At 35.9% G+C, this 516,761-nt stretch overlaps 4 protein-coding genes, 4 long non-coding RNA genes and 1 other non-coding gene across 21 annotated transcripts; 5 read left to right on the top strand and 4 right to left on the bottom strand.

The window, feature by feature from the left end:
* Positions 1–6,647: 6,647 nt before the first annotated feature.
* Positions 6,648–23,185, bottom strand: LOC138714957 (calcium-binding and coiled-coil domain-containing protein 1-like). The gene is made up of 8 exons (XM_069847269.1): positions 22,927–23,185; positions 22,368–22,571; positions 21,496–21,630; positions 19,406–19,654; positions 12,648–12,863; positions 11,722–11,916; positions 9,463–9,920; positions 6,648–9,374 (listed from the first exon to the last, which is right to left on the bottom strand). Exons 1-8 carry the CDS (start codon positions 23,068–23,070, stop codon positions 9,368–9,370), a joined length of 1,608 nt encoding a protein of 535 aa, XP_069703370.1. The 5' UTR covers positions 23,071–23,185; the 3' UTR covers positions 6,648–9,367.
* A 756-nt stretch (positions 23,186–23,941) lies between these two features.
* On the top strand, positions 23,942–101,880 carry LOC138714956 (trichohyalin-like). Of its 5 annotated transcripts, none has more exons than XM_069847266.1 (15): positions 23,945–24,279; positions 24,390–24,679; positions 24,767–25,026; positions 37,781–38,047; positions 61,151–61,631; positions 62,944–69,700; positions 74,819–74,959; positions 81,505–81,744; positions 84,484–84,709; positions 86,403–86,572; positions 87,716–87,778; positions 88,408–88,556; positions 91,832–92,009; positions 94,937–95,105; positions 97,007–101,880. In XM_069847266.1, the coding sequence occupies exons 2-15, from the start codon at positions 24,408–24,410 to the stop codon at positions 97,231–97,233; spliced, it is 9,600 nt and encodes a 3,199-aa protein (XP_069703367.1). In that variant the 5' UTR covers positions 23,945–24,279; positions 24,390–24,407; the 3' UTR covers positions 97,234–101,880. The 5 variants fall into 5 exon arrangements, with proteins under 5 accessions (XP_069703369.1, XP_069703368.1, XP_069703367.1 ...); XM_069847263.1 differs by having other exon boundaries at positions 91,832–92,015; XM_069847264.1 differs by having other exon boundaries at positions 24,364–24,679; positions 91,832–92,015.
* A 35,951-nt stretch (positions 101,881–137,831) lies between these two features.
* On the top strand, positions 137,832–418,034 carry LOC138714955 (mucin-17). Of its 2 annotated transcripts, XM_069847261.1 has the most exons (18): positions 137,832–138,056; positions 355,586–355,669; positions 366,301–376,524; positions 380,695–380,930; positions 383,176–388,747; positions 390,995–391,336; positions 394,550–394,794; positions 396,191–396,320; positions 396,403–396,549; positions 398,448–398,570; positions 399,425–399,660; positions 400,896–401,159; positions 402,855–402,972; positions 407,852–408,041; positions 409,809–409,886; positions 413,111–413,216; positions 413,834–413,911; positions 416,525–418,034. In XM_069847261.1, the coding sequence occupies exons 1-18, from the start codon at positions 137,966–137,968 to the stop codon at positions 416,555–416,557; spliced, it is 18,297 nt and encodes a 6,098-aa protein (XP_069703362.1). In that variant the 5' UTR covers positions 137,832–137,965; the 3' UTR covers positions 416,558–418,034. The 2 variants fall into 2 exon arrangements, with proteins under 2 accessions (XP_069703362.1, XP_069703363.1); XM_069847262.1 differs by lacking the exon at positions 409,809–409,886.
* A 4,550-nt stretch (positions 418,035–422,584) lies between these two features.
* Positions 422,585–425,257, top strand: LOC138714953 (uncharacterized). 2 transcript variants are annotated; one of them, XR_011336134.1, is made up of 4 exons: positions 422,585–422,638; positions 423,755–423,862; positions 424,754–424,895; positions 425,106–425,257. It is a non-coding gene; the product is annotated as an uncharacterized lncRNA (long non-coding RNA). The 2 variants fall into 2 exon arrangements; XR_011336133.1 differs by lacking the exon at positions 422,585–422,638 and having other exon boundaries at positions 422,645–423,862.
* A 499-nt stretch (positions 425,258–425,756) lies between these two features.
* Positions 425,757–435,845, top strand: LOC138714954 (uncharacterized). The gene is made up of 2 exons (XR_011336135.1): positions 425,757–425,895; positions 431,716–435,845. It is a non-coding gene; the product is annotated as an uncharacterized lncRNA (long non-coding RNA).
* Positions 435,846–436,429: 584 nt separating this feature from the next.
* On the bottom strand, positions 436,430–459,084 carry LOC138714952 (uncharacterized). Its single transcript, XR_011336132.1, has 5 exons — positions 458,772–459,084; positions 458,281–458,389; positions 451,858–452,019; positions 445,170–445,334; positions 436,430–436,661 (listed from the first exon to the last, which is right to left on the bottom strand). It is a non-coding gene; the product is annotated as an uncharacterized lncRNA (long non-coding RNA).
* Positions 449,460–449,533, bottom strand: TRNAS-GCU (transfer RNA serine (anticodon GCU)). Its single transcript has one exon. It is a non-coding gene; the product is annotated as a tRNA-Ser (tRNA).
* A 798-nt stretch (positions 459,085–459,882) lies between the features above and the next one.
* LOC138714950 (uncharacterized) lies at positions 459,883–491,117 on the bottom strand. 7 transcript variants are annotated; one of them, XR_011336125.1, is made up of 3 exons: positions 491,039–491,117; positions 460,358–460,466; positions 459,883–459,984 (listed from the first exon to the last, which is right to left on the bottom strand). It is a non-coding gene; the product is annotated as an uncharacterized lncRNA (long non-coding RNA). The 7 variants fall into 7 exon arrangements; XR_011336128.1 differs by lacking the exon at positions 491,039–491,117 and adding an exon at positions 490,796–490,877; XR_011336131.1 differs by lacking the exon at positions 491,039–491,117 and adding an exon at positions 490,232–490,768.
* On the top strand, positions 477,797–512,130 carry LOC138714949 (glycine dehydrogenase (decarboxylating), mitochondrial). The gene is made up of 19 exons (XM_069847259.1): positions 477,797–478,103; positions 480,075–480,153; positions 480,421–480,556; positions 484,148–484,312; positions 486,175–486,400; positions 488,531–488,727; positions 489,778–489,980; positions 492,484–492,623; positions 495,037–495,123; positions 496,998–497,174; positions 499,559–499,743; positions 501,932–502,133; positions 504,498–504,614; positions 506,528–506,673; positions 507,167–507,314; positions 509,526–509,736; positions 510,716–510,823; positions 511,583–511,728; positions 511,960–512,130. Exons 1-19 carry the CDS (start codon positions 477,846–477,848, stop codon positions 512,068–512,070), a joined length of 3,042 nt encoding a protein of 1,013 aa, XP_069703360.1. The 5' UTR covers positions 477,797–477,845; the 3' UTR covers positions 512,071–512,130.
* Positions 512,131–516,761: the final 4,631 nt, after the last annotated feature.

Genomic DNA, 516,761 nt, shown 5'->3' with positions numbered 1-516,761 from the left:
ATTTAGTCCTGACAGTCACCGGAGATGTGCGCGTGGGACAGGCGAGTCCATTTAGTTACGCCAAGGGGTGTTTGGGTTATTCACTCGCTTGCCTTTACCGACCGCTCGCCCTATCTCTACTCCGGAACTCTCCCACTCCTATTACTTCCCCTCTCTCCCGTCGCTGAGCTGTCAGGAATCGGTCTGTAACAATAGAAGACTTTGGGTCCATTAATTGGTTTTGAAAAAACAGAATCGAGGAGTATTTCAAAGTTTATTTTATGATTTACATCCGGACTATAAAAAGTTTGTTTATATGTTCGTTTGTTTGTTTGTTTGTTTTTTTTTTTCGTATTTTCGCATGTTTAAGAAATCATTTCAAGAGCTTTTTAGCAAGAATTAACAATGACAGTCGAAAGAAAAAAAAGACACCGTGAGACAATAGGCTGTATATTGTCGTGGCAGTGTAAGGAATACAATAAAACAGTAGCATGGTTGTGCTCCCGTCTGAAACCTACAATTTAATGCCATGTATCGCTATGGGAAGCACTACTTTTAGTGGCCACCACTCAGAGCACCTGCAGCGCCACTATTCTGTGGTTGTGGCTGCGCCTGAAGGCCCCCATTTATTTATCCATTATTCACAAGCGGCAGAACTTCTAAAAGTGGCCTCATCTGAAGGGGCTCTAACAGACCTAATAATATAACCACATTTGTAAGTTTACGTATATGAGACCTCCGTCCTAAATTCTGTGCTTGATATTTTTTGACCAAACTTTGTGTATATTATACAGAGCGTGAGTGCTTATACAATATTTAGCAGTAATTACATCGAGCAAGTATGATTATCCGAATGAATAAAATATTCAACCACCTACAATATTAGGCTGCCCGCAGAAAGAGTTATTGTCTATTTCATTCTACGTAGATACCTTCAATGAATCAGTCATTCTCAATTCGTTTATAAGAAAAACAGTTTCTTTTGTTTACATCTGTTTTGTAATTGAGATTGTTAAATTCCAAGCAAGAAGTGTTATAAGAAAAACAAGTCATTTACCGCCCATGTGTTCCTCACTTGAGTGAGAGATATAATGCAATTGATTACACATGGGAGGTGAGGGGTTTGCTTTTTGGTGTCTGCGGATGGCGTATAAATATACTACTGACATTTTAAAACAATATGATATGACATCCCAAGATATTAAAAATATTTGTTTAAATATCTTAAAGAAATCCCATAGGCATTTTACATAATCATTTATATGTTTAATCTTTTAAACTTTCTAAATTGCATATTGTACTATGATTGCTACCTACTATATTGATTTTTCTCTCTATTCCATATATGCATTTTTTAAATTGTTGTTATGACAGGCGGATTTTATTATTATTTATTGTCAATTATATTGTTAAAAGTGTTAAAGATAGTGCCTGCTGATTCTTCATAGTATCATTATTGTTTACTTATTTAATACAAAAAAGCTGGTAACACAAATTTTAATTTAGTACGAAATATATAATAATTAATCTGCGTATTTAATCTCAAGCATGCTGATATTTATGAAATTCTCTCATATTCATATTTTATTGATTATTTTTCCACATCCAATGAGGGCACGCATCATAATATTAAGAAATGACTACCTCTCTCTCCCCAACCATACTCTCAAAGATCAGGTACACACTCAAACAAAGTACTTTTATAGCTAATTGATTAGTATCGTACCTCAATAAAAGGTCATTAACAGTCGATATATTCAGGCAGAACAGATAAATATTATTTCAACTAAAAGTATCGAATTTTGCAGTGCGATATAAATGCTGGAATGAGGAAAGGATTTTTTGTTTCTTTCACTGTCCTCTATTACTAAAAAAAATAATGATTGTTAGATCTGTAGAACCAAAAATTAATCTGTATATAAAAAAATATATATAATTTTCACTTATTTCCCTAACATGCTATATATAACAACTCTCTAGAATGCTTAAATTTTGAAATTCATATTCCTTAAATAAACAAGTTGCGTCCAAAATAAAGTATAATTCTGCATCTTGTAATTTAATTTTTTCAGATTTCCCTAACAAAATGATGTGAAATTTTCTAATGGACTTCATAAAAGAGGTATAATATACATGAAAATCACTTCTTTATAGTCAGTTGTCAGAGGAAAATTAATTTTGCATATTACACGATATATATTATAATTATTGTATCTTCTGTGGTGTTTGGTCAGAACATGGTAACTCCAAAAAAGTGTTTTGACATACCAGCATTTTTATTTTCACTTTCCCTTTAAAAATCAGAATTCTAGTTTACATACAAATGTGAATGAAAACAGCATAGATTAGGGCACTCTTTAATTTTATGCACATGCTCATGCTTTTCTATAGCTCCTACGTAGCCTACCGGTAGGTGTAGATAGCAGGAAATAGCCATTTTGGAGTTATCGGTATCATGTTCTGACCAAACACCACAGATATATTCTATCTATTAAAATCGCCCTTATGCATGAATATAAATCATAGTGGAGGCTTCAGTGTTTATAAATATGTAATATACAATGGAGTGAGATCGTAACAGGCCACCAGGCTTAATACGTGATAGGAAGAAGAAGAAAAATATTCATATAGGCCTACTTGTATTTAATCTGAGGAATTGCAGAAAATTAGCTAATATTAATCAGTTCAAAGAACACTGAAGACTGCAGATGTGAAGTCGACAAGAATAATATTATAAACAGCACGTGGATCCACACCTGAAGCCCTTGTTTATATTTTTAAGTCATCTTCAACATCTGCGTTTATCCTAACTTCCTCACAGGGAGGGACATTCTGCTTGCAACCATACTATCTTGACTACTGCTACTGCTGCTGCTATTCTGGGAAACCCTCAACCAAACAACAGCCATGCTAAGAATAACCCGTAGATTGGCTGCAGAACAGAACGTGGAAATGCTGGGAGTAATGTAGCACAGGGCAGAACCACGTGGCTTGAAGCTGTCAGAGCACACAAACGAGAGAGAGACGGGGAGAAAAGAGGGATGAAGGAATAAAGAAAGAAAGTGGTAAGTTAGAGCGAGAGACAGGAAAAGGAACAATAAAAGGAAACCTAAACAAAGAATAAATGGATTAATAAACGAATAAGTGAACGAAGCAAACAAAAGAAATAAATAAAGAAAGAAGGAATCGTAGATAGAAAGAAAAGAAAAGAAAAGAAAAAAGAAATTAGTCAACGAAAAAGGAACACAAAAGGAAGAAAGAGGGAAAAAAAGAAAAACAAAAGAGTAGAAGAAGGAAGCTAAGAAAGGGAGCTAGGAAGGTAGAAACAAAAGACTGAGATGGAAACAAAGGAAAGAAAGACTCAATAAACAAATAAATAAGAGAAGAAGAAACAAAAAAGAATGTGTTCATTAACTAATGGCAAGAAATCGACAGAAGAAATAAATAAAGGAAAAATAGAAAGAAAGAAGGACGGAAAGAATGAACAAATGAATAAAAAAGAAAGAGGGGATAAAAAGGGCAGTAAGAAGGAAAAACGAAAGGAATGTATATTGTAAATAATTTAATTAAAGAAAAAAAGCATGCACAAAACAAAAAATTAAAAGAAAGAAAATACGAATGAAAGAAAGAATGAATAAAAAGAAAGGAAGGATAAAAACAAGAAGCAAGAGGACAGAAAGAAAAGAAACTAAAGAAATGTACGAATTATTGAATTAATTAATTAAAAGAAAAAGAAAGAGGAAAGAAAAAGATATTAAGTATGTATGTATGTAATTTCGTCCTAAAATCATACATGATAATGTTGGACACATGAGGAAGGATTAGGAACAAAAATATCTGGAGAAGAATAAACGTATGCTGTAAAGTAAAACAGTAAATATAAAATGACAAAGAAATTGTATAGACCTAGGTTGGCCTTCAACAAGTTTATTAATCATGAGTATGACTTCTAACATCAGAGAGATGAAGTGTCCTTTGGATATGAAGTTCATGCCAAAAGCACATGTAACACTGTAAGAGACCTTGGAACAATACTATTAATAGTATGTTCAGATACAAAACAAAGTAATTCCAAAAATACAGAACATTCTATAAATATTCACCTTGTATCCAATGCTAAAATTAAAGCGTAGGAAGCAGAGGACAGCAATATGTTTATTATACTCGTATTATTCAACATTGCCAGTGACGGAGTAAATCTACTGAAATAGAAAAGAAATACCATATGTTATGAATGTTACGATATAAATTATCCAGTATTATTAGTTTAATAGTCAATGTCATGTTTACCTTACTCTTCAATAACAAAATCCGAATATAAAGTATATTCACTTTACAATGGAAGAACTCTTTCGTACAATTTGAATGGACAAAAAATATTCTCAGATGTACTAGATGTTTGTAATGCTAAAACTAACAGCTTCCAATGACTGAACCGAAGTACAGCATAGGAATTTCTTCTTCCTCTCGTCCAGCTGCAAATAAATTTTATCCCCAGTATAACCTTTGAAACTTACGATGGAAGAGAATTGCGTGACAGGTTTTCAGCATTTTCATTTATTTCTGCCTCTACCATGTCATTATTGTTATAGCAGTACTTAAACTCTCAATAGCTTCAGTCTCTTCAAAAGGCTGTTCAATCAAATAAATAGTAGCAGTATATATTACATTTTCACTTCTGAACCATATAGCATCGTTTGAGAGAATCAAATTTATCTCTTTCCATGTCACAGCAAATGTTACAGTATAAAGTTATACCGGTAAGCGCACTTCACCTTCATCAAAACAGAATTGTACCCATCACATAATATTCTATGACATTCACTGAAGTTTAATGTTGTTAACTTAATTCCTGATGTTTTCTGTTAGAGCTGAGCAAGTGTCCTTGGACGATTTATGTACTCTCTGACCTTCAGTTAGTCCCAAAGGAAAAAGTGTGGAGAGGGTAGGTCGGTGATCTACCGACCACAGATTTTTTTTTTTTAATTATGTGATCACCGAAAAAGCTGATAATAAGCTTCCTAGGCTTGTTGCATGTGTGGCTTGTAATGTCATCTTACTGAAGTAGCCCTCTGTCAAATCATTTGTCGTCAAACTTGTTCCACTAATTCCGTGAAAATGCAACCATAAACCTTAGGGTTCACTATCTCGTCGAAGAAAATGGAGCACATGATTCTTAAGGCAGATCATGCACGCCAAACTCCAAGCTTTTCAGAATGTGATAATGTTTGGTGGATAACATGGGAATTTTCGTCAGCACAGTATCTGCTGTTTTGAATGTTGATGTAGTCTGTCAGGTGAAACCATGCCTCATCCGAAAACCATGTTATAGAGAGAATCTCTGGACTTGACGTAAGAAGAGCCTCACACTCTCTTTTCCTTGTCGGATTCCTCCAAATCTTACTCTGCATGTAGGGCCTACTTTGTACAGCCGCATATCCGCTTTTTTTTTTTTTTGCTGCCACCTGACACTGTCATGTGAGTAGTCTGTCTCATAAATAGTTATAGTTCCTTTAACTGTTATACTTGGACGAGAACACCAGGATTATTAAATGGTTCTTGTATGCTCTTTCAATGAAACAAATTTTACTTTTCACGTTCTAGTCATTTATGAAGACCAAGTGTTAGAGGTCGAGAAGGAAAAAACATTGTCATTTTTATTATGCACATATATGTTCAGCAGACTGATCTTTTGATCCTACAAATGTGTAAAACCCTGTTATAAATTGTCTATAACCTTGCCGAGGGTTTTCCCCAAACAAACTGCTTGTCTTATAAGTTTTGGCAGCCCATCCAGGTAGTTTGGCCAAGGGCCCGAAAATGTCACTTCAATGAACATTGGTACAGCAAGTTTAACAATAAATGATTGGTTTACAGCTCCAAACAAGCTACTAACATTCCAAGGGGTTATCTAACAATTTGTGTAAATAACTGGAGACAAACCTAAGCCAACTTTCCCAAGGAATAAGGAAGAGACTAAATCCCTCAAGCTGTCTCCATGATATGGTACCTTCTCAGGCACATTAATTACTCTTATTCCAAGACCATTCACAAGCAGGTCAGCTCATAACCATGACAACTGTACTAATGAAAGTAAATTACAGTTTTGGGTTGTTTCCTGTCTGTGAACTACAAATGGAATTGGTCCGTCCAACGTCGGTGAGGTCTGCCTAATCTCTTCGTCCTCGTGGATGGTAATACAAAAGTCTCTTTGGTAAACAATGTTCAGGCATCCTAAGAAAATTGTTTCTCCATTTACATTGATAATGTTGGACGTCTGTGGTCATCTCCACAACTTCCCACTGATATATTGGGGGTCAAAGTCGACATAGTCTCAGAAACAGTATAGATGCTGATATATCTTGCCTATAAATCCTGAGTAAGGCCACGGTATATTCCATCTACCACTCTGTCGACAAATCCTACTTCCACGTCCATGTCGTAACCCCTGGACAATACAGAGAAAACTGTAGCTAACGGAAGAGGGTGCAAGTGAGTGTCCAGCACTATAACTGGACCCCATCAGCTATGGGAGCATACCCAGACAGAAAAGCACCCAAGTCTAGAGGCATAAAGGTGGCAACCCTACCACTGGACTTACCCAGCCTTGGGTCGGTAACCCATCAATACTCAGAAAACTACAATTTTATCATGCAATAATACAAAACTGGAAAAGAAAAACTATTTATTTGTCAGATACAAATGTTACATACACTGTAATCTTCATATTACACTTGAACATGTGTTTAACTTGCTAGCTTTAGTCCACTGCAATATATCACAGAACTTTCTGCTGAGGTAGTAAGTCAAATAGGAACGTAACACTTCACAGACAGTTTACAGCATGTCTGGCCTCTCAATATGATACAGACTAGTAACATAAATTTTATTGCACTTTAAATGCGAGAATGTTAGACAAGCCAGCAAAGTATTTATACAGACTATACAATCTGGAGCCAAGTATTTTTGGCTGCCATTCCTTGTGCGTATATGTGCAGTACGCAGATGGTAGGAATGCAAGGTCCCTGACAGCAGAGAACATAAGAATCTACACAACATGCCACTAAAGAAGGGAGACCTTAAAACTACAAAACATTCAATATGGAATGTAACACACATTCGTTGAACAGGAAACAAAAGAATGAAGTGAGAAGCTAAACATAACATGGTGTAGATTACACTTTGCACCTTCCCTTCAAAATCATGGTGTTAAGTTATAACAGATAAAAGCTAATTTTATAATACAGCAGAACTTCGATTATCGCCAACTTTAATTTTCTTATCATCATCATTCCTACTAAACGTGGCATATTTACTACCATTACGACTGTTTTCGAAATTTCATTTTCCCTGGATGATATACCGATACAATGCTGTTGGATGTCTAAAATACCAGTACGTCTAATTTTGAGCATCACTAATCATGTTTCTCGATGTTTAGTGGTGAATCAAATGGCTGGAGAATGACAGTTTAGACAGTGGAATTGTAATGTTCAATGAAATCGGAAAGAGTGTCTTCATGCACACAGAGATGTAGTTCTATTTTGAGCAAAATTTTTTGGAGGTTAAAAGTTAAATTAAACATTAAGGATTTCGACGCCTTAAACGAATTGTGGGTTTAACTCGAGAAGACCAAATTTCTCGTATAATGGTTACAATATGTGATGACAAACATAAAACCTGGCAGTTATCAGTGTTTGGAACAATTAAATAATGAAGTTCGTATTAAGATTTTAATAAAAATCGAACATTTATTATATAATTTTCTTTAGATGTTTGTAAGTAATTAGGCTGAAATTCCGGAACGAATTTCCTATGTAACACGGATTTATGCGATTCAGTTATAGTCGTCTCTATAACTGTCGAAATTTTCGGGAATGAATTAACGACTCTAATCGAAGCGTTACTGTATAATAAAAAAAATAATAAAATATCTAAATTACTGTCTTACATTTCTGTTTATGTTTTTCTTTAGTTTTCGTCAGAACCAGTTCTTTCTCTCTTTTCAATAACATGTTATTAAAATAAGGAAAAAAAAGTTCGTAAGTTTCCTTCTTGAGAGAGTCAAATATTTTGTTACATTTCTAATCTATAATCTGGTTTAAATACAGAAATTTGTACATGTAACAGATATAAACAAGATTCAGCCTATAAATATATCAAGACTTTGGGCTATGGAATTCTGTGTCCAACCTTGTCAAAAACATTTTTAGTATCCACAGAATATTCAACTCTAGTATATGCTTTCTTCTATTATAACTTTTTACTTGCAGATGTTTTACAAATCCTTAAATAATAAAATAATCTATCAGATATTATCATTTATAAGTTTATAAATACAAGATGTCATAAATGATTAAGTCATACTACCAATTCACATGATTACCGAAAAGTACTGTTAATAAGGCGAAAATATATGATAAACATTTATACACACAAGTAATAGCTGTACCACAAAGACAGGACGAACAATTTTTGACCAGAATGCTTCAAATACTTTACAAAACAAAGCAAATATACGACAATAATTCCAGTCAATAAAATACGCTTAAAATTTTACATTTACGAAAATTATATTATGAAAATAAGTAATAATGTATTTCGTTCTGCAATAATACACTTAAAACGAATAATAATAATGATGATGTATAAATTGCAATATACACTTATATTTGAGTAAGAGTATTAAGAAAATTAACTATATCGATTTTTATTCACTTTTTCATTCAGAGAAGTTCCATTCTAGTCTTTTGTGAAAATCTTAAAGAGAAACTAATTTTGGCACTTTAATTGACGTGACTTTACTAAGAAACAGTAACTATAAATAGATATTGTACTGTTGCAATATTACGTATTGCCTCTCACTTCCCAACTAAAATTAAACATTAATGTTAGTAAAACAAAAGAGTAAACTAACACAAGATACTAAATCTATCTTATTCTTGACACCCCGAGTGTAATGATTAAAATAATAATAACACCGAGAAACACAATGGCAAATATGTATGTGTGAAAAACGAAATAAATTTTGGTGTCAGTACAAATGTTTAATAACTTGAAGTTTGAAATAAACATTTAATAATCTAAAGAGCTGCCAGTAAAAAACACATACGAAGAAGTGTTTTCGTTGACTTTACCTTTAAAAACATAAACAAATAAACAGAATGAGCATTTGTTTACACACAAATCATGTGTACAAGACATTGGTCAGATATTACCATGGGCTAAATTTCTTATATTGTAATTTAACGTGACTAGTAATAAGACCATACTAAATTATGTGTAATAATAATATCCAATTGCAAATATCACAGTCCACATAAAGAAATGAAAGGAAAGACTGGCTTCAACTTACATTCCTGGATATATTTGTATAACGTCTCTTCTCTCAGTACCTGTAACAAAATACACAAATATGTACTGTCCCATAATATTGGATATAATAAGAACTGATAACTCAGGCCTAAATTACAAGATACTTACCGGACAATAGCATATTTCCCGGAATCCTTCTCAATAACTACATCTGCTGGTTTCTCAGAAGACTCAGTAGTCGCTGTGTTTGTCAAAGCCTTTTCCCCAGAATGTTCTGGTGTGTGATCAGAAAACTGTGATTTTGGTGCCATGCTACTGGCGAGGTCATCCACGTTTTGGTGTAGATCGCCAGTCACACCATTTGGTTTATCCTGATTAGAAGGTAACTCATGGGAATTGCTTGTGGTGGCCTCATTACCATCTGTGACCAGATGGTCTGCAGGGACAGTATTGCAAACAGTCTTTGTATCATCATGCACTTTCTTTGTTTCTGGAACATCTACGGTCACATCACCTTGTCCATGGGGCACAACCGCGATCAGGGCCTGAGGTACCTCCTTTACACTGTCTAGAGCTTCGTGAGGCTCTTCAGCCAATGAGTTCTGTTCTGATGTTACAAGATCCACCTGCAGTCAAAACATCAGATTTTCACTACAAACAAAAAATACTTCCTAATCAGTTGTGTATTTTTAAACAAAACAAGTGCCCCCACTCTGAAATTTCGGTTGTACTGGTAGTAGTTGTCTTTGTTGTCGTCGTCATCGTCATTTCTGCAGGAATACTTATTGAATGTTAGATAAAAATACATGGGTTCGAATGTAGATACAGAGGTTCTTAAGTCTCCGGAGTAGACCTCACTATGAAATTGTTTAAATATGAATAAAATTTGGCTTTTCATAAATGTAAAATTTGACGATAATATGAAAATCATAAAAAGTGCCCTGACACTGCCCAGCCTCAAAAAATAGTACCTTGGCACCACCTGAAATACATCCCTGTTCCTAATTTATTAGTTGGGAAGTTATAAGAAAAATGGCTGAAGACAGTTAGGCTTCACTGCTATAGACAGATTCAAACTCTATGACATTTGTGACGATGTTATAGAAGTAAAGGAACGGAACTGGACAGATTTAATTAAGAAAATACTATTTTCAGCTGCCAGTACTGACAGTGTATTCTCCTGTTTCTTCATAGGATGGGCATAATTTAATTCTTGTTTAAAGTGCGTAATGACCACATTGTAACTACAGTAGTGCATCGATTATCCGAAACAATTGGGGATGGGATGTGTTCGGATAATCGATCATTTACGAAAACAAATTGTACCGATGTCATAGGAGCAGTATGAAACAAAGAAACACTGATATTAAACATAAAACTGTACATACAGTACATATTTTGTATCATACGTCTTACAAATAACACATAAAACTGACTAGCCTAGTCTGACAAGTTCAAAACGGCCATTAAAGTAGGCCTACAGTTTAAGAAAAATTCCAAACTTTTTTTTTTTTTGCTTCAGAGCTGAGACTCGTTTTTTTGCCGCTAAATCTCGCAAACAGCGAGACTTCTACATGGCGTGTGCGAAAATTCAAATTTGGCGACGAACGCTTTCAATTAACCTATGTTTTAGTTGATCATATTTGAATAATCGATGCTCTACTGTAGTAATATATCATGAATTCACTCCAAGCAATACAGGCCAAATATGATATCAAAGTGAAGCAATTTCAGAGCATTTTACTACTGTTGGACGTTTATGTATAAAAAGACAGAATATGTTCAGTTCACTACTGTATTCAGTGGCAGGCTTGCTACAGTATGAGGTTAGTTGGGGACACTTGGGTTTTCGTCCAGAGCCAGCCCGGCTATCAATGTGTTGGTTACCATGAGGAACACGTGCACATCTCCAGTACTTTTAATAATAATAATAATAATAATAATAATAATAATAATGATTTATTTTAGCTGGCAGAGTTAAGGCCGTAAGGCCTTCTCTTCCACTCAACCAGCAGAAACTGTATATACATATGCATGAACTTACAAAGAATTCAACAATTTGATTTAGATGAGAGTTACATGTATACAAGAGTTATTTACGAATTAAACAACAAAGTTATTTACGTTTATGCCTCTAATTACAGATTTATGCCACTTCCTCAAAAAATCCTATCCTTGAAAGAAAGGATTGCAGGCAAAATTTACCAATTACTTCTCGCTTACGATAAAATTGAACCCTGCTAGCATCACCTTCCTTCATATCATTCTATCACACAGGATAATGGACTCTTATCTCATAGGTGCCCGTATTTCAGAAAATGAATTTGTCATTGCCAGACTAGCATAGTAAAATTTTAGTGGACTATTGGAGGCATTCAAAATTAACCAACAGTACATATAACACTTTTTCATAATAACTGCAGGTACCTTTCTAGCCAGATCATTACACGCAGTGGAAGTGGCGTGCAGGCGCATCAGCAGTTCCCTGATGGTTTGTTCTTGAGAGCCTATCACAGCCTTCAGCTGGCGTTCTCTGTGAGATGTTTTCACAACATTCTGAGCAGGTCGCTCATCCACTGCATCCATTCGAGGGCCGTTGTTAGGTACTCGTTTCACTAGCATCTGAGCACAAAATAGTCATCAGTCAGTGTCCCTACAATCATACTTTCAACGAGCAAGACTATTTTCCTGTCAATGTAATCAAACGAAAAAACCAGAAACTTGACCCTCTAGGACAATATGAAATTTATAAACATACAAAACACACTCACAGCACATCCTGAACACTCAACTGAATTTCAAAACACACACCCAAAACTATTCAGCCAGGTATTTTTATAATATTAACACAGTAAAGATGTTATTGTTAATCAGCAAACAAAAATACTTAAAATATTTATAATTAGCAAAAAGATATGGAGTAATCACCAACTCTAACACCATTCAGCTTCAAAAGTTGGTTCTATTTTGAACTGTTTCATCTCCAACTTACATGTGGATTTGCTTGTATCCACTGTATTCTGCACTGCTGAATTTTGGTGCTTAACACTTCATTCAGCCTGTCTACTTAAAGACACTTATTAGACGAATTCACACTACAGGAGAGCGACCATTTTCTGTATCAAAGGGTGTACATATACAAGCTGCACAAATTGCAAATTAGGAAGTCGAACTAGACAACAAAACAAAATGGCTTTGTTGCCAATTACTAATCAAAACACATATCAGGCAGCCTCTTCTCTTCAGGAGAAGGAAGTCCAATCTTGTGCCCATATATTCCTCTAAAAACAATGACTTAAGCTTTCTTGACTTTGACAAAGAAACACAATAATATGTCCCTGTTAGGAATTTACCTCTGCTCCTTGGCCATCAATAACTCGAACAATACTCTTTTGTGAAAGGGCATACAACAACTCGTTCACGAACTTTTGGTATGCCATTCGCTCCCTCTTAGAATGGTGGGCAGCAAACTTCAGTCGCTTCTGAGTCACCTGACTCATCTCCAGATCGTTTTCAAGGTCTTGAATGCGTTCCTCCAGATTCCGAATTTGTTCTGCCGATGATTTTACCTTCAAAATATAATGAAACCAAAATTTTACAAAATATTCTTAATCTATCAAGAAAATCAAAATTTAAACAAGAAAAAAACAAATAGGTTACTGTGTTTTGTTGATATTAAAAATATGACCTGGTGTAGAAAACTATGAAAGATCAGAAATAGTGATAAAAAATGCTCTTATTATATATTCCAAAACACTCGAACATCTGAAATGTTATTTTTAACCAGTTATTCAATGATAGTGTATCATCTATCATACACTTATCTTTATTAGTAGAACTGGTGACAGCGAGATGGCATTTGGCGAGGTGACTCCAATTTATTCATGATCAAAGACTAAATACCAATACAAGGAATAATTTCTTAATTTATTTGCTACCTTTGTTGTCTAGCAAAAAATATTCTTTTGTAAATCCCTTATACAAACAAATGTCTCAGTACGATAAAAATATTCACCAAACATTCCCTTAAGCAAGCCTACTTACTTACTTACAAATGGCTTTTAAGGAAACCGGAGGTTCATTGTCGCCCTCACATAAGCCCGCCATCGGTCCCTATCCTATGCAAGATGAATCCAGTCTCCATCATCATATCCCACCTCCCTCAGATCCATTTTAATATTATCCTCCCATCTACGTCTTAAGCAAGCTTACATGAATATTATCTTATTATTAGACATCGGATTTTTAGGCACTAAAAATTGCAGTTTTAGGCGCCTAAAATAAGCTCAAAATTTGTAAAGTTAGGCTCTATTTTAATGAAAATAGGCATTTTAGGCACATCAAGGTATCATACTTATTTCTTTCACTGAAATTTTTAGTTATACACTAAAATACGCACAAAAAAGTATGTTTAAACATTAAAAAAGAATACTATATTATATTTATAAACAGAGCTGCACAAATTTAATATATTGAAACTAATGAAATAATGATTATTGATATCAAGATTACTCATTTTAAGTTATTGAAATTCAGTTCCATGCTCAGACTTTATTATAATTATCTGCACAGTACACCACCAGAATTTTTTCTAAATTCTCCACAGTTAACCTTTGCCTTTTGTCACTGAGAATCATTCTGAAAGCAGAAAAACTTCTTTCAACCGAAACTGATGTGAGAGGCGCAAATTTTAAATTAGGTACAATAGAAACATCAATACTTACTGGAACATTTACACTTTCCCCCGATATCACTCTTGATACTTTTTCCAACAATGAAAATCCTACATTCTTATTTAATACGTTGTCCCACTTATTTTTAACTTTTTTCCCAGTTTCGCCCAAAGCAGAATGTATCTTCACTTGAGCTTCCTTTACTATTGCTATTTGGCTACAAAGAGATTGTTTTTCACGTTCTAATTGTTCAATGCTTGCAGGTATGAAAGAAAAGTTTGATGTTATGTAGGCAATATCGTTTTTCACTCGTGAGTCATTCAGACAATCTTTCACTGCTTTCACACACGCTGCACTATCAGTTTCAGGTAATTTATCAATAACTGTGACCACTTCTTTAAAATACTTAGAATAATACACCACTGACTGAATCCAGGTTCCCCATCGTGTAACAACCGGCTGAGGTGGGAGTGGGATATCTGGAAAGTTCTCTCTGAATATTGAAATCCTGGATGGGGCTTTACAAAAACATTTTTTTGTGTTAGTAATAAACGAATTGACAAGAGGAAATTCATTCCGGATTGTTTCAGAAACCCTGTGAAGGCCATGTGCTAGACAGGTTACATGCATGAGGTTAGGATAAAATGTTTTAAGAAGTGGAGCTGCAGCAACCATGTATGAGGCAGCATCAGTACAAAACAACAGAACTTTAGAATCGTCTATATTACCTGAGTATAAAGACTGTAGGCCTTTATTTACAAAATAAGCAATGGCTTGGCTATTCACTTTCGAAAGTTCCTTAACACATACGAGGTGTGGAATCGAAGGTCCATCAGGACTAAGTTTTCCTATTAACATATTTGCTATATACCTATTCATAGGATCTGAGGTTTCATCCACAAAGACCCATATGTAAGAATCACCTATATCCTCCCGAATGGAAGCTAAAGTTTCATTGTATATTCTGTCTAAGTAATTTTTTCTTAGGGTCGACTCAGATGGGATATTTTGTTTGCAGTATTTTTGTAAAAACTGTCTTAAAACCGGATTTTCAATTGCATTCCAGGGAATGTTAGCAGCAACAAACGCTCTGGTTAAATCAGCATAGAAATTGCTGCTGAGATTGGATGAAGTAGGCTGTGTTAGTAAAGTTTGTTGCAGTTGATTTTTCTGCTGAGCTTTAGCCTTATGAGCCGCTCCTTGCACATGCTGCTTTAGGTGGCACTTCTTTTCTTGCGAAATCTAAAAATGTAAAGTAAACTGAATTAAAATAAAATCCTAATTGTTGTATTGCCGCATTTCTATCACAAAGTTAGTGGGTTCGAACAATCAAAATTTTAATGACCTGCAAATACTTTAACTATCGGAATTTAAAAGGTTAAAGTGTAGTGGTCTTAAAAAGAATTATACCTCAGTCAATGTATAAATATTATAGGCCTACTCATTAAAATTAATAGAATTTATATATTTCAACTATTGTTACATACCTGTTTGCTACAAATCTTGCAGAATATTATTTTTCCATCATAAGTGAATTCTGAATATTCTGTTAGCCATTGCCGGATCAATGTAGATTTTGCACTTATATTTTTCGGCATTATCGCGTTAAACTTCACAGGAAAACATCCTACCGCTCAAAACTTCTCAACACAAATAAGGTGAGGGAAAGAGCAACTGTTAACGAGCATTCAAATGAACCGTTGTTATTGAGATTCAATTGGACAAAAATACAAAGTTCCACTTATTGTTGCATTTCCTGGTAGTGTTAACACTAGGAGGGCCATTCTTTTAAATATTTTGTAACGGTTTACCCTACTAAGTCGCAGTTTTACGACTTTTCATAAATGTTTCAAAAACACTCTTTCTCCAAAAATTGTGATTTTATGACACTCTGAAGGGCAGTACAGCTAATCGGTTTCAGACCGAAAACAGTCATTTTTATAGTATAGTATATCTCTGAATCGGTAGCAGCACATGTTGTGATTGTTGCCTGCTTCAAAACTAAGGTTGGTTCTTTGTCGGCATTTATGCCTCCAAACATGTTAAATTCGGTGAAATCTATTGCGAGTGTCGTGAGATTCAAAACATTTTGTTTCCTTTATCAATGGTTTCATGGCCGGTGTGAAGCAAACTTTCCACTTTTTAAATGCCTTAAATTTCGCAGTGAATGCATGTACAGTATAAATTATAAAAAGTAAGAGTAAAATGCGAAACTTTACAGTGAGTTAGGCATTTTTAGGCGAATATTAACAAATTTGGCTCTAATAACCGTTTTAGGGCATTTTAGGGCACTATAAAACTCTATGAATACCTTTCAATTTCCATGAAACACAAATATTAATGATTATTTTTACTTTTCTCCTAAAGAAACAAAATAGGCATTTGCCCTAGAATCCGATGTCTGCTTATTATGATGATAAGATAAATAAAACTTTTCAAAGTCTTTTTTATATATTTCGTTCAAACCTGAATATTTTTAAAGATCTCTGGAAGAACAACTCGCATCTTACATAAAGAACTAATACCATACGCTAGACTAGTGATCGGCATTTTGTGATTTAGAGTCAACCCTAATACACAAGCAGGGCGGAGGAATAAGGCATGATCTCCTTCACCTTAGCCATCACTTGTGCATTCATAGTTAAGCAGTTTAGGTATTCTACATCTCCTACCTTCCCCTTTGCTGTGTATTGTGGACTACATTTTATAAAAGAATTAAAAGAATTAAAACAGAAAATCAATATCCCGAATTTAAAAGAAAACTTACAAATTAAACCAAACCCTTTAACTCTATTAAATATAGAATATAATCTAAATTTAACAGAAGAAATACTGAAATCAGAAGTAAACACTGAAATACTGAAACAATTGTCTTTAGAGACAATTAATATTAGGTACCCTCCACAAAACTGGCTTCATTTATACACTGACGGATCCTTGATCTCCAGAGAACAAGGTGCCGGTGCAGGTGTTACGTGCTGTCTCTTCTCACTTTATAGATCTCTTGGATATGGAACAACAAGTTTTGATGGTGAAATCATTGCAATAAGTGAATGTCTCAGGAATCTTCTATGCCACATCAATAAATTTAGGAATGCAGTTATATTGTCAGACTCCAAAGCAGCTACCGAGTATTCTATCAATTGTCTCTAAACACACATCTTCATCTCAAACAGCAGAAATAACTAAAATGCTCTCTCAATTAATATCACTCAATAAAAGAATTGTATTCCAATGGATACCATCCCATTGTGGAATTCTGGGAAACGAGAATGTGGATGCTTTAGCAAAGAAGGGCAGCACTGCTACTTACAGACCTGTTACTAAATCTACGTATTACTCTGTGAAGAGATTTATTAAATCTACATACTTAGACTTCAACAAACAAAATTTGATAACTCAATCCCAAGGGAAAAAATGGAACTCTCTGCATCAAAATCCACAGTTAATTCCCGATTTACCACGAAAATCGTCTGTAGCTGCATTTAGATTGGCAACAGGCCATGATTGTTTGGTCAAACACCTGCATAGAATTGGAATATATCAGTCCCCTAACTGCCCATTGTGCAACTCAAACCAAGAAATGGATTCGGAACACCTCCAAATCTGTGCTTCAGTGGCTGGTCATGATAATATCTTTGAAAAATATTGGAGTGCAAGAGGTCAAATGACTTTATTGTCAAACGCCTGGCATTAGAAAACAACAACAACACAACAACAACAACATTTTATAGGACATAATCTTTGCCGATCACTGTTCTAGATGCTCAATTATTATAAAATATCCCAAAAAGTCCTGATTCATAAATGATAATTTCAATCTCTGTTTCAGGTAGACGAAAATGGAGTATACTGTGGATGACAGAGATAGAACATACACTATGCGGGAAAAAGGCAACTTGTGATTCTGCATTCCTCAGGTCTCTCCCAGCAGAAAAGATGTAATGAATTTCACTATTGTTATCCAGATGAACAGCAAACTGGCCAACGATATGAGGGTCGAATCTTCAAATGCTTTAAGGATACTGGTACTGTAGCAGACAGATCACGCACAGGGTGCCCACGAACATTAAGGCAACAGTGTTTGGTAAGTACTTGCTAAGGTAACAGCAAGTCCCATATAATCTGAACAAAAGATAGAATAGGAAATTGGAATTTCCAAAAGCTCTGTGCATTGCGTTTTGCAGCGTCATAAATTTCACCCTTATAAAACTCAGTGTGTGTATGAACTACATGGTGATAATGGTACAGATTACTGAGAAGAATTTTCTGGTTGTGTAATTAATAATGAAATTAACAGTGCAAATAGTCGACAAAAGTGGAGTAACAGCTAGCATGTCTGACTGTGAAACGAGCAGGCCCGTGTTCAAATCCTGGTTGGGTCAAGTTACCTGGTTGGAGTTTTTTCCGAGGTTTCCTCCCTCAACCAACTGAAGCAGAATTGTTGGGTTACTTTCAGCATTGGACCTCAGGTTCATTTCGCCTTCATTAATTTCAACTCCAGCTATAATTTTCAATAGTTTCAGGTCGATAGATGATGCAGCAGGATGTAGTAACATGACTTGCATACAGGCCTTAGGCTGTGGTGCAAGCCTTCAGGCACTCCTCCATAAAAGATAAGTGCAGATATCATATTCAGTGACGAAGCAAGCTTTTATCTGAATACACCATGTGAATTGGCACAATATGATGTACTGAAGCAAGATAAAGTTGTAATACCCTGGTAGTGGGGAAGAGAAGGCCTAATGGCTTTATCTCTACCAGGTTAAATACATAAATAAATACTAAATACATAGCACAAGATGTTCATCCGAATTCCAAATAGATACTAGGTTAAGAGTGTGAAACTTAATACATGGCCAACAAATAGTGGGATCAGTGTTCCTTGAAGGAACAATAAATGCAACTCCTAAAAGACATATTGGAACTGTATGTTGAAGATATGCCATTAGCATTATATCAAAAATTTCACCACCAACAAGACGAAACTGATCTGCTTTTCAATGTATATGTGGAAGAATGATTGATAAGAACCTACCTGGATGATGGATTGGTCACAAAAGACCTGTGGAATGGCCTCCACAGTACCCAGACAGTCTTTTAATTTTTTCAGTGAGAGAACCTTAAATCCATCGTGTACAAAACACATTCACGTTAAATCGCGAATCTCAAACAAAGCATTCTTGCTGCATGTCGTGCTATCACACCAGAAACGTACAAAGAAGTTTGAATGCTCATATCCATGTGTGCAAGGTTCATTAGAGGTATCAATATGAATGTCTGTTGCCATAATGTTTTCTCTTTGGAATTGGATGAGACTTTACATTATAATAACTAGGTTCAATTTATGAGACAGAAATTTTTGGACATTCAGTATAAATACACTAAAATGTTTATACATGTAAGTTCCATTTGTTCTTAACTTTTCATGAGCTCACTTTATTATCAGGAGTCTGCTGGACGTGTGAGAAGTCAGCTTGACGCTTGCAATTAGTGCAAGTTGCCACCATCTGGTTTGATGCGACCTGGAATAATGGTGGAACTTCAGATGTTGTTGCTAAGGCCAGTTCGCTGATGAAGGCCCTGGGATTGGCCTTACTCTGCTGACACTTCTGAGTAACTGCCTTTTGCGGCCCATCCAGCAACATCGTCACAGAGGCACAAGGTCTTGGTGCCAAAACCATTTGCTGTGGATTATTGTATTCATTTTTAACAGATATTTTTCAATGCCAGACGTCAAACGTGTACAGACCCAGAAACAAAATTTGGACCACCTGAATTTTCCAAGTTTCAGTTATAACACACTGCACATGCTCAGTGCTTGGCCAAAATTTTGTTTCTGGATCTGTACAATAGTGTAAACTAAAGCAATTGAAGTACAACTAGTCAGAGTTGATTTCTACGTCTTCTGAGCAAGTTGTTACAAAAACTTGTGCAAAACCACTGCCTGCTCGAACGCATCCATGCATCCGCTGGCTGCGTATACTGCCTGCTCATTCATTGGTCAAACATGTAACATAATCTACGTATATATTATACCTATATCCACAAATGACTTCATTGACCATTAGGAGCTGCCATCTAGCGACAATTTTCTTCTATTCAATGAGTTGCTCAGTTAAAAAAGCTGCTATGAGACAATTAAAAACAGTTTCCAAGTTAAAATGGCAAATTAACTACTAGTAAGACATTTTATGGATCTTGTAAGGTTAAGTTATTACTTTTGCTCTTAAAAAACTGACGAAAATCATAGTATATTTGGTGCTGCCACCTACCATTTCAGCGAAAGCATTGTTAGAATGGTCTTATGAGCAGGCAATATCAGATGCGTTGAAGCACGCGGTGTGCAAATCATAGCCAACATTCACCTTGCTTCTGTTTGTGTTTTCATAGCAACCATATCTTAATGCAAAATTTACTCTCTATTCTCTATTATTGCTATGTTAAAGTTCTACATATACAGTACCTAGGTTAGTCTTTCGGAACAATTATGTTCTGTTCATTTATAATCTCTTAGTTTTAGTGAAAATCAATTACAATTAAAGGTCTTTTCATGTGTTACATATTATAGTAGGCCTATTATTAAATAGTTTAACACTGTTTTAAATATTAATAAGTGGTTGCAAGGAGCAGTGAAGTGCATCCTTTAATCTCTCCTACTCAAATCCCATCCTCATCTTTCCATAGTGCAACCTGTTTTCAACAAACAAGACTCTGGGGACCTCGTCACAGTGGTGTAACTGTTCCATCAAGGAGGAAACGTCACTTCAGCATGCTGACCTGCCATGGAATGCATAAGCATCCCCTAAGTGGGGAAGAGGGGATATGATCGGTGGAGTTGTATGACAATCCTCCCAGCTAGGTCATATGGACCAGCTAATCAACAGCAGGTATGGTCCTCAAAACAGTTTGGGGGCTGTATGTAGGTGATACAACTGTCATAACATAAAAATATAGTGCCTACATTAAAACGCTTAAAAGTTTTTCCACTCTCTATTGGAGAGCAAGAGAGTTAATGGTTTTATTGCCAGGAACTCAGCATACTTAACAACAACAACAAATATTAGGAAGTTGCAATGAAATTAGTATTTTGTTTAATATTATTGTATACTTTACATATCCTGCCACTAGAATGTGTTTATAATTTACGACAATATTTCGAAATATTAAAAGCTGATGATTTCCTTGTGCCTGTAAGAAATAGCGCATATTACGTTTCAGTTGATCTCCACATTGGGCTGACAACTGTGAAAATTATCACAAGAGACAAATTTCCACAAAATCTTAACGAATCTTGTGTTGACAAGGGATAAATTTCCACAAAATCTTAATGAATCATCAACAGACCCGACAATATAAATTGCAATCAAACTTTCAAAGTGCTATTGAAGAAGCCAAATTTTAACTGACATCATAAATGGATTATCGCATGCTCTACCTACAATATTTGTCAAAGTTGGCTTCTTCCATCAGGAATAAACTTTTGCTGGTATCACTCTACTAATAATGTAACATATTCTTTACTTACAGCAGAGAGATTATCAGAACGATGAAGAGGATAGCCTGAAGTTAAAGTTTTGTCACTTGAAATCCTGCGAACAGTGTTTCTGGAGCTTAACGTGTCTGCAGGTATGAACCTGAAGAACTGACTGATCCCCAAAACCTGGAAACATAAGTCCAAGTAAGTAATGTTAAGAGTTAATGGAAAAGAAATATGCTATTTTAGCTCATTTTATTTTTTAAGTAGGCCTATACAAAGCAGAGGAACAAGATACTGATGTTCCAGAAATATTAATTTGAAGATTATAAATCACTAATTAACTTTTCTTCATGAAGAATAACACTTCGAAACTAGTCAGCCAGGTAATTTCCTAAAAATTAACACAGTAAAGAAGTTGAAAAGTTACCGTAATCAGGATATCTATTGGAATAAAAGTTTTCAGTATTATTGACATTAAGGCTTCATGCTATGCTGTCTTTCTACTCTAGTAAGCTTAATACATAGGTATAACAAACAAAATTTGATAACACAATCCCATGGGAAAAAATGGAACTCTCTGCATCAAAATCCACAGTTAATTCCCGATTTACCACGACAATCGTCTGTAGCTGCATTTAGATTGGCAACAGGCCATGATTGTTTGGCCAAGCACCTGCATAGAATTGGAATATATCAGTCCCCTAACTGTCCATTGTGCAACTCAAACCAAGAAATGGATTCGGAACACCTCAAAATCTGTGCTTCAGTGGCTGGTCATGATAATATCTTTGAAAAATATTGGAGTGCAAGACGTCAAATGACTTTATTGTCAAACGCCTAGCATTAGAAAACAACAACAACGTATAATGAATTGATTTCACTTTTAATGAAGTATGACATAATACAAGGATTTGCAGTACCTCAATCTGTTTGTTGACATACAGGAACTGATATTCCCTGTCAGTATGCACTACCTGCGAGTGATATCTGCTTCGGAATACGATATTCCTACGCAATGACACATCACAGGGGCGGCTAATTATCCATTCGAATGTAACATACTGAAGCAAGTTGTTCCATCCACGGGGGTATAGACCAATCCAATCACGATATGAAGGTTGAACCTGGAAAGTAAGAAGAAAATTAAGGGAATATAGGACCCGTATCCGTGTAGGCTGCTATGTCGATACTGAAATTCTGTTTTTATTATTTAATTCAGGGTACAAATTCAATAAACACCATAACTTATATTCAATGCATTCAAATTAATTGCTGTGGGCCAACGACTTTAGAAGCACCTTCGGTTTCTGATATACAGTACGTATGACTTTGACCTACACAGCCTCATTTCAGGCTTAAGAATCTCGACAATCAATCATTTAAATCTTAAAATAGATATAAATATATGATACGAGAAAAACTGTCATTCGACAATAACTACTATAACTATTCAAGCCGATTCTGGATGTATCTACTAACCTGGGCATCTAACACGTATTCCAATAAAATATCTTCATTTAAATAATATTTTGATTTTACATTTTGAAATTTTACCACTTCTATTGGCATTGTGCTGGAGCATGACGGAGGTAACACTTTGGAGCGTAGACAGTGGGCATTCATATTGAAAAACTTTTGAATTTAAATCGCAAGAAAAAGAGAAAATTTGTGTGTGTTTTAAAAACAACCATAGTAACAGGAGACAGGACTGTTTGCCGGAAGCGTGATTCCTCCTGCCATCTGCACATATATTTAAAAATTAATTATTGGGTTGGTATTTAATTGCCACCGTATTAGCTTTGGAAATTTTGTCAGTTTTACTGTGGTTTTACTTTATAATTGAAACAAATCTTCGTAATGTCGATGTCTATTATATGTATCAAAAGGGACCGAAATTTCTTCCAGGTCTACGAGTATTTTCATATAAACCGCCAGATATACAGCTTCGAAGGGCTAATCAAATCAATTTGTTGATAACAATAAACCTACTAATGCGCATGTCAAACATGTCAGTGACTCGAAATGAATTGATTGAATTGAGAGCTTGGATCCAAGGCGCATAAAGGAGTGATTATTATGAATATATTTTCCTCCACAGCCTTTTCCTCAATGTGTAACCATACACTTATAAATATCCACGTAATTTGTGGTCAACAGAAAGGGACAAAAAGCTGCTTCCACAAGTCATTTATGAGTTAATTCACTGTAGTTGTGTAGTCGATTATTTTGAAGTGAGTTAATTCACGAGATTCGAATGAGTTGCTGTGGAAGGCTCTGGCTGTGGTCATTAAAATTGTTATTAAAACGAGATAAAATATATAAGTATCCATATTTTACTCTGAAATAATATGTTTAAAAGTTTGTAAATTAAATATTATTAGACTAAATTACGAGCTATAGACCATGGTATGCCCATTTAAAAATTGATCAGAATCTGAACTCTAGTGGTGTGAATTATAACTAGTCTTCCATTTAGTATAGAACTTGTTTTAGCAGATGGCAGAATATGTGCTTCGTATTGCCAACTTGAATTGTAGTTCGTTATATATTGGTATGCTCACAGTGGAAAGTTGCATCTTGTTTACAATGACGAGAGAATTAAAGTAACCATTAGATTAGGTTAACTAGATTGTAATTATCTTCTCTGAATAATTATCTAGTACTACTCGATATGGAAACGTGTACATTTTATAATGAATGTTTATATGCAGTATTTTTCGTGTGAGGGCCCGCGCTTCTTACTTCAAGGTTCGATCAAAGGTGATGGGTGTTGGTAAACTACTTTTTTGAACCAGTGATAACTTATCTGCAATGTACAGAATACTATAAAATGTAAGTTTCTATGGTAAAATGTATGGTTTTTTAACATGTTATAAGTGGAAGTAACAATGCAATTTGCAAACTCATTTAATGTAGCATTCTATTCTTTCACGATGCTATAGATTATAGAGTGAATCATCATGGATATACCCCTACCTGAAGAGTCTCAACCCCCCGGTTTGCCTGATGGTCAAGTTCAACCTGCATTTTCACAGTGTGATAACATTCCTCTACCATCATGTGGTATACAGTTTAATAGTGCAATTCCACCACCTCCATTTCCACAAGCTGCATTGCCAATAGTAGCACCAATTTTGCCACCAGAAGCACCTCCACCACCGCCACCACCCCCACTTCCACCACCACAGCCATCGATAGAATCAAATTCAGAGCCAGCGGACGATCCAAACAGGTTAGTAACCTATTCAGTAATGTGTTCAGCGTTTGTTATGTATCTTGGTCAATAAAAACTGAAGTTGAGGTTATGAATTTGCCATAGGTATTCACCAAGTCGTGCTACTACTGAAGATGATATTCCAGCCACTCCTCCGCCTCCTCCACCAAAAACAGAACCACCAGGTTCTGCCCCTCGTGCTTACCCTTTCGGAGCCAAGACTACTGTACTTGGGAAAGCACAAGCAAAGAAGCGATTGCTTGCTTTCTCCATGACTAAGCAAGGTGGTGGTGCAGGACTATCATTTGGTTTTCAAAAGAAGGCGGCTCCAAAAGTTAATACCGGCAGTGCGAAGGTTTTTTCAGGTAAGAAAATCTGCCTTACATAATTCGCTGGAAGGGGGAGATTATATTATAATGTAGAAGTCTTGTAGTCCTATGTCCAACTTTTCAATGATTCGGAACGTATAATTTTAATTTGTTATATATAACCTATAAAAAGTATTTTTATTGTTTATATTGGATTGGTGCATAAGTTTGTAGCGTTTTTCAGTACTTTCATTCATCTGCTGTCCATGTTTCCATAGCAACCAAATATTTATTTACGCTACGAACTTATGCATCAATCCAATAGCAGGGATGGGAAACAGCCACTCTCAGAGAGCTTAGCTTCTCCCGCTACAATTGCTGTTGTACATAGATACTCATGCTAACTGCTCTGTTTACAATACGAGTCCCACCCCTGATTTATAGCATCTACAGGTTATAATTCCTAAAGCGCCATTCAGTTGTCCTAAAAGTCAGTATTAGCACATAACAATTTTGTAACACGAAACAGTTCAACGCCTTTTCCTCTTAATATTCTATACTTTAGGTAGGCTATAACATATCGATTTTCACGCAGGTAACACCAACTTCCAACGGGAAAACATAACCTGCTTTTACACTGTACATCAAATTAATCAATTATAATTGTAGTACTGCGCACAATCATGCAGTGAGAGTATTCTATTCTTTGTTGCATTCCACTAGTGACTATGCTGTTCCAACACACAGTGATGTGATACCTATGGTACAATCTGTTGCATAGCCAACATACACATTCACTACGTGGTTCATGATATTTTTGTTCTTGCATATCTTGTGGTAGAATTCGTGGATTTCTAGTCTAGTGATTAAAGATCGGAGATCTTGGTATTCTTTTGTCCATACCAATCTATATCACAGACACACTCATTGCTAAAACTCCAGTTGTGAACGAAATTCCTCCCTGGAAATGGGTGATTCCAGAACATAGCATACAAATTCCAGGAAATCATTCCAAAAATGATCCACCATACATTCTTAAGTTAGATGCCATGGAACTACTCTGCAGCACATAATTATAAAGATCATCTTCAAATTTATACAGATAGATCTCTAAATCCTAATAATAAGACATCAGGAGCAGGGTATTATATTCCAAAATATCAAGAAAGTTATTTTATACCATGTTCATCCTCCTCCAGTCTTGACACTGAATTGCTAGCTTTTGTTGCTGCTCTTCAGTGTGTTACTCAAATTTCTGAAAAATCTATTTGCATACTTACCGACTCCAAGGGGGCTGTATTATAATTAAATATGTACCAAACCTATATGCACATAGAATTATTCCAATTCAGAAACAACTAATTGAACTAAAAGAACTCCAAAAGGAAATAACATTTCAATGGATACCTAGTCATTGTGGTGTACCTGGAAACGAGAAAATTGATAATATTACAAAACAGGTAACATATTTGCAACCAAGACCTCTTCAAGTGATATCTCTATCCAGTTCTTTTGCTTCAGTAAAGTCTCATTTTATAAACCTATGGATCAACAATTGGCTCTCTTCTGACAAAGGAAAAATTTTACAGTCTGTACAAAAGAAACCAAATGACCTGAAAATGTACAAAAACTTGCCCAGACATGTTCAAACATTTTTAACAAGAGCCAGAACAGGTCACATTGTCACACAATTGTACCTACACCGATTTCACATTTCTGATAATCCTACTTGTCTATGGTGCAATAATCATGATGAAGATCAGGAACACATTCTTCTATACTGTCCATCCATAAACCAGAAAAGAAGTAAATTAAAATCATCAGTACCAGTTGCAGAAGACACAGCCCTGCAGTATATATTGACTACACCCCACCTCTGGCTACTAGCAACAGGCATCTAGGCTATAATGAACACCGATCAAAATACCCCTCATTTCTCGTGAAAAACAACAACTGAATAGACTACAGTGGGCTATAGTGGACTTTATGTTGTCAGCAAACAACTGGATACATTAAGAGGATTGATTGATTTTGTTTTGTCCATTCCCTATTTGTCATTGCATCCATTTAGAAGTCTTGCCAAATTTCTCTTCTTTTCGAAATCAAATTAATACAGGACAGATGTTCTGTCATTCTGAATATTTATGTTTTGCACGCACTAAATTTTGTTATAATTTGGGATCGAAATATAAATTATCAATAGGCATAATCCTTATAATTTATTGCATAATAAAAATACCTAATTATTAATGGTGCAAAAAATGAAATTATTTACCCAGTTGATGATGTATTTCAAGCTTTGCCTAATGTTGTTGTTGCCATTGCTCATGGAACTTGGATTTCCCCCGTTCTCCTACGGGCACCCAGTAATAATTTGCAACCTGAGATGGTATGCTGTGTCTAATTTAAAATGAACTAATATATCAACTTACTTTCCTTTAGTGGTACAGACTGCATTGGGAAGGTATAATTATTACATTGAGTGCTTCATAATTTTCCTTCTGTAGGCCTAATTTCTAAAAAGATGTTTTATCTTATAAACGCTTATAGTTGATGTTCAAAATAATTTTCAGTGCTTAGACTTGTAGGTGTTAATGGTGTACAGTGTCTTGTTGAATACGTGAACAGTGGGAATATGCACATAGGCCCTAGAGTTTGTTGGAAAAGTTTATCATGGTCAGTGTCAGATTGGAAACAGAGGCTAAACTGGAGAATTGGTGTGGAGCTGTTAAACCATCCCATTACAAAGACACTCAACATGATAGTAACACCAACATGATGGAACATTATATATGTGGCTTACAGCCATTGCGAGTTTTTTTTTTCGTAAAAGACGAGTTATTGCCCTTGGATAAAAAATTCAATGCTTTAGTGGCCATATTATTTACCGCTTTGGCAAAGATTATCCCCATATTTGCCTATGTTGATTTCAATGATATTTCCTGGACCACATCATATTTCTCAATCATTTTGTTCTGAAAACGTATTCTAATATCTTTCAAAATCTGTATTTTCTTTTAAGTATTAAGAAACCTCTACTTCACCTGCTGAACCTTGTACTTGACTATAGCAGTCAATTCTCACGAATTTTACTAGCAACATATCGCTTCCCTTTTATTTCACATAGCTTGGTATGGCCTGATCACTTATAGCCAACTCAGTGTGTGCTGCTATACCACATGGATTCTAACCAAAAGAAATCAAGATGTATATACAAAAGAAATGTTATTAATCTGAAGGAAATTTGTTGTATAATACAGTAAAACCAACAGAAAGGATAGGATGTGGATAGGTTCTAATGGCCATTAAGCTCCCATGTTATCTTGAGGTAGATGATTGTCAAATTATTGAAGAAGTGGCCCTATTAAATTAATTACAGTATATACCTAGTTATTGTTCAAAATTTTATTTACAATTTCGCTCTTTTTTTTTTCTCACAATTCTTGTAGGTACAAAATTACGACATTTTAATGTTTGTCAATTTGATGGGTTTTATATCTGTTTCTGTTATGGCATAATTCGTAGCTTTTATGAAAATTCCCTGGATCTGGCTTTCATTATCGTCACAGAAATGGTGATTTATCTTTAATCTCTGTTAATTAAGCATAGGCCTATGTTTCTATTTTGCCTTAAACAGTGACTTTACATTATTCTAGCTGATGATCAATTAATCCAATTGTTCAATTCCTGGTGAAGATTCATAATAATTATGAAAAGAGTGAGGACAGATCTAGCCAAAGGCCCAAATCTTGGAAGTCAGTCTCTCCAAGCAGTCTTGTCTTTGACACACTGCTCATGCTCTGCATTGGACTGTATTTTGTTAATACATTACTCCAACATTTACTCAAATTCAGCTTTATGTTATATTAGTTTTCTTTTGCAAACAAAGTCCCATTCTTTTTACATTAGCCCTATAGCTACTTTTCCTCTGTTCTTATATTGTTGAATTATATAGATTTCCACAGTATAGGTGTAGGCCTACATACAGTAAGGAAACTTAACACTTTTTCTGCAAGCCATACATGTGCGTGCTTACAACTAGCGATCCAAGTAGCAAATCTTAACTAACACTACTGGAAAATTCAACTGTTTATATTTTATGGTGATAATACAGAAGCGAAAGATTTATTAAGAGAATGAGGGTTGCAAAGGGATCATATTGTTTAGACCTTAAATTGCAGCAAAAGAAAATCCATACATATTTTAGTATAGGTGTACTTAGCTTATGTTTGGCATGTGTTTTTAACATGGTTATATTTCGGGTTTTATTTTTTTATTTCGTTTCATTGTCAAATTGAATTCTGCTATAATGATTTCAGATGTAAACAATGGGTTATAAATATTCGGCGAGAGAACTTTCTAAAATAAAATACAAAATATCTGAGTGCAAATTGTCCCCCATGCATGCAATTCTTCGAGAACAGCCAGTTTATGAATTTCAATAAGAATTTATTATTTAAGACTAAGCGAGCAAGTTGGCTCAGATGGTAAGGTTTGAGACTTGCATTAGGAGGTCCCAAGTTCGAACTCTGTAGTCGACTAATCTGACTAAGTTTCTTTTTTTTTTTTCTATGATTTCCCTCAGTCACTAAGCCAAATATCAGATTGGAAATAATTTACGTACCATGATTTATCACTGCCTAATCACCAATATATATATATATATATATATATATATATATATATATATATATATATATATATTAAAACAACATTGAAATCAATTAGGTACAAGAACAGAAGCGATCTCTAACACACAACAATAGAAACAAAATCTCAACAATACTCAACAGGCTACTAATATACCCGAAGTCCTACATATATGTGTTATGAAATTGATGTTATAGTGTGTATAAATCAATGCTTATAAAAAGAACTAAACTGCTTTACAGTATTCTTGGACATCTGTATATTCTAATTTTTCTTTTCTGCTTAATATCGGAAACAAGGTCTTTCCTGTCACTGCACTCTGTCCTATATTTACATTTTCCAGTTGGAGCTTTGAATACGAGGCTTTTATGAGTTCTTAAAAATTCTAAACTTTTGCTTGTCTAAAATTTCAAAGCTCTCAGGTGTTGTTAAAATGTGTGAATTATAATTTTTTTCAATTATTAGTAATAGCATGGTATGGGTTATCTACCTATTTTTTTTTGTTTATGATTATTGAATTGAATTTATTTTATAATGGTATTTATATTCTGTTGATGTATCATTCTTTATTTTTAATAAAATCTGATATTAACTTTCCAGTGAATCGTTTTGAAGTTATTAAACTTGTAGCAATAGGGTCTGCAGTAAATTTAACTACTGGTTAAGTGACATTTGCAATTAGTGCCAGTTTTCAAGTAAAATTCTGTGCTGTTCATATTGTTTGTTTGTTTAAATTTATTGACATTTAAGATGTCAGACATGCAATAATCTGCATCTTTCCATTTACTTTTACGTATTTTGTGATGTGTTTATTTTTCCAAGTTAATACATATGGTGAGCATGTAGTTATAGTTATTTGCCACTAGTCGTGCTAGTGATGCATAGCTAACATTTTTTCATAGCCTTATTAAGTTAACACAAATTTCCTTACTGTATGAATACCTATACTGTGGTATTTCTGTTTTCTATTGTTTCACTTGCTGTTCTCTTAGTAAGATTTAAAATTAATTCCTGAACTACTTCCAAAATCTGCTTGGCATGTTCAGATTGGTTACTGGCCATGATTGCCTCAGTAAACATCTCCATCGAATTGGCTTATTGGTTACTCCTAAATGCTTGTTATGCATAAAGGAAGAGGATATGGACTTAGAACACCTGGCAAATTGCGAATCTCTTGAGAATTTTGTGGATCTTATATCCAAATTTTTGGAAACAAGAAGGAAGATAACTTCATTGATAAATCCTGAATATTAGATATACACATATTTTCATATTTCCTAATTGAGCTTTTCGGGAAATATCCAATAAGCCTTTTTTTGTGGCTTTTATTAAGTTTTTCCCCATTGGTAATTATTTAGATTTTGAAGCTCAATATAGCTGACTTGAGGGTATTGAATTACATTTGCAGAATACATTTTGAGGGGGTCATTCCCAGGCACTTTGTACCCATTTACCTACAAACAGAAATAAATATAACCTAACCTAATTACAATGGTGGTGTTATTAAAAAATTCCATGTAATTCTCTTCTTCCTGACGACACTAGCCACATTAAATTAACTAATCTAAATAACTTCTCTACATAGGCCTATGTAAGACAATAAAACACGCTTATTTGGTTGTATAAATGATTTATACTTATTATCACCCTTATTGCCACTGACTAGGTGTTATCCTAATTTCTCTTGTATTTTTATAGAGCTTTGTTATGATTTGATTGTTGGACTTACAGATAGTGGATTGTAGTGAATTTTTAATGTCGATGTTGTAGGACTGTGCTGACTAAGGAATTGTGCTGTGTTTATTTAGTCGAAACAGGGCTATTGCGTCCTTTCTTGCCTCCTATCTGAATGCTATTCTTCTATTCTCCTCTACATTTGTCCAGGATTTATCATCAGCTACCTAAGTCTTTCTTTAATAATTTAATCCTTTGCTCATATTTTTGTAAAGAGAATGATTTCATTGCATTATATGAGATTTACTTATTTGTTCTTTGTCACAAGGATTGATTTCATTTATCATATGAGGTTCGCTTGTTCTTTGTCATAAGGATGTTCCCTTTGTTGCCATCTAGTGTGCATATATCCATTGAAACTGTATCTTATTCGGAGTTGGTAGGTTCATGAGTAGTTTTTAATTAATTTATTATTTTTGTTTTTTATTTGATGTTACTATAAGGAATGCAGCTTTAACATCTGTTGATACTTTGTAATACTGCTTTCGGAAGGTAGCCTAGGTAATTGTAAGACCAGACATTTTAGTGCATATGCAATGGCTTCTAATTTCTTACTAAGTTGTAGTTCCTACTTGTATTTAGTGTCCAAACAATTTAGAGTATATTCCTAGGCCTTCTCCTCTGTTTTTCAGTTTAGAGCCATTTGTGTACATTTGCAGCCATTTTGATTTTTAAAATCTTAACTGTGGTTTTCTGTTGAGGTTTATTTCTTACATTTTTCTTATAAAAGACTTGTACATAATATGCTATGTACTGTAAGTGTTTATAGGTACAGTTGGGACGGTCGTTCTGTGCCGGTGTGCTTGGTTACTTGAGCAACAGAGTGAGTTTATAGAAACACGTGACTTACCGCCTCGGCTGGGATCTGCAGCGTGTAGTGACATCATCATGCGCAGTTGGTTCCAGGATGTGTGATGAACGGCGCATTCCACTCACAGTTGTCCAGTATCACTTATCACATCACACGTGTTATCATAATAAATACAAACTGATTATAAACATAACATGATATCCATGGTTCAATTATATAGCAATGAAGAGAAACAGACGCAATCAATATATCTAATCATCAGACAAACTTTCGATACCAGATATATCACCACCATTGTCGTCGTGATTTTCGTTATGATCATCATCTTCATCGTCGTCGCTTTCACTACTGCTGTCTCAGCCCATAATTATGAAGCTTTCAATTACATTTTCCATAATTCCTTCCTGTTCAATATATTCATCTTCGATTTTTTCAACATGTTCACATACTTTTTCCCATTTTTCTACACTGATGTCATCAACCCGTTGTTGGCACAATTTCATCACTTGCTCTAATTTAAAAGTTGTGTTTTGACCGGCTACCCACTGCTTGATATCTGCCCAAATCAATTCCAATGGATTTAGCTCAGGTGAATACGGCTGCAATCTGAGTACACAATGTCCATTCATAGCTAAGAGATTGTCAATCACGTAAGTTTTATGAAGTGGCTTATGTGTTTTAATGAGCCCGTAAAGCTCCACTTTCAGCATATTTTCCTGAAACTGCACATTGTTTCTTCTAAGCCAGTCCTGCATATCACTTTTCTTTGAATTACTTGAGGGAGCTTTATGCAACTGCACATTATGGTAAGGTGCGTTGTCTATTATAAAAACAGATCTAGGGGGCAAATTCGGAATCAACTTTTCCGTTATCCACTTCTGGTAATTGTTGGCATTCATTTCATGATGGTAGTCTCCAGTTTTCCTGTTCGATTTAAACATCAGAAATGCGCCAGGTACAAAACCCGCTCGACCCCCTGCATGAACAATAATAAGCCTAGGTCCTTTCGAAATAGGCGCCAGTAAACCTGAGGTTTTGTCATCACTCCAATTTTTTGGTCTTGTATGCGTGCTATGAATATACGTTTCATCCTCGTATATTAGAGGCCTACCTTCTTCTCTGTATTTCTTTATTGCGCGTAAATATGATACGCGCTGTTCTCGAATATCATGCCTTTCCTGTAATACCGCTTTATTATTTCTTGTCTTCTTCCATTTAAACCCCATATCACGTAAAATGATCTTTAAACTTGTACTACCGCCGTTAAAGTTTATGGCATCTTTTAGTTTAGGTAGCAGTTTACTGACAGTGGGCACTGTTTTGTCATTTATATAAAAATTATAAATTGTCTGTCGTATAACTCTTTTATCAAAATCATCAACATCTGTGATGCGTTTCGGTACACGATGAACTTTACTGGGCGTTCCAAAAGAGGTCCCTTCTTCCTCACACTGTTTCCCTTCTTTAATTATCTTTCTTATTGTTCTTTCGGGCACTTTAGTTGCTGCACTCACTCGTTCTTGCACCTTTTTCAGCGGTATTAAAAAGTCTCCAGAAGCTGCTTCACTCTTCATGAAAGAATGTATATTGTTCACAACTTCCCGAGTTTGGCTATGCAGTGTTTTTGCGCCAAGTTTAGACGGAATAGGAGGCATTTTAGTCTACACAAACACACACAACTGCAATTTGCCACGATAATAAATAAACAATATGAATATGAACTAACTAAACTAACAAACAGCAATTATCACGCATGTGGCAGGACGATGTTACACAGCCAAGGCTTTCTGCGAGACTGGCCACTTGCCATATTCTGCGCATGCGCGAGAGTGTAGGCTCACTGGCTAGCTACCACATGATTCTCACTGGCACAGAACGAACGTCCCAACTGTACTGTACATACTGATTTTTCACCAGTGTCTGTGACATTTAAAATATTCTGAAGTGTAAAAAGTACCTTAATGGAAATATTATGCCTACTCTTATAAAGGGACAAATAACTTACTTCATATCCTAAAATTTGTTTCTAGTTCTTAATTGACGCTCATTATACTTCGGTTAGGCTGTATGAAAGTGCAGATAGTTCTTAAAATGTGCTCTTAATGTGCTGAAGACGAGGAAACGTATGAGTATTATATCTCCTGTGTGTAAATTAAATTAAAATGTTTCACTGACAATGCTAATTTCGATTCAATACTCGTAATTAGAAATTAAAAAAAAAAAAAAACAAATTAGACCTTCCTTTATCATTGACACTCTTAAAGTCTGAAGAAAAATATTTAATATTACATACTACCATTTGCACTTCACTTACATACCTGTTCCAAATATATCAGGCTTGAAGAAAATTTATGCTCGATTCCTTAATAAATGTGATAAAAAGGTAGTCTCAAACAAAGCCTACAATATCCAATTGACACTCCGGATCATGTGCTGTTTTCCGACATGAAACACAAAGGACTTGATCTCTTTAAAATCGAATGTGAGGCTCATCCACGACATATTAATACTTGCAGAATTCTTGCACTTTCTGTCAATTCATACATCTCTGCTACCTGTCATCTCTTAAGCAAAGCTGAGGAATGCATTAAATCACTACATTTCTCCAGCAGTAACAATGACATGAAGGAACCGTGAACAAAACTATATTATCCATATGGGCTATTCCATATGAAATCGATCAGTAAAAAAAGCTCGCATTTTTTAATACTCTAATTTTTTCCCTATTTATACAAGATGCTGAGGAGAGTGCATTTTCAAAAATATGCTATCGAAAGTCAAACGGTTTTCGTACTATTGAGCGACAAATTTAGCGTATTTTATAAAAACAAGCCTCTTTCAGCGCTCAGAACTCTGCAACCATTTACTGCAGAACATTGAACGGGAGCTCATTTTGAAGCTGACATTTGGTAGATTATGTTAAGAAGTAATCCTTATTTTTATTATATACAGAGAGACAGATAATCTGATTTTACTTACTTTTAGGCTTTTTGCCCATTTGTAAAAATGTAAAAAATATTGAAAAAAAAAACCTTGCATTATTAAGAGGGATTCGGCATTGTTTACTTAGTGGCTCAGCAATAAGTTTCGAAGGTATTAAATAAATTATATTCACACGCCTAGACTTGAATGGCGCACTACCGCACGAACTGGCCGAGAGATAAAGATAAGCGAGCATTGGGCATCATTTTACTCCTATGTTTATGAAAACTTGTGATAAAGCTAGTCCAGCTATGCGCTACTAGACGAAACATCACGTGTTTATGTCTTCTGGCCTTGCTTGCCTAGGCTAGCTCCCGCCTCACAGTCAGCTGGTTAGTTCACGCGCATACTATTTATTTTCTTTATTTGATATTTTCAATACTTTCTTATCAACGGTGCACCAGTAAAAAATATGTGTTTATTTGTACTTTCAATGTGGAATCTAAACATATATTTAAAAAATATTTTTTCGTGGGCAAAGGCGTCTTAATGAAGAAAAATCTAAATTTCTCCATTTCCATAAAAAGTAAGAAAAACTGTTTACATGTCAATATAAACTTTAACTTCTCAGCATCAAAATAAACCGTGATTTTGATCACTGGGTAAAAGGGTTTCGGAGCCACAACAGTTTAAAGTTGCTAATTTTATGAAAATACGATAAATTTAAATATTTTTAATTTAAACACTATGAAGTTGTCAATGGACAGAAAAAGTTTCATTGTATTTAAAAATTGCAAGGTCAATTTTCTCTATATTTCGGTCTATTTGAGATGGAATTAGCCCATATAGAGTGTATACATGAGTCTAGGAGTAGATTTATATTGAGAATAAACCCCCAGAAACTGAAGGATTCGTCATCATGACGGTCTCACATCCAGTGAATGGCAGGAATGTAATCAAATGGCAGTGAACATATCTGCCATGCACTCTATCCCAGGCAGGGCCCTGAATAACAACCTCTGTTGACATTGCCACAGGGAGAAGGAAATGCTTGCACATGTTCTGGGAGTTTGCCCTTATGGAGATCTAATTATAAGTTCTCGTCATCATAAGATTCGGTTGTTGATTGTGGAAGAACTTTGCAAACTACCGAGTTCATGAGGAAGTTCACAGCCTGGCTGTGAATGGTAGTATTTACGTGGAATATAGATATGATAGTGATACCAGAAAATACAAAGTGGGCTACATTGTGGATCCGACCATTAATTTCGAAAATCGTAACAGTCAACCGGAAGAGACACATGAGAAAAATTCCATTTATGTTCCTCTCATACCTTACTGTATGGATAAATAATATTATCTGTGAGAAATCAAGATCATTTGTCTTATTGTTGGAGTTCGTGGTATCATTTCTCATTATTTTTCGAAACATAAAATTTACTTTGTCATACGTTAAAAGTGTTAAAATTGTTAAAAAAAGGTATATACCTTCAACAGATGGCCCGTTTCGACGCTATGTGTCGAAGGTATATACCTTTTTTTAACAATTTTAACACTTTTAACGTATGACAAAGTAAATTTCATGTTTTTAACAAAGTGTTAACGAGAACTTTAATCAATGTATTTTTCGAAGTCTGAAGGAAGAAGCAATTAAGGAAATTGTGCTCACAACTTTGTATGGATCATTAGTCTCGCTAAGAAACCATCTATATAAGTTAATGGTTCATAGATGATGAGTTAAAATCTTTCAATTTTTGTGTGTATGGATGCATGTAAGGCAAAACTTAATGCCTCTAATTGTAGGTTGATGGGATAATAATTGGCAAATTGAATTCTTATGTGAATTAGGAATATTAAATACATTTGGGCTGAAACTGTCATATTTAGGGCCAGAGCTCTTTCATGTGCTGTAAATATGTTGTTTTCCAATGTCTGGTTACCAATTCAAGTCATTAATCATCTTGGTTTTCAGTGCAGGCCTTCTAGATCTAGTCTTATTTACTTTCCTGCATAACGTTTTCTACATTGAGGGTGAGCTGCACTCATAATTATATTATTATTACAGAACATGCTTAATTTTTTTGTCATTCATATTCTATTGAGGTGTTAGTTTAAGCCAGTCATGAGTCTGAAGTGTGCTAGAGCATATTGATTTTTTTTTTTTTTGTTTTTATTTATGTGTTTATTTCTTTTTTTTTTATCTCCAATGCCACCAGGTTGTCATTTGACATTTCTGGTCTCTCCTGGCAATGGCTTATTTGTAACCCACTTCTGAGGGTGGGGTGCCTGGAAGGTGGAATTACGCTGCCCTGATGATATTATGATAGGATGATTATGAAGAGGAAAGATCTTAAACCTAAACCTAACCTAATTTCCAAACCATGGACGAACACAGGAACATACTCCTTTAAGGAAAAATTTCTGTATTCTAACTGGGAATCGAACTTAGTGACCTCTTTTTCCTGTGTGTATTATTGCTGTAAATTTACAGTATGGAATTTCGAACTTTACTTTTCTTTCAGTTAAAGCTGTTGTGTGCTAATGCTTTGTCTTAACTTGGTTTAGCCCATGAAGTTACAGCTATTGGCAAGCATGGTAACCATTTGATCACCGAGGATATATTACTCGTAGTTGAAAATAATAAATATGTTAGGCAGTTTGTAATGTACACTAATGGGCTAATTGTTTGGTAAGGTGCGGCAGTGGATGATGATGCAGGCATTGACGGAAAGGACCCAACAGTGAAGCAGGAGAAACAAACCGCGCAACCCAAGAAGAAATCCACCAAGAAGGGGCCATCCAGGGATGACAAGGCACGTGCGGTTGTGTCAGCCATCGAGGAGATCAAGCGAGAAGAGCTGCTGTTAAGGGGTGCTATGGGCTACACCCCATTGGACCTGAAGGTGTCGGGAGATATGACGGCTCCGTTACCTTTGTTGGGACATCCACTTCCACTTCAATGTAAGACAATCAGCAATGGATACCTTTCTCATGTATAAGCAATCTGGTCGCTCTTATGCAGAGCAAATTTTTCCATTCTGTTTTCACATTTCTAACCAACTTTGCATTTTATAGGCAGCCCTTAGAACATTTATCCCTCATCATATGGTAATACTTGAAGTATTGTTCTCTTCCCAGTCATTGACTAGCTGAGGTGATAGATGCGTTTTCCAGCTGGTCTGTGGCTGTGCTCAGGCGTGAGTTCAATTCCCGCTTGTGCAGATTACCTGGTTGAGATTTTTCTGAGGTTTTCCCCAACTGTAAAGCAAATGTCAGGTAATCCCATGGCGACTCCTCGGCCTAGTCTCGTTTTCACAAATTCCACCAACACTAAATAATTTCGAAGTTGATACAGCGTCGTTAAATAACCGACTACAATTATTGTCTTTATTATCTTTCTTTTCATTGTTTTTATTATCGTTGTTTTATTCTCTTCCACATTGTCCTTATTGTCCTCATTGGTTTATTCTTATCCTTCTCCTCTTTATCCTTATTCTCGTTATTCTCTTGTTTCTTCTTCCTCACCTTTTCCAACTTTTCTTTAATATTCTGCTTTGTCCACCTATTTTAGTTATCATCATCTTATTTTATTCATCTTCACATTTCTCTTCTTTGTCCTTTCATTTCTCTTTAGACTTATTTTTCCGACTCTTTTCTTTCCCTCCATCAATTTTTATCCTTTATTCCATTTTTTTCCTTTTCTTTTTGTTCTCGTCCTAATTCACATTTTCTTGACTCTTTTATTCTTTGTTCTCTCTGTAACTCATCTTTTTCAATTTGTTTATTGTCTCATTCTTGTTCACCTCATTTTTTTTAGTCTTCCTTTCTTTCTCCTCCTCTTCCTTGTCCTCCTTCTCCTACTCGCAGCTATCTTTAATCATCCTCAGTTTGTCTCCTCTCCTTCCTCCTCCACTTCTCTCGTCTCGTTTCCTCTCTTCTTCTCACTTATTTTCTTGCACTGCCTTATCTTATTCCAAGCAGTGGCACCAGTTTAGAAATTTTGTGTCGGTTTTATGTTTCATGAAACATTATTCACCTTAAACCTCTGTTTTATTGGTGCTTTTGGGATAATGCTACAGTGTGCAGCAGTTTTCCATTGTAATGTGCTCTAGTGATATAGATTATAGTTGATTGTGAAGAAATGGTGGAGTAATGGCAAGAAGTATCCCGAAAAATCTGCACTAACACGATCTTTGTCCACCCAGAATTCCAATTTAATCTTGGTTTTACTAAGACTTGAACTTGGTTGTCTAGTATTACATTCAAATAACAGTGTACTACCTTTATTTATGTGTTCTTTTTTTTTTTTTTTTATTTACTTTGAACTGGATGATTTGACATCCTATGAGCACATTCCAATGCAACATTTGTTACTTTATTGATGCTCCTGGAATTGTTTAGCCATTAACTTATGTTGATGATTCTGGATTTTGGTATGTAGTTTTTCTCTCTAGTACAGTTTGACATGGTAATTCGTAGTGAGTATTCAACTAGAGAGTATAATAGAAGTCCAGCTGAGGTGTAATGCAGTCAATTGATGGCTTCTTCGCAAAGATGACGAAATTTAATTTAAATGCTAGACAAAGTGGTAGTGATACAGGCTTTCTTCGAGTGCTTAGGCTAACCCCATGGTTTTCTCATTATACCATTAATCATGTATAAGAACGAAATTTTATTATTAAACTCTTTGCAGAAATGTTGTTGTTGTTTTCTAATGCCAGGCGTTTGACAGTAAAGTCATTTGACCTCTTGCACTCCAATATTTTTCAAAGATATTGTCATGGTCAGCCACTGAAGCACAGACTTTGAGGTGTTTCGAATCCATTTCTTGATTTGAATTGCACAACTTTACAGAAATGTACATGTGTCCCTTTGTGCTCTTGCGTAAAGTCGATTCTTATATCTTAACAGAAATACCTTTTTGCAGCATTTGAGATACCAAGGTAGTGGTTTTTGTCTGTCTGACTATGTGCAGGCTTTTCTATTAGCCTAATAAGTCAGATTACATTCATATTGAATATTATACAAGTCATTTCATCCAGACAGTTTACAATTTGAGTAATTTACGCGGAAAATAAGACAGTTTTATTTGAAGTCAATTTGAAATTGCTAAAAATGGTAATTATTTGAAGTCAGATGTAGTCATTTTCCTGTTATAGATTACAAAACACATTTTCTTATGTGTATATGTTTGTGCGTGTGTGTATTGAAACCTTTTAAAATACTATGTAATGTGGAAATAAAATCAGACTCTATTTTAGAAGTGGGACAGAAATATCATTTGTGACTGCCAGATTGAAATGTAGAACTTGTCAAGAAAAGTTGGTGATGTGGACAGGAAGTATGAATTGAAACATTGGTGATTCTGGAAATCACAGGCATCAACTTGCAAATTCACTGACGCATTTATGTGTACAATTGTGCTGTCTTTATATCTGCCACATAAATGGTTCTTCCAGGCACTTGCGTTTTGCTGGTCGTATGGTGATACGATGTTTTACAAGAGAGGGATCGATAGGAATGTTATCTGAACTTTCAGAAGCAAGAGGAAAACTTCAGGCTAAAGAAGTATGGAGGTGACTGCTTCCATGGAAACCAAGAAGAAAAAGGAAGTATTACATAAAGAAGATAAAGAATTGCTACGCGAATTTTATGCAAATTATAGTAATCATGTATAATATATTTTTTGTCCCCGATATAGTTTAGTAGGAAGTCATCAATTTTATGCTTGTTTTAACTGTCACACGAGGTTTAGAGTGATCCAATAGCTATGTACACTGGGTTAATGACAGTGTTGTTTGTGATTGATAATGTTGAATCTGTCTTATTTCGAAAGATAGCTACCAAAAAATTCAGTATAGTAATTAGCTTTTACATTTACTCTTTGGTAGCAAAATATTCGATTTTAAGCGTGATTATTTATTTATTTCTTAATTAATTTTTAGTTGTTCGTAGTTTCCTGGCCTATATTAAAAGAATCCTCAAAATGGTAGGAAAACATATCATTACAAATTTAAGACACTGTCACTGTAATGATTTAGCTTCATAAATGATGTTTTATCATGTTTGTATGAGCTTTGACATTTTTGTGGATAATGTTACCCCATTGCCATTCGTAAACTGCTAATTTTTAACACTGTCATTGCCTACAAGATATTCAATGCCTGGACATATACACAAAAGAGAAGATGAAGCAGTGTTTTTGCTAAAGACTGCTAGACTTCCCTCTCTTCGGCTATTCTGTAATATTTGTACCATTACATTTACCTGAAGATTGTATAAAATTAATCTATGTCTTCATTATATAATATATTACATTGTATAGAATGAAGTTTACGAATTTAAGTGTCTTTAAAACCATTTTTCTGCAGAATTACTTAAGTTTAGATAGTTTTGAAATTCCAGGTCATTGAAAACTGTAGTGGTGCTGCTTACCAAATACTACACTGTATAGATCATAGTTCAATTAGTTTCAGAGTAGCCACCAGCGTGGCTCAGTTGGTTAAGGTGCTTGCCTGCCAGTCTGAAGTTGTGCTTGGGCACGGGTTTGATCCCCACTTGGGCTGATTACCTGGTTAGGTTTTTTCCGAGGTTTTCCCCAACCGTAAGGTGAATGCCAGGTAATCTATGGCGAATCTTCGGCCTCATCTCGCCAAATACCATCTTGTTATCACCAATTTCATTGATGCTAAATAACCTCGTAGTTGATACAGCATCATTAAATAACCAACAAAAAAAAAGTTTCAGAGTGGAGAGTTTTTTCTCAGTACTTTTAAAAAATCAGTGTTATTGGTAGTTTTTTTTTTTGCATAATTATTAAGTAGAGTTACTAATCGTTTTCAAAAATTGACTTTTCAGACACATATTTTCGTAAATTTTGTGTGCGGTAAACATTTTCAGTTTTTGAATGAGATTAATGTTTGTTAAATACTTGAATAAATGTGGCAAATTGTAAGGTATTTCAAGCTTTATCTTACTATATCTAAAGATGAGTGGAGTTCAGAAAGAATCACTGTTTACAGAGAATAGGCAGATAAACTTTGTAGCACTAACTAAGATGATAACACTTCAAAGTTAGACAATATGATATCTATTTTGCCACATATAAGTCACATTTTAGATTTAAGTACAAAACAGACTGATGGTATGATATTTCTCAAGAGAACCTTAGAACCATTTTTGATACTAAAATGCTTTTGTCTAGTCATTGAATATCTAGCAGGCAGTATTAATATTAAATAACATTTGCCATCAATACAGATTCTAAATAAACAGATAATTGGAAAATAAGTATAGCTGTCTCTTGTTTTTGCACCTCTTTGAACAATTACAAGATCTCTGCATTTACTTGCTATTCAGAATTACGAATTCATAGCTCTAAAAATAATTAATAATTAGGAAAGAATGTAAAACACTTCCTTGTCAAAAGTACAGTATCTAATGATTATTCATCAATTATTTTATTTATGACTCATTTCAAATACCATCTCATTAGTTGCAAACTGAATGTAATATATAAACGTGTTATCATACTAATGATTGATAATATTGATAATTTAAAAAATACACAAAACATTTCTTGTCATTATCATTAACTTCAAGTGATTTCAGTTGTGCATATTGCTAAGTCGTATGGTCACAGATACTATCTTTTAAGTTTAAATATAAGGTTTTGTCATTTTATTTGAAATATTAGTGTAGCTATCTGAAGACAGAATCAGTTCTAGATAAATGGTTGTTATAAATACAAAACGGATTTATAGTTCCGTACCTATTTTGTTTGCTATGTCCTAGATGTATGTTATTCAGATATCTGTATGTTTCATGTACACAGGAGCCCTCTATTAAAATTCTATAGGCTGTTAAGCCTAAATGAACCATAAATGCCTAAAAACTATGTTTGTACCTAAAAGCACCTTTTTAGTATTTTTCATATATTTAAAATAAAAGTAGTGGTACTAAAAATGCAAAAATACCAAAAACCACAAAAATATTATTTAAATGCAAAAAAATCTCTTACTGATAAACACTGGTAATCACGTTCGTTTCATATTCGTCCTAGAAGGGGAGGGAAGAAGATTTTACTTAATTTTCTGGAACCGAAGTTTGTTTGGATAAGTCCATCCTAGCATAAAAGAGGTGGTAGGTTGTTCAGGTTAGGCGAGAGCTTACAAATTGGTTTTCGTGTCAGTGCACTCCCCTTATGCAAAATGAAACTGACTAATCAGCAATCAGTCTCTTTCACTAATAGAATTTGTCTTCAGTTCAGTAGTACTCATTGTCAGCACCAGTTCATTGTACATAAATTCCACTTAAAATGGAATATTTTCTGAAATTAAAATTATTAGTTAATTTTACATAAATTCCTAAAAGTCCTGAATTGGATTGTATACAGTCCTAAATCTCTCTTTTTAGCACCTAGAAATCTGTTCCCTAGTTATAATTAGCTCGAATAATTTTTCTATGATTTTCTTATCTAAATGAGTAATTTATTGTTGCCAGTTCCATAATTTCCATATGCTTTTTTGTAACATTTTGTTGCGTATTTTCTGTTATATCTTTCCAATCAATTACAAAGAGAGAAATGCATGCAAATGTTTGTTTTGTATGATCTTATAAAGCAAGAAAGTATGATAATCAGGTCCTGGATTTTGATGACCAAAAAATAAAAAAATTAATACATAAAATTACCTTATGTAACAAAAAAAACACACACACACACAAAATCATCATCAAAACGAGAACATTCAATTCATTTCCATGCCAGTTTACCTGCCTTGTGCCCTTGATGGTATTTCTTAGTAAGAATATTCACTAATTTAGTACTAGTCCTTCAGGTTCGGGCACCTGACTCTTCCAGCATTGATCTATAGATTGCAAAAATGTAATCAGTCATCACACATTTGCTGTATCTGTCGTTAGTCATGTAGACTACAAATAAAGCCGTGAATTATATTTGCAGTCACATGTAGGTGTTTGAAGTCGTAAGTCCTCAGTACTTTGTGTAAACCATGTTCATATTGTGACATTGTTATGATGTCATATTGGAAAGTGGTTAGAGCAGTATGTACAAATTTTTCCTGGCATACATATGCTGAAAATTATTATTGCAATGCAATAAAAAAAATTTAAATGAACTGTACATTATAAAGTTCACAAAATAGTTCTACTAAATAGGGAAGAAACAAAATAATGTCAGAGAAAACTTAAAAAAAGTCCTGAAAACCCAAAATGACAAACAAATAGCAAGGTTAATATAATTATTTATTACATACTTTTGTCAACAAAGTACTGTGATTTATAAATAAATGGACACGTCATTAGAATCCGGGTTCTGATGATACATAATTCATTATTTTAAGGTTTTGATTTTTCCTCTTAACTTGGCAAGTCTTTCTATTTTTCTTGAAGTTGATCTCATTTCTTGATAGAAGTTATTGCAGAATAACGTATTTGTGCTGTGAAATGTTTCATTTTAAGAATTTCTTAATGTTTCTGAAAGTTACCCAACTAAAACAGCATTCTTGTTTTTTATTTGTTGTTTTTTTTATTGAAATTTATTCCATGAATATTTATCTGTGGCATTACGACTTTTGCGCATTTTTTGTCTTGGTGGATGATAGTTTATATTGTGAATAATGAAGAAATGATTGAATGATAGTAAGGTAAATAAAGAACAACCCTGTGAAAACTTTCCTCAATGCCATCTTCTTCCAGAAATTCTATTTGAACTCATTTGGATATGTACCTGATTGTTTGGCATAGAAAATCATTTTACTGGTCATTCCATTTCAACTAAAGTGTTATTCTTATACATGCAGTAATACCAATTTTTCAAAACTCAGACCTAACAGATATTTCAATGAAAGTATATTGAAAATATATTATGGTTATATTGCAGCATGATTTTGCTAAATTTAAATATGTATATTGCGTCATAATGTTACTAACAATGAAGTTTGTTTTGCCCTGTCAAGATATAAAATCAGAATATGTGACGATGTGTTCAAAACATTTTCTGTTCACAAAGCTAGTGAAATAGGAAGTCTGAAGTTTGGAATATATTGTACATAGTGATTCAAAGGAAATTGAACACTTAGAAAAATGATTACCCAGTTACTTAGTGGTGTGTATATATATATATATATATATATATATATATATATATATATATATACATACAGTAGTATGTACAAAATTGGAAAGTTACCCTTCCATTTCCCAATTTTATACCAGATTTCAGTGCTTGAAAATTTTATGTACTCCTCGATTGCAGCAGTATTTTACTACTTAATTAACTTATTATTCTCAGAACATGAATTTTACCAGCAATCGAAAAGTATTGGGAATAAATTTGAATAAGGAACAAAAAAAAGTTTCTTTCCCAGGCAGGATTCGAACCATGAAAGTCTTAGTTACCAGTCTATCGTGCTCTGGAGTGAACAAGGCTCATAAATCAGCTACAAGGGTCGGTCTGGTTTTTTTTTGCCACTACTGTACATACTATTAATTTTTTAGAGCAAGGTTGACTATCAGATATCTGTGCTCATTTTACACATAGCACATCATTAACAACCTTGTTCTTGGCGGCTGTACATTTGCAGAACCAAGTGTGGAAATTTCAGACCCTACATTGCTTACTTCTGTTATATCAATCTGAAGTATCTCCTGTTGATGGTGGAAATATGTACAATTTTTAAGTGCTTCGGTCTAAAATAAAATTGAGAAAAGTAAGATAATTCTATAATTTCGTGTATTCCTCATGTTCATGGGTAACCTAGTCGCATGTTTATTGTCATTCCCAAATACTCAGGGAGGACTACATGCTTTGTCAGAATCCCACAGAGTTGCTCTCCCGAGGAAGATAGTATAGTGCAGTAGTCTTTCATTGCAATTGCACCATTGGTTAAATGGTGGCAGTAAAATAGGAATACCCCGAGCTAGCTTACTGTCTTTGTCCATCAGCAGAAATTCCACTTCAACTCACAAGGATTTGAACTCGGATCTCCAGCATGAAAAGCTGATATTTTCGCATTTAGTTTCCGGTGCTCTAGTAATCTATTTCCAAAAAATCTGTATGTAAGTCATTCAAGAGTATGGTGATCTCCATTCAGGTATTTTACACATGCTATAGTCTTTGAAGATCTTTTTTTTTATATAATGACGGATACTTGACTGTTAGTCATTCACCCAAAATATGAAGGCAGTTGTGTAGATCAGTTTACCGAAAATGTCGTTGCCCAGTGTCCGTCATAGGAGCCTGGTCTACGCTACATCTGCGTTGAGATTATGATGGAGCTTTGTTGGGATACCACATGGAAACTGGAGCTCCTGGAGGAAAACCCTGTGTTACCTGGACCATGAACTTGTCCAACACAATTCATAAATCAGGGATATACCAGGTCCTCAGGCTTATGAGTCCAGCTCTCTAGCCACTGGACTGCCATGGTGGCATCTTTGAAGATCTATTCCTACTATGTTTGTAATAGATCTCTGCAGTCTCATCACTAAATGATGTCTTATAGAGACATCTGTAGTCTCATTTGAAACAGTGGCCCACAGATTTCTTTATGAAATGGGAAACATTCTGGGGCAAAGAACATTTGGCTGATAATTGTACCTAAGACAGTTCTTTTTACATGCTATAAATCTATTATGCGAGACCCCTAAATATCATATTTAGAATTTTGTCTACATTATAAATTTATCTCCTTTCATTTACTTTTAACCTTCGAATTTCAGATTCAGTGACATGCTTAGTAACCAATAGACCACTAAGAATGAGGACTAATAACCTGGTAATACAGTTTTGAAAGTGCTAAATTCTTTTTGAATCACTCTATATGAATGTATTTCATCTCGTATGAGAAATGGTGACTGGTTTGTAGTGTTGAAATAGTACGTGCTGCCAGTACAACTTTGAGTTATCACAAGTTTTGTTTGTGTTTTTAGTTTTACGTCATATTCGCGAAGAATGTTATGATCCAGGCAGGCCTGAGAAAGAAGCTGTTGAAGCCTGTTATAAGGTGACCACCCGGATGAACCTCTTGTAGGTAGCATCTGGTGTCTCTCTCTTAGAAAACTATATCATGTACGTATTATGCTCTGTTTTTGTAGTGCCACTTTCTTCCAGTTACGGTTATCATTTTTAATACAAAAAACCCTATTATAGTGATCATGAATTTATATCTGTGTCCGAACTCAGTTCACGAATTTTATCAGTTTATATTCATTAGGTTATTTAAGGTCCTATTATTGATTCTTAAATTTTATCATTGAATGAAAACTAACAAATTGTAATAATATGAAAAAAAGCATGAGCAATAGTATCTGTAACAATGATTTCTAGTTGTTTTCTCACAGTGCGAATTAGCCTACACATCTTGATCGAGGTTCACTCTATGTCTGTTGCAGTTATTTCAGTATTATCATACCTTTTGCCTCTTCAAAATCATATCATGATTTCCAATTTAAGTACTGATGAAATTAAAGAAATAGGTGTCATGAAGATGGCACATAATTCCTCATTATGTATTTTATATATTTTTTGCAATGAAACATTTCTTTTGTCATATTGTGGATGATATTCCTGTTAGTTCTAGAATTGTATTCAGAAGATACATATAAATGAAATCATTTGTGGAACACACAAACTATAATCTTTTCGCTGTAAGAAAAATCCTAATGTAAACAATAGCACGTGACTGAAGTGAGGCTTCATTGGCCGCTGTTTGGCGCCATAGATTCTCAGTACGTGTTCCCGCCTACTGTTGTACATTCTGTTTCATATTAAACATTTCCCGTTATTTGTCAAGTAGGTCTAACCTCACTACTATGCATTCGTTTGCTTAGGAAACATTTATTTTATAATTACTGTAATTAAATTATTTTTAAGTCTTATGTCTTCACAGTGGACAGTTGAGGATGCAAAAGCCATACTTCATTATCACGTGCTTACGTGAACAACTACGAGCTCAAGTGATGCCAGCTTGTTACAAGAACAGACTACCTCGGTATTACTGTTGGTATTCATCCGCATTCATAGTACATAACAAAATATAAAAGTAGCTTTTCTTTTACATAGCGTTTTACATATGAGTAAAGTTAAATGTTTCATTAGATTAGATTAGATTAGATTAGATTTATTTATTTAACCTGGTAGAGATAAGGCCGTCAGGCCTTCTCTGCCCCTCTACCAGGGGATTACAACTATAACATGAACAATAAGATTACAATTAATATTAAATTTACAATTACAATTACAATTACAATAAAAATTAAAGTACGACAAGAATACCTGATTAATGAAAGCTAGACATTTTATCATAGTTTCATCGTATTTAACAACTAGAATTCAATGTTTTATTTTCAAGTAATACAAGATTGTGGTTTCCAAATACGAACTATATTTTCCTGCATCATGTGAGTGTTTCGACTGGGAGCCAATCACGGGTATGACAGCAACGTGCTCATGTTTACATTAGGATTTTTCTTAGAGCGAAAACAGTATAGATTACTATGAGATACTTTCATTTTTTGGATTCCATGCAAAAGATTTATTTCATAATCCTAAAAAGTAAGCCCTCTATTTCGTTTATAAATTGTGCTATTTAAATAAATGTCTGTCATTAAGTTCACAAATATCTTTAGAAGTAATTAAACTATTCATATATTATAATCATCTCAAATGTTTTTTTGTTTACAAACATCAGTATTTAAAATATTAGTGGTTTATAATGAGATTCTAAGCATATTTGTTTTCTATCAGATAAGCAGCAATACTGTCAAATCAGACTGTTGAAGGGGAAATTGTAAAACGAATTACTGCTCCTGTGTCCATTTGCCTGTGCATAACAAAGAGATTGAAGCTAGTGATTTTTAACACTTTAAGAAAGGAGGGGCTTTAATTGCCGTTGTCCAATCTGCACATCACATGATCTTTGTGATCAATCTTCCATTTTGAAAATAGTAGAGACTTAAAAATCATAGCCAAATAATATAAATAATTCTACAGATAATTTTATGAAGAAAATAATTTTTCCATTAATGCGAACTATACCTTTCCACTTGTCAGTTTATTCTATGTTATAAAGATGTGCGTCACTTCTTGATAAAGTACCTTGTAGATTCTACATCTTTTTTTTTGGTTATAAGCGGGAATGTTCTTATAAATGGAAAACGTTCTTTCCACTTCACATTAATTTAGTGCATAATGGATCTATGCACTTTTTTCCTCAGTGTGGACTCATCAGAAAAATTTTCCTATTAGTGTATTTCTTCAGAAATCCGATAAATAGTTTATTAACCGGCTTCCTCCAAGATTTGTTAGCTACTAACTTAACTCCTCAGTAAATTTATAATTTTCAAAGACTGAATATTGTTTTCCATTGCATTTGTCATGTGAATTGCATTCTGCAAATGCTAATTCACTTCGAATTTCTTTGTGCAGTTCAGCTTTTATTTAAAGCATATAAAACAATGAGATTTAAAATTCAATAAGTCTGTAACATGTCTTCGTAAATGAAAACAATTTAATTCACAAGGATACTCAGGATATTCTTTCAAAATATGGAATGAAAGCTTACCTGTTTCGAACAAACTTGACAAAATATACCTTTTTCCTCTGATATCAGACTCTTCTCATCCTCAGTCTAGCTTTTCAGAAGGGAACTGCGTTAGCTTTCTAATGTACCCCTTGATTGTACACAGTAGTCACTGACAATTGGCTTGTGTTTAGTTGTTGAAAATTAAATTATTTCAGTTGTAATGAGATCCAGGCAGCATGTGATAGATTAAAGAATAAGTGGTTATGTATTCCCTAATAATGCGCTAATAAAAGGAACTGATGCTGAAGTGAGAGGGGAAGAGAGAGAGTTGTTGTTGTTGTTATCTAATGCCGGGCTTTGGCAACGAAGCCATTAGTGTTCTTGCTCTCCAATATTTCTCTGTAGTGGATCTATCAGGTAGAACTTCACAGGTTTGTAGATGATCTTCAGTCATTTCTTCTTCTTTGTTGCATAGAGGGCAATTTGGATTTGTGTAAATTCCTATTTTATTCAAGTGTTTGGCCAAATAATCGTGTTCTGTAAGCAGTCTAAATTTTGCTACTGCAGATTTACGTGGGATTTCTGGAATAATTTCTGTTTTTTTTTTTTTTTATTAAAATGCTCCATTTTTTATCTTTGGCTTTGGTACATAGTGCTTGGTTTTGCTTGATTTTATATTTATTTTTAATTAGTCTTTTGATGGATGTAAAAGGTAGGCTTGTATTTGTATTCTGAATTAAATTGGATCCTTTTTTGGCAAGAAAGTCAGCAGTTTCATTTCCAGCAATTCCGCAATGTGCAGGTATCCATTGCAATTGAATTCTTTTCTGTAGTTTTTGAAGAGAGAGAGTCGAAAGTGATATATGGTTATAATTACCTTGTTTGTATTTTTACAGGATACAATCTTTATTCTGTACTACAATAGTAGACATACACACAATGGAACCTTGCATAGTAATCCCAAACAACAAGAAACGAGTTAATGCTCTGTATGCATATCATTATGTTTAAGGAAACGCATGCAAATATGCGAAATCAGCAGCCTAGTGATGAGTGTTGGAGGTAAAATAGTGACTATGCTTGTCAGCAAATCTGAGGTTTCTAGGTTCAAGTCCAGCCTCGGGTGATTAAAATCATTAGTGTAGCTTCCTGTCGAAGGAAAGTACAGGGATTTAAAAAAAACTCTTCTAACCACCTCCTTGGTATAGTAATTATCTTGCCCCATTATGATCAAGGGGATCCCAGGTTTGGTTCTCAGCTGTATCCTAGAAATTTTTCTAAGGTTTAGGGTCTGAACAGGATCCATCCCAGCCTCGCCTCGTGATCGAAAAAACTGGGTAGCAGTGTTAGGTGGCGAATTCCTGTTTAAAGAAATGGGACATGCAGCAGCCCTATCCCGTCTGGTAATTGCATGTGGACTATTAGGTGGCAGGTGTAGCTCACAAGCAAACATTTTCATGGGGGCAGAGATAAAAAAAAAATTTTTTTTCTTCCACCATGTTAATAATGTCAAAACAATGCTTGTACAAATTTTTGCTACTCAAGTGCAATTATGAGGGCTGTAAAAATAGGTTTCCCTGGGGCAGTTTACAGAAAGAGAACACAGTTTCATTGGAAAAATTTATTGGAATAGATACAACAACTGTTCAGCTATTTTTCAATATATTCTCCACTGGAATTGAGACATTTGTCATACTGTGGGATCGACAGAGAGGTCCAGATGGCTGTCACATACTGGTTCCAATCCCAGTCGGCTGACTTCTACGACACAGGGATACAAAAGTTGATCCCACGGTATTATAAATGTGATCCACCCACTCTTTCCAACATAGCTTCATTTCTTATTCTGTCTGTCCACTTCACATGTTCCATTCTTCTACATATCTCCATTTCGAATGCTTATTCACTTCTCTTCACTTCATCGTAATGTCCCTGTTTCTACCCTATACAATTCCTTACTCATACAAAGCACTTCGCTAGTCTCTTCCTTAGTTCATTTTCTAGAAGTCCGCAGAAGATGCTCCTTTTTCTATTAAAAGATTCTTTTGTCATTGCTATCCTCTTTTTGACTTCCTGTGGCTGCTTATAGTACACCCCAAGTATTTGAAGCTGTCCACTTGCTCTACTGCCTTATTTAGAAAAAAAACACACACACATAGAGGGGAGGGAGGAGAGAGAAAGAGAGAGAGGGGTGTGTGTGTGTGTGTTTTCTTTTTTTTTTTTTAATTGGACAACATGCTCCATTACATAAGCAATACTACATGTCTGGTTTGTGCTCGCAGGATTACAATGTTCTTACAATTATTATATATGCGACAGAATTTGTTATTTATAAGGCAATGTAATTTATGCTATTGTGACTATAATGAATATATCATATTATAAACACGTACGTGCGCGCGTGGTGTGTGTGTGTGTGTGTGTGTGTGTGTATGCGTGCGTGCGTTTCCCCCCCCCCCCCCCCTATAACCTCGTTTCGTTATTTATGTAAAGAAAATAAACAAACATACATATATTTTACACTGCATTACTTTGGACAGACAAATCCAAATCGTCTTCCATGTTATCAGAGGAACCCTGGATGTTTTCCATTATAGAAGGGATGAATAAAGATTTTGGTTTTTCCATACCTATTTTTTTTTTTATACTTGGAATCTTTACAAAAGACGCTCTTGATGGGAAAAGGAGTATCCAGTTTTGTTTACAGTAAGAGAGAGAAGTTACGCGAAGAAAATAAAATTCTCAAAAAAACCTGTCTTAAAAATCTTGGGGATGGGGGAAATTATGCGGGTGAATACAGTGTGTATATGACACACTTCGTTACTTAAAATGTCATCTTCAAAGAACTTATGATTGTCATATCAAGCAGAGCAAGAAATGTAAGAAGCGATAATGTAGCTATTAGCTGGAAACCGTAGTGAATTAAAATATAATTCTAGAATTCATGCGAATATACTTGCTCGTTTAGTGCCGCTGTATATCAGTAACTAATTTCTTCACTTGCTGCAACTGTTCTATTATCAAGTCTAGGCGTATCTCTTGTACTAGTGACAGAAGTGTATGTTATGAGTGAAATGACCTTTTTTGTCCAGTGACAGTGCCCTTAACTTTGCCGTTATCCACCCTAATTCTACGAGTGTGCTCATAGGTGTCACTAGTGAGAGAGTGAAATGACTGATGGTGAAAAATTTCGTTCTCCTCACATTGCCAAAATCAAAATCTACCTTCAAGGATTGTGGTCTCTTTGCCTCCTTTGGTCCTCATTTTTATGAAGATTATGAACCAACATTGGACTTTTACAAATAGCAGAACTTTTTTGTCATGTAGACAATATAGCACAAGACTGGGACCAACACAAGATACGGAATACCCACTCAACCCAGATGAATGATGGAGACTCGAACCAAAGTCTACTGGACTTGTAGATGAAAAATTTAAAATGTAATGCCAGTAGAAAATGGAAATGTACAAACTGAAGATAAAAGAATAATTCAAGAACAAGAAGATTGTAATTTCCATGGATATTGTCAGAGTTGTGTGTGATTGCAGATTGAGTGATCTTGTCTTAGTAGGCAACATATACGTTCTCTTTTACTTCTTCTCTGTTTTCTTAAATTTCTTACTCTTATCTTTCATTTTGTGTATAATACTAATTTTCACTTTGGCACTATATTGTGTTTCAAGTATTATGAAAGCTTAGTTTTGTAGATAGAGAGAGAATTACTCATTTATTTCAGAATTATTTGAAATTAAATATCTAGTGACGTGTTCTGGTGATTGATTCTTTATATATTATTCTGTGAAACTAGTGATGTACAAAAGTTTACATGAGATGGGTTTTTTTGTCGATAACTTTATTTTTACCTGCTGCTTTCATCCCATATGATAGATCATTATTGCTGATTCATCTTCTTGCTGACCCTGAATAACTTCTGTATCATAAGAGGTTTAAAGAACTCTGTTAAATTATATCAGACAGTTGTATGGTTCGTGAAATAATGATGTATTGACGATTGAGCAATGGTAGAATGAAATTGGCAGAAGAAAATTTAAGTTGTTGAAAAGAAACCTGCCTCACAATTGGTAAATTCACCACGAGCATCACAGAGTCTGTTAAGATTCATTTTCCAGATTCTTGGTGACAGTTCAGGTGAATGATTTACATTTCTTATTTGATGAGAGGTATATGAAAGTTATTATTGTTGTTATTATTATTATTATTATTATTATTATTATTATTATTATTATTATTATTATTTTACAAGATATTTTTAACTAGTACTTCTTATCAGAATGTAATTGCTAATTTACTATGCAGTGGTTTAAGAACTTACTTACTTTCAGTACTTGATGAGTCACTTATCTTTGAAATTGAGCAAAAGATATTAATGGAGGATTATCTTTTATTCTGTTTCATACTCCCAATAATTATATAATTCCTTTTTAGACTATCTGTTGGCAAAAGGTGCACGAAGTTAAAGAAAATATTATTCTTGCTTAAGTTTGTTTCAGTTAAGCAATTCCAGTCTTGTGTACCCTGAACAAGATGGTACACATTTTTTAATGGAAAGCTGCTGCCCTGTTTTGGTTTTATTATAATGTTCTTAAATATGTTGTGACATCTACAAATTAAGCGTTCACAGTTGCATGAAATATGCATAAATACTTTTTCATAGGAATATGTTCAGTGAGAAGTACTGCCTTTACTTTCAGTTGTTTCCTTTAAAATATTAACAGTTCTTAAATTTTCTTTTATGTGATTCTTTGAGGAATAATTTTCTATCTGTTTTGAGGGTTATTTTTTTTATTTATTTATTTATTGATCATTGATCCATATTTTACTTGGTCCTCTTGCAGAACTTTCAGGTATCTCAAGAATAGGATCTCAACAATGAAAATATTGTTGTTTTCTGTTTTGCAAGATTATCAGGTTTTTAGCTGGGTACCAGATTTTACAGTACTAGTGGCCATTTCAGTTTCACTTAATTCTAGTTTGCCAGTGCAGTGGGTTGTTTGAGACTCAAGAACCGGAAAGGAGTCTTATACAAAGAGGAAATCATAGATTGTATTTTAAAATTGTTTTGTTGTCTAAATTCCTGTATGTGGCAACAAAGTCATTAACATTCTTGCTTCTTAACTCTTTCAGTAATTGATCCTTCTGTTGAGTTATTACAATGTTTGCTAAGGTACCTGTTGTATACTTACTTACTGGCTTTTAAGGAACCCGGAGGTTCCTTTCCGCCCTCACATAAGCCCGCCATTGGTCCCTATCCTGAGCAAGATTAATCCAGTCTCTACAATCATATTCCACCTTCCACAAGTCCATTTTAATATTATCTTCCCGTCTACGCTTTGGCCTCCCCAAAGGTCTTTTCCCATCAGGTAATCCAACTAACACTTTATATGCATTTCTGGATTCACCCACACATGCTACATGCCCTCCCCATCTCAAACGTCTGGATTTAATGTTCCTAATTATGTCAGGTGAAGAATACAATGCGTGCAGTTCTGTGTTGTGTAACTTTCTCCATTCTCCTGTAACTTTATCCCTCTTAGCCCCAAATATTTTCCTAAGCACCTTATTCTCAAACACCCTTAACCTATACCTGTTGCATACAGACGGTAATTAAAGTTTCAATAGAATCCCATTTTGTATAAATGTTTTACTAGGTAATTGTGTTCTTAAAAGTTGCCACTGTGATTTTGTGAATTGTTTGGGATATTATTTCAAGTACAAAATAATGTTCCACTTCTATTTTTGGTTTTCTCTTATATTTCTCGTAAGTACAGTAATGTTATTTAGCTTTAATTATTTGTTTATTGAAATAAAGGATATTTGAGCTATTTTACAATCTTTCATGGCTAGCAAATTAGCAGTTTCATTTCCAGAAATCCTGTATTGAAATGGTATAGATTGCAATTGGATGCGAAATAAATTAAGGTTTTCAAAGGCCACTTGAAACGATCTGGAGTTAAATTAGTCTCTAATTTGAAACTCCAGGGGAGGACTGGTGTTGTCATCTCTCTGCCACTTGTAATATTTGAATGTTTACTGTGAGTGTTGTCTCCACTGTGTACTATGTTCTTGTCTCCTAGTCCAACTTACTGATTGTTTGACTGTTATTCAGTGCTGTGCAGAGCAGATCAGTACAGTTTATAACTGTGCAGATTGAAAGAGGCAGTGGAATACTTAATAGTAGGCTACATTATGCAACGAGCCTATAATGGTAGTAATTAAGACGCGAGTTCATAATTTTCTTACGAGCTTCTTAATTACCATTATAGGCAAGTTTCATACGACTTTTTATGCTCGACCATATTTCTAACTTGAAATTATTCATAAGTATTGATGTTATGGTTATGTAAGTGAGGAGTGGAACTGACCTGAATTGTGAGATGTGCGCAGATGCAAAAGTATTAATTTTTTCCGAAACACGAATGTTATTGATCTTGATATAATGTAGAGAATAACATGAACATTAGGCTTGATATAACCTGGAAATTGATTTAGAATTGAAAAACGAGATGACAAATTGAATTTATTTGAATATCATTTACAATTAATGCTAATTATCAGGGAACGGATTTATATGGACTAAAAATATATGAAATATGTAAATATATATGTAGTTATTTTTACCTAAATATGGATTTTTACCAAAATATGGAATTAAATATGGACTTAAAATTATAAAAAAATGACTATGTACGTTAAATATTGGTACATTTTAATCAAACTAAACAAAAAATATAATGGACGTACCTTATCTTCCAATGTAGTTTCAACAAAACACAATTTTTATTGTCTGTTACCATAACAATAGGTTACAAACATTTCTTTCAAGTGCTGAAAAGTGAATCTTCTTCTATTGTCTCTGAGGATAGATTTATACTGACTAAAAGAGCGTTCGACGTCACAAGAAGTAACTGGTACATAATTCAATTTCACAATGTCTGCTGGGGATAAGTCCAAGTTAATCTTCACTGTTGATTCACCACTCATCACAGCAACAACCTTTTGTAGTTCTTCATATCCAGGGTTTTTTGAAAGTACAGTGTCCACCTTAGCTCTTACTGCATCTGCAACTTTACCTCTACCACGATTCAGTTGTTCCACAGTACTATTTATAATTTCAAAACTTTCAGATAGTGAAAGGTGCCTATTTTGGAGACTTTTGAGCGTTTTTATGATGCATGAAAATGTATGCTGAATGTGAGCTAAGTCATTCTTCACACTTATGTCACAGGTAACTGTTTTCGCAGTATCAATTGAGACTGCATCTTCAGAGTCCAATGCAAGGAGAACATTGTTAATAGAGTCTATATGTTCGGCATAATATTCAACTGCTTCTAGCCATGTACCCCATCTAGTTAAAATTGGCTTTGGTGGCAATGGAATTTCAGGGTACATTTCTTTCAACACGTTAACTCTACTGGGAGCTTTGAGAAATACTTTTTTCACTGTTGAAATCAACAAATCTACTTTAGGGAAATTGTCTCTGACCACTTCTGCCACACGATGAAATGCATGCGCCACACAAGTAAAATGAGTCAATTTAGGATATACAACAGATAATGCTTGTCCAGCTTTGACCATATAAGGGGCAGCATCGCTAATAAAGAATAACACATTATCGTACATAATACCCTTTGGCCACAGGATACCCATAGCTTCGTTGAACAGTTTAACTATAGTTTTGTTATTGCACTTTTCTAGAACATCACAATGTAAAAGAATTCGTTCAGAATATTGTTCACTTAACAAACCGATAACTACATTACCAACAAGTCTACCTTCTTTGTCGGGAGTCTCATCAATGGAAACCCAAATTGAACTATCTTTAATTTCATCTCTTATCTTCTGTATTGTCTCATCGTAGATGGATGGAGCATACGTCTTCCTAAGTGTTGACTCATCCGGGATTGTATGTTGAGTATATTTTTCAAGGAATTCCCTGAAGACCTTATTCTTTAGTTTGTAGAGAGGAATATCAGCAGAGATGAGAGAACGGCACAGGTCGATGTTAAACTCAGATCTTACATTCGATGTTGTTGGTTGTGTTAAAAACAATTGTCTCTGCTTGGAATTTAGTTGTTTGTTGGCCTGATGTTTACTAGTTGTAATGTGTTGTTGCACCAGGAACTTTTGTGTAGATGATACTGCACACTGACACAAATTACAAAATAATATTTTATTGTCAGTTGATAAACCATCTTCTTTAAATTCTGAAATGTAACTTGTTAGTTTTGATTTTAAATTGACTGAATGACGTACTTTTGGCATATTTACCGTCTTTATAGTATGATTTACAAAACTGAACCTATGTGTACTCTGACTGGCATTTAACTGTTGAGCTGCACAACTGAAGTCTGTTAAAAATTTTAAATTAAATTAATACAGTTTTGTAACTTACTTTCCCATTGTTGATAGGACTGCTAATTTTCAAATAACTCTGATGTTAAAGGGATTACTGAACATGTGTTTAAATCTCTATTGTTGAAATGTATTTTTAAAAGTTAATGGAATTTTGTTTTGTTTTATTGTTAAACCTAATATAATATGGACTGTTTTATATGAAATATGGAAAATATATGGAAATTAACGAAAATATGTACTAAACTCTAAAATATGGAAAAATATGGAAAATAAAAGTAGGATTTTTCAACCCTACACATTGTGAAACATAAAGATAATGCAAAATATAAATTATATTAGCTTTATAAGTAAATATGTATTTACATATAAATCCTTTCCCTGCTAATTATTATAGTAACAGAACATAACCTTCTGCGACAGTATTGGATTTCCAGCCTCCGTGACTTTTCGCTAATTGTCTTTCGATTGCATATCCAAGAATAATCGATACTTGCGGTTTTATAATGATACAATCAGTACAATGGTTATTTCTCATTGGCTGAACAACTGAATTATAATGAATAGGTGTACTTTAATGAGGTGCATTAAAGGGCTACTACCAGGTGTATAATTACTACATTTCGGCATGGCCGAGCATAATAGTACATTATGCAACGAGCCTATAATGATAGTAATTAAGACGCAAGTATGGATATTTATGAAATCAGCGCAAGCAAGTTTCATAATATTCATACGAGCTTCTTAATTACCATTATAGGCAAGTTTCATACGACTTTTTATGCTCGACCATATTTCTAACTTGAAATTATTCAGATGTATGCATTTTATTTGTATCTGACAAGATCGGAAGTGACCTTGTTCTAGGTCGTGAATTGTGAGATGTGCGCAGACGCGAAAGTATTGATTTTTTCCGAGGAACAATAATGTCATTGACCTTGATGTAATCCCGTTAAACTTGATATAACCTTGATTATTGAATTCGACATTGAAAAACGAGATGACAAATTGAATTTATTTGAATATTATTTACAATTAACGCTAATTATTATAGTAACAGAACATAACCTTCTGGGACATTATTGGATTTCCAGCCTCCGTGACTTTTCGCTAATTCTCTTTCGATTGCATATCCGAGAATAATCGATACTTGCGGTTTTATAATGGTACAAAGCTGACTTGTCATTGGCTGAACACTTCTTAGCTGAGTTGTCATTGGCTGAACACCTGTACTTTATTGAGTAGGTGTACTTTAATGACATGCATTAAAGGACTGCTACCAGGTGTATAATTACTACATTTCGGCATGGTCGAGCATAAAATAAATAAAAGACCTATTATGTATTTTGTAATTAAGTGTATGGTTAATTAGAAAATTAGGCTAAAAAGTCTGCGTAGTTTGGCAGTAGCACACCACCTGTGTCACTTTCTCAGTCAACCTTCAGTGGCAATGACCTAAGTGTTGTTGAGCAGAAATGTAAACAAACTTTACCTTCACATCACTAGCGCTTCAGATTCGCGTATTTAAATTATTTATTTGATAATTTAAATGATATTAATTAAAACTCGATATAATGCTTTAAATATAATGTTCATTAGACACACCACAACATGAAATGTGAATTAGTTGAAAGTATCGACTTACCTTATTGTATGAAGTGACATGATACAAGTATGGTATATCACAGAAGATGTGCATTATGAAAGTTGGTAATGCCTTTTTGTTTGAAGCAAACTTCATCTTAGCCATGATAATTTGTATAAAATCTGGATCCTGTGTACACTGATTGCGTAGTTACAGAACAACACACGCTGATGAAAATCATGTGATGACAGATATTGTATGTGCTAGATGTGATATGGGCATTTATTGTTCTCTAGAAGTTTCTAGAACAGTCCATTGCGATACTTCAACCTCACGACCAATATACATATAGCCACCATTGCAGCTCAGTCTCTGCGATCCAGAGTTGCACTTGGGCGTGTTCGATTCCCGCTCGGACTGATTACCTGGTTGAGTTTTTTCCGAGGTTTTCCTCAACCATAAGGCAAATGTCAGATAATCTATGGTGAATTCTCGGTCTCATCTCGCTATCACCAATTCCATCGACGCTAAATAACCTCGTAGTTGATACAGCGTCGTTAAATAACCAAATAAAAAAGACCAATATTATGGCTACTATGACTTGATTTTATTCCATCAATTTTAAGATTTCTTGCTCCCTGTTGAAAATTTCATTGGGTCGTTTATTGCCATGATTACAAAACCCAGGTATTAAAAATACTCGCCCACTAACTAATTTCGTAAGAAAACATAGAATTGCACAGGTTCGAAATTCAGATTAATTTCCACCCCTGAACGTAAATTCACACTCACCATCACGTAATTATGTTCACTTTGAATACACAAATGAACTGAACTCAGGTCTGAATCATATCATTCTGTCCCAAAGTAGCCACTGAAGCAGGGATACCAGACTTCATGATGGTATGAAATTACGATACATGTTAATATTTTTATTTAATTTGAAGGAAAAACATCAACTTTAAAGGTAAAAATCGTCCCTTGTCAGTTTCTCTAATGATAAGACTGAAAATCAGAATTGTACAGATGGTACTTATTTAGTAAAACGTTAACATTTAAGGAAATAATTTTTTTCTGAGAAAAATATTCATTTTGGACTGGTATGGTATTAGAATTTTTTGTTGTACTCTATTCATGACTAAGCTGTTAAAATCTGCACAGTTATATTACTTTCATCCTGCGTAGAATTCTGACAATTGCTGAGAAATGTGGAATGTAGTTTTAAAGTTCGATCTAGCTTTGTCTTCAAGTGGAAGATAGACTAAATTCACTTGTCTGACATACTTGATTCAACCATTTGTATTGACCCCTAAGGATAGGATACCTTTTCACCCTTTCTCCCCCTCCATTTGACTTAAATTTTTCAAAATGTGTATTATATTTCAGCAGCAGTGGAAAAGTTCAATTTTCAATTCAAAGCAGTCTTGGATAGGCTATTGCTATTTTTCCCGCATTTATAAAGGTTCTGCAGATTTGGACATGACAAGTTGTTTTCTTTCTAAAGAGTGTATTTGGTGATTTCCTATGAATGTATCTTAATAATCTATTTCTCTTTACAGTTAAGCCCAAAGACGAGTGCAGCATTAGCGGAAATCCACTTCTTGAGCAGCATAAAGGAGCGATTGAGTCTTTGCTAGACAGCATTCTGTCACAAAGTGATAAAGCAAACAGCAATGACAAGGGGGGCGACCTGGATGCTGATGGCTCCAGGTCTGACCGGCATGAGGAAGGAAGAAGAAAGGACGATAGGCGGAAGGACTCTGATAGAGGCAGCAGTCGGCGCAGATCAGATGGACGAGAGAGGCGGAGGAGCAAAGAGCGACATAGTCGAAGTGGAAAGGACAAACACAAGGATGAGAAGCGGTCCCGAGCACCCACAGAGCTACCCACTAGTTGGGCTCAATTTCATTCTGGAGGCTATCGCATAGAGGAGATCCGGCGCCTCAAATTGAAGCTTGATGACAAAGACCTTGCTGGCAGCTCAAGTGGAAGTCGCAGCAGAGACAGACATCGCAGAAGGTCAAGAGAACGTAGAAGTCGGTGAGTATAATGCATGGTCATTCTATATTCAGTGGGATTAGAACTCTTTGAAGTTAAAGTTGACTTAATGTTTGAGTGTTTTTCCAACGTAAACTTGATTATATGCGTATAATCATGTAAGCAACGGTTAAAACAGTGTCAGAATATGTTGGTGAAAGGTACGAAAACCGACAATGAAAATGCTACAGAGGTGTCATACCGGGTGAGTTTTGAGACAAGGAAAGAACAGCATTCTTTACATTAGCAATTTGACGATAGCCTAATTTTTTATAATTATACATATAATTGAGCTGCTCAGAGCAAAAGTGGTGTAAGTCAAAATTGGATAATGAGGTTTAAAGTAAAAATTCTGTAAAATACAGCGCAAAGTAGCAATTAATATGTCGTTCTTGCTATCCACTGACTACTAATAGTTTAAATGAAGTGAATATTAATTGCTACTTTGCGCTGTGTTTTGCAGAATGTTTAATTCAACCCTCATTACCCATTCTTGACTTACACCACTTCTGCTCTGAACGGCTCAATTATTGAAAAAATACATGCAGTTTATAAATATTCTGCATGTTTATGAACTCATGGCTGTGCATGGTAATTAATGTAGTTGTAGACATATTGTCGATGTTAAATACGTACAGAATATAAATATGGAGGCATATTAAATGTATATCTATATTAATCTGGCGATTAAATTAAATTAATTTAATTTGAGGATCTGTAAATCTTTTTTCGAGTCGAAAGGTATCCGCGATCAAAACCACTAACCTAGAATAAACTGGCAAATGAAATGGTGTAGCTCATATCAGAAGGAAAATTATTTTTCCAAGGAAATTATTCATATAGTTGTCATACTCTGTGCTTCCAATACAAAATTATTTTAGTTTATTCAGTGATTGGTAAATTGTTTCACTCTCATTTTGTTGCACTTCATCATAGCACCTTAATTCCTGGATGTGGTCCATGGCCTGGGCGATGGTAGCCAATGGTTTCTCAGGATGTTCTGGCCCTTCTTCTTCATTTGTAGACAGCAATAGTCTGTTTGTTCTGCATAGTGGGCTGATTTTCGTAATTGCGGAACTGAACTTCGTTGGATTTCACTTCGAACTCAAGAAAAATCGAATTACAGTCTATTTTTTAACATTGTGTTGTATAGAAATGTCAAGGGACTGCGTGAAAAGTTCGAATTATTCTCGATTTCGAATTAAAAATGTTCGAAATAGACAAGTTCGACTGTATATGTTTGTTTGTGCAGTTATCATATTTTGATATTTCCATGTGATGCTGTAATTACAGTTGTTCCACTTGTTTTCTTCAGCTCTCGGGAAGACAGAAAGCATCGTAAGTCACCTCCCCATGATGGAGAAAAGGAACGAAAACCTGACGAAGACTTGGACCATGTGTATCGCCCATTTGATGGTCCACCACGTCTGCGGTTCCCTCTTGTTATCACAAATGCTTCACAGATGGTAATAGAATATCCTCGAGCTTTTGTGCGCTATACAAGAGTGCGCCCACCTGTCTCATACTGTGAGAACCCTGACTCCACCAGTGCCCACTATCGCACACGGATGGAGGTACTGCGTGATGCCACTAGTGAGATAGCAGAGCTCATGAAACAGATTATGATTAGTAAGCCACAGGAGGAGCCTATTCGAGTTAAGCGGGAGCCTGGAGAAAATCTCTCCAGCAGCTTGGCAGCCCTGCAAGTATCATATGATGAAGCAGAAGAGGGTGGCAGCCCTTCTACACCTGATAACGTCACTGACAGCAGACGGAAGGAGCGTTCATGGTATCCAGAAAAGGACTGTCTAATCTCGACTGAACATGAGGATAAAGACGAAAATTCGTCAGAAGCTGAAATTGTCAAAAATGAGGATGATTCAGAAGTTGGTAGAGAGACTGTGACTGATAGGAAATTATCTTTGGATGCAATGGATATTGTTGAGAATGAGCATCACACAAATACTGAGCAGGATGAAGAGAAGACTCCCCAACAGTCACCAGATACTCCTATTGGTGTGGCAAAGGCTGAAAGAACAACAGTACGTTCCAAGTGGGATAGTGATTATGAAGAAGATATGATGTCAGCTGAAGAAGCTGTCATTGACGTCTCAGAGAAGGAGTCCTTTGAGCGTGAGCCAGACACTGGAAGAAAGATAGATAGCCCAGATTATCTGATGGAAGACAGAAAAAGCAGAAGTGCACGGGAGTATGATAAAGACACAGATGTGCAGGGAGGTGAACCTTCATACCATGACGAAGAAAGTCTCATTATGGAAGAGGAGGAGAGGGAGGAGGAAGAGGAGAAAGAGAAGTCCTTTGAGGAGGAGGAGGAAGAGGAGAGAAGTGGGAGATTGGAAGATACCAAAGATGAAGAAGAGGAAGAAGATGATGATGACAAAGAGAAGCATGATGAAGACGATAGTGTACATGCTGATGACTATACATTGCAGACGAAAGAAATTAATAAATTACCAGCTTCTGTGGAGACTAGTAATGATGGCAACACAGACCAGAAACTGGTATCTGAATACGAGGAGTTTATGAAAGCTGTGAGTTTTGATACTGTTTTGCCAGAGGAGCAAGAAGAGTTGACTCCTATGGACGAGTGCGAAGAACAACAACAAGAGCAGGAATCTGCAGAATCTGACAAGGAGGAAATGGAAACTGATGTATTCGAAAGGCGACAACTGGACTTGAGTGTGAATGATACGTGGGATGAGGATAGCAAGGACCGTGAAGAGCTGGTCAACACAGAGTTGATGATGCTGGAGAAAGTCATTCGAGAGGGCAACAAAAAAAAGAAGAAGAAGCAGGATATAAGGCCACGATCCAGCTCTTCCTCCAGCGATGAGGAAGAGAACATCAAATCCAAGAAGCACGAGAAAAAGCGTAAGAATAAAGAAGCAGAGAAAAGGAAGAAGGAGAGAAGGAAATCATATACAAGTGATGGCAGCTCCAGCAGCGATGACTCCAGTTCCTCAAGTTCTGAAGATGAGCGTGAAAGAAGGAAGCATATCAGTAAGAAGGAGAAGGCTAGGAAGAAGCTGGAGGAATTGAATGATTCTCAAACTAATGAGCTCATTGAGAAGACTAAAGCTAAGTATAAGAAGACATCAAAGAAAAGGAAGAAGACACGTAAGAAGAAGCAGCAACGGAAAAGAAGCAAGAAACGGAAGGTGGAGACGAGTTCTTCATCTGAAGATAGTTCTGACTCAGATGATGAGTCTTCTTCAAGCCGCTCTGACAGAGGACACAAACGCTACAAGAACAAGCCCCATCGTAAAAATGATGAGGACAGCAGCTCAGATGAGAGTAGTAGCTCTAGCTCATCAGAGTCGTCGTCTTCGTCATCCTCGTCTCATGGGAAGAGCATGAAGAAAAGAAGGAGAAAAGCCTCAAAGAAATCTAGAAAGGAAGCTCGTAAGAAGAGAAAGGAGCGAAGTAAGAAGAAAAAGAAGCATCGACGTGAGTCTGGTAACAGTGATTTGGAGACCAGTGGAAAGAGCAAAAAGTCGACTCGGAAGGATGTAAGTCGCAGGCTATCTGGTAGCCGTAGTTTAGATAATGGAGATGAGATGGTGAACTTGGACGAATTGGAAGCTCATATTGCAAAGAGCAGACTTCAGAGTGACAGTGAAGTAAGGCACTTTCAAGATACATCCGACGTCGAATTGAGCGATAAGAAAAACAGTAGACAGATGATACGGAGGGAGGAACAGAAATTGTTGGCACTAGAATCAGCTGACAGTGATGGGAACAGAGTGCAAGAACAGAGCGAGAGTGATGGGAACAGAACCGAGGTTGAGAAGAGGATAGTATTTGGGACTAATGATGTAAATTCCTCAGGAGAGAGTTGCTGGGAAGACAATCACAGACCAAAAAGGAAGCGAGAAAAAGTTACAAGTGACAGCCTAGAAATGGCAATCAACAATGTCACATTAGAGGTGGAAGTTGGAGGAAGAGAGCTAGAGAAGAGGAAGGTTCTAAAGAAGCGTCGTCGTGACCGACGTTCACATTCTTCATCACCATTGAACAGTCTCGGCCACAAACGACGGCGATCTCCATCGACTTCACCTGAACACTCTCCTACTCCACAACGACGAAGCTCTACAGAAGTGAAGGACAAGACACAGAGAGAGGGTGTAGTATCTAGAAGTCAAACAGACAATAGCCACCATCTGAAACATGGGGATGTAGATGGGCGTAAAAGAGGACACAGTCAAGGTAGTCTGGGGCTAGAATGTTCCATGATGGAAGAAATCGAACACTCAGGCTTTGAGAGTTGTACTGATGACATATTTGAAGGTTTCCACAGGAAAAGTAAAGAGGAAAAACTGGAGGAAGATGATCGGCCTCTCAAATCAAGGGACTTCAACTCTAGTGATGAAGAAGATAAGCACAGAGACAGTCTAACAGATCAGAGTAGTGAAAGCAAAGCCAGCAGGAGGGATAGGGATGGTCATTCACCCCTCTTGAAGGAAGTAAAACAGGAAATTGTTAGTGAAAACGAAGAGATTTCAGTTGAACCTGAGCAGAAAATAGATTCAGGAGATGAATCACAAGATGTTAAGGATAGGAAATCGTGCTCCACTGAGGATATAGGTAATGAGTTTGATTTCTCCAGACCTGATGACGATGAAGAAGCCAAGAGTAGTACTAAAGCACAGGATTTGGAGGAAACAGACAGCATTTATAGTCCAGGTGATCCTTTTGAAAATAGGCTTGATTCGGACTCTATGAGGAAGGATATTTCTGACTATATTGACTCATCAAGTCAGAATTCTGACTTTACGTCCTCGAAGGTTGCAGATAATTTTCACAGCGATATGTCACTGGAGAGCATGGCAAGTCCTGTTGGAAGTTTGTCAGAATCTATAGGTGTAACCCACAGCCAGGATTCATGTGGTACTTCCCCTTCAGCAATGGGTAACCTCAAAGTTATTGATCAATGGAGTGGTTGTGATTCTCCAAGCCAGGGTTCTTCTTCCAAAGGGGGCGATTCCTCACAACTTGCTTCCTTCATGTCACTTGAAAACATTCCTCTGCCTCCATCATCTCAGTGTGAAGTAAAAAAACAGCCTGACGAATTGATTCAAGTCACACCTCCACTGCCATCAACTGCCCCCCCTGTGACTAGCAGCAGCAGCAGTAGCAGCAGCAGCAACACCAGCAGTCTGAGTGAGGATGTCGCTATGCAGGTCACTACTTCTGACAATGATACCAAAACATCTGTGCCTCAGTCACTGGAGTCACCAGTCACTCAACGTAAGCCATCTGGTAAACCTCCCACCCTAAAGCACGTTATTACAGTTAAACTCCTGTCTCCTCAAGCCCGACAGATAGCATCTGAGACCAAGCCTATGGACAATGTCCCCTCAACAACAGAGATTCAAACAGAGAGTAAAGATAGTAGTGAGGCTGTAGAAACCGCCAAGAAGGAAGAGGATCAGAAACTTGGCATTGAGGCAGATGAAGGCAGCACCTCAAGTGAAGTGAACAAAGATGGAGACACAGATGCAAAGGTCCAGATCAAACATCCTTGGAAGTCATTGGGCCTGTCTCTGAAGGCTGATGACAGCAGTCTGATGTTGTACGATGACATTCTGGAAACTAACACAACAGAACAGCAAGTCTCTTCAACGACTGTGAAGGCAATACCAGAAGTAGGGAAACAGGAGAAGAGTGAATCTGGTGAAGCTATTGCAAAGGAACGTGTACGCAAGAGACCATCAAGATGGGGCATGATGCCAGTCTCTGTGAAAGTAGAGGAAGTACAACAAGATGCTATTTCTTCCCAGCAACCTCCAGGACCATCAGAAGAAAAAGAGACAACTGAGGAACCGAAGCCTGAATATTCAGTCTCTCAAGACAGGAAGAAGTCCTTGGGTGAGAGTGACTCTATCCACTCTGACAATAGGCGAAGAGACAGCCGAGACTCCAGAGGGTCTGTGGAGAAGCATTCCAGAGAGGATGACCGGAGAGAGAGAAAGGACAGGAGAAGAGACCGGGGTCCAGAGAAATCTGAGGACAGGAGAGAGAGAGATGAAAGGGACAGAGAGAAGCAATGGGAGGACAGAGAGAAAAGGGATGCGAAGGAATCAGAAGCACAGGACAAGAGGAAGGAGTATAGAGACTATGAGGATACTGCAGAGCGACAAACAGACTGGCAGGACAGTGGGGAAGGTTCTCATGATGACCGACCAGTTGTACGATCTGACTCCAGCTGGGGAGATTATCCAGTATCAAGGGTGGATGTTCCTTGGGAGAGTAGGGTGGTGCGCTACCGATCTAGATCCAGGTCACTCTCCCCAGACTTCAGAGGTTGGGAGGATGCCCCTGTGAGAAGAGTGAGGGAAGAGGAGCAGTCGAGTGCAGATGACATAGGCAGAGATCATAGCAGAGACCGTGAACATAGCAGAGACCGCGAACATAGCAGGGACCGCGAACATAGCAGAGATCACGAACATAGCAGAGACCGCGAACATAGCAGGGACCGCGAACATAGCAGAGATCACGAGCATAGCAGAGACCGTGAACATAGCAGGGACCACGAACATAACAGGGACCGTGAACATAGCAGGGACCGCGAACACAGCAGGGACCATGAACATAGTAGGGACCGCGAACATAGCAGGGACCGTGAACATAACAGGGACCGTGAACATAGCAGGGACCGTGAACATAACAGAGACCACGAACATAGCAGGGACCGCGAACATAACAGGGATAGAATGAGGGCTGGGAGCAGGGACAGTAGGGACATAGATCGAATAAGGGACCATGAAAGAATCAGAGATGAGAGAGAGAGAATAAGAGGTAATAGTCGAGAGCAAGAGAGAATAAGAGGCAATAGTCGAGAGCGAGAGAGAATGAGGGGCAATAGTCGAGAGCTAGAGAGAATGAGTAGCAGAGAGAGAGACAGAATGCGAGGTGGCAGTAGGGATAGGGACAGAGACAGGGACAGGAGTAGGGATCATGATAGAGACAGGAGGGATGATAGGTGTATACGAGATAGATGGAATGATGATGACAGAGGGAGAGATCGGGATAGGGACAGAAGAGGAGAGAGACGATGGGAAAAGGATAGGAGAGATAGGAAAAAGGAGGAAAGGGGCAGGGACCATGATAGAGACCGGGGACGATGGTCTGAGAGGAGAAGCCGCAGTCCCCTAGCAGAAGATGGTCGTGAGCATGACAACAGTGGACCTGGCTTCTACATCCCTGACATCCCATTGCCAATGTCGAGTGCTGGTGACTCGTGGGGTCCAAACAGTGGAGTTGGGTCTGGTGAAGCAGATATGGAACTGAGCTGTTCGCCTGCGTCATCACCCCTTGTTGGGTTCAAACGAAGCCTTGCTGACTCAACAATCAGTGACTCCGAGCTGGTAGCAGCAGCGAGCAAGCAAGAAGAACACCACCCACCATCGCCGTTCCAGCAGCGCAGTGGCTACTACAACAGGGAGCACTATCCTCCTCCACCTTACACTCCTCAAGAGGAGTGCACTGTCTCCCCAACCATCTCCCCATCTTTTTCTCCCAAGAGAATATCGCTGGATGACAGAATAGAAATGGAACTGGGGGTTAAGAAGAGTCCACCACCTTTGCCACCAGTACCACAACAGATTCCAGTGTATCACCAACATCAGACATATCCGAACTACCAAGGTGGGAATTATTACTCCATGCCACCCCCTCAGCCTCATTACGAGGGCACCACTCCAGGAACTGACAAGGTGATGCCCCATTATATGCATCCTCGAGAGGAGTTCCCACAGCATGAAGGAGTTCATCACCATCATAAGCCATTCGTTGGTAGTGCTCCTATGCCACCAGATGTGAAGTACGGACCAACACCTCCAAAACGCAGGCCACCACTACTGCCAACGCCAAGCAACATTGCTCCTGATATGAGTCACTGGGACTCTCCAGAAGCATTCATAGGTGCTCAGGATGTGCACAAGCTGGGGGTGCCGCCTGAACCATACTCACAACATGGACGGCAGATGATGATGACCAGTGAGCCATTCATGGGCTCACAGCAGATGGGAGGCAACTCCCATGTTGTACAGGTGAGGACAACACTATGCTACAACAAAGACTTGCTTGGAATGTTTACGGGTCATTTGCAAAATTTGTATAACAAATGGATGATTAAGAATGTCAAAATTAAAGTACTATTTAGTGCATATTCTGCATGTATTAATATAGTGCAATGTCTCTGCCATAGTAATCAACCACTGTACACTCACCTTGCTTTACAGCACTGTTTTGAATGATGTAACAGACATGACATGGAGTAACAGATCTGACAGGTAACAGACTTGACAAAGCAAACAAGCATGTGCTAACCTAAAATTTTTTTGCTTGAAAATCTTCAAAATAGCAACTTAACTACTGGACACATGTACTATTATGTCCTCTTGATCTTGACTTTATATGTTGTTATTTGTGGAAAACACAACACAGACAGATCTGACAGAGTAAAAATGCACTAAGACTAAGACATAAAACAAGAGTATGACACATAAACTCGCCAAATCAAAATGGGTGAACATAGCAGTACAATCAAAATGGGTCTTTGTGCATCATCTTGGCTTGTGCTGACATCTGTGGGATTTATTTTTCAACTGTGTATCCATAGGAACAGAATGGTGTAACAGATCTGACTGACTTACTGGACTAGAGTAATTATGTAATCATGTTTAAGGAAATATAAACTCAGACATAAATGAAGAAGTTTTGATAATATCAAATGTTTCTTTAATTTTTTCTCAATTACATTATTAAACAAACCTTTATCTGGACATAATCATGCTCCATTTTAAAAACTTAAGTAGTATGGACACGGCATTTTAGCTGTCACTATGAGAATTTTATTTTATTCTCGTGAAATATTTCACATGAAGAAAATAATTCTTGTGACATTTACTACATTAATATTGAAACTACTCACTGTTAGGAATTTATAACTCTATCGTTGTAAATGCAATAATGGGAAGGGTAAGAATTGATGGACATCATTTGTTATACAAATTCTGCAAATGACTCTTACACCAAACAGCTTTCTCACAAATTTAAATCCATATTGTCAATTTGATCTATACTTAGCAAAAGTAAATTCACTAATAATATACAGTCTATACAAAACTAGAAAGGTACTGATAGTTCAGTGGCTTCAAGGCATCACCATGGTAACTGCTCACACCAGCCAACCAGAGTCCATTGTGACAATGTTGACTGTTTCACAGTGAGCACATGGTAGCCAGCTGTTTTGTTCGAAAGAGTTTAATCTTCGTTGCTTTGTCACAGCAAGTATTGTTGTGGTTGTTGTTTTCTTAGTAATTGTGGTAGCACGTGTATTTATATTACCGTTGAAAGGATGTAATTTTGTTACGAGATGCGGAATCTTCCATAGCAGTATTTCTTCTCTGCATACTATTGTAGAAAATTTAGGCTTTAAATATTTAAAAAATCAGTGACTGCAAGATGTTAATGGAGAGAACTAACACTATCTTTGTTGTTTCTCATCGTTCCTCGTGGTCCTATAAAACAAGCTTTTACTTAAAAATACCTCAGGAAGTTATTGCCTGCATGAATTTTTAAAATCACTGTCCATATTTTGAGTACTGTAACTTCATTTAGCAATATGATTACGAAGAGATTAATTGACTATCCACCTTGCAGGATCATCAGAAATAGGATCACTATCATCTTTCGCCCTAATTAAGTCATCGGGATAAAATGAAATAGGCCTAATTGATTCTCCATCATCATTACTGATACTACTATCTGAAATTTCTGGCTCAGATAAACCACATGCCCCACTGTTCGCCACATTACTACACTCAGATTTATGTACCTAAGCCTGACAATTATCCACGAGACATTAGTAGCTGATGTAAGGAAGGTAGCCCATGAAGCTAAAGACTGTAACATTTCTTTATAACATGAAATCTTGATTAAAATTTATACTAAACGACATTTCATACAAGTTGAGAGGATGTGAAGGCATTTCTTTCCCCTTCTATACTTGCACCTAGTTCGTCAGTGACAGAGATGGTAGCTGTTACCTTTTGTACCTGCACCCCCCCAAGTTGGACACACGAGAAAATAAAATATTAAATAAAGTACTAAGTAAATAATATAATACAGCCATACAGATGTTTGACAATTACATGTTTAGTCCACACCTGTGGAGTAACGGTCAGCTCGTCTGCCCGCGAAACCAGGTGGCCAGGTTCGAATCCCGGTCAGGGCAAGTTACCTGATACAGGTTTTTTCCAGGGTTTTCCCTCAACCCAATACGAGCAAATGCTGGGTAACTTTCGGTGCTGGACCCTGGACTCATTTCACCGGCATTATCACCTTCATATCATTCAGATGCTAAATAACCTAGATGTTGATACAGCGTCGTAAAATAACCCAATAAAATACATGTTTGAGTATATTTTAGTGCCATTCTTACAATATTTTCAACTAATAATTAGTTAAATTCAGGAATGTTACATTCTAGTATCCAGTTAGAGGGGAGCGACACAGTGCAGACTGTCCCATTCTGTATGCCGTAGAGTAGCAACTAGCAGTGAAGAAAACATTTATCTTGTGCTGTCAGTAGCTTTTTAATGTGTCAGTTGATTTTAACAGCAATGAAAATTAAATAGAAACGCTTAGTGTAGACTTCCGAAATGTAGACTACTGGTACAAATTTTAAATAATGAAATTTGTCACTGTGTTGAAAGTCAATTAGTCGAATGTTTGTGAAATGGACAGTAGCATCTTCCCCTTCACTGATGGTAGAGAGTGTGAGTAGAGGGGAAAGGCCTATCAACCAAACTGAAATGGGGTTTACATATTGTTTGCACACTATACCATATTCACATTCACTCACTCTTTTATTACTTTATATTAATAATAGCTATTATTATTATTATTATTATTATTATTATTATTATTATTATTATTATTATTATTATATTTGTCCAGTCAAACAGTCTGTATGGTAAAAAATTTACGAGTTCACATCAGCTGCTCAGTTCTGACACGGCAGGTAGAGGCGAGTGGTGCAATCAGCCGCACTGCACTACCATACAACTTCACAACGTCACTTTCTTCCCACGTGTGAGAGAGAGAACTGTGTCAATACCTATCTATTTTTGTATAGACTATAGTAACACACACTGTTCCACTCTGTATGACCATGCCTTGTGTCAAGTCTTATCTCAACTATAATAATACAGCTGATTATCTGAGTACCAGGAATTGTGTGTGCACATTCCCATACAGAGTTTCCAGGAAAGTTGAGGGTGCTTGAGATTGAGAACCCTGTATAAACAGGTAAAGTGTTTTTAATAACCACTTTGAGAACTTTTAGTGTACCAGTACTGTAATTACCTGTTGGATTTTATGTAAGGTAAAATAAATTCAGTAAAACCTGTCTGTGATAGAATCTCATGAGACCATAATTTATTTCTGTTACAGACAGATTCAATTCTCAGTTAGGTCTATTAGAGATATGACAGACATCTAGGCAAGTGATAATGCAACAGGATTTGTCCAGATACATCAGTTTTTCTCTGTCATGCTCTTCATAGTATCATCACAGTCTAGTATATACAGTCACGAAGCTTGGGATGATTTTTTGCATTTCTCGCGATAGTTGCTAGCCGCTTGGAGCGCTGTGAGTACTAGGAACAATAGACTGTGCCACTGCCATCATGATCTGATACAGGCCGTAAGGCAGACCATGTAACTCTCTTAACCCAATTATGAAGGGTGGCGTTTCAACCATATAAATTAGTATTTCTCTAAAATGTAGTGTAATTGCATTAATAAAATTTAAAACAATGATTATGAGACACTTCAGACATAATTCACTTGCGAGTTAAGGTGTAATATTATTTTTGGTGTGAAAATTGCATTGTTCGTATGTGTAATACCTGCCTTTATTTCGGTTAAATATTGCGAAATTCTTCTACATTTATTTATGCACGATTCAGTCATTTTCATTTGCACCACACATATTTAGATATGTTGAAATTATAGGTTATGTTTACTGTACCAATTGCCCCTTTCTGTCTAATTTTAATGGTCTCCAATGCCCTGCCATTCATATGGAAATTATAGGTTATATTTACTATATTTAACTTATATTTTTAATTTCGCAATAATACATTATAATTAAGCATAATGTCATTATGATATCCCGCACATTCAATTTGTCTGTATTTTAATACTACAATTGAGTATTGAATTGTTGTATTTATCTACTACCTAAGAGATGAAGTAATACAATCGTATGTACACTAATTTCATAGGCGTGGTATGGTAAATTTTCTGTCTACAATATTAAGGAAGGTAGATGTGCTAAATTAAAATCACAATATAAATTCTTTTTTATTAAACTTCAAAATAGCTTCCATTCTAAACTTAAAATGTTGATGCGAACAGATTATGTTAACATGTAAAATTCTCTTCACATTAAAATAACACAGTTTTGTAATTATTTCTGCAACATATTATGCAACAAGAAGTAAACGGAACTTATGGACACATTACACTAAATAAAACTTAGCAATGATATGCAATAAAGTTATAATATAATATTTCACTGAGCTCCATACACTGAAATAGAAAACGCGAACATATATTACGGCCTGGTCTAGATCGAAAAGGCATTGACTGTGCCATATTTCACATTGTTGTGAAAAGTTGTGTAAACTGTGAAATGTTCGTTATCGGTTGTAATAACTGTAAATGGCTAAAATATAATAATTTGAATAATAATATGGGACAAGGAGATATTTGTAGCACTATAAATTGTAAGAGAAAGAGGTCAGAGTTATCCTTCTTGCGAAAGATCCAGGAAGGTGAGTTTATAAAATATAATATATACTGTATGAAAATAATATATAAACCTTATGTATTTCATATTTCAATAGTGGAAAGAAGGTGTTAATTTTTTCAAAAGAACACGATATCGAAAGTACAATACATTTTATCGTCTGCTAGGGAAAGGATCTGTGATGCGGCGATAGTAGTGATCCTGGTGGTTAGCAACTATCTATGGATGCATATTTATTAAGTATTGAGCTTCGTGACTGTATATACTAGACTGTGGTATCATCTTACAAGGACTGTAGTTTCAAATAAAAAACCGTATTTTGATGAATATGATGTGTGTTGCACAGGTGGGGAATGTGCTTCAGGTTGTTCCTACAGACTTACCACCAGGCAGTGTGCTTGGGTCTCTGCCTCCACCTCCTCCTCCAGCTCAGCAGCCACCAGCTCCTCACAAGTCTATGGTGCTGCAGGCAGGCAACGTGCTTGAGGTGAGTGCTTTGGAGATTCTGTAGTGAATTCGTTATTTCTGGTTTGCTCTTCCAAGATCGAGACAGTCTTTGACGTAATGAATCTGCCTGAATATTACGAAGTGTTGGTTGGCATATATGTGATATACCTCATTAATAATTAATTATTAATAAAGAAACACAAAATATTGGAGACAGTTCCTTCCAGTTGTTGTGTAATTACATAGAATCTCCACGACAATTTAATCACTGTATAATTCTCAGCTTCATCCTAATAGAAATGTTTGAGATTACGAGGTATGAGATTGAAAATAGTAATGTGTCTCTTCCATTTTTGTCTTGTTTTTATTCTAATGGGGGAGAGTCTATACAGAGTGTCCCATTTATCTTGTGCATCTATTATAACTTTTTTGTTTGGATAGGTATTGGAATTTTTGCTTTTGAGAGTTATTTTAGAACGAGGGGCTTACATGAGTGTAGAGATTTGGTGCATGTAACTACATTATGGTACAAGATACACGTGACGTCATAAATTCTTCAAATAGCACTACATACTTTAATCATGTTACATTAATTACACACATTAAGACGAGTTCAAAAATGTATCACAATGTCACCTTCCCAATCAATAACAACAAAATGCAAAATGAATGCCATCAGAATGTGCCATTTGTTGTGGTGCCCCATTCATCTTGTGCATTAACTTACACAAAACGAAAGACGACTGACATCTGTACACGTCGTGTGTTGTGTGTTTGCTGTCTTAACGTGTAAACAAACCACAACAACTGTCGATGCCACAATCCACGTACAGTGGCCTGCACGTTCTCTGGACCTGTCTCCACTTGACTTCTTCCTGTGAGGAACTGTGAGGGACAGTGTGTGTGTACCAGAACATTCTGACAACACCAGACGACATGCAGCAACGCATTCGACAGGCTTGTGTGTCCATCCAGCCAGCAACATGCCGGACAGTCATATGGTCTTTCGGGGAATGCCTTTGAATGTGCATCAATGTGAATGGTCACCATTTGGAACATCTTCTGTGACTCTCAAAGCATAACATTATCACATTGAGAGTACGTTTTTGTTTCGTTTTGTTGTTGTTATTGATTAGGAAAGTGACATTGTGATACATTTTTGAACTCATCTTAATGTGTGTAATCAATGTAACATGATTAAAGTATGTAGTGCTATTTGAAAAATTGATGACGTCACGTGTAACTTGTACCATAATGTAGTTAATGCACCAAATCCCCACATTCACATTAGCCCCTCGTTCTAACATAATGCTCAAAAATAAAAATTCCAATACCTATCCAAACAAAAAAGTTATAATAGGTGCACAAGATAAATGGGACACTCTGTATATATTTGTGTTACTGGTATGATTATAAATTAATAATGAATAAATCCGTAGTGTGACAGCCCATGGAGGGCCATTGCTGACCAGCTGACTGCTGGTCTTACATCCACATGCCTCAGCAGAGATGAATGAACATCCAACCAGTATAGGGGTAACATATGGTCAGCACGATGATTCCCCCAGCCGTTACAGCTGGTTTACGAAATCGGATTTCGCTACTCACTGTAGCTTCCCAAATTCATCATGATGCTGGGTGGGCACCATTATGGTACTGTAGTAAATTCTACTTAAAGAAGAATTTCAGTGCATCTAGTATCTTTTTAACTGTCTTCACAAGTCAAGTAATGGAACTGTTTCATAATTATGTTCATAGATGTAATAGCATCTTATGATAACATTGGTTAATAAGTTTTAACCTTTTATCTACCTCATCGACAAACTTGGGTGACTTACTAAGTAGACACTGTTGGTTACAGAAATGGTAGTGAAAACTGCTTAACACGTAACAGTTTTGTATGACAAAATGGGAATGGTTCTAATCAACATGTGACATGTTTGCACTTTTCGAAATTGCAACAGTGAAAAACTTAATTATACAATTCGAAGGAAAATGAGAATCTATAAAAGAAACAATTGTGGTAAAAAGAGATAAAATTAAATAACTTGTGAGTTCTGCATTGTCAGCGAATATATACAAATTACATGCGAAATTTTGTAAAGAAATCAGTTTTTTTTTCTGTCATAGTGTATGTCATCTTTGAGCAAAAAACAATAATAATCTCCCATGCTAGGATACTGTAATCCTTGATATCATTGTTTCATTCTATAACTGCCTTGATAGAATCTTTCTCCTTTCCTAACTATTATAGCTCGCAAGTCCTCGGGAAAGAAATTCAAGTGAGAATGCAGGAAATGTATTTTGAGTTACATCTCTGATCACATATTTATCAGATTCCGATTCCCATATTACGTTTTTGGCAAAGACTGCTAGATGGAAGTACAGTTGCTCCATAAGGGTTATAACATGACTTCTTTTGCAGTCGCTAGATGGCAGCATATGAAAGTGGTAAAAGTTGTTGGCTTCAAAGTCCATTGGGTTGATCATCTGCTATATGTGATCAGGGGTTACATTCTATATCCTAACATCTGAAAAATGTACAAGAGTTCTTCTAAAAGCAGTTGGCAATTAACAACTATGACATCTAAAATCAAAATGAGGAAGGAACAGCGCCTAATTGTGACTATCTGTGCTTTTACAAGATTTTGTTTATATTTGCGTAAAAATCCTCCAGCATTGTCGCATTTTATGGAACACAATCAAGCATATGCTTTTGTCTCTTGAGGATTTAAATTTTTATTATGGCTAATTTTAAGTATGATATTCTTTATATCCAGTGTAATCTAGTTGGTATTATAAATGTATATTATGTTACTCATAACATTAGACTGCTGCATGTACCACTGGTTGATGCTTGTTGGCAACACCACGGAGAATTGTCATAGCCATTCTTCTGTCAGCTGCACTATAATAACTCTAGTAATGGCAATTGTAATTGCTAGATGAATATACTACTGTTAATTCTTCAAAATTGCTGGGGAGCAGAGATATGGACTTCATTATCATTTCATCATCATCATCATCATCATCATCATCATCATTATCACTTATTGTTCTGCCCAAGGGCAGGTCTTTCACTGCAAACACAGCTTTCTTCAATCTTTCCTATAAATGTGGACTTATATTCCTTAAATTATTAGTGACGATAGAGTTCAGCTGAGACCATAGCTGGCAATGGCCTAGTCACATGACCCTGATACCTGTACTGTTTATTTCATTGTTAGTAATCAAATTGCAAAATTCTTCCTGACAGTCAGTATCATCACTTCATCACCTATCATGCAATTCCTGCACAAGCCGAGTTTTATAAGAGTGAAATTTATGATGTTGCAAAATACAGGCCACAGAGGTTTTAAGGAATTCCAGTTTCCTGTTTAATCTTTCACAATGACCGGGTGGGACTTGCTTTTACCTTGACCAAGTACTTACCGGTGTCACAACAGAATTAGATGTTTGTGGGGCAACCTGTACGTGCGACAGAACAAGTCTCCTGAAAGCATTTGAAGATTAGACCCACAGATCGTTCCCCAGGTCTTCATTTTTATTTGGATGATGACAATGAAATTTATCACATGTTTGCCGTTGGGAGAGACCTGAGGCATGCAGAATCACAACAGCTGCTTTACTTTGCATAGTATGTTCCATTCCTAGTATCCATTTCATCTACATTCGTTTACCTACAATAAATTATTATTACTTCAATTACTTCAGATTTTCCTATGAGACTGGACTTTAGGAAGACTCTGTATAAACTATGAGCTTATCTTCTATAACACAATGAGTCCTGATAGTTTTCCTGTAATATCATGACAACAAACATGAATTTAAAAGCAAAAGTAAATTACTTGAGGATAATTATCACGAATTGTATTTGGCAAAAATTCCATTCGAGATATTCGATGTTATAATAATAAGATCCAGAATTCAGAAAAACAGTTGAATCGAAGCAGAGATGATATGAATAAAAGACTCCTTGGAATAAAAACAACTGAACATTTGAGGTTATAACAACACTTTATTTTGAACTCCCTTATAATTGTTTATCTATAATTTTGATCATGTTTAATTTAATTGTAAACCGTTTTTACTTATTATATTTAATTGTGCAATTATTGTAATTAATTATTGTTGCATGTTGAGACTGTGAGCACAGTCTAGTATATATAGTCACGAAGCTCAATACATAGGGAATATGCATCCATAGATAGTTTCTAACCACTAGGATCGCTACTATCGCCTCATCACAGACAATGCAAAATAGTACTGGCACAGTCTGTTGTTCCTAGCATCCTCACAACTCAAGGTTCGTGACTGTATATACTAGACTGTGCTGAGAGTCTGACACACTGCCTGCTTAAGCTATAGGATGCGATCCAGCAGGCAGTGGTCTGACATAATCATTTCATTGTTGATACATCAAAGCAGAGTTGATACGAATAAAACGAATGAACATAGCAGGAAAAAACTATCAGTTATTAATTTGAGCAGCGTGTTTTTAACTATCAGTATATATATATATATATATATATATATATATATATATAGTTTTTTTTTTAATCCAATGCCACCAGGTTGTCTTTTCGACATTTCTGGTCTTCTCTCCTGGCCATGGCTTAGTTGTAACCCACTTCTGAGGTCGGGGCTCCTGGAAGGCGGAGTTACATTACCCCGATGATGTGATAGGATGAACTATCAGTATAATTCAATTGTCATTTGTCAATCTAGCATCAATGAGCTCGTTCATTGGCTGAAAAACATTTGCATGGGATTGTCACGATAAAATTACCTTCGAATAACATATCTCTTTGTTCTGTCAAGATGATTGCAGGGCTAATTTTAGTTTAGATTGGCATGTTAAATTATAAAAAGACAAAACTTTAAACTCCAGATTAGTATTTGAATGAAATTTTTTAATGTGGGTGAATACATATTGTCGTCATTTATTTGTCCCATTTTTTATGTCTGATGCTTGATACTTAAGTCTGCACTATGAAGTCTGACAGTAAGGAAGCTACCATAAGTGCAAGGTGGAGTCTTCCATTTCGTCAAGAAGGCAGAGTAAAGTCTAATTGGACCACAGAAAGAAAAAGAATTATTGTTGAAAGTAATTAGAAACTTCGTTTCCATTTCTATCATTTCTATGATATACCGTGCACACATAAAATAAATGCTTTAAATTATACACTGTCATATGTGACTAGGTGAACTACAGTATGTTTTAACACTTCTCATCTGATTACATTGTTTATGGAAAGTTTATTTTCGACATTACTCTCACAAAATAATTTCTGGAAAGTTCATTTTTATTAAGCATTGTAATATAATTCTCCAACCATTCATTCTTTTTATGCAGTATCTAATTTTTTTTCTGACGTTTATTGGTTGAGTTGATTTTTGTACATGTTTCATTCTGAACTTTCATTAATACATCCATAAACTGAAAACTATTTGGATGCGATCTGTAAAAACTGGACTTGAAATGACTGTAAAATGATTTAGCCTACAAGTATCTTTGTAGTGAGTGACAAGCTACTGGACATGCCAGTCCATAGACAAGGGGGAAATGGTGCGGACTCACGTATGTAATTGTCACAAACATAATAGTTTATTCTCTTTCTCATTTAAAATAGGCATGGCAGGCAACAAGTGAAACACTAATTTGGTCGAATTGAAAATGAGTCTTCTGTTAGTTATCTCTGCCTAATCTATCTACCTTAATCCAATCTGAACAAAAGTTCAGTTTCCTGGTTGAATTGGCATATGCCCATGCAAGGAAATAGCTGAATATCTGTCAGTGAAGTATATGGTTATAGGATAACACTGTTCATGATGATGGGAATAATAAATAAACCTATCTTCAGATTATAATAGGATATCGTTTGTAAATTTCTTCATTTTGCTTATCTTGCTAATATATAAAACAAATATTTTCAACTCTCTAAAAAAATTCCTGATAGTGCTTCATTTATTTATTTATTTTATTTATTTATTTATTTAACCTGGTAGAGATAAGGCCATCAGGCCTTCCCTTCCCCTCTACCAGGGGAACTACAATATTAAGAATACAATTATAATTACAATTAATATTAAATTTACAAATACAATAAAATTCAAAGTACTAAAAGATTAACTGATTAAAGAAAGCTAGACAGTTTATTATAAAAGTTAAGAAGAGAGAAATTTAATTTAATGATCATAGTAGAGTTAATAGTTGTTGGTGAAGAACATCAGAATTCCAATATTCCAATATTGATGCTGGGCCATATTCTGAACTGAAATCTTTCCCACTTTCCCATTAACAAGCAAAAATTATCCGTCATCAATCAGAATTAAAATAGCACGTAAGTACTAATGTAAGCAACATATATGACTGTGATATAGTGTTTGCAGGATTGTTAGTGTAAGGAAGGCACATTGGTTCTCTCTGAGATTGTTCCTCTGCCACCCTGTGTCCCTTTCCTTTTATGCACTGGCAAACAGCCAAGAAGAAATAACTGTACTATATGCTTGTAGAATTAACCCATAACAAATATGGAGGCTAGTATGTCGAGTATTAGCACATGATGAGGATGCATGTTTCAGGTAATCCCCAGTGAGAACCTCCCTGCAAGTAACACTGGGGGCACGCAGGTGTTCCAAGTGGGGAACATGCTGCAGGTTGTGCCTGGAGCCACCCCTTCTCCTACGCCTCCCGGTGCCAAGCCCCCTCAGCATGTCAACAACTCAGCTGCTATTCCTCCCCTTCCTCCAGCACCGCCAGCCCATGCAACAGTAGATATGACAATGGGGCACAGCCCTGTTATTTCTTCTCCTATTTCCAAGGTAACAGATGATTTTTTTTTAGGAGGGAGGGAAAAACACCTGCACGTCAGTAGGTTAGCTGACTGTTTCTTGCCAAAGAATACAGAGTTGAATTTCCTGATGATCCTATGGTATTTGTGACTGGTGAAATTTTTGTGAGACAGATTTTTTGTACTTCCCGTTTCCTCTGTTGTTCTAGACTAATTATTGCTTTATTGTTACCATCTCTTGTCTCAAGTAACCTTACCAAATCAGTACTAAGCAGTAAAAAATGGTTTATTACTTCTAATAATTTGCCAGTTTGCAGATAATTCTGTGGTGTTTGGGTAAAGGGAGATAAGTCATAAAAATGAGTTCGGAGATAAGTGAAAATTAAACTTGGAACCCTTATTACAAATAATTTTCTACACAAATAAAACACATCAACTGCTTGTATTCTTTGATTTTTGCACACCCACCTGTATAATTTAACTTGTGTGTTCATCTGGGAAACAAAATTCCACCTGGACAAAAAAATGACTTATACCCCTTTACCTGAACAAAACAGAATTGGCCTGCCATGTAGCTCAGTAGAGCAGCTGGTTACTGACTCGAAGGTCCCAGGTAGTGATGGGATTTTTCTCATTGCCAAAACTTCTAGAACGGTTCTGAGATTCACTCAGCCTCTTACCAGGTTGAATATCAGGTCTTTCCCAGAAATAAAAGATAGTTGGGAGCATCTTCCCAACCAGAACACCTCATTCTAGTACTAAGTCATGAAAACATGGTGCTCTATGCCCTCTTAAGTGCTTTCATGCCTTGTAAAGGGGGTACCTTTACCTTTCTTTTTCACCTTTGTAGATGAATGTTGCTTTCAATCTCTGTTGGAAATGTGAATATCGTGGGGTTTATGTGAAAACCCTATAACTCCATTTTTCTAAGTTTTGAAAAAAACGGAGTTGAAGTTTTGGAGTTGTAGTTCTTGACTTAAGTTCAAAAGGACGCCGGGAATATACCTGAGAAAAACTATACCTCACAGGAGTAAGTGGGTTTTCCCAGACGATGGAGCATAACATTTTACATATTCAGATAACAATAACTCCATTTTCAGCAAAATTGGAGCTACGGGGTTTTCGCAGAAACCCCACGATATCGTATCTTACATGAATAGGTAATTATGGCATTTATCATTGATCATCCTTGGATATATTTCAATGCCAGCTCGTCGTGTCATCTGTGTTATTTTATGGACAATATTGATTGAAGAAATGGTGAAATGACAGCAGAGGAAGCAGGAATATTCTATCTTTGTCCACCACAATTTCTGTTTCTAATTTCTGGGATTTGAAGTTGGGTTTCTGGCAAGGAAAACTGAAACTTTATCCATTTCGCTAACAATACACCTTTATATCTTTATATTTCAAGGTGACAGAATTTTGTTAAACAGGCTATTTCATTATGTATTCACAAAGGATTTGTTAATAAGATTGTCTAAATCTCTGCTCAAACTGCTCTTATAGATCTCCACAGCAGATATTCCTGTATAAAAAAATTAAGTAAGTGTCCATATTATCTGTAAGGGTGCGAAAATTTGATTGGAATGCTGCACGAAGAAACAATAACGAATATGTGATATGCAAGCTAACTCAGTTTTTCGATTACCTTTCATTTCAGGCTTCAGTTTTGCAACATACATTTAGTATGCAACTATATTTGTTTAACTGCTGTGGAGGTCTATGTGCGCAGTCTGAGAGAAGGTTTCGACATGAGCCCATTAAGAGTTTCTTCGTCAGAATTGCTTTTAGTGTTTAGTGAAAATGCATGCGTAACTGATACTCCAGAGACGACAGTTTTAGTTACATACAAGAATTCATAGAAATTTAAATTCTAAGTCCAGTTAATCACTGGATGTTACTTAGTTCGAAACTAGAGACATAAATGTAAACATATATTATTTTAATGTACCGAAGTACATATGATATTTCCATGCAGATATTCTGCGTCATCATGCGATGAAAGAGTATTGGAACAGAGAAAAACTCTCTCCGGCACTGGGATTTGAACCCGGGTTTTCAGCTCTACATGCTGGTGCTTTATCCACTAAGCCACACCGGATACCCACCCCGGCGTCAGACAGAATCGTCTCAGATTAAGTTCCAACTCTTGGGTTCCATCTAGTGGCCACCCTCTGCACTACGTCATAGATGTCTATGAATGTAGGACTGAAATCCACATATGTGCTGAGGTGCACTCATTATGAGTGAGTAGTTGGCCAGGATCCGACGGAATAAGTTCCGTCTTAAATCCCGGCGCCAGAGAGAGTTTTTCTCCGTTCCATTACTCTTTCATCGTATGATGACACAGAATATCTGCATGGAAATATCATATGTACTTCGGTACATTAAAATAATACATATGATATGCATAAATCACTTCGTGATTTAAGACGGCGCTTATTCCATCGGATCCCGGCCAACTAGTCACTCATAACGAGTGCACCTCAGCACATATGTGGACTTCAGTCCTACGTTCAGAGACATCTATAACGTAGTGCAGAGGGTGGCCACTAGAGGGAACCCAAGAGTTGGAACTTAATCTGAGACGATTCTGTCCGACGCTGGGGTGGGTATCCGGTGTGGCTTAGTGGATAAAGCATCAGCACGTAGAGCTGAAAATCGGGGTTCAAATCCCGGCGCCGGAGAGAGTTTTTCTCCATTCCATTACTCATTCATCGTATAAACGTAAACGTTTTTTTTTATGAATATTGTTGTATTGTTGTAGGTTCCACCAAGTACAAGGCAAGCAATGCCCATAGCACCAGGCCCTCCACTACCAATGTCTGCACCAGTAACTCCTGCTATGACAGTGGCTGCCACCTCAGGGATGTTTCCTGTAAGACCACCTCTTCCTCTGTCTACTTCTGGGTATTCACCTCCTGCCTCACCATTCCTCATCACGGAGCCTCAGCCACCACTGGTGCCTGCTGAGATACCACCACCAGTTCCAGGTGAGCAAATGCTATAATCAAGCAGTTACTGTATGTGTAAATCGTTCATTGTATAGTCCAAATCTGGAACTAACTACTGGTGAGGGGCAACACCATTAGTCATCCCAAATTGAGATAGCCATTCTAATTACAGTATTTGCAGTACAGGAGTAGTGAGTTTGATGACTGGATTGAAGGGTTTCAGTTGAATCCTCGGGTTTAACTCAAATTCAGTTAGAATTAGAAATGGGATTTTAACAGCAGGAGTGCAAATCGGAAGGGCTACAAGATTGACCTGGAGAGCAAACTATGAAAGGCATCAATCAAATTTCGTTCTAAGTAAGGCGTTGATTTATACTGGGTGTTCAGTTCAAAATGTGTCTTGGCTCGCTGTATGCCGTCATGTGGCTAGTTGATGAGCCTAGAGAATTCAATCTTCCTACACTTCCGCAGCTCAGGTGTATAACCTAAGAGGCAGAGAAGATGGCTAGCAAGTACGGCGTTCATTCTGAAGAGTACGTACCGATACGTACGATAACGCCGGTAGTGGCAGAATTGTGAACTGTTTGGAAATACGTACTGTCGGGATATGGGGAGAGGGTTAAGACGATTACTTACGTATTTGTTGACATTAACTTCGACGGTCAACATGGACACGGAGCATTTGATTTGTGTTGTGGAATGTTACCGTACGCAACCGATGATAACAAATACCCTGCGTACGACTTGCCGGCGCAAAACACAGTTCGAAAGAGGTTATGGTAGCACACAGACCGTACAGACCGCCATCTGTTGCTACGACGTTCAAGTTATACCGTACACGTTCTCAAGTTCAGATTGAAGAATGCCTTAAATAATATGCAACTTCTCTAACATATAAGCTGAAACTCGCTTCAAATCGGTGACCCAACAACAGTGACGTCATGACACACTTTGAAATGAACACCCAGTATTCGTGACACTATCAATAATTCCTGTGAGATGAACTATCCTATTAAGCCAGAGGACTGTTGAGAGTTCCAAAAAGAGATTGCTGGAGTAACTTTTGTGAGACCATAAAGAGTGATTCAGAGGCTTCAGACTACACAGAATTCTTGTAGAAGAAGACAATGTCTATTTGGAATATCTTAAACTTCCCAGGAGAGAATTTACAAAATCAATGGAGAATTCTCAGAAACACTTAATGGATTTTCAGACTTGTGAATTTGCAGAGTGAAAGGAATCCACTGGAAGGACCAGAATTTTTGTGTCTGATTAAGAAATTTTGTAAAAGATCAGCGTTCCTATACTCTAACAGACGAGTTAAAGTACAGTTGTGAAATTGATTAAAATCCTAAATTTCGAGAAAATATTGTATGTGAAAAGGTAATTCATTTTCTTTTTTCTTTGATTCTTCTCTGTTGTTGTTTAGTCAACTGTCCTAAGACAGGTTTGAACCTCATAACTGACAAAAACACGGCATCACTCATGAGGCAACTAAGTCAGGAGATAGTGAGGTAGGGTGACCAGTTCCTTTCCCTCTCCATTGCATACATCGCTAACTACTTACATATTAGTCATATTAGACCAATCAGACTTCAGCGATTGTTCTTTAATCCAAAAAATTGTTTTGTCTACAACTTGCATATGAAATCAGATGCTCAAAATATGATTGCGTTTTAATCATAACAGCATACAGGAATAAGGAACTCAAACTGTTGTTTGTAACTTGCAGAGGTGGCAGCCCCCATACCATTCCTATCAACTACTGAATCTCCAAGAGACGAAGCAGAGAGGCGGCGAGAAGAGCGAGAAAGGCGACGTCAAGAGAAAGAAAAACGTCGACGAGAAAAAGAGAAAAGAAGACAGAGCAAGTTGAAACATGCTACTGACAATCTTATCAAGGTAAACGTGGAATTTCAGCTCTTCTGTTTCGTGAAATCTCACAGAGGTCAGTGGAAGAAACGAGTAGGTGCAATAGTGGCCAAAGCTAACTGCCTTTCTCTTATTATTTCTGTTAATTTTAATTTGTGTTCACATCTCTATTATTCTATTATGACACATGCAAACTCAGACCAACACTGAGGTACAACTGCATTGAATTTTTTCTAGTATCTCATGGAGAGGTAGTCTCATGAGAATTTGATACGGGACATTGCTTTCTGCATTGACTCGAGATTTAAGAATAACAGTTTGTTATTTCGTGATTTTTGTTTCAGATCTTATTGGTGATTATATAAACACAGTAAATTGTGAAGGTTCTATTTTAAAATTCTATGCTGATACTCGTAAATATCAATTGAATGCAACAGAATCAAGTTATTTTTCTTATCTGTTGACTTGGTCATTGGGAGCAACTCTTAGAGATATAATGTAGTTACTTTTACTGTGGAGCATTTACTGTAGGATTTCATAGATTTAGTTTCCTGGCAAGATGATACAGTGTAGTAGTTTCCCATTACTCTCTGCACAAATGTTACGAATGATTGAAAATTGTAGAGGTATGAATGATATTAAGGGAAATGGAAGTACTCCAAGAGTACTTATCTCCAACTACTTTGTACACTACAAATTTCACCATGTCCTGGAGGTTAAACTCCTTTCTCTTTGGTGAACAAAGGTCGTTAACTGCATGTAATTTATTATTATTATTATTATTATTATTATTATTATTATTATTATTATTATTATTATTATTGTATTAACAGTTTTAATGAGTGCAGTAGATACTGGTATTTGTCTGTGCTAGAGATGATTTATCGTTTTTCTTTTAACACTCATAACATTGTGATGCATATTAATTTTATACACGTCCATAAAAATGTATTGTAAGTTCGTCACAGAATTAAAAAGAGAGAGAAAGACTTAGAAAGTTAGGAAATACTTGTTGGGTGTAGAGAATTGTAAAACATTACAACCAACCTTCTCTGTAACAGCTTCAACAGAGAGTAATGCTCTGCCTAATTCTCGGATATCATCATTAGACCTATAATTTATTGTATTTTCTGTAAATATGTACTAAGTTTGACTTTCTCCATTTCCTTGTAGAAAGCCCTTCAGCAAGAGGGAGATCAAACCGACATTGACATAGAAGAAATGAGACTTATTGAGGTGAGTCTCCCATTCCCACATCTACTATCAAGCTTCCCTCATTTGTAAAGTTGTCTCTGTGTTACATAAACTGCTTGATCCAAGTGTGATTTTGCATCACGAACATCTAGAAATACTTGTCACTTAATAACTGACATATCTTTCACCTCCTTTATTAGCTACTTTTCTTTCTCTGCTTCTTCCATCCCATTGACTCAACCTCACTTCCCTCTTCATGTTTCTTCCTCCCTCTTCTCTCCTTTCTCGCTTCTTCTAGTTCCTCTTCATTTACTTGTTTCTTACCTTCTCGTCTCTCTTACATTTAATCTTCCTTATCTTGTTCACCTGGTTGTCATGTTCTTTCTGCCCTTCTCCATCTTTTCCTCATCTTCCTATTCTCATACCTCTTTTTTTCTCAGCCTTCTCATTCTTTATCATATCGTTCCATCTTCCTTCCTCTTTTTGCCTTTTCCGTCCATTTCTTTTTCCTTGCCTCTACTTTTCTTTTTATAACTCTTTCTCTACTATCCTCTCTTCTACATTTTTCCTCATTCTCTTTTTGCTGTTACTGTACTCATGCACTAGAATAAACTTGTCATTCAGTAGCTGCAGACTAGGCAGGGACTGAGCCTTTTCCTGTGTGTCTTCAGGAAGCAATGCGTCAAGTTCCTGACTGTGAGGATGAGCCTGTGGCTGAGCCTCCACCTGTGACACCTCCAAAGAAAAAGCGGAGACCTCCAGTTCAAGTGAAGCCGCTGCCTCCAGCTGGCAAGGGCATCCTTATCTCTCCCGGCTTCAGGTTAGTCTAGGCTGTAATAGTTTTATATAAATATATTTCAAAGAACACTTGTATGTAACGAAAATAAACGACAATCACCTCATTTTGTATTGCCCTTACCATCCAAGTAAGAGTTTGAAATTCTCGGGCTGGAAGATATTGAAAGTGACAGTGAATAGTAAATATAAATTAATTATTCTTATTTTATGAAACACTGTGACAATTTGCTTGTGAAAGATTATAAATGGTATTCCAAAAATCGTATTTTCGAAATCAGGAATAATAAAAATTTCAAAGTCTGTAAATTGATACTTGCAGCAGCAAAGTACACTTCATTTAACGAGAAATTAAAAGTTGTTGTTTTCTAATGCAGGCATTTGACAATAAAGTCATTTGACCTCTTGCACGCTAATATTTTTCAAAGATATTGTCATGGTCAGCCACTGAAGCACAGATTTTGAGGTGTTCCGAATCCATTTCTTGGTTTGAGTTGCACAATGGGCAGTTAGGGGACTATGTATTCCAATTCTATGCAGGTATTTGGCCAAACAGTCATGGCCTGTTGCTAATCTAAATGTAGCTACAGACGATTTTCGTGATAAATCGGGAATTAACTGTGGATTATGACGCAGAGAGTTTCATTTTTTCCCTTGAGATTGTGTTATCAAATTTTGTTTGTTGAGATCTAAGTAATACTGAGATTTAGTAACAGGTCTGTAAGTAGCAGTGCTGCCCTTCTTTGCTAAAGCATTCGCATTCTCGTTTCCCAGGATTCCACAATGGAATGGTATCTATTGGAATACAATTCTTTGAGTGTTATTAATTGAGAGAGCATTTTAGTTATTTCTGCTGTTTGAGATGAAGGTGTGTGTCTGGAGACTATTGATAGAACAGCTGCTTTGGAGTCTGACAATATAACTGCATTCTTAACTTTATTTATGTGGCATAGAAGATTCCTGAGACTTTCACTTATTGCAATGATTTCTCCATCAAAACTTGTTGTTCCATATCCAAGGAGGCTTTTCATTGATTCTTCAAAAGTTAATATCTGAAGAGACTACAGTGGACTATAGTGGACTTTATGTTATCAGTAAACAGCTTGATACATTAAGAAGATTGATTGATTGATTCAAAAGTTAATTTCAAGGTAGTTTTCCTGTATAATGGAAACACATCCTTCAGTGGCCCTTGCTTATGCAGCACAAATGAAAGGAACATTTCAAAACAGTGAAAGTTTGCTTAATAAAATAAAGTATGAAAAAACATCAGTGGAACTTATGTGCTGATCTGAAAGTAGTGGCAATGTTTACTGGGATGCAAGGAAGTTACACAAAATCTTCTGTTTCCTTTGTGAATGGGATAGCCATGCGAGGGATACACACTAATCATGTAAAAAGAATGGTCACTCCAAGCTGAAATAGTTCTAGGAGAGAAGACTATGCCACATCCATCTTAAATCGACAGCACAAAAGTCTCTTGTCTCCATTGCATATAAAATTAGACTTGATAAAACTATTCGTGAAAGCAATGAGAAAAGATAGTGAAGGATTTGTTTCTCATGCAAAAATTTCCATACATCAGCGAGGTCAAGATAAAAGAAGACATATTTGTTGGTCCTCATATAAATCAACTTTTCGAGATTCTGAGTTCAGATCCGAACTGAAGCGGTGAAAAACGAGCCTGAGATGCTTTGAAAACACTTGCAGAATCTTCCTTAGAAACACAAAAATCGCAAAACTACAGGAAGATCGTAGGAGAGGAGTTAGTTTCTTCATATCACGCCATGGGGTGCAATATGTCTTTGAAGTTGCATTTCCTGCACAGTCATTTGGATTTCTTTACTGATAATATGGGAGCTGTCTCTAACGAACAGGGAGAAAGATTTTATCAGGATATTTCAGGAATGGAGAAGAGATGCAGAGGCAAATGAAATTTCTTGGCTGATTTCTGCTGGACACTGGTATGAGAGACATCATCTGAACAATACAAAAGAAAAATGGCGACAAAGTATTTTGCAGTTGATAAGTTTGATATGAGACCACATTTTCATATTTCATAAGTGCCATTTTCACTTTGAAAATATAATTTGTCTCTTTAAGCACGAAAACACCCAAATTATTTTAAATCCTTCTCCCAAAAAATTGGTGGATGATGGAAAAATTTTGTCAGGGAGGGAATTTTTTAGACTTCTTGAGCAATGGGAGCTTTAACACTTCTGTTTTGCTAGATCCTAACAGAAAAATGAGATTTCTAAGCAGTTTTAAAGTGTGAAAACTTACTTAGAGGATCCACACAGAAAATTGTATTATTTCCTTCAGAGTACACTTCTTGTTTTTAACTCTGTAAATTTGTTCCTGCGTCAAGATGCTCCAGCTATACATGTTCTGAGATGGAAACTTCTTGGTCTTCTAAGTGGCCATGTAGAAATTGTAGGTATTTCACACAGGAAAATTGCTTTATGTTCGTCTCTTGAGTATTTTATTCAAAGATTCCCAAATTTGGTTAATGAAGATGAACATGACAAACTTGGAGAGGAATCTGCTGTTTACCAGATGTGATACTTTTCCTGAATACATTGTAAATGGATCTAGAACAGACACAAATTGAGCCAAAATTGCAGATCTTAGAAAAGAAAGTGGACAAGTAAAATACATTATAAAATATTGAGTTATGTTTGCAGTACTAAGTGTACCTTACAGTAACAGACAGAATTCAGACCTACATTAAGAGCATTAACACTGAAATCACTTTTGATCCAGAAGGTCAAGATGACATCACAAGGAGATGTATATGCTTCAAGAAGAAATTTGCATAAAAGCAGCTGCTAGACGTAAAACATGCCGTAGAGGATTTTTGATCTCAGATGAAGTGACAGATAATGTCTAGTTATATATAATGTGCTTTGGATCTTCTGATTTTGCCAGAAATGAGGGTCATGTGTACACACACTTTGGTATAACTGGTAACCCACTTGAAAGGTTGGCAGTTTTGGTGTAATAAAGTAGAAATATAGCCTACTCGTATATACTGTATATATATATATATATATATATATATATATATATATATATATATATATGTATTTTTTTGCTTATTAGAAGAGTCAAAGACAGTGTGTGTATTGCTCTTAAGATTAATGTTAACATTGTTTGTGTTGAGTTTTTTGCCCTTTATATGTTTTGTTAAGAGAATACTTTCCATTGCCATGAGATCAGTTATTTGTTACAAATAAATAGAAAATTAAGTATATAAGTAATAGAATAATGCGTCATTTATTTCATTGTTATTGATTACAGAGAGAAACCCATCACTGGAGAAGCTGAAGAAAGGAAGTCTGTAAAGTTTGCTGATGGTGTTCGACCGGGGGAGGGTACATCACCATCAGCAGGAGAAGACTTACCCTCTCCTCCTCCACCTCCCCGCAAATTACCAAAGGAAAAGAGGTTCAAGAAAAAGAAGAAGAAGAAAATTAAGGTAATGGTATGTTTTGATTTTTTGGTCTTTTGTTGTTTTAGATCTCGTTTTAAGCTTCATAGATACATAGTATATAATTGATTGACTTCAGAATTTAGATTTAAGTGTGTAGATTGTGTAATGCATTTTAAAGAAAAAAATACAAAGCCCTACTAATTTTAACCCTAGTATGCATGCGTCTAAAAACATACAAGAATGCATATTCAAGGCCTTGGAGGCTCTTTGTCTATTATTTAATCTAATACAGTATTTTTAATGCATGTAGTAATTTGAATGTTGTGTTGAACTGGAAATTGAATTTCAGAGATGACATAACACTGATATAAATTGGATTTTGAAATAATACGAAGTGAGAATAAGCTAATTTTCATTAATCTTTTACCTTTATTCCACGCAATAATCTTTGATTCCATTATAATTGGGGCATATTGTTCTACAGCTGTACTAATTTCTTCCTTGGGATTAATGTTACATGCTATAATGATAATACAGTAAACCCTTACTTAACCAAAACAGTAAAATAAAAATACATACTGTGTTTCCTACATAACATGCACTTTTTTGTTAAAATATACTGTCTATATAACTGCGTCTTATGTTCCAAAGGTCTGTCAATGCATGCCAATGAGACATCTACCATCTTGTTCTCACCCTACAGCAAGGGTGAATGTCCCTTAAGAAGTGCAATAGGTTGAGAAATCCAATTTCCACACCCTCATTTCACTTGTTTTTCAGTAGTGGCCAGCATGTGTACTGTATATTAGTCCCATCAAGTGGAAGTTATTTGTTTACAGAAATTTGTTCCATCTAAATCGAGTCTTAGCCTCCTTCATCATCTGCCTCCACTTCTGTCTTTGCTGCTGTCATCCATTGCTTGGTTTTCAGTAATGTTGCAGCATCCTTTGTTATCATTCGCATCTATTCAGCCATCAGCATTTTACTGCTTATAAACTTCATATGTTACATGCTTTTCATCTAGATGATTATTTCAAAAGTACAACTGTGCTGTGGATATTCTTCATGAGATTGACAGTGACGAACAGTTCTTAAATTATATGGTGCTTTTTTTTTTTTTACTGAAGCCACTTTTCATGTTCTTGTGTATGTTAGACACAACGTGAGAATATGGACTGATGAACATTCACATGCCATTTTTGAACATGAATGCAACACTCAGAAAGTTACAAGAGTGATTGGATCTTTCTTCTTTGAGAAATTCACTGTAACCTCACAGAGTTATTTTTATATTTTGGTACTGTGTTCATTGCTCCAAATTCCCAACCCCAAGGTAACTTTTTAGCAACTTTTTTTTTTTTTTCACTTTCCTGGTGTAGTTTGGGAATTCCTAAATGAAAAATTTCCGCAGAGATTGATAAGAAAGTGCAGATGAAAAGCATGGCCACCACACTTTCCGGACCTCATTCCACTGGAATTTTACTTATGAGATGGATAAGAAAGTACAGCTGGAAAGCATGGCCACCACGCTTTCCGGACCTCCTTCCACTGGAGTTTTACTTAGGAGATTATGTCAAGCAAAGAATGTACAGTGTACCCATTAACGACATTAACCATTTGAAATAGTGAATCAGGGAAGCTGTTACATCCATTGTGGTCATGTGACGGGAATTAGAATATCGTTTAGATATCTGTTAGACTACTCTGAGGAACCCACATCAAACTTCAGGAAATAAACAGTGAAAGCTTAGAGGTTATTCTTTCATATTTGCTTTTTTTATATCTGTACCATGTTTTGTTATGATTATGTACTTCATGGACACTACAAAACCATGAAATTTCGTGAGATTATAGATGGAATCAAGACAAGTAATTTTAACAGTAAATCCATCCCTTTGTAATTTCGTAGTTTCCTTTTCACGTCAATTTACTATTTTTAGGATTGAAAGTCCATGACCCATATCTCAACTGGGCACGATAATACCACAGTCTAGTATATACAGTCGCGAAGCTCAATATGTAGTAAATATGCAAACATTAGATAGTTGCTCACCACTAGGATCGCTAATATCGCCTCATTACAGGCAATGCAAAATAGAACCGTTACAGTCTATTGTTTCTAGCACCCTCAAAACTCAAGCTTCGTGACTGTATATAGTAGACTGTGATAATACTTGATGAAGTGTTGCCACTTTTTCTGTTTATCTGTTCACCATCATGTGTGATTTATATTTGGTTGTTGTAATGGATTTAGCAAAATACTTATTTTGATCTAAAAATGTGTCACACATTAATAGTAATTCCAGGACTAACATTTTTAAACAACATTACGTATTTTAATATCGTCTATTTTATTGAAAATTAAGTGGTTTAAGACTGTGTCTTATGCAAATTATTTCAAATACATATATTTGTTAATTTATTTAATTAATTTTTTTTATTTTTATACTGTATGTAATGTTTTATTGGTCAAAATATGCAACAAAATTTACATGCAATGCCTGGCTAGTCATATATTATTCTATCACTGGGAGTGAATAACTCTCTCTGCCTTACAAGTGCCTCCATCTCTGAAATGGGATCTCTCACACTGTCAGTAAGGTTTAAATCGACCATATCTGAAAATATTAGCAATTAGCTAACTGTATTCTTCCTTTTTCTTCTCTTTTGTTCTTCCCCTCGTCAGTGTGTATAATTTCAATTTCCTACTTTTTTCTGTTACTGCTAATGGCTTCATTGCCAGATGCAAGGCACTAGACAACAACAACTTTTTTCTGTTATCTGTTGAAAATTGGAGGAACTACAATACATGATTATTTAAGCAGCATATATTATAAATTTCAGACTTTTTTGGGAGAGGAAAGTTATAAAATATATCAGAGAAGGCAAAGTAACTGATGAATTGTATCATATGACATGTGCAGAACATGTATAAGTGTAAGTATCATGTACATTAGATGACGTTTTTCCAGGTGAAGATTATTCGACAGATAAATGTGGAGGATGATGATGACGACGAAGATATATCTCCTCCTCCACCACCACCGGGTTCTCCACCCCCACCACCAATGTACTCTCCTGGATACACTGCAGGGTATCCTCCTCCAGGCTACGTGTATCCACAACCTGCATCTTACACAGGTTAGTGAATTGTTTAATGAAGTAGTGCGGAATATTAAGGCAAGAGTGTGTGGGAGATAAGTTATTAGAATCCTTGCAAATTAGCATTGAAGTAACATTTCACTATTTTGAACTGTGTGGCAAGCCTTGATGAATCTGTCTGTATTTAAATGAAATATTGTCATATTTTGGATAATGAAATCACTGATTCAGCATAACATTTTACCTTGAACACCTGAAGTTTGCAATTTCTCAAGTAATTTGTATCTCCAGAGTCATGCTCCTTGAAAATCAATTAGTATTGCTTTCCATAATATTGGTTATCACACTAGTAATTGATATCGGTCAATAATTTAAAAAAGTATTAACTGGTTTATTGCTTTTCAAAATTAGTATTATAATAGTTTTTCTCTCTCTCTCTCTCTTTCTCTCTTTTTTTTTTTTTTTTCAAGCAGCAGGTAACTGTTGTATTCCAAGAGAGATTATATCTGTGGTGTTCGGGTAAAGGGGTGTAAGTCATTTTTTTGTCCAGGTGGAATTTTGTTCCCCAGATGAACACACAAGTTAAGTTATGCAAGTGGGTGTGCAAAAATCAAAGAATATAAACAGTTGATGTGTTTTATTTGTGTAGAAAATTATATGTAATATGGGTTCCAAGTTTAATTTTCACTTATCTCCGAACTCATTTTTATGACTTATTTCCCTTTACCCAAACATCACAGATATAAAGGGAAAATAGTCTTAGCTTTGCTTGTTTGCTACGATGTTTAAGAAATTCAGCATGTATCTAGTCTGAACTTGGGAGTTTTTTAATCTTACGTTATTAATAGCAATGTTCAATTCGTTGTTGGTAAGTTCTACATTAAAAACGTAATTTTTGAGGTGGGTTATTGATGGGATATATTTAAAATTTTTCTTTCATTTTATTTTGTACCTTTTAGAGCTTGTGTATAATTTATAGATATTGACGTAGCGTTTATTGACCATGTTGTCTATTTCATAGTCGCTTTTGTAAGATCATCATCATCATTATCATTTAGCCTATAGTTTTGGGTACTTCTGGAGATGGAATGTAGATAGGCTACTCTCCTAGTGAAAGTTTCAATACCTATAAGGAGTTTAGTTACACTAATTATTTGCCAATAGAGGGCAGAGAGAAATGCAGTAAGCTCATCACTGCAAACGCCACCTAGTATGCAACTAAGGTACTACTAGGATACGAGAGAGAAGAAATTTAGTGCAGGCTCTAATTTAGACTTGGAGGTCTCTAACATGCCATTTAAAACTACCACACAGGACATACAGCTTAATTAAAGTCCCTCCTGGAGGACTTTTACTCCAAATTTTTGCATCCTGAAAAATCCATCGACCCCAGTCAGATTTTAACCTGCAACCCTTGGGTCTAGAGGAGAGCTTTATACCCCTAAATAAGTAGGGCGACAAAAGGTATCATACCCATATTGAATTCTAAAATTATGCTTAATAGCCTTGTTAGACTTTAAACCTGACTAGTCACAACAGCTTTGTCCTGCAATGTTGAAATTGTTTACTGAACTGAGCCATTAGCTGGCGCATGTGCTTAAGTAGGGTATGGAAGGCATATGTAATAAATACATTGCAATACTTTTTTTTAATACCTTCTGTCCAGACACATTTCAGTATCAAGAGGGATTATGAATAAGCTTCTATATTTGATTAATGTTAAGGTTTCAAGGCTGTTTAACTTCGCCCTTATGATATTAAAAAATAAGCTCATCAGTTCATTGGAACTGTACTGCTCAAAGCTGTACTAAGTTGCCACTAGTTACATTTTGTTTCTCCTCTATTTCTTAAGTGCTTGAAGTTATAAAAATGTAATTAGGTGATACGAGAAATTGTGTGTATTGCTGATATTTTTGTATATGTTACATTTGATGTTACAGTGTTGCCAGGAACTGAGGGTCCAGCACCACCTCCTCCTGGAGCGCCTCCAGGGACAGCTCCATTGTTCACTCCACTGTACCATCAGCACCACCACACAACCACAACCACACATACAACCACTGTACAGTTTGCACCTCCCCCGCCACCCCCTGTGAACCCTGCGCCACCACCGCCACCAAGTCAGCATGTGTACCCTCCTACAGGAAAGCAACGCAAATCAAAGTGACCGACAAGTTGTCTGAAGCTTCGAATTTTCTTCCTGCTCTCTCTTCTCACAGTTACCATCATTAAAAGGTGACCAGAATCTGCCAGCTAGATGCGGGGATGCCATCTCTACAATTTTTAAAATGTAAGAAGAAATTGTCAGAATTATTTTTTATTTGAGGATGTGATTGGTGTTCTGTGAAAGAAAATCACATGACAAAAAGTGGATCCTCTTTAACATCATTCCATTATTTACAATACACACAGAGTAAGATTGTGCATAATAAAATTCTGCGCCATTTGAGAAATCTTGATATCCTGTCACTGTTAATGCATATATTATAGCAAAATAATATAAACAGGGTAACAGATATCCTTCCATTTGGGTCTTTTCTTGTTGTGTGCTGTTTTATTTATCTTTTAATTTTTGGATTCTCACAGCATTATAGTCAGTTATGTTGTAATGTGACGTTGAAATGAGAGGTAGTAAAAATAGAGATTATGGTTAGATTTAGTTCAACTGTGACTTTCGTTTCACTTTTATACTAGCCCCATTAATTGCACTTATGTGGAAGTTGTCAGAGTATTAAAGAATATATATATACTATTTCGAGAGTAAAACATAAATACTTATCTTTGTTTAATGCATTATAAGTTCAGTATATAAAACATGATGGCAGTTTCGACAATAAAAAGGGCAGCTACTCCAAAATACAAAGAAAAACAGACCACTGAAAAAGTGGAAGTGGAGTAATGTCAACAGAGGTACAAGATATGGTTGTGGTTAACTACAAATATCTGTAGCTTTCTTTTGAAAGTTACTCTTAAATGTAAATTGAAGAAGATTATTGTTACAGAGCACACTATTGTCAATCTCATGGACAGCAACAAATTCCATACAGTGCAATGCAGTGACTTGTATATGTTGCAAGCAACTGAATGACGAACTCTCCTGTATTTTCTGGGAACTCCCGTATTTGAACTCATATTTTTTTATCCTGCTGGCTCCCGTATTGAGCTCCTAATCCTCCCCTATTTTTCTTTATTAATCATGATTACCAATTTTTAATGTAATCTAATAATAATAATAATAATAATAATAATAATAATAATAATAATACCCGCGAAATATATTGAGATGTAAACTGACGTTAATATCGATAGTTTAGTAGTATCAGTGAATACAATTTAGTTCCAGTAATCATGTAATCTTTGGTGTTACTGTATGAATGATTGTGAAGAGGACAAAAATTAAGTGTTATGCAGCATCTGGTTGAGAAATATAAACACGTTAAAACTGGGAAACAATGTATTTTTAAATAGTATTGTACTGAAAATTGTGTACTAAATAATATGAATAATTTTATCTTGAAAAGATAATATTATTTAACTAATTTTTCTCACCAGAAGTAACTACTAAATTACTATAAATTGGTTTAAGAGACCATTACTTGCTTTCAGCCATCTGATGATTCATTTATATTTAAAATTCAATTAATGAAACCTTTTGTTAAATCCTGTTAAACTGGTGGTTTTGTATGGAAATATAAACCATTCCATCAATGAGTCAAGGCTTCACATCCCAAAAAAGTTGCGCTAAAATTTGTCGTGACCAAGTCTCCCATATTTTTTTGATCAGAAATTGATCGCCCAACAAGCAACAGTAAGTTACATTGTCACAATCTTGGATATCAGCAAGCTCTTAGAATGAACTGCTGAAGTTATATGCACAATCTTCCTTTGAGTCTAACGTGATATTCACATGTTCTCTTTCCGTTATCTAAGAGTTTGAACAGGACATTATAAAACTGTAGGGGGAGGGGGAAGGAGGACATAATTGTGTTTAACTGTAATTCTTTGTAGAGTTGGCATCACTTGTCTCGAATTTGTGTGTGAGTAGCTATATGTGTGTGTGTGAGAAGGGAGTTCTGGACATACCTTTCCTGCTTCTAAGGTTTGTGAAGGAAGACATAAAAACATGAATAACGTGAACATCTAGGGTGACCAGAAATATTGACATCTTCCTTTATTACTTCCGGAGAATGTTGTCTCATCATTCCTCATGATTTTTACCCATAACAAATGTGTGAGTATTGTTGTAAATGCTCTCTGCTACAAGTTCTTAGTTGTCATTTGTTTTCTCGGTAGATCTGTGAGGATAGAGAAGATTTATTTGTACATTTAGTGGCAAGATGCACGCAAGTACTGTGAGCTATTCTGGTTCACGAGTCTCTTGTTGTTAGAAAGAGATTAAATAAGTTCGTAAGTCCAGAAGAAAGGCCACCCTAACATATGTCACATCTTCATGTTTTATATATTTTATTTGATGTGTTGGAAAATAAAATTAATTTAACAGTAAATTTAAATCAAATTGGTATACACAGTGTAATATAATATAATATATATATATATATATATATATTAGTCCTTGAAACTATTATAATACAGATAAGTAGTTACAGAGCACACATTCGAGGGGATCGTACAATAAGATTTCAATATTGAAATTGTTTAAGATGTAAGAAACCTGTTTCTTAGTCATAAAATGGGGGGTGTGCGTGTGTATGTGTGTGTGAATCCTTTTGTTGTATCGGTTTAAATTGAAGAAGTGCAGTGCACAGATTGTCCATTGAAATTTTGTTTGTATGTATATACTCATATAGCAAGTTGATATCAAAATACAATACATGAGTTGCTGGATACGATGTAGAGGACACTTGTTCTATGTCACTATACCTCGGTTCTGTTTATAGACATATATTGATGATAGCAAGTGAGTATGTGCAATCCAGAGATAAAATGAAATCTAGAACTAATAGAATCAGTCATATGTCTCTGTAGTAAATGGAAATGTGTTTGTGACCTTTGCTCATAGACAAATGACTATCATTGGGATGACAAATTTTCATCAGTTGTCTCATAGCAATAGTAAATCTGGTTACGACATCCAACATTAATGTACTTTTTATTAATTTGTTTATGTTTTATTATTTTTTATTTATTTTCTGATATTCATGCCATAGAATGACATACAGGTAATATATCTTCATAATTTGACGAGAATTCTTCCTGTTGTAGTGAGCAGTTTCATATTTTATTCTTTATAGAAAACATTCTGTGCGCACTGAAGAAGGTTTGTTATAACTGATGTCTTTTTTTTTTCTCGTTCCCTAAGAGGTGCATTTACAATGAAAGTTTCTTGTCCAGTTAGTCAGTAACTGTTTATTTATTATTAAGTCTGAAACAACTGCTAGTCGGAACACTGATGATACTTGATGTTGAGAACTTATTTGATGCCCCTCATTTTCCTGGGTACTAAGAAATACCATATCTCAAATTACGGATTCTTGTAACCAGATTCTACTGTAAATTTGTTCAGGTGACAATTTCTATGTTTTAAAACGAATCTTCGAGCATGTTTCGTACTACCTTGTATATTAGGAGACTTATTGCTGCTTTCACCTAAACCCTATAAACTATGTAAAAAAAAAGAATCATAATTATTGTATTTCTGCAAATTATATAACTTGTACAGAATTTATTTGGTACCCTCTGTGTGCATTCAAGAAAGAAAAGAGAAATGTTACCATCATCGATAAAAGAAAGCAAGATTGACGAAATACTTACAGTTATATGGTAATAGACAAAAAAAAAAAAACAGTTGTAAATGATGAATTTTTAAATAAATCTAGAAACGACGTAACAGCATCATGTATGATAGTTTAAAAACTGTTTCATTACTGTTTATTTTTTATTATTTTTTTTGAGTGAAGGTATATCCCGAAGAAGAAAAAGAAGTTCCACTGATGGCTAGTTTATCTTTATGCCATCCAGTCCTCTTCCTGCACTTCCTCCTTCACTGTATACTGGTTGTTGGATTGTATTGTCGCAGTCCTTGGTGCTGAATGTATTGTAACTGTGTTGCCAGATCTCAAATCTTGTTATTACAAGTCATGTGGGATGTGTCCATTACACATATACTTATCCTTTTAATTTTCCCTGTATATTGGTAATTTTTAATGAAGTGCTTTCTTGTGATCTTTAAAATTAAATATTTTATGTTGTTTAAGTATCTGTTTTCCTTTCTCATTTAAGATATCTTTTTTATTACTTGGGGTAAATAAAAACGAAACAGTGTCCTAGGGTTCCCTTCATAGACACTGAAATAATATGAATTCGTGTAGTTTACACCTCTTTTCTGAAATTAGAAATGTATACACACAACCTTGTTATTTTACTTCTGGTGTAAAAAAATCCACTCATTTATGGTGGCTTGTGATTGTTCATTGCTTCTGCTCATCATGATCACTGATTTTGACACTACAGGCCTGAAAATAAAAAGTCTCTAAATCAACTTTTCTAGTACATTTTCCTTATAATTAGGCGAACTTCTTCTTACTTCTTCATTTTGTGAACCGAGCATAAGTTGTTGCTGACATCTCGATGGCCCTTGTAAATCTTTTCTTCCATTGACCAGGGTTATACTTGGACAAAATAGGAAAATACGTAATGCATAAAAAGTGCAAGTAGCAAAATTATTATTTTGTAGAAATTTCACAAGTTTGTAAATCTGCAAGCAAAGAAGGAAAATTTCAGATTGCAGACATGTTAAGTGGTGTGTTAATTGTACATTTACAATCAGAAATTAAACTTGTAGGAAAATGTTTAACCTGTCTTTTTGTCTGTATAATCATTGAATAGTTTATCGTGGGTTTAATCATTTTTATAATTTCAGGTTAAGCCAACAAGAGAAGTGTTAATGAGCTGATGTCGAAACCTCCCTTCAAACTGCACAGTTATATCTCAACAAATATACAAAACAATTAGTCGCCCGTGCTGACTATAAGGTTGCGAAATTGAAGCTTAGTAAAAGATTACTGAAAAATTGAGTAGCTCCGACCTTGAGTAGGTACTGCTCACTCAGTTGGCATGTTGTGTGCACAACTTTGCATCACTTATCACGTGACAAAGTATAGATTTACGGAAGAGTGCATCTGAATCACTACAAGTACATGCTGTTGTTTCTTAATGTACGTAACATTCCAAGTAAGTTTTCATATACAATCAGTATGGGTAACTAATTTTTGATGTGAAACGCCTATATTCGATCTACCCCAAAAAAAAAAAAAGTCTTGACATCAAAGGTTTAATCTGACATTCACTTGCGGTACCATGGAAACATATGTGTAAGATAACCGTCATGCCTCTTGTTTTTTTCTATGTGGTCTGTCCTCCATTTTTCCATTTTCTATTTAATGTGCCTCGCTTATCTTGCTCCAATATCTAATTGGTGTAAGTCAAAAATTGGTAATGAGGGTTAAAGTAAACATTCTGTAAAATACAGCACAAAGTAGCAATTAATATTCAATTTATTTAAACTGTTAGTAGTCAGTGGATAGCAAGAAGGACATATTAATTTCTATTTTACAGAATTTTTACTTTAAACCTCATTAGCCAATTTTGACTTCCACCACTTTTGCTTTGAACGGCTCATTTAATCCTTAGACACATGCTTACCTAACTTAAAATTACATACCAGGAAGAAAGGCATTTTCATAAATCCCGTGTCACTTTTTATATTTATCTGCTGTGGAGAGCTATGTGAGCAGTTTGAGGGGATATTACGACATGAGCTCATCAACAGTTCCTGTTTAATGTTTTCATGTAACTTTCAATATTCAGCAAGAATTGCCTTCATTAGTTTAATAATAACCATACCCTTCATTTCATTAAAATCAGAGAATTTGTGTTAGATTTACATATGAGAGTAGGTAAAATTTTTTGGTTTTATCTAATCAGGTCAAAATTTAACTGTTAATTCTTATACTCTCCTATGATACCATCATTGGAGGAAATTAACTTTTGTTTACAGCTGCTCCTACCTTAGGAATGGAATTATTCACATTGTTATGCTAGCAAAGTCTTCGAAAGTCTTAAGTAGCCATATCAGGAGACATTGAAAATCAATAATGACAGAGCCTTTATTTATTTATTTTTTTTTCTTCTTCAAATTCATCAACTTTTTGGATACAGTATCGAAATCTCCCGACTGTTCCTAATTATTTACTTTGTGCTGAGAGGTAGTTCGTTTATGATGCTGCACTCCCGTCATAACCAGGATGAGCAGCGTGAAAACAAATTTGACAGATAACTATGAAGAGAAACAAAGGTGTACGATGTCTTGTGTAGTACTGAGGGTTATAAGTTCCTAGTTTTAATATATACACATTTTGGTGGGAATGTGCCTGCTTATAAAATGTTTCAGCGAATCTCCTAATGATAACTAAGATACTTTCCACTTTTAGGTCTTGATGTATCTGTTCGTTTCTTGTGTACCACCTGCTGTTAAGAGCTTGGTGTTATTCGCCCCATTCTATGAGCTTGGATCATAGATGTCCCTAGTGCCGAGAAGTGTATACCACTTGGTTCGTGAAAGAGTATCCAGAGTGCACCACAAGTATTATACTCATAGCACAGTCTACTACATACAGTCGCGAAGCTCAATATGTAGTAAAAAATGCAAACATGGGTAGTTGCCCACCACTAGGATCGCTACTATCTCCTCATCATCGCAGATATCTCTCCTAGCAGCTGACAAAATATGTTACACTTTCGTTGTCGTATTCTTTTGGAAAAATTAACACCTTCCATTATTGAAATATTAAATGAATAAAGTTAATTTATTATTTTAATGAAGTATATTAAATTCCACCATGAACTCGAAGATACCTGCAAGAAATAAGTTAATATAATTTTTGTTTGTGCAAAACGAACTGAAATTTACTATAATAGCTTCACTCATTCAAGATTATAGCGATAATTAACTATGAAACCAATAAATATTAATTTGCATTTCTCTTTACAACAATAATAATGGAAATATGAATTAATGGAATAACTTACATGTACCGGTACAGTGTAGGCTTACGTAGTTAACAAAGTGGAATGAGGTTAAGCAATAATAATCACACCAGAATTGAAAATAAAACGTGATCAATAAATTTCATTAAAACAAACTTAATTTTTCTACGTCTTTAGTAAAATAACACATAAAAATAATAACAAAATTAATAGCTGCAATTAAAAATATATCCTCTGAAAAGAAAGTAGACCTAACCTTTATTTCTCTGGAAATTTAGCAGCCTAAGTGACAGAACTTTAACCGGTATCTAATGTCCTTTCGGTTAGACTGAAACATTTCATTGTGAAATTTAAGGATATAATGTATTCTAACAGTCACAAAGAACTTCAAATTAACAGTTTTGTTTCTGCACAGCATTCTTATGGAAACCCAGGAACCTTTCTGAATCTTTCGGAAATCGGAAAAAGGATAACTCTGGCCTCTTTCACTTACTGTTGCTACAGTTTATAGCACTACAAACGTCTCCTCCTTGTCCCATATTATTATTCCAATTATTATATTTTAGCCATTAACATTTTCATTATAACCAATAACGAACATTTCACAAGCATCAATGTGAAATATGCAACGAGCTAGCACTCGATAGAAATACGACACAGTCCAAAGTCGACCATGGACAGTCTATTGTTTCTAGTTGCTAACCGCTTGGAGCGCTTTATCACGAGATTTGCAAAAAAACACCTCAAGCTTCGCGACTGTATATAGTAGACTGTGCTCATAGTGTAAGGATTGAAGAGGTCAGTTCAAGTTCAGGTCAGGATGAATTAACGTAACTTAGGTTTATTGATGCCTTAGCATTTAGGTTACTGTGTTAGATTGGAAAAGAAATTATTTCGAGAATAAATTGATTCTGTTGCAAACAAGTCCCCATAACCCTGGTCTTTGGTCTTCAGGAATACAGCTTGTTACAGTATTTTTACTCTTAAAATTTGTATTATAAAATTGATAACTTGTTTTGCAAATGAGCTCTTCATTTATTTCTGTGAAATGCCTGTAACTAATAATTAATAATTACAAAAGACACTTTTATACTCTAATAAATATGTGACTTAAATTTTCTAGGGGTGAAGTAACAACAGGCTGAGTGTATATGTAGGTGACAAATGGTGCTAAAGAACAGAGAATTTCTACTGGCTGACTTAGTTTTTCGCAGACTGTCTCTCATAGACTGAAAGTTAATATCTGAGAACGGTGTAGTCATTAACAGGAAGGGTGCAACTTCTATCATTTATTAACTTAGAATGTCTAGTGGTCCTTTCCCTGGGAACAAAACTGGAATATGATACTACACCATGTCCTCCTCATGCCAACTTGATATAGAGACCATTATTGTCGGACCATCGGATCTGTGCCCCTTCAGCGCTGTCGTCGTTCTTGGTAAAGTTAACGCCTGTACTCACGCCATTCCACCTGCTTTCCTCCCACCACGTCAAAACAGCAGACCACGAACCTTGCCGAATAAGGATGTTGCCAAACTTCCGTCAAACGTTGTCATAAATAACTGGTCCTCCATGCTACAATATAATTTCTTTCAATCAAAATACATCTTATATTCCTACATGTCTCGAATCGCTTTCTGTAGCATTTCTCTCCAACCTTGGAAATTATTGCTTCTCTCGCAACCATTAGTAATTTCTTCAATGTCGGAACTTCTTTCTGCATGGTATTAAATTCTTGTATCTTTTTCCTTAAAATATACATCGGTTCATATCATCTACAAGAATTAAAGGTTCCCTTGGTCTGTTCTTCCCTGGTGATTCTAACTTTTCATCTCCTGCACAGACTCCCTCTCTCCTGATTTTCTTTATTAGGCGCTATGATCTGCCTATGTAAATTACATAACATGTTGTATTAGTATTAATTAAGTAAGTAATTTTAATATGTAATCAATTGAAATAAAATAAGCCTCACCAGTGATCGCAGCTGCTTTTATCGTGCCTTATTTATAGGAAAGAGATATTGACCTGTTTGTTTCTCTTCATCGCAAAATGATATTACTTGCTTAATAATATTTTTTTTCACCACTCCGTGCTACAGTATTCATGTTGAGTTGACAACACTGGACTGCAAGTGCAAATAAACTGTCCCGCAAGAAGGCTCAAAATTGTGAGTTGTGGGGGAGAGATAGGAATGCAAGGAGAGAAATGAATTACCGAGACTGAGAAGGAATTAGGGTTTAGTTCGCATATCTTACGGGGGCACAGATCCGATGGTCCGACAATACATACCTCCCACTATGGGGAATACCTTTGTCTTAGAAAACACATTTGTTGCCTGTATGTTATTATTGACGCTTTTGATTCTGAGTAGCATCTGTAGTTCAAAAGAATTGTTAAATAAAGGATTGCCTTAATGACTTTCAAGAGAATAGTTTCTTCATTTTTAAATGTATTGATAGAATGGAATTTAGAGAAAAGAAATTTTAGCCTTTTTTAAAAGTTACAGGTAATAAATTATTTGCTTGGGGAGAAACAGAAAACCAGTCCGATGAAAATGGCATTGAAACCTACATCTCTGAAATCATCAAATCTGCATTCAATTACCGGTACTTCATTTGATCAAAAAAATTTGTGATCATGACTTAAAATTATTTTCGTATTCTATTGATTCTTGTATTCATTATGTTGAATTATTTTCCATACTTTTATTCATATTTATAATATTTAAGAGAGATAAACATTTATTACAATTAAGGATTTCAAGGGATTAGGTTAAAATAGGAATTTGATTACAACAGAGTGGCTAATGTTAGGTCTTTATAGCAGACGACTTCTAGCAGCTTGATTCTTTACAGTTCAATTTTGCATCCTAATGTACAGTCTCAAAGAGTTTACAAGATAGATAGCTACTTTATTGCTTGGACATAAGTACCTTATGCATAGCAACGTCAGTATAAATAAAATCATACAAAATTATTTGCCAAGTTAAAATATTCGTTAATACTATTCAAACTGTGTTCATACAATTTTCTTTTAATTAACGATTTGAATTAATCATAATTTAAATTTTTAGTTGAATTTGGTAAGCTATTATAAAACTTCAGAGACATATAATAAAAACTGTTTTGTGTAGTCTTGTATCTGCATAAATCAAGTCTTATATCGTTACAACTTCTCGTATGGTGTTCGTGAAAATGCAAGTTCAAAGGGAAATTATCTATATTCCATTTTGGTATATAACAAACACTGCAATACATATAGCGATGGAAGAGTGAGAATTTTACAGGATTGAAATAAAGAATAACGTGATTTGTAACAATTCTTGTGATAAGTGCGTAAGAAAATTGTAATTTTATAGTTAAAAATTTAAAGAAATTTCTGTACGAAGCTACTATGGAATTAACAACAAATTTTTAACTTCAGAATACTAGCCAATTAAAAAAAATTGTACTTCTGTATTTCTGAATAGTTCAGTCTCTAATTGTAATATTTTTTTATCCTTAAAACTAAAAAAAATGGTATATTTTTTTTAACAATTTCAAATTAGTGTAGGCCTAACTCTGAAAATGTTTATATGACTTTTTTTCTCAAAACGTCTTCGGAAATATGCTCCGTAAGTGGTGGTAACTCCTCCTGAATCACTCTGTATATAAAATAAGTTTATGCTCGACCATGCCGAAATGTAGTAATTATACATCTGGTAGCAGCCCTTTAATGGATCTCATTAAAGTACACCTATTCATTAAAGTTCAGGTTTTCCACCAATCAGAAAGCACCATTGTAGCAATATGAAAGCGGAAGTATCGATTATTCTCGGATATGCAATCGAAAGAACTAGCGAAACGTCACGGAGGCTGGAAATTCAATACTGTCGCAGAAGGTTATGTTCTGTTACTATAATAATTAGCGTTAATTGTAAATAATATTCAAATAAGTCCAATTTGTCATCTCGTTTTTCAATGTCTAAATCAATTTCCAGGTTATATCAAGAGTAATGTTCATTTTACTCTCTAGATTATATCAAGGTCAATGGCATGTTCCTCGGAAAAAATCAATACTTTCGCGTCTGCGCACATCTAACAATTTACGAGATATTGCACAAGGTCACTTCCGCTCCCCAGTCAGATAAGAATAATATGAGTACTTATGAATAATTTCAAGTTAGAAATATGGTCGAGCATAAAAAGTCGTATGAAACTTGCCTCGTATGAAAATTATGAAACTCGCTTGCGCTCGTTTCATAAACATACTCGCGTCTTAATTACTACCATTATAGGCTCGTTGCATAATGTACGTATTATGGAGTAGACTGTGATGTACAACCACACCCATGTCTTTCGGAATTCGTGATATTATTAATTTACTGTTTCCTGATGTGTACCGGTATGTGTTCAGTTCTGTGACTTGGCTAGGGAGTGTCATCAGGCTTTCTTAATAACTGACGACCTCTTTAAAGATTTGTGGAAACAGCATGTCCGAGCTACTAGCATAAACCCTTAAAAAGATACGCACAGTTGCAGTAAAACGTGCTGAATTGCACTTAGGATTGGGTTTTACAAGTAGAATTTCTGCATTAATTCGTAAAATTAAAATTTTGCTACATAGCGCCACCTGTGGAAAAGGTAACATTTAGGCTCCGACTGCAATAGATTTTGGGCACATGAAATCATAAAGTTAGATATACTAATATTTACAAAAATGTAACTACTTAGCAAAGCAACAATGCCATTCGGTTTAAATCTTACTTTTAAGGCCAAGTTTACCCCAGTTTACTGTGTACAAAATAGTTTTTTCCAGAAGAAATAGGGAGGGAATACACCACGTAATATACCTATAAGATCTTCTATATATATATATATTATTTTAATGTACCGAAGTACATATGATATTTCCATGCAGATATTCTGCGTCATCATACGATAAAAGAGTAATGGAGCGGAGAAAAATTCTCTCCGGCGCCGGGATTTGAACCCGGATTTTCAGCTCTACGTGCTGATGCTTTATCCACTAAGCCACACCAGATACAACCCCGGCGTCGGACAGAATCGTCTCAGATTAAGCTCCAACTCTTGGGTTCCCTCTAATGGCCGCCCTCTGCACTACGTCATAGATGTCTATGAACGTAGGATCGAAGTCCACACATGTGCTGAGGTGCACTCGTTATGAGTGACTAGTTGGCCGGGATCCGACGGAATAAGCGCCGTCTTAAATCACTTCGTGATTTACGCATATCATATATATATATATATATATATATATATATATATATATATATATATCCTACGTTCATAGACATCTATGACGTAGTGCAGAGGGCGGCCACTAGAGGGAACCCAAGAGTTGGAGCTTAATCTGAGACGATTCTGTCCGACGCCGGGGTTGTATCCGGTGTGGCTTAGTGGATAAAGCATCAGCACGTAGAGTTGAAAACCCGGGTTCAAATCCCGGCGCCGGAGAGAATTTTTCTCCGCTCCATTACTCTTTCATCGTATAAGATCTTCGCTAAAAAATTTTCTCTCTCCCCCACCCTCCCAAGCAAAAACTGAAATAAAGGCCCTGAGTTGAGAGGAGGGTAACAGTTACAGACAGGAACAACACTCCTTAGATAAAAGCCCAATCTCTGGCTCTTCAGCGTGATTATATTGTTTGGTTAAAGGATCTTGGCAGAAATAGTGAGAACAGTTAATTTGATCATAATTTGTTCTGCCTAAGATTGCTTACACTATTACTTACTTACAAATGGCTTTTAAGGAACCTGCAGATTCATTGCTGCCCTCACATAAGCCCGCCATCGGTCCCTATCCTGTGCAAGATTAACCCATCTCCCTCAAATCCATTTTAATATTCTCCCATCTACGTCTCGGCCTCCCCAAAGATCATCTTCCTTCCAGCCTCCCAACTACCACTCTATATGCATTTCTGGACTCACCCATATGTGCTACATGCCCTGCCCATTTCAAACATCTGGATTTAATGGTCCTAATTATGTCAGGTGAAGAATACAATGCGTGAAATTCTGCGTTGTGTAACTTTCTCCATTCTCCTGTAACTTCATCCCTCTTAGCCCCAAATATTTTCCTAAAAACCTTATTCTCAAACACCCTTAATCTCTGTTCCTCTCTCAAAGTGAGAATCCACACCTGTGGAGTAATGGTCAGCGCGTCTGGCCGGGAAACCAGGTGCCCCGGGTTCGAATTCCAGTCGGGGCAAGTTACCTGGTTGAGGTTTTTTCCGGGGTTTTTTCCTCAACCCAATACGAGCAAATGCTGGATAACTTTCGGTGCTGGATCCTGGACTCATTTCACTGGCATTATCACCTTCATTTCATTCAGACGCTAAATAACCTCAGATGTTGATACAGCGTCGTAAAATAACCCAATAAAATAAATAAAATCAAAGTGAGAATCCAAGTTTCATAACCATACAGAAGAACCGAATAATAACAGACATTTCCCATATTTATTGTGCGTTTAGTTTCCTCTCTAGTGTCATTTATATTTGTTACTGTTGCTCCAAGATATTTAAATTTTTCCACCTCTTCGAAGGATAAATCTCCAATTTTTATATTTCCATTTCGTACAATATTCTGGTCACGAGACATAACCATATACTTTATCTTTTTGGGAGTTACTTCCAAACCTATCGCTTTACTTGCTTCAAGTAAAATTTTTGTGTTTTCCCTAATCGTTTGTGGATTTTCTCCTAACATATTCACGTCATCTGCATAGACAAGAAGCTGATGTAACCCGTCCAATTCCAAACCCTGTCTGTTATCCTGAACTTTCCTAATGGCATATTCTGGAGCAAAGTTAAAAAGTAAAGGTGATAGTGCATCTCCTTGTTTTAGCCCACAGTGAATTGGAAAAGCATCAGGCTGAAGCTGGCGTATACGGACTCTGCTTTAAGTTTCACTGAGACATTTCAATTACTCGAACTAGTTTTTTGGGAAAACCAAATCCAATAAGAATGTTACACTATTAGCAAGAATTAAATTGGAATAGATGTGTTTCCAAAACATTTTCGTGAGGCATGATTGACCGACTTAAACTAGTAACAAGTGATTTACAATTCCCTTGACCCGATGAACCGACTGATGTGATATAGCTCTGAAGTGAGACCCTCCCGCCGGCCGTCTGTCTAGTGCACCAGTTGGCCACAAACATCTCCACTGATGCCAAATGGGACGACAACGACTTTTGTGTCACCTCCTTACATAACATACATTCATTCGACAAATTTTTGTCTTGCTGTTTTCTTTGATTTAACAGATTCATTTTGTTTTCCAGATTTGAACATATTCGCCTCAATTTTTGTTGAATAGAACATTAGTGACTTGTTTTGCGGGTTTATTTCCCACGCTCGGAAATTGGGCACTATTTCACTGAGAGTGTGAGATATGTTCGTAATTAATTGCAAATTTCACTAAAACCTGTCTTTTTCGATGTCATCTAGCTCCTGCACGAGGCATCAGAGGGCATGGGTTGTTTTACGAAAAATGATCCTCATTGCGAAATCTATCGATTCCCAGAGTATTTTCATTGGATTTATATAATAAAATGTAGGTACTGGTTAATGCTCATAGTTTCAAATATGGACTTTTCCTTTAAATGTGGGAAAGATGACCGTCTTAAAAGTATGTGATATATAAATTCGGAACTTCTACATTGCTTTCAGCAAATTAATCTTTTATGAAAAGTGCTGATTGGGCCGGGTGACTAGGCAGTCTCCTTTTAGGCGGCATGGTCCGAAGTTTTGTGGCTTCGAATCCCGCCTCGGTTATGTGTGGATGTCCTTCGTTAATGCTCTGTCCTGTGTGTGCCTTTGTGGAGACTCCGTATGCATGACGAAGAAGTAACTTTGGAAAAGAAGTGTAGTAAGAGTCCATACAGAGTCTAGTCTGACCAAGGAGATTTCAACAGTACCCCCTAAAATTTGTTTTCAACTACAGTACTGCCTAAACGCAATGACCTACTGCGATCTGTGCAGACGAGCACATCTTCTTTATAAATAATTCTGCAAATTGGTGAGTTTAATGTTGAATTTGCTTGTCCCGTCGCTCTAATTTCCGGCAGCCAATCACGTTGCAGGTCGGCTACATTTAAACGTGTGTGTCTTGTGATTCGCTTATGAAGACGTTACGAATTTCCTAAGGCTGGATAAATACTTAATATAATTGCCCGCCATTTTGGCTCTTTCGTTGGCGTTCGCAGAAACCACACGAGGACGTTATTTGCCGCTCAATTATTTTCTGAATTACAGTGCGTTTGATTTATTATCATAGGAGCTACGACATGATAATGTTTAACGGTGTGGCAAATAGATCTCTCGTCTGGTAGTTCGGCAACGAAAGAACAAAAATGGCGAATGATACTACCTACCTAGACTTTATAGAGCCTTGACTTCCTAAGACGTAGGCCTAAACAAAGAGGAGGAGTCACGCCGGGAATAAGAGCGTCGCGACTTTAGTAGTTTTAGTTGCATTGTGCTGAACTATATGTTAAGCACACGAACGCCATTTCGTAATTTCAATTAAGAAACACGCCAAACGAATTATACCATACACCAAAAACGAATGCTCCCTGGACCAAATTATCTATTTTATAATTGTTCGAATGCAACAGAAGTCTTCCTAAAGATGTTATTGATAAAGCACCGTGAAATGGCGTTCCTGTGTTTATCAATTACCGATTTTCAGTAACTTCTTTCTTCTGAATAATGAATCCGTCTCGATCAGGGCAGGCATTTCCAAAGAAAGAATTTTGTGGTATTTTAAGATTAGAGAATTCATAGTTCTCAGAATTAAAATATAATTTCTACAATACATTTCTTCTTTTTCGTTTTATGAACAGGGAAAGCAATGCTTCCCTTGCCTCCCATGCACGGCACGCCACTGCTGTACAGATTGCTCACCTTGGTCGCAATATATATTTTTTTTCAAGGGGAAACATTTGAGGAACGTATGAAACACAATTTCAGTAAGCTAATCTGTACGCTCAATAAAAGTTGCTAGTAAGCTACCGGCTTTTTTTTTTTTTTTTTTTTTTTTTTTTTTTTTGAGTTGCATCTTTGATCCTTACAGTAGTAAGTTATGTGAACCATTTCCGAGGAAGTCGTTTTTACCGAATTGTTATTTGTCCCGGAAGCAGCGCTGATATCACGGTACAGTTATGTCATTACTGCGGAGTAGGCCGGCCCGAGAGTGCCAAGTGTGGCAGCGGGCGGCTTTGAATTCTAAGCGCGGAAGGAACCGATGGATGTCCAGTTAATCCACCGCGACGTGTGTGAATGTAGGCACACTGTGATGTCATCTTATGTAACTTCCGTCGAAGTCGTGCTCGTGGAGGCCGCTCACCTCTACTTCCAGTGGCTAACTTTGGCTCGCCGTTACGGATCTCGAAGAACCTAGCCTATATTCATTTTACTGTCCTTGCTCTGTCTTGAACCAGGTTATAAATTCACGTTCTCATATCCCCTTTTCATTTTTTCCCCTAATTTTTGGTGTAGAACTACATCTTTCTCCTTGCTAAGTATGGGGAGATAACTTGGGAATTGACTTTCACATAAACATTCAATCCGCTCCCTTGTTCTCTTTGTATTCCCCTTGTTCTCTTTGTATTCCCCTTATTCTCCTTGTCTTCCCCTTGTTCTTCTTGTGTTTCCCTTGTTCATTTTGAATTCCAATTGTTCTCCTTGCATTCCCCTTGTTCTCCGTGTCTTCACCTTGTTTTCCTTATCCTCCCCTCGTTCTCTTTGTCTCCCCCCTGGTCTTCTTGTATTTCCCTTGTTCTCCTTATTTCCCTTTGTTCTTGTATTCTCCTCTTTGTTTCCCCCTTGTTCTCCTGTCTTCCTCTTATTCTCCTTGCGTTTCCCTTGTTCTTATACTGTATATTCCGCTTGTTCTCTTTGTCTTCGCCTTGTTCTCTTTCTCCTTGCTCTGTTCTCCTTATATTTTCTTTGTTTTCCTTATGGTCTCCTTGTTATCCTTGCATTCCCCTCCTTCTCTTTTCCTTCCCCTTGTTCTCCTTGTCTTCCCGTTATTTTTGTATTCTCCTTGTTCTCCTTGTTTCATTTTTCGCAACAACCACACAAATAATTTCACGTAAAGAAATGTAGCATAGTAAGGCCACAGTCTACTATATACAGTCGCGAAGCTCAATATGTAGTAAAAATGCAAACATGGATAGTTGCCCACCACTAGGATCGCTACTATCGCCTCATCATCGCAGATCTCTCTCCTAGCAGCCGACAAAATATGTTACACTTTCGTTGTATTCTTTTGGAAAAATTAACACCTTCCTTCCATTATTGAAATATTAAATGCATAAAGTGAATTTATTATTTTAATGAAGTATATTAAATTCCGCCATAAACTCGAAGATAGCTGCAAGAAATAGGTTAATATTATTTTTGTTTGTGCAAAACGAACTGAAATTTACTATAATCGCTTCACTCATTCAAGATTATAGCGATAATTAACTATGAAACCAATAAATATCAATTTGCATTTCTCTTTACAACAATAATAATGGAAATATGGATTAACTTATGTACGTGTACCGGTACTTGTAGTGTAGGCTTAAGTAGTTGAGGTTAAGCAATCAATAAATTTCATTAAAACAAACTTAATTTTTCTACGTCTCTAGTAAAATATTATTATTCCAATTATTGTATTTTAGCCATTAACATTTTCATTACAACCAATAACGAACATTTCACAAGCATCAATGTGAAATACGCAACGAGCTAGCACTCGATGGAAATACGATTCAGTCCAAAGTCGACCGTGGACAGTCTATTGTTTCAAGTTGCTAACCACTTGGAGCACTTTATCACGAGATTTGCAAAAAATCACCTCAAGCTTCGCGACTGTATATAGTAAACTGTGGTAAGGCTATGAACCTGTCGACAGCTGGTCACACCCACATGTAGGCCTAGCCGTACGTAAAGATATGTACCATACTAAGGCTATGACCCTGTCTATTTTTTGACGGGGAACGTTTAAATGAGCACCTAGTCGGAAAAGTTCTTATTATTTCTGTGATATTCTACCCTCGTCTTGCTCCTTAGCGGCAGCGAGCAGATGCAACCCACAACATAACTTTTGGAAAAATAAATTAAATTTGATGTTACTAGTGGCTTGAGCAGCGAATGCTGCATAAATTTATTTTCTTCCACTGGTTACGATATTCATCAAAAGTTTAAGTTCTTTGTTAAGTTACATGATTATGCTAAGACGATTCTCATCAAGCGTTCACCTAGATTATTTGAAACCACACATCCACGAACCGTCGGCCTGGTTGTCGTAGTTGGTATAGCGCTGGCCTTCTATGCCCGAGATTGCGGGTTCGATCCCGGGCCAGGTCGATGGCATTTAAGTGTGCTTAAATTCGACAGGTTTACTGACATGTAAAAGAACAATAATTCCGGCACACCGACGACACTGATATAACCTCGGCAGTTGCGAGCGTCGTTAAATAAAACATAACATTCCAGGAACCACTTAAACACTCACGCTATTATAGGGGTTATTTGCTGTCTTTTTTAGGTCGTTATTTAACGACATTGTATCAACCGGTGATAGCGAGGTGACATTTGGCGAGATGTGTCCGAGGATTCGCTGTAGATTACTTGACATTCACCTTACGGTCGGGGAAAATCTCGGGGGGAAAAAACCCCAACCAAGTAATCAATCCAAGAGGAAATCAAACCTACGAATGAGGGCAGCTTCGGATTCGTTTATTCTTTCCTTCCTTTCCTTCATTTTTCTTTTCTAATCTGTATTATTTCCACCTTTCTTCTTTACTTTGATCAGAATTTATATATATATATATATATATATATATATATATATTCATTTCGGTCATTTCAACCTTACACCACAGCTGAATAAACACATGGCACAACGTGTGTAGAATCAACGTGACTTCTGCCTCTTACATGACACAAATTCGGACATTAGTTTGAGACCGCACAAACATTGTAATATTGACATGAACTAGAAATAGCTGGGAAATTTTGCCTGGAGTTTTCAGGCATCTGTCTTAAATCTATGACACGGAGACCCCAGCTTCACTTTTCTTCCGAAGGAATAGGTACGAGATCATTTTGTTTAGTCTTAAATCCGTCGCCCGGGTTTCATTCCGTAACTCCCGAACTTCATAGAAAGTATGATATTCACTGGACCACAGAGACGACGGTCCACTTTAACATTCGGACACGTGTAGTTTTCTACTTTCAATGATTATTGCAAATGAGAAGAAACAAATTACAACACTCTGTTAAAATATATTTCACTCTCTTTTATAGCCTATTACTAAATAATGATTTCTAAAAAAAATAGCCTAATAATTATAAAAATAAAAGTAATACAAGTTAAATAATGTACAAGGATATGATTACCGGTACTTTAATATACAGGGACATCTTATTTTTATTTCAATTTTTATTGTACCTGAGTTTTTTAATGTACTTCACTCTCACCCCTTCTACTAGTAAACTTGCAACCGTCCTACACACAGAACCAAGGCCGCGTATGCAGTCAAAGTCGCCTTACGTTCATAGTGAACAGTACTGAGTTGGTGAGTATAGTACGTTCCAGAAATATGTTCGCGTTTTCCAGTGACTAAAGAGCTTTCAATATTGAATCATATTTTCGCACAGGTACTGTCGTCCGTTTACCTACGTCGCAACCCGGTTTCCCCCACCCGCTTCTGCTCAGCCATCTGTAAAGGCTAGTGGCTGGGGTGTCTTAGCCCTTTTCTGAAAATATTAATTTCTGTTAGGAATTGGACGTCTACGTAATAATATACAACTGTTTAAAATAACTTAAATAAAAAGGCCTCGTTAAGAAATTAACTGTCACGTGATTTTTTGATTTTCCTCTCTTTTCTACGACCTTGCGATGTAACCACTTGGACGGACAGTAGATAGCATGTCTGAGTAATTTTATCTTTTCGGATCGGGCAGAAGTGAAGATTGAATTTACAGTACGTAAGGTACTCTTTTATAAAGTAGGTACAGAATTATTTCAACATGAGTTACTAGTACGAAGGACGAAACTGGTAATTGGAATTAGGTGCAATAGTCTATAGTGCGATAAAATATGCACAAAAGAACTGAAGCCTGTATCGAAATGAACGGCCAATATTTTAAAAAATGTATTTAAATATCCATATTATAATTATTTTTCAATTTAATTTCATTCTCTATATTGTACTAATGTGCTGTAGACAGTATAATATAAACTGCATAATGAATACGTCCGAATGGATAGCTCATTTCGTGAGTAAAAACACTTATTGTTAATACAGTACTGAATTTTGATTAAACAAGAACCTAATGAAAATTATCAAACTCAAAATCGCGATATTTTCTAGTTTACGTAAATGGATGAATTGCTTTTCTTCCCTCGTATACCTAGTGTGTAAAACTTGGTCGCATATCCGTTTGGCAAATTCCCAGTAGAATTTAGCCTATTGTGCATCCTATGCAGTGATTGTTCAAGTCCGATAGGTGGCCTAGATGCCATTTGTGAATCCGACGCTAACGGGTGAGCCATACTGCCTCAGCTCCTGGCAGAGCCAGGTCCCACCCGCAGATGAGGAGCCTGATAAGCCCCAGGAATCCGGACCCCAAGCCCTTAATCAGTATCAGAAACCCGTACTACCCCTAAGACGGCCGGGGATCACACCCGGGTCACCAGGATGGAAGATCAGCGCGCCAGCACTTGAGCCACAGACGCGGCGTGTGGGCGTATTACGCGAGAACCTACAAACATTTTCACGTAGACACGGCATTTGAACCGGGGTCTCCGACGTGGAAAACTGTCGCAGGAATAGCTAGTTTATAAGGGTGCTATGCATAGACATTTCACTAGCCCGCGCTACGAGCGTGCTAAACTAGCCCCGGCTATCGACTGATTACTTGTACAGGATTCATATCATATCATATCATATCATATCATATCATATCATATCATATCATATCATATCATATCATATCATATCATATCACATCGCTAACACTGATTTATGAATACGAAAAACGTTCGTTCGCTGATCATCCACCGGAAGCCCGCGCTAAGAATGTCTATGAATATGGCCCTTTTAAAAGCTTAATATATTTAGAAATAGGCCCTAATTCTAATTGTTCGAACCAGGTGGCCCGGGTTCAAATCCCGGTCGGGGCAAGTTACCTGCTTGAGGTTTTTTCCGGGGTTTTCCCTCAACCCAATATGAGCAAATGCTGGGTAACTTTCGGTGTTGGACCCCGGACTCATTTCACCGGCATTATCACCTTCATTTCATTCAGACGCTAAATAACCTAGATGTTGATACAGCGTCGTAAAATAACCCAATAAAATAAAAAATAAATAAAATCTAATTGTTCGATCTGCCTCCTCAAATCTTTGTTTACATTTCTTTGCAGTCTTTCCCTTTGCGATTTCTAACTTAAGTTCATGTTAGGTTTCTCCCACACTTGTTACAACCGCATTACATTAACACATGCGATATTTTCTATAAGCTGGCCAGATTTCTGCAGTTTCTTATTAATCTGCGTAACGAGCTTGCATGTGACCAATGGTTGCGGTCCCCGTTTCGTCACAGATCACGTTCAGTCATGGAAATGCCCCATTGTTTGGTACACGCGAATTTTTGCTTTTACGTTCACATGAACAACATTGCGTGCAGTACAGCGAGACACACGATTTTAATAGTGACAGTTGAATGTACAGGCGTTATGACAACGGGTGTACTGAAAAATGCGAAGGTTCAGCAAAGCCAAGAGGCCGTTATGAGGACATAATAGGTTCTTGGACTTCTTGGTATTTTAACAGTTTTTGTCATATGCAGGGTTTATTTAGAAAAATGCGCTAGATAACAATGGCTATATGATCAGCTGGATAGGAAATAATAATAATAATAATAATAATAATAATAATAATAATACATTTTATGACCAGCCTCATGGTCTAATGATCAGAGCTTCTGGCTATAGTTCATGAAGTTCTGGGTTCGATTCCCTTTCAGAGCACAGGAATTTTCTCTTAAAGGGAATTATTCCTGTGTTCGTCTATGGTCTGCAATTTAGTTAAGTTTAGATTTAAGACCTCTCCTGGCACCACATAATCATGATCATCCTATAATATCATCGGAGTAATGTAACTCCGCCTTCCAGGCGCCCCAACCTCAGAAGTTGGTTACAACTAAGCCACTGCCAGGAAAGAAGACCAGAAATGTCGAAAAGACAACCTGGTGGCATTGGTAAAAAAATAATAATAAATTGTATTTATTTATTTATTTACTTATATATTTATTTGTTTACCGTTCGCTAACCCTTCGTTAACTGTCCGCTGACCGTTCACTAATCCTTCGCTAACCGTTCTCTAACCGTTCGTTTACCATCCGTCGTTCGCTTATTTATTATTTATTTATTTATTTGTTTATTTATTTATGTATTTATTTATATTTATTTACTGTTCGCTAACCGTTCGTTTACCATCCATCCGTTTATTTATTTATTTATTTGTTTATGGGGTGTAATGCAGGCCGCCTCCTCGTGGCACACCCTGGATAACGCTAAATGGCCTACGAAGAAAGCTCATGATGGCAGATCTTAATGGAATTAAATCCGGACGAAAAAATGCCCCTCAGTCGGATGTCCGGGCGGGGGCAACATTGAGATCAAGACATAGGGCCGTATTCATAGACATTCTTAGCGCGGGCTTCCGGTGGATTATCAGCGAACTAACGTTTTTCGTATTCATAAACCAGTGTTAGCGATATGATTTGATATGAATTCTGTACAAGTAACCAGTCGATAGCCGGGGCTAATTTAGAACGCTCGTAGTGCGGGTTAGCGAAATGTCTATGAATAGCACCCTTAAATTTTAAATCCTCTATGGGGACTTTGTAGGCCTACTGGTCTGCCAGAAACCAATGATGGTGAATCAATCTGGTTGAGCATTAAATACATACATACATTATTTGTTTATTTATTTGTTTACCGTCCGCTAACCGTTCGCTAACCCTTCGCTAACTGTTCGTCTGTCCGTTTGTTTATTTATTTATTTGTTTACCATTCACTAAATGTTCGCTAACAATTCGCTAATCCTTCGCTAACCGTCCGCTAACCGTTCGTTACCGTCCGCCCGTTAATTTTATTTACTTGTTTACCGTTCGCTAACCGTACGCTAACCGTCCGCTAACTCTTCGCTAACCGTTTGTTTACCGTCCGTCCATTCGCCCGTCCGTTCATTATACAATCTTTCATTTATTATCTGGCGGAGTTATGGTTAGGCCTACATTTTTGGTAAGGAATTCGTAGTAGTCTATCCTTATCCAACCAGACGCATAACATCATCTTCTGTGCATGAAATCATGACAATTGAAGGTATAGAAATTCAATTTGTAAATTGTTGTTCAGCAACAATGAAAGTTTGCATCGATATATGCCTACAGTATTATCAATTACGTCACGTCATAGTTCCGGTAAGATGGCCGCCACTGCCGTTGAAAAGGCATTTTGCGTGCTTGAATTAACCAAAGCGAATTCTTTTACTGCTGTGCAGCGGTATTTTAAAACTCGTTTCAGAAAATAACCATCGACTAGGCAGTGTGTATTCGCGATTGACACAAGAAATTTGAAACAGTCGGACTCTGTGTAAGACTAAAAGTCTTGGAAGACCGCGTGTGTCAAGATGAGAAAGTTACTCGTGTTCTCGCTGCTTTTCAACGCAGTCCAAATAAATCGAGAAGGCGTGCAAGTTTGGATCTACAAATTCCACACCACAACCGACAATTCTGAAAATTTTACGGAAGCTGCTGAAAACGATTTCATGCAAACTTCAGTTATTACAAACTCTGATATGTTTTGCAAATCTAGTCTTTCAGGTGAAGCTCCCTGTAAAGCAGATTTGAATAATTTCAAGGGAAAAAATTGTTCCGGGGCCGGGTATCGATCCCGGGACCTCTGGTTGAACGTACCAGCGCTCTACCACTGAGCTACCCGAGAACTCCACCCGACACCGTCTCAACTTATTATTCTGATATGTTTGGCAAGAATTCAACTACTGCCTTGATAATATGACTTTGTTGGAAGTTTTATGTATTAAACTTTTGTAAGCTATTGAAAGAAACACCAAGAATGTATTTTCAAAACCATGTACCGTGATTATCGATATCATAAACGTATCTTCTCACCTTATAACTTGTTTTGTTGCCTATTTATTTTTCAATTACTCTGTATACAGAACTGGTAGAGGGGAAGAAAAGGTCTGATGGCCTTATCTCTACCAGGTTAAATAAATAAATACTACTACTATATACTACGGCATCCAAAAAGTAATGGCAACATAGCTACTGTTTCACACTAAATTTATTTAGGTTACTTTTGACATCACATACTTCAAATAGACCTATAGTCTCCTTCCGTGTCAACAATACGTTACCTAATTCTTGGAAGACGGCTGACTCCATCTGCAGCAGCATTTCTGGATATCTCTCTCACTGATCAATCTAAAGCTCTTCGGATGCCTCGCTTCCATCTAACTTGCAATAGTTCAGTATGATAAGACTTCTCTCCCACAGGCTTCTTGTAATGCCCTAAAGCACTGAGTTGCATGTTTTTCTCTTGCAACTTGGATTTTTATTAATAAATAACATTTGTTCGTACCTTTATGGCTGTATTGTTTACTATAAATCAGAAACGGCCACTGTATTTACAAAATATAGCTACTTCGAGACTTTCAATATTGCAAATTTATGAAACAATCGCTGCTCTATTACGTAGTACAAAATTTCACTGGTTACCGCTAGAAGCACTGACTTACTTATCGAATGCCTTTGTACTTAGGGCCTATATTATACACATACAATATATTGAAAACTATGTTGTAAATAATATGTCTTTTGCATATTTCTGCCACAATATATAATTTCTTTCAGCCATTGCAATATTGTACACAAACGAAAAATGATTCGCCATGAAATTGTTGCTGCAATTCTCCGTCATTAAGGGATTAATTAATTAGACTCAACTCCGATTGTATAACTATCACGCGTGTATGTTCAGGTGAGACAACTTCGTGGCGGAAAATGTCTCATTATTGTTTGTGAAATTGCTGCACGCAAAAGTCGAACGTAATGTTATTGTGTGGGTGAAAAGATTTATTGCTAACTGTGGCGAAATGAATTAATGGGAAATATTTGCAAGCGCTCGAAATACTATCCCACACTCTCAATATTTGTAGATTGGTGGATAAGACACTTTAGATAGAAAAGATAATGATTTATGTCAATAATAATAATAATAATAATAATAATAATAATAATAATGGTTACTTATCATCTTAAAGGATTCCAGTGTGAGCTATCTCGGCATTACTTGTCACAGTTTTAAGTAACATATCCTTAGGAACTGTGAAGTGAACAGTAAAGTGAAGAAATTCTTCAAAATCTTCATAATTGAATACATTTCCTGTATTTAACTTCTTAGTTTATAAGCCTAGTATGTTTCTTTTTAATTTTATCAATATATTAATCTTGTATTTTGTCTTTGAACTGCCGAAATGAGATTCATGCGAAAAACTGCTGGATGCGCCCTTCTCGATCACCATCGGAACGTAGATATTCTGAAGGAATTAAAAATTGACTCTATTGTCCATTATCTGCAGCAATACAGGCTTCAGTGGCAGACACATGTCATGAGGATGCATCGCTCTAGATGGCTCAGGCAGATTTTGTCGTATGTCCCAAGAGGTCGAAGAAATTTAGGAAGACCCAGGAAACGCTGGCAAGAGATCGTAACAGATCCAATGGGGTCTAACACTTGAAGACTGATGATGGTGATGATGATGATGACGACGATTATGATTTTGTCTTTGTATACATTTTTATGAAGAATTCTGAAAAAAAAAAAAACTCTCTGAAAAATGTATAGTATTTTAGAAAGGCCATGTTAAAATGTGTACTATATGTACGAGTATGTTGAGACATGTTATTATTAATTAAATCACACATTTACTTACTCTCTTCATGGGCGTAAAGGAGCGAAGATGTGCCAAGAACGTTAGATTTTCAGGAGATACTTAACTATTGAGAGTTGCAGCACAAAGGACTAAAATGTAAAAAAAATGTTTTTTAAAAAAGAAGAGAAAGTCAATAGAAATAAACCTAGTGAAACTATTATTACATATTTCGTGACGTTACATTAATAATCTTAGAGTTTTTGGAGTCGATAGTATTAAAATGCGAGTTAGTAAGGATAGTAGTTCTAGGTGTTGTTTTCGCATCCGGTTTAGAATGACTTCGTTCTTGTAACGAATTCCTCTATTTCTGTCTTTCTCTTAGTCTCTCTCTCTCTCTCTCTCTTCCTCTCTGAGCAGAGACGAAATGTCATGGTAACGTGTGTGACCTTCATCGTTGCAGTTACCACTCGAAGTGGGTGCGACCAAGCCGAAATAACCCTGGGGCATCGTGAATGGGCAAATCTACCTCATGGTGGCAGTGACCCTCATAGGAGGAAGAAATTAGTTTCCGTTGTTTAATTAAATTACGTGATTAGATGCATTAGGGTAGATAGATGAAACGATGATTGGTTGGTTGATGGTTGGTTGGTTGGTTGGTTGGTTGGTTGGTTGGTTGGTTGGTTGGTTGGTTAGATGCAGGATATAATGTAAGGTAGGGCTTATACCTAGTAATTACGGAATGGTTAAAGAATGGTTAAGATACATAGTTGGTTGGTTAAATGGAAGATAAATTAATAAGATGAATAGACATACAGGGTGATTCAGACCACCCGTAACAGTAATTTATTTCGGAAACTAGTGCATTAAAATTTTCGAGACAAAAATATTTATTACTAAAGTACATGTGAACTTTCACTTGAGCTTGATTTCATCACTGAATCTTAACAGGAAGTAAGGTCAGTGGCGTATCACTTCAAAATTTCAAATGGGAGTAGTGGTCAAATATGGTACCATTTGATAGAGCTCTTCAAAACAAACAACTTTAAGAGGAAACGTTTTTATTAATTCCTACTCTTTCAATGAGAAAACGTACTAGAGACCTGCCAGTCACTTGACCACGCCGAAGTATTAGGAGTCACTGACAGTGTTAGAACAAGAGTAGGCCTACGGGTGTGTGCTGCTCAGAACGGCAGACAGTTTGAACATTTGTAAAAATTAATGACATTGTCCAGTCTTCAATAACATCTGTCAACATTAATTTTCTTGTTTACATTTTCGTATTGTAACATTTCTCAATATTGATGGCATTGTCTTTTCGTACGTTTTCTCATTGAAACAGTAGGAATTAATAAAAACGTTTCCTATGAAAGTTGTTTGTTTTGAAGAACCCTATCAAATGGTACCACATTTCACCACTATTCCCGTTTGAAATTTTAAAGTGATACGCCACTGACCCTACTTCCTGTTAAGATTGATGGATGAAATCAAGCTCAAGTGAAAGTTCACATGTGCTTTAGTTAAAATATTTTTGTCTCGAATATTTTAATGCACTAGTTTCCGAAATAAATGACTTACCGGTGGTCCGAATCACCCATTGCTTTTTTTACGTTTTCTCATTGAAAGAGTAGGAATTAATAAAAACGTTTCTTTTGAAAGTTGTTTGTTTTAAAGAGCTCTATTAGATTGTATCATATTTGACCACTACTCCCATTTGAAATTTTAAAGTGATACGCCACTGACCCTACTTCCTGTTAAGATTCATTGATGAAATCAAGCTCAAGTGAAAGTTCACATGTGCTTTAGTGATAAATATTTTTGTCTCGAAAATTTTAATGCACTAGTTTCCGAAATAAATTACTGTTACGGGTGGTCTGAATCACTCTGTATATGACGATGGATTGTTGTGTGGGTGTTTGGTTGGATGGATGGTAAATGGATAATGTGGATAGAAGGATGGAAGGAAGAATGTATGGTTGGGCGGATGGATTCCTTTTTGATGAATGGATGGTTGGATAGAGAGCGTGGATTGATAGATGAATTAATGATATATTATGTATAAGAGTGTAAATAACTGCTGAGTACCTGGTATAAGTCAGTGGTACCCAATCTTTTGAGTGTCAAGGAGCTCTTAGAATTCATATTTCATTTTAGCGGATCCCCTAAAATGTTCTGCAAAATTTAGGCCCTTAATCACGTCCTATTCATTAAATATTTGCATGATGTAGTGAATTAAATATTCCTAATAATTGACAGCGATATTAAACTTTAGTTTTAATTTTTTAATACAATCTGAAAATACGTAAATACAAAGATAAGCTTATGTAACATTTTCCTGAGAAAAATTAATGGGATGGTAGATATTATCTTGCACCTTTTAGTTTTGACAACTCTGATTCAATTGTCCAAAGATTAGCTCAGCATTAAATTTAGCCTACTTTTGTATTTGCTCTTCAAGAAGACCAAAGCAGAAAATGTACACTGGACACAAGTAGCCTATGTTGATACATATATAATATTTAAGTGTTTTATTGCAATTCGGAAAAGATAGGGATACAGGGCCGTGCATGCCATCAAGATTGCTATAGGACAGTTGTAGAAAACATGATTTTTAAGCTCCAATCAGAAGATAATTTTATCAACTTCTCCTCTTGTTTCACAGACAAATTATTTCTTGTTACTTAGAAGGGGTTTTCATCCAGTTGCCTTTGTAATTAATTACAGGAAGGAAAATATTCCCTTAATTTTATTTTAATGTCAATGAATCAAGATGTTCTTTACATTTCAAACGATATATGACAAGCTTATAATCATGTCGTCGCTGCGCCTTCAAAATCCACTTTGTGCATTTAAACAGATTCTTCAGGAGAAAAGAAAAAAACTTTATCACTTTTTATTTCCTTGATTTTCATAGCTATTTTCTGTATAATTTCAATCATCACATAAAAATGATGACATACCGAAATTAGCTTTGAAAATCAAGGGAGATAAAAGTGAAAATGTTTCTTTCTTACGAAAAATCTGTTTAAATGCACATAGTGGATTTTGGAGGCGCAGGAACGTTTGCTACAAACGTACATAGAGTGAGCAATGAATTGAATTCTCAAATTGACAACTCAGCGAGACCACACTTTGTAGTTATTTCAATCTTATCCTGAACGGTGAACACTGTTAAACTTGGACCTTGAAAACTGAATTTGCAAGCCAAGAGAAGTCCTTCAGACGATCTCATTCCTGTTAAATTCTGTGTCTTAAAAATCGTATACAAGCAAAAGAAATATCCCAACAAGCTAAGGAAATTCAGAGAACATGATAAAGTTAAGTTTAATTACAATACCTTTTGAAAACATATGTTTTTCCGCGGGCTCCATGGATTGCTGCTTTAAGGGGCATACGTGCAAATATTTTAAAGGAAAAATTCCTCAATGTTTGAAGTTATTTTTAGACATGAAATAATACCATGCTTTTAGATTCGTTAATGCAGGACGAAGAAATACTGTATTCCAAGGTCATTGACGCACAGCAACGAATATTCGTTTATTTGGAATCCAACTATTTTGAAACCATAGTCGATGGAGCTCTCTTACCACTCTTGCAGATTTTCCTTCTGCGCCGTACATTAAATTGTCGGCTTACTTTTAAAACCCCATAAGTCCAAATTTTCCAGAATGTCGAAATCTGTCTATATTTTCAAAATGCGTTTGCTGATAACACCTCGTAAACATGCTAATGTTTCTATGCTCTATTTGATATGTAACAAATGCTTAACTGTTGTAAATTAAGGTAGGATATAAAAAGAATAAGTTATTTTGTTCTTTCGTGCAAGCTCCTCAAATGTAGTTATGAGGTTTGAGAAATAAGCAACGAAATGCATATGGATTAATTCTGCATTAGGAAATCATTCCATTTCGTCAAATAATATTGGCGAGTAAATTTCCTACAAGTTTAACAACCCTATCTCGCTCATGCAGAATGTTTATGCTGAAGTACGTGTGGTGGAAAGACGTGCTTACAGTCTAAACTGACAGGCGATTCATATTACGTTCAGTTATAAAGATCATATCGTAAAATACACAATACATTTATGAGAAAACTATTTGCGCAGGGGAAAGGTAAATAGGGTGTTGTTTTATGTGTAATTTTCTTAAACAAATATCGAAATACTTGCACGTATACTCTTGCATTGCATACAATATTTTGTGCGAGATCGTGCGTATTTGCTTGTTTTCCGCACAGAACCAATACGCGGTAAGTGTGAAATACCACATTCAGTATTCCCAACGTAACACACATAACAATTTCCCTCTTCTTACCGCTTAAGCGCGACATTCATTTTACTGCTTTAGACTTTTAACATATTATTTTTAGAGACGTTTAACATAGTATTAATTATAAATTGGAAACTTACACTGCAATTTCACCCAAATTGCAATGTTAATTATTGTTTTTAAATATTTGCAAAAATTAAGTAAAGTCTACTACTCCACGAAACTTATTGCATTCCTGATACAAGTAACATTAAGGAAGCCGTGAAAAAATCAACAAGATTCCAGATGCCGATGTTATTACTGCAATATGTTATATAAATAATATTGTTAAAATATTAAAATGAAAAATAAATCATTGCATAACCTTACCGTTTGTTTTAAGTTCACATTTATAGACTGGAGGAAAAAAAAAGGTAGACGTATATCACGGCCTGCTGGAGTATAGTAAACACAGAAAACATTTTATGGCAACAATGTTGAAGAAAGATATTTTGGCTTTCCGAAGTTACCGTCATTAAACAGAAACCAAGATGGAGATTTCATTGCAACTAATTAGAAATTCGTCTTTCAGGTATGTAATAAATGATCTTCGCACAAAATAATGTACGATACACGAGCGGTATGTTTGTTTTCATGTTCTCGGAAATTAAAAAAGCTCAACTACGTTTCGCTTTTTCAATCTTTTCCTCGAACATGAAAACGTCAACATACCGCTCTTGTAACGTATATTACTATTATGCATTACTGGTATCTACACTGAAGGACACAAGGAAAATTTAATTTTAATTCTTGTACCAGCAATGTATAAAATAAATAAATAGAATAAAAAATGAGTCCACCGCTGTGGAGTAACGGTTAGCATGTCTGACCGTGAAGCGAACGGGCCCGGCTTCAAATTCTGGTTGCCTGGTTGGGGTTTTTCTGTGGTTTTCCCTCAATCCATTAAGAGCAAATGCTGGGTAACTTTCGGCGCTGGACTCTTGATTCATTTCGCTGGTATTACCTTCATTTCACTTAGACGCTAGATAAGCATTGTAGTTGATAAAGAATCGTAAAAGAAAAAAAGAAAGAAATGAAAGTACTTCAATAAATAGGCAAATAGTAAATAAAACACATTCGTACTCACCTTCCTTCAGTCAGTGGACAGTAAAATGAGTGCTAGACCAGTGTTAGGACTAGACAGTGAAATGCAATGCACAAACGGAGAACGAGTCTGTGTGAGCGGCCCCGGGCGGGTTGTGACATCAAGTTTGGCAGCCGGTGACACATAAAGATCGGGTTTAAGTGTGTCAAAACGGCCTTCACGTCACCTTGCAGGGGACGAAGGAAGTCCTGAGACGGAAAGCTCAGTCCTAACTTCCATGTCACTTTGACAAGATAATAAATTTAGCTACGGAATTAAAAGAGAAACTTGACATTGAACCTATAGCTTTCCTTATCATTTCATTTCATTTAAAAATGAGATTGTCCTTTACGGTAACTAACTACAAGCTAGGACCCCTGACAGAGAACACTGCTTAAGATGTAGCCATAATCACCACACAATTGAGTGCTAACATGCATTTTCCGTGGTTAATTCTTTCTCACCGTTCATTTTGACCTGTGTCGTAATGCAGACAGTGAGGTACTTACAGAATATCTTGTAGTAAATGTTTGGCGCTCCGCCTTGCGTTGGTCCTCGATCGCGACCTGAGGTGCCCTCGTGAGAATGTGGCATCCTTGATTTCCAAGCGGTAAGAAGAGGAAGTAGATTTTATCTAGGAAAGAGGCGAGCAATTTTTTCACAAAGAAAATGTCATTATCTGTTATCTTCTTGAACACACTTCCTACTTTCGTCGGAGCGAAAATATATTATTTAAGGTAATAATAATAATAATAATAATAATAATTATTATTATTATTATTATTATTATTATTATTAATGTCACAAGAACTCTCGAAATAATATCCTGGTCTTGTACTGGGAGTTCAAGGTTTTTTATCTTTGACCTCACCTGTCTTAATCTTTTTGTGATTTTGTCTATCCATAAACATCATGGTTCGGTGTAAAATGATGATTTTTTTAGACTATTTTCCGAGAGGGCAAAAGTGATTTCCTGAATGGGACTGGATGGAATTAATAAGTAAAATTAGTAAGCATAATAGAATATATTAATTCATACGATAACTCTTTGCACTTACATTTAGATATTGTTATTACTTACTTACAAATGGCTTTTAGAGAACCCGGAGCTTCGTTGCCGCCCTCACATAAGCCCGCCTTCGGTCCCTGTCCTGAGCAAGATTAATCCAGTCCCTCAAATCCATTTTATTATTATCCTCCTGTCTACGTCTCGGCCTTCCCGAAAATATTTTTCCCTCCGGCCTCCCAACTAACACTCTATATGCATTTCTGGATATTATTTTTTATTATTATTATTATTATTATCATCATCATCATCATCAAATATGCTTTTTCTTTAATTTTCGTGTATATTCTTCTCCATTTTTACAGACTTACAATCCAATGCAGTAGCCTATAGGGGAGGGTATATATTTTTACCAATATTGGACTCGCTCACAATCCGGCCTCCCTGACCGTGTGGTGAGCATGATGACTGAGACATTACAGGACAATGACATGACAAAGACAAACACTCAGTTCCCGGAGAATAGAGATGTCTCCGCTTACGCCGGGAATCAAGCAACGGACCACTTAATTGTGAGGCGCACGTAGTATCCACTAAGCCATAACGTCAGACACACAAACACACACAGATATATGTAGGTCAGGATTTTTCAAAATTACCGCATAATTGTAATTATATGAGGGAAATTTTGACAAAAAGCTCAAACACGCCAAACCTTGTATTTATAAAGGAATATTTTTACGGAAACAAAATATTTTTGTAATCTTCATCTTACGATGTTTGGGTGACGTATATACGTCCGTTGATGTGACATATTAATGAATTAAATACTATTATAGTCACAATCATGCCATGGTATGAAAGAAAAAATTTCACAACCTCGAGCGGGAATCGAACCTGCGACTTCCTGGTCTCCGGTCGCCATAAGCAGTGCTGACTAAGATCAGACGCTATGGACAGTACTCTATAACAGAGTCGCCAGTATGAAAGGATAATTCCGAGCCTTTGGCGTGAGACGAACTCGATAGGTCAGTGGTACAGCGCCTGACCGGAGACCAGGAAGTCGCAGGTTCGATTCTCTCTCGAGGTTGTGAAATTTTTCTTTCATACCATGGCATGATTGTGACTATAATAGTATTTAATTCAAAAATATTTTTGCTATTGTTGTGCGAATTATGTCGTCTAGAGAACAATTTTAAATGTCACTTTACATTTCATTTTAATATCTGAAAGAACATAGCAGCAACATATTGATCCTAAAGAGTCTCTCTTATTTATGTTGTCTGCACCTGCTTGCTCGGAACTCGATTGTTGCACGAGATTAATACATAATATACAAAGAATTACTATTATGCTATTATTATTATTATTATTAGTATTATTATTATTATTATTATTATGAGATGGGCAGGGCATGTAGCACGTATGGGCGAATCCAGAAATGCATATAGAGTGTTAATTGGGAGGCCGGAGGGAAAAAGACCTTTAGGGAGGCCGAGACGTAGATGGGAAGATAATATTAAAATGGATTTGAGGGAGGTGAGATATGATGATAGAGACTGGATTAATCTTGCTCAGGATAGGGACCAATGGCGGGCTTATGTGAGGGCGGCAATGAACCTCCGGGTTCCTTAAAAGCCAGTAAGTAAGTAAGTATTAGAGGGAAGGGGGAAAGGAATTGGCTACCCAACTCCTTATCTCCTGGCTTAGTTGCCTCATGAGTGAAGCCCTTATTAGTATCACTTATGAGGTTCCAACACTCTTCGGACTGTTGACTAAACAAACATACATTATTATTATTATTATTATTATTATTATTATTATTATTATTATTATTAATTAATTAATTACCTTTAGCATATCATTGAGATTTTTGTAAAAAAGGAGCCTGTTCTTATTTCAACCAGTATTAAACTTTCACAAGCATTAACACTCCATACCCATGTGATTAACATGGTAAAAGTCCATCACTTAAGATAACGGCAATATGCATAAAACCCAGGACACATGTCCAGTCAAAACAGCAGCTAAGTAAATGTTTAACTTTCTTTCAGGATATCGAATTCGGATCCGCTGAATTTGTAGCCGGGTAGACATTATTGACTTCTTCATCGATGGTGTATTATGTTCAGCAGCGGCTCCTGTGCAGCTCAACCGCTGCTAGAACGACTATATAAGGAACAAGTAACAGAAATGACGACACTAATAAAATTGTTCTAATAAACTCGAATCAATTAGTGACAACTATTCTTGCGTAGTGAATTGACAGGTATGTCACGTGGTAGCGCTACGAGAGCAAGTGTCCGGTCTCAACTCGAAGTCCAGACCTCTCGACTCAGCGTGCCCCAGTTCTCCAGACAGAACAGCTTCGGCTGGCTCGTACGTGCGGCCAATCTCAAGTGGACCGTCGCGTCGCGGGCACGGGCCATAGATCAACAACAAGATGCGAGGGATGACGTCCTCTGCGTCGTCCGATTTCTGTTTCTTGTAATTGTAGCTATCTTGTGTTGTACTGTATTTCCAAAAACTGCCAAGATTTTTACGTGTTCTATGTGTTAAGTCCCCATTTCAGTCTTATGCTTTCTAAAAAGTCGATTTGTAGATGAAAAAAATTTGTAGCATGCCGTCTGCGTAAAGCTATTTTCGCTTAGCTACTGGATGTTTTTTCCTCTTCTCTAATTAAGAAGGGGCCCGAAGGCTTACACCGCAGCCTGAGACTTATTGTGCTTACCGCTCCTGTTCTGCGAATGACATTTGTCGTCGAACGGTCGTGCTCTTGTAGGTATGTGTACGGGGTCACACAAAGTTTCTGCAAACTGGTATGTATAACAATAAACTAGATTGTCTTTTGTTCGATAATAAAATGCAATTCAGTTTCCAAGACAACTGCTATTTACAAACGCAATGAAAAAATAGTAATAGACTAATAATAATAATAATAATAATAATAATAATAATAATAATAATAATAATAATAATATATTTATATACAGGTTTCTAATGTTTACACATCTTTCTGTGCCTAAAGACTTATTCTTGTTCTCCACTCTTCTCCATCCATCCAATCCATGTCGTTCAGCCTACAGTCTCTCATCCCTGTTCTTATCTCTGTAACCATGAATTTCAAGATCTCCCTTTCCTTCTTCTCCCGGGCGGACACCATTCCAGCACCATTTTAGGTAACCTTTTTTTCTGGCATTCTTCTCAAATGCCCATACCAGGTCAACTGCTTATATTTCACATAATCCAAAACAGAATGTTGAATGTTCATTTCATCTCGTATAACTGTAGGCCTATTTCTATTTTCTCAAGTAGACTTTTTGTGCATCCGCTATGAAATGAGTTGCTACGGTTGTGCTGTCGGCTCCACCATCCGTCACACCACGTAATCCTCTCTGAACATAAAATCCGTGTACTGTATTTCTGACGATTGTCTGCCTTACCTCTACGTGAGTCGTCATGTCTCCGTCAGGAAAAGACGCTGGTGCCTCTTATGGGGATGTGTGAGTCGTCTAGAATCCACAATCATTCTCACCTAAAAATACTTGGAGAAACCGCGAGGAACAGCAACCATGACGGACGATCGATTCGGTTTCACGTAAACACAAGTGATGCTCTACTTTTCAAGACAGAGATTATAATAAAAGTGGAATTGTGAAGAGTGTTCTTGAAATGAAGAAGGAAAAACAGGAGAATTCAGAGAAAACTCCTCACAACCTTAGATTTGTTCACCACAAATACAACTCCAACATTGCCGGCATTTGAACTCGAATCCACACGGTCTTAGTAAGTCAGGACTTTGTAAACCGAGCTACCAAAACGGATTAACTAATGTCCTAATTTCGGACTTAATATTTCGTAAATCACAGCACAGAAATCCTGACTTCATTTCTCTAAAAATTTTATTTCCCTAAAATATATCTTACTCATTTCATTCGTTCATAGTGTTCTGCCCAAGAGCAGGTCTTTCACCGCAAAACTAGCTTTCTGCAATATTTCCTATTTTCTGCCTTCCTCTTAGTCTCCAATATGATTCATGTATCTGATATCGCCTTCAGCCCCCGAACTTTTCTCCCGTTCACTATTCCTTTCAGTGCATCCTTCAGAAGGTAGTGTCTTCTCAGCCAGTGACCCAGCCAATTCCTTTTCCTCTTTCTGATCAGTTTCAGTATCATTCTTTCTTCACCCACTATTTCGAACACAGCTTCATTTCTTATTCTGTCTGTCTCAGTGGGAAATAATGATAATAATTGATAGCCGTCCCAACCAGGATTTAATAATCGGCCTCCTAATCAATTCTAAATGAATATTTATATTTAATTTAATTTTTTCTTTAATAGAAAACCTAGTTAGGTAGGTTATCATTGAAAAATTTATTGGAAATGCAACAAACAATTTAGGCTACAAGACAAATTACATTTTATAAAGAATATAAATGATTAATTATGCTAATCGACGACTTCAGTGGAGTGGAGGATATCATGTCCAAGGTGCTGTCAGGAACTTTCAATTTGCGGAAGACTTCTAAGGACTCCTGTGGGATTGTGCCTCTAGCCCCAATCATAATTCCTATAACGTCCCATGTCTTGATGTTATATTTTGTCACCAAATCGCTGCAGCATGGCAAAGAATTTCGTAACTAATGACAATCAGGATACGCACCGTAAATTCATAATACGACATCCTCGACTTCACCTTCCTCCAGAAAGAAGCTTTGATAAGGATTTTGTTACACCTAAGATCCAGCTAAGTTTGAACCCGCGATTCTGTAGTCTAGTGGCAAGCACAATAACACGCAAGAACTACCAATAGTTTGATCTTATTTCTTGCGTTTCGTTTGCGTGATCACTCTATTTACGCCTCAAACAGTCTCCTCCCAGTGAGTGACTAAGGCAGTGTGTCATTCTTTTTCACTGTTCGCATGCTGAAGAGTAAATTCTGGCGCTCTTGCAGGTAGCGTCTGTACCGACTCACACACCTACTTACTGTTCCGTTAGTCCTGGGAATGCGTTGCCTTATTAAGCAGCCTCGAACCGGCTCATTACAGAACTGGCTTCCTGGCACTGTCATGGCAACGATTGTTGGTACAAGTGGCTGCTACTGACAGGGATTTCTAAACAGCAATAGTCTGAAGATTCCTTTATGTTCACAGAGAAGTATTCAATTACTCGACATAGTAATTGTGATTACCAGGGAAAGGAAGTTCATGCCCTAAAAACGTGAAGAATATGTATGCATTTATGCCGTAAAAATAGATAAATATGCTGAAAAATATGCATTATCAGTCTGAGATTATTTTAACAGAATAATAAGGTATAGGTAACTTACGTTTAGTCTATGGATTTTGAAATGCTTGCCTCATTGCTGATGCTCCCTTTATGCTGTTACAGTTCACAACTAAGCAGTGACGTATGTTTTATGTTGTCATTCTTCGCCTGTTGTCTCTCAGCATAGCTTTGTAGCGCGAAAAACTTCGTTCTACGTCACAAGAAGTAAGAGGGGCTTGCACAAAAGCTGTGAGCTGTTCTATAGAAAATTTTGTTGGTTTTTGGGTTTTTTTTTTTTTGTTTCAGAATATCTTGAATTTCTTTAAGTTGATAATAGCCAGGGTTTTTGGAAAGAATATTTGCTGTTTTCTCGTTCACTTTATCTCCTACATTTCCTGGAACTGATGTTAAACTGGATCTTGTTCTATCGAAATCTGCTAAAAACTACAGTAAAGGAATACCAATTGCTAACTTGAGAGGCTGCCTGTGAGGGCGTCATCGTTAAGTTCAAAATTCATAAACTTAAATTAGTCGTGTTTACGAGGTTACACACTTTAAAAATGAGGGAAAGACAAATAAACATACATAATATGCAGTTTCCCTGCATAAATATTAAAATATGATGCTTTTATAAATAAAAGCAAAATATGCACTTTTATGCACAATAAAAGTAATATCACTGTAATCAGAAATTTGTGATTCATGTAGATAATCTTTCAGCATATTCACACAATGATAGAGAACAAATGTGCAATTGCATGAACTTCTTTTCCCTAGTGATTACAGAGGTATGCTGTTCATTTGTTCAATATAGTAACAGCAGTGAAATATCCTCTGGCGTTGGCTGGGGTTATAATTCCCAAAACTCTGATTCGATATGACACTCGCTGAATTAAGTACTCTTGGTGGACAAGGTATGAGGATGAGAGTTTTCCCTGCAGTATTCCCGTTTTCCTCAAATATTTACATTTATTATTCCACCAACACTATTAATTTCGCTTTATTTTCTCCTCGATTCGTAAAATTTCATCTCAGAAAAATGTGTGGGTGTAAGACGTCCGCTGATACCAAATGGAGGTAACTAGTCAGAGGTACTGCTTTCTCTATGCAAATCTTACGACCGTGGACCGGAGAATAACGTCGGAGTCTGTTGACGCGAGTTAGGCCTGTTGATCTTTAGGGAACTGCCTGAACTATCTTGTACTTCTTCCCAAGATGTATGCACATCTATTGAAGTTATATAATTCCTTCCCCCAGACAGACTTGACATATGATTGTACTGCCAAAGAACTTTCTTCCGCCCTTGTTGTATTAAAAATTAAACAATGGTAACAGCTATGTCTTATTAATTTGTTCAACATATTAGACCCTAATTACGACAATGAGAATAAAATTATCACTTGTTACTATTGAAGTTATCTAGTTCCTTCCTCCCAAGCAGAATAGGACATGTGATAAATATATGATCGTAATTTTGAAGAACTTTCTTCCTCCTTGCTATGTTAAAATTTAAACAACTATAGGAGAGAATTGGGTAGTATCGGACATCGGTTAATATCAGACAGTGAGTTTCTCTCATCTACTACAAGATGATAGTATCTGAATGACATGGTTACGTTTCTGTGGTGTCGCATACAGAAACGTAACCATGTCACTCAGATACTACCATCTGGTGGTAGATGAAAGAAACGCACTGTCCGATATTACCCAATGTCTGATACTACCCAACTCTCCCCTATCAATGGAGGTAGTTACACAACGCAGAACTTCACGCATTGTATTTTTCATTTGACATTATTAGGAACATGAGATCCAGATGTTTGAATTGGGCAGGGTATGTAGCACGTATGGACGAATCCAGAAATGCATATAGAGTGTTAGTTGGGAGTATGGAGGGAAAAACACCTTTGGGGAGACAAGACGTAGATGGGAGAATAATATTAAAATGGATATGAGGGAGCTGGGTTATGATTGTAGGGACTGGATTAATCTTGTTCACGATAGGGATCGGTGGCGTGTTTATGTGAGGGCGGCAATGAACCTCCGGGTTCCTTAAAAGCCATAAGTAAGTAACAACTATATCATGGTAATTTGTTAAACATAGCAATTATGACAATGGAGATAAGATGATCACTTGTTCAATATTGAAGTTATGTAATTTCTTCCTCCAAGCAGAATACGACATATGATAGATCGTATGATCGTAGTTTCGAAGGACTTTATCCGCCTTGCTATGTTAAAATTTAAACTATGATAACAACCATATCATGGTAAATTGTTCAACATAGTAATTGTAACAATGGAGATAAAACGATCACTTGTTCAATATTGAAACTATCCAATTCCTTCCTCTAGGCAGAATAGGGCATATGATAGATAATATGATCGTAATTTAGAAAAACTTTCATCCATCTCATTATGTTAAAATTTAAACTATGGTAACAACTATATCATGGTAATTAGTTCAACATAGTAATTATGACAATGGGGATAAAATAATCACTTGTTCAATATTGAGATTATATAATTCCTTTCTCCCAGGCGGAATAGGATATATGACAGATCGTATGATCGCATTATCGAAGAACTTCCTTCCGTCCTCGTTATGTTAAAAAATTGAACTATGGTAAAAGCCATGTCATGGTAATTTGTTCAACATAGGAAGAAATAATACCGCAAAGAAAAAAAAAACATAAGGAGCAATGGGAGAAAGATTTGAAGGAAGAAGGGAAGCAGAAAGAAAGGAATATGACTGAAGTAAAAAGAAGGAAATAATATATGAATAAGGTAGAAAAGAAAGGAAGAAAACAAGAAAAATGAAAGAAGATAGAGAAAAGTAGCAAGAAACGAAGACAAAAAGGAAACCAAGCAACGGTGGAAGAAAAATATAAACGAAAGTAAGAACGGAAAGAAAAAGGAGAAGACAGAAGAGTCCCGTGTTGTTGTCGGGAATACAACCCGGGTCTGTGCGGCACAGGAACTGTGTTTCGGGGTGACTGCATTCCTCAGCAGCGCAGGGCCGAGAGAGAGGGGTGCAGGTCCTCCATTGGCGGACCTCATTTCTGTCGGATCTCCTTTCCTTCTGGTTCTGCAAGTCCGGTCCTGACGCCAGCCTTCAGTCGTCGCACGAGCAGTGAACCGTACGGAACAAGTGAAGTGCTGATACACGCTGTTACCATGGCGCCCAGTGTCAACACCTAGACAGCAGCAAGTCGGTGTGTGTGTGAGTACCAACACTGGGCCAGGACTATCTGTTACATGAAGCATGTTGCAGCCCAGGAGAACAGTGTTACTGTGTGTGACAATAGTGATTATATCTGCGTGTGCCTTGATTGGTGATGTGAGGTGTCGAACAGGTAAATATCTTATTTATTATCAACGTCACTCAAACCAAGCCTCAGTTACCGTCTTATGTAGGCTATAGTGTCCAAACTCATGATTTTTGTCTATTTTATGTGAGTCCATTGAAAATAATGTAGAGACTATTTCTTAAAAATGGACTATCAAGCGTAGCTGGCCTTCTAAGTCAATCAAAAGAAGTTCGAGAAAAAGATGGGCGATATGCAGCTGGAGTAGACTGAGGACCTATCTTTGATCATTTTGTAATGTAGTTGTTAATTAAGATGATAGCGACAGTCGCTCTGTTCTTTCCATTAGATCCTAGATTTTCGGGTTGGAACACAGTCGAAGATGAAGGATTTTTATAATCCTTAGCACGCTTTCTTCACAAAGCCATAAGAAACTAAGCAGGGACATTAGTGTCTTAGATTTTTTGAGCATCCTGGTCTTTTAATGGGATGCCACAAAGAAAAATTAACCGATGGTTTTCTCATTCCCTTTATCGACGTCTATTATTCTGTTATTATTATCGGAGGTAATGAATTCCGAATTGGCAGGTGTATCCATTGCAGGAATTAAATTCTTTACTCTAGAATCCAGGATGTTCTTAATGAATACCATGGAAGTGTTAGCAACCAATTATCGCGATGATTATGATAATGATGATAAAAATGATGGTTGTGCTGGTGGTAATAACAATGGCATGTGGAAATCTCTTGACTCGGATTCCAATCTTCTCTGGATATCAGATATCTCGGATGGAAGACTGTGATATAATGGTATCGTCACGTAGAAATTACCATTCCGTTAAGAAAACTCAATGGTTTCCGTCTTCCATTCTAGATACGGAAAGTTCACTATTGAAATAGTATTAGGACAAATTTATATTAATGCCTTCCCGTTTCCCCTGCTATCAGTTCAAATTTCCTTCATAGTTTACTAACAAACAAACGTTCTCAAGGGGGCAGATAAAAATTTAATTTTTTCTTCCACCATGTTAATAATGTCAAAACAAGTGCTTATACAAATTTTGGCCACTCGAGCGCAATTACAAGGGCCGTCTCAAAAGTAAGTTTCCCCTGGGGCCGTTTACAGAAAGAAAACACAATTTCATGAAAGATTTATTGGAACAGATACACCAGTTGTTGAACTATTTTTCAATATATTCCCCACCGTAACTGAGACATTTGTCATACCATTGAATCAGCAGAGAGGTTCAGACTGCTGTCACACACTGGTTCCGATCCCAGGCAGCAAATTTCTATGACATAGGGATACAAAAGTGATCCCATTATATGAAAAATGTATCATATTCGATGGGGGAATGTGTTGAAAAATAGCTCAACAATTGCTGTATCTGCTCCAATAAATCTTACCATGAAATTGTATTTTCTTTCTGTAAAGTGCCCCAGGGAAGGCCGACCTTCGTAATTGCTCTCGAGTAGCCAAAATTTGTATACTCAGTTGTTCTGACATTATTAACATGGTGGAAGAAAAGAAAAATATTTTTTTTATCTACCCCCCCCCCTCATAAGAATGTTTGTTATCAATTCTTCAGAAGCTAGCATGAAATTACGGCATTTTTAGGCCAATCGAAGTATAAAATATAGAATTTTCGAGTAAAATAACGTCCAAAAAGAAAAATAGTCAGTGAAAATTCCTGGAATTGATGCTGAAGTTTGGATTTAGAGAGGACAGTTGATAGTTGATTGATGTTTAATGCATACAGTTTTCTAATTACTTATTTAACGACTCTATACCAACTGCGAGGTGAACTACTGTCGGTGAAATTTGGTAATACCGAGAGGGAGCCTAGAATTCACCTTTTATTACCTAACATCCGCCTTACAGCAGGTAAATATTTCGGAAAAAACCGAGTAATCATCTCAAGCAGTATTCAAACCCACGTCTGACATCAGCCTGGTATTATGAGACCAGTTCCCTACCCCTCAGCTATGTCAGTGGTCCCAGTGCCTCCAATTATATAGTCATCCAAATTTTACTTAACTCTAATAGTAAATGAAGAGATCTTTTACGGCAGAATTCAATACTCCCGATGGTAGGTTGACAGGAGAGGATAGTGGCTAGTAGAAATTAATTTTAACGTGAGCGAGAAGCGGTTTGTAAATGATCCAGTAGTTTTCTCATTTTAAAGATAGGGCTACAAGAGGTATAGCTTGGACTTTCTCTATTGCTTATTAACTAAGTTAAAGTCTGATGACACTTCGAAGGTAGATCTTTGAAAGGCGAGTTTTTGTATAACTCACTAACAATAGAAAGAAATCCAAGCTACACCGCTTCCAAATAATCCTCCATTGCTATCTTTCTCAGGTAGAAATACGTTTCTCTTGCGCCGTAAATCTATGAAATGGATCTCTAGACTTCATATTTCTTTTGAGGGAAGTCATGCTTAGTTCTTTACCATCGCTCTAGCCCGAACCTCAACCCGCGATCTCGATTGACATAATAGGGTGTTAATTAAAGAACTGAGTGCCATTTTTTCGAATCTCGCTTAGGATAAATGTTTAACCCTTAAACTGGCAAAACTTCATTTCTCACACTAGTTTATTAAACAGTGTCGGACTGTAAAGAAAACAACTATCGCAATGTCCATATTTTATATGGTGTACAATATTATAGTATTGTGAAATTTTAATTTCCCTACCAATTTTTTTCTATTTTTCTATTAAAATTATAGCATATAGCTTATAGGATACATTGCGAATTTAAGGGTTAATTATAGCCTGTATGCTATGTTATTGAAGGATCTGTGGGTGTGTCTTACACGACACGACAAAACTTACTTTTAGTATGTTTTCCGTGGATTTTTGTCTCGACATGCTTACTATAGGGAATGTGCGGGAGCGTTGTGGTTAAGATGTAAAGCTGCAAAGCCGGAAGGTCGCGGTTTCGATTCTCGATGGGGTCATGGATTTTCTCCTTTTGACATAATCCTTGCTGCCGCACTATGGCCCTGATGTTTACTCAATCTCTGACAGAAATGAGTACCAGGTGCATTTCCTTGGGGGTAAAATCGACGGGCACATAGGACTGAAATCCCTACTGCCATTAATGCCGATTGTCTGTAAAGGTGGGAGTGTCCCACCACTCTCTGGGTCAACTTGTCCTGTAATTGGGCTGGTTTTATCTTTACCGCACATGCTCACTACTCATTATAATAGATTTCTATTCATATTTTATGTTCTAAATTGGATAAATAGGTTTTTCATATAACTACACATTTTCATGTTCTGAGTTTTGTTTTGTCTGACATAGTTTTCGAATTGAATCATAATTTTATATACAGCAATTATTGACCTGTATCAAACTTTTTAAATTAGTTATTTTACAACGCTTTATCAACAGCTATGGTTATCTAGCATCTGAAGATGATAATGCCACCGAAATGACTCCAGGATCCAACGCCGAAAGTTACCCAGCATTTTCTCTTAATGGGTTGAAGAAAAATCCCGGAAAAACCACAACTAAGTAACTTGTCCCAACCAGGATTTGAACCCAGGCCCGCTCGTTTTACGGTCAAGCGTGCTAATCGTTACTCCACAGCGGTGAACGCAAATGTTTTCATGAATATACTGTCTACATTGTTAATTTTTATGTAACTAAGAAACTAAAGGTCAACACCATTAGATTTTGAATTATTAACCACTTTTGTTGTTTTAGCATGAAGACTTCAAATAATTTTTGTAGCAAAATGTATTGCATTTCATGTGAAAATTTCCCGAGGGAAGTGGTTCTTAAAATTTAACATTAAAGATATTTTTAGAAGCTACCGGCGTAGCTCAGTCGGCTGAGGCGCTTGCCTCCCGATTTATAGTTGTGCTCGGGCGTGGGTTCGATTCCCGCTTGGGCTGATTATCTGGTTTGGTTTTTTCTGAGGTTTTCCCCAAACGTAAGACGAATGTTAGGTAATCTACGGCGAATCCTCGGCCTCATCTCTCCAAATACCATCTCACTATCACCAATCCCATCCACATAATAAAAACCTAGTACTTGATACAGCGTCGTTAAATAACCAATTAAGAAAGAAGATTTTTTAGCCCTTCTAATCCTCATGATTTCACGAGAACATTTCTTCTATAATTATTATGGTTTATTTAACGACGTCCGCAACTGCAGAGGTTATATCAGCGTCGCCGGTGTGCCGGAATTTTTTTTCCCGCAGGAGTTCTTTTACATGCCAGTAAATCTACTGACATGAGCCTGTCGCATATAAACACACATAAAAGCCAATCGACCTCGGCCGGGATCGAACCCGCAAACTCGAGCGTAGAAGGCCAGCGCTATACCAACTACGCTACCGAGGGCGACCATTTCTTCTACTCCATGAATACTCGGATCCTCAATTATTCCGTATCCATAGACTTGAATAATGCGGTCACTTCGCGTATTAATGAATTATTTACACATCTATAATGAGGAAGTGAAGAAAGCTATGATCGAGAAACAGCATATTAAGATATTAATTTACGTAAGCTCGCCAATACAGCAGTGCACTCTTTCTGCCAGGAAACCTCGAGTAGAATGTGAAATCAGTTCTTACACAGAAGCACTATTTTCGCCATCATTGTCAGATTTACTTATCTGTGGCACAGTTTCTAAGCCAGTGGTGCCTGGCTTCGTTTTCCCTTCACTGACTAAGTTACCGGTGTTGTTTTTCTTGTTGAACATTCATTGACCACGTCTGCAACATATTTTATTCTTATCCTGCAGTTGCCTCGGAAGGCTGAGGAAGGAATACATTGGTGACATACATCTGGGTCTGGAATATTTGCGGATCGATTCGGATTTGCGTATGAATTGATAACTGTAACTGAAGCAGACCTACTTCTATATAACTTCTATATAAAATGTATTCTATGAGTGTCAAGAGAAAACGTGTTGTGCTAAGTATCGAACAAAATGCAAATAATTAAGTGGTTTGGGGAAAGAGAAACTATGTGTTATCTCGCATCACAATACGATACTGATGTTACAACTGTGCGCGATTAAATAAAAATCAAGGATAAAGTGTATAGAGTATGTAAATCTACAACATGAGACCTTTACTATTCTTATCTTTCCGCTGACAGCCATTACAAAGAGTTTTCTTACCCCTTAAAAACACGTCGTTGACAACCGAACTTAAATTAATGAACTTCTGATTCACTACCAAGCTTATTAAACACAAGACCACGGAGAAAATGACGAAAGTTCAGTGTAAAGGCCCATTCACAATGAAAATTAAACATAACCGTAACATAAACACAGAAGTTTGCGCCCAGGCTACCAAATGGGATCATTCACAATGATTCACATGAGCATTGACATAAACATTACCGTAAGACGTTAACATGAAAGTTTGCACAATCTCCAAACTTTCATGCTTATGCTTACGTGATTTGCAAACAGAATAAAATCGTGGAGCGCTGGAGTATACGACAGAATATGAGGAAATGGCGTCGTTGTTATGTTTCCATGGTTGCCAAGTATGTTTGCTGTTATGTTTATGTTCCCATCGTGAATGATGATATGACTTCTTGATTTTACTGTAATGTTAAGTTAACGCTTACGTTATGTTTAATTTTCATTGTGAATGAGCCTTTAGTCACTTAATTTACGAAAATATTTTATGGTATGGATTATCCGATTTTTTCGATTAACCGTTCAGTCAACCCCCTTCATTACCACGGATAATAGGGGTTCTACTGTATTTATAACATGTTTTATTTAAAACATGGATTACAGTCATTATTAGATTTCTTATTTTTAACTCTACTTATCAAAAACTTTAGAGTCCACCGCTGTGGAGTAACGGTTAGCATGTCTGACCGAGAAGCGAGCGGACCCGGGTTCAAATCTTGGTTGGAATAAGTTACAGTACTTGGTTGAGGTTTCTCCGAGGTTTTCTCTCAACCTATTAATAGCAAATGCTGGGAAACTTTTGACATTGAACTCTGGACTCATTCCGTTGGGATTTCATCAGACGCTAGATAACCATCGCAGTTGATAAAATGTCGTAAAATAAATAAAAAAAACATTATTGAGAAGGCGTTTGTTTTGGAATACCCGGTATTAATACCGGTATAGTCTACTGGTTTAATAAATGGAGAAAATATCCGTAAACCTACATTAAGATCTTTATCGGTATTATACCTCATCTATTATATAGGTTTGTCAGAAAGCTGTTTAACTACACACCCACGTGTACTAACCCGAGCATGAATGCAGTACTAATGTGTACACCAGACTCCTCTGCCCGCACCCCGCGTCACTCCTCCAGGTGCACAACAGATGGACAGCGCTATTTGCGTACAGAGCAGTAGGCAAGCAATGACAGCAGGAAAGTCACTGCCGGGCTTGCTTTTAAATGCCTTGCTCAGACACTTCCTGTTATAGATCCGCGTTAACTAATAATCAGAATTAAGTAATAATGACCACTTCTACTTTTCTTTTTTTACGCATTTCAACGACTAGCACACTAATAGCTTTATGTAAATCGAACGTTGAAGAATGTGCTACTAAGAGTGTGAACTGGATTTCATGTTCATCCCAAAACAGAATAGCAGTCAAAATAAATATCCGATTTCACGAAACTACTGGAAGCCGTCATTCCAGATCTTCTTTCGTCAAAACATAGCGGATTTTGTTCATACTCAACATCTACGAGTCAATTAATTTTGGAAGAATGTTCTAATAAATACAATAATTTTAATTTTAAAATAACGTGAAATGCAAAATTATGCTAAAAATACATAAAACGGTAATTTGCATAAAATCGGCTCTACCGATTTAATTCGTGATCCGGTCTTATTGCATAAGAATCATGGAAAAGCAATTGGCGTAGCTCAGGCGGTAGCGGGTTTGCCTACTGATCCGGAGTTGCACTCGAGCGCAGGCTCTATTTCTGCTTGGGCTTATTACCTGGTTGGGTTTTTTCCGAGGTTTTCCGAAACCATAAGGCGAGTGTTAAATGTCAGGTAACCTATAACGAATTCTTGGCCAAATACATCTCGCTATCACCAATTCCACCCACGTTAAATAACCTAGTAGTTGATACAGCGTCGTTCAATAACCAAGTAAAAAATCAAGGAAAATGTAACAGTAGAAATCGTATGTTCTACTATAATTTAGAGTGGTAATGATTATGTACAAAATAATCCATCGGCTACATACAGCTTAGCAGTCAAAGTCGTTGAACTCTGTTTGTCAGCAATCCTGATAGAAAAGGATTGCTGCAAGGAAAGGGACGCGTGGCGTTTTTGGAGAGACATTTTTTGTTGTTAATGTCGGTGATCCTCCCTCGGCTCTGGGTGCGGCGGGGTCTGTTTTGGGATGCGGCGGTAGTCGCTGTCTATGTTGAGTTAGTTAGTTAGTTAGTTAGTTAGTTAGTTAGTTAGTTAGTTAGTTAGTTAGTTAGTTAGTTAGTTAGTGGGGTTTAAAAAGGGCGCGTCAGCTACTATGGCTATTTGCGCCCTTGTCTATGTTGATGAGGGTGATTGCGCAGTTGCTGAATTGCACGGTCATTTAGTTTGCTAGTTTACAGTTTTTTCGGCTTTTCCCCCCTGCGGAATTTACGAAGTTCCTTAAGTGGGATGATGTGAACGAAGTGAGACAAATGGCTTTTAGGATACGAGCTCACATAAATGCTCACTCGTGCATCTTTAAGCTTACTCTCACTTCACTTTCCCTCATTGATTCATTTATTCAATATCCGTGGCACATCCCTGAATTGGTAATAGTGCAGATAAAAAGCACATTTTCTGAGGAAGTGTTGTTTCTTTGCAAAGGTAATGATCGTGGTTCATTTTACAGTCATTTACGTATATAGTGATTATCTAAATTGCAGCATAATATTTATGATGAGAAATTATTGTTCATTTAATGGCAACGTTAATTAATTTTTGCTTTAAAAACAAAGTGTATTTTTACCATATGAGTCTGAATTTTAAGAACGAAGAGGTAGAAGCACTCTTGAAGGTTAACAGCTAGACAAAAACTTACTGAGGTCAGCCGAGGTTGATGTTAGCATGTACAAGTGGAATAGGTCCTTTAATTTAGGTTCAGGAGCGGTTCGACGAATTATCTCATGTCTGGACTGTTTCCCAGAAGAGGCATTCTGTTGTCCACACCTTGAACATAATGATTCCAGAGAAGTGTTGAGAAGCCCAGCCGTAGTATAGGCTACTCAATATGTTTACAGCGTCTCCTCAAAGAACTGGTTTTTGTTTCCTGCCAGATTTGTGTCTTCTTTTGGAAACTATGGTTACTTGGCACGTCTTCTGCAAGATTTTTGGTTTCCAATATCACGTTCGCTACATCAGCTTAAAGACATTTATAGTGAAAGAATGAATAAGTAAGTAAATAAATAAATAAATAAATAAATAAACAAACAAACAGACAAATAAATAAATAAAAATAATAATTTCAATAACATACACAGTTCTGTTACTATAGTGCATTGGTTTTCCTGGTCATTTTGATATACACCGCCATATATTCAATAAATAAATTGTCCAATAACCTCGGAAATAGAAAATAATTCTACATAATTTCGTGTTATTGTATGCATGTACAGTAAATTATTGGGCTGAAATCCCTGCGAGTAATTTGGTTTTGTTTTGGACTTAAAAAGATGTTGGATCAGGTATTTATGGGGTGGCCCCATTTCCTTTGTCATCACATAAATTCTCCCTTATCAGCATCAGCAACATCACTGTTGATATTACTGTCATCATCATTACCATCATCAGCAGCAACAGTAGCATCACTTTAGATAAGTAATGAACACGTATAATAATACTTGTATTATGTTATATAGTAGGCCTATAGTTCAGACCATTCCAGCACAGCGTTTAAGGGCTAGGGAGGATTTCATGTCATAGTTGTATTTGTGTATTAAATTATTTTAAAATGGTGTATACCGTTCAAGAGAGAACCTAAATCATCCTTATTGATTAAAAATAGGAAATTACACAAAATAAGCTGTATTTTCATCCTACAGTCAACTGATAATAACAAAAATACAGGTTGCCAGGCGACGATAGAAAACAAAAGATGAGAAAACAAACGAATAAGGTATATAAACAATTGAATACTCTTTCATATTTAAGTATAAAAATATGGGGGTACCATTTAAAATTTCAAAATGGGGGAGGCTGTGGGTTGGGGAGTGAAATCTAAAATGTAATTAAGCCTGGTCTCAGACTTGCCCCTCAATATCTAAATTGACGTCTTTTTTGTTTAAATTGAATTAAATTTAAATAATCAGTTATTTAGACTGGGAAGATTTGAAATTAAAACCTTGTATATGTTAATCAGGCGATTTTGTTTTATTGGGGTCGCGACTCCAACTTTGGGAACCATTGGTCTTACAGATATGTTTCCCCTGTCACCATATTACCAAAAAAATGTCTATCATAATCATCATCATTCAGAGAGAAATAGACGAAGTACGTATACGTAAGTTATATTTTTCAGCACACCGTCACTAGCTACTATATCAACTAATTGCCATAATTGATTCAGAGAAAGTAGATAATGCGCAATAAATATGTAGGCTGAATTGTGATTAGCCCTACATATTATAATTATGTTTGTGCGTTTCCTGTTTCATTTATCATCCTACACTACCATCACCACCATCAGCATGATTACATACCATTATATCCACTCGGAGAACATTAAGGCTAGCACATTTATGGTTAGTGTCACCGTCCTCCTTTTTTTCCTCCTCCTCATCCTCCCCATCATCATAATCATTATCATAATAATCACCATTAGTCATTCATTCGAAAATGAATAGGGTTAGAGTGAATACAATAAACTTATAGCCTGAAATGCATAGCACTTATATTCTCGTTAGTGGCCATTTGCTTATGAGCCGCTGTCTTCTCGCCTCGTATGCAACTTGATATGAGCAACTGACACTGAGCACTGATATCTGGGCGGAACTGAATAACTGAGACGACATTGAAGCGTAACCCCACAAGTGTTAAGTTGTGAAAATTTCGACCCTTGTCATGACGCAATCGTGTAACGTGTAACATTTTTGAAAGTCAGAAATGTCATAACATAGTCTCTTATCTACAGTGAAACCTCTCATTTACGGACAACGGAGGGACGTAACAAACTGTCCGCATCTGGGAGGTGTCCTTTATTAGGAGGGAGTCTCCCCAATCTAACAGTAAATTTATAATATGCATTATGTATCCCTTCACGCTTTAAATGAAATGTATTACTGTAGTTTAATTCTAAATACAAACTACTGTAGTACAGTAAATTCTTTGAAACTTTGCTCTACAGTAGATAAGACCGAAAAAGGAAAATATAGTACTGTGCCATGCAATTTTATTATAGGTCTACAGTTGTGTAGTACTATAATTTACAGTTTTCAACTTAACCTTTACGTTCAGGTGCCCTGTCTCTCGAAACAGAACAACTGATTGAAATAATAGAATAATCCTAATAACCCTATCATGTGTCGAATACAATTTCACGATAGCGGAAATCTTGGATCCATCAGACAGGTCAAATTTTATGACTTTGTTTATCCACCCACTTTCAGCTAACTAGGGTAGCCGGCTGGGCTAGTGGTAGCCTACGAGACCCTTATTGTCTTCTTTCATGTTAAGGAATTTCTGTACAGTTCTCAAAATTAAATTGTCCATTTTTGTAACATATTATGTCTTGAAATCCAAGTTCTGTCCGCAATCAGGAGCTAAAGCAAGCTTTAGGACTGTGAAACAGCTGTCCGTGTCCGTATCTGAGAGTGTCCGTAAACGAGAGTTAAATTTATCATTATTTCTATATTATTTCAGTTGGGACATAAAGATTTGTCCGTATATGAGGAGTGTCCGTATCTTGGAGGTGTTCGTAAGGAGAGGTTTCACTGTATTAGGGTAGCTTACTCCTGCCTTAAGAGGTGGATGAATATCTGAGAGTTTATCACACTTTAGCATTCAGGACGACTGGAGTCGGGGTATGATGTATCTGCAGTCAAAAACACTGCTAATTTAATTGCAGTACAGATATAATCAATAATATGCAGGATGATTCACGAGGAGTTGCCGCCACTTACGGAGCTTATTCCTGAAGACATTTTGAGCAAAAAATGTCATATAAACATGGGTCCTATTCTCAATATTTTCAGAGTTACACTAATTTGAAGTTGTTTAAAAATGCCTTTTTCGTTAGTTTAAAGGGTAAAATAATATTAGCTACAATAAAATTAGAGAATTAACTATTCAGAAGTATAATATCTTTAATTGAAGGGTTCAGAGTTATAGTGGGCCAAGCGCCATTTATTAAAAACAGAGAAAGCAAGGGTTAAAGTTAAGTGAATACCGTAGTTTAATGAAGATTGACATATCATTTAGTTTTAATGTGTATACTTTATATTAATTGCTATATGTTTCCATTAAATTATGGTAATAAATTTATTTTAACCCTTTTTTTTACGGTTTTAGTAAATGGCGCTTGGCCCACTATGGTTCTGAACCCTTCAATTATTGACCAGTATTCTGAAGCTAAGAATTTGTTACTAATTCCATAGTTCCTTCGTACAGAATTTGTTTTAAATTTTTAAATAAAAAATTACATTTTTCTTACACATTTATCCAACAATTGTTACAAATCACTTCATTATTGTAAACTCTTTAAGACTGTAAATTAGGATGAAAAATTGAACCACAAAAAAATTGCTAGAAGTCGTGTGATCTGTAACAATTGTTGTGATAAGTGTGTAAGAATTATGTAATTTTTAGTTAAAAATTGAAAAAAAAAACTATACGAAGCAACTAAGGAATTAATAACACACTTTTAACTTCAAAATACTAGGCAGTTAAAGAAAGTATACTTCTGAACAGTTCATTTTCTATTTTTAACATTCTTTTACCCTTAAAACTAAAGAAAAAAGGTATCTTTTTAACAACTTCAAATTAGTGTAACTCTGAAAATATTGAGAATAGGACACATGTTTATATGACAGTTTTTGCTCGGAATGTCTTCGGAAATAAGCTCCTTAATTGGCGATAATTCCTCGTGAATCACCCTGTATAATGAAAATACAATCGAGAATATTGCATATGTCTACAGTATTGGGTTTTACCTTGAGTCAAAATTTTAGATGTTTTTTTTTCGACCTGGGCTAGAAGTGTAAATAGTAGCACTTCCGTGGTGTGGTCTCAGTAAGATGTTGAGCCTGCCTCCTGAGACAATACAGGACATTAAATTGAAAATAACTACATACATTTCATAAGTGTGATTCGAACTTACGACCTTAATTATCACATAACGTTAGAGCTGCGCATCTTGGCTGTTGCGTACATCCTAGTTAGCCAATAATAGTAGTAGTAGTAGTAGTAGTAGTAGTAGTAGTAGTAGTAGTAGTAGTAGTAGTAGTAGTAGTAGTAGTAGTAGTAGTAATAATAATAATAATAATAATAATAATAATAATATATGTATTCTTTCGATGTATAGATGTAAACATTTTCGTATCACACACATCTCATTTCTTAGTAGTCTTGTTATTTGTTTATAAAACGAACACGAGATTCCAAGAACGAAATGAAAAAAAAGAAAAAGGATAGTGGTATTCACTGGAAACTCAGTACAGGTTTGTAATACATGGCCCAACATCGTGGTCATTATAATTTCAATTTAAATGTTAACGAGTTTAATACTTTCGTAAATGTTTGTGTTGTGAAATATGTGTGGATTATTTCTACGCAGTATGAATAGAACTGCGTTAGTATGGTATACAAGAACTAGCTATACAAAGAAAAATGATGATTATAACATATTCCACTTATAAATGCACAGTTAATCGAACTGCTTAGGCTAGAGAGTCTGATTTTCACGTTAAATACCAAGTCAGGTGGTCTTTAAAGTGAGCTAACACGATATTGGGCAGATATTTTTAGGACACTCCCATTTCTCTATTGCAGTAATTTTCTATTATCATCTTATGATTATCGATTAATTATAGAGTGCCCGACCTTCCCAGCCAGCACTGAAATATTATATCGTCCGGCACAGAGCATGGGATTTAAATGTAATAAGCCATTTGAACTGAAAACAAGTTAGAAAAGAAATAATCTACTGGATTCTGTATTGTGAATAATTAATGTAAAACTGTTCGAGTAACAGTCACAATATTCTAATGGGGATCACTTCGGTAACAATAAAATTAGGAATATATAGAAATTGAATGTTATTGACTAGAGAATGTTCATTATTAATAGAATCACACTTGCAATAATAATCATCGGTAACAACCTTGCATACATCTTTCTATGGAGGAATATTCAGAAGCAGAACAACCATATAATCCTGTACAAAATATTTAGAAAGATTATTTACCTTTCACTAAGGTCATTTTAACCATAAGCGTAGCATATCTGTTAAAAGAGCGCTCTTTTCATTTGTTTTTTAAGTTGAAAGGAAGGCCATAACTGATTGTGATCTCTATGGTAATTATTGTATTACAGTCTATTAAAAATTAAAACCGTCCTTGATGTGAACACTGACCGAAATACTCAGGACGGAATGGAAGAAAAAGTTCTTTACTTTTCATTTTTTGAGTATAAGAATTATTATTTCATAATTTATAGCAAAGACGTGGCATAACTTTATTCTTTCTTAAAATAATTCATGACAAAATAATGTCTCATATAATGTAAAATTGTCCATAAAAGTGGTCTGTGTTATTGATAAATGAGAGTTTGTTACGGCAACGCATAACAAATATGGTGACGGATAATATTATTTTTCTCGAGTAAATCGGCAATTGTAAACATGTATAAATAGCTGAGATATTTTTTGTTTAATATGTGTAGTCAATTTTTTATTTCTATGTACAGTCTGATCCGTTTGGGTATGGATAATATTAATTTGTTATTATAAAGCTATTATCATAGTAGGACAAATTTCTTGCGGTTATATTATGATTAAAAGATGGGAGTTTCCATATATCACAACCAACAATACATAATCTGAAAGGACAAATGAAAATCATAGATGATTAAAATGGCTACTACAAATCAACAGCGGGTACAATGTGTTCTTTGGTATGCTAAATTTGAGAGTGTTAAAAGAGGTCAAAGGGAATTTCGACGTGAGTATAGTGTGCGTAATGTACCTAAATACGATTCCATAATGTTGTGGTAACAAACATTAGTTCTGTGTTTAAAAGAAATATGCAGGAGGTCGCAGGCGAAACCCAGTATGAGAAGCAGCTATCTCTTGGCTTGGTCCCCAAACTCCCCAGATCTAACCCCTCCTGACTTCTTCGTGTAGGGTTTTGTTAAAGACATTATCTATTCACAGAAACCCAGGAACATTGATGATCTGAGAGTAAAAATTACTCAAGCCTTCCAACAAATCACCCCTATTGTGTACAACGGACATGGGCTGAATTGCATCAACGTTATGAGTTGTGCAGGATGCGCAACGGGGGTCATGATGAGCTCTGAAAACTCTCCCATCTTTCATTGTTGTATGCACAAAGTTTCAACAAATGAAGTTCAATAGTAAATGTTTTACGGTGTTTTTTTTATTTTATCCATGTACAAACGGATCACCCTGTAGTATTCCATATCGCGAACAGAGTTGTATAAATGCAAAAATTAAATTCATTAAAATAAAAAAGCTGCAATATAAACAATAGGTTGGCGTAGGGTCAGTGGAACACGTGTGCGGAATAACACGTATTTATGTTAAGAGCGGGTTTTACGTTGAATAGACTATTAGAAGTTTTTAATTCATAGGCCAATTCTCTGTTTCGATTAATTCATTTCTTATAAAAGACTATTTTTAAAATTGTTTATAAATTGCTTGTTATGGTATCTTTTTAAAAATGTTTGATTCATATTTCAATGTTAGGTGTGAAATATAAATCAGTCCTTCTTTAAATTGAAAAAAAAAATGTAAGCGGTTTACGTTGCTACGGTAACTGTTTTGAGAAAAGTTGACTGTATAAATGTTTGCTTTCGTTTACGTTGTTTAATTTAACTACATTTGCATTCGTACACGTAATGTCTGCACGTGTTAACTAGAACGTGATCTCTCTACGATGCTATCTCGATAATTACACCTGATTATTCTGGTTCCTTTATCTAATCACTGTTTGATGTTACGATCAAAGTGAAAGTTACAAGATAACGACTTTGTTTAAATACAGGGAATAACAATTCTGTTGTTTACTTCTCTCTGTTCCGCATTTAATATCGCCACGGTTTTTAAAAAGAGACTGGGTTTATGAATTCTGTGGTTTCAGTACAAAGATTATATAACGAATACCTCATTACGAATGATAATATTTTATATATCCGTGATAGCTAAAAATTAATATAAATAGGATACAATTAATAATGTCTGACGTAAGACTTTCTTGGATTTCGATGGTTGGAGAACATGATGCGTATCGATAAATGTTCTTTTTATTGTTCTTTTTTATTGTCTTAATATAAAAACTCTTATACAGACGTTTAACTGCCTTATACTTATACAGTGAATAACTCGTTTTTAAATCGTGTGTAAATTCCTTACTAATATTCACATCGTGTATAACAGTATAACTGTTACACAGCTACGTCATAGTTTCGTCATTACTTCATTACGAAAGGTAATAGAATGACTGAGGTTCTCTATTGCATCCGACAGTGCGCGCTAATGTGCCGCGCTAAGTATCGATAGTACAACTGGGCCTGATCGATTACCACGCTATATTTTGGTCAAAAAGTACAGTCACAGCAATATTATTCTAATTATTTTGTGCTGTTCGGTTTGTTCTTCTCTGGTTACAAGGTAACCATCATCATAAAATGACAGTCGGTACGAACAGCTGTTAGAGGGGCAGTCAGTTTTTTCTTTATATACAAAGCTTAAACAAGGAGGTTCGTGTAGGTTATATAACCCTAACTACTGCTAAGCATTTCCCATGTACAGTTACAGGCTGTTTATACATCCATCGCTTATGCATGGTTTATTATAACGTTTTCTGTCTCAACTCTACATAAGTGTCGTATAAAAACTATACACGTTTATTAGTAAGATTGTTAAAGCAGTTTTTGTTGCTTAAAAGGGAATATTGAACAAAGTATTAAAAACAAAATGACAATCATATCAAGAAAATGGCTGAAATTAGTTTCTGGAAGATCCTGTGAGGCTTCTGGTGACCAGATCTGAGGTACAGATTTTCTACAAGAATTTTTATCTTTCCTATTATTATTCTTCCACATCTTCATTACCATATCCTCATCTCATAGCCTGTATCTCCATCTCAAAGTCTTCGAGTTATTTTAGTAGTTTAAAAGGATCGTTAATTTATGTTATTATCATCGTCATTGAATATTATTTATAGTCTGAAAGGAGGGTTAACTTATATCTACACTATTATCGTAGCATTACCATATCATACAGTAATGTCATCTTTTTTAAAGGGAACGTTAAGTAATAGGCTATCTGCAGTAGCCTATAACGCCGTATTATCAACTCAAAATTGTTCCAGGGCCAGGTATCGAACCCAGGATCTTTGGATGATCGCACAAACGCTCTACCGACTGAGCTACCCAGGAACTATACCAGACCCCGCATCAACGTTAAATTACATTTCCATTTTCACCGTATCAACAATTCACCATATTTAAATGGTTTATGTGGTTTCAAAATTACTTTACATGCAAAATTATAAACAGAAACTTCATAATTTTGGCTACAAAATATAGCTGAAACTAATATTCCGGCAGGTCCTGGCAAAGTTTTGGTAGACAATGCTGCTGAGGAGCAGGTTTCTTTCAAGTACAGATAGTTCCCAGTTTGTTATTGCGCTATGGCTTCATTATCACGTATCATCATTAAGCGTCTCTGAGTAGGCCTACCTACCTACTTTAAGAGGGATGTTAATTCAAGAGTTGACTTATATGCTTTCCACGAAAGCCGGTACCGGGCATCGAACATAAGAAGGCGGATGTGGTGAGATATGCAGCCGGCACACATATCGGCTGTAATGTGGGCGGAGCTCCGTCTGCTGATGACCTGTTGGGCTAGTCCGTGATTGACCTCGGCGCGAGCATGACACACATTTCGTGGGAACCATATCAACTGCACACGTTATCTGCTAGCGACGATGCACATGTTTGCATTATTATGTAATGACTTTGTTATATAACTTATTTACAGAGTAGCGAAGGTATGGATCATATGCCTCATACGTTCATTATTATTATTATTATTATTATTATTATTATTATTATTATTATTATTATTATTATTATTATTTTATTATTATTATCGACTATAAGTAAAATATATTGGTTAAAGTATTGCTTCAGAAGAGTATGGTTTTCTTCTACAATTCTTTTCGAGTGGCATGAGTAAATGCAAATAGTTCCTACAATGTCTATTATTTCCAAATATTTACCTTGTCTGATATTTTTGACAGGTTTCAGTTAGTGATATAACTTACTGATATATAACTAAGAAATCCAATTAAATATTTGCACAATCTCACGTTTTACTTCCCATACTCAATTTAACTCACTTCAAAATTATTATTATTATTATTATTATTATTATTATTATTATTATTATCACCGTAATCGTAATCACCGCAATCTCTTCTCATTCTCGTCCACAATTTTAATTTGTGTGCTGTGTGTTAACGGGAAGGACCTACAGGAAATCTCTTTTCGCATATTATTTTAATGTATGAAGCCTTTTAAATACAACATTTTCACTTTTGCCCTTTTTGGTACAGTCACAGACATAAAAAAATGCAAACAATGCAGTATTATAAAGAAAATAAAGGAGCATCTTCTGTGGATCTCTGGAAAAATAACTAAAGAAGAGACCAGTGAAGTGCTTTGTATGGAGTGTGGCGTTGTATGGTGCAGAAACATGGAGATTACGACGAAATGAAGAGAAACGAATAGAAGCATTTGAAATGTGGATATGGAGAAGAATGGAGCGTTTGAAATGGATAGACAGAATAAGAAATGAAGTTATGTTGGAAAGAGTGGGTGAAGAAAGAATGATGCTGAAACTGACCGGAAAGAGAAAAAAGAACTGATTTAGTCACTATCTGAGAAGAAACTGCTTACTTAAAGATGCACTGGAAGGAATGGTGAACGGGAGAAGAGTTCGGGGCAGATATCAGATGATAGACGACATTAAGATATGTGGATCATATGAGGAAACTAAGAGGAATGCAGAAAATAGGAAAGATTGGAGAATGCTGGGTTTGCAGTGAAAGACTTGCCCATAGGCGGAACACTTATATATGTATAGAGAAAATTATATAGCTGCTCTCAAATCTTGTCTTAAATGAAAGCTAAAAGACTGCTAATCAATTTTGTTTGATGATTTTTAGAAATTTTAATTTTTAAATTTTTATTTTGCATTTTTATGAACAGAAAGAAAGATTTCACGTCTATTTTTAACTTATTCTTTAATTTGCAATTTGACAATTTCCTCTTACAGAATTATTCTGGTATAATGTGAGAAAATGCCCTTGAAAATTGTATTCAATAATCTCTATTATTGTCCGAGATATTACATAGGTTACTAAATGTAAAATAAACAAACTCTGGGTATTGAACGGAGAAGTTTGAGCACACATCTTTAAACATGACGTAAAAGCAATTATTTTCTTCCTAACGACCTTGAAATTTCGCTCAAATGAAGTCAATTCTATGAAGTATTTTTAGGATAAAAATAAAAAAGTTAATTTTGACACATATTTGGTCATTCTTGTAGGTCCTTCCCCTTAAGGATCCATTTCAAGTTAAATCCAGAGAGTGTGATTGTCTTTTATTTTTTTCGAAAGATAAATGGCGTCTCATTTATAAACCATAGATTACAGTCAGAGTCCATGAGATGTTCTGATTAATGAGGAATAAAGAAAGGGGTGTAAATTTTAGAAGAAACGAAGAATTCGAGGAAAGTTTTTAATTTTCAACAATTACTTTTTTGGAGCATAAATCTCTTAGCATGGACTAAAGATTTAAACCAGCATCTTTGCTGAATCGCTGTAGTTGAATAGAATATGGATAAATAACGGCAAAGCGACTGTTCTAACAGTATGGCACACATATGGATGGATTAAACGAGACATGTCATTTACTCGTGTCTGATATCGAATCTACATCGCTTCAGAATAAAGCCGACGTTCTCTGCACAAGCTGCAGACCCACCCAGCGGGCGTGGTTGGCTTTACAAGGAAACTGAGCCTTGAGGCCTCAATGGGTCTGCCGAAATTAAACTGTCCGCTCCTTTTAGGAGAAAGCTGATAAAGCATTTCGCATGCGGAACCAACCAAAATTCGGCACTCGCTTTGTTTCAGAGTTTAAGAAGGAAGGGAGAAAGTTATTAATTATAGTTAGTTTAATTTATGGAGTATTTTCTTGCCAGTATTAGTGGACGCGACGGTTAAGTCTATTAAATTAATTGATAATGTTTCTCTCCAACTTCAGGTTCCTCAAACGCTAATGTCTTTGAAGATGCAGTAGGCCTCATTTTCATACGTAGCTTTTTGTTTGGTCCACAAGAGGCCTCTGGTCTTTGCAGTTCCATTAGACGTTTTCCTGCAGACATCTGCAGCTTTAGTTGTATGATGAAGGATAAGTTGGAACAGAGAAAAATTCTCTCCGGCACCGGAATTTGAACCTGGGTTTTCAGCTCTACATGCTGACGCTCTATCCACTAAGCCACACCGGATTCCCATTCCGATGTCGGATTGAATCCTCTCAATTTAAGTTCCACCTCTTGGGTTCCCTCTAGTGGCTTACCCTCATACACTGCGTCATAGATGTATGACAGTGGCACAGTGTCCACATATGTTCAGAGGTGCACTCGTTATGAGTGACTAAGTGGCCGGGATCTGACGGAGTAAGCGCCGTCTTAAATCACTAAGTGATTATTTTTCGCATATTACTCGTATATATTATTATGATGTACCGAAGTATATATGATATTTCCGTGCAGAAATTCTGCATCATCATATGATGAAGGATGACGCAGAATTTCTGCACGGAAATATCATATGTACTTCGGTACATCATAACAATATGTAGTTGTATGGTTAGATATTAAAAACAACTGTCCACAAATTCAGGAACTTTATGAAACTAACCGATAATTTTACGTGCACAAAATTTATTTGATGTACCACGACACGAAATCTCAGCTTTTACTTTCGAAGAAATACACGTTGCAGACTTTTATCTCCCCTTATGAATCTATCATCTTCGCCAGTGTTTGAACGTGCGGACGATTACGCAATAAGAATGATTTTTCGACATTGAGGTTACGATCTTGGGTGTTCGTTGTTAATCTTGTGTCCTCTCTTGTCTTAAGTAGAGATCCGGTGTCGTGTTGATCCCAAGGTAAAGTGTGTCAGATATGTAACATTGAGACTGCGTCCGTTGATATACAAGCGGTATTGTCTCTGAATACAAATCCAGGGGACTCGGGTTCCATTCTCGGCAATGAAGTGGAAATTTCTTGCCTCACTTTGGCCGAGTACGTTTTTCTTATCTTGTGGTTGTTATCTGTTATCTTGGTTTTACACTTAATTGGTCACAGACTAAATACGGGGACATAAAGGGTCAGTTACGTACGTACATCATGGTGCATTTCTTTTACGGCAAGATAAAATTTCTGATTATTACGATTACAGTCCACTAATTCAGTTAGCCTACTATATCTAAATGAATCTTATGACGGATAATTTAAATTTATCACTACCACTTTTTCAGGCTTTGCATTCACTTCTACCGTCAATGTGAGCAACATTAATCTCCATGTGTCTTTGTAAAAATTAACTGTTCGAATTATAGCGAATTCCGAAATAATGAAGTCCAAATTAACGGGGTTTCACTATAGTTTGTAATATAGGTACAAGAAATCCTTGCACACCATAATTAAAACCATGATACAGTGGTCTTGTCACAGAATTCGTCCTCACTTGTGTTGGCAGTGTTATGTTGGTAACAGTGAGCGTGTTAGACTTCGTACATGTGGATTCGCTGTGGTTTTAAAACTGAAACTGTAGAGGTACGTGTCTTGATAGTGCGTTGAAGTTTCCGCGTGAACGAACTGTAGCTCTCATCTCACGTGAACATCAGCTGCGGTTTTAGGCTTTTCATAATAATGTTGACATGTTTTATGGCGAGGAGTTCTTTCTGCTCCCTTTCACCTGAAGAATGTCATCGCAAAAACTTTTACATGAAAGCTACACTTAGATTGCCGATTCTGGTATGAAGATCGAAACTTGCTAACGGCAAATTTTCATGAGTCATCCAAAGTTTTCCTTTCTGAAGCAATAATAGAAGAGAAAACTGTAACTACTGTGTTGAGTATACATAGTTACAGTAAATTTGTGTCTATGCAGATTTGTAAAACCCTTTGATGATACTTGAGAAAGAAAAAATCGTTTCTATAATCGATCTGGCCACACAACACTCAAACAAGTATCACAAAAAGCACTGTAGCCAACACGATTAAATATATGAGTATATAGTATACTTACTTGGTTGATGGTGATGTCAGTGAATACGGATAGCTCCTTGATGAGAAGATTTTGAGACACCCTCGAGTTATGAAACCGGTTCTCAGTACGCAGCGAGTTCCTCCGCCGTAACATTACCTGTCTGATGTGGCGGTAGGTCGAGCATTGCACACTTGCGCTATTGCTAAATGAAATTGTCAAGTTAAAGTTCACGTGTTACATATTGCATTCATGCGGAAGAAAACACTTCTTGTTTAGCCGGCAGTTTTTAATTAGTAATGCTTCGAAACTAGAGATGGCCAAACCACAACTTAATTAATTACTTAATTCGTTAATTAATTAAATAATTCACCCATTTATCCAATGATTCATTCGTCCATCTATTCATGCATTATTCTTCAATTCATTTAATCGTCCATTCATCATTCATTCTCCCATGAAACCACCTATTATTCATTTATTCATTCATTCATTTGCTAAGTAGGTCTAAATAAGTTTCTCACTCGATTGGGTTTCATTCCTGAATCTTGTCAGTGTTATGGTGGACAAATCAACTTCAAATCAGAGGTTTACTCCAAGTAAACCAGTTTATCTACTGTTATCATTTCACTGTTTTCCCATTGTTGTAAAGTTATCTTGTCTGAAATCAATACATACACACACGCATTTTCAGCGTACTGTTTTCAAAGTGTGATTAAACTTTTACAAGTCAGGAACTGTCAAATCGGACGAACGCAAAGGCCATAGAATATCGCTAGATCGGAAGATGATGCGTCCGGGGAAGTACCTCTACAAGATCTGCAATACTATTTGCAAACAGAGCGTACTCCCACACAGATTATATGATATTCTAGAGCTGAAGAACAAGGTCAGCATGAAATTGAACACACTGCACTAGTCAGAAGTTGTGTGTTTGTACATGGCTAGTTTCCAGAAGTAATTTCAGCAGTGCATTGCAATGGGGGAGGTTATCTGAAGGATGTTGTTTTAATAAATAACTTAAATTATGTAAATAAACAAAATCCAAAAGCATAGTAAGCTATTAGGTTGCTTAAATAATAATATATTTATAGCATAAAGTTTTATCACACTTTAAAATAGTTCGCTAAAAATGTCCCATCTTGCATATGATATACATACATAATATGCACTATCTACCAAAAAGTAGTTGGGCACTGTTTTTGCCCCTTTAGAACCTAGTGGTATCACCTCTTGTTGCTATAACAGCAGCCACCCTGTCAGGCATGCTCTCCACTAGTTTGTGTAGGATATCCACTGGAATGCGTCGCCATTCCTCTTGCAACATGGCACTCAGTTGGACAATGGAAGTTGGCCGCATCTCCCGAGACCTCAATCGCCGGTCAAATTCGTCCCAAAGGTTCTCAATGGAATTGAGATCAGGATTCTGTGCAGGCCAGTCCAACCGGTGAACATTATTGTCTGCATATCACTGCATAGTAGCCGCCGAAACATAGGGCCAACTTCCATTGTCCAACTGAGTGCCATGTTGCAAGAGGAATGGCGACGCATTCCAGTGGAAATTCCTACACAAACTAGTGGAGAGCATGCCTGACAGGGTGGCTGCTGTTATAGAAACAAGAGGTGGTACCACGAGGTTCTAAAGGGGCAAAAAAATGTCTAATTACTTTTTGGTAGATAGTGTATTTATATACTCCCTACATTATAGTTCATAAGAAACTTTAAACTTTACTTCTGAAAACCTACGATGTTATTACTTTCACGCTTATGCTATAAGAAAACATCTAAAAATAGGATGTGTTGACTACGACGACTAAACGAAATAAGAATAATGTTCAGAAGTAATTTTGTGATACAGACGTAAGTACACCTCCCAGTTAAATATCGATTAGGTACAGACAGAGACACAAGACCGAGGTGAAAGTCTGTTGTAAAGGCAGCGAGAGGTTGCCACACACATCTGGCACGATACACGCTCTCCTCCTACGGTTACTTTCAAAACCTTACACGTATGATATGCATACCCGAATTTATGAAATCGGTCACGTGTTCCCATGTCCTACAGTTCTTAATCCCGGCACTAGTCGAATAAACAAACTATGGTTCGAAGACCAGATTTGGTCGGTAGTATAGTCACCGTAGTAAAATTAAAGGCATTCTGTATGCAAGAGGCACACTGGGAGTTTGAAAATGTACGAGTAGATCTTATACTTTCATATCCCTAAAATTGGAGAATATCAGTGATCAGAATTAAGTTCGGGCCTCTTTAAAGTATTAGTTAATAAGTAACTAATTATTTTATACATCCATCCATCCATCCATCCATTCATTCAACCATCCATCCATCCGTCCGTCCATCCATCCGTCCGTCCATCTCCCATCCAACTATCCATCTACCCATTAGTTCATTACTAAATCTGTCCATTCATTTATATATCCATCTATCCATGAATACATCCATCCATTTATTCATCAATACATCCACTCATCCACACATCCACCCATCCATTAATCTATCCACCCACCTACCCATCCATCCATCCATTCGTTTATCCATCCGTCTATCCACCCATCCATATATTAATCTAACTACCCATTTATTCGTCAATATCTATGTATTCGTCCATTCGTTCACCAATCTAGCCAACCATAAATTATTAAGACAATTTGTCATTCACTCAGGTACTCAGTACATCGGGTTGTCCATTGATCGGTCAGTTGGTCATAATTACGTCCCGATATCCTTCTTCATCACCGATCGTCAAAATCATCATTGTCATCATCGCCTAATACTGCTCTTTTTCTCCATCTTCTCTTATTCTATAGTTCATGGATAGAAATAATCCCGCGCCGTAGCGTCGTAGTCTATGACATCATGCGTGGATTCGCGTTACAAAATACACACTGGTTCGAGGAAGGAATTTCCTTATGAAATTTTTCCAGTGTATGGAACCGGTGTCCACCCAGCATCGTGATGAATTTGTAAAGCTACGATAGTTAGCGAAATACGATTGCGGAAACTAGCTATAACGGCTGGCGAATCATCGTGCCACTACATGATACCTCCGTTCTGATTGGATTATCGTTCACCTCTGCTGAGGAATGTGGACTGAGATCGGACCTGACTAGTTGATCTTGGTCCATAATGGTCCATATTGGACCGTCGCTCCACGGATTTAATTTTTTTAATACATATAGGCTGAAATTCCGCTTTGATCTCCGTCAATCGTTTTCAAGGTCTTCCAAGACCACACCAACCTTCTGATTTATAGTTACGAACTACGTTTTCATCAAAATACTGTAATTGATCGATGTGCGTTCAACTGAACGGCTGTTATTATTACTATTCATATTCTGCGTAGAAGCCTCATGTCTTGCAGATCTACGTTGAGGGAGTACATTTTGAGAATGTAAGCGGTGCGGGCAATTGTAAATAATTACTGAAATAGAAGCTGATGATGATGATGACGATTATTATTATTATTATTATTATTATTATTATTATTATTATTATTATTATTATTATTATTATAAATACGACGATAGATTGTTAGAAAGGAAACGACAGTATTCAAAGAAAATTGGACGGACACTATTCTTTTCCTGCACAAAATCCATTTGGATTCTGCGATATTTGAATCTGGGCTTCAGATGTAGAAAGCAGATAAGTGTTGCCGTCCGAAATCAATGTAATGATGGTACAAATAAAACATCGCAATGAGTAGTATTTCAGTTTTTGTGCGAGTATTTAACAGTTCTGTGTCTCGCCTGTTATCTGCGTAATCCGATGCGCACTCGCTCTAAATGTTGGCCATATGGAAGACGTGGAAACTCGTTTCAGAAGTATGCGATGTCTCTCGCATTGCTTCCGCTCTACTCATGAGAATTTTTTGAGGATAGCTTGAACTGCTGGGAAACTCCAGGCGGTCTGCCGAAAACACCCGACCTGCATCTAGTTCGTATGTTCTTCTCAAATATTTTGTTGTGCACTTAACGACTTATTACTGTATGTGTTGTCCTCCGCGGTGTCTCAAGCGGTAGCGTTTCCGACTGCAGTCCCAGTCTGTTGTATTCCCTGATTCTATGGCTAGCACAATGCAATGTCATCATTTAAAACAATGCAGGACAGCAATAAAACCAAGGAACACACTGAATCACTTTTAATGGAAATAAATCTTTCCCTCCCTGCCTGCAATAAAATCCTGGGACGACTGTCTATCATCTGATATCTTCTTCTGCCCTAAATTCTTCTCTCATTCATCATTTCTTCCAGTACATCTGGAAAGACCATCAGTTAAAATAACAGTCAATCCTCCAATAATAATAATAATAATAATAATAATAATAATAATAATAATAATAATAATAGGCCTACTACTACTACTACTACTACTACTGTTAATACTACTACTATTACTACTACTACTACTACTACTACTACTACTAATAATAATAATAATAATAATAATAATAATAATAATAACAATTATAAAATTGAAGGGGTCCAAGGAAAAAACACTTTTAGTCACATTTTGCAAACTTTTCAGGACAGCGTTTACAGTCATACATTGTGGCGTATATCTGGAAACTTCTGACACTGGAGACAATGTTCCAGGCGAGAAAAAGCGTTGTGGAATATTATCTTGCAGCAATAAACACAATATTTTCCTGAAGTTGTAGTTTTTTTTATTTCTGTTTTCTATTTCCAGTAGTGATGATATATGAAGATAAGCAATAAGCCTATATCTCATGGCTTGTATTACAGCAATGATTCTCAGTCATGGATCTTTTATTAGTGTCACTTACGAGTGTCAAACCTATTTTTGGACAGTTGGCTAAAAACAATAATAAAAGAATGCTTTATAAGTGGCATATGATTTAGAAATATTATTTTAACATCTGTAGGCCTCCTACCAGTTTGTTGAATATATTTTTAAATTTACATTTATTTATAGAAATATTAAATCTCTGTATGGTTCATTGATATAAATGTGCATATAAATTAATGGAAATTGCAAATTATTATTATTATTATTATTATTATTATTATTATTATTATTATTATTATGCATAAAGTTATGGAGACATCATGTCATTATAAAAACAAATGTTATGGCAAATTTTCTATCATTAGTCTATATAGTAACGTTTCGCCAATAATCTATGACTAGATAGTACGACAGTCTAGTATATACAGTCACGAAGCTCAATACGTAGGGAATATGCATCCATAGATAGTTGCTAACCACTAGGATCGCTACTATCGCCTCATCACAAACAAGGCGAAATAGTACCGGCACAGTCTATTGTTTCTAGCACTCTCACAATTCAAGCTTCGTGACTGTACTGTATATACTAGACTGTGACAGTACTGTAGTTTTACTTTTTTCAACATTTTCTGGTCTTTTTCTTCTAAATATTTCTCCCATGACTAGCGAGACTTTTTTTTCTGTGTTCTCATTACGTGTCCAATCTATGGAAGACTTCGGGATTTAATTTTAGACACAAGATTAAATATAGGCCTAATTAAATTTCTCGTTTAATTTGAGAGATACAATACAAAATATTTATGATAAAATAAGTAATTCTGGAACATTTTGTTAATTATATGACTCTAAATAAATCAAAATAACGCCAAACTATTTAAGTTTAAAATTGTTTACTTAGTTTTCCGCTTAAGTAAGCAGTTGTATAGGAATGAAAGTGAACTAATGGTAAAAGTTGATCTACTGTAACGAAATTTGGAACTGGCAAGTGCAGTTCTTAAATAGGCCTATATGGAACATATTTTAGTGCGCGGCAGGTGTCGAGTAGACAATCGATAACAGTAAATGCGGTGTGTCCATCCCACGTCCATTGTTGCGACAATTCATGGTTTTACAGACGACAGTCCCCATAAGAGAAACGCGGAAGTAGCGATATCAATATATTGGTTTTATGCCCGTTATGTTGTGTCTTTTAAGCGTCTTGTTTCTTTTTATTCTGACTAATCGGCCTTGTGGAGCCGTTATCTGCATGAGCATGGCCTCCTCTGTCTCTCTCTACTCGACGGACTGGAAAACAGCAGACGAGCGGTCCGACCGTTGCGAAAGCCGTTCCAGCGTCTCGAACAATCGCAGCCTCCGAAGGAGACAAGCAAGTCCGGCTCTGGACTCAAGCATCGATCAAATCACTTAACATGTGTGTAATAGTTAACTGCATTGTTTAACAAGTGGAAGGGTGTATATAATATGGAACATAGGCGAGCTAAAGGCAATTAAGCGTTCAATAATGCATTCGTAAAGCTTAATTTAAATGTTCTTCTCCTCCATCTGTTTTCAGCCGAAGCAGCTCGGTAGATATGAAGCCCCTTTTGAATACCGAATGCCATGTTAAATATTGTCGGGTAAGAAGAGACGCTTCCTCAGAGGACGGTGATAGTGACAAATAATTGATAAAACGACAACGGAAACGGGACTGTGCGGAGGAAATTTGAACACGCAGAAACGAATATTTAAATCCGTTTCATTTGTACAGTTAGCAACACTACGGATTAAGGTGTAGTGAAGAAAGAAACAATTAATACTGATAAATATGATGATGGCTTTCTAGTTGGTTATTTAACGACGCTGTATCAACTACTAGGTTATTTAGCGTCGATTGGATTGGTGATAGCAAAATGATATTTGGCGAGATGAGTCCGAGGATTCGCCACAGATTACCTGACATTCGCCTTACGATTGGGGAAAACCTCAGAAAAAAACCCAAGCAGGTAATTAGCCCAAGCGGGGATCGAACCCTCGCCAGAGCGCAAAGCCGGATCGGGAGACAAGTGCCTCAGCTGGCTGAACTATGCCGGTGGCCATGATGATGATCGTGGTGATAATGTACATCGGGCGAAAAAATTATACACATATAGGTAATTTCACATAGACTGAAATTCTAAATTTCAAACCTAATTGTAAACTTACAGGAAGACGTAATAAAAGTGGAGCGACATAACCAATATTGTGGGACGCCACATACTAGGAAAATAAATGATGATGGTGATAGAAGTATATAAGTTGTGTTACTTCCGGTCCGTTCGCTCCTTTTTCCATTTAATTCTCCTGCAAATTTTCCGTATTTCCCTTCACGTGGTAGCTGTAACTTTACGTTTTTTTTTTTTTTTTTTCTGTTTTTCCCTTAAACAATTCTTTGAAGTTCTTTCAACTGAATTGTGAAAAAAGGAGTGAGAGATGTTGCCAACAGGCTTGAAGTTCACATAGATATATCCTCACACTTCCAAACTCTCTTGCAAGAATGCGCTCTCGCTTATATTTTAATTATTTATCCTCTCATTTCTTCCTTATTTCATTGCGTTCATTGCGAGATTTTCAACACAATAGTCATGAAAATTTTGGGTACCTATATGACTTATTATGCATTAATAAAATACTGTATTTTATTACTTTAATTCGATTGTAGACTTTTCACAGAACAATTGACAATTACTTCAAATTTTTTCTGGTCCTAAAATGATTATTTTACTGTGTTACATTTTTATAAACCTATTATACGAATACTTTCCAGGTTACACTTCTTTTTTATTTCAGAGCCCAAACTGCATTGCAATGCAGTAGATTGAGAAGCTTATTGTAGACTCTGCTTCTTCGGAATTTCTGATTCTTTCCTGCATTCAGTTCCGAATTTCTCCTTGATGAATAGACTCATAAATAATAATAATTCACAAATCATTCCCGATGCAACACAGTTTTCAATGAACGGAAGTCTCAATTGCCTTCTAATCAAAATAAACCATCGTATTAAACGTCATCTCTGAATTTCATTATGAAGCAATATCCTACATCGTCTCTCTTCTTTTTCTTTAACAATGAAATCAACAATCAACTTTTAATGACGCAAATATCCTGCAATACAATATTGTGTCGATGAATAGATAACGTTTCACTATCTGCTTCTACATCTGTGTTCGCAATGAAAAACGGATTTTATTCTAATCATGGCGCGGATATGATCTTTTGTAACCGGAGGAATTTCTCCTCGTGATAGGTTACGTAGCATTCCCACCCATTGTGTGGAACCCACAGTGACGCGCGCTATCCTTTAATATTGCAGCTCGAGCGGGGAAACCGAGAGATTTCGCAATGAGACCGACACCATACCGTGAATATTGTTGATTTCCCGAAACCTAAAACGTTAATGAAAAATTTTACGTTTAAAATGCCTACATTTGTTCGATTCTCGTTGTTAAGTTACGGATCTCGTTTCATAGTAGAGACTGTTTCACTTATGTGACGTCATCCTATGAAGTGTAATAGTAATATACGTTACAAGAGCGGTATGTTGACGTTTTCATGTTCGAGGAAAAGATTGAAAAAGCGAAACGTAGTTGAGCTTTTTTAATTTCCGAGAACATGAAAACAAACATACCGCTCGTGTATCGTACATTATTTTGTGCGAAGATCGTTTATTACATACCTGAAAGACGAATTTCTAATTAGTTGCAATGAAATCTCCATGTTGGTTTCTGTTTAATGACGCCAACTTCGGAAAACCAAAATATCTTTCTTCAACATTGTTGCTATAAAGTGTTTTCTGTGTTTACTATACTCCAGCAGGTCGTGATATACGTCTGTCTTTTTTTCCCCCAGTCTATAAATGCGAACTTAAAACAAACGGTAAGGTTATGTAATGATTTATTTTTAATTTTAATATTTTAACAATATTATTTATATAACATATTGCAGTAATAACATCGGCATCTGGAATCTTGTTGATTTTTTTACTGCTTCCTTAATGTTACTTGTAACAGGAATGCAATGAGTTTCGTGGAGTAGTAGACTTTACTTAATTTTTGCAAATATTTAAAAACAATAATTAACATTGCAATTTAGGTGAAATTGCAGTGTAAGTTTCCAATTTATAATTAATACTATGTTAAACGTCTCTAAAAATAGTATGTTAAAAGCCTAAAGCAGTAAAATGAATGTCGCGCTTAAGCGGTAAGAAGAGGGAAATTGTTATGTGTGTTACGTTGGGAATACTGAATGTGGTATTTCACACATAACGCGTATTGGTTCTGTGCGGAAAACAAGCAAATACGCACGATCTCGCACAAAGAAATCTTGATTTATTATATTGTATTAATAAAATTCATACATAAAAATCCAAATAATTTTGAATTGTATTCTCATAGTTATGAAACAAAAGGTGTGAATTCTTTAAGATTGTTTGAACCAAAATGCAACACTGCTACAGTATTTAATCATAATAGTAATTTAGGCCCAAGAACATATAACAAATTTATATTTAAATATCCTAAACTTGTCAATTCTAATAGTTCTAGTATTAAATAATTTAAAAAGTTATGTATGGATTTTATAAAAATTGAAAAATTGTAAATTTAAATTTATATAGGTATTCTTATTGCGTAGTAGACATAAGCCATGTTGTTATATACTTCTTAATTTCAATTCAGGAATCCGCCCCTGAGCACGAGTTCTACTGTTTCAGGGGCGAGCTAAAGTTTTTCTGTATATATTAGATTTTATGTTACAATTATTAGCAAAATAAATAAATAAATAAATAAATAAATAAATAAATAAATAAATAAATAAATAAATAAATAAATAAATAAATAAATAAATAAATAAATAAATAAATAAATAAATAAATAAATAAATCAATAAATCAATGATAGGTATATATCGCTGGAATTAAATCGTAAGTTATATTCTTTATCATCTTCGTTTTACCAATTCGACGTGCATTTGTTTTCTTAGTGTCGCCAACTCTATTTCAATTAATTCTTTTTCTACGTCATCATCTATTTCCCACACATCTATTGTGTCCAAAGAAAATGAAGCTCCTCCATTCAGTTTTAATAATGATTGTTCAAATAATTAATGTCTGTATTAAAGTTAAAAATAACTACTTGTTAAACATATTTTTTTCATTTCATTAATATGTTTTCCAAAGGTACAAAATAAATGATTTGAAATTGCAAGGATGTACTGTTAACAGTTATAATAAAAAGAGAAAAGCGCACAACGTGCAATTTGTATTGTTACATAATCAATATTTCGCTTTCCGCGATAGCGCGTTTGCCTGCTGATCCGGAGTTTCTTCGGGCGTGGGTTCAATTCCCTCTTGGACTGATTACCTGGTTGGTTTTTTTCCGAGATTTTCTCAACCGAATGTCAGGTAATCTATGGCGAATCCTCGGCCTCATCTCACTATCACTAATCCCATCGACGCTAAATAACCCAGTACTTGATACAGCGCCGTTGAACAACCAAGTAATTAAAAAAAATTGCAGTTTGATGTAGTCTACGAATTTCGGTGATATCGTATGGAGATTCTAAATTTATGGAAATTTCTCTGCAATGTACTTAATCGTGGACCATAATGTCGGTCAGGGACGCCTTGGGTGAGATCCTATTTCTTTATCCGAGGTTTGTCCTTCGACCTGTTAACTGTCAGTGAACTGCCTATATCTACTTCTGTCATATCGCAAATTCTCACAGAGGTCATTATTCTTGTGTCTTCCTCTACAAGGACCTTCGTCTGTCCCATTATAAAAAATACTTACGTGTTTTGAGTAGTCTTACTTAAGACGATAGACGAAAAAATACTGCAAAGCTGCAACTGAACTCTGCGAGAAAAACTTGTGGTCATATAATTTTCAATGGAATAATTGTTGAAGAAATTCATTTAATTTGTGTAAGCCTACGTTTCTTAACCAAAAACAGTTGTTTTCGAAAGAAAATCTGACATTGTTTGACCCGCTTTGTTGATCGGTTGGATTTGTTGCCATGTGACATCTGGTGGGAAAAAGTAATAGAAAACTGGCGCGAACAGTAGGAAGTCAGTGTTAAGAATTATTTTCGCACTAGTGTTAAAAATACTTTTGTCACGCTACCGTATAATACGAGTAGTTAATTTTTAACACTCCTACAAATCTATTTATAGGAATGGTTGTTTGTTTTAAAATGGCGTATTAGTTTAATTTCATTACCGTCACATTATTTAACTTGTTTTTCGTTTTCGTCACCGAATTTCTGGTTTCTTTTCTGACAGTTTTGCTCTGTATGGTTGAAACTGTTTTAATTATACGAGTATTTAATACAATTTATTTTATTTCAAGGTTTCAACATGGAATTAATACTAAGTGTTATTATTTTTTAATTGTCATTGAAGAATGCAGGGGGTAGAGAAGTAAGACTGTAATTTTTGGACCTCTATACTGGGAGGTTATGTGATAAGCACCACACTCTGATATTTGAACACTCGCCTTAAAGTTAGGAAAAAATCTCGAGAAAACCAAACCAAATAATCAACCCAAGCGGGAACTGAGCCCACTCCTGAGCGTAGCTTTGGCTCAGCAGGCAAGTGCACCTGCCAGTACCATGACATTTAATCAGGCTGTAATCGTATGGGACGGTCGAGTTGTTAGTATCTGAAAAACACAACATTTTGGACAAAGATCGATATATCGGTTGGAACTGTTGTGTTTTCTGTTGCTACCTGAGGTACAGTTGGGAAAACTGTCAAATTGGTACCATTTTATGATAGTGTTTTGTCAAGTCAATTTAATGCGATAGTGTTTTGTGTTAAATTTTAAACGAAACCACTATGGATTTTCGTACAGTCCACATTTTAAGTACAAAATGAGGCAACGTGTGCATTGCGTGTGAGAAATTTAAACTAGGTAAAAGTGACAAGCTTAAATGTGGACAAGTGAAGTTTTCCTGCACCAAATAAATTGTGAAGTGGTGATTTATACTGATAGAATATATTCGAAATTTATTAGTGTATATGGGGAACGAAATCATCAGCCTATAAGGAACGAAGAGATATGTTTTGACTTTTGAAGGAATTGCTTCTAAAAGGAAAACAGAGGAAGATTTAAATTTGCGTCTCAACAAGCTGATACGTTCAAGCATTCAACAACAATACAAGAGGTAACTACTAATTTAGCACATTCTTTCTTTCTTAGTTGGATGAAACCGCCCCCCCCCCTTTCCGTGTTAAGGCCCGCGGAATCGAATCGAATAGAATTTCTCTTCACAATATATGTAAATGAAAGATAGGAGAAAGCGGCGGAATCTTGCAAAACCTCCCTTACTACCAACGGACGAGCGTCTGTGACTACAGTGCTAGCACGCTGGTCTTTCATTCAAGCGGCTCAGGTTCGATCCTCAGTGAGGCCTGGGTGGAATTTGTGTTGGTCAAAACAGACGTTGGATCGGGGTACTTCCGTTTTCCTCTTTTAGTTCCCCAACACTCTCCACTTACTCTTTGTTTTATCTGTCATCTGTAATAGTAAATATAGACTGGGGCTATATCTGTGGTTAATATAGGTTTCTGACGCTGATCTAGGTTCCGGGGCTCCGGGTTCTGAATTCGGGCTCGCCAGTAGATGATGGGACCTTTCCTGCAGGACACAGGAAGGAACGCCCACCTGTCAGTGTTGGATTCACGAATGCCATCCGGACCATTCGTCGGACTTAGACAATATCACATATAGGGCGTACAATGGACCAAAATGACCGAAATGCAAGGATCCATCCCGGAAGAAAAACAATCGATAAAAACAATTATTGCCCACAGCAGTTTTTAAGTTAATCGACATTTTGTGTTATTTTACTAGGTAAATATATCTTATTTAATAAAATCATGTTTTTAGATAGAATACACGAAAACAAACTATTGACTATTGAAGTGGACTTCTGATGCAAAGCAGCAAGAAAACCAAGAAGGCGAAAATTAGGAATCAATGTGTGTGTGTGTGTGTGTGTGTGTGTGTGTGTTTGTGTGTGTTTCTAATGCCTACCCACTTCACTTTGCGTGATTCGGGTTCCGCATACTGTAGATAGATGGCAGGACCATTTTCAAGTTGCACACCACTTCGACGGACCACGTTATGCATGATGTGTATCTGTGAAGAGTTATGTCGTGTACTAGGATGAGTGTATGTTAAGTGTTCGTGTAAGTGTAGTGTAGGGAATGGGTGAGGATGACGATGAAGGTGAGGAAGGGAGAAGGGAAAACCCGGTGCCTGCACGTAGCCTACTTCTGTCGAATAGCACCAAGGGGGCCGCCAGGCTTAACGTCCCCATCCGACGGACGAATCACTATCAACAGTGACCTATGCCTTCCCTTCAAATGTACTGCGGAGAGATTTGGGGTTTAACCCAGGCATATTGGTGCACAATTTAGAGATTAGAAGTTGTGCACCGCCATCTCTCCTAGTCCCCGCCGGGAATCGAACCCGGGCCGGCTAGTCTGGAAAATTAGGAATCAAAGAATTAGAGAAGTTAGGAAAGAAAGGTATTGAAGTAATTGAAGAAATAAGATTAAAATGATTTGGACACGTGAAAAAATGAAAAATGGAAGAATATCGAAGATGATGCAAAAGTGCACTGCATAGGGAAGGAGAAAAAGAGGAAAACCAAGAGAACAATGGATGAATGGCGTCAGAAGGAGTATGACTAGAAGAGATCTTACTGAAGAAGATGCTGAAGATAGAGATTTGTGGAGGAGGAAAATTTATTTGGGTGAAGGATAACTACTGCATTGTAAAAAAAAAATATATTTCATGCTAAACATTTCGCAATAAATTCACTCGCAGATACTGAACAAAAACAAAATTCGTCCTTTATTTTAGGAAACATTTCCGTAGATACACAGATGCCATGATTGTCAAAAATCACTGTCAGTATCGCGAAGATTGCCTTTAAATTTTCTAAATCGATGTTTGCTGCATAACAATACTTTCTCTTTACACTTGATACAATGAGAAAGTATAAAGTCGTGGAGGTCCCTTATGAGAAGCTAGCTCACTCTGTCACCCGACCGCTAAATGTTAGTCATCGTTTTACGAAACTTGAGCGTCATTCTAACGCAACGAGCGACTTGGCTCAGTTTAATCTGCTCTTAATCTGCGGTCCGCCGTTAAACTAACGACTTCCGCTATAAAACAGACCTCGGCCATCACTATGAACGTAACACGCATCAGGTAGATCACATCAGTCTATTAATTTCACGAAAACACTTTCCCACTATAAACATTATTAGTAAACAGCTGTTGAGTTAACTGTAATCTATAATCAATTTCTCTACTAGAAAATAAGAGTGGCATATGATTGGTAATAAAACGTTAAATTACATTAAAGCAAAGAATACATTTTCAGCAATGAGGAAGTGTCGAGATGGCTTTCTCGTGGTGAGACAGATTACGGATTGGGTTCAGAACAAAGTAGAGGTGAGGTTTTCATCTAGTCATAACGGCTTCGGAGTCTATTCATCCTCCTATAAAATCTAGGAACGAGTCTTTCCTGAATGTCAGGTAGCCTAATCTATGGCGATTCTTGGGCCTCACGTCTCCAAATACCATTTCGCTATCATCAATTTCAACGACGCTAAATAATTTAGTAATTGATACAGCGTCACTAAATAACGAACTGTCGGTCTGGGTGGCGCAGTCGGTAGAGTGCTGGTCTTCTGTGCCCGAGGTTGCGGGTTCGATTCCGACCCAGGTCGATGGAATTTAAGTGATCTTAAATGTTACAGGCTTATGTCAGTAGATTTCCTGGCATGTAAAAGAGCTCCTGCGGGATAAAATTCCGGCACACCGGCGACGCTGATATAACATTGACAGTTGCGAACTAAAAAATCCTTAGTATGACTTGCTGCTCGAAGAGAATAAAAGTGGAGTTTTAAGGCGTATAGACTAGCTAGGAAGTGCAACTTTGCCTTGGTGTGGAAGCCAAGGCCATAAGTTAAAATCCCATCTAGGCAAGGGCTGTCCACTATAGTGGACATAAGAGTAATGGTAGTGTTTTTTTACTTGGTTATTTAACGACGCTTTATCGACTAGTAGGTTATTTAGCGTCGATGAGAATGGTAATAGCAAGATGGTATTTGGCGAGATGAGGCCGAGGATTCGCCATAGATTACCTGACATTCGTCTTACGGTCGGAGAAAACCTCGGAAAAAACCCAACCAGATAATCAGCTCAAGCGGGGATCGAACCCGCGCCCGAGCGTAACTCTGTATCGACAGAAAAGCGCCTTAGTCGACTGAGCTACGCCGATGGTTAGTATTTTATTTTACGACGCTTTTAGCTACAGAGATTGTTCGGCGTACAAATTTATCATCAGCGAGAAATGGACAATATATCTTACCTGGCACTCCCTATCAGGGATAAAGTTTTTGTACAAGAGTCCATGGTACCTGTATTTAAGTATCACCCCGGAGGAAGCCATGATAAATAACTTATCTTTCTTTAAAATGCATTGCCTCGGCCGGGTTTGAACCTGCTTACCTCGGATTCAACGTATAGCAACGAGGACAACACGTCACGGACTTGAGCGCCTTGTTTAGGTCGAAAAATTACCCACGTGTGGATTAATGTACCTCGCTATGGATATAGAAACACCACGAGAGACACAATAATTATGCCTTATATGTTCCAAAACCTCAGATACAGGGTTATTAAAATATTCAGGAAAACGGAGAGTGGAAAGGTTTTATTTATCACAGTAGAAAATTGAGAAGGAGAAATGATAACTCCTAACGCGCGGTTCACATGGGCTACGGCAAATTGCACGTGAGACGGCGATGTATATTTCTATGTACAATAGTGGCAAAAAAAAAGCTGATTTCAGAGCCTTGTTCATTCCAGAGCACGATAGACTGGTAACTAAGACTTTCGTGGTTCGAATCCTGCCTGGAAAAGAAACTTTTTTTTGTTCCTTATTCAAATTTATTCCCAATAGTTTTCGATTGCAGGTAAAATTCATATTCTGGGAATAATAAGTTAATTAAGTAGTAAAATATCGCTGCAATCGAAAAATATTGGGTATAAATTTGAATAAGAACCAAAAAAAGTTTCCTTCCCAGGCATGATTCGAACCACGAGTCTTAGTTACCAGTCTATCGTGCTCTGGAGTGAACAATGCTCCGAAATCAGCTACAAGGATAGGTCCGGTTTTGTTTTTTGTTTTTTTTTTGTTTTTGTTTTTTTTTTGTTTTTTTTTTTTTTTTTTTTTGCCGTATTCTATGTAAATTTCTGAACAAAAGAGAGTAGTGGGTTGTGAATGTGATGTAGAAACGGCTCCAGTTGCTTACGAAGGCGTCGGTTGGTCAACAGCTGACCATGGGGAGCGCAGTGATTGCTTGGAAAGTAAGGACAGTATATAGGTCAATAGCCGACAATGGATTTATCGGTTTATAGCTATTGTGTTCGTGGCATTTCATTAACAGTGTTTGCTACAGATTTCTATTCAGCATTTAGGTTTCTTTATCCATTGAAATTCAGTCAAGAAAATAAGCTTCATTGAGAGTTGAGTGATTTGGAAAGTAACTGAAGGTTTTCTAGTGAAATTTATGCGTAGATGTAGTTATATTTTCGTCACGGTTTAAATGAATGAATAAATGAATGAATCAGTAAATGTAAAACATATGCATAAAAAGTGTACTATTAGAAAATTGGATCCTTTAACCTGTTTCGTTCTGATTCTTGTCACCACGAAACAAATCGAACCTGGGCCCTCTGCATAAGAGACCAGCATGCTGACCGCTATACCACAAAGGTGGTCAATGTGTTTTATTTGTGTGGAAAATTATTTGCAATAAGACTACGATATTTAATTTTCATTTAAATCAAAACTAAATTTTATGGCATCTCCCTTTACTCGAATTAATAGGCATATAAGTAAACATACTGAAAAGAGGAAGACAAATAAAGAACTGAATAAGTAATTAATATTTAACGGCCTTACTAATAAAAACTCTATATACCGACGATTAACTGTCTTATATTTATACAATGAGTAGCTCGTTTATACGTCGTGTGTAAATTCCTTACTAATAATCACTACATACGTCGTGTATAACAGTACAACTGTTACACAGCTACGTCATAGTTTCGTCATTACTTCATTACGAAAGGTAATAGAATATGTGAGGTTCCCTATTGCATCCGGTAGAGTCCTCTAGTGTGGCGTGTTAAGTATCGATAGTACAACTGGCTCTGATCGATTACCACACTATACTTTGGTCAAAGAGTACAAACTACAGCAATATTATTCTAATTATTCTGTGCTCTTTGGTTTGTTCTTCTGTGGTTACAAGGGAACCATCATCATAAAATGACAGTCGATACGAACAGCTGTTAGAGAGGCGGCCATTTTTTCTCTATATACAATGCTTGAACAAGGGGTTTCGTGCAAAGCAATTCCCATTGTATAGTTGCAGCCTCCTTATACATCCATCGCTTACGCATGGTTTATTAGTAACGTTTTCTGTCCCAACTCTACATAAGCCTCGTATAAAAACTATACACGGTTTATTAGTAAGATCGTAAGTGAATATATTGCACATAAATGTGAAATTAAAGAAGGACGTTTAAATGTAAATGTATACGCGAGATGAGATGAAACGAGACGAAACTAACGGATGAGGTACAATCTTCACAGTCATCGCAATTTTCTTGATAATCTCTATGATTATGACTATTACGATTTGCATAGCGTTATCTTTCTTTTAAATCCTCCTCTTCCCATTTATGAATTTAGATTCTTACTACCCACATTGATGAATTATGGACTCCTTGGAAACAGCGACAGAAGGCATCCACATGAGATAAAACAAGATATTCCGTCATCGGGAATCAAGTCTTACATTGCTGCGTTTGTAGCTACAATGCTATCATTGTTTCACAGCGGTGGACGTCCTTCATAAAGCTTGGTTTGCAAGAGAAAGCAATTTTATTTAAACACTGCTTGTTGAAGAAACGGCCTCGCCGAAGGCTGGCGTGCTGGCTTTGTATTCGGAAAGACCAAGAATCGAACCCCGAGGCCAGCTATCTTGACAGATTTTTTGTGGTGATTATTAGACTCTTCGGACAAATGGCTAGAAGGTAGTAGCACCATTAAATTGTTCTGCGTCAGCTGAAAACATTGCTAAGGAACAAATGCATACGTAAATGGTGTTAAATAAGTAAAAGATAAATTAATTTATTCTCGACCATGCCGAAATGTAGTAATTATACACCTGGTAGCAGCCCTTTAATGGACCTCATTAAAGTACACCTATTCATTAAAGTTCAGGTGTTCTACCAATCAGAAAATACCATTGTAGCAATATGAAAGCGCAAGTATCGATTATTCTCGGATTGTTTCTCGGAAAAAATCAATACTTTCGCGTCTGCGCACATCTCACAATTTACGAGGTATTGTACAAGGTCAGTTCCGCTCCCCAGTCAGATAAGAATAACGTGAATACTTATGAATAATTTCAAGTTAGAAATATGGTCGAGCATAAAAAGTCGTATGAAACTTGACTATAATGGTAATTTTCATACGAGCGTCTTAATTACTACCATTATAGGCTCGTTGCATAATGTACTATTATCAATACTAGTTTAATGAATTGAACCCTTTAAAACATTCCTTAAGCACTTTGGAAAGAATATTGGATATTTACAAGCACTGGGAATTCCTGCACTAGTAGTAAAACGCAAAATTATGCTTTAAACCAATACGAGTTAAATCTCAAATTCCCTGACGAATCGAGCCGGGGTCGACTAAATTTGTAGGTTCGAGACTTTATTACTTGAATCATGGCAGGAGACGTGAATATATGAATCGATCAGTAGCTGGATAAAAGCAAAAGTGAATAAGTAAGGAATGAGATAATGAAATAATGCATAAACAAAATAAATACGAGGGTCATTTCATAAGTAATGGCTAAAATGTTATATCTTCCGAATAACCGAAAATGTTGTTCGTTCAATATATCATTTGAAAACCTGTTGTACACTGTACGGGATGCCACCGCCAGATTGCCTCTGTGTGCATTGGAGGCTAGTTGACAGGACACGCAAAAGTTAGTATGCTAGAGGCTGTATCCAAGATGGATGTAAATAAAGTTGAACAGCGGTCATACGTGAAAATTGCAGTTCTTCGTGGCAGAAATGCTACTCGCCTGATCTCAGTCCATGCGACTTTGATCTCATCCTGCAATTGAAGAAGCCGCTGCGTAGGAAGCGGTTTGCAAACCGGCGTTCGGGGATGCTATGGAATGATAACGAAATGGAGAAATGGTGACAGAATGATGTAAATGCCTAATATGGAGAAAACGGGAGGACCTCGAGAAAAACCTCAACTGCGACATTGTCCGCGACAAGTGTCACTATGGATTTTCAAATGAAAAATCCCAGACCTGACCGGGACTCAAACCCTGGCAACCTGCGTGACAGGCTGAAGGTCTGACCACTCAGCCACCGCAGAGGTTGTGGGTGAAGAAAGAATAATGCTGAAACTGATCAAGAAGGGGAAAATAAATTGGTTGGATCACAGGCTGAGAAGAAACTGCCTACTGAGGGATGAACTAAAAGGAATGGGAACGGGAGAAAAGTTGGGGTCAGAAGAAGATATCAGATGATAGACGACATTTAGATATATTAATTATATGCGGAGACTAAGAGGAAAACAGAAAATAAGAAAGATTGGAGAAAGCTGGGTTCGCAGTGAAGGGCCTGCCCTTAGGTAGAAAACTATTTTTGAATGAACTCTAGTCATTTAGTGGCTGCCTTTTCAGCAAATCGGCTTTGGTGAAATATTTCGTCGAATATTTGGGATTAACGTACCCTATTATTGCTAAACTGTTGCCATTTTATTGGGTTACCGTCTGAATATAACGGAAGTGTGAAAGACTCTAGGAAGAATCATATTATATATTAGTACAACTGAGAATCAACTTTTCTAGAAATCAATCAATCAGTCAATCAATCAATCAATCAATCAATCTCGTGGCTTGTACCGGAATTGAAGTCCGGCAATGGCGACAAAGGATATGAGATTCTATTTCTATACGAGGAATGACCTAGTCTGTCGACTGAAGAAGTCCTTGTCATAAATTCTTGTATGGTAGATCGGAAACGACTTCTTCCTTCAGTCAGGTCTCATTTTCCGTGCCGGAACTTTTCTGTATGGCTTGAGCAAGTGGGGACGAGGTCGAAACCTTATCTCCATCGCTTGTTAACCTACGTGAAACAAGATTAGGAAGAAAACCATTACAGCTTTTACGAAGCATGTATATCTACATAATATTCATGTAGATAATGTTTAGAAAATTTGCTGAAAGCAGAAAAGATTTATTTGGCAAGATAAAATCGCTATTTCTTCAGAGAATATAGGCCCATGCCCCTCTTAATTTTTACTGCTAATAGTTTGGTTTATAACCCAGGCACATTCTTGGGATTGTGATCAATGAAAACTCTGTGGGGCAGATTTTCTAGTCCAAAGTTTTCAACTGTCAGCTTTACACCAAGAGTATTAGAGTTTGATCCCTGTCGGAACTTGTGAGTCTTATGAACAAGTTGTTCTGAAGCAGGTATTCTGAAGTTTGAAGCTCTCTTGCCATCCTCGCATCAGTTTAATATTCTTCGTTACTGGTTCAGTCAGCTTATGATTTCTGCGTTACCATATGATGAAGGGTAGATAGAACAGAGAAAAATTCTCTCCGGCACCGGGACTCGAACCCGGGTTTTCAACTCTACGTGCTGACGTTTTATCCGCTAAGCCACACCGGATTCCAGTTCCGATGCCGTATCGAATTCTCTCATTTTAAGTTCTATCTCTCAGTTTTCCCTTTGATGTATTTTGCCAGTGAGCCATCTCGCACGATGAAATACATAATATGTTACATGTATTATCATATAGCTAATAATTTAAGCATTTATAATTGTGCCATAGCCTAGCTACAAGTAGCAGACATACGTAAATGGGGAAAAGCTGTACACAACGGACTGTTGAATGGAACACTACGCGGGCACGCGCGCGCGTAGAGAAAGTTGGGTCATGTGCGTCGTCGCCACTTTCAGCGCCTGCAGCGGCCCGTCCGAAATCACAGGAAGTGGCCGCAAGGACGTTCACTCACCGGCCAGGAAGTCCAAGTCTGCAGGTGCTTCCGCTCCGGGTTCGAGTCCCGATATGTGTATACATCTCACGAAATTTTAAGAAATCAATTAATAATTTTAGGTTTTGAAATTTTAACAGAATTGTGACGTAGGCCTATATAATAAAACTTAATTCCTCCAGAACAGTACCTTCTCTCTATTCTTCTGCACAGAACATCCTTCTACTCATCTTTCAGCATATCGATTCCACGCCTCTGGAACTCTCTCCCTGACCATGTCAGAGACTGTCGGACAACATCAAAATTCAAATTTAAATTAAAAAATCACATTCTAGTTCATGGAATTGCTTGTTGAACACCTGTCCGGTTGCGCAACTTCGGCTTAACCCATGACATATAGTAAATATTGTAACTATGCTGTTGTAAAATTGACAATTAATATGTAATATTTTATTATTATTATTATTATTATTATTATTATTATTATTATTATCATCATCATCATCATCATCATTAGTTATCAGTTATCACTCTCATCATTGCTATCTCTGTTTCTCTTTTTTTTTCTCTTGTATTAGCTCGATGAGAGCTCTACAGTGTTCTTTTGACCCTGTTGACCCTCTATAGGGCTTTAATTTAATTTGTATTATTTTCATCAGCATCTGTATTTATTTTTTGTATTTATATGTGCTATCTGGTAGGATGGAAGAGAAGGCCTTATGGCCTTAATCCTGTCAGATTAAATAAATAAATAAATAAATAAATAAATAAATAACAGTGATGTATCTACTGTGGTACAAGATTTTCTTGTTAGTTCACCATTGCTCCAAACTACGCACGCCTATCAGATGTCTTGTTTCCGCTGTCTTTCACGGCAGTGCACCATTGCATTTTGTTGGCTTAAAATAATTGACAATTTCTGTCGATATTCGGCAATTTTCGAGAAACGTAATTTATAATGTGAAGTAATTATTGTAATTTATGCATGTAACTTTATTGTATATTGAATCCTCCTCTGAGTACGAGATCACTCTCTTTGAGTGGAGTGCTAGAATTTTGTATATGTACAATTTATTTGTATGTTTTTCTAGCAATAAACTTATTATTATTATTATTATTATTATTATTATTATTATTATTATTATTATTATACATTAAATTGCAAAAGTGTGCGTTCGATACGAAGAAAATACGATTTTTCTTTTACTATGGGAACGTTAATAAAAACCCAAAACGTTCCGTTCATTTATCAGAGATATGCATACCCTCCAAAAATTAGATGTCACACAGAATTGTTAAGATTCACGAAAGCAAGGTCAAAATATAGCGAGATGTCTTTGTGGTAAAGCACTAGACTCGCATTCGAGAAATACCGGATTCGATCGCGGTACTGACCAATCCGGTCGAAGTTTTTTTCCGTTGCTTTCTTTGACTGAATATAACAAAATCTCAGTTAAATAAAGGCGAATACCGAAAATAACAAACATATTATACTGTAACAGCAATATACATTTTCGACAGTAAAACTACAAATAAATCGCGATATGATCTAGGAGTTAAGACGACTATAAATAAATGGAACTATGAAAGATTAGAGAGCGAAAATATGAGACAAGTTGTATTGTCATTTGCGCATAGGGAATCATTGTGTGTTTTTGAAATTACTTATCGGGAGATTAAAGATGTGGTACTGCTATATGTCGGCTGGGGCAGTCACCAACACCTTGATCACTTTCAGCAAGAGGTTTGCGGAGCCTTAAAAACAACCTAACAGATTATTTGAGCTCTTACAACACTCTCAGTATCCAGCAGTGAGCCACTTGGACCCATAAATGAAGTGATACCCAAAAACCATCAAGCGATAGCGGTGTCCATTAAGGCGTTCATCGTCTGTTCAGAGAACAAGTGCACTTCGGGATGTACTTCTTGGAGTGCAAGTGGCTGTCTGCAAGAAAAGGAACTCAAGTTCTTCAGCTTCGATAAGTCAATCATCTCTCAGTTCAGGTGGGCGCCTGGAAGCTGCCGTTGTGTGGCAGAATGGCTCTTTACAGAGCTAGCACTTAAAAGAAAGAGATTTCACCATAACGATAACGCACATTTTGACATACTTCTTCTTCCTGACCAAAGGTGTAGACGTCTACTAAAACACTTAGAGACGAATGGCCATTGTGTGACCCATAAGTGGAAACCATTCTAGAAGACCGTAATGATTGACCAGCTTCACGATTGTGTAATCTTTGTTATAGATTTTCAATTTCAATCATAATTCTGCTGAATAATTATTTTTAAGGAACTAGTATCTCATTTACTCCATTTTCTTAACAGCTAAAAATTTATTCATTTTTTTAATCAATCGTGTGGATATCTTTAGATCCTAAAATATTTTTGTAAGTAAGCTTTCGATTAGAAGCATAAATATGGAATCATAAATGTGAGGCAATTTTTACGAAATAATAGTGTGTAAATGGTAAAAATATATGATTTTGTACTATTGAGATCTAGAGAATCCAAAAGTGGGAATGTAAGTACATGGTGCCATTAAAAAACAGACTTCTTGGCACAATCTTTATAAATTAAGGACATAACTTTTAAAAACTTGTTCATAATATTCCTTCCTTCGACTTCTGTAATTTTTGTATATTATAATTTCTTCATAAAGTTAAAAATAGACAAGCTACAACAGAGTATTTTCCTCTTTTTCTCATTTTCCTCTTTTTTTTTTTTCCATACAGTTGGTCAGTTGTGAAGTCTATATTAAAAGCCAAGGAGGGACACGATATTAGTTTATAATAAAGGGTATCTCGTTCATGTAAGGTGGTGATAATGAACTGATGTTAAAGATCACAGACGATAATTCCGAGAACAACGTATTTGTCTACCATAAATTCCATTTGAACCTGTCGGAGTTTTAAACCCATGTCTTCGGCGTGAAAATACGACGCTCTTAGCGTACAACTAACAGTGCGCATCCGTGTACAGTTAAAGAAGGCCAAATTTAGTTGAACTCAGTCATCCCTGGAACATTTTCGTGCGGATAATGGTAAAAAGATCTTCAAGACTGCGAAGGAGTCTCAGTCGAAAGATTTTGATCCATTATTAGATCGTGACGTCGGTTTGGGGAGTCCGCTCGCGGGGGCATCCCAACGGCGGGCGGCTTCGTGATAAGGTTCCACAATCGTGCAGTCACGACCGTCGCAATAATTGTCGTCATCATAGCAATAGCAATTACTAATTGACACAGTTTAGTCTTTGTCGGCAGCGTAGTTATGACTCAAATGCTTATTGTCTTTGTTAATATTGATTGGTACAGAGGCTTATTACAGATCTTTCATTAATTGCAAGGGCCACTCTGGATGTAATATTTTCTACTATGGTAAAGTTAATCTCATTATAGACTAAATCGGCCAAAGGATGGCAGGAGGTTAAGAGCCCACTTTGCAGACAATCGGCAATAATGGCAGTAGGGATGTTATTCCTACGTGCTGCCGCCATTACCCTAAAAAACATATACTATCTCTGGTACTAATTTCTGTTGGAAGCTGAGTAAATCCCAGGGACATAGTGTGGGCGAAAGGATTAGAGCAATGGGAAAATTCATCACTCTATCGGGAATCGAGCCAGCAACATTTCGGCTTTGCAGCGTTACGTCTTGACCGCGATTCTACCGCGTGTCCCAGTACCTTCTATTTCTTTCTCGAATTCTCTAGACATAGATAAAATAAATATATTTATGTCTTTATTAAGGGCTTTTTCATTTGCTGTTATTTTTCTTGAGACATCTCATATATTTTTCCCAATGCTCAACTGATCTCAATATCTCTGTCCTTAAAAAGTCGTTCTTGGTGTGAGTCAGTAGTCAATCACTTTTTAACAGACTTGTTGATTGCACCAGTTTCAGAGAAGTGCGTTTGAACCTTCGGAACTAGGTAATTCGGCCTCTGTTGAAATATTATCAGGAATACCTTGAAGCGACTGCGTAGAACTTTGAAATATTATAAGAATAAGAATAATACATTAGAAGTTGAACTTCAAATTTACTTGTATGAAGTCAGTTAGTGTTGACGCTGAAATAGCTCCCGTAATTTAAGAACTAGAGGGTCTCTCTACGATATCCAATTTGAAAGAGCGAAAGTTATAGAGACTTCCTATTCGAAAAGATTTTTGTATTGTAAATGTTATGATAATCTATTTTAATCAGAATTGGAGTAGCTATATATTATTTGGAACGATATTTCTGACGGTGAAATGTACGATATTTCTGACTGTGAAGTGTCGGTAGTCTTTACAATTGATGTTCAGTTAATAAATTTTTGTCAAAATCTCTAAATGCTCTTTTTCAGCATCAAAACAATTATATATAATTCGTTCAATGATAAAATACAATATTGCATCTAGGTACTGTACGTACAATTCGCAGAGTTACGATAAACTCGAATCTTCGTAATCACAACTATTAAATAAAAGTGAACTTAAGTAGCGGTGAAATTTTGTCACCGTAGTGGATTTATCGTCAGATCTGTCCTAGTTTTCAGGTGTAATTTGTGCTGGTAGCAGTGAACGTGGACTTATCGTGTGCATGGATTCGCTATGGTTTTAAAACTGAAACTCTCGAGGTTCGTGTCTTATTCGTGCGTTGAAATCTCCACGTGCATAAACGTAATTAATTCTTAATTTGAACAAAGAAATGAATAATTAAATTAATTAACAAAGAAATAAATCGTGTAAAACTATATAACATATTTCGAGTTACAAAATCCTTAATGAATTATATTTCATGTGCTTTTATATACCTTATTGCAATAATTGAAGGAGAGAGTAACATCTTATTACTTACATACGGTTTTTTTTAATTAAATATTTTTTAATTTGAAACGACTTTTGATATTATTTGGCTAGTTAGCGCCTTGAGGTTTAGGGTATGAGTCAAATGGAACTTCAAGCAATTCTCAGTGTAGGAGATGATGTGGAATGCAAAACGTGGATCTCATGTTTTTGAAATTTCAAAATATTTAGTGAAGTAAATATTAATTGTAAAAACAAGTGCTTAAATTTTACATTTTGGTTTTATTTCAGAGATGAAGTAAATTTAAAAGATATATAAGCGATTATATATATTTTTGTTCTTCTTCTCCTTCTCCATCGACGTTTGAGATATATATTTAAAACTATGGATATTCCAATGTTATTTAGTTATTTTTGAGTATCGTAAAATTATACACAATACTAAAATACCAAAAATTGTTAAGTTCTTTATAATTGTGTTTAAATTAATTTTAAAATGATTATTGAAATTAATAAAAAGTAATTGATTATTGATCAATGCCTCTGCACTTGTATTTTATTTTATGGTGCCCTTGGTTTAGTTCAAAACTATTTCAATGGTTTTCATATTTATTTTACGATTTATCTTTGTTTCTAATTTTTCTACCTAACTTTTAGTTGGGACACCTACATTTCTCTCCATTCTTGATCTATAGGATGAGTCAAAAGTTAAATAGTATGTTAATCTCCGCAAGACACTTAAGTTAAATTAATCTTTCCATTAACTCTATACATTCAGACCAATCGATTGAACTTATATATATATATATATATATATATATATATATATATAGCGTAGTAAACAACGATAAAATTGTATTAAGTAATGCTGAGGTTAACGAAAATTTAAGCGTCTTGCAGATATTTGGTTGATAATTGAATTTTCACTCATTATGTGCAATCTTGTACTTAAAGATTATGTTTGTTCAATTTTATGCACATTTTAATGATTTATCCTACATTCTGCACTCAGAGAAATTGTGCTATGTATCGTTAAGTGTATTGGGTGTAATCTCCATGAAATTGTAATTAATTCGTATGCTAGCTTGGCCTTGATCGAAGCGTGGCAATTGGCTTTACACGAAGTTACACGCCGTTATTTAACGATGTCGTATCAGGCGCCGGTACTCGCTTTCCCTCGCGAGATGAAGATCCGATCGTGCAGCAACTTTCACGACCCGGTACTTTCAAATCTGTACAAGGGCGAAGACGAGATGATCATTCGTCGGGTGGAGGGAAGTGGGTCGCGGAGATGGGGTCAGTTGTCAAGTGAACCAATTTCCAATATTTCATGTGATTACAGGATGCTTCAAAATTACTGAACATCAATTTCCTGACGTCGAGCAGTTTAAAAGCTTTAATTATTGTTCGTAGGTTTATATCGAGGCTACCAGCTATCAGAAAGTTCTAAATTACTATATCTGAAAGAGTCTGAAGTCTTTTTGTTAAACATATCTAAAATAGTACTGTAATGACGTCGAATTAGATTGTTGCATAGTTATTTGAACTCAATGGTGATTAAGATAAATATAAAATATTTATTTGATATTTTAGGCCTTTCATCTATAGAGATTGTATGCAATTATATTAAGATAAATAAATAAATAAATAAACAAACAAATAAATAAATAAATAAATGTTATATAGAGCGTTCGTATGCAACAAATTCAAAGTATTAATTTATACTCGTAATTTATTAGAGCTTATGCAATGACATAAAAGAAATTTACTTATTTTCTTACACAAATATCAAATTATTTATAAGGCTCATCCTCACTCTTATGACACAAGATAAAGTGTCTCCTCATCTTTACAAGAAATAAGGCGTTATACAGTATCTGGGTCAAATCACAGTTCTTTATGGTCCAAAACTGTACAATATTTTATTACAAAAATTTCCTGATATTTTATTTTGTAAACTGAATATTCATGAGCTTAAGAAATAAATGATACGGAGATTAAATTCCATTCAATTGTAACAGTGACTCTGTATATAATATCTGATAACAATCTGTATAGAAAAGAGACAGCGTATCTCCTGCCAGCGTCGTAATTAAATATAGTTTTCCGATAATTTGTTCAAAAGGCTACACAAAAAGGAAGCTGTATGTTAAACAATTTCTTATAGTCGCACAATGGAGTACCTAGGTGTTTAATTGTGCCAAAGCGCTTAAATGTGCATTAACAGCGACATTGTTTTCATCTAGCCGCTTCCGCTCCAGCTCGATTCACTTCCGCAACGACCGGCGTCATAACCAATCATAACAATGTCGGCCTTGGCTCGGATGCTCTGTCGGCTGAGAAAACACTTGAAGGCTGCCATGCGCCAGTTGTCAAGAAACCCATCACTTGCCAAAATGCACTCAGACACGCTTTCTTTGCGCCTGCGGACGTTGACCGGAGGAAGATATCGATAAGAGCATCCACCATCGGCCACAGCCTTTAAATCTTTGACTTTTAATGCTAACAGCCAGATGCAAAAAAAAAAAAATGATACAATGTTACAATTTTATAAAGCAGCTGCTCTTCCAACATCATTAGGCCTATAATTTATTATAGCATGAGACGTGTAAAAGTTGAAAGCGGCAGAAATATGATATTACATATGTAGTAGACTAAAAAAGAACGTAAATATAAAAATAAAATAAGGAATGTAAATGATGGAAGATTACTAAAAAATAATAGATCTATTTCGCGAGATTGCATTACTTAAATGTGTGTAGTTTAGGTACCTAGAAGGGTAAATATACATTAAAAAGTGCAAAATTTCGCGTGAATCGCTATCACCAAAAAATGCGGTCCCTACAATGCTGTGTTTATAAATAGAATGCTACATTATATAATAATAATAATAACAATAATAATAATAATAATAATAATAATAATAATAATAATAATAATAATAATAATAAAGCTTATTATTATAAAGTTACGGCTGGGGAGATCATCGTTCTAACCAAACGATATCTCCATTCTGGTTGGATGATCGTTCACCTCTACTTCGCATGGGGACTTAAGGCTAGCAGACGACTGATCGGTCTGGACCCTTAAAGGGCTGTAGCGCAACGGATTATTATTATTATTATTATTATTATTATTATTATTATTATTATTATTATTATTATTATAAAGTTAGAGAATAGGCTCTATGCTCTGTAGCATTCCCTAGATTTTTTTCCTATGTTAAGGATTTTGTTACGTAAGTCCGAATCTATGTATAAATAGGATTTACGTAAGCCTGTTGCCTAAGTGTACATTAGGCCTATATGGATTTCACCGCGTACGCCTTTATTTGCATTGTTCCACGAAGTTTTATTTATAAAAATTATCCGTTTACTATTGTTGCATGGTATGTAGTAGTATTGTGTATTGAGTGGCTAGGGGCGGGTTAGGGACGACCCTTCAGTACGTGGGCTCGACAGTGGCCTATTGTACATCCCGAATTATGGGATGAATGGAAATTAGGTGTACCAGCCCACCGGCCGCATGAAATTCCTTACCCGCTCACCCAATGGGCCCCCTAACCTCCCCGCCTTAAGTTCATACCGCTAAGGTGACCAAGCAGCACAGAATCCATTCCGGCAGTCCTTCTAAGGTGTCGAGGCGTCCTCGGAAGTGCTTTTAAGGAATGAATCCTGGTAGAGACATTGTGAAATGCTGTCCACACCTGTGGAGTAACCCTTAGCGCGTCTTGCCGCGATACCAGGTGGCCCGGGTTCGAATCCCGGTCGGGATAAGTTACCTGGTTGAGGTTTTATCCCGGGTTTTTCCCTTAACCCAATTTGAGCAAATGCTGGGTAACTTTCGGTCTCATTTCACCGGCATTATCACCTTCATCTCATTCAGACGCTAAATAACCTATGTTGATACAGCGTCGTAAAATAACCTACTTAAAAATTGCGAAATGCTCAGAACGCTCCTCCTGCTAACGGATGAAGGCATGCGTCATGACCTTACTGTGCCTATGGAATGAGATGATGAAGATGAATGATGTGATATGAAATCTAAATTCTTTTTCTGCAGGTAAAAGGAAGGGAAATGGGCCGCGGCAATGTAATTCCCAACACGGCATTTGCCTAAATAACTGTGGAAAGCCACGAAAAAACAACAGTCAGGTTGGTCTGTCCGGGGATTTGAACCGAGCACCTCCCGAACGCGAGTCCCGTGCTGAAAGCATGAGCCCCCTCGCTCGGTTTCCGTGTTACGCTCACTATAGTTATCCCCACAATTGACCTGCTGTGAACATAATGTGCAGTATTTTTCCTTTCTTTCTACACAGGTAACATGTCTTGATTATGAACTAGTGAGAAGTGGTGAAATGATTGCAAGTAAAACATAAGTTCTTAGAATAACACCTATTTCAACATCGCCTTTGTTTCACAACTATTTCTACTTGGACTTTCCGGGATTTGAACTCATTTTCCTAGCGTACAAGCCTACGTTCAAGCTGTTCTAATAACGGTGCGCGTGAAATGGTTAAAACTATAAACAAAAGACAGCAAAACTCATACAAACAGTGAAACTAAAGAATGGTCTGGGAAATAAAAGCACATCCGTCATACTGAAGGAAATAGTCACCTCAAGGCGTGACACTCGTTATCTCCAGTTGTCACCGTGCGATGGCTTGCTTCCTGGTGCAACTAATCGCCAACTCGTTAAGATGGTTCTGTTTACTCTCTATTGTCAGTGGCAAGATTGAGACAGATCTATGTGACATCGCTTACATTTACAGATAGACCCAACCAGCACCGGCATGCTTCAGATAGTAGAGAATTTGGCTATTGATTCGTACCTGCGCTAGACTGTGGGTTCGATTTCCACTTGGGCTGATTATCTGGTTGGGTTTTTTCTCGAGATTCGCCAAACTGTAAGGCAAATGTCAAGTAATCGCATGGCGAATCTTCGGACTCATCTCGCCAAGTACCATCTCGCTGTCACCAATTCCATCGACGCTAAACAACCTAGTAGTTAATACAGCGTTGTTAAATAATCTATTTAAAATCTCCAGCTTCTCGCTGAAGAAACCGAGTTTCGTTGTCAGCAGTGAGTAACGTTTTAATGACTTTTTTTCAACCATAGAAATTGTTCAGTTACATTACAGTGTTAATGAAACAATTATTATGAAATTGTAATCTCAGAAGGTATTTGAATAGCCTACTTGAAGAAAATCTGCCCACAGTAGCTTTGTTCATCATGAATATCATATAATATATTCTAAATTAAACTATAGGATAAAGGTTGGTAAACTGTGATATGAGTAATAGTGTGATAGTTATCTTTGAGAATTTATTACAATTTTACTGAACGAGAGGAAGATCGATTTTTTGCGTCAACGTATTAAGGGAATATTCGTGGACAAGTTGCTGCAGAAAACTGGTTCTTCTCTCGCTCAATAAAACTGTAATAATTTCTCGAAAAGAACTATCACAATATTACTCGTATCACAATTTACCAACCTTTACCCTACTAATTTTTTATTGGAAGTCGTGGACTGGCTGGGTTTTTGTTGGGATTTTAACTTTGTAGAAGATTCTACGTATCAGTAATTTGTGATTAACACATATTTTCTTACCTTTTCGATGTTCTTCAGCCTGGGATTTGGCTAGATTCACATATTATAAACTTCCATGGGACTTAGGCGTGCATCACGCGAGTACTAAACTGACAGCTGTCGAGATTTTTTAACTTTCTACAGAGTTTTTCTTTGCTGAAACAATTGTCTCCCCCCAAGTTTAAAGTTAAAATAATAATAGTGATAATAATAATAATAATAATAATAATAATAATAATAATAATAATAATAATAACTGAGCAGTGTTAGTAAAAACAAAAAATGTGAGAACTGTACTTATAGGTATAATACTGAAAAATTTCACTTTAATAACGCTTGAAAAAATAAAAGACAAGCTAGTTAATGATTTTTCTCAAATGAAACCAAAGTATTATAATATTATCCTTCACTACATCAGTGATTGTTATCTATTGCAAACAGAATTACATTTCTTTTGTTAATTAAAATTAAAATTTCTTTATCAATAAAACTGCATTCATTTGTTCGCACCTACGTCACATTAACAGCGAGTGCATGCAAATTACGAATCGTATAAGTATGGTAAGAAGTTAAAACTAGGCCTATGTGTGAAAACGAAATGTACCGTAAAGTGTGGTAAAATGACTATAAAACAAAAAATAAATAAACCATGATATTAGCCGTACTGTTTATGACCTACAATAATAAAAATACTTAATAAATGGAAGAAAGTAAATGAACTTTAAGAACTTGTCAAGTGCGTTTGATGCCATAGTTTAAATCTTCCTGTTTTATTTCTTTTATGGTCAATTTTACCCCAGCGGTCAAGTTTTCCCCAGTATGCAAAATAATTCATTTAAGAGGAAATAGGGAGAGAATATGCCACTCGATATACTCTATAAGGTCTTCCATAAAAAATCTTGCCCCCCCCTCCCAAGGAAAAACTGAAATGATGTCCCTGCTTATTTGTAACATTAATATTGCTCTTAGCGAATATACAGAAGCTTTCCACTTAGGAATTTGGACTTTCCCTGTAATTGTTGCCAATCTGTCATAACTTCAATTAAGTACAAGTGTAACCTATGTAATTATAAAACTCTGTAAAGTGATATTACTTGACGCTAATAGAGAATGTTTTGAAAAGGACGCCCAGAACAGCAAGATGCATATCTGCATGTTGTTAGCATTTTGTTGAGGTGTTGCAGAAACGCTTGGCTACTCAACAGACGGGCTCGCCTGCTTTCGGAATCAGGAGGCCGTGGCGATCGCTTTTTGTTTCCAACTGCACCCACGTCTATTACGTAACCATCCCTGTTTCTTTTGTATTTTAATGCGTCAAGTCAGAGGACCACGTTATTCTTTTAAGAGACAGAGTTTATAGTTTAAGTTTTGGCGATTTTTTTTTCCATCTACGCCATTTAATTTCAACCTTCTATAGCAGGCAGATATGTAGTGGGACTCTCGTAACATGAAGACTGCGTAACGCCAAGTCTTCTCTCACAACAATGACAACTTAAAACATGACATTAATAACGTACATCCATGCTACAAGCGGAATTCCAACCATTGCCTTGTTCTCCACACACCGACAGAGTTGAGACAACCATAGATATGCCATGATGGTCTGAATTTTATGTTACGGGAGACGTTTTGTTAGAAATAATAGATAATGTCTGGGAAATATTTTTTTTTCATTTTTACCGTCATGTGATACTTGCATTTGTATGGGTACGTTTGTACTAGCATGGTTCCATTTTGATTTAACTTGATATCTTATATTTTTACTAAAATATAACGACAAAATCCAATTTTTTGGGTAAATTCAGAAAATGATTTTTTTTCTAAGATTTCTTGCTATAGAATGAAAGTACAGTCTGATAAAAGGAATTCGATATCTTATTTCAGAACAGATTTGTTTCTTGACATTCTTGGCAGTGACATATATAGCGTAGAGCAGTGGTATTCAATCTGCGGTACGCATACTCCTGGGGATAAGCGGAGTTGTCTCAAGGGGTACGTACCCCACTGACTACGTATGTAAAATGCTGACATATTTATTTTATTATACTTGTTGATAAAATTATTGTAGTTACGTAGTTTCTTTTACAATATCAACTCTTGTTTTTCCTTACTTCAATAACATTTTACATAATTTATTACTTTTATTATTGTATCAATGGCTGTTGTATGTATAATAATAATAATAATAATAATAATAATAATAATAATAATAATAATAATAATAATAATAATAATATATTTTGCATACAATATCAGTCATAATCTTTTGCTATTTCTTATAAAATTGCAGTGCAGTTTGTGGGTATGAAGGTAAAAAAGATGTATTTTAGAGGTATGCTAGCAAAACATGTTGAATATTACTGGTCTAGAGTATACTCTGTGTACTAAGCATTTTATCCTAAGAAGGCTTTTTGTGCACCTGTTATGAAGTGATTTGCCTGCCGATTGTGCTACTATGGTAAGCTGGTTCCAACATCCGTCACAATACGCGTTCCTCTCCAGCCATAAAATCCGTATATCTTACCTCTGGTGGTAGTTTGTTGGTACCTCACGGATCCACATGTGTTCTAATGTCCCTGTCAGGAAAGAAAGGAACAACCTGGGGGCTCCGGTGACTGTTTTGCAGGTCTATGAGTCGTCTAGATTCCACTACCAGTCATGTACCCATCTTTGGACAAGTGGCAAGGAACAACGAATATGAAGGACGATCGTTTCGGCGTCGCAAAACACAAGTGATTCCCTATTTTTCAATGCACAAATGATAATGAAAGATTAATTGTAGAAAGTGTTGTTGGAAAGTAACGAAGTAAAAACGGGAAAACCCAGAGGAAAAATTTCATAGTCTTGGCTTTGTTCAACACGAATACAATAATTCTATCAACGCCAGGATTTGAATTCGGATCCTCAGTCATCATAAGTCACCGCTCTGCAAACTGGGTTACAAAGACGGCATTTGTGAAATGATGACGTGACGATTTGTTTATCTATTTAGATGTATTTACTTTTTGTTTATGTTGTTTGTTTATCCATTCATTTAACGAAGATTTCCTCTAAGAAGATTGTTGGAGTCGATGATGTATTACAGTTACTCTGTATGTCCTTCAATTAAGCGATTTCTTCTGTTGTTTACGTTTTCTTAGCTCACCCTGCCGTTTGTTTTACGTAACTTGCCGGATCTACTGCGCCCTAACGGTCTGATCTAGAGATTTCATCACCGCATATTAAAACCGAGCTCCTAGTCACCATGCATTATGTCATTACTTCATTACACACCGCAAGCGTGCTGCCCTTTGTTACGTCATATCACTCATAGCAACAGTGAGGCAGCCAAGTTTATGTTTCTGTAGAATGAAAAAACAAACAAACAAGAAAGCATAACAAAGTAATAGTGCCTTTTAAATGAATGTTGCATTATAGCTTGTAGAGATAATTTATTACTGTACATCTCTGTGACTCAGTAGGTAGTATTTCTGGTCACATGGTCACAAACCCAGTGGATCCTGGTTGGTTTTTCTATGAAAAATGATTTTTTTTTTCTTTTTCGTGGTGAGACTGAACGTGTGTTAGTTCTTGTTGCCTCGCATGGTGAGTGTAAGTCTACTCTATGCATAATATTTTCTTTATAATTATACGAAATACAGGGTGAATCAAAAGTCTGGAACCATATAAATATCTTCCATGTGCTTCATTTTCGATTACTATAGGTGTTACCAGTATTTGTAAGATCAAATGCTCTACCAGTGACACATTCGATTCTAGCCTTCAGCTATCTCAAAAACCGCCATTTTGAATTCAACTTTGAAATGTTAAGTGGAAAGGGGGTCATGTACCTAACGTGTCACAGGTAGAGCATTTGGTCTTACAAATACTGGTAACACCAATAGTAATTGAAAATCAAGCATATGGAAAATATTTATATGGTTCCAGACTTTTTATTCACCCTGTATAAGAGAAATTTTTATCCAGAGGCGGGTACTTTACTTTTACTGAAATATCCCCATCTATGAAAGGCGCATTCGAAACTGTAGTTCTTTCTGCCGTCATAGGCGTTACCTTTGGTGCACCATGGGAGTCGAACTACCGTATGATGATGATGATGATGATGATGATGATGATGATGATGATGATGATGATTGATGGAGCAGTGGTGAAATGCCGGTAGAAGAAACTAGAATACCCTGCTGAAACCTACTACCAATCACTGTCTTTATTCAACATAAATTCCATTTGGATCCGTCGAGATTTGAACCCAGGCTACCATCGTAGAAAGCCGACGCTCTAGCCCAGCCATTTACAATCGGTGTGCCACGAATGATCCGATAATGTGCCGCGAGAAAATGAAAATAATGAAGGTTGTCGTAGCGAAAATTGGAAAAATAAAAGTGTAAAGAGTAGTAAAAGAAAGTGAGTCTGCAATAGTCAACATTCAGTAAACACAATCCTCCTAAAATCCTCAAAATTCCCTTGTTGAACCTCTGGTTTAGGTAGTTGGAGGGTACCGCGTCATTTTAAATTACTTATTTAGTATGCCACATGTTGAAAAGGTTGAAAAACGCTCTTCCAGCCTTTCTGCTAATAATGTGCATAAAGAAAATGTTTAAAGATATTTATTTTACGATATTCAAGAAACGTATGTTCAAAATTCCTCATACCGAAGAAGTGGTTTTTGGCACCTTTCTATCTCAGTACAGCGATTTCTCCTAAACAATTTGATGTTTTTTTTTTTTTTTTTCAATTCCAGTATGAGTGAAACAATTCCATGAGGGCGTTGCACATGGAAAATAATCATTTTTTGCTGAAAACAATGGGTCTTCATTCGAAGAAATAACATAAAATTGGTCTTTTCTGGAGTAATTATCGGACAGATAAAGCGATAAATGAAATGTAGCACGTCTCTAAAATATTTTCTTAGGGATATTAACTATTTGTGTAAATTTTTTCCCGATCGAAAACTTCTTTTACAACGTAAGTTATACAGAATTTAAAGATATCCCTATCTATAGGTCTATTAAATGTCGTTACAAAATTAATAGACGCCTAACAATCACGGAAATAAATTATATTTCTTGTATAATTAATAAGTTATAGGCCTAGCCGTTTCGGAAATAGAGAAAAGAAAAGACAATTTTATTCTACTTTTCTGTAAGACTTTTATTCTTTTGTAAAAATCACAAATACACAAGAATTTAAAAAATACGCTCCAATTCTTATTGAGTTTTACTTTATAATTGAAAACTGGACGTAAAAGAAAAGCTGTTAGTGTCACAGACACAAACCGTAGGAAACAGAGCTTTCTTGTGCACTAGTAATGTAATATTATACATTTTGCATATCTATGGAAGCAGCTTGGTTCGAAATAAAATTACAATGGGACATCATTTTTCTTAGTTACTGAGCCAGGGACATACAGTAGAGTCTTTTTTTTTCTTTTTTCTAAAAAAACTAATTTTCGAAGATATTGGCACTTACAGCCTTTTTTATGTTTAGCCTTCAATTACGTGATAAGTCTGACATTTTTATATGTATATGACGTAGTAAACTTGTGAAAATGATAATTATGATGTAACAATGGCACCCTGGTAATCGAGCTATACACCTCACAATCCACTGAGCCATTGTGGCGAACTTCGGATGTCTTTCTTTTTGGTATTGTATAAAAAATGTGTGCAATAAAGAAAGTGAAGTTTCTTATCTTATTTGTTGGCTCAGTAGTGTAAATTATTTCATATCCATTTGTCTTGTAAGTGATGGTTGAAGGAAATACTACAAATAAGATAGCATAATAATGATAAATTATTGAATTTTTTTTTTTTTGCAAAACACGTAAAATATGAGAATGAATGACACATATTTGTTATTAAATTTTTACGTCTTATTTCGTTACATGATTTATCCTTGTGCACCTTTTATTCTTCGGTTAAAATAATTAATTTCCTTTGCATTGATTCTGTTACAATCTCTTTCAGAAACTGCCAATGAGACGCTATCTTACATAACAAAAATACGACATTTGAACTCATAATTATGTATTAAGCAGTTCTCTCCTGCCTCCCTCTGTCCGTTCTTCTGTTTGTCCATATTTAGTTCAAAACGGTCTGTTTTCAAGCTTCTTCAGCGTGTGTCCTTGTACAGAGTGAGAACCTGAGAAATAAATCAAACAAGTTTAAAAATAACATAAGTACAATACAAATAATATTTTAACGGATGATTCTAACAAGATGAGAAAGCGGAGTTCCGGGATGACTGGCGAGTTTGTTGATTTCTATTTGCCGTACATCTTGGTTTAGCCATTGTCTTCAAAATTTCTCTTTACCTGTCAAATGAAACTAGGTACTTTTTGTAAAGAAAATAATAACAATTCTTCGTTTAACACCTTCTTTTCGATATTAATGAAATTACTTAGACTCAAGATTAATTATATTTAGGTGGTGGGTTGAGAAGAATACTGGAAAAGCAACATCATAATTTGCCGAAATATAGGTCGAGAAAATTAATAGCTAAAGCGTTGTTGTTCCATATTGGGGAACTGAGTTCAAGTTTAGACGAGAAATGGAATTCATGATGGACAGGAACGGTATTGACACAGATTTTTTTCTCAACACTTCCGTTTATGCTACCTCTAGTCTACAATTTTTCCTTGATTTATGACCACATTTATAACGAAAAAACCATTTTATCATTCCAGCTTCCACAGGATATCAACTCCATGGAATCGCAATAATGAACGTTCTACTGAACAAAATATACTTACAGATACGGAATTAAAAAATGTGCCGAGTCGTGGCAGCAATCCTCCTCTATGTAGGCAAAAAGCTTCTCAAGATTGTCCACAAGTATAGTGAGGATCACGTAAGTGTAGTTCCTAAAAATCTAATTTGGCCGTCTCTTCAGTGTTGCCAACAAATACCAGATATCACCAAAGAGAGTAAAATCGCCATGCTACGTATTGAAATAATAATAATAATAATAATAATACAGTATTAACAATAACAATATCTTACTTATTTACCACATCTCACCTTTATGTTGAGAGGCGTTTTCTAAATGGTTCAATAATTTATGATATAGTATATTTTCCTCCTGGACTTCTCGCATATTATGTTGGGAATTAGGATTAGTATGATCTAATATTAAAATCTATTTTGTCTGACAACATGAAATTCATTGCTTTGACTAAACAGTTTACGATTCATGAGACCTAACCTAAAAATATATTTACTTGCTTGCATTTTCATCAGTTTCCTTTACTGCAAACTGGAATTGTTGCTGCTCAACATAACAGTTAGAAAATAACTATCAGTTGTAGTATTTGTCAGTACCCGAAATTCGGAACGAAGTTTGTAGAAGAAAATTCAACCTAACAGCTAGAAAATCACTATAATCCACTTGCATATGTAGTAATAGGGGAAGAATGGTTAGGTTTCACCCTTTGGGTATTAAGTAAGGTGATCCGAACTATAGCATACTCGTACATTTAGGCGTCCTTGCTTACTGCACATGCGCAATGCGTTGTATCTGGAACTTAGTAAAATTAGGTGACCCAAATTTTGTTTCTGGGTCTGTACATAGAAATCTCTGGAATTGGCGCGACACTCGAGTGTGGCAATTGAACGTCAATTGGGAATATGTACATTTTTCTATTGTTTTTTATTGTATTGTCTTCAGAGAGAAACTGTACTTTTGGGGAAGACATTAGCTATATCTTAAAAATAAATGCTGTAATTTATCATCATTAGACCTCTGTCCACTGTAGCCTTGACCTATGCAAGGGTTACATCACTCTTATACAATTACGAGGGTTAGATAACCAAACTTTAGGGAGTGCCGTTGCGGTTACGCCAGTCATCCCGGAACGTCGCATTCCCATCTCCTTAGAATCATTTGCTAAAATATGATGTGTTTTTGTTATTTTCAGACGTGGTTCATTTGTTTCTTAAGAGTTTTGCTGAAAACAAGGACAACAGACAAGTTGTTTTGAGACACATATGCACAAGTAAAAGGATGAATTGGCAAAAGGTAGAGAAGGCTATGTGAAATGGAATTCCTATTTCATATTTTTCTTTTCATAAGGTACACAATTTCTGACAGATTATAACAGAAATCTTGCGACGGAAATATTTAATCAATTAATGGAAGGAAGTCATTAAAATGTTTTCAACGTTATTACTATAGTTACACATCCTACCATGTTTTCCTTTGTTTCAAGGACGAGTATTTTTATTAGTTGTAAATTCCATAGAAATGTCTTTTATTTTACGATTCTATCACAACTACCTACTTGAAATTATTTTAAAACGCAGAGCAAGGGATTGTATGTTTTTATCTGTGCTTCAATATTAAAATTATATTTGAAAGTTTGTTGAACTGAAGCAAAGAATTTGTCTATAATCTTTTACGTTCTATAGTAATAATTTTCTTTTAAAACCATGAACAAGGAACTTTCGCTTCAGTTTTATGATTCCCTAAAACACTGTTGAATTAGAAAGAAACTTGTCTCTTTTGTTTTATCTTTCAATAGCAACTGTTTCTTTTAAAAGCTGTTAAATGGACTGGGGCTTTTACCTTTGGTATTTATGATTCTATAGCAAATGCTCCTTTAAAATTCTGTTGAAATGAACATAGTGTTTGTCCGAGATCGTGCGTATTTGCTTGGTTTCCGCACAAAACCAATCCGCGGAAAGTCTAAAATTTCACATTCAATATTCCCAACCTAACACACATAACAATTTCCCTCTTCTTACCGCTTAAGTGACATATTGATTTTACTGCTTTAGGCTTTTAACATATTATTTTTAGAGACGTTCAATATAGTAATAATTATAAATTGGAAACTTACCACTGCAATTTCACCTAAATTGCACTGTTAATTATTGTTTTTAAATATTTGCAAAAATTAAGTAAACTCTACAACTCCACTAAAGTTACTGCATTCGTGATGCAAGTAACATTAAGGAAGCCGTGAAAAAATCAACAAGATTCCAGACTCATCATAGACTGGGGGAAAAGAAGACAGACGTATATCACGGCCTGCTGGAGTATAGTAAACACAGAAAACATTTTAAAGCAACAATGTTGAAGATAGATATTTTTGTTTTGCAAATTTGCTGTCATTGAACAGAAACCAAGATGGAGATTTCATTGCAACTAATTAGAAATTCCTCTTTCAGGTATGTAATAAACGATCTTCGCAAAAAATAATGTACGATACACGAGCGGTATGTTTTCTTTCAATTCTCGGAAATTAAAAAAGCTCAACTGCGTTTCGCTTTTTCAAACTTTTCCTCGAACATGAAAACTTCAACATACCGCTCTTGTAACGCATATTACTATTTCTCTTGTTTCTTTCATGTTTCCATAGCAACTGTCTCCTTTAAAAATCTGCTCAAATTGACTTGTTTTTCTTTAGTTATCTTATATGTCCATAGAAACTGCCTCTTTAAAAAGTCTGCTGAAATTGATAGAGCGTTGGAGTGAGCGCAGTTTATTCTGGAAGGAACGTTTCTAGTCGAACCCACGTCAGCAGGCGGTGACTGGGCCATGGGAACGACACCTGTTGTGCATCTGTTTCCGCTTTGTTGAACTGTTTTATGTGCTCCTTCACAACTTGCTCTCCTAACTACAGTCTTTTGTCTGCACTTGATCTCTGCCAAATTCACATTTCAATCGTAACCACTTTATTTATAGGTTATGCTCGTGAGAATAATTTGTGTGTTTACAGTTGCACAATACTGATCGTGGGAAGAACAAACAATCGGGAAGATTTCAATGAGTAACTGTTACAGTTGTTATTGCATCAGACTGTCGTACTCTCAGATCGTAGGAGCGGGCTGCGTTCTCAACACGTTGAGGACTTTGTAATCGTTAAATTTGTTTTACGGCAAATTCGTTACGTTGTTCAATTGTTTGCGTTTCGACACCTACCAGAAACAACATAATATAAACAACACTGTATCTTTTTCCATCAATTGAAACTATATCATCTCATATCTCTTAGTCTTCTCTGGCATTATTAATGAGAAAGTGACTGTAAAGCAAATTATCTCGGAATATTTCAGTTTTCTTCCAATTTCATAATTGTTCCAGTGTCGTCATGCCAAGAGTAGTGTATGCAATTCAAAAAAATGTGTTATTCAAAACAGAAAATGAGGCTAGGATTCGGTCCCTGGCAGATTCTCTTTGATTTACTGCGGAAAAAAGAGTATGGAGCGAATTTCCTTTGCATACTTCGACTTTCCCCGCCAATCTCATTCCGCTGTTGTTCAATAATTACTATAGGATCGTAAATGTCTGTGAATATACTCTTGACATTAATCGCCTGAAATGTCCTGGACATGTTCTAAATAAAAAACATTTAATTAATTAATTAATTAATTAATTCATTCATTCATTCATTCATTCATTCATTCATTCGTTCAGTGTTCTGCCCAAGGGCAGGTCTTTCACTGCAAACCCAGCTTTCTTCAGTCTTTCCTATTTTCTGCCTTCCTCTTTGTCTCCTCTCTCAATGTGGTCTATCATCTGATATCTTCTTCTTCCCCGAACTCTTCTCCCGTTCATCATTCCTTCCAGTGCATCCTTCAGTAGGCAGTTTCTTCTCAGCCAGTGACCCAACCAATACCTTTTCCTCTTCCTGATCAGTTTCAGCATTTTTTTTTCATCCACCCTTTCCAACACAGCTTCATTTCTTATTCTGACTGTCCATTTAACACATTCCATCCTTCTCCATATCCACATTTCAAGTGCTTCTAGTCGCTTCTCTTCACTTCGTCGTAAAGTCCATGTTTCTGACCCATACAATGCTTTTATGGACTAATAATACACGGAGAAGGATGCCGACGTATCAGGTCAAAAATTAAATTTGCATCTTATGTAAAGATCTCAATGTTACGGATGGTATTAAGATCAGAAATCTTATATTGACAGACCATATCCGAAAAATGAAAGCAAAGAGAATTCATAGTAAGGTCGTTCATAGAGTTTATGCGAAACAAGATTCATAAAAAGATTCAAAGGAAGTTTGCAGAATAATATCCGAAGACAGGTATTGCAGACGATGATGAATGAACGGATGGATGAGTGAATAATAATGATGATGATGATGATATTAATAATAATAATAATAATAATAATAATAATAACAATAAAACAACATTAATATAATTTTCAGTAAGAGAATTAAATATCATATTTCTTTAAATTAAAAATATTAATTATTTAACACTTTTGGTATATATAGATTATAAATTCAGATATACTGTAGTCGTTATTTCATACTTCAATCAATTTAGAGTTCAGAATCTTCTCAGTGCGCTGAAACAATCCCTATTACAGTCGTAATAACACTGAATAAGGCCAATTCGCATTTTTAGGGGCAAAAGTATTATTTTATGATATGAATTTGCAAAAATACATACATTAATTTATTAAAAAATGCTTGAATTGTTGTTTGTTGCTGTTTAATCAACTGTCCGAAGACAGGCATGAACCTGATAAGTTGCACCATAAGGCATCACTCATGAGACAACTAAGCCAGGAAATAATTGAGTAGCGTAATTGCTATTTATTGATTTTATTTATTTCATTTTCAGTAGTAACAATAATGAAAGATTTTAAACAGAAATTTCTGCGAAAACCAAATAACTTTCATGAATTTTTACAATAAATTTACATGATGAATTTGTATTATAGTGATGTATCGAAGTACATATGATACTTCCGTGCAGGAATTCTGCACCATCATATGATGAAGGATGGGTGGAGCGGAGAAAATTCTCTCCGGCACTGGGATTCGAACCCGGTTTTTCAGCTCTATGTGCTGACACTTTGTCCACTAAGTCACACCGGATTCCAGTTCTGATGCCGGATTAAATCCTTTCAGTTTAAGTTCCACCTCTTAGTATTCCCTTTAGTGGGCAACCCTCATGCACTGTGTGACAGTGGTAGAGTAACTAACGCATTATGTGCAGAAGTGCACTCATTACGAATGACTAAGTGGCCGGGATCCGACGGAATGAGCGCCGTTGGGTTGGCCACTAAAAGGAAAACTAAGAGGTGGAACTTAAACTGAGATGATTTTTTGGAATCCGGTGTGGCTTAGTGGATAAAGCGACAGTACGTAGTGCTGAAAGCCCGGGTTCGAGTCTTGGTGCCGGAGAGAATTTTTCTGCGCTCCACCCATCCTTGATGGTTTTGTGGTAATGCAGCGTTGGTGGAATTAGAATGCCAAAAAAGAAATTGAAAAGTTCGGAGAAAACCTGCTGAGGAGTCGTCTTGTCCACAAAACAGTTAAGAAAGTGTTTCATGCTGTCACATTCTTGAACGACTGGAATCCCGTCGATCCCACAGCGCCGTTAGGTAATCCACAAATTGTGTAAAATGTGGACGTGACAATGGAGTCCTTCCACAGAACATTGCTCGATCGGTTTCCGCGGAAACAAATCCCTAGTAACACACGCATAAACCGCACTGAAACGAGCTCCACTTGCACGTCCGGCAACGACGCATACAGTTCTTCACCTTAATGGCAAAAGGGGATAAAACACATGCTATTAATTCCCGCTTCGAGCGAACTTCCTTGAGGTTTGCAGCGTTGATTACCTATCATAAGTTTGGGTTTGACACCCTCAGGGCCCATAAACACTAAACTGCCAATAAATAGTGGGCAATCAAAGTGGAAATATTCTCGTCTGAACCTCGAAGGCATTGTTGAAAGTAGCTGTTATATGACTCCGGACGGTAATCTTCCGATTATAAAAAATTTCAACCACTATTCACTAGGGCATTAATTATGCATGGTTGGCATTCCTGACACAGTAGAGATAAATAAACACTGGTGTCTACAAGGACGGTATAAAAAAGATCTAGCTGTAGTCTAATCACTTGGCTAACGGCTTCTCATCAAAAGAGACCGGAGTTTGTTTTCGAGCAGATTCAGTGAGATATGGAGAGGAAAAACGGATAAGGAAATTTTTTTCCCCGACACCGTAATTTTCCTTGCCAATGTCTTCTATTTTTGTTTGTCTTGCGCCGTAGCTGCGTGATTTAAGACGTCATACGTGGAACTAGCGATACGGAATGTTCACTGGTTCAGTTTTCATGGAGGAAGAAATTTTCTCATGAATTTTAGACTAGTGTATGGGACCAGTGTCCACCTAGCATCGTGATGAATTTGAAGAGCTACAATAAGCAGCGAAATCCGGTTCCGTGAACTAGATATAATGGTTGGGGAAGGGGAAATTCATCTCGTTGGATGACTTTTCACCTCTGCTGAAGCATGAGGGCTGTAACACCACCGATTTATTTTTAATCTTTGTTTATTGATGTCTTATTATAGTTTCACCATACCGTCCTCTTTCCGCAGCATTTAACTGTAGTAGAAAGTATGCTTAAGGAAAAATTACAGTTCTATTGATAGATTCAAACTTGAATATTATAAACATTTTGAGCAATCATATAGAATTGATCGTATGCAATTTAAAAGAATGTAGAAGTTATTTTCACAGAGATTCAATTTTACCATAGGCCTATTCCACTAATTTTAACTCCGACCTTGGTACTTTCAATATCATGTGTTTACTTAGAGATTTTATCTTTCTCCGACTTTTTGCCCTTGAAGCTTTCTGTGCTGAAGTCGCCGGAAACAAGGGTTAGGTGTATCTGCCGTAAACAGCTTTCTCTCGGTCATGTAATGCCTCCGTTTTATGATTGGTTTGTAAGTCATCCAATGGACGCGTAGTAAAAGAATTGAGTCTATTTACGTCAGTGATGTGTTATGGTTCATTTGAAATTTCTGGCCTATCTTAGACTTGATGATCAATGTTTTCTGCTGAACATATTTATTGTGCTTGAAACTAATGAATGAAATGCCTGGTTCAGAAGCAAAACTGTTAAAACGCTTGAAGCCTACAGCCAACCATACTGAAGGCTCTCTTGCAACACAGGGGTATAAGAAATATACCGGATCCGTCGTAAGTGCCACTATTTTTACATTTATCGGAAGAAATTCTCCCCAGGGTATCGATTTTGACAGAATTCCAAAAATTAAAGTATCTTCCAAGCTAAACCAGTGTGAGTTAAATGGAAACCTTGGTGTCATAGATAGAGGTCGAGGACCCCTACGCCATGTTATTGTCTCCCTCATGCAGTTTTATTTCGGAGAGAGGTATAACCATAGGCCTACAAATATTGGCCTAGTGCCTATTTTTGGACGAAAATCAACTTTTGTCGGGGATCGGATTTTTGTGAATAACTTTGCTCTCAGTACGCTGAGAAGAATTCATAGCTGTCAAGAACGTCTCTCTGCGACGCCTGGTTGCCGAGATATTGACGGTTTAAGGGGGAGAACACTGGAGTAAAAATCCCCATTTTTGAGTTTTCTGGGTCTGAAGTCCCAACTTTACTGGAGACTCTATTGCGACACAGGGGTACAAGAAATACGTAGGCTATGCCGGATCTGTCGCAAGCACCGCTATTTCTACATTTATTGGGAGAAATTCTCTCCAGAGAATCTATTTTGAAAAAATTCTAGAAATTTCGGGAGTCTTTTAGGCTGAATCGTCGTGAACTGAGGGGAACCGTTGCTATTATGGATAGAAAAGGAGAAGCCATATGCCATGTTATTTTCTGCATCCATGCAGTCCCCTTTCAGTGGAAGGTATTGCCGTATAAATGTTGACGTCTAAACTCATCCCTCTTTTTGGAGGAAATGATCTTTTGCTGGGGTAAAATAGCAAGAAGGACTTGATTAATTTCTGATGATTATTTTTCACGAAATATTTTAAATTTTATTTTATTTTATTTTTAATTTCAATCATGTAAGTTTATTCAGGCTTAAAAATTCATCGCCTTCACTTACGTCTGAAGAGTACATCGGATTTTAATTGCAAACGCGTTTAGTAACCGCTTGATCAACGAGGACAACGAATGAAAATAATGTATGTAGATATAGCATCTCAACTCGCTTAATACAAGATTATAGAGTCGGTAACATTTCTCGAGCTATACCCTGTAGGAAATACCCAGCGTTACCGAGGCTAAAATATTATGCACAAAAAATGACCTACATAAAAAAATCACGCAAAAAGGTCGCTCACGATTTTCAATGCCTGTAATAGATGTAAACGGTGCTATCTATGAAAATAGCACATCCTCTCTAATGATGAATTCTCCAAAGTAACTCTTTAAACCGTCTTTCATTGTGGTTCGAATACTTAGTAGCGCATCTGGCCACAAAATACCCTAGTGATTCACGGCAAGGAAATTGAGATTTATGTGCATTGCATGCGAAGTAGACACACAGTAGATATGACTTAAGGATTTAACATTACCATAAGAAACCTATGTATAAAAACAATGAAGAAAAAACTGAATCTGTGAGCCATATTTAGAAATTAGCAGGCTTTGACGACTTGTAAAACAAGAGAACATCAGGCTTTCACTTAGTAACCAACGGCTACATACCTCTGCTATTTTATTTCTTCATTATCTTTGTACATACATAGGTTTCTTATGTCCTATACCTAGAAAAACACCGGTATATTCCTTACGTTGTGTTGTCTGACATGACGATCTTGCGTCGTGTTGACCACATAACCATGGAGGCCTACTTATTATTTATTTATTATTTATTTATTTATTTATTTAACCTGGTAGAGATAAGGCCATCAGGCCTTCTCTTCCCCTCTACCAGGGGATTACAACTACAATATAAAGAATACAATTATAATTATAATTACAATTAATATTGAATTTACAAATACAATAAAAATCAAAGTACTAAAAGAATTAACAGACTAATAAAAGCTAGACAGTTCATTGTAAAAATTAAGAAGAGAGAAATTTTTTTTATTAACTAAGTAAAAATTAAACCTACTCTACGCAGTAAGAAAATGCTTAATAAGTTTGCTTTTGAGACCATTCAAAATTCTAAGAAGAAGAAGGACGTAACTGGCTGAAAGATCCAATATTTGAATAGAAGGTATTTATTATTATTATTATTATAATTATTATTATTATTATTATTATTATTATTATTATTATTATTACGGCAGAGCTACAAATAGAGGGTTCGATGCCAATGAGGGGAAATGAAGATTTAATTTATTTTCCTTGGGCTGGATATAGGCCTAAGTTCCTTACCTTGTATTTGATCTAGCTTCCTTAAGTAGTCACCTTAAGTCATGCTGTTCACATGACCACAGAGCTCCGCTGCTTGTGTGGGTCAAGTGTTTTTACGAGAGTGAGGACGAAATTGAGCAAAGAATCTAATAGAAGTTAGATAATGTTGGTAATGCTCTTTATTATTATTATTATTATTATTATTATTATTATTATTATTATTTTGTTAAGTTTATTTATACACGCTTTAACATCTGTGGTCATGTCGCGTGTTTTAGGACCTCTGGGTATGCCAGTAGGCCGTTTTTACTATTGTTGGATTTCTTTTTCTATTGTGTGCATAGGCGGAGTTATGGGGGGGGAGCATGGGGGAGCACTACCCCCGAAACTAGTCTGAACTCTTTCTTTATCTATTAACATTAGAAAATATTGAATGCAAAAGATTTTTCTTGTTCTTGTTTATGATTAAGTTTCTGTGCTTAAATTGACGAATTAATGTCTTCAGATCATGTGTCTAGACTATAATATTTATTTTAAATTTCTAAATGTATAAGAATTTCTATACCTCGTTAGAGGAATGGAAGCACTGTAATGTTTCTTTTGCAATAGCCTGTACTCCTGTGTTAGAAGTCTGCAGCGGCCATCTACTGAATTAGGTGTTAGTGTAAAAAACACCATAGTCCCATGTTAAAAGAGTGAACATTTTCAGTAGTTTTCATAAAACAACCATAGTCCAAAGATTTTTCTGTGAAAACAGCCATTTTCCAGGAAGATGGTACGATGGTAGCATTTACAAATAATATCCCATTCATAAACAAAAGCAAGAAAAGTCTTTTGAATTCAATATTTTGTAATGTTAATAGAAAAAAAAAAGAGTTCAGACAAATTTTGGGGGGGGGGGCAATGCTCCTACATACCCTCCCATAACTCTGCCTATGGTTATTGCCTATTATAATTTGTAGTAGACCTACAGTTGAAGCCCTATACAACTCGGTCCGAAACATCGTGGATATGGATGTAACACTATGCACTCCAAAATACTTTTATTAAATGATTATATTCCGATATACTGTACCACTGTCAAGCTATAACAGAGGAGTAAGTAAATAATATCTCCTGTAACCTCGTTATGTCGGGATTCTATGGTTTTGCTTTGCTCCCCCCCCCCCCCAAGCAAACGGTTCTCTCTCCGCCTATGATTTGTGTTGTAGATGGCTTGTGTTCATGTACCTGATTATAGATTTAGTTACTGTTTATGATATTGATTATTATTATTATTATTATTATTATTACTATTATTATTATTATTATTATTATTATTATTATTATTATTATTATACGTAATTATGTTAAAACATATTTAATAAATCACCCGAGAGATAATATTTTAATGAGCACGTGAAAAATATAGGAAAACGTAGCTGTAAATTACCCAGAACACAAGTCCTATGATGCTGGTGACCTGGAATTACGACTATGTACAAAATTCTGCCATTGATAACTGTGTTTGAGGATATGGATTACAGTAAACCAGAGAAAAATGTGTACAAATCTGGCGGCGTTAACGTTATTGCTCCGAAAAAAACCTGCCCCACCACCGTATTTGTAAACCACGTTGTATTCAGTTCGAGTCAAGTTTCCTACTTTGTATTGTGTGTGAAGTTCGATCAATAGATAGTTTGTCCTGATAAGACTGCACTACATTCTTACGATAGGAACGAGTGGTATATCTAGAACGTGATGTAGACCTGTCTTGCGGGGACGGACCGTGTACTGTTAGTAGTACTTCCTGCGCCATGTCACAGCGAATGTCATGACCTGGCAGGTAGTCGGTTTCCAAAGGGAAATCACACGACAGCTATGAGACCCAGCAGGTCAGATGTCTTGTTAGCGAGTTCTTCACTCCACAGCCCTTGAAATGTGAGCTGGAAAAACGAGATGCTACAACGGCGATTATTCAGCGATCAGAGAAACCTTGTTCACAGTCGCCTTACCCACCAAAAGTCTCATAGGGTATATCCGGGATTGCACTCGGGTATCAGTTACTGAGCTGTAGTATTCATCCCAGCATCGCTTTACCATCTCGCTATAGACGATGCGATAAAGGTATTCGAAATAAAACACCATGCAGCAATTTTTTACTTAATAAATCTGACAGATCCTGTCGCTGTCGACAATGATGATGGTGAAGAGGAATGTGTTGTTTATAAACATGAAGGCGACTAAAAATGTATTATACAAGAAAGAACGGAGGAAATTATAAAAAGAAAAAGATGATGATTATCGTGGTGATGATGGTGGTTAAAGAAATGAAAAAATAATAAATTATGCTAATAAATAAGAAAGAAAAAATTGACAAAGGATTTAAGTAAATTCCAATGATTGAGTGAAACGTTTATAGGTACTGGAATTAAGGGGTTAGGTACAGCTTACAGCAGAAAAAATTTGGAAATATTCACAATTTTTTTTCCTCCATTTCTGTATCTTGTACAATAATGAAAATTAGTATGTGTAAAACACTGTCCTGCTATATGAAAAAAAAAATATATTTTTTTACGATTTAAAAATTATATTTAGATTTTGTTTTTCAAAATTCAATTCACTGTGCAGTGATGAAGCGCTTCCCACATAACTAAAAAATTATCCAACATTCTGTGATTAAATTTTTTGTGTATATTTATGCATGTCATGTCTACAATATGTTACAAGATCACTTCTCTACCTTTGATAGATTGTCTGATAAAAATAAATTCATTTTTAAAAAATGGTCAAATATCAGTATTATTTTCTAACACAAAATAAAAACAAAAATATCATTTATTAAGTTCTGTAATTGAAAGAGCATGATATTGTAAACATGAGTTTCAGCAATAAAATAAAAGAGAGAGAACATGAAAAAGTTAACAAGTTTATGACTTATGAGGGAAATGTTTCATCACTGCACAGTGAACTACCACCATTATGAATTCTGAAAAAAAAAAAAAAAAAATCGTAAAAATATTTTTTTCATATAGCAGAAGGACAGTGTTTCATACATACCAATTTTCATTGTTGTGCAAGATAAAGTAATGGAGGAAAAAAATGTTGAATATTTCCAAAAATTTTACTGCTGTAAGCTGTACCTAACCCCTTAATGTACTAATATACAATATGTAGTTTTTTTTAAACGCTGCAGTGTTTTATTTGATATCCATGTATAGCCCATACAGAACCAATACACCCAATATTTCCATAACTATTATGTGAAAACCTCCAATGAATTAAAGTATAAATTAAATATAATTAGGGGTAGAGTCATAATGAGTGAATTTGACAGCATATTTTTGTACTTATGCTTCCATGCTAATTGTTAAGACCAGTGCACATATTTAATCAGGTATCCAACTGCGAAGCCGTTAGACTATCCCAGATTAACTTTCAGATTAATTACTTACCTATGCCTTAATTAACTTTGATATTGAGCAAGAAATTTTTATAATTTTGACATGGCTTGAACGGAAAATCTCGAGGCACATTAATAGCAGAAAATGAAGCTGGACGGACCGCGTAGGAAATCACAAGGCATGGAGTTCATCTTACACTTCTGTTTCCATGGTACAACGAGTCAGAGTAAACTTTTCCTATAAAAATATAACAATTTTTCTATTTTGTACATCGTACATAGACTATCGTGTTAAAAAGACAAGAGGTAAAGAAAAATATGAAGGTGAATAATGAGAAAAATATTATATTCAAAATGAAAGAAAAAAAATATGAGTATCGGTATTACGAAGAAGAAAATTAGATTTATAAGAAATAGTAACATGATTAAGATAATAACGATGATGATGATGTTTATGATGATGATGATTATGATGATTGTGATTATGAAAACGAAGAAGAAGAAGTGTTATAATGGCGATTTTTGTTATTATGATGATAGTGAAGGTGGAAAGAAGATAATTATAGTAAAGAAAATGATAATGAAAAACAAAAGATTATGCAGGTAAGATACTAATATGGTAATCATGATGGTGGCACAGGAAAACAAAAAGATGAATAATATGAGGGAAAGTTATGATGATAATAAAAATGAGAAAAGGGACATAATTATGAAGAAGAAATTATTTTAGAGGAAGCATAAGACGATGATAATGAAGACAACACAGAGAAAGAAACAGAAATGCTGGTGGCCATATTGAAGAAGAAAATAAAGAGGTAAAGGAATAAAAAGAAGAATAAAATGAAAGGGTCATTGGCGTAGATCAGTTTACTGAGGCATATGCCTGCTGATCCGGAGTTGCGTTCAGGAGCGGGTTCGATTCCCACTTGTGCTGATTACTTGGTTGGTTTTTTTCCGAGATTTCCCCAATCGTAAGGCAAATGTCGAGTAATCTATAGCGAATCCTCGGCCTCATCTCACTATCACCAACTCCAAATAATCTTGTAGTTGATACAGCGTCGTTAAATAATCAAGTCAAAAAAAAGATAAAGGTGGTCATGATGTCTGTGATTGAAGTGGTCCGAAATTTTAAGTTTTTGCAATTTAAATGTGTCGTTAAAAACTACCTCGTATTTCACGACTACTCTGTCGCGACGCGGTGCAGGTACCCGAATAGGAAGCCTCTACACCCCAGTAGGTCGTCCGTCGCTTGGGGCTGCTCAAGGAGTAACGGGTCTTTTGCGCACTACAGAGCGTTCCGAAACTAAAGTCTCTGTTTATACATTTTCTGCAAGTCATCGCGAATCCTGGTTTTTTCTCACATGGGCTGAATACATCTTGTTCTCCGAGCTGCACAAACATATGGCAATGTCCCATGTGTATTCTCATACTTACAAGACTTTTTTACTTTCTCCACAATACTGTATATTGAGAAGGCACAGAATGGTTCAAAAGTGTTCACTCGTTTTTGTGAAATAATTTAATGGCAGTCAGAAATGTTAATTACCATACATGTTTTCTTATTTAATTTTAAATACAGTGTAACGTTCCATCTACAAAACATTTTTTCCAGCATTTCACAGTTGCTCTGGAAATATATCTACATACTGTAATGACCTAAATTGCAGCGTAGATTCGATACTCAACTTGTTTTAGACCTGCGAATTTTTTTTCACCCTGGACTTCATAAAACCTCCAGAAAAGAAATCTGAATGTCAAAATAGAGAAGCGTAGAGCTCACAGTTTTTAAACAGATTTGTTTCAGGTGTTCCCTCAAAAGTCTCAAAACAAGGTGACTTTTCATCTTCTTGTAAAGCCACTAAATTCAAAATTCCATTATTTAATCGTCGTCCTCGGTGTCCTAGTGGTTATAAGATGAGGTCCGCGGTTTCAAACTCTGCAGAAAAATGCATTTTTAAGTGCCAAAAAGTCCTTAACATTTCTTCTTTCGAAAGTTTAGTGTCGTAGATTTACGACAAATAAAAGACCCAGTCCCCGAGATAGAGGAGTCCGGGTAAAATATGAAGTCTATTTCTTGCCCGCGTGCGCTACTTACACACGAGATTGTGTCATCTTTGATCTTTATTGAATCAGTTATTCTTTCTTCCGCGTGGATCACAACCTTTTATACCATCCAGTATACACCTAGAAATCAACTTTCACATTTCAACAGAAACACATTTTGATCATCCTTGAACACGTCTGGTAGAGTTTCTGATCGTTAAACATGTCGGCTTTTTACATTACATACCAGATTTAAAATCCTGGTAAGTCCAAGTGGAAGCCATATGCATAGTTGAAAATGGCGGTGATAGGGAAGGATATTTCGGGATACTTTCATTTTTCCTACAATCATGATAAATGCATGTCTGGCTTTCAGGTAGAAGCTCCCTGTGAAGCAGGCTTGAATAATTTCAAGGAAAAAATTGTTCCGGGGCCGGGTATCGATCCCGGCACCCTTCGCTTAGCGCACGAATGCTTTACCGACTGAGCTACCACAGGAACTATACACTAGAAATGTATATAGTGTATAGTTCCTGGGGTAGCTCAGTCGGTAGAGCATCGATCCCGGGACCCTTCGCTTAGCGCACGAATGATCTACCGACTAAGCTACCCCAGGAACTATACACTAGAAATGTATATAGTGTATAGTTCCTGGGGTAGCTCAGTCGGTAGAGCATTCGTGCGCTAAGCGAAGGGTCCCGGGATCGATACCCGGCCCTGGAACAATTTTTGCCTTGAAATTATTCAATCATGAAAAAATTTCTCTTACATAAATAATAATCACCGGGATATTAGTAACGTCATATTGCCAATGTTTTCTTGGTTACTAGGTGTACTTTTCCTCTGCAGTCGAAACAATTTCCACTAGATCCTCGATCCGATTTCGTTTTCGTCTCCACGTCCGATATCCGGTTTTTTCATTAATCTTGTTTCCTGCGACCTACATAAGCAGGTTTCAAGTGTATTTACAATTGCCGGACGTGGGTTCGAGTCCTTGTGACAGCTGTCGTCTGCCTCGCCTTGGAACCCACTTCGTGGAACTTCCGGCTCTCACGAGCGGGCGGTGGCGTAGTGAATGGATGAATCAGTTGACGACGCCGTGATGCAACTCCCAGCATGACGCATTTGGAGGCGTGACGTTGGTGGAGTTGCCTGCACACGTCTGTAACCACGAGCGTACCTTTTGGCAGGCGATGACTGCATCTTGCTGCCTGCTGTAAATACCGCTTCTTGGTTGATCTAGTTCAACGTTCGTCAGGCTTTCAATGGTCATTGTTCAAGAATTTAAAATTCTACAGGCCACCATAAACTATGAAACTCCTAAAATATACAGTATAGAGTTTTTCAAGAGCAATCCATTATTGGAATGCAAATGGAATTGGCTGATATTGAACAAAACTCTCAGAAATTTCAAACTTTCTATTTATAAAATAATATTTTTATTGAAATAAAATATCTTTGTGACTATTGTTGTGCAAGTTATGACGTCATAGAAATATTTTTAAATTATACACTATAGTTTTTTTAATATCACCTGTTGTATTTCATTGATTCTAGTTCACGTTAACACCTTGTTTAAAAAACTTAAAATTGTATTAGTCGACATGTTAAAAGTGTTAAAATTTAAAATAGGTTATGTACCTTAGACAGACGGCCCGTTTCGACGCCGGTGCTGCGTCATCTTCAGTGTCCTACGAACTACTGCTTTTCCTGCTGATCTTGAATTCTGCCATTTGTATTCGTCACGTCAGTTGTAGGGGTGGGAGTGTGTTGTTCTTATGGTGAGGGGGGATGGTTGTTGTTGCGTTATGTAATATTTCATTTGTTTTGTAAAGAAGCATTATAGTTATGGTTACTATGGTAACAATTTTATTGTTTGTATCTTTTGTTTGTCCCTGTGTTATGAAAGAGTTTATTCATGAAATCAGAATGAAACAAGATATTCTTAACAACCGAATAACAGTATTTTTTTAAATATATTATAACACTAGCCATAATTTATAAACAAATTATTCCAAGCAGGTTATGTATACCATTTCTCTTGTGTATAGCATGAACTCGTTCACATTGACGTAAGCTTAATTGACAATCAGACAGAAGCCAATGACATTCAATAAAAACATGAATATAATCGACAGAAATAAAAAGATAAAAAATACACACCTTTGTTAATGTTATATAACATGAATATTTTTATAAGTTTCTTTTTTAAAATATTCAATTTTAAAATATTTCATATTTAGAAAATGATCTGTAATTTTATTATAAAGTCTTGGGCCGAAACTAGCACCATGTTTAAGTACTGCACTTGTAAATATTGAAATATAGTCATAGTTAAAAAAATTTCAAACGTCGTGTTTTGAGATACTTATGTTTACAACAATGGAAATAGTTCAAAGTTTTAACCATTGTGCTTTAAGATGTACCTACGTATTTGATATGATATAAATTGCCGAAAGAAATTTCGCTAATGCTCATTCACTGACCATGGAATTGTTTCTTGTTGCTTTGATGAAGTTCTGCGCATATTGAATCTGACCGTTTGTGGTCTAAGTAGCGGGTTCTGGCGCGAGGAAATGAATCTCACCGCAGCTGCAGGTGTGCAAGTGAAACCGATGGGGGTTTTTATTCCGACACCGCACACCACTACACAGCGCGATGTGATAATGGGAGAGATTCGAACTCGGCAACTGTCAGAGAAAGTGACGTAACGGCGGCCACACATCTCGCAACGGTTCATGTAGGAGAAACGAAACGAGGGCTTCGAATTTCATTCCAGAACTGCGATCCAAACGACATCATTGAAAAGTAGTAAACAGCAATATGTGATATACGATTTTCACATGTTTTAATGTACGTACTCTGAAATTCTATGACTTAGCCTATAACATTATTACGTGAATCCATAAAATATTAACCATTTTTAGGCATTAGAATTATTTATTAGGGTGAAGTTATCAAATCAAATTGAAGTACAAAGTCATTCGTACAATATAATAAAAATATAACATTCAATGACATTAGTTATGATGCATTCTACAGATGCTAGTAATAAAGTAACATATTAAAATGTGAAAACTTAGGCTATTTAGAATATATAATAATACAGAAAAATGACGTATACATAGTTAATGAAACAATATTGCAAATCTAACGCTGACTCTAAAAATAAAAATATTTAGGCCTATTCTTACTACGACAATCAGCAGTACTACAGCTTGCCATACCTCAGTTGACACTAGAATGATAATTATGAAGATATTTCCTGTTACCTTGGCAACCTATATTGATATACGTGAAGATTATTTTTTTTAAATTTTTGGACCTACGGAATATATCTGTTAAGGTAACAATTGTTATTAGAGAAGAAAAACTCGCTCAGGCGCCGGGGATCGAGCCCGGGCCCTTGGTTCTAAGAACCAAGCGTTCTAACTACTGAGCTACGCCGAAGTTCAATCCACAGCAGCCGGTTCATAGTAAAATGACAGTTGACTTAATATAATATGTCAACATATATGTCGAACATGAAGTAAGACCAGAACGGGAAAAACACTAGAAGAAAGGGATTCGATCCGGTACTGTGGATTGAATTTCGGCGTAGCTCAGTGGTTAGAGCGCTTAGTACGTAGAACCAAGGACCCGGGTTGGATCCCCAGCGCCGGAGCGAGTTTTTCCCCTCTAATAACAATTATATTGATACAGTTTGTCAGAATTCAGTTGACACTAAAGCAACTTGTGCTGTAGCTTGTCAGATTGGTTGACAATCGTCTTATATGAAGTTTCATAATTATTATGACATCCAGTAATGTTATAATTTGTCGGATGACACTTGACTTGTATGAAGACATGCATATTATGTTTGTCTGCAATGAAAAAGCGTGTCAAAATTTAGCTGACGTAAATTGTATGAAGGTGTTACTATTGCAACCCACAGCGCTATACAGTACCTTGGTTATTAATAACCTTCAGATAAGGTCAATGAAACCTTCCAAGACTGCTGGTCCGGCAGTGCAAAGGACTTATATGTAAACGAGAAATAATCGCTAAATTTTTAAGCAGCTCTCTACGAAACAGGTCTTTCACACTTAATTCACAGTCGACAGAAATCAGGCTTAAGGTTATATTTTATAGTTATTAGAAATCCATCGTCATTGACAAGATTTGAACAAGCGGACCGCCATCTAATGCCAAGCATGGTAATCACTCAATCACCAAGGACGACTGTGATATTTTAGTTGACACTGAAATTATGCATGTCATGCGCGTTATTGTAGCAACCCACAATATTTTGTAGTTTGTAGGACTTGAGCTAACATTGAATCTCTACATAAAGCATGTAGGTTACCATGACAACCCAAATGCTTCATAAGCTGTACATGTTAGCATTGTAAGCAGTAGTATTAGCACAGTCTAGTATATACAGTCACGAAGCTTGAGTTGTTGAGGGCACTAGGAACAATAGTCTGTGCCGGTACTAATTCGCATTGTCTGTAATGAGGCGATAGTAGCGATCCCAGTGATTAGCAACTAACTATGGATGCATATTTACTACGTATTGAGCTTCGTGACAATATATATTAGACTGTGGTATTAGTAGTATTTCATTCAACGACACTTTCAACTTCAGAGGTTATTCTGCGTTGAAATGAAACTAATTTTGCCTTACAGCTACAGGGATGTTTTATGCGCTACGAATCTAGGAACGGGCCCCCTAGTCTTTTGGAACTTAGTATATAAAGTGGCATCAAAAACTTTTTCCTTGCATTTTTTAAGTATGTCCTGATCGTACCTATGCAGTGTAAAATATTACCATGACAACTAAAACTTACCATTAAGCAAAGCCTGCATGGTATAGTAAAAAAAAGGTACAATAAAAATGCAAGGAAAAGGTTTTTGATGTCACTGTACAATTTTAATGAAAGCATTTAATACGGCATATAATACTTTTCTACGATCTTAAAATTCATTTCTAGGCTCTATAATGTTTAATTATTTGTAATTAAATTAAGCTCTCTCATATTATGGTTTATTGCCAGAAGAGTACTTTACTTTAAAAAGAGTGAAGAAATTTTAAAGCCTTTTTTCGAAAAATATTTTCTAGCAACCAGAATTAATAGTTTTGTAGATGATATCAATTATTAGATTGTAATTTGTCTCAAACAAGCATTCTATAGCATATTTAATGCTATATCATGATACCTAATACAGATTTTTCCTTCGTTCACAGGTAAGCAAATGAAAACGAGTCTTTGTACAATTAGCGGCCAGGAAACTGGGGGAGGTAAGTTCTAGTCGTTTGGTAAATTTAATTTTAGCTTCAGCCAGTATGAAGAGTTAAATTTTTTAAATAGAGAGCCATCCATTATAAATTCATTAACTTTAGAGAATTTGACATTTTTAACGGTCATGCCCTATAAATACAATCAGTTTAAATATATTATTATGACATGTACATAGACAGGTGGCATCCGTTATAAATTATAGATACGTAGCTGCCATCCATTACAAATCCAGTCAGTTTTAGTGTTTGATATATTAAAGAGATAGACGGCCATTCATTATAAATTCAGCTAGTTTCAACAGTGTGTAGTACTTTCAACAGATACGTGGACAGACAAACAAACGTTCATCAATCATATATTCAGTCAGTTTTATGAGTTCTTTAATTTGAAGAGACAGATGGTCGTTCATAATAAATTCAGCCAGTTTGAAGGTTGTGTTCTTTTAACATAAACGCTAGTAGACAGATCGCCATCCATTATAGATTCAGTTACTGTTAAAGATTTTATTCTTTTAACAGACTGGCAGACAATTCTCAACGCATTATAAATTACGTTTAATTTTTCCATTTTGATTCTTGCGTACACTACTTTTAATACTTGAATATAGGTAATTGATTAACTAGCGGACTTACTCGTATTAATTATGTAATTCTAAATATACAGAAAACCAACCACCACCACACATATACACAACACATCTAACCATCCCATACAACACAAACATGCTGATTCAGAACAATGGTACACAGATTACTCAACATACCCATGAGCCAACAACACTACAATGAAGAAGTGAACACAATCAAATACATACAGTAGCATAAGAAAACGGTTACAATCCAAACATAATAGACAACATCATAAGAAAGACCAAACAAAAACTTAACAAACACAAAAACACCCAAAACACAACACAAACACAAGAACACAAGAAATACATCACAACAACATATGAAAACAAAAGCACACATAATATCGCATCTTCATTCAGAAAGCAGAAATATAACATAGCATACAGAACAGAAAACACACTACAAAGACATCTCAACACACAAAAAACACAAACAAATGAATACGACCACACAGGCGTATACAAACTCACATGTAACAGTTGCGACAAGTTCTACATTGGACAGACAGGCAGATCATTCCAAACACTTTACAAAGAACACATTAAAGCAATAACCAGAGGACACAATACATCTACATACGCCGATCACATAACCAATGCTAACCATACATACAATAACATAAATGCAGACATGGAAATCCTACACATACAACCCAAGAACCAAAAACTCAACGCACTAGAACAATACGAAATATACAAACACACTAAAACACACCTCGATCAAATTCTCAACACACAGATCAATTTCAGTACACACACACTATTTGACTCCACTATTCAACACCTTTCAACAATCAAACGCACCCACAAAACAGGCAGAGAAGTTCGAGATGACGCCGAGATCTAGTAGGCTCTGAGGATGGTGTGTTAAGCACCGAATCAGCTGTAAGCCGCACAAACTTACATAATTAACATGAGTAAGTCCGCTAGTTAATCAATTACGTTTAATTTTTGTGCGACCAAACTGAATATCGGTAGGCCTATCAGCAACGCTAAGAACATGTATGTCTTCTATTATATCGAAAACTATTTTTAGTTGTGTCATTTATTTTTAAATGACGTAGCGACAAACTGCAATAGGATAATACCAGGTTACAAGAAGTGGAATGTCCACCTCCGTGCCCACTATTCGCTGCACTTGAGTTCTTCTCGATCACTTTTACCTTCACCTTCCCATAATGAGCTCCGATCTACAGTTATCTCACAACGAATAACTGCAAGGTGGTGGCCTTCGGTGCAAAAGGTCCCGGGTTCAAGATCGGTTGACAATATATTCTTGCACCTCTCCTTTCGCTCGAACTTGGCTCACATACCGGAAGCAGACAAATCGCTTTACTCAAGAATTGTGAGAATGGAATTTGAAGTTATCTTTTGTTTCTCATTTAATACATTTGTAGGAGTGGGAGCTGTCGTGAGTCAGAGTTAAATATCATTCTAGTGTTTTCGAAAACCATAATCTTTGTCACAACCAAAACTATTCCTATAACTACGATGTATCTTGACTAACAATCACATCACTATAATTGTCATCATTACAATCTTCACCACAATCGTAATCATCGCCTTTACCAGTGTCACTGTAAACTACTACCACTATCATCATGACATGATATTTAATATTATAATAATAATAATAATAATAATAATAATAATAATAATAATAATAATAATAATAATAATAATAATAGTAATAATACTCGGTCAGAACACGATAACACGCTAGGAATTCCATTTCACACAACATCTCTCTATTCCTCATCTTTCACTGTTGCTACTTCTCGTCACTGGAATTCTCTGCCGCCTGAAGTCAAGGGCTGCCCAACTTTGATTTCTTTTAAATGTAAATTAGAAGAATATCTTATGATGAGTTGCCAGATCTAATGCGTTGCAAATATTTAACGCAATTTATTCAACTGTGTTTATTTTTATTTTTTGTCTCTTATTTATATTGTGTATATTTAATTCATTTGTCTTTATAATGTTATTAAGTAAATAGTATTTTATTTTAATTTAATGTTCATATGTTTACCGCAGAGTTCATGTTTGTGTATTTTTTTATTCAAATCTCTTTTTGTGACTTTATTATGTAAATCATGTTTATTTATCACTTAACACCAATGTGTATGCCAGCATATTTTTTATTATTTCTTTATCGTGTACATTTTATTCAATTGTCGATTTCTGGTTTAATTATAAGAATCCTACTTGCTTGTAATTTGATACCAACATGTATTCCAATATGTTTATTATTTTTTTATTGTGTAAATTTTATTGAATTATCGGCTTCTGATTTCAAGTAATTCGTAATTAATTCCAACAACATTAATATGTATTCCACTGTGATTATTTTACTTTATTAGATAAATTTTTATTTAACTGCCTCTTTTGATATCAGTTTGTAAATCGTATCTGTATGTATACACTACCGATCAAAAGTATTCGATCGCCTATCAGAACTATGGATTTGTGGTTAAAACAGGGATTTCGTTTTGAATATTCTATCATATCATAATGTTAGAGAGAGAAAATATTTATTTTGTTGGTCTATTTAGTTTTTCCGATGTGTTTGTACATTGATATGAAGCACAGAGTTGTTTTCATAGCTGATTGAAAACTTTTGACCGGTAGTGTAATTACTTAAATCTGATTCAGTTGCATGTTCAAGTATGTGAGCAAGTTTTAATCCTGATTGAGTGTAAGAGAAGCCCCTACGGCCTTAACTCAGCCAGGTTAAAAACACCCTTTATTATTATTATTAATATTATTATTATTATTATTATTATTATTATTATTTACATATTTATTTATTTATTTATTTATTTATTTATTTATTTATTTATTTATTTATTCTGGTGAAGTTAAGACCATCAGGCCTTCTTTTCCATACCACAACATCAACATAAACGTAAGTTATGATGTACCGTACCTTCACATTCTGTATTCTGATCACATAGTAACTATTATTTACGTTAGCATCCTATATATTATACTTTACTAATACCATTATTATAGACATTATCTTAGCGAATTTCATCAATTAGTTTCGACTTATCGCTAGTAACTGCACTACCATCTTACAATGCCCTTCAGTTAATATTTGTTAATTTACTGCTCATTATATTAATTAGCAAGAAATGTGACAGGGCCATCATTAACTGACATCATCAGCATCATCATCATCATCATCATCATCATTATCATCTTAATTATTAAGGGGATTTGCCATAAGAAGGGCACATAGGTAGGCCTAATTTGTCGTTGGCTCATGTAGATGTATGCCTTTCTAGTAAATCTCTCTGAATTTCTCATTTCGATCGTAGCTGAGTAAGCTGGCGATTTCTCACCAACTGGACTAGGTTCTACTCAGGACTTATAGGGCACAAATGTCTGTTGAACATTACAACCTGGAAGGCTTCTTACACTTTTTTCGCAACTGGTTGTCGCCCGCCGCGTAGGCTGCAACTTTCTCAGCGAAATGTCATCGCGCAGCCTCTCCTCTCGTATGCTGCTGTTCTCAGCGGGTGTGGGAACTGGGCGAGATCCTATCGCCGTTTGTTACGAATTTAGCGTCCTGGGAGTCCCGCGTTGATGGGTCAGTAGTCATGGCAACTTGCATAACGGACGCTTGCAGAAGTAGCACAGCGCCGAGTTCATGTATGCACAGCGTGTACGCCATGCCGTCATTGTTTGGAATATCATAAAGACGCCTAATAAATTATTGTGTATTTAAGAATTTTATTGGAGAATATAATATATTGTAGTGACGATCTTATGTATCAAACGAATTTTTGACACTGAATGAAATCTATATAATTGTCCATGTACCTAAAATAAATTGCTGGTTCGAGTCCTCATGGGGGAAGAAATTTTCTCATGAAATTTCGGCCAGTGTATGGGACTGGTGCCTACCCAGCATCGTGATGCACTTGAAGAGCTACGATACGTGGCGAAATCCGGTTACGAAAGCCAGCTATAACGGCTAGGGTGATCATTGTGCTAACCACACGATACCTACATTCTGGTTGGATGATCGTCCACCTCTGCTTCGGCATGTGGACGTGAGGCCAGCAGCCGGCTGGTCGTGCCACGGATTATCTATTATTATTATTATTATTATTATTATTATTATTATTATTATTATTAGCTAAAGTAAATATTATTAATTTACTCGTAATAACATTTGCGTGTTCCTATTTTTATTTTTTCATACCAAGTGTACAGTAAATCTGCAAGGAATACATTTCCAGATTTTGAAAGAAATATGCGTTTTAGATATTCAGACAAAAAAAGTGATAGGAGATTCATAGAATCCTTGTAATTGCGTGTAACTTTTATCTTCTGGATTGGGTGTTACTGTGATATTTTGATTTTTAAGGAATTGGTTCTTATTTATAAGGATTGTGAATATGATTGAGAGTAAAATAAATGTAATGCAATTTATGTGTAGTATTGTTAATAATTATTTTTTCTTTATTTCTTTATTAAATGTATGTCATACATATACATCTGTACAAAAGTATGTAGACCGACACAATTGAATTACTGTGTTTCATCTGAATGACCCATTACTAAACACGTGATATCAAACTAGTGTGACGTAACGCATTATCGTTGCTAAACAACTGACGTTAGATGTTGACATTTTTGTAGCATGTTATTCATTTGATACTCGAGCATAAACTTATTACGTTAAAAATAAGAATTTTCTGTTTTCTGTAAGTAAATAAATATTATGTGTTGGCGTAGGCTTCCGCGGCCGGTGTACATGGTCTGTGGAGAAATTTCCGGGCTTATACCGCGTTGTCTTGGTGCTAGTGGCTGACGTTTCGACCTCTGTGTTGTGGTCATCTTCAGAGCAGTAGTGTGTGAGATTGTGTGTGTGTGTGTGTGTGTGTATATATCTGTGGCCGGGAGGAAAAAGATCTTAAGTCAATTTTTTGTGAAAAGGAGAATTTGATATATTCTGAAAGAGGAAACAATTCTCTACAATCTGGTAAAACGGTTAAAGTCAAATAAGACTGCTGACTGGATTTATAGAGTGTTACCAAATGTCTAAGTACTTTTTTGAATCGAGCACACACAGAATAAAGGACTTAAGAATATTTATTTTAATACTTTACTCCTTTTTTATATTATAAAAATCTCATTTTCACAAAAAAATTGACTTAAGACCTTTTTCCTCCCGGCCACAGATATATATATATATTATTATTATTATTATTATTATTATTATTATTATTAGCTAAAGTAAATATTATTAATTTACTCGTAATAACATTTGCGTGTTCCTATTTTTATTTTTTCATACCAAGTGTACAGTAAGTATATATATATATATATATATATATATATATATATATATAGGAGTCTCAATGGGAGAGGACTTCCAATGATAGATCGTAGGTTTTCGTATTTCCTTATTACACTACAACACAGCGGTCGAAATGTCAGCCGCTAGCACCAAGACAACGCGGTATAAGTTCGGAAGTTTCTCCACAGATCAAATATATATTATATCTGTAATCAAGACATGATCGAATACATGTACGATGTATGTGTGTGTGCATATATTAAGTGAAAAGATCTACAGTATATAAAATGACATAGCATCTCAACAATCGGATATATTTAATTTAAACAAAGTGTTAAAATATCTAATATTTTGAGAAAAGATAGTATTTAGTAAAACAAGAAAAATGTCTAAAAACATTGGCCCTTATATACATACCTTAAAAAGTAGGCCTGCGAGCACTTATATTTCATCGTCGCTGTAGGAAATGCTCAATGTGATGTTCATTCATTGTAATGCACCCTTCTGCACTGCGTCTTAGGGAATGACGCTCTCTTTTTTGAAACACTCCTGTTGGTCTAGATATCTAGGATGTGCTAATAGGCATTGAAGACGCACTCCTGTAGTGTTTGATGGAGGTTGCATACACCAAGGTATTTTAGTGTCTGATACGGATATTGCAGAGACAAATGACTGCACGCCTGTCTACTGTATTGCAATAAGGAACAAGCAGATAGGTCGTATTACTCATAGAAGCTATATCGCTGTTATAATAGCAATTTCACAATACTTTGTCGTACATAATTTATGTATTATTCTCTGTGTTTCTTTTGCTTTCCTTTTGTAGCTATAGAAACGGTCATCATAAGCATAATGATTGCTTTGTAGGCAGGAATTGAGTATCCTTACTATGTGATTATTGTTCACTATCCTATAAACCACTAGGTAATACAGAATTGTCTTCCAGCACAGAACTATAAACACTTTAATTTATTCCATGGTGTTGGTAGGGAGTGTTAGTTGCTACATGCGTTGAATTTCTCTGCCAGAAGGCCGTGTAACTGTGCGGGTCTCCCCGGGCGCTGGGTCTGTGCGTTACTCCCTGAATCCACCTGTAGTAGAAAGTATGTGATTAGGTAGGTGCGTTGTTTTGTCTCTACGCACCGTGATCGTAGACTTTTTGTAATACTTATTTCCCGCGAGGTCGATGTATTCAAACAGATCTCTCAAGAACTTGCCCGTCCCGTTAAGCGTTTAACGAAATCTGGCCGCACCAGAAGTTTCAGACCCACGATTTCTTAGTCATTGCGTCACAAACCACCAACTACTTAATATCAAATGATTCGTTTGAATTAATTATTCAGGAAGAGGGTAAACTAACTAACAAAAACGCTAATTATTTTGGGATGCTCGTCGGCGCTCGTGTATGCAACTATTTTGAAGACGTATGGGTTCGAATAAGTTATTTGATAGGAATGGTTGGTTGTTTGGTATCAGTAATTAGATGTTTTGTATTTCATAGATCCGGCACTCTATTAGCCACACTCCATTGCAGTCTTGTCACCAAGCGTGTCTAATTTATAAGAGATGAGAAGTCAAAATCTAAGAGAAGACAAGCTCTGAAACCTGAGACGGAATGGAAGGAAGAAATAACAAAATTAAAAGGAACAAAAAAGAGAAAGACAAATTGACAGAATTATGCAAAGAAAATACAAATATGAATACGAAAAGATGTGTAGGAAGTAAGTAGAACTGAATGAAATAAGGGAATGTAAGAAGATTCAATGAACAAGTGGAAAATCATAAAGAAATGTAGAAATATAAAATTAATACTTGAAAGACATAAAAAAATATAGAAAGGCCGAGAAAAAATTGAACAAGTCAAAAAATATAGGAAAATGGAGGAAAAGTTCAGAGACGTAGAAAAATGTAAGAAGATAGAGAAAAATTTAAGAGTCGTGAAAAATTATAGGAAGATAGGGAGGAAAAAAGAGAAACGTTGAAAAATATAGAAAGATAAAGAAAAACGTTTTGAGAGGTAGAGAAATATAAGAAGGTAGAAAAAAAATAGAGATGAGAAAATGTAGGATGATAGAGAAAAAAAATTTAAGAGATGTAGAAAAATGTAGAAAGGTAGAGAAAACGTTAAGAAACGTAGAAAAATGTAGGGAGATAGAGAAAAAGTTGAAATACGTAGAGAAATATAGGAAGGTAGAGAAAAAAGTTAAGAGACGTAGAAAAATGAAGGAATGTAGAGAAAAAATTTAAGAGACGTAGAAAAATGTAGGAAAGTAGAGAAAAAATTTAAGAGACGTAGAAAAATGTAGGAAGGTAGAGAAAAAAGTTAAGAAACGTAGAAAAATGTAGGGAGATAGAGAAAAAGTTGAGATACGTAGGGAAATATAGGAAGGTAGAGAAAAAAGTTAACAGACGTAGAAAAATGTAGGAATGTAGAGAAAAAAGTTAAGAAACGTAGAAAAATGTAGGGAGATAGAGAAAAAGTTGAGATACGTAGATAAATATAGGAAGGTAGAGAAAAAAGTTAAGAGACGTAGAAAAATGTAGGAAGGTAGAGAAAAAAGTTAAGAAACGTGGAAAAATGTAGGGAGATAGAGAAAAAGATGAGATACGTAGAGAAATATAGGAAGGTAGAGAAAAAAGTTAATAGACGTAGAAAAATGTAGGAATGTCGAGAAAAAATTTAAGAGACGTAGAAACATGTAGGAAGGTAGAGAAAAAAGTTAAGAAACGTAGAAAAATGTAGGCAGATAGAGAAAAAGTTGAGATATGTAGAGAAATATAGGAAGGTAGATAAAAAAGTTAAGAGACGTAGAAAAATGTAGGAATGTAGAGAAAAAATTTAAGAGACGTAGAAAAATGTAGGAAGGTAGAGAAAAAAGTTAAGAAACGTAGAAAAATGTAAGGAGATAGAGAAAAAGTTGAGATACGTAGAGAAATATAGGAATGAAGAGAAAAAAGTTAAGAGACGTAGAAAAATGAAGGAATGTAGAGAAAAAAGTTTAGAGATGTAGAAAAATGTAAGAAGATAGAGATAAATGTTAAGAGATGTAGAAAAATTTAGGACGATAAAAAAAGTAAAAAAAACATGGGAAAATGTAAGAACGTAGAGAAAAAATTGAAGGGAATACAGGAATCTAGGATGGTAGAAAGGTAATGAAATATGTAGAAAAATATACGAATAGGAAGATAGAAAGAAAAGTTTAAGATACAGAGGTAGGGAGGTAGAAATGAAACTTTAAAGGCAAAGAGAAATGTAAAAGTAGGAATATGTTGGAAGATATACAAAAATGTAAGAAGATGCGAGTAGAAAGAAAAGCATGAAAATGAAGAGAAATTAAGAAAGGCTGACAGTAAAAAACAAACACATTGAGAAACGTAGGAAGATAGGAAGAAATACTGAAAAAATATATGAAATATAAGATGAAAGATACAGAATTGTGAAATAATGAAAGGGTTGAATGGGATCAATGAATGTAGGAAAATAGAAATAAAAATTAAAATAAATAAATGAAGGGAGAGAAAGGAACATGGGAAGGTACAAAGAAAAATAAAAGAATAAATGTAGAAAACAGACAGAAAGAAAAATGCAAGGAGAGAAAAAGAGGCAAAGAAGGACAAAAAATGAAAAGGAAGAACAATACACAATGTTCGCCGCTCATGTCGTGCGCAACTGGGAAGCTCTCTTCTACCTCTGGTTATTCGTTTGCATGTTGTCAGTGTACTGTGTGTCCTGTTATGTCTGAGGTGAAAGGTTGGCGTCGTGATAACACCACCATACAAGAGTTTCACCAAGTGCTGAATCTAGGACAAAAGACGAGTTCTGAACTTACAGTAAGTCACGTGTCTTCAAAGGCTCTAAGCGCCATTGAGTAGAGTAAAATATTGTCTGGGGTTGACATTCCTTAGTGCACCAGCCTTGACCTTGTGCTCGATTCTCGCCATACACACTAAGCTATATCTCAACCTACAGAATACCCGTACTAACACAGAGGTATATTTTTACTAAATCATTGGCTAACCCGTTAGGCTGTAAGTTATGTGACTATATGACCGCGACCTGAGTGTGAACATACTTATTCTTACAACATGGTGCACGAAGTTACACGAACACTTATGGATCAATTATTTAACAACGCTGTATCCGCGGTTCTGTAGAGTCGATGGAATTGGTGATAGCGAGATCCTATTTGGGTAAGATGACTCCGAGGTTTTGCCATAGATTACCTGACATTTGTCTTACAGTTGAGCAAACCTCGGAAAAACTCAACCAGATAAGCAGCTCACTCGGGATCCGAATCTACGCCGTAGCGCAGCACTTTTCTACAGTCCAACTTGCTAAACAAGTTATTACTACACGTGACGTAAAACCTGAACTTTTCTTCTAAACACAGTCACCTTCAAAACTTAAAATCTCATATCTGTAATATAAACTGTTTCAGTAATTTGATAACAGTTTTAAATTTTAACGCGTGTTAGTCTATTTTTTATGCTCGACCATGCCGAAATGTACTAATTATACATCTGGTAGTAGCCCTTTAATGTACCTCATTAAAGTACACCTATTCATTATAATTCAGTTGTTCAGCCAATGACAAATCACCATTGTACTGATTGTACCATTATAAAACAGCAAGTATCGATTGTTCTCGGATATGCAATCGAGAGACAATTAGCGAAAAGTCACGGAGGCTGGAAATCCAATACTGTCGCAGAAGGTTATGTTCTGTTACTATAATAATTATCGTTAATTGTAAATAATATTCAAATAAATTCAATTTGTCATCTCGTTTTTCAATTCTAAATCAATTTCCAGGATATATCAAGCCTAATGTTCATGTTATTCTCTAGATTATATCAAGGTCAATGACATTCGTGTTTCGGAAAAAATCAATACTTTCGCGTCTGCGCACATCTCACAATTCAGGTCAGTTCCGCTCCTCACTTACATAACCATAACATGAATACTTACGAATAATTTCAAGTTAGAAATATGGTCGAGCATAAAAAATCGTATGAAACTTGCCTATAATGGTAATTAAGACGCTCGTATGAAAATTATGAAACTCGCTTGCGCTCGTTTCATAAACAAACATACTCGGGTCTTAATTACTACCATTATAGGCTCGTTGCATAATGTACTATTCTATGATCACTGTCTGGATAAGCAAAGTCAGATCTACTGCATTTATGGTTCTTTTTTATTGTATTATAGGTTACCGTGGCAACGAGTACAAGCTATTCTATTTCTCATTATTTCTCTCCTTAAGGGTCAGTCGGTTGAAGATGTGATGGCATGCAGTAATTCACACTGCAAGGTCTCGCTTACGTAACAATGGAATAAACAGTGCAGCAGCGTGAAGTGCAAGAAATCGATTTATCAGCGTGGACTTTCCATCTTGAGAAATACTTGTGGTTCTATTTTGTAAATTTTGAACTAAAACAGAATAAACAAGAACCGCTACACAACAAATTCGATATTGGACGTAACAAGCACAAGTCCACAGACTGACTTTCTGGAAATTTGTGGTTAAAACAATTCAGAAATAATATGTCTCTCAAAACTATTTTCTCGTGCATAATTTTATTATTTAATTCTAAAGTATGAATGTGTGGAAAAGTTCTGAATGTGTGAAACATATATTCATTTATAGTGTTCTGCTCAAGGGCAGATATTTCACTGCAAACCTAGCTTCCTCCATTCTTTCCTATTTTCCACCTTCCTTTGCTCTTTTGTTCGGAATCGATTATAGGTACTAGAAGCGTACCACTATTTTCGAGGTTATAAGAACCAATTTCTGCCTTCATATAATCCTTCTGTCACCTCAACTGAAGAATGAAGCCTGTAGAGATGTTATCAGGGATTAATATCGTCACTTTCTCATTCAGAAGATTTCTGGCACACAAAAGTATTTTAATTAAGATTTCTTCGATTAATGAGAGGATTTATGAGCTGAGATTTTCGCATGATGCAATCACACAAGAACGTTTCTTTCTCATGTGTCAGCGCAATTATCTCGAATCTCTGACGATGGAATTTCATACATATGATCTAGCCCATTGTAACTTATGCACATGGGAAAAATTCAAACGATTATGAACAAACGATGACGTTATAAAATTATTACACAATAACGGTGTAACATTGCTGTGAAAGTGGCCCCATTTTTTTTAAACAAAAGCTGACTCATCATGCAGAAATATGTGATGTAAATTCGAGGCCATAGTTTTGAGGAAAGCGTAAACTCAAGTTCGGCATTGCCGAATTGTAGACATTCGTTAAAAAAACCGTCAAAGCGGGACGGATTTTCGTCTGAACAAAAGTGTTCCACCCAGAGGCATGGGACACATTCCGCAGCAAAGATTTCCCTGGAACTCGCGGCGTATCGGTATCTAATTGGTTCCTCATTCTGATCATTGTTTCAGTGTAATGGAAGCAACAAACATTAGGACTTCCTATCCGATTGTTTTGGATATAGGAATCTGTGATTTAATTTCTTTCGTAACAGTCGACCGTGGGTATGTGACGCCTAGACTACAGCTTTAACACCGCTTGGAAATCACGTTAATTAATTAGAATCACATTTATAATGTAGATACGAGTAATTGTTCTTTATTAGAGTGATATCTTGGGCAAAGTGCTCCATCGTGTTGACTCATAACAAAGGAGTCTGACAGTTTGTTCATTTAAAACAGTAGTCGGTATTTCTTGACTCGCGAGTCAACCCTTTAATACACAAGCAGGGCGGAGGAGTAGGCATGATCTCCCTTCCCTTAGCCGTCACTTGTTCATTCATAGTTAAAAAGTTTGGGTTTCCTCCGTCTCCTACCATCCCCTCTGCTGTGTATTATGGGTTGTATTTTATATGAAGTAATCTTTGCTGACCACTGATTTAAAATGTGTCAATTCTGTAAAAATTCCAGATATTGATTTAAGCTGGGGTCTCATATCAAATTTTAGAACCAAAGATTGACAATAACTACTATAATCATAATAATAATAATAATAATAATAATAATAATAATAATAATAATAATAATAATAATAATATATTATTATTGTTTTTATTATTATTATTATTATTATTATTAATATTATTATTATTATTATTATTATTATTATTATTATTATTATTATTATTATTATTATTATTATTACTTTAAAAAGTTGTTCTATGAAAACTTAAACATGCTATTATTTTGCGTTAATTAAAACATAATTAAATCGTATTCTGATAATAGAATTTGCCATTAATATAATAAATTTGATGAATCGTAAATTGCCTGGCGTATGAGAGGCCGAAGATAATTCCTTTTCTCTTTATTTTCTTTTTTCTCACTTTAAGGCAGTAGGATAAAGTTGCCTAATTCTGTGATACTCTAATCCCGTGATACATTTTTTAAATTGAATGTCAGTCAAAGCTTTGACGTTCGACCGTAGCGCCAGACATCTTTCTCGAAAGAGTGCATTCTTCGCCTATTTTTGAGACATCGGTGAACTTCATAGCAAGATACCCAATCCCAGGACATTTAGTTAAAAAAACCTATCATGGTATTAGGGGTATCACGGAATTAGGCAACTTTACCCTATACCTTTGTCAGTACATAGATAGTCAAGCACATACGCTTGGGGTAGGGATGTGACATCAAGATCTTAGTGTCTATGAAAGTCAACCCTGCGCCACAACATTTATGCACATCATGACCGATAATTAAAACTTGACTATTCCTTAAGAGTAAGAACAGGTCCCTGGACCACAAGTTTGTGTGTCCCGGAGATTGCGATGCCCGCGTGCCAACCCAGTTACGTCGTTGGGTGTTGCCAAGGCCTCTCTCTCCGTAGGTGGATGCTCACTTCGGAATCTTGCAAGGTCGCCTCCGTTGACTCATTTTGCCGTTACTCATGCATTTTGAAAACTGCGATTATCGAAAGTAACGGAGAATCGTCTCCAGTGCCAGTAAACGCGTAACAGTTTATGCAAAAGCTGGTTTTATAATCGTGCGGAATGCTTTGAGACTATCTCTCTTTGTTTATGTTGTTAATGCTGCTTTTCTTCATAACTCACTTTACAGTGTTAGGTAGGTACTTATATTTTAACGACCTTTAAAACTAGAAAGACTATTCAGAACTGTGTATTGGTAATATAGGAGAAATGGAGTGCTGGTTGATTAGGAGGAGCAGATGGTACAGTGGAAGCTCTTAAGTTCGACAGAAATCAAGTTCGACATCCTATAGTTCGACTGCTTACATAGGAGAATTAGACACGCCTCTATACGGACACTAAGAAATGGGTTTGCCATTTGAATGGGAATTGGTACTGTGTTTTGTAGTGATACTTTTGTTAAAGGATAACAGAATATTTTATTGATTAAGACATCCATATTGATCACTGATTTTAAATTAATGAACTCTTCTTTTTCTATTTGAGAATTGTGCCGTTTGTGAGACGGAACTATCGAAACCCACTGTGGTACTAGAAGCGCATACACAAGTCTCGGGGAGGGCAGGAAATGCAAGTACAGTACTGTATTCGTTGATGGATAACCAATAAGAATTTGTATTCATTTCACATGCCACACCCACTACCCTTAATGGACTGAACTTTCAATTCTGTTTTGTCGAACTTAGGAGACTCCACTGTACTGAAATTCCGGGAAAATCCACCCCTAGCTAGTTTCTTTATTGTGAATCTTATGGAATGTCACTGACTCTAAGAAATTGTGTTGTTTCTCTCTTTCTTTCCTTCTTTTATTATATTGTTTTACTTCCTTTATATCCACTTACAATCCAATGCTATGTAAGGGAGGGTATATACTTGGACCAACACTAAACAGGCACACATTGCGGACCTCCCTGGTCGTGTTGTCAACACGGCACAAGACCACTTCTGAGACAACACAGGAACAGCACATGATAAGAGAAAAATACTTAATTCCGTGGACGGAAGATAAATCTCTTCCATTTCCTATGCTGGGAATCGAACCACGGATCGCTTGGTGCCCTTAAAATGGATAAGGAAATGCATGAGTAACTAGGTAACTACTCCTATATTTGTTTACAGTCTTTGAAACGACTAAACCGGAAACGACGTGTTATCATCTGACGTTAAGGCTCTGTTGCCACATAGGATTAATTGTTTTAATAGTTGGTTATTTGACGACGCTGTATCACTACTAGATTATATAGCGTCGATGAAATTGGTGATAGCGAGATGGCATTTGACGAGATGAGGTCGAGGATTGGCCATAAATTACTTGGCATTCGCCTTACGACTGGGCAAAACCTAGGAAAAAACCAAACTAGGTAATCAGCCCAAGCGGGAATCGAACCCGCGTCCGATCGCAACTCAGGATCGGCAGGCAAGCGCTTTAGCTACGCCGGTGGCTGCCATATAATGATGCGAAGTTTTAAAGTTTGTTCATTTTCTTCAGGTCATCTCCACTATTTTTCAAGTACGAATATTACAAAAGTCTGAATATAATTTAACAGTAAGAGCGGTAACACTTTAATAACTAATAAACTGTTAACTGATGCAAAAACTTATATATAAATCACCTGATCTATTAAGACAAATTTCGTTATACTGCCTTCGTGATCATGTTGTCAACTTTTTGCTAGCAGACGTCCGTTTCGTGCGGAATTCCATTGAATATTTTAGCCTTCCCTTTAATGTGTCAATGCTGTCCTGGTTGCCCACTATAATCCGCACTCTCCTCTCTCCCATAAGACTACATCCTGTTTCAATGGTTAAGAATCTGAAAGTTGAGATAATGAGGTAATAATACTCAAGACTTAAGTAAATAATTAACTAAAATATGTTGAAATAATTTAATGAATACGTAAATATTATGTTAATAAATACAAATGAATAACTAAATATAAATACAACTAAATACATTAATAAGCACCCTACAAATACCGATACATAAAACCTTAACAACACTGTCAAACACGTAATTAGAGAAGACTATAATTTAAAAACACAATAATGAAACATTAGTTACACCGGAAATATTTTTTCAGCATCGAAATTGCTTAAATATGAATTTCCGTCTACAGTATCAGTCTATTTTCTTCGTAATCCTCAAAATAAGTACACTTGAGTTTTCATATAACCAATCTCCACTACAGAGTCTATTAGACTAGCAGTACTTACTTATTTACTTACTTACTTACTGGCTTTTAAGGAAACCGGAGGTTCATTGCCGCCCTCACATAAGCCCACCATTGGTCCCTATCTTGAGTAAGATTAATCCATTCTCTATCATCATATCCCACCTCCCTCAAATCCATTTTAATATTATTTTCCCATCTACGTCTCGGCCTCCCTAAAGGTCTTTTTCCCTCCGGCCTCCCAACTAACACTCTATATGCATTTCTGGATTCGCCCATACGTGCTACATGTCCTGCCCATCTCACACGTCCGGATTTAATGTCCCTAATTATGTCAGGTGAAGGATACAATGCGTGCAGTTCTGTGTTGTGTAACTTTCTCCATTCTCCTGTAACTTCATCCCTCTTAGCCCCAAATATTTTCCTAAGCACCTTATTCTCAAACACCCTTAATCTCTGTTCCTCTCTCAAAGTGAAAGTCCAAGATTCACAACCTTATAGAACAACCGGTAATATAACTGTTTTATAAATTCTGAATTTCAGATTTTTCGACAGCAGAGTGGATGATAAAAGTTTCTCAACCGAATAATAACAGGCATTTCCCATATTTATTGTGTGTTTAATTTCCTCCCGGGTATCATTTATGTTTGTTACTGTTGCTCCCAGATATTTGAACTTCTCGACCTCTTCAAAAGATAAATTTCCAATTTGTATATTTCCATTTCGTACAATATTCTCGTCACGAGACATAATCATATACTTTGTCTTTTCGGGATTTACTTCCAAACCTATCTGTTTACTTGCTTCCAGTAAAATTCTCGTGTTTTCCCTAATCGTTTGTAGATTTTCTCCTAACATTAGACTAGCAGTGCTAACATAAAAACCCAGTGATGAATTTATAACGTACCTGATGTCTTGCTACCTAGCTGTAATCAGAAGCGCCTACTCTGCGGTGAGATGCAACAAGCAGCACAAAAGTGCCTGAAGGTATGCATAGCGGTGTTTTATGCTTTACATGAAAAATTTCTTGACGTATCAGTAGACATATCATAAAAATTACGTGCAATAAATTTAATTTAAACTCTTTGTGAATTGACAGAAAATTAGGTATATAGGCATGCGAATAGCTCAGTTAATGCCTCGGAGATGACCACTTGTCAAATTGACGGGAGTTCGATTCCAGGCCATGTCACATCTGCAATGGATAAAACAAATAGCTATACTAGGTAGAGATTTAATCAAGTGCTCGTGTGTGTAATTTTTAACATTATTTACATACTATTGTAGCTTCAGGACAATAATATTGGTAACAAATAATGGTAAGGATTGTTTTATATTTGGAATATTAGTCTTGTTTAATAAAGAGTTGCAGTTAAAATTACCGTTTTATCTCTGGAAGATATTAAGGATTGCACATTTATTGAATGATGTTCAGATTTAAATATTTTCATTGTTTCCTTAACAATACAGTGGGCGGTACTAGCAAATCTAAGTATTCAAATATCTTAATTTATAAAATATTCTGGCTTTGTATGTTATAAATTGTTTGTTAATATAGGCTATTCGTGAAGTAGTCTTATTCAAATATCAGAAGAATTCTCATCCTGTCGATAATTTACTAAATGAAAGTACCTAGTTCAACATAAACTGTTATAACCTCAAATATTTGCTTTTGCTGTCTTATTAACCATAACGTCTATAGCTATTGTCAAACATAACATAAAGGCAATGATAATTATATTATTATTAAATGAGAAATTTAAGTTGCTGGCATGGCCTTGGTCTCTGTAATAATTATGAAATTCATGCGTACGTATTATAAACTTTCTCCTGTCATTAAAGTTATGAAAAACAGAGATGTTTGTCTCTTTGCTCTCCATTGGTCTTTAGTATATTGCATACATGACAATGTAACTCTTAAATGTTGTCATCGACGAACATCAATCAGTTGACGATATCTCTTAACCCTTTGAAGTACAAATTAATTTTTTATATTTTTCATATCTTGGATCATACCAAAGCTTCAATTTTTTTCAACATTTTAACTCTACACACAATTTCAAAACACAGATGGCACCTCTATGTAAGGTCCCTGAGCCAAATAACGCCATGTATACCTTTAACGCCGCCCTATTAAAATTTGTTAGCGACACAAGTTTTCGGTAGTGCACTACTGTAGCCTGCATTCGCTTGCAATCTAGTGATGAAATGAGTTACTAGCTGTCCGCTGACATTTACGAGTGACATTATATTCCATCATATTCCTGTTGTGTGTTGATAGTGAATGGCTGTACTTATATCAAGGTAAGAGGCAATATTTTATTTTGTGTGTTGAGCAAATAATAACTATATTAAACTATATATTTTCGTGATCCTTAAACATTCTTCTATGTATAGAAAGTATTTGCTATCTATAACATTTGAAAATGTTAGAGAAACAGGTATGTCATGTTATCAAGTACTCAGTAGCGCTTTAACGCCATGTGGAGTTAAAGGTCTACAGACAAAATTTTAGGTTATGTTAGTACTAAGGCTGACAGTATAGCAACAGTGTGAAAACATCAGGAAAATCACTAAGCTTTCAACTTACAAATATTCAGAATGTGCAGTGGTGATATTGGTTCAATTGCTTATCAAACTCTTAATTTTTTTTTATTTTTATAACTTAACTTTTTGTTTTACTTATTGGAAAACATTCATATTAAACTAAGGTAAATGCTTTTGTGTTTAATAACTTTCTACTGTGTCACATTGTCTCTTTTTTTTTTTAAAGTAAGGAGTCACTGGAAAACATATTTTCCTAATCAATCTGGTGTTTCAGTTTCAGATCAAGAATCTTTCATTAGTATTGAGTGAGTTTGTATCTTTTATTAACAGAAACTCAAATTTAGTCGCTTAGTTCAATTTGTGTTGCTTAGGAAAAATAATTCATTAACAATTATAATTGTATAGGTTACTAGAAAATAGGTGGCGTTAATTGGACAACCTGTTCCTAATAACGCCAGTTTACAAAGTTTTCCTATTTGAGTTCTAATTCTTGTTCGGTATACAATATATCCATTTTAATTGTGCTATTTTGTAAAGATAAGATTACAGTTTCTATTTCATAATTTTCGTATTTGTACATAACTTATTTCCAGAGCAAAAGTGACTGAAGTGTTAAGGTGGCGTTATTTGGTACGTGTACCTTATACTCAAGAGGTGATTCCTTGGTGGAATACCTGTGCCATAAAATTTAGAAAGAAAGAAAACTGTGGTTATTCTGAATAATCACTATGCCGCAAATGGTTAAAACAGCTTTGCATTCAGTTCCCCATAGATTCTTAGAGATTTGCAGAGAATATAATGGAACAAGATTTCACGGAGCACTTCGGCCCTTTTTAATTTTCATTCCACTGATATTGTATTATCGCCATAATGTTGCATCATAAGTTAAACGTGTAAAAGTTAGGAAAATATTTCGTTCATTCTACATTAAATCTTTGGCATTGGGAATCTGGCATCACAATAAGAATAAACAATGCAAGTAGTTCGAGGATGGCACGTGATTGAGAGCGGAATGTCGCTCAACCTTGATATCGTTGTCTTAGGATTTTTTATTCCCAGTTGGCAAGAGCGCAAAGCGTAGTATACCGCCAGCTGAAGGCTTTGCCACTAAGTTTACAAACGAAATGTGAGTCGAATCGCGTCCTAGCAGATGCGAAAGAAATGCCGTTACAAAGAAGTAGTGCCAAGAGCCTGAACAAATATCTTCAAAACGCATAACACTCGAAAGTCGAAGCTCAGAGCTTTTACATGCTTGAGCGGCAAAGCGTAATGCAATTCTCTAAATACATTTAAACTCATGAGTCCATTAATTGAAGTCAGTAGCGTGATAATATGACGACAATGAAGCAAATGTTTGGAATTGTATGGGAAAGAAGAGATTTCGAATAAAACTTGTTGTGCAGTTAATACATTATGTTTTTTACATTTACAATAGGCCTGGCTTCAATTAATTTATGTACATTTTAAATATGGCATCCATAGGGATGAAATTACAGGAGAACGGAGAAAGTTACACACCACAGAACTGCAAGCATTGTATTCTTCACCTGACATAATTAGGAATATTAAAATCAGACGGTTGAGAAGGACAGCGCATGTAACACGTATGGGCAAATCCAGAAAGGCATATAGTATGTTAGTTGGAAGGCCGGAGGGAAAAAGACCTTTGGGGAGGCCGAGACGTAGATGGGAGGATAATATTAAAATGGATTTGAGGATCCACACCTATGGAGTAACGGTTAGCGCATCTGGCGGTGAAACCAGGTGGCCCGGGTTCGATTCCCGGTCGAGGCAAGTTACCTGGTTGAAGTTTTTTCCGGGGTTTTCCCTCAACCCAATATGAGCAAATGCTGGGTAACTTTCGGTGTTGGACCCTGGACTCATTTCACCGGCATTATCACCTTCATCTCATTTAGACGCTAAATAACCTAAAATGTTGATAAAGCGTCGTAAAATAACCTACTACTACTACTGGATTTGAGGGAGGTGAGATATGATGACAGAGACTGGATTAATCTTGCACAGGACAGGGACCGTTGGCGGGCTTATGTGAGGGCGGCATTGAACCTGCATTTATTTATTTAACAATCCATTCAACTACAAATTACAGTGGAGAGACAATGTGATGAAAATTACACTGTGAATTATTATTTAACACTTTTCGTTAAAGAGTATAGTTGAAAAGTAATGAAGTTCTTTATTTAACATCTCCCCAGAATTATACAGGCTATTCATTGAACGATAAATAATAATTGCAATTAATTATCTTACAATTCTCTTTAATTTATTGTACATAAGCTACTCAGAGACAGTAAAATGACAATTGTAATTGCAATTCTTTATTTAACTGTCTCGGAATTATAATTCTTTATTTAATATCTTTATTCAACTACTGAGGCTACTCAAAGGTGGTAAAATGACAATTGCATTTCATTACCTAACACTTCTCTTAAATGTATCATACGAAGAAAACTCAAAGACCGTGAAATGACAATTGTAATTGTAATTCTTTATTTAATACCTCCATTTAATTACAAAGGCCACTTAGATATAGTGAAATGATTAAAGACGAGAATTTCATGCACTATAAAATCCCAAAATATTCATGCATTCATGCACTATCAAACTATGAAACATGCACGATCAAGTGAAAAATACATTAAAATATGCGCTTTCATTTTTGTTCCAAATTTCTTATTTCACTTCATTTCACTTTTTTTTTGCATAGTTAACAACTAACAACATTTCTAAATTGGTTTCTGTGAGGTTCCTGGGCTTGTCAGTCAATATGTTTTTGTAGGCATAGAATAACGTCTCTACATTGCAAGAAATTATGGGTGCAAACTGGAATGAACCTTTTTCTGTTATTTAGTTTTTTTTCTTTTCCTTCTTCAATCCTGTTTCTTGAAGCTAAAATAAGAGACATAAAAATCGAGGAACTGAGTTGTCCACTCAAAAACTATTAAAACATGCATTTAAACTGAGTATAATGTATATTATATGCATGATTAAGCTAAAAATTGCTTAAATGTGCATCATGCACGTTTTTATCTCAAAAAAGATCAAAACATGCAAATATGCACGGAAAAGTACACATATTTGGAACCGGAAAGTAATGAAATGGATAAGTACTAAGTTTGAGCTATGTCCTATATTCCTATAAAAACATGCATTTGCATGGAATTCTCGTCTTTAGAAATGACAATTGTAATTGTAATTCTCTATTCAACATCTCTGTTCAATGACAGAGACTACTCAGAGTGAAATGACAATTTATTGTAATTGTAATTCTTTATTAAACACCTCTATTTAATTACAGAGGCAACTCAGAGACAGTAAAATTGTAATTGTAATTATTGATTTTAATATTAAAATAACACTAGACTTGTCAATATACAGTAATCAGCATGTCTCATGTCTACTGTTTAAGATACACCTGTAGATGGAAGGTGAATGTTAACTTTTCTGTCAGCAATGTAACGAAAATATGTGGAACACAGCCTCTCGAATCACTGAGGAAATCATTGTTGAATATAAGAGAGTAACTAACTGCAAGAGAGCAATCCTTTGAATGCAATACTGTCTTACTCGGCTGTTTACCCAATGAATGATTTCCTTCTCGGATTTCGAAGGCCATCAGCATTTTCCTTCCAAGGCCAGCGAATAGGATAAGTACGAGCCCGCATCGCAGCAGGGCGAGGATCAGCGCACGGATTGAACGACCTCACGACGCTGTAATATTCTTGTGATCTTTGTCAACAACTTTCTATTGGCATTTATCTTACTTTCACCACTAGGTCCAACTGTCGAGGGTGTTGCAGAAAATGCGTGACAATTCCACACGTCTCACTTCCAGACATGCATTCGAATCCCGCCTAGGGCAACGATGTTTCTGCGCCGTGCGTGTTATGCAAGTGTCGTGCTGACCCCACATGAAGATAGTCCCATCATCCTCATAGAATATCAGTCTTAATGTTTGGAATGTGTCTACGTTCGAATCTTGTGTACGGCATTGATGTTTGTCCTTTGCGTACACTTGATTTAAGTTCATACTTGTCCCACGTCATATGAGTTACAAATTGTGTCCCTGTATCGTAACGAATGGTGAAGATTGAAGAGAATCGGGTTAGAATCCCGTCTGAAACATGATATTACCCAACATTGTAGTCCCAGTCCACACCTGTGGAGTAACGGTTAGCGCGTCTGGCCGAGAAACCAGGTGACTCGGGTTCGAATCCCGGTCGGGACAAGTTACCTGGTTGAGGTTTTTACCGGGGTTTTCCCTCAACCCATTATGAGCAAATGCTGAGTAACTATAGGTGCTGGACCCCAGACTCATTTCACTGGCATTATCACCTTCATTTCATTCAGACGCTAAATAACCTGAGATGTTGATACAGCTCGTAAAATAACCCACTAAAAAAATAAAATAAAAATTGTACATTTGTTGAACTATAGGGACTTATAGTTCAACAAATGTTGATATTAGAAACATTTTTGGATTCTATTCTCGCCTGGCACATGCAGTTATTAGGTAGACTTCAAGTAAATAAGGGTCTAAGTGCTATTTTCGTGAAAATTGTGGTTTACTCGAATAGCAAAAATTAAAGTTAAAAGTTAGCATTATAACATAAATAAGAATTAAAGTCCAGATTCGTTCCTTTATATTTCATTAGGCGTTCATAGACGACGGCCCACGACTTTAAAGAATTTCTGCAGCTAAAAAGGGCCGTTACATGAAGAATTAACATTACTGGGAACATAAGCGGAGAGCTGCTACTTCGTGGGATCTGTGGTTCGGCCAAGTGATCTCAATGCAGACAACTGGTCCCAAGGTCGTACTGTGCTCGTTTCGTCATATCTGAGGGTGGGGACAGGCAACACACAGTTTTTTTATTTCCACATGTTGGTCAACGTGACGGGATTTTAATTATACCTGTTGTCATAGTTACGCGAATTGGATAATCTTTGGAGTAGCTGTACTTAAACTATGTGGATTTCCTAGTTTTGTACGTGCTTTTATACTAACTTTTCAATGTAGCGATAAAATTTTGAATAAAATGAACTCTTTATATTTATACGAAAGTCTGTATTTTAACTATGTTTCACTGTTATTACCATCCTCATTAAATATCATCCAGAGATTTCGCTGAACAAATAATATGCCAATTTTTTTATCTTAGCCTATATATTGATTGGAGCATAATATATCGTGGTGTAATCTATTGTTACTTTATTCTCTAGTATTTTTTCAATACGTCTATTCATTACGATTTAAAGATAATAAAAGGTGTGGACTCTACCAAGTGTGTATTGGTCAAAGCTTAGTTTTCCAGAAGAATTGCCTCTACAAACCCTTTTTTCAGATAGGCTATTTTCTTGAAATTTAACTAAAAATCTGTGACTGTCATTGAAGTAGTAACTGAGTTGCTATATCATGTGAAACCATTACACATTTTGTGAAAGAATGAAAATTAAATACGATTCCATTTGCGGATGACCAGATGATATTTTCCGAAACATGGGGCCAACTTCCATTGTCCGAGTGCCATGTTGCAAGAGGAATTGAGACGCATTACAGTGGATATCCTACACAAACTAGTGGAGAGCATGCCTGACAGGGTGGCTGCTGTTATAACAACAAGAGGCGGTACCACGAGGTTCTAAAGGAGCAAAAACAGTGCCCAATTACTTTTTGGTAGATAGTGTACTTGAGATTCAATCTTTCATATACCTCCCACAGTGATGTAGATTATAAAAATACCAACAACTCGTGATTACAATCAGATATACTCCGATGAAAAAAGTAAGGAAAGAAACAAATTAAAGTTTTGTAAAACAATGTTAGTACCAGTTCTGCTATATGCCTCAGAAACGTGGACAATAACTAAACAACAAGCTAAAAGAATCGAAACCACAGAAATGAAATTGCTTATACCTATATCTACATACATACATATATTTGGACCATAAAAACAACGAAGAAGAAATCAGAAAGGAATTAGAAATAGAAAATAATGTACAAATTACAAATATGTATTATAGACATAGATGGTTTATACATTTGGCAAGAATGGATTACAGCAAAATACAACTGAAAATGTACAACTAGGCCTACAGGCCACAAGGGAAAAAATATATTGGAAGACCACTTAAAAAGACAGAGAGAACAAATATGAAGTCAAATGTTGAAGTCGAAAGAGGCATAAGATTGCCTTGTGATGATGATTTTGTGAAAATGTTGTGTTTTAACAAGTTATTTAACGATGCTATATCATCTGAGACGTTAAGTAGCGTAGTGGAATTGATGATAACGAGATGGTACTTTGTCGAGTTGAGACCTATGATTTGCAATGGATTAGGCCTATATGACATTCCCCTTACAGCTAGAGAAAAATCTAACTAGTAACCCGTTTAAGCTGTTTTCGAACTCTCGACCGAGCACAGCTTATGATAAGGGGAACAGTTTAATAGTTTCAAATTTCCAGAAACTGAAAGAGAAGATTTGAAATTATATTAATTTGATATTGAATTCCAATGCAATGTACACCTGTGTACTCAACATGACTTCTCGTGTTTCTTAGTAGGGCTGTAGTTATAGGTAGTCAGTGATGCGTAGAGTCGAACCCACGCTATGTGGCAAGTTTTCTCAAGTTTATAATGATCCACAGAATCTGGGACAGTTCGATGAATTGTTGAAAAAAGTTAGAAACTGCGCACTTTCACATGTGGAAGCCTCTGGCTGGAGGAAAAGCAAGACAAATGTAGCAGCCGATATCTCGAGGGCAAGAAACAGGCCAGTTAGAGGGTGTTTCATCCGGTATTTGACTCCTCTAGATTCAAAACCCCCTAAAGACCATTTAGTTCATAATTGATTTATGCTCACAAATTGCTTGCAAAGAATGAATTCAAATTATTTATATAGTTTGCATTCAAGAAGTCACTAAATTTAAAGCGAAAAGTTTGTTAAAAGTCACTGTTAGGTTGAAAATCTCCTCTATTTGCCACCAGTTACTATCAAAATCCTTTTGAACGTATACGATTCATTTGTAGGTTATCGACAATAAAAGGAACCCTGAATATATTTTGGTAATTTGCTGTAAAACTGTTCACTTTCATCCCATTTCTATGTCTTCTAAATTTATAATATTTTAATTCAGTATAATTGACACATTTTGACAGGTTTTCTCTGACTATAGTCCGGATCAGCTTACTTCATACCCTAAGAGTGAAACCTAACCATTTTTCCTCCATTACTACATATGCTAGTCGATTGTGGTGATTTTCTAGTTTGCAGGTTGAATTTTCTTTTGCCAACTTCGTTTCGAATTTCGATACTGACAAATACCACAAATGGTAGTGTTTTTGTAACTGGTCGGTACTGGAGTTCCATGAAATTAAAATTGTACTAGATTTCTCAGCTTGTTACTGGAAGCTAGTGAAATTTGAACATACTAATAATTAATTAATATCAGTATTAATATTAATACATAATAGTTATTTTATGTGTTGTGTTGTGGTTATAATTCAAGACAAGGTATAAGTTTTCGGAGTTAGTACTAATAATTTCATGTGGTCAAACAAAATACATTTTTAGGTTAGGTCTCATGAGGCAATTGTTTAGTCAAATCAATGAATTTCGTATTGCCAGACAAAATACTTGACATGTTAATCCCTTTCACGTATAGTTTGCCCACGAAAATATCTTATAAATTATTGAATTATTTAGAATAACATTCCAACATAAAGTACGGTAAGTAAATAAGCCATTTAGTACGTAGGATCGTGTGATATGTGGTAACAGTTGGCAACACTGACAAGACGGCAATATTTGCTGTTTAGGAACTGTTCTTAAGTGACCCTCACTATACTTCGATTACCTTGATATTCTAATGTCACCACTGGTCCAATGTTACCGTATCTTGTCGAATAGTCTCTGCAGTTTGAAATGTTTGTGAAAGTCATCAACAAAAAGCATACAGCATTTAGATTTGTAACAATATTGCTTGACAGGTTCATATATTTAATCAACTGAAAGAAAGTTTTGATGATTTTCTGCCGTATCACATGCGTGAAAGAGTAACTTTGCCTAGAAATATCCAAAGCGACACGCAAAGTTTTCGATATTATTTCTTATAGAATAGACACTCTTACATGCGCGAATTTTGAAGACGATACCTAGGTAAAAATGGCAGTCCACGCTGAAAATGTTATATTTTATTCATTTTTAATAGCTAATGGTACTTCTTGCTGGGTCAGAAATCCTTCAATTACTTCCTGCCCATACATATCGGAGCTGGAAATGTCACTACTGTATGTAATTTCAAGGCTGTTTCGTTACGTACGTTCTAGATAGAGCCTGTCTTAATGCTTCATAGAAATGTATGTATTTTTACCCGCAACTTTTTAACAAACATAGTATACTGTAGGAATATAAAACGCAGTTCGGTTTTCCACTTTAAAAATCTTAATTCGTTTCAATTATGACGCTGAGAAATCGAAATAGTATCCCTGTTCTCCCATTAAATAACTCTTAGTTACATTCCATGCATATTTCTTCTCGTAACTAAATACGATAGTGTCAGAAGCACTGTAGAGTTCGTAGCACACAATAGTTTAGTCGTCCTTACAAGATCGATATTTGCTCTCTCGTTTCCCTTTGCAATTAATCGAAATTACTGTACTTTGAAAGCGTGTGAAATTCCGTCGAGCGCCGAGGCGTCGTGGTTTGTCTATTGAGGTTAACATGCTGCTTCGTGTGTATACTCGCATTGAAGTCTCCCAAATGGGGAGATGTGGCGAAAGCTGTCTCGTCGGGAGGAACACAAATTTAGACACAGGATGTCAAAAATATGTGCCTCTGGCAGTCCTGTAACATCCTTGTGCTTCCTCTCGGAAAGGATGCTAGCCATTTATTAGCCTGTAAACGAAGCTCTATCAACTGCGACAGTTATTTAATTACAGGATGTAATATAAGTGATACAACTTTTCAAGTACTAAATGTTTGTTTGCTGTATTCTTACTTATAAACGGAAAAATAGATGCTACCGTGCATGTACTGTTTCTCTTTACTCTATAGATGAAACTTGTCACTCATACAATATTCGTCAAGGAAAGTACCGGTACGATACTTCTGTGGTCTTAGTTGATCTTGTTTAATAACCTCCCTATAAACATTCATCTTCTTCCTGTTGAAAGTTATAAAACAAAATTGTATAGTTGGTTAATTAAAAACCCATTTTACTCAATGAGTTATTTGAAATTGACATACATTTTTAAGTAATGCACTTTTAAATGTTATGCTTTTTATTTCTTAATGTTTTTTTAGTAGTGAGATTTTGAATGAAACTTAGTGGTGAATCAATTAATATTTTAAATTTAAATGTAATAATGAACAGGTCAAAGTGCACTATTTTACGTGCATTTTTAAAGTTTATTATTAACCTCTGTTGCAGTATTCTTAATTAATTATTAAACATATGACAATTAGTACTTGATACTGTCTTTTATCTAGTAAATATATACTTTTAACTTTATATTATATAATTGTAAATATCTACATTATTTTAATAATTAAATTTTTATTTTTTGTATATCCAAGATTTTAACACTGACAATGTCTATAGTGAAGTTTTTCATTCAATGACAATAAAGATTATTATTATTATTATTATTATTATTATTATTATTATTATTATTATTATTATTATTATTATTAGCCTGGAGGAGGACTTTCACGAGGGAGAACAAAATATCTTCCTTTACCTCTCCTATTCTGTAATCAGTTCTAACAGTTGTTAATATATGAAGTCCCTACTAAGTGCAAGGAATTACGTATATTACGTATACATGAAAAGCTCATACTGTTACTTGTGAAGTATTAAAATTATGTTATAGAAGATAATTTGTGTAATTATGATATGGAACGCGGGAACTTTGACAGTTGACAGATGTCTTGCTCCACAACGAATTTTCCATATAGCATTCTGCATAATATGAACCTCGATGTAATAATAATAATAATAATAATGTTTTATTTTCGCTGGCAGAGTTAAGGCCATAAGGCCTTCTCTTCCACTCAACCAGCCTTAATCAATACAATACATAAATTTAAATTACAAATATTTTCACTACACTTAAAAGGTTCTCCAGCAATAATCTTCACTACACATTTATTTAAATTTAGATAAATCTATAAGGTAAAGTAGTAACTTAATTTATGAGCTAATTTAATTCAATGAATTATAATTAATTTAATATTTGAGATAGCTAGTAAAATGATGAAAATTAATTTAATATAAGCTTACTAGGACTATGTTACAGGGAGAATATATATATTTCTATTTCTATAATGAGAATATTAATGTAATTGTCATTAGAGGTTTTGTAAATCTATTTAGAGAAATTAAAGATAATAATAATAAGAATGGACAGATGTTAGTTTCATTATAAGTAACAAATATTAATCAGCAATTCATCTGTTAAGTAAGAATTTATATAATTTTGACCTAAATGAAGCTATTGTCCAACAACCCCTTATATCACTCGGAAGCGAGTTCCAATTTCTAGCAACTGAAACTGTATAGGATGAAGAATATAAAGATGTCTTGTGGTAGGGTATAATGAGTAAATTGTTATAATGAGATCTTGTACTTAGCTGATGATATGCGGATAAATTTTGAAAACGAGAAGCCAAATATATTGGGGTAGCGGTGCGCAGAATTTGAAACAAGAGAACAAGGGAATGCAGAGCTCGTCGATCACTTAGCCTTAGCCAAGACAGAGTTTGGAAAGACGGGGAAACATGATCATATTTACGAATATTACAAATATAACGGACGCACGCATTATGCACACGTTGTAGCCTGTTGCTCAAATTTGCATTTAGGTTACTTAATATAATATCGCAGTAGTCAAAGTGTGGCATCACGAGTGTTTGTACAAGGATTAATTTTAATTTATCAGGAAGAAAGTTCTTCAGTCGCTTTAATGAGTGAATAATGGAAAATATTTTTTTGGAAGTGTGATTCACTTGTTCATTCCATTCCAGGTGACAATCCATATAAATACCAAGGTTCTTCACGGTCATACTGTATGGAATAGTAGTATTATTTACAATTATCGGTGGCAAATTTTGTTTGTCACACTTCGATCTTTGATGTTCTATTAAGATTGCCTGCGATTTACTTGCATTTAAATTAAGTCCGTGGGTTTTCGACCATATGGATATAGAATTCAAGTCATCATTAACTTTAGTTATGGCGTCATTTATGTAGTTAGGTCGAGTATGCAGATAGATTTGTATGTCGTCAGCATAAATATGGTGTCGGCAGGATGTTAGATTAGAAGAAATATCATTAATATAAATAGAAAATAGTAAAGGTCCTAGGACAGAGCCTTGTGGTACGCCAGTCTTCGTGGTACGCCAAGTGGAATAACGATTATTAATAGACACGCACTGTTGGCGTTCACGAAGATAGGAGTCCATCCACGCTAACGCATTATCAGAAAAATGCAGTACTCTTAATTTTGCAATTAGTAAGTCAACGTCTACAGTGTCGAAGGCTTTGGAGTAGTCTAAAAGTGTTAGTATTGTGATCTGTCCTTTGTCTAAAGCTTCACGTATATCCTCAGTCACTTTAAGCAGTGCAGTCGATGTGCTGTGTCCCGTTCTGAAGCCTGATTGGTAAGGGTCAAGAATATTGTGAGTATTGAGGTAATCTGTCAGTTGTTTGTGCACAATTCTTTCCAAAGCTTTTGAGAGAACAGGAAGAATACTAATTGGTCTATAGTCATTAGGTGTTACAGGTAACTTAATTTTAGGAAGGGGACGAACAATAGCCTTTTTCCATATGTACGGTGTGATAAGGCAATAATTATTATATCTTTGATGTACGAAATTCGAAGAAATTTCCATGAATAATCGAAAAAGATAAAGATCCATAATTGCATAGTAAAATGATTATATTTAATGTGCATCATTGTCAGTTGAATTACTCTTATATGTGAATTTGAAAAAAAATCAGTCTACTAGGGTAGGAAAAATCGCAGTTCAGAATAGACAGAGTGCATGCCGATAACTGCTTTCCTTTCAGTACCAGAGATGTTGACAAAGTGTACTTCCTCGAAAACCTCTTGAGGATCATAATACCTCCTTTTTCTCTCATTGTATTTGGTATAATCACGAAGTGCAAATATCAGTACTCCAGTGCGTTGCTATTCAGAGTTTCGTTTCTATGCCACTATTTGTCTTGTGGCTATCTCACGAATTATCTCGAAGAAAGCGGAGATGGGCACGATTTACCACGTTACTTCGTTTTCTCTAAGCCAATTTCCCTTTCTCATCACGGTTACCAACACCATGCAGTCGAAATTCTCTCATGCCCATCAGGTTATTTGTAGAAGCTGTCGCATTTACTTGAATTCGCTGAATCCACCGATCCAGAGAAGGCTTTGCGGAATATACATAGTGAACCGCAAGTAATGTAGTTAAGTTCAGAGGGTTATTCTTTGAGATATTTCAAACAAAAAAGTTTAATATAATTTTGCTCGTTTTTGCTTAATATTTTTAATAAAAATTGTTTTATATGAAACATTTCATAGCGCGTTTTGGGAAAGCCATTGATTGAATTCCCGAAATGCTCAATCAGTTTAAGAGAGCAGTGTTTTATGATAATAAATGACTGAAAGAATTTGATTTTTTTCCTTTAAATGTGCAGAAATTTGATCCGAACAAATGTAACATTGTAAAATTCCTTTGCAGAAAGAAAAATTACATTTGTTTGGATCACATTTCTGCTTATTAGAAGGACAAAATTAACATTCTTTCAATCATTATACTACTCTCTTAACCCTTTGAGGCATAGTGGCTTCATTTGAATCCACAACACTTTTTATTTTGTTTTAACTTCTTGAACTTGTGTCACAGTGGCTTGTATGCAAATTTATGAAAATACAAATTGTTTGCAAATTTCATCTCTATTTAATATATTTTATTTCATTTGATCAATATCCATCTTAAATTTGTTAATTAAGAGTTCTGTGCCTCAAAGAGTTAAATTGACTGAGTATGCTGGGAATTCAATCAATGGTTTTTCCAAAATACACTATGAAATGTTTCATGTAAAAAACAATTTTTATCTCGAAAAAGAAGTAAAAACGAGCAAAATTGTATTAAACAAACTTTTAGTTTGAAATATCTCAAAGAATAATAATTTGACATTAATTTCATTACGGTTCATTCTGTATATATTATTATTATTATTATTATTATTTTATTATTATTATTATTATTATTATTATTATTATTATTATTATTATTATTATTATTATTGTTTATCGAAATGAAATGTAATTTACTATATTTTAATATTTCTAGAATATTCATTTCTTTGTCCATCCAATAGTCCATCTTACAAATTTCATTACGTTGGCAATGATTCTTTAACTGTCGCGCTTTGGCAACGTCCAGGATTTGTTATCATATTGTTTTTGCAGTACAATTCAAAGATTATGTAAACAAATAATTGAGAAAGTAAATTACAATTTAAAAAATAATTATTAAGTTAGCAAATTATTAAATGGATAAAATTAGTAGATACATTTATAAACATATAAATGGATAATTAAATAAAGAAATAAATAAATGGATAAATTAATAAACTAACGTAATCGAAACAAACATAATAAACACGTAGTATGTAGAAATAGGTAGTGTACATTGACAAGGCTAATGCGTGGCGTTTGAACCACATATTTGTGTTCCTCGTTTTACTTTCAACTGTATATAAATTGCTTCGATTAACATTCAAGGACATTTCTGCACACTACGTAACGTCCACTCGTACTCCACTTAGATGTGTCGATGTCTTTGCTTCCACGCGTCGCTTTTAAAACGAAGGCAAACACCAACTCGAGAGCGATGAAAATAAGACAACGGTTCAAATGTCTTGTCGCTTTTCTGTCCTCGATCAGTGACCTCCGAATTGTTGAGGTCACCTAGCTCTACACACCGCATCTCCATGTTAAGGTAGTTATAGCGATGAAAACTATCACCATGGAGACGTTCCTGAGATTCTTTTGCAAATAAGGCAACAAAATAGTCTATGCGTTACATCGCGCTCGAGCTGTTTTCCAAGTTAAGAGACTTTGTAGAGGCCTTTGTATTTTGGTTGGAGATAAATTATGAGATAATGTTCCTTTGTTTCTTGTGAGATGATTTTCAAAATATAGACGCCAGATATTGGTAATACTAAACATTTTAATGCTTTTGACATAGTCTACATTTCTTCGCTGTTACGTGAAATTTATTTATAACAAAGATATAAGTAAATTTCTTCGGGTTTCAAGCAAAATAAATTAAGTCAAAAATAGGCTATTACTTCTGAGAAAAAGGAGTTTTTGTTCTGAAAAAACTGAATCCTCAAAATATTATTTTAGTAAGTTGTTTCTCTTCATGTGTATTTAATTTTCCAATTATTCTAAGTTTATACTCATTCATTATACATTTTATTTTTATTTCAATTTTTGTTGTACCTGAATTTTTTAATGTACTTCACTCCCACCCCCTCTAGTATGTAGTAAATCTCACCCGTCCTTCACACAGAACCAAGGCCGCATAGGCAGTAATGAGTGAGTGACTATAGTAAGTTCCAGAAATAAATATGGTCACATTTTCCAGTGAAGAAAAAGCATTCAATATTGAATCATATTTTCGCACAGGTACTATGTCCGTTTGGTTATGTCGCATCCCGGTTTCCCCCACCCGCTTCTGCTCGCCCCTCTGTAAAGGCTAGTGAGTGGGTTGCCTTAGCTCTTTTCTGAAAACATTTGCTGTTAGGAATCGGACGTGTATATAATATTAGATATACAACTGTTTAAAATAACTTAAATAAAAGGGCCTCGTTAATTAATTAACTGTCACATGATTTCCTCCCATTCTACAACCCTACGACATAACCACTTGGACGGACAGAGTAAATGTATCTGTGCGGATCGGGCAGAATTGAATTTACAGTACGTAAGATACTCTGTTATAGAGTAGGTATAGAATTATTCCAACATGAGTTACTGTTTTTAGGTACGAAGGACGAAACTGGAAATACAAATTAGGTGCAATATAATGCGATAATATTAATAAAGAAGCCTGTATCAACAATTTGTTTAAATATCCATATTTTGATTATTTTTCAATTTAAAAGTATTCTGTATATTGTATGCTAATGTGCTGTACAAAGTATAATATACACAGCACAATGAATACGTCTGCATGGATAGCTCAGTTCGTAACACTTATTGTTAATACTGTAGTACATTTTGATTAAATAGAAACCTGACCAAAGTTATCAAACTCAGAATCGTGATATTTCCTAGTTTACTTAAATGGATGCACTACTTTTCTTCCCTCCTGTAACCAGTAAAGTGACTTGTTTGCATTTTAAGCTAATACCATTAAACTCAGGTCGTGGAAGGGGGTAGCAAACAGTGTTTCCGGTTCTCAATCGTGAATCCAAAGGTATAGCCAGGTTTATACTAGAAATATTAGTAAAAATAAAATGATGTCCCGGTATAAGCCTCTTTCTCAGAAGTAATATTTTTTTACAATGTGTTTTTCTTGTAAACCCACAATTTAATATTTTTCCAAATTCACGGTTCACTTAAGCCTTCGCTTCTTCAAGCATAGGACTATAAGGTCGAGACGATGAAAATGTAGACCCCGACTCCGGTAACCTCATACTTACGGAGACAAGCGACGGGCTGGGCTACATGGTGAGAGAAATATACTTTGCAGGTTTGTTCTCCGGTGCTTTTAAAATCAATTTCCGTTGTCTGCATTAGCCAATAGACTTATAGGGTATTTAAATATAATGTATACGTCTAAGAAGTGATCTGATGATTCATGTGCTGGTGATGGAATGTGTTATACAGTGCGTCTATAGATAGAGTGGATAGTATCTAGCAGTAGGTGCGGCAACTCTCGACCAGTCCAAGACCGCCGCCGCCGCGGTCCACTTCATCTCTAGACGCACTGTATTACATCCATTTACATTGCAGCAAGTATGCTATTATTTACATATTGAGTTTTTATGAGAGAATTAAAACCGGAACCATAACTGGAGTTGGAGTCGAAGAAGAAGCCGAAAGTTTAGTGCACCGACTCTGCAATCCTGCTTGCTTGACCCGATACCGTACTCACCTTTTAGATTTGTTCCTTCGCAACTTTCTCTCTTTGCATCTTGCACCTTAAACCTTAAATTGACAAAGTATCTTATAGGCCTATGATACAACGGATTATTAAGCTATATGCTATAATTTAAATAGAACAATAGAAGAAATGGTAGAAAATTTAAAATTTCACAGCACTATCCTTGCTACAAGAATTTACACACTCGCCTTTCCCCCAATTAAACATGTGTTCTGATTTTAAATGCAATGAGGATTTTTTCAAGCATTGGAGCTCAATCTTTTGCGCCTCGATACCAATTAAATGCATCTTCACCTTTTTCTATTATTTGCTCCTTTCTCTTAATGCTTATTCAGGAGACAGTACTATAATATTGTACAGCATATAAAATATGGAGATTGCGATAGTTGTTTTCTGTACAGTCCGACAAGGTTTAATAAACTAGTGTGAGAAATGAAGTTTTGCCAATTTAAGGATTAAAAATGCTCTTCTCTGTTCTCTAGGCTTATTAGGCCTCCGTAATGTTATTCTTAAAGATACAAAACCAATATCTAACCTACTACTACTACTACTACTACTACTACTACTACTACTACTACTACTACTACTACTACTACTACTACTACTACTTACTGGCTTTTAAGGAACCCGGAGGTTCATTGCCGCCCTCACATAAGCCCGCCATTGGTCCCTATCCTGAGCAAGATTTATCCATTCTCTATTATCATATCCCACCTCCCTCAAATCCATTTTAATATTATCCTCCCATCTACGTCTCGGCCTCCCTAAAGGTATTTTTCCTTCCGGCCTCCCAACTAACACTCTATATGCATTTCTTGATTCGTCCATACATGCTACATGCCCTGCCCATCTCAAACGTCTGGATTTAATGTTCCTAATTATGTCAGGTGAAGAATACAATGCGTGCAGTTCTGCGTTGTGTAACTTACTCCATTCTCCTGTAACTTCATCCCTCTTAGCCCCAAATATTGTCCTAAGAACCTTATTCTCAAACACCCTTAACCTATGTTCCTCTCTCAAAGTGAGAGTCCAAGTTTCACAACCATACAGTGCAACCGGTAATATAACTGTTTTATAAATTCTAACTTTCAGATTTTTTGACAGCAGACTGAATGATAAAAGTTTCTCAACCGAATAATAACAGGCATTGCCCATATTTATTTTGTGTTTAATTTCCTCCCGAGTATCATTTATATTTGTCACTGTTGCTCCAAGATATTTGAACTTCTCCACCTCTTCAAAAGATAAATTTCCAGTTTTTATATTTCCATTTCGTAGAATATTTTGGTCACGAGACATAATCATATACTTTGTCTTTTAGGGATTTTCTTCCAAACTATCTCTTTTCTTGCTTCCAAGAAAATTCCCGTGTTTTCCCTAATCGTTTGTGGATTTTCTCCTAACATATTCATGTCATCCGCATAGACAAGCAGCTGATGTAACCTGTTCAATTCCAAACCCTCTCTGTTATCTAACCTACAATTCACAAATAAATCAAAATAAAGGCAAATTGTAAAATTCGCGGGAGACTTACCTTGGTTCGTGCGAAACACGAATAGGCAGTGGTTTCAAATCGTTGGAGATAAATCTCAACATAAGGTTGAAAACCACAAAATAATTTTTCTGAATACCTGCTATTACCTTGGAAGCCTAAAATCACAAAGCAAGTGACATGTCCGTACACTCACTTAGTAATAACAAATATACATAACAAGAGGCTGACAGCCGTTAGTCAAATGTTATTTAGTGACGTTACTATAGGAACCGTTGCTAGCTCGTGAAGGTCATGTTGAGTGTAGTGATTAAGACGGCCGTCACATTGCACCAGGTGTCGGGATTATGTTTAGAAGTAACTGATACAGAAGTGTGACCAGCTTCTGGATTTCTCGGACCTGGATGCGAAGCTGAGAAAACAGATCCCTGTAGTTAGAGGTAGATTTGAATATTTTCTTTTTATGCAACTGGCTGTTTCACAAACATAAGGATAGATATTTCTCATTGTTCAGTGAATTGTTTCCTCTCTCTGGCATGTTTTATCCTAACACAGCACCAGATGAATGAGATGAATGTACTTGCAAGTACATTACTAGGGTAATTTTTTTTTATTTTACTAGGTTATTTTACGACGGTTTATCAACATCTTAGGTTATCTAGCGTCTGAATGAGATGAAGGTGATAATGCCTATGAAATGAGTCCGGGGTCCAGCACCGAAAGTTACCCAGCATTTGCTCATATTGGGTTGAGGGAAAAATCCGGAAAAAACCTCAACCAGGTAACTTGCCCCGACAGGGAGTCGAACCCGAGCCACCTGGTTTTATGGCCAGACGCGCTAACCGTTACTGCACAGGTGTGGACGAACTAGGGTAAAGGTTGGCATTACTGTGATACGAGTAATATTGTGGTAGTTCTTTTTGAGAATTTATTACAATTTTACTGAGCGAGAGAAGGACCGGTTTTGTGCAGCAATTTGTCCACGAACATTCCCTTAATACGTTGACGCAAAAAACCGATCTTCCTTTCGCTCAGTAAAATTGTAATAAGTTCTCGAAAAGAACTATCACAATATTACTCATATCACAATATTAGCAACCTTTAACCTATATGCCTTAAGCGAGATTCGAATGCATGACAGTGGTTTTCATATGATGTTATAGACTACACCCCAGGCGTTGCGTAAGTAACTATAGGTCTACTACGCACTTTTATGCCACAGAATCTATTTACAGTGAAAGAATGCATGATATGTCGATAACGGAATAATATGTAGAGACGAGATTTCATGCACTATAAAATCCCAAAATATGCATGCATTTATGCACTATCAAACTATAAAACATGCACAATTAAGCGAAAAATACATTAAAATATGCACTTTAATTTTTGTTCCAAATTTCTTATTTCACTTCAATTCATTATTTTTGAACAGTTAACAACTAACAACATTTATAAATTGGTTTCTGTGAGGTTACTGCGCTTGTCAGTCAATATGTTTTTGTAGACATAGAATAACGTCTCTACATCGCTAGAAGTTATGGGTGCAAACTTTAATGAACCGTTTTCTGTTATTTAGTTTTTTTTCTTCTTTTCCTTCTTCAATCCTGTTTCTTGAAGCTAAAATAAGAGACATAAAAATCGAGAAACTGAGTTGTCCACTAAAAACTATTAAAACATGCATTTAAACTGAGTATAATGTATATTATATGCATGATTAAGCTAAAAATTTCTTAAATATGCATTATGCATATTTTATCCCCCCCAAAAAAGTCAAAACATGCAAATATGCACGGAAAAATTACACATATTTGGAATCGGAAGGTAATGAAATGGGTAAGTAGGCCTACTGAGTTTGAGCTATGTCCTATATTCCTATGAAAACGTGCATTTGCATGGAATTCTCGTCTCTAACGATAGGATAGGGATGTCTGGGCTTAAGAATAAGCTACATTAGTTTCCCCAAACATCCCTATCCTATCATTAGAGACGATAATTCCATGCCAATGCACGTTTTCATAGGAATATAGGACATAGCTCAAACTCAGTAGGCCTACGTACCCTTTCATTACTTTCCGATTCCAAATATGTGTACTTTTTCCGTGCATATATGCATGTTTTGATCTTTTTGGGATAAAAACATGCATAATGCATATTTAAGAAATTTATAAAATCCCAAAATATGTATGCATTCATATACTATCAAACTATAAAACATGCACGATCAAGTGAAAAATACATTAAAATATGCACTTTCATTTTTGTTCCAAATTTCTTATTTCACTTCAGTTCACTTTTTTTTTTTTTGAACAGTTAACAACAACATTTATAAATTGGTTTCTGTGAGGTTACTAATCGAGGAACTGAGTTGTCCACTCAAAAACTATTAAAACATGCATTTAAACTGAGTATAATGTATATTATATGCATGATTAAGCTAAAAATTTCTTAAATATGCATTATGCATGTTTTTATCCCAAAAAGATCAAAACATGCATATATGCACGGAAAAAGTACACATATTTGGAATCGGAAAGTAATGAAATGGGTAAGTAGGCCTACTGAGTTTGAGCTATGTCCTATATTCCTATGAAAACGTGCATTTGCATGGAATTCTCGTCTGTAATGATAGGATAGGGATGTCTGGGGAAACTAATGTAGCCTATTCTTAAGAAACCTGCCTCAGTGCCCTTTGTTTAGCATAGGCTATAGCAGAGTTTTTGTTAAGGATAGAATCACCGATCTTTAGTCTCTACCGTCTAATGTGTCGTTAAACAAATAGAGTGTGAGCTCTGTCGTAGTAGTTAATTGCCAATGTCAGCAGGTAATTTCTACTTGATTGTCGCTATATAACAAGCATAGTGTTGATAATGATGATCATCAATATAATGATGATAGCTGCCATTTTCACCTAATGCCACGGTTGTATTGAACACGCCCTCTGACAAGTTGGACCGCTTCCATGAGCCGATAGTTTGTGAATACAGGTGGGTGTGTTCGGAATTCGGATGGTGGAGAAAATGGCGCGTCTTCGAAATTGAGGTTATGTACCCACTTGTGAATATGTTAATACAAAAGCAGAGGTGATGTGTTGTTTGCAAACGAGCCAAGATATTTATATTTTTTAAACCACTCGCTCCACCTGTTTCTTGTTCCGACTGGTTTTTGATTCATCTTCTTGTTTGTCTTGTACGCCCCTCGCATCAGGGCGAAAGCGGCACATGAGAAAGTAGGGAGCTCTCGTAACTGAACAGTCGGATGTTTTTCAAACGTAGTGATACTTTCAGTTTACTGACATAACTTTCATATCTCATTACAATACAGTCACATTTAGGCCTACATTTTAGAATATATACCTTCTTCTTTTTCCTTCTCTGCCTCAGTAAAGGCGAAGACAACTAAATAACTAACTAATAAATAACTAAATAACTTAGGCGCGAATGGCATATTGTGCGCCTGAAGACTAGAAATTAACCCAGGAGTTTCCAATGGGTAATTAGCTTCACGATGCTGTTGATGCTAAAAGAATGCCACTTTGACCTGCATACATCTGAAAATTCAGAAATTCGCTCAAACTTGTCTCTATGTGTTTTGTCAATGAGGTGTGTTGTGTAAGTAAAGCGTGTTTGTGTCAGTGACGTTTTGTAGTTTATAGTGATAGTACAAAGTATTTGAACAGTGAAATGTTTTTGAAGTGTTAGTGAAATCAGGATAGTATCAGTGAAATGTGTCGTAATTACAGTGCAGTGAGTGAGTTGACAACGAAATGAGTGTAGTGCTGATAGGTACTTGTGCATGTATGAACATATCATACTCGTGGGTTTTAGTTCGAACTTAGGGTTAATTTAGGATGCTCCATTATTATTATTATTATTATTATTATTATTATTATTATTATTATTATCATCATCATCATTATTATCATTATTATTATTACTAGTATTATTATTGATTGTATTTATTCTTAATTGTGTTTATTATTATTTGTCATTATTGAGTGTAATTACTTACCACTGCCATCGGGTATTTACCCATTTGGAGTATGAATACATACATACATAACAGTATTAGACCTACTTTAATTAGAGTAAATTTAAAACAATTGCGAAAACGCAGTTATTTCTCATTTCTTTTGATTTTCATGGCAATAATAATGTGATCAATCCATTTAGTCTGTATTTACGTGGTTTCTCAAATATATCCGGCGATTATTGAGATATTATAAGGGTCACAACTCGATTCCTTTCATCTTCTCACCTTCCGAGACAGGCCTACCATCTATCCGAAGAGTATCGCAACTGAATGCGTATGCTCCTTTCTGACGAGAGGAAAGAGAATAGAGGTAACTGCTAAAAGCGGAAACGCCTAACAAAAAATAATATAATACTTAGGTCTATGATGTACTAGGATTATAAGCAGACTAGGTCCAAATCGGAAGATGGCTTTAATAATGATGGCAGGATGTTAGAAGCTAGGATAAAATTATTCTAAATGAAGGAAACATCAATGATGTACCGAGGCCTATTTTCAGAAAAACTTCCTCGTCTGGCATGCAGTATTAAGAATGATGCTATCTGCGTCTGAAGCAAATTAGTCGTTAGTGCGAGAGTGGCAACCATGGAGTCTTGGCATTAGGGTGATTTATTCCTCCCTCGGCCCGGCGGCTGGGATGGTGCCGTTATGGGATGCGGCGGTAGTCGCTGTCTATGCTGTGCGCTGCTGTCTCAATTGCCCCACCATTTAAATTTATTTCTTGTTTACTGTTTTTTCTTTGCTTCTCTGTAGAAAATTTACAAAGTTCCTTAAGTGGAACAGTTTGAACGAAGTGAGACAAATGACATTTAGGCTAGGAACTTACGTAAATATTAAGATGAATCCCAAGAGCCTTACAAGAACGCGAACTAATATATCTTTCAGTTTACACTTCCTCCTTTCTCCTTCATTGTTTGATTGGTTAATTGATTTATTTATTCTTTCATTCATTTAGATGTAGACTGGGCTTTCTTATTGCTACTGATGTGTATAAAAATAGTGTTTCCAATTTTTCTCAGTAACGTTAAACCAAAAAAGATCCGCGAATAATATACTATCTCATTTTCAACAAATATCTTAGGTACAGTGACACAAATCGTGATATTAGATGCATTTGTTACGTTCAATTTAAAGTTTTAAAACAGCAGTGAGTTAATATATCGTGATTGGTTCTATTTAAACTGCATATAATGATTGGTTCTGTATATAATAGGCTACAGAAAACAGGCAATATTATTCGAAAGTCGAAACCAGTCCAAAAATGATGTAGAATGTTTGATAGCTCTGATTTTTTAGTTTTTTTTTTCTAGCATTCTGGATTTTTGTTGCAAAATTTAGGGAAAAAAACGTGTGTTTATTATGCTAGTAAATACAAACTTGTCGTGTAGTGTTTAGTATTAATAATACAACATTTTATGTAGGCCTACTCGTATCTGTCGGTTCCTTCTCACAAGCTTTCTTTCATCTCTACTTACGACATGCTCGCTTTCAACTCCTTCGTCGTATGGTAACAAGTGACCTTCTGCAAACTGACCACCCACCCGGGAAGTCGTCTCATCTGTTAACTTGAATAATGTGTAAACTTTCTTACTGTACGAGTAAAAAAATAAAAAAATAACGTAGATTTACAGTTTACACTTAGTCATGAATAACTACAAAGTAAAAGTTGAATTCAGGAACTACGATAAGATATGGAATGCAATACCAATTAGGCTATCATTATCTGTCGTCTTCCTCTATAAATTAAGTGGCAGCATATCTATCTACAAATGTAGCGAAACCGGGTTCCGTTCCCGGTGGGACAGTAGAGATTTATCTTCATTTCATAAAATCCAGGTGTGTCTGCTCTGCCTTGTCTTAGGCGATGGCGCTGTGCATTGCCACACAATCAGGGACTCATATCCTATATTATGTTTTAATGATAAATACAGCTTCTAAAGGGCCTTATTCAAGGTTGAAATACAGTGAAACCTCTCCTTACGGACATCCCCAAGATACGGATATTCCTCAAATACGGACAGATTTTTATGTACCAACTGAAATAATATAGAAATAATTATAAATTTAACTCTCGTTTACGGACACTCTCAGACACGGACACGGACAGCTGTTTCACAGTCCTAAAGCTTGCTTTATCTCCTGACTGCGGACAGAACTTCGTTTTCAAGACATAATGTGTTACAAACATGGAAAATTTAGTTTTGAGAACTGTACAGAAATTCCTTAACATGAAAGAAGACAATAAGGGTCTCGTAGGCTACCACTAGCCCAGCCGGCTACCCCTTGTTAGCTGGAAGCGTGTGGATAAACAGTCATAAAATTTAACCTGTCTGATGGGTCCAAGGTTTCCGCAATCGTGAAATTGTATTTGACACATGATAGGGTTAATAGGATTATTCTCTTCACTTCAATCACTTGTACTGTTTCGAGAGACATGGCACCTGAACATAAAGGTTAAGTTGAAAACTCTAAACTACAGTACTGCATAACTGTAGACGCAGAATAAAATTTAATGGTACAATACTATATTTTCCTTTTTCAGTCTTATCTACTGTAGTTCAGAGTTGCAAAGAATTTACTGTAGTATACTGTATTTGGAATTAAACTACAGTAATACATTTAACTTAAAGCGTGAAGGAGTACATAATGCATATTATAAATTTACAGTTAGAGTGGGGAGTCTCCCTCCCAATAAAGGACACTTCCCAGATGTAGACAGGTTGTTACGTCCCTTCGATGTCCGTAAATGAGAGGTTTCACTGTAATTATTGTCTTTTTCTTGACAGTGTGAGAGTCCGGCGTCATTGTTGGGTACTACGTCCAAGATAATACAGTACATCATGTTGACAACGGACATAAATCCATGCACTAGACGGAATTGGAAGTCACAACTGTAGAGTTAACGCAGCGTCACGACTAACCAGCAACAAATATGAATTACTGTATTAATAAACTTTCTACTGATCAGATAGGATAACTTACAGTCCAGGCTGGCAAAATTGGACACTCTCATGGGGCTGTGCAAGTGAAGTCGTGATGGAAAACTGGCGGAAAGATAACAGTGGAAAAGGGACCACGATAAAAACGGCCGCTTTTCGTTTTCGCCGCTCTTTGGCTCGGTAAGGTGGCCGGAATTTGAATGTGGAAGTAAAGTGACTAAAGCGTGAATAATGTATTTTACTGATAACCGAGTTCAGATACGAGTATAATGGACTTACTGGTTAATGGAGCTTGTGGATAATCACCTTCGGTCGTGGAAGATCGACTTCTGGAATGTCCACTCCCCGTCTTATATTCAATGTTATGGCTTGGCCGGACCATTCGGTAAACTATAAAGGCAAGATGAATCTGTTGCTAGAGTCATAATAACGTGGCACGGGTGTACATGTTCCACTCTTGCTCGATGCGACATGGCCCAGATTCTGGACGCGGATGTCATGGGACGGCCCCTGCAGACGGTCCGACACGTGTTCATCTGCAGCGCTGGTCTCCCGAAACAGTGATGACGTAGTCCATCTGTGGGGTCTCACACCTGTGTGTTGTACAGTCAGTGTACCAGATTTAGGGGAGGAATAAAATTTACGAATTAAAGTGGAATTAAAACAGCAACCGACTTGTGACATATGAAGGCGTCCCAACATTGCAACGTCCCTTCTCTGTTAGTGGCCAATAAGATGCTACCGCTTCCTCTTCCTTAAATTTCACAGGGCAGTTGTTTTAATTCCACTATTAGCTGGCATGGTGTTTGTTCGTACAGTATTTGGGAAAAGAGTTTCAGCACTTTATTTTCTGATACATTGTTCCCGGTGGTGTAATGATTACCGTACTTAAGGGGTTAGGTACAGCTTACAGCAGTAAAATTTTTGGAAATATTCAACATTTTTTTTCCTCCATTACTGCATCTTGTATTTACTTACTTACAAATGGCTTTTAAGGAACCCGAAGGTTCATTGCCGCCCTCACATAAGCCCGCCATCGGTCCCTATCCTGTGCAAGATTAATCCAGTCTCTATCATCATACCCCACCTCCCTCAAATCCATTTTAATATTATCCTCCCATCTACGTCTCGGCCTCCCTAAAGGTCTTTTTCCCTCCGGTCTCCCAACTAACACTCTATTCTGCATCTTGTACAATAATGAAAATTGTATGTGTAAAACACTGTCCTCCTGCCATATGAAAAAAATATTTTTAAGATTAAAAAAAAAAAAATTTTCTCAAAATAGAAAATAGTTGCAGTTTACTGTGCAGTGATGAAGCTTTTCCCTCATAACTCATAACCGTGTTAACTTTTCATGTTCTCTCTCTTTTATTTTATTGCTGAAACTTATGTTTAAAATATCATGCTCTTTCAACTACATTCCTTAATAAATAGTATTATTTTTATTTTGTGTTAGAATAAAATACTGATATTTGACCATTTTTAAAATGAATTTATTTTTTATCACACAATCTATCAAAATAGAGAAGTGATCTTGCATCATATTGTAAATATGATATGCATAAATACACACAAAAAATTTCATTACAGAATGTTGTATAGTTTTTAAGTTATGTAGGAAACGCTTCATCACTGCAGAGTGAATTGAATTTTGAAAAAAAAAAGTGAATCATTTTTAAAATCGTAAAAATATTTTTTTCATATAGCAAAAGGACAGTGTTTTACACATACTAATTTTCATTATTATACAAGATACAAAAATGAAGGGAAAAAATGTTGAGTATTTCCAAAATTTTACTCCTGTAAGCTGTACCTAACACCATAACTACAGATCTAAGTTACGTGAGTTCCATCGTGGCTGAGGACAATGAGTTTCTAGATGGAAAAATATCTAAGTGAGATCTCAACAGGATAACGAAATAAAGTCGATCGCCCAATAGATTTGCATCTTAAAAAAGACCACACTACTCACGAATGAAGTCAAAATTCTATGTGGAGGAAAATTACTCCATTTTAAGTTCTAGGTAATAGATGTCGCTACGATAACGAGAGCAGTTGTCTCTGATGAGAAGAATAAAACATAGCGTAGGCCCTATCTGTTTACAATCTTACTGCACCACAGCACTCTGTGACTAGACTGACGTTATTTCCTGGCTAGTGCGAAGTGCTTTATTATTATTATTATTATTATTATTATTATTATTATTATTATTATTATTATTATTATTATAATCCGTGGCGCTACAGCCATTGAAGTGCCTAGACCGACCAGCCGGCTGCTGGCCTCACGCCCACATGCCGAAGCAGAGGTGAAAGATCATCCAACCAGAATGGAGGTATCGTGTGGTTAGGACGATGATCCCCCCAGCCGTTATAGCTGGCTTTCGCAACCGGATTTCGTTACCTATCGTAGCTCCCCAAGTGCATCACGATGCTGGGTGGGCACCGGTCCCATACACTGGCCGAAATTTCATGAGAAAATTTCTTCCTCCATGAAGACTCAAACCAGCATGCATTCCGTAACGCGGGTCCTAGGCAGGATGCCTTAGACCACGACGCCACGGCGCGGGACTATTATTATTATTATTATTATTATTATTATTATTATTATTATTATTATTATTATTTTATTGTTAGAAAAATATACAATCAGATTGTAAACATACAAAAACTTTAGCGCTCCACTGAAAGAGAGTGATCTCGTGCTGAGAGTAGGATTCAATAAAATAATAAAATTACATATATGAATTACAATAAATAACATCTTAAATTTAATATCTATCTCTCTGCATCAACGTGTTGAATTGTTCTCTCAAATACTAGAGGCTTCTTACTACCGCTCATATAATAGCAGGCAGGGAGAGTTGTGGAGGCGTAAGAAGTCACTTTTGACGGAAATGCACTTCTAATAGCTCAAGTCCAAAAAAAAAGTAGGGCAGGTCAAGCGTAGTGAAGGTAATTTCTAAAGCTATAATGTATTATTTCTTCAGAAAGCAACAGCTGGGGGGAAAAGAAAAGGCCGTAAAGGTTTATAATTGCCAATCCGTTTCTTACTGGACTAGAGTTTAAGAAATTTGGTGCTATTGTCGTTTCTCATACTAATAGGCCTACCCTACTTTCCATCTCCGACCATTTTCACTCGCCTACTGGATAAGCTTATTGCATTGAGGGGAGCCATAGCGAGTGTTTACAGTAAGTAGACAGATTAAGAAACTTGTCAAAGGCCATGAATTTATGCAAATTGACAAAGTGACTCAATACAGTCTGTTACCATGGTAACACTACATAATAATGGAGAATGGATAGAGGACCTAAAAAGAAGGGAAAATGTTCATGTAATATAGACAATTTCGCTTTTTTTTTTTAATTACAGGTACTTTATTGCATGTGGTTAGTTCTTACATTAGTGATATTAACTCATTGTCAGTAGGCCTTGTAAAAAAAAAAAAAAAAAGGATCTACTCATTATCACCACCTGGCAACTGAAAACAATGTGGATTTCTACTTATGGAACATTTAAAAGAAACTGTATATTCAAGACCTAATGAGAACGCTGAAATTCTTCGCCAGCGTGTTGAAGAAGGATGACAGCAGAAATAACGGACACCTGAAATATGGAAGATGCTGTGCTTAGAAGCCTGTATTAAAACTCATGGGTGGGCATTTTGAGCACTACCTGTAGAATTATGCACGGACCTTGTAAACAAATATTTAGAATATATATTATTTTAATGTACCGAAGTACATATGATATTTCCATGCAGATATTCTGCGTCATCATACGATGTAAGAGTAATGGAACGGAGAAAAATTCTCTCCGGCGCCGGGATTTGAACCCGGGTTTTCAGCTCTACGTGCTGATGCTTTATCCACTAAGCCACACCGGATACCATCCCGGCGTCGGACAGAATCGTCTCAGATTAAGCTCCAACTCTTGGGTTCCCTCTAGTGGCCGCCCTCTGCACTATGTCATAGAGAGAATTTTTCTCCGTTCCATTACTCTTACATCGAAATATTTAGAAGTTGTAGTACGGAAATAGGCTATATACGAATTAAAAAGTACTTGTAATTAAAAAACAAAGTGAAATTGACTATACATTTACATATCACTTTTTGCTTGCTCTTAGGTCCTCCATCTATTCCCCAAAGATTTCTCACAGATTGGTTAACACTCTGTATATTAATTGATTTTATTGTTTCGGATGTGATTTGGTTTTAATTGTCTTTGTCAATATCGCTTTTTTGTGCTTTCATTTGGGTAGAGGTTTGGGAATTTCTTAGACATTAATCTCTGCGCTAATAGTTGCTTTTGTAGTAGGTTATAGAATAGATGGATTAACTGATGTTTATATGCGTATAGGCTGCATCTTTTGTTTCTCATTGGTGGCTGTGATTGTTTTTATGTTAGTTCAGTGGGCAGGACTAGTGTAGTCATAGCGTGTAGATAGGTGACAGATTTAGCGGAGGATTCTTCCAATTTTGATTGGGTCATGGGAGGGGTTTGTGTGACGAAGATGGCTGATGTATGCATAGGGCTCGAACTAGTACTTAGTATACGGGTAGGAGTGTTTTGTTCATGCAGCCCTGTTGGTTGATGCCACATAGGTAACGTATTGTTTTTGTGGCTGTGTCGTTTTTCCTCCAGGTTTGTTTTGCTTCATTGGCACAGAAGAGTTTGAAGATGAGGGGCATTTCTATATATATGTGAAATGTTGGGTGTTTCCTATTGTGATTGGCTGTTGTGTAGGTCCCATGTTAGGAGTTTTGGGCGGAAGCCGCATGTATGTTTTTTGTCAGTGTTGATTGTGATCCGCTACTTATTGGTCAAATTTAGATACAGTTTGGTTCCTAGCGGAGGGGAATCGAGGATGGGTGGTCGAATTGTGCCAATCGTATAGCGGTTGACTGGAGAGGGGAAGACCGTCAAATTTAGTTAATGCGTGATTCCTAGCGGAGGAGAGTCGGGGGTGAGTTGCCCAATAGACGACTTCGTCTGCGAATTGTGTCATTCCTATTAGCGGATTACTGTCACATATGTAAAGGGTGGGGAATCTGACACCGCCCTGGGGACTCCAGCTTCTATTCGGAAGGCCGGAGAAAGTTCGTCCCTTCCTAATCTTAAATATCCCAATAGAGTAGGTGAGTTATATTATTAGGGTTGCAATAGTAACGCTTTGAGTTTATATTTTTGGCAGTCTTGGCCAGTGGCGGATGGTGGATTTGAAAGTTGAGGAGGCCAAGACGTGACTAATGTGAGTTTGCATTATATGTATTAAAAATATAAGGCCAGTGACGTACCTCATTACCAAGCGCAGAATTTATAGATTCTAAGGAACTAAAATTGGGTTTTCCATTCTATGAGGATTTTTTTAGGATTTTAAATCTTATATTTAGGAATTTATATGATTTTAAGAAAAAAATAAATAAACAACGTATTGTTAATATATTACAATAGTCTTAGAATTACATTCAAATATCCGTTATTATAGGCCTAACATTATAAATTTAAAAAGTGGCCTGCTGATTCACGTGGTGATGATGAAATGTTTTATGGAACTATTTACCAATATTAATATGGGCAGGGCATGTAGCACGTATGGGCGAATCCAGAAATGCATATAGAGTGTTAGTTGGGAGGCCGGAGGGAAAAAGACCTTTAGGGAGGCCGAGACGTAGATGGGAAGATAATATTAAAATGGATTTAAGGGAGGTGGGATATGATGATAGAGAATGGATTAATTTTGCTCAGGATAGGGACCAATGGCGGGCTTATGTGAGGGCGGCAATGAACCTCCGGGTTCCTTAAAAGCCAGTAAGTAAGTAAGTATTTACTAATATTAATAGGGTATACATTAATAGTGTATAATGTTTACAACACTGTATTTTTATTCAATTATTAATTAACAACTGTTGATTGCTTCCCATTGTTGCAACTCTTCAGTTCTGCACCATCCTTTTTAATCACTGTGTACTTCGAAAGCATATTCAGAGATTTTATAACTCCAATTGCTGATGATAAAGCATCTATGTTTATTTAGTGAACAAGTCGTCAATCAAGCAAGCATTTTCGTTTACTAGCTAACACGGACTTGATTGCTATACACTATGTAGCTTTGGATCATGACTTGTTACGTCACATCCGGCTATTTAGTGAGCTATCTAGTTCACTCCAGCTGTAAATGTAACTTTGGGACACGGCTTTATATTCCAATGAATAAATAGGAAATAGTAAACATATATCACAAAAATAAAAAATAATATCTTACTTACTGGCTTTTAAGGAACCCGGAGGTTCATTGCCGCCCTCACATAAGCCCGCCATTGGTCCCTATCCTGAGCAAGATTAATCCAGTCTCTATCATCATATCCCACCTCCCTCAAATCCATTTTAATATTATCTTCCCATCTACGTCTCGGCCTCCCCAAGGATCTTTTCCCCTGTCGCCTCCCAACTACCACTCTATATGCATTTCTGGATTCGCCCATACGTGCTACATGCCCTGCCCATCTCAAACGTCTGGATTTAATGTTCCTAATTATGTGAGGTGAAGGATATAATGCATGCAGCTCTGCGTTGTGTAACTTTCTCCATTCTCCTGTAACTTCATCCCTTTTAGCCCAAAATATTTTCCTAAGAACCTTATTCTCAAAAACCCTCAATCTCTGTTCCTCTCTCAAAGTGAGAGTCCAAGTTTCACAGCCATACAGAACAACCGGTAATATAACTATTTTATAAATTCTAACTTTCAGATTTTTTGACAGTAGACTGGATGACAAAAGCTTCTCAACCGAATAATAACAGGCATTTCCCATATTTATTCTGCATTTAATTTCCTCCCGAGTGTCTTTTATATTTGTTACTGTTGCCCCAAGATATATGAATTTTTCCACCTCTTCGAAGGATAAATCTCCAATTTTTATAGTTCCATTTCGTACAATATTCTGATCACGAGACATAATCATATACTTAGTCTTTTCGGGATTTACTTCCAACCCTATCTCTTTACTTGCTTCAAGTAGAATTTCCGCGTTTTCCCTAATCGTTTGGGGAATAAAAAAAAATAGCGGTGTTAAAAATAGTAGTGACAATAATAACAATTTTAATAACATAAATGAAGAGGTTTTATATTTTGTCGAGACTGAGAGATGTGTCGGAAGGAATCACGCACACGAGCCAGCTGCCAGAGAATCAATTGGTCGTGACCAAGTCTAAATCATCACCTGTTAAAGCCAGCGATGCGTATAACTTGATTCTAACGGAGTCCTACGGGACTTGTAAGCTACATCTTCAGATTCAAACAGGTTTCACTCCACGTGATGCGATGATCATAAACCCCAGCTCAATTTATTTGAATATAGCGGCGCACCGTTAATCGAACAGATAGTGAATCGAGCAATTTACCGTGGACCAGGGTTCAAGTCCCTGAGACTTAAATTCTGATTGACAGAAACCGACTGGCAAGACAAAGACGAAGACTGAGAATGTCTTCTTGGATAATCGCTCTCGATGTTCAGTGGTTAACGAGCTCTCCATTAGATCCGCGATTCGAAGGTAATGGATTTTTCTACTTCACTTTCTGCCACTTCTAAACCTCGGAGTTACTCCTGGCCTGAATAATTGTGTGGCTTATCGTTTAATAGACGAACACAAGGTGGGACTTCTTTGCCGATACTCCATCAAGCACAAGACTTCATATTGACCATTAACAAATGTTTGTACTCTAGACGGGAGTCGAAAGCATGATTGTGTAACCACGCTGCACTTCAATCGATCTGCATACCATAGTCAGTAGTAGTAGTAGTAGTAGTAGTAGTAGTAGTAGTAGTAGTTGTTGTTGTTGTTGTTGTAGTAGTAATAGTAGTAGTAATGTAGTACTGTAATAGTAGTAATAGTAGTAGTTGTGGTAGTAGTAGTTAGTGCTGGTGGTTGCGATATTAATTGTGATATATAGTATAATATAATATAATATAATACTGCATAGTATAATATAATGGACCTATGGCGGACTTATGTGAGGGAGACAATGAACCTGCGGGTTCCTTAAAAGCTATTTGAAAGTAAATACGTAAGTAAGTATAGTATAATATAATACAATGCCAAAACAAACATAATTTTCCTAATTCCTGATTGAATAAGAAGAGGAGGAGGAGGAAGAAGGAGAAGAAGAAGAAGAAGATGATGATGATGATGATGACGACGAAGTAAATTTATGGAAGTATTAATACTGATATAACTTAGTGTTGAAAAAAGCAGACAATATGTAGACTGTCCTTGCTCTGTTAAACAGTGAACACGCCTCGACTTTATCGTATTAATTCTCAAAAATACACTTACAGAGCAGCTTGAGTGATCAGCAGGTCAATGCATAAACCACGTGACTTCATTGTTTTGTATAATTCATAAATAAAACTTGTGTAGTTTAACACAAATTGCTAAAAGGACATGCAGATACTTAAAGAATTTTAATTTTCTGATATAAAAGCGAAGTTAATCATATCAGCAAGTATTTAATAAATGTATTTTATTACACACTATATTGCAGTATTGATATTTGGCATTACAGTATTTGTGTTACTTGAATTAAGTCAAATAATTCTCTCAGTTTAAACTATGAAATGAAAGGATATGACCTAAAAACACTTGAAAAATTATATGAGTAATACGAAACAAAAATAAATACATATTAATATGCACCATGCACAATCTCTTCATTAGTAAAAGAAAAAAAGTATATTTTATTTTTATCCGAAAAACAGTCGTTGGAAAAAACAATCGGCTTTTTTAATATTGTCTAATCGAACAATTGAATGATGCAAAATAATGAAGTAAGTAGGCCTAATTACTTTTCATTCTATTGTCGTATTGCTAGCACTGATAATATGGTAGTAGATATACTTTAAGTTGGTAATAATAGTAGTCTAGTGGTAGTAACGTAGCATTAGGGTTGCCAACCCTCCCGTATTTCCCGGATTCTCCCAAATTTGTCCCTAATTTTTAACAGACTCCCGGCTCCCGTATTTTTCTTCGAGCATTTTTCTCCATTATTTTTGCATAATGTAAAAATTGTAATTCTAAACATTTGATTTTGCCGTGAGTGATGATTTATAGCCTACGTTGAATTTTGTTGTTCAAGAAAGGCATTGAAATGTGCAGTTTTTATAGACCGTAATACTTGCCCGAAATGGGTTTTAGTGCTCACCCGTTTAATATCAAACAATATTAATATTATAAATTAAAAAAAAACTGGCTGATTTTATTTTAAGTACACCAAATAGTAATGCTCACACAAAAAGGGTGTTTTATCTCATGAATAATAATTGAATAGATGTTCGAAAAAGAAGCACAACACATCTAATCGAACCAGAGCTGCAAACTGCAGTCGACTTCAACTATTACGCGAGACAAAATCTGTCTCAAAATACTCTTAATTTAAAGTCTAGCTGCAGAAGTGTAGAGTAAAGTTGTTTTTCAGTAACTGAACCGAATAATTTGTCTATTTTCTATGTGAAATTTTGTCGATTCCTTAGTCTCCCGTATTTTCTTCAAATAAAAGTTGGCAACCCTACGTAGCATTGATAAGTGTAGTAGTGTTAGTGGTGGTGGTAGTAGGTTTCTTAATTCCGTCTTAGCATTCCAGTACGGCACCTGCTGTCTTTACTCAGTCCTTGATTGATAGCTGTATAACAGATGCTGTTTTGTTTGTTGCAGGTATGTCAGAGGATTCTTCTCTAGTACTTTGTTGTGCTTTCACCTTCGTGTGATGAGGTGAGTGGAAAGTGTGTTTCTTTCAATTAGATGTTCGTGTCTTAATGTTAATGCGTACACTAGGTGCCCCACGGTATAGGCATAGTCTAGTATAAACAGTCACGAAGCTCAGTAAGTAGTAAATATGCATCCATAGATAGTTGCTAACCACTAGGATCGCTAATATTGCCTCATTACAGACAATGTGAAATAGTACCGGCACAGTCTAGTGTTCCTGGTACCCTTACAACTCAAGCTTCGTGACTGTATATACTAGACTGTGTTATAGGTTAGGTAACGTAATTTTATGAGGCTCATGTTCTCACTATCGATAACAGATTGATACTATTAGACGCTGCTTGAATAAAATTAAAATAGTACCTAGATCTGGGTTACATCAATCCCGAACACTTCAAAAGGGAGAAGTTACTCGTAATAAAATATTTCCGAAACTTTAATCTATAGCACAATATATTTTTTATAGTTTTCTCTACCCCTGTTATATGATGCCATATAGTTTCGTGACCTAATGAATTAGCCTATATTCATAAATTATATATTGGACAATCCTTTCAAACTCACGAATTTTCCATTGAAAAGGATAAGCATACAGTCTTTTGTAAGCATAGAATGACCACTCAAAGAGATGAAATTAATTTAACAGCTCTGAAATCGTAATAATTTTCAGATGTGATCTTAAAGTATCTGAATTCGATTGTGCCTTGTGATCAGTCATTATTAGGGATCATATTTTACGACGTAGAAGAATCTTAAATTTCGGCATAAAAATGTGCTTAATTTCGGTGTTATTTCACGTCTGAAAAGTATAACTTCTTGACTCGTCGTGCAAAATACGTACGTTACTAAACATAACTATAAAAACTAGACGCCTATATCATCAAGTAAATCTTAAGATTCTTTGTACATTTTAACAATAATTACAGTTTTCTATCGGCACCTTACATGTTGTGTAGGGAAATTTATGTAGCCTAGGCTTATTCACAATGAAAATTAAACACAACGTAAGCGTTAACTTAAAAATGTAAACGTTACGCTAAAATCAAGAACATTCACGATGGAAACATAAACATAACCGTAAAGATACTTGGTAACCATGGAAACATAACAACGACGTCATTTCCTCATATTTTATCGTATACTTCAGAGCTCCACGATTGTGTACTGTTTGCAAATCACGTAAGCATAAGCATGAAAGTTTAGAGTTTGCAAACTTTCATGTTAACGTCTAACGGTAATGTTAATGTCAATGTTTATGTGAATCATTGTGAATGATCCCATTCGGTAACCTGGCCGCAAACTTCTGTGTTTATGTTACGGTTATGTTTAATTTTCATTGTGAATGAGCCTTAACACTCTCCTAGTCTACTGCTGTGGAGTAACGGTTAGCACGTCTGATCGTGAAACGAGCGGGCCCGAGTTTAAATCATGGTTATGTTTTTCCGGGGTTTTCCCTCAACCAACTGAAGCAGAATTGCTGAGTAACTTTCGGCGTTGGACCGCGGAATCATTTCGCCATATTTAATTCCCATATTTTATTATTATTATTATTATTATTATTATTATTATTATTATTATCATCATCATCATCCATACTATAGCCGGGGTTAAGTTCACGGCTCGGCCATTCGGCTACTCGTATCATTCACAGAACAGGAGTGCTAAGCCTTCGGGCCAGTTATCAGTTAAAAAGGAACAGTCTCCTATCCTGTAGTGTGAATAACATAAACTAATAGGCACCATAAAACATTCAAGCTGTTTCTATTATATTTCAATATAAAGTCACTAGAAATCCGGTTTAAAATTAAGTTCAATATTAAAATAGGATTTGAAAAATTCAAAATGTTGTATGTAAATATCAGTCTTCGGACATTTTTAATTAAAATTTTCTAAAAAATAAAAATGTTTCTTAAAAAACAGTAATTTAAAATAAATTCGTGCTGAAAACAAAAATTACGCGTTATTTCGCGATAGTTTTTACCTGAAAGGGCTTAAAACATAAAGTTTTCCCTTTATCAGCTGAAACCCCATACGAGTATTTCGCGACTCAGTGGTAGGCTATCTCTACTTATTTTGATTCGAGCCTTGCGGGTTAAAACATGGCTAATAGCAGTATATTTCGTAAGACTAATGTTTCTCATGGTCCTTTTCGGAATAAAAATAAATCTGGCAACACCTTGTCATAGGTGTATGGCACTTAAGGGACTCCTGTCCCTAAATGACAGCCTTTCTGAAAATATTTTCTTGTCCGTGTCAGAACTCAGTTCTGCTAGACGTAAAACACTTCTTTACTTTTAACTGCAGAATCTATTCTGAGGTGATGAGATAAGACTGACAATAAGAAATATAAACTTTACCCAACCTCTTGAATTGTTGAAACAAAGGAACGCCTGATTTCGGCCTCGGAAAAGCTTAGCTGCATTGAAGCGTGGCAGCCAATGTCTCGCGTCGGTTGCTCCTATAATTATTGGTGTCACCACAGAATCTTTCTCTCGAGCTGTGATGTGTCAGTGAAAACGGTCCACTTTGCCGGCAGGCTGGCCGGGCCCACATCTGCTTCTCACAGACTACGCGTCCACAAAATGTTTTCATACAAAGAGACAAATTAATAATTACTCCACTCTAAAAATACTCAAATTCGATCCTGGTCTATAAAACTGCTTTCATAACACAAGGAGTAATAAAATGTGTCAACAATAAAATTGTTACCATAGTAACCATAACTATAGTGTTCATTATTTTTATTTTACTTCTTGTTAAATTTTATTGTAGCCTATAAAACGGGCATTATAGTTGAGCTTAGAAAGTAATTTAAAAATCATAAGGAACATGTATATAAAAGAAATCAAGTACTGCATAAAAATATGCTCTTTCATATAATTTAAAAAACTAAAGTATAATTTTAAAATGTTTCCGATAACGTCAAAACTCGCAGATCAATCGCAAAAATTATTTTGTTTTCATATAAACATACTTTTCTAAATACAAGTTCGGGGTTCTGAGTTTTTGCAAAAAAAAAAAAAGAACTTCACAAGTAATTGTGATGAAATGTATCGGTACTATATGTAAGTGTAAGGTAACAGCATAAGAGCGTGTAAAGTAATATTTGTGTAAGTCTAACCATATCAGTTAATGTAGTAAGCATGTAGAATGTTATCATGTAACATTTAGAAAGTAAGATGGACCCTTATTACACGCAACTAAAGCAACCCTTAAGGGGTTAGGTATAGCAGTAAGATTTTTGGAAATATTCAACATTTTTTTCCTCCATTACTGTATCTTGTACAATAATGAAAATTGTATGTATAAAACACTGTCCTTCTGTTATATAAAAAAATATTTTTACGATTTAAAAAAAAACGATATATATATATATATATATTTTTTTTTTTCAAAATTCAAAATGATGCCAGTTCACTGTGCAGTGATGAAGCTTTTCCCCCATAACTCATAAACTTGTTAACTTTTTCATGTTCTCTCTCTTTTATTTTATTGCTGAAACTTGTGTTTACAATATCATGCTCTTTCAACTACATTCCTTAATAAATAATATTTTTTTATTTTGTGTTAGAAGGAAATACTGATATTTGACCATATTTAAAATGAATTTATTTTTATCAGACAATCTATCAAAGGTAGAGAAGTGATCTTGCATCATATTGTAGATGTGGCATGCATAAATACACACAAAAAATTTCATAACAGAATGTAGGATAGTTTTTGAGTTATGTGGGAAACGCTTCATCAATTCACAATGAACTGATTGAAAAAAAAAAAAAAGTAAATAATTTTTTTTAAAATCGTAAAAATATATATATTTTTTCTTATAGCAGGGCAGTGTTTTACACATACAGTACTAATTTTCATTATTGTACAAGATACAGTAATGGAGGGAAAAAAATATTGAATATTCCCAAAATTTTACTGATGTAAGCTATACTTAACCCCTTAAAACGCAACCTTCTGATAAAATATTCATCTTGCTACCACCCGGAAGACAAAGAACTGTGTTGTAATCAGGGAATGGGACAACCTTTCACACGGCCCAGACTTAGTTCCCACGTAAATTTCGTCCCTTGAGAGCGCACTTTTTATCACTCAAGAAAGTAAAGTTGTGCCACGCCCTGACAAAATTTTATAAAAGAGGAGGAATATTGTAGCCAGTTGTGACTTTCCTCTGGGACTTGCTCCAGATAGGCCCATTAAAACTGTAACGTATTATTCTACCATAATAAACCATCTGTTTACTGAATGTTGACTCGTCGAGTTATTTTTATTCGTCGACCGCTAGGACCTATCCGCAGCTGCGTTCGGGCTTGGGTTGGATCTCCCTTTGGTCTCATTGAATGGTTTCTTCCGAGGTTTTCCCCAGCCGTGGGACTGAAGCCGGATGGTCTATGGCGAGTCCTCGGCATCACTTCATTTCACCCCTTTGATTTGATTACCTGGTTGGGTTTTTCCGTGGTTTTCCCCAACCAAAAGGCAAATGCCGGGTAATCTTTTGGCGAATCCTCGGACCTCACCTCATCTCACTACATCTCGCCAAAATATTGTAAAAAATTGCACAAAATTGTAAAAATTGTAGAAAATTACTGAATTGCAAAACTGTAAAAATTGTAAAATATTGTACAAATTTGTAAAAATTGTAATTGTAATATTGCAAAATTTTGACTTGTTCCACACCTTAAAGCTTCATTGCTCATGTAAGATCTATGGAATATAATGAATGAATGAATGAATGAATGAATGAATGAATGAATTAATTAATTAATTAATTAATTAATTAATATGGGTCCAGCCCACGTGACAAAAAGTGAAGACAGTTCTACACTACACCACACAATTTTAATTACAATTGAAGGCATGGGTGGCTGAAAGGGCTATGTTACAAATATTATCATAGACAAAGAACACTATCATTCAGTAAAAAAAAAAATATAGGCTACTGTTGCCTGTAACATACGTGCTTCATCTTCTTTGTATCTCTATACTCTGTGACAAGACACGCTGAAATATGGTACTATGAAATAACCTACAAACCACATTCATTCACTAAGAGAACTCAATTTTCACACAAATTTTACATAACCCCTTCATCCACTAATGCTTTCATATTATACATTACTTTTGAAAAGCCCTGTGTACAGATCTACTGTAATTGTTTATATTCAACGATATTTTCATACTTTTTTCTGGATATTGTCCCTAATTTATTCATTCATTCATGTGACATTCGCTAATGGCACACAAAATTCAGTCCTTTTTCCTCTCTTTTGTGCAATCCAAGTTTCAGACTATTAGTTTTGATGTAATTATGTGTATTCATAAAAATATTAACACATTTTCCAAATATAATAATCTCATTTACTTTATCGACATTTTAGAGTTTATACAAATACAAAAAACAGTAACACCAGCACTGGTTAAAAAAACTTCCGCATTCCAAAGACCACACATCATCCGGCTAGAAAGACCTTGGAATACCGAGAATAATGTGGTTAGAGTTCAAAATAGGCCAGAACACGCAAATATCTGCGCTATGGGTGAAAATAACAAAAAAAAGTAATGTGTCAGCTTTATTAAGTGCTAGGTGTCCGCCTCTGTCACGTGAAATAGCAGAAAGGTGTCAGCAGACGAGATCTTACGTCCGCTCATCTCGCCGTTGTTATGCGCAACCCGTTTGAAAGGGAAATACTATCCGGCGCGACGGAAGTGGACGATAGGGGAACAAGTAGTTTACTTTCGAGAAGAGGGTCGACCTAGAAATACCTGACACAAACAGCTCCTCGCCCACCCGCACGCATTCTTATATAGCCGTCCCGCTGTTTTGTTACTCCTGTCTTAACGAATTTTCACTTATGCCAAAGGAACCCGATGTTCTGCATTTGAATAATCGGTTATATATCTTATTTAACCATCTTCTTCATTATATTTCTATAACGTTTTCATCTGATGCCATCTCAACATCTGTTATTAAACATAACCCACTTCTCTGCTCCGTTATGATCACTTCAGACTTGTTCAGGGGTGTCATTTTAGGTTTTTCTTGGGGGGCAACATTTTCTTTTTAGGGAAGACGTAGGGTAGCCTATATCATGTGAATCCTCCCTCCCTATTTCCTCTGAACTGAAATATTTTCCATACCGTAAACTAGGGTAGGCCTTAAGGATCATTCACAATGAAAATTAAACATAACCGTAACATAAACACAGAAGTTTGCGGCCAGGTTATCAAATGGAATCATTCACAATGATTCACATAAACATTGACATTAACATTGCCGTTAGACGGTGACATGAAAGTTTGCGAACTCCAAACTTTCATGCTTATGCTTACGTGATTTGCAAACAAAACACAATCGTGGAGCGCTGAAGTATACGATAAAATATGAGGAAATGACGTCGTTGTTATGTTTCCATGGTTACCAAGTATCTTTGCGGTTATGTTTATGTTCCCATCATGAATGATGTGATTTTACCGTAACGTCTACATTCTTAAGTTAACGCATATATGATCTAGGGTTAAAGCTTACGTTATGTTTAATTTTCATTGTGAATGGACCTTTAAACTTGTCCACTTGGGTTAATATGACCATAAAATAAAAAATAATAATAAACCGAATGGTATTGTTGCTTTGAGACATGTAATTTGTTTCTTGTGATTGACTATGCAGATAAATTATTGTAGAAATGTCTTATTTTCCGGATTATTCCTCTAAATCCTATTGCAGGCGGAGGCTAAACATCATCTTTCCCATAGTTCATGGCGTGTAACAAAATTTTAATTTTAGAAATTTACGAATGAATGAAGAAACGCAGCATGGGGAGCTTATTTTCAAAACGAACCTTATCCATTTCCATAACGTTGTGAGAAATCACAAAAAACGTTTTTAGGTCTATAATTTCTTACCAGCTAGGCAAGAGATATTATGAAACCAAAGGGGTTGGGTGCATTTAGAATGAAATGGGAGCATGAGACTCTTTGAATACGAAGCTGGAACTAATATTTTGTTGCAATTTTGCTGTTTATAAGAGGCAATTTGATTTCAATAGTCACTTTTAACATTAGATTTTAATGATATAGAGGGAGTTCTGACAGTTGTATATAGGGTTGTATTTGAAGAATGCATGGACACAGGAAGCTCACTTTCGTTATTAGATGGACAAGAGACGTTTTGAAAATGAGCTCCTCAATGTAAAATCTTCTCCTAAATGTAATTCAGCACGATTTATTGCACCTGACCGTGTCTTTTAAGAGTTTATGATATTAGTCTCCAAAATCCTTAAACGTGTCGTTGGTTATTAAAAAAAACCTGATGACACTCCATAGCTGAACACATCACAACTTCTGTAAACAGTAATGTAATGATAACTTACCACGACTTCCGAAAGACAAGGGTTTGGTTGCACATACAGTTTACTACAAAAATAGTAAAAAAAAAAAAAGTCAATTTCCGTCTAGGACTATATCTGTAGTCTTCATAAATATATTAACATTTGATTATGCAGAGGATTAGAACATCAGATTTTCTTGTAAATTACATTGTTAACGAGACAAGGCATTGCCAAATAATATGGTATTGCCGCAAACAATTTCCTGAATATTAGTAACAGCAGCACTTTTTATAAAAGTGGAATTTTTAAAATATTAAAATTATAGGCCTATTTCTCACATTTTTTCTTTAATAGTACCTACTACTCAATTATTATATGATTTTTTTTAATCTTAAACTCAGGGAATAAAGGTGATTGATGACTATGATCCCAAAATGCATCCAGTCCAGTTTTATGAAAGGTCAGGACTAGTTTTTGTATCCACCATTCTACGGACTGGGAGAGTTTTCAAGTGACAAGCAGAATAACACAACCTTTTAGACAAGGTTTTACCAAGGTTTTCCCTTGTTTTAGAAGAAAACATGCTTAAAATATAATGATAGAGGGCTCAAATATAATAATATACAAGTATAAATAATAAAAAATGGTCAAATGGACTGAGTGAGTTTTGGGATCACACCTTTCAATTGTCCTACCCTGTCCCCCCAATCATGCATCTGGACTTGTTAGATCCGCAATAGACTTACTTGCGTATCTTCGCTTGTTGATTGATAATGGGCTTGACGTTTGTGCATATTATAGTATTTATTTAATTCCACTCTTTTTTTTCTCGCTGTTATTTATACTCGCTTTAACATCTTTTGTCATATCGCGAGTTAATCTTTTGGGTGAAATCGGAAAGCCTGTGCACTATTGTTGAGACTAGCTGTTCCATTGTTGTGAGCTAGATGGCGATTGTATAATATGTATTACTGATTTGTTATGAATATGATTTCGGTGATGAATGAGGCCGGTGTTGTGGCCCTCAGTGTAAGAGACCAGCATGCTGACCCCTACATCACAGAGGTGGTCAATTCCACTCTTATTTCAAGATAATTACATACTATGCTTTGATGAATGGTAAAAAGTAAACAAGTCTTATAATGAACAAAAATGGGTAAAGAAAATATAAATTCATATGAAAATAAAGGAGTAATTTATTAATTCTTCCCTGATATTCATGATACTATCTTAAGATCGTTGTTTCAGGTGAAAGTAAGTTAAATTCTAATACTTCCAATATTACATCCGCTCTCCCAATATCACTCCCGGAACTCTTGGAAGGCACTCTTGAGATCTGAAGAGCAGATAACCGCTGCGATATAGTCGCAAGCAATAATATTGACTTTCCACCTGCAAATACGCCGCCGCCGTCTTGGATCTTCAGTTTCTCCGCGTATCCTCCACTTTCTAAGAAGTCAGGAATGTAGCACAGTTCAAACGTACGCACATTAGGGCCGCTGCAGTTGGTTTCACTCGCTTAATTACAGCTTGCCTCACACACACGAGATGAATCCCTGCGCGAAGGAATTGCCTCATCATTAAGTGTTAATCTCTCTACATTCGAAGCAGCCCTGTTCTTACGTAACCACTGCATGGGGTAGTTAGCATCCATCACCATTATCATATATCACACCATTAAAATTTTACAGAGATTGAATTTGTTTGAAATTGATCCCTCAATGTTTGTTCTGTTTGCCAATATTTAATTTACTGTTTAGTTTGTTTATTGCCAGAAAAATATAATGCATTGAAATTGTGAATAATTTATACAACATTTTAACACTTCCCTGAAAGAGAGCGATGTCGTGCTCAGGGGAGGATCGATATATAATGAAGTTACATGCATAAATTACAATAAAATAGTATCTGAAACATTAATATTTACTCATAACAAACTGCTTACACATATTATTTTTTAAATCTCAAACTGTTGGAATTATGTAGGTAGATGTGAGTATTTCTCTATTAATTTGTTATAAATTCTAGAGCCGATATTACTATTTTGAATAAAAGTAGTGCTCGTTAACCCTTAAATTGGCAAAACATTTCTCACACTAGTTTATTAAACCTTGTCGGACTGTAAAGAAAACAACTATCCCAATGTCCATATTTTGTACTATTATTTTTCTCGAGGTATATGGCATTGAAATCATTCTAACCTATCTGATGACATTCCTCCCCCCTCCCTTTCTTAACTGTAAATGAGCACAAACGCTACTTAGGTGTAAATTTTTCTGACATTTTGCATATTCGATTCCCTAACCGTTTCAAATGTATATCATTTTACCTTTTAGGTGTGTTTCCAAATTATATGTAATACGCTTTGTCAAAGCTGGCAACCTTTTCATAAGGGAAGCTAAATTTATATTATATATTTTGATCTCCATCACTGGTGATCGCCGTTGCACTACTTATTTGCGTCAACGTTTAAGTATTGCAGTGCAACACGGAAATGCACTGAGCGTTTTGGGTACTCTTCCCGAGTCCAGCCCTTTGGATGAACTCTTTCTCTTGTAAAATTTATTTAGTATTCCGTATGTAAATATTTGTATTTGTATTTAGTTTTATATACTGTATTGTACAATATTATAGTATTGTGAAATCTTAATTTCCCTACCAATTTTTTTTCTATTGTTCTATTAAAATTAGAGAATAGAGTAAACTAGGGTCTGTTGGACAGTCGGGCATGTTGAACACTCTGTACTTTAACGTGTTACCTCGCCACTTGTGGGCACCACATTCTGCTAGAAGTCAATGACGGAAGTAGCCCCACTCGTGGCTACTTCCGTCATTGACTTCTAGCAGAATGTGGTGCCCACAAGTGGCGAGGTAACACGTTAAAGTACAGAGTGTTCAACATGCCCGACTGTCCAACAGATCCTAGTTTACCTACTAGTGGCTTGTGCAGCAAATGTTGCAAACTAAGTTCATTAGACGTTCAAATAAAAATTTTTCAGATTTATTTTCAATGAGAAATACCAGACATTTTGAAAGTTATTTGCTTCCATAATAATGAAACATACTCCCTCTGAATGGTTTTTTATGCCAAATACTTTTTCTTGAACCTATTCACCTTCAGGTTTTGAGTTTCAACGCGAAAACGCAAGTAACAATGTCAAGACGATCAGTGGGTTGTTGCATGTGGGAGTTTGTACTCATGATTATAATCGTCACATTTATTTCTTCTTTTTTCTTCTCGAAGTATGATTTAAATAACTTATCTTTGATTAAATAACTTCATTAGTTTAAAAGAGTATAGTTAAATGCAGTGTATAAACGCATAAACCAAGGGCAAGGTGCCTGTAATGAATAGTTTGTCGCCGCATGACCCCCATTCTCCATGTTATTGCAATTAATATCCCAGTTCATGTTAAATTAGTTACGCCTGCTCTCTTTATGCAGGCTTTAATGAAAGTCGTATCTATGTTGAAGAGTGATGTAACTCCACACCAGTCGTTTCTAGAGTCCTGCCTTCCGGCATCATGATCCTACTTACCCTTCCAATGTCTTCATAAACCTATTGATTTTCCGTCTCAAAAATTGTTTTTAGACTTTAATGTTCTTAAAATAAGATAAACTTATTATATTGTATTAATAAAATTCATACATAAAAATCGAAATAATTTTGAATTGTATTCGCATAGTTATGAAACAAAAGGTGATGAATTTTTTAAGATTGTTTGAAACAAAATGCAACACTGCTACAGTATTTAATCATAGTAGTAATTTAGGCCCAAGAATATATAACAAATTTATATTTAAATATCCTAATCTTGTCAATTCTAATACTGTAGTTCTAGTATTATATTTAAAAAGTTATGTATGGATTTTATAAAAATTGAAAAATTGTAAATTTAAATTTATATATGTTTATTTTGTAGTAGACATAAGACAAATTGTATTATATACTTTTTAATTTCAATTCGGGAATCCGCCCCTGAGCACGAGTTCTACTCTTTCAGGGGCGGGCTAAAGTTTTTCTGTTTATTTATATTTTATGTTACAATTATTAGCAAATAAATAATGTATATATATATATATATATATATATATATATATATATATATTTCCTCCCCCTCGCTGTTATTTATATTCGCTTTAACATCTTTGGTCATATCGCGAGAAAAATAAATTAGCTTTTCTTTAAGTTTTCATTTCTTTCTTATAGTTATCGGTACATTCTTCTCTATTATAGAATCTCAGAACTCCTAACAGTCAGGTTTTTAATTTCCGACTCATAACACGAAACTCACAAATTTCAATGACTTTGAGAAATGTTTCTGTTACAAGAAGACATAAGTGCGGAATGGATTTGTGCTGGCGATGCTGTATCTTATGGATCAGTTATTGCATATGTATGATAGCATAATTTTCCTAGTGGGTTATTATTTTTCTATCCGTGACTAGAAAAACTGTATCTCTGCACTGTCTGTACGGCCTTAGTAATAAAGTTCCCCTGCTCGGCTCTTTTATAGTGAGTTACTTCCATTTTGACCTGGTTCAAGAAGCTGTATCTTATGTATCTATCTAGCTACAATAATGCTAATTTCTCATATGTCATAGTAGGTAATGTTCTTTTCGCTTTTACCTCTAAATTTCATTGACGTCGCGCCACCTAAACTGTATCTAACCATTCTTTCAACCTGAATTGAGTTCCCTTTGATAGTGATTATTTTTTTAAAACTAAGATTGTATTAGTAAGATGGTAAGCTACGATATAGCCTACACAGCCCAAACAATACATATGTATGTATGTATGTATGTATGTATGTATGTATGTATGTATGTATGTATGTATGTATGTATGTATGTATATATGTATTCACACTACAATGGGTATATACCCGGTGGCAGTGGTAACTAATTACACTCAATAATAACAATAATAAACTTATTAAGTAAAAAGACAATTAATAATAATAATACTAATAATAATAATAATAATAATAATAATAATAATAATAATAATAATGACAATAACAGGGAACATCCTAAATTAAATGAAGCACGATCACTTAAAATAATATTTAAAGTAAATCTAATTTGTATCTCAAACCTAAGTTCGAACTAAAACCCACGAGTATGATATATTCATATCTGCACAAGTACCTTTCAACACTACACTCATTTCGCTGTCAACTCACTCACTGCACTGGAGCTACGACACATTTCACTGATTCTATCCTGATTTCACTAACACTTCAAAAACATTTCACTGTTCAAATACTTTGCACTGCCACTATAAACTATAAAGCTTCACTGACAGGAACAGTTTCACTGACACAACACACTTCACTGACACGACATAATTCTTCACTGATACAACACTTCAATAACAAAATATCATTTACACCCTTTAAATATGTGTATAATTACCGTCTATTAGTAAAGTCCTTAAGCCTATTTTTAAATAAATTTTTGGTTGTTGGTAAAGCCTTTAGTAAGTCTGCAGGTAAAGCATTCCAGTCCCTGATAGTACGATTGAGAAAAGAAAACTTTCCAGTGTCCGTCCTCTGTCTTCTTTCCCTCAATTTATATGAGTGGTCGTTCCTTGAAGAGTAATTTGGCGGCTGCAACCTATCTTCAGTATCTACGAAAGAATTTTGCTTCTTTCATTCAATAATATTTTTATTTTAAATACATGAAATTGTTTCTTAGGATGAAACTAACAAGTACATCGACCTTCTGCACAATGTAAAAAACAGTCTGACTGTGCTACTAGGTCTGTAATTGCTTACTAAATTGCACCTTAATATATATAATCTGACGTTTCTCTACATCTGCATTCTCATTTTTAACTTAGTTCTTCAAGGTTGATCTTGCGACATGAACACCTTTGCAGCACGTTTCAGTGGCATTAGTTCCCCATGGCCATTAGTTGCAGCCAGGAGCGTATTCTATTCTGGCGTATTCTTGAGTCCATTTGTAATATCCTTTACAGTATAATTGTTTAAAGCTTTCCACAAAATATAGTAGGCCAAATGTAATTCCGGAACAACTTTATGACACTAATTAGGACGTACAGGAAAATGGCGGCAAAGAATAGCATTAGTAATGGGTTAAACTCAAAGAGCAACATACTGTATATACCAAAGGACAGTCATTTTGGAATATATTGCATTTTTGTCCTAAATTAATTTCTAAAATTCTTCTCGTAGTATCAGCACTAAAATACATGTTCTTAAAAAAAAATTAAGTTGACAACAGCAGTACAATCTTCCTCAAAGCACGGTTGTCTTTCACTGATGTCTATTACTGCAGTCACACGCACTGCGGGTTTTGTGAGTCAGAGGGAATGCAGCAATGACGATAATATGAAGAGTTCCCATAGTTAATTTCTTAATCAGCAAACATACGTATGCTGTATATTATTTATCGTTGGTGGATTGTTAAGATTATAAACATGCAATTTTAGACAATCATTACCATTCACAAATGAAATCTATTTACACAGAGATGGCTACCTTTACTTTGCTACTATAAATCTCATAAGAATTTTTTATAGATTGTCTCCCAGAAGCTTTCATGTAACTGAAGCACGGCTGGTTCTGAAATAAGTTAGTCAATTTGTTGGACTGAAGAGAGAGACAAACCAATAAAACAACTGTCAAAGTGAATTATAGTTCTTTGGAATACTAACTTCGCGATCTAAAATAGCTAGCTGATTCTGTGCTGCATTTACTGCAGGTGAAACTTTAATTGCATCAGCCAAAGATTATAAAATCTTAGTATTATAGTTCCATGAACTCACTGGTATTACTAATTACTGTTATTCTATGTCGAAAATATACTGAGTGTTGGATGTTAGTAATGTATTAATAATTGAAGTTACGGCATCAACTCTATACCTGCATTGAAGTCTCCTATCTGAAACTTAATATGAATCGAGAATGGAGTAAGTGTCTATTCCTTACGAGCGTTAAAGTCTCTACCTTAGTAATATTGAAGCTGCAATAAAGAGTATTTGGAGAGGATTTGATGTTAGTGCGTAACAACTTTTAGTGAGTGATCTAACATAAGAAAGGATAATACAAATGAATATATTTTCTAAATTATATTCATTTCATGTATTTACGAAATAATGCACTAAGAATATAAGAAAAGAATGATGCACTACGCATAAATGAACTCATTAGTTCTTATTTGGTTTTGTTGGAAGATAAATATAGCTATTTTGAAAAAAAAAATCTTATTATTTTTATAAATCTTCTAACATCATTGTTTATTGTAACTGGCACATGTTAGAGATCAACAAATGGATAGTAAGGGATAATATATGTAGTTTACAGATGCAAGGAGGGTTGGAATATTACGTATATTATGTATTGGATCTTTATTCTGATTCCTAGAATATAATCAACTTGATTAATGTCCCGAGTTTCATAAATGACATGTCGTATACGTTCTTAACGATTTATTTTTTTGTCAAGTGAGGTAAAGTACTAAAAGAGAAGTGGTTTTCTATAAAAATTGACAAATAAAAAAGCGAAAAAAATCGAGAAATACCTAGCTCTGAAATACTTTTGTGAGAATAATTTAAAACAGAGTTTATTTTATAATATGATATCCCTTTATATAGGCTTGTCTCTACGTCAATATTCATTTCAAACAGGTGGTCAGATGTGATAGCTAGAAATTTATGCATACAGGAATAAATTATGATCGTAACCAAAAAATAAAAATACGCGTGGGATTAAAAAATCGATTATGGTATAATTCCTCATTACTTTTATTTTTCACATGTGATTAAAGATATGCTATGTGTTGAAACTTGTGATACAATAACAGAAGTCAAATTACGACATCAGTAGAGTGGTTGGTTGAATTTCATTACCCACCACTTGTCAACGAAGTCTTGGCTTTTCTCTGCTAGTCTTGGCTTAATTGGTACTTATTTTAATTAATGTAAGCCTTTCATACATACACATTTGTGAATGTAGTCATACAGAAGGATGGATATCAATGATACTCTTGAATCGACATAGTCTTGATCCAACACTTTCCTATCACTGGCCTTGTGGTGACGTTTGGTATGAAGAATTAGAATATGGGGATTGCAGAAAGAAATTTGCTTCTTCTCATTTTTGTCGATGAATAAATCTACTTCGCCTTTATTTCAATATTCAATAAGAGCTCAAATTAGAATCTTTTTGTACCAGAAAATCCATTGACTTCGACTGAAATCGAAACTGATATCAACTCCACCCTTGCATTAAAGTCTCCTGTTTGAACGGCCGTATCCCAGATTGAATTGAAGTTTCTTTTCTATACACGCGTTAAAGTCACTGAAGTAATTTTTTCGGAATGAAATAATTTAGACAAGTTTGCATAACTTTAACCCTCATTTATACAAATTAGAAACTTTTATAATGAATTAGCCTATAATTAGTTTTCCTAGTAAATAAAAGTGCAGATCTTGCTCATTTTTCTGAAAAAGATAGCCTGAGAATCGGACTGACTCCCTCACCGAGAAAAGACAATGCGCCTTTGCAATGGCGGCTATTACGTGATACACTGGGAATCTAGCGGCTGGCCGGCCGGCCGGCAGGACTTTGTTAGAAAGGTGCGCAGGTGAAAGTGGTCCCCAGATCATTGTGGCGGCTGAGAAAAGAAAGTCACTTTATTCGTTTACTTATGAATACTTCCTGAAGTTTTTAATATGTGACAATTTGCAGCACTGTTTCTGTCAAGTATTGTGTGGCACATCTCCACAATTTATTCTTCTTCTGAGGATCTTACGAAATATATCTTTAAAATGTTTCCTCAAACAGAAAATGAACGTTCGTTAGATCTTGTGGCTTTTCTGTTTTGTTTAAGAAGTCCAAATGATTAATGTAATTAATCTACCAACATTTACAAATGAGTTAATGAATAGTCGTTTCTGTTTTCAATAACTTTAATATACTGAGGCCTATAGGCTTATGCCCTTTCACGGATAAACAATGAGTGCATCACTGTGGAGTGTGGATATTCCCATTTCTTTCTTTTTCTAAATAATGGTGAAGTATATGATTATGTTTCGTTACCAGAATATTGTACGAAATGGAAACATAAAAATTGGAGATTTATCCTTCGAAGAGGTGAAAAAATTCAAATATCTTGGAGCAACAGTAACAAATATAAATGATACTCGGGAGGAAATTAAACGCAGAATAAATATGGTAAATGCGTGTTATTATTCGGTTGAGAAGCTTTTGTCATCTAGTCTGCTGTCAAAAAATTTGAAATTTATTATTTATAAAACAGTTATATTACCGGTTGTTCTGTATTGTTGTGAGATTTGGACTCTCACTTTGAGAGAGAAACAGAGATTAAGAGTGTTTGAGAACAAGGTTCTTAGGAAAATATTTGGGGCTAAGAGAGATGAAGTTACAGGAGAATGGAGAAAGTTACACAACGTAGAACTGCACGCATTGTATTCTTCACCTGACATAATTAGGAACATTAAATCCAGACGTTTGAGATGGGCAGGGCATGTAGCACGTATGGACGAATCAAGAAATGCATATAGAGTGTTAGTTGGGAGACCGGAGGGAAAAAGATCTTTGGGGAGGCCGAGACGTAGATGGGAAGATAATATTAGAATGGATTTGAGGGAGGTGGGATATGATTATAGAGACTGGATTAATCTTGCACAGGATAGGGACCGAAGGCGGGCTTATGTGAGGGCGGTAATGAAACTCCGGGTTACTTAAAAGCCATTTGTAAGTAAGTAAGTAAGTAATGGTGAATGGAGAAATCTTGGTATTTTACCGAAGAAAATGGGAGGACTCTCAGAAATCTTCTTCAACACAGATTTTGTCCAAAATAAAATACACTTGTGCTGTTCTAGATTTGAATCTGAACCTTCGGCGTGAAAAGCCGACATCTGACTATTTGGTTAATGGTGCGCCTCTTTTAATCTGTGATTATTTCAAGTAGCTGGCCAGATATGAAGTCTCTGCTACTTTCTGTAGATGTGTTGGTTTAGCTTCTGTGAGATCGAAGGGTGATTAGGACGATAGTATTCCCAGAAAAATGTTTTAAAATTGCGTTAAACGAAACTTTACTCTTTACTAGCCTGAAATGAAACAAGCCCGACATTATGTTCTGTTCTTGCAGCTCCCCCCTCCCCCCATTTCATATCACGATTTTAGTTTCTCTGTCCTCTTTTTTTTTTAAAGGAAAAATAAAAGGAAAAAATCATGGAAGTCAGCTGTCATACTGTATGAGAATGCGACCCACAATGCAGTGCGTGCGTGAAAGGATTCGCAGAACATTTAATTGGAACTCTGGACCTCACGGATTCGAGATCGTGCAACAGGATGCTCTAGCAGTCTTCCTTCTTTTGGCAATACAGACAGCTTCTACTTCCAAATAACAATTATGAGTATTTCAGCTTATTAACCAGGAAATAATTGCTGGACTTGATATTACACACAAAATATTAGTAGGCCTACGTGTTCTGTACCAGCGTTGAAGTCCTTATTCCAACTATACCCTTAGAATCTGACATCTAAGTAAAAGTGGTGTATTTATTTACTAATTTTTTATGTATCTTTAACAATTATTTTTGTTAGCCCAATGACTACAGTGTCGGTTTTCCATGCCAAAGATTCGAGTTCAAATCTTACTGAAACGTAAGTTGAATTTTGAGAGGAAAAATACTGCACTCGAGATCTTCTCAGGGTATTCACGTCTCTCTTCCCATAATTTCACAATTTCTTAATCACTGTCTCATTAGTACTTTCGCTTGGGTAAGCAGCCTTGTCAGCCAACATTGTAACATGTACCTTAATATGTATACATAATAAGAGATTTTTATTTTTCCAGCCACTTAACCTAAAAACAGATTAAGAGGAATTTAAAATAATTTGTTGTACTTATTAGCATTGGATATTTTCCCCTTATGTTTGTAAAGTAGAGAAAATTTATAATATTTCGACGGTAACAATTAAAAATAACGCTAAAGATTTTTCTATCGTCTTCGTCTAAATTTTCAATACGTAGGCCTACGTACTAGAGTTAATTATAAACATTGTAACTTTTCCGCCACAGAGAGCAATATTAAAATTTATTCGATTCTAATTATGAACTAAGCAGTGACTGTGACTGGTTATGAGACACTGCCGCAGATTTCTCTCATTAATAATGTCTAGATGGTGACATGCAGGCGAAACACGATTTCGTGACCTCTTGGGAACCATTCTGCATTTCGTGCGAATGAAAAAAAGAGCGTACTGCTCAAACTAAAGGAAAGATGATGCAACACAAGAGAATGGTCCGTTGTTACAGATGAAGCTGAAGCTGTGCCTCAAGAAAAGTGGTTGATTATTGTTGTGCAGAACCCACATGAACTTCGCCATAATCTGATGATTACACTGCGCTAATCAATGGACTACCCAGGCGCCACTTTTAATTTAAAGACCAGAATTGGAATGCTAAGAGATTTGTGATGTAGGACAGACTTTCTTCGAGTACTTCGTTTTTTGTTCTGTTTTATTCAATCATAAACATATAACAGTCACTCTTTCTGAACCTGAGTTTCATCTCATGCAGATCTTGTGAGGTCTGTGATAGACAAGATCATTAAGAGGCAGATTCTTGCGAAACTTCTGTTCCCCTCTCGTCAGCCAAAGGTTGGTTAATTACCCAGTTTGCGAATATGGTAGGTTGCAGGTGAAGGCGGGCAAGACCACGCGCCTTAATGATATGGACCAATTAGAGTGGATCGGAGGAAGATGCCTGACTTTTTCTTTGATTGAAAATTTAAGATACTGCTCATTTAGTTTTGAATTTCATATTGAAATATCAAAGTCTGGAAGGTATTTTGAAACTATATTTTTGGTACAAAACAGAAAACATTAATTACCTTGTTTATAGATACAGGTTTTCTTCTTACCTGCACTGTAGGCATCTTTCCCCGATAGTCGGGTAAGATGGCAAATGCAATTAACACATTTACTGATATATGCATTTTATATGAACATATTTAGGGTAAACTAGGGTCTGTTGGACAGTCGGGCATGTTGGACACTCCGTACTTTAACGTGCTACCACGCCACTTGTGAGCACCACATTCAGCTAGAAGTCAATGACGAAAGTAGCCAGAGTGGGGCTACTTCCGTCATTGACTTCTAGCAGAATGTGGTGCCCACAAGTGGCGTGGTAACACGTTAAAGTACGGAGTGTCCAACATGCCCGACTGTCCAACAGACCCTAGTTTACCCTATAACAAAATTGACTTAAGATAAACCTCATGGAGACTTTCTCACTCGTTTATCACCCCTTAGGTACACAGTCATTGCACATATTTTATTGCCGTGTGTAGGACTCGTGAAATCACTTCTTGCACACAATGAATTCAATCCGGTACATTTTTTGTCATCATTCTTTTTTAGGCGGCGTTTAAGAGTACGGTAACAAATCCCGTATGCTTGCGATGCTCTAAAACAGTTCATACCCTCTGTTATAACATGTTCCATCGCAAGTTGAAGACTGTCCTCAATCCACTGATTTCTATCAGAGGATCTTACATAATGTTTACACATTCCCTGCAATAAAACAAAAAATAAAACTCTTGCAACAAGTTGCCATATTACCCCGAAAAAAGTAACCATCTTCCCCAAGTATCGGGGTAAAATGCCTAGTGCTGTGACGCAACCTAGGATGGCGGAACAAGGTCGTTGGTTGTTAACAAACTTTAGAACCTTTACTACAATATCCATTACAAAGGTTTGACAGTTATTACGAATTCAAGGATGTATTAAAATTTTAACATACATTTGCAATTATTTTATAGCAGAAAAATGAGCTGTTTTCTTGCTTTTCTTCTTCTCACAACAAGAACACGTGGCAAAATGAGTTAGCTTGCACTCTACAGACATTCAACTGTCTCAGTGATCATGATGACATGCGCGTGGCGTTCTCTCTTGGAAGAATGTGAAACTACAAATAAATAAGCATCTTCCCCCGATAGCCATCTCCCCCCGATTCACTCTAATCTACCTCGAATTAGCAACAAATGGCTGCAAGATTTTGGCCGTAACCCATTCATTCAGAATAAGGCTCTTTCCCATGCCGTAAATCTATGACACAGGACCCTGATTTACTTCTTTTCCGAACGAAACCATTCTACCGGATTTGTATTACCTTGGGTCCGATTTGAACCCACAAACTTCGGATTCAGCATCAAACATGGTAACCATTAGACACCACAGACGAGCCGTTTTGTTGGTAGCTATAAGCATTGCGGGTAGTTGTTGGATAATCTGAACTAAGTTAATTTTTATAGTTTCTTTTCAGCCTGTCTCTATCTTCTTTCAAAATACACAATGTCTGACTTTTTATTTACTCTTATATTCTATTTGGCTGCCTTGATGGGATTTTCTGTCAATCGAGAGCTGCACATTGTCAGGATTATAACTGTCTTCCTTTCTCTTTTACTCTTAATGGTTCATTAATGAACCGGTGCGGTCTGGCATTCAATTGTTCTATGTTGACGTAACACAACACAAATCTGTGTTATTAATTGTAACTAAAGCCGCATGTGTGGACCGGTCATATACAATACAGTATTAATTATCTTTTACTGTTAGTGTTTAAAGAGTACGTAGAAGCAACTGAGTGAATCATTATTGTGAATATTATTTTGTACAAAACAGTATTTTAGAACAAGCCCGTTAACTTGCTAACTCCAACAGTTACTGAAAAATTTTTTATTAAAAAACTAAATGATTCATATATTTTCTTTGCCACTAGTAACGCACTCGTTCTTAGTGAATTAAAATTAATGTTATTGCTGCGTTTTCAATGAATTTTTCACATTTCAATTTTTAAAGACCACGTCCTTATTCGGAAGAAAAAAATAAATGTCAGAAGAAGACTACAGATTAAAGTAAAATACTATTATAATTACTATTTAATAACAAAGCCATTTATTTATTTATTTATTTATTTATTTATTTATTTATTTATTTATTTATTTATTTATTTAATTATTTATTTACTTATTATTTATTTATTTATTTAGTTATTTATTTATTTGTTTGCCACAACAACAGTGACATTATGCAAATTATGTTTTATAGCTTAAGTGTACTGTAATACAACTACAACTGCAAATACAAATAACAGTAGTATATTACGATACAGGGTTGGGAAGTACTTTTTACAAAATTGAGGAAAAGTTTTAAAAACGAGAAGAACGAGTTTTTAAATTTTCGAGATTTTGTAATGCGCTTCACAAACGTGTATTATACAACATTATTTGCAAGATCATAATTTTAAAATTGCAAATACAGAAATTATATTTTGCATTGAAAATTTAGAGCAATTTTATTCCAAAGCCTTTGCAAAACTATACTGTAATGAAACTCAGTAATAATAAGTGCATTGTAATGGGTCTATTTCAATATAGTTTTATGTTATGAAGAATGATTTTCCTAGCAACAAGTTTCTGTGTAGGAATTCTAACTTTCAAGTCCAAACAACACTAGCTGTAAATACAACAATAAACACGATCGTGCAAAAAAATTGCAATAACATACATACAATATTGTTAACATATAAATATAACACAAAAAGAAATATTAAGAGAAAGTAAAAATGAAACAAAACCAAACGATTGGAGGAATGCTAGACTACACGTTTCCTTAGACTTAGATGTTACTCTTTCAAGTCAAGGTATATAAGTAAGACAGCATCATGAATGAGAAAAAGCATATGAAGAAATAAATGTGATATTATTTTAAAATGTTGTTCAATGGATGTTTATATTTTGTGAAAGGCAGTGCTGAATCCAAACCATATTGTACGAGGATTACATTATAAATCTGGCACATTTTTATTAATGGTGAATTACTATGGGCAAATCTTCCACGCATGATGAACTTTTAGTGGCGAGAAATCAGTTCGGTGTCCCGAGATCTACCTAATGTAATGCAATATGTCACATTCATTCCCTAAATGGGATTCGAACCAGGGAGCGTAGCTTCTACATAGCGTTGTAACTGTATTTTATCCGCTGCGTACACCGAATAATTACGACACCAATTAGTTGAACATTATCCACATTCTCCATGCCAATCTATGTGAAGGCGTGAAGTTCAGGAAACTGTGGTTCTGCTCACAGCATCGGTCCGTCTTGAGCAATGAAAGTCCATTGCGGCGTTCCTCTGGGAGTCTCCCACGCCTCTTACGTGAGAATTACATTTCTCACTATCATATTTTTCTCTTCACACGTCAAAATCGTAATTAACGTCATAGCATACACAGTGACGTCATAATAGATTTTATTGTACTTCCTCGTGTAATGTGCAACTCCTCTTCCCTTGTGCAGAACAATGTTGACTTAACGTCAAGTGGGTTAAACGTCCTCTGCTACTCTTACTGGACTCACGTTCTCAGAGTTTCAACACTTGTTGCATTTACAGCTTATTAAGTCAGTGTACTGAAATCATCTGGAAATGCATGCAACTGTTTCAGTCTTTTTCTCACATGATATCTTTTTAGCCTAAATAAATGATCAGATTGAAACCCCATTATAAAAGGATATTTTTTGTGTTTTAACGTAGAACAAACTTCGAGGATTTAGTAAAGAACTATTTTCAGAACATGAGAGTAGTGATAGTAGGAGGAAGAAAAATAAAGTGCGTAAGATTTGCTGATGATATGGCGTTATTAGCAGAAAATGAGATTATACTTAGAGATATGCTACTGAAACTAAATGACAGCTGTGAGCAGTATGGAATGAAGATAAATGCCAACAAGACGAAGACCATAGTCAGAGGAAGAAAAGGAAAGAAGGTAAACTTGCGAATTCGGAATGAGGCAGTAGAGCAAGTGGACAGCTTCAAATACTTGGGGTGTATTATAAGCAGTAACATGAGCTGCTGCCAGAAAGTCAAAAGAAGAATAGCAATGACAAAGGAAGCTTTTAATAGAAAAAGGACCATCTTCTGCGGACCTCTGGAGAAAGAACTAAGGAAGAGATTATTGAAGTACTTTGTATGGAGTGTGGCATTGTATGGGACAGAAACATAGACATTACGACGAAGTGGAGAGAAGCAAATAGAACCATTTGAAATGTGGATATGAAGAAGAATGGAACTGTGAAGTGGACAGACAGAATAAGAAATGAAGCTGTGTTGGAAAGATTGGATGAAGAAAGAATGTTGCAGAAACTGATCAGGAAGAGAAAAAGGAATTGAATAGGTCACTGGCTGAGAAGAAACTGTCTACTGAAGGATGCACTGAAAGGAATGGTGACCGGGTTCGGGGCAGAAGAAGATATCGGATTATAGACAACATTAAAATATGTGGATCATATGCAAAGACAAAGAGGAAGGCAGTGGGTTTGCAGTGAAAGACTTGTCCTTTGGCAGTACACTGAATGAATGAATGAACGTAGAATAAGTATTTCCCTCCACCGAGCATGAGCACCGTGGTGAAACAAGAAATGGCATAATTTCAAATGCTTACTGTAATAACACTATGAGCCACAGCTGAATGCTAATGTTATTAGTAGTTAGGCCATGAAATAAGATAACTTGTGTGACCACTCCCAGTAAACGCCATCTCCTCTCGCTACGGGCATTAGGGTACCGAAGCTGCGTATAAAATTAGCTATACCAACTATAACGACTGGGAGAATCATCGTGCTAACCTTACTGCCGTATTAGTTAGGTGATCGTTCACCTCTGCTGAGGCTGTGGACGTGAGGCCTATAGCCTGCTGGTAGGCCTTGATCCACCATGGGCTGTCGCGTAACGGATTTTTTTTATTTGTATAAAGTTATCTCCTTTGGACGCCATAAAGGCGCTTGAAGGTAGAGCTGCAAGTGTACATGACATCAGTAGTAGAATGAGGTGATGGCGTCGGCACCACGAAAATAAAAATTATAGTTTATTTAACCACACTCGCAACTGCAGAGGTTATATCAGCGTCGCCGGTGTACCCGAATTTTGTCCCGCAAGAGTTCTTTTACATACCAGTAAATCTACTGACATGAGCCTGTCGCATTTAAACACACTTAAATGCCATCGACCTGGGCCGGGATGGAACCCGCAACCTCGAGCATAGAAGGCCAGCGCTATACCAACTACGCTACCGAGGCCGTCTGGCACCACGATCCGACCGCCTTTATCCCATGTACAAAATTTGATAGGAGGCTGAGTAGACCCCAGGGCAAGTATTGGCAACTATTTTGTAGTGACTCTCATTCAAACAAGTTATCAAGAAATATTTTCATTCGTATTATAAAATCATAGGTTTTCAATCTTCGTATCCCTACATTCTTTCATGATGTACAGCAGTGACAAAAAAAAAAAAAAAACCTGACCGGCGGAATAATCAAAGTCCCCGAAATGAGCCACTGCGCATGCCACGCCCGCATTCACAAAATAGCGAGTAATCTATTGAAATTGCTGTAGTTTCAACTGCTGACGTAGCCCATTTCGAAAGACATTAGAAAATAAGCTGGTAAAATTCATGTTCTGGGAATAATAAGTTAATTAAGTAGTAAAATATCGCTGCAATCGAAAAGTATTGGGAATAAATTTGAATAAGGAACAAAAAAAGTTTCCTTCCGAGGCAGGATTCGAACCACGAAAGTCTTAGTTACCAGTCTAGCGTGCTGTCACTGTGAACAAGGCTCTGAAATCAGCTACAAGGGTCGGTCCGTTTTTTTTTTTTTTTTTTTTTTTGCGACACTGTACAAAAGTATAAATTACATTCCACATTCGTAAATGAAGATGTGAGAGTGATTGTACTAGAGTTTGGTATGAAGTGGTTTACTGTGGTTAGAATAGAATAGTAAGTTTTAGTGATGATGGTGTTGCGCTAACTGGCTTCTCAAGAGCAGGATCTGCGGGTTCTAGGACCCAAAGTTGTTTAGTTGGACGCCGCAGTTAGATGTGAACTTTATTACTCACTTGTCTGCCATAAATGTCGCGTTGCTTGGATACAAACTGCAGACAAACGACTCTCGCAGGTGCGAAGAGTTGAAGGTCGATGAATAAATGTCGAAGTGCATCGCAAGCGAGAGGTCTGGCTTTTTATAGCCAGAACGAATGTGTTACTGCAGCAGTGGATGACCTCAATGGCGAGCGGTCTCCATTCTGAAATGCTGCTGATTATCGTGATGTAGTGACTTTGATTCTCGGCTTTTATCGCCATCTTTCAAGAAAGGAAGCCTTTAGAGTGTCCTTTCTCTTCGAGTATTTTGGACCAGTATTAGACAGTGTTTTGTGGTGAACATGATTGAGTTGCATGCTTGAAAGGATATGGGACAAAAATAAGACATAGGACATGCATTCAGTGTGTGTGATAGAAAGAGGAATGTTTATTTTAAGTCATAAGTAGAGCTTGATTCTGATTGATTTTAGCAACAAAAAACTGTAACACAACGATTCGAAATAACTCGTACATTAATTTAAACCGTGAGATCAAAAGGGATTCAAGTCCATTTGTAAAAGTTTTGAGAAAAATGGAAAATATGTGCTTATTTTGACATGTAAATTTATCTAGTTAATTTATAGAACAAAACACATTAAATGACAATGCCGTTTCGGCTTCACGAAAACACAGGAAATGTCCTATTTTTCGAGACGGGGATAATTATGAAAGAGGAATTGTGGAGAGTGTCAGTAGAATGACGGGGTAGGGGGAAACGGTAAAATCCCGAGAAAACACTTACAACATTGGCTTTCTCACAACGAATACAATCCGCTATCGCCGAGATTTGAACTCGTAAGCCGACTGTTTGCCAACTGAGCGGCTTAGTTCAGGATCATATTTAATAGAATTTGGAAGATTTATTAATCAGATTTATTAGCGTAAAAAAGTGAAAGTACAAGTAAAAGCCCCTTAGTACGAAAACAGAATTCACATCAAATTGTTCCTGTTACCACCTTTTTTTCTTTCTCTTTTTTTAATTTTTAGCTTTCTAAAACGTATGACTTTAGTCTTGTCATGTTCTCGTTCAGGATGCCTCAGTTCAATCCAACCACTTAACACAAGTTGTTAATGTCTTGTCAGAGACCACAACAGCACTTCAACCGCAGTTTTACACGGCTTGATAAACAGTAGCATTATTTTACGGAGAAAATGAAATGCCTACATAATATTTTAAGAGCAACTTTGACGTTGTATCAAATCTATATTTACGGATTGAAACTGCCACATAATTGCTGAAAAAAATTGTTTTCGCCTGAATTATTGTTGTTATTATTATTAGTAGTAGTATTAGTATCGTTAGGCCTATCGTTTTCATCGTCATTATTATGTTCATCATCTTCGTCATATTCATCACCACTACCAGCACGATCATCACTAAAGAGCAAAGTTCATTACATCTTTCCGTCCTCACTCCAATGAAAAATATTATGAACCATCAATATACAAGTAGCCTATATCATATGGTCAGCGTAGCAGAAGGATACCAATGCAGGATAAACAAGACGGACGTACAACTAGCCTTTTCGAGATAAAAATTGTTTTATATTAAATATTTCATAGCGTATTCTAGGAAAGCCATTGATTTAATTACAAAGCTGTTCAGTTAATTTAAGAGAGCAGTGCGTTATGATAATAAATGATTGAAAGAATTTTAGTTTTGTTCTTTAAATGTGCATAAATTTGAGCCGAACAAATGTAACTTCTCGGTCTGCAAAGGAATTGTACAATGTACATTTTGTTCGCATCAAATTTCTTCACATTTCAAGGACAGAACTAAAATTCTTTCAATTATTTACTAACCTAGTTACACTGTTCTCTTAAATTGACTGAGCTTATTGGGAATTAAATTAATGGCTTTCCCAAAATACGCTATGTAATGTTTCATATAAAACAAATTTTATCTCGAAAAGGAAGCAAAAACGAGCAAACATTTTTGTTTGAAGTTTCTCAAAGAGTAACCTCCTGAAATTAATAGCATTATTTAATGTTCATCCTGTGTATATATATGCCAGGCCTATATCTTGTATTGTAGTTGATAATATTCACACAATATATGTGTGTGTTCAGTGCAAAATTTGGCTAATTATATCCAATTTTATTACAAACGGGGATAGCTCCATTATTTGTTTATATTTTACCCCCCTAAATTGCTGGCTGTAATAAATGAGTGACTGATAAAATGAAACTCCTAGGTACCCAGGACATACTCTGAAAAAGGAAAGAAGCTCAGTCAAAAACTGATTTTTTTAGAATGTTTTTGTTGTTTTCCACAACTTTATAAAAGTGTAGCTACCTCCTATTTGCAGGGGGCCCTTCAAATTTAATAACGATCTTTTTCTTTCTTCTTATTTCAACGTACGTTGTAAGCCCTATAAAACATTTAAATATGTTAAGTTTAATACACATTAGTCAATTTTATATGTTATTATTAATTTATTCTTTCATTTATGCTACAACTCATTTTGTAGTCCGTCTTTTGTTATCCCACGTACATTTTATGCCGTTGTAATTATATGTATCGAAATGCCCAATCGTTTGTACTTCACGTATGTTTTCTGTTTGTCCGGCTTATGACATTTTGGAGTTTAGCGTCCCCCAACGCAGGTACGCAGCCTGCGGGGGGAGAATACCGCCTTTCTGCTTACAGACCCGCAGGATTTTTATCGATGTTTTGTCCCCTAGAGATGTCGTCTTGACCATGGCTGTCGAACCTTCTCGAAACTCCGTCCATTGTGAGTTACTCTTAGCTCTCAGTCGTCTCTTACCAGCTATTAAGCTAGATAGCTAGGCTTCAAAGATAAACAAATCATTTCGATGTAATTAACATCTGCACTTCTCAATTAAGGTTGAGAAATGTTCTTGCTCTATACCACGACATCTTGTAATGTCACAGATTTCATTTCCTTTTTTATATAATTTTGGATGGGACGAATCTTAATATTTATGTGAAGGTTCTTTGAAATAATGTCTCTGGCAGAGGTTATTAATGGTTACAAGGATCATTCGTCACGAATTACTCGTCAGACGTCCAATTAGTCACACATTACGTTTTTTTCATGAGATTGTACTCATAATATTTTAAAACCTTTGATACAGAAGAATTAGTACCTAGTATTATTTTTGTTACCTTGCAACAAAAAATGGACGTATTCAGGGTTTCTATGATGACTACATTTCAAAATGTTTCCGGCCTTTTTATTTAATTATACTATTGAGGTATTTATTATAAATTTATGCCGAATCATTTACTATTCTCACAAAATTGTCAATATGAAATGCAGCTCCCGTATGACCAAAAAAAAAAAAAAAACTATGACCAATCTTTACGGTGACGAAAAGCTCTTGGGTTGATTATTATTATTATTACTATTATTATTATTATTATTATTATTATTATTATTATTATTATTATTATTATTATTATTATTATTATTACGGAGTTATATAAACTAATATACAATATATTACACATATATAAAACTAAATACAAATATTTACATCCAGAATACTTCATAAATTTTACAGGAGAAAGAGTTCGTCCAAAGGGCTGGATTCGGGAAGAAGATCTAAAACGCTCATTGCATTTCCGCATTGAATAGCAATACTTAAGCGTTGACGCAAATGAGTAGTGCAGCGAGGATCACCAGTAATGGAGATCAAAATTTGGCCGATTTGAGATACCAAAACTTTAGCGCCATGACTCAAGGATCGAAGGTCTCCACAGCAAGGGGACAAAGATATAATTGTTTAAAAATGAGCATATTTATTGACTTTTTTCTTCACGGCTAATTCAGCAACAGATGCTGCGCGACTGGAGGTATTCGGCAAGTGAGATGGAGTTATCCATCATATAGCCTACACTGTAAATCTTATGCCACAAAACATATTTAAAGTTAATCATATCATCTATATATGACCTCTTATTGTAGTTAAAGAAAATAAATGTATTATTATTTTACTATTATTATTATTATTATTATTATTATTATTATTGTCATCATCTTCATCATAATCATCTGTGTACATATAGGTTATGGATTGGGCCCTTAGGTCCGATCCGTCCCTATTTGTGCGATGGTTACGAACAAACGTTAGGTACGGTAATCAGAAATAGCGGGTTTCCCCAATTATGTGGTCAGCTTGGTTCAAGACCACAAGCAACAGAAAAACACAGGGCAATGTACAAGCAGTCGCCCAGAATAAGCGAGGTAATCTTACTTTTCTGCAGAGAATATAATCCACTCTATTTTCTGAATTTGTTAGGTTTGCTCAAATAACAGTCAGTAAGTCTCACACAACAAGAAAGCCAGTTTTTGTGTATTTACAGAAAACAAAGATGGAGACATACGTTTAATGTAGTCGTATATTTTTCTTTCGTTCAAGTAGGTACGGTTTTTGTTTGTTGTTACTCAGAACAAGATAAGCCGTTACTTGACTTGCCATTAAACTTTATTACGCACAAATTCGCATGGAAAATTAAACTTACGAACGCCTGTCATAATGAAAAATGTCAATTATTATGTGTGAACATTAGGAATTCCTCAGTTAACTGTAACTTGCTTCAAACTGTTATATCTTGATTTATTATTCAGTTCATAATGAATAGTTTTTGTTCGTAAAACACTTCTGATGTTTATTGCAAGCTATGTAAATATAAGCTATGTTTACAGTTGTTTTATTAATTAATAGTTCTGTTTGTTTAACCGTAACATACCGTTAGTTGAAAGACTGGGACATCGACTTTCCAAGCTGGAGAAAAGAGTTCAGATCTCTGTTATTTCAAGTATAATTCCCGGTGAAAAAAAACTATGCTGAGCAGCAAGTCTCCTGCAGGCACTAGCGTTTTCCTCACAATTACTCCACCATTTCTCAATAATTCGCAATAGTTCTTATCGCTTGTACAGTAGTAATGGGGAACTACTACATTCTGCTTTCTATTCCAGAGACCAACTTTCGTAAGATTCCAATAGCGAATACTCTACGCAAGTGAATCAATATTCCGTGCCGACTCATAAGTATTCGGGTGTGGTACTACACAAGTGAGTCTTATGTTGATGTGTTATCCTCCATGCTCTACTCAATCTAGTGGTTAAGATGCTTGCTACGGGATTCAAACACAATCTAGGGCGATCAAAATCCTTAGTATTGCTTCCTTCGAACATAAGTAAAGCTATGATTTACAAGCAATATAACTCTGTCTCTAAATTAGAGGGCTCCAGGAAAAATATACTATCTCGCCCACGTCAGATAATATAATGATTTAAGTGTACCTGAGTTCGTCCCACAATCCAACTATAACTAATTTTTGCATACATAAGAGGTCTATATTGTACTCATAATGTGCTTATGAGACGGCTAATTTGACTTGGATTTTTCATGATTCTGAAGTTCCTCCAAGCGAAATCTGGGATAATATCAACTACAAGGGTCACGACTCAACTCCTTCCCAATCCTATAATCCTCCATAACATAATTTCGTATCTCATATTCTTACACTCCACGACAGGCCGGCCATCTGTGAACTGTCTGAGTGTTCTTCTCTCTAACGAGAAGAAAGAGCATTAGAGACAAATATTGAAAAGTGGAAACCCCTAAAAAAAGAGTATGTACAAATCATTCTGCAAAAACATACTGTAATTATAGAAGTCAAAAGGAGAATAGCAATGGCAAAGGAAGCTTTTAATAGAAGAAGGAGCATCTTTTGCGGACCTCTGGAAAAAAGCTAAAGAAGAGGCTAGTGAAGTGCTTTGTATGGACTGTAGCATTCTATGAGGCAGAAACATGGACATTACGACGAAGTGAAGAGAAGCGAATGGAAGCATTTGAAATGTGGATATGAAGAAGGATGGATCGTGTGAAATGGACAGACAGAATAAGAAACGAAGCTCTGTTGGAAAGAGTGGATGAAGAAAGAATGATGCTGAAACTAATCAGGAAGAAGAAAAGGAATTGGCTGGGCCACTGGCTGAGAAGAAACTGCCTACTGAAGGATGCACTGGAGGAAATGGTGAAAGGGAGAAGAGTTCGGGCAGAAGAAAATACCAGATGATAGACGACATTAAGATATATGGATCATATGCGGAGACTAAGAGGAAGACAGAAAATAGGAAAGACTGGAGAATGTTGGGTTTGCAGTGAAAGACCTGTTCTTGGGCTGAACACTATGAATGAATAAATGAATGAATGTCGAACGTATGCCAACCATGACAATCAAAAGAACTATAAATAACTGCAGTTTACATGGAAGAAGATCTTTGGAGAGATCTAGAAAGAGATGGTGGAATCAATACAAATTGAAGTTTGAAACAGGCCGAAGAGCCTAGAATCCTAGGCCATATTTAGATGATGTTGTTGTTGTTTAATCAACTGTCCGAAGACAAGTCTGAACCTATGTTCTTCAAATTTTAAGTGTTAGAATATCGTATCTTCCTTTCCTGTAACAGAGGTTATTGAAACCATGGTTTCACGAAAATGGAATGAGTATTTCAGGAAAATGTAATTTTTCAGAAAAATTCTGCTCCGAGCCTCTTTATCATCCGTAAATTTCCCCTTCCCAATTCTCTTCGTTGAGAGGCCGTCAATGATTGTAACGACTGCACAGAAGTCTCACACGAGAGAGTGGACTCATGACTAAAAAGTTATCTATTTTGCGGAATTTAAATTGAGTAGGAAGAGCTGCCTGGCGTCGCTGCTCTCATTTCTGAGTAGTGACAGAAATAGTTCAGACGGAACATAAGTTTATGAAGGTCTGTCGTCTCCGCTGGGCGAACTAGGTTACCCCATGATTTGTGATGCTCCCGTCGATGCGTTGCCAAGCGACACGAGTGTGCCGGTGAAAGTGTGCGGTTTCCACGGAGACAAAACCTTGAACTTCTGAGACGGGCGCCAGCAAAAAGTTCGCTTCTGCGTCCATTGTTGTCTTACATGCTTCATTGACGAAGTGAGATGTGTTGGCCGGCAATTTGTTAAATCACACAGCAGGCCTTGATTTCCAAGTAATCTGGAATACCGCAACAGCGAAATCGCTACGCGTTGGCATGGTTGCTGTTGGCAGTTGTTAGACTGCGAAGAAAGTGTAGCCAACACTCCTTTTTCTCACATTCACACATATCAGAAAGAATTAAGCTGCAGTGAAGAATTTTATGTCATCGAACTTGAATTTCTGTTATCTTGTTATTTGTATTTGTATTTATTAACATTCCACGGTACTGCTTCACAGCTAGAATATGGAACAAGTCAAAAAAACTTAATACTATTATAAAGTCTTAATTTATAGTCACAGTCTAGATGAAATATATACAGAAGAGATTTACAATATAGTCTACTAGTACAACACAAAGTTTTAGTATCAATTTCATGAAGCGTTATTGAATGTCATGAATTCACCTGCAGAATAGAAGGCGTGAGAAATTAAGTACTTCTTTAATTTGGCCTTAAATAATCTTATGTTTTGAATTTCATTTTTTATATCGATAGGGAGGCTTTTTGATAGCATGATAGATTCGCCGATGGAGTATGAAAGTCATTTTTGACGTGTATTTATGCTATGAACTGTTGAATTAGTTACAAAGTTTTCACGATTACATAAGAGGAAGATTATTAATTAAAAAAATATACTGACAAGCCATGGGCATTATTTGTAGTTTTTTTAAATAGTCCTACAAGATTCCCTCGATTTGGCACCTACTATTATTCTAATTGCTCTTTTTTGTAATAGAAATATACTGTTACTATCTGTGAAATTTCCCCAGAATATTATTCCAAAACTCATTACCGAGTGAAAGTATGCAAAGTATATTGTTTTTAAGGTATTGATATTTACTGTATTTTACATAGATCTAATAGCAAAATATGCTGAATTTAGTTTGGGGATAATTTGTCGTTTCTAAGGGAAAAAATTATTATACGAATATTTATTCTGCTATTGTAGAATTCTGGACATGTAAATGGAAATTTATTTTCTTATAGGGACAAGCGATGAATTCCTTTTTCTGTGTTCATCCTGTGTTGGGTAAAATATTGGTTTATTACAGTGCTAAATACATACATGACGACAGTCCCGCTACGTCCAATTGTTTGTTCATTGTTCTCACAAAGGGAAGCTGACTGAGAATCAATCCTTGAAAGAAGGTGTAGATGATTATGATATTGAGAATGAATTAATCTTAATTAGGGCCTACCTGGAGTTCAATGTAGGCTACCATACAATTCGGAGGAAGTTGTTGTTTAGTCAACTGTCCGAAGACAGGTTGAAACCTCGTGACACCAATAAGGCTTCACTCATGAGGCAAGTAAGTCAGGAGATAATGGTGTAGGGTGGCTAGTTCCTTTCCCCTTCCATTACATATATTGTTCACCAATAACATATTACGCTAATCAGACCAAGATGCATGCAAACTATATTTTTTCTTCCTCTGACACATATCGTCAAGTGAGAAGTACTGCCTGATAATAGATGTAGGCCCACATATCAGCCGGAATCTCAATCAGAGGAATCCAGAGGAAGGTTATACTAAAAAAAATGTGCAGAAGATACGAAGACTATACTTACACAAAAGCCTTGAACAACAGATGCTTAGTCAAGTGAAAATGGAGTAGCCTATTAATCGGATATATAAAAAGAAAATCAAGTTACCAGAAATGAGGTTCTCATGTTTAGTGGTGGTTGTGGCCTTCACTTTTATTTCAGGTAGCCTGTACAAGTAGGACTGGATACATTCAGATTATAAAACGAAAGCGGAAAAACAGAAGCAAGACTAATAAACACATTTAACCGCGTCTGTGACTCAAGCGTTAGCGCGCTGGTCTTTCATCCAGGCCGCCCGGGTTCCATTTCCGACCAGATCTTAGTAATAAAGAAAGAATTGAAGGAAAGAAAAAGGGAGGATCAAAGGAAGAAACGAAAGAATGTAAGGAAGAAAGATTAACTTATATGAAGATGAAGTATGAAATGAAGAAATAAAGTAGAAAGAAAAAAAACAAAACAGAAAAGATGAGAACGAGTGGATGGATGGATGGATGGATGGATGGATGGTGAGTGGGTGGATGGTTGGGTGGCTGGATGGGTGAATAAATGGATGGATGGATGGATGGATGGATGGATGGATGAGTAGGTGGGTGATTGGCTGGATGAGTAAATGAATAAATGAATAAATGAATGAATGAATGAATAAATGAATGAATGAATGGATGGATGGATGGATGGATGGATGAGTAGGTGGATGATTGGCTGGATGAGTAAATGAATGAATGGATGGATAGATGGATGGATGGGAGGATGAGTGGATGAATGAATGGATGAGTGGATGGGTGAGTGACTGGATGAGTGAATGAATGGATGAGTGGATGGGTGAGTGACTGGATGAGTGAATGAATGGATGAATGGGTGGATGGATGGGTGAATGAATGGATGGGTAATGGATGGATGAATGGGTGTGTGGATGGTGGGTGGCTGGATGGGTGAATCAATGGATGGATGATGGATGAATGAATGGGTGGATGGATGGATGAATGGATGAGTAGATAGGTGAATGAATGAATGAATGAATGAATGAATGGGCGGATGGATGGATGAATGGATGGGTGAGTGACTGGATGAGTGAATGAATGGATGGGAGATGGATGGATGAATGGGTGCGTGGATGGGTGGGTGGCTGGATTGGTTAATCAATGGATGGATGATGGATGAATGAATGGGTGGATGGATGGGTGGAAGGATGGATGGATGAGTAGGTGGGTGAATGAATGAATGAATGAATGAATGAATGAATGAATGAATGAATGAATGAATGAATGAATGGTTGGGTGAATGGATGGATAGATGAGTGGATGTGTGAGTGGCTGGATGGGTGAATGAATGAATGGGTGATAGATGGGTGGATGGATGAACGAACGGACGGACGGATGGACGAACGGACGGATGGACGAACGGACGGATGGACGGACGGACGCACGAATGAATGAGTGAATGAATTAGGGTGAGAAAATAAATACGGTTTATTATATAGGACAGAAATATTGAAGCAAGAAGACATTACTGAACATCTATCCTCCCATCACTCACAAATGCCTAAAAAGTACGACACCGTCCAACACAACATCCATACCATGGACGAAGGTCGAGCCACACCTACAAAGTGAACTTTCTTTCGCCTGCAGGTGACGAGAAAAGAAATGAAACTTTTCGGCGTTTGTTGAAAGTAAGAAGCTGCAACTCTTTCGGAATACAAATGCAGGAGAGAGCGAAACATCTGCAGAGAGGAAAAAGTGGACTCTGGCACACACTGCCACGTCTGCGTGGAGGTGCTCCAGTTCAGAATCTTCGTAAGGCTCAGGCCCACGTAAAGCTGACAGCAGTCAGGTGTTATGTAGATAAAAAAACAAAGACAAGCGAAAATGAAAAATATTAATAAGTGTAAATATAATAAAAAGACAAACTAAATAACACACAAGGTAATCAATAGCATTAAGAGTAATAGGGCCTACATACAAATAAATGAGCGAAAATGAAATAGATACTTCTAGTAGTGGAAGGAATCTAAAACATTTAGAAATTCAAGTATAAAATTGAGAAGAAGAACCTGATAATACGAGTATTAACAATGCAACAAATAAATTATAGACAGATGGGCACAAATAAAAATGTAAACAGACAAAATTGAAAAAAAAATTAGATTAGACAAAATAGGTAGTTGGAAGTAAGTAATCTAATAATTAATTAATAACAGCTAAGCCTCTTGAATATGGATAAACTTTCTCATGATATGTTTCACTTAATAATCCAGTTTTTTTTATGTTATGAGTGATGTTTTTACTTGTATATTTTCTTGAACTATTATAAAAGCATATAGGCATATACATAAATTAAATCATTTACTATGCACTCAAGTAAAAAGATTAATATTGATCTTATACACTGAATACAGAAGGAATTATGCCTATATATAGACCTATATGAAGGGATGTAGAATGACATAGTCCTAAGCCACACAAACAAGATTTCACAGGCGAAAATATTGAAAGTTCAGAGTCCAATGCTTTTAGGTGCGGTGTCATAATTTCTTCAGCGCATACTTGCGTCATTTATTGAATAAATTTTATAATATTTTACTAGTAGATTCTCCATATGTGTAAGAAATTAATTCGCATAAAAAACTGTTTTTGTTAAAAGCATGACTTTGGACTATCTCATTCTCACCCCTTCGTATCTTATACAGAATTAACCGTAAGTATACTTGATATACTTCAAACAAAAACAGTTTAATAACATTTTGCTTGTTTTGTTTTCTTTTCGAGATAAAAATTGTTTTATATTAAATATTTCATAGGTGTTTTGGAAAACCCATTGATTTAATTCCCAACATGCTCAGTCAATTTAAGAGAGCTCAGTCAATTATGATAATAAATAGTTGAAAGAATTTTAGTTTCGTTCTTTAAATGTGCAGACATTTGATCCGAAAAAATGTAACTTTTCGTTCTGTAAATGAAATTTACTGTGTTAAATTTGTCCGAATCAAATTTCGGCATATTGAAAGGACAGAATTAAAATTCTTTCAGTCATTTATTATCATAATATACCGGTCTCTTAAATTGACTGAGCATATTGAGAATTAAGTCAATATAACTGTTTCATAAAGATGTGACTGTGTTACCAGAAAAAGCACGTTCTTGTGTCACCCACTTGGAAGGCAACCAGAATTGCTACGAGATAGGAGTACAAACATCGTCTATATGTGCCAGTAATGCTGATTGTGACTGTAATGATGATGCCGATGATGATGATGATGATGATGATTATGGTTAATATAATGTTAATGATAATGATAATATAATTTTTAATTTCAAAATTGCAGATGATAATAAGGTGACGGTAAGTGGGCGAGAAAAATGGGAGTTCCACTATAACCTGTCCCACGCCGTATTTGTCCATCCCAAAATCACATAGGTGCATTTACTGAAATTTGAACGCGTATTTTCGATCTGTAAAGTCGATTGCTTTAAACATTATGCTAGTGGTGTGTAACATTTAAGAATCATAACAAATATATCGCGGTTATTGAATTATGATTATGAACTTGATGATTTCCCTGTGGATGGCTCATTTTTCTAAATTTCTATACGATTCGGGGATGTACCAAGGAAAAACCGTAATAATATTATTGAAGATGAAGAAGCTATAAGCCACCGGCGTGGCTCAGTCGGTTAAGGTTGCCTGCCGGTCTGAAGTCACTCTCGAGAGCGGGTTCGATCTCCGCTTGGGCTGATTACCTAGTTGGGTTTCTCCGATGTTTTCCCCAACCGTAAGGTGAATGCCAGGTAATCTATGGCGAATCCTCGGCCTCATCTCGCTAAATACAATCTCGCTATCACCAATTCAGCGACGCTAAATAACCTAGTATTTGATACAGCGTCGCTAAATAATCAACTAAAAAAAGCTATAGTGCAGGATCTTTCCGAGAACTCAAAAACTTCTCCAATTATCACTATGCCACTATCTCGTCGTTTATGAAAAGTCTCTGTAATTTTCAATGAGTTCAAAATTAGAAATCAACCAGTACCATTCAAGTCCTGAAAATGCTTGTTGTATCATAGCAAATTGCAAGACATTCGACAGCAGCCTGAAAGCAATATTCCAACTAGTCACGGTGATTGGAGAAAGTTACTCAATAACTGTAAGTAGGGGTGCACAAAGTTTTATGTGTCAGACTCTGAATAAGGAATAAACCACACAAAAGGATTTTGTTACCTACTCTCTATCTATCTGTCTCTGTCTGTCTGTCTGTCTGTCTGTCTGTCTGTCTGTCTGTCCGTCTGTCCATCCATTTGTCCAACCGCTGATCCATCCATTGATCCATCCATCCATCTACCTATCTACCTATTACCTATTTAACTCATTATCTACATAGTTGTCTGTCTGTCCGCCAATCCATCCATCCATTCATCCATCGTTTTACCGTACTGAAATGGAGATGTAGTATATAGAATCTTGTCATTGTTCTTCACTGGTTAAACATTCGCCGCTGAAAATGACAAAAGACAAACATAAAACAAGCGAAATACGGTTTGCGGCAAAACAAACGACACTGAAATTATTGCTCATCTGCTGTCCACGTTTCCCTAGCAACGAAATATTTATTTATTTATTTATTTATTTATTTATTTATTTATTTATTTATTTATTTATTTATTTATTTATTTATCTAATATAAATAATTTGACATATTCTGAATTCAGTGTTGTGTTGGTTTCTGCAATTATGGTTCTCACAACAGAGGAGAAGGTGTTTATCGTCGAGAATTATTTCCGATCATACGGAGTGGGGCGTTAAATGGGCTGAGTTTGCGTCACGTTGAAGAGCAGTACCAGGAGCGATTTAACAATGCGGCACCAAATAACACAACTACAGTATGTTCGCTATCTTCGAGAAGTTCCGTGATACGGGATCAGTCTTATATCGCCTTGCATGTTACTCGTATTATGACTTATTTTGATTTTCAGAGTATGTTTGTAATTATTTCAGTACTCCGAATGACCGAAAATAATGCTCCACAATAAATACCTTCTCCTCTGTTGTGAGAACCATAATTGCAGCACTAACCCCAACACCGATAATGCAATATGTTAAACTATCATATAAAATAAATAAATGCTTGGTTGCTGAGGGAACATGGACAGCAGACGAGCGATAATTTCAGTGTTGTTTGTTTTACTGCATACTGAACAAATGGAAGCAAAATGAATTTGTACTTACTGCAGGGAGTTAAATTCGGGTCCTTCGAATAATTTATAACTGGAGGATAATGAAATTCCTAGTTAAAAAAAAAAAAACTTGAAGGAGATTTGAAGGAGTGGCAGTGGGATGCATAGTCTCTCGCTAGCCTCCGATAGAATTAGAACACTGCTAACAAACAAGTGCGGTCTTTGTCTTTCCAGAATAGGATCTGTTTCAATGGGCCACGTTGTGTAAGAGGCGCATCGCGCTATGAATATGTATGCACCGATCCCAGAGTTCCGGTTACCTCGTAACCTTGCTGGAGAGACTGAAGGGTTGAACTTTGTAATCATCTCCTCTTCTTTTATCCTCTTTCTTTCTCTTTCTTTTGATTTCTTACATTCCTTGTTTCTTTATTTGTTTCTTCTCTCTCTCATCTTCCTTGAATTAATTATTTTTATGTGTACCGTATGCGTGCTGTATCGTTCTTTCTTCCTTCTATGTATTTACTTCTTAATTTTTTACTGTTTTTACCTTCTTTCGTCACTTCTTTTCACGTTTGATTACTAAATACACACACATGACAAATTTACAGGAACATGTTAATAAAAGAATAAAGATTGATCGATGTAAAATTGATGTTCATTTTATTCTCAAAATAAAATTTTTACATTGTTTATCCAATAATCCAAAAATATGTAATAGACTTACTTTTCTTAATTTTACAGACTTTCAACCCCTTGCTACGATTAAGCTATATAAGGTGGATAGGACATATTTTGAGTGAAATAGGTTAATGAAATAAGATAATACGATCTTTACAAAATTGCAATCAATTTTGGCCCATCTCTTACGGTTAGGGAGTTAGGACCAATTTCTTTGACTTACGCAAATGCTATGCTGAGAGCATGACGAAATAACCTTAATAATTACAAGCGTGTGACGTCACGCACAGATAAACATATATCTAAATGAAGCAGTCGCGCAGAATGTATAAGACTTTATAGAAAAAGAAAAAGTGAAGGGGAAGATAATTCTCAGTCTAGTAATAATGTACTCAGACGAAGAGAGATCAATGCCAAATACTTGTGAGTATAAACATTACAGACATCTATTTCAACTCTCCCTACACTTAGTTCAATCATAAACAACAACATTGAATCGTTGGGTGCTGCAAATAAATAATGTAACACATGAAATATAACAGTCCTTCGATAATGATTTAATTTTAATATCAAGATAAAGTTGTTTTAATACATAATAATTTAACGTTATTTAACATTATTCCTGGAACAAAGGTTCCCTAATAATTTTTATCTAATTTTTTCATTCATTTGCCTTCCATGTTTTATTAAATTTCATTTTATGTCTTTATTCCTCTTTTTTCTTATTTCTTAGTTTCGTTGTCTTTTTTTTTTGCATATTATCTTTACTGTCTTTAACTTTTCTTTATTCTTTCTTCCTATTTGTTTACTATTAATATATTGTATTATATTCCTTCCATTTTATTTTTATTAATTTTTTCTTTCACTTCCCTCCTCACTGACATATATAATTTTCTTTATCTTTTTCCTTTCTTTATGCCTCCTTCTGTCTGTCTTTCCGTCTTTTCTTCCATTTATATTTCTTTGCCTTTCTTTCTTTCTTTCTACTTTGTTTTATTCTTCTTTTTCCAGTCCTTTATTTTTACTTTGTGATGTTTTGTTTTCTCCTATCTTTTATTCCTTTCCGCGCAGTCCTCGGGCTGTACTGTATATTGAAGTGTCAAAGTCGCGGCAATGAAGGAAGGATCTTGCAATGCATAAATCTGGCGTGAGATAATCGGACTCTATCTGAAGGGGGATAATTGGCATATGCAGCCTCACATAATCGCGTAATGGTAGGGCGTTGCTGCAAGAACTCACGACCACATTCCTCGCGGAAATCATTTTGCGTCATTCGCCGATTAGGTTGGCAACCCGCACGTCATTTTCAAGTCGAAATACTAAAACGTAAATTGCACTACAATTAATCATATCTGTATTTTCTTACAAAAGCCTAAGTTTAGCAATGAAATTTTCGTCTCTTGTTTCGCCTGTACATAGCAATTAACTTTAAACTGTTGCTTAAAGCTTGGCTTACTTGTTAGTGTCAATAAAAATATACTTTCTGTCAACAATAATTAATCTGAGTTCTTTTAAGTCTCTATAGGAACTGAATTAAGCGTCTTACTCTATTTGGCATTGTTCACTTACTTTCACTGTATGTTACATTACTGGAATGTGTTAGGTACATAGTTATCAGATAAGTGTTCAATAAATCTACAGTTTAGGACAAGGACACTAAAGGTCGTGATTTTTGATGCCAGTCTACAAGTAACAAAATGAAATCAACACTTTCATAACTCATCAGTTACCTACATGTTGCAACAACATGCGTACATGACGTGAAATTCTGAACGTACATACATACACACTCCACTGAATGCAATGAGCTTCATAAAATGCTCCTCTCCTCTCCTCTCCCCTCCTCTCCTCTCCTCTCCTCTCCTCTCCTCTCCTCTCCTCTCCTCTCCTCTCCTCTCCTCTCCTCTCCTCTCCTCTCCTCTCCTCTCCTCTCCTCTCCTCTCCTCTCCTCTCCTCTCCTCTCCTCTCCTCTCCTCTCCTCTCCTCTCCTCTCCTCTTGCTGTTAAATTTTTTCGACACTTTCTCTTCCTACTTGTCTTCTTTTTCGCCTTCTATAAATGTCAAGTCTGATCGGAATGTGGATTAAAATATCGGGTGTTTCAAAATGAATATCGGGGTTTTAAGGCTTTTTAGTATTTATTACATTTAACGTACAATTATAAATAATACACGAAATGAAAGAGCAACTCAAAACAGTTTCGTACGCGCATGCACGGTTTCCTCTGTCTGCGCGTTGAACGAGTGAGAGAGTCTTTTACGCGTAGTCCCAAGAAATCTGTTAGGAAGGCTTCTCGTGAATTAGCAATTCCAGCGACGTCTGTGTGGAGAATTTTAAGGAGACGCATATGGAAGTACGCGATTGGTTAAACGACGTTGTACCCGACCGCTGGATTGGCCAAAAGGGACCGAATGGCAGAGCTTGTTTCGCATGGCCTCCACGTTCACCAGATCTTACACCATGCGATTTTTACCTTTGGGGATTCATAAAGGATCGTGTGTATGTACCTCCGCTAGCAGCTGACCTACCAGACTTAAGACAGAGGATTGAAGCAGTTGTTGCAACAATTGCTCCAGACACACTGATCAAGGTTGGAAGAACTCGCTTATCGACTCGATGTGTGCCGTGTGACGAATGGTGCTCACATTGAGCACTTGTAGCAAAACTGTTTGAGTTGCTCTTTCATTTGGTGTATTATTTATAGTTGTACGTTAAATGTAATAAATACTACAAAGCCTTAAAATCACGATATTCATTTGAAACACCCGATACATTAAATCCATTTCCGAAAAGGAAAGGCATTTTTTTTAAATAATTTCCAGAACGGTTCTGAAGCCCCCAGGCAATACCTATAAAATTTAAAGTCGGAACAAAGTGACTGTAACGTGCCGAGGTTATAACTGTAAGAGAGAGCATCCCGTCGGCATGTCCATGAGCCATCATAATACGTTTTTTCTATTTTTTTCGCGATTATTTCTCCTCTCTATCTCTCTCTCTCTCTCTTTGTAAGAAAATAAAAAGAAAATTGATCTTACGCACACTCTCAAAATTTTTTAAAGCGTCTGGGTTTTGTAACTCATGGTTTCCTAGCCTCCGCTGACTTGCCAACTTCATAGTGTGAAAGACCCCATTCTCAGTTACAAAGCGAATTTCATTATCTTTGTGGCATGGAGACAGGCGAAGATGATGTTTAACAGAGTTGAATTTTTAATTGGAATAAATGATAACTTCATAATAATAATAATAATAATAATAATAATAATAATAATAATAATAATAATAATAATAATAATAATAATAATGGGAATATTATTATTATGATCATAATAACTAGAGACCAGATTTTGAAGGGAATCCCTTTTTTATTTCAACACGAAACATGAAATAATTATTTACGATGTTCAAAACTATCTTCCACCGACCAAATTATGTGGTTTTGACTTACCTTTTCTTTTTTCTTTTTTAATCCACATTCCCTTTTTTTCCCTTATTTAAAAACATATCTTATTTTGGTCCTTTTTCTGACAGAATATCGCAAACATTTAGATAATTTTCCTATTTTTTTTCCCGATAGGCCTATAATTTCTGAGCAAGCGAAAATAAATATCTTTCTTCTTCTGATTCTAGACACTGAAAATCTAATAAAGTGTGCTGATTTAGAGTTCAGGATAAAAAGAAAATTTTCACCTCTGGTTTCAGTTGATGTTGCGGTCATTTTCTGTTTATAAAGGCATTCTGCATCCAAAGAGGGAGAATCATATTGAAATGTTGAATGTGATCAAATACAACACTTTCCTTATGTTGTGAAGCGATAAATATAAACTTGTGTGTGCTATATATATCCATGAATGTGCTCAAGTGTGTTTTCAATTAAAATAGCACCCTTTTGAGGGAGTAATATAGTTCTTTTTGAACTCCTTTTTTTGACCATATGAAATACAACACTTTCGTTATGTTGTGAAGCGATAAATATAAGCTTGTTTGTGCTATGTATATCCATGAATGTGCTGAAGTACGTTTTCAATTAAAATAGCACCCTTTTGAGGAAGTAATATAATCTTTTTTGAAGTCTTTTTTGACTATATAAAATACAACACTTTCCTTATGCTGTGAAGAGCTAAATGTATATCCATGAATGTGATGAAGTGTGTTTTGGAGAGTAATATAGTCCCTTTTAAAGTCCTTTTTTGGCTATAACTTTCCCTTTCTTGTCCTTTTTTGATGAAACATTTTTCCTTTTAAAATCCGGTCTCTAATAATAACAAAATATGGCTAGGTTAATATGAGGAGTGGAAGCACTAGAGAATACGTGCTTCGACATTAACTCCATCATAAATTTGACTTCAACTCCGCGGAATTTGAACGCCGCCGCCGCTTTGAAATCTGTCAGACAGACATCCTAGCTCTGAGTATTGTGGCTGCTCCTCTCATCCACTGATTCATTACCGTTGTCGGCTACGATCCTTAAAGACTGCCCCATGCGTCAGCTGTGAAGCTGAGCGGCCAGACAAATTGAATACTCAAGCATTTAGCAAGCCTCTGCCGCACCCCGCGCTTTCTACTAGCTCGGCCGCGCCTCCGAGCATTGACTGAGTCTCGTGACGGAATTTGAGCGACGCAATCTGACCCCATCTCCGTCCACACCGCCACTTCCGGAATTTGAGACAATTTTCAAGTATTTGTACATTACTATCGGTCAAATATTTCTGCTCGAGGGCGACAGGCTTTCAAAGACAACAAAATACATAACATGACTTTCTTTGAAAGGGAAGTAAAAACAGGGATCACGTGAGTACATCAGACTATACAGGGTGGAAGTGAAATAGTCCTGTAGCTTGAAGGGGACGATAGACTACACTTAAATGAGTAGAAAACCTACATTACGTTTAGTGATTAGCTGCACGGTCAATTAGAAAATTAAATTGGAAGTTTCAGCAGTCTGGCAACATCGCCGGTAACAGTCTCCTTTCGTATCGTAATACAGATGTAAGAAGTCAACGAACTCAGCGTACGGGTACTGCCTCGCGCCTTCTTCTCTAGCTACAACGTTGCGATGTGGTTGCATCGTTCAGTGGCTTGAAATTAGTCGTTTTTAATTAAATTTACACGAAAACCGTCCACGTTATTGAAATATCACAAAGGGGTAAATGATTCTTTATTAGATTTTTTATCGATATGGACAAAAATCACGATCCTACTCGCAATAGTTACCGAATAAGAGGGTATTAAACATTTAGGAAAGAAACTTTTTTTTTCTGAGAAACTATGAACTTTTCACCAATAGTCCTATGTTTTATTACAGTTTTTTTACATACAACATGAGCTATTCTCTCTAAAAATCTGCACGTCCACTCTATATATTCTTTCTTGACACTGCAGCTCTAGGCGAGACTCCATTCCTTCACAATTTGCCACCAGTTTTCTCTTTTCCTCATTTTTTTCTCACCACCTGCGATTCTCATAATTCGTACAACTTCCTTTACTCGTATTACATTTTGTGCGAGATCGTGCGTATTTGCTTGCTTTCCGCACAAAAGCAATACGCGGTAAGTGTGAAATACCACATTCAGTATTCCCAACGAAACACACATAACAATTTCCCTATTCTTACCGCTTAAGCGTCATATTCATTTTACTGCTTTAAGCTTTTAACATATTATTTTTAAAGACGTTCAATATAGTAATAATTATAAATTGGAAACTTACCACCGCAATTTCACCTAAAGTGCACTGTTAATTATTGTTTTTAAATATTTGCAAAAATTAAGTAAACTCTACAACACCACAAAAGTTACTGCATTTGTAATGCAAGTAACATTAAGGAAGCCGTGAAAAAATCAACAAGATTCCAGACTCATCATAGACTGGGGGGAAAAATGACAGACGTATATCACGGCCTGCTGCAGTATAGTAAACACTGAAAACATTTTATAGGAACAATGTTGAAGATAGATATATTTGTTTTCCAAAGTTGCCGTCATTGAACAGAAACCAAGATGGAGATTTCATTGCAACTAATTAGAAATTCCTCTTTCAGGTATGTAATAAACGATCTTCGCACAAAATAATGTACGATACACGAGCGGTATGTTTGTTTTCATGTTCTCGGAAATTAAAAAAGCTCAACTACGTTTCGCTTTTTCAATCTTTTCCTCGAACATGAAAACGTCAACATACCGCTCTTGTAACACATATTACTATTGTGTGATTGAAATATTGTTCATAACCTTTTGTACTTTCCACGCCACAGTCGCGTCGTGCATTGGCCTAGCAGTATGGACTGATTAGAATCCTCATGGAAGAAGGAATTTTCTCATGAAATTTTAAAATTTCGTTTAGTATATGGAACCGGTGCACATCCAGCATCATCATGAATTTGGAGAGCTCCACTAAGTAGAGTGATCTGGTTTCGTTAGCCAGCTATAACGACTGGGGGATTATCTTACTGATCACACATTACCCCGTACTGCTTAGATGATCGTTCACCTCTGCTGAGGCATGTGGAAGTCGGCTAGCCGGCCTCGGCTCTCCATGGTTTGTCGCGCCAAGGATTATTATTATTATTATTATTATTATTATTATTATTATTATTATTATACCGAGCGGGCTAGCGGCGTGGTAGAGGGCTGGTCTTGCCTTCGGGAGATCCGGGGTTCGATCCCAGGGGCCGGCAATCCTGACTGAGGTTTTTCATGGTTTCCTCAGTTATTTCCAGGCAAATGCCGGGATTCTACCTCTTGAAAGTCCGGCCATGGACGGCGATCCTTCCCTTAATCCTTTCATATGTGTAAGTGAACGCTGTGTAATGTCTTAAATGTTTGTGTTGTATCGGAGGTGGCCCTGGCACTGAGCTGATCCCTCATCCGGGGAGGCCTTCCATGTCCTTGTGTGGTCAAAAAAGTATGTATGTGATCCAATAGATTAATTCCTCTCCCGACAGGTCGCGGTCCTGTAAGACCCGTGTGGTGTGGGTCGTATAAATGAACCTAAAAGGGAGAGGTTAAACTAAAGTAAAGAAAGGTTATTATTATTATTATTATTATTATTATTATTATTATTATTATTATTATTATTATTATTATTATTACTATTATTATTATTATTATTATTATTATTATTAACGTCGTCTCTTACGTAATACGGACTTTATATATGACTGCTTGCTGCGTTAGGAAAAGTTAAGAGAAAATGATTGTCATGTATGTTACGAAGAAACGCATCGTTAATTTATTCATTAAATTATTTGCTTATTCATCCATCGATCCTTTACTTTATCTTTCATTCATCTATCCATTCACCCAAAATTCATCAGTCCAATAAAAATACATCTACGTACCTAAACATTCATCCTTTTCTAATTAGATTTCTTCACCATTCACTTACTCATTTAGCTATCCACTCATTCATCCATCAAATTATTTATTCATTTATCCATATATTCATTAATTAATTCGATTACTGACTCATTTTTACCTCCGTAAATTTTTTATCCAGTGCCAGTGGTGAGATCTGACCCTGCGTCATTCATCCAAGCGTCCTCATCTAGGAGTGACGCGCCGAAGCTCTAGTTCTTTTTTGCCGCCATAGGCGTTGCCCCGTTGCTTTTGATGCACCATGGGAGGTGAACCACATAGAACTGTATGATAATTAATGTAGCAATGATGGAATGCCGGTAAGAAAACGAATTACCCCGAGAAAACTTACACACCATCAAGCACCGTATTTGTCCACCACAAGTTCCACTTGAACACGTCGGGATTCGAACCCAGGTTACCAGCGTGAAAAATCGACGCTCTAGCCGATCGGCTAACGCTGAGGAACTTTCAAAGATTTATTCTTTCACATATCCATTTATTTAACTACTCCTCCCCCATTCATGTATTCATTCATCAAAAATGTTTCAATCCATATACTCTATCTATCCATTCATTCATTTATCAATTTTATTTATGCGCCCATCCATCCATCCATTTACCTAACCCTCTGTTCTTCCATTTACTCCTTTTTCTACGCATTCGCCTATCCTTACATACTTCTACTTTGAAGTTCAACAAAACATCTGTAATTATAAAGTTTGCTGGTCGACGTGGTTACTACCACTATTTGGTCCTTTCTAGATATAACTGAGTACATGAACAGAGCATATACAAAAAAATATACGTCATATGTGTATACTTACTTACAAATGGCTTTTAAGGAACCCGGAGGTTCATTGCCGCCTTCACATAAGCCAACCATCGGTCCCTATCCTGTGCAAGATCAATCCAGTCTCTATCATCATATCCCACCTCTCTCAAATCCATTTTAATATTATCCTCCCATCTACGTCTCGGCCTCCCCAAAAGTCTTTTTCCCTCCGGCCTCCCAACTAACACTCTATATGCATTTCTGGATTCGCCCATACGTGCTACATGCCCTGCCCATCTCAAACGTCTGTATTTAATGTTCCTAATTATGTCAGGTGAAGAATACAATGCGTGCAGTTCTGCGTTGTGTAACTTTCTCCATTCTCCTGTAACTTCATCCCTTTTAGCCCCAAATATTTTCCTAAGAATCTTATTCTCAAACACCTTTAATCTCTGTTCCTCTCTCAAAGTGAGAGTCCAAGTTTCTATATACACGCCCTATGTATATAGTCTAAAACTATTCATAATTAAAACTATTTAAAAAAATATAATATTAATAGCCTACCTTCTTCTTGTGTGTGGTTAGCGTCATGCGTCGATCATTTCTGTATTGAAAGATTATCACAATCATAACCATAAGTACTACGATATTGAGTTACAGAACAGGGATTCGAATCCGCGCCTTTCCACACAGTAGCGAGGCGCTAGTGCGTTGTGCAATAATTTTTCCTGTTCCACTTGTCCAACGAGATGTTCGAACGTGAACCCGAGTGTTACGTGGTTCAATCCCCCTCTCTACGCTTTCCCGCACGAGTTCTGAATTATTTATAAGTGATTGGATGGAGCAACGCATACTTCGATGTTTCTTTGTTTTGTTAAGCGCTGGTCAATGTAAAAGTCCTTGCGGCTTGTGTAGCTGTGGGTTGACCTTTCACGATTATACTGTTTCATTTTCTTATGGCATATCTGTGAGTTACCATCGTAACCCAACAAATGAACAGTGCATTTTTAATTGCGCATCATTATTAGCAGCACAGTTTGCTTTCAAGGTTTGAGCGTTGCGGTTCTTCCCGTCTTCAATTTTTCGGAGGTTAGGAACAACACAGGCAAAGACTTGGACAAGAATAGAACCTGAGTTCCTTAACAGAGTAGCCATAGCGAAGAACTGCTACTACACAAAATTTCGTATAAAATATTACGTTATCCACAATGATAGAGTGTTGCAAGTCGCGATTTCATAAAAATCGTTATTACGACTTTCCTAAACATACAGACGTGAAAGTAGTCGGTCCCTGACTGAGATAGCTTCAGACAAAGTTAACCGGTCGTTTCTCGTCTATATATTCTGGTCATCTCATCACTCGTGTCAATTATTTATTATCCGTCTTACAGATACTCCGCTTCAGAAATAGAATACCCATCATCGGGTTAGCAGAATATGGAAATAACAAATGTAGGTCAATCATGTTCCGAACTATTTAAAAAAATGTGCGTGTATCATATTATGTTTGTCCTTTCTTAAGGAAGAGAGGCCGGAGGCCCAGCACTGCAATCTCTTATTTTGTTTTAACACTGCTATACGGGGAATGATTTTTTAGTCCGAATGATCGCACTTTTGTCGATGCCTTGACTCGGCTATGTGCATATATTGATTCATCCTGCACGTCTAATGGTTCCGGTGGAGTCCTATTAGAGTGTCCTTCCATTCGCCGAGAGAATGTCCTGCGTTGTACATAGTCTCCCTCATTCAATTGCTGAACCATAAGTTTATATGATGCATATAATAACTCATATAATGGACTTAAATTAATAAAAAAATGGTTTGACATAAATTATCTTTCTATCAACGAAAATAAAACCATCATTATTCCATTCTCATTATCTGAAAAATGTAACAAACCTCCTACATCTATATTAAGTATTAAATTACATAATTCTGATTGTTGTCTTATGCAGTGTAAATGTCCGATTATTAAAGAGTCCTCTGAAGTTAAGTATTTAGACATAATTTTCGATAATCATTTAAAATGGAACCGTCACATTAATTACCTTTGTAATAAATTACGTAAAATAGTACATTATTTTGTTTTATTGAGGAATTACTTGTCAATAAGTTTTTTACGCACAATATATTTAACTTCATTTCAATCGGTAATTATGTATGGAATTATAGGATGGGGTAGCTCATTTAAATCCAATTTTAATCCACTTTATATATTACAGAAGAAAATAATTAAAATACGTCTTCATAAACCTATTGCTTTTCCATCTCAAAATTTATTTTTAGACTTCAATGTACTTAACGTAAGACAAATTTATTATATTGTATTAATAAAATTCATACATAAAAATCGAAATAATTTTGAATTGTATTCTCATAGTTATGAAACAAAAGGTATGAATTCTTTAAGATTGTTTGAACCAAAATGCAACACTGTTACAGTATTTAATCATAGTAGTAATTTAGGCCCAAGAATATATAACAAATTTATATTTAAATATCCTAATCTTGTCAATTCTAATAGTTCTAGTATTAAATTTAAAAAGTTATGTATGGATTTTATAAAAATTGAAAAATTGTAAATTTAAATTTATATACTATAATTGCATAGTTGACATAAGATAAATTGTATTGTATAATTATTAATTTCAATTCAGGAATCCGCCCCTGAGCACGAGTTCTACTCTTTCAGGGGCGAGCTAAAGTTTTTCTGTATATATTATATTTTATGTTACAATTATTAGCAAAATAATAAATAAATAAATATGGATGAAACTTAAAATCTGAATGCAATATTCGGCGCACAGAACGTTCTGAAAGTCGCAGTGCTGTAGACTGCCGTCTAGCTGATCGATGTGGACTCCTCGTAACAGCCACTCTTACTCGCTCAATGTTATCTGACGTTCGTACACTTCGAATGTGTCTTGGTGGTTTCTTCTTGCAAGCTGATGCTGATAATTGAAAGTTTTGTACCTATCTCAGTATGGTATTGCGAGTAGGAACGGTTCCTGGCGGCCAACATTAAATAGGAGTCGAAAGGCACGCTAGGTTTTCACAACTGAATCACCATTCTTGAAAAATGTCTCGATAACGAAAGCACGATGCTCCGAGTTCCATACTTCCATGATTACACAAAATGGCATCAAAAATGCTAACAAACGACAGTCGATCGATATCCATAACCCCTCATGTAAACGGCCTTCTGAAACCGTCCGATCCCTTTGCCGCACCTTTTATTTAACTGGTTGTATACATAAAGATATATTACGTATGCCCTATTTTTGCTATCTTTTATAACTTCTGAGAAAAGTGCATCCAAAATTGAGGAATTTAACATTGTAAGATATGGAAGTACAGACTCCTCTTAACCCGTGACGAAGACGTTGATTTAAATGAATACTGAAATACGGAATGATTATTATAGAATGTTGGAGGGACACGGGAGAACCCTGAGAAAAACCCTCAGGAACATTTGCTTTGTCCACCATAAATACGACTTTACCATTGCCTGGATTGTATTGTATTGTATTTATTAACATTCCATGGTATTCATACATGCTTACAGCTAGAATATGGAACAAGTAAAAAATCTTAATACTATAATAAAATCTTAATTTATAGTCACAGTCTAGATGAAATATATACAGACGAGATTTACAATATAGTCTACTAGTACAACACATAGTTTTAGTATCAATTTTATGAAGTGTTGTTGAATGTCATGAATTCACCTACAGAATAGAAGGCGTGAGAAATTAGGTACTTCTTTAATTTGCCCCTAAATAATTTTATGTTTTGAGTTTCATTTTTTATATCGATAGGGAGGCTACTAAAAATTTTTACTGCCATATAACGCACTCCATTTTGATAGCACGATAGACTTGCCGATGGAGTATGAAAGTCATTTTTTGACGTGTATTTATGCTATGAACTGTTGAATTAGTTACAAAGTTTTCACGATTACATACGAGGAAGACTATTAATGAAAAGATATACTGACAAGCCATGGGCATTATTTGTAGTTTTTTGAAAATAGTCCTACACGACTCCCTAGATTTCGCACCTACTATTATTCTAATTACTCTTTTTTGTAATAACTCTTTTTTGTAATGGATTCATGCTCAGTCACCATAAGTCAGTGCTCTTCAAGCTGAGCTTCAATCTGCTCTGTCAACCACATCTGACAGAACGTACCCGGGATCGAAATCAGGTTCCGTGTGATGAGACTGAATTATAGCTTGTCTGTGGTCTTGAAGAAGAAAATTCTAGGTCTCTTTCAAGACTCGAACGCACAACTTCCAGACTCTTTTTCTGCGCCGTCTTCGATTGTGCGTTTAAAGGTCTTGGAGGTGTTATTGTGTAATTCATGTGTACTTCTTCTTGCAGAATGCTAGAGAGCTTGGTCGCTAACCAACAGATTGAGGTTACAAACATGGAGAAAGGAGACGGAACTGAGAGCGCACTTAGGCCGGTGTTGTATGGAGGACAGGCTGCGGCTGTACAAAATCGCAATTTTATGCTAAACGTGGCACAGTGATCATGAACAGAGGTGCTCGAGCTTTCACAATAGCTACAAATACGAAGCGTCACCAAAATGATGGTTATGTATTTTAATTTTCTATGATAAATTAATAATTAGAAGTTAACTGAAATTACCTTAATACAGTATACACTTCAGTTCTGAGAATCAAAGATTTTGTATATCTATATTGCAGGGCATGGTCCTGTAAACAAGCATCTAAGAAATACTGGGTTGGTTCAAGATACATTGATATAATATTTATTCAAAAGCGCATGAATAAAATAAAATCTGTTATTTTTCCAGGACACTCTACTAGTTACAATACATTTCTTTAAATATAAAAGCAAAAAACGCTTGTACTGTCGTACGAACCTCATTAAAATTATTGTAGTTTCGTTCCTGCAAATAATTAGCGATCCACCGGGATAATCAGTAACGGGAAAGTAAAATATCTGGATGTGATGGCAGCTCAATGTATTCCAGTTAATGTCTTTTGACTTGTGCCAAACGTGATCGATGGACTGATGCCTTATCAGATGGCCGTCCCTGCTTAGTTTGTCTGTCCTGCTGGTATCGCATTCAATGAAAACTCTTGAATCAATCGGTGCAATACTTATATCTACTGCTCTCTAGCCTTCAATTTTACTTACTTCTCCCACAGCTACAATTATTGCTCTTAAGCCTCTTTTCCAAAAAATGGTACTAAGATACCGAAATGCTATTTTTTCAAACATAACTTTATTTTTTCTTTAATGTCTCAAATCACATTATATTGTACATGTTTATTGTATTCAGGACCCTTGTGGTCACTCAGATTCTTTGAGCTGATGTCTTTAATGAATAAATAAAAATAATATTGTCCAAACATATTTTTGTTATAGCATTATAAACTATTATTATGGCGACAGAAGAATCTCTGAGATATCAGAAGTTAAAAATATTGCAACTCTACTTCTAATAAATTACTTTTCAATCAACCTAATATGCGTAGGCCTATGTTCAATGGTAACCTTAGACCTATTCCACCATCGAACTTTTCAAGACTGGAAGTTCGAGTATCCGTCGATATCTTTCCAGAACACTGGATTGAAAGCAACGGGTCCATTTTGTGGCCACTATATGTGGTTGCTACCTTGATGTGCATGTTGGAAATGACATGACAATAAATGAAGGGTTCAGAACCATAGTGGGCCAAGCGCCATTTGCTAAAACCGTAGAAAACAAGGGTTAAAATGAAGTTATTACCATAATTCAATGGAAACATATAGCAAGTAATATAAAGTATATACATTAAAACTAAATGGTGTTCACTTAACTTTAACCCTTGCTTTCTCCGTTTTTAATAAATGGCGCTTGGCCCACTATGGCTCTGAACCTTTCAAATGTACTACAATCTGAATATGTTCCAGTCACAAGTGGCTTACATGTATTATGGGTTTATTAGTGAGTGTCATAAAGTATTTTGAGATGTTCTTGTGTTTCGTATGATTGTATTTCCCTGGCTTTCTCACTTTTTGCTGTATGATAATTACTATGTTAAAATGCTGAAGATTTGAAAGGAATACAGGACTACTGCTTTACTGCGATGCACTGGTTGGCATAATTCACTTTATTTCCATTGAAAGCAGAACTTTCTATAAATAAGCGAGTAAAATATATATTTTGTAAACACATAAGAATACACGAATGTCTATATGAAGGGCTAACGTAATAAGGCAACAACTATGATATACATAAGTAACTAGCAAGTGCACACAAACCCGTGAAAAGAACTCAACTATCTAAACTGAGTGATAGATATGTTGGTCTCACCACTTTGAATAGCAGGTACAAAGTGTGCACCCCTGCTATGTCCAGTAGCCAGTTGTGACCAGCGAGCGACAGGTACAACTAACTGGTCATTGCAATCAAGTCGCCGAACAGCTGATCAAGCTATCGCGTTGTTTGAGTTACGATCGCCATGGAAACACAACATATTCGGCTCACACTTAGCATAGTCAGCTTAAAGCGGACTAGAATTCGATCTCTGGTAGATTCTACAAGAGTTTTTGTGGATAAATTTTCCTCAAGGCATGTATCATCTCTAGGCTTGCCAACCATCCCGGGACAGTCCCGATTTCGACCATTGCGTCCCGCGTCCCGAAATAATTTGCATAAGTATCAAAATGTCCCGAATTCATGGCATATTAGACATTTACACCTGATTTTCGTTTCTATCAGATTGTTGGATTTAGTTGAATTGGAAAATATTTACGCAATGTAGGACGAAATGGAGAAATGACTCTAGTGCGCATGTCCAAGGCAGAAATTTAATTCTCGTTGATGTGTCAACAGAGTGACGGGTGCAATGATCATAATACACAAGTTAGGGCAGTTTTGGTCACAGCCTAGAGGGTACTTACTGAATCATCTATTCTCTGTGCTCATCTTATGCACTTTGACTTTAGTTTGGCGCCATTCAGTATTATGTCCACTTTGTTCCACTTGATGCGTCATTCATTGGTTTCAGCGCTGGCCTTCTATGCCCAAGGTTGCGGGTTCGATCCCGGGTCAGGTCGATGGCATTTAAGTGTGCTTAAATGCGACAGGCTCATGTCAGTAGATTTACTGGCATGTAAAAGAACTCCTGCGGGACAAAATTCCGGCACATCCGGCGACGCTGATATAACCTCTGCAGTTGCGAGCGTCGTTAAATAAAACATAACATTTAAACATTTCATTGGTTTCGGCAGAAAAGTGAAAAAAAGAAAGATTTATACAACCAGTTCTACGACAGATATAGACATTAATGACAACAATAAAGACTTATAAAATACTGCAGACCCTCAAGTGTAATAAGATCTGATAATTCTGGTGATAAATCACGTGAATGTCTCTCTTTTTTTTTTCCGAGATGAATTAGCTGAAATCTTTTGTGTAGTATGTTGGGTTAATTCAGATTACGTTAGGTTAGTTTATAGTAGGTTATTAGCCTAATTACATCAATAATGTGGGTTCCTAGTTTCCAACGAGTTAACTTTAAAGAATTGATACTGTTTTTCAACTTGTTTCGGCAAGTTCTTTTAACTTTTTTTATATATGAAATGAGGTGATTCTGTTAAAATAAGTATACATATACTGTTATAGGAGTATTACTGTTGAATATGAATATGTGAATTGATAGGTGGAAATTAGTGCAATAAAATTGTCAGTAACGAAAGTTGGCAAGCCTAATCGTCTCAGAAATATGGAACGCGCTCAAGTAGAAGGTTTATTCAGGTACTAATATGGAACGAATATTTGACGATATATTTTAAACTTATTTTATATTGGCAGCTATGTTCCTGTACGTTACTTGTTGCTTTCGTGAGTGATTTCAGAAGATTATCCTCTTAATATTGTCTCAAAAACATATAACTTATTTTATACATTTTGAAAACCATGTTGAGTCCGATAAGCTTACAATAATATTAAAATTTTATTGTTAAAGCGTCAAGTTTATCAAAACACAAGATCTTGTAATATGTGTAAATAACATCTGTGAATTCAACCACATTTGTATTTTCATAAGTTTAACGGTTTAAAAATAAAATTTGAATATAATATACTTTATAGTTGGCACTATTGTAAAAGCAATATCAGAGTCCTTATAAAGAGGCAGCTGAGTAACCATGGTAACTCGGAAACCAGCCCGTATAGTTGGTATTGTTAAAAGCTACGTCACAGGCCATGCAACGATGCGATTCAGCAACGCGGAAAGCAGCTGTATTGTTAGCATTGTTGTTAAGAGCAATATCAGAGACCGTGTAACGAGGTGATTGAGTAGTCATGGCAACGCGGAAACCACGCGAAGAATGCGTGGTAATTGCATTATGCAGTTTCACTTTCCGCCAATTTGTTGAAATAACAATGCAACCCAAGTGAGCGGAAAACAGGGCGTAATTATGTGCTCTGGAGCGGAACACGGGACTCCCGAGTCTTGTATTGTGCGCCTGCCCAATTAAATGGCTTCCACACTGGCTGCTGTCTTTTCCCTGTTCATTAGACTCCAAAGGAAATACTGCTTGCGAATACAGAAATATCAAAAGCAAGACTACTCTTCTGCAAGTGGCAGAGTCAACTGTAAACGTTTCGATAAGCGCTCAAATTGTAACCAATGTTATTCCATCATCATCATCATCATCATCATCATCATCATCATAACCTAATCTGATCTAACCACATACAGCATTGTAATTGTATTCTTAATATTGTAGTTGTAATCCCCTGGTAGAGGGGAAGAGAAGGCCTGATGGCCTTATCTCTACCAGGTTAAATAAATAAATGAATGAATGAATGAATGAATGAATGAATGAATGAATGAATAAATAAATAAATAAATAAATAAATAAATAAATAAATAAATAAATAAATAAATAAATAAATAAGTAAATAAATAAAACAAATAAATAAAAAATAAATATTTGTAATCATGTATATTTAGGCCTAGACCTATGTATGTATGTATGTATGTATGTATGTATGTATGTATGTATGTATGTATGTATGTATGTATGCAACAAACGAAAAAAGAGACAGACAAAGAAATCAAATGGAGGTATAGAGAAAAATGAAATAGAGATAAAGGAAACTGCCTAAGTCATCTCTGTGATATCTCCGAGTCTGAAAATTCACCCACAGGGCTTTCAATTAACTCAGACACACAAAGGTGCAATCAGAATCAAAGAGGAGATCAAAGTTCTTTGGGATAAACTTATTCACGTTTGCCACTAACTCATACAATCTGCCTAAGATCGAAATACAGTTCCTTTTCCTTTCTCATTACTATAGCACACGTACCAAGGACAGTAATAAAATTATAATAAGCAGTCTGTTTGTCTGTCTGGCTGTCTAAGTACAGTGATTTCTACTAACTGTTGGACGAATTTTTTTATAAACCTACAAATTAATATTCAGTATCTACTAGTCATTTAATGCTGAAAGGATAATATTAAATTATATTATTATTATTATTATTATTATTATTATTATTATTATTATTATTATTATTATTATTATTATTATTATTATTATTAAAATTGATACAAAACTGGATAAGTATAACAACGTGTTTTTTTTTTTTTTCCTTTTCTTCAGAAGATAAACTTACAAATTAAATTGCAGAATACATAAAAAAAAATTAAAGATTTAGTTAGATTTACTAGGGCATTCGAAAAGTAATGGCAACATAGCTACTGTTTCACACTAAGTTTATTTAGATTACTTTTGACATTACATACTTCGAATATAGTCTCCTGCCATGTCAAGAATACGTTGCCAAATTCTTGGAAGACGGCGGACTCCATCTGCAGCAGCATTTCTGGATATCTCTCTCACTGATCAACCTAAAGCTCTTCGGATGTCAACTCTTGATTGAAAGCGAATACCTCGCTTCCATCCAACTTGCAACAGTTCAATATGGTAGGACTTCTCTCCCACAGGTTTTTAGTAATGGCCTAGCTAAAGCACTGAGTTGCATTTTTTCTCTTGCAACTTGGATCTTATGAAGCACCTTTATTCGTACCTTTAGGTTATTGTTTACTACAAATCAGAAACAGCCACTGTATTTACAAAATATGACTACTTCGAGACTTTCAATATTGAAAATTTATAAAACAATCGCTGCTCTATTACGTAGTACAAGATTTCAATGGTCACCGCTAGGAATATTGATTTACAACATTGTTGCCATTACTTATCGAATGCCCTAGTACTTAAAAAAATTAGTGCACTGTTAGCTGAGCGGCTAGAGCGTTCCAGGCTGGTAACGCGGGTTCGAATCCTGGTTGGCCCAAATGGAATTTGTAGTGGACAAAGACGGTAGTAGGTTTTCGCGGGGTAATCTCGTTTCCCCTATTGGAATTCCACCATTGCTCCATTAATCATCATAATCATCACACTTGCACGCTGTATAACACTTTCCATGGTACACCAAAGGCAACCTCTGCGGTGGAAAGTGTACTAGTACGGCGGGGTTCTTCCTAAAGTGAGGCACTCGGGTGAATGACGTAACAAGTATCCAATATTCGGAAGAGGAAACTTTTAAAAATAAACATAACTTATACCGATTGGGAAGTTCAAGCAAGAAGTGACATATGTATCAGCAAAATCTTGTGGCTATGTTGTAAATATGAAACTTTTAAAAATAAACATAACTTATACCGATTGGGAAGTTCAAGCAAGAAGTGACATATGTATCAGCAAAATCTTGTGGCTATGTTGTAAATATGAAACTTTTAAAAATAAACATAACTTATATCGATTGGGAAGTTCAAGCAAGAAGTGACATATGTATCAGCAAAATCTTGTGGCTATGTTGTAAATATGATTGTGATTTTTTTTTTAAGTTGATAAACAAATTTTTTGAAACTCCGTTCGATGGGAATATTAGCAAACTTATGATTAAATGTTGAATGAATTGTTCATTATTTAAAATTTATATTATTACATGTACTAGAACTCTAGGAGAGGGACTAGAGATGATAGCGAATTTCACCAATGGGAATTTTGTGGACAATTTTACATTAACTAACGTAAGGATCATTATGACTGTTTTGTAACATGAATGAAGATAAATTTAGTGCCATTTAATGATATTCATGTCTTATAAATCTTTACCTAACTGAGCTAAAGGCTGGACCAACGGATTGAGAACAAATATAATTACCATACTCTTACCTCTTCAGTCTGCAGCCCTTTTCTTTACTGATTGAGCATCTCTGACTCCCAAACAATAAACAATAGTGAATTGAAATTTTATACGATTATTCTGTCAACCAGGTTCCATTATTCACGTGTCAAGGTCTGACACACCCCTCACTACACGCCGACACGGTCTTTGTGTGGAAAACTGCGTGGAAATGCGTGTGTAGAATCCTTGAATGTTGTCTGTTGCCATGGCAAGCTCATAATACTGAGACAAGGGACTTTATGACTTGATCACGTCACTCTTTCATAACTTCTCATTGCTAAGTTGCAAAACAAGTGACTGCGAATTTAAATGTCATTGTGCTGTTCAGTTTTATAAGTACATGATAGTGATGTACAGCTGCTTCCCAAGACAATACGAACTTATGAAACTTTATTATTTTATTACAGTTTATTTCTGCACCTTTCAGGAAAGCTGTAGTACACCTAATCCACTTACTGTTTTTACATGAAATGATTTTATCTCTTTAAACCCATCCAAACTGTTCATTTCTCTTTTCTTTCTTATTGAATATCAATTTTCCCCTTTTCTTATAGTTATTTTTCATTGTTGTTTAATATGTTCACACTTATTATTATTATTATTATTATTATTATTATTATTATTATTATTATTATTATTATTATTATTGTATGTATTTATTTACACTGCAAGTGGGCAAGCACCCGGTGGGAGTGGTATACACAATATAAACTATACACAATAAAATTACAATACAATACACAATACAATTATATACACAATACAATTTAACACAAAAATTACAATTAATAATAAAACATAAAATAACCTAATTTTACAATTATTATGATTTAATTATTGATTATTTATTATTATTATTATTATTATTATTATTATTATTATTATTATTATTATTATTATTATTATAACTCATTTGGTGTTTCCATCTCATTTGAAATTTCTCGCACATTTTTAGAAATCATATTATTGTCGTGTACTAGTTCGGTCCCAGTTCGAAAATATAGCAGTACTGGATGGAAATCAACATTTTCCTTCCCATTCTACGCAGGCTTAGGATTGTCATAAGGCAGGGACGGGTAAATTCGTGACTCGAGACAGCAAACTAAAAAATTTCCTGCCTCTCCTTTAAGGCATGGTTAAAAATGTTGATTACCATGTACATTGTACAGTACCTATAAAACTTAGTCAGAACTTCTTAAACATCCGAGTAGTCAGTGATACTAGGAGCTCTGTTTTTGGAAGAAATTTGTAGGACAGTGCTTTTAGATATTGGAGTTTGTTTATTCATTTAGATACAAATTCTGTCATTTTGTCTCAATAACTTATATTATTCTTTCTTTAATTGATCTGATCTTCGTGTTGTTGCTGGACTTCAAGTTTGTATGTACGTGTCAATTTGAATTCGTTTTGGAACGTCTATTAACTGAAATATGTTAGGGTCAGCGGTGTAGAATAAGCCACTTAACTTCGCATGAAAAGATTCACAACAGCTTGTCGTTATTTCTGTCGTTTTCATATTGCTATGTTGTTTTGTATTGTATTTCTTAGATGACGTGACATTTTTTGTTCGTGTTGTCTTCACCTGTTCTTTTCATGATATATTTTCTGACGGCGGATGGATGGATGGATGGATGGATGGATGGATGGATGGATGGACAGGGAAATTAACTGGTCTATTGATTGATTGGTTGGTTGGTTGCTAGATTGATTGATGAAAAGCAAATTTAGAAAATATGAAGAAAATGATGAAAGGAAAGGAGGAAAAAAAGAACGAAAGAAAGAATGTCAAAGCAAGTAGGAAAAGATATGCAATCAAACAAGGAAAGAAACATAGAGAAAGGTAAACGTGGAAATAAATATAATAGAAGAGAGATAGAAGTGAGTAAGTAATTAATTAACAAAAAAGACTAAGAAAGTAACGAAAATAATTTTTAAAAACTCTTACGTAGAGCCGCTTAACAAGTAGATGATAGGCCGACTAACCCACCTGATAAGACAAAGCCTGGGCTCTGCATCCGGAAGGCTCACAATGGACAGAGCGCACTGTGTCAGCGCCGCAGGCGGTGCAGGCCGCGAAGTGGGGCGATGCCCTCTCGCGACCTCTCCAGCACAGGTGTAGCTGAATGGATGGTCCACAGCATCAGTGGGAACACAGGTGAATGAGGGGTCCTCCAGGTTGTTCGGATCAGACCATGTGGTAGCCTACTGGAATTTTAGAATTTTTATTTTCTCTTCACTGCCGTTTACGTTTGATTCCGGACAAAGACGTGAAATGTGACTGACAAAGTTTCTCTAGATCAGATTTTCGGTTTTTAAAGTAATAGCGTCTACTTTTTTTTTATAGTGACAGTATATTATGGAAACGAATTTTGATTGAGACTATACACCGAGAATACTCTAACCTTCTCGTCCATACTCTGCAAGTTTCACTCAACTCTATTGGTCTCTGGAACTGTTAGTCAATCAGAATGAAGAATGATGACGTTTGTTTGAAGCAGTGATAGTGCTGAAGAGTTCGTAAATGGATAAAATACTACTCCCATTGAAATGGACTGCAGATATGAGTATCTATTGTTAAGCATTTGGTTAAGCGTTGTTTAGTCAACTGTCCGAAGACAGGTTTGAACCTCACAAGTGATACCAAGAAGGCACCACTTATGAGGCAACTAGACCAGGAGATAATGAGGTAGGATAGCCAGTTTTTTTCCCCTCCATTGCATACATCGCCGACTAGCTACATATTACACTAGTCAGACTTCGGATGCATACAAACAATTTAGCTATTGTTCTTCCTCTGACACAAATCGTCAAGTGTACTGCCGATAAAAAATGTAAGTTACATATCAGCCAGAACCTCAATCAGAGGATACATGGTTAGGCGTGTTAGGTGATATAGGAAATGGTTTAAAGATCATGTCGCCCTTGCCTCGCGGTGACCGAAACGTGTAATCCTTGTGAACGTCGTGGGAAAAGAGTTAGTGAAATGTAGCATGCTTTGTTAAAACATACAGGGCGGTAGAATACCGGATTGCACGAATTCGACCAGAGAACAAAGAACATTCCTTCTTCAGGAAGACAACAAGAGGTACCATAGCACAACCTGACGAGAAATGAAAATACAAAATTTCGATGGACCATGCTGCCTCATTTAGCGCGAAGTCCTGATATTGTTCCAGTAAATTTAGATCTGTATGTTTTGATTAAAAGTGCACTTCGAGGACAGCACTTCTTCAATAATGACGTTGTCATCGAAACTGTTCAGAAGTAGCACACTCACATAGTGATGGCGACTTCTACGGAATAGGGATACAGAGACTTGTTGAACGCTGGAGAAAGTGTATAGAATGTGGAGGTGACTGTACAGATCTAACAGTAATTCAAGACAGGACTGGACTATAATAAATAAATTCCTTCCTTTCCCCGGAAGGGAAATGACATTGTTTTCGGCACAACCGTTGAATGATGATGATGATGATGGTAATAATAATAATAATAATAATAATAATAATAATAATATATTGAAGTTACCGCGTATTAATATGCATGCCGAATGAGCTACTATATAATATATAAAATCGTTTATGTGTCTATAAAATAAAGGAGTGTAGTATTATCGTTGGTAGTATCACAAGTGTCCTCATCTTGTCGTTATTTATCGAGCGCGTACAGCAAATGAGTTTATCCAAAGAGATGAGATGTCGCGTGGCATATGAATAATAACAAATAAAAAATAAAAAGAAGATAACATAATTATATTACTATTAAATAAGATATTTAAGTTGCTAACATAATTACACTTCATTGGCCGACGTGGCCTTGGCCTCCTGCAATATGAAATTCATGGGTAAATATTTGACAATAGCTGTAGGAATTATAATAGTGAAACAGCAAAATTAAACAAATGTTTGAGGTTATAACATTTTATTTTAAACTAGGTATTTCATTTAATAAATTTTCGACAAGATTAGAACTCTTGTGATATTTAAATAAGACTATTTCGCAAATATAGGCTATTTATAAATAATTTACAGAAACAGATTATATTATAAACTAGCCGTACCCGTGCGCTCCGCTGCACCCGTTAGAAATAAATATAAAGTAATTACATAATTAAAATAGGACATTTGATCCAGGGAACATTCGTGTTTGATAGAAGGATAAATCGTTTAATATGTTACTTAATTTAAATTGTATTTAAAATATTAAAATGCGATTATTTTGGTCCAGAGACCACTCATTGGTGCAATGACAATTCCTTTAACATGTTTTTTAATTGTTATTACCAATTATTTTTGGAAAAGCGAAAATTAACAGAAAAATTTTGGTTACAGATTTATTATTATGTTTATATTGTATTATATTATATTATGAAAAAGTGTGTTGATAACGGATGTACTCGAATTAGAAAGTTTTTAATTTGTTGTGGGAGCTCTTGAATCTCAGGAGGAACAGCTTTTACAACAGCGCAACATAATCTGCTTGGCTCATTACCCAATTTTTTTGCATTGCATTTATTGCATATGTATTTTAACACGATTCAATTGAGCATAGTTAAAATTTGAATTATAAAATAATGCATTGCTAAGCTAACGTACTATTACTGCATACTAAATCAATACACTCTCGTTGTTCGTTAATTCTCTGAGATAAAAATGAATATGTTCATAAACATTATTTTCAGAAATACAGGAAATGAATATACAGAATAACCTATCAAGTTTTCTGTGCATAAGAAGCTATTTTAATCTTACCTGTCCTCAATTCACTCACAAGTTACTGTAATAACATTATAGCATTATGTCCATCCAGAGAAACTACACTTTCCAATGATGAAATAATAATTAATTATACAAATCGGTTAATTTAGCTTCCGATATTACTTCATACAAGCACAGAAACATTGTCTGTAGGCTATGTTTCATAGCTTTCGATTGTTGTGTCCAAGGCCCCTTATAGACGAAGTCATTTGTTTTTTTATTTCAATACACCGCCTTAGATGGCAGTTATTTTAATTTTAAAACTCATTTATCTCATTAAATATCAGTCCTATCAAAATTTTTCAGAGAATAAAACTTATCAGAAATCATTTCTAAAGAAACTTTTGTTATGTAACATATTTCACAAAAATCAATAATAGGCGAGATATTTCGATTTATTTAATTCAGGCCACCTTATAACCCCCTTTTAAATAACGTATTTTGAATGTCATATAGCCTATAATCTAAGTTACAACCAACTTAATTTATATTCCAATTTTCATCGAAATCGGTTCAGCCATTATCGCGTGAAAAGGAAACAAACATACATACAGACAGACAGACAGATATACAAACAAAAATGTCAAAAAAGCGATTTTCGGTTTCAGGGTGGTTAATTATATATGTTAGGACCAATTATTTTTGGAAAATCGAAAATTACCAGAAAAATTTCGGCTACAGATTTATTATTAGTATAGATTAAGATATTAATAGACTACTAAGTTTACATATTTTGCTAGCACGCTCATTACGCAATATCACGGCCCACTGTATTCTTAAGGAAACAATGAAAATATTTAATATCTGAACATCAGGTGCGACTAAATTAAATTAAACAAATGCGCATCAGCTGTGACAAGATTGTTGAGAGAGATTGTAATTGATAGGTGGCTCATGGTGTGGTACGGTATAATGGGTTAAAATTCATTAGATTCTTACACTCCATTGGTGCATTGGTACATGAACGAAATAGTCCTGTAAATTTCCTAAAATGTAACTTAAGCATGAACGCATTATCAGGGAAAAAAATTATTTAAAGAAGGCGTAGAACTTAAATAACCTTCATTGTATTATACATTCCTATGAGCTGTCACTTTTTCGAGAAAATGTTATTACCAAACACAAAAGTGAAAGTATGTGGAAAGTTAAAAAAAACAATAATAATAAATTTGGCAACTTGTAAGGCTTCTATGGAAACGGAAACGAAAGCAGAAGCGAAGATTGGCTGTTTATGAAGTTAAAACCACGAAGGTCACAGAATCCAATTCTAGTCGTCACCGTTTAATAGTTTCGTTGAGAAGCATCGTTTAGCATTGCATCTACCTTTCAACAATGTAGAGCAACGTCTTCTACACACATTGCATTGAATTTTTCCTCCAGAGTTACTAAATAACATGTCTTGCTGAGAAACATCGTGGAATAGGTATGCTACAATGTTAATAATTATGTTGGCATTCATTCTTCCACCTGCACTAATAAGCAACCCGCGTAACTGAGAATATTGGCCAATATTAAGATATGAAATCCAATCGACAAGCGTAACGTCTGCTAAATAGCTTGTGTAGCTGAGAAGCAACGTCGAATAGACACTCGGCACTGCTCGGTGGAGGATGCGTGATGTGGGTCAGTCCGCCCGCCCCGGGCCGCGACCCCAGGAATTCAGGCTACTGGTGCGTCTACGCTTCCAAGAAGCGATCCGGATGCGAAGAGCTGCATTCTTGTTGCTTATGCCGCTCTTCTGCGGAATGTACGCCGGTTATCCTGATACCGGACGACTGTCCTCGCCGACAGTTCCTCCGTCTCCGAACAGTTCATTGAAATAAGTGACCTTGCCTTTCATAGATCTTCCTTAATACCGGTAAAGACAGTGCTAGTGATATCTTTAATGAGAATCACCAACTATGGCTATTTAGGTCCTTTGACTCAGATTATAGTGAAACATAAAATTCAAAATATCTTCAAGTTCTAAAACGAACATAATTTAAAGTTGCTGCCGAACCAAAATCGTAATCACAGTTATTTTAAAAAACGCCGAATCGCTTTGAAAATAATCCATACGCCAACACCATAAAACTAATGTTAGATCCGAAACAGTTAAGTTACTGTTAAAAATCAATAAGAAATCATAAAAGCTACCAGATGAAAAATATTCAATTAAACACGATATTTTTTTCCCTGCTATGACTCTGTAGCCGCCCGTGATTCAATTCCAGGCGTGAGAGAAGATTTATCTTTAATTCACGGGACTGTGTGTTCATGCTTTGTCTTGTATTTATCCTTTGACTTCTCCAGGTAGCCCTGCATCGTGCTGATCACATGGTCAAATGTGAGACAGTCGTACTAATCTATAGATAACCTACATCCTCCCCTACAACGCACTGGATTGTATGTCGGTAGAAAAGTATAAAAAGTGGAGGTTAATTGGCAACTATGGAGAAGATACAGCAATTGGTTGTAAAAATCCTAATTTTAGTCTAATTATGAAATATAATAGGCCCTAATCAGAATTTAAAACATCAATATAATTATATGGTATGAATGACAAATAAGAAGAACCGAATTTGTTATAAATTTGTTCACGGCGCTTGATTATAATTTTCTCTATATCGCTCACTTGAACAATATATATTATCTTATCTAGACTGAAAGTTGTTAACATCTTACAGCAGCGATTATACAATTAAAATAATTCCCAAGAATGTAACATAACTTCGGTCTTGTCGTATATCAGTGCATGTACTTACTTACTTACTTACAAATGGCTTTTAAGGAACCTGAAGGTTCATTGCCGCCCTCACATAAGCCCGCCACCGGTCCCTATTCTGTGCAAGATTAATCCAGTCTCTATCATCATATCCCACCGCCCTCAAATCCATTTTAATATTATCCACCCATCTACGTCTCGGCCTACCCAAAGATCTTTTTCCCTCCGGTCTCCCAACTAATATTCTATATTCATTTCTGGATTCGCCCATACGTGCTACATGCCCTGCCCATCTCAAACGTCTGGATTTTATGTTCCTAATTATGTCAGGTGAAGAATACAATGCGCGCAGTTCTGCGTTGTGTAACTTTCTCCATTCTCCTGTAACTTCATTCCGCTTAGCCCCAAATATTTTCCTAAGCACCTTATTCTCAAACACCCTTAACCTACGTTCCTCTCTCAGAGTGAGAGTCCAAGTTTCACAACCATACAGAATAACCGGTAATATAACTGTTTCATAAATTCTAACTTTCAGATTTTTTTACAGCAGACTAGATGATAAAAGCTTCCCAACCGAATAATAACACGCATTTCCCATATTTATTCTACGTTTAATTTCCTCCCGAGTGTCATTTATATTTGTTACTGTTGCTCCAAGATATTTGAATTTTTCCACTCCTTCGAAGGATAAATCTCCAATTTTTATATTTCCATTTCGTACAATATTCTGGTCACGAGACATAATCATATACTTTGTCTTTTCGGGATTTACTTCCAAACCGATCGCTTTACTTGCTTCAAGTAAAATTTCCGTGTTTTCCCTAATCGTTTGTGGATTTTCTCCTAACATATTCACGTCATACGCATAGACAAGAAGCTGATGTAACCCGTTCAATTCCAAACCCTGCCTGTTATCCTGAACTTTCCTAATGGCATATTCTAAAGCGAAGTTAAAAAGTAAAGGTGATAGTGCATCTCCCTGCTTTAGCCCGCAGTGAATTGGAAAAGCATCAGATAGAAACTGACCTATACGGACTATATCAGTGCATGTAATAATAATAATAATAATAATAATAATAATAATAATAATAATAATAATAATAATAATAATAATAATAATAACAGTTTGGAGAAACAATAGGTTATATCGTGGCAGAATGTCCTGGATTGGCACCATATAAATATCTTACTAGACAAACAATATACCGATATAGTACTAAAATACGAAAGGAATGCGAGAAACAGTAGCTAACTCTGTATTTGCATGATCCTAGAACTGTCATAACAAAAATAATATCACTGTACTATGGAACTTTCCTATGCAAACAAACTAACGGAAACATAGAATAAAATGAAACAAACATCATAATACGTGACAATAGAATCAAGACTTGCCAAATTATTGATATAGTTATCACAGCTGATATAAATATAATAAAGAAGCGTGCTGATCAAACCGCTGAAATATATGGATCGTAGAAATGTAACATAGGCTACGTTAAACATACAAGCTATCATCACACCATTGTTTGTGCCTAGGAAAGGATGCAAGAAAGTTCTCTGATCATCTTTCTATCATTACTCGAGCATCACGTTTGAAAGTATTGCAGGCAAGATTAATTTTGGGCATCATTCATATCATTCACAAGATATTTGCCTATCATAAGAAATCTTTGTAGGTCTACTGTAAGTGTAAACAAGTCCAATTATAGACTTTTGTATAATTCATTGTCGATTACTTTTTTTTATCCAGCTTATAGTTGTAGTTAATAATAATAATAATAATAATAATAATAATAATAATAATAATAATAATAATGGTGTTCCAGTAGTATGTTTTTGGCTATGAATCCGCGGACCCGACTTCGATTCTCGGCAAGGAAGTGGCGATTTATCTCCTTATGAGGCTGAGCGTGTCCTCCGTTTTTTGTTGTTTTCAACTGACAATCTTGTGTCATGTTGACCACATGATCAAGAATTCTAGTTACCTGTGAATGTCTAATGTTTCAAAATGTTTACAAAACAGATGGTCTGATAGTTACCGTATTTGGCAATAGATCCGAAATTTGCGGATTTGAACTCATCCAATGACAACAAAGCTTTGAAGACGAAGAAATCCTTAACATATTTTTCGTTCCGGAACAGAAAGAATGTCCACATGCACCTTCATAAAAGGAGTTACCTTTATCTTTCAGTCAATAAATGAGGTGCTGACATGGGAAAGGTCGTAACTGCCAAAAACAAAATTTTTCAGGGGAAGCAAAAAACAAATTTATGAACACTTTCTCACTTACATTATTACAGAAACTGCTTTAAATGAAAGGCATACACTCATGTTTGTGTTGACATATGAAATTTGAAAAGTCTGGGAGATATTTAACTGTGAAATCCTATTTTATGAAAATATAACATTGAAATCACTCCTTAGCCAAACTGAGAATTAACGTTATTTATACATTATGCACAAATTTTTCGGTAAAATGCATGATACTCTTCATCGAGGAAGTCTAACATAGATAACAAGTCTCTCTTTTCGGCATCAGGGACGACTGGTCTTCTTTCAAGGCGTTGCAAGCACAGCAAGTTAGTGATTGATGTTAATGACTGTCCTTTTTTAAAAATCTTGTGCTCCGTCCACATTTCAAGGTCATTAAACGACTGTCTTGTTTTTATTAGAGGAGAATCAGCTCTTGAGAGTCTAATCCAGTTGAGAGTGCTGATTTCGATAGGAGTTGTATTCAAAAACTTGTCACATTTTGCAGAAAAGTCGAAGAAATCCTCATCCTTCATCATTATTACATTATTAGGCTTTACCTCTTCTGGAACCATGGTCTTGCATCTTTTTTTTTTCTTTTCTCGATGATGCCAAATTCTCTATCACATGGCATGTAGGAATATTCTGAAACCAGGAATTTCAAGTCCACTGAATCAAAATGTTTCTTGGCAATAATGTAAATCATCCGATTCTTATTCTGCCCTGCACAGTTATCAGCCCATATTTGTCTAGACACACTCTGATGTTGTAAAAGGAGTTACTACCTTCTCCGCGCCAACAGCTGTGCACATACAACTTACAGCATCTAGTGACTACGTTTCCAACTTCGTTTCATTACATACTGACATACTATCTTCTCTGTGCCATTGGCATGGCCATTTACTACCTTCTCAATGAAAAACCTAAAAATTCGAATTTTTGGCAGTTACGACCTTTCACATGTCAATGCCTCAAATAACAACAGGCTATTTTATCGATACGTTGTCCTTCAAATTCTCTGTACAATAACTATCAGCCGGTCAACATTCTTAGAAAAGAAAATGGATGATGTTATGTGCAAATCCATCTTTCTTCTTCTGCCCTCTTATCTGCAGCTTCTTCCTATAGTCACTTGTCTCGAGAAATGGCTTCCGTGGGATAAAATATTGCTGATACTGACCTCCGAAGTGGAGCAGGAGAGAGGCGGGCTCTTCCGTGAACTGTAGTTACTTTCAGACGTCCACTTCCTAATTTAATTAGAAATTTATGCCTGCACGACTCACCCACAAATTTATAAGATAATCGTGGGCGGCCATTGCCATGACGGAATGTAGCGGTTTGCTTCCCTTTCACAGTATGCTGCCAGCTTCACAGGTCCTCTTCATAAGTTTGAGGGAAATTTTGTTATGACCTCTGTACCGCAGCTTAATGGGCAATTATTCATTTAATTCCCCTTCTCAACAAAAAGAGGTTACTCACACATAATGATAGAGTAGTGACGGAACAACAGTGTTCCGTATAGTCAGGATGATGGGGGAAACCGAACTATTCTGAGAGAACTCACATTCTTCGTACGTTACAAACCTCACAGACTGAAATATTTACAGAAGTGGACAAATTATTAACAAAATTGAATAATTTTATTATGTATTTTTAAAAAATTCGACTCTTGAGTTTAGATTACAGTTGCCATATATTCATATTTCTATGTATAGGGGAGAGTCGGGTAGTATCGGACATCGGGTAATATCGGACAGTGCGTTTCTTTCATCTACCACCATATGGTAGTACCTGAATGACATGGTTACGTTTCTCTATGCGACATCACAGAAACGTAACCATGTCAATCAGGTACTATCATCGTGTGGTAGATGAAAGAAACTCACTGTCCGATATTATCCGATGTCCGATACTACCCGACTCTCCCCTACTACAATAATTGAAATAGACAAAAATGTCAACTGTAGTCTAAATTGAAGAGTCAAATTTTGTAAAAATATATTACAAAATTTTCAATTTTGCTAATAATAATTTGTTCACGTCTGTAACTTGCCTTTCCAATTACAAAGGCTATCCAGAGAAAATAAAATATTTTACTCTCAGTGACCGGTACTTGACTTTTGCGCCACTTACCCCAGTGTCCACATAGGCCTATAGGAGGAACACTCCGTACTTGTAGACTCTTTGCCACAGAACATTGTCTTTGGTTGACGATCGGTTGAGTAATGGTGGAATGCTGGTAAGGCAAACGGGAGTACTCCGCGAAAACCTACAACCATCTAGGACCACAACAAATTCAACACGAACCCACCAGGACTCGAACCTAGGTTACCAGTATGGAAATTTGATGCTCTAGTCTAGCCGTTCGGCTAACGGTACGCCCCAGCGATACAATATATGGTGACAATGAAGCAGTGGTAAAAATAGAAGAGACAACCGATATACTCGGAGGGAACTGTCACATAACACTGTACAGTGTGTCTCAGAAACGCCGTATATTTCTTCAAGTCATACTGTAATATACTAGTGTGGCTCACGTGTCATGTTGGATGCATTTTGAAGGAGTTTCAGTGGTGAAGAAAGTTGTATTCAATTGAGGTTTATTTCCTCTGAAGTTTTAAGGGGACACATGTGATTTTTAAAACTTTTACAATTTTCATCCCAAATATATTAATTGTAAACTACATAAACATGGCTAACTTACAATACTATTATTCGTACAACATTTGGTGCTATTAGGACTAATAGTTTTGAAATTATATTTTTTAAATAACTTACATTTTATATTGGACGTCACTAAAAAGGCTCCTTGCGACAAAGTTTTCAAAATTTTTAGTTCGTATTCGCTCAAAAGCTTGAAAATAGTCATGGGAATATAAATTAATTAGCTTTTTGAACTCAGTCTAAATAGAGAGTCACAATAAATTTTTAAGAGGATTTTCTTAATTTTTCATCGTTATTTCACCAGTCGTTAAACCAGCATGTTAATCCATCCCTAATGAAGTGGTTTGGGTTGCCTATGTGGACGGCGTTTCTGGCGTGTAAGCTATACTTTATCACAGAATCTGCATGAAATCAAACTCGGCTCCACTTCAGTCAAGAACCGTCAGCTGATTGACTGAACTCATTTTTAGTGGACCTGGGGATCTGAAGTAGGTTTTCTCCGAAAACTCCTATTTATTTGTTCGTTAGTGTCCTATCATTATTTCATTATCATCGTTTCACGGTCTTACCAACTCTAAAATCTTACGTAGTTGAGGCGTAACTTTAAAAATAATTAAATTACAGTATTTTATATGTTACTCTTCTACTATGGATCCATTTTTACCAATCACTTCACTGGTTTTATAGAGTCGTTATGGTTTAAAATATTTTGAAAGAACATCTACCTACCATTAAGATGAAAAGAGATAAATTTACACTTTCCTTAATGGGAATCGAACCGTAACCTCTTAATTAAAAACCACACTCTCTGCCACTAAACCACAACAGAAGTGCTTTTATCAGGCATGTATAAATGATTGAATCGCTTTACGAAAGATGTTAGATTTCACTAAAATACATTCCGAAAGAATGTGTGGTACAATGAAAAAATGAATTATTGTACACTTTTGTTAGAATGCACATAACGGTTAAATTTTCTTTGCTGAGATATGATTTCACTTAAAAATGCGAGCATGTGTGCTATCATAAAGTGTTACAATATATTTCATTAGCAGAGCTTCACGAGACACGTTTTATTACTCTATATGCATATAGCAAATTTAATCAGTACATGGTGTAAGGTTCCAGTTGTTAGGTCAATGAAGATCACCAATGCGTCCAGTCCTTTCTCTTATTTCTATTTACGTTATCTTCCTGTTTTACAACTAGTTTTCTTTCTGTATTTCTCAGTTTCAGTTATTTTTTCTTCATCTTTCTTAATTTCTAACTTCTTACTAATTCTATCCCCTTTTCTTTGTTCTCCCTTTCTGTACTGTGATTAATAAGTTAATAATAAAATTGAATAATTTATATTTTGATATTGTTAATGATTTATCATAGAAACTATCGAAGTATGAAAATATTGTATAATCAAAATAAGTATTATGGATTCCATATCGGAGTCATCCTCATAAACTCACCTCCAAGAGGTATGTATGAATTGGATGATTGTCCATACACGCTCAGACTTAACTCCCAAGACTTATAGTTCACCAAGAAGTTTAATAGATCGTTTAAATCAATTATTTCTGGTGGAGAAATGCGCTCAATAGAGGATATTATTCCTTTATGGTTCTGCGTTCATTTTGTTCGCCATTCCTTGGCGCCATTCTTAAATAGCATCTCTGTAATTTTGCTGCTATAACTTAAAAGAGCTACAAAGAACTACTTACTACGAAACAATTTCTAAATCTCGACCACATTCCTGCAATATCGTTTGTTTCTATGTTTGCTTGTTTTCCTGCTCAATTTGGTGAGTGCTACAGTCGGAAAAATTCAAGCAGCCACTGAACTCTGGAAACTTACCTCTAGGCCGAAAGTCATTAATAATTTTCGCTCATACACTAGAGGATTTGTTTGTGGATTTAGATTTGTACAGATCCAGAAACAAAATGTTGGCCACCTAATTTTACGAAGTTCCAGATACAACGCATTGCGCATGTGCACTAAACAAGAGCGCCTACATTTATGCTACTTGTGGACAGTCTTGCACAGCTTGTTGCCAGCATAGAGGACTGCTGTCAAGACTCGGCCCATTTGTTAATTCCGTATTTGTATGTACATATTTAACGCTTGGTGGCAAGTCTTTTCGTACGAGTATATAGGGTCCTTAAGCCTATATCAATCTTCGGATATGATAAAATTAATCATGTAGATTTCTTCTTCTTCCTCCTACTCAAATGCAACTTTACACTTTGGTTTTCATCTCTTCATCAATAACGTGTTCTTCGAAATTTTTACTTCTACTTGTCCTATCTAGATTTTCATCTATATTTATTTATATCTTACTGCCTTTTTCCTTTCCTTTAATTTCTCTTTGTTTATTTCTAATTTTATTTGTTTTTTAACCATAATTTCTTTATTTTCTCTGTGATTCAGAAGTCATTTCGGTAATTCTCCTTAGTTCACATAAATTTTTCAGAATATTTATGAGTTGTTATAAAACAGAATTACAATAAATTATATACTCAAAAATATGTGTTCTACTGTCCTAAAGCGACAGAGGCTCATGTCACTAGATTTACTGACATGTAAAAGAACTCCTGCGGGACAAAATTCCGGCACACCGGCGACGCTGATATAACCTCTTCAGTTGCGAGCGTCGTTAAATAAACTATAACTTAAATCTACTGTCCTATGAATGCGACATAAGTAACAAAACAGCAAGTTTTATTTCTGTGGTTAGCTCACATGGTGACATGACCGCGTTTCTCATTGCTATCCAGTGAACCAGGCATCCTTGTGTCGGCAGCGCTTTTGAAGGCTCCGAGGTCGCCTGCATTTGTCGGTTCACCTGTAACAATGCACATCGCTGGAATATTTCCCGTGTGTGTCTTCGTTAACATTACCTGCTAATTACGCACTTGCAACAGTGAGAATCGTTTAATTTTTAATTGATGGCTTAGTAGCATTATTAATTTGTTTCGTTCTCGTGAAACTGTTTTTAAATTGAGTAGGTATCAAATAAGTAATGAAATGGTGTCTCTCCGACGTGGGAAACGGCCAAGTTTTTCCTTTCACCTTTATTTTTTTATACATCAGTTTCATTGTTTCGTATGTTTATTATTTATTTCCCTTCTCTTTCTTCCCTTTTTTCTTTTTTTTAACGCCTTCATTTACTTTTCTTCTTATTCGGCACATTTCTTTATTTTTGTCTTTCTAACTTCTATATCTCTTTGTATTCTTCCTTAACTTTCTTTCTCATTCCTAACTTCCTTCCCCTTTTCCTTAATTTTACCATCGTTTTTGTTTTTCTCAATTGTCACTTCACTTTTTTCCTTCGTTATCATTTTTTTATTTAACAGTATTAGTTATTTTCTTTCATTGTCTTGGTTCTCCTTCTTCCACCTTGACTTATCGGTTTATTTTTCTTTCATTTTCTTTCCATCCTCATAATTCCATTAAGTTTTCCTTCTTTCATTTCTACGGTATAATTTTCTTTTCTCCCTTTCTTTTTTTCATTTCTCGTACTTCTTTCCTCTTAAGATTACATTATACCACAGTCTAATATATACAGTCACGAAGCTTTAGTTTTGAGGGTGCTAGGAACAATAGACTGTGCCGGTACTATTTCGTATTGTCAGTGATGAGGCGATATTAGCGATCCTAGTGGTTAGTAACTATCTATGGAAGCATATTTACTACGTATTGAGCTTCGTGACTGTATATACTAGACTGTGATTATACCTCCAAGTTCTCTTTCTTTATTCCATTTCTTTTCTTTCGATGTTCTTTTTCTGCATCTTTGTTAATTTCTAACTTCAGTTTTATTAATTCATATTGTCTTCCTTTCTTTATATATACCTTGCTTCGTTTCCTCTTTTTGTCATTATTATTTTTAGATTTTTTTTTTTAAATTACACATACATCTTGATTAAACAACTTTTAACACTGTATCACTTCGGAATATGTATTACATGATTTTCTTGTGTTAAATTCTATCGTACTTGGTTTAGCCTACAAGTTTCGACCTGTTATTGGTCTTCTTCAGAACTGGTCGTTGCTGGTCTTGGCGCCTTTTGATTTTGTTTCCTGTGGGGGTGTGTTTGTGTAGTGTAATGTGGAGTCAAAGAGTGTGTGTGTTGTGAAATTGAGTTGTGTGTTGAGAATTTCATTGGGGTGTGTTTTTGTGTGTCTGTATATTTCAAATTGTTCTAGTGTGTTTAGTTTCTGGCTTTTTGGTTGGATGTGTAGAATTTCCATGTCTGTGTTGATGTCTCTGTAGGTGTGGTTAGCATTTGTGATGTGTTCTGCTTATGTGGAAGTGTTTTGTAATTTTGTTATGGCTGTGATGTGTTCTTTGTAACTTGTTTGAAATGATTGTTTTGTTACCTGTTTATTTGTTTGCTTCGTTTTCCCTTAACTTTATTTTCTTTATTAAATTTCCATATCTTCTCTTGCCTCACTGAGTTTCCTTTCAAACGGGTATTAGGAATTACTTCTTTTTTCTAACATAAGATCTTCGGACTTTTACCCCTCATCTACTGTGCGCTTTCAAAAGGCAGTTTTACCTCAACCTACTTCATATTTTCCGAAGGCGTCGCTCGTGTTAATTCAGTCGTGCCGCGCGTCGCGTCGTGGTGAACGCAGGCTCCAGACCTTGACACGGCAGGCGCTTCACGCTCACAGTACTTTCCCTGTAACGCAATCTTTCTTGCTACCATCATAATATCCCTTTTAGCATCATTCTCGACCGATGGAGTTTATGCACCGACACTGTTAAGTCCAAGAGTAAATTTATTGTCTTCTAGATCGTCCTCGACGGGAATTGAGCACTAATCCATTGGGTTTGTGATCATAAATATCGTCACTTAGCCATACCAAGAATTGACGTCAATAATCTCCAGCTCTTTTTTTCAATAATGAAGCGAGAATTTGTTTTGGAATATTTCTGCTCAGGTCCTTCGTTCAATAATAGCGTTAACAGTAACAAATCTAGTGGAAACGCGTTCAGATTCCTCCAGAGAAGTAGAAATTCATCTCCCATCGACATCGACTCTCAGACTTAGGGCCTATATTTAAATATCGCTTCACTCTCATATATTACACTAAGATGCCTGGCCGACTTTTCCACGTGTTTTTCACACATAGTAAGAAATCGGGGAATCAAATTTGGCATTAGAGTAAGGTTGCTATGGAAACACAATAAAAAAGGAGGAATAAATTATGACTATGACACACACATACTTTATAACCATGTACTTAGAAAATGTCAGAGATCAGCTCTGTATAACCCTACTTTAGTTGGTGTAAATGGACTCTGAATTTGTATATAAACAACGTAGGATCTTACAATCGACTTCGTATCTCGCACGCAACCAGCACAATGACTTTATAATGTGTGAAAACAAGAAGACTGCTAACGGTGCATACCGTCGATGTTGAAGTGGTTTTAATTAATGCATGAACTAACTGCCATTCTCTACGTAATTTTGGACATAACTGTCAATAGAAAGTTCTCAGAAAAAAAAGTAATGAGTCTGAATTCGGCGCGGTATATTTTCAGCTTTTCAGTCATTAACATTACAATATGGTTGTTATTAATGCTTTGTTGATTGCAATACGGAACAAAGGAGAATTTTAATGTCTGTAGAGTAAAATTAGCTGATTTAATATGGAAACAAAACCACTGATTAAAAGAAATGGCAATAAAAACTTTATCATATATGTAACAGGAAAGATAGTGGGACTTAAAAAATTAATGCACATAAAAGGGGAGTGTTATGTGTAACATATTATAGCGATTACAAAATTATTATACTAATAAAATAATATTAATTGAATACAGCGCTTCAAAATTTACTTCATGTCCAGAAATTACACACAATACAAGTTTCACAAAACATGTAGCTCTAACATTCTTATAAATGCTTGTCACCAGCAGATTTTCCTCTCTAGTTCAGTTTGTATAGATCATTCAGTGGCGATTCCAACATGAAGGATATGAGAATGATCCTACAGTTTAATTTCGTGCCTCTGAGGATAGAAAACAATTTAATTACAGATTTTGATTTTTAATGCGTCCCGACGTAATAGTTTTCTTCAAACGTTCACTTTCTGCCGTGAGTTGTCGCCACTGCACATCTCAGATCTTAGAATACTTTCCGAGGAACCATCCAAATATCTTACAGCAAACGGTTTTTTTCTAGCAGTCAAGTTATGGGCAGGGGAGGGTGCGGAGGGCAGGGCATGGCTTATCTTTAACCGTGCTTGAGGATGTGACCGTATATCCTAATACTACGACCCTTCTTTCTGGATGGTGGAGACCTTGTCAGAGACTACAATACGAATTTTCAAGTACCTTTGCAGCCTCCTTAAATGCAGTTCATTGATCATTTTAAAATAACAGAATAAACGAAATAATAAATAATTTAAAATGATATAATATAAAAAATAAAACGAATAAAACCAAGATTACATAAAAATAAATAAAAATAAGCTATAATAAAACACAAGAATTAACAGGACTTTCAGATGACAGGACTGCCGAAAGAATATCTGAAGTTGTATTTGATCATTTAGAAGAATTTAACTGTAGCAAGAAATTAACTGCGTATGCTCTATTATTATTATCATTATTATTATTATTATTATTATTATTATTATTATTATTATTAGTTTCTGTCTTGGTCATCAGTCATCAATCTCATATTCTACATACAAAAAATATCACGAGTCGCCACTGAGGTCATTCGTTATCTCGTGAAACCAAATGCTTGCGTGCGCCGTAGCATATAGTAAGAACCTTATGGTAAGTGAGCTCTCTATCTACAAGCAGAAGCATAGCGAGGGAGGGAAGGTTCTCAGTCCACTTTCTTCTTCCCTTGATGCGCAGGTAGCTTCCACGAGGTAATGAATGACCTATATTCCCTCTTAATAAATCGACAGTAGTCCCTCATCATTATTAGATCACAGAGACTTTGATACAGTTTTACATTTAGCCTTTATCTTAGTGAAAATAATTCCCTTGTTCGTAACCCAAAGCACCCTCTTTTTATGCAGAAGTCAAAACGTGAGTTTAGAAATTGAATTTTAAAAGACAAATGACATCCCATATTGTTATAATACGGTGCTATGGTTAATGACAAAAGGTAGGCCTCTGTAATTTTCACCTTTCCTATCCCCAACAAACGCACCACCTCTTTAAAGAACCATTAAGCAGATAATTCAGTTTGTTATTATGTTAGTTCATTCATAAACTCTGTAATTTCTAGAAGTTATATTGGTCCCTCTTTTAACTTACCGTACAATAAGTCGGGAAATACTTATTTCAAATACCCAGATGATTCCATTTCCAGTTTATTCAGTAACTTAAAAAAATTATTCATTAATCCTGGATATCTACTAATGGAATACAGTAGTATACATGAACTTCGTTGTGCGTGGGATGGATTCCTTTCTCTTTTTCCAATGTTTGACATTGTAATGTTTTTCTGTATCACGACTGTCCCACAAATACATAAAATAGCATTGTTTTGAGTCAACTCTACCTGTAATACTATGAATAGTCCAATCATTTTAAGATCTTAAGATTGAAATTTATAACATTAAGTAATCTGAACATCGTGTCTCAGGTTTCTTTCAAAACCTTAGTTCATGAAGTGAGAACAGTAAGGGAATGCTGTTGAAGAAGATCATTGATTACAGACTTAACCCTGACGAGTCATTTAATAATTATTCGCCATTCGCTATGATCGCGAAAGATGTAGGCTAATTCTCCTGTTGGACTATACATTATTATCATTAGAAAATCGAATAGATTCCCATTCAAGTTTATGCCAAAGTGCAAGTACCTTAAGCTTAACAAACGGTGTATAAAATTTAATAAATATCATACAATTAAATAGACTATTAAATTTTGTTTAATCCCTGTAGTGAACAATTTAATATGTAGTCAGAAACGGAACCATATAAAAATTGACACCCAATGGAAATTTTTAACAACATACTCATAATCTGCGCATAACAGCATTATTTTTTCAAAATATACATGTTCCTTAATGATAGCATTCCTTTTTTTTTTTTTTTTTTTTTCACAAACGCTATCTAAAATTTATCCTAATGTTGTTCGACGAATGAATCCATTACAGGAAAACCCACACATTCTTTGGTCACCGATTTAAGTCCATTTTGCTATTTCCAGAAATGAATTTTGATGTGGACTAGACACAGACGATACATTTTACTGAAGTCCCCTCTTTCAGGGATGTGATTCTTTTACGTGCTTAACTCTACCAGTTTTACTGCCCTTCCCTCTCAAAAATCCACTGCCCTCGGATCCAATGACAAGCGTGCCATTCACCTGACCACCGAGGACGGCTTCAATTCACCGTTTTATGCTTATGAAATTATTTTCAACTAATAATCATTAACAACTTTTTATCTAATACTCTATTTTGACAGCCGGGTACCTCAGTTGGTAGAGCAACTGGCTACGCACTGGAAGGTCCTGGGTTTAATCCCAGATGGCGGTGGAATTTTTTCGTTGCCAAAACTTCGAAAATGCCCCAGTTGTCCGTTCAGCCTCCTGCCAAATTAAGTACCGAGTCTTTCCAGGAAGGATAAAAGGTATTCAGAGCGTGGTGCTGACCACACCATCTTATTCTAATGTTGTGATCATGAAACCATGTGCTCTACCTCCATCCCCCCATGCTTCTCCTCTCTTTACCTTTTCAATAGTCTATTTTATAACATTATTTACTACTTATACTGTAGACATTAATGTACAGTATTTCTTTATCTAATTGATTTAAGCCTATTTGTATCTTTTCCATCATTTTTTTTATTTAAGTTCCTTTTTTCTGCAAACAAAACAAAGATAATGGCTTTTAAAGGGAAAAATCCTGTTAGATCTAAGATAATAGTAAATGGAAACATTTTAGAACAAGTATCCCACTTCAATTATCTAGGATGTGATATTAGTTTTAATTATGAGAAGGATATTGAGAAGAAAGTTAATAGATTTCAGATGATATGTGGAACAATTGGAAGAACTTTAGGAAGAAAAGCGAGAAAAGAAACTCAAATGAAATTTTATAAAGTTATGGCTGTACCTACTCTTATATATGGCTCTGAATCATGGACAATAACAAAAAAAGAAGAATCACGTATACAATCAGCAGAGATGAAATTTATGAGATACGTAAGAAGATGCACTAAAGCCGATAAAATAAAAAATGAAACAATAAGATCAGATCTCAATATTTTCTCAGTACACGACATGGTAGAAGAAAATAAAACAAAATGGAAAGATCATGTTGACAGAATGGCAGAGAATAGGCTACCAAAGAAGATAATGAATTATCGCCCGATCGGGAAAAGGGATCTGGGTAGACCTCGCAAGAGGTGGCTGGACGATAGAGACCGGAACAGGTGATATCACCTAAACCTTGAAGGGAGAAGAAGAAGAAGAAGAAGAAGAAGAAGAAGAAATTCCTTTTTGTATCTCTATCTGCCCTCTGACATGTCCCTAGGGGTAACGTTACGAGCTATACCTTAAATCCAGTGGAACCGGGTTCCATTCCTGTGAGAAATGTGGCGATATATCATTTACCAGAATTTGATGCGTCTCCTTTCTTGTTTTTCTGGATGAGATCTAAAGCGGTGATCTCACATTTCCAGATCACATTTCCAGAAAGTCTCACTGTATATTATTTAAAGTAGTTCATAATTATCACAAGAGTGATGGACCAGTTCTTTAAGGTTCTTGTTGTTCTTGTTGATGATGATGATGATTTTTAGTCTACTTGTTTATTTAACGACGCTGTATCAACTACTGGGTTATTTAGCGTCGATGGAATTGATGATAGCGAGATGGTATTTGGCGAGATGAGGCCGAGTATTCGTCATAGATTACCTGACTTTCGCCTTACGGTTGGGAAAAACCTCGGAAAATACCCAACTAGTTAATCCTCCCAAATAGGAATTAAACTCACCCCGAGCACAACTCTAGATCGCTACAGCCTGAGCTACACCGTTGGCTATGATGATTCATGAAGATGATAATGGTGATGATGATGGTACTGTACATACATCATATTGCTAATTTATTTTTTTCTTGTTTTAATTTCCATTTCTTCCCTGTTCTTTATTTCCTTTTCGTTTTTATCTTTCTACTTAATTTCCATCTCTTATTTCCTCCTTTTTCCTATCATGCCTTTCCCACATTTGCCAGCAATTTTACCTTTCTTACTTTTTCCGCTATATTATTTATTTTCTTTCTTATTCTTCTACCTCGCATCCTTTCCCTTTATTTATTTTTTTTTTACCTTTCTGCTTTTTCTCTCCCCGTTGTCTCTTTAATTTTATTCTCCTGTTTTCCTTCCTGTTTATTCTGTATCTTTCTTTCCGTCTTTAAGCCTTGCTTAGGTTTATTATCCCTCTTCCTTTAGTTTCTGACTGCCTTGAATCTCAGATAACAATTACATCGGCAAGTTTCTCATCTCCTCTCACTAATCAATTCCATGTTGTGTTGCAAAGCAACGATCACGGGGCTTTTAAATACGTCCGTGCAGATGTGTGACCCACATTCTGACAGGTAAAGGGATCGCCAGTGATGTAACATGAGATGAGAACTCTGGCCTTTGAGATGGTCAGTCTGAGAACCGTGCGTTGTTGCTCTTTCTCACTAATTGAATTCCACACCCAAACTAAACTAGCCTAAACCATTCCAGTTCACAAGAAACACTTGGAAAGGAAACTTGTAAGAAAACTTTCCTTGCTCAACATGGTTCTCTAATGTACTGAGATAATGTTGACCAAAATAAGAGAAACTTTAACAAGTGAATTGATCAGGACTGATGCTGAATGAAGTTGCAGGTCTTAGAAATGACGACTCTTCAACATTTCGTGCAAAATACAAAAGTTCTGTAAATACTGAAACGAAGATAAGAAAAAAAAATGATAGTGGATAGGGAATTTTTAAATCCCATTGATTTCGTGATTACGTGTATATTTTTTCGGTAATTATTTTATTAATGTTATATTAAAGTTAATGCATACATTGTATTCTTCACCTGACTTAATTAGGAACATAAAATCCAGACTTTTGAGATGGGTAGAGCATGTAACGCATATGGACGAATCCAGAAATGCATATAGAGTGTTAGTTAGGAAGCCAGAGGGAAAAAGACCTTTGGGGAGGCCGAAACGTAGATGGGAGGATAATGTTAATATGAATTTGAGGGAGGTGGGATGTGATGGTAGAGACTGGATTAATCTTGCTCAGGATAGGGACCGATGGCGGGCTTATGTGAGGGCGGCAATGAACCTCCGGGTTCCTTAAAAGCTATAAATAAGTAAGTAATATTAAAGTTAATCTTAATGAGAGGATTATGAGGATTAATGTTACTAATATAATTCCTTGTTCTAGATTATTTATTAATACTCTGTTAATTGTACAGATTATGGATAGGTACACTAAATTCGTGACTACAAAGGCTAACAGCGAAGAAATTAATAGAAACTCATCTTCTAAGCTAAATGCCTTGTTTTTATTATCGAATATAATATTGAACTGCTGTTCATTGACTTAGCCTGTTAACATGAACATGTAACGTGTTACGATTCATTCGTGGGCCTGGACATGCATGGACCCATAGGGCCGTATTCATAGACATTCTTAGCGCGGTGGATGATCAGCGAACTAACGTTTTTCGTATTCATAAACCAGTGTTAGCGATATGATATGATATGAATCCTGTTTAACACTCTCGTAGCCCGGGCTAGCGAAATGTCTATGAATAGTACCCTTAGTGACTACTGCTCTGTGTGAGACATAGGCCGCTGTTGTACCAGTCACTTCGCTCTGGGTTATGAGAACCCAACCTTTGAAGATCTAACTAAAATACAAACTTTGTTTATGCAGAAATGCACCTAAGCCCTTCTTCTTCGTACTTATACTCACTTCCGTAAAAAAAAAACTGAGAATAATGAACCAAAGTCGAAAAGCATACAATGTGTATGACTATGTGAGAAAGTTTCTCGAAGATAAATGAAGGCTCATTTAAACGCCTTTTAGAGTTTTGTTTTCATTAGGAATGTACAAACAAGCATTACTGATTGCGTCTACTTATTTCTGTTTTTTCTTTATACTATTACGAAACATTCAACTTTTATAACGATCTCCAATCCAGTTAACTTTATGAGTAATGTTGGTGGTACTATATTTACGCAACGTTGGGTAGCCAACGCCGTTTTCTTCCCTCCTGTCTATCTTTTTTCTTTCCTTTTTATTATTTTTTCGGGGTCAAATTCCAGTACAAATATTAATTAATTCATTCATAGTTTTCTGACCAAAAGCAGGTCTTTCACTGCAAACCCAGCTTTCTTCAATCTTCCCTCTTTTCCGTCTTTCCCTTAGTCTCTGCATACGATCCATATATGTTAATGTTGCCTATCATCTGATAACGTCTTCTTGTGCTTTTAATTTAATTCATGAATACTGAAAATACTGTAAAAATTGACAACATTATTCCTTCGTTCTATTTAATAATATTGTAAGGGCTTCATTTTTCATAATGACATCCGTTTTCAATCAAAGGCTATATTACACTATCAAATTTCTTTGTCACAGAATATGACAATATTTTTGATCACATACGAGTATATATGATCAAATGTCAGATTTTGAGTATATTACACTATATCAACGCTTTTATCACATCTTTCATCACAGTTCCAATAATCAATCCACTACAGTTCTATGCATGTTGCAACTGTAGGTGCATTAATGGTTATTGCATTAATACTGAAGAAGAAACAAAAGAAAAAACGTAGATCTATCTGGGTTAGAGATTGGCCAGGGAGAAAAGGTACAAAAGGAATCCATCAAACTCTATTGAGAGAACTTCAGTGTGACGGTGTGAAATACTATACTCAGTATTTAAGAATGGATGATGAAACATTTCATGTGACTCATAATGTGATGTTAAAAGTCGTATGGTTTTCACAGACCATATATACTTAATGTCCGCCATTTTCTTTCTTCTTAGTCACAGATTTTATCAAAGGTATGATGATGATCATAACTTTTATCACAGAACCAGTCTAGTATATGCAGTCACGAAGCTCAATACGTAGTAAATATGCATCCATAGATAGTTGCTAACCACTAGGATCGCTGCTATCGCCTCATCACAGACAATGCGAAATAGTACCTGCACAGTCTATTGTTTCTAGTACCCTCATCAACTCAAGCTTCGTGACTGTAAATACTAGACTGTGACAGAACTATGTCACAGCTAGATGTGATCAAAGCCGCTATATACACTGTAGAAGATTTTATCTTATATATTTTATGATACTTCTGTGACAGAAATTTGATTGTAAAGAATAACATCAATATTATTGCGTAAAGTTTCCGAGATGCTTCATTACGGAGTGTACATATCTAATGTTTAATTCTTGTTTAATTCTTTACCATATTCATCCTAAAATTAATTAATCTTTTTCTTTTAATTTCAGAAGTTAATGAAGATGTGGTTGGCAGCGAGAGTGAACTTCTACACAAACCATCTAAGGTCAACAGGGTAAAGAGGGACGCAGGCGGTAAGACAACCGACATATTGTAATCAAGAATAAATGTTGCTTCTTCTGAGACATTTTCACTTTCTGGTGGTTGGAGCTTGGTATGTGAATTCATGTGTACATGGTATACATACATACTCACACATGCACACACAAGTACTGGCACACATGTATCGTGGACATTCTGAGTTTCTTTTTTCGAAAAGAATATCACATCGTATTTTTATTTCAGGTATATGCGTAATTAAATTATTAAAATAAATTAATGAATATAATATAAACAGTTGTTACAGTATTGCAGTAGGTTCTATCGGCTTTATTTATTTTTTTCTTTCCGTTGGTCGTTTGCAGGCCTTGCATACCAATTCTTGTAGGAGAGGGGATGATTCTATGGACTCACACACTAAACATCGACACATTTATAGACCTCACCTAGCCTGGGGTAAGAAGAGCATAAGAACCTCCACTGAGACACTCACAGGACAGAACATTAAGAAGGGACATTCAGCCATGCCCAAGGAAAGGCTTTATATTTCATTGATAAATAATGTGAAATTGTAAAAAAAGTAAAAGTAAATCCATGGCGCTACAGCCCTGAAGGGCCAAGACCGACCAACTGGCTGCTGGCCTCACGTCCACATGCTGAAGCAGATGTGGACGATAATCCAACCAGTATGGAGGTATCGTGTTATAGCTGGTTTGCGAAACCGGATTTTCGCCACCTATCGTATCCAAGTGCATCACGATGTTGGGTAGGCACCGGTCCCATACACTGGCCGAAATGTCATGAGAAAATTTCTTTCCCCATCAGGACTCGAACCAGCGCGCATTCCGTAACGCGAGTCCTAGGCAGGATGCCTTAGACAGCGACGCCACGGTGCGGGACAATGTGAAATTGTACAGTCTATTAATTAAAATAATTATAGTCTATGATTCTTCATTTAATTGTCCTTTTGAACAGCGAAATTTATTCAAAATCAATTTAAGAAACCACAAAGAACCTTAATGTTCACGGACAATGGGATTCAAACTCCACACTCTTAATCTACTGACACCATATCACCTAAAATAAGAAGCAAGTGGTGCCCATCACTGAGGAAGATGCCCCTTCACTTGCCGAACTTGACCTCGACCCCCGGGTTGCGACACGTCACGCACCTAACGGTCCGCCTACCAAACAAGGCGGAATTACATCAATTAACGAGACTCACGTCACCTTAACCACTGAGCCAGGGCCCGCGAGCCACTGAATGATAATTACATTTATTGTTACGTAGGTTTTATCTAACGGCCATTTAAACTGTAAAGGCTATTCAGGATCGACGAGGTATTGTTATTATAGTTCTTATCGCTTCAGTGCTTCCATATATGATCAGCTGATCACCAAACAACTATGACCTTTTCTAAATTCTGCTAGTCTGGAAATGCTGAATTCCGGTGCAAAATTCTCGATGGTACGATGGCAATCGAGGGCGATGGATGTCTAACAGTTAAATTTTAACTTGAGCGAAGCGAGAAATGAGCCATCAATTTCTCTTACAGCCAAAGCCGTCCATAGAAATTGTGGACATCTCCACAAATATTTGTCAGGGCTCTCCTCCCCACCAGTATTTTAATAAATGTTGAACTCTATACTTCAAACACAGTACTAAGAAAACAAGCTAAGGACAAAGAAGGAAAAAAACGCTTCAATGCTGCCTACTTCTCAAAATATGTTGAAAACATAATTACTATTTCAATAATATTTATATGATTTATCACAATTCTCCTTCCATTAAAAAAACAGTCACTCTAGTGATGTCCGTCCCCCCACCCTATGGGCGGCCCTACTACAGTCTTTATATTGAGGTTTTTTTAAGTGCCATGAACTGTTAACAAGGGATTCACGAAAAAACCGTGCTCAGAATATGTGACAAATAAAGTAAAAGGCTATTGTGCTTACCTCTGGAGTCAAATATGGAGGGTTCAAAGCTGGCTGATATTGATCGGATTTCCGGGCAAAAAATCGAAAGTAAACTTACTCTGAAAGGGAAATAAAAGCTGAAGGTTCCGTGTGACGCCAATTTTGTATTATTTATATGAAATTACTGCGTTTAATCCTTTAACGTGTCTTTAAAAGGAATCTCGGGACTGCTGATATATCTATGTGAGCTCGAAGTCTGCTGACCACTTGATTCAGTTCAGGATTCACCAGATCACCGATAATAGTAGCGTCATATCTATCTCAGAATCACCAGGAGCCGAATGACTAACCCCTAATGGTGTCCTCTGATATACTACGAGAATATAAAATGTATCTGGTAGTACCATCCTTATCAGTTTTCCTATCATCGGGCATAATGAATTGGCATACAAATCGTCGTTGTTTTTATGAAACCTCATATGTGGCAAGTACTTACTTACTTACTGGCTTTTAAGGAACCCAGAGGTTCATTGCCGCCCTCACATAAGCCCTTACTGCTGATTTTATTCTTTTATGATTAAAGAATCCTGTTCCTAATTGGTGATTATCGTTTCCTTCCCATAATACAACAAATAATCTTCTATTTGTGTTATGCCGTTCCCATCTAACCTAACCTCATGTACTCCCAAAAAGTCTATTCTATATCTAGCTAGTTCTTTTGCTACCTCTCCTGTTCTATATAGACTTGTAACATTCCAAGTACCACATCTCAAAACCTTATTCCTTTGCTGTGGTCGTGCCAGAGAATCAGTCCAATTCCGAGGCTTTTTTGAAGGATTCGTAACAAGCTGTTTTTTTACGATGATGGGTTGTTAGCCCCTCGCTCAACCCCCAAGCTGGAGGACCACCCCTCATCGGCTGTCCGCGACTGCTTATTCAATATATTCACAGCTACCCTCCATATCTGGAGGCCATCTCCTCAATCCGCAACCTGAGGACGCGCCATGCCGTGGTGATAGGGACCCACAATACGTGGCAGTACAGAAAATAATTTTTCAGAAGGAAGAAAAAATTAATTTAAAAGCAATGGACGTCGTACAAAAGAATATGAAGTAATTCGGTAGACAATGTTGGTGAATATGGTGAACATAAATGATATAATCGAGGATCATTGTAGGCTCATAGATATTTAATTAATTTTTTATTCCTCTAAAAAAATATTTTCTGTATTGTCACATAGGAGGTTTCATAAAAACAACGACGAAATGTAATTAAAATATGCTCTAGTAGAAGTATTGCAGAAAGATCTTTTAGAGTTCGAAATAACGGAGGAGATTAAAGCGTGTATCCTCTCTCTTGAAAGTTTTCCCGGTTCGTAGATTATTATTTTTACCCTAACAGGAATAAAATATCTTTCTCCCCACCATTTTCATTCTGTATGCCTTTATTCAACAGAGAGCAATTCTTAATGTTATAATTATTTATTCCACTTGTGTATAAAGTGGAAATTTTTTGCAGAGCGGAAAGTTTCTCAACACCAGCCGTAGCCTAACTCGATTATAATGTGAGTTCCGTCCGGGATTCAAACCACAACTCTTGTAAGAAAAATGCACGTAAGCACATTATTTTTTTCCATTGATCTAATATAATATTTCCGTAAATTTGTCGCGTATTTTACGGTCTGATACTATTTTATGAATGATCGTACAATGAAACGCCTGTCAGTTTAGACTATACGCACGTCTTTCGATCACATGTGCTCCAGAATAAACACTCTTTCTCAATCAGTTAAGGGTCAGTAACCTTACTGTAAGCTAACTTGACGTAATGGAAGGATTCACTGCTGCTGAATTAGCCGATATTCGTTCTATCTATGGAACAGCAAGAAAATCTACAATCTTGACAAAGGACCTCTACTGGCTACAATTTCCAAGTCGTGGGATTCCAAATTGACTAATGTTCGTTGCTATGATCTCTTCATGGATCGTAACTGACGTTAATGCAAAACTTTACTTTAAATTGAAACTTGAACTCTATTCGAAAAAGGAAAAGCGTTCTTCCGTCAATGTTAACTTCAACATTAAATAAATATACCGAAATATAATAATAATAATAATAATAATAATAATAATAATAATAATAATAATAATAATAATAATAATACCAATATATAAAATTTAAAATATCGATAATGTAAATTGTAAACAATAACCCACCCTTGACAAAATCCTGCGTACATCACTGGTTACAAATGTCACAGAATATGCCTGCCATCAAACTTCAGTGTTCTAGGGTGAAAAAGCGTCCCTTATTTACTGAATACAACTGAGAATTAAAAAATAGGCTATGATTTTATTACTATGAAAACCTATAGGGGGTTACTCTATGTCTGCTTGTTGAGAATATAGTATGCATTTCTTGCAGAAATAGTCCAAGCAGGTGTGCTGTCAGGCCTAAGCTAGAAAGCTTAGGAACCCTAGTGGACTAAATCATAAAAATGTCTCCTCTTCAATGTGTAATGGTTCAGTGACCCCGATTCCCCATTAAATTTTGCATTTTATTTGTGTTATGGGTGGTATTTCTACACCTTAAAGTAAATGTGACTGAAATTATTAGCGTATGATTATTTATATTAGTCCTCAAATGCAACTCAAAACGTAACGTTCCTAGCTACAAATTCAGCGGACCCGGGTTCGATTTCTTGTCAGGATATAAACAACGAAAAGATGTGTCCTTATGTCGTTTAATTGTTGCGTGAAATTTTAAATAGTTGTTCCGCACAATGCTAACCACATGAGCAGGGAGTCTCCGTAATTGTTATTATTACCTTCTTGTTTAATATTCTCACAGGAGCGAAGATCCAGATGTTCGATCTCAAGCAGAATATATGACGTCATTTGTGGTACATGAAGCTGTTACCGTATGTTATGAGGCAAGTTTTCTCCGAATATTTATATTTTGCCAACAGTTAGGCTGCCATTCTATCATTACTCTTTGTCATTATCGCAAGCTATCTGAATAACCTCTGTGGTTTAAAGGGAACGTTAAATAAACAGTTACCAATTACTAATTTTGTAATCCAATGCCACGTGTTTACCTTGAAATCATCGTAACGGAAATCTGAGTTATGAAGTACTAAATCACTTCGGGATTCTGCGATGTTTTGCTTCTCTGTGTATCCTGAACTGCCAAGGTGTTCGCCTTGGCATTTATTTATCACGATTACCACTTGTAACTGCCATTGAGTTGTAGTCATCTCAATATGAAGCCCATAGAGTCTGCTGTTGAGGCTCGATAACTAATAGGTTCCGGATCCTCACATAATCTTATTGTAACTTTGTATTAAACTATTATGCCTCCAAAATTTCGAAACCATTATCGTAACTTCAGGCATGGTGTATGTGTTTGCCTTGCAGGCGATTCTATTGTAGGGTGAGTAAAGCAACAGCCTATGGCCCTGCGCAATTTATATATTCTTATAATATCCTCCTCATATTAAAGCAGTATGTCGTATACCTTATAGATGAGATTATATTTTTTATCAGCCTTTGGAATACAATTCGATGGTGTTTGGGTAAAGGAAGATAAGTCATAAAAATGAGTTTCGAATTAAAAGAAAATTAAACAAGGGACTCTTATTGCAAATAATTGTCTACACAAACAAAACACATCAAATGGCAGTATTATTTTGATTTTTGCACACCCACTTGTAGAATTTGACTTGTATATTCCCCTGGGGAACAAAACACCATTTGCACAAAAACTGACTTAACCCCCCTTATCCAAAAGCCATCGAATTATTCATGACATCTCAATGTACATTAGGTACTTTAACAATGATACAATCGACAACATGCTGGACACAGAATTATTTACTATCATAATGTAAGGTAACATATCACTCACTTACTAGATAGAACACTAATTACTTAGAAAATAAAGTGATAGTCACTTAACAAACAGTGTAGACCTACTAGTTATGCAGTCAGTACTGGTAATGCATTATATACTAGACAGTTACTTGTAAACAAGACGCTCGGTTCATTTCAAGTGATGCACTAATTTATTATTTTGTGATCACATACTAGCAATAAATCTTCTTTATTCTGGGTCTTGATGCTGCTTCCCCAGGTACGGTACATGAAACAAGAGAGAACAGAAGAATAGTACACACAAATTTCAAAGCTTTATATTTAAATATTCTTTTATGTACATTAACATATACCGTATGTCAGTAATATATTTTAACTGATCTCTTAAACATACCTACTATTGTCGCATGCCTTAACATGTGGGGGAAGTTTATTACATAAATTTCTGCCAGTATGTGTAGGGGTATTAGGACATATAGTAGGCCTGTAATAATTGGAAGGTATATTACTGGATGTTCTAGTATTGTGTTCGCGGTGTTCTGAATTTGTTTTAAAGGAATTTAGCTATATAATTATATATTTTTTAACAAAGCGGAACGTACTGTTTCGAGAATGTAAACACAAAGTACCAGTAACATTTTAAGTTATTTGAAAAGTCTTTTACTTTCTGTACGAATGGATACTTGCTTCATAACTTTAATTATTTGTTCTTGTAATTGAAGTATATGAGAAGATTTTGATGATGATCCACAGAATATTATTCTATATGATGTGACATTTTATATAGCCAAAATAAACTGAGATTAGTAGATCAATGGGTGATGATTTTGAGAGAACTCGAAATACATAGCATAGCCGATACAATTTTTCAGTTAAGAATTGAATGTGACTTTCCCATGTCAGATTTGGATCAACCCAAGTAACGGAAATAACTAGAAATGTTGCGTTCTTAACTTATTTCATTATGGCGCTGTTAAGATGTTCTGTACAGATCTTATAATTGTGTTTATTGAAATTCATAAATACTGTTTTAATTGCATTTACTTTGAGCTTATTGTTTATTAACAATTGTTCAAGTGATTTAGATGTTTCATTAATTTTTTGTTGCAATTCCTGTTTGTGTCATCGGCAAATAATACTGTTTTGGCTTGGGGTATAGTTAATGGAAGGTCATTTATATACAAGGGAAATAATACTAGACCGAGAATTTACCCCTAAGGTACACTATGTCCTAAAGAAGTGATGCTTGATTTGACTGTTTCGATTTCTATTATGTGCTTCCTGTTACTTAGGTATGATGTAAACCATTCTCTGCCAGTTCGCTTATACCAACATTCTGTAGTTTTCTAATTGGTATTTTCTGACTAACCAAATCAAATGCTTTACTAAGGTCCAAGAAAAATTCAACTATGGTACTGTTGTCTTTTACAGTTATTATGGATTCTGTAAAGTTCAGAATAGCAATGTTAATTCCTTTATCTTTACGGAAACCAAATATTGTGAAGTATAAAATAAGTCACTACGTTACAGGAAAGATATTAGCTTGTTATACATATCCTTTTCAAGGATTATGGAAAATAACGATAGCAGAGCAATAGGTCCATAGTTTTCAATGCATTGTTTCTTACAGTGCTTCCCCCCCCCTTTTTTTTTTGTAGACTTCGCAATACTTTTCAGTGATCTTTTTTACAATGTTACATCTCTATTAAAGGATACCTAGGCCTACACTGAACTATTACGGTACTGCAACGAGTTACTCATGTAAACTATGACTTTATTTATCCAATTTTAAAATATCTACATTGGGAAAAATCTTTTTGAGGAACTAGAAATATTGTTTCAGCACTATGCTTCCAAATTCAAGTATTTATGAACAACCAAAATACATTTTATAGGTAATAATGTTATTCAAGTTCATTGCAATATGTAGCATTAGGGATTACATTAATTTTTTTTTTTTTTTTTTTTTTTTTTTAACAGTTTCTGTTATATTGGCTTTACCAAAAGTCCACTATGTGTCAAGAGAGGTTACTGGTATTGATAATTTTGCTTATTGAAAATGCCTTTCCTTGATAATTAGATTATTTCTCTATTGTAAATAATTTAACACAGTAAGACTGTCAACAGACCAGGATGAGATAAAATAAAGTATTGGTAACTATCTAATAAATAAAATTATGTTATATTCAATATCATTTATGTAATTGGGTCCACACCTGTGGAGTAACGGCTAGCGTGTCTGGCCGCGAAACCAGGTGGCCCAGGTTCGATTCCCGGTCGGGGCAAGTTACCTGGTTGAGGTTTTTTCTGGGGGTTTCCCTCATCCCAATATGAGCAAATGCTGGATAACTTTCGTTGCTGGACCCCAGACTCATTTCACCGGCATTATCACCTTCATCTTATTCAGACGCTAAATAACCTAAGATGTTGATAAAGCGTCGTAAAATAACCCACTAAAATAAAAAAAAATATATGTAATTGGCTTAAAGTTAAATAATGGCTTCTCGTTTGGTTACTGGATTGAATCCATTACGTTAGGATAGCAATGGTAACAGGATAAAAATGATCTCTCATCAAGCTTGCCTGTTTATGAGATTAAATAAGTTACTTCATCACAAAATGTGATGGTATGATCAGTACATCTCTTCTCAACCTTAGGCAACAATACGTCCTCAGTGACAATGGAAAAAAGATCTTGCTAGAAATGAGATTCGAAAGGATGTCTTTGCTTTCTATATACAACGCCAAAATTGCACGTTAACCATTAATTACATCATAGTTGGCACATACTAAATTATGCGCAAAAATATACCAAAGAGAATTTACAGTACTAATGTTAGAATGCACTAATTTGTTAACAAATAGCAATAGCAGACTTACCTCGAAAAAAATTAAGAAAAAAAAATTGTAGCTATTGCGAGAAATGTTTATTATTTTGCAGGTATTGCTCTGATATGACATAATGTCTTGCATACTGACGTGAAGTACAGGAATTTAATCCAAAAAAATTCTGCTCTTTGCTGCTTACATTTTATCTAGAAAACTTTGCAAAATTTTATGGTTTCTCTCAATATTCCAAATATTCCAATATCCATACCAAACCTACTCCAAATCAGATCATACCGCATAAGTAAAAGGTTTTATTTACTAAGACTAACAAACCCACACTCAAAAAATCACACACACATATTATCTTAAAAAAAATTATTTGTTTGTTGAGTTTATCCAACAAACAAATACAAAGAAATGAGCTAAGCATGCGGGCATGGTTTTGTACATTACTGATGGTGTTTGATTTTCTAATCTCTTAGCAAAGCTTTTCCTTCATACTTTATGTCTTGTTCTACGTTACATTCTTTTGTGTTAAATATTGTGTTCTTCTTCAATGTTACGGTAATTTAATTGTGCAAAGAACATTGCTTTTCTCAAAGATCAGTGCAGATGATATTTTTATATACTTAACAATACAAATAAAACATAACTACTTTCACATTTATTTTATCATTTCTTAACTAGTCAACCCATGGAATCGTGAAGTCAAAATAAAATAAATAAAACTTGTACCGGTACTTGCTTCACCGTTCAATAGGTCTGTTTCGAGGAATTAGGAAGTTCTTCATAAATGTATTCTTTAAGAGGAGAATGTTCTAGTTATTGACAAGAGAAATTGTTTCCAATGTTAAAACATTTAATAACATTGGGTTGCAATTCTTAAAGAGAATTCCAAGATTATAATAATTTACAGCAAAAATAATTTGTTTCATAGTATTACCGGTAATGAATACTTAATCAGTTCTTCATGCCGAATACATATGTTCAGGACTTGGAATAAGCAATTTATATTGGACAGGACATTTTTAAGACAAGTTTCCATATTATACTCCTGTTCCACATATTATGATTACAACAGGTTTCATTACAAATTAAGAAACAGCCTCCAATAGCCAAATGAAGACAGTATCAAAGCTTCATGCTTAGTTAAATTCTGGTAATTTCTGAGTGAACTATTTTACAAGGAAGATGACTATGGAATGTTTGACGAGATAATCCTGTTCAGCATACTGGCATTCCAACATATCACAATTCACTTTCATCCTTGTCAGTTATCACTGATAAAAAATGAAAGAGAATTACTAGTAATGCATCTTATAGTACAGTATCCAGGAAATATGCGATTTATGAAAAAAGAACCCATAAAAATCCTTACAGTTGACACCAATACCTGAATATACGAGTTTGGCATCATAATTTGTTTTATATTTGAGTGGGTTACCGTCCTATTCCATTTCTTATTAGGCCTTCCTGACGACTTCTCTTCGTTATAAAATTATGTGGAACTATATAATCATTCATCTGAAGCAAATTATTTTTCCATCCAATTTTTCAGATATTCTTCAATTATAAATTATATCGTAATACAAATAGCTGAAGGAACTAAGTTATTTATATCATTTACTACATATAGAAATATTATAGAAGTAAAACAATCAGTGACTTTTCTTCAGAATCTATGTGACATGCATTTTTAAGCCGATGCTTTCATGTTAATTTACATTATTGTAATATTTTCTATATTAGTTCTTTATCATTCTGAATATTATATGCTTTTACAATCTAATCTTTATTTGACGCTATTTCTAAATAGGTTAAAGAATATGTGGGATAAAATATTTGTAGTAGAATGAACTAATAGGCAGTAAGTTCGGTTTTTCAGACGTAAATAATTATATAAAAAGTGTAGCTGTATTACACTTGACAAGACTAAAAAGCAATTTCCTTTGTACAGAGCTGTGTTTTACCTCCCTGTCTTTCTGTATTTTACCGAGAGTATTTTTCATGTCTTGTTCTTGCTCTGTCTTTCCTGTCGCGCCACACAGATGTGACGACTGTCCTGCTGGTGGATAACACAGGGCGCCATCGAGATGGTCGCTTTCATAAAAAAGCGGTTGGCCTGTTAACTTCGACAGCTCGGACGTTCGTCCAGGAAGGGACGACCACTGAGTTCGCAACACAGGTCGTGGGTACGACCCTAGACAACGGGCGTCTGTACGCCCAAGTGGTCACCACAAGCTCCAGGGTCTTCTACCAGGGTGACTCTAGAGCAAGGGACAAGACTCGAACTAAACTGGACGAAATAGTCCTCCCATCCCTAACCCTTGTGGCTGACATTGCTCGTCCTACCCAAGCCCTTCCATTCCGAGCAGAACAGGTAGAGCCCTTCAGCTATGCCAAATCAGGGAACATATATCAGACTGCCGTCAATGGACAACAGACTCCTCAGTCCAGATATATAGAGCTCCCTAAACAGGATGATGAAGTAATCACTGTGGCAGCGCTCTCACATGAACCCTCGAGTGAGGCGCGGGATGAATTAGAGGCATTGTTCTTGCAAGCCAAGGCCAAGAAACATATGAACAGGTTCTTCCCGCCACCGAGAGAAGATGAACATGAGTCGGAAAATCTTGTGAAGGCAAAACGCATGGATTACTTCAAGAAGAGAACCACTGAAGACTCTGAGGGTCAGGGATCAGATATTAATAGTCTAAAACCTGCCAGGGTCGTGAGACCATTAGATGGACTGCCTACTTTCACCGTCCGTCACGACTTTGCGCCAAGTGGATTCTCAGTGGATGAAAACTATGAGGACTCGACGGAAAGTAGAACTTCGGAGGCAAGTCCTCGAGGACGGCTCAGATCAGGCAAGGCATTTTTCAGGGGAAACCGTTTAGAACACAGAAAGCTGGATACCGTCACATATTTAGGATTTTCAGACTTCACTACAACAGTCGGAGACACCGTAATAGTCTTCATGCCACACACCACACCTGCAGGAGGAACCCATCAAGGTAGAAAAGCGACGTCTATATCAGGAGATGCAACCTTAGCACCAGAACTTCAGCACCGGACTACTGAAGAGCAAGTCTCAGTCGTCACCAGTGTCAAGACTTTCATGTCTCACACCCCTGGCATGGTGACGAGGACTGTCACAGGTCACTCTCTGAGCATGCAAACTGCCCTACCTACCATGGTAGTGCTCCCGGATACACCGTCACACCATCACACAGTGCTGTTTCAGCCTCAATCTGTTATTATACATCGAGACCATAAGGCTCTGCAGTCGGTGCAGCTTGTGGAACCTGTCACTGACACCGAACCTCCTACTGATTTTGAGGACGCCGCTGAATATCTCGCGCATGAGCAACTCGATATGGCAGAGAAGACTACAACGACAACATCGGCACAGGAACCCATCACGGAACCTTACATCGAAACAGACACTATAGAGCCGTCCTCCGTGTCGTATAATGACAACCTAGAGTCCTCCTTTGAGGAAACTGAAATCAATCCTGTGCAGTCAACCACAGAAGATGCCGTGACTCAGGCTACAGAATCGCTGTCGACTTTCTCAACTGCCCAGACTCAGTTATTTGATACAGGAGGAGCTGAGTTTCCATTGGGTCTGATTAAAGTCATAGGAGGCACCGAGGCAGTTAATGGGACTACCACACTTTTCACATCTCTGATATATGGAACATACGTCGAAGGAAACTACGCTCAGGTTATTCATTCAACATCCAGTATATTCTTCTATGTAGACGAAACCAAAGTAGATATGACTTCCAGCATTCAACCTACAGCTGTTCTCGATTCGCCTCCAAGTGAAACTACTACGACACCCTCTCCGCCAGCAACAACTCAAGAAACACTTCAAGATACACCTCAAGAAACAGAGGTACCGGTAACAACACCGCCACCAACACAACCACAATACACTGATGAACTACCTCAAACTACTGAGAACAATCTTCCTACAACAGTTGAACAAATAACTACAGAAGACGATAGGAAGAAGACAACAATTCAGGATGAAACTTTAACAACAATACCCATCGAGGAAACTACAACAGAAGCTGATAGCGACTCCATAAATGAAGTCGAAACTGGTAGGAAAATAAGCTCCAAACCACAAGAACAGATAATCGTTGATAGTGTTAGTATCGGTTTAGAGTCGAGTCCTATTCAGTCGTCAGAAGTTTTAGAAGTTATTTCATCACCTTCTGGATTAATTACACAACTTATACCATCAACAGTTTATAAGACATTCACTTATCTCACAACATTTTTCATCCCTGCAGAAGGGACATCCACCACTACTTCAGTAAGGTCGAGAGAAGTCACCAGTTCTGAAATAAGTTACATTACACAAATAATAGATTCTAGGGCAGAAACAAATATAGCAAATATTGAACTCAACTCCTTTAGTGCTACAGTGCTGATCTCTCCGACACCATCTTTGTCAGTGACAGAAAATGTTCAGACAACAACACCGGAAAGTAGTACAGTTGGGACGACATTCCAGGACGAACCTGTCGGAGACAACACAATCACAACACCAGAACTACCTGAAGAAAAGACAACAATTACTACAGAGAAAGTTAAAGTTACAACTCCAATGCCATCATCGACGACTCCAAAGAAAGAAGTTGAAGGCCAGGAAGACGAGATTGAGCTGATCTTTAAGACGTTATACACAACGTACACGTATCTAACAACATTTTTTCAGGAGTCTACGACAAGTGTATCCAGTAGGGAAGTGGTTGTTACAAATGTCGTTACCTCAACCGTGGATCGCAGTTACATTTTGCACGCATCTGATCCAGCTGTAGCAGGCTTATTCGCAAGGCATGACACACTTGTAACCCCATCAAAAGATTTGTCTTCACCAATCGAGACTGTCCCTACAAGTGTAGGTGTTGGCAGACCTACAACTAAGTACTTCCCAGACCTGGGGTCAAATCCAGATGAGAATTTGTTTTCGTCTGTAATAGAATCCGTGGATTTGGAAAAAGAATTAGCAACACCAACTCCAGTCCTGAATAATGGACTTGCAACTGAAGACACGGAATTGAAAACTTTTTATACCACGTACACATATTTCACTACAATCTTAGTTGATGGAGAGACAGAAATTTCAAGTAGAACTGAGATATACACGAACATAGTAACACCTAGTGGGGTTCTTGTAAGTCCCACAACTAAGATCGAACCTACAATATCTCTTCGGGAGCCTCTGTTTGAGAAGGATGCAGAATCCGCTGTTTTGGACCAATTAGAACCTCCGAATCACAACCTATACTCCAATGTAATCGAATCTTCTCAAATAAAAACTCCGATATTGAAGTCCACACCTCATTACTCGTACAGTAGCACAATCACACGTTCGCACAAGTTTTCAAGTGATTCTGTGGAATTATCGAGCTTCAGACACGAGTCTTCAATTATAAATACTTCAGAAGTTGACGATGAGGAAAACAGTATCTTTCCCAGGAACACACCAAAATTTGATAGCAGCTATGCTACCATATCTAGACCGCGCAACACAATAACTACTCCCACTGCATTAGAGCAGGTATCCACCACAAAATCCCCCATTACATCAAGGGAGGTGGACACTGATGTTAACACCCCAGTGATTGAGGCTTCACCGTCACTGTACAGCGTGCCCATGGTAGTGGAGACAATGAGTACTGATGTAACGAGCAGCAGCTCAGATGGTGGTAGAGTGATGATGCTGGAGAAGAGGAATGACAAGCACCCACTACTCGACGATCAAATCAGCTCGGAGAGCAACACAGATGCTCTGGAGCCTTCACCCACACTGCTTCTTCAGACTAGCTACACCACTTTCACCTACTTCACAACTGTCTACAAAGGAAGTTCATCCAGTGATATAATTAGTCGTTTGGAGACTGTCACCAATGTGGTAACAGAAACACTGACTCAATCAACTGTTCCAACTATAAGCCTTGCTCCAGAAGATGCGACACTTCCAATCACATATTTCACGACTTTCACATACTGGACAACACTATATAAGGATGGAAATACTGTAGTAACAAGTAGAGAGGAAACTATCTCAAATGTGGTAACTCCAAGCATGAGTCCCTCATCGTCTCCTGTGTCTTCTGTAGAGATTACCCCGACTTCAACTCTATCAGAAGTGAGCGTCACACCAACAGCAGTCGATCCATCAGATCCTACCACATTCTATACAACTTACACCTACTTCACGACGTCGTATATCGGCAACAGCACTGTGTTGAGCAGTCGTCTGGAGACAGTCACCAATATTGTCAATGGATCAAGTGACGCTACAGCCAGAGCAGTTGGTACTGGCTCTATAGTTCAGCAATTACCGACAGAAACGGTAAAATCTGAAACGTTGACACCTTCAACGCCATTACAACCAGTCGGATTGCTGTCCACCATCTTGACGAGCGAGGTTCATGATGGCACTGTTACGTTGTTTACTACTGATGTATATGGCACATTCATTGATGGTCTTTATGCACAGGTTCTGGAAAGCTCTACCCGAATTATCACCCCAACACCTGTCACTTCCACAACGGTCAGTGTAAACCTCAACCCAACAGGAGTCGTGTCTCTGAACGAGGGAAGGATTGTCGATGCTGATGGTGTTAGTACAACATACTTCACCACAAAGGCTATAGGTACATACATAGATGCCCTTTACGCTGAAGTTGTTGAGAGCACATCGTCAATCAATATTAACTCAGAGCGACAGTCGATTTTGGCAGCCATTAGTCCTAGTACTACCGAAGGTGTGAAGACACCAAAAACAGGATTGGTGCGTATAGTGGAGGGTTCCATTGTGAAGGATCATACAACAACTTTCTACGAGTCCCGAGTTGTGGGCACGTTGATAGACGGCAGATACGCTCAGATCATCGAGAGCACATCAAGTTTCAAGGTTGAAGTTGTACCTACTTCCAGTGAGATCACAATTGCTCCAACGACGACTCAGAGTCTGGAATCTTTGACGTCAACTGTTGTACCGAGCACATCACCATCCCCAACAGTCATAGAGAGTTCCATCAACGAGGGTGACGAGCAAAACAAGAAAGATAATACTGACGACTCTGAGAGTAGTGGAGAAGATGTTGATGAAGACCCCAACAAAAAGAACAAGAAATCACGATTGACATATTCCCAGCCAAAGAGAACTTTCACACCTGTTTTAAGACCCTTCTTAATTGGAAGCAGACCTAAGTTCAAGCCCTCGAGGAAAACGGCTAATGGCAGTAGTGCTACCACCATCACAAGAACAACAGTTACGCCTACAGTAACAGCGACGCCAGCAGCAAAATCAGAAGGGGGAAGAGGTAGATTTAATAACAGACGTAACAGTTCCTCAGGATTGTACAAAACTAACTACAATGACATCAGGGCCACGCCAGCAGGAGCTGGTGGCAGGAGAACTTCGCGAATTCGAGGCAGTTCAGGAGGCGGTGGAGCGTCATCTTCTGCTGCTCATTACAACACAAGAGGACGTAGTTCTTCAGGATCGACTCGTCTATATGCAACTGCCTCACCTGGCCTACCAGGGGCGTCTAGGAGAGGGGCATTCTATAGAAGCTCCACAGGAAGAGCAGGAGGCTCATCAGATTATCCCTACAGAGGCTCATCAAGCGGGGTACATCACGGTGCTAGCAGCTCACGTTTCCGCATTCGTCCTACTTCTTCACTTCCTGGAAGAGGTGGCAGCACAGCCTATACCACACCATCAACTGATGAGACTCTGGAGCCTGATGATGATATAACAACTGTTATCACGGATGAAACACCCCATTTCACAGATGATGAACAGGATGCTCCTACTCAGCCATTCTCTACGACAACAGAATCTCCAAGACGCAGCAGCAACCCTCTGCTCAGATTCCGTCGGCCGCCCACACTAAGGACTGCACAGACTACGAGTACCACCACAAGACCGACAACAACGTCATCACCAAGAAGAAATCCTCTGCTTCGCCGACCTTCCGAAAGAGGCTCAACGACTGCCAAACCCAAAGCCAGCCCGCGCTATAACCCAGTGACAAGACAGAGACCAGGCAATAGTCTGTTCCCTCCTAGAGGATTGTTGAAGAAACCAAATGAGGAGGAGGAAGAACCAAAGAAGGAAGACGAGGAGGAAGAGGAAGAGGAGGAACATGAGGATAACGGGGAGAAACACGAGGAGGAAGAGGAGGACGTCGGCGACAATGATTACGAAGGATCAGAGACGAGAGAATCCAAGACGAAGCCAGGAAAGACTGCAAATAGACGCAATGGTAAGGAATACAATCCTGTCAGCATTCGTCCTTTCGTGGGCTTCAACAGGAAACCTCGAGTCAAGAGACAGGCAGAGTATGGAACCAAAAACGCGGGTGCTTCTAGAGGTTTCACACCACGTTACCGCAGGCCTGGAAACACAGCTACAAGGAGCCCTCTTGAATCATCAGAAGAAGAGGAAAAACCCAAGCCTGCCAACCCTGGAAGATTCACTCCACGACCGCGTAGTTCTGCAACTTCTCAACCGAGAATAAGGCCGTCCTCCGCGTCGGCCAATACTGGACGTGCGCAATTTACGTTAAGGAAAGACGATACATCTACCAACTCACGAGCAAATTTCCGGCGTCCCACTACGGCGTCTCCCAGACGACGACCGACCAAGCCGCAAGAGACAACAACAGCACAGCGCCCTAAGCCTCCGCGCCTGCGTACTCAGTCCAGTAGCCGCCAGGCAGAAGCAACTACTTTCTCTCGAACTCAAACTAACAGACGGCCAACCAACTCCAGAAGCAGAGGACAGACGCGTTCGCGATATTCCACTTCCGACTTCGACACTTACACATATTCCCAGTCTAGCTTTGATGGTACTATCACCGTGACACATCGCATCCCTACAGAAGTCACCATTCCTGTCATCAACGGACGAGTCACAGAGTACCGCAACGTCATAACAGCCAGCGCTAGTACTGAAGTGCTGGGCCCCCACCAGTACACGGTTTCCACTGCGAAAGATGGTAACACTGCTTTGTATCTTACAAGCGAAGTGACAGGAACACTACCTAGTGGAGTTACGGAAGTGACTCAGTTCCTACTACATGAGACACCAACAACAAGTGTCATATTTACACCTACTGTCATCCGAGGACACAAAACATCGTACTCTCACATTGTGCCAAGCACAGTTTATGACGTGGAGCAGGTTGTTAATACTATCACGCCACAAGTTGCGCCCAACGCTCCACTAGCTAATATATTATTGTCGCAACTTTTGCTTGGTAACCTAGGGCTGCAACCGAATCTCAGTCCACTATTGGCTCTGAACAATCCAGGTCCCCCGCCTTCACCCACAACTGAATTCAAAACCAGACAAACTACTTACGTCACAACTGTAACTAAAGGCACATCAACAATTATACCTATCACTTTCAGAGGAAAGGAGATCTTGACTACCATAGTGGACAGTTCCACAGAAGTTATTACAGCTACAGAATTTATAACAGATACCGTCATAGTGACGCCAACAGCTGCCAACAATCAACTCAACTCTATTCTCCTCCCAGCATTGCTACAGGCACAGCTTCTGGGCGGTCAGCCTCAACCTCAGCCTATGGTGGCTAATCCTTTACTACTGCTGCAGACAGATCATGCTTCTCTTATCAGAGATGTCGACAAAGGTCTCCTTGATGAGGAAACTGTACAGAGTTTCAAGGACGATGATGCGTCCCGTGAGCGGTCCTTTAAAAGAAAAAAACCTAGAGCTGACAAGAAACCACCAGATCCGCCACCGATACCAGTTGCAGAGACTAGTGTAGTAACATTATATGTTTCAGGTAGACGTCCTGGAGAATTCAGTACAGTCATTTCTACTGTCACTTTGGGCGAAGAGAGCTCTGTTGCCATTAGGAAGCGTGAAGCAGGATTCGCAGCCCCGGAAATGTTCACAGTCGAAGCATCCCAAGTTCCAGAAATTGGAGGATCTTTCCCCACTTCCGATGATGAGGGTTACCTCGACCATTACGTTATGTCAGCTATGAATGAGGTTTCAGGTCAGGCCAGCGAGGTAGAGACTCAAAGTCTGGAAAGCATTGTTGGTGACGTCAGCAGCTACGTCTCGTCTGTCATTGGACAGTCATCTTCATTTAGTAAACTACATACAACAAAACCATCCATCACAGATGATCCTGCTTCTCTTTGGACAAAAGATAAGAAGAATTATTCAAAAAAGAAGAACATTGTCGCTTCCTCCTTCAACTCTACCTCTTCTACCGGTCATTTTTTATCCAAAGGCCCCGCTGAGTTTGCCCCACTCAAGCGGAAGGTCACAAACACACAAAACAGGGGCATGCTTGTCATGTCAAGTATACATATCATAGACCACCAAATAAAAAAGAGAAGTATCAATGGCAGCATTGAGGATATATCACCCAAGACACGACCTCAAAGAAGAAGAAAAGTAAGGGTTAGAGGACCTATCAACAGACAGAGCCTAAATAAAGACACAAGTGGCAGTAAAGAGGAAATACTATCACTTTCAGAGGCTCAACACTCAGTTAGAACACCTGACATGGAGCTTGTTGGTCCAGATCTTGAGAAGAACAACCAGGGAAAAGTGCCTCCACTACCTGAGTTTGGTTTGAGGAGAGTCAAGAAAATCCGTGCACGTGGACCTGTGAATATCAATGCAAATGACGAAGTGAGTGATCACCCTCGAAAACGAGTCATTGTGACACGACGTAAGAGGCCTGAATACTCTACAAGTGACAGTCTCGAGAATTCACCTATCACCAGCTCAGAAACATTTGAATCAGATCCTTTAATCACAACATATCGTCCAAAAGACATTCCAAATTTCATCAACAGTAATATCGTTGCAAGTGAGGAAAAAGATTTGTTCCTTGCACCGACTACAGTTAGGGGAAGTAAAATTATCTCTAAACCAACTACAAGTCGGAGACGTATTGTAGTAACAAAGAAGAGACCAGTTGTAGTAACACCAACAACACACAAACGTCGAATCGTCATAACCAAAAAGAGGCCTATACACAACTTGGATGTAGAGTTGGAACCAACAAACGTTATTCCAGAAGCAATGTCTACTTTATATTCCTATAAATACACAGTTCCAGGTCCTAACGAGGACTCTGAGCCAATGGTCAAGGTCTCTCAAGTGTATATGAGTGGCAACATTGATACAACTACTGAAGTGAATACTGAATCTCCAAACGATGTTGAGACTGAAAAACCTCCTGAAGAAGTTGAGGAAAGCTCAAATTCTCCAACAGAACTACCAAGTTCCGTGGAACTGCCAAGTTCCGTAGAACTGCCAAGTTCCGTAGAACTGCCAAGTTCCGTAGAACTGCCAAGTTCCGTAGTTCCAGTTGAGCCTTCACAAATAGAAACATCTTTCCACCCCTCGTCAAAGAGTGAGGAAGTTGAAACAACAACAGAAGCAACTCAGAGCTTACCACCTGAGAAATCGATAGTCCCTCAACGTGAGGAAAGCATTCAAATACCAGATGCAACATCTGTATTACCCGAATCTACAAGTGTAGAGACAGAGGTACATGATGAAGAAACAGAAAGTGAAGAAGAACATCATACAATATCAACAGAAGAGACTACGACTGAAGATATAAGCACAACAACATCCACAGATGACGAGAACCTGAATACTGTCGCAGAGACTACAGCTGACGGACCACGTTTCATCCGACCAACCCGTTTCAGTATCACCAGACGACCTGGACGTACTAAGACAACATTCCCAGGTCGCAGACGATCATCTACAGCCAATCCTTCATCCACATTTGCAAGCTCATCCAGTAGTTATAGATCATCATACAGAGGTAGACGACCTTCATCATCAACCAGAAGCTTTGGCCGGTCGAAAACACATAGAGTGTACACAACTCCAAGCACAAGTAGGTTTACCGTGGAGCCAACTGTGACATTGTCGGAGGAGGAGGAGTTGTCCTCCAGTTCTATTGCTGAGAGCTCTGTAAGCTTTGATGCTGAGTCCGAAACATCTCCATCACCATCTATATCTCCAGTCCTTGACACCCCAACATTTATACCCGAAATCAGTTCGACGCTTGTGACAGAGACTGTGACATCAACTCGACTTAGGACTTACACTTACATCGTGACACGAGTTGCTGGTGACGAGCAGGTGGTAACATCCACCACTGAGGTGAAACCACATGTAACCACCCTGACTGTAACAAAGACTCTGCCAATATTGGCCACAGGTGAGTTTCTTCTCTTCTTCTCTTTCTCTATCCTTCTTCTCTTTTACTCTTACTTCTCTGTATCTTCAGAATCTGTATCTTTGTGTTTGTAGATATGATATTGTTACTTGGGATCTTTTTTTTTTTTCCTTTTCTCTGTTCTTGTCCATTTAATTTCAGAATTAGATAATTTGTGAAATGTGGAACTTTGTGGTGAAATTGCTCAACCCTTAGTAATGTTTCAAACTTATAAATTAGAATTCAATCATTGACATGGGTTTCATTTCCTTGTTATGTACTTTACATGGTATCTTTTCTTTCCTTTGTCTCTGTGAGTTAATTTCTGTGAACTTAATTATATATTAAAATTATATATTTCGTGATAAAATTACCTAGACCATAGTAATGTTATGAGATTTCAAGGTTTGAGAGTTACTAATTTGTGATTAAGCATATGGGTTTCACAGCTCCATATTAAAATTTACTCTCTCAAACAATTCAGAACTGCTTACTGGTTTCATTTTCATAGTTATGTTCCCCTAAAATGGAAACAATAAGATATTAGAAAATTCCTTTGTAACACATTGTCAGGTACCATATTTTCCAGATTATTTTGCCCAGATGCTGGAGCTGTAGACCATTTTGCCAATTCGGAGTCCACCATTTATGCACTACGTGGAGTTGATATGCATTACACCAGCGCAATAATAATAATTATTATTATGGTAGTACTGGTACCCCGAGAAAGCCTGTCCTCCTTTTTGACTCATCAGGGTTTCAAGTCGGGTCTCCAGAATGAAAAACTCGTTTTTGTTCTTCTTCATCTTTCTTATTTCTTTCTGAAATTAATTTTATTAATAACTTCTTTGTACATGAAGATATATGTATGTAATATGTATTACAGTTGTCATTGAGGTTAATTTTTATGTTATATCTTTGGACAGTGTCCGTCAATGAATGGTACTGACATTAGAAATACATTTTTATTGTAATATGCCATTTTTCTTAAGAACATAATTATTTCGATTATATATATTGACAGAATTTGTAAGATATTTGAAAGAAGATTATTTTTAGGAAATATTAAACATATAATATCAAATATATGTATACACAAATGGCAATTCCAAGGCCCTGCTTATTAAAGGAACAGCTTTAAAAAGTCTAATTAGTGTTGGAGTTATTAAGGGGAAATGACACACATGCAGACATACATAGCTTATATCAAAGGAAACTATTCTAAAATATCTATTTACATATAATTATTAAAGTTGTTGTGTGGAAAGGGACAAACATACAGACACACAGATGATCGACTCAAAGGACTTGATATCCAAAGAAACAGCTCTGAAAAGTAGATTTGCACATATGGGAAATGAGGTCTCTCGAAATGATAGATAGAAAGACGGAGATGACCATCTCAAGTGACATTTTTTCCGAGGAAAAAAGCCAGAAAATTCTAGTGTCGTACACTGAAGGAATCTGGAATCTGACAGACATACAGATAAAATCATCTCAAAATCTTTGTTCTACAGGAAAACTACTTTAAAATAAGAAAATATATATACATATGTTAAAGTACTTACATATACACACATGCACATACTTAAAAAAATTGGATTTCCAAGAAAACACCTATAATATAATTTCTTTATATATGTTGGCGCTGTTAAGTGACAACTGACAAACATAACAAACATACAAATATATACAAAACTGAATTACAAAAAAAAAAAAAGCTATAATATAATTTATTTATATAATGTTAAGTTGCTTGGAGTTGTTAGGTGAGAACTAACAGACATATAGACAATAGATATACATATACATTTAACTAGTTTTTCAAGAAAACAGCTCTAAAATAATATACTGTACTTATAATAATAATAGTAATAATAAATAATAATAATAAATTTAGCCCGTACACATCAAGTAAGGGCAAGGGCCTCCTGTTGTCACAGGGAATTGCTCATAAGTAGACTCCTAAGGTGAGCGAGTCCTTGGGAGCTTGGTCATATTACTGATATTTCTTCGTTTCACTGTTCCTGACTTCCCTCTTCGATCATTTCTACCATACTCATCTCCCACACTTCCTCACATCACTTCACACGACTGTACTTATATAAATGTTCAAATAGTTATTTGAGAACTGACATACATACTGACGCACATATTATATAACCCATTTTTCAAGAAAACAGTTCTAAAATAATTTACTTACACATGCTGGAGTTGTTAATGGAGAACTGACAGACATACCACCATGCAGATGATTACCTCTCCATTGATTTCAAATAAAAGAACCCTGAAAGAAAAAAGAAAACAAGTGAATTATTGTGAGACTTTCGGACAAAATAAAGTTATCTCTAAACACTTGGTTTTCAAGGCAAATCTGTAGGGGGTGATAGAGAAGGAGATGAATACATGCTGAGACTACAGACGCGCAGATAATTATCTCAAAAAGCTTTCTGGTGCAGAACTACGTCTTCCACCAGATTAGGTATGGCCAGGTAACTTGGTAACTGACATTCACATAAAAATGAAACCCCCAATGATCTTCCCGTATTCCCCTTGATCTCCTTGTATCCTCCATGTTCTCCTTGTACATCCCTTGTTCTCTTGTTCTCATTGTCTTCCTTTTGTCTTCCACTTTTCTCATATTCCACTTATTCTCCTTGTCTTCCTCCGGTTTTCATTGTCTTCCTCTTGTTCTCTATATCTTTCCCTAGTTCTCCTTGTCTTCCTCCTGTTCTCATTGTCTTCCTCTTGTTCTCTATATCTTCCTCCTGTTCTCATTGTATTCCTCTTGTTCTCTATATCTTCCCCTTGTTCTCCTTGTCTTCCCCCTGTTCTCATGTCTTCCTCCTGTTCTCCTTATCTTCCTCCTGTTCTCATTGTCTTCCTCTTGTTCTCTATATCTTCCCCTTGTTCTCTATGTCTTCCCCTTGTTCTTCTTGTTCCTCTTGTTCTCTATATCTTCCCATTGTTCTCCTTGTCTTCCTCCTGTTCTCCTTGTCTTCCTCTTGTTCTCTATATCTTCCCCTTGTTCTCCTTGTCTTCCTCTTGTTCTCTATATCTTCCCCTTGTTCTTCTTGTCTTCCTCCTGTTCTTCTTGTCTTCCTCTTGTTCTCTATATCTTCCCCTTGTTCTCTATATCTTCCCCTTGTTCTCCTTGTCTTCCTCCTGTTCTCATTGTCTTCCTCTTGTTCTCTATATCTTCTCCTTGTTCTCTATATCTTCCCCTTGTTCTCATTGTCTTCCTCCTGTTCTCCTTGTCTTCCTCCTGTTCTCCTTGTCTTCCTCTTGTTCTCTATATCTTCCCCTTGTTCTCCTTGTCTTCCTCCTGTTCTCATTGTCTTCCTCTTGTTCTCTATATCTTCCCCTTGTTCTCCTTGTCTTCCTCCTGTTCTCCTTGTCTTCCTCTTGTTCTCTATATCTTCCCCTTGTTCTTCTTGTCTTCCTCCTGTTCTCCTTGTCTTCCTCTTGTTATATCTTCCCCTTGTTCTCTATATCGTCCCCTTGTTCTCCTTGTCTTCCTCCTGTTCTCATTGTCTTCCTCTTGTTCTCTATATCTTCCCCTTGTTCTCTATATCTTCCCCTTGTTCTCCTTGTCTTCCTCCTGTTCTCATTGTCTTCCTCTTGTTCTCTATATTTTCACCTTGTTCTCCTTGTCTTTCTTCTATTCTCATTGTCTTCCTCTTGTTCTGTATATCTTCCCCTTGTTCTCCTTGTCTTCCTCCTATTCTCATTGTCTTCCTCTTTTTCTCTATATCTTTCCCTTTTCTCCTTGTCTTGCTCTTGTTCTCCTTGAGGACCCCTTGTAGTCCTCTCGTTTTTCCTGTGTTCCCCTTGTTCTTCTTATTTTCCCCTGGCTGTCGACACATTCCATGCTCTATTCATAAATATCCTTTCTACATAGATTTGCGGAATAGTAAACTATACACCTGACGAGAAGTGATCGTAACTACACTTAATTCTACGTAAAGATATGCAGCATAGCATGGTAAAGCTATTCACTTGTCGACCTTTTCATAAGAAAATAACTAAACTGGAAGAAGGTAAAGAAAGAAAGTAAGGACAAAGGAAGAAATACAAAAGAATAGAGATGGTTGCATGTTGAAAGCTGTATTTAGTTGGATAATATGTAGTATTACAGACCTTTCTGAACCATGCCTCTCCCTACCCATGCAGAGTTCGAGGGTGGACGTGGATTAAACATGAACGCAGCAGGAGAGGCGCGGTACAACTTGGCCACCAAGGTTATGAGCAATGGCGTGGAGGTGATCGTGGCAGGAGACAAGAGTACCCTGCCTGGAGAGCCTGAAGTCCTGAGGGTGCTGTCCAGCTCGTTGTCACGTCCAATCACGCTGGCACCCAGCACACTCACTGACCACATGGTACTCTTCCTCCCCCACGAGAGTTCCCAAGTGAGTATATTACATTTTATTGCAAAGAGGAAGAACCGCAATTTGTGAGGTTCATGGCAGACAAAGTGGCAGAAGATTACCTTGAAGTACTGTGATTTAGAAGAAAACTTTTGGATATTACACCATGTATTCGGGCTTATTATCTCTTAATGTTTCATAACTACTCGCAGGTTCTAACTTCAAGGTAATATAGTATCAGACTTGATAAATCATCTACATTGTTGGGTCTGCTATTCCCAGTTAATCAAAACAATAGACTGTATTATCCAGGCCCATCAGTCTGGTACTATATTATCCTGAAAATATATCCTGTAAGTAGTTCCGAAATGTTAGTGTATTCAGTTAAAATACGATACGTTAAACCTAAAATTTTTCTTCTGAATGGAGTCACTATGAATAGTTAAAATCTCGTACTGCAGTTTTCCTTGCCATTTGTGATGAAAGACTTTTTTACCTTCTTTCACCTATTAATAAGGTTTTTAGGGTTTGGATTTTCAGCACTTTTCTTCTTATTTTCTGCAGCATAGTTTGATACAAGCTTTCTTTTTTGTTTTGTGAAAAAAATTAAAGAAATTAAGTGTTTTCTTCAAACACTTCGTTCATGATATTTGTCTCTTTTTTCTTCATAGTAGGGCAAGTTAATTTTTTTTTTGTAAAAACTCAGTAAATATTTATATTTTTCTTTCGGAAGTTCTTCTATGACCTTACATCGTTATTTCTGTACAGAATACAGATGGAAACTATAATCAAATAAAATGTTTCTTGGAGAACTCCCTTGAAATGTTTGGTTTTTTTCATATTTCTATTGGTTTTAGACGCCATTTATAACAATGCTTTGTGAGTTCAAGTTATATTTTATAGATCCAAGAAATTTCTCTATTAATGCAGCTATTAGCGAGATGGGTTAACCTTCAACTCCAGCCTCTTTAACATAAAACGAACCAAGCGAATTAAACATCTGAGAAACATTGAACAGTTTCAAAAGCTTACAATTTCTTTTCGATTTATGACACCAAATAATTGAATGATATCTTTGGATCTTAATGAAAGACAAATTGATTACATCCCTGACAATAGCATAGTGTTTCCTAATAAGATCCCACCCAATAAATATGTTTTGAGCAGTGTTTCGTAAAAGAAAGAACTTGATTCAACTCCCCAAAAATGTTAATGTTTCAAAGGTATAGTAACATTTCCTTTATGTTACATTCTCTGTCCCGGGTTCATGATACCAAACAATTCGTATCTTCTAACACTGAGACTAATTAATCACATTAATAGATTATGGTATGTATCAATCTCTCTTTTTTTTTTCCTTGGGGTTTTCATTATTGATCTCTGTCCTGTGCATATATGTTTCCAAAGGGTGCAGTTTCCTATTATTAGACCCTTCACGTACCATTATCTCAAATTATTGTTTTTAAAGCCAACAGTATCCCATTAATGATCTCATTAGAGGATTTTTTTAATACAATGCAGCCCTAATCTACTTGTATGTTTCTTATATATCACACACACACACACACACATACATCTTGCTTCATTGGCGTGTAAGTTTATGTACTACCTAAGTATAGCTACATTGTCCAGCAAAAAAATTCATTTAGCAAATGTTTAGAATGAGTCGAAACAAATTCCAGCCAGTTGAGCATAACTGGCAATTTTTCTGTTGACTGAGAGTTGCAGAGCACAATACAGAGTCTTGTCTTTCATGTTCATTTGAGGACTTCTGGACGAGCTAATTTCGGTCTTTATTTACTCAGTCTAAGTGCTTACTTCACTGGATTAGTGAGGATTGCGATGCTCACCTCTGTTTATGTCACAGTTGACATCTTTAGTTGACTTGGCCCTGCTGCTGTAGAACCTTGCTTCAGATAGTTCTGAGTGACATTTTCCCCTCTCCTCCTTCCCCCATAATATAGGTTTTATCCATCTTTCGGCTTTTTCTCTTCTAAATTTATTTTAGATTCCTTTGATGGAGCAGTGACCAGTGGGATGAGATAAGAGATCTAGCTTAAAGCTCACACAGTTTCTTTCCCACACCCTTTGCAATATCATTTGTCATCATCATCATCATCATCATCATCATCATCATCATCATCATGAACAACATCATCATCCTCATTATTTATTAAACATTTGTTGTAGTATTTTAATTTTAAAGTTACTTTCTGAGCTTACTTAACTTAAAAATAACTTAAATTTGATAATTATTTTACAATATTGATTTCTCATTTTTCTGCAGGTGCAGGCACAGTTATCCTCATCTCTGCAACAGAATGCGTTCGTTACCAAGACGTATCTCACGACATACACCTATCTGACAACCTTCCTGCAAGATGGCACTACAACCGTATCAAGTAACGAGAAGATTGTGTCCAATGTTGTAACAGAAGAACGCACTGCCACCAATGCTGCCATCACGCCCACCCCTTCAGTTGGGGTGACACTCTCAGCCAGCCCATCCCTCATGACAGGGATCTTTCATACCACCTATACGTACCTCAATACCCTGATCGACGGTGACGTTCCTCTGGTTGTGACTTCACACCACACGGTTGCAAACACTTTGACTGCACCTCATGATTACCTGATGCAGCTTCAGCCTTCTGGGGAATCCACTTTAGACACTAACACATATCTCAGCACAATGGATTTCACTAAGACTCTGACAGATGGAGCTGATGTTAAGGTTGTCAGCACTAAAGATGTTCTGACGCAAGTGGTGATAACAGATTCAAACAAGAGACCGACAGAAGCAGTGCCGGCTAGCAGTCCACAGCCTGCGCGTCCAGTACAACAAGGTTCCATCACCAACATTGTCAAGACATATTTTGTAACATACACCTACTACAGCACATTCTTGGAAGGTGGTAGCACCGTCATACGAACAAACATAGCTACGTCTTCTGATGTCGTGACAGAGAAATTCTACGTATCACCAAAACGCACAATGCCACCGAGTATATCTCCCACAAAAAGCAGTCCAGAAATCAAAGTAACATCAACCTCCAAGAATATTTACCCGCCAAAACAGTCGCTTCACCTTTATGCCTCCAAGACTTACCTGACGACATACACATATTTCACAACATTGTTACAAGATGGTGGTGGTGATCGTACATCCACAATCGTCAGTTCTAGGACAAGGGTTGTACAAAATGTAGTTACAGAATCTGTTGACAGCAGCCTTTTAGATCCAGTTTATCTTGACTCACTGCGCAGCTCTATCCAAACAGAATTCTCAACAACTCCTTCCGTTGTCGCTACTGCAACTCTATCTGGTGGACAAGAACTAAAGATAACCGTAATGGATCATGATCTACAGCCTTCTTCAACAATAGAAACTGTCGTCACTCCAACTACTTCTTACCATGACATTTCATCATCAATGGAAGATTCCAGCAACTTTAACAACGTTATCAAAGGTTCTACAATAATATTCTTTGATGAAGAAGATCAGATAGACAGTTCTAGCACATCGAGAACACTGGCTGTTGAGGTTGCAGGTCACACAAAGGCCACACCTGCTTTGAGTCCTTTACCAACAAGCAAGATACAGAGTACGGTGATAAATACAGGAGCTGCCACAGTTCTGTTTCCGCAAGATGTAATGGGACCTCAACCTCTTGTCAGCTTGTCTACTCCTGCCCAAGATTCCGTTGCTGTGGTTCTTCCCAATCCAATCAGTGCTCTTACATTTTCTCCTGTATCTTATTTGACATCTATTCTGGCCACGTCAACCATAACGCCTAGTGGCGCCACACTGATGCCAGGAGAGCAGGTAATCATGATGACGCAACCTGGGGGCGAAGTCACTATGATTCCAGTGTCAGATCCTGCTAACAAAAAACCAAATGGAGGATTTGGTCCAGGTGGAAGTGAGATCCAAGTGAGCGATTTGCTAAGTCTGGGATCTCTAGGGATCAACGGGTTGAATGCTTTAGGTCCTGTGTTCAATGCTATGGCAGGTCTTATCCAGAGCAACCTCGGTGCTGATAAGAGAAGAAATGACACCACAGTCATAGTTCTACCTTCAACTACTCCAGTGCCCCGACCAGCTTATTATGGTGACAACAATGGAAATCCTCTACCTGTGTATGTTCCATCAAAGCCAGTGAACCAACCACACGAAGATACGCCAATAAGATCACCCATCTATATCCCAGTGGGAGCTGCCGCCGAAGACGATGAAGATGTAGCCACAGCAGAGAGCCAGAGATATGAAGGCATCGCCAATCTAAATGGTGAAATGAAATGGCCATTAGAAGGTTTCCCTGACACCAATCAACGTCGCCCAGCAGATCCCGCTTCAATGGGGCGGCCCATCGAAAGTGCATTGTTAGGCGATGGCATTCCAATCAGTCCTGGACAAGTGATAACAGCTAACAGTGATGTCATCGTTGGTAAACCTGCTATTATGGGTCCACGACCACCGAAGATCAGTGGCAACAAGAATGAAGTTCCTCTGGGAATGAAACCACCTCCTCTACCTGTGCCATCAGCGTGGCCCAATAGAGAGATACCTCATAGAGAGCATCTTCCTATCAGAGAAACATTATTACTTCCTCCAAACAGGGGACACCTTCCAGTGAGAGATCACATCCCAGTGCGTGAACACCATCCCAATTCCCACCGTATACCGCCATCAGAAGGTATGCCCCTTCTTCCTCCACCAATTGGTATACAAGATTATAAGCCCTCACCTGAACATAATCACTATGTCCCTGCAAAAGTGTCTGTTGGAGCAGGATTACAGACTGTATTTCTCGGAAAACCAGTGGCTCAGGGTAATGATATAATTCACGGTAACCCTGTACCTGAATTTGCTCAGACAGCCCAGAACTCACTTGATCGATTATCGGGTACACCTCTGCTGGTGAACATACAACCCTCACAGGTTGCTAATGTCGTAATACCACACAGCAGTTCTACAGCGCCTCATATCTTCAATGCTCAGGGTACGGAGTTTTACGACCCTTCACCCTACCCTCTCCCAGAGTCGAGCCCCGGATTCGTGGGTATTGACGACCCAGAAAACATTCACTCTGGTCACCACCTGAGTCACGTGTCCCAGGTGAGCGGAACCAGGATGGATCTGCGCCCACAGGAGGTCGAACACATGGATCATGCTAACGGCAATGCCTCGCCTCAAGGAATCAATGTGGAGATCAGCCCAGGGCAGGGAATCAATGTGGACTTGAACCCGCAGCATGATATCAATGTTGATGTCAGCCCTGGACAAGGTATAAATGTAGATGTGAGTCCAGGACAAGGACTTAATGTGGAAATCTCTCCAGGACATTTTGTGAAGCATGAAGGAGAGCACATAGCCCCAAGTGGGATTGTACTGGATGTTCCAATGCCAGGCAGGCCAGGTGGCGATGTGATGGTGGGGAAACCAAATAGGAGACCCATTCACAGGCCAGCGCGCCCTCTACCGCAGCACAACCCACCACACAGATTGCCACCAGTATCCACTTCACCATCTCACAACCATCCATTCCCACATCGTCCACTGCCACCAACAGACTTCATGGTACCACCTCCCCCACCTCCACCAAGACTAAAACCTGATTCCTTAGGGAACTCACATGGTCCTGTCATTCCTTTAAATCCAAATGCTGCTCATTCCCCAGGACCCAAGATAGAGGATCTTCTAATACAGCCAGACGACAACGATGATTTCGATGATTTGATAAAGGTGGAAGGAGGAGAGGTCATTCAGGAATCGAGTCAAAGACCTCTGAGACCAGGACAGATTCCTGTGGAGATTCAGCTTGCTAATTCGGCGTCGACACATCGGCCTGTGGTAGTGAGGCCACATGGAACCAAACATGATGAAGGATTACATCAGATGAAGCCACCACAGTCGATGTTCGATAAACCATTGTTACCCGACAGACCTGTGAAACCGAACTACAAGGACAGACCTCACATTACAATCATCGAGGAGAGACCTCAGCATAAGAAACCTCAGTTGGGTTTTAATGAGTCGCCTCATTTACGACCTCATGAGAGACCAGCACTGCCAAATTATGAACACATTCCTGTAAATGCTAAACCAGAAGTGATAATCGAAAGCAGACCACATGCACCAAATCATAGGGATCATTTGAAGGAGAAACCAGCAGTACCACATTTTGGTGACACTTTACACCAAATTCGTCAACCAGAAATAAACACTGAATTGCGACCACAACATAGCAAGATAGACGAAATGCCTCAAACTAGCAAACCTGAAATCTTGAACCATAGACCACATCAACCAAATATTGACAAACACGATGACTTTCACAAATTGGACAGGCCATCAACACATGAGCCGATATTCGATCTAGAAACTCAGGCAAATACACCACGACCCTTCAGTGTTGTGCCATCTCCACCAAAGAGACCTGACTTCAATGCAGATGAGGTAGTAGTAGGTCTAGCTCCACCACCAAGAGTGACACCAGGTGGCAGCAGTGGGCAGCGATTCCCTGTGCATGGCATAGAACAGCAAGTTTCCACTCACAGACCAGTTGTGAATATAGGCAACCAGAGACCGAACAGAGTAAAACCCAGGCCACAACCACCTTACAAATTCGAACTGCCACAAACAACCACAACAACTGAACCATCTACAACACAGAAGACTGACAAGAGGCCTTTCTGGATACGACCACCACTCCACGAGATCCCTCATCCTGTCACTGACGCAGCAACTTCCAGACCTAGTGGGGAGGAAGATGATAATCTTATCAAGAAACCATCTTCATCACTTGAAAATCATAGACGTCCTATTACAACATGGCGTCCTCCATTATCACCAGAAAGACCAAAGCCACAGAGGCCATTCCCACAGACTTCTGATGACACTCATACTTCAACAATAGCTGATGACCTATCAGCAGCTCCAGATACTCACAAAGTTCCATTTGGTGTTGTGCTTCCAGAGTCAACACCAGTGCTACAAACTGTTGTTATTGGTAAACCAATTCCAGAAGAACCAGTGATATCACCAACTGCAGTCAAAGACTCTAGAAGACCAACTTCCAGTACTGGAAACCTGTGGGATGGAGACGTTATAATTGGCTCTGAAAGTCCAATTGTTGAAGAGAGTCATGTGACGCCATCTGTGAGCACTGCAAGGAAGACAACAGCTAGTTCAACTATAGTATCCTCAGGATCAAAGACTATCTTCGGTAACTTGTACACAAAACCTTCATCTTCAGTTTTGAAGCCTTCAAAAACCATACACCAGAAACCAAGTGTTAGTGTACAGACAGAGAATGAGTCATTTTATCATGATGTCTCTGAAATGGATGAAGATGATACTGATGAAGATTATGATAGTAAAGACAGCCGTAGACCGGATTTGGGGGTTGCAAGCTCTAACGAAGATAAGATAATATTCAGCAGTGAAGTCGAAATTCCGACGAGATATGTAACTCATACACATACACATACTGTAACATTCACGGAAACTACAGTCATTAGCAGTAGAGGACATGAACCCTTGACACGCACCATTGTGGTTACTAAAACTCAGACCTCTACCCTAGTGGACACAGTCACTGAAACGGAAATCCACACACTGCTGCATCCAACAAGTATAGTGGCAACAGTTACCACAACTGTGTCTGCAACACCATCTGTATATCCTCCTGGGTCTCCATTCGATCCTGCAAATTACCCTACTTTCCCTGTCAAGTCTGATGCATTACCACCTAAACAGGATCGAAAGCCAGAAGTGAAACCAGAGCCAACTAGCACAGTGCCAACCACAGGAACACACGATAGCAATCACACTAGCAACAAAGGAGGCCATTCTGGTGAGTTTTATGTTAATCCTACCTTTACTTTATCTTTAACTAACCTGTTGTCTGTCTCGGATCCCTTGGGTCTACGGAATCAACATAATATGTTTTCAAACGGTATTTTGACTAAACTTAACTTTATCATGTTCTCCGATTTTTATCAACTTGTTGATATATTGATTGTTTATCTCAGACTCTTGAGACACAGAGTTTAGCAGGAATGTGATCGCCTGAAGATTCTCTTGGCTTGTAGGCTATATCTTGCCTACCTGTCTTACATTTTCAGCTTTTTAAATTCTACAAATTCCAGTCTTCAGATTCCAACAACTTAATTAGTACAAAAAATTACATACCTTAAAGATACCATTTCCAAAAGATTGAAGCAACAACAAAGAAATTAAACTTACAGTCTTGCCGAGTTGACAATCGAGAATTCAATTCATTTCCCACTCTCAGTGATTTTTCTAACAATAAATGATTATCATCTCTCGTCTGATATCATTGGAAATGTAGGAGAACATCTTTATTCAATTTTAGGACTTTTTCCTGTCACAAGATTAATAAACAATTAATCGTTAATTTTAGAATATATAAGATACCGGTACTAGTCCACAACCGTAGTTATTTTCACATTAATATGTTGTTGTTGTTTAGTCAACTGTCCGAAGACAGGTCTGTACCTTATAAGTGATACCAACATGGCATCACTTATGAGGCAACTGGGTGACCAGTTCCTTTCCCTTTCCATTGCATTCATCACCGATTAGCTACATATTACACTAATCAGACTTCAGATTGTTTTTTCTCTAACACATATCGTCAAGTGAGCTGTATCGGTACTGCCTGATAATAATAGATGTACGTATCAGCCAGAACTTCAATCAGAGGTAACAATATATTAGTATTATATCATCATTTAATTGTGTTGTGCACATTCTTTTCAATTAAAATGGATTATTTAGATTGCTTATTGTAGAGAATTTTCTTTTTTACAAAAATAGTAGTAGTAACTGTAGTATCTATTGCCAAGGCACTTGGAAGTTCTCCTTCTAGTTTCCCAGTATAATTTAGAGTCCGAATCCAAAAGATTTGGTGCCAAAGCTGGACATTTTCGTAAATGTTCTTGATTCATCAAACAGTCTTCTAGGTTATACAGGATGCATTTTGGTAAACAAAAAGTTCAAATTTTAAACAGGTGTGCTGCTAAACAGTCATGGCCAGTTAGCATTCGAAATTTTGCTACTACATCATGTCGAGGAGAATCAGGTATAGGCCTATGTTCTTTTTCAGTAAGCAATACTAACCAAGATATTACTGATTTCTTGAAATTTCTTTAGGATTTTAGTTTGAAATTATGTTTGTATGAACATTTTGGCATTGTGATAGGATATCTTTTTCAAGAGTACTTGTAATATTTTTTACAAAATAAAAATATTAAATATTAATTATATTATTTTAAACGATAGCAATCTGAGTCGACCTGGTTGGCGAGTTGGTATAGCGCTGGCCTTCTATGCCCAAGTTTGCGGGTTCGATCCCAGGCCAGGTTGATGGGATTTAAGTGTGCTTAAATGCGACAGGCTCATGTCAGTAGATTTCTTGGCATGTAAAAGAACTCCTGCGGGACAAAATTCCGGCACATCCGGCAATGCTGATATAACCTCTGCAGTTGCGAGCGTCATTAAATAAAACATAACATTTTTTTTTCGCAATCTGATTTCCTCAAAAATTCCGATTGTCTGCAAAGATAGGGGCCCTAACCTATCACTACTCTGTAGGCCTCCATGGCCTGTAATAGGGATAACTTTACTTGAAGTTAAATTATATTCTATCAAGACCTGCCACTGCTCCCCTGCAGAGACCACCACTTGTAAAGAGTAGGAACATTCTGACTCAACTATTGTTGATCTATAGCCTCTATGTATAATTATAAGGAACGAGGTATTATCACAGTCTAGTATATACAGTCACGAAGCTCAATATGTAGTAAATATGCATCCATAGATAGTTGCTAACCACTAGGATCGCTAATATCACCTCATTACAGACAATGCAAAATAGTACCGACACAGTCTATTGTTCCTAGCACTCTCACAACTCAACCTTCGTGGCTGTATATACTAGACTGTGGTGTTATTACGAGGTGTACAAATTGAAAACTGGTATCAAATAACCCAAGATCAGTCGAACAGATTTCATGATTTAGATATCGGGTTCTTGGCACTGAAATTTAACCAACAATCTTTATTCTCTTTTTTTCAGAAACCACAGATGAAAATGACTCCTTCTTTGTTGTGGTGAACGACCAGAAACCCTCAACTATAAACATCAACAAGGGAAACAAAGATGCAGGGGAATACAATGAGGTGGCAAACCGTGACGAGAGTGACCCAAACAACGAGGTGAACCATGCTGTCTTACTGGGTGGAGTGCTAATAGCTGTGCCTCCCCGCCATAACACCCCTGATGGGGACGAGGGACGCAACTCATGTCGACCCGACTGCAGTGCTGCCCGCAACGAGCTCTGTCAGAAGGTGCAGGGGCACATGCGATGTGTGTGCAGGCCAGGGTTTGCCAGAATGTTCCCTGACAGACCATGCAGACGTTAGTATAATGAAATTACTGTGGTAGAGCTAGTCAAAAATGTCAGGTGAACGGAGAACAATTCTTTGTCATATGAATGAAAGGCATTTTCCTGCATCTATTTACTTGTATATGTGTTGTTGCCATAATGCCATTCCTCTTGCGACAGAAATGTGAGCAGGGTAGTTTGCAAAAACACGATGAAGCAGATGTATGCCACACTACCCATTTCACAGGGAGGCATAGAAGTAAGAGAGAATATCTGTAGCTTCGGTTTGTTAGTGAAGAAAGATTATGCGATATTAAAAAGGAATATTTCTCCGTCCAGCTGTCACTTCTGGCTACACTTATTGTAAAGAAAATCTGTACTGTCATGTAACTGAAATGTAAAGTCCTTCATAATTTTTACTTATAATGAATACGTTTTCCATTCTATATGTCAGAAGGTAAAGTACCGGTAATACAGTACTGTACCATATAGGCCTGCATAGCTTGTGAGGGGGGGGGAAGATATGCATATGAATAGCGATCATATCTGTACTTCTGCTTTGGAGAGAAAAATGGGTACCGGTACTTACAAGGAAAAGCTGAAGTAGATTACGAGATTGAAAAATTAATTTCGTAAGGAGAATGAAATGTTGTTCTCATTTCATAACACTTCTTAAAAGTTTCATTTCAATTGACATTATTTGTTTTTAATTTAAAACCCAAGTCTCACTACCATAACATTTGAATGTACTTAACCATGACTGGTACTACCATAAATACTGGTATACAAAATCTTGTGTTTCTTACTTATATTTCTACATAATTAAGTTTGTAGGTGGAAACTCTCTTCAGAGTTAATCCAATAGAAAGTAGCAGTGAGCTCACTTCCTCTTCATATAGGAGGCAGTATCTGATGTGGGTTTCTTTTCCTGGGTTACGAGTAGACAGGTCTCTGTGATCACAATTTTTCATTTTTCATTTCATTTATTGTATTTCATAGATCTTACATTAGCAATGAAGCTTTAAGATGTGGAACAAGACAAAATTTTACAAGATTGCATATGCAATTTTTACAATTTTTTTACAATTTTAATTTCAATATTTTACAATTCTTTTTGGCGAGATGTAGTGAGATGAAGTGATGCCGAGGATTCGCCAACAGATTACCTAAAGCAAAGCAAACTATAAGAAAACTGAATAGGAAGAAACAACAACAACAACATATATAGGAAGGTAGATAAGAAATAAAAGAGGAAGAAAGAAAGAAAGAAAAAAAAAAAAAGAAAACCTATGACTGGGAAAGGCCTTCAGCATTTACAGAGATATCTCGACTTTTTCTTAATTGATGTTCATATTTTACAGATTTAATACACACAATTTCCGCAATTTGGGACATCTGGCCGAAATCTACGGCTGACCACTAGGATCCAGAATACAAACCAGAGGTTAAATTAAAAATACAATATGATTGCAGAGAGAATACAGAACAGTGATAAATTTAAGAATAAAGTACAATTTGATTTCGAAGAAACATGAGATGAAAATACATTGAAGAGTAATGAAATGAAGTAAAAAAAAATTACATAGTATTATATAAGTGATTGTGTAAAATGGATAATGAATCTCTTAATACCATTAGACAAATTTTGTTAATGTTCTCATTAGAAAATTTAATAGAAAGGAGAATGGTTTTGGTTAACTTAAATGAAGTTCCCCTAGCGCCAAAAAGAAGTCCTTTCACTTCCCATGTATTAATATTCATTTTGTATCTCTCACTGAAGTGACGAATACATGGGTTGTAAATAGACTTCTTTTCATCGTTAACATTATTGGCTTGTTGATCATCCTTCTCAAAATGGACAGTGTGATCAAGAATGAGGCTTCTTTGATTCCGGCGATTGATGGCTATAATGTCTGCTCTTCTCGTTGACCCATTCTCAGCCAAGCAGTGTACTTCTTCATAAACCTCCCACTTTGCCTTCCGAAGAATGGTTGCGATGGAGCTTCTCACTTTATGGTGGCGATTGTTCGTCAGTAGTTCTCCTTTAGGGCAATAACCCAAAACATGCCCAAGGGTTTCTACTTCGCTGCATCCTGGATGACGACACTTTTGATCTTGAAAGGAATGACCTGGCACCAATCGTACTGCTGCGATGTTTGTGGACATCTTTATGGCATTGGTCCACTCTGAGGATGATATCCCTCTTCTATTACTAATCCAAGAGTTGTTTTTTGGATCTTCACTGTAAGTTACCACTCCTTTGCCTTTTTGTGGAAGACGACACCAATTATTAAACGACCTCTGCCGTAACTCAGATCTTAAACTTCGGCCTGTCATCGAATGTGCTTCTGCGTTGTTGGAATGTTCAATTGTGAAAGAGCTTCTTGTTTTTCCGTTTCAAGATTCCTGCAGAAATGGAGATGTTCGTCATTTATTTTTAAAAGACTTCTGGCAATGTTATAGTGTTGGAGGTGTACTTTCCATTCAGCATTAAATAAACCAAGGCCACGAAGATTCTTCGGAGCATATAGCATGTCATTCGGACAATCGTGCAGTAAACCCACAATTTCCTTAGCATCTGTCCGGACAATTTTATATTAATTATACTGTGAACTTATTATAAGGATTTATGTGCCGAAAAACTTGATTTGTCTGAAAGTTTTCAGGTCATAATATTTAAAATGCCTTTGCTTGATAGTTCAAAGTTACATGCTATTTATTGGGTACATATTTTTCCAGTTTCTTTATGTTCTGTTGTTTGCTACTTGTGATCCATGTCTTCTCTCTTTCGTTTCAAAGAGATCTGATCAACGATATTTAAGTCTGCTCTTTTTCTTAGAAAAAGACTACTCCTCAAAGAGATAAACTTCTGAAATATAAAGTCGTCCACACCTGTGGAGTAACAGTCAGCTCGTCTGGCTGCGAAACCAGGTGGCCCGGGTTCGAATCCCGGTCGGGGCAAGTTACCTGGTTGAGGTTTTTTCCGGGGTTTTCCCTCAACCCAATACGAGCAAATGCTGGGTAACTTTCGGTGCTGGACCCCGGACTCATTTCACCGGCATTATCACCTTCATATCATTCAGACGCTAAATAACCTAGATGTTGATACAGCATCGTAAAATAACCCAATTAAAAAAATATATAAAGTCAAAGAAAGAGAAGAATGTTTAGTAATAATGTTAGAGTTATCAAGGAAATAATTTGTCATGGTATAAATTACTAAATTTTGTTTTATTCACTTACAGCAACATACACGTATAGCATGAAACTCGGACTTTCTCGCAATGGCAAGGAGACCCTCCACTATGACGGTTCCCTGGACGACACCACGTCACAACACTACCAACAGACCAGTGAGGCAGCAAGAGAGGGTTTGGACCGGATGGTCATGCAGTCTGATCTCAGGGACATATACCATGGTGTAGTTGTCAATGGCTTCCAGCCCTCTGGCAGTGATGGTGATGGTGTCACTGTTAACTTCTATGTGCAGGTATGCAGAGCGCTCTCTTCAGGTCGATCCGCAATAGAAAATATATAGCTCAAGCTTTCAACATTTTACAAAATGTTTAAGAAAGTATAAGCGCAAATATCAGTTTTCTTTTTTTAGATATTGTGTACACACACGTACACTTACATACACACATGCACGCCAATTCAGTAATATCTAACATGTCCGGGATCACAAATTACCTGGACAATGGTCTTTAAAAGATGGTAGCGGTGGTATGTTAAATACCGATTTTCTTAAATAGCAGATTAGGCCTACTAATAGAAGTTATTGTAATTATATAGTAAACATCGGCCAAGCCACCATATTCCTCCAGTAAAGGTCCAGGGAGTATATTTTCCATTAGATTATAAAGAGTCTAAAAATATGTCATCATAAGAACATGTTGAAAATTGGATTAAAGTAGCCTATACATGTATATATTTGGTAATATATTGTATATGTCCTGGGTCTCTATTGCGGGAAGATGGCCTGACCTAAATTACCTACCGAAATGAGTGCAATAACATATAAAATACCTACCAGTAGCTATTTTATGTGAATTCGTACAAAAATAAAAATTAATTACTAATACCTCCATTTTTATATAATGTAATAATGTATAATACAATTTTATTTATAAATGAATTGAGATAGGCTATGTTAGTTTTCTTATTATAAAAATATGTAGGATAGATCTACTTTTAGGCCTGGGTACCTTTTTTTTCTGCAGTCCAGACAACACATTTTATCTTTCTATTTACGTACACAGTAAATCATTTAATTTAAATATTATGAATGATAGTTAAAGAAAATAAATTATGAACAAAATATCAACTTACAACATTATAAAAGAATTGATCTTAAGCCTACTGTAGTGAAATACACTAAATTTATGATGAAAGAGTATAATGTCACCTCCATAACAACGATTTTTTCACTTATTCTCTCTGTCTTTTTTTGACTTGTTATTCTAACATGTTATTGATCATAACTATCTTTATTTCTAGACTAACTTAAAAAATCTTCTCTTTTTTTTTCCATTTTTATTAGCCCAGTAGGCATTAAAGAATTCACTTTCAGGTTTCCCATTACCGGTACTGATTTTTATGGCTATTCATTCTTGCAACTCTTCTTGCTATAAAAAGTCTCATTTCAATTGCTCGCACTCTGCTTAGTAATCCATGTCATAGTCTATGTTTCTCCTGTATATTATGTTAAAACTGAGATAAAATAACTTTTGTAAATCAACAGTTTTTCTTCCTGTCCAATATTCCAATGTCGTATTATTTATTCAAATGTACTGTATAGAAGAATGTTCCCAACTCTCCCTTTTCCATTTGAAATTTCATATTAGCTGTACTCGTAGCATAACTGTTACAATTGTCTGTTGCTTTAGCTCTCAGACAATACGGATGAGGCTCGCCTGCAGGATGTGTTCAGGAAGTCTCTTCGTACCAGCAATTTCAGTCTGGGTGGCACTGAGATGTTTGCAGACAGAGAATTGGTGCACCAGATCAGAGCAGATGGTAAGTGCTTTGTACTTATTTTACTTTCTAGAAGTGTCTTGAGATGTCTGTATATCTCCACTTATTCTGCTCATGTCCACAGACTTCGATGAGTGTGAGAGTCGCCAGTTTCACGACTGCTCTGAGCATGCACAATGCTTCAATCTGCGTGGTACATACACGTGCAGCTGCCAGGATGGCTACACGGACCTCTCAGAGAACTCACTGTTCCCTGGCCGTGTCTGCTCAGGTGAGTTTTCTTTATTTATTTTTTCTTTCTTTTATTTTTTCTGTTCCTTTTGTGTTTTATTCTTTTCATTCGTTTCATTTGCTTTCTGCTTTTTTTTATTCTTCCTTCATCCTGTTTATTGCCTTCTCTCATATCTCCTCTCTTGTTTTTTCTCTGCTTCATTATTAATTTGCGTTTATCCATTTCTCCTGCTTTTTTCTTGTTTATTTCTCCCTCTTATTCTTTTATACCTGTACTGGTAATATTTATCTCTCCTTTTTCATCATTCTTTTCTTCTTTTTCTGCTGCTCTTTTTTGATTTAATTCCTTTTTCCTTTTTTATGCACAACAGTTTTAACACTCATCAAATGCAATGTTAAACTTGTTAACCTAACAACTTTTAATTACCAGTATGTACTGTGTTATTTCAATTGGGTATGGACTGGAAGGTCCGGGGTTCTATCCCAGATAGTGACGGATTTTCTCGTTGTGAAAACTTCCAGAACTCAGCCTTCGAGGTTACTCAGTCTTCTAACAAATTGAGTTCCGAACCTTTCCCAAGGGTTAAAAGCAGTCGGAGCATGGTGCTGACCACACTACCTCATTCTAGTGCAGAAGAGCTCTACCTCCATGCCCTCCAAGCACCTTCCTAGCGTGTATAGGGGGCACTTTACCTTTAATGTGTTAATTACTGAAACTCAGGATGATATAGTACTGTACCTTTGTGTCTAGTTTCAGCATTGAACCAAAAAGCCAAAAACAAACCATAGTAGAACAATACGAAATATATGAACACCAAATAGAAAATAAAAAAAAAATAAATAAATAAATAAATATCCTCAACACTCAACTGAACTAACACAGTACGTAATTAAAAGTTGTTAGGGTAACAGGTTTTAACGTTTCATCAAAATGCTGTCACACCCCACCTCTAATATGTAACCAGACTTTTAAGTTTTGTCTGCTTACTTCGTTTGTTGTGGAAAGAAGTTTTTCAATGCACAAATGTGTTATTATTGACAGAAGAAATAAACTATGCAGTATACAGAAAATATGGAGAATCCAAAATATTATAAGCCCATAGTAGAAAATGAGTGTTTCTCCCTGCAAAAATTATTTTACTTAAATTATTACCTACTAAGAAATTCTACTAATTGCTTTGTTTATGAAACTTTATTATTTGAAAATTTCCAATTACTCGTTTTGATTTTTGCAGAAGCCCATACCACAATTAGTGTGCCAGGTTTTTAATTTTTTTCAGATCCAAGCTCTGTCTTTCTACTAGTTTGAGGGTGCTTGAAAAGATGTGGTAGTTTGATTTGATATATGCTAAGACTTCATGCTATTGTTCTCTTGGCCTCTGCCATGTATAGCCCAATTCGTAATAGTCCACGAGCTGCATAAGTCATATATATCACATTGAAATACAGCACCTTGAGATTACTAGCAGCTTTCACAATATGAGAGACTGCATCACTTAATATCACATGTAGCCTCCTGTCACATTCACTCTCTGGCCACAAAGCACTTAAAAAAAAAAAACAGAAAATGTAAACAGCAGCATTCACTACAAAAATTACAAACTACAAATTATAAACTCTTAATCTCGAAATATGCACTAAACGTTCGAAATATGCACATATATGCATTAACAACCATGTGTCAATCAACGTAATCGAACACTAAACATGTACCAGTATAAATTACAAAATTTTATCAAGCTAAGATGTTTCAATACAAATATACATTTGCATATAATTCTAGAATAATAAGCATTATTTGTACATGTTACATATCAGTTATGCTACCTGTATTTTTTAACATGTAAATGATAATAGCAGATTTTATGCATTGTGGAGGTGTATAGTTGTAAGTTTGTGTTTGATATATTCCTTATGTTGTAATTTCTGTTAACTCAGCGGAGCTGATTGGCTGTGAAAAATGCCACTATCATGGTACATGCTACTCGCGGGGTGATGACCAGATGATGTGTGAATGCTTCCAGTGGTACGCAGGGGAGAACTGCCACATCAACCTCAAGGGTGAGTTGTAGTACTATAAGGACTATAGCGTTTATCACTGGGAGAATAGTTTGGATAATTCTCAGGCAGCCATTTTTTTGGCATCACTAAAATTTAAACATGAATTACCACAATAACTCTCCAATAAGGATCGTGCTAAGTCAAGTGATTCAATGCAAATTACCTTACCAATTTCTTCACATTTTATTTTGTATGAATGTTTAGTACTCCAAGGGAATCTCAAATTTAAATTTATATTTCTTTTCTTATTTAATTCTGTACTTATCAGAGTTAAAAAATTAAAAAACCTGCAAACTGTGGCATTTAAGAATATATATATATATATATATATATATATATATATATAAATGCTATTTTCTCAGGCTATAATTAAGATTTTCATTCATTCATTCATTCATAGTGTTCTGCCCAAGGGCAGGTCTTTCACTGCAAACCCAGCATTCTCCAGTCTGTCCTATTTTCTACCTTTCTCTTTGTCTCCGCATGTGATCCATATATCTTAATGTCGTCTATCATCTGATATCTTCTTCTGCCCCGAACTCTTCTCCCATTCACCATTCCATCCAGTGCATCCTTCAGTAGGCAGTTTCTTCTCAACCAGTGACCCAACCAATTCCTTTTCCTTTCTCTGATCAGTTTCAGCATTCTTTCTTTATGCAATCTTTCCAACACAGCTTCGTTTCTTACTCTGTCTATCCATTTCACACACTCCATCCTTCTCCATATCCACTGTCTTGCTGTGTGTTCTGAGTGGAATGGTTGCAACTCGTTCTTCTGTTCCCTTGAAATGCAACACAATTAGGGATTGCCAGTGTAGAGTAAATATTAATGTTATCTATGTATTCACGTTGCAGTCCTGCTCATTGCTCTCGTCACAATCGGAGCAATCCTTCTAGGCCTGCTGATCGTGTGTGTGGTGCTGACCTGCTTGAAACGCTCGACACAGCGAGCACGTAGTGCAGGTACCGGGTTTCTCCGATACCGCAGTCCTACACACACACTAGACAAGCGTGCCATGATACAGGACTCCAGCAGTGAGGGCAGTGTTGCAGACCATGGCCCCATTTCCTACCTTACGCCTACTCACCAGGTAAGCAATTAACAGTTACGTTGGTATTTCTCACAAGAAAAATATAATAATTGTAATATATGTTTTCGTTTCCATGGCAGTTGTAATTTTTCCCATAGTTTTGGTCTTCATATACCTGTAATATTTCACAAGAAAAATATTTATAGATCCCTTGCAATTTTTCTTTTGCATCCATGGCAACTACAATTTAAAAAAAAAAATACAGATCTCATTATTTTCATTTCAAAATGTGCAAATGTAATCGCATATTATTTTACATAGCAACTGCAATTTCTCATAAGCAAAATGTTGCAATTGCAGGTGTCCTGTAGTTTATTTCAGTTCCTTTGCAACTTTAATTTCTCAAGTAGTCTTTGGTTTCTACAATAACAGTAATTCCTCGCATATAAATTATTATAGTTATCTCTATATGGTTTATATTAAAAAAAAAGAAGAAGAAGAAGAAAATAAGGTTAATTTATTTGGTTTCTAAAGCATGAATATTCTTAATGGTGATAAAGAAACTTACATATCCTTTTATTCTGGTTATTAAAATTCATCAGAAAAATTGAAATATGCTTCTCTTATAAAGTGTTATACATACTTAAATGAATTAACAATTTATAATACAAAATACATATTCTAGAAATATTAAGATACAATTTCGGGCAAATCGCAATATAGCGAACGTAGAAGCTCCGCCCACGACCCCTTCCACTTTTCCCCTACTAGCTCATCAGACACGCTACTTGATAGGCGAGTGTTGTGTCGAATCCACATTTCATGTGCGTGGGGATAACTTCTCCTACTGGCGTTCGCTACATTGCGATTTATCCACAATTTCTTATGAAGGACAAGAGTTCTGGGTGTGTTATAAGAACAGTACAATTTTACAGAAATAACATTACAATTTTTTTTTTAAATAATAATCTTGATTTATATTTTGTGTAAGCTTTTTTTATATATGTGTACAAAGCAACTGATTTACGGTATTTATTTTTTATTTTGTTCAGGTTTTCATGCATTATCTATGCATTGAATTGCTACTATCATCTTCTCATATTTCTTAGTAGCATCTATAATTTAAAGCATTATTAAGTAAATAATTATAATTCCATGTCAGGACTGTAGAAGAATATTTCGAACATTCTCATACATCATTTTACAAATTTGAGAATCTCAGAAAGAAAGGAAGGAGAGGTTGGTGACGAAATAGAGATTTATCAAGCATCTCATTGTCTATGTTTTGGTGTTAGCCCGCAGGCACACAGATGAAGCCTGCGCTGGTCCATGCAGGAGGCAGAAAGGTATCAGGTACTGTGGAACTGTCGGATGAAGGGCTAACATACTCAGACCAGCGCGACCGCTCACTGACTGTCATGATCCCACGAGCCAAGTACAGACCTATACCACCCACTTCACCTCTTCTTGCCATGTCAACATTTGGAGTGGAGCAGAAGCGAGCTATAGCCCAGGAGCAGCAGAAACTGCTCAGCTACTTGGAAACAGGTGGAAAGCAGGTATGAAGACTCTAAACTTATATCTGAAATATTCAGCTGAAGGTCCACATCCCAAAGACCAGAGTTAAATTTTTGGCAGATTCTGTGTGATTTGTGACAAACAAAGCAGTTGTAAGATATTCTCTTCAAGTCATCATTATCTCTGATATCATCATTACCACCCGCATTAATATCACCAACAATAATAAAATTATTGACGTTTTCACTTTGTGAATCGTCTCCAAACTAAATTTCTCCCAAAGCTCTTTATCTTCCCATTTTATATTTTAGTCGCCAGTTTCATCTTTTACTCTATATGAAATAATTTTTATAGAAAGAATATTGAATTGCTAAAATGACAAGTGAAACTGTATAGACACGTATATGTCCCCAAAATGTTTGTATCAGAATATCTACAGGATATACTTCCTATCAAAAACTTCTTCCAGCAAAAGCTTTAACGATTAAGGAGATCTGCATACATTACCTTAACAAATTAACTTTGTCATAGTTGAAAAGATAAGATAAGAAGTAGCTTAATTGCTTGCAACAATATAGGATGTGCTGTATTGTTTGTGTTATTGTCATTATTTGTTTTTAATATTGTTATCCATAAATATGCATTTCTTGAGAAATAATAATAATAATAATAATAATAATAATAATAATAATAATAATAATAATAATAATTATTATTATTATTATTATTATTATTATTATTATTATTATTGTTATTATTATTATTATTATTATTATTATTATTATTATTATTATTATTATTATTATTATTATTATTATTATTATTATTATTCACATATTGAAGGAATAATCATAAATAGAGGTCTCAGCATATTTGAGACTAAGAAGGAAGGAAGTTATTTCATACCCTAGCATCACAAAATCATATCTTGCTTGGTTGATTAATTTTATTTGTCCATATGCACTGAACTATGAAAGTGTATCAACCAATCTTGTCGTCTCATTTGTGAAAGCCACACTTTTCACACAGTATTATATTACCAGTAGTATTTTCTGCAGATGAGTTATCAGATTTTATTGTATATGATATAATAATCATTTCCTAAGAATGCGACATACGGTATTGATATAAACATTTTAAACAATTCGTTTTGAAACAGTGGGTTTTTGTTACACTGCGTAAAATATGTAATGGAAAGGTAAGATTCACAATACTTACTGTTTATTTTGACATGATTCAACAAGTTCTTAGTATTCTTAACACTTAATTGATTCTGCCATTCCTCTATTGATCCATTACATCCTCTGTCCGATTTGAAGTAGTCTTTATAGTTTAATAGTTTGATCCTTGATTCCTTTTAGGTTTTTTCTGTTAAGTACAATGAATTTGTTTGTCACAATTGTCACCATTTATGAATTCACAGATTATAAATACTTTACGCTTTCCCACAACTATTTTCAAGCTGTTTGGATAGCTTTTTTTTTTTTTTTTTCTTTTTAGAAAATAAATTTTATACACGAGATTATTATGATAGGTACTTATGTATTGTACTAAGTTTATAATGTTTTCTTTCTCAGTAAATTAATTTTGTGTATTACTCTTCTTAGTTGGCTGCCATACAGAACCAAATAAATCCTTTAATATAGATGTAACACGGTAAAATATTATTCATTGCATATAAATGTTATAATGTGAGTCATTAAATATAATAATATGTACCTATTTATCATCAATAGGAAAGTCGACCACCTGCCAATTCAAGAAGAAAACAAAGTAACTCTACAAATCAAACAACAACAGAAACAGCCCCACCACCTTCAAGGAAGTCTTCAGCCCCTCGGAAACCTTCCACAGGTGAATAGTGTGCCAGTTAAAATATCGTGTATTTTTAAGAATTTCTAATTGTTCTCCATTGTCTCCAGATATGGTCAACTAAGATCTCTCTCGATTTCCGCTATCCTTGGAGATTTAAATTAATTTCTGAGATAGGTACCAGCTTTAAGAGGAGGAGGAATTTGAAAGTGACTCTTGTATTACAATAAATTAGTCGTTACAAATAACTAGTCCAATTTACTGGTTCAATTGGGTCAACTAAGTATAATGTCTTTAAAGTATAGGGATTCTATTTTTTTCTTCCTCCTCGTCCTTCTCTTCATTTGATCCAACCTTAGAAACATTCTTTTATAAATAGGAAATGGTTCAAAAGTCTAGATCTATATTGATAAAAGAACTGAAATAATGTAATGCCATCACATTAAATTTGTTAGATGTCACAATTTTCTCATTTGAGTCTATATGTTCATCATGCTTTCACAGTTTTTCTGAAAACATTTTAGGCATGTTTGCCAATATGTCCTGAACTAAGTCGTAGATTTGGTAGAACACTGCAAACTGTGCAGGATTGTGAAAGATGATATTACCGTACTAATCGACAATTAAAGCATGGCATGGAGCTGGGATGCCCCCAGTGATCTAAGTAAAGTACTCTCCTCTTGACCCCAGGAGTTATAGGTCCAACCTGATGGGGTCGAAGAATTTTTCAGGGCGCAAAAATCTGGAGCACAAGTCCTCAGGGAGGAACTTCAAGTCGTGTGTCCTGTGTTGTAGGTTTGAGGCAATTACCAGTTGTCCCTCTGCCTCTATCGACAAATAAGTGTAACTAAATTCCTTGTAGGTACTGAAACGACTATCTGAGGGTATCTATGTTCCAGCATAAGAAAGATGGGTTAAATATACATACATGGAACTGTGACAAAGGAAACTTTATTTTGTGAACTGTTCGTGCTTCTTTAGTCAGAGGCTTCCTCCTTTTCGTGTATTCTAGTGAGTTCAGTCCTACTCAAGAAATTTAATATAATTCAGGTTATATTTAAAAAGTAATATTTAAAATTAGGAAAGAAACGCAAATAAAACTATATAGTATAAATTTATAGCACTTTCAACATTTTTTGGAAGTAATTCTTTAACAATTAAACAAACAATAAAAATATAAAACAAAGATAACACTGATAAACAAGTGGTAGATATCTGAAGTGATGTTTACTGTTTCTAATGTAGTTTTTCATGCTGATTTCAAATCTGAAAACCGTTTTGCTCTATCACGTCAGGTTTTGAAATTACCGACGAAATTTGATTTTTACATGGAATGCAGTCGAATTTCTTTGTCTTTTACGTTATTCTTAATGCAATGCTGAAAATTTCCTCGTTTGTGTTCTGTTGCATTAATATACTTTCATTTGTATCTTTTTTACTTATTTTCATTGAAAATGACAGTGGACGGTGGATATTACGGCATCCAGAGGTTGTAGAAATTCACCAGAAGTGTTTTGCTACGTGTGCGGCTATGTAATAGACAAATCCCATCGGAAGACTTTTACGCCGTTTGCGAAGAAAGCATATGAATTATACTTTGATTCGAAGGTGGATAGCAGTAAGTCGTAGGCACACAGTTCATCTGTTCGATCTGTGTATGCAACTTGCGCGGTTGGTTAAGTAAGGAAAAGAAGATCAACCATCTGGTATTTGGAGTTCCTATGATATGGCGTGAATGAAGCAACCACATCACAGACTGTTATTTCTGTTTGGCAAACGTCACTTCTCCTCCAAATCTCGTGCATCTGTAAAGTAACCTGACGTTTCTTCAGTTTCTAAACCAATTCCATATGATCCCGTCACTTGTCCAATACCAACAGCATCTGGAGAATACACAGTTACTGAAGAAATGCAAGAAGAATGTCCTCTTTCATCTCCTGCCAACGACTCAGACTCTGATTACTACCAACCTGGAGAAGATATTTATTTTATGAATAATGTTACACCCATATGGGATCATGCGATCTCATACGGGACCTGGCACTAACGAAAGGTCAAGCTGAACTGCTCAGTACGTCTTAAACAATTTAATTTCCTTGCACAACGAATTCACAGTTTCGGCACAGACACAAAGAACTTCTTAAGTTCTTTGCAATGAGTGACACTATTTGCTACTCCACGGACGTTCAAGGTTTTATGTCAAGTCTCGGGGTGGAACACAGCATTGAAGCATGGCGACTATTCATAGACTCATATGGGACAAGTTTGAAGGCGGTATTATTACACAACGGAAACAGAAATGCTTCAGTACTGGTTGCATATTCTACGCACCTGAAAGGGACGTACGAAACCATAACTCTACTTCTTAAAAAAATACGCTATCGCAAGTACAATTGGCATATCTGTGGTGATTTAAAAGTTATCACAATTCTCATGGGAATGCTGACAGGGTACACCAAGTACAGCTAATTCATCTGCGTGTGGGACAGCAGAGACAGAAAGAACCGCTATATAAAGAAAAATTGGCCAGTCAGAGATAGAATGCAGACAGGAAATAAAATCGTCCTTCGTGTGCTGTTGGTTGAGCATGACAAAGTTATTATGCCACAGCTTCATATAAAGCTGGAGCTCACGAAGACTTTCATGAAGGCACTAGACAATGACTCAGATGCTTTTGGGTACCTGTGTAACAAGTTTCCGAAGTTGATTTACGAGAAAATGAAAGAAGATGTGTTTATAGGTCCACAAATAAGGTAGATCATTGCTGACAGCCACTTCCAAGACTTACTGGATGATACGCAAAGAGATGCAAGGGTGGTATTGAAGTCAGTCATAGACAATTTCCTTGCAAATAATAAATCGACTGACTATGTGAATGTTGTGCAAAAGTGCATCAGTGCGTACAGACAGCTAGGTTGCAACACGTCCCTCAAAATACATCTCCTCGACTCACATCTTGATTTCTTCCCCGAGAACCTAGATTTAGTCAGCGACGAACATGATGAACGTTTTCATTAAGACATCTCAGTGATGGAGTCACGCTATCAGGGTCGATGGAAGTGCAACGATGTTGGCTGACTACTGCTGGACGCTTGAGAGCGACATGACAAATGCTCAGCACAAATGAAGTATATTATATATATGTACATATGTATTTTACACGTGTATTATACCTTCAACTATGTTATTATTATAATTATGTGCCATGTGGCAAATTTCCATCATTTTCTTAGCTAAAGCCATGTTCATTATTACTCCGTGTAGCACTAAATGCTCTACTGAAATTCCTGTCTGTGAGTTCTTAAACATAATGGTTGATGCCGTATATGTCAAGAACGGTGGGTAATAGAGACAAATGGTTTGCATATTCGGAATCAGCATGTTCCAGTTGTCTTAGAACGCTTGTTGGATACCAAGATATCCACCGAAAGTGTTATTTTGTTATTCAGTGTAATAGAAATGAGATGCTTAAGGTTAATAAGTGGGGTAAACCATATGACTTCTTGCAGCCCATTATTTGAAGAACATAAAATATTATCGCTAGCTATTGTTTTTATTATAGAAATAGTTTCTTATGTAAAAGAGTGCCAGGATGCATCAGAAAAGAATGGAGATTTGCATAATTATAATATACATCACAGAAATGATCATGTTCAGTCATTCAGCACAGAAGCACTAAAACACAGTGTAATTCATATAGAAATTAAATTATTTAACAAACTGTCAAGAAACAGAAAAATAACCTAAAACATTTGCTAAGAGAAGTACGATCCTTTCTACTGCAACATAACTTACCTTTTCTTCAGCGAATGAATAAGTGGGTTATGTGTTGGTATTGTGAACGGGAGAAGAGTTTGGGGAAGATATCAGATGATAGACGACATTAAGATATATGGATCATATGAGGAGACAAAGAAGAAGGCAGTAAATAAGAAGGACTGGAGAATGCCAGTGAAGGAACTGCTCTTGGGCAGAACAATGAACGAATGAATGAATGAATGAATGAATGAATGAATGAATGAATGAATGAATGAATGAATGAATGAATGAATGAATGAATGAATGAATGAATGAATGAATGTGTTAGTTTTTTATATCATGTACATAATTAGTTCTCTTTTGTGTGTATTTAATACTATTGATTAGCTTGCGGGCTTCCCAAGCAAATGGTATGAGGTTCGATTCCTGGCACGAGCAATGGAAAAAATTTATCTTCTGTCCACGGAACTGGGTGTTTGTCCGTAGTCTTGTGATGTCTCATTGGTGGTCCACCATCATACTGATTCAGTCATGCTGATTCCAAGACCAGGGAGGACGCTTTTTTTTAGATATCTACCGTACAATCTCAAGTATCTCCTTCTCATATTCACAATGGTGTGTAAGTCGGATAAAAGGGGAGGTTTAAGAGAGTAAGAAGAGGAATATTTAATATTATTGTATGAGTTGTAATCATTTTGTAATATTAAGAAATCATGTATTAGTTTTAATACATACCGATGTGTCCAATATCACTAGTCAATTTATGTCACATGTTATTGGTAGCTATATAAATGTGTAGTAGTTTGGAATTAATCCTAGTTTTTAATTTTCTTTTGACGTATCTAATATCATTATGTATGATTCTTAAGACAAAATAAAATTAAATACATTAAAATTTCAGTGACATCGGTCATCATTACTGCAAAAGTTGAAGTAATCAATAGTCAAATTCTTTATATCGTATTCCCAGAGTAAGAGATTGCGAATTAGATTTCCAGCCAGCCTCAAGATTCTTTGCAAGGAAGTGAGACTCAAGTGTACATTGTAGTTTTTTATTCATCCATTTTTTCCCTCTTTTCAAAGTTAGTAAATACTCGGAACATTTTGATCTTTCAAGTTGCCTCACACACACATTAAGAGTTGGATATCATGTGTTTGTCAGGTGCTTTAGTGTCGGCTGGATTTGAAGTATCTGCAACTGTCAGGCGTAAAGAACCAGACTCCGACACAGATGGCGCATCTGCCGCCATTGCCCATGCAGGAGGAGGAGGAGGAGGTGGAGGTGCGGAAAACAATCACAACACTCTAGCGAGCAGCGGTTCCCACTTCACCACACTACGCACCAATGACAGGTATACCTATACTTTAATTTTATGAGCTCTGAGACATTTATGGTACCGGTACTACTTGAGCTGCGATGATCAAAGATTACAAACATATAGGTATTAATTTCACTATAAAATGAAGATTCATAGAAACATATTCCTTGTGAGGAAAACAATTTTTATTTCAATTTCTTCTCCATGAAACCACTATTTCTACTACATTTTCAAAAATTGAAAGTATCCTTGCCATACAATAATTCTATTTCATCATTCTGCAGCATATTGCACATCATTATTCTTCTTTCAGTAGTGGCTTTACTCACGAAACCAAATGCATGGGAGTCCGAGACTGTCATATCTGGACTATATGGTGAAAGAGTAATAATTTGCAATTCTTTTCTTTATTATTTTTACGTACAGACTGTTTCAGGCCACTCACTGCGTTGGATATGTATGTATTTTTTTACACTGCTTATTCATCACAAAACGTCTACTGGTATCTTCAATTATTTGGAATATAAATAAATACAATAATTGTAACATAACTTAAGTACCGGTATTAACTAATAGCATACCATGCAAAAATTGTATATAATTAATTACATATTTTACGTTGTATTATATTATTGTTTTTGTTGTTGTAATTTCTTATACTTTATATTTTACAAGAATGTTTATTTTTAACCTGTAAGTTATTACTCATAATTTTGTGAAACAGGTTGAGACAGTCCATTCCAGAAAATTAATGTGCGCCCATACAAGGAGGCACAAACCCAGTGTTAAACTTCAAGGTTTTGTCCTAGTGTCTTATAATAGGGATTGTATCTTGGTATCGGAAACATACAGTTTGAACTCGCAGATAATTTTTGGTGTATGGATTTCCTATAAGGTGTAGATTCTGTCAGCGATATTTCAAGGCAGGTTTCAACATGACCTTCTGACAGTTCCCTTGTAAGTAATATTGTCGTTTGTTTAAAAATGTATTCGTTTTTTTTATTATTTGTAAATTATAATATTTTTGGCAATACTAAATACACAAAAGAGGCAGGAAATGCATACTTTCTTAAATAGCTCATAGACAGTACATGCTGGTTAGATAAATCACTGCCTTCTAAAATAAATCTTGTGAAATATGGAGCCTATCATGGAACGCCATAAAAAATTTAATCAACAGTAAAGTTATACTAGCCCACCACTGTGGAGTAACAGTCAGTGCGTGTGGCAGTGAAACGAACAGGCCCAGGTTCGAATCCTGGTTGGGACAAGTTTCCTGGTTGGGGTTTTTTCCGGGGTTTTCCCTCAACTAATTGAAGCAGAATTGCTGAGTAACTTTCGGCGTTGGACCTCGTACTTATTTCGCCATCATTAATTCATATATCATCATCATCCATTTCATACCCCAGCTTCAGTTCATGGTGCAACATGCTGTACTTGTACAAGAGCGCAGCTGTTCGGCTACCCAATCATTCATAGAATAGGAGTGGTAAGCACAATAAGCCTCAGGCTTCAGAGTAAGCCTTCGGGTCCCTCCTCCGTACAAAAGAAAAAAAAGTCTTACTACCTGAGATTGGGATCCACAACAATGAGAGATCACATGTCAAATGGACATGTTTCCTCAAGTTAATAGCCTATACCACGTTCTTACAGAAGACATTACTCTGATGCCGAAGATACCTATCTGCTCCTTTGTGTCTTCTGTTGGGACAAATCATTATATTTATACTCATACAGGAAATCATATAATTCTCTAAATATAAATATCCTCATTCTTCTAACAATTTGTATCTTTTACAGCGAAACAAATGATCCAGAACCGATGGCTGAATCAACAACAGACTCACAACAAGATACGAACTCAAGGGTGCAAGAACTGTAAGCGTTTCTTCTTGGCCTATCTCTCTCTTTCAAACACACACACACACACTATTAGCAAAAACAATTAATAAACAAATACATTAGCAGTCTTGCTGGTTGGTAACTTAACAACTCTTCTGTGTTTCTTTGCTTAAAAGCTCGGTGTTTATGTTAACTTGTGATCTCAGCTCTGTCATCTATCTTTTAAAATATATTACCATGAGACAGTATTTAAAATAACATTTAGAAATTATAATAAGACTTATTGCATACGGTACATTTTTCCTGTTTAAGAGACATTTCTATTGCTGACAGAATTAGAAAAACATAAAGTTTCAAAAGTTCGACCTAACCTCATTTGCAGGTGAAAAGAGGACAGGTAGAAAGGGTACTGTATCCTATTTGTTATGGCTGTTATAAATATATTTTTTAGGATAAATCTCAAATATAGCGAACGCCAGTAGGGGAAGTTATCCCCATCCACATGAAATGTGCATTCGACACAACACTCGCCTATCACATAGAGTGTCTTTAGGGGAAAAGTGGAAGGGGTCGTGGGCAGAGCTTCTACATTCGCTATATTGCGATTAGCCCATTTTTTTTTTTATTTATCCTTTTCACATGAAGATGATGTTAGAATCATCCAATATTTTATCAGCAATTGAGAAGTCCAGTACAAAACTCTATACTGCACACTGAAACAGGCTTTATGTACATTAGTACAGTACATCTTCATGTACTTTCCAGAATAATGTCAGCTTTAAAGTGAACTCTTTCTTATTTGCAAATAAAAAAATATTAACTATTTTCACCACCAATACCATCATTATTATCATCAATCACCATTACTATGACTGTCATCATAAAGACTTAAGACTTTCCATTTTATTTTGTCATTAAATACCGGTAATTTTAAAACTGAACACGCTTATTTTATGATCATCTTTCTGACATGTAATAGCAGTTCTTGTTATACGTGTCAGGCATAAGTGGTACTACTACCATCAAAACAAAAATTGATACAGTAATCTTAGTAGAAATAATGTCTGAACTTTAATGATTTATAAACTAATTTGTAAGCTGACACCTGCAGTTTATTTCTGTCAATGAGTCCTAAAATATAGCATTGTCTTTTTAATACTTTGTACATTTTATTTTCTAGCATGATAGATATACTAAACGTAATAAATTAACTTTCACTGATTCTAAAACAGTACGTATTTAACATATTATATTGAGAAGATAAATGCCGAAACAGCTTCTACACCACAAACCTAAAGAAAAGAGAAATTTGAGACGAATGAATAAAAGACTTACGTATTGAGACTGTACCGGTAACAGGCCACGAGGTCTGAAATGGGAAAGGATGGTGAAGAGAGAAATAATTTTGGCTACCAGTACTTAACTTTTTCCAAGTTATCTTGCTTTCAGATTGAAGAGAATGGGAATGAGAGCTAACATTGTTGTTAAACACACTCTAAAAACAATTACTACACATTAATTTGTAGTTATTTCGTCTTTTTCTGTTTAGACTACTAAGTAGTTTCAAGAACATAACTGTTCTTCAGATCTTAACATTCATCTATATTTATTTTTATTTATTTCTTGTAGTGTGCATAGTTTCAGCATGTAGTTATAATATACGTAGATTGACAGTTTGGCTGCAAAAGTGCAACTTACACAGTAACTCTGTCACTGTCATCGTCAGCATAACTAGTAATTTAGAAGTGTCATATTGGCCCGAATTTAGTATGATCTCGAATGTAATATGACGTACACTTTGAAAATGTTATAGATTGGAAAAACTTCATTTTCTGAACTGGAACTTTATTTTTATCCACACTAATAATCCTCCTACAAAACGACATCCTCATTGCCATCCATGTCATTAGAAACATAGCACCTTTTGAAACCCTTTGCAATTGACTCACTGCTGATCCTATGCCATGCCATTAAGCCAGGAACTGTACACTTGGTGTTTTCAATTTATCTGTTGGAGTCAGAACGTGGTCCCTTTCAAGAAACCAGGCATTTACCCCCTGGTGTTATATTTCGAGCACAGGAGTAGGGTCAGATGATTGAGGAGTTGATGGTTGACTGGCACAAGGTGGTTTTTAATAAACCCTTTGAGGATAACCTGCACAGAAAATACAATAAGCTGGTACAGTTCGCGTGTTCTATAAAGTAGATTTCTTTTATGACTGAAAAGGGCTAGGCTGCAATTGAATACCTGAATTGAAAAACATCCCAAGTATGACGAAGTATATTGTTCAGGAGAGCAAGAAAACTACATAGACTTGCCATATAAGAGCATTGAAATAAATGTTTTTATGGTTCAAGAACAGAGGCTAAGAGTGTTTGAGAATAAGGTGCTTAGGAAAATATTTAAGGCTAGGAGGGATGAAGCTACAGGAGAATGGAGAAAGTTGCACAACGCAGAACTGCACATATTGATTGTATTTTTCACCTGACATAATTAGGAGCATTAAATCCAGACGTTTGAGATGGGCAGGGCATGTAGCATGTATGGGCGAATACAGAAATGCATACAGAGTGTTAGTTGGAGGTAGGGGGGAAAATGACCTCTGGGGAGGCCGAGATGTAGACGGAAGGATAATATTAAAATGGATTTGAGGGAGGTGGGATATGATGGTAGGGACTGGATTAATCTTACTCAGAATAGGAACTGATGGTGGGCTTATGTGAGGGCGCAATGAACCTCAGGGTTCTCTAAAACCCATTTGTAAGTAAGTATGATTCAAGAACACAGGCTTAGAGTCGGTCGGACTTGGGAAATTCTTTTTTACAGGATGGTAACCTAGGCAAAACACAACGTGTCAGGTAGGTAAAAAGTCAAATTCGGTAAATTTTATACTTGGGATGTTTATCAATTCAGGTCTTCAATTGTAATACGAGTACAGTTTTCACATAGCTGTTTTTATGCAAAAAAAAAATCGTACTAAATTTATGCCAATATGATACACTCTTGCTTGCTGAAGTGACAGTTATCGAAACAAGCTTGTCAAAGGAGTGTAGTACAGTATTTCAATTTAGAAATTTCCTTTTTAACTCATTCTTGTTGTACTTTAATGCTATATGGCCATTCTAATTCTACATGAGCTTGGCTCTATTACCCCAAGCTCAGATCTTGATCTTTCCTGTATGGCTAAAGGTGATATATTGCTATTGGTCAACAGTGGATGTGAGTGATCTATATTATGTCACAGTGTAAATTATTGCAGGACTGTGTCTGAGGCACGATCATTTGACGAGACAACAGTGCAGCCACCCACAAAAAGTTTGCATAGCAATTACGGCTCTAATCCCTCATCCAGAAATCCTAATGATGTAAGTGTGTAAGTTATTTTTAATAATTTTCACGTGATGAAAAACAAATTTATAGTTAAACATAACATTTAATGTACAAATAATTAGTTGGTACTCCATATCTAATTTCAAATTACTTTTAATCAGATTTTATTCAATAATAAAATTATTATCGCCCTTTATTTTTGCGTCAGGTTTTAAGATTAGAGTCGTGGTATCCAGTAAACACCATTATATCCCATTCATTTATGAACTTGAAAATATGTAACATTGCAAACAAAAACAAAACACAATCACTAATAATAGTAAGCGATACATATAACCAGAGTATCTTAAGATATTGAATCTTTAGTTTGTCAAAATTGTAGTACTTGGTACATGCTATAAGTGACGTATTGTTATGATCACCTCCACCTCCTTTGTTACTAAAATAAAGAGGCTTAGTAAACTCATTGGAAATATTAGTGATATCAGATGCATCAATGGAAACATCTGAATTAATATATTGATGATTTTAAAATGTACCTAACAGTCGTCTTTCTGCTGAAGACTTCATAGTAGACATACGATTTTAAAATATGAAGCATTTAAAATAGTTAAGAGCTTCAAACAATAATCATGTGCATTTATGTTCACAGGAGGCACACACAATGGCAGAGCGAGACCTGGGGTCTACACTGCTGATGCCACAGACACATCTCTACAAACCAGACAGGGTGAGCATACATAGAAATACCTTCTTCAAGAAAGTACAGTATGTGCACTTGGCAATAGTGAACTTAGAAAAACAAAAGCTTCTAGTACAGTTGTTCTCGGACTCTCACGTGTATTTCCATAGGTCCGTCTGTAAATTTTTACTTATTTTTCAGCAGACAAAATTTAGAAATAATTTCATTTAATATTAATTTTACATGCTCTTTTTATAGTAAAATAATTTCTAGCTTTTGCTTAAACCATTTACAACTTTATAATAGAAAGTAACTAGGAGCACCTAGGTGAGAACAGTTCAGAACACTTCAGCTTCAATGGGCTAATGGGCTTATGATGCCTATCAAAAGAGCAGCGTTACTTAAAACATCCTTAAAAAACGTTAAACACTTTTCAAAAGTTACTTATAGGATGATATTGATGATACTCTGATACTCTCTGTTCTGAATTTATAACACCATAGAACAGAACCTTTTCTAGACTTAATGACTTACAGCCTAGGCTTACAGTCATTGATTAGCACATGTTAGATGGTCTTTTCTAGTCAATAAAATCTACATTTATTGTTTCCAACATGAATTCCATTCTGTGTATGTGTTTAAGAATACCGGTACTTCCATAGTATCCCATCAAAAGGACAGACTTAATTGAAGACCTCCCCAGAAAAAGGATGTAACACAAAATTCTTGAAATATGTGATGTAGATGGATAAAATAATTTTAAAGCATTTACTTATTTAAAACAATAAATTATTGCATTGAAAGGCTTAATAAACTTGTATCCTTGTTTAGTCAAATGGTTGTTGTGGTAAATATAGTCATAATGAAATATGCTCCTGAAATTATTTTTCTTTCTCCTGAAACACATGAATAATTACAGTTTTGTTGGTTACATCCTTATTCTGGAGAGGTCTTCAATTATGCACTTAGGAATATAGGCCTAGTTAATATAACCATTTCGTGTGTTAAAATAATAATAATAATAATAATAATAATAATAATAATAATAATAATAATAATAATAATAAGCCCACAAAATCCTTTCAGGGCAAGGGCCTCCTACTTATATAGGGGTAGCTCGGTTGTTTACTCACATGGGGAGCCAGTCCGTGTGAATTTGAGTGATTTTCCTATATGTCTCAAGGTCTAGTTACCTAATCACTTCCTGAGCTAATTCTCGTGTAATCTAATACTATTTCTGATGAAACTAGTCAACTAGGTAATTGCAACTTAGCTTATTTTAACACATGAAAGTGGTTATATTAACTATATTCCTAAGTGATATAAAGTGTTAAAAGTGTGTACCAGTAATTAAATGATTAATTATGTAGTTCTGAATCCTTCACAGTTATTTTTGGTAGATTTCTCTGCTCAACTTATGTTACCAAGCAATTACTCTTTTGGGGCTTAGGCCAATTAATCACTTTCAAAGACTACGCAATTAGATCGAATCTTATAAATCTACAAATCTTACATCATAGTGCATATTTTTTTTGTATAAAGGCACAATGCCCCATCAGTAAACCCGTCACAATCCTCAAGCTTCTTCTTCTTAGGACCGTAACTTAATCACTGATGTCTTTAGAGAATCTTTCAGTCATCCCTTAACTGTGATTAGAACATCAGAATTTGAAACTTTCACTGAAACTACGAAAATGTTAGCATAGAAAAATTTGTAGGAAATCGTACTTCGTTGCATGTAAGTATCTTATGTTACTCACCAATATTACTTTTTTAATTAAAGAAAATAGAAAAGTGGCTCCTGACACATTTATGATGATTTATATGGAAAAGTAAATTATTTTAATATTTAGTTACAAACATGAACACTTGTTGATTGCTGCATGAACTTCGGGTTCAAAAGAATAATCTGACATATCACTAAGTATCACCCACAATGGTTGCGGTAACATTTCGAATTTGGGTATTGGGTGGAGGGGAGGGGCTTTGGATTGGGCATATTGAAATTATGGAAGTAAATTAATACTTATGGAGACGAATGTTTCTATTAGATAGGCTATTAGTACTTATTGGCACAGATTCGTTTTCCATTTGTGCAACATAAATGCGAAAAACAAATTCCACTGAAACTCTGTCATGATAGATTGTATGCATTTACAACAGTACCAATAGTTCCATCCTGCCTTCCCTATGGTGAAGTTACTGCCTTGAAATTAGAAACTGGAAATCATATTATAAATTGTGAGATCTCCATGTCTATTCATAGTATGGACTTGATGAACCGATTGTTATATCATCATCATTAATTCGTACACAAAACTAAGATGGTTATCAAACTGATGATAATTATTGAACCTAGCCCCATATAACTGTATTTTTTCAAGATTTAACTTTGAACGAAATTATCTATTACAAAAGATGTTTTCCATTAACTCTATCACAGTGATTTAATTTAATAAAAGTTATTATTACATTTCTTATAGAACTTAACAGAAAAGCTTAACAATGCTGTAAAATTCAATTAATATCAAATCGCATATCTTTATGTAAGATGCCATGTTTGTTTACAGACTTTTATGTACATAATATTTTAAATTAACTGTAAATATGTATAATATTATGAATCCACATTTATTTGTGCACTTTATTTTTCTTTTCCAGGGTAGTGACATCTCCAACTTTGATTCACTATGAACGTGACTAGAGATTAACAGCAGTCTGGTACAAAATTAATCAAATCAATTCTTGGTGGAATCCTTTTGGTATGAATACCTCTACTTGGTGGTTTCTATTGAAAATTGATTTGCTTCATTATTATCAGGGGTCGTGTGTTTGCAACAGCCTCGTGTGTTTAAATGGACAAAGAGGTACACGGCAGGAATTTGTTATGGTATTAAGAATGAATATTGAAGTGTTGAGAGTTTCTTTATATATTTTATTTTGTAAGAGTATGCAGAATATTCTAAATATTTTACATAATCTGTAATTTAAAAAAAAAGTTTCCTTAAAAACTTAATTTTTTTACTTTAAACATCTGACTGAACTAAAATATTAAATGAAATGTAGTATTATAATATACAAACTCTCTCTCGAGATAACATTTTCTAGTACTAGCCTTGACGAATAGTTTTAAATTCAGAGAAAGGTTCGTTTTTACTTCTAAACGTATAATGTGCTGAAAACGAGAACAGCAGAAGAGAGAAGCTGAAATAATGTGTACTTGTGTGATACATTTGTAAGTAGTATTATTGCTCAAAATCATATAGATCAAAGATTAGTTAAAAACTTGCAGTCCTTTTTAGAAATGAATTGGCAAATTTCTTCTCATTCTAGAAATTATAACGTTTTAAAATCATGTAAAATTAATATAAGTTTTTTGTATATTATTTTACAATATTATTATGAATTGAACTGTTCCTGTCAAATATTTAGCATTTAATGTATATGAGAAGAGATTATTCGGTTGATGTTGCTTGAGAGGGGAGAGGATCGATGTGAAGACTCTCCACTCCATTGTTATAAACAAACAAATTCATGCACACAGAGGACAAACAAGGGTTAGCATCTTGCGATGAAGCAGAAAGAAGGCTGATGACTGTCCCTCCTGAAAACGGGACAAACACAAAGTTCATCGAACTGTACCTTAACTTCAGCACGTAACAATGGTACAGTGAAATCCAGTAATGGGTCTAAAAGCCCTTAGAGCAAAATAAATCATTATGAAACACAAAAGTGAGCTCCTTGTTACCTACACTCATTTCTCAGGATTTCACTGTAGCATGATTTGTGTCATAATAGACTTCATCCAATCAAGTCTTTGCAATGTAAATATTTGTAACTTGAGTGGTTTAGACTTCTTAATAATTTATATGTATATTGTAGGTAGGGAGAGATAAACATCTACAACTTTATTTTGTAAATATAATTCACACTTTTCTAGCTCAAAAATGGGAGAGTTTGTGCCCCTCATATCGATGTCTGTATTGAAGGAATGTTTTGTTTTCTATTGACGAGTGCCAAAGTCTGTCATGTGCAATAGAATGGACACTGAACAGCAGTAAAATGTGACTTGTTCAAACTACAAAAACAAAAAATCTGCGTGGTGCACACTACAATAAAAACAAAGAAATTATTTTGTATCTGAAATAAATAAATGAACTAACTGTGTTTACATTCTGTTTTATTTTGCAAGCTGACTGGAGGTTCCAAGTCTGTCCTGTTTCCTGACTGTTCCTTCTGACCAAGACTTCCGTCTATTACACAGTGCAGATCGATTCCTTGATCACGAATTTCATAGAAAACTGACTGCTAGACTACCGTGACAAAAAGAGTGAAACAAGATACTGTCTTAATGTTCTTCTTAATAATACGTAAAATATAAAATTGGAATCTATTCAAGAAAAAAAAGTACCTTAAAAATATATATATATATATATATATATATATATATATATATATATATATATAATCGATTAAAATCAATTGTAAATGCTAAACATGTTTTGGGATTCTGTCTTTCCATCATCAAGACTCAGTCAGATGCGCAAGCATGTGGAAGGGCATAATTGGCCTCAATACAACTACTGATAAAGGGAAGGCAGAATCCTGAAACATTTTTAGCATTTACAATTGATTTTTAATCGATTTTATCTACGTATTTTTAGTACTGGTACTGTTTTATTGAATAGATTTCAATGATATATTTTATGAATGAATTAAAACACTGTTTGTTATAATATATTGACTAAAAAGATATAATAATATCAATTATTCTTGATAATACTTCATCTCCGTTGAACACAAGGATGCCCACAGGGAGGGGGAGCAATAGGAGCAAACCTCCCATACTGAAAAGTTAGACTTTTTAGTGTACTGTGTAGATTTTTGTATGTTTAAAAAATCATGTATTATGTTCCAACTATGTATATTTTCCATATGTGTTGGTTTCATTAGCGGTTTCTTAATATGAGCTACCATGCTTTAGCATGCCATAAAATTCCAGAACTCATTCTGTTCAATTCTTTAGTCTATTCATACGAATTAACAGCATACTTATTCTGTTCAAAACAACGTTGATATTGCTGTGATGTTGTACACATATCCTGCTCATTCATTTGGACATTTCAGAATTTTGAGACAACTAATAATAACAGGTATAAACTTACTATATATTATAATGACATGAGAATAACGCGTAAATATTGTTATAGTTATTTATCCATCTGTATGTGAGTAATGCCAACCTTCTGTTAACTTTCTATAGTTACACATTTAATGTGCATGCATCTGTTTCGCGTCTTTGTCAAAGAAGAAGTGAATAATATAATTTGTTTAATATGTTGCAAACCCCCTCCCCATGGATTATAATAAATTCTTCCAAGTAGATTTTATATAGTAATGGACTCGTTTACATTGTTGAGTTTATCGCATTTGATATAAGCATTTTCAGGGTGACTGAAGTGAAATTAATGACATCAGTATAATTTCCGTTCCTCAAATCCATTTTTTTCTCCATTTTGAATCTTGCGTACACTACTTTTAACATTTGAATATAAGTAATTGATTAACTAGTGGACTTACACGTGTTAATTATGTAAGTCTGTGCGGCACACACAACGCACCCACACAACAGGCAGAGAAGTATGACATGAAGCAGAGATCTAGTAGGCTCTGAGGACGGTGTGATGAAGCACCGAAACAGCTGTAAGCCACACAGACTTACATAATTAACACGAGTAAGTCCACTAGTTAATCGATTACTCATTTTTTTCTATTACTATAGGTCGAATATATATATTACATGTAAAAAAAAAGCATGATCATAAAATTACATCAATTGTTAATCATTGGTGTAAGTCACTAGAGTATCTAAAATTCTAAAACTACATGGCCAGTCACTTCTGACTGTACATACATTTTTTCGTATAGTATACCATTCAAAAAGAGCCCCTCCCCTTATTACTATCATTGATTAACTATTAAACGGTTCTTCATTATTTCAATGCTATTTACGAGAACAGTTGTAATTGGCAGAATGCTCCCATTCTATTTACACATCTGCATTTATTGCCTAATGGACAATCAAGTGTTCAGACTTTAGCACTAACTCTCAGTAGTACTCATTATGGCTTTTTGTCCTTGAGCTTTTCGTCATAGGAATCCTATAGCATCAATGATTCCATCTTAGAAAGGAAACCAATAAGTATTACCGTTTCAAATGTAGTTCTATGTAGCTACAGTCCGAAGTTTGAGTTCTTTCATTGTAGACTGATCTGTGAGTGGTGACTGATGAATGAGTCTGTTATGGTATCTATAAATATTATACTGAATACTGTACTATGTCTTGTTCATTCGCTTTATTTGTGATATTTAGCATACCGGCATAGGTATTTTAATTCACTGTCATTCAACGGTCGTTCTTTGCCAGATTTATTGTTTCTACTAAGCTTAAACTATGTCTGACAGTTTAGAACAGATAACGGTGACCATGTAAAAGGCTCACCTTTACCAACCCATTCACTAGCAGAAAAATTGGACGATCACCTAATAGATGGTCGATTGTGTGGAAGAGTATCTGAGAGCATTAGAAGATGGACCAGCTGTTGAACCAGTAATGCTGTTGTTCATATTGATGTAAAGTATAGCCAGCACTACCCTCTACGAAAAGGAGTTGCCATGAAGAAAGCTGAAGATGTTATGAGTAACTATTAATCTAAACTTCTGGGTAAAGCTGAAAAAATTTAACATCAGAGTTAAATTAATTCATTTTTTAATAGCTACTGCTGAAACCATGTTGTATGTTAAAAGGAACAAAATAAACATGGTGTTTACAAGTTTATGTGACCATCTAAGAACATATGATTTTGATCATGACAAGGGAAAGATGGCCAGTTATTGGATTTGGTACCTGGGCCCAGAATTTGATGTGCGGGGGGGGGGAGGCTGTTATTGGCTAATGAAGACACTGACTGGTATGTGAATTATATCTGTGTAATGGGAAAGTAGCATTGCTAGATGTAAGGAAATTATATACGTATGATTCAATAAATGTAATCTATACTAATAATAAATCTGTAGCCGAAATTTTTCTGGTAATTTTCGATTTTCCAAAAATAATTGGTCCTAACATATACAATTAACCACCCTGAAACCGAAAATCGCTTTTTTGAAATTTTTGTTTGTATGTCTGTCTGTCTGTATGTTTGTTACCTTTTCACGCTATAATGGCTGAATGGATTTCGATGAAAATTGGAATATGAATTAAGTTCGTTGTAACTTAGATTTTAGGCTATATGGCATTCAAAATACATTATTTAAAAGGGGGGGTTATAAGGTGGCCTGAATTAAATAAATCGAAATATCTCGCTTATTATTGATTTTTGTGAAAAATGTTACATAACGAAAGTTTCTTTAAAAATAATTTCCGATAAGTTTTATTCCTTGAAAAATATTGATAGGACTGATATTTAATGAGATAAATGAGTTTTAAAATTAAAATAACTGCCATCTAAGGCCGTGTAATGAATTAAAAAACAAACGACTTCGTCTATAAGGGGCCTTGGACAACAACAATCGAAAGCTATAAAAGATAGCCTACAGATAATGTTTCTGTGTTTGTATGAAGTAATATTAGAAGCTAAATTAACCGATTTGTATAATTAATTATTAATTCACCATTGGAAAGTGTAGTTTCTATAGATGGACATAATGCTATAATGTTATTACAGTAACTTGTGAGTGAATTGAGGACAGGTAAGATTAAAATAGCTTCTTATGAACAGAAAACTTGATAGGCTATTCTGTACATTCGTTTCCTGTATTTTCTAAAATAATTTTTATGACCAAATGAGTGGTCTCTGGATCAAAATGATCGCATTTTAATTATGCAAATACAATTTAAATTAAGTAACATAATAAACGATTTATCCTTCTATCAAACACGAATGTTCCCTGGATCAAATGTCCTATTTTAATATGTAATTACTTTATATTTATTTCTAACGGGTGCAGCAGAGCGCATGGCTACGGCTAGTAAGTTAATAAAATTATATTATACAAGAATGGATTTAATAATAATAATAATAATAATAATAATAATAATAATAATAATAATAATAATAATAATAATGGTAAATATATAGCTGAATATATTAAATCAGCAATAAAAAAGTAGATTAACAAATGTGAGAGTTTCCCCCTCCCCAAGGACCAACCTTAATCTGTCCGATATATTGATACTGGTACTGCATATTTTTCAAAAATGGCAATAACATTTTCTGGTAAATACTGATTTCTGATGCTTCGCAAACGTATCGCATTAGTGTTCTGAACTGTTTTCCAGAAATGGGATGGATGAATTATTAATACTTTATTATTTACCATTTCTTATACATAATAATTTTGTAGTATGCGGGTATATCAGAGGCATGAATGTTAGAGCTGTTCAATTTTTTTTCGGGGGGGGGGGGTCAAACCAACAAATTCCCCCCTCTCCCTACTACACTCATGACTACAGCCGTAGACCGTACATATAACTATAAAAAATTGTATATGAAAGTGCGTTAAAAACATAAAACGTATTTCACTGCTTCCAAAAGCGTCCCCCTATTTAATTGAATGAATCCATCGTTTTATTCTTTGTCTTGCTTGGGGAAATGGTAAAATTGACAGGGAAAGTTTCTTCCATAGTTGGCTGTTGGCTAACCTGTAGAGTGTAGCCTGCGCCAATGCGCCATGTTGAATCTCTCTCTTTTTGGAATGACGTGCTGTCGTGAGGTACATATGTTGCATGGTCTTGTAAATTTGTCTGTAACTTATGGGTCTGCTTATATTTAATAATATTTTTCAGTAGTAATAAGTACTCAGGCTTATAAGTCAATTAAATTTTGGGAAAGGGAATCAATATACTGTAGTTTAACTGGAATGAAAAGGTAAAGTCTAAAATTTCTGGATCTTATTTCTCACGTGCGATTCGGTATTGCTTGCTAGAAAATTGGCTGTATATGGCTTTCAAAAATTTTTCATAAGTTTCTACAAATATCTTACAACTCTAAGTTATTTTCGATATAAAAAATTCAATACTGTATTCCATTATAAAAAACGAAGTTACAACTGCATGTTCTTTCGGATAAATTTCAGAACACGGATTCCTTCCTCTCTCTCTCTTACTTCAAAATTTCAACCTTGTACACACAAAATAAATTATTGACACTGAAAAGTGCATTTTCATAAGAATGATGATGTGCATTCAACAAACGCAGACAAATCTGCTCTTTTTAGTATTTTAAGATATAATTGTCAATGTCTAGTCGATATGACAGCCGTTTGAATATGTGAGATTGGATTTTTGGGGAAAATCTGAAAGACTGTTGCAGATAAGCTCTCTATACGTCGGATCCACATGCTATAGGGAGTGGGTGATGGGAACTGGCTGCTGAAGCATTCTTTCAGATTATGGGGATTTCTGTTTTGGGTACACCACAACTTTAACAATTTTTGCTACTTTAAGAATATTTCCAAGTTGAGAACTTTGAAGAACAAGAATAGGAGGATACTGTACGTGTTGACTTGACTTTACAGTGCGTCAGTTATTCAAGTATTTACTCGTACATGGTAAAGGGATTGATTGTACAAGTTAACTTAGCATGTTGACTTCATTGATAAGTGTCCTAGAAGGAGGGAATATTTCATACTTACTGATATGATAAAAGAACCTGAAAAAGGTATCAGAGCACACATTTATAGTTACCAGTACAAGACTGTAGAATAGGATGAAACAGTATGTCAGGGGCAAGTCTGAAATTGTAGCAGAGACTTTATGGGCCGGGTTTTCTTGGGGTACCCCTTAATTCTTAACATTGAATTTATGATCTGTTGGAATTTCTGCTTCAGACTGTTTCTTCATGGACCAGAGGACGATGATAGATTTTCGAGAAACCGAGGAGCAGAACGAGTATGAAGAAGTGAAGGACTTTTGGACAAGAACGTCAACAGCATAAGGTTGGTATATATTACAATGTAATGGATTAAATAGAATAAATATGACATCAAATTATATTTGATGTGAGTACAACAGAGTACATTGAAGTAGGCCTAGATACAGTTATATCAGAAGTGTTGAGAGCATGGGTTTGATTGGATTAGATAGCTTTGATTAAACAGATTAGTACAATTTATATGAATTGCACTTGATGAGATGGATTAGTTAAGATGAATTAGATTACAGGTTAGATATAATTAGAATAGATCACAATAAGGTTGATTAAGTGGGCATAGATTAGATGTAAATGACTGGTAGTTAGGTAGATAGGGTTCATAAATACACACATATATATCTGGGTTTATTTATTTCAACTCTGACGCTCATATACAGGGGTTGCCAATTGACACAGTATAGTTTTCAATGAATTTTACAAGCACTATTAAAATAAAAAATTACAATGTTTGATATACACTGAAAATAACTTGTTTTTTTTATATACTCTTGTTATATAAATGATTCCGAAATATCACGACAGAATATTTAATTATAGTTATAATTATATCATTTTGGAGCTTTTTATGAAGCTTATTGGAATCTGTTTTATGTAAAGTGCATGACAAATAGTTTTTCCGTGATTATCTTTTTGTCCGTTTAGTTATTACTAGAATTGGATAATCATAATACATCTCACTGGTAATGAATAATCTCGACAGACAATCATAATACATTAGAGATAACAGAGCAATAACAGTAATACAACTTAAAATTATAATACATTAGAAAAAAAGTAATTCACATATTGCTGATTTATATTTTTGAAGCTGTAATATATTTGCAACTACCACCATAGTTTCCGTATCTTACATATCTTGTGAAGAGAGATATCAATGTCATCTGTCTTCTTTCAGACATCTGGGACAGTTATGGAATGGGATTAAATTCTCGGACGTGACTCACACTGAAGATGAGATTGGTAGTTCTTGATGCACACACCAATCTGCGTAGAGAGATGGCACACCACAACCCCTGGCAGAAAACATGCATGAACTGGTAAGTACAGCGACAAAGGTGGCTACGTTTATTCAAAACAACAGAACAAGACTCTAGAATGAGATAAAACATAGTATGTCAGGGGCAAGTGTGAAATTGTAGCAGAGACTTTTTGGGTCAGGTTTTCTTGGGGTATCTCTTAATTCTAAAATAGAAACCATACATTTGGCTTAACATTGAATTTATGATTTGTCGGAATTTCTGTTTCAGATTGTTTCTTCATGGACCAGAGGACAGTGATAGATTTTCGTGAAACCGAGGAGCAGAACGAGTATGAAGAAGTGAAGGACTTTTGTACAAGAACGTCAACAGCATAAGGTTGGTATATGTTATAATGTAATGGATTAAAGTAGAATACATTTTAAATTAAATTATATTTGATGTGGGTACAATAGTAAATTGAAATTGATAGTTATATCATATTTGTTGAGAGCATAAATTTGGTTAAAGTAGTTTTGATTAAACAGATAAGAAAAATTTAGATGCACTACTCTTGATGAGATAGGTTAGTTTAGATGAATTAGATTACGAGAGGTTAGGTATAATTGCTTGGACAAAATCACAATATGTTAGATTGATTTGTGATAGATATGTATAGTAGCCTATAAATATATAGTTAGGTAGATAGATTTTATTAGAATTTAGTTTTTCGATCCCCCCCCCCTTTTTTTCCTTTTTCTTTCCCCGTTCATAGGCAATAACACTATAATACAATTTAAAATTTCGATAATATGCTTGTAAAAGACTTCAAATGCTGCTGATTTATGTTTTTGAAGTTGTAATACATTTGCTACTACCATTGTAGTTACCATAGTTTTCAGAGCTTGTAAAGAAAGATATGTGTCATCTGTCTTGTTTCAGATGTATGGGGACCATACATCTCACAAACAATAAGAATGGCAGTTCGTGATGCGCACACCAACCTGCGTAGTGAAATGGCACTGACAGGGAACATGATATAACTGGACTACAGCCCCTGGCAGCAAACATGCATGAACTGGTAAGTACAGAGATCAAAGTGACTACTTTCATCAGAAACTTACCAATAGTACTTTGATGCCTTGCTGTCTGGTGACATTTTATTCGTAATTATTGTCAAGTTGACAACACAGCCACTGAGTTTATTAGAATTGTTTTTACTATCACACTACCACCACCACCACCACCACCACCACCACCACCACCACCACCACCACTACTACTACTGCCACTACGAAAATGCTGATATTTGAGAGTGAGAGCAAGAAGACTTTGGAACATGTACATTTCACCTCAAAGTATTTTTGTGGTGCTTGATGCATGAGAGCCTTAGTAACCCTGTGATCAGTTTGACTGCCATACTGTTTTTTAAGACGTATTGAAGACTAGACTTACTGCTGTGTGACACAAAAGTAATTTGCCAAATGGGAAAAATAGTATTGTTTTGAAATGATAAAATGCACGACCATGACAAAAACAATTAGAACCACTGCAAAGACAATAAGGACAATGACAGGAATCAGTGTAAGTACTATATATACCATAAAAATCATAAAGACTACGGCCATGACTGTGACAAGACAAGTACCATGGTAAGAACTGCGACAAAGACAAGCTCAAGGACAAGGGTCATGATAGGCATCACAGCAAGGACCAAGATAGGGTTCATGACAAGCACCATGATAAGGAATATGACAAAGACAAGAACCATGATGAAGACCACAATAAAGGACATGACAAAGGACTATGGTAAGGATCACAAGGACCAAGAAAGGAGTCACGACAAGCACCATGATAGGATCACAAAAAAACTGTAACATGGACTACAGTATCATGGCAAAGACAGTGAACATGGTAAATACCACCACAAAGACAACAAGGACCATGACAGTCACCACAATAAGGACAGTGACAAAAAGGGCCATGACAATGAGGACTGTGACCATGACAGTGATTACAATAAGAGCCAGGATAAGGACCATGACAAAGACAAGGACTGACCATGACAGTGGCCACAATAAAGGCCATGACAAAGACAAGGACCACAACAGACAAGGACTGTGATCATAACAGTGGCCACAGTAAGGGCCATGACAGACAAGGACTGTGATCATAGCAGTGGCCACAGTAAGAGCCATGACAGACAAGGACTGTGACTATGACAGTGACCACAATAAAGGCCATGACAAAGACAAGGACCACAACAGACAAGGACTGTGATCATAACAGAGGCCACAGTAAGGGCCATGTCAGACAAGGACTGTGACATGACAGTAACAATAAAGGCCATGACAAAGACAAGGACTGTGACTATGACAGTGACCACAATAAAGGCCATGACAAAGACAAGGACCACTACAGACAAGAACTGTGATCATAACAGTGGCCACAATAAAGGCCATAACAAAGACAAGGACCACAACAGACGAGAACTGTGATCATAACAGTGGCCACAATAAAGGCCATAACAAAGACAAGGACCACAACAGACGAGAACTGTGATCATAACAGTAGCCACAATAAAGGCCATAACAAAGACAAGGAGCACAACAGACAAGAACTGTGATCATAACAGTGGCCACAGTAAGGGACATAAGAAAGACAAGGACCACAACAGACAAGAACTGTGATCATAACAGTGGACACAATAAAGGCCATAACAAAGACAAGGAGCACAACAGACAAGAACTGTGATCATAACAGTGGCCACAATAAGGGACATAAGAAAGACAAGGACCACAACAGACAAGAACTGTGATCATAACAGTGGCCACAATAAAGGCCATAACAAAGACAAGAACCACAACAGACAAGAACTGTGATCATAACAGTGGCCACAATGAGGGACAAAAGAAAGACAAGGACCACAACAGACAAGAACTGTGATCATAAAAGTGGCCACAATAAGGGACATAAGAAAGACAAGGACCACAACAGACAAGAACTGTGATCATAACAGTGGCCACAATAAAGGCCATAACAAAGACAAGAACCACAACAGACAAGAACTGTGATCATAACAGTGGCCACAATGAGGGACATAAGAAAGACAAGGACCACAACAGACAAGAACTGTGATCATAACAGTGGCCACAATAAAGGCCATAACAAAGACAGGAACCACAACAGACAAGAACTGTGATCATAACAGTGGCCACAATGAGGGACATAAGAAAGACAAGGACCACAACAGACAAGAACTGTGATCATAACAGTGGCCACAATAAAGGCCATAACAAAGACAAGAACCACAACAGACAAGGACTGTGATCATAACAGTGGCCACAATAAGGGACATAACAAAGACAAGGACCACAACAGACAAGCACTGTGATCATAACAGTGGACACAATAAAGGCCATAACAAAGACAAGGACCACAACAGACAAGGACTGTGATCATAACAGTGGACACAATAAAGGCCATAACAAAGACAAGGACCACAACAGACAAGAACTGTGATCATAACAGTGGACACAATAAAGGCCATAACAAAGACAAGGAGCACAACAGACAAGGACTGTGATCATAACAGTGGCCACAATAAAGGCCATAACAAAGACAAGGACCACAACAGACAAGGACTGTGATCATAACAGTGGACACAATAAAGGCCATAACAAAGACAAGGACCACAATAGACAAGGACTGTGATCATAACAGTGGACACAATAAAGGCCATAACAAAGGCAAGGACCACAACAGACAAGGACTGTGATCATAACAGTGGACACAATAAAGGCCATAACAAAGACAAGGACCACAACAGACAAGGACTGTGATCATAACAGTGGACACAATAAAGGCCATAACAAAGACAAGGACCACAACAGACAAGGACTGTGATCATAACAGTGGACACAATAAAGGCCATAACAAAGACAAGGACCACAACAGACAAGGACTGTGATCATAACAGTGGCCACAATAAAGGCCATAACAAAGACAAGGACCACAACAGACAAGGACTGTGATCATAACAGTGGACACAATAAAGGCCATAACAAAGACAAGGACCACAACAGACAAGGACTGTGATCATAACAGTGGCCACAATAAAGGCCATAACAAAGACAAGGACCACAACAGACAAGGACTGTGATCATAACAGTGGACACAATAAAGGCCATAACAAAGGCAAGGACCACAACAGACAAGGACTGTGATCATAACAGTGGACACAATAAAGGCCATAACAAAGACAAGGACCACAACAGACAAGGACTGTGATCATAACAGTGGACACAATAAAGGCCATAACAAAGACAAGGACCACAACAGACAAGAACTGTGATCATAACAGTGGACACAATAAAGGCCATAACAAAGACAAGGACCACAACAGACAAGGACTGTGATCATAACAGTGGACACAATAAAGGCCATAACAAAGACAAGGACCACAACAGACAAGGACTGTGATCATAACAGTGGACACAATAAAGGCCATAACAAAGACAAGGACCACAACAGACAAGGACTGTGATCATAACAGTGGACACAATAAAGGCCATAACAAAGACAAGGACCACAACAGACAAGGACTGTGATCATAACAGTGGCCACAATAAAGGCCATAACAAAGACAAGGACCACAACAGACAAGGACTGTGATCATAACAGTGGACACAATAAAGGCCATAACAAAGACAAGGACCACAACTGACAAGGACTGTGATCATAACAGTGGACACAATAAAGGCCATAACAAAGACAAGGACCACAACAGACAAGGACTGTGATCATAACAGTGTACACAATAAAGGCCATAACAAAGACAAGGACCACAACAGACAAGAACTTTGATCATAACAGTGGACACAATAAAGGCCATAACAAAGACAAGGACCACAACAGACAAGAACTTTGATCATAACAGTGGCCACAATAAAGGCCATAACAATAAGTCCACCACGAATACAAGAAGAACCATGGTAAGGCCCATGACATAGATCGTGATAATGTACATTAAAAAAGATAAGGAACATTACATTGAACAGAAACCACAGCAAGGTCAATGATGACACAACCATGACAGAGATAACATGTACAATCTTAGACACAAAAATTACTGCCCTCCTGTAGTGTGAATTTGTCTAAATTCACCTTCAGGCAGTGCTTGGTTCACAAGACTAGGTAAAGGGTGTTTGTTTTGCACCTAATATACTCCTTGAATATATTCTTTGTTATAGATTATTGGTAACACGATCTATAAACAGACAGAAAAAGCAGCAAAGAAAACAAAGAGAAAAACAGAGTGGAGTTGTGTATAAGAAATTCCTTCATGTGTAAACCTAAGCTCTCACAGAATCAACCGAAATCTTCCGAATGAGACTTAGCATATGGCAGCTGGCCTTTTTTTTTTCTAAGACATTTGGTAGGGACTGACAAAGACATCCTTGTCGTGATCCTTGTCTGTGTTATGGTCCTTATTGTGGCGGTGATCCTTGTGATCTTTTCGTCTTTGTCATGATGCTACATTTATCATTCCAAAAGTATATTATTTTTTCCATTTAGCAATATTGTCACTGCAATCCATACTTTCATAAAATATAAAATAGAAATGTACAGTATACTAGTAATAGACAACTTACAACATTTTGCACTGGTGTGTACTTTTGGGTAAGGTTGCAGCAAGAGTGGGAGTAGAATGGAAAAAACACGTGTGGAGCTATACTAAAAGCCAGGTTATGAACTGAATAAACAGGAAGTAGTTGGCAGGGTGAGAGGAAAGTGCGGGTTAGAGGGGTAGCCTGTACAGTGATGACACGTTGAGTGTGGGGGGTTGGAGGGGAAAGGAAGAACGGAGCTTTTCATTGGACCTCACGTGAAAATGTCGTCTGCTAACGAAAATCTGGCAACGGAATCACATAGACAGTGTAGCCAAACTTCCCAGTTCATTTGCAGTACCACGTGCATTACGAGTCGCATTTTGTACCAGCGTCATTAGCTCATGCTTTCTTAAAAACCGTAATTTTAATTACTAATATTGTTGATAGTGTTATCGAGAGCTATATATAGTAATTTTAAACATATCGGTGACAAATGCTGAACATGCTTTGAATCTCGCGCCACAATGTGGCAACAAAGCTCAGAAAGAGAGCAACAGAATATTGCTTCTGGTTTAGTCGGTTCATAATCTGGCTTTTAGTATAGATGTCCGTGCATAGCTATGTCTATCCTATAGTGCAAAAAAATGTTGAATATTGTTGTAGTACGAGCATTGGAAACCTATACAGTGAAACCTCGATTCAACATTTTTGGGGAACAAGGAATAAAAACTATAAATATTGGAAAACAATACTAGAAAACCATATTTAGGCATATAATAGACGCAAGAGAGTTATGAATGTAATACCCACATAATCAATGCATTTAATTTTAACAATAATCATAAAATAATAATATAAAATCATAATGGACGTGTTTCGTAATATTTTATTCTTGTTTGTACAGTCTTTCATAATGTAATTGTGTGTCATGTCCTCACCTGTGAAAGGTTAGCCATCTGTCACATGTGGCTTTGAGTGCTCCCTCCTGTTGAGATGAGATGAATGAATAGTATTAGCTGCAACTGTTAAAAGCAGAAACATCAAACAAAGAAAGAGTTGACTGTAGAAATTGAATAGTAAAAAAAAAAAAAACTGTCCAGTAGTGTAACAGAAATGTAGTACACAGATAAATCACTTTCTCTATATCAGGATTGCTGAAAACGTGTACTTAGTGAATATCCGAAATCGACTTTCTGCACAATCACAATATTTTAAAATAGCTTACTTCAGATAAAGAGAAAGGAGAGAATGTACTTTTGGAGCTAATATTCTTTTGAATTCTTCTGCAGATCGTTTTCCCGTGGGTGAGGGGATGGTGACAGCTTCTCCTGAGACTGACGAGCAGAACTGATATGAAGAAGTGAAGGACTTCGATGTGAATGTCATCAGTGTGAGGTTGGAATGCATTAGAATGTAGTGAATTGGAATGCAAAATATATTACAATAGTTTTAATCAGATTATGTAACCAAAATATACATAGGGTGGAAGTGATATAACTGCAGATTGAGAACCTTTTACATTTAACAGCATAAAACTGGAATGTTAAATTAATACGAGATGTAATGGCTGTTCAGTAACAGATTGATGAAACTGGCTACAAGTTTTTGACATACATATTTTAATGTGGAACATTTAAGTGAGCACCTATTCGGAAAAAATGTCCTCTAAATTTCTGTAATACTCTGTTATACTGTAAATCACCCAAGAAAAAATACCTGATGTAAACAAAAAAAGGCAGTAGATGAGACAATGCCCATATTTCTGTTAATTAGCTAATGACAGATAAAAAGTAGTCAAAATTAATCTACTGGATATTGAGGAATTAAGAAGAAATAAAATAGAAGAAGTTGCAATGTCTAGAAATCTGTCTAAAATAATAAAATCACTAAATTTATTAACTACAATAGTTTGCGCACTTTCTTTGAACAGTACTTGTTGCCTTCATTAAAACTATGAAGTAATTTTGCGTTGCTTTGTAGACTAAATTGCTCTATTGATTGTATTATACATGTTCACAAACAAATATTGGGTAACATAGGCCCTAAATAGGATAGATTATGATGGAGCAGATCTTCCATCCATGGCACAAAGAACCAAACAATTTGTAGTACAGTGTAGACAGTTGAAAAAGTTCCGAAGCATTGCTTGGCTAGTTGGTAGCCCATGCAGTCATTTGTGATCAGTACTGTAGTGTTGTGCAGTAGTGAGATACAGTAAAACCTTGATAAGATGCGCCCGCTTATTATGCTGTCCTGTGTAATATGCTTTTTTTTTTTTGTCTGGTCCCTGTACATTTCATATATAACGCCTTTATAAAATATCCCGTTTGTTGCGCTCTGGTCCCGCGTAATACGCTGATTTTGTGGAATATTTTCGATATAATTTTCAGCAATGTACTGTAACAATGAAACATCTTGGCCATTGAATTCACTGGTGCCATTAACCTGAAAAGTATCTGTATTCGACCCTTTACCTGCACATTTAAACCCTCATACTTCATACCTTAGTATACCCCACCCTCTTGTTGTGCTCTCTTATTCGACTCATCTGCGTGCTTAAAGCCTACATACAGTTACAATACCCCACCCTCTTGCTAACCGTCTCTCTCAAACAACATTCCTCACTCGGCCGTAATGAAATTCTGGAAATTTTTGCTGAGCAGTTTGTTGTCCTTTAGTGTATTGAAGTGTCTGTGAGTGTGATTACAATGAGTGTTAAATGAAAAGCGCTTTGTGTCGGAAAAATTTGAAATCTTACGAAAGTATGATGAGAACAGTACTCATACTCAGAAACAACTCTCTGATTCATTAGGAATCCCATCATGAATATTAAGAACGATAATTAAAAATTCGCGATTCAATCACTGCAGCTGCGATGTCGGGAGGATGTAAGTGCAGGAAAGTGAAGTGTGGTAAACATGAGGACTTAAAGAACATGCACGGCAAACAACTATGACTTTTTTTTTTCGAAAGAATTAAGTACAATACATATTGTAAATGTCTTTGATGTACAGTACAGTTATTACATAATGGAGTAATACTATATTACCTTTCATGAATCATGTAGGCTATTTCGTTAAAGAAAAATGTTAATAGATACAGTATATAAGTCAAAATTAGTATCCCTGCCTAATATGCGGTCCTGGTTAATATGTGGTTTACACGTGGTCCCTTGAACAGTGTCTTATTGGGGTTTTACTGTACCTGCTGTGTTTATTTTCAAGACTTGCATCAAGTGCAAATAGTTGTGTGGGAGAATAAGACTAGCATTTAGGTGTAGCTTCGATGGCAGCCCAGTTCCAACACTGAAATTAATGTTAAAGTTAGTAAGTAACTTTAATAAAACAAGTTCTGTAACAGACCAGAAAAGAAAATCTTATTGAAATAGGAGCTGCCTTGGAATGTAGTCCTCGAAAATATATATCCTTTCTGCACTGGATGTACAAGATGAATATATGAAGACACAGTGAATATCTCACCGTTGCACAACATTACTGACATTATTTAGTTGTGACAGCTCGGAGAGGCAGAGAGGGGAAGTAGAGGAAGCGCAAAGAAAGCTTGCCCATTTGACTGATGCACAGAGAACGATATTCGATCCTCGTGCTGTCATGCTTGTTACAGGGTGCATTCGAAAGCGCGGTCTTAAGCTGTTTGTATTGGGAAATGTATTGTGCAGAGCGGGTAGAAGCCAGTGTATGCATTACATATTCTGCGTTTTATCCCTCATATCAGGATTTTTATAGAGTTCAAAGTGTGTTTGTAAAATAACAGAGTTCTGTATAACATTCTTTGTACTTAACAATGCCCCCTGTTTGCTCTAAATTAGGAAGTGCTAATGAAATGTTACACAGTCAGACTAGGGAATTATTTATAATGTTTATAAATGTATGAAAAACGAAACAGGCTCTGCTCGTAACATAAGGAGTATATACAGATTAAAATAAACTCTGGTTATCGGAACATTTTAATAAAATCACATAGTATTAGTTATTAATATTTTATTACAATGTCAATTATTACACTATTACATATTTCTTATAACATCTTTGTAATTTCATTCAGTGATTTTATATGTAAAAGAATTCGTGCTTCTGTATTTTCAACAATGTTATTAGTTACTCTGCAACTAGGTTTAGGTTACATTACATGTGCTGTGATAAATCTCACTCGAAACATCAAGCCAGCAGATGACTGAGAACTGATGACAGTTTGCCAATTGAATCGAAGCGAGGTTGAGTGCACCTGAATGTTTCCGAAAGTTTGCGCAGCTTTCCGTGGCAAGCTCTTCTTGCGTTTACTCTAATAGTAATGGGGAGAGCTCTAGAGTAGAGATAAGAGCGAGCTGTCAGTGCTATTGGACTTAACTGTACTGGAAAAAACACTGCTCTACTGCACATGTGACATCTGATTGTGCTGATTGCAAGCAATTGACTAAACTGAACACCCCTTGACTGTCAGGACTAACTTGGCATGTACTGTACACTAATGAAATCTTAGCCATGGCTGCATGAGGGATGAGTGCTGCATTTTCACAGTAGGGCTCTGCTGGGCTGAACAGTGCTTTGGAACTTTTAAACTGTCTGTATTATAAAATTTGCACTCTTACCAACTGACTGGCTGCTTTGTAATGAGATTATGTTTAGTTCAAACTAGAGAATGCCTTCTGTATCACGAAAAATGCATTAATTGTAATGTAGGGCCTATATGGCTTACTGAACTATATGATCTTAATATTGATAGTACTTTTTCAATTGATGCTGTGCACTCTGTTAATATAAATGCCATGAACCAGACCATGCAGCATGAATTTGCAGCTGGCCTTCCATGCCCAAGGTTGTGGGTTTGATCCTGGGCCAGGTCGATGGCATTTAAGTGTGCTTAAATGCGACAGGCTCATGTCAGTAGATTTACTGGCATGTAAAAACTCCTGTGGGACAAAATTCTGGCACATCTGGCAATGCCGATATAACCTCTGCAGTTGCGAGCGTTGTTAAATAAAATGTAACATGAATTTGCATACTGTAATATAAATTATGTTCAGTAATAAATTAATTTGCACTGCCATATTTGTTGACAAGTTTTTTCTTGGGTGATTTAGTGTGTACACGCATCTTTCTTTTCAGTAACCTGTTGGAAAAATAATGAAGTTTGAATATCATGATATATATTTTACATTTAAAGTGTTTAGTGAATACTGCATTTATTTTCTAATCAAGGAAAGATGATTTTCGTGAAGTGATAAGATTATTTAAAATGACAACACTTGAAGTTTTCAGTGTAGAAAGTTATGAAATAAGGCTGCAATATAATTTGTGAGAATGTTTTATTGTGCATTTTAGTGAACAATGAAATTACATTTGATGTATGGCTTTGTAATATGAGTTGTGCTATTGTAAGTAAAAATTTTGAGAGGGAATATGTGTTTATGTTCTTTGCTTGGCCTAAAACTACAACTTTCCTAGAGGGACCCCTTTTTGTTTGAAAAAATTTTCCCGCCAAAAAAGATAGAATATATACGCTATATGGCCCTTTTATAGTGGTCTGTGAGGGAATGGCTAATCCCTCCCTGTGCATCTTGGTTTTTATATGCGACACTAGTGACCTCAAGTGTACAAACTATGCAATATAGCTGGGACTAACTTCAAGTGTTGAAGTTATTCACCATCTACAATGAAAAGTCTAGGCTACACTGGAGAACTCTGCTGTACAAACTACATAATGTGTAGCTTGTACAGTAGTTCTCCAGTGTAGCCTAGACTTATCCATTGTAGATGGTGAATAACTTCAACACTTGAAGTTAAAGTCCCAGCTACATTGCATAGTTTGTACACTTGAGGTCACTAGTGTCGCATATAAAAACCAAGGTGCACAGGGAGGGAGCAGCCATTCCCTCACAGATCAGTATAAAAGGCCGATATAGCGTATATATTCTATCTTTTTTGGCGGGAAAATTAAAAATTTTTTAGAGGGAGGGTGTAGGATATACATATTGTAGTCCACAAACAAATACAATCCATCACAATTTATTATTCATGAAGTACGTACAAATCAGTGAATTATTCACACAAATACTTTCATTCCACTTAAGTACATTAACTTGCAAACTGAAGATTACACAGTAAAAACCACTAGTCTTGAAACAGGCAGAATTCTGCTTACACCAGAGTACTGATGACACCCACAAGCCTTGTAGTTGCACCATGTACACTGCAAACATCCAGCAGAAGAAAATCTGGAATGAAAGAATACCGAACTGTCATGCTAGAATGAAAATTTCACTTCTACTCTGAAATTAAACTTTTTCAGCAGTTACCTATTAACTGAGACTGCAAGCTATACACAGCATTTCACTGAGGAAAACTGAATATTTTTTCCTCAACAATTGCATACATTTGGTACAGTACCTCACTAAAGCTAGCTCCACTTAGCATAGATTTTTGGTGTGCAAGCAAATACCAGGCACATGCTCTACCCTCTTGGTATCAGCAGTAGTGGTTTTTCTACTTTGTTATTTAACAATGCTGCATCAACTATTAAAGTTACTTATTTAGCACTGATGCTGTTTGGCAAAATAAGGCAAAGGATTCACCTCAGTTGGGGGAAACCTAACCTGGTAAACAACCCAGACTGGAAGTGAACATCTCCAAATCAGCAGGCATATGCAATTACCTCCTGAGCTATGCTTGTATTTGTACTCTAGTAGAAACATTTCGCACTTTTTAATTTGGATAATACGAATACTACAATGAGTGGTCAAAAACACAGAATAAAGATAAAATTAAAGTGAATGATATGGGTCAGCAACAGTTAGGTTTTAGATATTACTGTGGCACATTCAAGGAAGAAAGAAAATGAGGACAATATTCAGGGGCCATTTGGGAAAGAAGAAAGCACCCTTAAATTATGTCACTAAGAGCATACAAAGCAATTTTGATTGTTACAACTGAGTGTGAAGCTAGCTTAACAGTTCATCATATAATATATACAGTAAGACTTAGTTTTAACATTCCTGTTTGTTAAGGAATGATTTCACACATCCTAAACAAATACCAGAGAAACTGAGTTCTACTTTGAGGAAAATCTTACTTCTAAGAAATATATCTGAATGAATTTGCAAATAACTCATTTCAACAGAATTTTGAACCTATTCCAAACATTTGCGACCACACCAGTGCAGCTTAATTTCAATCAATGAGCAAAGGCCAGGTCACTTAGGAAGACATCCCAAGAAGGCAAATGTCCAAGTGAGAGCAATACACCTCAGGAAGATTTTGGAACGTGTATAAGTACAGTAGAAACGTGATTATCCAGATCCTCAATTATTCAGATGAGAAGAGCCCCCTTTTTTTTACTACTGTATGATATGTCGATGTGTTACTTAAGTAGGAGAGGGGGGAGTGATAGTCACTTGTTTACTTCTTAGTTTTCAATTATAGTCTGTTAGTGACAGTCACTTTGTTTAGGTTCTGGGTGCATGATATCGAATTCAAAGCAAAGAAGAGTTGTGTTAACAATCAAGGACAAATTGGAGATTTTGGATCATTTAAAGAAAGGTGATTCAGACCATTCACTATCGGAAATTTACAGTGTGGGAACATCCACAATTATTCGGATTTTAGACTATCTGGACGACCCTTGGTCCCAATTAGTCCAGATAATAGTTTTTCTACTGTACTATTTTCATAGTTCTTGATGCAAGAGATCCTCAGTAACTCTTATCAATCAGGCTGTCCTACTGCTTTTAAAAACAATGCAATGAAGACTATATTTACTACTGTGTACAAGTCAGTTGCCAAATGGGGAAAACAATATTTTTAAATGACAAAGATAAGGGCCACAATAAGGTATTTTACAAAGGCAAAATGGACCATTATTAGAAGTGTGACAAAGCAACAATCACAACAAAAATCACGATAAAGTCCATGGTGCATCTTGTGGTTCATATCATGATCCTTATCATGGTCTTTGCTGTCTTTGTCCATGTGATCCTTATTGTGGTCCTTCTCGTCTGTCATGGTCCATGTCGTGATCATAGTCTTTCTCATTATAGTTCTCGTCTTTGTTGTGGTCCTTACAATGATCCTTGTTTTTGTTATAGTCCATAATGGTCTTGATCCTGCTGTGCTCTCATAGTTCATATTATGATTCTTACTATGGTCCTATCATGATTCTTGTTTTTATCATGGTCATTCAAGTAATCAGTATTGTGGCCCTTGGTTTTGTTAGTCTGTGTCATGGTCTTGGTGCTTGTTGTGGTCCATGTCACGATCCTTATCATGATCCTCGTCATTCTCGTTTTTGTCCATGTCATGGACTATCTTGTGGACTTCCTGCCAGTTCTAACTTGGTCCTTGTTGTGGTCCATGTCACGATACTTATCATGATCCTCGTCATTCTCGTTTTTGTCCATGTCATGGACCATATTGTGGGTGTTCTTGTCTTTCTAATTGTCCTTTTCATGGTCCTTCCTGTCTTTGTCACTGTTCATGTCATCAACCTTGTCATCCTTATTTTTGTTATGGTCCACATCATGATCCTTGTCATCCTTGCCTTTGTCATGGTTCTCGTTTTTGTCATGGTCCTTATGATCCTTGTTTCTGTTACAGTCCTTGTCATTGTCTATGTAATCCTTATTGCAGCCCTTGTTTTTGTCCTTGAGTTTGAAGAAGTCCTTATCCTGGTCCTTGGCTTAGTAATGGTCCTTATTGGGTTCTCATCATGGTCCTTACTGTCTTTGTCATGGTCCATGTCGTGATCTTTATCTTGGTGCTTGTTGTGGTCCACATTGTGATTCTTGTCTTGTCCTGTCACGGTTCATGGTGTGATTCTCATTGTCGTCCTTGTCTTTGTCGTAGTACTTATAATGGTCCTTGTTTCTGTTGTCCATGTTGTGATCCTCATCATCCATGTGTTTGTCATGGTCAAAATTGTGATCTGATTCTCATCCTTAACATGGCCCTTGCTGTCTTTGTCATAGTCCTTATAACAGTCTTAGTCCTTGTCATAATCCTGATTTGTCATTTCAAAATAATTTGTCTTCTCCCTTTGGCAAAGATAAAAGAGCATACACCTAAACAGAGACCTATATTGGAAATATACAACTGATAACATTTTGCACTAGTGTGTACTGTGGAGTAGAGTTGCGACAAGAATGGGAGTTGGGTGAGAATACACATATGCTGCCAGAAGACTACGTCTATATGCATCATATTCTCAATTGGAAGTAAACTTTTATAAATGTTGTGTCTTTGCTAATAATACATTTAATGGGTATTAAGAATACACAAGGCTCTTCCTCATAAGTGAAAATTCCCATAAAACACTCATTTAAGAGAAAAATAGTCTAATTGTGGACATTCATTAAAAGGGGGTTTAACTGTAAGTGGAATGTTTCTTACAACAATGTTCCCTAAACAATTCAATGTTATCTAACAAACCAACTTCTCTTTTCTTTCCCTCTCTGTGGGACAAGGTGCATTTATGACAGGTCATAATTGCCCTCTTTCTATTATTTTGTAAGAAATATAAACCAAAATTATTGTAGTACTGTAAAAAAAATCCATTTCGAGAATGTCTCTGTTTCCAGTAGTGGTTTCAGGCATGCACACGCTATACAATTGTTTCCTACCTATTTTCGGAATTTTTCTCTATGTAGTGAAATAAATAGAACAAAAATATATGTGTATAGAGGTTGGAAGGGGTATAAGTACATTGATTTCAACTGGTAACAGGTAACAAGTTCGTTAAAAAAAATAGCACTAGTCTATAAACCACCCTTCCGCAAAATTTCTCACCTCCATAACTCCACCCAATGTACACTGGGAAGAAAGCACAAGTATGTAGGGCAGAGAGGTCCCCAATGTCTAAATGTAGTGCAAGGAATAACCCTGTGCCCCCAAGCACATGGATGGTAGAGCCCAGGAATGTTTTTAAAAACTGCTAAAATCGACTGTTTGGGGGAGATTTTTTTCTAAAATAAAAACGAAGGGGCAGATCCCCACCCATATTACTCTAGGAGCCTCGCAGGACTACTACTAATCCCAAAAAATCGAGCTCCTCTGTTGCCTCTGACAGAATTCATGTGGGATTAAAATTTGAGAGCCTATCAAAACTGGCCAAGAATATCTCAGTCTCAACTCAGGGGAATATTATATCGCAATCAATCAAAGGATGTGTTGTATTCACTCATGACCCACAGTGCACGCAGTAGCACGAAAATTGGAATCCCAAAGTTTATTTTTGGAAGTAAAAAAAAAAAACCGTAACTATACACATGTGCAGCTCGAAAAAAGTTTATGTATACAGGGCAGAAAGGTCCCAAGCTCTATCTGTATTGCAGGGGACAATCCTGTGCCTCCAACCATATGGATGGTAGAGCCCAGCAAAGTTGAAAAAACTGTCAAAATCTGATGTTTGGAGGAACCTTTTATTTTTCGAAAATAAGAACTAAGGAGTTGAGATCCCTATCTGCAGGACAAGTAACTAGTAAAAAAAAAATCCGACTTCTCCAATGTCCTTGACAGACTACATGGGATTACAATTTTTGAACCTATCAAAAATGGCTGGAAATATTTCAGTCTCAAATGTGGAGTATATAATGGCACAATCAAGAAAAAGGATGCAGTGCTGCATTCACCCATGAACCATGTCGGGCATGGTAGCAACAAAATCTAAATTCCAAACAAAAGCTTATTTCTGTGGAGAGGGAGGGGAAGTCCTTTCCAAAACATGTTGTTTTCTAATGCCAGGCATTTGACAATAAAGTCATTTGACCTCTTGCACTCCAATATTTTTCAAAGATATTGTCATGGTTAGCCACTGACACACAGATTTTGAGATGTTCTGAATCCATTTCTTGATTTGAGTTGCACAATGGACAGTTAGGAGACCGATATATTCCAATTCTATGCAGATGCTTGGCCAAACAGTCATGGCCTGTTGCCAATCTAAATGCAGCTACAGACGATTTGCATGGTAAATCAGGAATTAATTGTGAATTATGATGCAGAGAGTTCCATTTTTTCCCTTGAGATTGTGTTATCAAATTTTGTTTGTTGAAGTGTAAGTATGTAGATTTAATCAATCTTTTCACAGAGGAATACGTAGATTTAGTAACAGGTCTGTAAGTAGCAGTCTGCCCTTCTTTGCTAAAGCATCTGCATTCTCGTTTCCCAGGATTCCACAATGGGATGGTATCCATTGGAATACAATTCTTTTATTGAGTGTTATTAGTTGAGAGAGTATTTTATTTATTTCTGCTATTTGAGATGAAGGTGTGTGTCTAGAGACTATTGATAGAATAGCTGCTTTGGAGTCTGACAATATAACTGCATTTTAAAATTTATTGATGTGGCAGAGAAGATTCCCAAGACTTTCACTTATTGCAGTGATTTCTCCATCAAAACTTGTTGTTCCATATTCAAGAGATCTATAAAGTGAGAAGAGACAGCACATAACACCTGCACCTTGTTCCCTGGAGATCAAGGATCCATCAGTGTATAAATGAAGCCAATTTTGTGGAGGGTACCTAATATTAATTGTCTCTAAAGACAATTGTTTCATTATTTCAGTGTTTACTTCTGATTTCAGTATTTCTTCTATTAAATTTAAATTATACTCTATATTTAATAGTGTTAAAGGGTTTCATTTAATTTGTAAGTTTTCTTTTAAATTCGGGACGTTGATTTACTGTTTTAATTCTTGGACCATGGATATGAAACTTTTCTGAGCTTCATAACGCCACCTAATGTGGAGCAGGAAGAAAATTGATGTGTGTAGGGCAGAGAGATTCCAGAGCTCTAGCTGTAATGCAAAGGACAACCATGCAACCCCAGTCATATGAATGGTAGAGTTCAAATAAAAAAAAAGGTTAAAACAGACTACTCAGAGGAAACTTTTTTGTTTAGAAAATAAGAATAAAAGGCTTAAGATGTCAGCACACTACTGTAGGTGTCCCACAAGGCTATAAGTAACCAGCAAAAAATCCAGCTCCTCCAATTCCCCTGACTACATGGAATTAAGGTTTTGAACCTATCAAAACTGGCTGGGAATATTTCATCTCAAATCTGTTACAGTACATATATACAATGGCATGATCGAGAAATGGGGCACAGTGCTATATTCACTTGTAATCCATGTTGGACATGGTAGCATCAAAATCTGAATCTCTAAGAATAATTTTTTTTGGGGTGGGGGGGGACCTCACTCTCCCACTAACATTCTCGCCACCATAACTACACCAAATGTGCAGCAGAAAGAAAGCTGATGTTATAGGGTAGCGGTATCCCTGAGCTCTGATACAGTGCAAAGAACAACCCTATGCTCCCAAGCATATGAATGGTAGAGTCTAGCAAATTAAAAAAATCAAAGGAAGAGATTTTTTTAGAAAATGAGAAACAAAGAGGCTGAGATCCCCATTCACTTTACTGCAGGGCTGCTAATAACCAGCAGAAAAAGCGAGTTCCCCTTTATTTCTAAGAGACTTTATGTGGGATTAAAATTTTATGAGTATAAAAAATGAATGGGAATATTTTAATCAGAAATTAGTGGGATATAATGAATTGTGGAAGGGACGCAATCCTCCAATCACCGGTGACTCATGTCTGATAAGGTAGCATAAAAATCAGGATCCCAAACAGAAGGTAAATTTCGAGAGGGGGAGGGACCCAAGGCCAACCACCTTCCTGCAAACTCTCTCAGCTGTAACTCCACCAAATGTGCAGGAGGATGAAAGGTGATGTGTGTAATATGACAGAAGTCCCCGAGTCATAACTGTAGTGCAAGAGGCAACCCTGTCTCGCCAAGCATATGAGCAGTGGAGCCTGGCAAATTAGAAAAAAAAAAAAGTCAAAATTGGCTGTTCAGAGGAGCCTTCCCCCCCTCCAGAAATGAGAATGGAGGGACTGAGAGCTCCGTCCAGCCTACTGTAGAGGCGTGCATAGCTACTAGGAACCAGCAAAGAAATCAAGCTCCTTCATTGCTTTTGACAGCCTCTGCGTGGGATTAACATTTTTGAGCCTATCAAAAAATGACCAAGAGTATTTTAGTCACAAATTAGCAGAATGTAATGATGGTGTAATCGAGGAATGGGACATGCTCTTGCATTCACATGTGACTCACGTCAGACATGGTAACATCAAAATCTGTATCCCAAACAGAAGTTCTTTTTTGAAGGGGGGGGGGGGGAGCCCAAGGCTTCCTGTGAAGTTTCTCATGGCTATAGCTCCACCAGATGTGCAACAGCAAGAAGAAAGGTGATGTGTGTAGGATATACTGATTTTTGCAACAGAGCTCTTTCTACACTTGCATTGCAATATAGTATTTCGTTATTGAGACATGCTGAAAATTTTTATTTCCATGAAAATCTCGAAATAGATTTTTTTTGCAGCAGTAATATTTTCTCTTCATACTTGTTATAATTTGCAAGTAAAACAATACACCTATAAATGTACTGTACTTGTAAATAAGACCCAGGCCCTATATATGTAATATACTGCATTATTATTATGCCTTGTATATTGGTCAAAACATTACAGTTACTCCGTAGGCAGTTAAATTAAACAATTTTGTGCGAGATCGTGCGTATTTGCTTGTTTTCCGCACAGAACCAATACACGGTAAGTGTGAAATACCACATTCAGTATTCCCAACGTAACACACACAGCAATTTCCCTCTTCTTACCGCTTAAGCGCGACATTCATTTTTACTGCTTTAGGCTTTTAACATATTTTTAGAGACGTTTAACATAGTAATAATTATAAATTGGAAACTTACCACTGCAATTTCACCTAAATTGCAATGTTAATTATTGTTTTTAAATATTTGCAAAAATTAAGTAAAGTCTACTACTCCACGAAACTTATTGCATTCCTGATACAAGTAACATTAAGGAAGCCGTGAAAAAATCAACGAGATTCCAGATGCGGATGTTATTACTGCAATATGTTATATAAATAATATTGTTAAAATATTAAAATGAAAAATAAATCATTACATAACCTTACCGTTTGTTTTAAGTTCGCATTTATAGACTGGGGGGAAAAAAAAGACAGACGTATATCACGGCCTGCTGGAGTATAGTAAACACAGAAAACATTTTATGGCAACAATGTTGAAGAAAGATATTTTTGTTTTCCGAAGTTGCCGTCATTAAACAGAAACCAACATGGAGATTTCATTGCAACTAATTAGAAATTCGTCTTTCAGGTATGTAATAAACGATCTTCGCACAAAATAATGTACGATACACGAGCGGTACGTTTGTATTCATGTTCTCGGAAATTAAAAAAGCTCAACTACGTTTCGCTTTTTCAATCTTTTCCTCGACCATGAAAATGTCAACATACCGCTCTTGTAACGTATATTACTATTGTGCTATAAAAGACTACATTTCTTGTATCTGGTGAAAGACTGAATGCTGGCCTGAAAAGGCAACTTGCTCTCTCTCGTTCCCAAGCCTCATTTCTAGCCAGTAACTCTCCTCCCATCTCCTTGCTGCTAGTATATGTTTACGGTCTGTAATTATTTTTACTAATAATTTTAAAAAAAATTATGATAATCTGAGTGCTTTGCAATATAACGTATTTTCAAGAATGCTGTATATTTATTTTAATTATCTACTAATTTTTAGACATGAGCTTATAGGACCCTCCTGAATATTTCAACATTGAAAAAAAAAAAAAAAAAAAAAAGGCATATTATATGCGAGTAAATATGGTATTAAGAGCCATCAAATCTCACCTGTGAATCCTGTGAGGGTGAACTGCACCAGCAGCATCCTCCCATGGTCTAGTCACCAGGCAACAGTAGCAGAGCACTGAGCTGTAGTTGGTGTCCTTGCAGAGCTGTGGTGGGAGAATCTTCCACTATACCAAGTCCGTGGACGATGGAGTTGCTCTTACTGTCCTGTAGAGATTAAGACAGTACTGAATATAGATAGCATTTCTTCTATAAATCTATAGATTTTCAAACTGGTGTGTCACATAGGGTTCGGATGTTCACAATCTAAAATATCGAGATATACGGAAGAAAGTATAGTCTAAGAAAGTTAAGGACAAAATATGACTAACTTTTTAATGATAAACATATTGAAACTAAAAAGGTATTTCTGTACTATTGCATTATCACATTAGGGTACAAATGTATTTACATCCTTGGCTCCTGTCAAGTCATAAGTATCATTAAAAAAAAATTGGTACCAATGGAAATTTCACACCGAAAATAAGGATCGAAAGTTGCTGTGAAAGTGGAGGCTGATGGAGAGGTGCGGAAATCTGTGACAATAGGTTAGGTTAGGTTTTCATCTGCCTTCCATATACGAATCTGTGACAGGTTGGGTTAAGTTTTTGGTATGCCTTGCATATACAGAACAGCTGTCTAAGAATGTGCCCCCTCTCCCCCCCCTTTTTTTTTTGCTGCCTGCTTTTGGTAATGCTACTGTAATGACTCCGTACTAAAAAAAGGGGCTTTTATATTTGAGCATAGTTTATATGCATGTTCCCATACACATACAATTATTATATTACCGGTACTCTCTATCCAGAGATAATTTGTTGAACATGTTAGCGGGGTACCTGCTACCACAGTATAGTATTAATACAGTACGGAAACTTTGCCACTTCTTCTGCTAGACAGATATGATCGCACATACAGCTGGCCATCCAAGTGGAAAATAACAAACACTACTGGAAAACTCAGCTGCTTATATGTTATGGTGATACGAATGCATAAGATTTATTAGAAGAATGAGGGTTTCAAAAGGACCGTGTTGTTCAGGCTTTAAATTGCAGTAATGATGAAGGATGAAACCCCGAATTTCATTTTTTTGCTTTCTCCAAACATCCAAAAAAAATCCGTACCAATTGTAGTGTGCTTGGCATGTGTTTTTAACTTGGTTAAGTTTTGGGTTTTAATTTTTTTTATTTCGTTGAAGTTAAATTATGCTGTAATGATTTCAGATGCAAAAATGGGTTAAAATATTCAGCAAGAGAACTTACTGAAATAAAATACAAAATACTGTATTTGAGTGCAAATTGCTGTCCATGCACGAACACTTCCAGAACAGCCAGTTTATGAATTTCAATAAGAACGTATTAATTAAAGTACTATAACCGAGCAAGATGGTGCAGACTAACGTTTGAGACTCGTATTCCAGAGTTCCCGGGTTCGAACTCCATAGCCAACCAATCTGACTAGTTTCTTTTCCCATGGTTTCCCTCAATCACTAAGTCACATATCAGATTGGAAATTTACATATCATGATTTATCACTGCCTTAATCAGCAATATTAAAACAAAATCCAAATCAGTTAGGTACATGAACACACGATAATAGAAACAGTATTTCAACAAACCTTAACAGGCTACTGATATACCCAAAGATACTAACATCACTATATGACATTTATGTTTAAGCTTGCATAAATCAATGCTTATAAAAATAACTAAACTGCTGTATCTACAGTATACTTGGACGTCTGTATATTCTAATTTTTTTCTGCTTAACATCAGAAACAAGGTCTTTCCTACCACTGCACTCTGTATATTTACATTTCCCAATTGGAATGTTGGAAACGAGAATTTTAAGAATTCTTAGAAGTCCTAAACTTTTGCTTGTCTGAAGTTGCAAAGCTCTCGGGTGTTAAAAAGTGTGAATTACAGTTTTGTCAATTTATTATCGGGAATATCACGGTTACCGATTTTGTTGAGGACTGCTGAATTGCATAATAAAGATATTTCTATTCTACTGATGTGTCATTTTTTTATTTTTAATAAAATCAGTGACATTAACCTTCCAATTAATCATTTTGGAGTCATTTAACTATTAATGATAGGGCTGCAGTACATTTAATTACAGCTTAAGTGGCATTTGAAATTAATATCAGTTCTCAAGTAAAATTCTGTGCTTTTCATATTGAGCCTTTGTTTAAATGTATTTATATTTAAGATGTCAGACATGCAAAAATGTGCATATTTTTATTTAATATTACATATTTTGTAATGTGCTTATTTATTTTTACAAGTTAATAGATAGCATGTAGTTATAGTTATTCACCACCAGAGTCGCTAGTGATGCTCAGCTAACATGTTGTCATAGCACTTTTATAACAGTGTTTCCATAATGTATTAATACTTGTACTATGTTGCTACTGTTATGAGGCATGTAAAAATTACATCCTATCTAGAAGTGAATAACCAAGATCTACTACTCTCAGTTGTGACATGTCATCTGTACAAATTTTGATAATTCATCTCTAGAAGTGATGGGCCTGAATTTATTGATAATATAACAGCCAAAGGTTGAGATTGTTGCTACTACCAGTACAGCAATGTCACACTTCTTTCTTAGAAGTCAAGTCATCTTAAAGTGTAAATTAAAAAAAAAAAAAAACGCAAAAGAACTTAATTTCGTATGTACAATCAAAATATGCATATATATGGAAAATAAAAAATAGTGCAATTGTCATTAGAATAACCCAATTAATAATCGATTGCAGTTTATAATGAAAATAAAGTCTGAATATAGAAATATGACACTCAAACATCCGAACCCTAATTAGCTCCATTTCTTTGTACATGTGTTGTCAGTATTAGTGACATCTTATGCAAAATCGAGAGACATCTGTCAGGATCAAAATTATTACTTAAAGAATTTCAACACTAGTGCACAACATCAATGGTTAGCTAACAGAACTGTGTGCATTTGAAAGTAGGAACTGTATGTGAGCTGTGTTATGAGTTTCTCTAATGCACCCCATACTGTGTACGTGCTTATTAAAATCAAGGCCTGAGATAACTAGATAATACAGGACGAACAAGACAATTGAATTTACCCAGCCCCTGTGTATGTGAGTGCATGTCTGGCAGAAAAATTGGCGAAGTTTCCTTAATGTATAAATACCTACAGAGTGAGTTAGTCAGGGCTAAACCAGCGTCAGCGGAAAGTCGTATGCGTAGTAACTGCTGTGCCCTTGCAGTGATCAGACCTCTTGCTTGCGTACGTTTCGTGTTTAGTTTCGTAAACCCGTTCACACAGTGAGGGTGCAGCTATATACCGTACATTTAGAGTGCAATAGTGTGTCCATCATGAAATATAGCCTTGAACAACGAGTGTTTATTTACAACAGCTTTGTGAAATACGAATCTTGGAGAAGTTGTAACAAACTTCTGTCAGGTATTCCCTGATTCGCCAGAGCCTTCTAAAGCAATGATTTACAATTTAGTGAAGAAATTTCGTACAACTGGATCAGTATTGGATAAGAAACGAACATGTGTGAAGCATGTTCTCACTGAGGAGATGTTAGATGAAACTGGCCACAGACTAAAGAGAAGTCCTACATCATCATCCCGCCGTGTAGCTCAGCAGATAGGAGTGTGACAGTCTTCAGTGATAAGAGATACGAAACAATTAAAATTAAAACCTTACAAAATTCGTGTAGTTCCAACAGTCAGTGTGTGATCAACTGCTTGACCCCACCTTAATTTTTTATAGTGACGAAACATTGTTCCACCTCAGTGGTTACGTGGACACTCAAAACAATCGTTACTGGGACAGTGAAAATCCACACCGTTTTCAAGAAACAACCGCTACATGACAAATTCGAGGCATTTCGGAGAATGAACTGCGGCAAGTTGCTGGACACATCTTCAGGAGATGTGCAGCCTGCCAGATATCACAAGGACGTCATTTCGAACATGAATAGTGAATTCAGTAAGTACATCATTATATAATACTAACCGCAAAAGCGCAGAACAAATCCTCCGCATATGTATGAATCAGCTGCCATGAATGCAGTTAGGCATCTAGCTCTGGCTGGTTCACTCTGTATACTGTGGTAGCATGATATAACTTTCCTACTGCATCTCGCAGTCAATCAAAGTGAGATTTTTTTTTTTTTTTTTTAGGAGATCATGCGACTGGAATGGACATTTGTTGATTTACTATGCAACAGTGAGAGTTTATTATACAAATCTGGCTTTCAGGTAGTAGCTCCCTGTAAAGCAGGTTTGAATAATTTTCAACGAAAAGTTGTTCCGGGGCCGGGTATCGATCCCGGGACCCTTCGCTTAGCACGCGAACGCTCTACCGACTGAGCTACCCCAGGAACTATACACGACACCGTTACAATATTTCCTTTTATATCCACACAACTCAAATGAGCTGACAAGACGCCAGAACTCAACTGTGAGTGCACACAATTACTGTGTGACTTTAAATTGTGGCTTTCTGTTAACGTACCTCCAGTAACGAATGCATTATACAAATCTGGCTTTCAGGTAGTAGCTCCCTGTAAAGCAGGTTTGAATAATTTTCAAGGAAAAATTGTTCCAGGGCTTGGTATCGATCCCGGGACCCTTCGCTTAGCACGCGAATGCTCTACCGACTGAGCTACCCCAGGAACTATGTTTCTCATGTACTCACGAACTCTACCACACGTTTTTAGGCATTTCATTTCCTGTTCAATATGAACTCACCGACTTTGTGTAATGCTTTGGTCTCACTAATTGCACGTTCCTGATAGCGTGACTTTCAACCTAGAATATTCGCTGACCAAACAAAATCCTGCATTCGACAATTCAGACTTATTGGGCTGATGCAACTTATTTTATCTTCTTATGACATGTTTCAACACTACGATCTGTTTGACCGAAGTATACTTCCCATATTCAAATGGAATTTAGTAAATTGATGGAATTTTGAGTACTATGCTGTCATTGACTGACCTACTAATTTAATTTGTGACAGTTTCGACATAAGGAATTAGTGCCATAGAGTCAGATTTTTATATAGTTTTCTCTAAAATTACTTTTATCGTAAAAAAAATCATAAAAACTACTGTACAAACACACAAAACACACAAAGCAGAGACCTCCAAAGAGAAGAAATGAGAAGAGATAATGTTACAACCCCAACAATACCGAATGCACCCAGGAAATCAGCAGTAGCAGTCTTCAGATTAATTACAGGCCATAATTCCATGGCAAAACACCTATACTGAATAGCAATCCTCCAATCTCCTTTGTGTCCATTGTGAAGGATCAATGAAGATATGGCTTGGACTGTTTTACGAGTGAGATAGTTCTTTTTCTTTTAAGTGGGTTATTTTATGATGCTGTATAAACATCTCAGGTTATTTAGTATCTGAATGAAATGAAGGTGATAATGCTGGTGAAATGAGTCCGGGGTCCATCACCGACAATTACCCAGCATTTGCTCATACTGAGTTGAGGAAATACCCTGGAAAATACCTCAACCAGGTAACTTGCCCCAACCGGGATTCGAATCCGGGCCATCTGATTTCGCAGTCAGACGCGCTAACTATTACACCACAGGTGTGGATGAGATAGTTCTCCTTTCTACTTTCTTAATAGAGTCTATTTCCGACATTTTTGTAAATGGGGTCTGTTAATAGATTCTATACTTTTCAACATAAAAAATGGTGTTGAGAACTGTGGCATTACCTTTAACTGTCAGAAGGACCGTGATATTGCTATTCTTTCTTACAGATAGAAGAGCACGTTTCTCTGATATGAATTGCTTTTAGGCCATCTGGATGTTTTAATTTCCTAATTTCTTCAGCTGTTTCTCCTGAGATCTTTAACAGATTTCACAAAACCACTAATGCCTTCTATTTGCAATACATTAGAAACTCAGGAAAAATTTGAAACTTTAGATAAGGATAACGTTGTGTGTGGATTAGTAAGAAAGCACTCAATTCAAAACCATTCCTTTAACGAAATTATTTGCTGTCTAAGAATTTTCGTATACAGTTTGTGGAATTTCTGATTTTGTCTATCACGAGTTAATTCATCAATCTCTAAGTGGACTTAGACAAATTCATGCTACAGGAGAGCTGTCATTTTTTGTGTAAGGCTGTACGTATGTTATATTTGTGTTTTCATGCTATTGTATTCATGTACTGCAGTTTGTTTTTATCTGTTTATCTGTGATTATGTTTATTTCTATTTCTCAAGTAAATTTATGTAACAGGTTCACAATTCATTTACCATCCCCATTTTGTGAGGTCTCCCGATTTTGGACAAATCTACTTCTGAAAGTTTGTGTAGACATTTCAAAGTGTCAAAGTTCTTAGGCAACCTACAGTACACAATCTTGTTAGAAAATTTGTAGACAAAATGCACTAAATAAAAGTAGAAAAGGCCAAATTAATTGACTCAGGACTTCGTGTAGATTGTTTTAAATAAAGCTATGTACTTCTATTTTTAATTTCGTAACAACTAGTGCTAATGATAAGTGAGTACAACAAGAAATAAATTGTTTTGAGACTCTTGTAGGCCACACAGTGGAAGTGTTGCTTAAGAAAAATAAAAATAGGACAATAAAATGGGTGCACTGTAGTTAGCCAGTTGTAAGAAAGATTTCAATAGCACACAGGAGTAACATTCTGCTAAGACAGTGCAATACTCACAGCCTTGTGCACTATGATGCAGGACCACCAGTTGCAGCACAGTTGTGGGTTCAAATGATGCATCTGCACAGCATGGCCAGGCAGTCAAACCCTTGTATGGAGCATCGGCAGGATGGTGTCCAGTTCCTTCTGCTTGTTGCACCGGAGAGTAAAGAGGGCAATCTGCAACATGAATAATAAAAATGAGTTATACAAACAATTCTGGAACCAACAAATTATTTCAAACCATTGAAGGATATGAATAATGAACAAATGACGAGTGCAAACATTTACTATTTGTTTTCCATTCCGAGCAAATACAAATCACCATGAATGAACAGAGAACATTCGCGTTTGCTATTCACTGATTAGGCCTATTGCAGTACTGTGTGATGAAAATATAATTTTATGCTCGACCATGCCGAAATGTAGTAATTATACACCTGGTAGCAGTCCTTTAATGCATGTCATTAAAGTACACCTATTCATTAAAGTTCAGGTTTTCGATTATTCTCGGATATGCAATCAAAAGACGAGGGAAACGTCACAGAGGCTGGAAATCCAATACTGTCACAGAAGGTTATGTTCTGTTACTATAATAATTAGCGTTAATTGTAAAAAATTTTCAAATAAATTCAATTTGTCATCTCGTTTTTCAATTCTAAATCAATTTCCAGATTATATCAAAATAAGGTCGTTACATTACATCAAGGTCAATGACATTATTGTTCCTCGGAAAAAAATCAATACTTTCGCGTCTGCTCACATCTCACAATTTACGAGTTATAAACAAGGTCACTTCCGATCTTCTGTCAGATACAAATAAAATGAATACTTCTGAATAATTTCAAGTTAGAAATATGGTCAAGCATAAAAAGACGTATGAAACTTGCCTATAATGGTAATTAAGATGCACGTATGAAAATTAAGAAACTCGCTTGCGCTCGTTTCATAAACATACTCGCGTCTTAATTACTATCATTATAGGCTCGTTGCATAATGTTCTAATTACCAATTGCTGCAGTTACTTTGGGCAGTTTAACAAATGGGGAGATAAGAAATGCCATTAATTCGAAAGTCCAGTAGGTAGAGACACTGACTTGTTTAATGACATGACAGATACCAGATAGGAAACACAATATTCTTTGATTTTAATGTACAGCTGTCAAAAGAAAAAGTGGCCGCTCTCCTGAAACAAAGTTCCCTTCGGGTATCTTCGCTACAATTCGGAGACAGGCGATGTTACATGTTGTTGGACCACGTTGCCTGATATCTACAGTTATAATTGAAGTATTCTGTGTGTTATTCGATAGCGTAATGGTAGCGTTCAGGCCTCTTATTCATGAGGTCCTGCGTTCGACTACAGCCTCGTGCTTTTTATGTTCTTTTTTGTTCTGTTTTTGAGAGAGACAAACTATACATAATGGCTCCTTTCTCTTTTACGATTATTTTAGTAATTAACATCAGGTTCATTAATATATTATGCCATGACTTTATCATTATGATATTGTGGCTGCAAATGGAAAGAAAAAAGATTTTATCCTCAATAAAAAATATCTTTCGTGGCATAAACAAAACAAATTTACTGGCGTCGGCCTTAAAACATTCAAACAATTAAGTGTTCAAAAAACAAAACAAAAAGCCACAATTCAATATTTAGTCTATCTTCCTCTTATCTCTATCATCTTGCAGTCAAGTGGACATGGAATTGACTAGTCTTTGCAAATAGCGACTGTTCTTAGACATGATATTCCAGGCATTCTGAACATACATACATAAGTGTTCTGACCATGGGCAGGTCTTTCATTGCAAACCCAGAAATCTCCAGTCTTTCCTATTTTCTGCCTTCCTCTTAGTCTCCGCATATGATCCACATATCCTAATGTCGTCTGTTATTCTTTTCAACCAGAGACCCAACCAATTCCTTTTTCTCTTTCTAATCAGTTTCAGCATCATTCTTTCTTCACTCACTTTTCAAACACAATTTTATTTCTTATTCTGTCTGTCCACTTCACACGCACCGTTCTTCTCCACATCCACATTTCAAATGCTTCAATTAGTTTCTCTTCATTTCGTCGTAATGTCCATGTTCCTTCCCCATACAATGCCACACTCCACACAAAGCACTTCACTAGTCTCTTCCTTAGTTCTTTTTCCAGAGGTCTGCAGAAGATCCTTCTTCTTCTATTAAAAGCTTCCTTTGTTCATGTTTGCAGTTTTTCTTGGGAAGGATAGGTCTAAATGCGGTAACATCCCGTTGCTTTCCGCACACCACTATCTCTTTCGCATCTTATTAAATTGACTTGAATTTTATTCATATCTCTAAAGAACGATAACAAAATATAAATAACGTGATATCCATAAAGAACGATAACTGGATATAAATGATAATTTGAATATAATTTACATCGCTAAAGAACGATTAAAAAATAAAATGAAAACTTGAAGAAGGCCCGAACCCACAACCTTTGAATCATTAAACAAGCACTCTACCGCTGGTCTACGAGGCGCAGATATGGAACACTTTCATAGTTCCGGAACTGCTTGTACAAGCACATGCATCGTGTAACATCGCCGCGACCCGAAGTGGACTTTGAAAATATCCGCTGTTCACGAGTGCGGCCACTTTTTTTTTTTTGACAACTGTACAGTGAAACCTCGTTAATTCGGAGTAATTGGGGCTGAGAGTTGTATATATCATCAGAAATCCGGATTAACAGAAATAAATGAAAAAGGAAATTTTTTGAATACGAACAATATTTACAGTATAACCTGTGATTTTTTCTCTCTCTTGTTCAGAAGAGGACCCGAAGGCTTACACTGCAGCCTGAGGCTTCTTATGCTTACCACTACTATTCTGTGAATGATTGGGTAGCCAAACTGCCAAGATCTTGTACAAGTACAGCATGCTGCACCGTGAACTTAACCCAGGCTATGGCATGGATGATATGTGAATTAACAACAGTGAAATGAGTCCGAAGTCCAACACCGAAAGTTACCCAGCAATTCTACTTCAATTGGTTGAGGAAAATCCCCGGAAAAAAACTTCAACCAGAATTTAAATCCGCTCGTTTCACGATCAGATGTGCTAACCATTATTCCACAGCGGTGGATTAGTAGCTGTGTTGATATTATAAGTTATCCATAATTCCTTATTTTGGTTTGAAAAAACTGTCGCGAAGATGGCTCAGGTGGCAGTAACATGCAGAAATTTTCTATTGCCAATTTGTTGAATAAAATCAAATCTCACAATTCAACTGTTCTTTAACCTCATTTTTTGCGGATGTTATCAATGTCCTCATCTTCAGATAATATCGGTCTATGTTTACACTGTCCACAATTTCTTCTTCATTCATTACGCGATACCCTGGATCACTTTTATCAATGTTGAGCCAGTTCACAATCCAATGAAACCAATCAGATGTGTCATTTGCTACGAACCACGCATTTTTTAATCATTTTATTGTAGTAATGAACACGCAATGTGGACATTATAGTTTTAATAGCTCTTGGTTGTTCACTCTTGCCAACTATTTAACACAGTAGTTCCCAAACTTTCTGAAGGTGCGACCCACTTTCGGACGAAACTTTTGTTAGCGACCCCACATTCACTATCTTACTGGTTCTTGACTTCATCCGAAAATTACAAGTCCCTATAAAATTACAAACAACTATGATTTTACTCAAAACCAGTGGATACCACCCGAAGTACAATTTTAAACAATAGCTTTTGAATATTTTCCGGGAAAAAATCCAAAACAATTTTGACAGTCACAAATGGATATTGAATCCGTTTTTAGACAGTTACATTTAACTGGCTGACATTAAAAAAAAAAAAAAAAAAAAAAAAAGGGACACTCATTGACTATGTACCTACTGATGGAATATTGAAACTAGACATTTTTTTCGTAGAACATAGAAAAAGTTTACATTAAAAGAATGCCTCAAGCTTGCAAAAGAAGCTCTTAAATTTTTTTTATAATAAAATTTGCAACCTCGTATTTATGCAAAATAAGTTTCTAGTCTATGATTGCCATCAAAACAAAAGCGAAAAATCTCTTGAACTTGAAAATATCACTGTTGTGTATGTATCGAATACTAGTCCAGATTTGAGAAACTACTTTCTGAAAAACAGGCACATTACATTAATTTTATTATTTTTTTACTTTATAACTAGTGAAATTGTTTTATATTTACGTTAAATGTTTATGTTCCTAAATGCAAAATAAATGTGTTACAACCTGTTTCAGCTCACGTTACCCACGGCGTCTTCGTGAACCATCCATTACGTCATACACTGTACAGTCACGAGAGAATATTAGTCTATCAGTCTAGACTAGAGCAGCGTGAGGGACGTGTCTACAATCTGTTGAAGCATTTTAATACTGCATTAGTGAATTATTTAGTTGTATTATCATTGAATATACTGTGCATTGAATCAAACGGTACGTATTTATACTCCACTGAAGCATTTTAATACTGCATTAGTGATTCATTTAGTTGTAATATCTTTTAATATGCTGTGTATTGAATGAAACGTTTCGTGTTTACATGCCGTTGACGCATTCTAATACTGCATTAGTGATTTATTTAGTTGTATCATTGAATACACTGTAATTCAATCAAGTTCAGTTTAGGTTTTATATAACCGAATCCATAAGACAGCCTAATGTACTGTGTGGAATTTTCAGGGAAGGATTGAAATTGTGACAAAATATGGAAACTCTTCCAAAGAAGAAACCATCCCCGAAAGTGTACAATTCTCAAAGCAGGAAGATAATTTATAACGTATTGAAATTTTGTAGAGAGGAAAAAAGTGCGGGTCTCATTCTACCTTTAGCAAAAGCAGTAGAAAGAGCAGCAAAAGCCATTGGGGTAAGCGAAAAAACAATAAAAACAATTGGGAAAGAGTGTGAAAGAGCAGAAAAACTAGGAATTCAAATATTAACTCCCGGTAAAAACCCAAGACGCACAAAAGTAGTAGAGCTAGATGACTTTGACAGGTACTACAGACGTCAAGGAGTCCTATTATACTATGATCACTTCCATTCTACTGTTGCATGGTATGCGAGAACCTACATACTGTCTATAACATTGCAACACGTACTGTACCATGTTTCCTACCCCCGCAACTCTGCTTGCTGCCCGCAGTCACCGTAGTTCTGATGTAAACAGAGACGGTAGCGACATCACTCCGAGAGGTAACATGAAGTGGAACAGGTAGTAGTAAGGCAATTTTTTTTTCTTTTGTAAACAATTTCGCGAACCCCTCAGTTCTTTACAAGACTCTCCAGAAGGTCGCAATACCCAGTTTGGGAATCACTGTTAACATACGGCTCACATCTGTATTAGCACACAATGTAGCAAATGCTGAGCAACTTAAGGCACCGTTTATTTCACCATATGAGTTGATACATACATTGTTTAATGTATCGCAGAAAAAATGAGGCATTAGTTTTCATACAGACATGATTCAAAATGTGGGAAAGACGCTAACAAAAGGAATGATGGCACATTCAAACGAATTACTGAAGTAGATTGTTGAAAGTAGGAACTCCATCAGTGAAGCAGAAAATGTGAAAACAACAATACTTTCAAAATTTGAACTCCTACTTTATGAAATACTGGAAATTAATAAGAGCTTTGATGAAGTTCAGAAATTCAAGTTTTTTAAGTTTTCCAATAGATAATTTCCCACATATTCAAAGATGTACCGAGATGCTTTGAATAATTTAAAATTACGCTAACCACAGTATTTCCCTGAAAACAGGAAGATTAAAAAATGAACTTTATTTTATATTTCACAAGATCAAACTTTAGTGAGATCTCTCAAAGTAGTAGCATGGACCAGATGTATCTAGAAGTGTAAAAAGTATCAATATCAGCTCAATTCTTACGATTTCATTGGCTAGTTCTGCAAAAAAAAAAACTTTTTCCTTTTTAAAGAGCATGATTTACGTATCTCAGAAGTAATTTGTGCAACAGGTTGGCATTGCTAGCCTTAACTTCCATTCGCAAAGACCTTCTCAGTGAATTAGCAAAACATCACCTCTTCAATGAACACATCATAGCAGGGGCGTATACTGGTTAAAGGGTTTGGGCTACCGCTGACCCTATTATTACACAAAATATATCTAACAATTACTTTAATTTTAATTACTATGGTAAAACTAATAATACAAAATTATTACATTATGTTATATTATAAACTTTTTCTTTTGTAATTTCCTTGGGCTACCGCCGGTAGCCCGCAAAATACGCCCCTGCATCATAGATGCCTTTGCTAAAATTAAAAGGAAATTGATCAGATTTACAAAAAATGTGGTCTGTTCTAATGTTAACTGCAATAATGAAAGTGTCTGCATTATTGTTACTGGCTGCAAAATTATAAAATGTGTTCGGTAATTTAACAACAGGTTGTGGTTTTCAGCAAAATTTACTCACTTTGAAAGAGAAAATCCCTTTTCTTGGCGAGTCACCCCTTCATTCACTCCAAAGCTGACTTTGGTCCAGGCCTGATATGTAGCAGCCATGTTTGGAAGGTCAGACGATTCTGCAGAGAAATGGAAGGGTATCATAAACCTAAATGACAAAGTAACAGGCTGATGCATATGTTCATTGAGTTTGTGTTTTCTACGGCAATAATGTCTACTTTGTAAGAAATTTGTTTGGGATTTATCATTTTAATATAGTACTCATAGTACAGTATGTGTTACTGATACGTTTTGAATTTTTCAAGCTTTAAGAAAGTTTGTGTTAATTATGGTTAAAGAAAATGTAGTGTGAAGTAGGGGGAAAAAAAAAAAAAAAAAAAAGAACATTTGCGACTTAATATAGGCCTACGTCTATTTTAATTGAGAAATGAGAGGTGGTGCAATATTATAAAATATGTTTGGTAATTTAACAGAATGCGGTTTTGAGCGAAATTTACTCACTCTGAAAGGGAAAATCCCTTTTCTTGGCGAGTCATCTCTTCATTCACTCCAAAGCAGCCACTGGTCCAGGCCTGAGATGTAGCAGCCATGTTTGGAAGGTCAGACGATTCTGCAAAGAAATGGAAGGATGTCATAAACCTAAATTACGAAGTAACAGGCTGATGCATACGTTCGATGCGTTTTTGTTTTCCACAGCAATAATGGTTACTTTTTAAGAATTAGGATTTGTCATTTTAAAGGTAAGCATTCATTACATCGTATCACATGCATCGGACAAATCGCACAGATCAGAAAAAGACTATCTTTGCTGTAATTGTTATGTAACCGTGTTCATTACATCATATCGGACGCATCGCCTCTTGGCAAATCCGTCCACGTTTCTCGGATGGGCAACTTTTCCGATGCGTGCAATCATGGCCTTCTTTAATAAATCAATTTTAATTGGTCAACTGTTACTATTATGTTGTGCAATGTTCAGTGTCGCGCCAAAATGGCAGACGGAAAACTTATTTCGCGTGTAGAAAATTGCGAAGAAAATTGCGAAGAATTATATAATTTGAGGCGTTCCCATTACAGTAATCAAGTCATTTCTTGCAAATATATTATGTAACCAATATTTCTTTCGTTTCTTCCTCTTCAATTAAGACACATGGAACAATTACAAATTCTTATTCGCTAACAGACGTAATTAATAGACCTAACCTCAACTCCTCTGCTTTCAGTAATGTCTATTGTACGACGTTATGTTTTAAACAGTTGATAGGGGAATCTGATGAGGCGATGAGGTGAAGCCGTTACAGTGAACGCACTGCACTTAAAATATCCGTTGCATGCGATTCATACGAGGAGTGCAATACGATGTAGTGAATGCTTACCTTAATGTCATAGTACTCATAGTACGGTATTCTGTTACTGAAACATTTTGAATTTTCCAATTCTTAAAAAAGTCTGTGTTAATTACGGGTTAAAGAAAATGTAGTGTAAAAAAAAAAACATTTGCGACTTAATATATTTCTCTTTTAATTGAGAAATGAAAGGATGGTACAATATTATAAAATATGTTCGGTAATTTAACAACAGGATGAGATTTTGAGCGAAATTTACTCACTCTGAAAGAAAATTCCTTTTCTTGTAGTCATCTCTTCATTCACTCCAAAGCAGCCACTGGTCCAAGCCTGATATGTAGCAGCCATGTTTGGAAGATCAGGCGATTCTGCAGAGAAATGAAAGGATGTCATAAACCTAAATTACGAAGTAACAGGCATCAGCGTATGTTCGTTGCGTTTTTGTTTTCTATGGTATAATGCCTACATTGTAAGAAGTTGTTTGAAATTTGTCATTTCAATGTCATAATAGACCTGCTCATAGTACAGTACCTATTGCGTTACTCATACATCTTGAATTTTTCAATTTTTAAGAAAGTTTGTGTTAATTACAGGTTAAAGAAAATGTAGTGTGAAGGAGAAAAAAATATTTGCGACTTAATATACTTTTCTTTCAATTGAGAAACGAGAGGGTGGTACAATATTATAAAATATGTTCGGTAATTTAACAACAGGATGAGATTTTGAGTGAAATTTACTCACTCTGAAAGAGAAAATCCCATTTCTTGGCATGCCACCTCTTCATTCACTCCAAAGCAGCCACTGGTTCAGGCCTGAGATGTAGCAGCCATGTTTGGGACATCAGATGATTCTGCAGAAAAATGAAAGGGTGTCATAAACCTAAATTACGAAGTAACAGGTTGATGCATATGTTCGTTGCGTTTTTATTTTCCAGGACAATAATGCCTACTTTGTAAAAAAATTTGTCATTTTAATATCATAGTAGGTACTCATAGTACGGTACTGTTACTGATACGTTTAGAATTTTTCAATTTTTAAGAAAGTTTGTGTTAATTACGGGCTAAAGAAAATGTAGTACTCGTTTATCAACTGTCCAAAGACAGGTCTGAACTTTACAACTGATACCAAGAAGGCATCACTTATGAGGCAACTAGGCCAGGAGAATATTGGGTAGGGTGACCAGTTCCTTTCCTCTCCATTGCAAACATACTTGACCAGCTACATATTACACTAGTCAAGCTTCAGATCCATAGAAACAATATGTTCTTCCTCTGACATACACTGTCAAGTTAGATGTACTTACATATCAGCCAGAACCTCAATCAGAGGACTGAAAATGTAGTGTGAAGTAGAAAAAAAAAAGAGAAGAATATTTGCGATATAATATACTTCTTTCAATTTTATTTAACTTAGGAATAAAGGCACTAGAGGCCACAAAAACCATTTGTGCCATTTTCGGGGAGAATGCCATCGGAATATGTAAAGCAAGAAAATGATTTTCTCGTTTGAAAGAGAGTAATTTTGAATTGAATGTTCCTCCACGTTCAGAATGGACTTGATGAAAACGAAAAATACTTTAATTCATGATGATCCACGCCAATCCGGGGATTACCAATATTATGATCAGTTGCGACCAACCATTGGATAACATTTACATTCCATGGGCAAAGTTATAAAAATTGGGTGTATGGGTACAGTACCGTACATTGAGCAAAAACGACAAAATTCAGCATGTTACTATTTGTGCTTCTTTGCTTGATCGTAATCATTTAGCTCGTCAACATCGATATCCCCGATTGTCACTGGTGATGAAATACTGTGCTTTTACATAGACAAAGTAATGGCTTGGCCCGAACAGAAAGGAATTCCCCATGATAAAGGTAGTGTCCATCCACACAAGCTAATGTTGTGGATCTGGTGAGACAAAGGAGGAGTCATCTACAATGAAATGCGTAACCAACACTGCTGAGATTTACTGCCAGCAACTCAGTCACCATAGATCTCTGATCGTAGTCCATCAGAGTTTCATCTTTTCCGCTCTCTATGTAAAAAAAAAAAACTGGTTCGGGTTTCATAAAATAAAAGGCTGTGAATTTATGCATCAACCTAATAAAAATACTGAATACAAAGTTCTGAAAAAAATATGTTCAAGTATCAAACAGAATTTAATAAATTGTCGCAGTTTGTGAATCTATTTGTAACTGAAAAAGATGAGTGGTATTAGCATTTATACCGGTAGATTTATACGTGAGTTATGTACAGTGAAGATCCAAAAAACAACTCTTGGATTAGTAATAGAAGAGGGATATCATCCTCAGAGTGGACCAATGCCATAAAGATGTCCACAAACATCACAGCAGTACGATCAGTGCCAGGTCGTTCCTTTCAAGATCAAAAGTGTCGTCATCCAGGATGCAGTGAAGTAGAAACCCTTGGGCATGTTTTGGGTTATTGCCCTAAACGAGAACTACTGAGGAACAAACGCCACCATAAAGTGAGAAGCTCCATCGCAACCACTCTTCGGAAGGCAAAGTGGGAGGTTTACGAAGAAGTGCACTGCTTGGCTGAGAATGGGTCAATGAGAAGAGCAGACATTATAGCCATCGATCGCCAGAATCAAAGAAGCCTCATTCTTGACCCCACTGTCCGTTTTGAGAAGGATGATCAACAACCCAATAACATTAACAATGAAAAGAAGTCTATTTACAACCCATGTATTCCTCACTTCAATGATAGATACAAAATGAATATTAATACATGGGAAGTGAAAGGACTTCTTTTTGGCGCTAGGGAAACTTCATTTAAGTTAACCAAAACCATTCTCCTTTCTCTTAAATTTTCTAATGAGGACATTAACCAATATTTGGTTTAATGGGCGGTGGATACTCTACACTGACCAATTTGTCTAATGGTATTGAGAGATTCATTATCCATTTTACACAATCCCTTGTATAATACTATGTAATTTTTTTTTACTTCATTTCATTACTCAATGTATTTTCATCTCATGTTTCTCCGAAATCAAATAGTAATTTATTTTTAAATTTATCATTGTTCCATATTCTCTCCGCAAACATATTGTATTTTTAATTTAACCTCTGCTTTGTATTCTGGATCCTAGTGGTCAGCCGTAGATTTCGGCCAGATGTCCCAAATTGTGGAATTTGTGTGTAAGTTAGAAAAGCCGTTATCTTCATCACTGGATCCGAAAAACGTAATTCAATACCGATGGAAGATCTGGCCTTTTAAGAAAAAATATTTCTAGCATGACACAAAACTAGAACTGACGTCTAAGCGTACCTGTCTCCAAATTTTAGTAGGAACGAAACTTGAAATGCAATAATGAATTGCAAATGAACAAATGTGATTCAAATCAGACACCTGCGCAATTTCTCTAGCTATTATTAAATGCAATAATAAATTACCGTGGAAACCTGAAAACAGACCTTGAAATCTTACACCAAATCAGCACTTCACCTACTAGGCTGCAGAGAAACCCAACATGGCCGCCGTATGCTAACTTTGGACAAAATGTCGGTTTGCTCAAGGTCTATACTGAATGATCATTTATTTTTGACAAATTTACCTACTGATACACAAACAAACCTATTCTCACGATACAATTCAAGAAGTCATTTAGCAATTCCTAATTCCTGGCATTTGCTATTTGTAGGATAGGCCTATACTGAGCTATGGAAAATCTTAGCCTATCCCGGTTATTACAGTACCGGTATATGCTGTAGGTAATTATGACTGCTACAAAACTCAAAGATCTGCTTGATATATTGCGAATCTAATTTTATTATATCCGGAACTTAGGTTGCCATGGTATCAAACGTTACAAAAGCAATTTGGCTGTATGAAATAATACTTTATATTTTAGCGCGTGGGGATGTAACGCTAACTACGCCAGCAGCCATATTTGATAATTGGTTGAGCCCATTGGACAGACATCTTATTTGTGAAACCTGCTTTGAATCTCAATTTGCAGCAGTAATGCGTAGCTATAACTAAAATTGATATATTGCAAATTAATATTGCGTACTGCCAATTCCAAATACATCACGTTATGGTTAGTGAAACTCTCTCCAAAACGAAGTACCTATTTAGGCATACGCACCTGCCTACCTGCAAACAACCTACCCTTACGCGTCGCACACACCAGAAGAACTGGATAGCCTGGTCCCGATCTCGATCCCGAACATTAACAGGGTCGCCAACGGATACTACATAAAGATAAAATGTTGTTTAAACTTACTTCTTCTTCTTCTACAGGTGTTCCTCAACACAGCCATTTTGTAGCACATTGTAAAATCATTTGGATAACCTACAAATCACAGAGATCTAAGAATATGAACGCTGTGGTAACTATAATCTCATCCTCCCACCTCAAATTTAGGCAATGTTCTTTATATACCAGTACCGAAAATTAGCAAATTAATCACTTTCGAACATCATATTTCTCGCTGTGATGTCAATTTTTCAGGGATACAAACAGTGCAGAGGATATATTACATCAGTATACACTGCAGCCCGGTAGCACGTCTAATATATACAGTCACGAAACTCAATACATAGGAAATATGCATCCACAGATAGTTGCTAACCACTAGGATCGCTACCAACGCCTCATCAACAACAATGCGAACTAGTACCTGCACAGTCTATTGTTCCTAGTACCCTCATCAACTCAAGCTTCGTGATGTATATACTAGACTGTGCCGGTAGGGTGGATTACGTAACAATGAACCTCACCATTTACCGCGCTTAAGTTATCGAGATCGAGAACAATGGTGTGTTCCAGGTGTGATAACTCATTGACTAATTTTGTGCGATTTCCATTTTTTACTAGTCTCGGGGTGTATTTTTGGTTCAGGGAAAATACTCGTGTAAAAATGTATGTTTTCGTAGTAATAGTATATTACGATACAAGGTTGGGAAGTGCTTTTTACAAAATCGAGGAAAAGTTTGAAAAACGAGCAGAGCGAGTTTGTCAATTTTCGAGCTTTTATAATGCACTTCACAAACGTGTATTGTATAACATTTTTTGCACAATCGTATTTTAAAAATTCCAATATACTTTTCATTGAAAATTTAGAGCAATATTATTCCAAAGCCTTCGCAAAACTGCACTATAATGATAACTAAGTAACAATAAGTGCACTGTAATGGGCCTATTTCAGTATAGGATATGAAGAATGGTTTTCCTAGCAAGTTAGCAACAAGTTTCTGTGTGGAAATTCTAACTTTCAAGGCCTAACAATAATAGCTTTAAAGAAGAAGAAGAAAACACGATCATGCAAAAAAAAAAAAAAAAACTATTTTCCACTTCTAGTCTTTTATTACCGGTATATATCTGGTCCAGGGAAAATACTCGTGTAAAAATAGACTTTTTGTAAAACTGTTCTCCATTTCTACTAGTCTTTCGTCCCTCTTTTCTTTTTGCAGATGTTGACGTTTTTGGAGTGCATAATACAATTATGAGAAGAAGGCCAATAACAGGCCGAAACATGTTAACCAGGTACAGTAAAATTTAACACAAGAAAGACGTATAATACATAATCAAGATGTATAATTATGAGATTGATTTATTTTTTCCCCCTGATTTCAACACCTAAATGGGTTTACAGAGGTCAAGAAATGGAAAATGCAAAGTCTTCCAATTTAAACGAAATTTTATATCATATATACCAGTAATATTCACTCTAAGGTACGCACACCCTTATACACGTGGTTGTCTCAAGGGGTACGCATCTCACTAATTACATATGTAAAAATGCTCACATATTTATTTTATTATATCGGTATTTGTTGATAATTAATGCATTATATTATAATTTCCTTTCCAATATCAACTCTTATTTTTCCTTGCTTGAATACTATTTTACGTAAATCATTACTACTATTATTATTATTATTATTATTGCATCAATAACTACTGTATAATAATACTAATAATAATAATAATAAAAATAATAATAATGATTTCACAGAGATTTTCTCAGGGAAGCTCCAGTTCTGTAGCATCCCAACAAATCTACATAATCATCTCATCATGGGTGTAGTGTAGACCAGCCTCCTATGGCACACCCTGGGTAGCGACTCTCTTGCTAAATTGATGTACATAACTGGTTTCATATGAGTGAATGACGTAAGTCAAGTACCCGCCATTGGTTAAAAAAAAAATAATAATTTATTTTTAGTACAACAATCGTAGTCTTTTGTTAATTTTTATATAATTGCAATGCAGTTTGGGGGTATGCTAGCAAAAAAAAAGATTGAAGACCACTGGTACAGCCTATACCATAACACTCATGGGGTTCAGATTGGGAACAAGGAAATTGCCTGTGTATCGTCACCTGTCTTTGAAGGTCAAGTAAGTGAACATGAAATTACGTACATGAAATGGACGTCAGCACAACCTCAGACCATTGTGGATCATTCAATCAACACTAAGCAGGTGTATAATTACCAGGGAAAGGATTTATATGTAAATACATATTTACTTATAAAGCTAATATAATTTATATTTTGCATTATCTTTATGTTTCACAATGTGTAGGGTTGAAAAATCCTACTTTTATTTTCCATATTTTTCCATATTTTAGAGTTTAGTACATATTTTCGTTAATTTCCATATATTTTCCATATTTCATATAAAACAGTCCATATTATATTAGGTTTAACAATAAAACAAAACAAAATTCCATTAACTTTTAAAAATACATTTCAACAATAGAGATTTAAACACATGTTCAGTAATCCCTTTAACATCAGAGTTATTTGAAAATTAGCAGTCCTATCAACAATGGGAAAGTAAGTTACAAAACTGTATTAATTTAATTTAAAATTTTTAACAGACTTCAGTTGTGCAGCTCAACAGTTAAATGCCAGTCAGAGTACACATAGGTTCAGTTTTGTAAATCATACTATAAAGACGGTAAATATGCCAAAAGTACGTCATTCAGTCAATTTAAAATCAAAACTAACAAGTTACATTTCAGAATTTAAAGAAGATGGTTTATCAACTGACAATAAAATATTATTTTGTAATTTGTGTCAGTGTGCAGTATCATCTACACAAAAGTTCCTGGTGCAACAACACATTACAACTAGTAAACATCAGGCCAACAAACAACTAAATTCCAAGCAGAGACAATTGTTTTTAACACAACCAACAACATCGAATGTAAGATCTGAGTTTAACATCGACCTGTGCCGTTCTCTCATCTCTGCTGATATTCCTCTCTACAAACTAAAGAATAAGGTCTTCAGGGAATTCCTTGAAAAATATACTCAACATACAATCCCGGATGAGTCAACACTTAGGAAGACGTATGCTCCATCCATCTACGATGAGACAATACAGAAGATAAGAGATGAAATTAAAGATAGTTCAATTTGGGTTTCCATTGATGAGACTCCCGACAAAGAAGGTAGACTTGTTGGTAATGTAGTTATCGGTTTGTTAAGTGAACAATATTCTGAACGAATTCTTTTACATTGTGATGTTCTAGAAAAGTGCAATAACAAAACTATAGTTAAACTGTTCAACGAAGCTATGGGTATCCTGTGGCCAAAGGGTATTATGTACGATAATGTGTTATTCTTTATTAGCGATGCTGCCCCTTATATGGTCAAAGCTGGACAAGCATTATCTGTTGTATATCCTAAATTGACTCATTTTACTTGTGTGGCGCATGCATTTCATCGTGTGGCAGAAGTGGTCAGAGACAATTTCCCTAAAGTAGATTTGTTGATTTCATCAGTGAAAAAAGTATTTCTCAAAGCTCCCAGTAGAGTTAACGTGTTGAAAGAAATGTACCCTGAAATTCCATTGCCACCAAAGCCAATTTTAACTAGATGGGGTACATGGCTAGAAGCAGTTGAATATTATGCCGAACATATAGACTCTATTAACAATGTTCTCCTTGCATTGGACTCTGAAGATGCAGTCTCAATTGATACTGCGAAAACAGTTACCTGTGACATAAGTGTGAAGAATGACTTAGCTCACATTCAGCATACATTTTCATGCATCATAAAAACGCTCAAAAGTCTCCAAAATAGGCACCTTTCACTATCTGAAAGTTTTGAAATTATAAATAGTACTGTGGAACAACTGAATCGTGGTAGAGGTAAAGTTGCAGATGCAGTAAGAGCTAAGGTGGACACTGTACTTTCAAAAAACCCTGGATATGAAGAACTACAAAAGGTTGTTGCTGTGATGAGTGGTGAATCAACAGTGAAGATTAACTTGGACTTATCCCCAGCAGACATTGTGAAATTGAATTATGTACCAGTTACTTCTTGTGACGTCGAACGCTCTTTTAGTCAGTATAAATCTATCCTCAGAGACAATAGAAGAAGATTCACTTTTCAGCACTTGAAAGAAATGTTTGTAACCTATTGTTATGGTAACAGACAATAAAAATTGTGTTTTGTTGAAACTACATTGGAAGATAAGGTACGTCCATTATATTTTTTGTTTAGTTTGATTAAAATGTACCAATATTTAACGTACATAGTCATTTTTTTATAATTTTAAGTCCATATTTAATTCCATATTTTGGTAAAAATCCATATTTAATTCCATATTTTGGTAAAAATAACTACATATATATTTACATATTTCATATATTTTTAGTCCATATAAATCCGTTCCCTGATAATTACTAAGGGATGTGTTGTTGAGTGTTTAAAAATTCTAGAATATCCCTTACAACGTTTTTATTAACTCTTTTATCAAAAACTTTAGAAGTATTAGTGTGGAGGTTTAATGAAAAAGTACAGTTGGAGGGCATTTAATCATCTGGGTAACATGGCTTTGACTCTTATATATTAGATATCAAATACAGTTTATAATCTCATTACAGGGATATTAGCCATACAGTACATGTTCACCACCTTTTCCCCCAAGGAAATGCTCTGGTACCGGTACTCATTTCTGTATTATATATATATACACACCTTTTTGAAGTAAACTCGTCTATGTAGAAATGTCATTAGACAACATCACCATTGCAAAAGATTTAAGTGTAAGATCCATCCACATGTTTCGTGGTTTTCCAAGCTCTGTCTGTTTCACTCCATTCTCGAAATAACGTGCCTCATGATGTTCCTTGTGATCCATCTCACTTCCATTCCCTCGGTTCAAAATCTGATATAGTTGAATATCAGAAACCATATTTGGAAATTTTTCGTCTAAATCGAAGGGTCACTATCCCTAAAAAGTAATTTTAATAGAAGACATAAGGGTACGGTTGCCAAGTAGCCAGTATTTCACCAGTCCAGTCAGATATTTTGGCTGGTCTGAACATAAGGCCAGTGGCTGGTATCAACCCCTTACTGGCCCTATTCATGGCCAGTAATTTTATGAGTTTCAGGACTTGTGATTAGAACTTTTACCAAATAGACGAAAAGGGTATTTTCTCTATTTTATGGTACATTTTTAGCTTTAACTCAGAGCAACTAGAGATATGGAAATTTTCAAGTATTTTTCAACCTTAAAACTTGATGGTTCTATGGACAAATACTGGGGATTCAAGTAGATGAAAATATAGTCTATGATGAACTGTGCTTATTAAATGAAGTGGTTCCTTCATTTTGAAAGACGAACATTTCATAAGTGCTGGAAAATGGTGTAAATATTTTCAGGGCAAGGGTGCCTCAGGGAAATCTCCATAAATCAGAATGGTAATTCAACCAGAGTTTGCTATTCCTCGAAGCAATGGTTTTGTGGAGTGTGTATTCAGTATCATGAGTAATGTATTGAATGATGATTAGAGGAATATTTTATGCGGAAATTTAAAACTGAACTTTGTATCACGAAAAACCTTAAATTTAGTTGTGTAGAAGAAAAAGACATTCATGTTGAATCTTTCGTACACTACTTTTAACACTTGAATAAAAATAATTGATTAAATGGCGATCTTACTCTTGTTAATTGCGTAAGCATGTGCAGCTTACAGCTGTTTCGGTATTTCTTCATACCATCCCCAGAGCCTACTAGATCTCGGCGTCATCTTGAACTTTGCTGCCTGTTGTGTGTTTTCAACAATTGAACGCACCCACACAACAGGCAGCGCAGTTCGAGATGACACCGAGATCTAGTAGGCTCTGAGGATGGTGTGAAGATACACCGAAACAGCTGTAAGCCGGACATGCTTACACAATTAACACGAGTAAGATCGCCATTTAATCAATTATTTAAAAAGACGTTCTTAAAACTGTGGTATCAAGCCCCAATACAAATTTGAAGAATGAATTTGGAATACTGAAACAAGATTGCAGTTTCTCAAACTTTTTTTTTATTGCATCCATATGTAGGCCTATATAGTTCAATGAAGAGAAATTTTTTCCTTAGCAGATTTTAGTATATTATATATAATTATGTATATTTATTCAAACTTGTAAAATGACCGTTAATTTTATTTACCAGAGTTGGCAACCCTATGTAAGGGATGGATCTGAACATATTGCATACAAAATACATAATGACCTTTCACATTTCCAAATCTGTTTTCAGATTTTACCTCTCACTAATGGTTTCGATAATACAAGCACTTTTTTACGTAAATACTGTAACTTATGTCCATGTAGAAGGGCTATTCGACAAAAACAGCAGTATGCTATATTTAAGTGTAAAATTCAGCATCAAGATACCTTCAATTGTTGATTACTCAGGAATGGATAGTGTAATGGTAATACAACTTAAATGTAAGTTAAAATAATCAGAAAATAAAGATCTTTAATAATCTGTATTGTATTTTATTGTAATTACAACAGCCTTTCGCTTATTTTTACATTAATAAACATCAGAGTTTTCCTCATCTATCCTTTTTCCCCCCTCACTCTTCTCTTAACATCTGCCTAAAAAGGTAGATTAATAATTATTTTGTCTTTAATCTTCTTGTGCATCAAAAGAGTTGCAACTGCTAGAATTAACTGTTTTTGTAATCTTTTGTATGTTTAAAAATAAATTCGAATTAACTTTAATATACTTGTGTTTAGAAGCTTTGCAAAATTACTTGTACTGTTTAGTATGAACAACAATTCCACCTTAAAAATAACAGATTCTCAGACATTTATTTACTTGTGTTCAAATACCGTCACAAACATTAATATTATTTAAGAATGATTATGTCAAAACTTAGAATATAAGATTATTCAGAGAAAAAAGTCTTTGTGTAGGTACATTTGTGTATCAAATTGCTTCCACTATGCATCTATTTCTAATATTGAACTCTGCATTTGATTGAGGAAGTGAAGTTTGTAAAGCAGGGTTAGTGTTCAGGAAGAAGAGTTCTCTCTTCACGAGACTTGTATAATGCTGCATACATATTGTAACTATAACTTGTATTTTTCTTTCTGTGTGGATACAACTAAACTTAATGCATAATATGGACCCTGATGGAGATCTCTAAATTAAATTTGGCCCTCAAGAGGTATTAAGTTAGCCAACCCTGCTAGTCATAATGCCTGGACTCACATTATGAAATGAGTGCTGGTTCGAGTCCTCATGGGGAAGGAATTTTCTAATGAAATTTTAGCCAGTGTATGGACCGGTACCCACTCAGCATTGTGATGAATTTGGGAAGCTACAACAGGTAGTGAAATCCTGTTTCAAAAATCAGCTGTAACAGCTGGGGGAATCATTATGCTGATCACATGGTACCTTCATACTGGTTGGATGATTGTTCACCTCTGCTGAGGCATGTGGACGTGAGACCAGCAGTTGGCTGGTCAATCTTGGCCTTTTATGGGCAGTCACATTACAGAATTATCTTAATTAAAGATGTTGTTTATTTCTAAAACGAATTACAAAATATACAGTGAGTAATTTTTCACAGGATCTAGAAGTTCTGTATACTGATGCAACTATTCATATCACATTTACTGCATTCTCATCAAAAATGTTAAACCAGTATAGGGATATCTAAGGGCACAGCATACAATTTAAAACCACACAGAAGGTTCGAGTCATCCTACGCTTAGTCTACGCTGTTACTGATACGAAACAGTCTTTCAAGAAATTTACAAATATTTTAGGTAGGATGATCCAACAATTTATCAGTAACGAACATAAGATGGCATTTGATGACCACGCGATTAGTCAAGGAATGTGGTCACCTCGAATCTCAGACTGAAATCCTTTCAATTTCTCTTTATAATAGAAACTGAAAAATTAAAGAGTATGTCAATAATTTTCACATGCTGAATGAAGTGATAACGATATTAGTGTTGAAATTTCCAACATCATGGGACAAGAACTTGCCTGTATTGCTGGAAATTTTTATAAGATGCAAAACATGCACTGAAGAAGGGGACTGTCACTTTGAGATTTTACTCTAAGTTAATCCTATAGATTCACAATTCTCTATATTCACTTTCACAAATTAAAGGATTTTGACAGTAGTTGGCAATAGAGGAAATTTTCAACCTAACAGTGACTTTTAACAAACCTTTTGCTTTAAATTCAGTGGTTTTTTTAATTAAAACTATATAAATCATTAGAATTCATTCTTAGCAAGCAATATGTGGACATAACTCAATTATGAATTGTGGGAATATGTATGAATATAACTGATATAAACAATTACCAGGGCATTCGAAAAGTAATGGCAACATAGTTATTGTTTCAAACTAAAATTATTTAGGTTACTTTTGGCATTACATACTTCAAATATAGTCCCCTACCATGTCAACAATATGTTGCCAAATCCTTGGGAGATGGCGGACTCCATCTGCAGCATCATTTCTGGATATCTCTCTTACTGATTGATTTAAAGCTTTTTGATTGTCAACTCTTGATTGATTGAAAGTGAAAGCCTCGCTTCCACCCATTTTGCAATAGTTCATTGTGGTAGGACTTTTCTCCCATAAGCTTCTCTTAATACCCTAAAGCACCAAGTTGCATTTTTTTCCTCTTGCAACTTGAATTTTTATGAAACACCTATTAACATTTGTTAGGGCTGTATTATGTGCTACAAATCAGAAACAGTCACTGTATTTACAAAATATGGTTACTTCGAGACTTTCAATATTGCATATTTATGAAATAATTGCTGCTGCATTACGTACTACAAGATTTCAATAGCCACTGCTAGAAGCATTGATTTACAGCATTGTTGCCATTACTTATCGAATGCCCTAGTATACTGTGAGATGTTTTCAAACAAACTGCTGTAAAATAATTTCGTGTATACATCTGAAATCCATTTTATCTTTTTGTTATTTAGGTAGACACTGTCACCTTCTCTGCTTTGAAGCTATACTACTGATAAGTCAGCACTAGGGAACGGAGTTCAACAACTGACAGAATTTCTGATGGAAATGACATGGGACTGATTTCCACTGAATACTTTAGTTTCACTTGGCATTTACATTTGCCATTCTCTGTTATCACCATTATCGTTTTTTAGTTTTTCATGTTATATAAAAAGAATTATCCTAATATTTTTCTGGTCATAAAATTTTTGTATCACTTGCAATTAGGCAGGTATACTGTTAAACATATTCGTTATGTATATACTTAATGTAATGTAAATTAAAAACAAACCAGTAAGAACTAATATATTTATATAATTATAATATTATACAGTAATGGTTTTATTTTAAAACATATCTAGTTGTCTTACTCTGTATGTGATTCATTTTTTCCTGCCAGAAAAATAGAATAATTCTTCTCATTATCCCTCAATTTGCTAATCTATTGTCTTTTCTAAAAACCAATCTAAGCAAGACTGTATTAAATAATAAAATACTGGAGCAAATAAATATGTTCAGTTCTAAGTTTTTTTTCTCTCTTGTACCGAGGAGAGATCTGAAGGCTTGCACTGTAGTCTGATTCTTATTGTGCTTACCACTCCTATTCTGTGAATGATTGGGTAGCCGAACGGCCGCGCTCTTGTACAAGTACAGCATGCTACACCGTGAACTGAACCCGGGCTATGGTATGATGATATATGAATTAATGATAGGGAGAGATTACATTTCTCAGGAAAACAACCTGATACAATTTATTAAATTACAAAATAAATAAATAAATTCTGTAAGAACTAAACATAACACGAATTCTCTAAAAAATTTATAAATACAAGAAGGCCTATTATTGGATACAACATGTTACAATAATGAATGAATACAGATTACTTTTATAACCTATACAAATTTTGGACTGCCAGAAACCTACAAGATGTTCACAATATGACATTAATTTGTTTGTCAAAATGGCAGTTATAATACTGAAGATCCTGCCAATACCTAGTCTAACATAAGCGAGAGAAGATTGCATTTTATTATTATTATTATTATTATTATTGGATTTTTTTGGTAAAATAAACTTATAATAATTTACGCCACACATACAAACCGATCTAGTTCACTGTATGAACCAATTCCTACCATATCTTTCTTAGTAAGAATACTCCTTTGATTATCTGTGCCGATGAACATTTCTGGAACTCTGTATGACGGCATTTGGTCACTACAGGAACTGCGATATATCTATCCTAATAGAAACACACTGCTAGCACTCTTCTTAGAAAAATGCACTCGTACAATAAACGCTTAAGAACAAGTATAAAAATGGAACTGTTTAATGTTACCATAGCAACACAAATTGCAACATATCTACATATTATTCAATAATAATTATTTTATACTCCAATTTTACTATCACATTTCAATACGGTTCATCTCAAAATGTCATCTATTTATCAGTAGTATAAGAATCATCAATCTGTGAAAAATATTACTTTGTTAAGTCAGAAGGATAATCTATTGAGAAACAATAAACGTCATAAGAGCTTTCTACGTCACATCTTGTTATAGTTCAAAAGAAATAAAATAATGATAAATTCAGCTATACATTAGAGAACTTGGAAAAGGTGTGTGAAACTAAAAATACAGATATTACTGCATATTGAGATAAGTTAATGCATACCACCAAAGATGAAAGAAACTCTATACTAACAAGCAATATTGTATCACTTACGCCATGACTGAAGCTATCTTCTCCGCATAGCTTAGTGTCAAGAAATGATTAAGTTCATTGTATAATCATTAAAAAAATGTTTTAATGCATAAACAACAACGAATTAATTAGATGATTATATATTTTTTTCATTATATTTAAAAATTCTTAATTTTTATCTAATGTCTACATTTCGCAATTGGTCAGCTCTTTTAAAATCTGAAAATCTGCTTAAAACTTCATTTCAGCTGCTTCTGTTCATCACTTCTTTGTTGTGTCAGCATTCAGCACTTAACCACATAATATGGACACTACTGAAACTTGTAAAATTAAACTGCCTCATTTTTAGGTACTTTCCACCAATACACGAAACTTTCCTGTCTGTAAGAACTTCAGAATTCCACAGTACATCAAATGACATAAATAACTATCAAGTTCATTGCTACGCATACAAGTGGTCTATATTCAGAGGTCCTGAACTGTACGCGTAATCTGGCATAGTCCCATAAGATAAACTCTGAACCTGCAGGCTCTTTGTGTTAAGAGCATGAGTGAAATATGTGAAGACGAAAATTACGTAGTGAGTACCGTACACTAAGGTTACCAGATTTTTTCATAATTTATGGGGACAGATATCGACATATGGAAAAATTACTTTTAACATTTCTTTAGTTCACCATCCACTTATATTGTTCTACACACTTTAAAGAATTAAAATACTCATTATATTTACACAGTAAAATATTCATTCTACTTTAACTATTACTTAAACTATTGGTACTTTTCAGAAGAGTGACTTTTTTGAGCAGGTCTTCTCTGGATCCCAATTTTGCAGCGAATTCCTGACAGATCAAGTTCATATTGAAGTTGGTTAAGATAGCAAGCATGACACAAACTGCTTCAAAATTCATTTTCCATTTTTGGGACTTTCACATCACAGTCAATGAAGAAAAACTCTCTCCACTGAAGCATTACTTCTAAGAAGAGACAGATATAGTTCAGTCAACTTCTGGAGTTTTTTTTTTTCTTTCTTTTTGTATGTATTTATTCACACTGCAAATAGGTATATACCCAGTAGCAGTGGTAACTAATTATACTCAATAATGACAATAATAAACACAACTAATAAAAATACAATTAATAATAATAATAATAATAATAATAATAATAATAATAATAATAATGAGCATCCTAAATTAAATGAAGTACGATCACTTAAAATAACATTTAAAGTAAATCTAATTTGTATCTTATCCCTAAGTTCGAACTGAAACCCACGAGTATGATAAAAGTTGTGCACGGGAAATCATTTTCGCAGAGAAAAATTTTAAAATTCCATTCTATTTTGAGCAAAGAGTGGCATTTTTTTATATTCCACTTTGCTACTTTCTCTGAAGACATTTCTTCAAGCAAGAAATTTCATCAAGTAAACTATTTCCACTTACATTTGATGAAAAATAATGGTCTATCTCTTCAAATATTTCTCTTTCTGAAGATTTCAGCCATATGTATTCTAGATATCTTATCTCGTGAATGAATACACCAGGCACTGAGATATTCAACAGTATTTTCATAAAAAATAATTAACACTACAAATCTGGGTACAAATTATTAAATTCAGGGACGAATTTTGTCTGGGGATAAAAAGCAAAATTTGGAGAATCTTCTCAGAAAACAGGGACATCTGGTAATTTAGCTTACACTCTAGTTCTGGATTGAATACAGGAATATTATTTAAGAAGTCATTTGTTAAAAAAATTAAACTGCAGTACAAACTGATCATGTGGTCAGCATAGCACAAAACCACTATCTAAGGCAACTTATTTCTAACTTTTCTTCTTTTCTGATGGCGGGCATTCGACTTTTTTGCGTTATTCACTCTGGTGTTTCACCCTTGTAGGATTGCAGATACTTTGTCACAGAACATTGCCCTTGGTGCACAGTGGGAGACGCTGTACAGAGCACCAGTGTGACGATTAATGGAGCAACTATCTTCCTGTGAGACTGTAATCAGTAGTTTACAGTGAATAGTTACTTTCACAACACAGTAAACACATTGAAAACTACCGTAACTCAACCAAATAGAAAACATTCACTGCTTCATTACTACATTACAATATATTCAAGATCACAGTTATAAATATTAATCATAATGAAAAAAATAAATATAAACACAAAAATTACAGTGTACATAGGGAAAATTATAATTATAGTAGAACTAACGTTTCCTTCAACTTTTGACAGCTCACTAGTTGCATTGGTTACATTATAGGTTGCTGTCATGGCTACCAAGGTTAACTTTGTAAATGGCCAATCACTGTTTGACGCCCTTCTCTCATCGTCCAAGTTTGTGGGCAATGGTATTAAGTGCTGCTGCTGATGATCAGAATATAATCTGGAAGATACCCTAAATAATTTTATCAATATAAATTTGTAGACATAAGCTCAGGAGAAAGGTCAATTATAAGTGGTAATAAGATTCACTTAAAACAGAATGACCTTCTAACATCAATGTGATCTACTCTCTGGAATAATGGTTAGCATCTCGAGCAGGTCCGCCTTCAAATCCTGGTTGGACAAGTTATCTGGCTGAAGTTTTTCCGGAGTTTTCCTTCAACCCATTAACAGCAAATGTTGGTAACTTTCGGCACTGAATCCTAGACTCATTTCGCTAGCATTATCACTTTCATTTCACTCAAATGCTAGTAACCATCGCAGTTGCGTAAAATAAACCAATTAAAAATTAATAAAAAAGATCAATGCATGTAGCTGATTCTGCTGATGATGATGACAAAAGTGGTAATGATGTTGATGATGATGATGGTTATGGTGATGATGATGATGATGATGGTGGTGGTGGTGGTGGTGGTGGTGGTGGTGGTGGTGATTATGATGGTGGTGGTGATGATTATGGTGATAGTGCTTGTGATGACAGTATTAATGGTGATGCTGATGAAAGATGGCGTTGGTAAGTATGGTGATGGTGGTGGAGGAAATATAATAAAACTGGAGGTAGTAACGGAAGTAATGGTGATGATGAGAGTGCTAAAGAAGACACTTCATTATTACACTGTCTACTATAATAATTTTTAGTGAATGCAATGAACAACATTGGTCCTAATCAGCTGACAGGATGATATTGTAAATAATACATAAGTCACTCTTGCATTCGGTTGCAGTTACTAACTTCAATTTTATACACAGAGCTTCAGTATAGACAGCTAGTCAAGTGATAGAACTGCTGTGAGCACCATGTACAGGATAATATTTTCAGATGCCTCCCGCAACAACACATTGGCACAGTTGTTCAAGAAGAGGCTAGCCAACTACAGCACCTGTCGCACACTTTCCACAAATGTCAACCCTCTGCCAAATGAGAACACTAAAAGCGACAGTGATGGACTCCAGCAGATGTCCAAACTGTTCCCAAAACGTGAAGAATTTCCAGCACGTCATATTGGACCTCGGGAACGAGAACAGACACAGATGTTGGAACTTCTTGGGTTCAGGGTAAGTGAAACATCATGTATGAAGCTAAAGTGTCCTGTGCAAGCTGCTGAGGTGTACAGGAAGCAGAAATGTAGTAGGGAAGACATTTAGATTGAACTCTTTTCACTGATAACAAAGAACACATGGCTCAGAAGATTAGATCTACCTTCGTTTTCAAATGAAATGGGGAAGGAAGAAAAATAATCCTCCCTTTTTGGCACGCTACACGCAGTTAACCAACTTCCAACAATTAGAGGAGAGAAATAATATTCTTATTAGTCATAATCAATCTTAATACATACATACTGGTAATCCTATAGCAAATCCTCGGACACATCTTCTCAAAATACCATTTCGCTATCACCAATTCCACGCCAGCTAAAATAAATCATTATTATTATTATTATTACTACCACCACCACCACATAATCATGCCATTCATACAGCATCGTTAAATAACAAATTTAAAAAGACACTAACACTGCAAATTTTAGTTATGTATAAGCATTCACAGCAATTCCCAAGAAGCTAGTTCGATTAATTAAAATGTGTCTCAGTGAAATATACAGCAGAAGTCGTATAGGTCAGTTTCTGTCTGACGTTTTTTCAATTCACTGCGGGTTAAAGTAAGGAGATGCACTATCACCTTTACTTTTTACCTCTGCCCTAGAATATGTCATTAGGAAAGTCCAGGAAAACAGAGAGGGTTTGAAATTGAACGGGTTACATCAGTTACTGTATATATTTATGCGGATGACAGGAATATGTTAGGAGAAAATCCACAAACGATTAGGAAAAACACAGGAATTTTACTTGACGCAAGTAATGAGATAGGTTTGGAAGTAAATCCCGAAAAGACAAAGTATATGATTATGTCTCGTGATCAGAACATAGTACGAAATGAAAATACAAAAATTGCAACTTTATCTTTTGAAGAGGTGGAAAAATTCAAATATCTTGAAGCAATAGTAACAAATATAAATGACACTCGAGAGGAAATTAAACGCAGAATAAATATGGAAAATGACTGTTATTATTCGGTTGAGAAGCTTTTGTCATCTAGTCTGCTTTCAAAAAAACTGAAAGTTGGAATTTATAATTTTATAAATACTGTTTTAACAGTTATATTACCGGTTGTTCTGTATGCTTGTGAAACTTGTACTCTCATTTTGAGAGAGGAACAAAGGTTAAAGGTGTTCGAGAATAATGTGCTTAGGAAAATATTTGGGGTAAAAAGAATGAAATTACAGGAGAATGGAGAAAGTTACACAACGCAGAACTGCACACATTGTATTCTTCACCTAACATAATTAGGAGCATTATATCCAGATGTTTGAGATGGGCAGGCATGTAGCACATATGGGCAAATCCAGAAATGCATATAGAGTGTTAGTTGGGAGAACAGAGGGAAAAAAACCTTTGGGGAGGCTGAGACGTAGATTACAATGAATTTGAGGGAGGTGGGATATGATGGTAGGAACTGGATTAATCTTGCTCAGGATAGAGACCGATGGCGGGCTTATGTGAGGGCGGCAATGAACATTTTGGTTCTCTAAGAGCCTTTTGTAAGTAAGTAAGTACATATAAGCATTCAAAATGTCTGTATGAGTGAAGTAAGCACGTAAGAAACAGTCCCACTTTACTGCTATGAAACTACTCTAGTTTAATACATTATCGTACTCAATGTTCCGACAGTTATGTTTACTCAGCAAAGGGTGATCGGCTTTTTAAGGGCATGATAAGAATTTTCAGCATGGCTACCTTCTAAGGGGAAAGAATGCCTGGAATTCCATGTAGCACATTTATGGAACATAAAAGAATCTTGTATTACTTGAGAGAGCTCCAAGATAAATTTACTTTCCAGTTTTACAGAAGTGATGTCTCTGTGACCAACATCTCAACTGAAACTGGAGATCTAGATCAAGCATGACAACCAAGAGACCACCAAGACAAACGAAATATATGAAATGCATGTGTTTTATATTTTTTCAGACTTTGGATGAGATGACAGATAAGGCCGTTCCTGCCAAAATTAGACTTCTTAATAATTTGGAAATTGAGGAACCAGCAGGTGAGTCTAGCACACAGCAAGTGCCTTCGTTTCTTATTTCTACATAATTGAGATGGCTTGAAATACCAGGCAACTAATTTTACATAGTATATTTTAACATATACATATAGTAAAACATATTTCTTTTCTTCCAGTCTCCAACAATTTGTTAGATATCTATCTTAATGTTTTACATAAAAAAATTTCGTCATGTTTTATATGCGCGATTTCATAGTGCTGTAATAATATAATGCAAAAATTAGTTATGTGTTATGTTTTATAATACAGGTGAATATGAGCTGATTAGACGCATCAGAGAGATAGCAGAGAAGAACAAAATCTGGAGAAGCTATATTGGAATGGGCTACAACAACTGCTGTGTTCCTCACACCATCATGAGAAACATATTTGAGAATCCTGGCTGGTAGGTTGCATACAAAAATACATTTAATGTTATTTCCATTTGTGGGGGAGGGGAAAGGACTCTTACAATTTGAGATTCTATTAATGTTACACTCTGAAATTCACTTGTTAATGGTAAATATAAAATTTGTTAGATATGTAATAGAAAGGTAGCCTACAGTATAACCAACATACAATAATTATGGACAGATGGAATGCGAATCTACAAGGCCTATTATCATGCTTTCATTTACAGCATACCCCGTATTTCGGCCTGTAAACAATTAATGTTAATACATTAGTGATAACAGCCCCATTCGGTAACTGAAAGTTGCTTGCCATATAATTATAAATTGTGTGTTAGATATATATTAAATTAATTAAATATTAAGATGCAGTAAACAGATGGTGATAGATGACACACAATAAAATGAAAAAAATCACAATAGAAAATTGCTCAAATTAAAAATGGACTTCAGTTTACTGCTTGTCTATATGTCCGATTTATTCAAACAATTTAATAAGAAATTCGATCTCACTTTCAATCTGTATCCTAATTATATGTTGTAGAATGTCTCTAGAGGAATACGATTTATTATCAGTAGTATGTTACATAATAATGAAACCAAGTGAGGTGGCTCAGTGGTAAAATATTACACTTGCATTCAGGATATCCTGGGTTCAAATTCCCGGGTCAACCAATGTGATTTCTGATTGGGGTTTTAGTAGTAACTCGTTCACAAGTAACTAGGAATCTGGTTATTTCAAAAGGAAAATGTCAGATTGGTTCTTACTTTTGCTACAACAAAGTATTGATTCGCAAGAGCAGAATTCATAATTGCAGACAGGGATTACTAGATGAGAGCAAAATGGAAACCCAATATACCATTCTCAACAGGCAGTTATTGCGATATGATTTTGCAGATAAAGCAACTATAAGTAAAATCTAAAAGATAATTAAAAATGATAGTGAATATTAGACCACCGCCTCTCCCACCATCATAATCTATTAATATACTGAATCTAGCAATCTGCATAAATTAGGAAAATTTCTTTTTAGAATTAAAATTAGATGGAAAGAGAAGATTAAAGCTCTCACTGAAATGGGATTATAGATGTTGAATATTTGGACCCGATATGTATGTATGTATTTATTCACACTGCAATGGGTATATACCCGGTGGCAGTGGTAACTAATTACACTCAATAATGACAATAATAAACTTATTAATTAAAAATACAATTAATGATAATACTAATAATTAATACTAATAATAATAATAATAATAATAATAACAACAACAACAACAACAGGGAGTATACTAAATTAAATGAAATGATCACTTAAAATAACATTTGAAATATTCTAATTTGTATCTTAAAACTAAGATCGAACTAAAACCCACGAGTATATGTTCATATCTGCACAAGTACCTTTCAACATTACACTCATTTCGCTGTCAACTCACTCACTGCACTGGAACTACGACACATTTCACTGATTCTATCCTGATTTCACTAACACTTCAAAAACATTTCACTGTTCAAATACTTTGCACTGCCACTATAACCTATACAGCTTCACTGACAGGAACACGTTTCACTTACACAGCACACTTCACTGACACGACATACTTCTTCACTGATACAACACACTTCACTGACACAACATAATTCTTCACTGATACAACACTTCAATAACAACATATCATTTACACCCTTTAAGTACTGTGTATAATTACCGTCTATTAGTAAGGTCCTTAAGCCTATTTTTAAATACATTTTTGGTTGTTGGTAAAGCCTTTAGTAAGTCTGCAGGTAAAGCATTCCAGTCCCTGATAGTATGATTGAGAAAAGAAAACTTTCCAGTGTCCGTCCTCTGCCTTCTTTCCCTCAATTTATATGAGTGGTCGTTCCTTGAAGAGTAATTTGGCGGCTGCAACCTATTTTTTATTTCTTTCCAGGCAGGCTCACCTCTGTATGTTTTGAACAGTGCGCATAATCGAATTCGCGTTCTCCTGTCCGTGAGTGTGTCCCATTTTAATGGTGAATTTTTCCGACAACACTTAAGAGCCCGTTTTTGAATCTTTTCCAGTGTCTTAATATGTTCTAATCTGTAAGGATCCCAACATGCAGCACCATATTCCATTACTGGACGTACTAGTGATTTATATGCAATCTCTTTGGATTTATCAGAACCTTTTCTTAGTACCCTCATCACAAAGTGTAACGCTCTCCATGCTTTTCCCGCTGTGTCTGTAACGTGTTCCCCCCAGCCGAGATCGCTGCTAAATGTTATTCCGAGGTATTTACATTTGTTAACTTCCGGAATGGTTTCACCCCCTAACGTATACGATGCGACTATTTTATTTCTTTTCCTTGTAAAGCTGATGGCTTTGCTCTTTAGAGAATTTATTTTCATTTTGTTGGCTATTGCCCAATCGTTTATTCTATTGAGGTCATTCTGGAGAAGAGTAGTATCTTCATGACCTTTTATTTCCCTGTATAACATACAATCATCCGCGAATAAGCGAACCCTAGATAAGATATTAACTGGCAGATCATTTACAAAAGCCAAGAATAGAAGAGGCCCCAAGACACTCCCCTGCGGGACCCCGGAAAGAGCTTGCCCTCCGGGCCGGACGCTCGCTACAAAAAGTATATAATTAATATACTGAAAGGTATCATATCAAACAACAAAATAATCTTTAAGCAGATTTAATATAGAAAATAAAAAGTTAAAGTTAATGGTTTCAAATGTAAGATTTCACTATTTTTTTTTATTATGTGTTGATGAGGAATTATATAAATTAGAAAAGTAAGTTATATTAGATTAGTAAATGAAGAAGTAATAGTACTATACTGTATTAAAAAAAATGTTAAACATTAGTATACAGAGTGAACCGTAAATAATATCATTAATTTCTTTGAGATATTTGAAACAAAAAGGTTTAATATAATTTTTGCTCGTTTTTGCATCCTTTTCGAGATAAAAACTGTTTTATATGAAGTATTTCATAGCGTGTTTTGAGAAAGTCATTGATTTAATTTCCAATATGCTCAGTCAATTTAACAGAGCAATGTATTACAATAATAAATTATTGAAAGAATTTTAGTTTTATTCTTTAAATGTGCAGAAATTTGATCTGAACAAATGTTACATTTCAAAATTTCTTTTAGAATGGAAAATTACATTTACTCAGATCAAATTTCTGCACATTTAAAGGACAAACCTAAAATTACTTCAATCATTTATTATCGTAATACATTGCTCTCTTAAATTGACTGAGCATATTGAGAATTGAGTACTTTATAACACTTTCAGGAAAAATTCATCAATCCGCTATTTCTCTCCAATGAAGTTCCCTGCTTTGTGAATAATGTTTCTATAGTTGGTAGGCCAGCATTTCTATTGAGACTAAATATATCTATGTAAGAATATGTCATGCAATACTATTGAGCCGTTTGAAGGAACTATGTAGAAAACATGAGTGTGGGATACGCAAAAAAGCTGCAATGTATCTGGACATTAAGACATTTAGAATCTCCTCCACACTTTCTCTTATGAAGTTAAACATATAAATGATTCCTTCCTATAAATTCATCTTTTCAGGACAACACAATATACTCCATATCAACCGGAAGTTGCACAGGGAAGGCTGGAAGGACTCCTCAACTATCAAACAATGGTCACTGATCTCACAGGAATGGAAGTGGCTAATGCTTCTTTGTTGGATGAGGGAACAGCAGCTGCTGAAGCTATGAGTTTATGTCACAGGTAAACTAACTCTATAGATGGCAGTACCAGCCTGTGCTTTTGAGAAAATTTCAGTAAAATCTACCCTCTCATTATATTGCTTGGACTCCTGCTTTGTCAGGAATTGCTGAAATAACATTGTTGAAGTGGAAAGATGGGATGAGATGGGACTCATCTGGATGGTTAAAACATAATAGGCAATGAGGGAGTTCATTAGCTGGCAGAAAAAGCTGCTGAGGTATTATTGTTGGATCAAAACCATTTTGTGAGAATTCAGGTGAATAAGTGAGTGAAGGTGAAGCTTGATTCTGCTATAGTATTTCAGTCTAAGAATGACACAGTAAGGGGATGATTGACAGACCCACTAAAGGCATTACTAAAGCATATGTTGGCCCTGATAAGGGCCAAATTGAAGATTGTGATGAGGTTACTGACAGAGTACTATCCTCTTAGAAAGCACATGCACGGCATAGGACTTAATGATGGAGAACCCAAATAGGCTAGAAGAAGAAGAGGCTGTCTGACATGTTAATATTAGCCTATTCTCTAAACTTTAGCTGCATCTGTTTGGTGTTATAAATTTCGGACAAACAATACAGCTAAAATGAATTATTATGATTACTAACGATGGCATTGCAACATTTAAAAACACATGATAGATGGAACCATTAAAATGGAAACCCCAGTGTATGATTAAGGAAGGGGGGGGGGGGGATTAAGGCTGAAATTTCGACATTTTCGTCAAAATTATTAATTTTTCACATTCATGCTTAAAAATATTCCAATGTTCTTTCTTTCATAAAATATAAACAATTTTGTTCTGCGGACATTTTATAACTCGTGCGAAGTAACATATACTTAGTGCAGAACTATGCTAAGTTCAATACATGGTGTTATGTTTGTATACTAGTTTCTTGCTTTCCATTCCTCCCCTCCCCTTATGCATAAAATGCTCCTTACATCACAACTTTGCCATATTACCTTAAAACTTTCTGAATATGCTCATAAATGTATTAGTAATTGAATTTACTCTGAGTTTGAGTGTGAATTATAATATTGGTGAATTTTTCAAGTGTCAAAAAAAAAATCAGAAGTTTAAATTTTTTTGCTATAAATATATTCATCACACAATAAAATCCTGAGAAATTTTTAATTGTCTGAGTTTGTAGTAACTACTCACCAAATTTCAGTTCAAAAAATAAAAATTGCAATACATGTGAAGATACAAGATATAATAAAAAAAAATAAAAACCTGTTTGACCTATGAAGTTCAAATTTGGTATGAGAGTACATGTTAATGGTGTAAGTATATAACCAAAATTTCAGAAAGATTGCTACACCCACAGTTAAACTTTTCAGCCTTAACTCCTCCACATAGGTCTGACATGTAATCTATGGAAGTTTTATTATTAGTATTTTAATTGGTTATTTAACGATGCTGTATAAACTGCGAGATTATCTAGCACTGGTGAAACTGGTGATAGTGAGATAATATTTTGGCTGATGAGACTGAGGACTCGCCATGGATTACCTGACATTTGCCTCACAGTTGAGAAAAACATATCGAAAAAATCCAGCCAGATAATTAGCCTAAGCCAAATTCAAAGCCAGCTCCTTACTTCTGTGGTCTCTACGAAAGTGATTCATTGTTGTGTGTCATGTATTCAGTGCAAAAAATACCAATAAAGAGGATTGTGAGTAAGCTTCTGAAATGAATGAAGGTTTCAGGGTTGTTTAATTAAACTCTCTCTTAAGGGCTAAAGTGCCCAGAATTGATCTAACTCGTCTCTGGCTCCATTCAGTTTCTATTTCTAAGGAGGAGATTTACAGACACAAACAGTACTGAAATATTGACATACATATTTACCTTTAAATTGTTACAGGCAGACTAAGCGGTGGCGTCTATTCCTGTCGGATCAGCTACACCCACAGACTGTGTCAGTGGTTCAAACTCGAGCTGACTCATTGGGACTCACTGTTGAGCTGGGAAATGTGTTTGCAGCTGACTTTTCGAACCGAGACATCGCTGGAGTGCTGTTTCAATATCCAGACACAGAGGGCTCTATTCACGACTTCACAGAGGTGGTCCAGAGGGCGCATTCCAATGGCGTAAGTACATCATACACTTAAAGATGTGGCCTGCACATCTCTCAATTGGTTTGTGGCGACAAACACTGACTTCTTGGGATTCTTTTATTAACCACGATCTTTATCAGCAGTATCACATATAAGACAGAATTAATTTCTTCTGATGATATACCACTGATTGGCGCATTTTAACATTACTGAGAAATTGCGAAAATTTTCTTGGGACTATCCAGATGAAGAAATGCGATTCTTTCATGTTACAATTCTCAAGAGTGACTTAAATGACATGAAATTCGTCCATTGTGATCCTCATATACAAATGTTAAAGAACTCATCTCTCCCCTCCTCTGATAGCTCAGTGGTAGAGCATGACCTTATCATTCTGCAAACTTCCGTTTCATCCCAGTAGCTAAAGTAATGCTTGTTATAGACAAGCTTGAAGGATGAAGATTTTTCTCAGGGTTTTCCCATCTCCCTAAATTCCATAAATTACACTCCAATAACAATATCCATTCTCCTCAGTTCATATCATTTCATATCATAAAAATTATATGACACTTCTCTTTTTTCTCTAATGCTCATAATCATTGATCTGTTCTTTTTTTTCTGTAACGCTCGTAATCATTGATCTGTTAGGGACATGCGGTAGCATTGCACTTAAGGTGTAACGCTGCAAGCTGGCAGGTCGCGGGTTCGATTCCTGATGGGATCATGGCTTTTTCCATTGATCTAATCATTCCGGCCATAGTATGGTCCTGGAGTCCACTCAGTTTCTAACAGAAATGAGCTCCAGAGGCATTTCCTTTGGGGTACAAGCAGCAGGCACATAGGACAGATATTAAATGCCGAATGTCTGTGAAGGTGGGAGCTTTAACCTCTTGTCATCCTCTGGACCGATCTGGCCTGCCATGGAGTTGACTTTATTTTTACAATGATCTGTTAAAATAACTAAAATGCTCTCTCAATTAATATCACTCAATAAAAGAATTGTATTCCAATGGATACCATCCCATTGTGGAATCCTTGGAAACGAGAATGCAGATGCTTTAGCAAAGAAGGGCAACACTGCTACTTACAGACCTGTTATTAAATCTATGTATTACTCTGTGAAAAGATTTATTAAATCTACATACTTAGACTTCAACAAAATTTGATAACACAATCTCAAGGGAAAAAATGGAACTCTCTGCATCAAAATCCACAGTTAATTCCCGATTTACCACGAAAATCGTCTGTAGCTGCATTTAGATTGGCAACAGGCCATGATTGTTTGGCCAAACACCTGCATAGAATTGGAATATATCAGTCCCCTAACTGCCCATTGTGCAACTCAAACCAAGAAATGGATTCGGAACACCTCAAAATCTGTGCTTCAGTGGCTGGCCATGATAATATCTTTGAAAAATATTGGAGTGCAAGAGGTCAAATTACTTTAGTGTCAAACGCCTGGCATTAGAAAACAACAACAACATTGATCTGTTAATGACATCAGGGACACCTACACCAAGATCCGATTCCTCAGTCGAGTTTGTTGGCGACTTCAAGGGAACTGGTCTAATATTTCCATGTTTATTACACTCAACAATTAATGGATTGGGAAGACTAGTTAATGTGGAAACAAAAGACACCACACATATATATATATATATATATATATATATATATATATATTGCTAATGCTGCGCATATTTGCATGAAGTCATTATCGTCTCTATTTTTTTTATGATGAATCCTTTTGTCCCAATCAGGATTCGATCTTAGACCAGGTAGTTTCGCAGTCAGAAATGCTAACTACTACCCTAAAGCAGTGTACTAGAAAGGAAATATTGTACAAGGTAAAATATCTGCCCCATTCAACTGGATTTTAACCTGTGATTATTGAATCCAATAGCATGATAACAACTTTATCACTGAGAGAAACTCTGTTATCTTCTCGTTTCTCACCAAAGGGATGATGCTTGATGCTTGTAATGTTTTTAGAACATATATGTCATTTACGAATTGAAATCTCAATGTTCTGTATACAACAAGTAAACTTAGTTAAACAAAGAAGATTTAAGTTATGTTCACATTTAGTTTGTTCGTGCTAACAGGACATGGTAATGAAACAGAGAATTCTCAAGAGTTCGTTTTGTCTTATGTGTTACACAGACCCTGGTTTGCTGTGCAACAGACCTATTGGCCCTGACATTGCTTCGTCCACCAAGTGAATTCGATGTGGACATCTCTGTGGGAACTAGCCAGAGGTTTGGTGTGCCTCTTGGCTATGGAGGTCCTCATGCTGGCTTCTTTGCATGCAGGCAGTCACTAGTCAGGCTAATGCCAGGTCGCATGATTGGAGTTACTCGGTGAGTGTCTAGTATTTGTTTATGTTTAAAATTGTCCATGGAAGAGATCTGAGCTATATTTCTAAAATATTGTTGCTTAAACTCCGCTCATGAAATACCACAAGAAGAGTGGATATTTAACTGTTCGTCATTCACCCATGTAAAGCCAGTTGGGTAGAAAAAGTTATTGCCCAGGATGCGCCATACGAGGCTGGTGTGTGCTAAAACCACAATGACTTATGATGATGATGATGGTGATGATGATGATGATGATGGACATTTGTTGGGATGCCACAGAGGAACCGGAGCACCCAGAGAAAACCATGTGTTATCTGGACCACATTTTGCCCAACACAAGTTATAAATTGGGAGTTTGCCGGGTATTGAACCTGGATCTACAGGATAGTAAGTTCAGTGCTCTAGCCATTAGACCACCATGGTAGCTCATTCAATATCAATATAATAACAAAAAATTATTATTATTTTATATTAAGCACCACCATCCTCAAAATTAAAGATGTTTCCACTATTATGTGGGCAATCTCCAAATAAAGTCTTTTCTAAAGTTCTCTATCTTTCCATGTTTCTCTTTTTCAATTACTTCTCAATACAATTCTCTCTTTACTCTCACTGACTTGTGTTACTTGTACTAGTATTAATTGCCTTCTCTGTCTTCCTAGAAGGCATTTTAACTATTGTTTTGAGTTGTAAAACTAGCTTCAGAATAATTTCTTTTACATTTTTTAAGATATCCAAACTTATATAACTTTTTTTAACGAATTAGGTCTAGTAATATTTATTTTACGCTTCTTCATCACTGAATTATTTCTCATTCTAGCCCTTATTGTAATCCTTTCTATTCTTCCCAAATATCTTGTTTGCATTGCTTACATGTTGGTAACATAATTTATGTTTTTTGCTGCATATGTTAAATTTGGAATGAAATAACTATTTTCTCGTACTTATTTTTTTGGAATGTTCATATTTCTCAATATATTTACAACTATATGAAAAGTTTCTGACTTTCTCTATCCTGATTATGATTATTGTAAACACAATTCATTCACACAGGGATGCAAGTGGTCATGATGCTTACCGCCTGGCTTTGCAAACCAGAGAGCAGCACATAAGGCGTGACAAGGCCACCAGCAATATCTGCACGGCACAGGCCTTGCTGGCCAATATGTCAGCCATGTATGCTGTATACCACGGGCCCCATGGACTGAAGAACATTGCTAATAGAATCCACAACTCTGCTCTGTTGCTCAGTGCAGGTAAACTATAGTAACTGCATACTTTAATAGAAAATCTGTTTCAAACACTAATTTCCTTACAATATGTTGTCTGGGAAAGGATATCTACTGGCAAATGAGACATACTGAATTTAATCAAATTTATAAAACAATACTCCACAAAATATAGAGAAATGAAATTCAATGTGTAGGAAAGATGGTCAAAAGGGTCGATTATTCAAAATCAAAACTTGACTAAAGGAACAAAAACTAACAACAAACCATTACCGTACCACATTATGTTGACACCTCTGTAAAATCCAATGCAACTGGAGCAAAAACTATACGTCAACTGCAGATGAGTGAGTACAAGAAATGGCATAGACGTAAGTTGCTATAAGAAATGGCATAGACATAAGTTGCTATCAGGGGGAAAATTTCAGTATACGGATTCCTCACTGACAATTATATCTTAAAATACTAAAAAGAGCAGATCTGTCTGCGTTTGTCGAATGTGCATGATCATATTTACGAAAAGGCACTTTTCAGTGCCAATAATTTATTTTGTGTGCACAAGGTTGGAATTGTGAAGTAAGAGGGAAAGGAAGGAATCCGTGTTCTGAAATTTATCCATATCAGGATTCTGTAGACTTTATCTCATTTAATCTATTTATTTTTTAGCACCATAATACTGTCTCTTTATAAAATGTGGTTTCAAGTAAAACATAACCTAACCTACATAAAAATAAAACTGTTTCAACCAATATAAGATAACGCTACACGATTGCTAGTGCAATCAACTAAGCAGTTACTCTACAAAGTGATATATTCCTGCAATATATTGTGAAAGTATTTACAAGTATCTACTTATAGAAAAACAATCAATGAAGACTCCAAGAACAAGACATTATAGTATTTTATGTTGGTTTTTTTCTAACAGTGTTGCCAACACAAATCTTAAAAACTCGCTATAAAACAGTGCAGAAGAAACAAAATTATTACGTTATCAAAGTTAAATGAGATTATTTTGTCGCCTTGGGTATTGAAAAAAGTCGCTAAATATCTACATCAGTAATACAAGTTTGATACACTTTACATACCATCATACATAGATCTAACGGGAAACCGCTGCATCAGCAATTCTGTAGCAGATCTTCGATCACGTGATATTACAACACACATAACATCTGCGCATAGCGGGAAAATCTTTACTTTTAAAAGCAAGTGCTTGAAAGAATTTTTATTTAATTTTTATTGGCAGTAGGAATTACAAGCATTCATGGTTTTGTTAGTATACAAGAAAAATTACATAATTTAATATAATGCAAACTCATTTCTGAGTAACATGCATAACAATAATTGATTTAAATTAATTTAAATAATAATATACTTTGAATGAAGCACAGTATAAGGGATAGAATACAAAAAGTAATATATTACAATACAAAACTTAATACTAGGTAATATGCGGACTTCGGCTACAACGCCCGTCCAGGGGCATTCAGCTTGACCTCTTCTTCTAGCCTCCAGGCATGTATGGCACTGTCCCATCCAGACTCTCTGTTTCATACATATAGTGAAATTATTGTTAATGTTATAACAAAGCTTCCAAATTAAAATTCATGTTGGTGGGATGGGATGAATCCAACATTTTTAAAACATTGCAAATATGTCTTAGCAAAACCATTAGAACAATTAATAAACTTCTCTACTGAGAAAGTATAATTTCCAGAATGACTTAAAATAAACTAATTTATAGAAAAGGCTGCAAACACAAAATATGTAAATAATTATCGCTCAGTAGCACTGATAGATTTTAGAAAGATATTTGAAAGAGCCCTATTAATTAGGTAATAGAAATTTTTAATAATATTATTATTATCAAATTTCAACATGAATTTACAAAAGGCTTTTCTAGCCTACAAAAACTGTAATTGACTGTATGTAAGAAATTACGGTTAAACGAGCGTTGAGCGGATTCCGCCGATTTTGGAATAGACACCGACGCACTTAGGTTAGGTTAGGTTAGTTTAGGCTTTTATTATCCCGTCAAGATGAAGGTGAAAGCGATTGAGTGTGATTTTTTGTTTTCTATGTTGGCAGTTCAAGTACGTTGATGTCTATTCCAAAATCGGCGGAATCCACTCAACGCTCGTTCACCGAAATTATCAGACCATTAGAAAATAATGAGAAAGCTTGTATGACAATTTATTATACAAGTTAGAAATAATGGGATTGAAATTAACTACAGACCTAGTTTACATCTGATTGGCAGAAAACAGGTCAAAAGAATATTTTTCAAAATAATGTGTAGGATAAATTGCTTAGGTACATAATTTCACATATCTTTCATTTTTTTTTTCTATTTGTATTGTTTTTTTTTTTTTTTTTTTTTTTTTTTTTGGTTTGCAGATTATTTCATCTTATTGCACCATACAGGTATTATAATAGTGCTAATTTTTAAATATCGTATGGTATGAATGTAGGTAGTTGAATTCATAAGAAACGTTCGGAATTGAAAACAATTCTTTCATGTATTCTTCAGGTATCCGTGAATGTGGCAATGCAGTGAACAATAAGGTATTCTTTGACACAATACGTATTACACCAGCCATGGACCAGGGAGAGATACAACATAGAGCTCGCCAAAAGGAAATCAACCTGCGATATTATCCTGATGAGACAGTACGTATTCCAGTAACAACATAGTCCACAAGTCATTTATTGTGAAAAAGTTTGTTCTTTGATGAACTATTTTATTTTTTTTATCCCCCCCTCCTATTTATTGTATTCCATAGAACTTATATCGACATTGTAGCTTCGAGAGAGGAAACAAATCAGAAATTGTATACAACTATAATATAATAGGCCCACACCAGTACATAGTAAGCAAATTAATTCATTTTAAAAGCATGAACATTTCATCAGTTGAGTAGAAGATATGAATATGTAGAAATTTTGTTAATTCTCCTCTTCTAAATTTTTTCTCTTGGTCCTTCAAAGCTTTTAAGATAGTTTGGCCGTGCATTGGGGACGTAACGCAGTACCGGTACATGAATAGTGAACTCCTTATATATATATATAAAACAGCTGACACTAAGAGAAGGTAAATGGAGATCTGATTTGTCTTGTATTAAATTTTAAAATTATGAATGTTAACATTATCTGATTCTATCTGATTCATGTCTGGGGTGAGACTGCCCAAGAGGATAAGGAAACCAAGAACCTTGTACAAGTAATGGTCTGAAGAAAACTGTGGAGAATTGACTTCATTACTGAATGTATTGATTGTATATTATTTGTATATTATTGTAGATATCTTGTATGTCGGAAAAACATGTATGTAACCGCATATTTATTATGTATTCACTCTGACGATGCCATGAAATCATTGTATTTCCTAAGGCTAATAAATATCTATCTATCTATCTATCTATCTATTAAACATTATCAGGAAAGAACACAGGAATTTAAAAGAACAGCTGAGGAAAGAGAAACATGCTAGAAATGACAAGCAAAGCCTTTAAAATTGATTGATTGATTTGCACAGATATTTGAAGTTAAGATATATTAAAAAATTATTAATTAACGGATATACAAATATCACCATCCTAGGATGTTTTTTTAATATCTTTTGACCTTTAACGATCTCAGCCCATCGTTTTTAAAGTTCTTCTAATGTTTTCTTTCGTTTTGATATTTTCCCAATTTAATCGGTAATTTTGAATAAATTCTAGTAATAACTACAGTCTTTCTTTGTTCTTAATTCTTCTAGAATATTGTAATTCCATATACGAATGAAAGTAAATAACTGATAGTGTGTTTGTTGGATCTCTGGTATTGTCAACCTTTGTTGATCAGATTTTTGCCTTTCTATATGGACTAGAGTATGTGATGAAAAGCTTATAATATGTCTTGAGAGAATTCCGCTGCATTAAAATCTGTTGCTATTGTTTTCTAATGCTGGACCCTTGGCAATGAAGCCATTCGCTCTCACATTAAAATCTAAAAGGTCAATTTACCTTGTGAAGTATGTACCTGGAATATGGAAAATTTTTACTTTATTACACACAACCATATTTAATGTTAACTGAGCAAATTAGTGAAACTTAAGTATTTTTAATAAGAATCATAATTTTCTTATTGAAGGAGAATTTTGTATTCTTCATTCATGATTGAACTCTTTTAACACTTGTATATTACTAATGATCTCTTGAGCTTTTATATAAACAACTACCAGTACTTCACTGTGATAAATATAGTTTAACATTAACACAATGACTCAGTTGTCTATTTAAATAACTTAACAGTTACTATTTAGTAGAATTTTGTAGTTGTACATGATTGCAATTATTCATTCTTCAATACACTCTTTTAACACTTATATAATCACTTATAGATGTACCCTACTATTAAGTTTTTGGATTAAATAACAGTGTTAATATTTAAGTTATGGTGTTGTTTTACCAGAATAACTAGTTTCGATGAAGGATATAATATTAAAACTAATCAGTCTGGTAAAATAACACCATAATTTAAATATGAACAGAGTGAAGTTGTTACCGGTAAAGTCATATTTATTTAGAGGTCAAATGACTTTATTGTCAAACGCCTGGCATTAGAAAACAACAACAACAACATATTTATTTTAACTAAATAACTTAATAGTACATCAGTGATTACAATTACTTTGAAATATTTCATATGGATTACCAAATAAACCAGAATAAGTTCTTATATATCGGTAAGTAAAATTTAATATTATATTTTTATGTTATTTTAGTTCTTCTTCTAATCGTAAATATATATGTATGTATGTATGTGTGTGTGTGTGTGCGTGCGTGCGTGCGTGTGTGTGTGTGTGCTTTAAATATGTAGGCCAATTTAAAATTATATTCATTTTGACATCTTAGGAGAGATGGCGGTGTACAACTTCTAATCACTAGATAGTGCACCAAAATGCCTGGGTTAAATCCCGAATCTCTCCGCATTGGATACATACATACATACATCATTTTGACATCTCATTTTATAATCAATTTCAAGTATGGCCGGCCCAATAATTTACTTCGAATTAATTTTTTTTGTTATTTCTTAGGTTGGAGTTTCCCTGGATGAAACAGTTGAAATTCAAGATGTGGAGGATTTGCTGTGGGTATTTGGTTCAAGGCTCACAGCAGAAGAAGTAAGTAAAATTTGTGTCACTTGTGGGGTCCAGATCTGTCTTCGGACAGTTGACTAAACAATAATATCTCATTAAATATCAGTCCTGTCAAAATTTAGCAAAGGATAAAACTTGTTGGAAACATTTTTAAAGCAACTTTTTAATCTAATATTTTTCTGTAAAAAATCAATAATAAGTGAGATATTTCGATTTATTGACTTCAGGTCCCCTTATAACCCCCCTTTTAAAGGAAGTATTTTGAATGTCATATAATCTGAAATCTAAGTGGGAACTAACTTATCTTACATAGGTACCAATTTTCATAGAAATCGGTTCAGCCATTATTGCGTGAAAAATAACAAACATACAGATAGATATAAGTTACAAACAAAATCTGTGTAAAGATTATTAATTTTTTGTCCTACAGAATTATCTGTTACCGGTATGGTTAATATTTAATAATTAATTAATTAATTAACAAGCAAATACAAACAAAAATTTCATAAGTGCGATTTTTGGTCTGAGGATAGTTAATTATATAAATGTTACTTACTTACTTACTTACAAATGGCTTTTAAGGAACCCGAAGCTTCACTGCCGCCCTCACATAAGCCCGCCATCGGTCTCTATCCTGTGCAAGATTAATCCAGTCTCTATCATCATATCCCACCTCCCTCAAATCCATTTTAATATTATCCTCCCATCTACGTCTCGGCCTCCCTAAAGGTCTTTTTCCCTCCGGTCTCCCAACTAACACTCTATATGCATTTCTGGATTCGCCCATACGTGCCACATGCCCTGCCCATCTCAAACGTCTGGATTTAATGTTCCTAATTATGTCAGGTGAAGAGTACAATGCGTGCAGTTCTGCGTTGTGTAACTTTCTCCATTCTCCTGTAACTTCATCCCGCTTAGCCCCAAATATTTTCCTAAGCACCTTATTCTCAAACACCCTTAACCTATGTTCCTCTCTCAGTGTGAGAGTCCAAGTTTCACAACCATACAGAACAACCGGTAATATAACTGTTTTATAAATTCTAACTTTCAGATATTTTGACAGCAGACTGGATGATAAAAGCTTCTCAACCGAATAATAACACGCATTTCCCATATTTATTCTGCGTTTAATTTCATCCCGAATGTCATTTATATTTGTTACTGTTGCTCCAAGATATTTGAATTTTTCCACCTCTTCGAAGGATAAATCTCCAATTTTTATATTTCCATTTCGTACAATATTCTGGTCACGAGACATAATCATATACTTTGTCTTTTCGGGATTTACTTCCAAACCGATCGCTTTACTTGCTTCAAGTAAAATTTCCGTGTTTTCCCTAATCGTTTGTGTATTTTCTCCTAACATATTCACGTCATCCGCATAGACAAGAAGCTGATGTAACCCGTTCAATTCCAAACCCTGCCTGTTATCCTGAACTCTCCTAATGGCATATTCTAAAGCGAAGTTAAAAAGTAAAGGTGATAGTGCATCTCCCTGCTTTAGCCAGCAGTGAATTGGAAAAGCATCAGGTAGAAACTGACCTATACGGACTCTGCTGTATGTTTCACTGAGACACACTTTAATTAATCGAACTAGTTTCTTGGGAATACCAAATTCAATAAGAATATCATATAATACTTCCCTATATAAATGTTAACACCAATTATTTTTGCAAAAGAGAAAATTACCAAAAAATTTTGGTTACAGATTTATTATTAGTATAGATTCACTATAAAGCATATCATAACAGCGTCACAGAAAAGTAAGTTATGGATTTATTTCCTTAAACAAGCCTCAAAAGTTAAGATATAACGGAAAGATCAGTAAGAAAAATGTTTTCATTTTGAAATATGCCACTATTTGCACCATTTCTCACACTCGATTTTACATTTTGTAGGTGGCTGCCAGCTGTAACGTTAATGAAGGCAGCATACTTCAGTCAAGCTTCCGCAGGACATCTCCTTATCTTACGCATCCAGTGTTCAATTCTCATCATTCAGAAACTCGTATTGTACGATATATGAAAACTCTGGAGAACAAAGATGTCTCATTAGTGCACTCTATGATACCTCTTGTAAGTATACTGACAAATTTAAAGAGCTTCAAAGATATGTCAATAATAGTAATTTCTTATTTTATTGTATTCAAAATTATTGACTAAATCAGAGTTGTCTACGCAGACAGAGTTTTGGACGTGTCATGTGCAGCAGGCAAAAAGGAATCAGAAATCAGATGTTGGCGGATTAGAAACTTTGTCATTTAAGCTAACTGCAGCTCACCTACATACACAAACAGTTTTTTTCATATTATTACTTTCAAAATAATTAATGTTAATGAAAAAGAGGCAATCATTTGGAAGTATCATTCCGGAAAATATCCTTTTTTAAGTATACTTACTTCCATTACGGTCTTTTTTAACGAGTTTGATTTTAGATATTTATATTAATAAATTTAAAATAATTTCACACACATGTATTATTTATTCGGTAATATACACAAGTAAGTGATATAGTACTGTACTGCGGAGAAATTTTAATTACTTCACCTTTCATAAACGACATAGAATATGTTCAAAACCAAGCTCTCAGACTCATTACTGGTGGAATCAAAACAACTCCAATAGATTCTATGAAATTCCTCACTAATATTAACAGCATCAAAATGACAATAGAAGAAAAAGCACTGATTCAATATGAAAAACTTATCAGATTACCAGGAAACAATTGGCATTCATACAGTCCTCTCTCTAGATTGAAAACTCAAAAAAGTTTCATATCCATTGTTCAAGAATTAAAACAGAAAATCAATATCCCGAATTTAAAAGAAAACTTACAAATTAAACCAAACCCTTTAACTCTATTAAATATAGAATATAATCTAAATTTAACACAAGAAATACTGAAATCAGAAGTAAACACTGAAATACTGAAACAATTGTCTTTAGAGACAATTAATATTAGGTACCCTCCACAAAACTGGCTTCATTTATACACCGATGGATCCTTGATCTCCAGAGAACAAGGTGCCAGTGCAGGTGTTACGTGCTGTCTCTTCTCACTTTATAGATCTCTTGAATATGGAACAACAAGTTTTGATGGTGAAATCATTGCAATAAGGGAAAGTCTCAGGAATCTTCTATACCACATCAATAAATTTAGGAATGCAGTTATATTGTCAGACTCCAAAGCAGCTATTCTATCAATAGTCTCTAAACACACACCTTCATCTCAAACAGCAGAAATAACTAAAATGCTCTCTCAATTAATATCACTCAATAAAAGAATTGTATTCCAATGGATACCATCCCATTGTCGAATCCTGGGAAACAAGAATGCGGATGCTTTAGCAAAGAAGGGCAGCACTGATACTTACAGACCTGTTACTAAATCTACGTATTACTCTGTGAAAAGATTTATTAAATCTACATACTTAGACTTCAACAAACAAAATTTGATAACACAATCCCAATGGAAAAAATGGAACTCTCTGCATCAAAATTCACAGTTAATTCCCGATTTACCACGAAAATCGTCTGTAGCTGCATTTAGATTGGCAAAGGCCATAATTGTTTGGGCAAACACCTGCATAGAATTGGAATATATCAGTCCCCTAACTGCCCATTGTGCAACTCAAACCAAGAAATGGATTCGGAACACCTCAAAATCTGTGCTTCAGTGGCTGGTCATGATAATATCTTTGAAAAATATTGGAGTGCAAGAGGTCAAATGATTTTATTGTCAAACGCCTGGCATTAGAAAACAACAACAACAACTGTCCATTTTGTGTATGATTTCCGTTTGGGAAGGTTTCTGAGCCTGGTTCACAAGACTGCGAAATATAACAATAGAAAATAAGTAACTGAAAAATGAATTATACGTATGGATTGGAGAATGCATCTTATAAACTGAGTGCTATTGTGTAATTGACGGTTAAGAACATTACAGTTACATACAATTATCTGCCTTATCCGCCACTTACATGTCAGTGCGTAGTTTACAACATCCACGTGACTTAGTTATCTATTGTTAGATTCTGGAGCTTGTGACCTGCGTCTAGAAATCCTCCTGATGAACACCATGCCTGCTATAATACACTTGATGGCATTCTTAGCTTTTAATAGTGCATATTGGAATTATTTTTTCATCCACTTTGTCTATTGTGCAGTCTTCAGGAAGAAATGTATCAGAATCATCTTCAGTGATGTCTAGCCTTTCCTCTAAACCGTGTGAAATAAATATTGAAGAGCAAGAGAGTTAAAATCTTTATTGCTAAGAACTCAGCATTTGTTAATAACAATAACAACAAAATTCCTATGCCTAGATATTGTAATTATATGAGATGATATGATGTAATAAGATAACATTATATAATGATATTTATTTTGTTATATTTTATGACAAGAAATTATGCTTTATACCAGTACCTATGATGTGCATAAAATCACGTGCTCCTTTTCAGGGATCGTGCACCATGAAATTGAACAGTACAACTGAGATGATGCCCTGCAGCTTCCAGCACTTCACAGACATCCACCCATTTGCACCCCTTGACCAATCGCTGGGCTACCAGCAGTTGTTTGAAGAGCTTCAGCAAGACCTGTGTGCCATCACAGGCTACGATCGCATCTCTTTCCAGCCCAACAGGTTAGTTCACAACCCTGGTCACAAGATACCATCAAGTATTTCTCAGATGACTGGATACTAACACTAATTATTTACTGAAATTCTATTTCTTGTGCTGATTATAGCTTAATAACAATAATAAAAACCAGCAGAAGTGAATTTCGACATTGAAGAGAAATGACTGGATTATTCTGCCCTCCTCCTATATTAATCTAAGATACTGGTAGTACATGTCTATTATAGGAGTCGATGCTAACACAGGGGTTCCCATGGTTAGTTGCTGTGTAAGACATTCGCCAAAAGAATCTCATGGCATTTGTCTTTTCAGATATTTCCAGTTTTATTACATTGATGAGTAAGAGAATTATGAATTACGTGATAATAGTGGAATTATAAATCGAAGCAAGAGAAGTATTGCAAGGAAATCTGCCATATATTCTAGTTGGATTCATAAGTATTAAATTTTGGGTCTTTACTTGGAAAGCTGATCCTCTAGCAGTTCAGCAAACAATGTGAGAAGGAGCTTTGTTGTTTTTAAAAAGTCAGTTAAATAGTGAAATAAGTAATGTTGATCAGTCACATCAGAAATAACAGGCTTAAGTCAGAATATAAGCCTCTTAACCTCCGAAATGACGATGGTGATTCTTAATTAATTAACTATCGCCCTTCAAAAAGGTCACATAGGTACAATGTACACGATTTGATAACATGCACAAGTGCACAAAATTCATATTACATACGTATAGTGAGGGAATGTAAGTAGCAGGGGTGGGTAAAGGTGGAGAGAGGAGTAGAGGGAGAAGGATAGAGAAAAAGAGGCGGAAAAGGAGATTTCATTTCGTTTTTCCAGAATCCTTGAAGTATTAGAGCTTTCAGTCAGAGTATTTACAATACCGTATGTATTACTGTTATTCTCACATATTCATTTAATTCATCCATTTGAGATACTTATTAATTCTCTCTAAGCACTTCTGAAGGTTGGTTCCCAATGATACATATGACTATTTTTTCTTTGTTTCTTGATAATTTGGGAATATTAATTAATTCATTCAGTGTTCTGCCCAAGGCAGGTCTTTCACTCCAAACCCAGCTTTCTCCAATCTTTCCTATTTTCTGCCTTCCTCTTTGTCTCCGCATATGATCCATAGCCTATATCTTAATGTCGTCTATCATCTGATATCTTCTGCCACAAACTCTTCTCCCGTTCACCAACCTTCCAGTGCATTCTTCAGTAGACATTTTCTTCTCAGCCAGTGACCCAATCAATTCCTCTTCCTCTTTCTGATCAGTTTCAGCATCATTCTTTCTTCATTCACTCTTTCCAACACAGCTTCATTTCTTATTCTGTCTGTCCACTTCACACATTCCATTTTTCTCCATATCCAGTTCAAGTGCTTCTCGTCGCTTCTCTTCACTTCGTCGTAATGTCCATGTTTCTGCTCCCATACAATACCACACTCCATGCAAAGCAATTCACTAGTTTCTTCCTTAGTTCTTTTTCTAGAGGTCCGCAGAAGATGCTTCTTTGAATAAGAATTATGACTGGATTTTGTTTTATGTAGAGTAGTTGTCAATAGTAATGACTCCAACATATTTTGCATTTATCGTCATGAATTAGAATTTCCGGTTCGTAAGTGTAATAGTGACTATGACTGTGAAAGATATTGCAGTCCTTACAGATATTCATATAGATAATCATCGCTGCATTGTAATGTCCTCAGGTATACTGTAGACATTAGGCACAAGCATGGAGTATTCATATATATTGTGGTCAACTATTTATGACGTTATCATCATCATCACCACCATCATTGTTATTCTTCTTCTTCTTCTTCTTCTTCTTCTTCTTCTTCTTCTTCTTCGTATTATTATTATTATTATTATTATTATTATTATTATTATTATTATTATTATTATTATTATTATTATTATTATTAAGATTATGATGATGAATCTATCTATCTATCACTTGACTGTAGCAACAAACACAATACTTATTCCAACACCAGAGATAACATGTATATCATGTCAGATGGCTACGGTACTAGAGAAATTTCCTCCAAAATCATTAAAAAAATATTGTTGTCAGAAATGATTAGATGTTGAAGCAAATATGTCTAGCAAAAGTAAGAATAAAAACGAATATGGTTATTAAAATTATACATAATTAGTATCATTGAAGCAAGTATTTTCTGTTGTTGACTTTCAGTGGAGCACAAGGTGAGTATGCTGGGCTGCGGGCTATCAAGTGTTACCATGAGGCCCGTTCTGAGGGGCACCGCAACATCTGTCTCATCCCTGTGTCCGCACATGGCACCAACCCTGCCTCGGCACAAATGGCCGGTATGAAGGTGGAGCCCATAAATGTTTGTCGCGATGGAAGCATTGACATCTCCCACCTCGCATCCAAAGTGAGTGTCATACACACTATATCATGTTATGTGGGCCGAATTAGGAGATCCAGTCATGTTTCAATTTGTGATGGAAGTGGCAATGAATGTAAATATCGTTATAAATTATAGAAGTTTAAATACCACGTATCCCTCTGTTTAGACTAAATACACTGTAAGTTCTCAGGGCTAACGGCTTCGAAGCTGGGTATCTGGTTCTAATGTTGCACTGGTAGCAATTTAAAACATGGGGGGATGCTGCCATAATAAATTCACTTCAATTAAATTCCCCAATGGGGAAAAAAAAGTATGGACTAAATATGATGCAGTAAGTAGCATAGCCACTACTTTCTGGAATTGTGTACAACCATTTTCTTTAAAGTTCCATTTCGTTCGAAAATTCACAATTCTATAAATAAACAAAAGCTAAACAATCAAGGAACTAAAAAGTGTGCAGTTCGATTGTCAAATTTAAGTAATGAGTGAACATTATATACAAAGGAACAAAATAAAGAATTTTACTAAAAATATTATAGCGAGATAATAAGAATATTGAAATATATTAATAATCAATTATAAGGAAAGTAATACGCAATATGGAAATTAAGATTATAACATGTGACATATAATATAGATTGTTTTAGTGGCTATGTTACATACTTCTAGGTATCATCCTGGGCTCGAAACTCCTCAGTTGATAATTAAAACTCATTTAAGATTTCTTATAGAAATAACTTTCTTGTGTTAAATTTAAACTAAGTTAGAAATTTACCTTAGCTTATAGTTTCAGCTTCACTGTTAGCCATCTCCTTGCTTGTTTTCGGTTTCTTCTGAAGTTGCTTTGGCGGTGGGTGCATTTGTTTGAAGCCGAAACTAGTCAACTAAGGTAAATTTCCAACTTAGTTTCAATTTAACACAAGAAAGTTATTTATATAACAAATCTTAAGTGATAAAAGTGTTAAAAGTATGTAATCAAGATGTATAATCATAATATTTATCACTAAAATATCAGGATATCAGGATAACCCTTTTGCATGATCACATATTTAGTTGCATGTTTTACAAGAAAACTTTACCTGCAAATCGATAATAATTTTCCCAATATTTGCAAGGTTGCTCTAGCCACAGAGTATTCCAGCTCAGTGTATTAGTGTGTGTACATTCTGTGTCTTCAGTATTTAGTGCAATGTTACAAAAATTGGAAGAGTTATTATCGATTTGCTGATAAATTTTTCCTATCCAATAGATATACTCATAAGCATTCATACAAGAGGGTTCGTGTGTATGTTGTTGTTGTTGTTTTCTAATGCCAGGCGTTTGACAATAAAGTCATTTGACCTCTTGCACTCCAATACTTTTCAAAGATATTATCATGGCCAGCCACTGAAGCACGGATTAAGGGAATGGCAAGTTGTAGCCGATTTAAGTGAACACCATATTTTAACGTTTTGGTGGCTACTTCATTCACACACAACCCCCAGAATGTCTGGAGGACCACACCTGCTGTTGGTCGACGGGTCCATTGGACCTAGCTGGGAGATCTTGTTGATCACCAGCTTTCCCTCCTTAAGCCACTGGAGGACGATTTTAGTGCCATAGCAGGTCAGCACTAGGAACAGCAAAGTAGAAAGAGGAGGAAGGAAAGGGAAATGAACCCCTAGGCCTCGAATGCTCTAATGCCATGGGGGTCGAAGAAAGTAAGAGTTCAGTCAGAGGACTGGATAGGAAAGGGTAAAGAGGGAATTAGGTATTGAATAGAGGAAAATTATACCAAATTCGGTCATTAACTCATCAAGCTGACCAGCGCTAATTGATGAGTAGCCCCTCCCTTCAGTTCAGCTCGTAAAATTATGCTTACTAACAGCTGCACCACGGGAAGGTAGGGATGGGACATTGGGTATTTGTCCAGGTTGGTTCCTTAAAGACTTCAATGGGAAGGATTAATGGCTCTCCCCCCCGTATCCGACAGATACCCTTTTGCAGCCGGGGTTCGTGTGTATGCTTAGTATTTTGTGACAGCTTTTGTGGGTTATAACTTGCAACAGAGGCGTTTTCGAGCCTACATTTCTTTTCGTGATCCTCTCTACCAACTCTAAAAGTTTGCAAAATGGTTATTGCAACATTCTGTATATGTGACACTGGAAGATACTAATTGTGACAATACATTTACAACAATATAAAATTTATGTACAGTGAAGAATGATATTTTAGTCTATAAAATTCTGTGGAAATTTCGTTAAATAAATTTCAATTTTCTTCCCTGCTTCACTTTATTTTAAATGCGTTTGAGATGACTTTGTAAGCAAATGGCTAAATTTTACCTGTAAAATGTTTTATCTGACTAACATGAAATTTATGTACTGGTTAATTTTTTTCTCTTACTAGGTTGAGAAGCATGGTAAAAACCTGGCATGTTTGATGATCACATATCCCTCGACTAATGGAGTGTTTGAAGAAACAATCGCTGATGTTTGTCAGATGATACATGACCATGGTGGCCAAGTGAGTAAGGTTCAATTAAAAGATGTTTCAATTCAAGCGGGATTAGGCTTAGAACTTAAATGTGTGTTAGATATCGAATTGCTTATTGAAAAATATATTTGAAGACTGGAAGTGGGAAATGCTGAAAGTGCCTTAATTACTCAATTTTATATTTTCCATGGAAACCAATGAATGTGCTAAGGCGAATAACTTGGGAAAGTTTGAAAGTACAGAAAAGTTTCCTTGTAGCTCAAAAGGCATCTGCTAGAAGAGCAACATGGTTACAGTTTCTAAAATATAAAGACATAGTACTATCATTATATTAATTTCTTGAAAATGGTTTATAAAATGTTCTGTTACTTAAATTTAACATCATTCTTAGTATTTTTGTCTCCATTATAAAAACATTATTCAATTCATTACTTAGTTAGGGTTATGTGAAAGATATATTTTAAAATTCAGTATATTCATTCAGTATTTCGTTCATATTTAAATTATATGTTTACATTTTTATATACAGCTGTGTCAAATTGTCAGTTTTGAAGAAACTTGAGAAAAGAAAATCAATTGTTCAAAAAAGAAAATTCTCTGGAGTTTTCGTGATTACTTCACATTATTTTATTTCTAATGAGCACTGTTGATGGACTACTACAGTTTTGAAAGCAGCTACAGAGCTGCTTATGCGATCTGATAAAAATATGTTAGACTAAAGAAAGGAACTGGGATTGTGTATCAGAAATCCATTTTACTTCCCAATTCAGATATATATGAACTGCTAAAATATAAAATAGATAATAATTTGGCTGCAGTGCTTTTTTAAAAGGGTGGCATACTACTACAAGCGATAAACAAAATATTTTTGTAATTCCAAGAGAACATAGTGTAAAAAAAGTGCTTAATAATTTTTTCGCAGTTTACTACTTCTTGAAGCATTTCGTTCATGATGTTACTTAAATTTTTAATAAAGTCGGACACTGTTGCACATTTAAAGTCCATATTTCAGCACTTTTTTTTTTTACATATTTCGGTATATTTATTTTTGTATGTCCACACATAGTTAACGCCCTTAAAATTACTATTTTCTGCTGATTTTGAACAGGAAAACCTTGGATGTAATTGCAAGCAAGCTTACCTCTTGATTTATGTGGATGACTTTTATTATTTATGTCGGCGAATTCCAAATGGTGGTCCATGGACCCCTAGGGTTCGGCGTAACTCGTCCAGAAGACCTGTGATACTACTGACAAGTACAACATTTTCGTACAGATACATAAGTTCATGTGGTCAGTTGAACAAATTTTTCGTGGTTGTGTATGATATTCTAATTAGCAAATGTTTCGACACACTTGAACTCTCTCAACACTAGCCTTCAAGATAATGAAGTAAATAATTTTTTTTACATTGAGAATAAGACTGATGCAGTGATTAACAAATTACTGTTATGGGCAATCTGAGTTGAAAATGGTAGCCTTATTAATATCCCAACACTATGAAAATTTCTGGAATCTTCTGACGAAGAATGTAACTGTTATGTATTGTTGTGATGTTGTCATGGATTTTGTTTGTAACTTGTTCATGTTATGTTGTAATGTAAATGTGATTCCAGGTTATATAATATTGTTTCAACATGGAGTTCTGTATATTACTTTTTAAGTTTATCTTCAGTTTAAATATATTTGATTAAAAGTAAAAAATTATAACAGCTACCAGCAGTTAAACGAAACATCATTGAACACCTGCGTGATTTAGCAATAAGTTTCGAAAATTACTTTACTGTATAAAATCGTGAAAAATCATGACTAAGGAATTCTTTTAAATTGGTAATGTACAACTAACACTGATTTAGATTATTTTTATTGAAAGAATTACCATAAACTACATCGTAATTAAAATGTTATCTGTTCTGCAGTGATTATGGTTAATTTTCTTTGCAGGTGTATCTTGACGGTGCCAACATGAATGCACAAGTTGGTTTGTGTCGTCCAGGGGATTATGGCTCTGATGTGTCCCATTTGAATCTTCATAAGACTTTCTGTATCCCTCATGGTGGTGGAGGTCCAGGCATGGGTCCAATTGGAGTGTGAGTAATAGTCTTAAGGCCTGCGCACACCGGACGCAATACTATAGAGCTATACTATAAAGATATATAGTTAAAATTTGTGCAGCATATGATTATATGTTAACCCGGATACCGAAAGAAAAGTATAGTCCACTATAAGCTATAAAACTCTGCTATAAAGTAAGCATTTGACTCCTGACTATTTTTATAAAACATAGCGAAGATTGGCGCATGTGTAGAATGCGAATGTGACATGAAGTCCAAAACAGAGGTCTAGGAAACATTGTAGCGTCATATTTGCATTGCTTTCAAGATGGAAAATTTAATAAAGGAGGTGAAATGGCTTCCTTGTCTGTGGAAAATGAGCACACAATTCGTATTTATCTAAATCTTATAAACTTTCGTTTCTTTGGGCGTATTATTCCATGTTGCAGAGTGTGACACCCATGTTCCATTATTATTTGGAGGTAACAATATGAGATTTGTATCTGATATCATTATTACCTCTTCACAGGAAAGCTCACCTCGCTCCCTTCTTGCCCACACATCCAGTAGTGAATCCAATGGCTGATATGGGTCGCCATTCCAAGTCATTCGGTGTCGTGAGTGCGGCTCCGTTTGGATCATCTGCTATCCTTCCAATTTCCTGGGCATACATAAAGGTGGGTATTTATCATGTAACAGTTTTTGTTGAGTGATCTTCAATACTTGTCACCAGTTCAGTTCATCAGAGAATTCATTTATTTCAAAGTTCGTGATTAGCTAAGTTTGAACCGAATCGAATTTGTAATGTTGTCACATAAATCTTCAGTGACATCTCACCATTTTAAATTTATAATTGAAAAGAAACACCTGAACTGTTTAATACGTTATAATGTAACTGAAGGTCCGGTGTTTAGGAACTATTTGCTCGTTGCATATTCAAGTACATACTGTACGAAACAGATACTGTACATTTTGTATAAACTGCTGCTATATCTGACTCTAATATCTTGAAAATTATTTCATGTACCAAAAATACATTATGTGTATCAGATGGCCCCTTCGATGTAATTTAACTCGTAATTGTCGATTTGTGTATATGTTGTTGTTATTGTTTTATAATGCCAGGTGTTTCACAATAAAGTCATTTGACCACTTGCACTGCAATATTTTTCAAAGATATGATTTGTGTATATCTGAAATATTTCACATGCTATCGGAGGTGAAAGAGTGAAGTACGCCACTCTGTATAATACAAGTGGGTGAAATGAAAAGGTGAGTGAGTGAGTGAGTAAATGAGTTATTTCATAAGTGATGGAGGTATGAAAAATTGTGTGAATGACTGGCTAACACCATGGGATTAGTGATAACTAGACTTCGTTGAATTGTCACAAGCAGCATGCAATCAGGTTGCCGATGTACGGTAGTATAGAGGAGGTGAGCGACCGCCCGGTCTCGTAGTTTAAGCAGTTCATGTTAAGAGTTGTGACCGGTCCAAATAGATAGAGCAGCTACAGCTAATGTATACCTATGTAAGCACTTGTTTTTGTATTACTGTGGTTGGAATAGTCAAAGCTTAACATTTGTTCAGTGCAGACAAGAATTCAATCAAACATACTACAATGAGAGTGTTGCTGTTCCAAATAATTGCCCCTAGAATACCCTAACCCCCGCAGCCAGTCTTGACCCATTGGGAAACGTGGTTGGATGCTGTTAATTATTATGCAGAGCTTTAGGGCAAAATAATGGAGGTAATTGATGCATTGGATAGCACAGACAGTTCTGCTGTTGTAGCTGTAAAATCATTGCTTCTGAACAGCTATTGGAAGATATTCTGTTCATTGACTCTAATTTTAAAATCGTGTCCAAAAGCAACATCCTGTTAGAATCGTCTAAACTACAACTCGCAGAAGCCCTTAATATAGTGGATAAAGTATCACAAACCGTTATCCAAAATAACAATTCACTAATATCAGAAAAAGTGAAATGTAAGTTGAGAAACATTATTGCTAAAAATTCTGCCTATTTACAAATTCGTATTATAAATGATGTACTATCAGGTCACGACAAGATGTCTGAGGTTGGTGTACTAAAAAGCTGTGACTTTCCGTTCTTCAAATATGCACCTATTACATCGTGTGATGTTGAACGTACATTTTCCCAATTTTGAGTGACCATCGGAGGAGGTTCACTTTGCAGTCGCTCAAAATGTACGTAACTCTTTACTGCAATGCACATATTCAAGGATGATGATAGTATATTACATTACATTTTAAGAGTTAATATATCTCACTATAAAATAATTGGGTATTTAAATTTTTAGACATTTCCTACTTCAGTGATCATTCATTATATTTCTTGAATGCGGAATATAGGTTTTATTGTAACCGCAGTATACTGCTCAGTGTTTACATCAGAAGAATACTCCATCCGTTGCACGTCCCCTTCCCATACAATCTATACCGCTTGTGCAGTAAACCTTACGATTCTCGTGGCAATTCCACGAAGTCTAGTGATAACCCACTTGTAAAGGTTGGCAGCTCTGTATAAGTGAATGAGTGACTGAATAAGTGGTAGAATTAACTAATCATTATTAATCAATGTATTTGCGCTGCAACCTACAAGCATATTTTGCTTATCTACTCCTTATTTAATAGATGATGAACGGGATATTGGTAGAGTATAAGGAAATAAACATACCCGTAATTGCTTTTAAAAACATCTCCTAACATTGTATCTTTTCCTTAAAAATTTAATTTGGATTGCCGCTATTTGAAATCGAGTCAGATGTGATGTTCCAGCTATTTACTGAATAACGTGATATTTAATGTTGCTGAGGTACAAAACGAAAATTCAGAATGAACTAATTATTTTTATCCATGTCACTGCAGATGATGGGACCAAGAGGACTCAGGAAAGCAACTCAAGTGGCAATTCTGAACGCAAATTACATGAGCAAGAGGTTAGAGGGACATTACAAAACTCTGTTCAAAGGCCAGAAAAGCTCACTGGTTGCCCACGAGTTCATTTTGGATGTCCGGGATTTCAAGAAGTCTGCCAATATCGAAGCAGTCGACATTGCCAAGAGACTCATGGACTATGGTATGACATACTTTTGTTTATTGTTGCTAAGCAACGACCTTTGTTTCTTAACATGACATGAAACTACCATCTAGGTACAAGATATTACACCCACATGAAAAAGCAGAACAATTTTAATAATTATTATTATGAAGAGTATGGTACATAAAGTTAATATACAATATAAAATAAAGCTTATATTCAATAATACAAAGTTCACGAATTAAAAAATGTGTTCAATATTTTATTTAAAAAAATCACTTCAAGTTACATAGCTATTTGACACTTTTTGAAAACAGTAGTTGTTGTCCATGTACATAATTATATCATACTAAAGCATATTGAGACTGAAATATTTCCTCCTCGTCATTTAAAAAAATCACTGTATTTTATGGTTTTGCTCGCCTGGCTGTCAAATAGAGATTTGGAAAAAATTGTCAAAAACAATACCTGTAGGCCTACTACAGTACTTGCTTTCTCTTTGTCATATTTTTCATAGTTAAAGCATTCATATGTTCCTGATATGAGAGTCTGTGGTAAACAATGTCTCCTTGTATATTACTCTCCCCTTTTGAGCCAATTGTGTTTGGAAACTACAAGTCTGTGGAAAAACTGTTATTAAATAGTATGCGATTTTAAGACATTCCTCAAAGATAATCAATTTACAGAAGATAATATTAAAATATATGATATAGGCCTATGTGTAAATCTTTGTTAGAACAAATTGTACTGTAGAAACTAAATTGGATAGAATTAGAGCATAAAAAATTAACTAAAGTTATTTATAATTGAATAAAAATTCAGTAATATAGGCCTACACTATTAACATAGATTTTGACCAACATAATTTTAACAGTTTTTCACAGTTACAGTACTAATTCTCGGGTGGTGATAAAACTTAAAATGATGGAGGGAAAAAGTGAATACTATATGTATTTTTTGTTAACGTAATATTGATTATTCTGATATATGTACCGGTAACTGTCTATGACTTAATCAGGTTTCCACGCGCCTACAATGTCTTGGCCAGTTGCGGGAACCCTTATGATTGAACCAACTGAGTCGGAGGACAAAGAAGAGTTAGACAGGTTCTGCGATGCCCTAATCTGTGAGTATTTGTCACACTGACAGTATTTATGACATACAATTTGAAGATATTGCTACACTGTTAATGTTTATTTCATTAGGATTTTAACATTGCTATGAAGGATCTAAAAACTTGTGCAGTTAACAGAACTGGGGTAACAGTGTTAAAAACATTGTTATGAAGATCCTAAACCTTGTGCAGAAACATATGTAATAAAAATGTGAAATACATTTATATTAAGACTGAAAAAAACTTGTATAAGATATAAAAATGGTCCCGATAATGTTGTGGTAAACAGTGATATGAAGACTTTGAAAAATTGTACAAGGAACAGAATTCGGACAACTGCGTAAAATAGAATGAAGTGTTTATTTCAAGGAAGGGAATTGGGTTAACAATTTGAGTCAATGATAATACAGTCACGAATTCAATGAATGTTGCAGGGCTATACAAAAGCAAAGACACTAATGTATATGAGATTTATTCCTTACAAAATACTAGCAGGGACAATTTAGTGATGTATTGAAGGCTTCCTACTATATTTAACACCTGATATTCTAAAGATTGTGCAATTGAATCATATTTAACCTTACCACTCCCTATTAATTTTCAGTTATTCTAAATAATACAGATATTAAAATTAACACATATTACAGAATAGATATATAGAATTAAAACTAATAAGATACTCGTCCTTGAGTTTCTTTTTTTATCAGGTTCACTCTCAAGCGAGTAAGAACATTGTCACTCTTCATGACAGTTTTTCATAATTTCTTATAGACATCCGACAAGAAATAAATGACATCGAAGAAGGAAGGATGGACATCCGCACTAACCCCCTCACTATGGCTCCACATACACAAGCACAAGTGATCTCGAGTGAGTGGAACCGGCCGTACACAAGAGAGCAGGCAGCTTTTCCAGCAGTGAGTTGCCATTCATATGCCTGTTGCTTGAGCAGGAATTTTAAACAACCGAAATTTCCTAACATCATTATTTACAGTCCGTACAAAAGAAACAAATGACATGGAAATGACGTAATATTCTTAAAGACTGTATCGTTTAAAAACAACTTTATGAATTATTTACTTTTAGAGCTACAGTTATTATTGTGATTAGTGATGGGATCTTAGGAGATTGTTCTGTATTTTTTTCAGCCATTTGTCCATGCAGAGACGAAAATCTGGCCCAGTGTTGGAAGAATTGATGATATCTACGGAGATAAACATCTAGTGTGCACATGTCCACCTATCCTGCCTGTATACTGAATTCTGTTTTAATGTTATTTTGTACAAAATTAATTATAATAAAGTTGTTTTTATATAATACTTTTACTTTATATTTTTACATATATGTTATAATGCTATACCATGTTCATCTTCCTCCAGTCTTGACACTGAATTGCTAGCTATTGATGCTGCTCTTCAGTGTTTACTCAAATTTCTGAAAAATCTATTTGCATACTTACCGACTCCAAGGGGGCTGTATTATAATTAAATATGTACCAAACCTATATGCACATAGAATTATTTCAATTCAGAAACAACTAAGTAAACTAAAAAAACTCCAAAAAGAAATAACATTTCAATGCATACCTAGTCATTGTGGCTTACCTGGCAACGAGAAAGTCAATAATATTGCAAAACACGCAACATATCTGCAACCAAGACCTCTTCAAGTGATATCTCTATCCAGTGCTTTTGCTTCAGTAAAGTCTCATTTTATAAACCTATGGATCAACAATTGGCTCTCTTCTGACAAAGGAAAAATTTTACAGTCTGTACAAAAGAAACCAAATGACCTGGAAATGTACAAAAACTTGCCCAGACATGTTCAAACATTTTTAAGATGAGCCAGGACAGGTCACATTGTCACTCAGTTGTACCTACACCGATTTCACATTTCTGATAATCCTACTTGTCTGTGGTGTAATAATCATGATGAAGATCTAGAACACATTCTTCTATACTGTCCAGCCATAAACCACAGAAGAAGTAAATTAAAATCATCATTACCAGTTGCAGAAGACACAGCCCTGCAGTATATATTGACTACACCCCAACTCTGGCTACAAGCAACAGGCATCTATAATGAACACCGATCAAAATACCCCTCATTTCTCGTGAAAAACAACAACTGAATAGACTACAGTGGACTATAGTGGACTTTATGTTGTCAGCAAACAGCTGGATACATTAAGAAGATTGATTTGATTTTATTTATAATGGTACAATAACTGAATGACTTTGCCAGCAGTCTTTCAAGGTGAAAATTGTATTTAAAAATTTTCCATTTTGCATAAATATCCTTCGTAATGTAATATTAACAAGTAGCTATTAACAGTTGAGAAAGTGTTTTAAGTATAGATTTAATATAATGCTTTATGAGAAAGAAAGCAAACACGAATAAAAGTAAACACTTTGCAAATATCATGCCTTCCTTCTATAAATAAATGACAAAACATCTGCATGAGTTGAGTTTCGAATCAGAACCTTTATGTTCTTGTTATCAAGATCAAGGTACTGACAACAGAAAGAAGTAGACTTTTAAATAACAAATCGGAATAAAATTGGATAAGGAAACGTAGGGAAGTGACCATTTCTTCTGGAGATAATTCTGACATTTATCTGAGAATCGTGTTGAAGTCCAAGTAAACGTAACATACCAGGTATGATATTTTTACCCCCTCATATTTTCAGAATGGCTCCGAGGTCCGCTTAGTGTCCTGCAAAATTTAGCCCAGAGCTTTGAAGAAAATAAAAATTGGAGTGTGGTGCTGACCATATTATTTCTTAGTCCCGAGGTCTAAGGACCACAGAAGCTCCACTTCTCTTTGGTTGTTGGGCTCGGATTCATATTTTTTATTTAGTTTAAAGCTTCTTCTGTTGAATCTTTGGTGCTCCTCACAAAATTTAATCCTGTAGGGACATTGCTAAATGACAGCTGTGAGCAGTATGGAATGAAGATAAATGCCAACAAGACGAAGACATGGTTGCCGCAAGAAAAATAAAGAAGGTAAAATTACGAACTCTTAATGAGGCAGTAGAACAAGTGAACAGCTTCAGATACTTGGGGGGCTAATATAAGCAGTAATATGAGCTGAAGCCAGGAAGTCAAAAGGAAGATAGCAACGGCAAAGGAAGCTTTTAATAGAAAAAGGAGCATCTTCTCCGGACCTCTGGAAAAAGAACTAAGGAAGAGACTAGTCAAGTGCTTTGTGTGGAGTGTGGCATTGCATGGGGGCAGAAACCTGGACATCACGACGAAGTGAAGAGAAACGACTAGAAACATTTGAAATGTGGATATGGAGAAGAATGGAGCGTGTGAAATGGACAGACAGAATAAGAAATGAAGCTGTGTTGGAAAGAGTGGGTGAAGAATGAATGATGCTGAAACTGACCAGGAAGAGGAAAAGGAATTGGCTGGTCACTGGCTGAGAAGAAACTGCCTTCTGAAGGATGCACTGGAAAGAATGGTGAACGGGAGAAGAGTTAGGGGCAGAACAAGATATCAGATGACAGACGACAATAAGATATGTGGATCATATGCGGAGACAAAGAAGAAGGCAGAAAATAGGAAAGATTGGAGAATGCTGGGTTTGCAGTGAAAGACCTGCCCATGGACAGAACACTTATGTATGTATGTAGGGACATTGTTAGCACCATAAACAATTATATTAAGCTGTTGAATGGAAGTAATTTGTTATAATCCGAGGAGAGAAAATAACTTTTTAAAATACATGGATTTGGACATTGGACAAAGCCAAAACGAATGTCGGAATGGCCATCTAAATGTCAAAGTCAGGAGACCTGTTTCGGGAAAACAAATATTCTTGCATGTCACTATGTAATAAATTATGACAGTTATTTGTTCAGTAATTCCAAGATATGGGACCATGCATCACTCATGTGTCCACTCGGAATCGAACCTGAATTACGTATATTGATCCGGGATAACCAAGATAAAAGGGGCTGGACACGATGTGGGTCATTCAACCCCCGAAGAAACCACCCTTGCTTTCATCATTACTTTTACGCACATATCTGATTCCGCTCGAACATCTGTGAGGTCATTGACTCTTGAAAGTATTGCAGTGTGTTTCAGAAATCGTGCACGGAAAATCTTCCTTCCACATTCCGATTTATTACATAGACATAAAACATAACATTTCTTCCTTCCCATCGCCTTTATTATTTTTCTTTCTTTTCCTTCTTTTCTACCTTTTTATCACTTTTCCCATTTCCTTATTTCTTTCTTTTCATCCATTCTTCTTCTTTTCCTTTTTTCTCTTTTTTTAATTTGTCATTCTTTCCGACTTCATTCCTTCATTTTTTCTTCCCTCTTATTTCATCTCTTACTTTCTCTTCCTCTTATTTTATTCAATTGTTCTTTCTTTCTTGTTACCTTCATTTATTGACGCCTATTTCTTTGTTCCCTTGCTTTTCCCACTAGTTTTAATATCCTTTTACCCTCTTTCTTTCCTCCCCCTATGCTATCTTCCTTTCATACTCATTTACTTAGTTCTTCCTTCATTGCTTGTATGCTTTCTTTCTTTACTTCTCTCAATGCTTCTTTTTATCTTTTTATACTACCACTTTCTACATCTATTCATGTCCACCTTCGTTACTTTCTTGAATGTCAGTTTCTCACTTCTCATATTTCTCTCTTCCTAAAACTTTTCCTCTTTACTACTATAATTCTTTTTATCATCCCTTTCCTCTTGTAATTCATTATCTCCTTTTTTCTACCCCTTTCTCTTTAATTTAATCTTTAGTCAACTTAAATTGTTTTCCTATTATCAGGCAGTACATCTCACGATATGTGTCAGAGAAAGAGCAATTGTTTGTATGCATCTAAAGTCTGAATAGTGTAATATATAGCTAGTGGGCGATTTATGCAATGGAGAGGGAAAGGAACTGGCCACCCTACCGCATTATCTCCTGGCCTAGTTGCCTCATAAGTGGTGTCTTCTTGGTATCACTTGTGAGGTTCAAACCTGTCTTCGGACAGTTGACTAAACAACAAATAGTTTGCCAGATGTGATGACTGTTACTTCTATCAGCATCGTAACTACACCAACTTTCAAGATCGGACGATGAATACAAGTTACGTCATAAAATTAAGTACTACGAGAAAATCTGTCGCGATGTCACCTGTTTTTTGCCATCAAAAATTCCATTCTGAATCCGACACGACAAGAACCAGAATCTGGGGTATGAAAGTAGGCGCAACCGCATGATTTGTGGTGCCTATAGCGCCAGAACTCAGCGGCAACTTCTCCTCCTTCGGTGTAAAGCGGGTATAGTACACATAGGCGTTCGAAAGCCTTTCTGCTAACCAAACAACCTGTCACTTGCTCAATAGGATACCATAACACGATATGACAATATTGACGTATGTATGTACGCATGTGCGTACGTTCTAGGTATATGCATGTATGTAAATACATGTATGTATGTATGTATGTATGTATGTATGTATGTATGTATGTATGTATGTATGTATGTATGTATGTATGTATGTATGTATGTATGTGCGTCGTATAATTGTATGATTCAAGTCGTTTACAAATTGTTTTAGGCATCACATACAACACGTGTAGGGATGGATACATGACATTTTTCGTCATTTAAATCCCCTAACTCGCAGGGCTTGTATTTTAGTTTTAGTAAAGACTGAAAACAGCCAAAATAATAAATAGGCATTACATGGATGGACTGATTGATATAATAATAATAATAATAATAATAATAATAATAATAATAATAATAATAATAATGTTTTTTTTTCTGGCAGAGTTAAGGCCGTGAGGCCTTCTCTTCCACTCACCAGAGGATATATTGATTTATACGACGCGTTTGAGCAAAAAACAGTTATTTCTAACACCCGGATCTCTCGTGGTGGTGGTTCGTGACTCTTAGCTAGAGTTCGTATGAATGTTTCAACTACTTGAGAGGGT

This window comes from Periplaneta americana, chromosome 15 (assembly GCF_040183065.1).
Source record: "Periplaneta americana isolate PAMFEO1 chromosome 15, P.americana_PAMFEO1_priV1, whole genome shotgun sequence".
NCBI lineage: Eukaryota > Metazoa > Arthropoda > Insecta > Blattodea > Blattidae > Periplaneta > Periplaneta americana.
Note: the sequence above shows the minus strand (reverse complement) of the source record. Positions and strands in the feature narration are given on the sequence as shown.

Coding starts and splice junctions, on each gene's coding strand:
- LOC138714957 (XM_069847269.1), bottom strand. CDS start 23,070: ATGAATGCCCACTGTCTACGCTCCAAAGTGTTACCTCCGTCATGCTCC. Junction 21,631..22,367: donor ATGTCAACAAACAGATTGAG/GTACTGCAAATC, acceptor TTATGTTTCCAG/GTTTTGGGGATCAGTCAGTT. Junction 11,917..12,647: donor TTGATGGCCAAGGAGCAGAG/GTAAATTCCTAA, acceptor TTTTGTGCTCAG/ATGCTAGTGAAACGAGTACC.
- LOC138714956 (XM_069847263.1), top strand. CDS start 24,408: ATGGATATACCCCTACCTGAAGAGTCTCAACCCCCCGGTTTGCCTGAT. Junction 24,680..24,766: donor CCAGCGGACGATCCAAACAG/GTTAGTAACCTA, acceptor AATTTGCCATAG/GTATTCACCAAGTCGTGCTA. Junction 92,016..94,936: donor AGAAGAAAATTAAGGTAATG/GTATGTTTTGAT, acceptor ACGTTTTTCCAG/GTGAAGATTATTCGACAGAT.
- LOC138714955 (XM_069847261.1), top strand. CDS start 137,966: ATGTTGCAGCCCAGGAGAACAGTGTTACTGTGTGTGACAATAGTGATT. Junction 355,670..366,300: donor GGTAAAGAGGGACGCAGGCG/GTAAGACAACCG, acceptor CGCGCCACACAG/ATGTGACGACTGTCCTGCTG. Junction 380,931..383,175: donor TCCCCCACGAGAGTTCCCAA/GTGAGTATATTA, acceptor ATTTTTCTGCAG/GTGCAGGCACAGTTATCCTC.
- LOC138714949 (XM_069847259.1), top strand. CDS start 477,846: ATGTACAGGATAATATTTTCAGATGCCTCCCGCAACAACACATTGGCA. Junction 478,104..480,074: donor TGGAACTTCTTGGGTTCAGG/GTAAGTGAAACA, acceptor ATATTTTTTCAG/ACTTTGGATGAGATGACAGA. Junction 510,824..511,582: donor GTTCTGCGATGCCCTAATCT/GTGAGTATTTGT, acceptor AATTTCTTATAG/ACATCCGACAAGAAATAAAT.